The sequence below is a fragment of the Catharus ustulatus genome, chromosome 3, assembly GCF_009819885.2.
Source record: "Catharus ustulatus isolate bCatUst1 chromosome 3, bCatUst1.pri.v2, whole genome shotgun sequence".
NCBI lineage: Eukaryota > Metazoa > Chordata > Aves > Passeriformes > Turdidae > Catharus > Catharus ustulatus.
Window position 1 is genome coordinate 75,856,645 of NC_046223.1, and position 576,716 is coordinate 76,433,360.

The window sequence follows — 576,716 nt, forward strand, 5'->3', positions numbered from 1 at the left end:
AGGCGCACCGGACTATGAGGTGCACTTCCGGGTTCCGGGGAAAATTTTAGTCAAAAGGGTGCACCTTATAGTCATGAAATTACTGTAATTTGAAAAGCCATGGACAAAATTTAAGACTGCTTTGAAAACTCACTGTGCTAAAGAAAAGCAACTGGAGGTTAAATCCAGGTACATTCATATCCAGTAGAAGAGAAGATAAATAGATTGAACTCAGAGAGCAATGCATAAGAACCAGTAATAATGGAGATGATATATCTCCTTTATGTAGCCTGCGTGACATTATAAAAGGCTCAGGTCTCAAGGAACAAATTTGAATTATGAATTTTTATGCAGCAGTAGATACGTATTTTCTTATCCATACCTCCTCAGCAGTATCTACTGTGTATTCAGTTTTAAGAACTTGCAGACTATTCACAATATCTGTGCAACTGTATTGTGTGGCCCAATTTTGGTAGTGGCAGGGTGGGGGGTGGTACATGGTTAGGCTTCTGTGAGAAGCTGCCAGAAGCTTCCCCTGCACCTGACAGATCCAGTGACAGCCAACTCCAAGATGGACCCACCACTGGCAAAGGCTGAGCCTGTCAGTGTTGATGGTAGCACCTCTGTGAAAACAGGCTTAAGAAGACAGAAAAAAACCTGAGCAACAGCAACTGCAGCTGGACGGAGGAGTTAGAACATGAGGGTAAAAGCTCTGAAGACACCAATGTCAGTGAAGAAGGAGGAGGAGGAGATGCTCCATGCACCACAGCAGAGACTGCCTGGCAGTCCATGACGCAGACTGGTGAGACAAGCTATCCCCCTGCAACCCGAAAAGGTCAACAGTGGAGCAGCACAAGGAGGAACCCACAGCAGAGTAGGTGGATGTCCAAAGGTGCCTGTGACCCTGTGGGAAGCCCATATTGGAGCAGGTTTGCTGGAAGGACTTGTGGTCTCACTTGGAGGTCCCATACTGGAGCAGTGTGGAAGGCACACGTGCTGGGGCATTCAGTGGAGAACTGCAGCCCTGGGAAGCTGTCACCTTGGAGAAGTCCATGGAGGACTGTCTCCTGTGGGAGGGACCCCATGATGGAGCAGGTGATGGTTGTGAGGAATCCAACCCCTGGGAAGAAAGGAGCAACAGAGATAACATGTGATGAACTGGCTGCAGTCCACATTCCCTGTTCGCCTGCATAAGTGGCAGGAACAGACATAGAGAATTAGGGAATCAAGTTCAGTTCAGAAAGAAGGCAACAATGAGGGAATGGTGTTTTTAGGATTTGGTTTTATAACTCATTATTCTACTCTGATTTTGACTGGTAATAAGCTGAACTAATTTTTCCCTAAGTTGAGTCTGATTTTCCTGTGACAGTAATTGCTGAGTGATCTCTCACTGTCCTTATCTCAATCCACAATGCTTTTGTTATGTTTTCTCTGTTCAGCCGAGGAGTGATAAAGTAGCTTCAGTGGGGCACCTAGCATTGAGCCAAGGTCAGTCCCTCCTCCCAGTGACTTTTAAATAAAGTATTAAAATCTATGGGAACAAGATGACTGTAAAGAATTACAGCTCATTTGAATAACAGCACCTCCAACGCACTGACTTTTGCTAGCATAGCAGTTGCAGCATACACGATATGATTACTTTGCAATCATGGGCAATAGAGATTTGGAATGTTTTCTGAGGAACCTGCATTATTGTCACATAATAACATTGATTTAAGATTTTTCTCCCAGTGTTAGTAACAGTGACATCTGCAGAGAGCAGTTAGTTTTGAATGCTTGATACTCTCATTACAGCAGAGATTCATACTGATTCAAGGATGTCTGCCAGGTTCGTTTTACAATCTCAACAGAAGCTGAATTTGTTGATTTTTTTGTAAGATAGTGGTTTAATAAGTTTTCCATTGTCAAAGTAAAGACAAAGTTATTTTAATTACTAATCTATTTCTCTTCTGAAACCGAAGTACTCTTCAAGTACAGTAATTTCACAATTACAAGTCGCACTGACTATAAGCCACATCTCCGGGTGTTGGCAAACATTTCATTCTTTGTCCATACACAAGCCGCATCCAATTATTAGCCACTCTGTCGTTCGCAGCGAGGACCTGCGTGCAACAAAGTTGCCAAATAGTAACAGAATCGCGGGATTGGGGGTGGGGGTGTTTACTGGCTTGGCTCAGGCCATGAGGGGATGCCTACGGGGCCAGGTGGCCCAGCTCAGTGCTGCCGCTTGGCAGGGCCGCTTGGGGCTGGCCGCTGCTGCTGCTGGGCTCGCTCACCCTGAGCCGGCGCTGCCCCGCAGTGGCAGGAGGGCACGGAGCCTGCCGGCACTCACGGCAGCAGGCAGGGATGGAGCCCGCTGGCACCCGCGGTGGTAGGAGGGGAAGGAGCACCCCCACTCCTGCGGCAGGCAGGGACAGAGCCTGCCTGCTCCTGCACTGGCAGGCGAGGACGGGAGCCCCCCGCCTTCCCCCCAGGCCACGAGGATGGCAGCACAGAGCCCCCCACCTTCCCCCCGGGCCGCGGGGCCAGCAGGAGGGAGCCCCACACCTTCCCCCGAGGCCGTGAGGATGGCAGCACAGGGCCCCTCGTCTCTCCCCCGGGCTGCTCTGCCTGAAGGAGGGAGTCCCCCACCTTCCCCCGCCTTCCCCCCCGCCACGCTGCCAGCACTGAGCTGGCTCCACCCACCGTGAAACAGAGTAACCAATTTGTAACAATGGCGAAAAGCTGGGTTTTACTGGCAGTTACTTGATTCGGCACCTCGGTTTGCACTTCTGGGGTTGGAAACATCAGAAAATTATTCATATATTAGCTGCCCCTGACTGTAAGCCGCATTTCCGGGGTGGGAGCAAAATTTTAGTCAAAACAGGGTGGCTTGTAATCGTGACATTACTGTAACTAAAATTCATGGTTCACATATTAGCATTAATTTTCAGTTGTTAAAAAGAAACTAAAAGAGTCAATTCAATAGTCTGTAAATTATAATGCATTTTCAGACAATAATTCAAGTGTCACCAGCAGGCATTACTGACAGTGACCATAAACTGGGATTGGGTCTGGTGAGTACCCACTGTTCTCCAGGTGAACAGCACTGGTTTGACTTCGAATACTTCTTGGTTAATGAACACATAAAGTGAGGAGTACAGTGGTGAATTAGCTCCTCTAAATTTCCAGAGTACTTTGCAAACTTAATATCAGATATGTTTCTTGCTTCTCAGAGTCTACAATATTGAGCCTACTTGACTGAAACCTTTTTCTCAAATTTGAATTAGAACTTTCCATGTGGCTATGCCAGAAGGATTTCATGCAAAACATGAAGACTATTTACAGTAATTTCACGATTATAAGCCATACCATTTTGACTAAAATTTTGGTCTGAACCTGGAGTGCGGCCTGTAATCCAGAGCGGCTAATATGGGATAAAAAAAACTCTGAAATTTGCCAACTGGAAATGTGAGCTGGCAGCAGCCCTGAGCCGTACCCACCCGGCCCCGGTGGAGCAGTGCCAGGCCAGGGGGAGCGAACACGGTGGGGGACCGGGAGGGCAGCGCCCGGCCAGGGGGAGCAGACGCAGCGGGGGCCGGACAGGCAGTGCCGGGCCGGGGGGAGTGGATGCAGTGGGGGCCGGGCGGGCAGCCCCGGGCCAGGAGGAGAGGACGCGGTGGTGGCGGGACCGGCGCTAGGCCAGGGCCAGCCCACCAGGTTGGGGCGGGGCCGGCAGTGCCAGGCCCCGGGTCAGGGGGAGTGAACGCAGAGCAGCAGCAGGACCGGCAGCGCCGGGCCAGGGCCAGCCTGCCTGACGCCGGCAGTGCAGGCAGGGGCGAGTGAGCCTGGCAACGGCGGCCGGCCCCGAGCAGCCCCAGTCGAGCAGCAGTGCCGAGCTGGCTCACTCGACCCTGTTGGCAGCCCCAAGTGGGCCAAGCCCGCATGGCCCCAAGCCAAGCCAGTAAACCCAGTGATCCACGATTCTGTTACTACTTGGCAACTTTGTGAAAGTTGCACGGGGATCCTCGCTGTGAATGAAAGTGTGGCTAATAATCCGATGCGGCTTATTTATGGACAAAAAATGAAATGTTGCTGACACCCGGACATGCAGCTTATAATCAGTACGGCTTGTAATCGTGAAATTACTGCACACCTTTTTATTGGATCTGCAAGAAGCATAGCAGTCAAACAAAGGGCATGATAGTGAATGGTAGATTCAGATACTGATGAATATCAAATGCTGCCAAAGATCTGGTACAATACAGAAGAGAATAAGCAAAGGATTATTTAAGATGTGGACATCAACCATCATGCGTCTTCCAAAAAAAATCAGTACATACTGAAGAAAATTATTTTTTTTCCTGAGGCACGTACTAAGTCTATGTTAAGACATCTGCATTTGACAAAATTAATTCCATGCAATGTCTAGCACTTCTAGTCCACTAAATATCTGGCAGATAATATCTTTATTGAAAAAAATCACCTTACACATATATACAGTATTAATACAACTGAGGACATAGGCCATTTATTAAAAAGCTTGCTTCAAAAATCAGAAAACTGAACAAGTAAGGGTGGAAGAGCTCTAGAGGCACACAGTGAGGTACACATGTGGTTTGGTAAGAATTAAATATGCAGGGGATGGATGAGCTGCCTAAAGAGCACTGAAGGCTGAAGACCATGGATATCTACACCCAGGAAAGCCCGAAGTACAGACTCAGGAGCACAAAGTCCTGTGGGGAGCTGGGGTTGTTTAGCCTGGAGAAAAGGAGGCTCAGGAGGAATCTTGCTGCTCTCTATGACTGCCTGAAAGGACGCTGTATTCAGGTGGGGATCAGCCTCTTTCAGGCAACCAGTTGCCTTGACAGAACAAGAGGACACAGTCCTAAGCAGGTGCCAGGGGAGGTTTAGTTCGGACATCAGGAAAAAAATTTCTAGGCAGAAACGGTGATTGGACACTGGAACGGGCTGCTCAGGGAAGTGAAGTGCCACCGTGCATGGAGATGTGCAAGACGGGAGATGTCACTTAGCAGCATGGTTTAGGTTACAAGGTGTTTGGTGTTCGGTTACAGGCTGAACTCGGTAAAGATTACATCTTTATCAACGTAACTGATTCTGTGGTTCTGTGAAATACTGCTGGGAGCTGCCCCCACGGCACATTCCACGCCGGGCATAACTGGGGCGGGAGCCCGGGATTAGCAGCCGCGGCATCTCGGCGAGACGCGTTTGTCTGCACAGAGAACGCGGCGGACGCGCAGCCTGCAGCCGAGGCAGCCTGAGCGCGGCGCCGGCTCGGCGGAGCGCGGAGACCTGGGCGGGGGCCGGCGGAGGCCGCTGGCACCGCGACAGTCCCGCAGCGAGCACCGGAGCCCCACGGGCAGCGCCGGACACGGCCCCGCCCGCTCTCGCCGTACGGCAGTGTCGCGCCGCGCCGGCTCTTGGCGGCAGCGGAACCGGCGGGCCGTAAGGCAGGTGCGCGGCGGGCGGGGGTCGGGCGGGGCGCGGCGTGGGGGCCGCCGGGGAGGGCCCGCGGCGCGCGCTGCTCTGCGCCGCCGCCGCCGGTGCGGGGCCGCATTGCCGCACCCCGGTGGGGAGTGGGACCGCCGGGGGCGGCGTGCCCGGGCGCGGGGGGGGCGTCCCGCCGCTGCGGGGTCTCTGCCCGCAGCCTCGGGGCAGGGGCGTTGCTGCGCTGGCGGCGGCAGGCGCGGCGTTCGGGGGCAGCCGGGCCGCTGGCCGGTGCACACGCGTTGCCTCCGGCGGGCAGGGCAGGCAGCGTGCCTGGGGCCGGCAGCGTGCCCGGGACCGGCAGCGTGCCCGGGACCGGCAGCGGTGCCGGAGCTGGCGGAGTGCTCGCCTTGCCCCAGCCCCGGCACACACCGCGGCCCGTGATGCAAGGCCGCTCCTGAAGGCCCGAGTGCCGTGTGCTCCTCGGGTGCCTGGTGAGCTTTGCTCATCGGAACGGCGCTGAAGGGAGTGGTCAAGTGGGGAACGCGCCGCTGTCGAATGTACTTTCAGTACCTACTGCTGGTATTAATAAACGTAGAGACCAAGAAACGAAGAACGAAAGAAGCATGTGGTTTAACATAGAGTGTTTTTCCGTTTTGGGTACTACTTCATTTTGGTTGGTAGCAGTGAACTGACAGCTTTGCTTACAAAACACGACAGTCTTTTAGCATCCTAAGGCTTGCACTTCAGGTGCTTCAGGAGTATGAATCATGTTGGAATTCAAATAATACCTTTGCTTAAAACCTATGAGTTCTGAATGTAGGTTTTGTCATTGTTTTAAAAATGGTAACATTGGTGTAGACCCTTTAAGTCTTACTGCTTTGTAAGCAATTGACAGTGAATTGTTGACGTGAAACCAGTAAAGGTTATTCTGAAGAGAAGAAATCTAATAATCATGCTTAGTTACTTTCCAGGTTGTAGACTTGGCTTCTGTCTAGCCAATGATTAGAAAAAATATTGTAAGTTTCAGAGACAGTGCAGCAAGAATTATGTATGTCCACATGGTAGGTTGCAGAGCTAAATTTTAAGGAGGACAAAAACCAAGCCAGCTGTCACGTCAGATGCAAACTGCCCTTCATGTAGAGATGGCATTGATGATATCAATGAGGTGGTGAGTCTGATTAAATACATGCTTCAGCAGATGCTGTAAAGCAAGTTCAAAATTATTTCCTTTGGATCTGAGTTGCTTCTGGCCAGAGAAGAGTAAACTTGCATCGTCTTGGAATTACGACATTTGGAAAACTCTTGTTACATTCATGTGGGAATACTGACCACCTCCCAGCTAGGGCCTTTATGCAGTTTTCTCTAAAAGCTAGCTTGACCTTTGGAGTAAGTTAGGTCCTGACTTCCTCTGAATCAGAGAGAAGGCAAGAACTTGTCAAACGACAATGTTTTATTTTGACAGTTCTGTGTTTACAGAATTGCTTTGAAGCTAAACCTGAAGCTCCTGGCGCAGGTCTGGTGAAGGGCTTTGAAGATGAATAAAGGACTGAAACATCTGTCTTATGAAGAGTGGCTGGGACAGTTGGGCCTGTTCAACCTCAAGAAGAGACAAGTGAGAGGAGGCCTCATAAATGTGTGTAACTGAAGAGAGGGTGTCAAGAGGATGGATCAAGGCTCTTTTTGGTGGTGTCACGCACTAGGACAAGAGAGAGCAGGGAGATGTTCATGCACAGGAAGTTCTGCCTCTACATGACAAAGAACTCCACTGTGTAGATGTCTGAACACTGGAACAAGTTGTCCTGAGAGTTGTGGAGTCTCCTTCACTGGAGATTTTCTAAGAACTGTCTGCACTGTGCCTTGTGCTCTAGGTTAGTCCTGCTTGAGCGGAGAGGTTGAACTAGATGATCCAGAGTGGTCCCTTTCAACCTTACCCATTCTGTGATTATGTGATCAAGAAGATTGTCATTTGGCTTCTAAAGTAGTTAAAGTCCCTTACTTCTCAGTATAATTTTCAGGTTTTTTTTGTGTAGTGTAAGTTCTGTTTTCAGGAAGAACACTTATAGTTGAAAAAATATTTTTTGACACAGTTAGTAGAAAAGTCATTCTTCATAAAAGGCTGGTATGTATTTCTGCAGGTCCTACAGTGCTTTCTCTGAAAAAGTTACAGTTTTTGCTGAACTGAACTCAGGCTGGTCCCTGTTATTCTCGAGTGTTTCTTTTCTGTTACATAGTTAGAGGAGCTGCTAATGGGGTGTGGAGGTGGTTGGGGGAAGGAAAGACACATGTTGTCTTTCACTGGTTAGTTTATAAGTAAAGTTTGTTTGGAAGCTGTTAAGGGTGGGATTAATTCTAGCTTGTATGGGCGTTTTGAGTGCTGAACAGGTTTCTTTTCTGCCTCCTACAAAATTTCTCCATAGAAAATTGAAGTCCTCATTACTCCAAATAACAGCTTACTGTTTTCCTGGTAAATTGTTTGTAGTAACAATTGTTGAAGTTGGTGTTGAGCACTTTCCTAGCCTACACATTTTCTTAAAGTGAATTACACTTTAATGTTTGAAGAGAGAACTGAGACCAGATAAACTTTCTTAATCAAAAGCAGTTTAATAAATTACCTATAATATGAGGCTGGATGTTTGTTAGAAATGTAACAACTGATGTCTGAGCTAAAAAGAAAAGGAAAACAAGAGTAGGGACCCAGAAACAGATTGTGAGACATCAGACTCATAAATGCCAAATTGTAATCCTCAGAATCTCTGTTGTCATTTCACTCAGTGGCTCTGTTTTCAAAGAAAATGTCTAGTGTCTCTCTCCTGCAGCAGCCAGTAGGAGGGTGCTTAGGTGATCTGCTAAAAAAAAGGGAAGACATCCAATTATACCTTCACTTTCATATTATCTTTTAGCAATCCATTATTTAAACAACTGATTATCTGTTTCTAAGCCGCTGAATTCAGAGGCTACCAAGATATTTGATATCCATTAATTCATCTAGGCATACCTGAACTTTTAGTCTTTTTGGCGTCTTGTGGCAGTGAATTCCCAAATTCAGTTATGTTCTTCACAGGAATGGCATTCTATTTGGTATTACTCTCACCTTAAACTATTAAGTTCTGTCATGTACCTCCTTATTCTCAGATTATGGGCAATAGTCAGTCATTGTATATTTAGTCCTTTTTGCTTTTTAAATACCTCATCAATCACAGAAAGAAGCAATTTTGTGTTTATTGCAAGCACGGTCCGTAAGGGAATGCATAGTCAGGGCATTCTTTATGCTCATCTCTCTCTGAGGAATTTGATCACCTCTTTTTGCACAGTGCCAATGTGAGCACATTCCTATACTGGGTTTAGGAGTTAACTTCCATCACAGTCAAAGTGCTTGAGATTAGTGGCTAAATCTATGTCAATAGCACAGCAATGTTTTGACTGTTTCTGGCCTGCACAACATCAAAGCTTTCTTCCATCCTCCCTGCCTAGCAAGTCAGCAAGGAGGTGGACAAGAGGCTGTGTAGGCACACAGCCTGGACAGTAGACTGAGACTGGCCAGTGGATGTGCTGTACTCTGTATTGTCGTGCTCAGAAATGAAAACACACATAGAGGAAGAAGAAAGGGTGGGTTTTTTGCTTTCAAGATACCTGGTTTTTGGAGATTAGTAAACTGGAGCTTGTAGCATTGGTCACCCTGTAGTATGTGGTGAGCATTTCATTCCTTTACTTGTGGGATATTTTCATTTTCTTCCTCTGTTAACTACCTATATCTCAACCTGTAAGGTTTTTTATTTTCTTCTTCCTGTTTTCTACCCTGTCCCACTGTGGAAGGTGAACAAGCAGCAGCATGGCTGCTGACCAGGGTCAACCACCCCAAACACTGCATGAACACTTAAAAATGTGTTTGAAGGAAGCAATAGCAGCACCCTGTGGTTCTGTGGTAATGGGGCTCACTGAATTAACTAGTGGTGTGAAAGATGCTGATGCTGGGTGTTTCTTGAGCTTGTTCTAGATATACATATTCCTCTTGAAGTTGTATACGACTGTGGTAGTTCAATGAAATTCCATTAGATTGGAGTGAAGCCAAGAAAGAGTTAGGCTTCAGTAGCAATGTGGACTGTAATTCAGAAAGGGCAGTTGGTGTTTTCGGTCTTCTCTTTGGTACATAAACATGTGGGCTAGTTTGGTGGGCAGCCTGTTACTGAGTGCAGCTCTGAGATGCAAAATAAAACTCTTGTTCTTTTTCCCATCTTGTTAAATCTAGTGGGTGCTAGAGAAAAATAACTTTTAAAAAAAGGTGCAGAATGTTTTACCTAGTTGATATTTTAGGGACAGAAAAAATTGCTGGCTCTCTCCTTTCATTGTATGTGGAACTTATGGATATAAATTATACACTTCTCTAGACTTTACTGTCATTTGTTCTAAAGCATGTGTTTACTCTGAGCCATATGTTACTCTTGCTTGCCCAAAGGCACATTGAAAGTTTGGCCTAAAAAATAGACTGTATCTGATATTACAGGCCTGAATCAAACATAAATAGGTCTTACAGCAAGAATAGATGATTGTGGAATGATAGGTTGGTCATTGAAGCATTTGTCAGATGAATTGTGGAGCAAATTTCAGTTTTCCTGTTGTAAACTGGCTTCTGAGAAGTTGTGAGAATACGTAGATGACTTTGTACAGTTGTGACTTACTTGCCTGCATTCAAATGTTTTGCAAACCAGACAGCCATTTAAACAACCTCTCCTTTCTTTGAAACTGGTGAGGGCTGCTGAACTGTGTCACTTAATGAGTTTCTGTTTGGAACTGGATTCTGATAAATTTGTTCAAGATATAGGAAGACATTAGTCTTAGCTGTTGCTCTAAGCAGGGGGCAGATGTTCAAAAATGAGTAGACATGGAACTTTATGGTACGGTTTAGTGACTTAATGATCCTGGAGGTTTTTACAGCCTTAATCATTCTATTATTCTAATGTGTCCTCTCCTTGAAAGATTAGGGAAGAGTAAAGAGGATCTCTGAAAAACCTCTCTTCCATTTCTTGTAAGAAATTTTTTATTTATAGTGAGTTGACGCCAGCCATTAGCCAGATGCCCCTCCACCTCTTACTCACTCCCTTTGGCTGTGAAATGGGGTGAAAATAGCAGACATTTAAGTTGTTTGGGAAGACAAACCCCATAAGCATGGATGTGTGTCTTTGTTTCGCACACCCCTTGCTTCTTCTTTCCCAGAATTTTTATTGCTGAGCATGACATCATATGGTTCACATCTATGTTGCTTCCAAAACATGAATATAAGTAAAATTCTTGGTTATATAATTTTCTTGTTAGGATAGCATTTTTGTTTCTGGGGCATCTTTAAAAGTTGATTCTATAAATCTGAACAGGCAGCCTATGTGTCATGCCAAGTACTCATAATAATTGTTCAAAGGCTTTTAAGTGTTCAGTGGAAGATTCTTGTGTAATATGTATGTATGTATTAGCTTACAGTACAATTTTCAAAAATATGTTTTAAGAATTTGTACATACCTTCTATGACTATGACTATATGACTATGACTTGAGAAATGCAGCCATTTAAAAAAATGTGCATCTGGAAAAATCCTGTTTTAAACCTCCTCAAATCACTACAGACATAATGGGGCTATTTTCCCTTTTATTATATCTGCCAAGAATAATATTATGCCTCAATTTATGTTCTCCTCATTTTCTTATGTTATTAGCAGACACGTTTGCAAGCTTTGAAAAGACAACTTGGGATTTCCTTACTGTAGGAAATTGTACAAGTGTCTTTCTCAAAATATCCTCTTACATATATGGCCAGCATTATAGACAGACAGTCCAGGAAGGATCAGCAGTATTTCTTAGTTTTGATTCTGATTTGCACTTGCAACATTGCAGCACTAGCTTTTTTGGTTTGGTTTTTTTTTTAAGTTATAATTCTAAACTGCAGTAATGATAAAATATCAATTAGAAAGCTGCTACTTGCTAGTCATCAAATAGCTGATGTGTGCTGTTTGAAGTGGCTGTGTGACATGTGAGCTCTGAAGAGAAGACAAGGGATCCTGCCTTTAATAATATTACTTTATGTGACCATGTATCTATCCAATAGCTGAGTGTTGCTTAAGTGTATTTTAATTAACTTTTTTTTTCTTTGTAGAAGAACCTCTGCCTTGAAGGAGGCATGTTTTCAGACTGTAAGGGGTATACTTATAATGCAAGGCAAACCTTGATCTATTTTTTTTGCATAAAATTTTAGGCTGAAATTTGGACTTTTTCACCCCTGTATCCTAATGTTAAGTAATATTTAAGCTAAATCAACTGGACAGTGGTCTGGCTTGGGACAACTTATTGTGTGTCTATTATAACCTTGGATTTCTTTATAACTCTCCTTGTTTGCGAGGGAGGTGCGGGGAGGTAATATTGCCTCCACGCAGTAAGGGGAAGTTCTGAAGGGGGAAGGCATCCCCAAAAGGCTGGCATGATTTGGACTGAAAAGCTTCTCTTAATAGTTTGATTTTTGGGACTCTCTATGCATCTTCAGTACACTTCAATATTTGACCCCATTAGGTAGGTGAGCTGTCTTACCAATGTGCCTCTGCTTTTTTAATAGGAAATACAAACTGGAAACTTTTTAACCACTGAGCTGGCCTGAATCTTTAGTATGTTGTGACAAGGATCTGGTAAGGGTAAAAGGACTGCTACACCATGAGTGGTTCATTTATATGGACATACCTTTGGAAAAGTTTTTATACAGGCTGACAGACTTTTAGGAGTTTTAGAAAGACTAAGGGGTAGTGTAGTGTATTCAGAATTAAAATACTTTTTAGAAGATTTATGGATAAAATACATAGCTTTCAGGTTCCAGTGGCTGTGTGTTATTGGAAAGATACTAACTAGAGAGTTTTCCTGCAAACACTGTCGTGGCTTTCTTACTTCTTACCTCAAAAATTGACAGGTATCAAACAAAATACTAAATGACAGAAAAAGCATAAAGGACATATTATGTAGAAATTAAATGAACACAAATTCAAATATTCCAAAACATAGCAAACACTTAAAATTGCACAATACACTTGCATTATTTTAATTAAATCGATGCATTTCTCTGGACAATGACATCTGGTTCTTATTTTATGTGATGAGTCATTTTCTACATATTTCTGTATTACTGCAACCACTGGTAAAAAGTCTGACTCAAAAGCTGCTGGAAATAGGATGACTTTATTTATAGCTGATAGTTTGGTAAACTTTTCATTTAGTGATAGACAAAGTTGGCAAAAATCTGTGTTTCTTATAAGACCATTTCCATACTTTTAGTACATAACAAATTGATTTTCTTGTCTATTACTAGAAGGGCTGTAGAATCTACAGTTTCTTACTTAACTGGTCTAAAACTCTGCATATTTCTGTTCTGAAAAATAATTCTGTGGTTTAGGTACTTGAATGTTTTCTGTTTCAGATTGCCAGCATTACCAAAAAAAAAAAATTAGTATTTTCTCCAAATGAGAAATCCTGCTTCATAGAATAATTCCATAAGTGTTTTCATAGAATAATTGTTCTGTAAGATTAAATGTGAATCTTGGCGTACGTTGCACTGTGCTTACACAACTACTGTGCGTTGTCTGCAGGATACAAAGATTTTATTAGCCATAATTAATTACTAAAGAAATCCTTGAGAAGGAATCTTGGTGTTTACTTCAGAACATCTCTGTTACTTCAGAACTGATGTCTTTGCAGGTAGTATGAACATTGCTAATAACTTTGCTGTAAAGAAAGCGAATGACTTAGTGGTTAATAAGAAGTAAGACAGCAGTCCTACTCATTCCGCCTCTTTGTTTTGATTTGAGTAATAATGTACAGGCAGGGTCTTAAGGATTAGTGTGCTTGGCTTAGTCTTTTATTTTATTGCATTTGAGATCCTTTGTAAATGCTGAAATAGGTTGTGTTTTCTCCAAAGGAATGTTTAGTTTCCTTAAAAAAACATGAGAGAATGCTCCAGATACAAAATGATCCAGATCCCACCTTGAGGCTTATTGAAACTTTATGTTGAAGGAAATCAGCGTTAAGTATGAAGGATAATTATGGTGTTGAGTGGCTAATAAGCATCCAGTTATTTAGAACTGGAGGATAATACAGTATTTGAGGCATTTGTTTAGTTATCTATAAATATGGTAAGTGATTTGAGTGCTTGAACACATCCCTGTGAGGCTTAAAAACCTCAGTTAGTTACACATTGTAATGGCCAGTAGTTCACACTGGGGGCTTTATCCTTGTATGCGCTTGCTGTTCACTACAGGAGCACATCACAGAGACTTTTTTACTACCATCTGAACAAGTTCTCCAGCATGCTGTTAGCCCAGCAGTTAGGCAGTTGTGTATTATACATGTGTTGTTATAGCACTTATATTTGCTGAAGTGAATCCCACATCCTCTCAGCCATCCTCAGGAGATACAATGTGTGTTACTTAGCTGTCATTAACTCAAAACTTTTCCTTTCTCTCACTTACCTATTTTTTTTCACTCTCTCTTTCCTTCCTCTGAACACCTACATCCCTATTTACCTTCCATACATCTCTTCCTTCAGTGACAAGCCTTTCTGTAATGGAGCAAGATGAAGCCCCTGAGGTTGTTTTCAACCTCTGTTGATGGCACGGTGTATAACAGAGGCACAGAGAGCCCCCTATTCAACTTAAAGTAAAACTAAACAAATGACACCTCCACCACCCCATCTTCTATTTGTGGCTTATACCTAAACGAATATACATGCTACATGTGTTGAAGTTGGAAATTTGCTTGTAGTACATCTCCATGTGTAAGACAAGACTCAAAGTTTCTGTTGCTTGGGATACAGTTTGTCTCTCGCTGCAGGGAACATTAAAAGTTAAGGCGATGAGGTGTAAAAAATACAGACTTTTTTGATATAACAACTGAATTACATTTTATGTTCTTAGAAAAAGAAGATGAGTTATTCTGAAGAAAGGGTTGTTTTATTTTTTTTTTTTTCTTTTTAACAACAGCAATCCTTAGTAGCTATCCTCAAAGTACATCTAAAATTAACACATTATTGAGCCAAACCACATGTTTGGCATCATCCCAGAACAGTATCAGGCATAATCACAGGAAATGCTTCTCCAGCTGATGCAAGCAGACACAGTGTTAGGCAGCTGGTGTTTAAATCGCATGTGCATGGCTAAGATTATGAAAAAATGTGGAAAGGGTTAATACTGTGTTGAATGAATTGTAATTCCATTATTTGATTTTCTAGGGTTTTTTGTTTGTTTAGTGACTTCTGTCAGTAAGGTGCTGGAATTGTCTCTTATGTGAATGATGACACACAGACGCACTGTTATGCTTACGTGTTATGCTGAGGCACTTTGAATTTTGGTATTTGCTGAGGTGAATATTGTATGTCAAGAAGCCACTGTTTCTTCCTAAGTACATATTCCTTTATCTTGCTGTTGCCCTTCTAAAGATTGACACAGTCTTGACTGGAGATCAGCAATATTTGACCCAGACAGCTTGAGAGAATTCCAGGGTGATGTCTGAATTCCATGGCCTTTTGTAGAAAGTGAAATGTCTGAAAGCATGCAGTTGTTACTGCATCAGACAGCACTGTTTGTAAAGGTGCAAAATACGAGGTCAGAAAATACTGTTGCTTTAGTGTCATGCTTTTGCCTGCTATGTCAGGTTTAATGTCCCAGACATTATTAAACCATTTAGCCCTGGCTAACAACTTTAATAATTAGGTGTGTATTTGTTGGCATCAAACATGTTTGGATAAGAAAATTTTATTGAATCTTATAAAAATGTTCTCAGAGGTCCAAGATAGCTTTTTATGTATTGGTTTCATTTTTTTCTTTAGTGTTTTCTTGAAATATTTTTCCTTTGATGTGTATGATGTAGAAAGTATATATACCAAGTAGAATGCATTGTTTGAGTTTTTGTAAATATTAGTCTTACTTGTAAATAAAATAATCAAGTTTACCTTTGTGTTAATGATGCTGTTGAAGTTAATTGTAGCCATTCTAAAATGTGTTCATATCAGTCAAATTTAATGTTTGGGGATTTATTTTTGGTCTTTTTATATAGCAGTGTAAAGTAAAATATTATATGTGTTGATAATGGTCTCACTGTTGGAATTATATGTTTAAAATGTAAAAAAAGTTACTTCACTGTCCCTTTAGCTTTTGTGTAGCCTTGTGCCCTATTAATTTCTTTTTCATTTGAAGTGTTTCAACTTTCTCAAGTGAAAGAGAAAATGCTGTTTGAAATACGTTGTGGTCAATAGCAACCTGCTATTCACTGCCAATGTCTAAAGCCTCTTTTTCTTTATAGCATTCTTTGATTAGATTAGTTACTACTAATAACTTCTTCAGGTTTTATAAATTGCAAGTTTACATAGACAGGAAGGAATTTGTTAATAGTTGGAAGAATTAATAGGTAATATAGGCAAAATCTGGGAACATGGCTTAATATTCCATAAATACTTTAAACAAAATCACTACTGTGAAATCTTGAAGGACTTGAAGTCTTGAAGTAAAATATTATAGACTAGAGAGGCTGGTACTTTGGGATCACATAACTGTGGATTTTACCTGTGATTTTTAGCTGTATTGATGCTATGTTATTCCATTCTTTGTAAGAAAAGAAAGATTTCTGTTCAACTTGAACATTGACGTACTAGATCTGAGCATTCACCTTCTCTTAGCCCTACTGGGCAGCTAATTTGATCAGGAGCATAGAAATTCAGTAAATTTCAAAAGGATGTGTCTTTTACAACCAATCTCTGTAATATTTCAGCAAAGATGAGACAGAAATTGTTCTGTTATTTGCTTGTACATTAGAAATGTAGGAATGCCAGGAGTTGGAGGAAAACCCAAGTAACTGGTGAAAATGTGGAAGTGAAAAAAACTTCTCTAGGAGTTTTTGTTACATTTGTGGAATTGCTAGAAATTTTTTTAATGTTCCACTTTAATGAATAAAAACCTGCCGCGATTATGATTTATGCTTATTTTCAAACAATTAACTTTGCATTGTTTCTTAACCTGAACTCTGAGTACAACCTGCCTTTATGTTTTACTTTTCTCCTATAAAAAGTTTCAGTGTTAAAATCACACTTGTTCTTAAAAGAAGTAAAATGGACTTTTAGAGAAAGCAAAAAAGTTACTTTCTCTCATTTTCACAAAACTTTAGAAGGTGGATCTTGCTCTTTCTGATTTACAAACACGCTTGGTGGAAAAAGTTAGAGTGCTTTAAATTTAAAAGAGGCAGGAAATCTGATATAGTTCAGGGAATGATTAGCAGGATGCACCCAAAATGTCCTTACTTGATTGGGGTGGGGGATGAGGAAGAAATATTTTTGCCATGTAAAGTCACACTGATATGAAGATTAAATTCCCATTCCATTTGTCCCATGGAAATTATTTAAGATGGTACCTTTCTCATGCTTTTCTTTATGGGGAATGGGCAGAAGGATGGTGAAAGTTCATCTTCTATATATGGGTCCTTGGTAAAGAGGATTTAATTGCCACTGCCTTTTGGGTCCTTATTCCAAAACCAGCAGATCTTAGCAGGATCATTTGGTAGTTCAGATGTTTTAGATCCACCTGTGGGCAAACAGATACATTTCTCTCCAAACAGAAGGAATTAGTTACCCTTATGATGGCTGTGGAAAGACAAGGAATAGCTGATCCACTCTAATAGCAGTGTGATGTAGGCAGGCATTGCAGGAGGCTTTATGTGCAGGCAGGTAACGTATTTAAAAAAAAAAGAAAATATAAACTTAACACTGCATCTTATAGGACCATATGATTTTTGATCTAGTGTTAAGAGTGGAGTAATAATTGCACCTGTTCCCCTCCATTCTGTTTACTAACTGTTTTTTGTTTTCATGTGGTGTCCTGCTGAGAGTGGGTGTCATGCACCAGAAGCGAAGGGGGTGTGTGAAGTTTGACTATAAATGAGTTGTCTCTTGTGTGACTGCTCTACCAAACCAGCCCTCTCAGACACCTGCAAGTTCTGAAAGCACACAGGCAAGCGTAGAGCAGCATTTTCTAGTACAAAGATTAGAGTTGCAGGGCTGGATTTGGCTCTTTGGCCATGCCTGTGGTCAGGACAATCTGCCCTTACTTGTTTTCTGGTGTTTCAGGTTTTCTATTTCAGGAGCTGTTAATAAAGGATTGAATAAAGGAGAAAGAAATATACATCTAAAATTCAGTTTCCTAATAAATGAGCCTGCTGGAGATGCTTTGAAATTTGTGTGTGAAAAGTGAACTTTTTATAAGCATGTTCTAAACTTTCATAAATTGCTGTGCGTGGTGTTTCAGAAAGGACAATTAAAATAATATTACAGTTATGCCATTACATTTCTTATAAAAGCACATAATGCTACAGAAAAAGCCATTTGAATGTAGGTGTAAAATAAATAGGTAAAATGGACCCAGTAGCTCTAATAGCTAATGGCAGTTTTGTCATTAGAACAGTGTGAGAGTGATGTACCCTCAAAGTCTGGACACATTACTTCCTTCTAAAAATGGTGGCTATATTGTTCACAGATGATTTTCACTAGGAGCTATGCTGGTATGAATTACATGTCATATATTCACTGAATATATCAAAAAAGCTGCAGTGATATTTGGCTCTGTCTGCTTCTAGGCTTGAACACATGATCTCTGTGCCCTTCACAGTTAAAGATTTTGTATTTCCACATTTTGTAACTTCATTGTTGTAACATTTGTCTCCAAAATATCAGCTGTTGTAAAATCATTCTCAAAAAGCACCTTAATGCAAGGTGGGAAAGCAAGCATACCTGTCAAGTCGGTGACATTTCTCTGTTTGTGACTGGAACGCTGCATCTGAATTTCTTTGTATTGTATTGCAAAGCTGATAGATAAAATAGAAATGAAGTCATTAAATAAGGGAAAATGTTAAGGATAATTACATGAAAGCAGAGAGTTCTGTACTATATGACTGGGGGGGAAGTAATTTTATTAACTCTGTTACAAGTTCTTTAAATTCTGGATGGACGTTGATCTTCAGGCATGCTAAGAACGATGCAGATCATTAAGTTTGTAATGGTATCATTAATTGTTTCAAAAATAATCTAAATCTATCTTATCTGCTACCATCAGAAACTGTAGCTGTGCGTTAGGGTTCATTAACCAATTCAGCTGTGGGCACCTTTTGAAATTAAATAACTGAGAATAATTTCAGTAAAAGGCTTGGAAGAAGTACAATTTCAGATGGAGAACAGCTGTGTTTTGATGCATAGAAATGAGCCTGTTCCACAGAGAAAATAAGACTGCACGGAAATAAGCTGTAGTTCTGAGGAGAGTCCTGCTCTAAGTGTGTGTGCACTTCCAGTTGTGAGATGTAAACATCCCAAGGCATAGTGTTTTCAGTTTTCTGGTAGCCCTTTTTATTCCCTTTTTCTCTTATAATCGGTCAGTGCTATGTCTTTGACAATCTTTATTTCCTGTCATAATTTTCTTTCCCTATTTTTCTGGTTAAAAATGGCTAAGCACTTCTGAAGAAAGATGCCTCTCTCTGCATTAGTGCCAGAGGCTGTTAATGACCTGAAAGCTCCCAGCATGGGCTGGCTCAGAGGAAATCTTCCGGTAGGTTGTAATCACTTACTGCTACTGGGAGCTAAAGTTCAGTTACATAGATTTCACTGTAATACTCAGTGTTAGGGGTGCTAAAGAAATAATTGCCACTTTCCTCATTGCTGGTAACTCTTATTTAGGGAGGAGAGGAAAGAACCACCTGCTGAGTGACCTCTGCCTGTTACCATTTCTTGCCTCTGCCTTTCACCTCTCCTTTGTTGAATTTTGATTATCATTATTTTAAGAGATCTTTTTTAACTGGCTTAATTGAAGTTCCAGCCAAGTGCTGCTAGCTTGAGGAGGTCTTTCAAGTTCATGATGCAAGTTTGTATTTATAACATTAGTAAACCCATGTTATTTGTTTTGTTCTCATCTAGGTACTTGAACTGGGATTTGATTTCTCATCCTATGGATCACTGAATGAGTAACAGATGGCCTTGCCGCGTCTTACAGGCGCTTTACGCTCCTTTTCAAATGTCACTAAACATGAAGATTACAGTGAAGAATTAGCTGATTTAACGGTAAAGCTTTTTCCTTTTAGCTCTAGTAAGAATCATTTGTTTTCTTCATTTGCATTGCTATTTTTTAAGAGTAGGCAAGCAAGAAGGGCAGAGTGTGTAAAGTTTCCTGTACATTCCTTCATAGTGTCCTCACTCAAAATCAAATTTGCTGTAGCTTTGTGATTTATACTTAGCCCTTACAATAATGATGTGCTATATGGAAAAGCTTGCTGGGTTGTGTTCATTCATCTTTCAGGAAGCTGGGCAGTCTGGTGTGCTTTTTAGGTCTGGAAATCCAACCTTTCCCTTCTAATGTTAAGTTTACTTGAATTTAGGTACTTCTTTTGCTTCCTGAGAAATAATGCGTTAAAAGCAATAGGTGTCTTGTGGGAACCTGTGAAATGAGTTTGGAATCTTGGGAACTGTAAATCTCTTGAAGTTGCAAGAGTTTGGCTTTGTAGAGAATTTTGCTCTAGAAAGAGTAAAGTAGTGAGACTGTGTGCTTTTGTGTATCCTTCTTTCATACACTCAGGAAAGAGACAAAAGATCAGGTAAAAGGAAAAGTACTTGCAGTCAGTACTATATACTGAATTCAATTGGAAGGAACTGTTTTTATCTGGTGTTTAATTTTAAGGAACACCCATATATTAATTTGAAAATAAATTTTAAAACTCAAATATTTTGCATTTTCAGACTAAAAGATCAAAACTACATGCCCCAGTTGCTGAAGTCTGATCTTACTTGGAAGAAGATAATAAAGTTTGTTGATGACAATTTGGACAAAAAAGAATACCAAACTGTAAATGGTGATTTAAAAAACAATCCTACAAGCTGCAAAACAAATAGGTATGTTTTTGTTCTCTAGTAGTCTGATAATACATTGTTTTATTTGGGGGTGGAGCAGGTTCAAGTTGCTTTTTGCCTGCATACTTTACTGGTGCAATTTTGTTCTACCTTGATGACAGTTTTGCCCTGAAATATCTAAAACTCCATTTAATCTGATACGCATATGCACAATTTAGTTTGCTGTCTTATTTTAAGATTGCATTGTTATATGAATATTCTTAATTTGATAGTATTGTTTTGTAGAGTGTGGAATGGTTTGTGATTGACAGTTATTAAGCAAAACCAACTGTTTCTTTCGGAATAGCAGTACTCTAAGAAAAGAAAAAATTCTGATGTTGTCTGCTTTAATGCCACATAATTGGTATAATGAAAAATTAGACTGCTTTGGCAGGCAGATAAAAATGTAAGAAATGTAAGAAGTGTTTGGTGTTGAGGAGAGAAATAAAAATATATTTCACTCATTTGGAATTAAACTTTTAATACTGAAATACATTATTGCAAAGACGTGTGAAAACTTAGTTTTGATTGGAAATGTAGTTTTTGACTGATTAAATCTAATACAGCTTTTGCTTTTAGCAAAGTTTAATAACTTCATCAGCTCATAAACAGAGTGCATGGCTCAAGCTCTTGCTGTCACATCTAAGGGTTTTTCCTTTCAATCTCATAGGCATATTTCCTCCATTTCTGATTATTTTTCAAATATCTTGAATAGAACAATTAGTAAAAAGACAGAGAGAATTAATAAAAATAAATATATTTGCCTGGTTTTGGTACTATAGACCAGAGATTTTTGTTACAATATAAATGTTACCTGCTGCTTACATTTCTATTTCTTGACCTTTTTTTGGAAATACCTAGTAAATTGAGAAAGAAACAAATGTCTAAATATAGGCTTTCAAAAACATCTAGGCAATATGTGCCAATATTGCCAATGTGCCAAAGTCTAGTCCAATATGTGGTGGTCGTCAATTGTGCTCTACAGTTGCAGAAGATACCTGTTAAATCTATTAGTGGCTATAAATGGCTATTGCTTTCTTGAGTAATCAGAAGTATATTTTTTGGGTACTTCTCAAATCCCTGACAAAAAACTTTTAAACTCTGGTTAGTACTGTTATTAGCCTTTTAACCCCTTTGGGCTGGAAATTAAACATGTGGCTGCTGTCTTTCTGAGACAGAACCTCCGGGAAGGGCCACCTCTCTGCCCTAACCCAGGTGCCTCTCCTTCAGTGCACAGATTTCAGTGGCACTTGCAGCACACAAGGCTTGAGGGAAAGTTCTGCAAGATGGGGATTGAGTTTGTACCAGCTGTCCAGTCCAAAGAGTCAGTAGGAGAATGTGCAATCTGTATTGATAATAGATATTGATTGAAGAAGCTATTTTAAATATTCACTGTGTATAGTTTGGTCACAAGAGGTACTGGACTAAAAATGTTGGCTGACAAACAAAAGAAAAAAGCAAAAAGAGTAGCTTCTAGTAGTGCATCTCTTGTCATCTTGTCTGACTTATTTTGTTGAGATGGAAGGAGCACTATTTTTTCAAGAGATGCTCTCGTAAATAGATGTCAATAATAAAGGAGAAATACCACATAGTAAAGCTAAGAGATTTTCTCAAATCCTTCAATTTCTCTTTTAGTTTAGTAATCTTTACTTCTGTTCTGAGACAAGTGACTTTAAATAATATGTATTTGCATGTTAGCAATATATGAGTGAGCTTCATGCAGACATACTACAAGTGTTTTGATATAGGGGGTGTTTTTTATGCTGAACCATCTTTTCCTCTGAGACGTATTTACATATTTATTGTATATGTGTGTATCTTTATGTCATGTATCTTGTACCGTATGTAGGTATCTAATTATCTTGTAAATATCACTTCCAGTCCTTTCCTTGAACTTTTCAGCTTTTCAAAGTGCACCACAGGAAGATTCAAGCTAAATACCTGATTTGTAGTCACCTCCATTTATTTGTATGTTACATTTCTAGCTACTCAGCCTTGTTCCACCTTTTATGCTAAAATTTGTTTGCTCTTTCCTGTTAGATTGGGGGAAAAAAAAACCCTTGCTTTTTCTGGTGTTACACCTTATATAAGTCGAATGAAGTCACAAGTAAAAAAATTTTGTAAGTTGTCCTCATTTAAAACGAGCAAAAGCCCAGTATGCTGGCTGGTTTTGTTTAGGTTAGGCTTGGTGACTTTTAAATTTTGTAGGAGTGACCTACTGATCCATCACATGCCATTAGTTTTCCTTATGTTTTCCTCTACTACTTTGGGAACATTTGTGTAAGAAGTACATTCATGTTTTTATCGAATAATATATTGTTTATTTGCATAACATAATATTTTGTAGATGGAAATCTAAATTCATACATTTATTTGCTTTAAATTTCTTGAGCAGTTTTTCCAACTTAGTACATACTCAGAAGTAATTCTACTGGGAATTACTAAAAGAATTCAGTAATTCCCCAGCTGAGTTCTGTATATTTATTCTGTTATGAATATTCAGATTAGTCAGTGAATAAATAGTGAGACAAAGTGGAAATTTGTTAACATTAAATAGCTTATAAATATACAATCATGAGTTTAAGACCTCTGACAAGTTTTTTTCTCTAGCTCAGAAAGATAAGAAAGCATTGGTGATTCCTACAATAAATTTTTAGTATGTACAAGGATAATGAAGACAGATGCTTAATTATCATATACCTTTTATAATTCAGTACCTTGCAACAATTCTTACTTGTGGTCTTCTTTTGATATCTCTGCTGATGAGACTTGTGGCAAGAATTTGAATGCAGTTACATTATAGGTAATTAAATATTCTTAGTATTAAGCATATTAAGTTGTATTTGCTTTTCTTAACAGTTGGAGCTGAAAATGGACAAGAAGCAATTGAAAGTGGAGCTGTTTTTCTTTTAAGACCTTTCATGGAAGGAATGTGTTGGCCATGATGAGACAAAGGTGATCAAGCAGATGTTTGGGCCATTTCCATCATCATCTGCTACTGCAGCTTGCAATGCCGTGTCTCGGATTGCTTCTCACTTCACTGAGGAAACAGCTTAGAGCCCTCATACAGTTGGCTGAAGAGCAAAATGGTGATAACCAGAGTGTTTGTTTGGTAAAAATATTGTGTTTTCATTTGACATGCATGATTTGGATCACTCTGAAGAGCTGCCTGTGAATGGTGAGACTGATGCGCAGAAAAATATAAGCTTAGATTATAACAAATTTTTGAATAACCAGCTGAATCACTTACAGAACTACTGTGATGAGAAATCTAATATCAAATCTTTGGAAAAAATAGATGATTCTTTTTATGGTGTGAAGTTGGAAAGTACCTGAAGGAATCTCAAGGAGGTAACCCTGGAGGGCCAACAACAGAAGACCTCTGCTGCACTTTATATGAAATCCTTGCTTCTACCAAAAGTGCCGATGAACTTCAAAATGAGGTACACTAGCACATTAACCGTACTGCATATATTTGAATGCTACAGAAATATACAATAATTTAATATTAGGTTCATGCCAATATACTTTATCCAACTCTGCTTTTTTTCTGTCTTGAGGAAAATCTCATGGCAGCATCATCATTTACCAGGGAGAAGAAGGATACAGCATCAGTTTTAGATGAATAATCTCTTTCCCCCACGATGGACAGGATTTTTTTTTTTGGTGACTATTTGCTCAGCATCTCCATTCTTTATTTTTAAGCAGAGTCCAGCTTAAGCTGTCTGTCAAAGTGTGAGGAGCTTGCAAAGACAAGCTGAACTTTCTTGCACAGGTTTCATCTTCAGTTTCAGAGCCTCCCTGTTACTGAAGCTGAGCAGGTGGTGGTACTTTAAATTTTGTCATATCGCGTTTGTTTCTTTCTGTGAGGAAAGCGGGTAGCTGAGTTTATTACAAGAAAGGTAGAGAAAACATGAGGGAGAGGTAACAGTTGCTGGAGTTGAAAGATAAGCATAGTAGTAGAAAGGAGAAAAAGCATGATTAAAGCCCGGAGAAGATGCTTTCCAGGTGTGCACACAAGAGATGATTGAATTAATCTAGGCAAGGGAGAACCAGTTTTGAATGGGGCAGGGGAAAAATTCCTGCAATTTGGTAATTTGCTTTTCCTCTGCACTTTTTTGTTATGTTTATTTTTCCTAAATTGCCCTACTTTCCTTTTCTGAAAGCATCCAGAACTTAAATTCTCAAACTGACTTTTCAGAAAGACTCTGAATTTGAAAGTTTGCTACCAAAATACAACTGATAGTAGGAATAGACTATCCTGTGAAAGAAAATACAGTAAAAGTTTTCAGGAATTTTGCCTTTTCAGTTGCAGATTTTATTCTTCTTAAAAGAACCAGAAGGTGATAGAGAAGAGAAAATAGAGAATAGTGATAGAGGTGATAGAGAAGTGTACTTCATTTTAGGTTTAGATAACTATGTATGGATATCTAAAGTGTAATGGTATAGTTGTTGAAGCCATATTGTTTTCATGGTAATCAGTGTACTAAATTTTGGCTGTTCTTTGAGCTTTCTGCACATGTATATTTTCTTACAGATCCTAAATATAAATGAAAGTTGATGTAATTTCTTCTGCATTGAAATATATTTGAAAATACCTTAATACATGTCTGCAAGCAATGTCATACTTTGGGTGGTCATATTGAGGGAAGACATGAAAATGGAAGACTGAACAGGTCTTGGATAAGAAGGCTTGATAAAAAACTTGCATGTCAAATTAATCATGGGAAAAATATATTTTTCTAAGGGACTTGAAGTTTATTAATTGTACAGAGATAAAGATTTCAAATTTTTTTATTCTAGATCAGTGATTGAAAACATTTCCAATATCTTTATTGGGTATGCAGAAATAATTCCATACTTCTGCATAATGCCTATTTAATGCCTGAGTTTAATTTGTAAAATGTTAGAGGAAAAACTCTAAACCTTCGGCTTGACACAAGAAGGAATAACTTTTTTTTTTTTTTGCAAATTTAATGATCATAATGGATTGTTAAATCTATTAGCAGAAAGTTCAAGCTACCAGTTTTTATGTAGGTCACCAAGAAAGGCTTTCCTTTCCATGAGTTCCTGGAAGAAAGAATTCTTGGCAAAATTTCTAATTTGATGGCTTTAACAGAAGTTTTAATTTGATAATGTGAAAAACTTGTTTGCCAATGAACTGAAAACTAACTTAGGCAAGAATAGTTTCTTTCATTTGCATCAGTAGAAAGGAAACGGATTTCTTCCATGAAGTGTCTGAAAACTGCATCTAACTTTGGATTTGTAAAAACTCGTAGTAGTATAAAGAAGATTTCCACATTCCTCATTATTTTGGCCTCTTTGTTGCCTTTCCTTGCAACAGTCTTGTTTCATTGTTAATTGCACAATGTTGGTGTCAAGGAGGAAGTACAACAAATTTGAACCTGATCACCTTTTGTTAAAAACTAGCTGGCATTTGTATTGTGCTTGCTGTAGGCATAGTCATGACTTGAAAATTTCTTCTGGCCTCGGATTTTACTATCACTTAGGGATTACTCTTTTTTTCTTATTACAGTAATTTGTTGGTGCCATCATTAAGAGCAGATGGTGCTTTTAAAGTTGAGGATAACCCATTTCTAGAACTAGGTCAAGAGCTTGCAATGTGAGATGGCGTAGCAATTTTATTGATCATGCATACTGAATATTCTATATTTCTTGGTGGAATGAATACAGGCTAAAGTGTCTGTGGTTTTCTTCATAAACAACAACATCAAAAAAAAACAAAAAAACAAAACAAATCAAACAAAAACAAAACCAAAAACAAACAAAAAACTAGTGATATGAAAGGATAATTCTTCATAAATAAAAATCCTGATCTATAAAACACATTTTTGTGTTGTAAAACAGGAAGATACCACTGTCTATTATTAAACAAGAAATGAACATGGTTGTGGTGAGAATATTGGTGGATTGAACTAATATAACTTCTGTAAGACAATTTCATTTGATCCTTAAGAAGGTTTTATTGATGTGCCAGATCACATTAAGAACATGAGCAGTTTAGATAATTTATGGGGTGGCATCCTGTTTTGGGGCTTTTTTGTAGTGTATCTGTAGGCACGCATATACATTATTTAGGATTTTGTCTACTTAATGAGTTCTACAAGAAATTGAAATTAGTTGCTTTCTCCAGCAGTTTACATTTAAAGTTGTTGGTGAGGTAGAATAAATATTTTGTTCTTTGTTTTCACTATGTAAGAAGATTCCACTCTCCCTTTGGGACAGTTTGTTTATCTGACCTATCACTGGTAACTCTTAATTAGAGAAAAATTGATTCTTATGATTATAGTGATATGGGAGTTTTAACTTATTTTCTAAGTGTTTAGGACGTGTGCTTTTCATTGGGGACATAAAGACCAGTAAAGCTAAATGACAGCTACACACTTTTCACAGTGTGCCAGGTTTTGTTGATGAGCATATGTATTTTGTTGATGGTAATGGTGCAGTAACAACATCATTATTTAAAAACAAGAAGACAATAGTCAACTACAGAGTTTGGCCAATAACTGTTGTGGTTTTTATTTTATATTTGATTAAAACTTTGTATTCAGTGCATTCCTCAATTTGAACCCTCGGTTTCTAGTATATGATGAATGAAGACTGGAGCCATCTGAGAGCATTTTAGCAGTCCATCTAGCACCTCCCAGGGTAACTAGGAAAAAGTTGGAAGAGTTTAGTCCCTCTGATTAGACCATGCTATTCTTAGAGGACATGTGTCTTTCTTCTGTGAACTCTTGTCTAGTTTATCTGCAAAATTTTCTGAATATTTTTGGAAATACCTGTCTTTATTTTACACTAAGGCAGAAGTATATTATCACTTTATGAAATAAAACAGGAAGGTATTTCCTGTAGAGATAAAATAACAGAGGAAAAAAGGAGATGCAATCAGAATTGTGTTAAGATCTTATTAATACAGCATCCATTATGAAAAATTGTGCACTTGGGACAAGGTAAGAAGTTTGCCCAAATAAAATTAAGAATATTAATGTCATTTAGCAAATTGGATTAAATGGTGTTTCCCAGACAAAATCACTTCAAATGCTGTATAAATGACTCAAAGAATACTAGGCTAAGATATGAAACACTAGAATTGTTTCAAGAAAACTACATTGTAAGCACTAGTTTGAGTATTATATAATGGTAAATATATTTACTTATCTCTGTATATTATACACTTAATTGTCCACTTAAAAGCCCAGGCACAAGGCTTCTTTTGTCTGCTTTATAGTTGTGGCTGTTTCCTGCTCTCTGCATTAAAAGGTTAGCATATACACATACTATGGCATCCAGGGCTTCTATCAGTAAATGCAATCCAGCTGCATTTCAAACTGTCATATGAAGCAAACATTGATTTTTTGTTTCATTCCTAAAAATTATTGAGTATTCATCACTCCTGTTGAAAATGTGAGATATGTTTTCTTCCTTGTTGTCATAAGCACCTGAGAATAGTCAGGTAGTAAAAACTACAGTAGGAGACCAAAAGGTAGTAATGTGGAATTTGAAGGTTCTCAATCCATTCTTCAAGGCTGAAAAACATTAATTTCAAATCAAAGTAGACCTGAAATCAGAAAAGTATGAGTTCTGGAATATAGGTTTTATATGATGAAAAAAAAAGAGGTCATGAGTTGGGCAGCATCTTCCTGTATGTATTCCTTATTAGTTCAATCCAGTAATATGCTCTTAAGTAGAGCTAAAAGGTTATTGCTTTAGTACTGAAATCAAGTTCTTTTCAAACTTATTTCAGAATGGAAGTTAATAGATTATTTTGTTTTTACATTAAATAGGATTTTTTTCAGTGTGGTGTTTGTGTGCCTCTGAATGCTTGATGTAGCAACAGATTTTTAGAGAGTTTTCCCCAGTCTCTTCCGAGTGGAGCCCTGTTGTCTCTCAGGCTTCTGCCTGTAAGTTTTCTTTAGCAGCATTTGTCACTGGTGGCAAGATAAAGATTTTCTTTCCTCCACATGGGTTCATCTACATTGCTATTGTTGCCTTACCTTAATCCCGCCACAAATTTCTGCCAGTATGCTTTGTTGTTTGAACCTGTAGATGCTCGTGGGACCAAGAATAAGGGGAGCTTGACTAATTTGTCAATTCAATGAACTGGCAGGAAGCTCCTCGGTGTCTGCCATCAGGTTTTGCAAAAGTACAGGAGAGTAAAGGAAAGAAAAATCTGTTTAAAACTTTCACGGAATCGAGAAGACCTCTTTTCTCTCAGTGATGTAATATCTGTCTTAAACTGAGGAAGACTCATTAACAAAGGAATGTGGGAAAATTTGTCCCAGCTTCTTCCCTGAAGACTGCTCTAGAGTCTTCTTGACTGGGTGTTTAAAAAAAGCCCTTGTTTTCTGCTTTTTGACTTTATTCAGGGCTGGGTTTGTGATCACTTTTCCTGTGCTGTGATACAATTGTCCTTTATTTTTTTTTTCACTGCTGTTTTAAAAATGAGCACCAAGGAACTGCACTTATAACTTCCTTTCCAGATGATGCTATGCCTTTTAAACACTGCCTTTCCTTTAATTTGCCTTCAGGCAGCTCCTTGCCAACTGTTAATTCTTCTATTAGTGCTCATCTTCACAAGTTTACCAAGTCCTCATGTGGACAATTGCAATGTTTTAAGTGAAGTCCAGATGTGAGACAACTGCTATTTATTAATTTTCTATAATGAAGGGTTAGACCAAATGATGTATCATGATTATGCCCATGCTATGTTTATGCCATTTGCCAGTTACCTGAATGTCTTTTTGATTCTTTCCCAAATATATCCCTTTAACTTAAATAATATGTGTATTTTCTTATACACTGTGTTATTGCCCTTGTAGATGTGTGATCCCTGGCCCACAGTTTCATGTCAGTTTCTGAAGATTTATGAATTATTTACCTTGTGCTCAAGCTGTGTTAACAGTGAACTCTGAATTTGGTTCCTAGCTTCAGTGCAATCATTTTGATAATCACACTCTTTGTTCTTTAACCTTATATCCAAAATAATATTTTAACTTAGAAAAAAAATTAATTTTAATTTAAAATTGAACCAAATTAAAGTATTGTTAGTAACTTTGAAGAGTCAAAATTTTCCTTTCAAAAGGGAAATTTCTACTGCAGTAATAGACCTGGATAGTCAAGTCAGCTGGTCCATAGGACTCAAAACGGAAAACATGCCTGGACACCTGCAAAGGAAAATACAATGAAATTATTTCCTGCTGTAGGGACATGAGCCAATAAATAGATTCATAGAACACTACACTGGAATGATTGATTTTTCTCATTGTGAAAAATCATCTTCTTGAGTTCAATAAAAATCTTTCCAGCATTAAATTGTACCTATTGTCCTATCCTTTCCATGGGAATTCTTCTAAATAGGATTCTCGCATCTTCTGTGCAAGGCACCCTTTAAGTGCTAGAACATAGTTGTGAGATGTCCCCTAAACCTTCATTTCTCCAGGTTGTGCAAACCATCCCTCAGCATTTCCTCACATGGCAGCCTTCCCAGTCTTTGGGTCATATTTGTGGCCTTTCTCCTGACCCTCTGCAGCCCGCCCACATCTTTTTAATATAGAAGGGACCAAATCTGACTGTGTTCTAGGCGTGGCCTGGCAAGCCCTGAGTAGAGTGGGAAATTGACTTCATTTTCTGTGCTGGTAATGCCCTTGTGATGCCACCCATCATCCACAGCACCACAATGTTCGCTTACTTAGCCTGTTATTCATGTGGACCCCCAGCTCCACCTCTACAGATCTGCTCCCCAGATGGATAGATCCCAGCCTGTGCTGCACTCCTGGGTTATACTTGTCCCTGTTGAACTTAATAAGATTCTTGGATTTCAATGTGTTTTCTTGATACTTGAAACCTAAGTTGCATTCCCTAAACTATATATCCTTCAGACTGCAGCAATGATACTCTGCTTTTAAAAATTCTTCTGTCTAAACCAAAACATAATGGACAGATTTGGCAATAAGAGTAGCAACCTTCCACTGCAGCTTGCAAGTCATAGGGCGCATCAATCACAGTAAATTGGGACTGGTCAGTGCTGTTAGGTCTGATCAGAATGGCGCCCAAACAGCTTGACAGATAATGGATAATATTTTTATGGTCCTTCAGGTACAGTTGATCTTTTTTTTCCAGAAAGCTTTTTATCTTTAAATATTAAGTAGTATGTTACTCTAAAAAGCAATGGGTTGATAAAGGTGATAAGACCCCTTAAATTTTTCTGAATAACGTTCACTGTTAACGTTTACTGGATATTTTGCAGGGGAAACACTACTTGGTGTTTCACAGTGCGTGCAAGGAAAATTGTATGTTGTAAGGCTGGGTAAATACCATCTCCTCCTATCGTGATTGTCTTTCACAAAGTCACACAGTTCTTAGGTTACCATCACTTACTTTATCTGATGCTGTCTTCTCTTATTTGGACAGTACACATAACACACCCTGAATATGAAAAAGTTTTAATTAAAAAAATGTTGAGGTTTCATTTCACATGGTAGTCTAATCATGACAAAATATGTATCTAGGCCTGACTTTGGTCAGTACTTGCCTCTTAACCTGGAGAATATATGGATTTCCATATCTTTTCACTTTATTATTGGTAGTATTTTATTCAGAGGTATACTTGGTTTGGTTTGCTTATGAAATGGCGAACAAACACAAAGCAAAAGCTATGAAAACTGTAGTTAAAACTTAAATATTAGACTTTCTTAATTAACATCACACTCTTATGCATTTTATTGGTTTGACTTTGAGCAGTAGGATGAACAAATAAAATCTGAAAGGTGTAGAGTGGTGTCCAGTGTGGGCATACTGGACTGAGGCCAGCAAAGGGCTACTGATGATGAAGGACTGGAGCATCTGACGCACAAGAAGAGACTGAGGATTCTGGGGCTGCTCAGCCTGGTGAAGGGAAATCTTGAGAATCTGATCTGACCTGGTGGTGAGGGCATGGTGAAAATGAAACCAGACTTCTCTTGGTGATACCAGATGGCAGGACTAGAGACAGTGGACAGCAATTGCACTACAGGGTATTCTATATAAACATTTTTGTCAGGATGGTCAGACACAGGAGATCAAGAGGTTGCGAAATCTCCAATCCAGGAGACTAGATCATTTTCAGAGGTTTCTTCTAACTTCAGCCATTCTGTGATTCTGTCATTTCAAATGATAAAATAGAGGTAATTGGAGAAAATTTGTATGTTATATTTATACCTAAAAAAATTGCATGTTATATTTATACCTAATTCTGTATTAATTTAAGTCTTCATTTTCCCAGATGAATTTCTTACCAAAAAATCAATTCCTTACCCTAATATGTTTGTGTTTGTTTAAATTAAAAGCTTCTTGTTTTGTAGCAAGTTTGTTATTAGTAGAGTGTCATAATAAGCAAGTGGAGTGTGCCTTTTTAAGCACTTACATTTTAACCTTATGCGAAACTTAATTAATGAATTATGGTATGCAGGAAATAAATAGTCCTTGTGTTGCAAATAATCTCAATTAGGTTTTAAAGTGACCTCAATTTCAGCTGTGTTAATTTAGTCTCCTAAATTAAGTATCTATCTAAAAACCAGACATTTGTTGTCCAGAAAAATAATTCATTTAGTTTCTTGCATTAAACAGGAATCTGTAATGGTCATTATTCTTATAAGAGAAAATTACATAAAGTCTTAATTCATGTGACTAAAATTCTAATACCCTTTAAAAGCCTGACATTATTTATGTGAATATTTAAGGTTTTTTCCAATGTGTAAGCTAAGACAAATGAAAGACTCTGAGATGACATTGAAATACAGTTCAATAAGAAAGAGTGTATTTTAGAGCTCACAAGGCAAACCAGCTACAAAATAATTTTTTAATTCCTGCAGACTGCACACACTTATTCACTCCTTCAGGTAAATGAATTGAAGAGCTTATAGACACTGCACATCACAAGCGTTTTGTTTTAGAATAAAACAAAGTGTGTGTAGTTTTTATTTCCTGCTAGTGGCTTAGGGGGCTTGTCAGTAGCTAACACTGCAGACATTGTTCTCTCTTTACATCTTGCTCATTGCTTTCCAGTGTAACATTTGCACATAAAAACTTTATGTTTTAACTATTAGTATCCAAAAATCTGTTGACCTGAGAAATAGTTAGCTTACATTTCTGAACATGAATTCAGTTAAATAATTCTCGGGTCTCTGTATGGAGAGCGATTCCCTGAGCAGTCTGAATATGTAATTTATATTAAGAGCTCCGGGCTCTTCACAGTTCACCTTATAGCATGGACTGTAAAAAGTACTTCAGCATTTCATATTTTTTTGCAGACAAGTTTTTTCTTCAGGTGTTAGTTTTGAGATCATTCATCTGACATGCTGTGCAGACTCCAAGAGAAGTGCTTTCAAGAAACAGGCTTCACTGTGCGCAAGGCTCTGACTCAATATTTGCCTAACACTATTGCTTGGCTCAGAGGGCAAGTGGAGCTTGTTTGCATATTCTGTGTAGCCATTTCCCTAGTTACAAGATGACCTTCACCATCGAAAAAGTGCAGTGTGCAGGTGTGAAAGTAGATGTTTACTTTGCTTTTCTTAAGCAAAATAGGACCTGAAGTGTCAGGTTCTTGCTGCTTTGTAGAAAGCCAAGTTTTGGATTTTGCAAAAACTTGGCTCCTCCAAATGCTCTGATGTTGGAAACTCAGTTTTACCTGTCAGTAGCTCAGCATATCAGTGTAATTGTGTATGCTTCATTGCTCCCAGAGGGTATCTGTTCCCTGTCAAAGCCAAAGCTTGGCTTTTCTGCTGCTCTTCTCTTCAAGCATAGGACTCCCAACCACAGCTTCTCGAACTCATCTGAAGCAGAACCAAATGTGCTCTGAGACCCCAGCACAAGGCTTCTATTTTCCCTGCACAGTTTTTGTAAAGTCACTATTAGGGGAAGAAAGTCAACTTTGATGTCAAAATGCAGAACTTGAGGACAATATAGTAGAGTTAATACATAATTTTTAGAAAATTTAGTGAGAAGCACCATCTGAAATGCAATAAATAGTGTTATGTACTGAAGCATAAGTAAACAGTACATTTTGTTAGTGAATGAGAAAATTAAATTGTCCAGAAACTGAAGTCACTGGTGAAATGGCTGATGTGATTGTCCAAAGTGTAAGAAATAGGAAAATTTAATCTAATTTAAAATAATAATTGTTTGCATGTAATAGCAAAGGCAAAACCCCTGGGACAAAGTACGAGCATCATTAAAATTCCATTGGAGATTTTTTCTTTGATTTCAGAATGTGTTTTTGTTTACTACTTGTACTAGTCTGTGCTTATTTTTGACTTATTTTACAGAGGTGATTTCTGAACCTAGCTGGTGTTATACACCCACATCTGACAAAATAGTGCTGTTACAAAATAGGATTGCACTAACACGTGTTTCTATACTGCTTGGGAAAATTTTGCCACTTAGAAGATGTTATGGTGCTATGGCATTTTTATGAGACTTTCCCACAGAGGAACTGGGTATCTGCTTACACACTGACTGTTTAGTTAAAATGGTAAAGAGTAGTTAATTTGCTGAATTTTGCACTGTTAATAAAATAGTCTTGAAAAACTGATATAAGCAAATGTTGTAATAACTGCATGAGCCATTTAATAAACATTGAATATTCATGTGAACCAAGAATAGTCATGCAGCAAGTTTTTTCTTCAAAAGGCAAAATAGATTTGGGGGGGGTTGTAAAAAACCCTTGCCTTTGGTTTGGAGCATAAACAATTTGTTACTGAGATATCAAATTTATTAAGGAAATATAAAAAGATATTATGAAACAGCTTTCCAATATGCCTTAATACAGGGAAGAACTTGGGTATTTGGTATTAAAACTAAGGGTCTCTAGGAAGTTCTCTAGGCCTTTAACTTACTGTGTTAATGCTATGCTGAAGCTAGGCATGAGCTCTGCAGAAGTGCAACAAAAGCATTTGGTGCTTCAGAATCTGTTATTACTTGTACTATTACTTCTCTTAACTACAGTATCAATGCTGCATATTGTATAGATAGTTATATATTATTATCTTGTATTACTCACCAATATTTATTGAAGATCTCCATTTGTGAAGATTAGATTTGTGGACACTTCCTGTAAGAATGGCAAAAAATTGTGGTACTTGATTTTGTCATGTAGAAGTCATGATTAAACCTTTGTATACTCATCTTAAGTTCATTAGAGGACAAAACAAAACTGGAAATGAACTGAGTAGAATTTGCAAGTGGAATTCTAGAACAAGGAGTCTGACACTCCTTACTCTAAGTAATCAAATTAAATGCTAAGTAGATTGACATGCTACTTAAATTGTCATTCTTTAAAAAAATGCCAATGCTGAAAACATAAAAATATTCATCCAGCTATGTTGATACTTACATTAAAATCCTCCAAAAACGAGAAGCACATTTTTTTTGTGACAGAACATATTTTAAAGACATCAGCATTTTTATGTTTATATCGCATTGTAATGGCTTTAAAGGTCTTCATTGTAAGCACTGCCAGATACTTTCAGTATTGCAACTACATTTTTCAGTTGATCTTAAGTGGAGAATGTGTTAATATAGAATGTTTACTGATAGAGAAGGCAGTTTCAGGAGATGACTTCATCTTTACTGTATATAGAAGGTGCTGTAATAATTGGAAAAAGATTCACAGGAGGTCCATCATATGTGAAACAAAGCATGGAAAACTGAGGAAATGTGAAATAAAGCATGGAAATAAAGCATGGAAAACTGAGGAAATGTGAAATAAAGCATGGAAATAAAGCATGTGAAATAAAGCATGTGAAATAAAGCATGGAAAACTGAGGAAATTGAAATATGAAAAAAAAAAATTGCCAGTCAGGTTTGATGCAAAGAAGTAGCAGTAATACAAACATATTTAGTGTGGGAGGAGTGCGTCAATGGACTGTGGCTTGCATGAAAAGGCACTCAGAAGGAGGAAGGGAGGGAGGGAGAAATAGACTGGCAGCATAAAACAAGTGTTTCATGAATAGTGTCTGTTATCTTAGCAAGGAGCAATCTCACCAAGAGTTTTAGTTAACTTTCAGATTCCAGGGAAGTTGGTTCCCAGTTCTAGCACAACTTTTGCAGTAACCAAGAAATGTGCTTGAGAATCAACTCTCAGTACTGTTAAACACAGAGCAATTGTCTACTTGTAAAATGTCATTCAGGATGCTACAAAATACCTAATTGCTCCATTTAGACATGGCTGTTTAGTTTCTGGTAAGGGCTTTAAGCAGCCACTGGGAATCAGAAGTTGATTAGTGTTTTTTCAATAAATATTCAATTATCAGTTTTATGTTGGCCATGGCTAGACAGACTACTAGTGCTCTTTAGTAATGGAAACTTTCACAAGTTGTATTGACATGTCCCTGTATCTGTTACATGCTTTCTGCTGCTGCTACTATTTTTTCATTATTTCATTATATTTTTTCATTATATTTCAATATATTCATATTGTCACTATATTTTTTCCACTGTTCACTGGGTACCTTGTTTTTGCAGTATTGAATGAAGTCTGAAGTGATAGTTAAAATGTTATCCAAAAATCATATAAGGCATTTCAAAAATTATAAATGGCTTATTTTTGGAAAGAAGTGGAAGTACTTTTTTGATTTCCAGAAATATTCATCATTTGCTACTGGAGAAGAACTCTTCAGCCATCCCTTACTGTGGCTGTTGCTAATCATGATCGTAAAGTTAGCTGTAAGTTTAGGAAACTGATCTAGGATCCTTGTCTGAATGTTTGCGAGTGGTTATGAATCTCCAGCTGAGGTATCAGAGATAAGATACTTCTGAGAAAACATGGAAGAACAATACGCAGTAGTTTAAGTGTCTGAAACATAATGAAGGAAAGGAAGTGCTCATAGCCAAAGCAATTTTTAAAATAGTATTTTTTAATACTTTCTATTCTGTCATGATTTGTCTGTATTCTTCCTGAACTCACCCAGGATTTCATCTCCAAACCTCTCTGAAAGCAATGTGCCTTCTCTTTTGTCTTTGGACAATTTTGATTTTTGCCAAGGAACATTCCTGAGGATCAGACTAAATTTCTCTTGCAGTTGTATTCCTTTCATGTAACTGTTTACTAAATTGTTAGTTTTGTCTCTTAATAACGCTTCACATACAAGTTTACCATGGAAAATGATACATAGTAGAAAATTCAAGCTGTTCTTCTAATTATTTCTCAGTCAAAATCAATAAGGAAGTGGAATGGCTCTTGTTGTGACGCTCCTTTGAGAGAGCATTTCCAAAAGCTACAGTTTAACATTAATTTTGACTTAAAACCAGCTAATTTAAATGTTAACTGCTATGTATATGCAACACCACATGAAAACTTCGCATATTATAATATTTTGGTGTACCTTAATCTCAATTTTTCTTAATGTTCCATGAAATTATGACATTAGCTTTTAGTTTTGTGTGTGTGCACCCTCGCATGACATATGATATTTTGATGTCAAAGCAACTTGTCTCATAAGTGTCAAAGTGGCACTTCCTTTTGTTCAGTATGATGACTTTCTAGCCCTAACAAATTAACATATCACAAAGCTTATTCCCCATTGCCTTGTTTATAAAAGCAGTATCCATTTAGGGAGAGTATAGGTATATGTGGATCACCCCTGTGGTGTTTTATCTTTATCTTATCATCAAAGCCTCTAACTTGGCATGAGATTGGCTTTTCAAGCTCCTATTTTCTTTGTAATTTTATTAAAATAACCAGGAGTTTTATAGTCAGACAATAGAAAGCTTGGGTCTCATTATTCTTGACCATAGAGCTTATCTGCTCCCCTTTAATGTAGAGAAAATAATCCTTATTTTGGATACATTTTGCCCCTTTTTCAGTTGTAGACTTCATTTTTTTAAATCCAGAAGTATACAGCTTTGTTGTTGTCCAAGGACTGTTGAAACCCCACAGACGATAGGAAACTTTTTCTTTTCATGAAAACAGAACCATGCTGTCTCCCTTCATTAAAAAACCCAATTGAATGGCATTTGAGTGCTGTTTTTTAGGGATGGAACTTAAGAAATGATGAAAGAGCCACAGAGAGAGCCAAGAAATGGTAGGTTTAATCCTGGTACTGAGAGCTGTTCACTGTCCTTCCTGTCAATAACGTTTCCTCTTTCCTGTCAACTCTTTACTTCAGTTTTGTACTGAGAGAAAGCATGTTTTATCTTTGAGCCAGTATGAGGCTTGATCTATTAATGATACCTTTTGAATCAGTTTCAATGTATTATTAAACTTAATGAAGTCTTTTTTTAGAGAAAGCCAGTCTGTAGCTGGTGGAACTTTTCCCTTTATATTTTCTTTGATCCTAAGTTCTTCTCACATCCACACGGAGACATAAGGAAATACGAGTTCTGCAAGAAATGCAGTCAGATGGCCCCTGAAACATTAAGGCTCTCTTATTAAGTAGGCACAAAATCATTTTCCTCCAAATCATTTTATGGAAGGCAGGGAGGAGGAAAACCCACAAAGAAATCCCTAGCCCACAGCTGCTTGATCTGTGGAAGTGGCAGGGCCAGGTTTCCTGCAGGGCTGGTTTCTGTCACACCGTGCCTGCCACAGCGCGGGTGCTGCAGCTTTGCTGGCTGAGCGAGAGTTTGTGCTGGTGCTCACTGGTGCGTGCCACTGCCACCGTGCTTCTGCTGCAGCCTCCCAGGGAACAAGGCAGGAGGCACAAAGAGCAGTCATTCAAGTCTGTCTCCACTACTGGACCCGAACACTTCTGTCTCTGTGTCAAAACTGGAAGTTACTGAGGAGGCTTAACGCTTGTTAGTTCACGCACTGCTAAACACACAGTGATGTAGTAATCCTGGTTTCCTTGGAAAGCTAGGCTTTAAAATACTCTTCCATCTTCTGAAATCCTTTTTTTTTTTCCTGTACACTCCTAAAACAATATCAAATGCTGTTTCAGGCCAAAGCTTTTCTTGTTTTTTTCTTGCCCACTCCTGTAAGTCTGCCCAGGGTGCTGGATTTCACAGATTGGCATTGGTGGTCATAGTCCATTTTCCTGGGTAACCCTGCCGGGTCCAGCAGAGGATGTTAAAATTCTAACTTGACTACCCTAATTGGGATAAAACTAGCTTCCAGTAGTAGGATCTCTTGCTGCTCTTCATCATTCACCTCTGTTGAGCAACATAAAACGACTCCTTAGCTTGCTGGTATTTTCTTTTACTCTGTCAGTGATCACATTGAGATAGTGGGTCCATACTCAGCCAAATCCTCCTCCTGAAATGGGCAGATTTGGGAGTTGTTGTCCTTTGAGATAACCTGGAGGTTTTTGCCTTTTGCAGAATAGAATTCTGTACTAACCACTACTATTTTAAATCCTTATTTCTTAAATCCTCATCCCTAAAAAAATTGATCAAATTGATTCTGATTCAGAAATCCCTTCCATAAATGTATGTTTTCTGCTGGGTAATGTCAGAATTCCTTGCCCTCATATCTGCAGATAAGAAAAGTTGCAAGTGCAGTGGTTATCTATTTTCAGGACATTTTAAAATGTCAAAAATCATTAACAGTTTATCCCAGCATATTTCTGAAGATAAACACTAATTTAAGGAATCATATAACAGTGTGGTTTTCTACATTTCAATTAGTCTTCAGGGTTTCCTTTTCATAAGGCAAGTCAGTAGTCTGCTGTTTGTAGCTGCTGTTTGACATTATTTCTATTTACCGAAGTCTTCAGGCTAAATAAGCTGGTGGAAGTTGCCTTGTAGCTATGTATTTAAATTTTCAAAATAAATGCATCAAAGTTTCTAATTAGTCTCTGTTAAAATATTGATTATTGTGGTGATGATCTCTCCAGTCTGCTTATTTTCACATAAAAATATTGAGAAAATTTGATAAGATTTGTGATTTTGTGCTTGTCTCTTTATCAGATATGGTAGGCAGTTTTAGTATGGATTTGCACCAAGAAGCTGAAGGAATATTTTAATCAAATTCAAATTATGGTGTGACAGATTGTGCTATTTTTTTATTATAAAACAAGTAGCAAAGAATTATATGTAATCAAAACTGATAGTCAAATAAATAGGTTTAGGCCTATTGAGCAATATTTACATACACTTACAATCTAATAGTCTGGTTTTTTAAGTCTTGCTATAAGAAAAACACTTTTTTTTCCCTGTAACTGATTAATTTCAGTGTTTTAACTACAGATTTCAATTTGATTTAAAAGAAACCTTGAACCTGTAGGCTAAGATATTTGTTTTGATGTTTTAATACTATTTTTGAAGTTTTCCTTGTTTTGATTAATATATTTTTACTAGTGTAAATACTATTCGGAGTAAAACTGTCATCTGTGGATACAGAAATACATAAAAATAGAGCACAATCCCAATATGATGAGGAGAGATGGTGTTAAAAAAACTAATTGACCATGTCTGTTGTACTTGTACTCCTGGATTAAAAATGTGTTCCATAATGAAGGCTAGATATCCATCAGTTTTTGTTGCATTGCAAATGCAGCAATGGGAAAAGTACTGTAATTTCACAATTATAAGCTGCACCATTTTGACTAAAATTTTGGTCCAAACCCAGAAGTTTGGCTTATAATCAGGTGTGGTTTATATGTGGACAAAGAACAAAAAGTTGCTGTTTTAGTTTGGAGGACAGGTGTCTGCTGAGAAAGGCAGGAGCTTCTCTTTGAAATGGAGAATGTAAAACCCCCTCCCTCCAAATTATTATAATTTTGAAATCAAGGGGCTTTCAGGCAAAGATATGGGAATTAGGAATAACAGTTCTTTTCTAGGGAAATTAAAATAGAAATACAGTACTATAAAGAAACAAACTCCAAACCCTGACAAAGTCAGAGTACAACCTGACACCCTGTCAGGCAACGTGTTGGTAGCAGTCCCATTAAATGGTGACTGCATCCTCCTGCAGTGACAGATGTGATTCAGTTGGAGCAGTGCTCCTGTACAAGGTGCAGTTTCCCTCCAGAGGTCCAGCGGTGATGTGGAGAAATCCGGTTTTCCTCTGGAGTCCAGTGGAAAAAGGGGCTACCTTAGTGTCCCAAAACCTCTGTTTTTATCTTGGTAAGAAATGTTGGGCTCTTCCCCCTGTCTGGAGCAACTTCCAATGGGATGCAGTAATTTTATCAGTCACACAGTGGGACTCAATGGGCCATTAGCAGAAAATGACTTGGTGGAGGAAGGATGGGTTGTGAAAAGATAAAGAACAATGCCCCGCCTGGTTTCAATTGGTGGCCCATTAACAGAATATCTCCCACTGAGATAAGGATCACTGCCCCCACCCTCAACAGATGGTGATAGAATAGATACCTTTTATCACACCCTGTATTGTAACCCAAGACAGTTGCTGACACCTGGACGTGCGGCTTATTATCAGGTGCAGCTTATAATCGTGAAATTACTGTAAACGAAAGTTAAATGTTGAGTAAGAATTTGTTACAACTTCATTATCTTTATGCAGATGTCTTTTCCAAAAACAATGTTATATGAAAAATTTTCCATCAGCTTCCTTACTCGGCCTTCTTTAATCATAGAACTAAAATTCAAAGTTTTTTGTTGGGGAAATTTCTGGAATTTTACTACTTTTTAAAAATCTACCTATTTCTAAATTTTTTATTTAGTAAAGTGTTTTCTTCTAATTGCAAATTGATAGTAAAATCAAAAAATTTCAAGCTAACTAATTCACAGACAGGCCTTTAAGACCTCTCTGATTAAGAAGGAGTAACTTTATTCATCTTCTGGAAGCAAGTGTTTGGTCCCACTGGAAGCTGCCTGAGAGCCAGGTGCTCCTTGTTCCTTAGAATTTTTGCTTGTTCTGCCTTACCTGATTCCTGTGCTCAGTGAGATTGCAACACAAGAGTCCTCCAGCCTCCATCTCGGGGAATAGCTGTCAGGAACACATTGTGCACACGCATAGGTTATCAACAACTTGTCTTAATAGGGCTTGAAGGGTCTGGTTACTGTTCTGTTTGTTGTGAGACTGGTACAGTTAAGCTGAGCTTGCTTAGACTCTGCTGAGTCTCCTAGGTGGTTTGTAGGGTTGGAAGATCATTTCTGTATAGGTGGACTGAATGTAATGGGTGCTTTATTCAAAAAAGCCAAGCTTTAAAAAAATAAAAGCAGATCTGAGAGCTGAATTGTTTTCTTACACACCTAATACCTGTTATTAATAAGAATGGTAAGAAATCATGCTGTATCTGGCTTGTCTCATTTTAATCAACCTGTGAGAAACATGAAAAGGAAAAAACATCTGAGATTTGATTTTAAACCAAATGTTCTTCCATAGTCTGTAGTTGTTAGAGAGGACGATAGTCTCTTAATTTTCAGCACAGTAGTAATGAACAATCAGCATATCTATTATATCCAGGAAGATTGTGTTAAATTTTTCATATTAAAAAAAACCCCTCTGTCTTCAATGTCCTTGTTTTTGTTGCTGAATCTTTTTAAGCAGTATATTAGGTACTATATCCAGACAGCTTTTCCAATAAACCTGTAACCCAAGAAAAATGTTCTATTTACCCATAATTTTTTTTTAAATGAAGCAATCATTTCAGTTGCCTCAGAGCTACTAGGACAGAAGAAACTTGAGATCTTGCTAGGCTGATAGGCCTTCCACAGCTATTTGAAAACTGTGCCTAGTAAAGCAATATCATTTGCAAATAAGCCACCAAATGCAGGGATAGTAATTAATTGTGTGGCTGGGACTCTGTAACCAAGACCTGCTGTGAGGCTATAAAAGTAAAGAGATAAAAAGGACAACCACTGGTTGACTGAATTTGGGTTTCTGTTTCATTGCTGTAGAACAGTACTAAGACTCAAGCAAGGTACAAGGACTGTTCATAGTCTATTTTTGTGTGCATTTGTAAAACAAAATATTTTCTGAGATTTATAGAGTTCTTTCCCACCTCAAGGAAGATGTAGAAGTCAAGAAAATGCCCTTGTGATGGCAGATAGTTTATGATGTCAAAGTATTACTCACAGTTCCATGCCTCATATTTGAGGACCTCCAAAGCTCCTTGTAAATTATACTTTATAGAATTGAAAAGAGAATAGTACCTATTTAACATTCAGAGTAAAATCTCGTTCCAGTCTTGAACATAAAGATGTACTTTTTTACAACTGAGCCTTACTTGAAAAAATTTGCTGTCATGTGCCTCATTGGGGTTCAACTCCTTTCTCGTAACTCCAGCAGATAGACTGCTGTCTATATGTGAGACTCTTGTCTGCCTCCTTGCCTTTTCCATAGAGCTAGCATATATTCAGGAGAAATTATTTGCACAGGGACCTTGCTTCATCCTTCTAATGCAATACGACACATCTTGTCCTTTTGTTCCTACATTGACTACTCAATATGCTTTGTTCCAGTTATTAAGCACATAAAATTAAATGCAAAAATCACTCAAATATCAGTGACCATATATTTCGCTCATCTATATCTTTATGATTACGGAGTAGTAGCTGAAGTCATGTGGGACCTTTGCTAGCGAAGGCAGTCAGGATTGCCTTTTGGGCACAATCTATTACTGACTTCAAGGAGTGTAATAATTTGGCTGGGATTCAAGAAACTGCTGATTGACATACAGCCTCTCCATCTGTTGACCATTGTCTAGTTTATCTCATTATAACTTAATAGAAAGTCAACTGTGAATATTCAGCAGATTCCTTTGCCTGCTATCAGGGTCTTGGGCGTTGATTTTTCAGGCCAGAATATATAGTAACATATCAAATCTGAAATGCTAGCACCTACCCTGGTGGACTGGGTTTACATGGCCAATCCTTTGTAGCAGGGGGTGCTTCAGGGGTGGCTTCTGTGAGAAGCTGCTAGAAGCTTCTCCCATGTCTGGCAGTGCCAAAGATGGATGTGCTGTGGATCAAGGCTGTGCCGGATAGAAATGGTGGTAACGCCTCTGTGATAATGTATCTAACAAGATGAAAAGTTATCATACAGTTGGCTCCTGGCAGGGACCTGCAGACCCCTAGAGAGAGAAGCCCATGCTGGAGCAGGTTTCCTGGTAGGTCGTATGACCCTGTATGGGCGGAACCCAGGCAGGAGCAGCCTGTCTTTGAAGGACTGCACCCCGTGGAAGGGTGACCCACATTGCAGCAGTTTGAGGGGACTGTTGTCAGTGAGATGGACTAACATTGGAAAATTCATGGGGAACTGTCTCCCCTTGGAGAGACCCCATGGTGCAGCAGGGGAAGGACTCCTCTCCCTGTACAGTGGGAGAAACTGGGTGATGAACTGACCATAACCCCATTCCCTGTCTCCCTGCACCATTGGGGGAGGAGGGAGAGCTGGGAAGGAGAGAGGAATGGGGGGAAGGTGTTTTTAAAGGCTTATTTTACTTCTTTCTCCCACTCCAATTTTGATAGTAATAAGCCTCCTGCATGGATATGTTTTCATAAGCATCAAAAAATGATAAGGTAAAGAATTATACTTTGAAACAGCAGTGTTCTGTGATAGTTATTAATACCTTAATTAGAAGGCAATGAATTACTCCTACAGTATGAAAAAATATGAATATGACTAATATTTTGGTCTTGCAAGTTCTCAAGTTTAGTTGTTTCTGGTTTTTGCAAACCTTTTCTAGTATTGTCACTATTGCTACCGTGAGTGCTAGGTGGTGATAGATCTTGCTCTGTAGCTTATTCTTTGTCTCTCAGTACTTCTACTTGGTTTATCTCTCAATCATTGTTTTACAGCCATGAGCTCTCACAGGCTTCTGGTGAGCGTGGGAGACATCTATAAGAACAGGTCATTGCTTCTGGTCTTCTGTATTCTTTTGGGTTTTCCCCTCATTCTTGAGCAATGAGCTTAGTCTGTCTTAGCTGTTTAAAATGTCCTGAAAGCCTCCTTTATATTCAGGCAGCAGCAAAATTAGTTAGGTGACCAAGACAGCTCTCCAACTGCTGGTAGCGAATGAGTATCTGTCCACCTATCAAGAAGGCAAAATGGAGTGACTTTCACCACACAGGTGTTGCGGAGTCTGGTGTGTAGTACTGTATGAGTTTTGCTCTCTCTGACTGGTAGGATGTCTGGAGAGCAGGATGTCAAATTTCACCTTGGTGCTCTGCCACTGAGCCCCTGTCTCACTGGGGCTGGAGTTTTTGCTTCATCATCTCTGACTATGAAGTAGAATGCATTGCTGTTTCTTTGTGAGGTTCTGCTGTTCTAACTGGGTGAAGAATGCGATAATGGTGGTTTTTGTTTCAGGAAAATAGGAGGGGAAAAGACATGGTCCAGTTCGAAAAAAGGATGTTATCTATTTCCCCAGCAAATCCCATCTTTTCTGACTGTTGCTTTTCTAGATGTTCTTAACAACTTCCAGTGAGAGAGATGTTTTGGAGTCCTGAGCAGAGAAAGAGATCTACATTGGATGTTTTAGGGCTAGTGTGTTACTTGTCTTGCGATAGTGGTGGTGTGAGTTTGAGTTTGGGGATTTTGGGGGAGCAACATGCCAAGTCTGAATGTGTCTGCTGCCTAGATGAGAAATTAGTGTTTGAGCCCAGATCTGGTTGAATTGAAAGAATTTAATTCCCCTGTGTTGCTGGTATTCCACAGTCAACAAATCATTAGCAACGTCAAGTCAAGTTTGTGTTCGTGTTCAAGTCTTTATACAATTAAACTATTTCAAATAAATTTCTCTTCTTGTTGCTTCTGTGATTATTTTTCCCTACCTGTCTTAAGAATTTGCCCCTGGAAAATACCTACTCAAATATACCAGTCCTAAATTGCCACTTTCTTTTGAAATGTAAAAACAAGGTCATCTTATATCTTTAGATAATATTAGTTAAAATGTGTATAAAATGCTGTAAAGTGGCAATAAATAGCTATGCAAAATAGGAGAATGAATGATCAGAGCTAGTGAAGGCTGGATAAAGGGAAATCCATCATAGCTTAAGATCCCTGACTGCAGAATTGATGTCTAACCAGCCGTTCCCTGCCCTATATTTTTGTAGTTTGTTGATTTTGAAAATCTTCTATTCATACATTTGTTGTATTCTCCTATTTTGCTTTTTTTGGAGACTGCTTCTCCAGTTTGCCATCACTGCTTACTCTAATGAAAGAAATACAAGACTTTATACCTTTCAGCTGTTAGTTCATGGTCTCTGCAAACTGCACCATGACTGTACTAATTTGCACAAACCTTATGTTTTCTGAGAAACCCCTGAGGACCTGGAGTAACACTTTCTTCTTTTTTTTCTTTTCCTTATTTTTAAATGACAGCTTGTGTTACAAAGTGTAGATTGGCCTGAAAAAAAGGATCATTTTTGATTTGATGCCTTTGGCACTGTTTAGAGTTTTGCAAATGGATGAAGAGGCAACATAAAGTTATTTCAAGGTGTTCCCCAAGGGCAGTAGTCATAGAGAGCCACAGAAAAATTCTTTGTTAAGGAGTTGGCAAATTAAATATAGAAGAGTGAGAGACCTCTCTCTCCTTTTATAGTTAGAACAGAAATACTTGAATCCTACAGTGCCAAACTTTCTCTTTTTCTCTTACTCCTTCATAGAACATCATATCAAAGTACATTATACATTTTATTCTTACCAGATTCTTGAAGTTATATGGATAATATTAGCAGAAAATTAAAAAAGCACTAAGGAGAAACTGCCCTGTTTTCCTTTTTGGAAACTTAAAAAAATGGAGAAAAAATTGTTTTGAGCAGTATTAAAAATCAAGAATGGGTTTTGAGTAACTTAATGCTTACTGTAATGCACTGATTTTTTGACAAAATAATTATAGATAAGATAGAGATGAAAGTGCTTTTCATGTTTTGGGTGGGTTTTTTTCATTAAAAGCCAGTATTATGTGGAAAATGGAACTTTAAATAGGGAACTGTGTTTATCTAACCTGATACAAGAGAATCATTTGAGTAAGAAAATCATTGGGCCAAAGTATCACTGGTACAGAATTCTCTTCTGCTGTACATCACTTGCATGATGTGTTCGAACTACACACAGAATTATATGTACGAGTACTATAGACTGAAGTCAGTACTAGTGTCATCTTAACTGTTTCTTCATATTCCTGCTGTACTCTACATCTATGACATTTTTTTTTGTAGGATGAGCCTGTGAAAATGCAGTAGGCTACACCCTTGGTGACTATAAAGGGAATAACTTCCTACATACCTGACTTTCATGAGAAAGCATTGCTTCTCTTGATTCATCTGCATACATTATGGAGAAGTATATTTGCAGCATATATAAATAACCATAAAGACATGTACAGTTTAGTCTTAAGAGTTAATTTTTTTACAAGAATCCCCAAGAGAAAGTGAGTTTTACTTAATAGTCAAAATTAACAGATTTTTAAATATTTCCAACTGAAAACTTTCTGTATTTCTCCCTTTTTGAAATAGAGAACCTGTTATTAGAAATTATATTCTTTGGGTTGAATTACTGGGAGTTGAAATTCATTAGATTGTTAGATATTGTCAACAGATATGATATTGCCAAGGATGGAAATATTGCACTCCTCTTTATAAATTTATGTACACTTGGATATGACTTATAACTTTATTTTCTTTGTAGTTATTTGAACTGCTGGGCCCTGAAGGTTTTGAACTCATAGAGAAACTCCTACAGAACAGATCTCTGATTCTGCAAAGATCTTTGACTTGTCCAAATGATAACAGGTTCCAGGCTCTCCAAGGTAAGTGACTACAAAATCTTTGTTCCAAATCAGATAAAAAGTAGTTTTCTAACTGTTCTAGTTTCAACAGTAGTACTGTCCATGTGTAATTAAGAAACAAGCAAAAAATCACAGGAGACAAGGGGGGAATATATTCCTGGGCTTAAACAAAGAAAGTCTGATTATACAGAAGAAACAAATACAAATTGCATATGTTTGTTTAGTTTTCAACTGCCTGTGGGCATGTGTAGATTTTGAATATATTAACAGTTGCACTTTTCCTGTTTTAATGGATTACTCTGGAAATAATCTGATCTTCTATTGTTCCTCATTTGCTTTCCTGCTTCCTATCTGCTTCGTATTATCATCTAATGTAGGACTTGAGGAAGAAAAGCACAGTGGCAATCACTTCTGAAAATAATAAAGTCAAGCTTAAGCATGAATAAGTGAGAGTGGGGAAAAAAGGGATTCAAGTTTTTTACTGTAATTTTTGCTTTTATAAGTTAATTTGTCTGCACCAAATAATTATTTTAAAATAAGTTTTACAGATCATTGTTTTTAAACAAGTTTTATTACTTTCTTCTCTGACAAAAATAAATCTGGTAGCATATAGGTTGTGACTTGGGATAAATCTTGCATGGACATAGCACCATGCAGCCCATTGTGTTCACAGCATATGGAGTTTGAAAAATGTGTATAGAGCCAGTAATGGTGGACTCATGTATCTCCACAATAATTTTAAAATGCAAATGACCCCTTTTTAATACAATGAAATGTTACATAAGCAAGCGTTTAGAAGTTCATCTCTTGCTGTGCTAATGGTTAGTCTAAACTCATCAGAACAGCTGTTAGTTTTGCCTGTTCATGATTTCAAAGACAAATGTCTTGCTATATGACAAGGCTTTCTGTCCTGATAGTTTTCCCTTCTTAGGTAATCAAATAAGAAATTAAAATACATTCAGTAGAAATTGAATTAATGCCTTTTCCTCCTATGTATAGAGTTTAGTTGCAGGAGTGTTTTCTTCTCACTTAGCAGAATTAGTATTTTGGAAGCTTTTATGAAATTATCCTTCATTATGCCATCAGTAAAATCTATCACAGTAATTTCTGCTAGAATGCGGAGGAAGAATATTTTCAATGTTATGTTTTTCAGACAATAGAAAAGCATAACTGATTTTATGCTTTTTTCACTGAGGACAGAATCCTTTAACTGTGGTAAAAAAGTCAGTGATATTCAGAGTATCTTCTCTGAGACTGAAGATGTTCTTGGCCCTGAGTTCAGTCTTTTAATTTTAATAAGGTCTTTTTTTCTTTTTAAGTTGATCAGAATGGTATTTCTAATGGTGAAGTCTTATCTTTCTAAAATTTCACTTGGGGAAGGGACTAATTTCTGTCTGCAGAAGTTTAGTCAACTTTGAGTAACTTGTGCCTTTAAAAATATTGTCACAAGTCAAGAAACTGTACATATACTGCATTTTTGCACCAGTTATTTGACTATTTCTTGTGTAATTTACTTCTGTGGCAGTAAAGGTGATTGTTGTGCTTATCAGACAAATCAAGTAACATTTCTTTGCCCTAACGTGTTCAGTCTGAATTAAATTTGGTCAGGAAATTGCATCCATTGTTGTCCCCTTTTAATACAAGAGAGAGAGCTAAAGCTGCAGACATGATGGAATTAATGTGGACATTTTGACAGTTTATTAGAATTTTTTCAATGCTCTTTAACAAGTTATTGTTGCCTTATCCAGTATGCATGCTGTGAGATGTAGGAGTTTCACTGTTGCTGTAGGTGAAAACTAAGCAGCACAAATTGTTCAAAATGTCAGTCAAGCGGGTTTATTTGATGAAAAAAGGTTTTCAAGTTTTTCACTTCAGAGTTTGGCTGCAGAAGTACATATGAAACATAACTGAGTTAAATATTTAATATTCAATCACATTTATATAAACTAATAATCTGTTTACAGAATTTTGAAAAATAACATTTAAAACCACCAATATTTTTAAAATGAAAACAAAATCAATCTCTTCCAGGCTGTTGTATATAAAAGACTTGATCGTGTCTTGGGTTTTGTCCAGTACTGATCTCAGAAAGGGGAATGTAACTGAGATTTTTTGGGTTCCCTGCTCCCCTAGATTTATTGTTTTCTGTAATTGTTCTGTGGTTCTGATTCTTCTTGATAATTCTGCTACTTATCAACATAAAAAGAAAGAGTCCTTGTGATAGAGTAGGATAGATTTTCTCACTTGTTCCAGGAAATTGCATTGTGAGTATGCTTTCAATACAATCATGTTATCTAGTATATATGCACTAATTCTTTTGTTAACAGGCCATTTAAAAAAAAAATCACCCTGTTTAATCTATTCTCAGCTTCCAGCTTATCAGTGCATGTATGTAAGAGCAGTGATAAGAGGCAAAGTGGCATTTCCACTGTAGATGAAGTTATTATAAACACAGAAAACAAAAAAAATTTACTTCCTTTTGCTGCTAGTCCATCCCCTGGCTTTGAGATTAAGTGTATTTTAAATGTCCTGTCTTTGGGACATGACCTAGTGGTCCTTCTAGATGTCTTGAGGCCAACTGCTGCACAGTCTACATAAACCTCAACTATTTTAAACTCACAATACACTCATGCACGCACACACAAACCCCCCAAAACAAGCATGAAACCAAACATCAAAACCCCAAACCGTTAGAATGAAGCTGGGGAAAAAGGATGGAATCCAGTACTTACAGAGATGCATACCTGTCATCATATTGCAGAACAGTGCAAGAAGTTTATAGGAGAAAATGCTAAGCCAAATTATGGTTGTCAAGTCACAATTCAATCTGAACAAGAAAAGTTGTTAATGAAACAATATCGTCGGGAAGAAAAAACGAAATGCCAGAAAAGAAAAACAAGCTGGGGAAGATGGAGAAGTTTCTGTAGAAGGACAAATGTGCTTTGATCCCAAAGAGCTGCGGATACAAAGGTAATAAATCCCAAAAGTTGAGAAATGCTTCTGTTGTAATTGCTACTTCAACATATCATAACAGTTTATTTTCTTTTAGTTTGCTTTGGTGATCAGGGGATTCTGACTTCAAGTCACGTTTTATTGCAAGCGTAGAATTTTTTTTTATATGAAAACCTAATTTTCAGGAAAGAAAGCAGTGATTTGCTTAATGAGAATCTTCTTGATCTCATCTATGTGGGCTGGAATTGCAGATTAGTGGGGTAGGCTATCTTTCTTAGTTCCTGTATGCACACTACTTGCTTAGGATTTATGAAGTCTGTACTAAATCTATCAGAACTATCTTTCTTTTTCTCTCTCAAGATTAATGGGTACTATTTTCCAAGTTGTCAGCTAGAAGGTAGTGGGAGGAATAGAGGAGGGAGAGGATTAGGAGCAAATAAGCTGTTGTATTTTGTATTGAGAAAAATATAGTAAGACTGGTATCTAACTGTGAAATCATGTCTCTGTGTTGCTTATAAAGAGTCAAAACTGCTTTTAGGAAATCCTTGCACTTATAGGATTGTGCTTCTGAATTTTATCTGAACTGTGTGTTTTAAGGTTTTGGTCTAACTACCAGTTAGTAACATCGTAAAATTTCTTTCTTTAATTTCCTCAACTCTTGCTCTGACTTTAATGTACTATGCTCAGTTTTGTGATGGCAGCCTGAAATGGGCAGAATTACTGCAGCTATTTTTCTGCTCACAGAGAACTAGCACTTCTGAATGCTCGAAGTATGCCAGTCCTAGGTAGACAGAGAGAGATAAGCATCGAAAAGATTCATTATCCACATGTCTATGATTCCCGAGCTGAAGCTATGAAAACATCAGCATTCATTGGGGGTGCAAAGGTATGTTGGTGCATGACCCTTCTTGAGCAGTACATCTTTCCCAATGAGTAATGTGCAGCAGGGTTCCCTTTGTTTCCTTAGTCTGCTCCTTCTCAGAATCCAATGCATGAAGCAGTGCTTCTTTGGAGAGGGTTTTAAAGCCTTTGATATATTCTATTTTTATTTCAACTCTGGAAGAAATAATCTTCTTTTCAACTGATGTATTTGCTTTTATTTCTAGGGTCATTTAAATTCTTAAAATACTGTTTTTCTGTCTTTTGGATACCTTTGAACTGACTTCAACAAAATAAATGCTTTTATGAAATTCTAATGGATTCTGAAATTTAATAAAAGGGAGTTATCTTTTTTGGGGTTTTGAGACTGTTTTCTGAATAGTAAAACTGATTCTTTTCCATTTGGGGGATTCAGTGATATCTGTAAAATGAAGGAGTGAGATTTGGTTTTGGTTTAAATTCATTTTTTGAAGGGAAGTCATAAAGCATTGTTCAGTTATACATAGTGACACTTTCTGTTTTCATACTTTTAATTAATTTTCCTGTAATACATTTTTAGGTGGCCTTACCAGAGTCAGTTCAGCGAGAAAACAATAAAATGTATGAAGAGGTGAAGATACCTCATAGTGAACCAATGCCTATTGGTATTGAAGAGAAAATTGTTTATATTAAAGACTTAGATGAGGTGAGTATACCATTTCAAAGATATTAAGTTAGTTTTTATTTTGTATTACCAAAGTTTAACTGGAAATAATGCCGGTTTTTCCAGTGATGTGTTGTAGGTAAATGCAGACAGTTAATTTCTTCACTACTAATTTGAAGAATATTTATTGGGGAACATAGTTCAGTGATATAATCCCTTTCATGTTGACTCAGATTCAAGGAATTTCGGATCTGAACTACTTGTTCAGGAGTTGCAGTTCTCAATTCCTTTGGCATTACATTTTTAGTTATTTATGGTTTTGGGCTGTGATCTGAATCACTGAAATGAAGGTATTACAGTGATTCTGTTCTCTTCTGAAGATCACAGGAGAAAGTGAGCCTGAGCTTCTGTACCTTGACCTGGACAGGTTGGCTTCTGACTGCACAGCACTATTCTGCACCTGTCTTACTGTCTGATACAGTTCAGAGGTGTGGAATGTTGTGTTATAGACTGTATGGCGTGCAAATTCATTTCTAAATGCTTTGATGATAGAAAGTAAAGAGCAGAGAGGAAAAATGCAGGTAAAACAAATGTTAACATTTCAGCTTTTACTGATTTAAAATGGTGAAAAAGCTGAGATGAGGGAACTAAATTTATTTTTAGTTATTTACAGTCTAGAACTTGCAGTACTCCATCACAGGTACCTTTTTACTCCTAGTTGTAATATATCAAATCTATTGAAAAGTGGAATATTTGGTATTGATTTGAACAGAGAATAAAAAGCAAGCTTTATGTACAGAGGAGGTTTTCTGTCTCTTAGTCCTGCAGCATATAACAATGGATACATTTGTTCCACCTTTTTCTGGGAAAGCAGGAAATGAGAATATACGCAGAGAACATTATTGAGATTCTGAGTAAAGATTGTCTTACGTAAAGATTTAACTCTTTCAAAACAGAAGACAATTTTAAGATCTGAATCTATTCTTTTCTGCTTAGGTGACAGTACCTAATGTGTTTGTGAATTGACTGACAGTTCTTGAAAAATACAGGTGCTGCCACTATTGTCGTTTTATATGATAGTATTCAGCATGACAGCTTTTTGCAAAAAAAAAAAGTAGTTTTCCTAAACTAAATACTACCTACTAATCTGTAAACTTTTTGCAAAAAGTACTAATATTTCAAAAGTGGTTTCAGAAAAAACATGGTTCAGACAGAAAATACCTATCTGAAATGAATTGTTGGCTGATTTTTGCACATATAATATTTAAAATAAATGTCAAAAAATGAATCAGTTATAAAAATTTAATAAGTAATTCTCTTTTGTAGATTGTATATCACCAAGAGGTCTGCTTTTCAGTTTTACAGTGAGATTTTGAAATAGAAATAATCTTCTTTAGAACTTTACTCTCATATGATTCTTATTGCATGAGATCAAATATAGAAGTGTCAGCAACAAATACAATTTTGATTGTTTGAGCATGCGTGTATGTAATTCCTGCCACCAAGTTTAGTATCGATTTGTGACAACAGATGACAAATTTGTGAGGTTTGTCCAGGTGCACGACTTCTCAGCTTCTTGATTTCACTAATGAGACTCATGGATTTGAAATTTGTTATATAGAAATTTTTATCAAGGAGCTAAAAGAGGCTGGAATTACCAATGCATAAATTAAGACATACTTTGTCAAGATGTACCTTTGTTAGGGCAAAATTCTTCTGTTTTGTTTTCTCTGCAAGGCTGTTTTAAACCTTTAAGCTCAGAAACACCTTGGTTGGTGTTTCAAATTTTTCCCAATTAACTGGAGTTAGTTTAGAGTGCATGAAGATTTTCTGACAATATGCTTTATTTTTGATTAACTAGTGTAAACAAAAACAGAAAAATCAGGATTTTCAGGTGTTTCCCCAACATGTAGAGGTGCTCATAAAATAGCTCTTTGTACCTCTCCTCTGCTGGATGTGTTTGCAGGATTATCTAATATTTGAGTAGGTGGGCTAAGAGTAGAGATGACAGTAGATATAACTAGATATTTCATGACTAGGAACTTCTAAGGCATCGTGAGGAAGCTGGCAATTCTGCTGCTATTGACTATGAGGTTCCATTAATGGTAGGGTTTTGATGTGAGACATTTAGTCTAGACATAAAGGTACTCAGCCTGTGTAACAAGTCAATATACGTACAATCCATAATCCACAGGGAGAAAAGGCACAGAATAATCAAGACATTTATTGTAGCTGGAGTTTTGAGTATTAGATACTGAGATTTATAAGCATTTGCTATTCTTTGGGGAAATCCTGATGGCATTAAAAATTGTAAATATTCTTCTTCCTTTTCTTTTTAGTCTGTATGTTTTCATTTGCACAAAAATAATTTTAAGAACTTTGTGTGTTTCTCATGAGCTATGTGATTTTGATCACATTGTCAGCAGTTTGGTGAGAGTATTTGACCGTGCAATGTTTATTGCAAAATACACCATTGCATTTCATCTTCTAAACTCCTGAGATCAGAACTGAGTTTGTAAGGAGTTAATTAATATTTTGAACTGTTGGCCAGAAGTTAAAGTTCTGGATCATATAAGTTGGAAGTATTCTTGCATTTTAAATTATTTAAAGTATTAGTTAATATTTAGATTTTCTTACTTCTTGTAAACACAGGTTGAGAAGAGAGAAATTTATTCTTCTAGACACTAATTCTAACAAACCACATATTAACTACATTTTAAACATGTATATGCTCCCTTTTTTAATAGTTTCTTATGCAGCACAGAAGTATAAGGCAAAAATGGCAAAACCTCTATGAACCAACACCAACCAAAGGCAGCAGCAATGCCTTAAACCAGATATCAACATGGGGTTCTTTTTTATAGGATTGGCAGTGTAGCCAGAATGCATCTGCTACTGCACTCCAGAGTGAAGAAATAACACGTTTAAGCTAGTTTTAGTACTATATTAATTGAAATCTTATGGCTGGCATTTTCAAAGTAAGTATGTCGTTTAGTTAGGGCCTCCTTGCAAAGGGTCAGAGCTTTCCTAAAAAGTTTGACTTCATGATTAGTGAAATCACTGCCTGAAAGAACACAGGTGCTAAGATGAAACGCATATGAAATGACAAAGGTCCAAATTTTTATAGCTAACATTCCTACTTAATCCTATTATGCACTGCAAATATGAGATCAGGAGTGACCAACCTTGTACAATTTAGGAGCCATAAAAACATTCCACAGCATGCCATAAACAACTGGCTTCAACACTCTCAAACTTCCTTTCCAGCTTTGTCTCCTACCTTCCTCCATTGTGAGCTGAACTGCTGTTTCACCTCCTCCAGCAATCTCACTCCACTTGTGTTGTCTCATAGCGTTTATTTCCTGTGTGTTGAGTTGGGAGCAGGAGCTGGTGGCACGGAGGGAGCTGTGCTGCTACTTAGGAATGTTGCTGGTGTTCAGAGATAGAAGGGTGCGCTGTGTCCCATGGAAGGAGTAGCAAAAGGCTCATACCTTACAGAAAGGCAACAAATCCCACCCCCAGTCCCCTTTGTAGACCCATATTTTTCTTGGCATTTATTATTTCTCAGAGAACTGTGGTTTTACCACAGTTAAAGCACAGGTGGTTCATAAGTAGCTGATTGGTCACACCAGTTTAATCTGAAGTATTATGGTTCTATTGTTTGTACAAGTATAGGTTGTTTCAATAATGAGAATTTTAAAAATTGGGAAAGCAAAAGCTTAGCTTTATTATCTTTACTCTGTTGACTTGCAACTTGACCATTAGAGAAATATATTTTTTGTATTAATTATAAAGGTGGTTTTGTACTAAGCTTTTTGCCAAATAAATGTACCTTTAAAGTCATAAACTCAGACCAGGGAAAGTTCCTCTCCAAGACTGTGAAAAAGAGTTTTATCTAAAAAATTGCTGCTAGTGAAAAATTACTTCAGCTTTTTACCTAAAGTGGGTGTTCAGGTTAGGATTTATTTCTTTTTTTCATGTTATTTCCATTTCCTTTTACTAGCACTGCTTAATGCGCTAAATAAGAAAGGTAATTTTTTTCTCTCTGCATTATGTGAAGGAATTATTGCAAAATCAATATTCTCTCTTTTCCTGTAATGTTTTCTTGTTTTTAGAATTGTACAAGGTAAGTCTACTGAAGAGAAGTATGCGTGTTTTTGGATAAATTACATTTTTCACATTCAGAATATTGGATCATTAATTCCAAAGTTGATCTTAGTGCATATTTCAGTTGCATATTTTCCAAACAGCAATTGATAGTTGAACCATATGGAATAATTTTTAAAAGAAATTTTGTTTTTTATTGAAATCTTGTCATTTATCCAATTAATTATACTCAGAAATTGCTCTGAGGAGAGTTTACAAATTCTGTAATCCTTAGATTTAAGACAAGGAAAACCATGTTTGTCAAGGTACAGTTGCTTTAATGGCTGGTAGTATATATTAGGGATTACAGTCTGTCTTCATATTTCAGGGGGAGGGATTCCAAAAAAGGTTGAATATGTGCTATATCAGGTAAACAAAAATATTGGAATCAATTTCATTATGGATTCAACACTAAATGATGGTCTTAAAGCATACAAGTTCTGGCTTAGTTTTCTTCAATATGTGAGTTAATGGTATTTTATAATTTTTTTTTAGAATTTCAGATACTATGGAAAATTTCTAAATCAAATTGTTTGATGATTTCACTTACCTTTAAATGAAGCTTTTAGGCATTGTTTCATTAAAATTCTAGGAATAAATATTATTGCTTTGGGTAAAAGCAAGCAAAAAATATGTGCTTCATGCCAAACCAGCAGTTTATTGTCCAGCTTATATAAAATGATCGTATTTTCCATTAAGACAATCCTGTTTCTTGGTAAAATAATTTAATAACTCTTCATCAAAAAGATCTATTGCTATGAAGTGCATGCTGTAAAGTGGTAGTCTGATTTTAAGATTTACCTATAATCTCACATTGTAGAAACACAAACATGCTCTGTGGCTGGTTACTACTTCACCTTTGAAAGACACTTGCTGTACTTGAATGTAAATCATTGAATGCAATATTTTCAAACATGTGTCTCACTTGACTGCAGCTTTCACTGCAGATAGATGTGACTAGACGATTTCCTGAATGCTAAGAAATGACTTTTTTCTTTCAGCAATGGAGAACATCTTCCCCTTTTGATAAATCAAAAGCTATTTTGAAAAAAAAGTCTTACTTTATTGATATAGCTTTAATACTAGTAATGGTACTATAACATTTTTCTGGATCCATAAGACCTTTCTACTGTTTTAATATGCTTTTGCCAGTAAGATGGGGTTTTTTTTCAATAGGATCACTGAGTTTAATGCATGCCAGATTACTAACCTTATTTATTTTGTGTAACACCTTTAGAACAACAACAAAACTTAAATCGTTTAGAGAAAAAAGAAACCTGATATGATCATGTCAACTAGATTTGATATGGTATTTGAAATGCAGGTACATTGCAGGAATAGCAAGGCTTTATGAATTTTATAGTGCAATTTTGAATTAATTACATAACGAAATGTGAAAATCTGGGTTCCTTGATCTAACATGACAAGTGAATGTCTCAGTTGGAGTGAGCTAGAGTTCTTAGGGGCACAACTTGGCAGGATCAGCAATTATGACCACTCTCCAGTAACCAGGAGCTTGACACCAGTGGAGGATTAGTGATGAAGTAGGTAAATATAAAGGAATAAATATGTGGTTAAGAAATACTTAACAGATGGATAATTTTGTCCAATAATCTGAGATTATTGTTCCAAACATAGTTACACCTATATTTACTTTATCCTAATAGGAGAGTATTTTTGCGTATCTGAAGTCTGTATCAAAATATATAAAGCAAGTTTCCTAGAATATCAGAATAAGCTAGCTTAAGCTAGTGCTGAAACAAGAGGGAAAAGAATGAAGCATAAAGATTTTCTCTTTTAAAGTATATATAGTAAAAGACAAAGGAGAAACTGCATAGTCTAATATGTTTTATAATTATTGTTTTTAAATGAAATTTTGAAATGCAGTGGTACTTGTCATTAAGGATTGTGATTTACCTTTAGAATTTGAGAACTGTCATTTATGACTCACTGAAAAGGTGTTTGATACTATTGCAGTCTTTGAGAGGACCTATCTCTAAATGCAGGATAAGAAATGGAAGCTATTTTCTCTGAAGTATCTCTGTGTTTGGCAGGTGTGACTTCTCTGGCGTCTATCATCCATTCTTAGTCCAACATTATCACCGACTTAAAAAAGACAGTAACATATACATTTTAGATAGTTAAAATATCTTTATAAACTATGTCTATATATGTAAAACACACGTGTACAACATGTATATGGGATATGTATATATATATATATATATATATATATATATATATATATATATACACAGTAATTTCAAGACCGTAAGGCGCACTGGACTATAAGGCGCACCCCCCAGGAGTCGGCAAATTTCGCAACTTTGTAGATCGTATAATGCACACCGGACTATAAGGCGCACTTTATTTTTACAGCGAAGATCTGCACTGCGTGCAACAAAGTAACTAATTAGTAATGGAATCCCGCGATTGTGGAGTTTACTGGCATGTGCTCAAATTGGAAACACTTTTCACAGATTGGCGTAGCCTTTAAACGCAACCCCAGGTGCCTTCCCTGTGCCACGGGCCCCAGCACCAGCTGGCGCGACTCGCAGCTCCTGGCTACCACCGCGCAGCCGCAGGTCCCGGCTTCCCCTGTACAGCGGCTGCAGTTGCGGTGGGCCCAGGCACTCCCGCCTGGCACTGGCTGGTGCACCTCGGCTTGCAGCTCAGCCGCCACAGCCACTGGCGGCTCCTTCCCCCCGCTCCCAGGCCGCGGCCACCGCCGCCTGGCAGCTTTTTGTTCCCCCCATGCCCGGTGCCGCCCTGCGGCTCCTCATTCTCCCCGCGCCTGGGCCACGGCCAGGGACAGCTCCCTCCCTCCCCGCGCAGCTCCTGCCGGCTGCGGCTGCCCACTCCCACCCCCCCTCGTGATTCAGCGCTCCCACGGCACCACCTCCCCATTGCGGCTCACACTTCTGGGTTTGCAAATTTTGCGACTTTGTCCATTATATAAGCCACACCAGACTATAAGGCGCACTTCCGGGTTCAGGGGAAAATTTTAGTCAAAAGGGTGGGCCTTATAGTCGTGAAATTACTGTGTATTTCCCATTAATGCAGAGTTGATTACCAAAGTAGCAAAGTCTTTTTAATAGGCCACTATTTTATATATCCTTCTCTTTGCCTCCCTCAGCTTGCCAGATTTCTACTATTTTATTTTTAAGAAAGATCTGTATGCAGAGAAGATAGTCAAGCCAATCTCTGTCTTTATAAGAGATGTATGTAGGATGCAAAAAAAATGGGGAATGATGAATAATTGGAGGTAGATGAGAACTGAAGCATAATCTTACGTCAGATTCTATGAAAAGCAAAAGGCGGTTTTCATTGAGCAGCAGCCTGCACTTACTGGAACAATATGTGTCTATCCATCATTGTGGAAGTAATAAACAGTCCACCTCTTTTGGGATGGGGAGGAATGAAGGTAAAGGAAGCAAATAAGTCACATCTCACATGAGTTTTGGAGGTAGGCATTATATAACTGCAGAGATGTAAGCCTGTGTTTGCTCAAACCACATCCTCCTTGGCCTATTTATATGATGCAGCTTTTATTTTTGGTATGATGATGTGGATCAAATCACTGCAATGGGGCGATTTATAAACAGACTATATTTATACAAACTGGAAGGAATTTCACCAGAAAAGTATAACAAAAACAGGCTTTTACTGTTGTCCCATAAGAATAGGGAAGTATTGTAAATACTTTCTTATAACTTTGGTTTACCAGGATTGCTGGAGAACCACTTGCACCCGCAAGGCTTTCCAGATTGTACAATATGTCTCTGATTTTCAAAAAGCATCCAACATAGTAGTTAGCATTGTAACTCTTTTCTTATTCTAAAATAGTGTTCTCTCTCTGCTTTTGCCATAAACCTCTCTTTTGGTAGACTGACAGCAGATTTATTTCCTTTGGTTTGACACTGGGCAAGTTGGATTCTTTTAGAATGAGACTGAATGAAGGTTTCCTTTGCAGTAGGTGCTGTCTTAGCTCATCTACACAGATTTTTCAGATGTCTTTTCAATGAAAGACTATCTTTTCTTTTTGGCCAATACACTTCTTGCTTTTCAGCTCTAATATAATGTCCTTACCTACCTTGTAGTGTCTTAAAATGGTGTCCTTAAAATATGATCTGATCATTTATTCTTTCAGTTGTGTTTGTCCTAGTCTCATGTGCAGTTTAGTTCAAGACCTTTTGTAGTCTTGTGCTTTTAATCCTTTTAAGATGACCAAGGCATTTATCTTTTTTTCTTTAAAAATTAGTTTTCAGATGCTGTTAGTAGATTGTATAATACTGTGTGAATTGACACATACAGGTGACCAGCAAACCACAGCTGTGGTGCAAGGAGTAAATTTATTTCATTACCTCTCCAGCGAGACTGGGAGTCAGAGACATACACAGACACAAGCTCCCTTAGGCTTAGCTCATCCCAATAGGCAGAGACACACAGACTCCCTTAGGCTTTGCTCATCCCAGTGGACAGAGCGGAAGGGAGAAGTAGCAGCCCCACTACCAAATCTCCGTATATCACAGGGCTTTGCGTGTCTATGAGTTTACCACAAGACAGTGCCTTTATGATCTCTCTCCCAGCAGGAGGCTCAAGCATGTCTGTGAGAGTGTGTTATCTCGACACAGGAATCTTCTCACAGCACTTTTCAAAACAGGCAGAGGATGAACAACACTAGGCATAGTAAATGGAGTCTTCCCACACCAACATTCTTTGCAGTCCCAACTGCAAAGGTCGCTTCAAGCAAAACTCTTACATCCTTGTCAAATCTTCTGGTTTGAGCCCTGTTGTCCCAACAAATACACTGTAGATTTATCTTTTTGTGTGTGTTAGCTTATTTCTTTACATACTCATAATGAGACCCTTTTAACATGTTGTAAGTTTGATGGTGTTACATGAAAAAAATGACATTTAAGACACTGGAGGTGTTGAGAGGGGCAAGGATGCTATGAAAAACTGATAAATATGCTCTTTGTTGTATCAGTCTGGGCTGTGTTTTTATGTACATTTTTATTTTCAAGGGTTTGATATTAATGACAACAGGTAAAACCTACTAGTAAGTGTAGATAAAGCAAGAAAAAATCCTTGTGAATAAAAAATAACATTTTCAAATGTCCTTTCATTAGTGAGCTTGTAATTGAAACTTTAACAGATCTTCTCCTTTTGAGACTGTTTATTCTATGTACAGCTTTTTAAAATTTTTTTTTTAAAAGAGCTCTGTAAAATCTGGGTTTATCTCTTCTTGGGCAGAGAAGTTCAAAGAGAAGAGCAATTAATTGATAATATGGGTCAAAGTCTAATGTGAATATCTGTACTGGTTAATATAGAGAACTTAATTTCTTTTAGTCTGTTCTTTAAGCTAGCATGGCTGTGTATAATACACTAAGCAAAAACTGCTTTAAAATATTTAGTAGATAATGTCTTGTAAGAGTTACATATTCTTATAGCTGTTTAGATTGCTCCTTTTCATGCAAGTAGCAAATATGAACAGGGAAATGGACATTTTAATATTAACATGAGATAAAATTGACTGCGTGATTTGAATAAAATGTTAAGCCTGTTTCATTTTCTACACAGCTGCCAAGTGTGAGTGTACTGAGTAGTGCTGCCTCTGAAATAGTTGAAAATCTGGTGGGAACACTTACAAAGGCAAACCAGTAAAGGGCACCAGCTGCTGAAAAACACCTGCTGAGCTGCTGTGGGAGTAGGTGCATCTGCCTGTACCTAGAAGTAGTCTAACAAATTACCTGCTTTTACCTGTCAGGATTTTAATTTGTGTAAAGATGCATCCCACAAAGCTGGTTCTGAATACTTAAAGAAAGAAAAAAATACGACTGGGGTTTTGTTTTGGTTTTGGGGGGAGGTTTTTTGTTGTTGTTGTTTTGGGTTTTTTTTGGGTTTTTCTGTGCAAAAAAGCAGCACTTCTGAGCAACTTTCTTATTCTTATAACTAGTTTAAGTTCTTCTTTAATAAAATACAAACCCAGATTTGGCAGCCAAAAGTCTCATCTACACTCTGTGTAGTGTGCTACTAAAGGACGCAGCTAGTCTGGAGGACATTATGCTACCAGAAAGGAGGTTTTCAGTTTTTGTTTGGCTTAGTTTGAGAGATGTATCTCGGGGGGTTTGTGAGAGTATATGTACCCTTTTTCATTGTAGCACTGTTGATGGTAATGCACAAACAAAAATAAATTTTACAATCAGAAGTAATTGGACAAATTTTTCAAATAGCTTTTAAAACTTTTGTGCTTTTTGTCTTTTGGTACTTAAACTTTTATTGTTCTCACACGTTGGTTGCCCTATCACACAAGGTCATCATCCTTCACCTACCTTTTATTTTCCTGTGGTAGGAAAACTTCTGTGAACACTGCTAGTTTGGCTGCGATTCACGAAAACAAAATAACTGTGTTCTTGTAGAAGAAAACACTGGCTATGCTTGTAGTCTTTTCTTGTAAAATTTAGGAAATAGTCTTCTAATATCTCTACTGTAAAACAGGGCTGCCATCTTGGGTAGCAGAAGTATGAATTTAAGTGAAATTGAGACAAAAATTGAGCTGTAGAAAGATTATGACAGCAATAGTTAATCTCCTGGGAATAGTCTTCTGTTTGCCATTCTTTCATTTTTACTTGATGTGTAAAAATTATTGCTAATTTCAGCTGTAATTACCTTCCAAAGCATTCTGATAGTTTTTCTGGGTTTTGTTAGGTTTTATAGGAAGAAATAGTTTGTTGTGTTAACATAAGCTAAAGTAAATAGTTTGTAAACACTATCCTGAAGTACCTTCTGCATTACCAGATTAAATATTCACTTCTACATGAACATTTAGAATTAATGCTTTTGCATGTATAAAATAGTATTGAATTAATTAGGGATAATTTAAAAATAAAATACTGAAAGAGATCTGTGCTTCAAAACTTTACAGTAATATGAAATGTTGTTACCCTGCTCATAAAAACAAGGTTCCTTGCTTTATTTTTTAAGGAAGATAATATTTAGGCTCAAATTTCTGAAGTTCAACTGACTAATTTGGGTGACTTTTATGTATTGTAAATCCAATGACCAGTAAAAATCCAAGAAGCATTTCAGGTAGAGTGAAGCAGCTGCATGTAGCTCAAAAGAAACGCAGCTTTCTGGTTCAAAGCATTCTTTTCCCCTTGTATTTAATCACTGTAATATTTGAAATCCAATTATGTCTACCTGGTGACTTTGCAGCTGTTATTTTTTTGGCCTCATTAAATGATCATAACAAGTGAAATATTTAAATTGAGAAAGAAACTTTTTAAGTGTTGATTTTTCATTCTTTAGGGACTCACATATATGTCATTGCCATGAATATGGACTTTAGTATAAAGCACATGCAGAAATCTGTAAAGTTTTTAATTAAAACAAGTCAAAGTAGTTTTAGTTGTTTTGGTAATTAAAACTGGAGAATGAATAATGTGCTTCTGCTGCACCCTGTTTAGGGAATAGCCACTTCTCAGTGGAATTTTGAAATACGTGTGTGAAAGAATGCAGTAGTCTGCTTTAGTTTGATCACCTCCCCGAAGGCAGAATTTCATTCTTAGGAGTATTCGGTCTTCGTTTAAAGTGAAATTCAGGATAGTATCTTAAATTCTAATTCAAATTATACCAAAGACCAAAATTGTTTTTAATTTTTAAGAAATGTAATCTCAAAGTGAGAATTTTCAAAGTCAAGGGAGTTATAAGCTAATTCTGAAATGCTGCAACATTTTAAAAATGAACTCTCACTCAAAATATTTTAGACACGTTATAGTTTGTCTGATTTTAATGTTGTCTTTAATTAGCATAAATTTCTGTATGCCCCTTAAGAAATGAATCTTTCATCTTAGATAACAATAGGCTGTGTCTTTCAGTGATAGGAATGGGACTGAAATGGTTCATCAAGGGATTAACTTAGAAATCACCAAATACTTTTAAATGTTTTTTAAAATATTTTGAGATAGAAGAGCTGTATGACTAGAAGATTGACTTTGAGCTGATGAGCTATTCAGCTGAGCCTTACAGTTTGCACTAACCTCAAGATCACACAATAAATACTAATACAGTTAAACTTTTAAACTTTTTGAAGTCCAATTTTTTCACTCAGCAGAACAACAAGGAGCAAAAAATAAAGTCTCTTAAAGTGGGAAACAGATTTTGTGTGTTTTATATCTTTTTGCAACAAAATAAATGTTTCTGAATTTTAGTTGGAAATTTGAAATTGCCCTGCTACCTGATCTTTCAGTTAGAATATTGGAAACAGACACATCAAATAACATTGAAGTTATTTTTAGTTTTTCTGTTAATAAACATGCCTTATATAATAATAGCTTGTTGGGAATTAACAAGGAGAAGGCAACTAAGAACTTTTCATTTGCAGTAAACAAAACATAGCAACTAAGAACTTTTCATTTTCAGTAAACAAAACATAGAGGAAGATGATTTCATTTAGTCATTAATAGGAATTGCTTATCATAAAACATGATATAAAGAAGGAAACTTACTTGCAAATATTCCGTCTTCTGTGTTTCCTGAATCTGAAAAGGATGGACATATTTTCACTGAGTCATCTAAGACTATGTTGGAAATAATTTTCTGTGTTCCTGAGCCCGTTTCCACTTGATTTTGACACCTGTGGACCTTTGTCCTTCTGGATCTCTACGTTTGAGACTGTCTTCCTTCTGTGCATATTCCTTACATGGAGACTTTGTGGCATGTTGTCACATCTGTCATCTAGGCTAAATGAATACCTCACTCAAATTTTGTACCAATAATCTGACTACATCAGAGAAAAAAAAATATATTTGCGTATTAATAACTACTACAACAGCAAACTGTAGAGACAACTGAGAGAAGACCTCATCAATGACTGTCAGTAGCTGAAGGAAGAGTGCCAAGAGGATGGAGCCAGGCTTGTCTTAGTGGTTACAATCAATAGGACAAGAGGCAAAAAGTAGAAATTGATGCACAAGTTCCACCTGAATTCGAGGAAGCACTTTAGTGTAGGCATGACTGAGCACTGGAACAGATTGTCCAGAGAGGCTGTGGATTGTCCCTTGCTGGAAATATTTAAGAACCATCTGGACATAATCCTGTGCTCTGTGCTCTGGGATGACCCTGCTTGAGCAGGGAGGTTGGACCCGACCACAGACCCACTGTGATACCTTCAACCTGACCCATTCTATGATTCTTTGAAAACAAAATATCTGGTTCAAGTATAGCCTGCAGCACTTTACAAAGTATGTGTGAAAGGTTTGTTAACTCTGTGGTCCTGTTTGCAAGGTAGGAGCTACCTTCTTCATCAGTTTTTCAGGTTTTGAGAATCTGTAGTTTTCAGTGTATTAATCTTCCATTAATCCTGAGATTATTAATTCCTGAGAACTGCTGAATGTAAATACCCTGGACAGAGTGCTTCAGAAAGTTTTATGTCTTTATCATGATCCATACCTCAGTCATTCACATAAGTCTATGTGAAATGGGAGGGTTTGATCTCTTTTGTCTGATACCTTGTCTCTTCCTCATTGTCACTACTTTTGAGGTTTGGCCAAAAACTATCTGCTGTTCTCTGTCAGTATTCTCTATTTTGACTAAATTTTCCAGTTATCTGTGTAGGCTAGTTGGAGTAGCCACACCTTTTCCTGGGATGAACATATGCCCTCATCAACACAACTTCCTGCTTAGATTTTTTTTTTATATTAGTAGTGACATTCTTTCAAAACTGCAACAAGAATATGGAAGAAAAATAATAAATTTCTCTTGATTTTTCCAGCTAGTTCATAAAGGGTGATTCATAGAAGAATCCAATTTCTAAAAAGTAACTTTTGTGTGGTTTCATAACATTTCATAATCTCTTTACTTGGGAAATGTTAGTTTAAACCATTTTATATGGATTAGAAAAAAGGACTTCAGTTTCTATGCTGCATGTTAGTAGCCTAACTTTTCTTTCACCAATGGCCAGAATGTATATGGCTACTTTCTCAATGCCCTCGTTGTCTTTCCTTATAATTTGTTGGGTTTCTCCCTTTACCCTGCAGTGTCTGTATTCTTGAACAACTAGGAAAGGTTTTTCTATATTAACTCTTTGATGAAGTTGCTTTTGAGTCAGTGTGCATCTAATAGTAATGCTTTTTTCCTCTTAGAGACGCACTGTTTTCCCAGGGGAATAAATTATGAGAGCAATATACCATCAACAGAGCTAGAAGTGTCTTTTATTTATATTTAAGTATAAGAAATTATGAAAGTGTTCTTTGCATTGGAAAGAACCCCAACGAAACGTAAAGAATAGACTGTAGCATATAAACATCATCAATTTCCTCGTTGCTCCATCAGGAGAAGTCAGAAAGATAGTGGAGATGTAAATAAATACCAGACCAGGACATCTAAAAATGTTTCTTAAAAATCTGTAGATATTTTGAATGTAGATTTTAAATATTTTCTTTTTGAATGTGTACATTTTTTTCTCTTTCACTCTCCCATACTTTTAGCTTTGCAGAGCATTAAGATATTTTTTAATCTTATGAGGAAAAAAAACCTTTTTTGGGTTACATTTAATATGGATGAAATGTGATTAAATTAAACCCAAATCCTTCTATCCTCATAAGATTTTAACTTCTGAGTTTGTTAGGAAATGCCACAACTGATGCCAATTTTCCTTCAGCTGCATTAGTTCAAGGTAATTTTTGTGTGTAATTCACAAATGGCATCAGAAAGCTCCAAGAGGAGGCTGTGTTCTGATCTCCATTTCATTGCTATAATCTGTAATAATTCTCTTGACATTGGATACTTTTGAGTTTGCAACAGTGTCACTGAAATCAGAAGCTCTCCCATGTGTCTGTTTGGATGCCAAAACTTATGCACATTTTTTGTAGAAATAGTTGCTTTTATGGAAAAATCTTTCTGAAACACTTTGTTTTCCATTTCCTCAAATGAAATCACCAGAGGGTATAATCAGTCTGTCTATAATCTTTTGTCATATTATAACTAGGTTGATGAACACAACACAGCTCTCCCAGTGAGGGGTGGAGATCCTCCAAGCTGTTTCAGTTTTTTTAACTCAGAGCAGTGAAAGTCTTACAGTACCGTAGTGGTGTCCTGTCATTTCCTTTAAACTGATCTGAGGTATATACATGCAGATGTCTTAGGATTTAATCTATACATTGAACCCAAGAATATTTCTCAATGTTGTCTTTTTAGTACAAGAGTAAGTGGTTGAATAATTCAGTAGTGTGTAAAAAAGGTATGGCTGTGGCAGTTGTTTGTATAGTGTTATTCATCAAGAGAATAATTTATATATAAAATTGGTGACAGTGTAACTATAGACTTACAAGGATATTTGTAGAAATTGCTTCAGGCATGTAAACGCTCATCTGTCATATATGGAGGTAAATATTTTCCCTAAAGCCTTTTGACTTTGAATAGATCATTCTTCTGTCTTCAAGAGGGCAAAAGGCAGGACTGATGAGAAACAAAACAAACAAACAACAAAAAAAAAAAAAAACAAAGAACCAAACAAAACCACAAAAACAGAGTTAGAGGCTTTTTATTCTTTGACTTTTTTTGGTTTTCCCTAGCTCTTTTTTTTCAAGGAGGGCCTATGTTTCCATAGTTGGTAGGAGAATATTATACTACTAAATTTCACTGCAATTTGTTTTTTAATTGAATTCTTCTGGTCTTCTCTGGATGGTCTCTGGATCTTCTGTAGTGAAAGTTTTGTTTCTTGAACAGCAGTCACTGTTATGAACTGTCCAGAATTTTGCCATTTCTGAGAAATGAGTAATTCAATAAAACTCTCAGTGTCTGACAAATGTGGAGTCTAAAAGGTCTGGAGAGGGAATGTTTAATCACGAGTTAGAAGCAGCATTCAAAAAAACCCCAAAATTGTAATAGTTTTCTTAGTTTTTTGTTATGGTAACTTTGAGCAGACGTGATCCTTTAATATAGAATGAATATATAATTTCTTTTTCCTCTTGGGATAAGAAGAAATGGATTTTTTCCTTTCACTCTACTGAACTCTCAGAATCCAGAAGAATTTTACGGTATTCATTTTGAGTTTACATGTACTAATATAACTTGAAGGTATGGAAATTTCCCTGGTGTCTGTTGGCTACTGCTACTTAAATACTTACTCCATGAACCAGTCAATGTGGTGATAATTTTAAAACACAGACTGTAGTTTTCTAAAAGATGATGTTTAATTCCAATTAAGAACATATTTGAGGAAGTTTTATATGGGCTGTGGTTCTCTAAGATGTCAGATTATCATTTTATTATCCTTATGGTTTGTTATTTTTTGTTTCTAGAAATTCTTCTGACTTCTTAATCTAATTAAAGGACTGGAGCAGCTTTTGTGTGAGAAGAGTGTGAGAGAGCTGAAGAGAAGGCTCAGGGAATCTAGCAAGTGTATGAGGGAGCCAGACTCTCATCAGTGGTGCCCAGAGGAAATGGGCACAAATCAAGATGCATATTATGAATATATGAAATTTAATCTGAACATAGGAGAGTAGTTTTTACTGTGAGGTGGTCAAATTCTGGTACACTTTGCTGAGAAAGGTTGTAGAGTCTCCATCCTTGTTGATAGCTGAAATGCAACTGCATAGGTGTAAGTGATCCTGCTTTGAGCAGAGGGGCTGAAATGGATGATTTCTAAATTAAATGATTCTGTGGTCTATGGTTGCTGCTAATAGTGACCCAAATAGCCCATACCATCCTTTAGCTAGTCATTTGTAGCAGGTATGGTGTTGAAATAAGCTGCTGGTTCTCTGGTGCCCTTTGTTATTTGCATCCGTCTAACATGTTTTACTCCAAGCTTCCTTTATAGCACATAACTCTTCAGGTACTGCACTCTGGATGAGATATAATTTGTACTTACTTGAAGAAATTGTAATGCTGATTATGGCCCAAAGCCAGTCATAAGCTCTATTTGGTACGCTTGTATAATTTTCATATCTTTGTGTATGCTACTTGTTCCTGCAAAAATTGTTCCCCTAAGTCTAATGAAATCTCACTGATATGATTTGGTGCTAAATGGAGCAGATCCAAACATCATGCAGTTTTTCTTTTACGTGTTATGAGCCTTTGCTTAAAATGTATATGTGCACTCTTAAAGACAACATTTGGGGCAGGTAAGGAACTATATTCTCAAATAGTGCTCCTAAGATAATGTAAAAATAATTTTACTTTTATGCTATTTATATAGATACATTTTTATTTATTTCTGTTCCTAAAACTCACAAGCTACTACTTTTCATGGAAGTAGCAGAATATTAAAAGTATCATCGGGAGAGGGAAGCTGTGGAAATCCCCAGGTACAACATCTATGTTTATTTCTGAATGTACCTTCAGTAATAAAATAGGATTTACACTGGCCCAAAAATGCTTTAAGTGCATAGATGCATAAATAGAAAGCAGGGGGGAACTACTAATTATTCATAATTCATAAGGATAATGGGAATGTATTTATTAAAATGTGTATGTATATATACATGCATATAAAAACATGTTTGTGTGTGCATATGAGTATATATGCATAGATATTTGTTTTAACCAACAACATACCAGAGGACAGCAAAAGGGACAGATGACCTAGAGATTATTTATGTGTCAGAACAAGGAACATCAGAGGTTTGCATTCTGAATTTCATAGTTTTTATGTAAAAAAGCATGGATTAGTCATACTATTACCAGGTTGATAAATTAGCATTTTAACTGAAAATGTAGTAGAACAGTTGTCTGCAGAATGGGATTTGTTTCACCTGAGATATGTAAGGTACTTTGCATAAAATAGTTCTGCATTAAAATTTAGCCAATGAGTAGGGAAAATGCTCAAAGCTCAACCTTGGCTTATAGGTACAATGGATTATCTCTAAGATAAATGGGTGGTAATCTTATTACTTTGTTATAATACGACAGAAGAAGTCCTCATTTCTACAAAGTCTTGGTAATGAATTGTATGATTAAAACTCTGTTTTAAGTGCTGATGGTCTGTGCTATTTAAAGTAGACACTACCACTACTGTGTTGCTAAAGCAATTGTGTTTCTGAGCTGAAGCTTGCCTGCAGACTGAACTGTATGGACTCGTTCATGAATATTATTTTAATGACTTAAACAAATTTGTCCTATTTTTAAATTGCTGTCAGAGCACCAACACACAAATATCTTTCTGATGAAATTTCTCATTTAGAATATCTTAATTAAGTGTAATCTCATTTATTCATAAATGCATTAGTTGTAACAATAAATTCCACAGGAAAGAATTGGAAAGCTTACTGAAGTAAAATCAAGGGTTTTATTCATTCACGTCACAGCTGCTTTGAGTATCATCTGGTTTGTGGAAAGAGTTGCTTCTCATATTGATTGGTGGCTTTTCATATTGATTCATACTTGTGTAAAAATGGCATCAGCTTGAGCTTGAAATCCTGTTTGTTGAGAGTAACACTCAAATTGTATTCTACTCAAACTTCCTATAGTTAGTGTTGAATTCTAGGGATAAATCAGCTGTAGAATAGAAAGCTAAAAATGTTGCACCTCATTCATTTTCAGTAAAAAACACCATCTGCCATCCAGTGGCTGCTACCAGTCTTTTAAGCAAGAGGGGATTTCACTGGTTTATCTGTGAAGGAGTTGGTCTGTAGAAGCATTGGCTGATATTTATGTGCCAGAGGGAAAAAAGAAAATGTCTTCCATTTTAAAAATATGTAGTATGTGCAAATGACTATTTAAAAAACCAAATCTTCTACTACCTTTGTCAAACTGCGGATTTCCATGGATACTGTTGCATTTCTGTATGCTGCCTTAGTATTTTCTAAGGGCAAAACTACTGGTTTTAGATTATGCAGTTGTACTTACAACATGGAATAAAATGAAATTTAGAGGAAAGATAATATTTTTTCAATTAATGAGGATCTGGTTTGAAGATGTCTTAGGAGTTTTTTTTCCTCTGGAGGTACTTTCTCTTGTAGCTTTTTTAATCCTTAGTATATTCCTGCAGAGTCAACTTTCTAAGATTATTTACTAACTGCTTTGTGATTTTGAATGTTGTATATTGATTTGTGAGTGCCAGCTTGAAAACTAATTAGTGTTTTGAATGAAAAACTAGGTTCTGGTTCAGAATACCACTATTTTTAAAAGTACTTCTAGTTCATAACCAGACCTTTTATGTTTTGTTTTGTTGTTTTGTTTTCTTTTTTGGTTAATCTTTATTCTGCTCTTAGTATTCCTGTTTCAATAGGTTAGCATATTTCAGAAAACAAGCTGAAGTTGATTTTTCTAACCTGCTACACAACTTCCTCTGTTTTTTTTTTCTGGAACATCTGTTTTTTCATTGCTGCTTACCAAGTCAGTCTTAATCCACAGTGTTAATATTTTCCAATAGGAAAAAAGACAGGAAATTGTTTTTATTTTTCTAAATATGTATTTATTTTTGCTTACAATTTCATGTCCTAGGGCTACTGAATATGTAATTTCTGCCAAACGTAAAGGAAAAAGATGTTTTACACTGCACATCTAAAGTTTAAGAGAAGCTAGAACAACATATTTTTACAGACAGTAATTTAAGAAAACTTAAGATATATTTAAGGGTATTAGCAATCACACTGCTGTAAGGTAATCTGTATGTGTAAAGCCACACAAATTCAGCTGAGTGACTGTGAAAAATTCCTGTCATCCATTTCTGAATATACTTAGACTGGGCTTCATTTAGACAGCAATGTTTCTGCTTTTGTTTAAAAACTGCTTCTTTAAATAATATTGTGTAAGGTAGTGTTTTATTAGTTCAATTCTGTAATCACCAGTTGTATTTGTGAGTTTCTCTCTATAGATCCTTTGTTATAAACTCTGTAAATGGTGTTCATCAGTGCGAACTACATGCAGTGTTTATAATAGCTTCTGAAAGCAACTCAATGGAATGGGAGAGAAAAGGAGAAATATAACCAATTACAAAAACCTGTCAAGAAATCTCAAAATGAAGTAACAGGCAAGTTAGAAACCTAAAATGACTAAGGAGGCCATACAAATAGCTGATTGAACCCTGATAGCAGCAAGATATTCAGCAGGTCTCCAGAAAACCATTAATACTTTATAACAGTCTCATTCATGAAGATGAAATTAATTTTGAAGATGACACACAAAGTACACATTATGAATACAAAACTCGGTGCAAGAGAAATAAGCTGTCTTCTTGTAGTGTTGCAAGCAGAGTAAACTGTGCAAGAACAGTGACAATGAAAACTGTTGTAATCCTGAAATTCAGCCTCTAAAAAGCTGAAGAAACCTGATGAAAAGTGCACAAATTAATTGCAATAGATTCTTAATTTTCTTTTACCAAAGACAGTGGTTTAAAGTAAATATATTTGAGGTTTGTCAATCCTACGAATACAAATGCACTTCATGATTTCAGTAATTTCATAATTATAAGCCACACCATTTTGACTAAAATTTTGGTCCGAACCTGAAAGTGCGGCTTATAATCAGGTGCGGCTTATAATCATGAAATTACTGTACTTACTTTTTCAGTGGGGCTTAGGAAGTTTTCAACCTATAAGCTCAAGACAAAGGTACTTTTAACTAGAAAAGGACATTTTTCAAAAAGAGTGCTGATTGTATAGAATTTTCATTGACTTCTATATCAGTGAATGTTGTTTTTTCACGTTCAAAGCCATCTAAAATAAAATTACAATTGGTTAGTCATTAAGTACATCATTCCTATAGATTTAAGAGTAGAGCATTTTAATTTTTTCTGAAAATGGTCTATTAATCTAAATTTGTAATTTGTGCCATAACCCCTCACATGAGGCTACTACAAGAAAACTGCAGTACAATGATAGACTTAGTGTTGTTTGTTGCAAAATTAAGTGAAGTATTTACTATAAATAGTTGATGAAGCCCTCATTCCTAAGCTTGCATTATTTGGGGAAGTCCTGCTCAAATAATTTGCTTAGTATTGGAATAAATTGAGAAGAATATTTGTTGTTGGAGAGGCTTTTACCATAGAAAACCACTGTAAATTAATTAAAACACCCAGAATAATGGAAAAGGAGATCTTCAGAAGATTCTTTGAGGCCTGTTCTTTACTGTACTTTTGTTGTTTCCTACAAGTAAAATAAATATTATGATCTTCAAATACATCAATAAGATAGTTTTCATTCTTTGTAGTAGAAGTAGTGCAGGTAATTAAATCTGTAGAGAGAAAATTATTGTGTATTCTGCAGTCTATTTTAAACATCTGTGAAAAGTTACTAAGAAAAAGTAAGTTTATTAGAAAATTAATTTTATATTTTAAGGGCTGTTCTTCAGTTGCAAAGGTTTTATAATCTTCAAATGCAGAAATTGCCACTGTCAATGCACAGTGGTTCTTTCCTGGTAAAAATACAATTTTTCAAAGAGACCAGTAGGAACAAAGTATTACTGTAATTGATGATTTGTACTTTATAAGATTTAAACATGCATTAAACTATAATTAGCATAGTTTCCTTTATCAACTCTAAAATTTATTTTATCAAAACATTCTCTTTGTTTTGTTCTACACATACAAGTTTTATGCTCCTTTTGGTGACTGCAGCTTGTTGTGAATATCGTTGGAGAAAGGTCTGAACATGGACAATTGCAAGATGAAGATTTTCTCAGAAGCAAGAGGAAGTTCTTACTGAATTTGTGTCTGTTTTTGCAAAATTTAACTTTGAGTTCCGTAGTTTTGCTGCCTTGTCGTCCAATAAAGTAATTGTAGTTTGTCATCTTATGTTTTGAGATGTATATTGTTCTTTTCTTGTTTTACTGATGTTTAATTACTAATGGTTCCACATTTTACTGTGTATTAGTTTTAGTGCAACTCTTGAGTAAAAAAATTGGGTGGTGAAATGGTATGAGGTTAAAGATTTTGATTAATTTTAGCAGATGTTATCCTGCTATAATTTCTTTTTTGATTCCTTATTTGAGGGTTGGGTAGTAGTGGTACCCTCAGAATAAAAAATAAATTGGAATAATAAATATTTTATGACAGGAGTCTCGAGGTTTGTTTCCATGTGATCTATTTCTTATCATTAATATGTGCATAGATACGCACACACACACCTACAAATATCTATGAAAAATCCAATATATGCGTGCTGTTTGTTTTAACAGATTGGACAACTGGCTTTTAAAGGCATGAAAAGATTAAACCGAATCCAGTCCATAGTTTTTGAGACTGCCTACAACACAAATGAGAACATGCTGATCTGTGCCCCCACTGGAGCTGGGAAGACTAACATTGCCATGCTGACAATCCTTCATGAAATTCGCCAGCATGTCCAGCATGGTGTTATCAAAAAGGATGAGTTTAAGGTAGGAGTTTAATGAACCAAATAACAGCTTTTTAACTCGTAAGGTAAAATCTATTATATGTTATACATGGAATATGAAATCAGAAAGTTCTCAGGGATGTTAGACTTTTCCAAATTAAAGATAAGGCTAGTTTTGATTTGCTTCATTATTGTTAAAACTATTCTTACTTGTGTTCTAAAAATATTATTATGTGAATAAAAAGCTATGAAAATGCATTTAGTTTTCATGCAGAACCAATTTTCAAAGCGATAAGGCTGTATAAACAAAATCCATTGTTCTTTAAACAGCTGCACACTTATCCAACAAAGATAACTACTTTTCATATATCACTATTAAGATTTTTCACTGTAAGCGCCTGGCATCATATTTCACAATAAATTGTGATTTGTAGTGGTTGCCATGAAACAAACGACATTGTGGGGTTTGCTCATTTATCAAGTGAGTGTTGTTTTGGTGCAGATTGTGTATGTTGCTCCTATGAAGGCTTTGGCAGCCGAAATGACAAATTACTTCAGCAAGCGTCTGGAACCACTTGGCATTACTGTGAAAGAGTTGACTGGTGATATGCAACTGTCAAAAGGTGAAATTCTGCGAACACAGGTATGCTTGATCTTTTAAAATACTGTTCAGTGTGTATTTGTACCTTTTCATAGGTACACTGCTCTTCAAGCTCCTTGTAACAGTGTTGTTGAAGCAGCTGAAGCATTATTACTACATCTGTAATTACAGTGATGCTATACACTGATAAAAGTTCAGAATTCTTCAATAAAAACAGCTTTGAAAAGTTTAAAGTTAGGTCTGCAAATAGTAAGTTCAAAATAAATCTGAAATGCTGTAACAAATTCGTTGCAAATATGTTAAAATAACACTTGCTTTCTTTTTTGATTAAAAAAGACAAAAAACAAGCAAACAAAAAACAGCAAAAAAAGCCCAACAAAAACTGGTTCCTGTTAATGTCTGGTCTTTTCCTCATTTGTCTTTAAAAAGTATAAGACATCACTAGGCTAAACATTTGAACATTCACAGAAATGAATAAAATTTGGGGGTTTAGCCTCTTAAATAGGATTGCATTAATGGAGATTATTTTATTGAAGCAGACACGTTTTTTTATTTCAGGTAAATGCTATTTGTGTTAGTTTTGACAGTCTTTGCTTTGAGGTATTTAACATTTTTATGGTAGTGGAGAGAAAAACTCTTCACATGATGAGAATATATATCAGTATGTAATTAATAATTGGGAGGACCACTGCAGTAGTAATCCAGTATAAAGTTGTGACTAGCAATTAGAAGATGTATATGCATAGATATTGATACATACAGTCACAATACTGTATATTTACTGTAACCAATAAAGAGCAAACCAATATCAATGACTGACAGTAAAATCACTGGTACTTAATTAGAGTGACTGCAACACCGTCTACCTAAAACCTGAATTTACAAAATTTTAAAAAAAAAAAAAGTTTGGTAGGAAGTTTTAGCAATTGAAATTATTTAGGTACACCAAATTACCATTTTAAATTGTTTCCTGTTTTCACAGTACTTTTCAGCTAGGGCACATAATCAAGCAGATCATGGTTTTAATAGAGAGAGAGATAATGTGTAATCACTGCTAAAACTGAAAGTGGCAGTAGAAAAGTCTGCTCTGAATGTAAGGACAAAGCCGGATGAGCTGAATGAATGTAGAATGGAAATGTACTATTTACTCTTGCTCTTCTAGTTAACAATATAATTCCTACAATTTCGCCTAATTATTAGTGCTCTACTCACAGTAAAAAAAGCAAATAAAAGAATTTTTATTAAAAAATTTGTGCAGCAAATAGTTTACAAGGGTGAAATTTATTGCTCTAGTAATGGGAACTTATTAATATATACAGAGTATTAACTTGGAGGTGCTTAGTAACTTGAGTGTAGGAAGACTATCTGCCTCATCATGCTCTTTTATTTCAGTCCAGCATGCCACTGCTAGCATAATTCTTAATTTAATTGCGGAGAAGAGGCTAAAGCAGATTGATGTATAAAAATCAAGAAGAAATAGAAAAAGGAGGATGTGGGTGGAATCTTGTTGGGTTGTTTTCCTGCCATGTACTCATCTCATTGCTTTGAAATTAGCTTTTTATTTTTTTCCCCTGAAACTTACAGTAATTTCACGAATACAAGCTGCACCATTTTGACTAAAATTTTGCTCCCACACCGGAAATGCAGCTAATATGTGAATAATTTTCTGACATTTACAATCCCAGGAGTGCCAGCCAGGGTGCCAAGCCGAGCACCTGCCAGTAAAAGCCGGCATTTCGTGATTGTTACAAATTGTTACTCTGTTGCACCGCAGGTGGAGTCTGGCTCCCTGCAGGCAGCACGGGGGGCGGGGAGAGAGGCAGGAGAGCTCTCTCCTTCCCTCCTCTGCCACAGCCCGGGGAAGAGACGGGGGGGGCCCCGTGCCGCCATCCCCGCGGCCCGGGGGGAAGGCAGGGGCTCCATACTGCCATCCCCGCGGCCCATGGGGTAAGCGGAGGGCTCCTGTCCCCACCCACCGTGGCAGGAGCAGGCAGGCTCCGTCCCCGCCCACCGCCGCGGGAGCGGGGGGGTGCTCCATCCCTGCCTGCCACCACGGGGCAGCGCCGGGCCGGGCCGAGCGAGCCCAGAGGTGGCGGCCGGCCCCAAGCGGCCCCGTTGAGCAGCAGCGCCGGGCTGGGCCACCTGGCCCCGTCGGCAACCCCGAGCGGGCCGAGCCTGCACAGCCCGAGCCGAGCCAGTAAATCCCGCCCTGCCGCGGTTCTGTTACTAATTGGTAACTTTGTTGCACGCGGGTCCTCGCTGCAAATGACAGAGCGGCTTGTACTCAGGTGCGGCTTATTTATGGACAAAGAACGAAATGTTTGCCAACACCCAGAGATGCGGCTTATAGTCCGTGCAGCTTGTATTCGTGAAATTACTGTACCTTTGAGGAATTTCTACCGTTTCCTATGTATGTCATAAGTATAGAAACACTAATCTGAAGTGTATTTGTGGTTTTGAAACCTTTGGGGAGAGTCAAGGTTGAAGAAAAATGGTCTCCAGAAGAGGAAACATTTAGAAACCATTATATTTGTGACCCAAAACTCAGTTCCTACATTTTCAAAGAAACTAAAGTGTGGAATAATTTCAGTTTTACTTTTGCTCAGTTTTGTGTCCTTGGTCTTCAAAACATTGGAAAGGTTAAGAAGGAAAAAAATATAAAGGCTAAAATTCTGGGGCAGTGTAATAACAATTGCTTGGTTTCTCTTGTTTGTTGTAGTCTTATATTAATCAGAAATGTAGAAAGTGAGGATGAGAGATTATGCCAATCCAAGAGTTACCAGTGTAATTGCTGCTACTCTTCTTGAAGATTCTGGAGCCCAGCAGTGTGCAATGTTTTATTACTGCATAACAAAGTGCACAGCAAATGGGTAGTATATTATAAACTGAGGAAAGAGCACTTGCTTGTGCTGGATCTTGCTTATTGCTCTGTACGTATATTTTCTATGAAAACTCATGAGCTTTCTTTGCTCAACTAGGCACTTAAAACCACTTCATCCAAGCAGGTTTCTTTTGCCATTTTTTACCCTGTGTTAAATTGATTCTTGCTTCAAAACTTCATTTTACATGTCAGCCTCTCTAATGCATACATTTCTCAGAAAGTAATACTCTGATAAGTGTTGCTACTTTTTTTGTGGTTTCAGATTTGCTTTGCCAGTCTTTGCTCTGTTTTCTAGCCTTTAGTAGTGTAAGTAATGAAGTACCTTTGCTTAACAGAAAAGCAGTTTTTTCCTGTAAGAATTAATGCTGCAGCAGGTAGATGCATGCACACAATTTATATACACAGGAACAGTATATATCATATGGGGAGTAAAAGGCAGAGAGTAGGATCCTCAGCCAAAGTAGATGCTGCTATTTCAGGCTGGATAACTGTTTCAAAATATCTCAGCTGGTACTTCTAGGAAACTGAAGGCCTGATATATATCTTCTGTGACAGTTGTCTTCTGCCTGTTTTCTGAGCACTTGGATTTTCACCATCTTTATTTTTGTCCTCAGGTGAATCAGATCAGTCACAATGAAAGATGTAAAAATAAGGTGATTGTCAGGTATTAATTGGAAGTAGCGCTTCAGTGACAATCCTGATAATTTTCTGCTTCTTTTCCATCCTGCTTGCTTCATCCTTCATACTTTGCCTGTGTGTATTGAAAGATGTGTATTTTTTAAGTTATTACATGTAGCTGTTGTGCTTATCCTGATGAGGAAAAATTGCTTTATCTGACAATTTTGGTAACTGTCTCCCTTCTCAGGAATGCACCCTTAATGTACAGTGGGAGCTATCTCTATTATTTTTTCTACAAATATTTCTAAAGGATATAAATGCTAGCCAAAAAAGGTAACAAGGAATTTTTCATTCCCTTTATGGTAGAATAAAAACTTTTAAATATTTTTGAAAAATTCCAATTAGAAAGGTCTATAGCACATTTTTCCAGCAATAGCTCTCTCTATGCTTTCCATGCTGTCATTTATACCCATCCAGAAGGTAGCCATGTTTCTTGCTGCTCCATACTTTTACGGTATTTTATGTGATATGATTTTACTTCCATGCTATTATTGAATATTCATTAACATTACTATGGTTCCAACACACTTCATAACCTTTTAAAATAAGTTATTTCTGAGTTTACCAATAATGAAATTGCCTTAAAAAGAAAAATTAAAATGGTTTCTATTGACTCTTTGGTCAGTCTTCTAACCTGCTCCCCACATCCTACGCATTGAAAGCCACAGTTACAAGTTTAACATGTGGGATGTATGTTAAAACTCTGAGACAATTTCCCTTCATAGAAACATAGAATGGTGTGACCTTGCATTTGCAACAAGGACAATGTAGTTATAGCTGTCTTTTGAAAGTTTGGAGCTGGAGCAGTATAGATTTATAAGGTAATCACCAAGTCTGAAAGCAGTGCCTTGCCCTGGGCACAGTGTACTGTAAGCTGATGGATGAGTGGCATTGTGCCTTAACTTGTGCAAAACAGTGGTAGCCTGTGCAGAGTGCAAAAATGCCTTCTGGCCTTAACACAAAGTTAGTGGGCATCAAAAATTGTAGAAGATAATTTCTTTTTAATATTTTATGCCTACATAGCATGAAATAAAGTTCCTTGGCATAACATGGTAAAAGCTTATCAAAGTTTCTTCCACCTTTATAAACTTTTTAAAAATTAGTTTTTGAAAATTGCCATGTTAAATATATTTTATTTTCTTTTTAAGGAGAGTTGGATTGAGGAAAGCATTTTGGTGTTTTATTGCATCATCAGTTAGTGTGAATGTTTCTCACCCTTAGACTGGTACCTCAGCAGTTTTGTATTGGATGAGTTTTGGTATAATTGTCAACAACCTACATTCTAACTCAAATAAGTACATATAAGTGAGACTGACATTTTGAAGTCGAAATAGGTTTTCTATAATGTTTTTGCTTTATTTTGTGCTTCACACCTGCAGTTGCAAGCAAAATTACTTTTATTGGTCTTAGATCTCTTATTTTGCTTTGAGGAGTGCCAGACTGTCATGAACCCTGCTTACTACAGATATGTATTAGTGTTAAGGCCAGATCACAAGTGCTTTCTGTGTTGCTAAAATTATGTAGTAGCTGGAAACAAATCTGGTCAAGTTTTGAAAGCAGGCTAATTTCCCCAGCCTATAAACCTCTACATATCTCTGTTCCTTCATTCTCATATTGTTGGAGTTAAAGGGATTCAGACAGCAGGAAAAGGAATTTACTGTCTTTTAAGTAAATATTATGAGAAAATGAAGCAAACTGTAATTGTGTGAATAGTCCTGATTCTGCTACTTCTGAACTATTGAATATTTTTTTAACTCTTTAGGAATATAGATTATTTTTTCTTAAAAGAAAAGCATTTCTATTTTTGTTATGGTTCTTCTTGATCAAAAAATTAATTATACGAAAAGGAAGCTTATTCATTTAAAGCATATTATTGGATTTTCTGTAATGTTTACATAGTACTCAATTACTTCAAGGTCCACAGAAAGAGTTGTATACATTTACTGAGCTGCAAGGCTGTGCCTGTCAACGTGGGCCTGAAAAATGTCACAGAAGCAGGCGTCTCCAAAACTACAGGTTTCTGCAGGACTCCCCACATCTCTGTCTTTATTCTATCACAGATTTGATAAAAACTAATCTCATGTCTGAATAAAGAAAGGGGCATCAAAAGCAAATCAGAAGCTTTATCTGACGTTAGTCTGGTTTCAGTCTAATGTGCTTCTAAAACAGTCCTCCTTAATGAAAGTGGGAAAACTGTAGGTGCATCTACCCATTTAAAAAAACCAACTAAAACAAACACAAAAAAGCAAGCAAACAAAAAAACCTCCTTCATTCTTTATGAACTCTAAAAAGTTGCATGATGTTCAAGAAATTGAATTCAAAGCTTGCATTTTTGCTGTCATGTCTGAGTAGTGAAGAAAGTCCTGCTAAACCTGACTTGCACTGTCATTTAGAAAATGGTCAGCTGGCTGTCATATTTGTTCTCTCACATTAACTTGTATAAACTAAAATCACATTGCTTTCAGAGTGAATTCTTAATATTGCTCACAGTTTATATGAAAACTCTCTTCACATTTTGCTAAGAAACCATCCTTAATAAGTTTAGAAAAGATACCACTTTAATTTGCCAAGTGCCAAACATATTGAACAGTTCAAAAATGTGAATGACTTCCAGGCACACAGATCAAAACAGAAGGAGGGGAGGAGGTGCTCCAGGCACTGGAGCAGAGATTCCCTCACAACCCATTGAAGGCCATGGTGGAGCTGATGTCCACACTGCAGCTCTTGGAGGACCCCACAGTGCAGCAGGTGGGTGGTGCAGTGAAGGAAAAAGTGGCCATGGAGAGCTCCTGCAGGAACAGGCTCCTGGCAGGAGTTGTGCCAGTGGAAAGGATCATGTTGGAGCAGTTTGTGAAGGTGTGTCCTGTCATAGGGATCCACAGCAGAGTGGGGGAAAAGTGTGAGGAAGGAGTGTCTGAGATGAAGTTATGGATTCACTATAACCATCCCTGAGATATAGAGAACTTGGGAACAAAGCAGTGAAGTTGAGCCTGAAGAGAAGGGGGACTAGCAGGAAGAGGTCTTTTGTCTTTGTTTCCTCACTATTGTACTCTATTTTAAATTTGCATTAATTTTCTCCAAGTCAAGACTGTTTTGCCCGTGACAGTAACTGGTACATGAGCTCTCAGTCTTTTATCTTGACCCATACACTTTCCATCTTACTTTCTCCCCTTGTCCGGGAGAGGAGAGGAAGTGAGAGTGATTGAGTGGGCATCTGTCAACTGCAATGGTTGACCTACCACAGTTAGTTCTAGATTAGTTAGTTTTACTTTGGGTTTTTTTTTTTTCTTTTAAATAAAGTTACTGCTTTCACTGACAATTTAATTTTGGTATTTAAAATCCAAGTGAATTTTGTTTAGTTTATTGCAAATTTTATCAGCTGGTTATTTTTCAATTTAACTTTACCCAGCTGTTTATACTTGAAATAAGAGTAGTTTAGAAAAAAAGGGCAGTTCTTATTGAAGAGCATGAGTAATATGACAGTATTGGTGGTGTCTTTGTAAACAGCAGTGTTGTAAATGAAAAGAGAATTTGTGTAAGCTGCATTTGCATTGGCGAATACATCTGTCTGATTACTGAAAATAATGCTTTTCTTTACGAGAGGAAATAGCCTGAAGGACCAAATGTATTTTGACAACTCAAAGATTAGCTGATTAATTGTACTTTTTATGGCAAGACAGAAGAGAGAAGTGAAGCAGAGACCACAAAAGCATCAGAGCTGAATAGGGCAAGTAGTTCTGAGAACGACAAATGACATCAGGACCTCTGAGTAATATGGATGATCACTCTGATAGATTCTGTCACCCGATAGACTCTGACATTAAGTCATGAAGGCTTTATTCCCTATTGGAATCTGATACTAATAAAATGGAATAATGCTTTTTTCTCAAGTTCTTAACTGCAGTATAAAACCAATCAAGTCCAAAACTATTTGAAGGAAAAGAAGGCTGTAAAGTTGAGGTGCCTGCTGTTTCATCTACAGCTTTATTTTTCTCATATACTGTTCCTCATTTCCTGCATTTTAATAGGGTATAGAGATGCTTCTAAGAAAAAGCAAATAGTGAGGATGATTCCTGCTACTTTTCCTGTGTATATTTTATTAAATTTTACAGCATTATATTCTATGATAATTCTGCTATGTATGTGCTTATCACTTCATGGATATACATAGACCACTCACTATTAGAGGCTGAATATGCATATACTGTGACTTTTCTTATTCATATAGTAAGTATATGAGATATTGATTCTTTATAGTAATAAAGATGATGTCATCTTGACATGCATATCACCATACTCATACAAAAGTGTTTCAGTTTGTGAGCAAGAATTATGAATGGTTTTAATTCTGAATATCGACAGCCCTTCTCCCATAATAGTAATTCGCAGGCTGTTGTATTGTACTGCATTTTAACAGAAATCAACCTTAGAGCACTTTTTTTTTTAAGGTTGGTATTGTCAATTGCTATCCCATTTGTATTGCCACAGCATTTTGTGAAAATTATATGAAGAACTTGGCACAGAAAAAATTGCATAGAATGTGCAATCTAAAGTGTCTTTGAAGCAACACTGTACCATTTTATTTTTGTGTCTCTTGGTGCTTTGTCCCTATCTAATCTCCTTTTTTCTCATCCAGTATATTTTGTCCATCCCTGTAAGCACTTACTCTGATGTTAGTCTTCTCTAAATGGCCTTCATCTCCTATTGCATGTCATTGGCTTTTTACTTGCAGTTGTTGCAAACATCTGTATTACTGTTGACTTTCGATGCCAGTCTATTTCCTTCCAGAAACAAAATGGTACTTTGGATTTGTTAGATATCATAAAATATACAAATCTCTTTTGGTATGAGGAGTGAAACATTAATGAAGTGGCCTTCAGAAGTGATCCTCTCTGCTCTTCAAGTTGTTCATTTCAAAACGAGAGTTTAACCTGGATAATATTCCCTCTTCCAGTGTGCCTAGAATGTAAAGTAGTGCTGATTCTATGCACACCCCTGGTTTCAATAGCAGAATATCCTCTTTTGATCAAAATTTGGACTGCGACAGGAAGACATCAAAATCTAATTTAAAAGAAAGAAGGGGCTTACCTCTCTTTTGAGAGAACTTCCTGAATATTCCTTAGTACAACCTTGCTGAGAGAAAACTTTCTTTCTTCTGAATTTTCAAAGTTATGCACAATCTAATAAAAGTCTTTCTTTCTCTAAATGAGGCTAAGCCTTACCTTTCAAATGAGAGAAGTATACTGAAATATTTAGAACAGAAATCATTGCTAAAGTGGAGGTCTGAGTCAAGAAGGATCAAAACCTTTTTATACAGTAGGATTTCTGTGTCCCAGAGTCAACTCCACTTCACAGTGTTGTTTCCATATATATTTCCTTTGTTTCAGAGGTTCTCATGATGTGCAGAATAAAATTTTGCTACCAAAAAATGCTTCACTGATCATGCTATCTTCAAGGAAAACTGTGTTTAAAAAATGTGTTTAAAATATTCCCTGACTAGTGATCAGGGAAATTGATCCGGGATCCTGATCCATGATCTCTTTTAGGCGAGGAGTCTTGATGGCACACCACAGACTGTAAATTTTTTTTTTCTGTCTTACTTTTAATATTTTTTTTCTATGAATGTGAATTGTATTTCTTAATTAGTGTTTATTTCTGAAAGCAGTATAATTATAACATAATCAGAAGGGATGTGTCTTTGTACATCTGCAAGGTCTGAAATGCTGTGATGTGTTTTAAAGTTCTGATCATGGCAGTCTTTTCACCAGTAAGCTAATTGGCAGCAGTCACGCTCAGATTTGTGAACAGTAACACTCAAGTCCTCATCTGGGCTAAAATCATTCTCTTCAGCTTTTGAAGGGAGAAAGTGGAATCCTGAAAGTGTTTCAATGGATAAGCAGAAGGAAGAGGAGTTAAGGTTACTCTCTTCAGAGATCCAAAATAGGAAATAACAAAAGGGAAATGAAGGCATAACCTGGATTAGATAAATCTGTACTGGATACAGTCTGCAGCTAGAGAAAATATTTGTATTTGAAACCCACTTCCTTGCAGTTAGGGCTCATTTCTGTAATGCTAATATGCCCATCTAGCTCACCTCAGAAATAGGTTTTCGATTTCTAGCACTGTTGTGTCCTTTAGTGTAGTGTCCTTTCAGACAAGGAAGGAATTTTTCTGTGGCTGCAATTTTTATGAAGGCCATGGTTTCCCAGTTTTCTTACCTTCTTACACCAACTTGAGGAAATAGTAAAGCAGGTGAAAAATATTGTTGTTAAACAACAGAGAAGTAACTTGGGCCTGTGATGTTAATTCTTTGACTGAACTCTTTAACCGTCAGAAATAAAGGCAGTAAACTCTGCGACGTCACATGTAGGATTCTTGATTGTCTCTGATGATGAAACCTATTAGGAAATAAATTAAGTTTGACTTGTATAGAGGTTGCTGGATATTCTTCCTGTGGGTTCAGTAAATAGGTTTGTTGCTTAGTTGAAATGTTGTCTGCATTGTTTCTGTTGTTTTTGCTGCTGGAACAACTACATTGCTTTCTCAGGCTGATGTTATCATTCTATGCTTTCAGCACTGTACTTCCCTTTTTTTTTTTGGTATCAGTCTTCCAATACCCTAGTGAAATTGTTGAAAGGCCTTCTGATTTATGACTCTTCCATTAATATATGTGCCTATGACAGCTAAGATTTTACCAGTGGGGCAAAGTACTTATACATCATCAAACAGTAGCAGTTTGAATAAAAAATAGCAGTCCTTTATAAGGAACTGAAGGTGCTGTCTGTGAGCTAAATTAGTTTCTGCATTTGTGACGGATTTTACTAAAATCAGTCTTCCATGCTTCAGAAATTAGAATCACTACTCTTCAGATACAAATTTCCATTTTATTTGAAATAATTTACTTTTGAACTAGACAGATACAGTTGTTTATTTTGCTAACATGACTACTTGCTTGTTGCAACTGCATAATCTTTAGAATTGTAGTGCAGGCTTTGACTAACTTTGTGATTAATAATCAAATGTCACATACTATTATAAAACGTGTACGGTAATTTCACGATTATAAGCCTCACCATTTTGACTAAAATTTTGCTCCCACCCCAGAAATGCGGCTTACACCCAGGAGCGGCTAATATGTGAAAAATTTTCTGAAATTTTCAACCCCAGAAGTGCCAGACAGGGTGCCGAGCCGAGCACCTGCCAGTAAAACCCGGCATTTCGCAATTGTTACAAATTGGTTACTGTGTTGCGTGGCGGGTGCAGGCAGGCTCCGTGTTGGCAGCGCAGGGGGGAGGGAGGCGGGGGTTCCATGCTGCTATCCCCACAGCCCGGGCAGAGGCTGGGGGCTCCGTGCCGGCCGTGTGGGGTGGGGAGGGAGGCGGGGGACTCCGTGCTACCATCCCCCTGGCCCGGGGGGGAAGCGGGGGACTCCCTCCCCCCGCCTGCCGCCGCGGGAGTGGGGGGGCTCATTCCCTTCCTGCCACCGCCTTAGCGGGGGGGCTCCTCCCGCCGCCGCCACAGGAGCGGGGGTGCTCCTTCCCCTCCTCCCACCGCCACCGTGGGTGCCGATGGGCTCCATCCCCACCTGCCGCCACCGCCGCGGGTGCTGGTGGGCTCCGTCCCTGCCTGCCACCACGGGGCAGCGCCAGGCCAGGGCGAGCAAGTGTGGTGCAGCGGCAGCTGGCCCCAAGCGGCAGCACTGAGCTGGGCCACCCAGCCCCGTCGGTAGCCTCGTGCCCGCACGGCCGGAGCCGAGCCAGTAAACCCCACGATCCCACAATTCTGTTACTACTTGGCAACTTTGTTGCAGGTCCTCGCTGCAAACGACAGAGCGGCTTATAATCAGGTGCGGCTTATTTATGGACAAAGAACGAAATGTTGCCGATACCCGGAGATGCAGCTTATAGTCCATGCGGCTTGTAATCGTGAAATTACTGTAATTGTCTGGCATTCTTTGCTATGACTCACTTGGCTCAAATCTCTATTTTGATTGGGCTGAAAGGTGGGAGTGAATTTTTGGTTTAGCAGTAAAAACCTAGTTAAAATGATGCCAGATGAAATTAAAGACATTTTGAACAATAGGAAAAATTTTGGTTTATGTATTCTGTAAGTAAAGGATATAAGGTGGGATTTTTTTGTAATTGGATTCTCGGTCGCATGATCGCTTTTATTGGAAGTAATTATATTCATGCCTGACTTGGCAACTAGAAATTTTTAAAAACTTTTAAAACCAGAAGTTTTGAATGTTTTTCATTTTTTCCCCTGTAAGTGATAAACTATTTGGCATTGTACTTCAGCATTTAAATGAAATACAAATACTCAATTTCGATTAATAACCCTTACTATAGATATATGCTCTTGATTTTTCCTTTTCCTCTCCAGTGAGCACATTTTTTCACACTTTAGGCTTTATCAGAGTATATTCAGTTTTAATATATCTGAACTTTATGCATTTCCTTAAATCACTGTCTCTGCAGAGGTTTGATATTAAAACCTGTGCTGATTTTGACTGGGATAGAGTTAATTTTCCTCATAACAGCTAGCATGGGCTGTGTTTTGCATTTTTGCTGGAAACAGTGTTAATTGCACAGTGGTTTTGTTATTGCTGAGCAGCATTTTCAAAGAGTCAAGGTCTTTTCTGCCTCTTACCCCACACCACCAGCAAGAGGACTGGAGGTGTGCAGGGAATTGGGAGGGGGACACATCTGGGACAACTGATCCCAACCAGCCACAGGGGTATCCCATCCCATACCACAGGGCTTCCTCCAGAGAGCTGGAGGAAGGAAGGGGGAACATTCGGAGGGACCATTTGTATTGCCAAGTCACCGTTACACGTGATGGATCCTCTGATCACCTACTCCCAATGGGACGTGGTGAATGAATTCCTTGTTCTGCTTTGAATTCTTTGTGTGCACAACATGTGCTTTACCTATTAAGCTGTTTATCTCAACCCTCACTTTTACCCCATCCCACCAGAGGGGATTGCACAAGTGAGTGTGGGGTTCAGTTGCTGGCTGGGATTAAACCATGACACAATGGAACTTACAAGTACAAGTGTACAGATACAAAAATATATATATACATATTTTTGCTTTGGAAACTCCATTGTTCCAGACTGTGGGAATGCTGTTGCTCTTTCGTTGTATGCCTAAGACCAACAGTGTCACCTACAGGTGAATCAAGTAGATTTCTTAATTTTTCTAGTGGAGATATCTGATACACATAAGTTAGTTATTGAAAATTGGAAGATCTGATTTAATACGTTTCCAGTTAATATCTCAAATAAATTTTGCTGCTTATTATTGTTATTAAATTCAGTGCAAATACATAATTCAAAATATTTTGTAAGCACTACTAGCCAAAAAAGTTTGAAATAATTTTTTAATGTTATAAAAATTTTTATTGGTAATATTCTGCCTATTCGCTATTTAAAGTCCAATTGCTAAAAATACATGTGATTTATGACATTAAAGTACATTTAGTGTCTGTTTTTATAGAGGTCAAAATTCTTTTTTTTTCAATGATTCATCTTGACTGTGGCAGAATGTTGCAGAAGTGATTATGAAGTAAAATGTTAAAAATATTGCACAGAAAATATCAAATTAGTAAACATTTTTAAAATTTTTGTCTCTAAAAAGGCTACTTTTTGATAATTGTATCTATTACTTCCATAAAACAGATATTAACAATGCAGAAGTTTTTCTGAAAGTGGAAAAACATACAATCTTTATGTTAAGAGAGAGGACTGCTGTTCTTTAGTCTTTTTTTTTTTAGAGAGTTCATGATCTTCCTTTCTCTGCTGCCATGTTTGTAATAAAATTATTACTTTTTAAAAGGCCCTTTTTCACTTGTGCATGACTGGGACTAGTTGAATCAAATTCTGTCTTGGATTTTGAGGTGTATTGCTGCAGTGATGTGACCATCCAGTGACAACTGAATCACATGAGTTGCAAAGTATCTGTAATGTTTTAAACTAGATTGTGAGTGACATATTTTAATCTAGTAGCACCATCAGAGAGGCTTCTGTGTAATAAAGATGTGTGATTGCAGGAAGAAGAAAGCCTGGCTGGAGCTGCTAAGTTGCTCCCACTTTTTCAACAGAATGATGAAGGGGAAGCTACCTTTGACCTTTCTATTCTTTCTATTCCTTTTATATTATTTATTTCCTTTTATCCGTCATGGTATTTGCATGGCTTTGTGTAGACTCTCATGCGTCTAGTCACCTATTAGTCACCAGTGTTAGGTGATTACCTTACATAATAAGATTCAGTAATAGACTTGAGACTGTTTCTTGTGCCTTCACAGGCACCAGTTTTGATATGTGCTGATTTTACTGTGGCTTTTTGTCTTTTAAGAAAATACTTAAGACAGTGACAGTGAAAATCAAATGTTACTTCTTCATGTCAAAGGCACAATGCTAAGCACAAGATATCTTTGCTGCTGCTTCTGCTTACTTGGTCTTGCTTTACTGTGTTTCAGGCACTCCATCTTGTACTTGCCTTATGTAGTTGTATGTACTGCTACATACAACTCAAAACAGATAAATGTAATTAACACTGATTAGGTAACCTTGGTATTGGGATGGGGAGAGAGGGAAAAATTCAGTTATGTGCTGATACACAAAAACTGCTGTAATATGTTCAGTAAACTCGATACCTTTGTGTCATGCAGCATGATTCTTGAGTTGGAGTCTTCACTTCAGAAACTGCATTGTGTTTAAGGGTATTATTTGTAAGGTAGCACATTACAGCAATATTTTCTATACTACATTGTAAATGACCTAGCAAGTTCAATAAGCTACTTTGTGCAGTAATTTCACAACTATAAGGCGCACCCTTTTGACTAAAATATTTCCCCAAACCCGGAAGTGCGCCTTATAGTCCGGTGCGCCTTCTATAATGGACAAAGTTGCGAAACTTGCAAACCCAGAAGTGTGAGCCGCAATGGCGGGGGGGGGGGGGGGGAACGGTGCTGCGGGAGCACCGAGTCGCGAAGTGGGGCAGGAGCAGCCAACCCCTGGCCAGCCCCTGCCGCGCAGGCTGGGTGTCACCAGCCGGCCCCCGGCCGGCCCCCGCCGTGCGGGCTGGGCATCGCCGACCGGCCCTCAACCAGCAGCAGCCACACAGGGAGAGAGGGACTGGGCAGTCCCTGGCCAGCAGGAGCCGCACAGGGAGAGAGGGAGTGGGCATCGCTGTGCCACCCTGAGCCGCGGACGGTCCCAAGCCGTGGCGACCCTGAGCCGCCCTGAACCGCAGCAACCCCGAGGTGTGAGCCGCGGCCGCCCCGAGCCCTGCCTCGCCAGCCAGGGTGGACGGGAGTGCCAGGCCCCGTGCCCAGGGAGGGCGCTTGGGGCTGCATTTAAAAGCTACACCAATCTCTGAAAAATGTTTGCAAATTGAGCACATGCCAGTAAACTCCACAATCGCGGGATTCCATTACTAATTAGTTACTTTGTTGTGCGCGGCACGAATCTTCGAGGCAAAAAAAAAGTGCGCCTTATAGTCCAGTGCACCTTATATAATGTACAAAGTTGCGAAAATTGCCGACTCCCACAGGTGCACCTTATAATCCGGTGCGCCTTATGGTCATGAAATTACTGTACTTCTTATTCCTGTTCAATGCCTCCAAATTCAGGAGTGGCTCATCTTGAGGATCAGCAAGTTAGACAAGAGTGTCAGGAGATGTACAGGATACAAACCAATATAAACAGGAAGCATGCATGACATGGATGCAGGAACAGTTGACCTGGAAGGATTGTAGTTGCATGTTGAGCTTGAAGGGATAGGATTAGGTAAGAAAAAGCCCAGAAGCATATGTGTAGGGCAGCCAGAAAGGCTTCTATTGGTGCACAGCAAAAGAAAAATTGGAGAAAACCTCTGCTAAATGGAAGAGAGTACTTGATGACAAAAGGCATGTAAAAGGCTGAGATACTTAATGCTTTCTTTGCTTCGGCCTTTATTGTTGGGCCTGGCTTTCAGCAATCGCAAGTCCCAGAGACAAATGGGAAAACCTAGAGAAGGAAAATTCGACACTTGGTGGAATAAAGTCAAGTTAGGGAATGTGCAGACAAATTGAGCATGATACAAGTTAAAGCAATCTGATTATATTTTCCTGAGGGATCTGGTCAAAGTTATCATGAGGTCATTCTTGATTGCCTTTGAAAAGTCATGTTGGTCCTCTGTGAGGAAACAAAGCAATTTTGCAGATGGTACAAAACTGGGAGGAGTGGTTGACAGATCAGATGATTGCAGTGTCATTCAGAGTGACTTTGGCAGGCTGGAGCAATGGGCCAACAGAGATCTCATGAAATTCCAGAGTTCATGGCATGTCCTACGCAGGATTGGGGCAGTAATTTTACAAACCCATCCAGGCTGGGGACTGGTCAGGTGGAATGCAGCTTCCCAGGAAAAATAACAGAGATTCTGATGGAAAACAAATTGAATATGAGCCAGCAACACCCCCTTCAGTCTGGGCTACATTTCAGAAGGGTGTTGCCAGCAGCTCAAAGGATATGGCCATTTCTCTCTGCTCAGCCCTGGTGAGACATCTGTGATGCTGGGTCCAGTTTTGAGCTCCCCTTCATGACAGGAACAGGGACCTACTAGGGCAAGTCTGGCAAAAAGGCATGAAGGTTGTTGAGGGATAGAACATCTGACACATGAGGAGAAGCAAAGCAAGCTGGGGTCATTCAATCTGGGTATGAAAATCTCAGATAGACGTGATCTGAGTACATTATGTATTTATGCATAAAGAAGACAGAGGCAGACCTCAGCAGTTTCCAGTAAGTGGGGCAGTGAGCACACACTGCAATACAGGAAATTCTCTGTAAATGTGAGACATTGTTTGTTTTTTTTTTTCTATGGTGGTGGTCAGACACTGAAAATTTGTCTAGACAACTTGTGGAGTCTTCAAAGACTTTGAGTATCACCTGAGAGATATTGGTTACGTGTCTATATGCAGTGTTCAGCAGACTTCTCTAGGTGACCCTGGTTGGGTAGATCTCCAGAGGTGACTTCCAACCTTATCCTTGCTGTAATTCTGTAAAAACTAGTCTATGTTGATGGAATCTGGTATTTACTGCATGTGCCAGTAAAAAATGAGCAAGGAACATTTTAGGTACTATTTTGCCTGTTGGAATGTTCCTGTGTAATCATTAAAGATGACATTTTGTCTGAAGTAGTTCAGATTTTCTTTCCTGGTGATGTAATGCTAATAAACGTTTTTCTTTTCATATATTTATATGTGAAGTTAAGACTAAAAATCCTTAAAATACATTGCCTGAATGTTAAATTGTGAAGTACAATGAATCTCAATAAGTAACAATCTAAAGAGTCTAAAATTGAAGTACTTTGTGGTATGAACTAACTGCTCATCTACATATGATTAACTAATGAACATATTAAAAGCACCAAATAAAATACTATGGGTTTTGTCTCAGGCTTTTTTGTCACTGAGGATCATCAGTAAAAGTTGGAGGAAAGTAATTTTCAGAAGTCTCTATTACCATTAATATTTTATCTATGAAGAATTTAAAAGAAGGATTTACTTCTGTTTGGTTTAATGGTCTTTTATAGCTGAAAAGGTTCTGTGCAAAAGGTGTCCACGCGTCTTTAAAATTACTTAGTAACTGTTTTGCACTTCCAAATACTTTTTTAAGCACAGTAAATTTTACAGGATGAAAATGCAGTCTTTTATAGTTAATGCAAATGATGCATTAAGTTAGACCCTTTTCCCAGAGTACAATTTAAATGTACTCAGAAGTCCAATTATCTTTGATTTAGATGTAAAAATTGCAGAATAACAGCTGTGCCTGCTGAGTGAATATTCCTCTGCAAAAAGATAGCTTATTTGAGCAGGGTTGAGGACAGGTTGCTCAGGGAATGCTTGCTTCTTTTGGATCTTTTTCAAATTTAACTGCTTCTGGTCAGTTGAAAACACAAGTAAATTACAAAATTGCATCAGGACAATTGAGAGTTTATATCCTCTAAAATGTCATTTTGCAGATAACAGAATATCTTAAGTTGTCTAGTGTTTATTGTGATTTATTTTTGGAACAAACCCCAGACATTTTACTTCAAATTAATGCTTACAAATATTGCAGATAATAATGCTAAATTTGGCTGCATTTAGAGTACAATTTTCTATACTACATCAAAGAAAAATTTTAAGCACTTCCAACACTAAAAAATCAGTTTACATGCAATAACTATAATAAAATGTAGTCTAATTTACAATAAAATTAGAATATATGTAATATTTGTATAAAGCTTTCTTATTATAACAAAAACCATTTTGTTATCATGAAGTTCCTAGTGTTTTATATTATAGCATGCAGTACTAGTAGGGTATTTATTAGTAGCATATTAAATTACTAATATAGAGTAGAACATATTTTCTAGGCTGTACGTTATATATATAGTTACTTAAGTTACTTATAATTGAAATTTGAAAGGTGTTTTGTAATTTAAGTTTTTGTTTACCTTGTAAGCTGATCTTAAAACTATACAAAATAGTATGAGAATTAATCTAATTTGTCTTTCTGAAAAAACAAATGTAATATAGATATATATTTCACTGTTGATAAATATGGATCTAATTTCATTTTGCAACACCCCGGTCACAGAACTTTCTTAAAGATCCTGGTAAATCTCCTTCAGGACTTACCTGTCTTCATTGTTAGAAGATGTTTTTCTTTTTTTAAGTGGAAACCTATTTTCAGCCTAAATCCTAATCAAATTTTGTCACCACTTTCCTTACCTGACTGTCTCTCTTCCGCAGTCACCATTGTTTGCTCTCTGAAGTCTCTTGCAGTTGTAGTTATCTCTGTTCAGACACATTTATTTAGCCTAAGTATCAGTTTATTTAAACTTTTTGTAAAGGTCATGCTTGATTTATGTTTAGTCATTCTCATTTTTCAATTCTGGACTATCAGTTGGTTTGTGCTTCTTGAAATAAGTTGCCCAGAGCATAAAGCATTGCCCCAAAGTCATACTACTCCTGGGCAGAGTGGAAGGTTTATTTCGCATGTCCAAATAGCAGCATCTCTGCTCCAAGATTTCAATTTTTGCATCAGCAGAGCATTTTTGGTTCATTTGCAGACTGATTTGCAAATGAAAATCTGATTCTCTTTTTGCTGTCCAGCTACTGCCTTGCCAGTTGTTTTGCATCCTGCATTTGTTATTCCTAAGGGCCAGATTCATCTACTTTGGCTTTAGCCATGTAAGAGTTAGGCAACTTGTCTAAACTGGTTGCACAGAGCTGTAGTGAATACACAATAGAGAAAAGACTTCTAAGGCTGATTCGTACCTAGATGTATGAAATGAACCAGCTAGAGAAAGCCTAAACATCTAATTTTGAGGGTGATTTTGTGAATTAGCAGGTATGATAGGCAGGATAAATCCTATCCTCAGTGTAGAGTCTTGAAATTATATTATTGACTCATGCATTAATGCATCTGTTTTTTAACTTATTAGAGATTTTAAATTTTTTACTCCATCCTCCAATGTGTTTATAGCTCTGTCCAACATATCAATGTAATGTTTAGTGGATATAATCTGTAGTCTGTTACTAGGATTACTCATGAAAATATGCAGTGGTTTTGAGATGCATAGACTCCTGGGGAACTCTGTGTGATTTGATCCTTTCATTACAACAACAAACTGTTGATATGTCCTCTTGTTGCTTGAAGAATCCTGCTGAAATTCAAAGGGGATACTAGTTCTTAGTTAATGTAACCAGAGAAAATAAATCTGACAATCTTCCTGTAGGTCTGTTTCAATCATCTTCAACACTGGTTATCATTAATATTAGCTGACAAAATTTTCTCTGGAGTGTAAACTTGAAAGGCAAATTTCGTGAAATCACATTTGCACACAAGCAAATGAATTGATGTTTAAGTTGCCCTTTTGTAAACAGGTGTCACAAAATTGTCTTCTAATGCAGTGTCTGTTTAATATCAGCATCTCAGCTGAGCCAAGGCCTTTTTTTCTTCATCTTACACTTGGTACACCTCGATATTAGTGATTTGCATTAATTCTTGAAAAAACCTGATTGGAGACAAAAACAGAAACTTGCTCCATCTTGCATACAAATCTTTGATAGAAAATAAAATTGTTGAGTAAAGATGTGTGAAAAAGGATATTTGGAACAAAATGTCACTGTTACCCTTTGATCTCTTTTCACATAATGTTGGGTTAATCCACATCTTGGGGTAAGGCTTGACAGGAGCAAAACAGGGGGGGAAATTTGGCTAATCTTTAAATATAAATAAATAAATCATAGGTTATCATTAAGTCAACAAAAGTTATTATGAACTTTTTAATAATTACATTTAATGAGATACAGAGGACCCCTGTGATGAGTCTTAAAAGCTTACCAGTATAAATAAATTGAAAAAACTGGAAGCTGAGGTAGTCTTTTATCTTTGTCTCCAGAAACTGTGCAACCAGAGCCTAAAGTTTCCTTGTAGAACAGAGGAGTAATGACTTTGAAACCTTTTTCTTGTAGCTATGAAAGAAAAAAAAAAAAAGGAAAAAAAACCACCTTACAAACCCACAAATATCAAACAAAACCGCCAAGCAAGGAACAATATTGTATTTCTCAGAAACTTCAATTTGCAAAAAATATCCTTGTTCTTACTTTTTCCTTGTAAATTCTTAAACAAGCTAAAAATATTTTCCCAAGTATTGCTATAGTGATATATAAATATACCATATATAATGATACGTAAAAACACACAAATGTATTCTATAGTCATGTTTTGTTGTTATTCTGTTGTATCTCTGTTAGATATTAAAAAAGAGGCTAGGGGAGAAGGAAGTGCAAAATAACACTGTGAAGATTTGAAAACAAGCAGGCTGGATGCAGTGTCTCAAGAGACAGGCACTTGCTCAAAGTTGTCAGATTTGATTAAGGCAGCTTTTAGCATCAATCAGACCTGACAGTAGTATATCAGAGGTTAGTAAAACTATAATTGGTGAACTGATTAACAGCAAAGAGGAAAAGGGAGTAATGTTTTGGATCAAACTCGTTTAAAACATTTAGATCATTATTTAAACCTGAAGCCTGAGTAGCTAATTATATATCTTAAAATATAAGAGATGAATTTCACAAAATCATGCAAGCTGTTCTTCCTTGCTATGGTTTTTAAAATAAGGTTTGTACTGACTTTAAACAGACTGTTTTGTCATGGGAAAAAAGAATACAGAGAGCAGGTGCTCATATCCTATTACTCAGTACAACTATTATGATTCTAATATACCTTGTTTTCTGTAGTTTCATCTCAGATTAATGTAACTACTCCACATGAAAACTACTCCATATTCTTTTAGTAAGGCTATAAAAAACTTAAGGTAAGGGGCTTTCACATTAACAACAAAAGGAAATTACTAGTTGTACTGTCTTATCCAGTTTATTCTTACCGTATCAGAGTTTGTTGTATTGAGATCTAAAAGCAATACCAGAACTTCTAAATTAATTTTGTAATGCCTAGGGCATCCAGGATTGTGCTGAAAGCATAAAATTTTGAATCTTCACATGCAAACTTAAATCTGTTAGTCATAATTATGAGACTGAGTATGCAACAAATAAAGTAATATTGAAAAAAAATCAACAGAATGCGTCATAAGTATTTTGCTCTGCTAAGTCAATATGCTGATACATTGTCAGTTAGTTGCCTTTTCATTAGGTGAAATAGCTGGGTTCTGTAAAGGAATGAAACAAACCATTGTGTGTTCGTAGGAGTGATTATAAAATAAAACATTCTAAACAGAGTTACATTGCTTCAGTTAAAAAGTCATTGGCTATTTTAAGTTCTGAGTGACAGCTGTTACAATCCCTTGTTGATTTCTGTTGTTGATTGACAATTGCTGTTAGCTTTGGTGACTTAGTAGTTGCTTCTAATATGCGTCAATATATTGCACCTCTTTTGTAAGTCTTCCTAGCATGACAAAGTCAGTCTATTATGTTAATACTTCTTGTAAGTGTAGTCTCGTTAAATGTTTCTAAGAGGCATATAATTTCACGATTATAAACCGCACTTAGTATAAGCCGCACTTCCGAGGGCCAGCAACTTTTTGTTCTTTGTCAGTATATAAGCCGCGCCTGATTATAAGCCACACGTTACAATACAGAGTGTGATAAAAGGTATCTATTCTATCACCATATGTTGAGGGTGGGGGCAATGATCCTTATCTCAATGGCAGATATTCTGCTAATGGGCCATCCATTGAAACCAGGCAGGGCATTGTTCTTTATCTTTTCACAACCCATCCTTCCTCCAGCGAGTCATTTTCTGCTAATGGCCCATTGAGTCCCACTGTGTGACTGATAAAATTACTGCATCCCATTGGAAGTTGCTCCAGCCAGGGGGAAGAGCCCAACATTTCTTATCAAGATAAAACCAGAGGTTTTGGGACACTAAGGGAGCCCCTTTCTCCACTGGACTCCAGAGGAAAACCGGATTTTTCCATATCACCACTGGACCTCCGGAGGGAAACTGCACCTTGTACAGGAGCACTGCTCCAACTGAATCACATCTGTCACTGCAGGAGGATGCAGCCACCATTTAATCGAACTGCTACCAACATGCTGCCTGTCAGGGTGTCAGGTTATACTCTGACTTTGTCAGGGTTTGGAGTTTGTTTCTTTGTAGTACTGTATTTCTATTTTAATTTCCCTAGAAAAGAACTGTTATTCCTAATTCCCATATTTTTGCCTGAAAGCCCCTTGATTTCAAACTTATAGTAATTTGGAGGAAGGTGGTTTACATTCTCCATCTCAAAGAGAAGTTCCTGCCTTTCTCAGCAGACACCTGTCCTCCAAACTAAAACAGCAACTTTTTGTTCTTTGTCCGTATATAAGCCGCACCTGATTATAAGCCACACTTCGGGTTCGGACGAAAATTTTAGTCAAAATGGTCCGGCTTATAATTGTGAAATTACTGTGTGTGTGTATGTGTGTGTGTGTGTGTGTGTGGTCTTGTATTGACATTACTTTAGACCACAAATACATGTTCGGATTTCTTAGAACATCATCCCTTCAACTAAATGGACATACTACTCATCTAGATATCTTTGTATGGTAAGGAATCTGCTTTACTAGAAACATAATTCTGTTTTAACTGTGTTAAATACAGCATCAGATGGTTGTTTCTGATCTCTGAAGAGCAAAATACTTGCATTCATTATTTATTACTTCCTACCTCAGATTCTTGTTTTGAATTGCCACCCTCTGTTTTACTTTCTGTATGTTTATTCCACTCCCTGCCTGAGCTCCAGCTCACATGGGGTTTTTTTTTAAATTCTTGAATAAATCATGGAGTAAGAGTGCAATAAAAAGAGGAATAAAACCAGCATTATGAAAATGACTTGCAGGTTGCTGCTCTTGTAACATATTTTGATGAAGTTTTGCCTCAAAGAGTGCCAAACTGGTAATCTGTCCCTCATGGGGTGTGATATCAGCTATCTAATATTAAAAATTGTGAGAAACTCCAAAGTATCACCTATTAGAAGGGAAATATTTTAAAATCATATGAAGCCCCAGAATAGCAGCTCTGCCTACAGAATTGCAGGATATGATGCATATTCCAATGAGTGTCTGCTCTGGGTGGATGTGTATAGTTGTGTGTAGTTTTATGTGTCTCCATTTTTGCAGAAGTTAAGATCTTGCAGTGAGTTCCCTGCCAGAACAAACCACCAAGATAAATAGTTACAGCATGAATTGAATAAACTGTGTAGGTTGCCCATGCCTCCTTGCCAAAAAGCTGTCAGAAGATGAGGAGTTCTGGCTGTGACTGAGCAAAGCTTCCTCAAGGATGAGGTAAGGGGAAGTTGTAGATGTGTGTAAAGGAGCAGGAGCATAGAGAAGACCAGTAGCAAGGTGAAAAAATAGACCAGCAAGTTCTACTAATAGAAATCGACAGAAGTTGATCTTAGTGAAAGTGTCTTTGGATAACAATAACAAGGCAGCAGTGGCTAGAGCAGAATTCTTCATTGCTGTTCTTTCATGGTGAATCACTGTGGTGGAGACAAATTTACTACAGGTGAACATAGGAAGGGCCTGGTTCCATGCCTTCCACAGCTATTAGATCCTTTAGGCTTGCATTTCATACGTATGTTTTTTCTTTAACTATATATGCTAATCAATTGGGCCTTAAGATTGTTTCTTCCCCAGCATCAAGACACTTCAGAAAATGCTGACGTTTGAAAGTTTGTTGAATTCCCCTACTCTGAATGATGCTTGATTTCATTGCAATTAATTTTAGTAAGAGAATTCCTTTTAATCTGCAATAAAATTCTTTCCAATTATATCTAATCATTGTTTTATGTTATTAAAAGGGAAATTACTGAAATACCTAACATGCATTTTTCAGTGCGCAATAAATATTTCAATTAATTCCAGGTTATATTTTAGCTGTTTCTGTATCTTTGCCTCCCCTTAGTTTTGGCTGTCATGTCTTCAATGAGACTTTTTTGTGCTAATAACCAAGTGAGTAACTCCAGCATCATTGGTCACTGAGCAGGAGGAGCACAGGAGGAAGCCTTTAGAGAACAGATGCTCACATAGCTGCAAGCATCAGAGTGGTTTTTTGTATAATAAGATTCAGTTTGCTTTTTTCTTTCCTAGGGATGCTGTTATATGAGAGTTACTTAATAGAAAGTGGGAAAGGTACAAAGAAATGTTAATGAAAAATGAAAAACAAGTGACTGTTAAGAAGATAAAACAAATAAAGGATGAATTATAGTAGAAATGTGTATTTCTTGCAGATTTAATCCATGCTTTGAGAAACAATATTGTGAACTTCACAGATAAATATAAAATAAATTGAATATTTGCTGTTTATTTATCATAATTCTGATGGTTTCAAAGAAGTAGTGCTTTTATATAGGTATATTAAATATGAAAATATCTCTCTTGTGCTGCAGGTGTGAGATGACATATGGTTAGGACATGTTCCTGGATCTTGATCTAGCTTTGGGAAGATAATTTCATTTTGGAAACTTCCCATAATATACAACCTTTATTATTGTGAACACTTGACATCCACAATATTTTCCTGATACAAAGGCCTCTGGATTTGTTCATGATAATCTTGAGTTTATTCTACTGTTTCTTTCTAGAAAGAATGATAGATTCTAATGTTCAGCATGCATAATAATAAGAATTCAAACTTATATGTCGAATGTTTGAAAGTATGTGTGTGTGTGTGTGTGTGTGTTTGTGTGTGTGTACCATTCTATTCTATGTTTTCACTATTTTGATATAATCAAGGAACTCATATTTGAATCTTGTGCGAAGTAAAGGCATTGTACTGCTGCTGCTCTGTTTTCAGTATGGCAGCACACAGGCTTAGTTTTGGAATGAATACCCAGTCTCAATAAAAGGTACTTTGCTACTTTTATGTTATTGAAATCTGTGTAACCACATATTGAAGTACAGCATCCTCAAGCACAGGGCATGGGGCTTTTTCCTCTCATCCTAGTTGATGTTTAAGCTGAGATCTGAGTCAGTGCTTTCTACCTAGTTTGGTGATATCTGGCACATAGAAAGAGTGTTCCAGGTATTTTCTGATTATTTTATGGTAATTATAGTAGTCAGGAAGTTGGGGGTGAGATAGGGTGTGTATCTGAGTTTTGATTTATTATTGTGTATATGAAAGAGACAACAAGGGCAGATGAAGGCAGAAGTGGCTAAAGACAGAAAAACTGTTCTCAAAAATGGTCTTGAAGAACTTAGAAGCAGTGAATTTTGTAGTATGGCATGTTATATTTAAGTTTTTTATGTAGTTTGTTCTGAAATATTTTCATATGTGGTTTGGACCTCTGGGAGTGTAAATTTAAGGGGATTACCACAGTTTTTCTAGACTCAGAGTGTGTGTCCTAATTATTCAAGCAGAAAACAGATACTAGACATGGGCAAAATGTGTTTGGGAGAACTTAAAAGTAGCAAAGAAATTCAAAGAATTGTGAGTAAGCTAGTGAAAACATAAACCTCAAAGCTCTGCCAGCTGCTGGAAGTTAATGTTGGCCCCATAGAAATTAATGGAAGATCACTGATTTTAGTAAGACAATAAGTGTTTTCAGATTAAGAAAATCCCCAAACAATGATAAGCCCCAGCATTTTCAACATGCTGATCTTCTGAAACTGTGGTGAAAATGTAACTTCCTTTTACCATGAAATCTGGCTTCAAAGGGGACTGAAGAGAACCTGACAAAAATAATTAGCAAAACATGCAATTATAGAAACATGCATTTTCACTGTCTCTTGAAATTTTGTAAATTGTTGTTGAAGTTATCAGCTAGTCTTTTCCCTTTTGACATAATTTTTCAAAGTGAAATGATCAAATTTTTTTTGTTGGAGTTTCTACCTGAAAATTATGTAAAACTATCTGGGGATATTTTAAATAACCCCAAAGCTAAATAACATAATTTTGAGTTGAAATACTTTGATTATTTCTTTTAAACAGGTAACTCCTTTGGTGTAATAGTGAAATTGAGTGGCAATGCTCACTTAAGACTGAAGACTTTGTGAAAAGCCCATATTTCCCTAACAGAAAAAGTCAGTGTGAAATAACAAATGGTTTAAAAAAAAAATGGGAAAAGAGAAGAGTGTCTGTGAGTAGAAAAACTTGACAGTAAAAATATTGACAGTTAACCCATTTCTATTCAGCCATGTCCTAATACAAAAACCAGATTGAAATATCTTGCATGAGTTGCAGCTCATTAAACAAATGTGACACTTTATTTTCTAGCTATTTCAATACTGAAAGAGGTGAAGTGGTGAAATAGCAATATGAATGAACACACTTCTCAGTGTGCTGAGAACTCAAGTGCATGTAAAAGAAGAAAATATTTAGAATGTTTTTTAATGTTTGGTTTCTGTGTCCTTCTCTTGCCCCCAAATAAAAAGTAGAATCCTTTTCCTGAATCTGAGTTTTGATTTTAAAACTTCAAGGATAAAATATATTGTCTCTGAAAATTAATTATAAAAAGAAATGCCACTACTGCATTTAAAGCTAATAGTGAGATGACTCATAATGCTGTTCGGTTTATTATTTTAATTGAAAAAATAATCTTTGTTAGTCTTTGCTGATAGCAATTTCTTTTAGCTGATATTTTAAAGTAATATTTTATGTATTCTAATTCCATTTATAATTTGCAACTACAAAGCTGATCTGTTTGGGTGGGTTTTTTGAGAATTTTTTTTCCTCAACTGTAATTTCTATCTGAAGAATAAATGTAATATTCTCTAGCAAAACATTCTCTGGAGATCTCCTTTCTTGATAAACTGTCTAATTTAGTATAGCTTTTAATTCAGGTCATTGCTTTGCATACATTGCTATTTTAAAAGAAGATCAAAGTAAAACACCATTATGACAGATATTTAGTCATCACTCAGAAGAATTAATGATACAATTTTAAACATATATCCTGATAACATGACTGACCTTAAAAAAAGCTGCAGTCTGAATGTTGTCAATTTAGATTTAGCAAATTAGCTAAGTAGCTTGCATTTGTAGTATTTCACACCTTAACACCTTAATATGCATTGCTAAATATATTTCCTCACTGTTTGCTAATTAATGTTCTGTGGAAGTACAGCTGCTAATATTTTGTGGTTGATATGGCTCATTTTAAAATGCTAACAGCTGCATCTGTAGTAGTGTTACATTTCAGTTCATAAATTATGGACATACATTTTTACACCTACTATTTTGTACAAGCATTTGAAAAATCTCTATTTGCTAACAAAATCTACCCAATAATATTTAAACAAACCATGAAAATACCCCCTGGATACCACGACTCTCTGAGATAATAGTGACTCAGGAAGTCTTTTATGTGTAAAGTTTTAAATGTTGCAGGAAATGTGCATCTTTTTTCTGTAATATCACAAAGTGTCTTCAGGAGTAATTCCTGGCAATTAGTAAAGACTGATATATTCTGATGGTAAAATAATTGGACTGGAACAATGTTGTGTGACAATGTAGGGAAAAATATTTTTCTGAGCATAAATAAATACTATCAGAATATATCTTGTGGTGAAGACCAAGAAAATAAAAAGTATTCATAAATGTGTTTTGTAAGAAACATTTTTTTTCATATTTTGAAAGAAACATCAGCACAAGCAATCCAGGAGGTTCCTGGGGCGCACTGGTAAGAGCTTTTTCCTCTGTAGATAGGACTTGAAGGAGAGGTGCTCGTAAACAAGGAGGAACTTGTTTTAGGTGTCAAGATTGAAGGCAGACTTGACCATATCAACAATGAGATGTTGGAGTTCAACATCATGAGGAGGAAGAAAAGATCAGAAAGGAAGCTCACAACCCTGGAGTTGAGGAGAGCAGAATTCAGCCACTTCAGAGATTTGCTTGGAAAAGTCCCATGCTTGGATCAGGTCCTAGAGGGAGGAGAGAATTGAAGAAACCAAGAAAGCTTGTTAATATTCTTCCAAGTTCAAGAGTGGTCCATCCCAGTGAATAGGAACTTGGGCAAAAATTAATGAATAGGAGCTTGGCCCGCATGAATGAACAAGTTGCTCCAGGTCACACACAAAGAAGAATCATGGTAGTGGAGAAGAATATAGACTGTGGGAGCAAGGACATGCAGTCTGGGAGGAATACAGGGACATTGTCTGACCCTCCAGGACTGAAGTTAGGAAAGCTGAAGTCCAGACAGAATTGAATCTGCTCAGGAATATCAAAGAAAACATGATAGGCAACACAAGGAAGACTAAGGACAATCTGGGCCTGTTGCTGAATGAGACAGGAGGCCTGTGAATGGCATAGGACACAGAAGAAGCTGAGGTGAATGCCTACTTTTCCAGCCTTCAGGAGTCCTGAGTTCCAGCAACCAGGGGAAAATGTGGAGCAAGTAAAGTGTACCCTTGGTGGAAGAAGATCAGGTCTTAAGAGAACAGGGGACACGTATGTCCATAGTCTGATTGATTTGAATTTGATCAGCCATTGTAACTGGGAGAAGTGACCAATGACTGGAGAAAGGCAAATGTCACTCCTGTCTTCAATAAGGACAAGAAGAAGGATCCATGGAATGCTTGGCTGGTCAGCCTCATATGGAAAAGTGATGGAACAGCTAATCTTAAAACAGTTTACAGATACATGAAAGACAAGAAAATCCTGTCACAAGTAGTGCATTTGGCTTCACCGAGGGGAAGTCATGCTTAGCATGACAGTGAGGAGAGGCTGATACACCAGAGGATTGTGCTGTCATGTAGAGGGACATTGACAGGCTGGAGAGATGGCTCGACATATCTACATGAAACAATGAAGTGTGGAAGTTACCATATCCAGGACTGGTGGAAGTTGTTCAGTCTGTTTTATCAAGATATTAAAATGTACAACTTGAAAGTATGCCTTAGGGAGAAAGCATTTCATAGGGAACTGGGATCTATCAAGTCAAACTTACGTACGAGGGGAGGGTCTGAGTTGTTTACCCTGCTGTGAAGAAGGTTAGAAATATTTTATCACAGATGATTTTAGTGAAATACAACCATTAAATGATTATATAAGTAGTTCATTCTGTATAAGTATAAGCAGTTCGTGTTTTCATGTGGAAAACATGTACAAATGGGGCACAGTAGCTTGAAGTTAGTAGTTGATATTTCCATGTAGTTTTCTATACTGAATCCTGCTAATGGCCATCCAACACATGTAAATGCAGAAAACTGTCTGTCTCATATATAAAGCAGGTAAAACTTAAAATAACTTTCAGTTCTATATTGCATTTGTTCTGCTGTATGTTAAATTACTGTATTTTTTAAATTTATATATACTTAATGTTTTTTCTGCTCTATTAGATGCTTGTGACTACGCCAGAGAAATGGGATGTAGTGACAAGGAAAAGTGTTGGTGATGTAGCCCTCTCTCAGCTGGTAAAACTCTTGATTCTTGATGAAGTTCATCTACTGCATGAAGACAGAGGACCAGTACTCGAAAGTATAGTAGCACGAACTTTACGACAGGTAAGAGAGAAAAAAATCTTCAAACTAATTTTGTTTTGGTCAAGAATAGATAGATATCACTGTAAAGGGTAACATGCTTAGACAATTAAACAGAAATGCTTAGGCAGTTTACAATTTATTTTACAGCTGTTCTGTTTTAAAGCTATTAAGAAGGCACAAATACTTTGTCTTCTACCTTTTTTTCTGTATATATCAACTGTCAAGATTCCTAAGATGCATAGTTTATTACAGTGCTGTTTCTTTACTTATAATTTATTTGCCTAATTTATTATATTATACAAGTAATGGAAAATTAAACATTTTTAAGCAAATAATAATCAGACTAATGTTTTAACACAACCAAAATTAAAATTATTTTTTGCCAGGAATGCTCATTTTCAATTAACAGTTTTCCTAGGAGAATTTCTTTTTTGTTTTAATAAAGAGTAGTGTCTTAAATCTAGGTAAAACTTTCAGCACTGATAGAAAAATATTACATAATTTTTAGTCTAGCATAAATGGTCTTTTTGTTTTTCCCCATGATTTAGTGGTATTTTCTAAATTCCAAAATTTGAAATGGAAAAAAAGAGAAAAGGGATTTTTTTCTTTAATCTTGTACAAAAGAAGAATTCAGAGTTAGGTAATAAATAAGATTTGTTTCAATGGTGAGATGTGCTTTTACAAGTAAAGTAAAACATGGAATTTGGGGATGAATAAAAAGGAAAGATTTAGGATCAATTAATAATGGGAAGAGGGAGGATCAAGTGCAATTTTTTTTTTCATGAAGAGCAAAACTCTATCCGTACAAGTAATCTGTAACAAATTAAAATCAAAGTGTTATTTTTATGGCTCTATTTGTAGCATGTTAAATGTTTAAAGCCTTTTCGCTTTCAAGACGCCTTTTTTTCTTGGTAAGGCTACACTAACCTTGTTAAGGCTTTTTGAATCATCTGCTTCCAACTCTGCTAAGAACATAATGAAATGGATGTCTGCTCTAATCTGGTACAGAAAGTGTAAAGTTCCAGTATAAAGAATATAAGTAAGAATTCTCAAAGTGCCTCAAAGGCACTGAACTTTACCTGTTTGATGTTGTATTTTCTTTCTTAAATGGTTTTGATAACCTTGTTTTCCTTAGGTGTCATTATAGGGAAGCATCTAAGGTTTTAGCAGTGACCATGATAATAATTTTCTTCATGTCAGATTGCAAGACTTACTCATTTCTTACTGTGAAATTTTGTGAGACTTGTAAGATAGGCTTCAGCTGTCCAAAATAGATGTTGAGAACCATTTTATCTGTCCTACATTACTGAGCTTGGCATTCCATTTCTGCTTTGTTTGGACACAAATCTTCCATAGACGCTTTCCTTTTGAGTCTGTCAAGTCTGTGCAGGTAAATTAAGGAATATAAAATCTGAGGCAATTATGTCCTAACTTCAGTGCTTTTATTTTAATATAGTAGCATCTTGCTTCTGCACTCATTTAAAAAAATAGTTCTTTTTAAAAAGGGTGGTTTAATCTCCTAGGATTTCAAGGTTTGTTTTATCTATGGAGTTGGAATTTAGTTCATCTGGAGCTGAAGCTACCCAGTTGTAACCCTTCCTTAAGTGAAACAGTTGGGAAATAAAGCAATACACAAATCTTGCAACTGACCATCTCTCCACCTTATTTATTCTAATTTGATAAGAAAGACAGTAATGGAGACCCATATGTATCTTTACAAGTAGCTTAGGAAAGGAAAAAATTACAGTATAAAGGTATGCTAGAAAAACCCACAGTTAAAAAGAAAGCAAAATTACTTGTAGAATTTTTTAGAATTGGGCTGTAAAAAACAATTGCCAACAAAAATATTTCAAATTGCAAGCCTCCCAGCAAGCCTGGGGACAAAGAAATAGGAGATGTTTTGTACAATTGTTTTGTTTTTTTTAATATGAAAACAAATAATAAGAGGATTACTTTTTAAAATTACACTGAAATGTTATACTTCAGCATCTGAGCTTGCAGGCACAGTTCTATGAAGTTTGCAGTATACACCCACAACTATGAAGTTACTGGAACTTTTACACAGTCGATAAAAAAAGACAACATAATATTTCTGATTTCAGGAGAATTTCCCTGGAGTTCAGTGACAGTACTGTTGTAGATACCCAAAGTGTAAAAGAAAATCACATCTAATGTTTTAATATTACTTTATGAGGAAAAATATATATTGTTGCATTTCCTTGGTTTTGTCCCTTGCCCAAAAATCCATTTTATGAATTTTCATAACAATTTATGAATGTCCCTCAAAAATAAGCCAGGCTATTCAGCTCAGTCCCTGTCTTCAGTGATTTCAATCTCCTCTCCAGCCTTTCTGAAAATAGTTCTAGAGCTTATTTTTCATTGATATTTCTAGAAATATTGTTCAGTATTCATGCACACAGGAAGTAAGAATAATTGTTCACTTATTGAAAAACAAACAAAAAAAAAAAAAAAAAAAAAACAAAAAGAGAAAAACGAAACAAAAAAAACCCAACCAAAAAAAAACCAACAAAAAACCAAGGACGATATTAATCTGAAATATCCTTATGTCAATTAAAGCACTGCAGTAATTGCTGAAATCAATTACCTGATTTGTATACTGGTTTAAAACATCCAAAATAGTGACTACTTTTTCTGAATTTGTAGTGGAGGGACAAGTAATTCAAAGAAAAATCCATTGCAGAGTAGTAGTCACTAGATCATACTGGAGGCTGTAGGAACAGATCTATTCTGGTAAATATAATTGACATTTTCCCACTTTCTGTTCTGTCACTTTTGGCTCCTGCAGGAGACAGTGCATTCAAGTAGTATAATTTTTGATCTGACCTGGAACAGTCATTTCTTGTATCACTTCTAGAACAGAGCTGTAATAAATTCCTTTGAATACTACTTCAGTCTTTTCCATAAATCATTAAATAGCAACTCTAATAATGCATGTACCTGCAGTTCCATCTGGATCATACTTCCCTATCTTAGATGAGACATCATGATTCCTGTGTAGGTCAGGATGTGTAGTGTAAAACTTTTGCAGGGTTTGTTACCCTGTCTTAGAGAAAAAGCATCTCTCTTGTTTCATTGGAGGTATGAGGGGTGTTTTGTTTTGATGGTGTACAACAGAAAAAAGATAGTGGATTGGGTTTTTTTCGTTTTTTTTGTCTTTTTAAGAATTAGTATTCAACTAGATACTTGGGCCTACAACTGTGCCAGAAAAGAATGTTTTGAGATTTGTATTGAGATGGGGTAAAAGTATAGCTATCCAAATGTATTCTTGAAGCAGGAATATTCTGATGCAATAGCAGATCTGTCCTAATTTGTTCCTCAAAATACTTGAATGATTGATGTACTTTCCCCCGGATGAACACTGAGTCACACCACTTACTGTAAGACTTTAACACGCTTATTTTAACTTATGGCATTTTTTAGAATAAGGTTTTATTTAAACCTGGAAGGAGCATATATATTGGAATTGCTGACAGTTTTACTCATAGCAGAATGAGGGGCATATTTGTGCATGTTTGCACTTTTCAAATTTTAGAGAATGTTTTTCCAAGTGATTTAAATTGACTTTGCTAAACATTTTGGTGGGAAAATTGCTCTGAGCTCTGTTATATACTGTAGGTATAACATCAAACAACTTATTTGAAGCCAATTTATAGCTTTGATGTTTAAAGTTTTAGTCCAGAGCATAATGCAGATGTTAAACTGAAATGCTTAAACTTTTTAATCAAACTTTCCACACTGCTGTAATATACTAAGGTTATTAGCTTGAAAGAAAAAAAATGACAGTTTTTACAGGCTACTGAAGTATTTTCTTATAATTACTCAGAGATTTTGATGACTTCCTTGCTGCTTATGGGTATTTTTGCACAAAAAAAAGTATACTGAATACTATACGTGAGTTACACAGAAGTTTTGATACCTGCTCTCAATATGTGAATGATAAATTAAATAAAAGAAAATCTATATTAAAAGCTCTTTCAGATTTTGGGATACCAAAGCTGCCATCTTAGACATAGAAATATTGTTCTCAGCACTGTCTCATTCTTCAGGTTTAAGTTTCAGTTGCTTTATGTTTTTGCATTAGATCAACAAAGTTGATCTATCCCACTATAGGTGGGATAACAGAGCAGTACAAGGAATACAGGAGATTCCTGGAATACATTGATGAGAAATGCTTTCTTCAGGCTATAGAGGACCCAACAAGGAGAGGTGCTGTGCTCTACCTTTTACTCATCAAGAAGGGAGGGGCTTATGGGGGTGAAGATCAAAGGCAGCTTTGCCTGCAGTGACTACGAGATGTTGGAGTTCTTCCCCTGGAAATTCTCATGCTTCCTTTCCCACCTTGCTTTCCTCATCCTACCTTATTTAAGGAGCTTTTCCTTTCAGCTGTTATGTTGTTTTCTTTGGTCTTTCTTTGCATTTTCAGTATCTGTAATGCCTTATTATTTCCTCTACCTATTTTTTTTCTGTCCCTTTCGTTCACTCTTTTACCTCTTACTAGAGGATCATGGGCAAACTAGTTCAAATGTTTCTCACCTGAACCCAAATGTCTAATTGTTATCAAATTAGGATTTTTTTCGTGCTTGGAATCTCATTCTTGATTTTGATAATTTGATCAGTTAAAAAAAAAAAGTCAAGACTGGTAGCTAATGACATAAAACCAGCTGCTTAGATCTGTATATCTTGTGTCGAATGGTAGTACCCACTGTAGTTCCTATATGGGTCTTTTGGGACTGGATTGACAGTGGCATTTCATTTGGTTCCTCAGTTCTCATCTTGAGTGACTTCTGTTAGTCTTTTGTCTTTTTGATATTCCATATATAAACTCAAGTTACTCAGCATCTTTTATTAAAGTATAAACCAAACAAGGTTACTGAAGCCTTCTACAATAATTTTTCTGTTTCAAACAATAGTGGTGTGGGGCTTTTTTTGCTGGGCTTTCCTGTATTCACGATTGTATTTGTAAAACATGTCAGCAAAACTGGATATAGATAGAACTTTTGTGTTAATTTGGTTTTGGCAGATACAGAGGTAGAGGGATTCCCTTCAATTATGCAGTTCTATCCCTTTTATACCTTTAAGAACTGCATGCACTTAACTTGCTAATACATCTTGGGAGCTTGCATTCAGGTACCTGTTTGTTAAATCCTCAAACAAACCTCTTTATATTTGCTGCAGGATTAACTCATTGCTGTAAGAATGTTTCCTGAGAATAGTGTCTCATTTTGCAGCTGTGGCCTGTTATAGATTGAGCTAAGTGAAATGAAATTTAGTTTGAATGGGGCTATCAACCTAGATTTATCTGTTTGGCTGACATATACATCAGTTATATTAATTCTGCCAATCACCTGCCTTTCTTGTCACCAGTTGCTTTGTGCTGCATATCATCAATAAAATTTTTGAATAGAGTTGGACTTAGAAAGCAATTAGAGGAATCCCTTTTTAATGGCTGTTTTTCAATTATATGTTCTTTTAAAATATGACAGTTCATCAGCTTGTGATAAATTTAATGCATGTTTTCTTGCTACTCTGTGATGTTATTTTTGGGCAGTATGTTTTGCAGCCATATGTCTAATGAGTCTTACATGGGTCTAAGTCTATCGTGTTATCTTTTGCACAACCTTGTAGTTGTGTAAAAATTACTTTTTAAAAACTGCTTTTTTAAAACAAAACCTAATCTCCACTGTTGGAGAAATGTTATGTATCAGACATTTGAATTAATCTTCAGAAGCTTTTCTCTTACTCTGCGTGGAAGGGACATCAGGAAGTCATTCTGCATCTCATTTTTTAATATTGATAGGTGACTTTTTTTGCATTTTAGTGATTCACCCGTGTAGTTTAAAATGTAATAGTGATTTTCATACATTTTTTGGTCTTTCATAGTATGGTAAAGCAGTGAAACTAATTTGTAGAAAGGTTCAGAGGTATTTTTGTGTCTTAGTTTGGGAACTAAACTGTAAGCATAGCATGAAAAGGCATTCTGTCAGTCAGGAAAAACCGACACTGTGCCAGGTGCAGAAATCAGATTAACAGATATATGCAAAATGTCATTTCTTAAGACAAAGAAATGCATACCTAATATTTAGCTGAGGGAGAATAATATGTCTTCTAATAGTGCTTTCTGCATGGTTACATTTTTTCAGTACCTCTAGATTTTTAAATATATTCTAAATGGAGGACTGAGATCACAGTATTTTCAGGGTTCATTGGATGCAGAGTAAAACTAATAAAATTACTTAACTAGGTGGTTGCCTAGTAACAAATGCATTCCGTGCAGAGTGAGTTGTAGATAACGTCCTATATAGAATCTTCAAAACTGTATTAGTAATTGCATTTTTACTATGTACTTTGGTTTTGCAATTTTACTGTTTTTCCATTTCTGTTCTTAAAACTAGACAACTGCACATATGTGGACTTATTGACAATTTAACTCTTTCATTACTAGTAAAGAATATAGCAATAAACATATAAACACTGATGAAACATTCTAACAAACTTCTTGCTTATTAATTTTGAAACATTTAATTATTTATTTTTTTAATGCTCTGAGTCCTACTCAATTCTTTTTCCATTTCTGTTTCTCCTTTGTTTTGGATACATAGCACAGATCCCATGAGAGGGTGAGACTGAGCTTTTCTGGGGGTAGGAAATATCTGTCTAATAACTGATATGAATCCCCTATGTAAAACTTCATTTTTACTACCACTGAACAGGGAACTCAGGAACCTAAGTCAAGAATTCATCTTGCACATCTGCATTAAAAACTAAGAAATGCTTGTCTCTAATTTTCTGAATATCTTGTCTTTAGTGTATATCTGAAGGACATAAAGACTGACTGCAGAGGGTGTGTTGACGTGATCCTGGGTCATCTGAATATCAGATTAATTTCTAACCAGCAGACAATTCTTCTAAGATTAAAATGTGTAAACTTGTCTGCTTCACTTAATTCTGTGCTCAAGTTGAACAATCAGAGATACGCTTTCCAGCTTGATTGTAATTCATTCTGTGAATGTGATATTTTAATGCATGGAAATGGGAAGGCTGCCAAGATCGCAAAGTTCAGGAAGAACTTTAGAAGTCAGATAAAAGAGTATCTCTCTGCACACTCTGTGTGCTCTCAAGTGGCAGCTGTAATGTAATGAGATGATATCCAAATCTTAAAAACCTATTAGGAAGAAAATGATCTTGCTGTGATCAATTTACAATCCAGAGAGGCACTTCCCATACCTGATCCTTTATCATTTATACATCATAAACACAGATGATACTTGTGTGGAAATCAATACTGGATAGCTATCTTCTGATTATTTTTTCTGCATACATGGAATTTCATGGTGTGGTAATCGTGTTCTGTGAATGTGTGTGGTGGACATGCTGTCAATTCTTCACATGTCATCAAGAATGTTTCTGAATTAGTTATACTAATTAGATATGTCAATTAAATATAGCAATGGCAATTTTATTTCTAACTTCCAGTGTAATATCAAACTATTAGTTTGATGTTACACAGGAAGTGAGAAATAAAAAACATCTTAAGGCTTTTAAAGAACCTGATGTGCAAATACTGTGTCAGTTCAGGTTTTCAAGGAAAGCCTCGTAAGTTTCAAATGGTGTTTATTATTTTACTGGGATAGTTAAATACATATAAAGAATGAAATGTTAGTGATAGTTAAATATGTATAAAGAATGAAGTGTTAGAGACTGTTTCAGTAGTGAAGAAAAGGCACTTAGCTGCCTACCACCAGCCACCAATATGCAATGTAAACAGAAAACTTTATCATCCTAAATGTATTATTAGTAATTTCTCCTGCCATTTCAGTAAAGGACTGTGTGTTCGTGGTTTCTTGTTTATGAAGACATAATCTCTAGTTGGGACTTCTAGGATCAATTAATAAGTGATCCAGTAGTTGAAAAATACTGATTTTTGAATAATCTGTATTTACAAAAGGCATCTGTACACTCTCAAGGCTTGCTGTTCTTTAGAAGCACCCGAAAATAAAAGATGTTAGTGCTTGCTCTTCCAGGGGAAGTCAGGAAAGTAGTCGAAAAATGTATGCAAAGACCTCTGTTCTAAAAATGTGTTAGAATTCTAAAAACCATTATGAAAAATCTTTTCTATAGTGCTTGGCTAGATGAATAATAGATACATAGTTGAAACTGAATTATAGTCACAGAGAAAATGCAAAAAATAAATTGTGTTATAGTTCCATATTCAGATAGTCTTGTTTTTTTATTTTTTAAGTTTAGCACCGTTCTAGTCACTGCTGTTTTTATATTGCCGTGTATAATTAAAAGAATAAAAGCCCCTCATTCTCTATCAGCAGGTGATGATGTGCATAAACTAAACACATAGGTGTTTAGTTTGCAGTTTGAAATTGATCTGGACATAAAATAATTGGAGGCATTATTATTATACATGTTTTATTTTAGTGTAAGTGTACCTCTTTTTGCATCTTGGTTATTTTATATATGTATATAAATTATATTTTTTTTTGGTTAGAAAATATAAAAAGTAGATAGTAAAAAAAAAAGAGATTTTTCTTGTTTGCATAGCCTTGAAAGAACTTAAGGAAATTGATGGAATTATTTAGTCTCAATAAGATTATTAGAGGGATGGAGTACCTTCCCCTTCAGAAAGGCTAAAAGATCTGTGAGTGTTCAGCCTGAAGAAATGAAAGCACCTGGGTCATCTTACTACCTTTCAGTACCTGAAGGACACCTACAAGAAAGCTGAAGAGGGACTTTTTACAAGGTCATGTAGTGATAAGACAAAGGGAAATGGCTTTAAACTGACAGTAGGTTTAGTTTGGATATTAGGAAGATGTTCTTGACTGTGAAGGTGGTGAGGCCCTGGAATAGTTTCCCAGAGTTGTGGATGTCCTATCCCTTGAAGTGCTGGGGCCCTGAACATCCTGGTGTAGTGATGTGCTCTAAATATATTAGTAATCTGAATTACTGGCTTGTGTTAACTGTCATGCTAACATGTCGGTTGTCATGTGGAGTGTTAATTCGGGGTTTTCGAGAAGTTCCTTAGCTCCAGGATCAACTACCAGGTCAGTGACATTAAGTGGCTTCTTTGTTTTACTAAGGTTTTGAAAGTGGCAGCTCTCAGTAAACTGTAACTGTTCTCTAGGCACTGTTTTTATTTTAAAAGAAATCTTTGAAAAAACATCTTACATTTAATTGTTATAAAAATACCTATGTCCATGGTTATTAAACAGTGTTCTTGTTAATTGTTTAAATGTTTTAAATGCTTTCTTGCCTTCAGATGGAACCAAACATACTTTCAAACTAGTACTTTCAGGCTCTTAGGAGATTTGAACAAAAAATTGTTACTGAATTTAGCAAAATCAAGCAATGTTTTCCACACGGGGGCTCAGTTACGCTTTAAGGTTGCTGTACTTATTATCAGGCAATTGTGAACCATCTACGGGATACATGTATCAGCAAGTGGTAATTGTGCTTGCAGGTCAAAGCTTAAATATAAAGCGTATAAACACTAAGTAAATTAAAACTTTTGCACCACAGATGCCCAGGTGCCGGCTGAGGGGGCTGCAGTGTGGCCTTGGTGAGGGATGGCTGTGGCTGAACTAGCTGGATGTGGCCACCTAGAGCAGGCTGTGACCACGCAGAGGTTGTGGCACCTTTGGTAAAGCATATTTAAGAAACCATAAAAACACTGTGCAGCAGTTGTCAGGAAAAAAATGCGAGAAACAGCCCTGCAGACACTGAGGTCAGAGCAGAAGGATGTGGTACTCCAGAGGACTGTGCCAAAACCAGAAACCCCCAACAGACAAAAGAGAAAACTACCCACCCTATACACCTCTCAAAAAAACCCCAAACCTCAAACACCTCAAAACTGTGTGGTTGATGATGATTGTAGCCCATAGATCATCACATAATCCAGCCATAAAAAGATGTGGAAGAAGTGAGAAAGCTTCTTTGTGCTCTTGAACACTACTTTTGTTCCCTGTAAATGGAAGACTTCAGAAAATGAAATCTCTCATTTGTCCCAGTTTGCATTTACATACCAGATTTTATTGTACATGCAACTTTCCTTTGGAAAACTGGTCTTGTGCAATGCAGAGTTGGTCTGCAGGTTTTCTGTGTCATTTAGTTGTTTACAGCCACAGTTTTAGTGTCCAAATTTTTTGCCACAGAACACGTCTATTACCAAGAAAAGCAGTGGTTTACTTTGTCTGCTTGTTGTCTGTGGTGTTTGGTGCTGTGGTTCCTTTTGAGATTTAGTTTAATATTTTGGTGTGTTTCCTATTCTTCAAGTCTGGATTATGGTGTGGTGTTATTTTGTCTTCCTTGAGAATGGTCTCCATTTACTTTTTAATAATCTATTTTGAAAACTTTTAACTGTTTTAATTGCATTCCTTTCACTTGACCTCAAAACAGCAGAGTAAATCAAAATCTAAGTAAAACCTCATAGCCAGGTGGACTTTACCAGCCTTACTCAACTTGAGACATTCACCCATTTGAGACTAGTTGAAAATGTCATCTATGGCTTCAGTTACAGTGTCTAAAAAACCTTTTAACAAAATTACTGTGAACCAGAGTTTTAAATAATTATGCTAGTAGTGAGCCAGCCTACGCAACTCCAAATATTCCAGAAGGAAATGGGAAAATTCTTGTACTTTGTTCATTCAGGTCTTCTGTGTGCCTTTTTTCTTTTCAAAAATTACCTGAAAATACATATTATATGCAGGCTTTTGTATGGAGCAGACTGTTTAGTTGTAAAGCAGCACTTCTGTCCGTTATTAAATGGGAAGGCATGTAAACCAAACATTTGAAGATATAAAGATCTTAAAAAAGAAGAAGAAATTAGAAGGAAATCCCAGTTACAGAGAACTAGAATACATTGTCTAAGAGAGCAGTGGAAGCAAAAACCTGAGACAGAGGAGTGGCATAAATTAGATTCCTTTTTCTTTCCAGAATAGTGGTCTGATTTGGGCTAAGGAAGAAAAGATGCCAAATCATGTGTCACAGTTTTGCCTATACATTGCACTATCCCTTCTTAACAAAGCCAGTTTTCTGCTATTGTTCCTCCATGTCAGTTAATGACTAGCTAACCTTTTGGAGGGCAAAAATACAATAGAATAGAAAGATGAATAAGCAAAATTTGATGTAATTGCAGAATGCTCTGATTTCTTCAATACAGGGTAATCACTTGTTCACCTTTTATAACAAGTGTTAACTGTTTCTTTCACATTAATGTTTTATAAGGGATGTTTTAAAACTCTCTTGATTCCTTGCCTTACAACACTTGGAAAATTTTCTGATTTTTTAATAGGTTGAATCTACACAAAGCATGATTAGGATTTTGGGTCTTTCGGCTACATTACCCAATTATCTTGATGTTGCTACATTTCTACACGTCAATCCCTACATTGGATTATTCTACTTTGATGGCCGTTTCCGACCCGTACCTCTGGGACAAACCTTTATAGGGATCAAGACTACCAATAAGGTAAAAAATTGTGAATGCCAAAAAAGGGGTTGCTGTTTGTTATCATTGTGCTTCATGTATTTATGTGTATAGGATACTTGTTTATACTACAGGTGTTTTCTGAAGCATATTTTCTTTTGTATAAAGATATACATAATTTAAAGGTGCTTTAAGAATCTCCTTCCTTCAGTTTACCATGCTTGTGATCAGGCCTTGTTATAGTTGGATACAAAGTCATTTAGCTTTGTATTACCTTTTCTTCACTATCAAATTTTGCTTGGTGAAGAAGAAATCATCACCTTCAACTGCAGAGTCAAGTTAGTGCCTGATTTTTCTGCCTCTTTTATTTCAGGTTTCCATGTGATGCATCTTGTCTGACTGTAAGGATGCATGAGGAATGCTATAAGAAAAATATTAATTTTTGAAATCTGGATATATTTATATATGTAAATCAATATATAGATAGGTGATATAGATATAGATACAGGTATAAATACAGATAGATATATATTAGATATAGATATAGCTATAGATAGATATTAACACGACAGGCATTAATACTAAAGTTACTGATGAAAACCTTAGCATGCTAAGCCATTAATTATCATATGTACATATTTGATAGAAACTCTATTTAAGGTAATCCCTAAATAAGCTTCTTTCCTCTTTGTGCTAGTGCTCATTTCAGGAAGCATTAAAACAATGGCCAGGTATAATACTATTATTAAAAATCATTAGTCAGTGACACTTGACATATAAATCATAGTTCTTTAAATTCAGGACTTTATAAAAACACTTTACATTGATTTCCCATTCATTTCATTAGCTTATAATTAAGGTTTATGTAGTCTAACTTTTCAAAAAATATTGTTCACCTATGATTTAAATTAATAGAAATCAAGACATTTTCAATCCAAAGGTAATTTTGTAGCTTAATCAATCATACTATATTATTTAGTTTTTGTAAAAATTGACATTGCCTTTCTTACTAGGTTATTTAAGCAGTCATTGCATCTGCAGAGCAGGAGAGGAATTTATTTTACACCTGTAAGGAGATGTATCAGTTCTATACGCATAAGAATAGTTTACCATATGGTGCTTACCATGATTTGCATATTTTAATCTCCATTAATTGCTTTTAATACCTTCACTCTTACTTGTTGTTACTTTCAACTCATCTTTCACTGCTACTTGATTCTAATATTTAGTTTATCTTCACTATATAGTAAAAAAAGAGAAAATACTCCTTTTCTTCATACTCACTTTAGAATGCATTTAGGATTCAAAAACAAAGATATCAATAAATCTTGTAAAATTTGAAATTATTAAAAAAACAGTAATTTTCTAAAGAAGCATAAGGCAATGAGGAAATATTAGGAGGTAATAGTTATTCTGAAATGTGAATACCTGTTTTGGCAATACCACAGCCAGGAGTTTTTTTGTTTTTCAGAAGATTGTCATTACAATTTCACAAAGTAAAATATATTTTACGATTAAGATAATAACACTTTACAGCAAGCAAAATGTAGAAGTATTAAACCTCTTTGAAAAAGGATTCTATTCAGGATAATGCTAATACTAAAGCTGCCTAATTATTACCAGTATCAACATCCTTGTGGTCTTCGTGAGAGGAGGAAAGCAATGAAAGAAAATAGAGGATGAAATCTGTTATTGCAGAGCATCAGCAAGTGCAGTCAGTGCTTTGTCTATACGCACACTAATGAGTTGCAAGGAGATAAAGGTTGTTAGTTACTTTAGGCAAATGCTTTGCCACAGTTTGCTGAAATCCTCCCTCCAAAAAACACTTACCCAAAATTTGGAGCTGATTAGCAATTTACAGAGTCACATGCAAACTGTAGGCAAGCTTTCAGAGGCAAGGACAGCATGATGTATTTATTATGCATAGAAGTTATCCATAAAAGCTCTTAAAACTCTGTATTTTGAAATTCTTTAAGCATATGGCACCAAGACTAAGGTTTGGCTTCTTCAGTCAAGGTCTGTTAATGTCAGATATTTGTCTTTATTGTCAGTCTTTTTTCTTTATGAATGTTTATGTTTTTCTCTTTAGGTATAAATGCAAAGAACATATAAAGTTTATTTTGTAGTGTGTGTATGTGTATATGTGTCCATATGTATATATGTCCATGTGTCTTTATGCACTGGTCTTGTAATTTTCTCCTTAATGATTTTCACTTGCTATTATTTGAAAAAACATATTTGGTAAAATGCTAACTTCTCATTTTAAGAATGATTAGACTGGATGCTTGTCTCTAGCATGCATGCCCATACATTCTCTTCTTTTTATTACTGTATTTGTACAGTTTCAAATACAAAGGTTCTCTTTCCTCTAAAGCTGTGTTTTTCAACTTTCATCTACTCTAGGTAACTCCAAGTATTAAATTTCCATTTTGAAATCTGTACATGCTTTGCTTTTGTAGAACATTTCTTTGTGCCAAAACAATTTGGTTATAAGACACGAATGCACAAATGAAGAATGGAATGATTGCTATGGTGTTGGACTTAATTTTGATTTGTTGCAACCTTAATACTGAGGTGCATTCAAGTAGATACATGCTACTTATATTGTAATGCATTAGAAGAAATAGAAAAACAAAAAATCTTTAGAGTAGATTGAAGAATACTCTTTATTTCAACTGGATTCTTTCTTAAACATTTTATTTATCTATAATTGGAAACTCTCTACATGGTACTTGCAATGTTCTCTGTGCATGATCCAGCTATGAAGAAATCTGTATTCTCTATGGCAAAACAACTATCAGTAATTTCCTGGAGATAAAAAAATATATATGTATGCAATGTAAAAACACATAGCAAGTCTTAATTCTAGATAAGATATATTAAGTTGATATCTCTTCAATGTCTTATAGAGGTAAGATTCCTTGATATGAAACAGATAAATTAAAGAACTGGGTTAGTTCTCTTTAGTCATTGAAAAACACCAGCAAAGTTGCATAATAAATTTTCTAATAACTGCCCTTACTCATATTGTATCTATGTGTTTTGATGTTTTATTTCTGAATTTAAAAGCAAAATGCTATTGTTGGAATGGGAATTGATATACTACAAAATTTAATTGCATAATCAAATTTATCTTTCATGGATCACTCTAAATTGCTTGAAACATAGTAGATAATCTGTAAAGATAGAAATGATTTTAACATGGACTGTGATCTTTGTTTTTCAGGTGCAGCAGCTGAATCATATGGATGAAGTATGTTATGAAAGTGTGCTGAAGCAAATAATGGCTGGACACCAGGTATTTATTTTTTTGTTTAGCTTCCATTCAGAATATACATAAAGAAGTTAAATCATCACAATGATGTATTAAGAATTATTCTTTTATGATATATCGCTTCGGAGGTAGACCCTACAAACACTTCATAGAAACAGCATGCAAGAAAATGTAAACTGACTAAATGGTGTTACCTTCTAACAAAGGTCAAAAATTCCCAGTACTTTATATATCCGTAAAGTAATTAATGTGTATTTATGTCACTTTTTAAAAACTTATTTATTTAAAATTTTTTACAAGGCAAAGTAGGTCAGTATTTTACAAGTTTATAACAAGTACACTTAACAATTAAAAAAATCAAAAATTAAGCACTTTATTATTCTTAGCCTTTCCTATATCTTTCAAGTTCTACTCTTTTTTGTTGGAGTTGAGAGATGAGAATTATGCAGCATTCAAGACAGAGTGTGTAAGGGCTCAGCATAAATAATTTGAAATATCATGGAGTTTGTGTTTTGTTTTCTTTTTAAGGAAGTAATCCTTCATTTTGCTTTACAATAGAGGTTTCTGCAGTGAATTTTTAAGTCTGATGTTCCCCTCAACTAAGAATATGGGTCTAACTTATTTGCCTGAATAGTTTCTTATTCTGTTATGATTGTGGTCCTGAATTACTCCCACACAATGTCTCATTTTTGTTAAAACTTTGTGTGTAAAGCAGGTATGGCACCTCTTCAAAGCAAGAGCAAATGCTAGTGCTCTATGATGCTTGAAGAAGCTTTTCAGTAAATAACTTATATATAAAGGAGGGAAACTCTGTCCCATACAGTCACACTAAGAATTGCATATTTTTCCTTTTCACAAAAAAATCAGTGTTTTTTGAAAGATTTATTTATTTATTTATTTGGTTTATTACTTGAAAAGGGAAAAAATAATTCAGCAGCAGCCTCCTGTCCCCACTGTCTTGCTTTAGCTCCGTTCTTCAACTTATCTTCTCTTGGTGATATCAGTTATTGTGTTACATTCAGAAAACTTTCATGAAGATTACTTATGGAAATAGAGTTATTTTCCTGAGTGAAGACTGTTAATGAAATTTTTTAGCAGTACCAAGGAAACTTATGTTTGTTTTCTCCTCATTGTCAATTACGCACAAACATTACCAAATTCCTAACACTGAACTACGTTTCATTTCTTATCTTTCTTGTTTTCTTGTATCTTATATTTCTTGGTTTGGTTTTGTTTATTTTCACTTGCTGAAATGCAAGTGGCAGAGTCTTTAAATCAGTAGCATCTAAGTAAAGTATCTTGCATTCCTGGCAGGCAGTCTGTATGCTGTTTTGGCATATTTACTGCACCTTTCTTCCCCTCTCTTTTCTTCACACTGAGGAAAAAAAGTGACTGCAAACATATATGATATTATTTTAAAACATTCAAGCACAGTAAGTTGTTCAATTCTTGTAGGAGATGTTTTTGTAACTTTTCTTGAGAATAGTTTTTAGTTCTTGTGCTTTGTTTTAAGGCATGAGCTACAGTTTTAAGAGGTGAAGAGAGGAACTGTAGTCTACTTAATGTTACAGTTTCAGCAAAGGACACTGAACTGATCTCAGTTTTTGAAAATTGTATTTCAAATCCACAACCATGTAAGTATAATTTTGGACAAAGCAGAAGTGTGGTTTCCTTGCTATATAGATGTTGGTTTGATTCCAGAACACTTGGTTAGTTTGATACATAAGATTGTAAATTTTCTTTGTTTGGAAGTGTTCATTCTGCTACGTTGCAGAGCTCTTATTTAGAACATCTAAATCTATATATTTATTAAGATATCTAAATATCCATTTACACTGGACTTTTCATTAGACTATTTAATTCATATTGGTCTTGATATTTATTTTAAAAAAATACCATAATCTGAAATGAAATATATACAAGTAGCAGGCTTTGACAAAGCAGAATCGAGCACGTCAGCTCACTGTCTAATTATAATATGTAGTACTATACCATACGAAAAATTGGAGTTTTCCTTTTAATGCGTGTGCTGTGACAAATGATCTGTCTAATCATTAGACCCGCAGATGTTTAAAAAGTGGGGGGACAAAGGTCATGTAATATATCTACATTGAGATGCCTGTGAAAGATGACTGTTATGACTGTTATGACTAATATTATCCTAGAAAGGTTTTCTTCAGTGTCTTTTCACCATTTTGAGAATGCCCTTTGATCTTCTAAGTTTCCAGAAAACCATTACCTTGTTCAATATCATCTGTTACCTTTCTTAGCTTGTGCTATCCGAAAAACTTGTATTTATTAACATTATATGTGTTAACTTCATATGCTTTTTTAAAAAGCTGTGATTGCTTCTAAATATATTTCTTAAAAAGATGTATTTATCTCTTCCCCCCAAATACTTAAGAAAAAATTTCCATAGCTGTTGTGTATCTGTATGACATTCAGTACATGGTTGAGATTTTCTATCTATTCAGGCAGTAATGTGTGACAGTCATAGGTCTCATTAGCAAAGCTCCAGAGAGCCTAAAACCTCTGTTCTGTATTACACTGAAATACAAGAAAGAAATACCAGAACCAGAGAAAAACACTCCTCACTAAAGTTGCTTGAGTTAATGTAGATCTTCCTGTGGCCATCAAGCTTTCACTATGTTGTCCCTTTTAAGATTCTTGACCAGAGTCTTTGGAATGTCTTAATGAATTAAATTCAACATTGTTTATCTACTGTTCTGTTAACTCATTCTCAAAGAATTCTACCATAGCAGAACTAAATAATGTATTCTTATTGAATTCGTGCCGATGTGTCACTGTCATATTGTAGGTTGCAGTGTGAGGTTTAGCTACAGTTATACATCCATGTGTTTTAATTAGATGTATGTGTATTTTCATTTTTTAAGGCTAAGGTTGGTAGGAGTAGTTGCATTCTATAGGCATGTGTTTTGACAGATGGAGAGAGGCTTTTTTATGATGATTTTTCAACATTCATCTTCTGCAAGACTTCAAGCTCTTCCTGGCTACTGGGAAATTAAGAATTGGTGATTCAGTCTTTAATTTTGATCCATCTGCTCAAACTAATGAGATATCTCATTTGTAGGCTTCACTTTGAATTACCAAATGCAACTGAAACAATAACATTTGTCTTATAGCACAATTCTCCTCTTGTTTACAACGTGAGAAAGTTAGATAGATGGCTTGCCCTACTGACTTTTCTGGGGATTTTGTTATAGAGACTTCCTGTTGTGACTAAAGGTCAGAAAATGTCCCAAAGGTTTCCAAGTACTTTTTAAATCAGTGTGCTCATTTTGAAGGATTGCTAACAATGTAGAAATCTATTGGAAGTTTTCTGTGGCAGATCTTAAGACAGCTTTAAGTGAGAACCTCTAGTGCTGTTAAATCTGCTTTTCCAGGACTGTCCTTCCATGATTGATATTAGCTGGTGAATATTTGTTTTTCATGTCATACTTTGAATTTGCTATATTCTGATATAATCTAAAAAGATACTGGATATTTCTGGACTAATTTGCACTTTCAGAGTTTCATTTCTACTTCTCTAAAAATTGAAGATTTTTTAAATTAAGAAAAGAATATTGTGCACCATTTGTCAGAAAATATAATTCCATGCTCAGCTACAGGTGGAGTATTTTTCTGGCATTTCTCTTCCAGGATACTCTTTGCTTGAAGACAAGGTGAAAGCTAGGTGACTGAAAATTATCATTCCCTCAGTGTTATTACAGCTGTATTTTTTCAGACAGTCACCTGCAGTGGGCCCCATCAACCTTTAGGATTATTTCAGATACAAAACTGAAAAAAAAATTTACATTTTACAGTCCTGTGAGAAGGGCATCTAATGGCAACAATTTTTAGGGTAGAAGCAGCACATTTCTGAGACAACCTGTGGAGAACCTCACGAGATCAGCAAAGACAGTGACTGAAGACTGCACATGTCTGCATCATTTTTATAATAACCTGAAACATTATATTACAGGTGTGTGTTGACACAGGCAGGTGGCCAGAACAACCACAAACCCAGGCTGAAATGCAAAGAGTTAATTTTTTTCACTACCTCGCTAACTGGAGGACCCTGAAGCTGCACCTGGGCAGTAGAGACATGAGGGGCCGGGCAGGCATTGCCAGGCTCAGCCCATCCTGATGGGCAGTGGGGCTGCTGTTTGCAGCCATTTACCAGGCACCCTCATATTGTACCGCTGTGCTGTGGTCTTCCTGTGCTTTTTATGATTTCTGTGCTTTGATCTCTCTCTCAGGATCTCAGGCTTGTCCATGAGAGTGCCTCCAAGTCTCTGTGAACACCCATGTTATCTCAACATAGATATTCTACTTCTCAAAACAGAGGATAGACAGCAGCAGACATAATATATGGGATTTCCCATACTGGTAATCTCCAGGCCTTGGCAATCCCAGCTGCAAGGTCACTTGAGGAAATCTACCATCCTCCTCACCATTTTTCTGCTTTTAATCTTTTCCTTCCAAGAACGAGTTTAGGATAATGCATATCATACTGTATTTATCTTAACAATTTGTGACAATAACATGACACCCTTGTCATGTTATGATTTGAGAAATAACAGTATTTTTAGGATTTGTGAGAAATATCCTAGTGTATTTAAGGGTTTGGTTATTCCTCTGAAACATATCATGGGTAAATTTTGATTTCATGTTGAGTTCCTTTATCTAATATATTGAACTGCTGCTTTCTTTGTCAAGGTTCAGTTGTTTAAGTTAGTATCCTAGGGAGTTAACTATTTTTCACTCTGACTCATAAATTCACATCCATTATGTCTCCTGCTGTTACTGACCTTTTGCTGGTTTATCTCATTAGCTTGGTTACCAGGAGATGATCTCATGTCTCTTCCCTTGTCCTGTCCACCACCTCTTAAATATTTTTGCTGTTACGAGTTTGTCAGAACCGTACTCTTTGCTATATTTTCTCTTTCTTTTTTTTTTTTGCTCTGAAATTCACTTAAACAAAAAATCCCATAAATGTCTTGTATTATAAATTAGAAGAGTTGTTGCTGAAGTCCTTGAAAGCTTTTGAAGCAGGCTCTTGCTCAAACTGCAGTCATAAAACTCTTCTTTCACCACTCTCCCCAGACTATGCACCTCTTTTGTTTCTCCATTTTCTTGGGTTTTTTTCTTATAAGTGATTCTCTTTGATATTACTTAAACCTTCAAAAGAAGTCCTGTGTTTTCTTTGCCCTTGGTGTTGCTTCAGCAGATCTCTTACCTTTTCTTTCTGCACCTTATTTTCCTGTCTTTTTTTGCTAACTTTCAATATACAGTAATTTCACGATTACAAGCTGCACTGACTGTAAGCTGCATTGCCGGGTGTTGGCAAACATTTCATTCTTTGTCCATACATAAGCTGCACCCAATTATAAGCTGCCCTGTCGTTCGCAGGGAGGACCCGCGTGCAACAAAGTTGCCAAATAGTAACAGAATCCTGGCAGAGCGGGGTTTACTGGCTCAGCTCGGGCTGTGAGGGCTCGGGGCTGGGCCAGGTGGCCCAGCTTGGCACTGCCGCTCAGCGGGGCCACTCAGGGCCGGCTGCTGCTGCCGCTGGGCTCGCTAGCCCCAGCCCGGCACTGCACCGTGGTGGCAGGGGGGCACGGAGCCTGCTGGCACCCGTGGCGGTGGTGGGAGGCGGGGATGGAGCCCCCCCGCTCCCGTGGCGGCAGGAGGGGAAGAAGCTGGCTGGCACCCACGGCAGCGGCGGCAGGAGGGGAAGGAGCCCGCTGGCACCCACGGCGGCAGGAGGGGACGGGAGCCCCCTGCTTCCCCCCAAGCCACGGGGCCAGTAGGAGGAAGACCCCTCCTTCCCCAGGCTGGGCTGCTTGAAGGAGGGAGCTCCCCCGCCTTCCCTAACCCCTGCGCTGCCTGCACAGAGCCAGCTCCACCCGTGGCGCAACAGAGTAACCAATGTGTAACAATCACGCAGTCCCGGGTTTTACTGGCCGGTTGCTCGACTTGGCACCTCGGTTTCCACTTCCGGGGTTGGAAATGTCAGAAAATTATTCACATATTAGCCGCTCCTGAGTGTAAGCCGCATTTTCGATGCGGGAGCAAAATTTTAGTCAAAACAGTGCGGCTTGTAATCGTGAAATTACTGTACTCTGTTACTTGTCTTCAGTCACAGGTATCTTAAATTTCAGTCCTCCTTCCATATCCAATGCACTTTGCTCCTTTGCCATTTTATCTGTTTTTAACTTGGAGTGCCTTTGGCATTTTCTTATCTTCTGGAACCTCTTTTTCCTTTTTAAGGCAAGAATTCCTGTTTTCCCATTGCTTTCAAGAGTTTTCTGTGTAAGTCTGACAATATCTTTCCTTTCATCAGCTCTGGTACTCAGGGAAACTCTAGGAGTTGGTCTTACCAATCCATGAGTGTCCCATCCAATTCAGCTTATTCTGTGATTCTTGGAAGTTCATTTTCTCAGTGAGTTTGGTGTTTTCAGTTCATAGCAAAACCTGGCTGTTCTGTGGAAGTTCTGACACCTTTCTGTGGTTTCTCATTGTCCTTGCTGTTTATGGTTCAAGGTGTCAATACGTAAATACTGAGGAGACATCATGGTTTAACAAGAGGTGGTTTCACAAGGAACAGCTTTTATAGTGGCCAAAGATGCCAAGTTGTCTGTTGCGAAGAATTTGGATTTTTGAAATGCTGTGTGGTAAAGCCTCAATACAACGTCACAAAGGGAATGCAGTAGTATAATTGTACAAAATTAGCAACAACTCCCCTTAACTAAAACTAATAACTGCAAACCAGTAGAGATACAGGGCTTTTTTTAATTAACAGGCTAGAAATCTCAGTACTGAGATGAAAAATGTGGATGAAAAGTAACAATGAAGAGCTTTATACAAACCATCTGTTCTTGTTGATGCACTGTGAGTGGTGATTTTGAGCTGCCTGTTTTGTGCTTATTTCAGTTCAGTTTTCTTAACCTTTTGAAGAAAATGCTTTTTCAAGTACATTGTTAATTTCTGAGCTTTTATTCTTCTCATTTGAGATAGATTTGGCTGGATTGTGCTCTCTACTGCTTTTGCAATATTGTCTCAACTGCATCTGATTTACCTGTCACAAGCTTTTACTTTCTATCTTTTAAAATTAAGTGAATGTGCAGCATCGAGTCATGTATAGTTGTAACTTTTTTTGTTAATCTATGTATTGGGTGGTTACTATGCAGTTTTCTGGAGATCAAGATTGCTTTATCAATTATAATTTATGTTCTGAATTAAAATGTTGTCTTATACTACTGGTCCACATTTAGTTACAGTAATTTCACGACCATAAGGCATACCGGACTATAAGGCGCGCTTTTATTTTGCAGCAAGGAGCTGCGCGGTGTGCAACAAAGAAACAAATTACTGGCAGGTGCTCAATTTGCAAACATTTTTCAAAGATCGGTGTAGCCTTTAAATGCAGCCGCAGACGCCCTCCCCGTGCAGCGGGCCCCGGCAATCCCGCCCGCCCCCGGCGCCGGCTGGCACGGCTCACTGCTCCCACCGTGTGGTCGCGCACCGTGCCCTGGCAGCGGCGACGCTTGTCGCTGCTTTCCCGTGGCTGCACCACTAGTCGCAGTGATTCGGTGGCCGCAGGGGCTCAGCTGGTGCCGCAATTTGGCGGCTGCAGGGGCTTCCTCGCTGCCGTTTTTCGACGGCCACAGGGGCTTCCCCGCCGCCGCTTTTTGGCAGCTGCAGGGGCCCGGCCGGCACCGCAATTCGGCGGCCGCAGGGGCTTCCCCGCTGCTGTTTTTTGGCGGCTGCAGGGGCTCGGCCGGCACCGCTTTTTGGCGGCCACAGGTGCCGCACCGCCGCCGCCGCTTTCCCGCGGCCACTTGGGCCGCACCGCCGCCGCACCGCCGCTGCTCCAATGCCGCCGCCGGGCGGGCTCTGCTCAGGGCAGTTGCGGGCTCGCACTTCTCATTCCCTCCGCACCCGGGCCAGGGCTGCCCGGGTTCTCGTTTCCCTGGGGCCAGGGCCACCCGGCTTCTCGTTCCCCCCACTCCCGGAGTGGCGCTGCCCGGCTACTTGTTCGGCCCGTGCCCAGGCCGGTGGCAGCTCCCTCCCTCCTCGCACGGCTCCTGCTGGCTGTGGCCACCTGTTCCCGCCCCGCCTCACGACTGGGCACTCCCGCGGCACCGCCCCCCCCATTGCAGCTCACAGTTCAGAGTTTGCAAATTTCGCAAGTTTGTCCATCAGATAAGGCGCACCGGACTATAAGGCGCACTTCCGGGTTCGGGGGAAAAATTTAGTGAAAAGGGTGCACCTTATAGTCGTGAAATTACTGTAATCAGAAATAATTTTGAGATGCAATACATTTCTAAAAATTTTGGAACAATTTCTAAGTGTCACCTTTCACAGATTTTTAATACTGTTCTCTTTGAAATTAGGATTTTTGTTGTCGATCAGAAAAAAACTGCTTAAACTTATGTAGTCAGAACTGATTCTGTGATGCATATTGCACACAATTCTCTTTGTCTGTAATTGTTCTCTATGTACAATAATTGACTTGAACTTTGCGGTACTAAAAAGTGTCATCTTGTTTTTCTGAGCTATCTTAAACTAAAAAAGAAACAGAGTAGTTAATTTAAATCTATTATATTAAATTGTCAGCAGTGAATTTGACAGGTATTAATTTCATCTGTAAAAATGATGGATTAAATTTCTTTATTATCAGTTTTCCAGCTGTTATTTGGCTGCAGAAGCCATGTGAAGATAAAAGTTTAATAAGCTTAGTTACTGGAGCTGTTGACAATACTTTTATAGCTATGTCTTGAGATAAGATTTAATAAAACTATTTTCTTCAGAGGTCTCTCTGGGACTTAGCACCTTGAGAATTAAGCTTGTCCTAGTATTTTTTTCCTGGATGAAATAGTGCTTATAGCATACTTTGGACAAATAAGTCTGAGAAGCTACAGAATTTATTAACATATATTCTTCATCTAGACTGGGTTTTTTTCCTAGATCTTCATTTTAGTGCTTAAAGAGTTTATTTCAGCCTGAGTTTTCGCACCTCTCTATCTGTACAAATAATTTCTCTTTCATCATCTGGTGTAGCTTATTTGCATATGTATGTGTATATATTGTTTCTACATTTATATGTGCATACACATATCAATAAAAACACACAAATACAGAAGGTAAAGTGACCTGGTAGAATGACCGAATTATGACTGATGATTTTAAACATTATTTCTCTGTCAGCTGATTAAATGAAGAATTGAGGTTTTGGATTGTTTTCATTTGCAGTTTTTGCACAATTAGGCCCATTTCTATGTGTGGGTTCTTTAACAAAATCAAAAACTAATTCAGTGATGGCGCACTATGTTCTGACTCTTCATCATTTATTTATCCTCTTCATTTCCACAATAATTGCCTTTTTAGCTTTAAGAATATAATAGTTTATATAATCTTATGTCTGTATAAATGAAATTTTGTTTCCTACTTCATTTGGAAATAGTATATTGATGTGCTGTACACTTCAAAAAGTGTTTTATATCAGATGTTTCATATTATTGATAAATGGTATGTATGTATTATTTTCCTCTATATTTTCTGTTCAAATTGTTTGACTTTTGACATATACCTGCTCTTATGAAAAGCTGACAAAATTGCTGGAAACAGATGCCATGACAAATTATGTGTATAAAACCCCATAATTCTTCAATTAGGGAGCCTTCTAAATCTTTGTGTGCAATTTTTCTATGCAGTATGCTAATTTTTATACATGTTCTTTTACTTATAGTGTGCCTGTATATGTGTATTCAGGTGTTTACAATGAATTTATGTAGACCAGAAACACCAATCTAATAGAGTCTCAATAACTATGAGTACATGAGGTGTTCAGTTTGTCTGCACTCTTGCACAGCTACACAGTATTGTATTAGTAATTACAGCTTTTTAAGGTAGCAAATGTTACTATTTAGAATTATTCTTCTGAGATTATGAATTTGCATTCAATCATTAAAACAAACAAAAAAAGAAATTTAATTCCAGATGAACAACTTCTCATAGCCTAAAATTTTATTTAAATCAAGTATTAGATAATTATATCCTGAGGCTCTTGTGGATGACTTAAGTATTGAGTGACCTAAGTTGCAAATTTACTGCTTGAAAGCATGGCAAAGGCACCTTGACCAGTCTTGCAACCATATGCGATAAGTTTTAGTAGCTCTGTGTTAGAAGCTGTTTTTCAGATATGACACTGCAGACCATTAGCAGTCTAGAAGATTGTAGGAAGTTAAGTCTGCAGATTTCTGTCAACTCCATGTTATTTTTCAGTAAGAATTCCATGACAAGGTTAAACGATACTCCAAAAGATATATTAAACATTGCCAGTGGTTCAAAGCTTTTGAAAATTCTTGCCCTGTAGCTCTGAAAGAAATGGATGTGCATGCTTAATCTATCATGATAGTATCAACTATATTAAAAAATACCCAATTTTTGTCAAAACATCTGTAATTTATTACCAAGGCACCTGCTGTCCACCAAGACCTTATGCCTGTCACGGTCTTCTAACAGGTGTCACCTGAGAATGCAATGGTAATGTCATTGGTGGGTTTCAATTAGAAATACACAGAAACATAGTTGCTGTAAAAAATAAGGTGTTTTGAGGAATCCATGAGGATGGAAAATAAATCTTCACTGAGATGCATCAGGAAATTCCTTTTGACTTGATGCTTATAATCACTTTCCAGACTATGAAATTTCTCATTTATGTAATTCTGTAGTGTTGAGAGTTTTCTTTGTGGCTACTGAAAAAGTGATTCTAGAATGTATTACATTTGGATAACTGCATGCCTTTCAATTATGAGGTATTTATGATACTCTTATTTAGGCTGGGATATTTTGAGGAGGACTAAGTATGGAGCATGTGGATTAAGGAAGGGGATTCTATTCATTCTAGCACAGTTTACTACCATCAACAATAAATGCATCATTTAAGTCCTTCATAACTGATTGAGTTTCATGTTTAAAATACTGCTTGAAAGCAGTTCTTTGTTTTTCTGATGATGTAGCAAGCCTGTTGATTAGGAGCAAAAATTTGGATAAAGATCTGTCTTTAAATCAGTACTGATAAAAAATAAATTAGAAATCATGACTATTCTTTTAATTGTTTAGTAAGTTTATATTACCGAAACCAGAAGATAGATTGACATGGCAACTTTCTTAATCTCTTTCTGCCTAAGTAAAAGGAATAGATATAAAGATTCCTCCAGTATCTTTTATGTTCCTTTCCCTTATTAAAGTTGAATACAATCAGCTTATCAGTACTGACTCCTGGGTCATTTTTGTCCATTATGAATGTTATACATGTGAGTATAAATAAATTTGAAAATATATGATGAGACATGGTGAACATGACAACTCTTGATCTAAAGTGATATTTGTTGAAAATATAATTTATTATACCATAGAAACATTTTATTATACAAAGTCAAAATAGTTAGTGTCAAAACAGGACAAAGGGAAATGCTTGAAACAAATTATTGCATGATCTTGTTTTTCTAAAAAAAGATACAGTGAAAAGCTGCTTATAATTTTGAATAATAATTGTCATTCAAGTCCACTGGCATCTGCAAAAATGCAATTGTTAACTGCCTAATGACATATTTGCATAGTAATAGACTAGCTATTCTTGCTTAATTTTCTATACAAGAATAGTTATTGCTATTTCTGGCCTGTCAATTAAAATTCAGAATAATTTCTACTACCTGCAGAAGTCAGAATTGTTTGTTTGTCTTTTTTAAATTTGTGCTCTGCTTTAATTTTCACACTATTCATTTTTCCTCTGTAATTTGTAATGTATTTGGCTAATACTACAAACGGAAGACAACATAGATCCTATTGTATTTTTCTGAAACAGTTTTTCTTTAAAGGAAAATATATGTAGCTTGTATAAAGGCAGAGTCATGAAGTTTCATGTGGGCAAGTCCTTTTCACTCAAAGCATCCTCCCATAAATGCTGCTGTGTGAACACTGGCTGTTCTTCAGTGTAAAAGTTTGATGGCATGGGAGTCTCCTATTTTAATGCTAAAGGCTCAGTGTCACAAAGTCCATGACTGGTTTATCCACAGCTTTGAATGGAAAGACACCAAACCCCTTTCAGTTTTACATAGTGGTAGCGCCACATTACAATGCCACATTTTACATGGACATAGCTGAGTGCCTCTCTGAAGTGTCTGTGTACATGCAGCATACAGAACAAAAAGAAGAAATAGGGATATGCATCCCTAATTGCTGAGCTAAGATTGTATTAAGCTCAGATGTGATATGCTGCCTCACATGACTGAGTGCTGCAATGGGTGGAAATAGAATCTTGAACAAGGTCAAGGTTAGGATAGTAAGAAAGTTTCGTGTGTGTAAAAGCACAGCAAGGACGCCTGAAGCTGTGCCTAGGGATGTATGATGAGCCAGCTGAGAGTTCAGAAGGAGGTTTGGCCTATAGACAGACATAAGCAACGTTGGGGGATTTTGCTACAGACACTGATCAGGAATAAAGTAAATGAAGCCTTCTTCAGAAGGCTAGAAGAAGCCTCATGTTTGTAGTCTCTGGTCTTCTCAGCCACCACAATATCTGCTGGAGAGACAACACAGCAGAGCAAAAACAAGCCAGTAAGTTTCTGGAGTCCATTGATGGCTATTTCCCAGCACAGATAACTGAGGAGCTGATAACAGTTGATGCTGTACTGTACCTTGTACTTACAAAAGGGAAAGACAGGTTGGGGATCTCAATGCTACAAAATGTTCTGGCTGTAGTGACCATGAGATGGTGGAGTTCAGGGTTCTGACAGAGGGAACAAGGCAAAAAGCTGCACTACCCTAGGCTGCACAAGAACACTTTGTCCTTTTAAGAAATCTTGAAAGAATCCTATGGCAGGTGGTCTCAAAGACCTAGGGGATTTTCAGGAACCAGATCTTCTAAGTTCAAGAACAGTCCATCCTGGTGGGCAGGAAATCAAGCAAAATGGCCCAGGCTAAGTGTGGATGAGAAAGAAACTCCTGACAAACATGATAAGGAAATAGACATGAGAGTACAGCAGGAACAGAAGACCCAGGAATAATATAAAGCTGTCACAGTTCTGTCAGGATGGACAGGGCTAGTATCACCATCAGCCCTTGAACTGGCATTCCCACCAATCCTTTATTCACAAACTCTACATGCCTTTTTTCACAGACCTTTTTCTCACACAACTCTGACTCCTTCCTTCATAGACCTCTCTCTGATAACTCTGTCTCCTTCTCCTATTGGCAGCCTCACACAGCACTAATTCCTTATCTTACAGGCAGTTCCACATAGTTCTAACTCCTTTTTTCATTTTGCATGGCTAGCTAACCCCAAGCTGTCCCTTTCTTGGTCACCTAACCCCAACCACCATGCAGCACCTTCTTACCTTATCTGTCCCTTGGCTCCTCACAGGGCAGCCAGCAGCCTCCTGTTCTCACTCCAGCAACCTCTCAGCCTCAAACACCAACTGCAAATACCTATAGCTGTGGCCATCTTTCCCACTCCTTTATATCCCCCCAAACTGATTGGCCAGACACAGATGTTTCCACTCCTTGTAATCAGTACAGCTGCAAGTCACTGGGGAAGATTCCCTCCTGTACTATCCTTTCAGCCTAGCTCTCCTCATAAAGCCACTGTCCAAGCATGCAGAAATAGGATTTAGAAAGCCAAACTCTGTTTGAAGGTGAATCTGACAAGGTATGTAAAGGGCAATAAGAAGGGCCTCCACAAGTACAGCAGCAGCAGCAGCAGCAGGAAGATAGCTAAGGAAAGTGCTGGCTCTTTATTGAATGGGTCAGCAAATGTTGCGACATAAAACACCTGTAGCACAGCTATTCAGTGTCCTCTTCGCCTTGGTCTTACTAGTAAGATCTGCCTAGGAATCCCAGAGTCCCTGAGGCAAATGGGAAAGATCATAACAAAGACTTAGTCCTATCATTACTGTAAGAAAAATGAAAATTAAGAATCAGAAATATGATGGCACTTCAAAATTTGTGTGAGAGCATTTTTTACAGATAGATGTAAAACACACAAGGCAAAATAAGAGAAGGGAAGGGCCAATATGAATAAAATAAAGATTTCCAATATAATGTTTGTACCATAACCCTTTATATAATTTCATGAATGGCATTAAAATGAGTTGGGGGATACTAGTTGTTGAATACTAGAAAAAGATTCTTCACCCAGAGGGTGGTTTGGCACTGGAACAGGCTCCCCAGGGAAGTGATCACAGCACCAGCCTGACAGAGCTCAAGAAGAATTCGGACAATGCTCTCAGGCACATGGTCTGATTCTTGGGGTTGTCCTGTGCAGGGCCAGGAGTAGGACTTTGATAATCCTTGTAGTTCTCTTCCAACTCAAAAGATTCTGTGGTTCATAAACAATAAAAAACTTAGATGGGACTGTATGATAAAACATTCACTAGAGTAGTCACATTTTTAGTAAACATACATTTAAGTAAATATACATTTCCACCTTAAAAGAAATACAGAAATTGAAATTATAGGGCACGTGTCTTTAAAAAGTAGTATTATTGCAAATAAATAAATGAGCAAGTGCACATTGCAATAGTAAAAATATCTGCACAATGGAGCCCTTAAAACCCAATATATCAAAATAGAAAGGTAGTTAGATAAATAGTGATGTTAAATAGATTTTTTAATGAAATTATATAGAGTGTTTTGAAAAATCCCAGGTTTTGTTTCAACAAATGATCATAAGTAGTGTCTTTGAATAAATCAAAATTTAGAGAGTGATTAATGGCAATCTATCAAGAGTTCAAAATATATCAACTTACTCTCTTGATTAGCTGATGAAACATTATATATTTGTTATTAGCTAATATTGTCTGTTAAAATACTCTATGGTATTGTGCAGCTTTGTTCTTCAGCACAGTTTCTTAAATATTTCTCTTGAATGTAGAGAGATGTTTTAATGGTGAGTGTTACTGAAGTTTTTTTGGGCATTTTTGGCTTCTCAACCTCGAACAAAAATTCATGTATTCCAATCTACATTATTTAATTTTATATGACAAGCAAATGCAGTCTGCTTTTAAATTGTCAAGAATTTTTTGTAGAAAAATAAGAATATAAAAAATGTTTCATTAGCACTAATTTGTAGGCAGTTTAGTAATCCTTCAGTTTTCTGTAGTAAAAGATCTTAGTACACATGCAAATTATATCAATATTTCTTTTAAATACAAGATGTACTAACATTAATTAAAATAATTAGAAAGTAAATTCAAATTATCTTGTTGCCTACATAAGTGACAGCCTGTTCAGCTTTTTCCAATCCCATGGTGTTGTTTAATATGCGGAAAGACTTTAATATGCAAAATACAAAAATCTGCTAAAGCAAAAATAAGATTTCTATGTTAAACTTTTAAAGCTTTAGTATAGGGCAACTTATGAAATCTCTTATTTTATTGCTGCTCTTTTAGTTACTAGTTCTGGATAGTTCTTCACGAGTTACCAGATTTGGTGAGAGGAATGAGAAATCACGTTTATACACTGCTAGGCTATCAGTTAGATCTGGTAATCTAAGATATCCTGATTTAGCATCATTTTTTATCAAGAGTCATTAGTGAGCTGTGTGTGTTGTTTTCATGCATATTTTGGATGCAATGTGCTTTTCATTCTGTAAATGTTGGGCACAGCAATTTTGAACTGTATGTTGACAGTTAGGGAGAAACCACAGCACAAGAGAAAAACAATTTTATTACTCTGTAGAATTAGACTACGTGTTAGTGAGTTTTACTTAGTCTGTAAGGTGTTCCCATTGAATGATGTGGAGGGAGATATTTTCAACATAAATAGGTGTCATTAGCAGTCCTTGCAGAAAAGTGTTGAAACCTTATTAGGAATTGAGTTATGCAAAATACTTGGAGGAGTTTTCATGCTGACCTTAAAGGAGAAAATGTTTGGACAGATTAATCTGTTGATCAATATCCCTAACTGTTAATTTTCAGTAGAAGTAATACCCAGCTCAGGAACCACATAAAAGAACATATTATAAGGATTTCGCTGTGTGTGAAGCCAAACAATGTCTTGAGGCTAAAGTATGGACGCTTGTTTCTTTACCACGTAATTAATATCAACACTGAATTAAATAAATTCATTCTTTCATCTTACTTTCTTTGAAAGGTAGGATGCAAAGTGGATGGCCAAAGCTAGGCCTTCTTTCACCATGGAGAGATGTTCAGTAAGAGAATTGCTGAACTCAAGCATTAAAGTGACTAGCACTTTTAATAAGAAGGTGGAAAGGTAACTAAAAGAGTCAGCATGTTTCCCCAGAAAAATGATGCACCATTTTAAGGCTGTCATAGAGAATATCAGTTTGAGATATGTATTTTCCTGTAGCAAAAGTTAATCTGAGCATCTTTGCTGTCCAAGGCAGAAGAAATGTATTTCAAGGTATTTCAAGTACCTGATTATACATTTTTAGTAATAATAGCACACTTGTCTGGGTTTTGGTGATGCACTAATATGTTTCATAAAGATTAAAACCTGGAATATCCAACTCTGGGGAAAGCAAGCAGTTCCTGCTGTGAATTTTAAACGAAGTTTTTGGTGAAAAGGTTTGATTTGTTTTACACTTTGTGAAAATTCTGAGGAGGTAACCTAGCTACAGACATTTGCTTTCTCCTTTCTTGTGTATTTTTTATTATTTAAAAGCTTTGGTTTCAGGAGAGCAGCAGCAGACGCTTTCAGCACTAGGGCTATATACACCAGAGCTGGCTTTGAACTGCAAAGTACAGATCTAATTACACAGCTTGTAACTGTGGAACCGCTTCTCTCTATTCTAAATTACTTTTCCTAACTTATTTGCATAATGTAATGCACAGAGATTTTGCCACTGAAATATAATATTCTCTGACACAGTTAGGACAGGCTAAATTAACCCTCCTAAGACTATATTGCTGTCTTACAGTATATTTGATAAATGTTTACTGACTTCATTGGGGAAAAAAACATTCAACAAGGTGTTATATAGCAATTTTTAGCTAGGGCTGGTTTTTAAAAACATGTGGTGATGTACAGAGATTACAAGATGTAACAAGATGTACAGAGATTGTTGTCTGTCTGAGAAGTTTGGGGTTTTTTTGGTCAACAATTTTGCAATCACTTTAAATTTTTTCAGGTGTTGATATGTGATCATTTAATAAATGAATGTCAATGAATTCAGGTGTGCATTATTACTTTTAAAGCAGTGGCAGATAAATATCAAAGAAAAGTGCTGCACATCTGAAAGTTAGGTGTCTGCAAGAACTGTAGAAAGGCTTCTGAGTAGAGGACAGTTACACAATTCTTGGTTTTTAGTTATTGCCTGCATACTAAGGTCTTAGGTCTTTCTGAATGAATCATTGCTGTGGTGTCAGATATTGTCATACATGTAGGCAGAAGCTTTAGGAATCATAACTAAAGTTTTATCAAGTCTGTATCAAGCCTCTGGTAACTAAAAGCAGAAATGTGCTTTTTCTTGTTTATACTTGATGAATTTATTGAAATTTGTTGAGTATAATAGGCAGAAGAGAAAGGGAACTCAGAGCATAAAATGCAATGCAGTCCCAGTCCATCTGTGCCATTCCAGTTCTTGAAGCATGTATACTGAGTGCCTCTGACTATCAAAGTTTCTAAAGCCCACAGGATTGTTTCTAGACATATATTATGGCAGGCAGTAATAAGAAAGGAATATTTTAGTTGTTTTTGTGTAAACTACTCCAATTCTTTTTTTGAGATCTCTTGACATTCTCAACAACATGAAAAAAATGTAAAAATATTTCTCTCAAACATTTTGATTAGTGATTTCATGGCATTTGAATATGGTGTTAGTGGTCCTGCTGTTAACAGTGGTAATATTCTTGTGGGCCTTTAGCTGTGAGCATTGCACAGTAGTTCTCTTCTGTTTGATTGGTTGTTTTTTTTTCACATAGCCAAGTTGTAGCATCAGAATATTTATCAGTCCACTATTTGTTTCCAGAACATTTAGGATGTGTCAAATAATACAAATTTTTACATCAATGTTAATCTCAGCACTTTGTAAAGATTAACTATTTATGGTCAACAATTGTACCCTATTTTTTAAAGACTTAAGAATTTTTTAAAAAATACAACCTTCTCAAAAGATCTTTGAAAATATTAAATTCAATGTAGGCAGGGTCATCTTTTAATTGCCCTTAAGTGGCATTAGTTTTCATCAGTATGTCATGTATTAACTAGTTTTTGTCATTCCCATAGGGAGTATTTTGTAATTAGTGTTTTCATTATTCGATTAAATCTTTCTTTGATTTCTCATTGGCCCTGTTTCTTTCTGTCTAAAGGTGATGGTGTTTGTTCATGCTAGAAATGCTACAGTACGAACTGCTATGGCTCTTCGAGAAAAAGCAAAAAACAATGGTCATATTTGTCACTTCTTGTCACCCCAAGGATCAGAATATGGACAAGCTGAAAAACAGGTGAGTAAATAATTTACACTGATAGTCTTTTCAGTCTTGGAATTGATATTTTGTGCAAGACAGTACAGCATGGGAATAGATGCAGCATTTTTGAGCTTCTGGGAAGATTTTGCTTTGAAAAGTTATGAAATTACTGAATTAAATAAGGAAACAGGAGGAGTAGAGGAAGAGCAAAGTCCTGTTACTTTCAGTTTGTTAAAATAAAGCTGATAATTGTGTTTTATGCAATTTGCACTACTTGACAATAACCTTTATGTTTACAGCTCAGGAAGTCCCTAAACTGTCAGTCACAAGGAATAAACCAGTATATCTGCTGAAAGAATATTTTCATAATAATTCTTTATTCTGTGCTGTGTGTGGCATGAAGTCTAAAGATTAGTTAGCAGTGTCTTTTTAACATCCCTTGAAAAATAAGTTTCTTTCTCTTTTCACAATTTATTTCTCCCCATGAGCATAGAGGAGACACTGTAAAAATTTTAATACATATGTGATATACCTTCTTGCTCTGAAAATATACCGACAAACTCTTCAGTATTTTGGACCTGTGAACTGGAATCTTCTGAGAGCTTCAGCTTCTCATGTCTGTTCTTAGTTGTAATAAATGTGTTACTTTATTATATACTTCTGAAGAGAATGTGAAAAGATTCATTCAGTCTTTAGTAATTATGAATGGAGCATAGATGTTGCAGTTGGTAGAATCAGATTTCTGAAACATAGAGAAATCAGAATAAATTATGTTCTTTTTGGCAAGATGCTTCTGAGAGCTATAATTAATATTTTAAAACTATGCTCTTATAAGTTGATGTCATTATATTTCATAAAATAGCATATTTGAAACCCCCTCTTTATCTAGTAGGTGCTAGTATCTGCTGCATTATAAAAATAACATCAAACCTGAACTTGGAGACCCCATGTTTCTAGTATAACACTAATTAATGATGAACTTTTTTTATTAGATTTCTTAGAAAAAAATCTGAAACTCTTCATTTATTAAAAATAGTTAGTTTTTTAATGGTAGTGCAAGAAAAAAATTAAGCTATTGAAAATATTAGTGCTTATTCAAACAGTCAAAATTATTGCTAAAGAAATTAAGAAAAATCTTATTTGCTTATTTCAGCAATACATATTTTGTGGGATATCTGTCAAAGAAGTATTCATCCAACTCACTGTGTATGTCAGTGAAAACAGCTCCTGTATCTTTAGTTTTACTTTTCATTAATTAATTAAATTAGGTTAAATTAATTAGAAAACATATTCCTGTGTTGATGGAAACCACAAAATTGTCACAGAGAAAAGTTCTAAACTCATTTGGAATAAGTATAATGTGTTTTGCTGTGCTATAATGCTTATTGCTTGTGGATATAGCAGTAGATTTAATCTCTGAGGCAATGCATCGTATGCACCATACTGGAAAGCACAGACAGGGAAGTGGAGGAGAGGAGCTGTGTTCCTGCTAGGTTGATCTTTGACAGTGCAGAGCCCCACAGTGAAACTGGACATGTTCAGCTCCTGTCTTGTTCAAGGTTGGAGCAGCAAGGAAGGACCAGGGATGTTCTGTTTGAGATCTGTTGCAGACTATCCTTCCAGGCAGACATAGTGGTTGTGACTTACTCGTGGATGCAGGCAGAAGTCTCCCCACTTCATTTTCAACCATTATCTGGGATAGTGGCATTATTCAGGCCACCCATGAGATTCATAAACTAGACTTAGAGACTGCTTTCAAGTCCAACCAGGCCCCTACTTTGCTGCTCAAGAAGTGTGACGACCATTTCCATGAATGGCAAATCAAAATGATTGAGCTCAGTATTCAGAGGAAGGCTGTGATGGTAAACAGTGGGACTTAGGACTGCGGTCCTTGGGAGTGCAGTCTTTAGCTTATTTAGAGAATTACACAGTAGAATCTGCTGGGAAGCTTCCATCAAGCAGACAAATCTCTCTGCTTTTACTCTGAAGAAATGGCTTAAATAGGGAGGTGTTCACCTTCACTAAAAGCAGTGATGACTTGGCATCATGATTCAAGAAGTGAGGAAGAAACTGGGAAAGAGAGAGGTAAATGAAAATGAATACTTAAGTTGTAAGCTTTACATGCTATTCATGAAAAATGCAAGTAAAATATTGTCACTATAGAGGTTCATGTGAAATGTACTTGTTATTCTAAGCAAACTCCCAAGAGAATTTGAATTCTTATGTGGGAATACTACTCCTTTAATGTGAAAATGTAAGCATCATCCTTTTTTAGGAAAAGCTATAGACAAGATCAATATTAATGGTACACACTTCCAAGTGTTCTTACAGAGAAACTTGAGGCATGAAAATGTAATGTGAGAAATTATGGAATCTTTCCCAATACAATTTTAAAAATTCTTAAGAATCAGTACCTAGGAAGGGTGCAGAAAATGAGGCAAAATGCTGTTACAAACCAAGCTGGTGATGATTGTCTGGGAAAGCAAGACCAAGAAGTGTGACTGTCAATAACAGAACAAATTCATAACCAGATAAGAAGGAGGAGGTGAGAAGACCAGTGTCCTGGTTCCAGCCAGAACTGGGTTAATTTTTCAGTAGCCCAGAGGGGACCTGGAGGTTATTCTACACCAACTCACATCATTGCTTGGGGCAGGGAGAAGGGGTTCCTGATGGCCATGTAGGTGCAGCGGAGTAGTCTGGTAACACCAGTTCCAGCAATCACACATGAATTGTTCCCCTCTTTCATGTACCCTGTGTCATTAGTGTTATTGCTTTTGCTGTTTGTTTTCTTCTTTAATTGCTGTTTTTAATTGTTCTTATCTCAACCAATGGTCTTCACTTTTTGTGCCTCCAATTCTCTTCTCCAGCAGAAGGGAGGGGCCGTGGGAGAGGGAAAAGCAAGCAAGTAAGGAGTGCATGGTTTGGAGACTCTCAGTGGAGAGCAGTAAACTGGGGAGTGTCATCCCTAAACCATCACATGTAGCAATGAATGAGAGGGAATTGTGTTCTCAAGCAAGGATTACATAACCTTCTTGTGTGTGTCTTGAGTCTTGCAATGGCTTTGAAGAGACAGAAGAACCAATTAAATTCTTCCAGTGATCAGTATATGTCATATGCACATATTACTTGTGAGTAAATTTGGATTACTTTACTTCTTGTGAATGTAAGTATGATCTAGATATTGAGGGAAAATATATATTTTTATTGCTATTCTTATTATTTTATACAAATTAGGTACTGCAGTATACTTAAGGACTCCTTCCCTGACAAAAGTAAATAAATAAGTAATGGGAATACTAAAAATAGAGTGAAGGTCAAGTGTGTTGACATCAGTAGCAAAATATCCCCAGTAACTTTTCCCAACATACTTCCATTTGTCCTCTTTCAGGATCCATTTAACAAACAAAGCTAAATTATATTCATTTTATTTACAATAAAAATTAAGTATTTTGTTGATTCTGGATCTACTACCTAATATTATTGTCTACAAAAGGAGTTTTCAATATATTGAGGGAATATGTGTTCTCTGTTCATCAGAAACTTGCTGTTTAAACTAATATGAATATACTGTATTGAAATAATTATCTCACAGCATGTATCTTTGAGGCATATTTTTATTTATATACAGTTAGCACAATAAAGATACTAATCAAATAAGATATATAGTCTGCCAAGGCCGCAACTGTGCATAAACAGCCATCAATAATCATAAAATGAGTAATATGCTAGCAACATTTTGCTGAGCAATTAAAGCTCTTATGTATGAAGACTTATGAGTACACCAAAGATTTTAGTGATTAGAGCATGTGGTGGGTTGTTACTAAAACTATTAGTGTTCAATCTAAATTTTCTTTTTCTTTCTTAGCAGTAAATATTTCCAACAGAAGTAGTTATATTAAGAGCAGTAATGTATGTGCATCTTACCAAAGGGCTGTACCGTTGTGTATTTTGTCATAGGAACTTTCAGCGCTGATATTTTTAAAGATTTCAAAGTGTAACAGATAAAGACACAAGATACAGTGAAGTCAAGTTGGGTATAAAGAAGTTGGTTATTTCCTTAACTTTCTGCTTTCTTTCCAATAACCCATCCTGGAATTAAACACCAGAGGCTGGAATAGCACTGTCTGAATCAAGTACAGTGCACATCTACATTCAGGTCACCTGAAAGTGTAGAAGTTTTCTCTTTCAGTGGTAGTTCCAATGCTGGAGAGGTTTACTAGCTAAGGTACAAACTTCGGTACCACATAGGTGTGCACACATGGCCTATATTTCCAGGCTTAAGTGTCATCAGGAATCGTACCTGTACAGTTTTCTACCATTACAACTGTTAGAAAAAAAAGAAAATGTTATTGCAGACAACTGTGGTTCTAAACAGAACAAGTCAGAGTTGTAGAAATACTGCAGGGACATACTAATGGTTTCATAGTTTTTGTGTACAAGAAGGACCAGCTGTTGTGAAATGTTTATAATGTGATGTAGGGAATTGAGCAAGGCACAAAATTCTGTTTGAGCTCTAGTAACAATTTCTAAAATGTTTACAGCTTTGACATGTGTAATTCTTCATGTCTGAATTGGCCTGCCTAGTGCTCTAGACCCAGAATCTTATGCTAGTTCTCTTTGGTGATTTAATTTTTTTCCCTGAGAAAGTTTTTATTGATTTAAATAGCAAATTATTGTTGTTAGAGATAGCTCAAGCTACTCAGAAAGTCTTTCAGTGGCAAACTTACAGTGACCAAGAGATTGTACTGGGAAGAGCATTCACACTCCTTCCTTAGGCTTTTGCTGTTCAGAGAAGCCATTGCTCTAGACAGACTGTGTGTCTGACCTGGCACACCAGTTCTTACACTTTACACCATAAATCAGATACCTCTTGTACAATAAGCTGAGTATTAACATGAGAAAACATGACTTTTAAGAGCTTTTCTGGGTTCTTTTTAAAATCCATTCTCCAAACATGACCTGGTTTCTTTGTTCCTGAAACCTCCAGGCTCATCTGTACGTGAGCCAAGTTGTGGCATGGAACTGATCTGTCCTTGCAAGCATTTACCATTCCTTCAGAATGTTTCCGATTTCCAAACTGTACATGTAATCAGCATGTGCATATTTTGAATTTTTGATCTCTGGTACAAATATTAAATATCCATAGATCAAATGGGATCTCTGAAGAACTACATTGATATTCTGTCATGTGTAAGTTCCTATATACAATTAATTTCTTCAATCATCATTTCTTGGTTTTAGTCTCTTTAATAAATGAAATTCATTCTATATAGTACTTAATTCCCAATGCCACACCATATAAATGAAATTTCTGAGAGAAATCTAACTGTATTATATCAGTGCTCTGTGATGTAGAGTGATTAATCTAAGCTTCATAATGATAATATCATGTTTGTCTGACAAGAGCTATCTTGGATGTTTATTGGCTTTGTTCCCAAATTTATCAGACTACAGGCCATTCAGTCTTGCCATTTCATTTGACATGAAATTTAGCAATACCTGGCAGAGAATAATCTTGATAATGTAATACAGTCCTTATTTTGTATTCTGTATGCAGTTTTTGCTGTGGTGGATGAATAACAGAATAATTTGAAATCCGGTGTATCACTTATGGGAATAAGTAATGCTCAAATCATGCATGTTCCAGTCTCAACACAGCAAATGGAAGTGAAGGCTACTTCATAGGATGAACTAAAAAATAGGATAGTTAAAAGCATTGTATTCTTTATTTGCCTTAAAAATCTGAAAGCAATTACTAATCCTCTTAATTATCTGTCAAAGATTTTTAAACTATTAGAAATAAAATTTTAGGGAGCATTCATCAAATATTTAATGTGTAATTATTTGCCTGACATTTAATTATTTTAGAACAATCCTAATTTTATTTTTGTTTAACTAATAACATATCTGATATTTAATATGCTATTAAAAACTATAACAATAAAACGAGGATATGTATTCAAATACATTAGGCTATAATAAATGTCAAACATATATTGAAGTTTCCTATTTGTTTTATAATTACTATATTTTTTTACTTTTCAAAAATATTTGCTAATTATCTCTCAGAGAAGAGAATGAAGTTCTCTGTATTTCTTTTATGTGATATTTTATCAGTAGTCTTGCTTGGAGGTCAGAGACAAAACTTGTGATAAGATGTGGTCCTAACAATTCACACATTAAAGAAAAATGTGGTCTGTATAGAGTGATTCCACTGTTTTAATGAATCCTGAGCTGTAGAATTTAGCATTGTTATGCAGATGGACACTTAGATTTTGGGGAGGCCTTTTTATAGAAGGATATATTGTGAGCAATTGAAAAACATAGCCTATTTTTTTAGCAGTATTCCTAGATACTAAACTTAAGTGTTAACTGTTGTAAACTGAAATAAAAAGTTGAGAAACAGTAAGTTTCTTTTTGCTTTTGCTTTTCCTGACCTTTAAAAAGGAAAACCACTTGAAGTTTGACATATATTTCTATTATTATAATCGTTACTTTTTACGTGTCATTCTAGAAATTGTATTTGCACAGCTTTAAGTTTTGTAGTTCTGTTTTCAGTGTGATGCTCTATGTAGTCCTGTGTATTGTTTACAGTCTGCTGGAATTTTGTAGTGTTTTTATTGTCAATCAGAAGGTATAAAATATATGGTATAGACTGAATTCTGTTATCAACTATATTTCTGAAAATCAGTCTCTTATCCAAGGATTTCAGACTTGTCTTGTCTCTCAGACTCTGATAGTTACAGCATTGATGTAACAAGTAACAGTCTTCTGCTATCCTGTGAAAAAAATGAAATGGACTTTTTTCCCGCCTAATCTATGGGCTTGATCATATATTCTGTTTTATCTGTCATGAGTGTCAACTTGAAATGCAACAATGCTTAGTTTCATCCTGTTTATCACTGGAAAGCCACCTCATGAATATTTGTTCTACTTCCAGAAGTGCACCGCGTTAGTAATGGATCTCCTAGAAGAAAAATGGGTTAGCAAACCTTTTTTCTAGAATGATCTCTCAGGTTGCAAGTACAGCTGACAGGGGTGCTGATGTTTTTCTTCAAGGAACTACTAAAAGACATTTTATGCTTTTGTACTGAACTTCTCAGCTTTTTCAGAGTTATTCAGGTTAAAATCAGTAATGGATTTAACCACTGGAAATATAAGATTTAATGCCTTTTCTTACTAATCCTCCATGGAAATGCTCTGATAAACTCTGGGATAATGTGTTGCCTACAGCATCCCCTTTCATTGTTGACAAAATTTCCTATTAAATACTAAATGTGCTTAGTAAGATCGTTTGAAATTGTTGTCATTTATAACATGATAAAATGTTATCCTTAAATGAAGTCTACCACAGTCTTTTGCAAGGTGGTGCAGTCTTTGTATTCAGTAAATTCAGACCTTAAGGTAAATAAATTTGTTTAAATGTCTTATTAGTGCTTCAAAATGTAGAAACTGAAAATCAAAGTTACACTGTTTACAAGAATGTCTTTAATAGGTAATTCTCTTTAAATCTAAGACTTCTTTTAAATGACTGATTAAAATATACTGAAACTTCTTTCTCTGTGGGATGTGGGAAGAATATTAGGCAAATAGAAGTTCCTTGATGTCAGACCATGACACTGTTTACTGTAATGAGTAGTTCTAATAAGTTATTTGGTTGATGCTGCAGTTACACAGGTTTGCACAGTCAGTAGCAGCATATGTGTATTTTTTTTCTTTTAAAATCAGCATAAATATGGATATTACTGTAAAACTAACTGATTTAAATCGCTGAATGTATTAAAGGTTTCATGCTTCTTCCTATTTTCCTATGCATTCTTAGCTATTTCTTTTTCTTACACATGCATTTGTGATCTCTTTGTCTTTCCTGAAATTTTGACTCCATTCTGGGCAATGAGAGGAAAGCCATGCAAAATTCCTTTTCCCTTTGACTGTGAAAGTCTCCTTCAGTTAGCTGTTAGGATGCTTTAACATGTAATCCAGATCAAAAAGTCTGCTACATCTTTTGCCAGTAGTTATTAATCGATAGCTTCCCTGGATAAGAGGATTTCAACTTGAAATCTCTTTTATTGTATCAAGTATATTTGGATATCTAATAGCTATGTTAATCATAAAGAAACAAATTGCAAACTTCTGAGACATTTGGAGAGAAAAGCAAAAACAAAACCAGTATGATTGTTTTAATATTCACAAGTTTGGGGACCGGGACTGCACTCTTTGTACTTCAGTAGCACAGCCTACTACCCACTTTTCATTATTGCCAGCACTTGTTTTCACCATGTGTAATCAAGGTCAGGTGTGTATTAAAAGTATCTGAGGTATCTTGAGAGGATAAAACTCCCTTTTCTTCATTTTGTTCTGTCATTTAACAGGTTCAAAGGTAGGCAATATCTTTCAGTGGTGAGCACTCCAGCAAGAAGTAATTACAAATAATATTCAAGTCAGCATAAGTGCTCTCTGCCCTAGCCCCCTTTCAGTCCAAAGAGCTTGGTTGGTTCAGCCAGTGTTCAGCTGCTTTCAATCCCTAGACCCCCTAGGTCTTTCTTCCTTTTCCAAAATCTGCCAGTTAGTCCTAGGTTGCAGTGTGTAACCTTATGCAGTATGTTCACAACAAGACTTTGTAGACAACCATTTTTCAGGCACCTTTTCTGTGCCTGAAAAGATGCAACAAACCATACTGCAAATGATTCTGATCACATGCCATTTTAATACCTTTGTGTGGAAATCATGTGCTGACTAGAAAATAGTGTTGAAAGATATCCTATCTACTTAGGAATTCGTTTGTCAGGAAACAGTGTAGCTACAGTAATTATTAGTAATGAAGAGTAATGATTGAAAAGTTAATAACAATTTGAAGGGTTTCTGCATTGTATGATGACAGTCAATGCTGCTTGTTGATCAGTTGTACTTTGTATTTCATGGTGATTATATTGTCCTCCAACAGGCTTGATGCTGTTCAGTGATTGACATTCTTTTAGAAAACATACTTGGTTTCTCCTACAGTAAATAAAGTAAATTTTGCAAGGTCCAGTGAATTGTATTTGATTTTTGATTTTAGTTTTTTTTCACTCGACTTATAAAGGTTCGGCACAAAGTGCTATTCTTCAGGGCTGTAAATGAAGGATGTAGTGTGTTGGTTTTTTTTAAGTAGTTGGTGATTGCTTTAAAGATTCAGGCCATCAGAGAACATCCTTTGTATATGTCTTTACTGAAATAAAATTCAGAACAAAACCTGTAGTTCACAGTTATCCTGTAGCATAAATATATGTGCTTTGTTTTAGAATTGTTTAATGTTTTTCCTTCAGAATATCACTGTTAACTGTGTCACTTTTGCTCCCTGAGGATTCATGTATATTTTTTTTTTTCACATTCTAAGACAGTGAATGTATAGGGTATCTTTGAACTGTGATTTGAAAAAAAATTAAGGCTCTGACCCATTATAATTGAAAAATACATTTTCATAAACACCTGGGTTGACAGAAAACATCACTGCAATATTGTAAATTATCTCACACTCTCTTTAAAAACATGATTAGAATGAGTGCAAGTAAATAGATTCACCAAGGTACATTTAGGTACTTGATTCTGTTTTTCATTTAGAAGACATTATTTTATTAACAAATGAAGAAAAATATTAAATTTCAGTTCATATTCTTGATTTCATTTATTTTCAAAATAATAAAGCTTTTCAAATATTAGTTTCAATATGGTTTGATGGAATTGGTTAGGTGTGTCTATTGACTACAGTAATTTCACGAATACAAGCCGCAGCAATTTGACAAAAATTTTGATGGAAACCCGGAAGTGCGGCTAATAGTCGGGGGTGGCTAATATGTGAATAATTTTCTGACATTTACAACCCCAGACGTGCCAGCCAGAGTGCCGAGCCAAGCACCTGCCAGTAAAAGCCGGCATTTCGCAATTGTTACAGTGTTACCGTGTTGCCCTGGCTCCCTGCAGGCAGCACGGGGGGCGGGGAGAGAGGCGGGAGAGCTCTCTTCTTCCCTCCTCTGCCACAGCCCAGGGGAGGAGGGGGGGGGGGGCGCCGCCATTGCCGCTGTTCGGGGAGGACGGAGGAAGGGGGGGAGTGGGGGGTGCTGCCATTGCCGCGTCTCGGGGAGCCGACGGGAGGCCCGCGCAGCCATTGCCACGGCCCGGGGAGGAGGCGGGGTGCTTTGTCCGCGCCCGCCGCCGGCACCACGGGCATGGGAAAGCTCCGTCCCCACCCGCCGCCGCTGCCGTAGGAGCGGGGGAAGCTCCGTCCCTGCCTGCCACCGCGGGGCAGCGCCGACCCGGGGTGACCGAGCCCAGGGGCAGCGGCGGCCGGCCCCAAGCAGCAGCACCGGGCTGGGCCACCTGGCCCCGTCAGCGGCCCCTAGCAGGCCGAGCCTGCACAGCCTTAGCTCAGCCAGTAAACCCCGCCCTCCCGCAGTTCTGTTACTAATTGCACGCGGGTCCTCACTGCGAACCACAGAGCGGCTTATATTCGGATGCGGCTTATCTATGGACAAAAACCGAAATATTTGCCAACACCCAGAGATGCGGCTTATACTCAGTGCGGCTTGTATTCGTGAATTTACTGTAATTCAGTTGTCATCCACTTTCTACTATTAACTCCTCCAAATACCATCATGTAGGCAAATTGCATTGAGCTTTTAAACTATTCCTTTAGATTATTTGCACAAGATATGGAGTTGATCAGAATTGGACAGAAGTGTTTTAGTACTGAAGCTGGCAATAACATCTACAGTAATTTCACGATTATAAGCCGCACCATTTTGACTAAAATTTTGGTCCGAACCCAAAGTGCGGCTTATAATCAGGTGCGGCTTATATACGGACAAAGAACAAAAAGTTGCTGTTTTAGTTTGGAGGACAGGTGTCTACTGAGAAAGGCAGGAGCTGCTGTTTGAAATGGAGAATGTAAACCCCTTCCCTCCAAATTATTATAATTTTGAAATCAAGAGGCTTTCAGGCAAAGATATGGGAATTAGGAATAACAGTTCTTTTCTAGGGAAATTAAAATAGAAATACAGTACTACAAAGAAACAAACTCCAAACCCTGACAAAGTCAGAATACAACCTGACACCCCGTCAGGCAGGGTGTTGGTAGCAGTCCCATTAAATGGTGACTGCATCCTCCTGCAGTGACAGATGTGGCTCAGTTGGAGCAGTGCTCCTGTAGAAGGTGCAGTTTCCCTCCGGAGCTCCAGTGGTGATGTGGAGAAATCCAGTTTTCCTCTGGAGTCCAGTGGAGAATGGGGCTCCCTTGGTGTCCCAAAACCTCTTTTTATCTTGCTAAGAAATGTTGGGCTCTTCCCCCTGGCTGGAGCAACTTCCAATGGGATGCAGTAATTTTATCAGACACACAGTGGGACTCAATGGGCCATTAGCAGAAAATGACTGGCTGGAGGAAGGATGGGTTATGAAAAGATAAAGAACAATGCCCCGCCTGGTTTCAATTGGTGGCCCATTAACAGAATATCTCCCACTGAGATAAGGATCACTGCCCACACCCTCAACAGATGGTGATAGAACTGATACCTTTTATCACACTCTGTATTGTAACCCAAGACAGCCGGACATGTGGCTTATAATCAGTTGCGGCTTATATATGGACAAAGAACAAAAAGTTGTTGACACCGGAAGTGCAGCTTATCATCAGGTGCAGCTTATAATTGTGAAATTACTGTAATTAAGATGAACTGGGAAATAATTATTAAAATGGACCCACCATTTTAAGACTTTTAAAAGAAAGAGTAATTAGAAGAAACTATAAAGGGGGAGTGATATCAATTGGATCCACATTCCAGTAATTCCACATACGGAGAGCCTGAGGTGCTTTGGAGAAAACAAAATAAGTTAAAAAGTAATAAAGCTTACTTCTAGAAAGTTGTAGACAATTATTTTTAGAGAACTGCCAAATATTTATTGCCATATATTTCTTTCTGTAATCTGAGTTTTATTGCATGTATAGTCAGTCTCTGGTTTTTAGCATATCTTTTATATCTGTTATGGAAGCCTTGATATCTGCAAGATTAGTTGTATCTTCTTTTATCTTGGCTGTTTTGAATTAATCTTAAGATCCTTTGAACTGGAATTTCAAAAGTCAGGCAAGAATCAGAAGAATCCTTGCTTGCTGGGAATCATTGTCTTGGAGGAAAGCATTTTGTTGTGTAAAGCCACAAACTGCTGCTCTTTAGAAGGTACAGATAGCATTGCTTCTCACCTTTATTAAAGTAAAGTTAGAATTTTGCCTAACTTTGCCAAATTTATTTTTAACAACTCGGTTATTTCAGAAACTTTTTCATTGTTGCATCGAAACCAACAGAAATTGATTATAGAGCATTTCAGAAAAATATATAAATTTGAAAAACAGTATATTTGATGCCATAGCTGAGATTTTTTGAATGAACATCGTATAAATATGCATTTGGATATATCTTTCTACATGTACCATGTTGTAATTTTTGGCTTATTTGAGTAAAAAACTAGAACTAGAAATTATGTATTATGCTAATTGAAACTAGACTAACAGCATCATGTTTTTGACAAGTGTGGAGTATACACAAGCTGGGCATGAACTATAATGAAAACTGGTAGTTGACAAAATTAAGCTTACTGTGCATTGTGAAACGAAAATAAAATTGCTAAAAATATGGAAAGCAGACTTGGAAGTATATAGTTTGTGAGAAGATGCTGGAAGAGTGCAGATAGGAAGATGGCAGTATTAGGAGACTTGTGTCTTTTATGAATTCTTAAAAAAATAATGTTCTCCATCCCACCTATCAGGCCTTCATTTCTGGAAAATACCAGTGCAAGTAGATAGAGTTAATTTTAGCCAGCAAAGCTAAAAACTGAAAAATTCTTAAATGTATAGAACTTGAGAAACATTAGAACATTGAAACATGTTCAAAGCGTTACTGAAAATAGTTATTTGTAGGTAAGTTTTGCTGTATTGTGAAGGTTTGCCACCTCTGGAATAAAACTACAGAAGGGATTTCAAAATTTTTTTTCACAACTCATCTGGTGAGTCTTTTCAGTGGCAGAAGGCAGAAATTGTGAAAACGTGTGTCACTGAAATGGATGTCAACAAAGGACAGCAAGCAAATTCCTTAAATATGGGAAGATTTTGATGAAAATTAGCAAAGGTTCTAAAAAAAAATTAGCAAATTGTCCATGTTTCCCAGTAGATACAACGGGACTACAACCAAAATGAAGTTTTCATAGCTAAAACTAAGTTTAAAAAAAAAAAAAAAAACAACTATACTTTACCCTAACAATCAAAAAATATCTTCAATCAAGAAAAATAAATACTTGTTACCTGGGAAAAGATGTTATATGTGGAGCTGCTGATTGCCTGGACAGCAAGACTTGAAATAATCCACCCTGCACACCAGCAAAATACTTGTGACCAGAAGCGCTTGGTTTCTTGGTTTTTAGAGGGGTGATGTTTGCTGGTTGCTGCTCAGTTTTCACTCATAGTGGGTTTTTTTCCCAAATAAGGAAATGTAAGATTTTACCTATTTGAATAAAGATCTTGAGCAGCATTTTTAAAGAAGCTGTGTTGATTTCTGCTAATTACTCTGCAGATCTGTCCTTTCCTATGGGGAATGTTGTATGACCTATGAGTGCTAACACTACAAGATGAAACTTGAATTTGCTATCATTATTGCTGTGTTTAAGGTTATGACATCTAGTTAGTAATTCATGTGCTAGGGATTCCTCTCATCTTTTTTTCTTTTTCCAAGACAAAAACTGTGACTTACATATTTGAAAGTTCTAAAATATTGAGAACTGTTGACAAAATGCTAAAAACCTGAAAACAGGAGGACAAACCGTGAGATTCTTGAATTTGGAGTATCAAAAGAATTGCAAAAGCTTTTCAAAATTCTTTGTAATAATAATAATAAAAGCTGGGGCACCAAAGGTCATTGCATCAAGGACAAAAAATGCTGCATATTTTCTTTCTGTGAGGATACCTCTGGCTTTGGTATGCATTAATTTTGTAATCAAATGAAGAACTAATTCTAGGGCAAAGTCTTTGATTCTAGTGATCACTTTTTCCAAGTGCTCTGTATGTTTATCAAGGACAAAAATCAGAAATCTGAAGTGTTTGAAACTGTTAATATTGTTTTTCTCTGCTTTCATTTAAACTGTAGTATTGCTGAATAATTGAACAGAGTCCTAGCTGGTTTGCAGTTGAAGGATCTCATTGGAAAACATACTAAAACTAATGGAAAACAGACTGTTGGCTTTGGAGTAAGCCCTGAGGACACAACTTAATACAACACAAAATAGTGTTTCATACAGAAAACACTCCAGTGTTTAACTTTTTTCAGATGTGGATATTCTTAAAGCTTCTAGAACTGAAAGCAATAAGAAAATGCAAATTTGTCCCAGTGATTCAGGGATTTAAAACACTTCTAGAGATACACCAGTATTGCTTATAATTCTTTTGATGATCCCTTACACTCAGAAATTATTTTCTGGGCTTTTTTGTTTGTTTCTTTGTTATAGCTTAGTTAAAAAGTGTTTGTACTGCCTTGTAATATTGAAAATGTACCTAATTTCTTCCTCCATTGGCCTGTAGTTACAAAACAGCTGTAATAGTTATTTTCAGGTATTCCCTTGGATTTTGTTGCTCTGAGGGGGCATATTTCTTGAAGTAACCACCAAGATCTCTTGTCTAAGGAAAATGCCCAACAAGATTGTCCTAAGAGACTGCTGTATTTTTCAGAGTGCTATACGGGTCTACAATTCTTTGATTTAGCATCACGTATTTTCTGAGTACTGTCAGTTTTACTGAGCTAGCAGTCATAGCCCTATTTATTCTATTTATTATTTTTTCCTACCTGTTCCACCTTCTTTAAATCTCAGATTTTCACACTTGTGAGGAAAACAGATACTGAATGAAAACTTATATTTTCATAACATAAATAATTAAAGAGAAGGGTGAAAGATTACCAGAAAAACCCACAACTATTAATAAGCCTGTAAAAGGAAAAATAAAGTTATAGTTAACAACCTAAATAATGCAGCTAGAGCATATCAGAAAAAAACAAGCTCTGTAATATGCTGTCCATGTACAAATTCATGTTCTAGGTGGAAGCTTCATAGTTTTCACCATGAAATAGAACTAGTACTGGTAAATAATTGAGAACTAATTTAATCAAAAGCAGTAAATAAGGTTATTTCAGTTATGTATTTATGAATTCCAGCTATCAAAAATGCTTCGGTTTGGGGAGAAATAAGTGACTACAGGAAAATGATGCTCATTGAGCCTGGAAACCTTTGTTGGAGTTTAAAATATCTTCAAAGTATTTTCCTAGCGTGGAAATAAGCGTGTCCTAGAATAAGGGAGGTGAAACATATCGGTTACAATTTTAAGAAAGCAAAGATTTTTATTTCATTTTTGGCGTTTTAGTTTTCAATTCTGTGTATTGAGAGCCACCTTGTGGCCGTGCCTTTTAATGCACATAAATGACCCTGATTTTATGGTTGGTAAAGGCTCTTGATTCTCATTTCCCTTCTGAGATTTTTGATGGCTGAGAATTAAAATACGTTTGACTTCCAGGCGTCTGCCTGAGATGCAATTCTCTTCTTGACCTGAAAAATGGGTTCTTTACATATTTATTATATTTCTAAGATAATTGTTTTCATATTCCCTTCTTTAGCTTTTCCTTTTTCTCATCTTGCATCCATTAATAGATGATATTATAAAATGCAGGACAGATAAGATACTAGTGTAATAATTATAATGTATAATCTACTTGTATAGTACATACACGTATTTATGTATAATAATATAATACGGACTGCATTCACTTTTTTTTAAAAGATATAAAAATTCTTGAACAATGCATGTTTTAGGAAGCTAAAAAAATTGACTGTTTTAAGCATTTATTTCTCTCTGTCTGATAGTCATTGTTTGGATTACCAGAATGACACTTAATGATAAATAGGAGAAATCAATATCTATATCTTTCAAATTTGTATTTATACTTATGAAATATATGTATGAAATTAGCTTCAGGCATCAGAACATGGATTAGTTGGAGAAAATGCATGAGGATTAACTTATTACACTTGAAAAAATGGCTTTATGTATTTCTGTATGAATTTCTGTAGTTTTTCTGAGGGAAAAATGTCAGCTTTTTTTGTGACTGTAAAGGGGCTGATGTAAATATGCAATTTCATCAGTTAAAGCCATAATCTGGATTTCCTTGAGTTCAGTTTTCTGTTCTGTAATATAAAGTATATACTGTGTTTAATGGTGGAGATTGAAAGAGGGCCAGTATTCTACAAATAATTCTAATTTATAAATTGTATTATAATTTATAATTTATAAGTTTATATTTACTTCTGGTATTAATGGAAATCTCTTTTTCGCTATGATTGAATTTATACTCAGGAATCTCAGACAACTTTGGGACTTCACAGTCAACTCGTTTTATCAAACACAAGTCTGGAATTTTACTCTCAAACTAAAAATTAAACAAATAACTGTAGAAGATTGCACAGATATGAAAAAAATCACGTAACATCTCTTATCCTTTTTCTTCATAGGGAAAAATTGAGGTTAACTAGGCATTTAATGCCATTATTTGCCTGACCACAGTTTGGGAAGATTTCGGTTGGAGTATGTTCTTAACAGCTTTGTCCCGTGGAGAAAAACTGGTTTTTGTCATACTTTAAAGTAGCACTGTGACCTGTACTGAGTCTGGTGATGCTAGGCTGTAAATTTATGCCTCTGTTTGTCCATCAAAAAGGAAGGACTATAGGAATGTAATTTTGGGGTTGCATAGTTACATTTGGTTTGTGATAAATAATGTCCCCTGATTAAGTTACCGTTGTCATCAATAGAAAGGATGTCAAGTCTCCATTCCTATTTTCACTATGATGTTCCTTAGTTCTGTTATGTTTGGCATTTAAAACGTAGAATGATCTGATTAATTTTAATGTATGAGTATCAGAATAAGGAGAGATTAGTGTGAAGGGAGATAATTTAAGTTCTAATTTATTTGGAATATTGAGTGATAATTAAGAGCTATTAGTGATATGTGCCATCTGGGAGTGTTGGGAAAATGCCACCTGAGTCAGTTACAATAAAAATTTGTTGCAATGGAAAGTTATTTGAGGGTCTAATTTGTCTTTTATTCTTTCCAGGATAATTCTTGTTCATTAGTCTAAATTTGAAACATGGAGTGCTTTTCCGGCTAAAATTATAGCGCACGGGTTTTAGGGGACTGCACATGGTAACTACAAATGTGTGATGTCTGAACTGCTGTTGTAGTTGAAGTTCAGTGCACTCCAGACAATGGAGCCAGGAGGATGCCTGACTTCACCCAGGAGCAGAAACACTGTACAGGTTCTGCTGCCTGATTCTCACTGACTGTGCAGGCTGCTCAGACTCCTCCTGCAGATGTGCAGATCTCTGTATAGACATCTGCAGAGTTTCAATCTCAGACTGAACCCTGCTGTATCAAGCTGATGTCAAGTGAACTGTCTCAAATGGTCACACAGTTGCTTAGCTTTCACTTAGAGATGTTTCTCTGCACCAGACAGCATTAGCCAGCCCTCTTACCTTCCATACTTGCAGCCTGCAGATTAAACAAGTATGATGGAATTAACTGCTTATATTAAATGGTGCCTTCTCAAAGAGGAAAGGGGTAGAGAGCATGTTCTAAGTTGATCTCAAGAATGAAAAGGCTATGCCAAGAATTAGAAGTCATCAGTCCATTTCTATAGATATCAGAAAGACTGTCTGATACAAAACAGGCTCAGTAGGTTTCCCTCTAGCAAGTGGTCACTGGGGTTAGCAGAGATACAAACAGTGTCACAGGTAAGCGTAGCCCCTCTCCTTCCATTCTGTGTAAAATTTCTTTGACAACAGAATTGGCAATTCCACATTTGGAGCTCAAAAATCAATTTTAAAGAATAACTGATATCCAAACATAAAATTAACAGAAGGAGATACCTTTGTTGAATAACTTCTGACATTTAGACTGGAATTTTCAAAGTAAAATATTCATAGATATGTAAACCTATTCCTAAAGATAAGGGATGATGATTGATATGATATGATATGATATATATTATATGATTGATATCCAGCTTTGCTTTGCAGTAAGAATATGAGCCTGCAGTGTGCCCAGGTGGCCATGAAGGCATCCTGCCCTGTCTCAGCAATAGTCTGGCCAGCAGGACCAGGGCAGTACCCCTGTACTTGGCACTGGTGAGGCCACACCTCAGATCCCATGTTCAGTTTTGGGTCTCTCACTAAAGGAAGGATATTGAGGTGCTGCAGTGAGTCCAGAGAAGGGAAACAGACTTGGTGAAGGGTCTGGAGCACAGATGCTGTAAGGAGCAGCTGAGGGAGCTGGAGTTGTTCAGTCTGGAGAAGTGAAGGCTTGGAGGGGCATTATTGCTCTCTCCAACCCCTTGAAAGGAGGTTGTGGCTAGGTGCAAGTTGACCTCTTCTCCTAGGCAGCCAGTGGAAGGTCAAGGGAAAATGGCCACAAGTTTCACCTTGGGAGGTTCAGGTTGGATACGCAGAAAACTTTCTTCACCAAAAAGGTTGTCAAGCATTGGAACAGACTGCCCAGAGAAAAGGTGGTCTCACCATCCCTGGAATTACTGAAAAAATAATTGGATGTAGCACTTCACAATGTGGTTTAGTGGGCATGGTGGTATTAGATCAAAGGTTAGACAATGATCTTGTAGCTCTTCTTCATCCTCTCTGACTCTGTATTTTATATTATTACTTATACATTATGTTGTTTACATTCATTTTATATACAATATAGCATATTTTATGTGAGTTTTCAAAGTGTGAAATGAGAAAATCAAGTCCAACTAAAAGTTTTAAAGCTATGTGTCACACTGATTCTAATTAAAAGTTTGTTCAGAGTGCAAGAGTCAAAGATTATTCACTCCTTTTATTCTGATTTTAATTCATAATTCAGTATTACAACCGAAGACTGATACCCTGGTGATAACCCTGTAGTGTGCATGTGCTACATAATGCTGCAAGCATGATATTTGCCTTGGCACTGAACCATGGTGTGTGGTTCAGTTCTGTGCAGATCAAGTGGTTGTCTTTATGTAGGAAAGCTACTGATACGTTTTGAATGTGTTTGCAGTGATGGTTATAGAACTATTTTACATAGATAGTATTAGCTTTCAATCTTAAAATAGGGAAATCACTTTCTTATTTTTATGTGTTTTTATTTCAGTCCTCAGATATTTTTCCTACTTAAAACAGTAAAAAGATACTCTGTTCTAAAATGTTATTGCTTCAAATGATGAATTATATGGACTCATATATATGCTAATAAATATGTACACAACACCACTTTAAGGCAAGGATTGGCATTGTTTACTGTTTACCTTATGGGGATTAGAGGTTTCAGCACCACACATACAAAATCTCTCCTGCCCTTTGATTGGTGGAAGGGGGATGCAAACCTGGCCTGAGCAAAGCACCCTGCCAACTCCACAAATGGCCAGTTGCTTTAAATCACTAACTGTTAACATTTCAGTCTCACACAGACTGCTCTTAAAGCGGGTCGAGCTGTGAAATGAAAAGCTCTTTTAAGGAGACTAAATGCATGAAGGATGTAATGATTTTAACAGATATGACTACTAATTGCACAGAAGAATGTTAATATAATTAAAATATTAAAGAAAATGAAGCTCATAGTGTGGCATCTGACACTTTTGAACAGTCATTAGCACTAATATATGCAAGATAAGTAAACAGAGTGTGAAAAATGGAAATTAATGAGGGTTGGAGAGGGACTGTGCAAGCAATCAGCACAGCAGCTCTCCTCTCACCTGTTTTATGCTGCTTTGTGTTAAGTGAGAAAGTAACAATCTCCTTACCTCTTCCCGTACCAGATAGTTTGGTCCTCATGTTGTGTTTGATATGTGAGATATTTTCTTATATTTCCCCTGAGATTTACCTGCTATATAAGACAATTAAAGTTAGCTTGATGAAGAAACTGTATATCCTGCTTTAAAATAACTGTATATGAATTACAATGGCTTAACAATAGCAAGCTCCTCAGTTTTGCAGAGGGTTTCTAATCTTGTTTATAAACCCCAAGGCAGATGGATAAATTAACATCAATGCAGTATTTTTTTCTCAAAACTCTGTAAATATGTTATAAAATTACTTGAATGAGAAAATGAAGTATTCCTTTGCTCAAAATATCAGCCTTGGGCAGGAGGTATACGTGCTAGGTTATGTAAATACTTAAAGAACTGGAGATGCAGAAAAAAGTCTTTCAAGGCCATATTTAATTATACATAAATATGTTCGTCTCTGTGGCTTCTAGAATTTACAAAGCAATTATCATGCAGGCTTCATGAAGTATCAAGCAAAATGTTAGTAAGTAACATAAAATATTGGTACTACAAGGGAGTAGTACAAGGAGAAGGTTTTTTTTAAGACAGGAGAGTAAAAAACCCTGATTTTTTTCAGTAGGGTTTGAAACTACAAGGGCTCTTGTAATTTAGCAGAGGTCTATGGAAAACACCCTACATTTGAACAGGATCTGGGGGGTAAAATTAAGCTGTTTGGAGATGACTGCAAGTGCTTGTTTCTTGCATCTGCTGGTTTCCTCTGGCAGCAAGCCTAATAGCTGCCTCAGTTTAGCTGACAAACTGGCTTCAAATTCCCAAGTCTGCTGGCCATAAGAGCACAGTCAGAGAAACCTCCTTGTTTTGTCACTTATTAGGTGCTCCTTTTGTGTCCTTTCAGGTGCATGGAGACATCATGTTACCTTTAAAACTGATTTGGAATGATGTTCAATAGTCCACAGTGTTCCCAGTTGTGCACTGAATTTGCAGAGTTTGAGAGTAGTCTGCAAGTAATTTGGAATAAAACTAGCAAAAAAGTCAACATTGTTGTCTAAAGTGTTATTATTAACTGGTTGGCTGTACTGAAAATCAGCATAAGCCTTACAGATGCCATTTTTAAGATGTATTTTTTGTCCTGAGGGTGCAGTGGAATAGTATATGAAACGGTAATGCAGTGAAATAATTCTGGGAGAAATGAGGTTAGGGAAACCAGATAAAGCAAGCACTTGAGTTAGGCTGGAGGCACAAGGAATATAAAAATCACAGAAAATCAGGTTTTACTGGTCTCACTCCTTGGAGGTCTATTAATAGGTCTATTTCTTAATAGATTTTTTGGTTTTTAGTTCTATATCAAAAAGTAAGTAATTACCACTTAACATAATTAATCAGATGTTACTGTATAAACATTGCAATATGAAAATACATAAACATGTGTGATCCTTCATATGCTTTAGAGAGTTCTGAAAACTACTTGTCTTGTGAAATTTAACATTCGGCAGCCCTGAACTACAAAGTTTACTGAGGTATCCTTGAAATTCTTCTGTAATAGTAAAGGCACGGGAGGAGTAAAATGTCTTTAGTTCTGAGACTTGTTTATTAAAATAAAAAAACCCAAAACATTTAAGCGATGCTAATTACATCATGAATTTTCTTCTGGGACTTCATACTAAGCTGGTATCAGTGAAAAAAGTTTGGGTTTACAGTGCTGCAGATGGTCTGATGTTCCAGTTTGTTTCTGGTTTTTCTTGTTCTTTTTTTTCTTGTTCTAGTTGCATAGTTCAAGTTACTTAATGAGTGGCAAATATAATTGTGACATTTTTTAGTTTAGGAATTTCTGTCACATTTACTGACTGCTGTGTTATTTTATCATGTCTTCATAGTATTGTTATGCTTATCTTCCATATTGTGTAGGACAGAAGTTAGGAGAGCAAGGAAGCCAAGCCATAATACCTAATCAAAATACATAATATTTATATTTTAATAATATATCATAATTAATTAATAATTAATATAATAAATGAACACTTAATAGTGTTCATCTCTCTAGAAGTTACTTTCCTAGTTTAAGATAAGGTTCAGCTTTTCATGGTCATGCATAATGAATGAGAATTATGCTTAATGTTCATGAAATATTTTTCTTGCGGGTTTAATAATGTCTCAGTCAGTATAGACTTTGAGGAAGAGTTGCAGTAAAAATAGTTATGATATGTATTAAGTAAGGTGCAACAGTATTGGAAAGAACTTTAAAATACTTTCTACTTTCATTGTTTCTTGCTAATAAGACATTCAGTCTTGTCATGGCTCAGCAGAGTGAGAATTTTGAGTATTACAAAGCAAAAGATGTGTTCTCAAATATAACAAATATTTTTATAGACACCATGCAGTATCACTTTCCTGTTGAGGCAGAAATATTGTAATCTTTGCTCAGTTAAGCACAACAACAGAAGGTTTAACTAGGTGTCAAAGGTTGTCAGTATTCAAAATGAAACCAGTAAAAATTCATCCTTGCATGTCCTCAAACTCTCTATCAATTTCTTTCCATGCTGTGTATCTTCCCTACCAGCTAGTTTTATAACACTAAACTGAAAACTTCTGCTGTCAGCAAAACAGTCAAAGATTGATTTTTTTTTTATCTGTGTACTCCAAGTGGTTAACCAATATGACAGCAGGACTTACTGTCTCAAAGTCTGGAGACAAATAGATACTTTGCTGTGTTTTACATTTCATACATCTGTTCCCAGAATGAGAGTGGTTGAATTGATGAGAAGGAAAGATTTTTACTAAAATGATTTTGCAGTAAAATGTTAGGTTACTTTGGTTCATGTTATAAAATTCTGGCTCACATTGAGGTACTGTCTTGTCTATACAAATAGTTCCTTTTTTTGCTCTAGAGGTGTTTTTGCTAGGCAGTAAGTGAGGTAATTGGAAGCTATGCCTACATCCTTGGTGACTTGTTGCAAATCCATCATTTGTGCATGGTCAGATTCACATTCACTTTTTTTTCATTCTTGGCTTGTCTGGCTGGCTCAAAATGCAACATTTTAAACATTATACTGCATTTCCTTAGCGTCTCTGATCAGTGAGGTCTGTAAACACTTCTGTCTAATGCATTATAGATTATAGACCTGAGAAATCAAAGATTACATTAAATGCTCTTGCTCAGGTTTTTAAATCTGAAGGCTGTTCCTCATTTTCCCATAGAATAATTCATTTTCTATGTACCATGTAACTTTTCCAGTGGAAAAAAAAAGATGGCGCCACTATGATGTTAACAGTGTACTGTAAAAAGAACACACTGAAAAAAGCAAGACATTTCTGGACACCATACCAGTCCCTTTCCTAAACTGGCAGTCATCACTCCCTAATGTGCTAACTGTGTGAAACACAATCTTACGCAATAAATAAGTTAGGATCAGTAGTGAGGCCAGGGCAGTAGAAAAAATGTGCCAGAAATTCTGCCTTACACCTCCTTCATTTGTGAATCAAAAAGAGAATGAAAGTGTAATTTATAGGAATTCTTTTTAAACTGCTCTGACTGGAGCAGTCGCACTCCTTTCTTTGTTTCTCCTACAGAGTTGTTTTTAAAGCACTTTACAGAAATAACTGAGGTGATGTCAGTAAATTGATCAGACAATAACTCATAGGTTTAAAAAATTATAACTTTAATACATTGAGCTTAAACTGCTGGAGGGAGACAATTAGATTATTGACTCATCCAGGAGAAATTCAAACTGATTCACATTTGTTTGTTAGAATTACCATCTTCAAATAATGTCTTGCCAGGTACCAGCTAATTATATCCCAGTAAAAGAGAACAGTAATGTCACGATTATAAGCCGCACCTAATTATAAGCTGCACATAACAATACAGAGTGTGATAAAAGGTATCTGTTCTATCACCATCTGTTGAGGGTGGGGGCAGTGATCCTTATCTCTGTGGCAGGTATTCTGCTAATGGGCCATTCATTGAAACCAGGCAGGGCATTGTTCTTTATCTTTTCACAACCTATCCTTCCTCCAGCCAGTCATTTTCTGCTAATGGCCATTGAGTCCCACTGTGTGACTAATAAAATTACTACATCCCATTGGAAGTTGCTTCAGACAGGGGGAAGAGCCCAACATTTCTTACCAAGATAAAAACAGAGGTTTTGGGACACTAAGGGAGCCCCTTTCTCCACCGGACTCCAGCGGAAAACCGGATTTCTCCACATCACCACTGGACCTCTGGAGGGAAACTGCACCTTGTACAGGAGCACTGCTCCAACTGAGCCACATCTGTCACTGCAGGAGGATGCAGCCACCATTTAATGGGACTGCTACCAACACCCTGCCTGTCAGGTTGTATTCTGACTTTGTCAGGGTTTGGAGTTTGTTTCTTTGTAGTACTGTATTTCTATTTTAATTTCTCTAGTAAAGAACTGTTATTCCTAATTCCCATATTTTTGCCTGAAAGCCCCTTGATTTCAAAGTTATAATAATTTGGAGAGAGAGGGTTTACATTCTCCATTTCAAAGACAAGCTCCTGCCTTTCTCAGCAGACATCTGTCCTCCAAACTAAAACAGCAACTTTTTGTTCTTTGTCCGTATATAAGCCGCACCTGATTATAAGCTGCTCTTTGGGTTCAGACCAAAATTTTAATCAAAATAATGCGGCTTATACCGTGAAATTACTGTAAGTCTTGAACAGAGGTACTATTTCAGGATAACTGTACAAAGTTAATAGTTAGATACATGAGAAAAAGTGAAGCTGTAGAGAATGATCATGCATACTGATTAAGTAGAATAGCATATTGGCCAGCCTGCATCCCTCCAGAAATGGTCTGCTAGGTTATGTGTGTCATCTTGAGCTGGAGAGCTCTCAGGAGTTTTTGGGTTTTTCTCAGGACCCAGTTGCAGGGTGAGCAGTCATTGAAGATAATGCCTCTGTTCCCAGAAAGAGCAAGGAAAGTAATCTTACTGCTACCCCAAAAAAGTACTGCTTTATCTTTGTCCTAGAAACAGCTACTGGTTGCTTAATTATTATGCAGACAGTACAAGTGAAATAATACAAATAACAGTTTTACTTCATAAAAGGACAGTCCTCAAGTAAAATTGTGCCTCAATTGTACCTCAAATGCATATCTCTTTTCTCCCTTTAGACTCAAATCTGTATTTCTCCATACAGATGTTGTCATAAACTGTCAGATGATTTTACTGCTTATCTTTCATAGGTTAGTATTTTCTCTAGGTTTCATGTACTTCTCTAACTGCATATTAAGGAGTCTAGTGCTTTTTCCCTGTAACAAAAAATTACTATATTTTGCATTCATATTTTTAAAAATACCTCTTATTGTTTCATTTACACCATCCAAGTTTTGATCTCTCCCCTTTGAAACAGAAATTGAAAATAAAAGAACTTTTACATATATAGGTAAATTAATATGCAATATGAATATTGTAAATTCTGAAGAGCAAAAATGGTGAATGATCATTCAATCCTTTGATCATTTTTTTCTGTTTCTCTCATACTTAGTTCTTTTATATTTGCAGGAACAGGAATAAACCCATGGATAAACTCTTCAACTTCTCTTTTTTCATTCTGTTTCTGTCAACTGACCTTTACTTCTAGAGTAGATACACTTTTTCCATCCTACCCTGATCTCATAAATTTTGAAAGACAGTCAGTATTCTTAAAATGAACCAGCAGTTTTAGTAATATGAATGAGGCAGAGGAGACTTTTGTCTTGTTGGGACTTAAAACAATTTAGATCAGCCTACAAATTATATTTTCAGATGTCTTGAGCAAAACTACAAAACAGTTACTTGGATATACTTGCACTGTATTCATCACACAGTAGTAGTACTAATTATAAATGCTGTTCATTGAAGGCTGCAGCAAAATATTCCTTACTTTGGTGTAGGTGTCTGCGATGTCTGTGCTATCTGAGCTCCAACACTCATCAAGTGAGGCTAATGAGGCCTCAAAATTAAGAGCTGCCACTTTGCAGGGTGTCGGGATAGTGCAGAGAATGGAGGTTGGGAATAAATTGCTCAAAATTGCTGAAACCAGTGAACAAATATAATGGTGCATTCTGAACAAACTGCAAGTGCTGCCCTATAGTGAACTCCACAGAGAGGAAATTGCAATGATTGAGTCATATGGTCATGAGCATGAAGTTTGCTATAGTAAGGAGATCGTGAGAAAAATGCTAGAATAGCCTATGTCTTTTTTTTCTTTATTGAAAGAAAATACATGAGTCAAAACCTGCATTATTAGTGGGAAAAAAATCCAAATTCTGAATTTCAAGCACTATCTTCAAATGGGCAAGCATAAAAGAAAAATTAGTAATCTACAGAAAGAAAAAAATTATCATAGCAAGTAGTGATGATCTGCTTTGTTTGTCCTAGATGAGGGTAGGAATTGGAGATTTAAAAAACCAAACAAAAAAAACCATAAATTCATGTTTCATTTATCAAGAAGCAATTTATTGGCAACTGCTTCTCATAATCAATCTTTATTGCTCTTTTTTACTTTCTCTTTATATAAAATAAGAAAAAATATCTATAGGCCTGTTAAAAATTTCCTTCTTTGGTTCACTGTATGAGTATTTCAAAGAATGTACACCTTATAGTTGTTATGAATGACACCTTTGTGATACCAGATGCATGAGAAGGGTAAGGAAAGATGTTATCTTTCATAAATCTTTGGTAGAAAAGTTGGAATTTTTTTTCCTGCTATGTATGCATCACTTCTCATTGAAATTAAGCAGGACATTTTTCTGTGTCTAATTGTGACATTTTTGATGTGTCTTAATCGAGAATTGCATGAAATTCAAGACATTTAAAGGAGAAATATAGGTGGCAGCAAGCTAAACTGGGAATTTATTTAACACATACTGTTTTAGATGCACACACACATGTAAGCAAAGGTCATAAATCTACAACCCTCTTGAGCAATAAGGGAGGGGAAAGAAAATCAATTCTAATCAGGAGAGCAGTGCTATACCTCATAATAACAACTTCTCCATACACCTGAGGCACTTAGTAACATTTTGTATAAATTTTAAGCAAAACCTCTTAGTTTTATTCTGTAATAGAACAAGGTGGAAGCAATATACCTTTTATAGTTTCACTTCCTTTATTTAGTAGTTCTTGGTTTTGTTGTCTCTGTAATCATTAAAATCCAGATTAAATATAATAGCCATGCACTTCTTTGTCACAGGAGTATAAAAGGTTTGTTTAAAATCAGATATGCTGCCATTAAGTGATACATTGTGTGATCAATCTTTCAAGGCATCACTGAGGTATGGGTATGGGTTTCATATTTCATTTGCTCAAGCGAACTTTATAAAATTGGATTATATCATTGTTCTTGAACTAACTTGCCTTGTATCTTTGTAACCTAAGGTGCATACAAATTCATTGGAAGAAAATTAATTCAATTTCTGTGCAGTTAATAGAATCATCCAGAATAACTAGCAATTTTATTTCCTTAGCATTTGGTTTTTTTCCTATGTTGAAAGTGAGCTGTGATTTTTTTCATGTAAGAAGTTCATCATCTTCAGTCTTTGAAAAAAAAAAGTATTTCATATATTTCTAACCTGTTAACTGTGTAACCTGGAAGTCTAGCACTTCAGAGATTAAATAAATGAACCTGTACATATTAAATATTTAAAAGATGTTATAAAATGTGTTAAATTTTCAAAATAGGTTTTTATTCTTTCTAAATGCAACAAGATGGATACATGTAAGTGTACCTATGTATTTTTGAGCAACTGATTAAGCTTAAGCTTGTAAGTATTGAATTATAGTCAGACTAGCATTGCCATATCTTTGTACATTTTCTGTCACAAACCTTTCTCCTTCCTCTCTTTTTACTGTATGCACAAGTTCCTTTCTCCTAAATTGATGAAATTATACTTCCTAAAGCCATAAACAGTTTTCCTTGATATGTAGTACACAATTCTACTATTCTTAGCTTTCCAAATTGTATATTGCCCTTTCAATACATTAAACAACAGAAGCGATCAAGTTACAGTTTTTAAATTGTGAGGATTTGAGAGCAAGATTCTGCTTTTTAGCTATTATAATATTTAGAGTGTAATGTTCTTTATATTGGATAATTGTGGTTTTTGAAAAGTAGATACTTTAATAAAAAATAAAAAATAGACATGTGACACCAATATAAAAAGTTCTACTAAAAACATGGATTTTTTGGTTGTTTAATCATTTATTTAAAAAAAACCAGCTAATTCATAGTTAAATACTTACACCAAGTTCCAGATATAATCAAGATCAATCCAAATTTCTGTGTCACTGTTAGCTATGCAGCTGAAAGTGAATTTTCCACAATCTTCTGTGAATTTTGTTGTTGATAATCAATAAATACAAACCTTGGTGCCTCTTTATGAAATATTTGTTTCCATTTGTTAGCTCATAAAGAATAAGCTTCATGAACTGCAAGGCCACTTTATCAATTTATTATTTATTCATTTTTAAGCACTACAGCAGTTAATTAAATTTACCAGAAAGTCATCTGTAGTTTAAAAGCTGAGTTTGATTTCCTTTAAACGAATAGTAAATAATTACTGCTAAAGTGGAAAAGATCAGATATTGAGAAGCTGGATAATTGAGAAACTGAGGAATGTGTTTTTCCTACAATATTTTTCTTTTCATGTCGTCCTTTTATAATTGCATTCCCATCTCTGTGTTTGCAGAGATTTATTGTTCATGTTTGGCAGTTTGCCAGTACTATGAACCATGTTTTGCTTTGCTTTACCCACTGTGTAGCCCATAAATCAACTTTTCGGAGGCTGTGTGTCAGGAAATGTTAAATGTGAAGATATAACAACGTCAACAATAACAACAATAATAATCTATTTTTATCCAGAATTAATTCACTATAATACACATGGCTGAAAATACAGTGAGGGTCAAATACTACTTAACCTTCATGTGGCTTATGGAAAAGTAGAGATTCTCCATGGACAAGCATAGAGAAATCTGGTTTAGAGAAAGATTAGAATCATCATTACCACAACCCTTTTGGTGTCATATTTTGCAGCAGTTGATTTTGGAAGGCAGTTAGTGCAGCAGGCAGGATATGTGGAAGAGACAGGCAGAAAATCAGAAGTGCTTGTGGCAAATTAGGGAAGTATATTAGTTTTTCATGACTTAGAGTCACTGTCCAGTCTAGATGAAGCATGGTAAAGCCAGCACCCAGAAATAATGCTCACAGAGCTCATACCCTGCAGGACGCTGGAGGTTTTGCTGACTGAGATCCCAGCCTCCTGTCTATGGGAAAGGAAAAATGAGGGGCAGATGAACAGTTTGATTCTCTACTATGAATTTATTGATTCAGGCTGTGCTGCACCCATACAATGGCTGTTGGTGGGGAAGGGTGTCCCCTCCTTCATGATCAGTACAGTGTGTGGCCTGATGCCTCAAGCCTCTCCAAGCTGCCTGCACAGTCTGAAAGAGTTGCTTTTCAGGAAAAGTGATAAGTGAATTCTCAGTTTCCATGTACTCACTGTTGGTTAACTTGAATCTCTATTTTAATGAAACTATACTTCTATACAAAGATTAAACTTCTTGCAGTATTTTATACAATCAAGTGTATTCTTTGTAAAACAAGTATAGAAATATTAATTTATAGAAAGTCATCATAAACTGGCAAATCCTAACAGAAGTAATTTCTTTCTTATGGCTCGTAATAATATTCAAAATTTTTTCTTGTATTTTTTTATACAATACTTTTTGTGCCGTAATTAGAAGTTAATTTAATTGTTATTCTTGTCCATTCTAGGTACAGAGATCCAGAAATAAGCAGTTACGTGAGCTGTTTCCAGATGGATTTAGTATTCATCATGCAGGAATGCTGCGGCAAGACAGAAGTTTGGTTGAGAACTTGTTTTCTAATGGACATATCAAAGTCTTGGTTTGTACAGCTACACTTGCTTGGGGTGTCAATCTGCCTGCTCATGCTGTTGTTATTAAGGTAAGAACTTCCCTACTCTGCAAGGGGTTATCTTGTCTTAAAAGAAACCTGTGAAGAAGTATAGATAGCAAGATCTCTTGTGAGTTTTGGGCCTGGAGGGGAAATATCTGATTGACTTGAAATGTTATTTATATCTCATTAAACTGATTCGCTCCAGTGGGAGTCTAGTTTGTATAGTAAAGATTTAAATATATCAAAGATTATGAAAGGATTAGTTAAAGTACACTTCTGAAATCATGCTATATTTGCCTAATTTCAGTATTCAGCTCATCAGGATTATATTCATGTGTATTTATGTTAATTTTTATTAACTTTTCCTCAACCAGGGAACACAAATATATGCTGCGAAAAGGGGCTCCTTTGTTGACCTTGGAATTTTAGATGTCATGCAGATATTTGGTCGAGCTGGACGGCCTCAGTTTGACAAATTCGGAGAAGGCATCATTATTACAACTCATGATAAACTCAGTCATTACCTGACTCTTCTTACACAGCAGAATCCAATTGAAAGCCAGTTTCTTGAAAGCCTTGCAGACAACTTAAATGCAGAGGTAACCTTTTATTTGTTTAGAGAAACTAGCAAATTTTTAATGATTGACATTATTTGAAACAAAAATGCAATATTGTCACACAATAAAATTTTCATTGTACATATTTTATTACCCTTAGTGCGTAGGTATGTATGTTTAAGTGAACTGCTACATATGTGAAAATGGGGGTCTTTTGCAAAAGATAGTAGGTAGTCAAAGTAGGATAGAGGGTCAAAAAACCATTAAGATAAAACTGCAGCAACACAGCATTTACCTTTTAATCAGAAGCAGTATTAGTACAGTAATTTCATGACTATAAGGTGCACCCTTTTGACTTCAATTTTGGCCTGAACCTGGAAGTGCGCCTTATAGTCCGGTGTGCCTTATATATGGACAAAGTTCGGAAATTTGCCAACCCGGAAGTGTGAGCCATGAGCCGCGGCGGGAGCTGGCAGGGCCAAGGCCAGTGGGTGCAGGTGGGACCGTGGGACCGCAGCAGCCGGGTGGAGGCAGGGCCATGGCACCGCAGCAGCCGGGTGGAGGCGGGCCCGCAGTGCTGTGGCAGTTGGGTGGAGGCGGACCCGTGGGGCCATGGTGCTGTGGCTGCCAGGTGGAGGCGGGGCCGCTGCCAGCAACCACGCAGGGGGAGCCAGCAGAGGATCCTCACTGCAAAAAAATAGAGTGCCTTATAGTCCGGTGTGCCTTATATATGGGCAAAAGTTCGGAAATTTGCTGACACCCGGAAGTGCGCCTTATAATCCGGTGCACCTTATAGTTGTGAAATTACTGTACATGTTCCGAGTAATTGAAAAGTAAAATCTGCAAAAAACTTAAAGCCTGTCTTGCTGTATGTAACCAAATTCACGTATTTGACTGCAGTGTAGGAAGAATAATGGAACTTGGCTTTAACTTTTTTTTTCAAAGGCCCTAGACATTTTTTTTGGTTGAAGTCAACTGGTTTAGCTAAACTGAAATGTCCAGTGACTTAAAACTCCTTATCATTTTACAAGATGTGAGGTTTATTTGGTCTATTAAGAATAGTCTTTTAAAGATGCTTGTTATTTTTTCTACACAGTTCTTACACAGTTGTTTATTTTAGCTTTTCATCACTTTTGCAATTTACCCATCTCTCTTTCTACTACAAAAAAAAGAGGAAAAATAAATGGAAGGCATACTTGCAGCAGGCAAATATATTGCTCTCAACTGTTTCCTAATGGCAACACCTAATGATCCTGGAGATAGACACCTCTGAGTATTCTCTAAGTGGAACTGGATGGATAATCTGTTTAAAATTGCACAGTAGCAACTTACACATTAGCAGTAAAAATTTACATCCCAAAGTTGGTTTTGTAGGTCAGGATTATCTGTGGTGATTGTTGAGCACCCCAATAAGTCAAGTGAGAATTATCTGGTCTTGGGATACTGTGTGCCTTTTGACGAGGAAAAAATCCAGCCAGATTTCATAGAAGAGCTTTAGGGGTTTTTTTTAGATGCATGAAGCAGACAATGAAACAAGGTTTAGGTAGGCTTTCCTTCATAGCAGAGGAGTTTGCTACTTTTCTTTTAATATAGAAAGTTAGTCCTTTTTTTCTGATTTTATGTAATGGTAGTAATCTGAAAAGAACAGTGTAGTCATGGCTTTAAAATTACCCCAGATTCCATAAAGTGATACAGTATCTGACTAAAGATGCAGTCAGAATTTTGTTAATTACTGTGATAAATGATGGTTAGTAGAAATAACAATGGAGTACAATATATGTGATATTACTTATCCTCCTGTCATAACATGCAGGAAAAATGAGTGCCTACCAGATTACAGGTAACCAATACTATGAGCACTGACAAGGACCTATTGTGTCAGTGTTTTTTGGAAAGTAACTTTGTCATTTCCTTATATCTGGAGTCAGTCTAAACTTCTGTGTATGCTGATTTGATCTACTATAGTGGAATTCTCTAAGAAAGATACAAGTGGTTTAGAAGAAATTGTTAAGTTTATCTGGAGATGACTATTCCAATAGGCTGCAACATTCTGAAAAAAGAACAAAACATGTTTTAAAATATATGCCATTATATGAATCAGTATCTAATCTTAGGAAACGCATTCAATTTTAGAAATCTTCTGCCCTTTGATAGTAACAAAGCACTGTATGAATACAAAAATAAGGGTTTTGACTGATTTGTTACAGAAATCAAGAGAAGTAGGAAATCTGCACTGATGGGTAATAAAACAGCATATTGTAGGAGCAGAATCTGCTTTTATTACAAGTCATTCAGGAAATCCAAATGCTTATTCTCTAGTTGTAAAGAGAAACAAAATAAAGGCCAGAAGCACTGCTGGATTGTTTAAATTCTTAATTTGTTATGGACATACCAGTAGCTGAAAGAAGGGCTGATAAAATGAAGGCTGCAGTTGAAAGTATGGGAAGACTTCATGTTTCCACAAGAATATGAAATTGCTTTTATCTAGACCAGGTCTCTTGGCAGAAATAGGTAGATAGTAAGAATGATTCAGATTTGGGGTAATAGAGTACATAATCCTAGCCACGCAATTGATAAGTGGAATCCAGGGCCATGAATTTTGTACCTAGACTTATGTGGTGCAGGAGAGAAAATTTGGGCAATAGAGCAAAAAATATTGCAGTAATTTCTAAACCCCATATAAAAATTAATTTTCTAGAAGCAGAAAATTTTCAGAGGGATGGGCAAAGGAATAAATGAGTTTCTGTGAAAGGAACCCACCATTTTTTCTGTATGCTTCAGGAGAGAACAAAGGCAAATCAAAAGTATACAGCAGAGTATTGTGAAATAATAGATGAAGTAATATGGCAAAAGATTGCATCTATCCTGGGACAAGAACCAGGATGTTTTGGCTGCAATGAACCAGTGGCATGTTTAGAAATCAAAACTATGTCAGCTGGGCAGTTAGACAGTGGAACTCTCTACAGGCAGCTGTTTCTAAACAGAAAAGTACTTTAAAAACTGTCCAAAAATGGAATAAAAATCCGTTTAAGGATATCAAGTGCAAAGCCAATACCTTTAACTAAAGACCTTGAGATGCAATAGTTAAATAATTTGGGAGAAATTTATTATGCTTCTTCCTCATTGCCACATTTTGCCCTTCAGCACTTGGTATTACCTAACCTCAGAGACAGCTGATCTTGATGCTTCAGTACTTTTGTTCTTAGGAGAACTACACACTAGGAAAACCTGAAATATATTCAACTTCCTTGAGTTGACACCAAAATTAAGACTTTAAATGTGTATATCAACATGTCAGTCCACTGTGAATTCTCTCCTGCAGATCTGAGTTTTGGTTTGGTTTTGTGGGGATTTTTTCTCAAAAAATTTAGCAGAATAGTAAATGGTAAGTGATGATCAGTGAAGTCATGGAGATGCCCTTTTCCTTTTTTTGCTGAAATTTTACCAGTGGGCATAATAGAATGTAAAAAGGAATAAAACAAACAGCTGGTTAAGGTACTTAGTTGAGAGGAGCAAGTTCTGGGGCAGTTGACCAGCTGGCAAACAGAAAATACCTACGGCTGTCTTTTCTGGAAATACAGGAAGAAAGATAAGATGCAGGGGATGTGGTTTAATTAGACCATAAACTTTAACTTATCTGGGAACTATCATCAATAGCTCATACAATGCAGGTCACCATTCCTTCCCTAATGGTTTCCACCTGATAGAGCCCTCCCTGACAACCACAGCTGGACTCCAGCTTGTTGCTGGGACGACTCCTTTCCCCAGAGAACTTAGGAAATGATTTGCAGTGCTGGACAGTGGGTATACCTTCCCCAGGGTGTGTGTCTTAACTTGCATGTGCTTGCGATTTTCCTCTGAAGACAGGAATGTAGAACACGGTGACTTTTTTAGTCTGGACAAACCTCTTAATCTTTTGCCTTGAAAGAAAGGATTCTCAGAAGAGATGAAAAATTCCTTCAGGGTCCTTCCTAAAAAAAACCACTCAGGAGGTGGATGGCTGAATGGCTTATCTAGGTATGGGGCAAAGCACAGGAGATTCTGTCCAACTTGGGACAATTCTAATAGCATTAATTATTTCAAAAGTTGCATAAGAAGAAGACCATAGTTCTATAGGGCTGAAATAGTAATTTAAAATCCACTGGCTTCCAAAGGAAACAGAAGATTGCTTATAAGGTTGTATGAAAGGTTCCTTTCTCTCTTGCCTTAACAATAAATATTTAATTCATATATAGAAATTCTTTTTGTGTAATCTGACTCGATCATACAACAGTAACAGATATTATATTTGTGAAAAAGGCACATATATGTAAAAAAGAATGTATATGCTATAAAATAAGTTTAGTATGTATTATAGGTAATATTTTTATGCCATTTTCTAATCTACAGAAATATGCATTTTTCAAAAATTGCCCTCCAAAAGCCATGCTACTTATATCTATTTGCACGTTTTTGAAAATCAAAACCACCTCCGCTGAAATATTATTCAACTTGATAAAGTTTGTGGTATAGCATTTGTAAAAAAAAAAATAAAAAATAAAAAAGTGGGGGGGCAAAAAGAAAATAAATAACAAGAAATGCTACTAAGCACATCGCTCAATGATGGCAACATCAGCCACTGCAAAACTAGTTAGAATTGTGTGATGCTGATTATTGCTGTAATTTAAAATTACACAGTGAGTTGGATAAATATAGTACTCAAAATTGCATTCTGTGAGTGATGAAACATCATTGTTTACCTTTGAACTGTGAAAAATCAAAAGTGTTTTATGACCATGCAATTGGACAATACAATGCTAAGACTCTAAATGTTTCTACTCATCAATTATTCCATCTGTAACTAAAGGCCTAATACAGGGTTGAGGAAATGCTGGAAACTTGGGTCATTCATACTGTTTTAATGCAGGGTAAATGATCAGTTCATAAGAACTTTACTTGAACACTAGATGGCAGCAAATATTTAGAAATTACTCTGGTTTTTTGGCTGCATAATATTGAAGTTGGGGGAAGAAGGAAAGTGCAGTACTAGATTTCAGTACTGTATCTGAAGCCCAACTGTATTTCACAATTGCTTTTTTCCTTCAGTTTTGCTTTTATCTTATTAAAATGAATAGAATAGAATAGAGTAGAATAGAATAGAATAGAATAGAATAGAATAGAATAGAATAGAATAGAATAGAATAGAATAGAATAGAATAGAATCAGATATTTGAACAAATGAGGCAAAGAAAAAATGAGGGGTGTTTTGTTTTGTTTTTTTCAGACTTCGTGGTCCCCAGTAACAAGAATATTATGTTTTCACGATTGTGAAGGTGGTTGTTGAAAATGCTACTTGTGGACTATGTTGTTAAGCTATTTCAAGTTGTGCACTGAAAGATATTTGAGTCATGCAAAGAAACCAAATGCTCCAAATAACCTGTGTACAAACCAAGTAATAGTAACCTGTGGGCTCTATTCCATGTTCTCCCTGTAGTAGTATGTGAAGAACTGAATGTTTTTGTAGCAACTTCAATGCATTATGTAGCTGTATGCTTTGAAAAGAAATGCAATTGGACTTCCCCCAACCTCCTTATGCTTTTGAAGAACAAAATACCACTCGAAAAATGTGTTAAGCAAAGCCTAGGGTTACTAGGTGTGGTATTAGACATTGATAATAATAAGGTTTTGCTGGATTTAAGTTCACTTAAGGCAGATATGGCTTTCATTGTTATTTTTTACCAGATATTTATGTTATTTGAAAAAAAATGTCAGTATTATTATTAAGGTCTAGATACTTCAGTCTGAATATGCATATGTACTCAGTACTGCAGGCTTTTTTTAATTACTAATTCTGCCAAGTCACGTGGAAGATTTATATGAAATCCAAACACCAGTAAAACAAAAATAGCTTTAAAAATGCAGTAATGGTTCACAAAACTTTAGTAAGAGGGACTTCTGCTTGTTTTAACAACCAGCAACAACCAAAAAAGTTTTGTTCATAGGACATGCAGGAAACATTAACTTCTTCTGGTAAAAGCAGGGTAACTGGGATTAAGCGGTAAAATGCTTCTCGTGAATGTAACCAGTACAAAATAGAGCTGAAGATATCAAGTAAAAATGTGTGTGGGGTAAACAACTTAGTGATAAAGTATTGAATTTTCAAAATAAAAAATTCACTTAATAAAAAAATGGTTTGGCATACCTGATTTAGCCTTGAAATGTAAATAAATATGTTTTTATATATATATATGTGAATATTACCTGTTCAATTTTATTTTATTTTGATATAACAAAGATGTAGCAAGTACCTGTGTGTTTGACTTGCAGCTACAAAAGGAGAAAACTATTTACAAAAGCTATGTATAAAGAGATTGCCAAGTATGAGGAAGAAAAAACCTAAAAATTCTTGGTCTCATTTTGTTTAGGATCTGATAGTGCTTTCACATTGGCATGATGAAATTAATCTTTTAAATGTAGATCCTTTTCTTTTCAAGTACTCTTCTTTAAATTACCTTGCATATCCACTAAAGAATTATTTTGGTTTGTCTTTTTATTTTTATAACAAGCTTGCTCAATAACATCTTTTAATTATAAAAATTATAAGTGGTGTAGGAAAGATCATTTATGGTCACTGTATCTATAGTATTGTGTCAAAGCAACCCATGTTATTAAATGTTCCCAAGATAAAGATGCATAAGTTATTGTTTTTGGATTATTTCAAAATTATTTAAGTTGGAAATATCCTGACACTTTCTTTAATCTCTTGCTAATACTCTGAATTCCATGTGTTTTCAGCCAAGTACTTATGTGCAACTGTAACATATATCTTTAATTTTGTCTCTTCTCCTATTTCCAGATTGCTCTTGGCACAGTAACTAATGTGGAAGAAGCAGTAAAGTGGATAAGTTACACTTATCTTTATGTACGGATGAGAGCAAATCCATTAGTATATGGCATCAGTCACAAAGCTTATCAGGTATAAAATGCATTTTAAAAAAATCTGTAACCTGTTCTGAGTCTCTAATCCTTCTCTGATGTGAGGATAAATATTTGCTATTTCTACTTATCCTGGCATCAGCAATTCTTTTAAAATGGTTAAAAAAAGGAAGATACTATGTGTAGCAGAGTGTTTTTAACACTGAATTATGAGGCCCCTTCTGTTCACATAAAAATACATTTTAACTGGTCAAGTTATGCTCCAAAGGACACCATTCATTCTTATCACACAGTTACTGTAACTTAGGCTGTTTTCAGTGTTTCAGTTTTATAGACTTGATACAAATGATAAGAGAAAGCATTTTTTAGTTGCTTGATTCCCCCTCACCTCTGTCAGCTTTTGTTTTAGAATGTTTTTTAATTGTGTGATATTTTCTTTCATATGACTTTTTAATTATAAGATATTTTTATTAATTTGTTTAGATTTTTTTGTTTGTTTATTTGCAAGCATTCTGTGCTGTGATATGAATCAGCACATTTACTTAATGGGTTTTTTCCCCAAGTTTTTTCCATTATCTGCAATTTTTCAGAAGATTAATAGTTTACAGATTATCTAAATATTATTGCCTTTTTCTTTGTGCAGCTGTTTATAAGCATTTAATGTTAATATATTTAGACAGAGTTAATTGAGCCTAATGCAGGTCAAACTCACGACTGTATGGTAACTGAGTTTATTTCAAGAATCCATTTTGTGACTTCATAATTTATTTTGACTTTGTGAGCAGCAGTTTGTTAGGTCATGGTGACCTGGAGGTAAATGTCAGCAGACAGTTTTTTGATAATTTTTGTCTCTGACAGTGGAAACTGCAGTGGACATAGGTGAAGGAAACTTCTGCAGACACTTTTAGACCTCTGGTCATCTCAAATTTATTTTCTATAAAAAGCTATATAGTACATAACCATATGTTAATATAGCAGTATATAACACAGACCACAAAGTAATAGATAAATGAGAAGCAAAAACTGATTTGCTAGTGAAAAGAATGTTGCTGTCCATTAACATAAATTCATTTTTTTGTTTCACTATCGAATTCTAGGCTAAAAGAAATGTAACCGTGGTGATAAGAAGTGGTGAAAAAAGCAATAAAACACTAAAAGAAATATTTTTTATAAATTTTTAAAATAATGAACAAGAATTTCTCCCTTTCCCCCTGTTCTAGTGTTTCTATTTAGCTGCTGAGAAAGTGAGGATTGCCAGCACTTGTATTCTTCCACTAACCTTCTTTCTGCTCATTTTGATTTGATGTGCTAATACTAGGCATTCATATTTTTGAGTTAAGGCAGTAAGAAATTATGTCAATATGAAGTGTTACCCATTCGTGTAGGAGCAAAACCAGTGCAAATCCCATTGTTTTCTAGATAAGCAAGTTTTTAAACATCAAAGCTTATGTGTGTTAGAGAGTATATGGATGCTATAGTGCCAGATTCAGGTATAACCAAATCTTTGGTCTGTTAGACCGTTCTGGATACAGGTATCCAATTTTCATAATTGGTGTCTTAGTATATTTTAGGAATGTTGCAATATGCCAATTTCTATCTCTGTTTTTACTGACAGTCAGTGTTATCCATTCAGAATCCCTATATCCCTCATGGATCACACTTCCAAGCTGCTTGATGAGACTGAGATCATGCAAACTCATTCCCCATTCCCTTTCCACTGGTGTTCACCACATCCAGTAATTACTTTAGGACACCCACTCAAGAGGATGCACATCTTTGGTAGTCTACATGTTGTCTCCAGGATCTTTCTGGGCTGCACACAGAAACAGGCTACTACAGGTCCACTGCTTTGGTTTGTGATTTTTCAAGTCATTTACCAGAAATGCCAATAATGCCCCTAACTGATTCTTGAAAACGGCCAAAATTAATGATGAGCAGCAAGAGAAAACAAAGAGTGGAAGGCAAAAGTGCAACAATGCAAATGTATTAGTGAAGTCTGTAATATGAATTACAGGCATTTTTTCATATTTCTGGGGTTCCAATGAAAAGGTGCCTGGATTAAATAAACTCCTTAGTCTATTTTCTCCTCTTTTTGGTTCCACTCTTAGGTGTTCCCACAGTTAAGCAGAGCTTTTTTTATCACCATAAAACTTATGTTTAGCTATAAAAATTAGAGGAGCTTGTGCCCAACATTTCTCTCAGTAAGTCAGAGAAAACGGCGTGGATAATAATGTACTTTATCATGAATAGTAATGTACTTTATCATGCATTTTAAAATTTCCATATGCATACTCCAGACCTGCTCAGTTTCTTACTGTGGACATGCCAAGGCTCATTTTAAAGAGAATGGCTTAAAGCTGTTCTAGGCTGGATCCTTTATTCTGAGCATTTCTAATTATCCAAGTTCAACAAGAAGGGTGCTAACCATGGATTCTCTAAACTCAAATATTGTTTCACAGCTTTTTTGAGTTGGTGACCTTTCCTTTAAAGTTAAAACTTTGTAAAAAATGTTAGTGCACTGTTGCAACTTTAGCTTTTATTTAAACCAAAAGATTGGCAGATACTTTGGACAAAGAAGTAGGGAGTAATTTTGATATTTTTAAAAAATTTTTCCCCCACAATAGTTTTAAGAAATGTTGAACATCTGGCATCTAGATCACTTTTTTTTTACCAACTCTGCTCTGAAATTTGACCTCAATGCATGACTTACTATTCAGAAAAGAAGTCTAGACCTTTGCCATCTTAGCTTTTGACTTGAAACTAAGGCAAGCCATAACTAAGGAGAAACAGCTTCAGGGTAGCTGGCAAACATGGAATATTAGGAACTAGTCTCACAGCTGCTTTGTGGAGATGACTACGTTTGTCTGCAGCTTCAGTGAGATGATGTACTTCTGCACAAAGGTGAAACTGAATCCTTGCCCAGGGAAAACCAGAGCAAACCAAGGCACAACAGTTCTTAAAGCCTGCCCCTTCTTGCTATCTTGGTCATGTATTTCTGTTTCAGATTTACCAAGTGAGCTGGTATAACTTATTATGCAGGAAATCTGAAATATACACAAGCCCTGAAATAAGAATAATGCCTGTGTACTAGAACAGTGTTTTAGTCTTTTCAACTAGCTATTGCTTGTCTAATTACAGCCATATCTCAGGTGCACGTATACCAGAAGGTTAACATATCTATGAATCCCTTTCCTCTCATCCCTGTCAGTGTGGGTATCCCAGGTGCCTGGTGTGGAAACACAATTATACGCCAGTCCTACTCAGATGGGAGTTTTGCTCAGCCTTTTGTGTACTAATGAGATAATGTGCATTACCAGTTGGACAAAATGCCCAAGTTCCTGAACTTTGATATGAATAGAAGTGGTGCTGGGCACAGGAAGCTCCTTGGTGTGCTTTTAACATGAATGTTACTGTACATCTGTAACTCGCTAATTAGAATATCCCAATTAACATACCAAAGGCTTTTGGGGATGTGTAAGTTTTTTGTTAGGATAAATTTAAGCCGTGCAATTTGAAGCTTAATCTATTATCGATGCAATTAAAGCCATCCTCATATCAACTACACAGGAAGGTATGTCTTTAGCCATTTTCATTAATAGAAGGTGCCATAAGATGACATGTTTATGTGAACTGATGCAAGAATGATAATTTAATGAAGAATATGTTATCATTAAAATATATATCAAAAATTTCAATATAAATTTGTTTCATAATCCTGCTACGGTTTCATAAATAATTTGGTCTTCATTGTACTGATAGTCCCAAATAACTGTAAAAGAAATTTTATTCTGATTATTTTGTTGTGTGCATACAGGTTTTGGTCAGTAACATCAATGTCACTGTTATTAGTGAGATCTCAAGAAAACCATGACTTAATAACTGTACCTACCTTTTATCAGATTTTTGACTTTGTGTGAATGGGTTATCTCAAGAAAATTATTTATTTAACACTTCTTTTATGCAAATAAATGTGTGTGTTTCGTATCTAGATGGATCCAGTTCTAGAAAAGCACAGAGAACAATTGGTTATTGAAGTTGGCAGAAAACTGGACAAAGCCCGCATGATTCGCTTTGAAGAACGGACTGGCTTTTTTTCTTCAACAGATTTAGGCAGAACTGCCAGCCACTACTATATTAAATACAATACTATAGAGGTAAAAGATGATGTCCTATTTCTGGAGGGTTTTTTCCTTGTTTTTAACATATGCCTATAGTAGCTGTAAGATATTACAGAATATGTAGCTGATTTGTTCACTGTATTTTCAAATCATATTTACTGAACTGGGGGTAGAGGAAATTGGAAAAAGAAAGAAAGTAAATATCAAGCAATACTGAAAAATTAGACTCTGTGAAGGGAGATTTGAAATTTCTATAGTGTTTTTGACTTCTATTAGGAAATAGATAAGAAACATTTTGATATTCATGGTTTGTGCAACCATTAGTACATGATAGCAAATTGTAGTGCAGTGTCTGATAACGGGTGACCTTCTCTGGGAGAAAGTCCTGTCATGTTGACAACCTGGAACAGCTTTTGGCACTGTAATCAGATTGTGTTGTAAACACATACAAAATTTTGTGGTATTGGAAACTTGATTTGATGTATTCATCTTAAAACATTTTCTTTTCTAGAAAATAAGTATTTTTCTTGAATAAAAACTAAAGACTCAGCATTAATATTTTTTAACTGTTTACTGTCACTGTGTATAATTAGTCTCACATATTTATTCAGATAGATATGTCCTAGACTTTTTTTTTAAATGGCCATATTTCATGTCTTTTGATTTTGGGGTGGCCAAAGCACTGGGAGGGGCTGTTTTTCTGAAACTGCTGAAAGGTCATTATGAAATTTGTTCCCATTTAAATTGTATCACCCTGGTCTTCCAATTGCTTGCATTTTAACCTTGTATGCCTTTTAAACTCTTGGCTAAGTTTTCTTCGTTTCCTGCTATATATGTGGTTTTTTTCAGTGACAAATCAATTCTTTTTGTTTTTAATAGACTTTCAATGAATTGTTTGATGCTCATAAAACTGAAGGTGATATTCTTGCTATAGTATCAAAAGCGGAAGAGTTTGAGCAGATAAAGGTAAAGACCGTCTTGAAACTAGACGCTTCTGTAGTACTTATTCCATAAATTTTGTTTAAAGACACAAGTTTTGTTAAATGCTAAACACCATTATAAAATGTTTTCTAAGTAAACATAATATGCTCTCACTCAAATTTATATGTAAAGCTTTAACTATAGTGCACTTTTAATAACTAGTTATGGATCTTTGAGTAATTCTTTTAAATACTTTTAAGAACTTTTCAGCTCTTCAATTATTAACAGGCGAAGCTAAGTGTCCGTTTGAATAGTGGGCCTAGAGATGAGCTAATTTTTCTGTTTGAAGTTTAAAGCATTATTGGATGTCTCATTGAAGAGTTTGCTCTATCAGGAAGGAGGCAGGACTCACTGAAGTGAATGCTGATATACTTTCTGCAGGGAACAGTATTAGATTGGCAGAACAATAAATTCTCATAAATGCAAATCTGAAATCTAGAAAGTTGTCATAAAAGATTTTATGCAGGCTAGAAGATTGCTATTCTATTGCACTCGGTTCAGTTCCAACCTCCCTTTTTGCCTCCCGTGTGGGTAGGACACAAGGCAATACATTCCAAGCTGGCATGAGCTTGTTTGCCCATGCTTCTGTCTCACAGAGGTACGAGCCAGACTCCACAGGGTTTGTTAGCTTGGGCTCATTGCCATTTTACTACAATTATACAACTTGCAGATCAGGGCTGGCTCTCAGTCACCTGGTTCTGCGAGCTGGCAGTGTGAATCCCTCACCATCTACATATTTACATATTTGCACACATTGTCTGGGTATTACCGTCTCTTTATCTAATGGAGAAATTCTATTTTGCTGTAATCTCTTCTATTATAGAAGATAATAAGCAGTGAGGTTTCACAGTCATACATGGAACATTTTCCAAGCTAGAAGGGTTTTTTTTATGATAGTGATATTCCTTGACTAGGTCTAAATTTAGCGTAATTTAATATTTAAAAGGAAAGCATATGGAAAATATGATGTGATATATTTCTGTATTTGTAATAAAGTTAGTAGTGATGCTTCTTGACTAAAGCACAGTTTTTCTAGTTTACATTCTCAGATGTATATGTTATATGTATCAGTGCACTGTCATTTCCAGATTTTTGTGATTAATTTGCTGTGCAGCTCTGAATGTTAAAAATAATAACTGGTTTTCACAATAATAACTCAGGATTTGCCCCCTGTGTGATAGAAATTGTGACTATTGATAAATGAATCACATTTCTATAACGCCTTTAAAAATTCTGAATTTTGAAATATGTAATTCACCATTAGCTAAAATACAGATCTAGATTAGACCTGTATTGTGTTGTGCAAGAGCAGAAAAAAATTATCAAAAATGCTGTTGTAAGCAAAGCATAATATTCCCCTGAAAACTGAGTCATCTGTGATGGTTCTGTACTTCATGTCTTTCTTTCGTGTGGGACTAATGACTAGAAAGTTGGGGATTTTAACCCAATTGTCTTAGGGTCTTTTGTATGTCAGGTAGTCAGGTCCAGATGAAAATTACTTTCAGATGGTTCCCTGCAGGGACCAAACATTTACCCTCTTTAAATAAGTTTTACACTAACAGACTATCAGTAAGCCAAAGAATATGTAGATTTATGCTAGTTCTGCCATGTAAGGGTCATCAGTTAGAATGTGAAATGTTATGCATTATTCAAACCATAGATATTAATATTTCTTTACTCATATTAAGACTTAATCTTATTAACAGTGAAAATTTTAATATGGTGAATCATAGTACTTCACAGTTTTTGAGTTTTAAATGTATTATAACACATGCAAACTGTGTAACTATAATGAGTACATTAAATGTTAATTCAAGATTGCCCTAATCCAGATGGACAGAAGTTTTACTCTGGTCAAATAAAAAATAAAATCTCATCAGATGAAGGATGGCAAGGTCACAAGATTCAATTTTTGTGGCATATCAAATTTTTGTATGTCAATGGCAACCTTAATAGATGGTGATGAATAACAAAATGTAATTGTGTCTCTATTAAGATAGTTTCAATTATGGTCTATTAGCTACATTGTGGAAGATGTGGGTTTACTGCTTTTTTCCTTCTTTTTATCCTCCTTAAAACTAGAGACTCCATTTAAAAGTAATATAACCGTGTTATAAGGAAAATGTGATTTCAGTGTAAAAATTTTTATCAAATTGCTTCAGCCTCTTCATAATGTATAATTGTGTTTTAGGTAAGAGAAGAAGAAATAGAAGAGCTGGATACCTTACTAAATGATTTCTGTGAACTTCCTGCTCCAGGAGGTGTGGAAAACAATTATGGAAAAATTAATATCCTCCTTCAAACATACATTAGCAGAGGGGAGATGGACAGCTTCTCCCTTATTTCAGATTCTGCATATGTTGCACAGGTAAAAATAGTATTTTCTACATTCTTGTTGATGTCTTCTGGCGTTTTAATTCCCCTAAATATTTACAATTATACAAATAGACCCAGATCTGCATCTTTGTTAATTTTTGTGCAACTTTATTTGAAAATCAGAGATTTGTGTTTGTGCGTGCAGGTAAGCTATAATACTTGAGAAGAAAAGTTTTGCCAAAGGTTACCTTGGGAGACTATGGCAGTTTTTGTTAGTTATGAATGTCCTTTTCTGTTTGTAGTATCCATATATCCTTATTATATTTAGTTGCTCTAACAGTGATTGCACAGAAATTATATTCTCTAAATTTCAAGGTTTTCTAAATGTGAAAAACTGTTGTAATCTATTTTTATTGTTTGTGTGTTTTTATACTTCATTCTGCAAAATATAATTTGTGTTTGATTCACATACCTTGATTTACTCACAAAAGATGTGCTATTGTAATTCTGTTACTAGGTGTAATCTAGCAAAAAATGTGCAGATTTACATACCAGTCTGTGTATTTGTTTGTTAGCTTCATTTGACCCCTAAAGGGTTGGTTGTAACACAGCATGTTTAGTTACCACACAAGCATGTGCACAGGGGGACATGACACAGATCTATTTAGGCAACTGTGACCCCAAAAAAGTTGTATCTTCTAGCCCATCTCTCTCTTACTCGTCTTTTTTTTTTTTTTTTTTTTTTGTTAACAGTCAGCAAAGATATTGCATGGAATTATTTTTGTCTCAGCCTCACAAAGCTGCTTTGGAAAGAATAGTTGCATTTAGTTTGTACGAAAGATGAGATTTAAATATACAAAATTATACATAGTCTTTAGCAATATTTTCATAGTATCATAACCTTCTTCAGAAATGTTTGTATTTTGTAGCACATATGGGTATAAATGAGAAAATACTGAATAGATTGTGCACATCAAAAAAATTGTGGTACTTGCACAGCAAAATAATTTTCAGTATGATCATTTTGATCTTTGCTTTCAAGGCAATTGCTTTTATTTGTATGTCTCATTTATTGCATGTTTAATGAGGCAGCATGGTCTTCTCAGATCTTCATAAACTGTACTTGTGGAACCAGTGCTGTAAACTGTGTAAACTGTGGGGTTTTTTGGGGTTTTTTTTTTGGTTTTTTTTTTTTTTTTTTTTTTTGGTTTGGTTTGGTTTTTTTTGGATACTGACTATTAAGAAAATTATTCATCCTTTCTAAGTAAGAGGAATGTGCTTCTTTAGTAACATATGCTTCCTATCACAACCAAATAATTTTGTATTTTTTATTCCTGTTGGCATGGCAGAGCCAGTCGGGAATGGTTATATTCTATTCGATGAATCAAGAACATAATTCCTAATCCAGACATAGTATTGGTAGGGAAAAAAAAATTTTAAAAAAGTATAGCTTCATAATACAGCTTGAAAAGTTTGTGAAAGGAATATCATAACTTAGGTTTTCAGGATAAGATGATCTCATTCAAACTTATGTTAATAATTATTTTTCCAAGTCCACAGCGTTTTTGTACGGTTTGGTATGGACTGTTCTCAGAATATAGTGAAATGTTTTTAAAAAGGCACTACTGTTAGGCTTCTGTGCAAACGTTGTGAAATTCGTTGTGAAATGGGATGCTATTATAGAAGCATAAACTAGAAAAAAACAAAACTTGAATTTCCATATCAAGTGAATTTGCAGGTATCTATTATATGGGGAATACATTAAGTGAATTTGCTTCAGAAGTGGATGATACACAATAAATTTAGAACTCCATAATGTTAGCATAACTGTGATCAAAGTTCTATGGCAGACCTGACACTGCAATTTTAATTGGTTGCACATGTTTCTTTTCATAATTTCAGAATGCAACCATGAGGTAGTTCTGCCACTAGACAGTGATGGAAAAAATAGTTTTCAAAAATGTTTGAAATCAGTTTGAAAAGAAAAATCTATTGTTATGTTTTGTCAAAGATGAGTCTATGGGATCCTTTTCATTTTACAAAGAATATTGAGAGAATTACAACAGTTTTGCTTTTTTCTTTTTCCTTTTCACTTTCCAGAATGCAGCTCGTATTGTTCGAGCTCTTTTTGAGATTGCCCTGAGGAAGCGTTGGCCTGCCATGACCTATCGGCTACTGAATCTCAGCAAAGTCATTGACAAGCGGCTGTGGGGCTGGGTGAGCCCTCTGAGGCAGTTCTCTGTCTTACCACCATCTGTCCTCTCCAAACTGGAAGAGAAGAATCTCACTATAGACAAGATGAAGGACATGAGAAAAGATGAGATAGGTGAGAAACCAGCCTGGCTGCTCTGCTTAAACTGTTAGAAACCAACGGGCAAGTAAGGACTAAACCTGAGCCATGCATCAATATTCCCTCTCTGGTCTGGAAGCCATGTAGCCACATACCACACATTATGGTTTCTCCAATAAAGAAAGTTTTTCCCAGTCTCCACAGCCTGTACAACGGCACAGCTCTGAGAATAAGGCCAGCTCATGTCCTGGTAGTCACAGAACACAGATGGAAAGGAGATGTCTATTGATAAGTATTTATGTATATATGTGTATATATACATATTTATGCTGACCTGTGTGCTTCCAATTCTCCTCACCTTACATAGCACACTACTGTAAAAGGCATATGTTTACTTTTGCCAGTTGGCACAATATGGCCATTTTTTTAGCTATTGACATGAAAAAGAATAAAACCAGATTATTACATCCAGGTATGCTATCAGTAAATGGCCTTCTTCTGAAAGACTGCATTAATTTTCATTGAACATGGAGAATTCATTGTCACTGGTGTCACTGCAACAAAACCTTAATGGAATTTTTTAAAGGATTTGACAGTCCAATAATGAGAAAATCCACAAGCCTACTGATAGACATAATGACAATTTCTAGTAAGTCTGTATAAACTGTTGTGCATAAACTGCACACCAGCTGGTTGAAGTCAAAAAAAGAATTCACTTCTAATGCATTTCTTTTTCCTTTGTGTATTTTTTTTTATTTGGACTTAATTTGCACCTGCTATTGCCAACCTGTTGATAAACAAACTGACATTTTTTGAAAAATCTAATTCTAGAATAAAAATACCATTCATACTCATTGCTTAGAAGCTGTCACATCTAACTTAATATTTCTTTCATTTGCAGGAGAACTACATTCCTAGCTTAGAAAACTTTGTTATGTGCTTAATCTAGGCTGGAAAAAGTTAAATTTGTAAGAGTTTGCAGAATTAGAAGCTATATTTTTATTTAATAAGTTAGACTAAAATTCTAGATGCTTACTTTAACTGCATTTTAATATATTAATATTAAATGTGTTAAAGGCATAGTATTTTATTTCAAGTGCTTGCATTATCATTTTTTATTCAGAAGTGCTATAGCACTTTTTAATTCACATCTGTTAATTTTCTGTGTATTTGTAATGTCTTTTAGTGCTTTCTAATGTGTTCCTTCCCATTAATTGTATTAGTGGGGTTTTTTGTATTTTGTTGTTGTTGGTTGGTTTTGTGGAGATGTTTTTAGTTTGGGGTTTTTAGGTTTTGTTTTGTTTAGGTTTGTTGGGGTTTTTTTTAATTGTTCTTTCTCCCCATACCCTCACTTGAGAATCAGGAAATTTTGTGTAAGAATACAAAATCAGTTTTGCTTCCTTCAATGTATTGGAACCAGTATAGACAAGATGGAAATGTATCTATATATACCTGCAATTTGTCTAGTTTTGGTTTATATTAACTTAGTTTGAAAGTAGATGAGACATGGGATTTGACTGCGAAAATAGGTCACTGCTGACCGTACATAATGATATTTCATGTTCTTCAACCTTATAAATATCAAACAAGGTTGATCTGTGTATTTCTGTGAAGTAGTTTCTTGGCACACTTCCTCCTGTCTGGCTTCTCTTTCTCAGGCATGTGAAGGAAGTCACCTTATTTTTATTTTGAATTCTAAGCCATGTTGAAATGAGAAAAGGCACAACTTCCAGGTACTGCCTTGTTTTATTACTCCACAGGGCTAGTTCAGTCTTAGTGTTTCTTGCTTCTTAAACGTTATTGAGACCTTGGAGACAGAGTAACAAAGAAGCTAGCTGGCTAGCTCGGGCCATGGCTTGTGGGGAGATGAAAGCATCAGATGAGTGTAGAGCATGTTGTGTGCGTAGATCCTGGATTCCAGGGTACCCTGAATTGATCAACACCAACCTATGAGCTATTGCAAATGTAACCATGGAGTTTCCAGAAAGCCAGGAAATCACTCTGTTAACGGAGATAAACAGTCCCTTTGTTTTCAGAATGCAGATGACAAATATTTTAGAATAAGCAAAATTTATTCTTTTGGGGTTTTGGGGGTTTTTTTCAGGCATGCCTATTTTCTTAGTCAGCTTTTGTTCAGAGGGTCTTAAATATTTCTTAAATGCCATTGATGGTTTCCCATAATGTGACTACAAAAAGGAAAAAGAAAGAGGGGGCTTAGGGGGAGAGAGTTTTATCATATTCCTTAAAAGCTGGGAGAGGAGCCTTATTTTCCCCTAACACCTAATTGTAAAAGAAACTCAGTGCTGTCCTGTACACAGTTCACCTCACATATTGAGATAAAGTGATTTTTGCTGTGAAACAGTGTACTTACCTACATAGGTTTTTTGAGTCATATCTTTGAATATTTCTCATCTGCCTTTATTTAACATGGTTTCTGAAGTTTTACCTCTAATTGCAAAAGCTAGTCACTGTCCAAGTATGCTGTAAGACTGCATATATCATCAGGGTACCAACATAAGGGGTTTGGTTTTTAATAACCCACTTGGTGGAGGTGCAGTTCTTTTACTGACTGCAAATTAAACTGATTAAATATGCATTAAAACTTTTGGTTAGAGGTTTGATTCTCAAGCAGGGTCACAATTTATTACTTCGGAGTATAAACACCTGTGTGAGACAAATGTATCTGCCAATTTGTTAAAGAAAAACTGAAAAGAGGATGGCAGTATCAATCAAAAAAGTGCAGTTTCAAGATGCTATGCTCATAAATGTCTTGTAATTGCAAGAAAAGGTTTGTATTACCTTTTCACTTGCACATAATGCAAATAATAAGACTTCTCCTTTTTAAAATTTATTAATGTTTTTTTAAATGGGTAAGTATGCACAGAACCACATAATGATGCCAGAAAATATAAGTAGCAATAGGTAAGGTAAATTTTAACAGGGAGTGTTTATGACCATCACAATTAACATCTAAAATATGCTCCACATAATTACAATAACGATTTCAGTGGAAAGGTAGTAAATAAGCCATATTTTCCTAAATAAGCCAGAAGGTGAAATAATTTCAGGAAAAAAAGAAATTACTGCTACATACTTTGTTTTATATTCAAAATGAAGGGCAAGGGAACAGAGATTTGAGCTGTAAAATACAAGTAGGACATTTTTCTAAATTAATAGAATCCCTTTATTGCCTTAGTTACCATGATTACAATAGAAAATTTTTTAAATTGCAACATTTAATTTTTCCTTTGTCTCAGTTACACACTGTTATATTCGGACAGATCAGAGCTGCTGTGAGTTGTTTACTTATGTGCATTTTTAATCTGTTAGGTACCTTTGTTGAGTTTTATGAAAAGCATTTTGCCTACTTTGAATCGCTACATAGAAATTGTAGAAGTTCAAATCAAGTAAAGACTTGGTATTTGTGCTCTGAAAAAGAACTATATGGCTTGGTAAGAACCTGGTCAACAAGTCAGCGAAGGAGAGGGAGCTAGCTTGACATAATGTTTTCAGTGTGAATTCGTAATAGTTATTTTAACCCCTTAGTTATAGCCAACAAGGGGGTTAATACTGATTTTTCAAGGCTCTAAATTGCTAATTCAAGTTAAGTATTACAAAATAATCAGACATGCCAGGTCAAGAGAGTCAGACATTTACGTACCCAGGAGCAAAACAAGCAAGCCATAATACTTCTCTCCAAAAGCCTATTTGAAAGTCAGAGTTGCATGCTTTTTCCTGGAAATGCAAATTCATTACACCTAATGTTTTCTTGGCAGGTCATATGCTGCATCATGTGAAAATTGGGTTAAAGGTAAAACAGTGTGTCCATCAAATACCCTCCATCGTAATGGAAGCAACAATCCAGCCAATCACCCGCACAGTGCTCCGAGTTCGGCTGAACATCGCTCCCGACTTCACCTGGAATGACCAGGTAAAAAAAAAGGGGAGGAGGAGGCAAGATGAGAAGCATTAGTTTAGCTTCAGTAAAGGAGATGATCACTGGGAGTCCATAGCTGTTTGGATAAAAAAAGAAAAAAAGAGCATTTATTTTAGCTAAAAAGCAAATTTGATAATAGGAATGGGATGACCTTATGACTATTGTTGAAGAAAGCAGGCAAAGATCATTTTTCATTTCTGTTAATCCTTGTAAGATTGGGCTGTGTATAACACATTGAGGCAAATGCTTGATACTGAATATTCACAGTAGTCACCCATGGATTAGAGTTAAGTGCCCAGAAAGGAGAAGCAAGAGGAAGGAATACATGAATGGCTTGCTGAACTATGAGTGAATGTCAAACACAGAAAAGCTTTGAAATGCAGTTCATATATGCCAGGTTCTCCTGTACCTCTGGGCTTCACAAATATATATTCACAATATCAGTGCCTTGTTCTGACTTGTCTGAACAAAAAAACTGGGATAAACTGTTTGGAACTATGTTCATCTGTATTTTATAGTGCAAATTTATATGAAAGAAGTTGTACCAGTTGCACATTTAGATATACACATGTCCTTTGATTCAGAATCTGTTCATTAGAAATACATTTAAGTCTAAATGAAACATAAATGACCACATGGGGGCATTGTATTGTTGCTGTTACTTCTGAAACTTTCTACAGGGAAAAAAGATACCTCCATGGGCAAACATAATTTTTTTTCTTTTAGACTTATGAGATTTATGCTTAAGATGAATTATTTTGAAATGTGGATATTAAGTATCTGTTCTTTTCTTTTAAATTCATTTTAAAATCCTTTCAATTACAATTTTACCTTAATTAAATGAGAGTTTTATTCCACAAATATCTAAATTACTTTAGGAAATATTTTCCCTGATGGAAGCTGTTTTATTTCCTTGCGGGAGTTTCACCAAGTTATCTTATAAATGGGAGATTAGCATCAAAATATAGAAAGTTTGATTTTGCTTGCCACCTAGATTTATTGAAGAAATATTTGAATGGATTCCTAACATGAATTATAACATGAAATTTTTTTTGCCTTATTTATGTGCAATACTTCAGAAGGAAAATAAAGCATTACTTTTTAGGATTGAAACATCCTGTAATCTGCTAAAGACAAAAACAATCACTTTTCTTCATATTAAACTTAATCTTAATACAAAGTAATTTCTCAATCCATTGTTAGGTTTTTCAAAAAAAACCTAGGTTCGATATCTTTACAGGTTGAAAAGGGGTCCACACAAAATCATACTGTTGTTTTGATTCTGAACTTCTAAATTTAGAACAAAATTTTATTACAAGTCTATTTTCTGCCATAACCCCCTTTACACAGTTTTTTTGATGATTGCTTTGGAAACAGTATGATTTGTTTTATCACTTAAGTTTATGGAGATGTTTTTATGTGAATTTGTTTATTGGTAATCATAAGAACTTGGAAAATTTTTTTTTGCTTTTTTTTAATTTTTGTAATGTGGTGTTGATTTTCCTGTTTCTTTAGTAAATGAAGCTTCTATCACAGTACATAACTAAAGCTGTTAAATTTTAATAGTCTCTGAAAATGAATAACTGTCTCAAATTCAAGCATAAATACTCTGAAAGTGCTTCTCTATCATCACATTATTTTAACAAGTTTTGCAGAAGATGGCTATAGAAACTTACCAGTATACCTGTAATTAGTAGGAAAGTCATTTGCTAAAAAATTCCGTCTGAAGAATTGCAGTAATCAAGTAAAACCAGTTATGAAAACTTTAAACACCATGCTTAGCTGAAATAGCCTGCTTGGCTAATATTTCATGGTTTTAAGATTGTTCCTTTACCTGAAAATTAATTCTCTAATGATCCCATCACAAACTTTGCATTTGACGTTACAAGAGAAAGAAGAGATGTTTTTGTAGTTGTGAGATATGACATCAACTTGATCTTCAGTTTTCAGTACAGAGAGCCCTTAAGTTCAGTAAAAGCATGTAAGCCAAATCCCACATTTTTATTCTATTGTTAGAAGCAAAGGACTATAAACATACCCAGACAGAGCAATTAAGCCTTAATGCATCCAGGAGGGGTCCAGCAGAAATGCAGAATAATGCAAGCAGTATTAATTAGCTGAGTCATAGATCAGACATATAGTTTTAGGGTGATGGTTGCCCAAAATACAGGTATGCGTCAGTTCTTAAGTGCTCCCCAGAGTTCTTGCAAATCGTTACTGGAGAAGATGTTACGTTTCCTGTTCCCAGATTGTCCTACTTACTCCATGCAGTTTTTTCATGGGACTTTCCAAAGCCAGGTTGCTATTACAGTTTGTAATAAAATTTCTGAGCTATGAACTTAATTGTCTTACTTAATTCTCTCATCTCTTTTAAATGCCCCTAAACACTGATGAAATAAGTCTCACTGTCACTTTTCAAAATGTCACCCTGCGTGTCATTTTAGTTTCACTGCTTCAGTTCCCAATGAAGCTGCTAGTGAAATTCAAATGTTATAAAAATGAATGAGTGTCCATTTATTTGTATATTGTGCAACTGTGGTAAAATAGAAAGAAAAGCACCTTTCTATGCATTCTTTGTGCATAGTTTTGTCTTCACAAACCAGTAAAGACTGTTTTTTGACACAGACACAGTAATGAGTTATGCTGAAAATAATGTGTGCTGTGTGAATCAATACCAGATTCCTGGAGCATTAAAATTGCCATTAGAAGCAGCTATGCACTTTGTATTTTTTTCTATTAAGTTTAGGAAAAATTCCAACTTTTTTTTCATCTCCTGGTTTTGCAGCTTATCACAGTCCCCACCAGAAACACCAGACATCTGCATTCATTTGATAGTATGTCTTCCATATTCCTTTACTATGCATTTTTCTTAATTTCCAAGATATTTAAATAAAATGCTTGTACATTGGCAAAGGTTATTTATTCTGACAAAGAAACAAAAAATCTTAATTTAGCATCATACCTAGCTATGATTTCTGGCATTGCAAAGTAGGGTACACAACAAAGCAAACAAAAATCTAGGTTTAAGAAGACATGTTGCCAGATGGCAGGGAAATCATCAAGTGACAGCTCTATTTATGTTCTTCTCACTTCACCTGTAACGATGGCTACATCTGCAAGCTTCTGAATGCACTTACTGTATTTTTCTAGAGGAGAGGGGATGAGAGAGAGGAATGTCACAATTCAGTGTCCATTTTTTTCCTGAGAGAATGTTTTTGACTGAAAAATGAGCGGACAGTTGCAAACGACAATCCTCTACACAGAACCCAAAGGCAAAAGCACAGGGAGGAATAAAGAGAGCCTAGAGGGAACCCTTGGGGTTAAGTAAATTTATGAACAGCTGAGGCACTACCTTTAGTTGCATTTGTATCATGTCCATTTATATTGTATTTACCTTAAGCAAACCTTTATTGAAGCATAATCTTTAGGCAGACTGATCTGATTAAAAATGTTATTTTTCTGTTACCTCTGATTTCTGTACTTCTGTATTCCTTTGTGAGCCTATCTCATTCAGAAATGCATCCCCTATTTCTAGAGAATCTTGTTAGAACTAAAACAAAGCTATCTTTTCTACTCATAAAGGTACATGGTGGTGTTGGAGAGCCCTGGTGGATCTGGGTAGAAGACCCGACTAATGATCACATTTATCATTCAGAGTACTTCATCATTCAAAAGAAACAGGTAATGGACTTCATTCAGAATCTCATAGCAAAACAGAAACAAAGTTAGTGAGATGTGGATTTGTCAGGTCATACAGTGTTTTGACCTAAGCAGATTTTCAAATCAGTAGTACAGCTTTCAAATTCAGATGTACTTGATCAGCTTGGACTTCCACAGCAATGTTTTCTATGCTCAAATATCCTTTTTTCTCTTCCTCCTTTGCTGGGACCGTTATTTTCAGGTGATATAGAAAGACTGTAATGGTTTCATCTGTTAAAGAGCAAGATTAAGAGCCAACCTTATTTTTATCTTTTGAAGATAATGGAAAAAAAATTCATTCTGGGCAGTAAAATATTTTATAAAGATGTAAACATTTGCACACATACTTTATTGTTTTGTGTTAGCAATGCTTTTGCAAGTGAGGCAAACTATGCTTTTTCAAGTTACTGATTTTTCTGTGCAGTAATTCTTCTCTACATGTTTGCACTAGGTCATTACTAAAGAACCTCAGCTGCTGGTGTTCACAATCCCAATTTTTGAACCTCTTCCTTCTCAATATTATATTCGAGCTGTGTCTGATAGATGGTTAGGAGCAGAGGCTGTGTGTATCATAAATTTTCAACATTTGATTCTTCCAGAGAGACATCCGCCCCACACAGGTAACTTCAAATTTGATCATTTTGTTTTCATTGATGTTGCTCATGTTGGGTTGTTTTTTATGGTAGTGCAATAACACTCTTACTTCTGCTTCATTGGAGAAAAATTTATGGAATTTCACTTTGTGACATTTCTTCTCCAGCTTTCTAAGATTTTCCATTATTGAACAAAATGCAGGAATTTTGGTTTCATCTCAGTATAATACCAGCCTTTTAGTTACTCCAGATTCTCTACAAAGCATAAGAAAACTGAACCTGTCATATAAAACTAAGCAAATCTCTGTGTTATGGTATGTCTTAGCTTGGTGCTGCCAGCATTACCTTTCTTCTGGACCAGCTAAAAATAATCTTAGACTGTCTAATACATGGCATTCAGCAAAGAACAAAGAATGCTAAAATTTTGAAAATATGAAACATTTTACTATTTTTGCTGAGATATATTTATCATAGCAAGTACTGTTACAGCACTGAACATCACATTTCATCTCATGCAAGTTGTGGCCTTCCCCTCCCCCTCCTTTTTTAACACTTGGCACAGAAGCATATGTTTGTGTTTTGCTTCTTTTTTTCTGGATACATAAATTGCTTTATACATTCATTGGGCCTGATGTCACTGTAAAACCTTTCCCCTGTAATTACATTTGGCTCATCTAGCAGTCTGCTGAGTGCCTTCAGAAATGCACAGTTCTCATACGGTGTCGTCCTTTGGCATGCACAAATTCACATGTGTTTGTGAAGTGTTTAGCTATTGTTATACTGTACCTACGCTGTCTGGAATAGCATGTGTAACCTTTTTATCTAATTGACTGATCACTGACTACTATTCAGAAGAAACAGAAAGATATTTACACATCACCAGTTATGGAGACTCCAGGATTTATGGTAATTGATTTCAATTCCCATCTGGTTCCCACTCAACAATGAAGTACATAGAGGCTCTGCTAGGCAAAAAAAACCTTCTTTCTCCTCAACAGAGCCCAAGAAATCACTGTTTCAGTGGGAATGATAAAACAGCCATAAGGTATCAGTGAAAAGCATGTGAAGAATATTAGGCATCATTGCCTCAGTAGATTTTATGACTCCCATATCATACCTTAATGTGAAGCACCCTGAAAAGACAAGGAGACCTCCAGCCACAAAAAAAAAACCAAACCCAAACTTCAAAGCAAGCATCTGCATAGCAGAATCACTGCAGTCTCCTTAATTTGGTAGGATTCCAAATCCAATCTGGTTATATATATCATCTTCCAAATTCCACAATCTCTAATTCTTTGGATAGCAGATGCCCTCAAGATATATTGAGAATCACATATTGAAAAGCTGTTTGTTTGTTTATTAAGATTATGTCTTTAATTATACATTTAAAGTGTAAGATGCAAAATTTAGCTGTACTCATCTGATTTCTATTACTCCATTAACTTGGAAACTCCAAAGAATCCTTCCTTCTTAAATAGGTTTTTTTCCCCTTGAACTTGAAATACTCCACATTCTGTTATCATAAGAAGCTGGATGTAAATACGATCTAATGCAGTGAGTTTAGAACTTACTACAAGTGTGTAAAAAGAACACAGGTATAAGAAAAAGATTAATATTTGCAAATAGCTGAATTCACAGCTATCTGAGTACTTTAAAAATTACTTGCAGAAATATATATCAGAGCTATAAAAACACCTTTTCATTTTTCTTCATCAAAATGAACAATTACACAAATGTGTACTCACTGTTTTATGAGATACTAAGTAAAACATTTTTCAATGTAAATTGTTTTCCACTAAATTACTGGCTAATATATTTATCTTCATAACAAGCTATGTCATGTCATGGCATCTCTTCTCATGCACTTACGATTATTTTGTGGTTTTAGAGCTTTTGGATCTTCAGCCTTTGCCTATCACAGCCTTGGGACATCCTGAATATGAAGTTCTGTACAAATTTACACACTTCAACCCTATTCAGACACAGATATTCCATACCCTTTATCACACAGACTGCAATGTTCTTCTTGGAGCTCCTACAGGTTCTGGAAAAAACGGTTTGCAGCTGAATTAGCCATCTTTAGAGTTTTTAACAAGTATCCCACATCAAAGGTTTGTAAAATAGGTTTACTAGAATCATTTTGTTATGAGCATTTTTTTGGTAATAAAAACATCTAGAAGAAGACTATGGGGAACTGAATGTTGCTTTTTCCATTTTATATGCATGTGGATACAAAATGGTAGTGCATTATGTACATTATGCTTTTATTTCAACTGTTTATTTCAATCAACTGACAGCTAGAGTTAAATCGACAAAAAATGGCATGCAGGCATGCTGGATTTCCTTTCCTCCCTTACTTAATAGCATTTCCTGCTTTAATCTCCTTCTACTAGCAGTGGTACTGTTTTATAGCTATTAGTTCCCTTCCATGTGAGTACGACTAGCCCAGTCTCTCTGTTATTTAAACAAATAAGTTGCAATTAATTACTACAAGCCAGTTTTCTGTTCCAGCTCCCCCCTGTGTTTTAAGTTGCCTAAAAGCTGAACAACTCACCTTTTGGAGTTTTGTTTTCAAAGTGAATATATACCTGCTTCTTGATTTAGCCATATTGCCTTAGTTAGCTACATTCTAGCTTTAAAGTCTTTCAAAAAGATCTTTGTATCTGACTAAGAAATTTTTAAAAAGTATAACCTTTCTATTAACAGAAATCGTGTACATAAATTCCTTAATCATCTTCGAATTTAAATATCTTCATGTAATTTGTTAGTCCAAGTGAAGTAAACAAGTCACTCAGTTTCAATTTATCTGTGAGACATAAAAATAGCTAGCTCTCAAAGGAATATATATTTTAGGGTTTAATAAAGCTGGAAGCCGGGCTATGTATTTCAAAGAATGTATGTGAATTCTTCATGTTGCAGTTTCTTCATGTTCAAGAGCTTTAGAATTTTTAACCATTAATCTATAAGTAAATATGTTCTGTACATGTGAGCATATTCCCCTCCGCAATGCGAGCTTCTGTGAGAAAAATATTGTGACATTTTGCTTAAGATAATCAGCTTTTTTATTTAATTGGTAATGTTTTAATAATTTAATGACATAACTAGAAATCGGGTAAGGTATTGCTTGCTAGAAATTCAGATTATTTCTGTTCCAGATTGTTAACGTGCAGATTTTATAGTCATGGCAAAAAACCACCATTATTTACATAAGCGGGTTTTGATTTTAAAAGGTGTGATAAATACTTAAATTTCAATAAATTATTCTTTATCTGAGTTTATTTGCTTATTAATTGCTCAGGGGAAAAAGAACAATATTTTCAGGCATTATGTTTGTTTTGAATATAATCCTGCTGTAGCTCATTTCAGGATCTCAGACCTTATTTATTTTATAGATTATGAGTATGTCAAATCTGACAAATACCAAGTGTTTTAGGTACACTTTAATAAAGGTGTCTTGTTTAACTTATAATTTTGTGCCTTTTCTTTTGCAGGCAGTGTATATTGCACCCTTAAAAGCACTCGTCCGTGAGAGGATTGAGGACTGGAAAGTTAGGATTGAAGAAAAGCTTGGTAAAAAGTATGTTTCTCCTTATCTAATCAGAGAAATGAGAAGCAAAAGAGCAACTCATCAAGTATGAATGAATCTAAAAATACTTATGAGTATTTCAAAAAGGGTTTTGGTTTTATACTGTCCTTCAAATTTCTAGTACTTGAAAAGTTCTATCAATAGTCACTCATAGATCAAAACTAAGAAAGGGATACACTTTGATACCCAGCTATTTTCGTTTTCATTGCTTGCCAATATAAAAAATTCAGAGCTCAGATTTCACTCTACAATATCCTTGCATATTGAAAATGTAAGTCAAAATAAGTTCTTGTTAGAAACCTCAGCTGTAAGAAACATACAGGATTTGCATAAACTGTATAGTAGCAGCACTATGTCCTTCATATATAAATTAATATAATTTTATTCCTCGGTAGCTTTAATTTCCTGCTGATCTTTCCAGGTGTTGACTTCAACCATTACTTTATGATCTATAAGATATATCAGTCATGTTGATGCTTTCCAAAATTATAGTTCTGAATTAAATTTTTTATGCATTGGATGCGTTATTTAGGGCCTTCACCTTCTCTCAATATAGCCTTTTTCCCAACTTAAGCTCAAAGCACACAAAAGAAAGCAATGCTGCTCTGTGTACATGAAATTACCAATAACATTCCAGTTGTTATCACAGCAATGAGACAGAATATTTTATGGTATTATTTCTTTTTTTTTTTTAATTTACAATTATTGTGACTAAAATCTTGAACAGACTATAGACATTACTTTGAGGATTTTTTGTTTGATGTTCAGCTGGATTTAGAATGTGTCATTGAAAAGTCTAAAACCCATTATAATGGATCCATCTAAAATGATGGGTCATTGCAAATGCTGTGAACAATTGGAAAAAATCTGCTAATCTTCTTCAAAAGTAATCTCAGGCTAATCTCTGCACCAGTCTTAATGGACCTTCACCAACAAATGCAATACACACAGCAGTTTAGCCCTATCATTCAAACCAGAGATCTATGCAGAACAGCAGGCAGCAACTTGGTAGCCTCCATGAAAGCTTTCATCCTGTCTGTGACAGGATGTTAAGATTCACATTACATCATACCAGTATTATGTTATCTTCATTTTGAAGAGCTTACTGTTGGTTTGGACTCATCCTCTTCTTTTTATATGATTTTGCTAAGGAATGGTATTTGGTATTTATATGGTATTTCCTAGGAAAACAGACAGGTTTGTTTACTTAAAACAATTTTGAAAATCCTGTTAAATATGTTTGACAAGAAGCAGAATTATTTTCCTGAATTTTGTTTCTTTCTACTTTTAGGAATTTAAGGAGTAAATATGTTAACATTAAAATGTTTTAAAGCTTTGTAAAGCCAAGCCACTGTCCTTCTTGATTACAGGGTTGTAGAATTGACGGGAGATGTGACTCCTGATATGAGAGCTATTGCCCAAGCTGACCTGATTGTTACTACCCCAGAGAAGTGGGATGGTGTCAGCAGAAGCTGGCAGAATAGAAGCTATGTTCAGAAAGTTGCCATTCTCATCATAGATGAGATCCATCTTCTAGGTGAGCATGCTTCACTGCTTTTGATCAGAATCGTTACTAAATTTGAAGTGTGCTGTTACTTATGATGAGAATATACTTTTTGACATCTGAACCTTTTCTTTTTCTGTTTTTCCATTGACTTTTCCTTTACTAGGGGATGAGAGAGGCCCAGTATTGGAAGTCATTGTGTCTCGAACAAACTTTATCTCATCTCACACGGAGAAGCCAGTAAGAGTAGTTGGTTTATCCACTGCTTTAGCAAACGCCAGAGACCTTGCTGACTGGCTAAACATTAATCAGGTATGAAAAACGTTTTAGAAAACAGATATGTATTTGTCACACAGAAAAGCAAAATAGCAATTGGTAAGATAATTCAAGGTTAAACTTGAACAAAACGTTCTCTTGCAGATGGGTCTGTTCAACTTCCGACCGTCCGTGCGCCCAGTTCCTCTGGAGGTGCACATTCAGGGCTTCCCTGGTCAGCACTACTGTCCTCGCATGGCCACCATGAACAAACCTGCTTTTCAGGGTAAGCAGCAACCTCCTAGATCTTTTCCTTCTTTCTCTAAAAGAAAAAGGGTCTTTGCACAGTTCATTTGCAGCACATTTGCAACATGTGTTACTGTATGTACTCTTGGCATGTATTGGGAGAATCTGCTCTGCTAATGGCCCAAAGCTATTTGTCTGAAACATGAAGTGTGCTGCAAATGCAACATGTAACAGAGGAATGTAATGTATTTAGAACAGAAGAATAAAATTAGTGTTAGTGAAGGGGAAATAAAATGTGTTTTCTCTTAGTGTTTGACACCAGAGAGAAATATTTGTGTAAAAATATTTGAAATTTAGAAAGCAATAAAACAATTCATATTATTAATATGCTGAGGTATTTTCATATGGACCACTGCATGTAAGCATAAAAAAAATTGTGAACAGAAGTTGCAAGTCAGGCTAACCTCCTATAATTCTAGTTTCAAAGCAATAACCATAAAATTCAAAATTTGTAGTGCATCCAGATATGCTTCTGTTTCCAATTTTTTATTCTTAACCAAGCTGGCAAGCAGTATAGATTTAAGAAAAGCTCTCTTGTATTTTATTTGAACATGTTTTGTTCTGGTTACATAAGGAATATTTATTATATCAATTAAAAATAACCTCCAAAATAAATTTTGTGGTGTGAACTGTTGTTGATTGTGAGGTGACATTTGTGAGGGGACTTTTTAGCTGCTTTAATTAGCCTTATGACAGAAGCAAAGTATTGATTGTGGACTAGAGACCAATCTTGACAGCTCGGATTATTTACACCTCCACAAGAGCATTGTACAAAAACACTAATGAACAATAAATCTGTCTTGGGCTGTTCTGCCACACCTGTTCCTGAAGCAACAAAAATCCATTAGATGTTGGGGTTTAAAATATATAGATATATTGGCATATATAGTTGTAAGATATAAATACACATGAATTATCCTATTTCAGTAATTTCACAAGTGCATTGTGTGTGTATATGCAGGAGCACATGCTGTATGGTATTCATGAACTGCAGAATAATATGTGCTGGTAGGCAGTATTAAATAGTTTTCAGAAATTAAAAATACATAAATTTAATTGCTTGAATGAGAACTACATGAGAAAACACACAAATGGATTTATAAGTGGTTTAGAGAGAGTTTAGAAATTCTAGGTACACCTGTTTATACTTCTAGTGCTTGTTGATGTTAGAAAATATGTATAAATATGATTTATTGCACGCTCTGTTCCTGACTTGTTTGACATGATACAGTCAAGGTTATTTTAGCATTTTCATGGCAATACTTATTCCTGAGACCATAAAAATTTCACTGCAACCTGAAACTTTTCAAAGATAGGCTGAGCAAGAAAATGCTATTTTAAAAAGTCCTAAACCTGAATTGATTTCAATATATCATAATTGGTTTAAATATATCTGACTAGTTCGTTGGCTCAGAAACAAAGTTCTCTTGTACTGTATTGCCCACTTTCACAGCATCTATTGAAAAGTCACTTTCTACTTTTTTCACATTTTCTGATATTGGTAGTTTGAAGTGATCCTCTGTAGTCTGATTTGAGTTTATGCAGTTTGAGCTTAGGTTCAGGCAGAAAGCAAGTTTTAGACCTTCATGGCACTGAGTCTGAAACAACATACCCCAACAGTGTAGGAAAAGAATTTACATACTTTTTTGGTTGAGATAAAGAAATTTGCAAGCTTGAAGTCTAGAAAGCTTGTCTAGATTTTGTGGTGTTTTGTTGGTTTTTTTTTCATAGCTGGTTCTCTTATTTAGCTGACAGCATTCAGAAGGGAAATTGAGACTCAGCTAAGCATAGTTTTACAGCCATTGGTTCAGAGGTGGTGTATTCTCACCTCAGTTGTATCCATCCAGCAGAGTGGAGGCTCAGTGTCACCTGCAGGGACATCTATCAACTGTCATGGGATTGAAAAGATAAACTCTCATCTTTGTCATTAAAGGGTCTAATTCTCAAAATTCTGTTTTGCTCAACAGCAATTCGGAGTCATTCTCCAGCCAAGCCTGTTCTTATTTTTGTGTCATCCAGGCGTCAGACGAGGCTTACTGCCTTAGATCTCATAGCTTTCCTAGCCACAGAAGATGATCCCAAACAATGGCTGAAGATGGACGAAAGAGAGGTAGAATCATTTTACCTTCCTTATTTGCTCTTTGCTTCTGTCTTAATGTTTGTTTGGGAAAAAAAATCATCTGAAACGAGTTGTTTGAGGGTAGATCTTGAAAGAGTTGTGCATATGCTAAATTTCCCTATGTATTAAAAGTAGTGACAGCATTAAGGCTATAGAAGCGTCTGTGCAAGAGCTGAACTTCAGAACACCAACTCTTTTATCTTTGTTTTTTCCTGCATATCTTATTAATGCTAGTTCCATGGTCCCAGACAACATATATCACATGGTGCAAGTCTTTGATACAAAGATAAGACAAAGACTAAAAGAAAGAGGGCTAGTGCTCTCTAAAGTTTACAGCTGGACATCTGTGACATATAGATGTTGAGCTGAAATCTAAACCAAATCTCTTTCAGTGTTTTATGAGAAAAATCATCCTTCTCATAAGATGCATTATGTATGTGTATATACATATATATCTGTGTGAATATATGTACCTATGTATATACATGCATCCATCTATATTCCTAGATAGATAGACATGCTGCAGAACCAATCCTTTAGCAATGGTTCAGTCTTGCATATCAATGAAATAAATCAATGATATTAAAAACAGTAAAGAAAGCTTCTGCCAATATCTTCCTTTTAAAAATATAGATTGCAAAGTCAAACACTTAGATGTTAAACAATGCTAGCAGAAAGGCTTGGTTTTTATTCTTTTTCAAGCAATAATCTTTAATTACGTTTTCTTCTTTTTTTAAAATCTTTTGTTTGCTGCAAAACATGAATGATGGCTAAATAATAAACAACCATTCAATATTCTTTTTTATCTGCAGTCTTCAGACTGTATACCAGATTATATTTAATTCACTCAGTTAAGCACCTGCTCTGAATGCAGTATTATTTATTTCACTCTGCACAAATGGTCCTGATTATAGTATATCATTGCAAGAAAACAGGTTTTTATGGTCAATATTAAGATTTTCTAGATTTTAGAGACTAGCTTTTTCTAGTTATTGCCAATCTTCTACAAGGAATTACTTTGCTAGTTTTGGGCCAAAAAACAGCAAAATGCAGTAATCATAAATATTAAATCCAAGTTGAATACTGTATGAATATTTATATATCAACAGTTTTTTAAATAGTTATACAATTATAAATATTATATACCAGAAAGTATAGGTTTCTAGATTATATTGTTTGTGTTTATTTGCTCTTTGCCAAAAAATAAAATGGGATTTTTCAGAGATAAAGCATAATATCTTTATACTTACTGTTTTGGGTGGATTTTAAAACAGAAAATAGCTGTCTTGGCTGATAAACCAGTGTTACTAAAGCATATCTCAACTTGATGGTGCTTTTCTAGCTGTATAACCTCTATTTAATGTTTTCTTGAACCTAATAGAAACATTCCATGTCCAAGTTGTTATTACTTAGTAGAGTACTCTAGTACCTTGTGATGGTTTACTGTCATAATCTCACCTACAGTTAGAGTATGCACCAGGCAGCTTGCCCTAAATGACTTGCATTGTTAGGAATAGTTTCCCCATGTCCTGGGAGCCACTGCTATTCTGAAAAACACTGTAACTGAGGCTTCTTCACCTGCTGGAAAAGGGTTTTCTATTAGGAATCTTTGAATTTCATGTTTCAGAATAAGCCTCTGAAGGTTTTGAAATAGGAGCCAACAAGGACAAGCAGACTTTGCATTTATTAGTTTAATAGCATTTGCATATGATTTGTATTTGAATTAATAAGCTGAATATTTGGAGCATGAGATACCTACCATGTTACTCAGTTCTGATTACGTAAATGTAAAAGACTGAGGATTAAGTTCTAAGTTGTTATATCTTACCACTATTATGCAGAACACAATTTTGTTTGAAGTACCCACAATTTGAAGTGCACATTTCTTTGGGCAATTATGGGGACTAGTTTGTAGTTTTGTGTTTTAAATGAGCATGATTAGCCTGAGTTTCATTTGACATTGAAGCAAAGGACAAAGTTCTAGTAGTGCTACATACATAGTGTATATCCTGCCTAATTATTTAATAATATTCTAATAATAATAAAAACTCAATAATTTAGGGGGGTTTTAGTTTTAAAAAATTACCCTCAAGTAATATTAACGTCAGGCTTAGATGTGAAAAAGACAAAATTCTCTCCAGATCACTATAAATTTTTTAAGTTTGAAAATTAGAACTAGCAAATACTTTATATTCAACCCTTGTCCAAAATTTCCTAACGTTTCTTAAGTGTTTCTTAATTTCATATGGGGTTAAAATGGACCAGTTAGAAGAATTAAATTGTTGTTGCCTTTTAAACAACTTTTTTTTTCCTGACAGTTTTTCAGATTTGTTTTTTGGTTTTGCTAACTACTGCTCCTTTACGGGGATTTACAAATTACTTTATTTTCAAAATAGTTGTAATTCTTAATTGTGAAGTATTTTGAGATAAAAGAGATTTTCCATGGGTGTATATAAAGTTAGTAAGCTGTACAGCAGATCATGGCATTTTTCTTCAGTCAGCTTTATTTGTATAATATTATTTTGACTGACATAAGATTCCTTTGAGAACTCATTAGTAAGTTTTATTAAATGGTGTAATTGGGTTTGCTGCATGATGGCTAAAAGTTCATCTGTTTGTTAGCTTCTCAGTAGATTTCTTAAGGCTTCTTGAAACGTTCTAAAACAATGCCATCTGTGATAGCTTCTAAAGGACTGATTTGAGGTAGAGACAGATTCTTACAGCCATTAAAAGTGTTTTTTCTTTGTTCCTTTGTGAGATGGTATCAGAGAGATTCAGGCCTTGTGGGGAAGAGACTGGAATACAGCAGAGATCAGTACTGAATCTTTATTAATGTGTTTTTACCAATACTAGATCTCTGTTTATCAGCTATGCCATCATCTTAGCTTCCCTCATCTTCTCTGCAGAGATTCTCCCTGTGGTGGCAAACCAGCCTCTTGTTTGAAGCTTGTGATGAATGATTCTGTTCACAAACTTCCAGGCTGCTTCTCACAGTACTCTTAGATAACAGGCAAATCCACTTCCATTTTTGCTCTAAATATCAAATTCAGGCAGTATATCAACCAGTTGTATTTCAAATGACATGAACTTGCATGAAACTTCTGGAATATGTATTTGCATGTATACGTGACATATGGAAACAACCCTTCAGCTGTTGCCACCAAAGTAGATAACAGCATTCATGGATCATGGAGGAGTCATACAAGGTGTTCTTTCCCTCAAAGGAGTCATTACCTAACAGGTGCAACTGAATTACAGTTGAGAAGGAATTTTGTTATACGTCTACTGAAAAATATATGCTGTAGGCAGTTCTATTAGGTTTTGGGAATGATTCTTACTTGACATTTTCCTTTAATTTCATGTCTGATATGCAGGTTTTGGCTCATGCCCATTACAGTATTCATAAAGTTGAAAGGAATTCAGAAAGTTGAGAAGCAGTCAGTCTTCATAAAACTGGCCCATACTCAATGAAAATTACTACTTGTAGTACTGCTCAGTTTTGTAGTTCCGCTGGACCTGTTGATGCACAACAATAGTTAGAGTTGTTTCATAAATTCTATCCAATGGCCACTCAAAGACCTCATGCATAGCATATACTTTAGTCTAACAAAGGAAGCCTCCAATGATGTTTGAAATACCCTACTTGCCAGGATTTGTAGCGGATGCTTTAAAGCTGACCCCTACATTTTCCAACTGCATGTGCAGACATCCTTCTGGATTTCAGCAACACTGCTACAATTTGCCCAGAGTAAGAGTGGGCAGTTTCTAGGAAAAAAAGAATAATTCCCACTAGAGCCTTGGAGATATTTTTCAATTTTTCTGTAAGTTGCATTGTCCATACACATTCCAAAATTTATCTCTTACAGTGTGCCCCAAGACTGAGTTCATTTTTCAACAGAGTGAAGAAGCAGCAGCAGAAGCTGTTTTCCTTGCCATCTGCAGTAATAGCAAGAACTCTACATTAGACTTCACTTTGTAAAGATTGTCTTGGTTATGCTTTTGAGGCACAGGTGCATCATTACAGAAATGTGAATGGGCAGTGCATCTCAAAGAGGAGACTGCATCTGTAAATAGAGGATGCCAACATACCTATGGAAAAAGAAAATGTTGTGCTTACCCTGTTTTTTTGCATAATCATTAGAGTATTTTAAAATATGCACTTCCTAGCTAAATATGCGCTTCCAAATTCTAATTTGGACTTGTCAGCCAGGACTGTCATGTTCAAGCTTGCGACCCATTACTTATCTTGTTAAAAGGGACAATAGCTCAGATTATCGTTTTGGAAACAGACAGTGCCACCAGTTTCTGATGGCCAGCTTGGGTAAGATCAGTTATACTGTTCTACGTTAGGAGCTGACTGAAGAGGAACAAGTCCTTCTCAGTCAGAAATTGCATCTACATCTGTGGTGGCAGAAAATGTTGCAATCTTTTTACAACATAATTTATTAGAATTCAGTTTTCAGTTTATTTATTTTTCTCTAATGTTTTTACAGCTTTTTGTTTTTAACCTAAAACAAAAGTACAAAAGTAGTATTTATGGTTTATTGTTTGAAGTTAGAATGCAGCTCTCACCAGCAGACAAGCAGGGTGTTTTCTTATTTGTTTGGTGGGGTTTCTTTAAAAATTTATTCCCTGTCCAGATACATGGATTTATTTTTTTTTAATATTTACAGTGCAAAGAGGGAGAAGAAATGTACCAGTGTACATAGTTTTAACTTTAACCACAATGTTTTTTGCATTCTGCTTTCTGCATCATTTGGCCATCTGCATCTTGTTAAGACTGTTCTTTATGAAACCTCTAGAAATAACTAGTATCTTTTAGCATAAACATACCTGCAGTAATATTCAATAGTATCCATATCAGGCAATAGTTTGCTTCCACAGAATTCAAGGGCCCTTGAATGAAGGACACTCATTGACTCCAAAAGAATGAATCAGACCCATCCTGATTTTGCCATTTTAGAAATGTGAGTGTATAAACACGTGTGCACTAATTATGGATTAGTACAAATGTGTTTGTACACTGTGTGGAAATACAAATAGCCATATGCATGAAAGGGAATTAAATTTTACCGATAGTTGGTTTGCATTGTTAATAAAAACAAACAAAGAAAAAACCCCAAACCAATAAAAGAATCCTATGAATTCTTGGAAAGACAAAAGATGGCTATTTCTTCTCTAGCCTTTAAATCAAAGAACCTATTATCTCCATATTAATGTTTTGAGGTAATGTTGTGCTATAAAACAGGAATAGAAGAATCTGGTCTGTGTCATGAACAGGCATACTGCTGTCATTTAAATGTGTCTTTTAGTGTTAAATATTTTATTATATTATTATGCTTTAATGTATTATTATGTATTATTAAATATGATTTAATAATGTATCTCAACTGTTTAAAACAGATTTGAAAATGTTCCTTGAATAATCGTATTTGAGTTGTTTTAGGCAGCTTGTTCTGTGTGGGGCAGTTCTGAAGTATAAGCTAACTCTTCATCAAAAATAATTTTGTAAGATGATTTTTTTTCTGCCTTTAAAGATCAGGAGGGTACCCGAGAATGATTTCTAAGTGTTTCAGTCATTATAGAAGTTCAGCTTCCTTCTACAAGATGTTGGTTTTATGACACAAAAGTGTGTCATAAAAATTAACGTTTAGTTATAACAAGGAGATGTTTTTATTTCACTTAACATCTGTAGCAGATGTGAAATATGTAATTATTTTTGTAAAAGACTTCATAACTTTCACGATTCTTTTGTTTGGCAGATCTTTCTTCTATTGGGCATTTTAGACAATTGATAAGCATTATTCAGTGGCATATGGTCTGAGTCTGACGTGCTTTGAAAAGAGTAGAGAGTACTAATAATGAGGATTCTGTGAAAATGGGAAAACCAGCACAACAGATATGCTTTGAGAAAGTATGGGGTTTTAGCATCTTGAAACAATATATCACACTCAAAGGGACAGAATTGGGCTGCACAATCTGTTAGCTCATTCTTGTCCAATCTGGTCTCCTCCTTTCTTTTGGAGCCAGCATTGTCATCAACTTGCTGAATTATACTCTGACTGGAATGTATTTCAGGCACAGGGTAATGTATCTGCTTAAATGGAATCCTATCTTTCTACAAAAGCTTTTTAAGTATAATAAATTTAAAATATAAAAAAAAAGTTCTATTAGCTTAAAGTAAATGGTTCAACAGTTTACATATGTGCAGGAACAAAGAAAATGACTACTTAGTAGTTTGAGAAAAATCTGGTTATTTTAGAAATTGGGATAGAAAATGTAGAAATAAAGTTTATTTTTTTCTCGGCTCATTAAAAAAAAAAAAAAAAAAGGAATATGAAGGACAGCAAAATCTTTCTGCATGGGCCTGATCCTGCTTGTCTGTGAGTCCAGGGAAAAATTCCTTCCTGGCATTAAGTTTCCTGCATTGGTGTTGTAGAAGGGTTTTTTACTCTCGGTACAATGTGTATTTCTTTATATTATTTTACTATAATTTTTTTCTGTTCTTAAGATTTATTTCATTTATCCTTCTGTGAGTAAAACTACATTACAGTTGTTTTCAGAAAAATAAATAGTAATTGAGTCATAACAAATCAGAAATGTTAGATTTGTTTAATAGTCACAGTGTCTGTTTCTGGTTAATGAACCTATTAATTGTGTCATTATTTCTTAATAGAAATTTATAATATTCTTACACTACACTGACATAAGGGAGTTACACTTTTAAATAAATTGTCATGAGAATTTTAAGCCTTGGATTGTGCCTATGGGTAAAACAGTTATGTTTATTACAGTGATTTATGTGAAAGTAAGGGGTCAGCTAAAAATGACTAGGATTCCCTGCTGCTAAAATGACAGGATAGCAGTACATGTGCCAGTGCTCCTGCTAAGGGTTCTTTAGTTTTCCTGTGGTAAATTACGCTGCTTTGCAGGTATGACTAACAGCTCCACAGGCCACCGCTGCAATACAAGTCAGAGGGGGAAAAATAACCACCACTGATTGTAAAAGCAAGAAGAACATCTTTGAATAAATTCCCAGCAGTGTGAATTTAGGATGTTTTCCGCTGGCAACTCTATGGCAGAAAGGTTTAGCTCAGGTTGTGCACTGGAAATATCTCCCAGTGTAAAACCACGTGTGCTGAAGGAGCAGTCTAATCACTTTAGGCTAATCCCAATCAGCTGATTTGATCCCTGTACTGTTCTAGAGGACAAGGGGGTTTAGATTCATTTTTTTCCCAACATCACATTCTTTTGATATGAATAATGAAATAAATGTCTTTGGAATTGGTTCATTCCCATACATTGAAGACATAACTATCATAAGGTGCTGATTCTTGGTGGGGAGAAGAAAAATTAATTCATCAACCTTTTGTCAGTTCTTGAATGCAGAAATTGACTAAAATGTAAATGCATTTTTTGTTTTTGTTTTTCACATATTGACCAATTTTGTTTTCTACTTTTTTCATCTTAATTTCCTGTTAAATATATACATATAGTTATTAATTCTCAATATGTGTACATAGGCATAAAGAGTGTATGCAGTACTAGTACCAATTAATAAACCTGTAGTAAAAAAGTCATTAATAGATTTGATAATATTTTTAGTATTGTAAATTGATGATCATAATTGTAGAGAAAACAGTATATGTGTTCCCATTTTATCCAGATATTTTTTGATCTTAGAAGAAAAGCTCTTTAAGATGGGTCATAATTCATGTTGTCTACACTGAAATCACATGTCTGCATGTTGACTAGAGAAATCAAAGGTTTGCTGATTGTATCTAGATAGATAAACTTTATCCTTTAACATATCCTCCTTTCATTCATCTCTTTACTCTCTTCAACTTATCTACCCCTCTTCTTGCTTCTCTTTCCTAAATGGACTTATCCTCTCTTCACTTCTCAATTCACTGGACTTTTTTCTTACTACTCCCTTTCTTTTCAGTGTTTTATGGACCCTTTCACTCTTTTCTTCTGTATGCACCCTTTTCTATGTGCTGGATCAGTTTATACAACAAACCTTCTGTGTCTTCTAGCACAGGAAATTCAGGAACATCCAAGCAACTGCATTGTGAGGGGAAATAAAGTTTAAGAGCTTACATTGACAGATTAAATAGATTCATCTCTCAAAAGTTGAACAATTTTTTTAAATTAATTTCTCTGTTACTGCCATCAGTTGTGGTTCCATTAGCCAAGATTACTTCAACAAATAGACTTTTAAAATGCTTTGCAATTTACTCTTCCTGACAAAATAGACTGATTTACAAAATCTATATTGTTTGTTTGTTTGTTTGTTTTAAAATCCTCAACATGGACAGCTATATTCTCTGCATTTTTTGTACCTCTTCAGGATTCTTTTTGTAATACTAGCAACATGTTACTTGAGTTTAGGTATGTGAATCATTTTATCCACATCAAGGTCTGAGAATTATAAAACACAGAAAATATTTAGAGAGGTTGCAGTCTTGAACATCAGAAGTGAAACACCTCAGAGTCCTAAGTAGAAATGAAGATATTACTATAGTCATGCAGCTGTCATATCTCAGTACTCTGGAGAACTCAGTCCGAGATGAGCCTGAACACTGTGTCCAAATTATTCAGTTACTTTGACTAATTTGTTCTGCATTACTGTTTTTTCTCTAACCTTGGCCATCCCTCCCATGACCATGAATGATTCTGCCCCTAAGTATGCAATATCATCATGCCACTGCTGGTGGCACCAGGAAACCACTAATAAGAGCATAAATTTTAAAGTTCCTGGCTATAATTATATTAAAATCACATAAAATAATAAATGACCTTAAAAAATAAAACAATAAAATTATTTTGAAGGGTAGAATCACTTAACAAGACTGTTTTGTTCGTTATTACATTTTCACAGAGGTCATCTACAAAAATAAATAAGCCTATTATCAAATTTATGTTTTGAAAATGCAGGCAAGAAAGATAGTTAAAATCATAGTAGTGAAAATTATTCCAAGAGTTACTGACATCAGATTTGAAATAATTATTCCTAGTAATAAAAATAGCTTTTTATCTGGACTTCTGAAAGTTTAAAATGAACACACTTAATAGATGTGGGATTTCACTACAAAGTCTGAGTCTATAAATTACAGACTCACACTCAAAAATTTTCAAATTAATTTGCATTTCAGCATGTGAATAGGAAGCTTTCTTGATGAATAATAATTGCAAAATTATCAAACTGAGGAACAGTCTATCTGTTCAAAGGCATTAGACAGAGCCAAGTTTATTTTTCATGACTGTTATTATGTTACTGGTTGCTGGGATTTGCTGTGTTTTTATACCAGTTCTAACCCCTTTGATACTAGGGATTGCATTAAACAAACACAGAACAGAATGCACAGTATTTGCCAGACCTGTCAAGATATTTTCAGCATTTTCATTTCCTTGTCTGTGTTACTTAGCATGTCAATAAAGTCATGTGCATTTTGTATTCCACCCCCATTGTTAATATAGTATTTTTTTTAGACAAAACCAGTCTTTTCAGAAACCGAAGAAGGTTTTTTCCTGCTCGTATAAAGAGCAGTGAGCAAATTATCATTGCTACAAAAACAAAAAAAAATGGAGATAAGAAAACTAAAAGTTTCTTAGTAATCTGTTTTAAAGCATGCAATTATTCTTTCTGTTACAGATGAATGACATTATAGTCACAGTTAGAGATTCAAATCTGAAGCTGACACTTGCTTTTGGAATAGGCATGCACCACGCAGGTCTGCATGAAAGGGACAGGAAAACTGTGGAAGAATTGTTTGTGAACTGCAAAATCCAGGTACATGTGTTCTTTTTGAATCCTGCCATAATGAGTTTTACATGGAATTTTAAAAGTTGGCTTTTTGTTACATATACCTCATTAATCTTTTTTTTTCTCTTAGGTTCTTATTGCCACAAGCACATTAGCTTGGGGTGTAAATTTTCCAGCTCATTTAGTAATTGTTAAAGGAACAGAATACTACGATGGAAAAACAAGGCGTTACGTGGATTATCCCATTACAGGTACTCACATAAATTATGGAAATGCTCATATGCTGAAATGTATTTCAAGCATATGCAAATGACCTGAATTATTTACTAACTGCATTTGAATAAAGAGTAGGAGAAATGGGGTAAGGGTTTTTTTCTTTATTTAATGCAAGTTGTAAGAGAACTCTTAAGATTTTATGCAATAATGAAAATGTTTCTGTTTTACAAATCTTTTAATGCTGAATTCCTTTAATGTGTATCACTTAAAATAGACATTAAATAATTAAAGGGACATACAGAGCCATATCTACTTAACTAGGTAATTGTATAAAAGAAACTTTTCAAGCAGGCAAATTTATTTTTCATTTCTTAAACCTTTTCTAGATAGAAACAATTTTTTAACAGTAAACTTAGCCATGATTTGAAATGCAACAGTTGAATCACACACGTATGAGAAAATAAAATGTATACATAGTCACTTGGTAGTAAACAAAAAACCTTAACTGCCCTGGTATCTGCAGTGATTTAAGGAATACTTCAGAAATAAGCAGCTAAATTAAGTATTTGAATTTCTGGCTTGATACAGACTTTCGTTGCTTTCTGGCTCTGGTAAACTCCAGTTTTTATAAACTGTTCTGCAGTGCTTTCAACAAGCTGAAGAAAGTGAACCATGGAAGAACTCTTTTCAGAGTTTAGACAGGGAGATGTCTGTCTGGATGGTACTAAGTTTGAAGAATGAGAGCAAGCTAAATTTATTCCAGGTTTCCTGTTCTATTTTCCCTCTCTTTTCAGAAGAGCAAGTAAATTATTAGATGTTCCTATACTAAGCTAGCAATACACTTAAGGACAGTGTAAATGGTACTTGTTAGGTAAAATCAAAGCTTGCATCTTTTTAGCCATGCACTGTCTTTTCAGCAAGTGAAGCTTAGTAACGTAAAAAAAAGCTCAAACTGAAAATACTACAGGGGTTACTTCTTCAAGTAACCCATCATAGAGCTTAATTTAGTGGTTAGTCCTCTGCAGGAAACTTGGGATCAATTTCCAGACCAACTCTCTTGTTCAAAGATTCTGGTCTGACCTGGGATCTTAGCCATACACACTTGTATTTTGTGACAGACTTTGGCTGATGTAAACTTAGTGAAAACAGTCTCTGCAGCAAAGTCGTATCACGCTCGTGCCGACTGGAAGAATGGTGATGATCATTTATTACTGAATGGGGAAAAGTAGCAAGGAAAGAAATCAACAGAAGTTTTAAATTTTGTGTTGAATCCATGGCACTGTCAGAAATCAGTAATAGAGAAAATATATTTAAAAGAAATTAGAGACTCAGTAAACAGTGCAGACTTACTATGCTGTTTTAGAAACCTTTAGAAATGTTATACAAGTTCGCACAAAGGCTTTAGGTAATGCTGATACTTTCACTCTTTATTGCCTTTTTTAATTCAGGTAACTTCAACACTGGGTGTTGTTCAAGTCCTGAATTTTCAGTAAGACTTGGAGCAGGGGAGGGGGTGAATGGAATACCACCATCTGTAATGAAAGCATTCAGATTTTGTTTTCTGCACTGCAACAGAAAATGCAGATTCCTTATTTTATGAAGAAACATGTGGTGTGGTTTGCCTAAAGCATTTTTATTTTTAACTTTCTAGAGAATATTTATGCATCTGGAACTTCTGTGGATAGGTAGTAGTTTTGCTGCAGCAATAAAATGAAAATGTAATTAATTTCTTTCTGAAATACTTCCAAAAGTTTCATAATACTGTCTTTAATGCTGCCCTCAAGTTATGCTTTCCATGTCATGGTATTCTTGGCTTCTCCCTGCTGAAGTTACCTTTCTGTGTCAGGAATGCATTTGGCTCCAAGGAAGCAGCTGAGGGCAGAATGAATCACTCTGAAGTGTTCAGCAATTTCAAAATAAACAAGAATGCTTCTTTGAGTGAAGTCAGAGGTTTTGGGGAGGACTTTTTCTCAGTTAACAGTCATTCATTTAGTCAGCCAGTTGGATCATATTTAATATTTCAGGACTTTAGTCCAGTGATTAAGACCAGCCAAGCAACATATAGTCAGTAAAGAAAATATTGAGTTTGGATGATTACATAGTGGATATTGGCAAAAATAATTTCCTGATGCTTTTTGGTGAATCCATTTCCTATATGGTATTATGCATAATTTAATTCACCACATAGAATAGCAAGAAGTTGTTTCATCATCTTCCTGTGCACATGCCTATTCAGAAGCAGATTTAAACTAGTTTCATTTCACACCTTAATGTTGCTTCTAAGCTAATAAAAGGAATAAACTGATAAAAAACATTGCTTTCTATACACAAGTCAGTACACAAGTGAAAAAATACATTACTAAAAAATCAAATTTGGGCTGTCCGTTTCTCCTGCTGTGGTCAGTTGCTATATCCCATTCTTTACTTTCTGGATTTTCATTCCTCAACAGAGCTTTGGGCCAAAAGCTTACTGATTCTTAACTCAAATAAATCTCTTCAAAATGCCAGGTTCTGCAAGCCACATACTGGGCAGGTATGATAGAGCTCATACAGAATACACAAAACATTAAAACTTTTAACATAAATATGTAAAACTTATGAACTGCTTTCCATTGTTTCTTCTAAGTTAAATAGCAGTTGGAGGTACCAGAAAAGATTCAGAGCTCTGGTGAATGTGACACAGAACAACCTATGCAGATGCTCTTCTCAAATGAAGACAAACAAATAGATTATAAGCCTGCTTATCCTTGGGGATGGGTAGCAAGTTGACCATGTTTTGCATTAACTAGTATTCTCAATGTTTACAGAAGTCATTAATTAGTATTTACAAATAATGGTGTATAGGTTGTGTGACTGAACCAGCTTTTAAATCTGTATATTATGATGTGATGTAGAGACAACATACTATATGAAACCATCTCTACTCCAATGCTAATAACTCATATAACTTGTTTGAGTGGTAAATATCATTGTGCTCAGTAATTAGAAATTGCCTGTAACATTTTGTCTCTAAAATACTCAAAATCTAGGAAATCGTATCTAGAAGAAAAGCCTAGGAACTTGTGTAAGTGTGAAGTCAAATATTTGAAAATTAGGAAATTATAGACAATTGTCATTGTAGCCTTCATGAGTTCTCTTACTCATCATCTTTAGTTGCCTGTGATAAAATGAAGGGTGGATGTGAAATGAAAGGAGGGTAAAGACAATTTATATTAGCTATAAGCCTGGATTCTATTGCAGTATTTAAGTATACAAGAAGATTATCTCTAGCAGAAACAAGTTCATCATAACTTTATGATGAGATGGCAAAAAAACTTAGAGTGTGAAAGCCAATAGGGCATACAAGGCCAAAATAGTGCAAAAAATCTGTGTTGTACATTATACAGACATAAATACATTTATTTATTCACCCAAACAAATATTTGGCTTATACATTATTGTCTCTTTGGCAGATGTGCTTCAGATGATGGGGCGTGCTGGCAGACCACAGTTTGATGACCAAGGAAAAGCTGTAATTTTAGTTCATGATATTAAGAAGGACTTCTACAAAAAATTCCTTTATGAACCTTTTCCAGTGGAATCAAGGTAAAGATAAAGCAATCAGAAAAGCTTATCAAACTATAAACAATACTATATATGAGGGATAGAGGAAAGGGAGACAATAATGGGGTCAAGAGGAAGACAATTTAAAAACAAAATTACCCATCTTTATGTAGAAAAATCCTTTCTTCCATGAGTTTTGATGCACTGCTGAGCTTGTCAGTCCATTCCCAAATAATACCACAAATGCGTCTCCATTTCTGGGTGTTGTCTAAGACATGTGAAAGCACGAACTGTTCTTCAAGGGCAGTGTTTAGGACAACTATACATGATCCTCAGAACCCTTTTTGAAATTCTGTGACAAGTTACTACTAGGAAAAAAACAAAGTGAGTTTCAAGAACTTTTTACCTAGAATCATTACAGGTATCACATTCTTGAAAATCTCAAAAGTTGAAAAAATTAAAAGTTCAAGTTTTCATGGTGTAAACTCTTACTAATACAGTTTTAACATATCTTTCCCTAGCAAATTGCAAGATTTTTGTGAGAAGTGTAGAAACAGCACCTTTTTGCAGCCTCTTGGAACCTAGTTGATGCAAAGTTTGCTGTCCAGCATAATGTAATTTGTGCCTGATTTTGTTATTTTTAATATATTTAGTTGTTCAATAGGAAGTCAAACTAGTTACATTGGTCTCCTGTAGAGGAATGTTTCATGGAGCAATGCTCAGACATCTAATACAGCATGACCATTACTGAAAGCTTTTCTCAGTGGCAAAGAGTCTGCAATTCACAGTATCGCTCTCCTAGGAAACTTTATCCCTCAACATAAGTGATAATCAGACCTCAGGAAACTTCTTGGAGTTTGAGAGTGCGATCACCTTTGAAATGTAGTTGAAATGGGCTGGAGTATTTGAAAGTTGATTTCTGTGGTACACAGACAGACATACAATTTTTGCAAACAAAGAAAGTGGAAACATATACATCATTTCCTTAGGAAACCACACTTTTTTAAAAGAGAAATTGCACTTAGCACAAAAGTCTAGGAGTTGAAGTTCTTCCAAATGATAGCTAATAAGTGAAAAGAGTGGTGTGATTAAAATGTTGATGATATATCTAGACTGCATGGCATTAGCATAAATTAAGAAATATCGCTATTCCTTGGTTAGTGGTATTTCTAAAGAAAGAAATCATATCTTCAGTATAACAGTAGTGATCACACCTTTGTTCATGTTTGGAAGACTATACATATTCTATGTTACTAGTAGCTCCATTTGTGTGTTTATATTTACTTTGTATTCCTGGTATAATCCATCTTTTATTATAAAAAAAGAATATTTGATAAATTTGCAGATAAAGAATCACATATTAATAACGATCTTGTTAAGTTCTCTCTAGGGTTTGAACTACATAACTTAGGTTTGTCTTGGTCTCTTTTATGATCAAGTATTTCATACCTTCAAAGAGATCCTGGTTGCAGTTTTTTGGGCGGTTTTTACTTTTGGAATGCTTTCCCATCTGTTTTACCAAAGAGTAACCATCAGCTTTGTTAGTATATCCGATTTGTAAAAGTAAACGTCATAATTTTTTAATTAACATTTTTTCTAAAAGCCATTGTTTACATATTAGTTGTAAGACTTGAGTACTCAACTCATTACAGTCCTTGTGCTCTCCCTGATAATGGGCCTGAAACACAGCACATTAGAAACAAAAGAAAATCCAGAACTCCATTATCATGGAAAAGCTATTGAATCATCTGTCCAGCTTCTGTGGGACAATCTGTGTAGAATGTCTGCAGTTCTGACCCTTAGAAGCATGCAGTCGCCAGTACAGAGCAGTAAAGCAGTTACTCATGCCAGATTATTCTTTACTTTTAGCAACAGGAAAAGAACATTGGGAGAAGAAAAAGGATACAATACAAGAAAAATTACGTTGAACCTTAAGGATATTTGCTATTCTCTGATTGAACTCTAGCCAGGCATGATCTCATTAGATACCCTAATGGAGGTCTTTGTTCTGTTTAATGACTATTTTATTTTTTAAGAATCATTTTAAGCTGTTTTTATTATTCTCTCTCTGAGTTTAGATCTTTCTCAGTAAAGTGGGTAAAGTAGCTGTTCTTATTTTCCTTTTTTTTTTTACATTGGATGAAGATGAGGCAAAATCTGGGGGAAGCAGTTTTGATGTAATTTTAATAGCCCTGAAGTATTTCTCAAGTATTAGCTAAGCTATTGCCACTGTTTCATTTCCTGTTTGTCTTTCCATATGATTCTCTATTGGATTAAATCAGTATGATCATATGGTCAACATACAATATTCAGAAGTTACCACTGAGTAGCTCCATCTGAATATGTTCCATAAATGACTTAAACTTGTGCATTCTTGGTCCAATCAAAAAATAATTTGAGCTTCATTCCACTATCATGTAAAGAAGATGACTGACCTCGCAATTACATTCCCCCTTCTTCCCCTCTTCCCTTTTACTGGAAGATAAATATATAATATTTTCAGAATAAAAGTAATAAACCTTTTAATGGACAACTCTACAAAATATATTGCCTGTCTTTGTGATTGTAAAGTCAGCTAAATCCTTTTGTTTCCTGTTCTTCAGCTTGTTAGAGGTGCTGGCTGACCACTTGAATGCTGAAATTGCTGCTGGAACTATTACATCTAAGCAGGATGCAATGGATTATATCACCTGGACTTACTTCTTCCGTCGACTTATAATGAACCCAACGTGAGTATACAATATAAATGCAATTTAATCTCAAGGTGACTTGAGGTTAGAGTTGATCCAAAGGTGATCCGTCTGCTGTTGGAGCCTAGAATACTTAGCAGTCTCCAGGAGCGTTGCTGGCCCATATGTGGATTAAAACTCATGTGCTCATATTTTTTATAATTTTTTCCTAAATATAAATGCATTTTTGGCAGATAACTTTACCACTTAGTTACAGCAATAAAATAACCTTATTGAGAGGGCTACATCAGTATCCCTAAAATAAAATTCCAGATTATCACATTCCTTCGGATATTGTATTTATAATGCAATACTTTTTTTTAGCTACCACATTGATATGTTCTGCCCAGTTTTCTTTAGAAAATTTATTAAGACTTGGACTTTCCTAATAAATGAGAGAATAACTATCAGCTGTTTCTCTGTGATAACGTTTGCTTTCATTAGGGTATCCTGGTGAAACCATGTGTGCAATATTTTCAATGATTGCTATCATCCTGCCTAGCTCCAGCTGGTATGCAGATCATTCTGAGCTCTTCCACCCGTATAGCCTGCCTTTGCCACAGCACTGTTTTGGTTAAATGGTATGTTATGTGCCGTGGGATTACTCACCCACTAAAATAATGTGGCAAATAATGAATTAACCGTTTAGATCACTGAGTATTTATTGATGTACTCCAGTGTGGTAGATTTCTGAAATCATGTTAATGATCATAGAATTTGGCCAGATTTTCTGCCAGGTACTTTATCGGCAAGTGCTGCCGGGAGCCTGAAGGTGATAAAATAATTTCCTTTTATTCTCTATAAGTCTTTATTGGTTTTAAATTCTGCACCTAGTTCTATGCTGAGAATCTCCCATAAAACAAACAGAATTCCATCTACTCTTCTTGGGAAATGAAAAATGCAGAGCATTAGAACTGTAAATTAAAGAAAACAATTTCAATTTTCAAACTTCATAATTAACACAATGCATACAGTTAAGGGGAAGGTATTTTTCCTCTGAGAGTTAAATTATGATTTTTTTAAGTGTTAGATTTTATACTTCTTTAGTATGAAGAATAACTACTACTACTTTAAAATGTCTTGCTCTTAAATTGCTTTGGCAAAGTTCTATAGTTGATTTGGTTTCGGTAAATTTTGATCATATGGTATCTGTGGTGGGTACATTTTTTTAAAATACAACATATAGGCCAAGGGTAAGTGTAGAATGTAGAAATATTGTTTAATTTAATAGGCAATCTATTCCCAATATAAAAGAAGATTTCCACTTGAGTATGAGGTTGGCATGTTGACTGCTGGTCATTTTTTCTCTGCAGTTTCTTTATTGTCATGGGCAGCTAAAGCTGGAGTTATCACAGTTTTAACTTCAAAGCAAAAGTCCTGCTATTCTGAGGTGGGAAGAAAGTTGGGGGCACAACTTTCAGGTCACTTTTTTTCAAAGATAGCACTTCATAATGAGATGTAGATTCTTTGTAGTGAGAACCAAGATGAACAGATCTTGACTAGTCATGCCGATAATGGCAGGATAGGAATGAATAATGAAGTTTCTAATGAAATTGTAGTCTTGCATTGGAGCACCACACACATGGGTTGGAACAATTGGCAAGTTGAGGTCTTTATCCACACAGGTACTCAGCATTCCTTCTATATTTAATCATGCAGGGAGAAAAATTAAGGATATTATTTACTGTGTTAAACAGTTTGTCAAATCATTTCTAGACACCAAGCACAATGTAATGGATATGCATGCATTCCATTCTTTGACATGGTAACAGTATTAAGTTTCATCCAAAGCTACTAAACTTAGTTTTCCTGGACCTACTATCTGTGGTATTTTCAGACCTTCTAAAAGTCAAGCAAGCAGTTCCAGTGTGGCCAGTGTTTGAATGAGATACATCCAAGGAAAACTGAAGAAGTCAGTGATTGTTGAGATAACTCTGAATAAGTTGCGTTATTGTAATGGAGTTTGCTGTGCCATAAAAGAGCACATGAAATTATTTATATTATCAAAAAAAACTAATCCAAATATTTTAGGGTTTGGGTTTTTTCCTAAAGAATAGTAACACAAATGCTGGTTTTTGGTTTAGATGGTTATGTAATACCCATCCCTTGTCACTTGACAGAAGTGTTCTTTATTATGTTCTGCCCCTAAGCAATTTTGTTGACTTTCTCTCCACTGTGAAACAAGAACTATTTTCCAGACAGCAGGTGATTGTACCTTAGTGGTGAATAAGTAATTCCCATATGCATGATTAGTAAATTGCCTTGGGATTTATTGGCATAAAAGTCATTGCATGTGATGCTGTAAATCCCAAAAATAATGGGCCTAGATAATATGCAGAAGATTTATATTCTCGTTTATTGCCAGTTTTAACTACTTGTATATTAAAGCTGCATAAACAAATGTAGGATCATCCTATTCCAATCCAGTATCATAAAATGCTTTACAGAATGCCTAAAATTTGTACTATTGAAGTAATGGTAATCTACCTTTGTTGTGTGAGAGAGATCCAAGTATCTTTTTCCTCTAAGTATCCAGGTTTCTTCTAAACATGCGGTCACCGTGAAAGTTTTCCTGGCAAACTTGAGATAATTTGTTAAACTTATGATGATGGTTGTTTTAATGGTGTTGAAAATCTTTGCATGTTAAAATATTCCTTTTCATCAAATCATTTTGGTTTTCTTTTTTGATGAAACCCTGCCTCTCAAACTCTATGGAATGGGTTTTAACCAAGATAGGAGGTGTAATTGAGCTGTTGCTTTGGAGGAGAGTGGCTGAGAGCTAGTTCTGTTCAAATGCATGACAACTAGTCACGGTCATCGTGTTCAGGAGGAGATGACATGTGAATAACAGGGGTGGTCCACGTGAAATGTTTATCAAACTGTTTCAGTCTCCATATCCAGAGTTTCTTCCCTGTTCTTCCCTCAAAACAGTTAATCCTCAATGCAGAGCTTTTTGAATTTGCTTGGTAAGTCACAGTTTCTGTACTACTTCAGACAAGTAGTACAACGTGTACTCCTTTCCACATAGAGTTGTAGTCACTATGTTCTTTACTTAGTCAGGGTCATATCACACAGATCAGCAAAGGGCTGTGTTCTTTGCAAGGGGCTACTTTGACAGGCTCATCTGTCTCCATTCCCTGGCTGAAATGCCTTGGTTATATCATTCTTTTACCCTTATAAAAGATTATGATTGTGACTTTCTATAAAAGAAAAATGGCTATGAGAAACATTTTCTGTAAATCAGGTTATGATACTTTCCAGATACATGTGCAGTAAAAGAGAAATAGAAATTTACAACATATGTAAAGTTAAGCAGAATCAGCTTTCATTTGGAAAGTTAATTTTTAGATATCCTGCGAGTATACATCACATCACTATTAAAATGTGCATGGGTATTTATGTGTTTATATGTGAGAGTACATCTGTGTATATTTCCACACTTTAAAAATCAGTTTTCTATGTAAGTTCCTTGTGAATACCTGAAAAAAGATATTTAATTCCAAGAGCTATTATTATTAAGGGGTTTTTTTCCCAGTTTTGCAAAGCTTTTTGGAGTGAATTAATAAAACAGCATTAATTATAGTCTCAGACTGATGATACCCTTATCATACATTTATGTTTTACTTTAAATTTCATTTTCTCATTATGATTAGCTGAGATTGTGAATAAAACATATCAATATAAATTATGGTTATATACTGCTCCAATATATTTTCTACTATTATTATCACAGGTAATATAGTAGGAGTCAGTCAGAATGGAATACGTGTGCATTTCAGTGACAAAATCACAGTTATTCAGAATTTTAGGGTTAATTTGGAATTGTGTCAGAAGAGGGATTACTGAAGAAAGTCAAATTAACTAAGATTAGGGGATAAATGGAAAATTTTAACACTAGCTAAACTAACAGAAGCTAGAATGTGCAAGTATATTGTACTGCGGTGATTACTAATAACCATATTTTCAATTAGTAAACAGATATTTCACAAAGCACTTAGCAGAAGGACTCTTCTTTTTACAATGACATTTAGACCTATATGCATCTACAGATACATATGCATGTATATATATGTAATAAATGACAGGTACAGGCATTATTATGAATTTCATAAAAAGAGTTTGCTCCATGAAATTATTAGGATCACAGACATGTGAAAAGTACAGGAATGTAGTTCACAGTATAGCTTTACCAAATATTCAGACAAATAAAGATTTGCTAAATCTGTCAGCTGGGGAAGCCCCAGGATGCTGAGTATTTGAGCCACCTCCTGCTTCCCAGTCTGCTGCAATCTTAGGTGAGAATACAAAGCAGAAGACTCTACATCTCCCCATCCAGAAAGAAAATTTACATAACTGTCTTCCTACTCTTGAATATGGTTTACCTGTACAAATTATCTGTTGGAATACATGATAGGAAAAAGAAAAACTTTACCAAAATGTAAGCAAGTTTATGTGTGCCTATTTACCTTTCATTTCTTATGAACACATCTTGGGAGATAAACTGTCTTGCAAATGTTGTAATTAGAAGCACTGATGTGGGGATAAATACTTTGCTGATGTCAGAGAAATTGAACTTGGTTTTGTTCTTCTTAAATCACCACAATGTACAGTATACTAAAAGCTGATTAAAGATAGCAATGTATTGTTTCTCCTACCTGGCATACATGAATATATGGATGCAAGAGAACATGATAGAGGTAAAAAGAAGGGTGACATTACTGTCTGCAGCATCTGTGCACTCTGTAAAGCCTTTTAGCAAGCCAGTCACGGACTCCAGAGTCAGTCACTAATGCCTTAACAACAGAAGTGAGTTGGTACTTTGGGTCATATCTCTCTCAGGCTATGACGGTTCATCAGTTGTGCCATGTACTCTGCACCATTTCCATGGTGCTATTTGAAGATGGCAGCTGCTGAAGCTGATGAAAGTAAATATAAATTATGACTGCAGCAAAGGGACCTAGAAAAAATTACTATCTATGCTCCCCATACTTGTTCATAACAAAATTCTGCTTTCAGAATTGTAAAATCTCAGCACACTTTCAGGTGAATGCTGTGGATTTGCCATTTCTTGCATTTGTTTCAAAAGACCTACTGACTAGTGAGTTTCTTCTTTAATATTTTTGGCTGACTCTTGTCACCAATTTTCATTATGTGTGTCACTATTACCACCGTATAATCTGAACATAAAAAACATGGTGCTGTAACAAATGACTCCACAGCATTGACAGCTTTAGCAGGACCATTTCAAGGCTGATGAAAAATTTCCCAGGGAGATCTCAGGTCAGGTTTACATAAGCTAAACAGGAAATGATTGCCACCATTCACATTAAATCCTAAATGTTTTGTGTAACTTCATCTACATTTTATGTTCCTGCACGTCTCTCTGTCTCTCTCAGCTGATGAAATTCCACACTTCCTTAGATTAGAGAAATAAGTTCATGTTTCACAGTTTGTTGTTCTTGCTAAGCTCTACAAGGTTTTGGGATTTTAAGTATATTATTTAATAGACAGTAAAAAGTTCCTTCAGCTTTTGATTGTTTAAATTTTACATACTTTATAAATTTTTATGATACCTTGGGGTTTGTTACTGCTTTTTCCCTATGGACTACTAATGGAAGTTAGCCTGTCTAGCCCATGTGCTAGATGCTGTTAGGATAAAACTGCCTTTGACTTTCACACCTCTCAGGGGACGAGTAATTGTTGTGTTCAAACAGCCTGTAATTGTGATCCCGCTGGCTTTCTCAGTACGCTTCTGGCTATTAGAATCATTAAACAACTCAGCACCTGTTAACAGCATTGTAAATATTCAACCCTGCTTGTGTGCAGGTTGAGTCCAATATAGGAGAAGGCTTACAGAGACCAGGCTCATAAATTAGAGCTTCTGACAAGTCAATTATTGTGAAACTGGGCTTCACTGTGAAATAAATGAAATGGTGTGCTGATAAAAAGGTAGGCTGTCTGTTTATAGCAAAGGGGAACTAATGACTAGATGATTCAATGCAGTGAGCATGAAACTGCATTGTTTTTATTCTTTATCTGTAATTAAATAGTTAGGCAATATTGCTTCATAGAGGAACTCACTATTGTGCAGTTTTTATACTCGGAACATACCAACATGCAGAATTCAACTTGCATTTATTCCTGAGCATTGAAATCTAATGTCTAATACCTCTGTTTTCACTAATGATTTTAACACAGTCTTTCAAGATGAATGGCTTTGATTTTTATTAGGGGAAAATGTACTGAATGACCAAGAAACTCCTGTGGGTGTGCTCAAAATTATATTTGCCTCATTACAGACAGTAGTTAAAACATACTAGTACCACTTCACTCAAGATTACAAACCATTTAAGATTTTTCTTTACATTGTTTTATTTCCATTAGGCAGCTGCATATTTACTCCTTTGACAACAAATTACAGAGAAGAAGCAAATTTAAAATTCACAAAAAAATGTAAAAGATATTATAAATTCCTTATGATTTTAACTTCAGTTAACTGCAAATTAGGCAGAGCACAAGAGCACAAACCTGTTTGAATTGATGTCTTAAATTACAGTCTCAGGAAAGAGTTTCAGTGTATTTCCCATGTTCCTTTTTTTTGTTTTATCAGTATTCATCATGAATGTTATGGTACTGCAGATAAAGGTGCTGAAATTATATGATGGAAGTCTGAATACCATGACAACAAAGTGCCTTAATTATAAGCATTTCAGAAGTATTCTGTTCAATTTAGAGAGAAATAATAATGACTCATTTGTGGTTTAGGAGTATAAAATAGAAATTTTTTTCACGTCCTTAAACAACTTATTTAGCTAATTTGCTCAATTACTTTCAGAAGGTAAACAAAATTTGATGAAGTAATTTCTGCTAATAACCAGAAAATAAATGTGATTGGTGATGTCAGGGAGAAAAAATGGGCAGATAGAAATTTTGACTATTTTGTATTATTGCTATATCACTTAATTTAAAAGGACACTAAAGAAATTTAGGTTGCATGAAAAACACTGTTAGAGTAATATTTCAACAAATGTGGGTTTTTTGCATAAGGCTGATAATATATGGCTGGGTACGGCATAAAGCATTTTAGTCAATACAAATATTTCTGTTAGTTTGGTTTGGTTTTGGACAATAGGTGTGTTGTAAGTATTTCAGATCATCTCAGCATGAACCCATATAAAATGTCCCAGAGTTGAATACTCCACTGCCATGTATCTATGCTTTGTTGTTGTCTCATGGAGCTGGCTGGTACCAGAATACATTTTTTAAATCTTTTTCTTATATTACTGGTTTACTCCAACTGTAACCAATTATAAGTCAATATTCAAAGCTTCAGAGAATTAATCCCATCATTTGGAATTAAAAGCAAGAGGAAAATACCTGGACATTGCAATACTGCTATTTAGCATTCAGGCTTTTTGGTTATGCTACTGCTATTTGAAGAGTTTTATGGTAAAAATGTTTTTTAAGAAAATAATAATGCAAATCAGATTATTTGAATTCAGCAGTTTTATAAAGATGTTTGTAGCTGATAAAAATTTAATTCCATCTTTTGAAATTTGCAAACAGCAGCATTACAGTAAATTATACAGTAAATGAGAGCTTAACTCAGAGAATGGGGTTTGTCTGCCCAAATAAACCATCCACAACTGAACTGGTTGTCTAAAGTTCTCTTTTTTTAATCACTGATCATGTTTCACCTCATCCTCAAGCAGATATATAAAATACTTCAGATTAATAACATTCTGCAAGTGCACATTTCTTTCTAGTGACAGTGAAAGGAGTTTTGAAAAACTAAGGTGCAACAGTAACTTTGTAAAATTGACAAAAATTAATCTCAGCACACGCTTTTGCAACCTGTTGTACACCTGCACAAAATAGCATTGAAAGAACCTACTCTCAATTACAGTGGGGTTATTTCAAGTGGGAATGCTGAATACATCATAGCAGCAGTAAATTTTAATAAAGCAAGGCAGGTAGAACATTTTTCATCATTGCACAATCTCAGTAGTCTATTTTTGCCACAGTATTTGACAGAATTAAATGAGCAAGAACTACCTTTTTTATTCTATTTTTTAACAATTCAGTAGATCATCAGATTTTATGTTTGTTCTAATTCTGCTTTGAAATTGCATGGTTTAATTACTCTGCTTAAATTCAAAATTTTAAAACTTGCTAAGCATGTTCGGTTTTTCTTCATTACTAATTGAACTCAATTATTACTTTCTGATCTGGTGCCTGTGTCTTTTTTTATATGCTAATATAAAAAGAAAATATATTTTTATAAATACCAATTTTATAAACATTTTTCCTTCATACCATGAACTAAGCCATTGTGATTATATAGTTTACCTAAACATTTTGTTTGATGGTGAACATTAACTAATACCCTATTCCTTTTTTTAGCAATTCTAACTTTAAGAATAAAATGTCACAGAAATATAGCAACAAACAGCAACATTTGGATTGGTTTGAGTTTACTTATTCAAGAGATGTCGTTATATGCCTAGTCTTACTTTCAGTGTTGCAGGATGTAAGGACAGTTGCTCTCCTGGGTGGGTGTTCTTCCTTCATCTTGAAGTTAAAATACTGTTACTTGTGTTAACATTGCTTGTTCACTTTCATGCTTATCAGGAAAATGTACCTGTGAAAGCAGGAAAATTTTTCCACTAACAAAATAGAGCCAGTCCAATTCTGTTTGTATCAACTTTTCTATAAATAGATGGACAAATTGCCATAATTCCACATATATACATGGTTGTTGTCTTATGTTGGTAATTCCCACAAACGATTTAAGAACCATGGATTTCTTGTTAATCTTCAAAAAGGACTGTGTTTAATTGTTTAATCTGGATATTTGCTGTTCCATGTGTGTATTGTAGAAGCCTTGTTAGTTTTCCTAGAAGATACTGTTGTTAAAAATCTACAGACTGTAAAAAATATTCATTTAATGTATCTGCTCTTATTTTATCTAGTTACTATAACTTGGATGATGTGAGCCATGACACTGTGAATAAATACCTCTCAAGCCTTGTTGAGAAATCCCTGTTTGATTTGGAAGGCTCCTACTGTATTGAAGTTGGGGAGGTAAGACTAACCTGTGCCTTACAAGATTCAGTAAGATACACGCTCCTAGAAGCTGTGAACAGCAAGATACATACTCCTTGATGTGAGATGTTAGTCTGTGGAACTCTTTGTAAGACTTACATTGAAAACTGTTGAGGCTAAATTATGATGCTAAATTATTTTTGGTGTTCTCTCTTAAAAGCAGTCTGAGCATGTTTCACAGTTATGTAGGAGCACGTTATACTGAAACCCTTTGGGAACTGTGTGTTTGATTCCTCTAACAGGATAATCGCAGCATTGAGCCCCTGACGTACGGCCGTATTGCTTCCTATTACTATTTGAAGCATCCAACTATTGGGATGTTCAAGGATCAGTTGAAACCTGAAAGCAATATTGAAGAACTGCTCTTAATTCTGACAGTAAGTGCTGATATTGCTTAAAAATACATTTTTTTACTCTTAACACAAATATATGAAAAAACCACACAAAATAAATAAGAACCTTTCTCCACTGATATCCAATTTATTTTTTTTATTGTTTTGAGAAATATATCTGAATTTTTGATGTTTCAAGTGTTTCATCTTATCAGTACATCAAAATTACTTTATACACTTCTTTCTCTTCTTGCGTTCCTTTATAATGTGCAGGATCTATACAAATCTGATATTTGTCTTTTCTAAGTTGACTATATTACTAAAAAGCTATAGGAATGACTGTTTACACTAAATCTGTAGGAGGACATCACTTTGTCCTGGGACAATCTGGAAGATACAGCAGCTTTAAGAAGTAAGGGAAGCATATGGGAAACACCTCTTTCCTAAAATGTCTGCTTTCTCTTTTCTCAGCCACCTCCCAGTCGTTGAGGTCATAACCTGCAATAACAGCATCTGCAATAACAGCATCTCCCATAGTTAGTCTAGAGACTGTTTAACAAAGAAGTGCAATGCAAGGCCAAAGACACCATGTGTGATGCACTGTGTTAGTATTACATTCTCATCATAAAAGAATCAGGGTTTACTCCATTTTCCTTTTTAAGAACTTATGTAGTTATAACTACAGATTTTTCTTTTTCAACATGGTGTAACTCTACTTGTACAAATATATTTCAAAACAAGGAGTGCCTGAATATTTCCTGTATTCAGGAAAACTTATTTCTACCCCTATATGACTATAGTCTCTGTTAAATTAAATACATTATACAAGTGGCCCAAATTCAGTAATATTCTGATTTCTATGTGTTAGCTTTAAAATTTAAAGTCCTATCTTGCAGTATTTATGTGTCTTACTTTTGCATTAATTACTGTTTTGGTATGCTGCCAAAACTTCTCTGAGGAGAAATGCAAGAAGAAAAGTTAAAATATTGCTGTTCAACAGTTTGCAACTCAAGAAAACCTGATCAGCATTTTATGACACTAGGAAAACCACTTTCCTAGTAGAGAGACTTTTCTTCCTGATAAATTTAGAGCACCTGCTGCAAACATTCAGAGTGTTACAGCTCAGAAATAAAGGCCACAGTAATCTTTTGTAATGGAAACTGTTAGACAGCCTAAATAGAGGAAATGCTATCACTGACCCTGCAGTATCTGTTGTTCTGCTGTCTGAAAACATTGCAATTACATGAAATGAAATTCAGTGTATTCATGTGAATTCAAAATGGTAATCATCCACAATACCTAGATATTCTGTATGTAAAATAACTGAAATTTTAAGAAGAAATACCACATGTGAACAGAAGTTAAATAATAAAATGTTGAGTATTCAAGAAGAGTGCTTATTCCAGCTGCTATCTCTTTGAAATCTTCTCTCTAGTGAACATTTTCTGCACCCAGAAGTGTCAGGATTTTTTTTTCAGACAGATTTGGGTAATGAAAGTTTTAGAATATTAGCAGAGATGGCATTTCGTAACACTGCCTCAACCGATGAACAGGATATGGAAAAGGAATGGTGGAAGAACCTAGTGCTGCCTGTTTGAATTTGCCTAATTGAACTATGTGCATTCATGAATTCCAAAAGTAACTGGCAAATATTTCTATTGTAGATGAAACTTAGGATGGTAATTTTGGGTAGAGATTGTAAAATTTTAAGTTCATTATTCTTGCTTTAATTTTTTCTAATTTTTCTTTTCCTGATAGCACAGTTTTATAAGTTATCCACTTACAATCTCAAGAGGAATGGGACTAAAAATAAAATTGCTTAGGGGTCAAAATGCACCATATGTATCAGTTTTAAAGATTAAATGGATTTATGTGTGCTGGATGCCATTAGAGCTGATAGTTCTTGGTTACTTTTTATGTGGATGTTGATTCTCCTAATTACTAGTGGAACTACAATTCTGTCTTGTTGAAGGTGTAAAATGAAAGATTATTTCAATCTAATGTAGTGTTGAAAAGAAGTGCCATTTCAACAGTTATTGGCAAGGATTTTTTTCCCCCTAAACACTGTGCATTAATGAGTTTTATAATTACAGCAGTTGCTTCACACCTCTATTGTTAACCAATGACATTACATCTGCCTCACTCCACTGTTGCCCTCCTCCTTCTTATTGAAGCATTTAGCGGTTTTGGCAATAGGGAATTACATGGCATGGGGTAAGTAGTCTAATTAGGTATAAGTGAAAATCCTGAGGGAAAAGGATGTTTAAAAAGTAATTTGAAGAATCTCTTAATGATGCTGAAACTGAAAGCTGTAGCTATAGCACAAAAAGGCCTGTTACCATTACGAAAATAATTATAATTGTGATTATTCTGCTGATCACTCAGTTTTAAAGTTTCAATTTATGGACTGTGTTGTTTAGGAATAACCATCCATGCATTTCTCATGCATTTGCAGGATTTCATAGATGTAACACTTTTTCGTTGGAGTTTTACCTAAGCTTGCAAACCTTTAGGTATTTATACATTTCTGATGTATATAAGGAAGGCAAACTTGAACAATTTGAAAAAAGAAAATCCTGATTTTGATTTTTCAAATGGGATATATATACATATATATATCAAATATATAAGTAACTTGGAGAGGAGCAAAACAAGCAAAATGTGGGAAACATGTTTAAAACAAAACATGGGAAAAAGCAATTCAAGAATTCGGAAACTTATGATTGCATTAAGAGGGTTAAATCTGTGTTTGAGTAAGGGATTTTGATTTTCAGATTGATATTTTTGCAGGCTGAATAGAAGTGTTCAAAATTCAGGATTGATCACCAGTGAATTATCAAGGAATCTTTACAACTCATGTAAAAAAGTAGTTGTGAGTCATCCAGTTTCTAATGTTGGTGGATCTCTCAAAAAGTCACATAATAGCAATATTTGTTTTCACTTTGTGGAAGACCACTCAATAGTCTTCTCCAGTACCTATTCTTTTCTCTGTTTTTATTTTACCTATTCGTTTTGATCATCTGCCAGCATTTTAAAAGATTAAATGATTATTTTTTTTCCCAGTAGGGTATAGGGGTTGAGTATTCGTAACATGAACATGAGAATGGCACATAGGAACAGCCCAACAGTCATGTTGGAAATACACAGTAATAGGTGGGTGAAAATCCCTGCATAAGCCCTGCTCCTCTCAGTAAGTCTGTGCCTGAGATGTTTGAGCTGACTTGGGTTTGTAGTTTGCAGGTAGAACTTCACATTCAGTTATTTTTGTCACTGGCTTATGCTAGTAGACTGGTAATTTTTTTCTGGGAGAAAATGTTTGATGTTTTTCCATAGAGCTTTCTTTAAACCTTTCCTAACCGTGCTCAGACAGTAGTAATCCAAATGAGCTTAATCACTGTTGAGTTATGGTGCTTCTTGCATTAAGTATTATTGATGAGAAAGTGTTCATGAATTATTACTGGCAGTCTGGATTTCCCTGAGGTGCCTAAAGACAGTTTCCTTTAATTCTGATAGTTAGGTGCAGAGACTAAAAAAGAGGTCTAGGCAAAAAACAGTGATAGATGCTTTAGGGTAATTCTTGTCTTTTTCTGCACAAATGTTTTTAAAATCAAACAGTGATTTGTTGTACCTTGAGGAAAGAAAGTCTGTCGATCTGATTGATCAGGGCTGTGACACCTAGATCCACTAGTTTCATGATTGTTGATGATTTTTAACTTATTATCTGGTTAACATTCCTATTTACAGAGCAAAAAATTTGTCATACCTGTCCATACCAGATAGTGAAGAAAAGAACATCATTCCTGTCTTTTATCCCCTGTTTTATCTCCATGTTGTCGCTGATTTTTTTTTTAAATTCTGCCTACAAAAGAGAACTGGTTGGTTTTTATGTGCCTACTGCTGTCTTTCATGTAAATTGTTTATAAGAGAGAGGGTTTTTTCCTTAGAAAAGTGAGCTTAGAGAGAGAACGTGGTATTTTTGTTATAGTGGGGTGTACGTGTCTGTCTTTCTGTGATACAAACATGGACATAGAAGTTTGGTATCCACGTGCCTCTTCCCTATATTTCTTTCTGAAAATTGGTAGGGTGACACTGGCTTGTATTAGACTAAGTAATTTGGAGCTGAGCAGAAAATCTGTCATTGTTGGAGTCACAGACTTTGAAGGTATAAGGAGGAGGTTCATGAAATAGGCACTCTCCAGTCAAGATACATAGATAGCAAATGAGTAAAGTTATTAGTGCCTTCTCTGTCTTTCATTACCTGATAGGTATTTATACTGTGAGAACCTAGATAACTCAATTAACCTGTAGCTTTATTTCCTCTTCATCATTGTTTGCAATTCCTGTTCCAACCAGGGAAATAAGCAATTCTTTGTGAGTATTTGCACTCTCAGTCTAAAATAATTTTATTTCTGTATGGGGATTCTGTTGCTGATTTGGTCTCCCATGAAGGGGCCACAAAGGTTTTTGACTCAGTGATAAACCATCTTTTCAGCAGGTCTCCAGTTAAACACCAGGGGAGGAGGAAATAATGCCTTACAAAAATACTGTCAAAAATAGAAGCTAATGTGATCTGTTTCAGTTAATATTTTCCCTTCAAGCTATGGCAGAAACATTGCTTTTAGGAATTTTTAAGATATTATATAAAACTGGGTCTCTGTTCTTTAGTCATTTCAGAAAAAAAAAATCACATCGCTCTTCCTAAATCAGTCAGTGTTTACAGCTAGTGTAAAACTATATTTGCATTTAATTTAGAAGAAATTAAAGGGGTTAGTATGATTTTCTTCCAGGCATAAAAGCTCTGCAAAACTATATTCATTAAGTTATTCTTTTTTAATATGGCATTTCAGTGTCAAGAATAAAATTTATATCAGATGGAAAGCAGCTTGTTGCATCCTAGCCTTTAAAGAACTTCCATATCTGATTTCACAGCTATGCTACCCTCTCAACAATATGAACATCAGTGCTGTGGCTTCAGCCATTATTCATATTTTAGTAATAGAAGAAATATTTTTGTATATTTTAACAGAAGAAAACTGTTACCTCTTACTATTAAATCTTTACTTTACAATAAATCCGTGCCAAGGACTGTTCAATGCATAAATTTCCTAAACACAGGCATTTCCAGGATAATTTACATAATTTTTGTACAATCCATATTTTCTGGATTTTAACATGCTAAAACATTTGTGCTTCAGTTCCCACTTGAATCATCTAGATGGTATCACAATGTGCTTAATAGTTTGAATTTGAAAATTATGTTGGGGCTCATGAAAATAAAACAAAATGCTACAGTGCCTTTTAAGAGTGTCCAAATTTCATTATCTATATCCGGTATATTCAAAAATATCTTGTTCTTAGCAGAAAAAGTACTTATATGGATACTCACATATTTAATTAGTCTTGATTTTTCTCTAGTCCCAGTAGATGGAGCAGTTTTTAATGCTACTGTAGTACTTAAATTTAGTATTTTTTTTCTAACATCATGACACAACTGTTTCCTGGTTGTCTTTTTTTCAAATTATTGTATAAAATTTAGTTTGAAGGCATAATATGCTGGCTGCCTTTCCGGAAAGCACAGTCCATTAGTAAATCAAGGTAACAATGCCCACCAGTAACAGTTAACTCAACATGGCATAAGTCTTCCATTTTTATGGCATCGATAAGAAAGAATTACAGTCAAAACCAGAAAATACAAATCCTTTCCATCTCCAGTATACATTAATTTCTAACCTCCAATTTACAGATCTCCTTTTTTCCCCATCCAGCTTCTTATTTAATTTGTCATTATATGCCAGTTCAAAAAGCAAACAAACAAACCAACAAAAATAAAACTAAACTAACTGAACCAATACTCACAAAAACTAAATTAAAACCTATTTTAAAGTTGTAGCTACATGCTTCTGACAAACATTTGCCACGACAAAGGCCATGAAACAAGAACTGTTATCTTGGATACCTATAGGGCTTGTTTTTAAATTGTTGTTTTTTGGGGTTTTTTTTTTATTTGCTTTGATTGCAATGCACCATCCAAAGGAAAAACTTTTGAAAGTGTATATAGCTGTGGTAGTAGAAAGCAGTAGCCTCAGACTATATGCCCATTTCAAACACCTGCTTTAGTAACCATTTCTCAGAAAAAATGAGGAGCTAAATTCCTTTAACAGGATGCGGTTACAGCAGCAAAACACTCATGTATACCAATAGAAAGTATTCTGAGAGCCAGGTAGACAGAGGTACCGTCCTGGTCTGGTACTTGCAAAGGTGAACATTGGCTGCCATCTGTGGCAAATCAGTGTTTGCCCATGGTAGAAGCAAGTTCAGTGATAGCAAGCTTGGTTTAGCTGACTGCTCAAAGCTGCATGCAGCTCAACCATGAACCACTTTTTTGTTTGTCTATTTTAGCACAAACTCCTTTTACTTACTGCTTGACAGTAGGAATTGTAGACACTGTCATGCAAGATTTCAAATTATGCACAGTTGTGTACATGCAGCCACTACTTGGCAAACTATTCATACAGGAAATCAAATGGCTTTTTTCAACAGTCATGTCATATGGCTGTATATTTTCAAATATACAAAATATAATTGTTGAAATAATGTTTGTGTTTGTTGAAACAGAACTCAAGTTCTCAACAGCATTGTTATTATGGTAAAGCTGAATGTTTTATAATCTGTAAGACTCCTTTAATAACTGTATGTTCTCATGTCCCAAATGCACCAGCAGGAAGTCTTACAAACTTAGTTTGTCTTTAGCAAGTCAGTTCAATTTCTACCTGCTTTATTCCTCCCAATTTGTAATTGAAGCAGGATAAGCAAATTTAGGCCTTCTGCACCCTGCAGTTCTTTTGTCTTTGCTGGCTTCTAGGTAATGCCTTTTCCTTTTGATAGATTTTTTTTTTCAGTTGAACTACAAGTTATAACAGTTAACAATCATATTGATGACTTTCTTTTCATAGAATACAATTCACTTAGTGACACCAACTGGGCCATACAGACTGCTGTTTAAAGGCACAAAAATACTCTTCTCTGTCAGCATAGAAGATATTGCTTGTAAAACTGTTAAGAAAGAGGATGACATTGTAGCTTGTTCTCTGGCTAGAACAGAAACTTCAGGATAAGGATTGGTTTGGCTGAAATGATTACATCATACAAGATTAATATCCAGCATATATTGTTCCTTTAGCATAGTAGTTAAAAAAAAAGAACATAAGAGGATTACTGATCAGTCATTAATGAAGTATCTGACACTTGTATTTTCCTATTTGCATTTAGATTCTTTCTTTGTCTCATTTTCTTTTTTTTTTTTTCCTGATGGGGTCCTGTCTAGCTTCAGAAATTGAATTTTACTTTAAATGTTGATGTTATGTATTATCTGAGATGAACTTTTAAGAAATCAGCCTCTCCTATTTAGAAATATTTAAGAAATATGCCTCTCCTGTCGCCTGATATTTACAAGATCTTTAATTTCACAGCTACTTAGGTAGGCTACCTGTAATGTTAGAAGAAATTGCAGAAGGATTTTTGCTACTGAACAGCCTTAGCATTTGAAAAAATTGGGAAGCATTTGAAAAAATTGCATATATATTTGGAAATTTCTTGTATAATAGGAAGGTTGCTTTTAGAGAACAAAGTTTCACATTTTCTTCACCTCTGCAACTTAACAAATGTAAGCCAGGCATCAAGCAAAGTATTAGAATTGATGTATGAGAAAACTGTGAAAGTATGCACTTTTTTAAGTACCTTTTTCTGTGGTAATGCTCAAATTCAGCTTTCTTTAATTTCTAGTAGGCTACTGTCCTTTTTCCATGGAAGAGTCAAATCAGACATCACCGATTTGATTGGGTTGCCCACATTCCCATTTCCACTTCCACTGCCTTTCCTTTCTGTCTTCCAGTGGAAAAGAGTAGCAAGCCAGCAGAGATTACTCAAACTACTTGTTTTCAGAAAGAGAAAATATCTCAAGTCTATTCCTCTCACCTTATGGGGTGAGAAAATGGCTACAATTCTTCTCACAACAGCCCTCCTTAAGTGTTTCTCATGGCAGAATGTCACCTTGCTTGCTTACAAAGGGGGTGCATACATGTCTCTTGTCAAAAGATTTTTAGGTACAACTGATGCATGCAGTTTTAGGAAATTATGTCTTAAACACATGAAATCATTGAATGCATGGTATTTTGTAGGTTAAGGAGATTAATTTCAACTGGTTTATCAATTGCTTAAGGCAACAAGCAATTGTAAACAACATGAGGTGTAGATAATAGGTTATTTTTTCTTTTGTATATGATTGTCTTAATATTTACTATATGCAATCATATAAGATGCTAATTTTTAATACTTCTTTAGCTATAAGAATACATGTTTGCTTTCTCTTGATTCACACAGAACAGATGGATGCTTGACTGCCTGCTAATCCACAGCTGGAATGGTTTCAGCGGTTTCCACGTTGCTGGGTTAGAGTGGCTTTTCTAGTGGACTGAGAGGGCAGCAAGAGAGGGATATCATTATTCATCAGTATCCCAGTGGGATCGCTGCCAGCAGAGATTAATTTTTTCTGTTATGCTTGTAAAACAAGCTCAGGTGGAGTCTCTAATCCTCAGGGCACGGGTGGCAGATCAAGGAAGATGCTACAAAGCTAGTTAATTTTCAGATTCTAGGGGAAACAGAAGCTCTGTTAGATGTATAAATACATGATTGCAAATTTAAGTAGCTCAAATCCAAATGGGATCTTCCTAGACATCTGGTCCTGAAAATCTCTGTTTTCTTTGTCTTTTAAAAGAAGTTCTTAAAACTTTATGCCAGAGGCAAAATATCTTCAACTCTCTTAATCATCAGCTATCATTCCATTTTTTTTTAAATACAGATCATACAGTATATTTTAGATTAATGTCTTTATTTAGTAGGCAAGACATGGTATATATCTGTGTAGGAACACTGAGTTTGCAGTGTTCTCACAAATTTGTGTGCAGTGACAATCACCAAGAAAAATTACCACTTGCCATTGAAAACAGGTTAGATTTTCCTTAGTAATGCATGGTACATCCTACTTTGATAACGGCATGTCCTGTTGAGGTCCATTGTGGTACAAGGGCATTTTTCCCTTGCTATTCTTGGTATCAGGCCTGTTGTCATTTGTAACAGAAATGTTGATAGAACTCGAATCAAGCATCCCAGAACACTCTCAAGTTGTCTATTTGTATAACAGACTTCATATATTTTTCCTTTACTGACTTTTTTGTTTCCTCAGTAATTACCCTTCTTTCTCACCAGTGTAATTACCAGTGTCTTCCATCCATGTATTTCCTTGTAGCTCTAGAGTTGCTCAAAACGTTTAGTTAGATTTTCAGGCAATGTTAATCCGCATAGTTACACTGAAATGAATGGAGATATGCCAGTTTTTATCAGCAGGGAACTACCCTTATTGAAATTTACTTGCAACAGCTGTCATTTCCTCTTAGAGTTGTGGGTTTTTATTATTATATTAAACTATTTTCATTTAAAAGTGCTCAGAGTGAGACCAGTAGCACTGGCTTGCTGAAAAGACATTGTGCATGTAGGCACCTTCCAAGTTTCCCATGTATTTCTGCCGGTTTGTATTGTTCTTCTGATATTCTGGGCTTGAGCCTCTCTTGAACACAGGCTGCTACTCATTTCACCACATGATGACAGGTATCCATGCCTGTGTACTTTTTATTCCCTTTTGTCTCTGGCCCCATAGTAGTGTAGATCCAGAATTTAATCCAGTACAAAAATGCAGCAGTGTGCATTTGTGACTCCCCACTAGAGGACCTGCCACAGGTCAGCAGATTTGAAATCTGTTTTTCAGCACACAGGACTTTTACAGCTTGCATTAACATATACAGTACGTAGGGGCCCCATTTCACATAAAGAATTAGTAGTGCTTACTCCTGTCTCCATGCAGAGTGGCATTAACGTAATGCAGAGATCTGTTAACTTCTTTCCTGGGTCTGGGCTCTGCACTGGAAGATTCCAATGGAGGATCAAAGCCCAAGATGGAAAATGACTGATCACTTTTCCCAGGGAAACTGTGTGCCAGGATTTGGTGTTCCAGTTTTTATTGCTATCATCATCTCAGTCAGTAGTTGGGCCAGCTGATTCAGCCAAACTCAATTTCAAAATGCAGACAGATGTCCAAATGGGACTGAAGTTGAATTCTCATGACTATGAGACTTTTGAATGTATACTCAGTGAGATTTTCCCAGTTTCATGTTAGCAAATTACTGAGTTCATGCACTGAAAAGCTTTTTCTGTAGTAGTGCACTGCAATTAGTTTCAGTACAGCCAAAACCAATTTTAAATCTTTTCTATAATATGACTTGAGATTACGGGAAAAGTAAGCAATGGGTCACTGCCCCATCTAGGTTTTAAGATTTAAAAAATGGAGCAATGATTACACACTCAAAATGTGCAGGTTCAAAGCATTCTCATGAGAAATAATCAGAAAAGTAAGGTTTTTTGGAGATCAAAACCTCTAATATGCCATTTACAGCAATAAAATGTAGTAATTCTCTCACATTATGAAAATTCACTTTATAAATTGAATTTATACCATTCCGTTTATGTTTATTTGCTGTGGTCAAAGTATCTTATTCTAGGTGAATAATGTGTATTTAGTACCAAATGTTTGCTCTTTTTTTCTCCTTATTTAGTCTTCTTTCACATTTATTTTTTCGTAGACTGTGCGTGTAGTACAGGAATACTTACAAGCAATAATTTAACTGAAAAACCTAAGAGCAAACTAAAGCCACATCTATGAAAGTTGTACAGTCTTAACACTATGAAAGTACCTATACATTCAGGGAAAATGTATTTTTAGAACTGGTTTTATTAGGATTGGCCAGAAAAAGTAACGCTGAATTATGACTGTTATTATAACTTTTATGGAATATGGTATATGAGAGGTAGGACTTAAAATCATGAATTCTTTTCCTTGTTGTAATATTTTAGTAACATATGTAACTTAAGTAGGAAAATTTCCTGAAGTAGAATGGTTCTAGAAGTATATTTTTTAACACTTAGTAAGACAATTACAATGATTGTATTATCTATTACTGTATCTTCCCCTACACTGAAACTCAGCTTCTCTAATATGCTTAAGAAACTAGAGGGAAAAAATAGGAAAATCAACTTTCAAGTTAGTATAGAAGTCCTAAGAACTTCTTTCCCATGTCAAATCATTGTTACATTATAATACTCCTCCCTCTCGCGTATACTAGCATGCTTGCATATTCTTTTATCAACTCCATGCTGAGGCAGAGGTCTGTAATTTAACTTTGTAGTTTAGAAGTTCCCAGATCTGCCAGGTCACTCTCTGCTACTGGTAGCTAATATTGCTGACCTCCTATTGCTCTGTGAGCGGTGGCAAAGGTCTTTCAGACTCCTGACCCCTGGTCATCAGGAATGTCATCAGTAGTTTGTACTTTGGATGTTTTAAGTAAGAGGTGAACTTGTGAAATCTAAACCCTTTAGGGTGTTTTTAAGTGATCACTCAACTGTTTCATTGCCCTAGGTTGTGCTTTTTATGATGTCTGTAATTGTAAAATTTGTGGTGTTTATCATATGCAGCTATTTAAAAGTAAAAATCAAGTACTTGTTTATTTAAAGTTAGAACTATGAGAATAAATCAATATATTGCATATTAACATAATAATATATTAATTAATAATTAATTTCTCTGATCACTAACATGAGAATTAAGAAAGGTAAGAATTTTTAACTTTTATGTTCTTATAAACGGTGTTTGTGGGTCCCATGGCAGAAATGGGCCCATTTTAAATCCTCAATGATAGTTACAAATTAATGTTTAAAACATAATAGATTTGCATAATTGCATGTTGATGGGTTTTACAACTTTCTCTCTTCAACTTCTCGTGTCCAACTGGAAATTTCCAGTGTTTGCTCTGCTGAGTCTTAAATCTAGAGACAGAGCCCAAGGTAGCCCAGCCTGACTGTTTAGCTCTTATCCAGTTAATTGGGTTAATGTTACACTTTGAATTCATACTTCTTTTTTTTTAATATATCTATTATTTTTAAAAGTGCATTAAACACTAGTTAGATTTTTAAAAATTAAAAGTTTCTATTTGTTTTAGAAGATACTGAGCAGGTCTTGGTCCATGGACAATGCTCTCTATCATATGCACTGCAGGGGTGGCTCTGATATGCTGGATGCAGTTTGGTGGCACTGCCACACACGTGCAGTTGATGGGAAGGTGTTGTATAGTATATGAAGACAAGAAGTTTATCTATAAACTGTGATGAATGTGTCTGTGATGAATGACAGTATCATGTAACAAATATATTTTAATCTTGCCTGAAAAGTGTCATCTTCTTTTCAACCATGTTAGCCATTTTTTAAAATCTCTACAAAGCCTCAGTCTGCTCTGCAGTTTAGCAGAGCCTGCCAGCCTGCCCTGAAAAGCTGGAGCATTTCTTCTGCAAAGTTTGTCTTAAAAGTTTATTTTTACATGAGTAAAACCAAGTGAACTGACAGAAATGGATTTTTTTCCCCTTTTAGTCTATAATATGAATTTTGAAAACACGTCATGTTTGTTCTTAAAACTTGTAACTAGTAACATATGCTTGTAAGTGTCTTTTAACTGGAATATTGTCATAGATCTTTCATATCTAAGAGTAAAGAAAACACCCAAGCATTTGGAAGTTTAAATTATGTCTTATAAAAATGAGAGCAAAATGCACACATTTAGAGGGTACCAATAAATTCCTTAAAATAGGAGTTTATAATGAATCACTAACAAGGGTAAGCTTTTCAGAGCAGTAATTCTAGCAAGTACTTCTCCAATTCTGTTTCTCAATCTACATTACTTTTTGGTATGAGCTGAAAAACCACCTTTAAGTTAGGCTTGGGTTTGTTTTTTTTAGGGTTTTTCCCCTCTTTTTTAAAGCACGCTTCCTTACCTTTATTAGTTTTCTGAATATAAATGTAAGCTTGATTATCTTCTAGCTGCCTGTCAGGATACATCTGTGTGAATGTAATGTCTTTCCTTATAAGTCAAACTCATACTCAAAAATGTGATAATAAAATATACTATCGATATGTTGGTTAATTTAAATAATGTTTGTAGTATACAGTTGTGCCATTCCTTTGTCATGTAATATGGTCTTTTTCTCTTGGGAAAATAATGAGCAAAGGAAAATTAGCTTGGGAGCCTTAGTTAACCAGTTTAGTTAAAAGTTTAGTTAACTTTTTAATTTTCCTTATGATACAGGTAACAGGATCAAATGAGATTTCTGTCAGCACATAAGTGGAGATATATGTGTGTGTATATATATATTTATATATATAATTGGAAATAATTCCAAATGGTTTAAGTACAGAAGCTCAAGTATCCTCAAAGAAAAAATTAGAATTTGTGAATCTGTTGTAAGTCAGATGTTACCTATCTACTCACAAACTATCAGTCCTTGTTTTCTCTCTATTTTGCTCATGCTTCTTTTCTCTATCCTGTATTGGGGGTAAGTAGGTATTACCTAAATGAGGACAAGTACAGGTTGCTTCAAATTTTATATTCCAGTTGTTTCCTATACAGTGTGGCACAATATGGCAGGCCTGGATGCTGCACTACAGTACTCTGTATCACTTTGTACAATAGATCAAAAGACAAAAGCCAGTTATATAATAATATTACTGTGGAGCTTATATTCGCCTATCCAGTTTTCCAAAGATCAAAATATGCTGTTTTCACTTGGGAAAATAAGTTGGCATACCATTGTACTTCTGGCAGGAGAGAAGTAAAAATTCATAATGCATTATTAGTATTAATTGCAGAACAGCTGTAGAAGACCACCCACATTTATTTACTGTAGCTTATTCCTTCTACTCACAAATGTGTGATATTTGCAGTCCTTCAGCATGTACTTAGACCATTAGAGAAGTTTATGTAATTTAAATCAAGTTTCAGGTAAAGAGAATGTAATTACAGTACTAGCTAAAAATGATTCTTGTCTTTTCTCCTTTTTTATGTTAGTATTTAATTTTAGTACTGGTCTGCTGCAAGATTTTATTATGCTTTAGCTTTAAAACTGTTTATTTTTATAGCAAAATGTTCTTAAAATGCTTTTCCCTTGTTTCTTTTGTCATCAGACTCTTGAAAGAGAGAAATGTATATTGCAAGCTTATTAAAGTTGAAAATCTGATTGGGTTCACAGTATCTATATAAAGGAAAAGAACATACAGACAGTCAGTCAATTCTAAGGCAGTTTCAATAGCATTGCTAAAGAAAAGACTACTGGTTCAACTCTGGAATGTGAGAAACTATTTTTGGTTTGGTTTAGACCCTCATTGTTACAAATTAATCAACTGCTCTTTAAAGTCTAGAACTCATTAACTTTCTAAGTTTTACTGTTCCCATGACTGAACTTAAAATATTCAAGTTTGCTTTAGTAGCTCACCTTGATTCCATTTCTGTCTGTGGTCCACAAGTATCCTCTTCTCTCCTGTAGACAAAGTGGCAAGATGCATTTACTCGAGATTTAAAGTATTTTAGAAGATCTAAACGTGGTATAAGTGTATAGCTCAGCTCTCACTATAAATCAGTAATTTCGGCCAAACTTACACTTTTTGTGGGTAGAAAGAAAATCGGGGGAGGGGGGGTGGTACCCTATAGGCTCTGCAGAGCACAATACGATGTTGGATACCTTATTTAAATTTTAGTTTGGTCTGACTCTTAATGCCTGATAGTACCACAAAACTGCAAAAGATACATTTTAAAATAGTATGAGGTGTTTCCTTTTAGGACTCTTCTAAGAGTTCAAATAAAGGGTGATGGTAAGCTGCATATTTGGAGCATGATGTAGACAAGATTTTAAGATGATTCTGTGGCTGCTGTTATGCAGGAAACAGAATTCAATTACCAGAATAGCCCTTTGGCCCTGTAAAATGTAACTGTCAAATTTATGCAGGTCTGTGTGTGACATTTCTCAGCAGCAGTGCAAGTTACTGTCTCCTATATGACCAGCCTATATCGCATGCAGGCTGAAATGTAAGTCTGAGATGACTCCTACACCCTTGAAATGATGCAGCAGTCTCTAATGCCCAAAAGGAGACATTATTGGGAAAGTCCATCACAGAAATGTAGGAGTGAGAGATGTGACATGACTACCAAATGCACAGTTGCAGGACCTGTAGCTAAAATTCCTGGTTATCTCCTGGTATACACCAAGTTATGCTTAACTATGTAGGTGTTTGTAAACCTATTATTTGTACAAGGACTGCAACAGCTCTGATTTAAGAGGAGAAAAAAGGGAAAGTGAAAAATGCACAACAGTGTTTTGTGGTTTAACTGTGAAGCTTGTATTAAGTTTTTGACTTTAGAATGAAGATTAATGATTGATATGTAGTTTGATCAGTTTCCTCACCCATGGAAGTAAGAATGGTGTTCAGATATTATATACTAAAACAATATATATTATATATTGTGTGGCATACTTGAAGCTACAGCCTTTACAGAACAGATTGAGATTTGCAATGAAAAGGAAAGATAAAATGAAAAAATATTGAGTGAACAGCAGGGCCCATTTGAGGTGATTACAAAGGATGTTTCTTTATTCTGTCTTTTCTTATGCAACCTGAAAACAGTAGCAGGGGGTTACAAGCAGAGTTCATCACAAAGTTGTCAATCACTGTCATTTAACATTTTGCAATGGAAGATGTCTTTATTCAAGGACAGCTGGGCAAATCAGAGAAACAGATTTGCAGTTAGTAGTCTGTCCAGCCTACACTAAGCAAACAAGGACAGGGCAGACACACCAGCCTCTCACATGAAAATATAATGGACTCTGCTGACCTCAGTGCCCTCCATTCAGCTTCATTCTCAGTTGTATAAAAGCTTCACTACCCATTCTCAATTTCCTTTAATTACCTACATGATGCAGATAAGAAAATGAACCTCACTTACTTACAGTCAATGATCACAAACAGGAAATTAAGTAGGTAAGTTGTTTAAAATAAGAGGAGTGTTTTGGATGTAAATAAAACATGTGCTGGGGAAGAACCCGGGAAAATGCATTTTCAGGGGTACAAATTGGTCTGAACTGACTTGGCTGATCCTCCTTCTTTCTGCTACTTTAAACTGCAAAGGAAAACTAAGTAAAAAATCTCCTTGGTAAATATTCTTTAAAATATCTTTGAAGGAGAAGCCAGTTAAATAAAAAGAGTGAAGCAAACATGCAGCCTTCTATAGGGCTTAAAAAGATTGTGACCTTAGGTTCAGAGAATAAATGACCACAGTTTTCACAAGAGATCTAGCAGAGACATCCAGGATTAAGCAGCAGTTGTCTTTATTCAGTCTTCACTTCTAATCTGCAGTTGAGATATGAAATAAATTAATGGCATTCTGATTTGCTTTCCAAACCTTAAATTGTCTGGTGGTTACCATTCCTTTTACACTGATATCACAGTTTAGACATAGATTTCTTGCACCAGTAAAGCAAATAGAAAATTTTGTGCTATCAGTTTTCAAGAAAGTAAAAACCAGCTATCTAACTTCTTTTAGGAATTGTCAGAAAAGGTTCCATGTCTTAGGATATTAATGAGGGGATATGGTTCTTTGTAAGTCAATTAGGTAGTTCAATTAGATGTTCTAAAATTGGCATTTTTCTTTACCTCACTCTTCACTGGTTACTGTTGTGAATATTTCATTAATATGGATTTGCAAGAAGTCTGACAAAATTGAAGACTGAAATGCGAGATATTGAATCTATAGTTTAAGAGGAATATAAAACCCTGAACACTTTAATTTAATGGTCTCTGCTAAGCCTGTAGTTTTGAAGACATTGCCCTTCAGGCTCCCCAAATGACTTTTTATTTTATGACAAAAGAAATACACTCTCTTAAATTACAGATGGAAAAGATACCACATATTATAAAACTCTTACCTTACTTGCAAGTTTTATTATTTAGAAAGATCATTCTCACTCGAAATGATATGTACACACAAGAGAATGCACAAGAAGATTTTGTGGAGGCAAAAATTGCCAATTAAGTCACAAAACTGACTCTTTAGCCTAAATTATAGTTCTTAGGAAGTTTCTTTTTTTCAAAGACAGTGGATTTCCCAAGCAGGAGAATCGACATCTCTGCCTGGGAGACCAAAACAGTTGTACTTACTCTTTTCAGCCACTATGATGTTGCTACTTATAACAACATTTAGATTACATGGTGGGCGGCTTCTTTTTGCAACAGTGAGAAAGTTCTTGCACAGATTTCATTTTGGCATGAATAGCATCAGTCCCACTCTGGAACACAGAGAACATTTTCGCCACCTACTTAGAATTTTGCTTTGTTTTAATCACTCATCATCAGTTGCTTAGACACTGACTGCTCAAAATATTGAAAAAAATATTTGAAAAGAACCATATCAGAGCTATTTCAAAGCCACTGGTTTTAAATACCAAGAGAAAAATTTTAAACCTGAAAATTGAAAATATGAGTTTTTGACTGCTTTATAACTAACCTTACAATGTTTTTGTGAGTCAGTGAGGTAGGATATCTTTGGGTCATCTACTACTGAATCCATCCAATGAATATATTTCTTTCATTGCATTTATTTTTCTCTTCTCTAATGTTAGCATAGGCGATGTGAAAGAAAAAAGTTTAAAATCTGTAAGTGTGTCAATATTTGAGGATATTATATTAGTTATTGTTTTCCCATATGTGATTTTGATAAATAAGTACACTTTCTAAACATTTAAATGCTACCATTTTTGTGTTGAAATCTATGGTAAATTAAATGCATATACTTTTAATGCCTCATTAAGCAGTAATAGTTATTCTGAAGTTAATTACCTTTTTTTTTTTTTTTTTTAAAGAATGCTGATGAGTACACAGATCTGCCTGTGAGACACAATGAAGATCAGATGAACAGTGAACTGGCCAAACACCTTCCAATTGAAGTCAATCCCCATTCATTTGACAGCTCACACACAAAAACACACCTCTTGCTGCAAGCCCACTTCAGTCATGCCATGCTGCCTTGTCCAGATTATGCAACAGATACAAAGACAGTGCTGGACCAAGCAATCAGAATATGCCAGGTATTGTGATGCATTTCAGTATATAACTTTTGTTGGTTTACTGTTTGTTAGAGTGGTGTCATATTTGGAATATAGAAGAATCCAAAGATGTCTAGCAATCTTGTGGAGAGCTGGTACCACTTGTTTAGGGAGGAACTGGATGCCCACAATGGTTCCCACTTTACAGAACTGGAGGTAAACAAACTTGAAGTAAAAGACAGTGGTGCTCTGACTGTAGGCATCTATTGCCATATAGATGGCAATCTATTGCCTCTGCTTTCTTTGCAACAGCTTTCTATCTTTGTATTGTGCAAAGTTGTATGAGTCATTCTGGCATGGCTGTGGTCCCTGCAGATTGTTATGCTGATGCCCAGGAACCTGTCTCCCCTGAGTACTTCCACTTTTCTAGCACCCAAAAGCACTCTAGTCACTCCCAAGCACAAATAAAATGTGTTTTGAAATCTGATTGGGGTGAGATCCGGGGGTTGTCCCTAAGCTCCTCTAAGTAATTAAAGATACATCTTCTGTGTCCCAAGAAGGGACAGAGTCAAAGTCAAAGATCACAGAGGCAAAGAGCACGTTTTTAAATGCGGATTTTAAACTCACCCTGGAGACCTGTGAATTTTTACAGTTGTACTGCAGTTGCAGCCCACAGAAACTAAAGTGACCATGGAGAGAGAGTACTGGTAACAAGCAATCACATGCACAGCTGTCACCTCAAAAGAATTTTAAAGCAGCAATTAGAGTTTAGGATAGAGTGCTGCCATGTCTGAAAAGCTCAGTCAGAGCAGGAAAGGTGAGCCTAGCTGTCTCAGGAGACAGCCAACCCTCTGAGTCTCCTGGCAAGAAGAATTCTCTTTAGCAGTACTGCCCAAGGACTCAGTCACAGATTCTTGAAGATCAGGCAGCCTTCAACAAACTGTTCTTTTTATGTTTCTGAGTTCAGTATCTGTAAAATAGAGCCAGTACTTCTTTCTGCCTACAGTTTTTGTTTGCTCAAATTTTAATGTACTCAGTGATCTGTTTGTCAGCTATGAGACAGAAGCTTTGCTCTTGTTTGAAGCCTGTTGGCAATACGGTAACTGCAAACATCATTGTGTTAAGCCTGGCAGTTTGTAAAACTGCTCTGAGAAACTATTAATTAGTGCTCCAGACAGAAAATATTGTGTGCAATTCAGTCCAGCAATTTGGATAAGGCTCAAACTTACACTAATAAAAACAAGCTTAAAATACTTAAAACATCAAATTAATAAAAACTGAAATTAGGGAATGTAAGAAGCAAATAACACTCAGATGTTACTGCTACACAGTCCTAATCTTGGCAACCAGCAGTGCTTGGATGCTAGTCTGTTTCAAATATTTCTAATCAATAAAATCATGGTTCTGAAAGTGTAGAAACAGCTATGCCATACATTCAGTTAATAACAGAGAAAAGCATCACTTGCTCAAGTGAGAAAATTCACCTTTGTTCCAAAGAAATCACATACTTAAAGTTCAGTTAGATGTTTGTTGAATAAGCATGAGGAGTTAATTACATATTTGGGGAAATTTTAAATTAAATATTATTTTCAGTAATTATTTTGTTCTGTTTTGCTAAGAAATTTTCTTAATTTTAATTTCTTAATTTTTCTTAATTATTTTCTTAATCCTGCTACTGCATCATATGTATTTCAGAAACAATAATCACTTAGGAAAAAAATTCCAAAATATTCAAAAGTTCCTTTAAGCTGAAGTAGAGTTCAGAAAAATACCATTCCATACTGTGCCTTGGCACTCCAACCTTCAGTTAACTTCTACATAATGTTATACATACAGTCATCTTAAAACAAACTTTAAAAAAAAAAAAAAACCATGCAAGTACTTTGTATTTTAATGTTGGCACATGGTTTACATCTCTCAGGAGATTATTGGTTCCATCTTATTAGTCACGCTTTCCAAACGGAGGTTAAAGTTCCCAGAATCTAAGCAATAGACAGGGTTACACTTTCAATACTGGTTTTTACCTTTTTCCTTAGCACTGACCTGCTGATGAACTCTGGGTCAGCAGAGGTAGAAAAAAAGATGTTAGTTATGAGAAAAGGAACTGAAGCATGGAAGGATCCATTGATGAACAGATTCAGTGGATGCTGGTCTCTGTGTGTGTGAACACACGCTCGTGCATCATCAAACGTTAAATACAGCAGTGAGATGGGAATTGGTTTTTGAGTTACATTGAATTTTTATTTATTTACGAATTATTTTGGTGTTGAGATTGTATAGCTAACCTTCAAATTGTGACCTGAACATAAACTGTTATTTTTGCTGGCGGGTACGTGAATAACAGACTTTTCATATCAGCATTGCTTTTCTGTTACAAGAAAAAAGATCTTTCAAAGAGCTTTTATAGGTGGTTATACAGCATGCCTTTATCTCAGGTCCCCTGTAGTGCAGATTTCCCATCTCTAGCCATGATATGTAAGCAAGCCTCTTTCCATCAGAGAATATTAAACTTCTCCAGTTCTCTGTGGTGTCTTTCACCTGAATCAGCCTTCCCTCCAATGGCTACTTTCCTATCCTACATGTTTCATTCTCCTTCCATTCCTCCATCTTCTGGGCGTTTCATTGCTATTGATTTCAGGCTGAGTATTGTTACTGGTCCAGCAGAAAACCATGTTAACAGCATTACATAGGTAAATGTAGCTGCTGGATGCCAGGTAAGATTCCATTACCCTTTAATGAAAAAATTATGCAACAACTCTTCAATAATTTTTTTTTGATATCTTAAAAGTTTTGGCTTTACATTAGAATTCTCTTGTTTATACTTACAATGAAATAATTAATTTGACAGAATTTGAGGCGTTACAGTGCTGGCTTAATAGAGGAATGTAATTTTTAGCATTAAAATATGGAAGAAATATATTCTGTTACAGTTTTTCTATGGTTGGCATTTGTTAGATATATGTGGAATTCATTATATAGCAAGATAAAATTTAGTCTTAATATACACCCAAGATGAAATGCAGAATCTTTTATTGCAGAAGTATGGGGAATAGCAGTATATAATCTTTTGGAATGTGAATGTCTATCTGCTCCCACTCCCATCTCTGTAATGAATGGTCACTGAGGCATTGACTAGGCTGAAGAAGGCCCCTGCTCTACACTGAAAACCTCAAGTTAAAATCTAGTTGTTATCAGTGGCAGGCTCTCAGATAAAGCACAGGTTCCCATGGCTCAAAAAAATGGCTACAACTTCCTGTGTGACCTTGGCCAACTCATTTGATTTTTATTTGCCCCAGATACCTCTAGTACAGTTACAATAGACAATATATTCTCATCAAGCCTAGAACTCTATGTTATTTTTACTGAGAAAAGCCTGAGTTGTCATTAAGATGGTGCTTCTCAAAATCAAAAATTTCTCAGTTTCTTTCAGGAGAAGGGGCATTAAATAAAAAAAATTCTAATGAAATTACTTTTCTAACATTTTTATAAGATATAATTATTATTGTAAAGACAATACTCCACCTTTTTTCATATCTTATTTAAGAATACATGAAACTAATCTCTTTTTTTGCTTCCTTTGTCAAGCCTTATATTTTGTGACTGTGTATTCAGGAATCAGTTCTTATTCTGCTGTTCTAAGACTATTGCCTATATTTGCATTAATTGAAATGGATAATTGAGGCAGTAATACCATCACTCTGGGATTCAGCAGGGCAGTCTCTTCTCAGAAATAATGTGACAGTTGCTGGCTTTGCATTGGAATTGGCCACAAGCCTCCACTTGTAGTATAATCGTTGATAAAATATTTTAAAATTGCCAGGAGTAGAACTGCCATGGAGCTCAGCCCTAACCTTTGAGAAGTGTTTACCTTTGGATGTGTTAAACACATCTCAGTAGGATAGCTGGGCATTGAGAGAAGGTGGACATGAAAACAGATTCCAAACTGCAGAAGAGAGACTACTCTGCATGGGAAACGTGTCTGTCCCTGTAACAAGGACCTTGTAATGCTATCACTGGTGCACTGTCTTTCCCCATCACGTTACTCCTTTGGAGAATCTAATTTTAACAGGAAAGAAAAATGCACTTTGGGCTAAGCACTGTGTTTCCTTAGCTAGATGGTGATGTGCATAACACTGCTTTAGCCATTCTAAAACAGTGAAACTTGTTTCTGGCCATTTAAACTGCAACCTTTGCTATAGTTCTTATGAGAATCATCTTTGTGGTACAAGTTCAGAGTTGTCAAATATTGCACAAATATGCTGCCCAATTCAGCTAAGAGCTGGCTTATGTACTTACTTTGCTAAACTGCAGACTGTACTGGGTGGGTGGTGCTGACTCCTCAGAAGGAGCAGTAGTACACAAAAGTACTACAAAATTTCACTGAGTATAAGCCGCACTTCCGAGTGCCAGCAACTTTTCATTCTTTGTCCGTACATGAACCGCACCTGATTATAAGCCGCACGTTACAATACAGAGTGTGATAAAAGGTATCTATTCTATCACCATCTGTTGAGGGTGGGGGCAGTGATCCTTATCTCAACGGCAGATAATCTGCTAACGGGCCATCCATTGAAAACAGGCGGGGCATTGTTCTTTATCTTTTCACAACCCATCCTTCCTCCAGGGAGTCATTTTCTGCTAATGGCCATTGAGTCCCACTGTGTGACTGATAAAATTACTGCATCACATTGGAAGTTGCTCCAGCCAGGGGGAAGAGCCCAACATTTCTTACCAAGATAAAAACAGAGGTTTTGGGACACTAAGGGAGCCCCTTTCTCCACTGGACTCCAGAGGAAAACCAGATTTCTCCACATCACCACTGGACCTCCGGAGGGAAACTGCACCTTCTGCTCCAACTGAATCACATCTGTCACTGCAGGAGAACTGCAACCACCATTTAATCAAACTGCTACCAACACCCTGACAAGGTGTCACGTTGTACTCTAACTTTGTCAGGGTTTGGAGTTTGTTTCTTTGTAGTACTGTATTTCTATTTTAATTTCCCTAGAAAATAACTGTTATTCCTAATTCCCGTATTTTTGCCTGAAAGCCCCTTGATTTCAAAATTATAGTAATTTGGAGGGAGGGGGTTTACATTCTCCATTTCAAAGAGAAGTTCCTGCCTTTCTCAGCAGACACCTGTCCTCCAAACTAAAACAGCAACTTTTTGTTCTTTGTCCGTATATAAGCCGCACCTGATTATAAGCCGCACTTTGGGTTCGGACCAAAATTTTAGTCAAAATGGTGCAGCTTATAATCGTGAAATTACTGTACTTCTGGCCGCATAAAGACAAAGGAGCCCATGTAGCCATTTTGGGACTCAAAGAAAGAGAATATCCTATGGTTCTCTACTTCTTATCCTCCCAAACCTCCTCAGTTCATAACAGCCACTATAACTATTGATTTGGAGGTCCCAAGGGATCTTTTGTTTTTCTGCTTATGAAGAAGTGGAGAAGTTCTTAAAGATCCACACTAAGAGTGGTGTGAGCTGGTATATTGCCTGTTGGTAGTGCAGGTGTGCCAACTGCTTGCTGGTAGGTGGTGGGAGTTACAGGAAAGGCTATTTTACAGTTGTGTAAGTAAGATTTGTCCAGAAGTGTCCAGGGAAAGAGATTTTGTGTAATGGTTGCATTGGCAACTATAAATAAATGGGCAGTTTTACTGAACGAAGGGAAGAGAATCGAATTAACTTGAGAATGCAGAGGATTACTCAGAAACAAGTGAAGAGCAGAGGCCACATCTCTTGAGATGCTACACATATTCTCTGTGTATGCAGTAATATTTCAGTGATAGCACAGTGTTTGCAATTTTATTTAAATACTGGCTGCTTTCATGGCTGTATGGCTATTATTCCACATTAGGAGTGTGGAAATAATAGAATAATCAAAAAATCTTGTAGTGCTTATACTGTGTGGCAATGCTCACTTATAGATACCAAACATCAATGGATCACTTGGTAGGGAAAGTACCTGGACATGCTGGGCTGGAAATGCTGCCTGCTTGTATTGTGTAGGTATATATGTGGGACAAGGGAGGGTTGCCTTTGCAGAGTTGGAGTTTTGCTGGATAATCAGTGATCTGGTGTATGGAAGCATCTTGGTGAAACTTTAATGATGATTTGGTGCTGCTTGTGCATAATCCCTCCCCCACCCATGACAAACCTTTTCCCAGTTGGGGCTGGAGGAAATGAGTAATGCTTAACCCATTTGTGTGATCAATTCACTTAAGCAGCTACTGTGAAATGTTAATCACAACTTTAATTTGTACTGCATTAGCATTTTGATTAACTTGTAGGCTTGCTAGCACACTTGAAGCACTTTTACTCATAGTTACAGCTCGGAAATGACTTTTTGATTAATTAAGTTTGTTAGACAGCAGCTGAGCTTCCTGAATGCTAACCTTAAGGGGCTAAAAGTTCAGGAGAAAGTTACTGGGAATAACTGTTGCTGTTGAAAAGGATTCTTGTGAATGCAGTCTAAAAATTTTAATTATTGACAAAATATTACATTCCCACTTTGAAACTGGCTTTAAACTGTAGAGAGGACAGATTCATTATGCAATAGATGCTGTGTATCTTTAGTGGTTTTGGTAGGTTTCTGTAATATTTGAAACAAATACCTGCTTTAAGACATTGTTTATGTTAGGAAATTGGGATTTATTGCAAAGAGATTCTTATCAAAAACATTTTGTTCTTTTTACAGTTCACTGGTATAGTAGAGAATATCAATTTATTAGTTATCAATTTGAAGATAAATTGACTATTGGGACTCAATGAGATCTGAATGTTGGGTTATGACCTACCAAGTTTACATTGCTGGTATCATACTCTGTAGCTGCTTTTATTTCTGTAATACTATTAAAAAGAAATCAGTAGGAACCCAAGGGTTGCATTCTACTAAATGTAGACAGTAAATGGTTTGTCCTTTACCTGGTTCTGAAAATACCAATAATGTTACTATGGAGGCTAAAGGATGAATACAGAGATAGAGATCTTACGAAGCAGCTAGGAAGGTTGTAATTTGCATACATCAATGAGACCTTTATGATGATGGGAGAAGGAAGAATTAGTCTCTCATTTGGGGTAGCAGAGCATATGGAAGAGGGGACTGAATATGCTTGTAAAAAAAGTGAAGTAGGATACAGAGGGCAGTGTAAAAGGAGTGCCTCCTGAATAGGATTAATTACAACTTATTCACTATATCTCTGATGAAGTACAAGGAGGGGGAAGTCTGTGGGTTGAAACTACACAGTTGTGCAAGCGTGATTTAATTGATCTGAAAGAATTCCTCCCCCTCCCCAGATTAAAACATTTCTAAAAAGTAATTCTAGACTAGACCTCTGAATTTCAAAGGTTCTGTAGATACCTGTTTTACTGATATATAATGTACCAAAGGTAATAACCTTAAAGTCTCTGTAATACTTCTTCAAATAAATTCCAACTTTTCAAGTCAGTTGCTGTTTCTGAGATATGTAATTGAAGCAGCATAGTCATTTATATAAAAACATGAAACTTAAAGTACATGGCATACTTTAACATCTGAAAAAATATTATGTGTGTATTAGCAGAATATCAAGTCACACGTGGATCATAGTATAATCCTATATTGGAAGGCTTCCTATGTTTGAAGCATGTGCAAAAATTATTATTATTCTGAATTCATAGTTTTTAGACAAATATGTAAAATGCACACCCTTTTGTCTACTATCTATAAATATTTGTCACACAAATTCTGTAGTCCTAAACAGCTGTATGTAGGCACAATTCTAATGATTTTAACAGATCTATGGATTTAAACTGAAATTTAGTCCTAGACTAAACTTCAAATTCATTAATAAAAGCACTGAAGAAAGTGTCATAGTCTGTGAAGCACTGACATAAAAAATAAGATTAATTTATTCAGAGTAGATAAATTAGAGCCATGTAACTGAGTACACCTGAAGTTTCAGCTCCCATCCACGAAGTCATTGCCACCAATGGCATCACTGTAGAAACTCTACTGCTAGCTCAGTAGTCACAGGTGTAATTCTCAACTGGAATGACATTTCTTACATTTCTTTAGCTTGTTCTTGTATCCAGAGCAGTTAACATTATAGCTTCATTGACATTTTCCTTAAATATAATTTATCCCCCAAAATACTAACATTTATGTTTACAGGATTTAAACCAAAATGCTTAGTATATTCAGAGTTATATGATAGGTGACTTCAAAAAGAAGAAGAAATTATTCTAAGCAGTATGCAGTCTCTGTTAATGAGATGCAAGCTGTATCACTTTTAACACTTCAATAGCTTATCTTAAAGGAAAAAGCTATCTAAGTCATTTGGGTAGATCAGAAATTCTGCTAGTTTTAGTCTGGTCCCCTGCCACCTACCCAGTCATACAAGAGTGATCCAGAGTACCTTACTTTCAAATGAAGAATGTGAAAGTAATACCAAAATGAGTGTTTATAAAAACTTTATAAAAAGTCTCCAGAATAAAGAATTTAGCAATTGGGATATTTTAGTAGCCTGAAAAATCTCCTAAATGCCTGGGGGTGGGGGGTGGGGTATGTTCACTGTGGAACAATTTAGTATCCCAATTTATTTTGAGCGCATCTAGGGAGTGCTTAATAACACCAGAGAAAAGCAATGTTTTACTATCAGTGAGTATGCCACACACTCACATCTTCCACATCCTGCCTCCATCTTTGCTTCTCCTCAAACTAGGGAATTATAAATCGTAATTTAAATTCCAAGCATCAGTAATAACTTTGGCTAGAAAGAGACAGACTGTTAAATTTCAGCTTCATGTTAAGACCAGAAAGGTACAGTTTGATCAGTTTAAATCATTCCGTACCTAAGGATAAGCAGCTGCTGCTCCTGAAAATAAATGAAAACTTGATCATAGATGCTGAAGGTTTTGTCTTAATGCACTCCTGGAATGATGACAGCATTCACAGCATTTTGATTCAAACATTTTGATACTCAATTCCAAATACCATCAGAATGAAAGCTTTTTGCCATAACTACATCAGTGAGCTGTTGATCATCAGCATTTTTATGCTGCCCCTGCCATGGTTAATAGGTCATTTCTTCCCACATTGGCACAAACCTAACTGGTTTTGATAGTAACAGACAAAATGTAAAGGAGGTGTCACTAATTGCTGTTATTACTCTGTAACTGTCCAAGTATGACACTTGGAAGGCTTAAGAGCTATTGCCTGAATCTTTCATGAAAACACATCTCAGTATAGGCATCTGCTTTTATTCTCCTAAGCACAGAAGGGGCCCCAAAAAGGAAGATGGTAAACATATTTTCTATTATAACAACCAATAATTCCCTTGACTCCATCTATTTACCACATTTATTCTACTTTAGGTTAAAAAGTGGTGGGCTTAGAGGGGTTTTGTTGGTTTTGGTTTGGTTTTTTATTATTTAATTTGTTGGTTTACCAAAAAATACGTGGGTTGTTTTTTTTTTTTTTTCCTGTAGTTAAAGCATCTTTACTGTTTCCTGTTTCACTTTTTTGCACTCACTCTTCTTTTAAGTTTTTCTCCATGATGAAATTATCCTGTTTTGATTTAAATTCTTAGGCTAGAAAGGCAGGTAACCAATTGGTGCCATTTCCCAATTTAGAAAGATATTCTTAATCTGTTCCAATCTTACCAGCTGTAAGATATTTAGAATTTATTTACTACTTTGCAAAATAAGGGCTTAAAAAGTCACAAGTTTCTATGAAATTATACTGGTTAAAAATAACAACAAACTAAACAGGTAGCAACTAGACAAACTAGAGGGACTAAATGCATTATTCATCAGATAACATAAATATTAAATACTTTAATCTTTTTGTGATTTGTATTATATTCTTTGTTTAGTTGCTTATATTTACACTTGGAGATGGGGAATGGCTCAATTTATTACCTTGAGTATTTATAGGAATTTCAGTAACCATTTAAGTATCAAGCATCTCTGTGTTTTACACTTAGAGGAAAATGAAATGTGTGGACGTTTCCAAGGTAGCAGATGAAACAGGCCAACTTTACCATTGTTCTGACTTTTTCACAATGTCACTGTCTTGGATTTCACATCCAGATAGAGATGCTGTGAATAAATTCTATGGGTGAAGAAGCAGAAAATAAGGAGGAAAAGAGGATTTGCCATGTGGATTCATTGTAACAATGTGGAACACAGAGTCTCACACACACAGGCTTTCCTTACTCCCTACGGGATATCTATCTGTAGGCCCCTATCAATTTCTAGGAGATTTTCTGTGTGAAAGGATCCTCCAGTGAATTTCAAAGTATAGCTTGTTTTAGTTTTTATCTTTCTCATACATCTTCACTCTCCTTTTTCCCTTTTCAAACATCTGTTTAAAAGGAGGGAGAGGGAAAGATTTTTTTAAAAAATGTAAACAGTGTTACGTGTGCATCTTCAGAAGCATTCTATGAAATATCACTGCTTCATGCTGTCTAAAAATACAACTTACTGTATTCTTGTCGCTCGTGAAAAATGCAGGATATCTGTGCACCCATTGTTCTTCATATATGTACAGCAGTATCATCACTGGGGAACATGATGTTTCAGGTTGTCAAAATAGCAGAAAAGAACAAGAATCAGGTAGTGGAGACCAGTAGGCAGATACCAGAGTGCCTCAGCAACACACAACTGTTCAGAAACACAGACTGTACTTTATAGGTAGTCTTCAATATACTTCAAAATGTGAAATCAGGTAAAGAACAACACACCTGGTAAGTTTCAAAGAATCACACCAGTCTGATGCTGAGAACGATTCCCTCCATATGTGAGTAAATGTCATGTGAACCACATATACATCTGCAGGCCACAAAGCCGCTGCTTTCAAATGTGATTTCTAGCATATTTTTATTTTCTATTCAGTGGAAACAATTCTACATGGAAATCATTTTGGCAAGCCAAGTGAAAGACAGAAAATGGAAACCAGTAATGTTGTGTTGTGAGATACTGGTTCTAGGGTCACTAGGAATGTTAGAGAGTTTCAGGGTGCTGTGACTCTTCCTCCAAAAAATTGAATATTAAATCTGGATCATTATTAGCTGAAAGGCCCTTTATCCACAATTTATGAGAAATTTGACAACATTTGTATAATACAGGGTAACACTTCAAATATTTTTCTAAGTGTCACTGATCTTATCACCTCAATCTGGAAAAAAAAAAACCTGTTGAAATTGCATTGTAAACTGCTAAAATAAACTGTGTGACTCGGCCAGGAGTGAAACTAACTTGTGTCTTTAAAGTCAGTATTTCTCCAGAATCAGTGTAATTTAATTGAAATAGCTCTGCGTGTGTAAACAACTCCTTTGTTTAAAGAAGATTTCACTGTTTAGTTTGCCTTAAGTAAATGCTGCCTTTTGTTTGTCTGTAAAACATTTGATTAAATGTAAAGACTTACACAGCTTCTCCTCATTACACTAGTGGCTGGAAAATAAGTTAAAATGGTGCAGGTATCTGCTGCCTAAGTAAGTATCAAACAATATAATTTGTGTTTACAAGAAAAATGTGGACACATCTGAAGCCTAGTCCTAAAATCAAACTACAGCCCCCCTAACACCAAGATGGTATTTAAAAAGGTGTTGAAACTGTTCAATATACCAGATTCAATATATCAATGTTCCTTGCTTTCTTAAAAAAAAAACCCACTATTTTCTAGTATTTTAATCAATTATTAAATTCCCTCCATGGCTAACTACTGTTAAACATATGATTTTCTACTCTAATATGAATTAGAGTTTTTTAATATGAGGACCCACACTTTATTGTGATCTTAACGTTATTGAACAACAAAATAAGCAAGACAACTTATATATTACAGCATCATTTTTTTCACCAGCTGAAATGCTTCTATAAATCATCATAATTCTTTGAAAGTTCTGTAGACAGGATGAAAAGTATACTTTATATCCAAATAGCTTCATTTACTATTAAAAAAGTTGAAACCAAAAATTCATATTTGGTCCTTTTTCCCTTGGAAGAACTCTTAAATTTACTTTCAGACTAACCAAACAAACTGCAAAAAAGCAAGCAGAACCATTTTTTCATGTCCATAGGGCCATTTGCAGTGCAAAATGGTACTAACAGTATACCTCTTATTTATATTGTCAAAACATGGGAATTAGAAATGGAACAGAAATTCATGAGACATGGAATGCAGGATGATTTTTAGCACTTTAGCTGGATAGGGGGGTTTTGTTTGCTTGTTTGTTCTGTGTACTTTGGGAAAGCTTTTCAGTATCAGGAGAGAAATGCCAAAGAAGAGACAGCCAAATATCCCTCATTCTCACGACAGTCAACTGTTTATAATGCGAAGGGTGAAATCCATTTTGTTTCTTATCACTTTTACTCACCATAGGTAAAATATAAGCTATTTTGTAAGCTTTCTTCAAGATTTCAACTTTGTGTTGAAACAAAGTGTTGAACAAAACCTCAAATGCGCTATTAAGCTAAATTTTACTTCTTTTATCTAGTCCAATTCCAGGGGTTTTTTAAGTCCTTAGTTCAAATGGAAATAATAATTGCTACTGGTAAATTACATTAGTATTAATTTTTGAACAAATATAAATATATTGGTGGTGTTCTTAAATAGTTCAAGGATTTTTTAATAATTATGTAATTCTGAGAAAGCACTCGTGTCAAAATAGAAATAAATACTCCCATTAACTGTAACATTTTCTTTTACAGTAAATGTTGAGATTTTTTTTCCCCCCTTCATTCTGAGTTGGGTTATGTCAAAGAGCAGTTATTTGTAAGGAAAAGATTCTACCTTCAGTTCTCACCCCCAAAACCATTGTGTAAATTACTTTTTCAAGAATAAGAACTGGTGACAATGACAGAGGATTTAATTCATCTTTTTTCAAGGTTAATTCCAAAGGTGCCTAACTGCTATCAATAGAGGTTTAAATAAATTCCTATGTTAAGACATAGAAATCACTGTACGTTAAACATTAACCACATGCTGTTCCTTGTATGAACCAGGTGTGCAATTATATTTGCATTCCTTTTTTTTGTTATGTGTCTCCTTTGCTCAGGCAATGCTGGATGTTGCAGCGCATCATGGCTGGCTGGTGACTGCTCTGAACATAACCAACCTGGTGCAGATGGTGGTTCAGGGTAGATGGATACATGACTCATCCCTGCTTACTTTGCCAAATATAGAGCTCCAGCATCTTTACGTTTTTCGGTATGTAATTCTTTTAAGTATTAGCAGGTTTCCAATTTCTTTCCACTTCCTTCTGCTGATTGTGTTTGAAAGGCATTGTTGTGCCCGAGAATGTTCTTTGACAAATCAGAAGCAGAACTCAGTGATGAGTTCACAGTGATGCTTTCCCAAATGGATTTTCTGTTTCTGTTTTCAATATTCATTGATTAATTAACCCCCACAGATTATTTTGAGAACCATGATTCCAGACAAATTAACAAGAGACCACTGGAAAGGTTCCAAGTACTAACAAATCTAACTCTGTATGTTAATTATCTCTTTATTTTAATCCATTATAAAACTACATTAGTATCCATCTTAACAGCATAGATAATGCAAAGCTCTATAGACGCTTAGATGATGCAGTAATTAATGCTAACCAAAAATAAATGACCACCCTTTAAAAACAGAACGCAGTATTGAGTTTTTACCACCAAAACAACTGAATACAAATGTTTGCTTTCCCCCCCTGGGCATATGTTTTGCTGTCTGTATCAGGAAGTGGAGCCAAGGCCAAAGAAAGAGTGTGCGTGGAGGTTACCAAGGACCTATCGAGTGTCTTCCCGAACTAATGGCTGCCTGTGAAGGAAAAGAGAATGTTTTTGCTTCCATTGTGGGCAGTGAGTTGCAAGCAGCACACATTTCACAGGTAACACTTTCTATTTGTGACCATTATCATTGTGATTGGAAAGGAAGAGTAGTTGGGCAAAGAAATACTCTCTCTCCTTCAGTAAATACCATGTGACATTCTGTATAAAGTGCAACATATTCATTGCTCTAATTTCAAGGTACTGCTGGATTTACACAGGTTCTTCTCTGCCTGTTTTTTAAATATTATTCTCACTTATTCCCTGCTAAGCAGTAACAGACTCTCGTTTATGGCTGATATTGCCACATCTCTCTCTGCTCTAAAGATGCTTCTCCAGGTCATTCAATCTGCTGAGTGTTATCCACCTTTTCGTAGCTCTGCACTAGGAATACATGCATTGCAAATGTCATCATAGCTGATTTCTGAAATGGTCTGTCAAACACTGTTTTTTCTGACAATACTCTTAGTAAATGATCCAGCACCCATTTTCTGTTTGAAACAGTAAAAGGAGATGAAAATTTCATACTTCACAGGGGAGGGGGAAAAATTCTATTCCAAAATGTTGAGCTGCTCAATTCTTCTTTTCAGTTTGATTTTCAAGGCATTTGCAGCAAAGGATAGCTATATTCCATAGCATTCATCACATTCTAAATCTATTGATTTCAAATAAATGTAGGAAAGATGAAAACTTCAAAAGCTATACTTCACATGTTTTTATTTGAATGTTTAAAAGGACAGTTTGACTGTTCAGCTTCAGTTAAACCTTTTACTGATATGCAAACAAGAAAAAAAGTACTTAAATGTCTATAACAGACATCTGCGTTTGTAACCAAATTATCATCAAAATTTTGAATTAAGAAAATGTATTGACATCAAAAAAAGGCTTCCTTTAACAACAGATTTCTAACACAATACACATTGATTTCAGTCCAACTTTTAGATACGATAAAAAATTAGAACATTGTTATAATTAGTTCAGGGAGAACTCAGAAGTAAACTTACTTAATTTATTTGCATAAATTGCCATTCTGTTATCTTTAAAAGCAAATGCAAATTGGCTCTGTCTGATATGATGATGGTTATTTGGCTCAAAAGTGCTTCAATTTGCGTAGCAATCTGGTGTCGTCTCTGCAGTGAGGCGATCCCAGGTAACATACAAATCCTGAATTATTCCAGAAATTAGTATGTTTAAAGCATCAATTTAAGTGCTAATTGCAGTAGTAATGAGAAAAAGCAGTACTACTGTGAGATTTGCATCTACTGCCCCATCAGTATGCCTGGAACGGCTGCTGACTGGCAGAGGATTTGGCTGCTAATTAAATAATTGTATGCATGGCAGTGTTCTCGTCTGATTCAATAGATGAAGATTAATCCTCAGATAAATATGTTTGGCTGGTATTGAAATGTCTTAGCAGTTTCTTCAAAAATAGCTTGTGTGTATGTGGTGTGTACGTTCACACTGCAAATGACTCTATGCCTCTATATATCTATGTTTGTAAATACAGATGCATACAAGAGGGAAAAACATAATGTCTTGCCATCATGTGAGGAGAAAGTTTCATTTCCATGAACTGGGAATGGCTGTATTGGTTATAGCAAAGCCATGACTGCGTTGTGCAGGGCACTACAAATGTAAAACCTTTATACCCATATGTTATATTCCTTGTGGTATTTTTTACAGAAAAAAACAACTATGGTAATACCTTGTACAGAATTAAAATTCATATTGAGACTGCCTGTTGAGTGTCTTGATACGGGAAGTCTTTCAGTGCTTACATAGACAGGGCCAACCAAGAGAAAAATTCTTCAGCATCTGTATTCTGTTTTCTATAAAGAAAGAGTATCAGACTACAGAGTTTAAGCTTAGCCTTCTGGCACCAGACATGAATAGAGTCAAATAAATTGATAAATATGCCACTAAATTGCCAAAACCATTCTCTTCCTAAAAAACCTTTTACTTCTCACTCAAAGTATATTGAACCCTTATCTTAATGCTAAAGATTACTAGCAAGAAACTGGTAAAACAACTTAAGCTTTACATTCATTTCAGTCAGATAGGAAAAGGAAGGAATTTTACATTTGGAAAGAAGAAACTGCCTGTTAAGCAGATTGGTAATTAATTTAAAATAGCAGCTCTTTAAGCTGCTCATGGATTTGGAATATTAGGCTAGGTCCTGGGGAGACAGATTATTGGCAAAAATAGTAATGATGTTCCCAAAGGTTTGTGACAATTTTTTCATTTGATTATTATTTGAATCTATGGCTCTGGTAGATAAATGTGTATGTATCTATACGTATGCAGATATACGTGCATGTCTATATTGGATATGTTGCCATATTTAAAAGGATGTGATATGTGCTTGTGTCTTCCTATACAGCAAAAACCCAGTAAAATTGTCAAAAAATACCTGACATGGGAGCCTGAGCTTACTTTTACAGAATTTAGTATTATAATTTCAAACCTCACTGACAATCAGGGGAGCTTTAAAAGCTGACAAGCTAAATTCAAACTATTTAGACTAACACCACTATTTGAACCAAGCTCTATCTTTCAATGATTCATTGTGAATCATGTATCTTTAATAAATCTCTTTCCATTTCTACATTAAGCACCTTTTAAAATATTAAGTTGATATTGATATCTTTGAAAGAGAAAAGGGAAACTTCAAGATTGAAAATAAATAACAATATCTTTACTACAGTATTATCTACTTTTACTCTGGAAGTATCTGTGTTCCTATAATCTATTTTTCATTTTCACCAGCTACTACTTGAATTTTTCCTTAGTGAGGAAAGCATTTCTTCATTTTCCCCACATTGCATGGATGATAAAAAGGCAGCCTGCTGAGCATACTGTATCAATGATCAAGCAGTACTAACTTTGCCTTTAATTTTCAAATACACAAGACTTGATAAATCAAGGAATCATAGAATCCTTTAGGTTGGAAAAGACCTTTTAAGATTATCAAATACAACTGTTAATAGCCATCACAGGATGACGTGTTAAATCTACTTCTTATCTAAATAGAAAGGTATTTAGAGTTACTTTGGTTTGTTTGTAAACTTCAGTTCATGTAAGCTGCATGAGGACATGACAGCCTTTGACAAATAGATTGTGTTGGATTGTGTGGTATAAACCAGCCCAAATCATACTCTTCACCAGACTATAATAAAGGTAACAAGTAACAATGATATTAAAGGAGTTAATGAATTATGATCTCTGCTGAAAATAAACTTTCTTCTAACATATTTGTAATGGGTCTTGTGCTTTGAGACACATAAAAGCTTTCAAGATAAATTATATCTAAAGTACAACCAAAGAGGTGAATACCAGGTTGATTTATATCCAAGAGAGAGGTGCCTCTCCTGATCTCAGCAGAAATACCCTGCTTAGATGCACAGAGACTCTCACACAGTGGGTCTATAGAGTTCTTACCCTAAATTTCTTCTTAAACACCTTTACATTCAATGTAAAATCATTTGCCAGTTGAGATGTTACTACACAAGTTGTCATCCAGTGTGTTGTGCTGGAGGTGGGTTTAGTAGTCTTGCGTATTAAATGTATCACAATCCTGGCAACAAGGACTTGGTCAAGAATGTTGCGGGTATTTTTTTTCGCCTTCTTAAAAAGGGTTCCATTTTTCCCCTTTTGCTTTCAGAGCTGGGACAAAGAGAGATGTATTATTTCCTTAAAGTCCTAGCTGGTTAGTTTCTGTTACAATTTTCCTGTCCTTTCCTAGCTAAGACACCATTAAGAACAGTGGTGCAATTCATCTGTGCCCCCTGCTTTTACACTGCAGTTCCTGAGCGCTCACAGCTGGCCCTCCCCACCTTCTGCACTGAACAGACACAGCTGTTCATGCAATACACAGAAGAGGAGAGAGAGATTAGTTTGTAGTGAAACCAGTTTTCCCATTTAGATCAGCCAGGCTCTGGTAATGCAGCTGTTTTAATCCAAATAAGCCTGTGCTGCAGCCGAAATGGGCAGTCCTGCCCTCCCCGTGCCGCTTTCACCTCCCCTGACCCAGCTCACCGCACAGCTGCACAAACCCTGTGTCTGCCTCAGGCAAGGAGGTGGGAATAAGCATCTGGGGACGAGGGGAGAGGAGGAATCCTATCAACCCTCTCACTGACAGTCAAAATGGCCCATAGCCAAGTGGCTCCGTGAATGCTTGTGCCAGCAGGGGAGGAGGCTGGACCACTTCTTTCAGTGGCACTGAAGGCTCATGCTTATTCAGAGTCGCAGGATTAGAGAATATGTTGCCACAATCAGCTTTAAGCTGATCTAAGTTCATGCTGTCACCAAAATGATTAGCAAGCTGATCCATGTAGCAGCACAATCCCAGCATGGCAATGCCAACATACCAGGGATGGAGAGGGGCACAGTGAGCTGGAGGGGAGAACGCTGGAGAGAGAGACAGCACCACCTTTCCTAGGGCAGCGCGACCTTAGGTCTGCTTACCCTGGCTGCTGTATCCCTAATTATGTATTGACATACACTATTATTGTCAGTATGACTCCATGTACTATTATTGTCAGTATGACTCGTGGTCTGCAAAAAGCAAACTGAGCTTTCATTAGGCCTCTAGGCTTCCAGCACAGAAAAAGTAATTGGACACATCAAGCACAATCTAAATGAAAGTACATTTTGTTGAAACACTACATGGTCAAACCCATACCAAAATAAAATATGCTTTAGTCTTTTTCCAGATAAAACATTTCTGCTCCGTGCTATTGCCCCTGTGACTGTGCCTACCCTCTTCATTCCCACAAGTTCCCATTTTGGTGTCTGATGGCTCTTTACCAAGACCCATATTCTTATTTCCTTCTTCTCCTTCCCACCCTCTAGCTTTTCATATATGCTGATTGCTGTTCTTTTCTGGGGGTGGAGAGGAAAGATGGCAGGGCAGAGGGTGATTCTTGGTCTTTTGTTTTTTTCTTCCAGTGCCATCCTCATCTATCCTTTTCAGCCATAGAAGGGCCACAAATCACCGCCTCCATTCTACAGCCACTCCCTTTTCTTTTTCCTAACAAATTTCATTGCACGAACATGCTGATTTTCTTTTTTACTAAATTAAAGCCTACATTGCTCCCTTCCATTTTTGTCACAGCTTCTCAGAGCTGCTTTTCCTTGTCTGATAGATACCAAAATGAGAGAAACATAGGGCTGCATATTCAGGATGCCTTTTTAAGGTTAAGAGAGTGTCATATTGAGCTACACAGATTGTATCCTCTAACAACAGTTCTCTGCACAAGGATGAGAAAGTTGAGGACCTGTTGCAGTTCAAGAGACACCACAGAGACTTAAAGTTTCTCAGGAAGCCTCTAAGAAGGAGAGTTCATGAAGATCGATGCAAGAAAACCTAAAAAAAAATAGGGATAACTTTGGATATGCAGTTGAACTTTTGGTTAATTATCTGAACTGATCCTCTGAACTCTCTGAGGTTTGCCTATTGCTAATTAGCACTGCAGTGACTTGTTCTTTATGGATTATGCTGAGGAAGTTTAATTTAAAACTTAATTATACTAGTTTTTAAGTGGCTTATAGGGAAAAAATACTTTAATCTGGACCAGTAAGGAATTTTTTCTGTGTTCAGACATCAGTAATCTTAGTAAGGCATGTGTAATGTGCCTGAGGAGTTCTACATTTGTTTTATTTGCTAGGAAGAAAGTAGCATAAGAGGTTAAGGAAAAGTATTTTATGCTTATGATTGAGAGTTGTACAATAACATCTCTTCTAATACACAATAAAATATTATTAATATAGGATAAATATGTAGACTGCACATTGAATTGTTATTGCTAGAGTGACAATGATTGTATAGATTATCTTGTAATCCATAGGGATCTGTTTTTTCTACAGGCTTGGAATTTCTTGTGCCGTTTGCCAATTCTAAATGTCAGTCTGAGCATTAAAGGCAGCTGGGATGATGCAGTTCAGCCACAGAACGAAGTACCTGTTCCTTCTTTGACAACAGACACACGAGATGACAAGAGATGGATCAAACTGCATGCTGATCAAGAGTATGTGCTCCAAATAAATCTGCACAGAACCCAAATGGGATACCAGGTAGTCTTATTTATCATTTTCTTCCCAAGTGCACAAGTGTCCAACAATCCATTTACATTGTCAATGATGCTTTATACAGTATAATAGGTTTGTACATGGTTTAAGTAATATGTAAGTTATTAAAATTTCCAAAGCCTATTTTGCATCATAGTGAAGAAAATAGTGGGTTTTTATGGTTGCAACAGGATAGTAAGTAGGCTCTTAAGGTAAAATCCTAGACCAAGTCAATGAAAAAAAAAATCAAACTAATTTATAAGCTTTCCAATTACATTCACAGATGCTTCCAAACTGCATACCAGACTCACACCTACAAATACATTTCTAATCGTAACACATCCTCAGGTCTTTACTGAGAATATTTTCCTTATATTTTACATCTGATGCTTTTTTGAACAGTTCTTAGAACAACTTCCACATAAAATTCTTTCCCACTACATTTCACCTGCCTACATTTCAGTCCCAGCCCTTTGGCCATTTAAAGCACATCCCATTGCCTCCTGGGCTGCTCAGCTTGCTGGGCCCTCAGCAAATCTTGGTGTGCCAAGACAGAAACTCCAGGAGCTGCACTGTTTTCCATCTGCTCTTCCCAGCAGCAGTACCTGGCTGTACCTGCATGTCAGCTCTGAGGAGAGCTGGACCTGCCTTCATGTCAGGCACTGCTGACAACAGAGCTGTCACTCACTTATCCCAGCCTTTTTTCTGTCATTTATGTACCACGAGCAGCATAGAGACCACCATGGTTATAATTTTGCTAATTAATTTCTCTAACATTTCTAATAATTAAGAATTGTAATTACCAGCATTTTGTTAAGATGTAAAGAGCTCAAGATAAAAGTCGAGATCAAAAGTTTTAGGTGTTACTTCTGAGACTCTTAAAACAATTTCATTTCCATAATAGTGGAGCCAGATGTGTACTGTTGAAAATCCTGAAGTTATCTTGCATTAGCTAAGAATTATATTTGAAAAGTATTCTTGTTTCCTAAAAGACTTTTTGTCCCAAGTACAGCAGATTCATCATAGTTGCAAGGGGAAACTTTTGTTTTAGGAAGAACAAAGGGCCAAAGCTCATCCATACATCATTCTATTTACTGGCAGAGACTTTTCCTAAGCAGAAGCCATGGTAGTGAAAGGAGCAGAAGCATTTCATGCAGTGATCACTGTTTTATAAACCTCTCCTAGAATGTGATCCCTCTTTTGTAAAAAACAGCTGGAACAAACTGTTCCCAAAGCTTCATTACTGTGGTGGTGTTTCTTCTTCCATATAAATCTTCAGTAAAACCTTTCCCTCTACAAAACATAAAATGAACATTGATTGAGTGTGCATCATTCTGTCTTCAGGTTCCAGAAGTAAAGTCACTGTCTTAAAGAATCACTGAAATAATCTTCCCTTTTGCTATATCAAACTCAAATAAATACTTTAAGTGCTGGTTTTGTCTTTATATTAATCTTGAATAAAATTGATTAGCTTTATTTAAAGATATACGTTTACAATTAACCCTTCTGTATTTGGAATATATTAGATAAAATTACAGAAAGTGAATAGTATTTCCATTCAAGTTTTAGTAGTTTACTAAATAAGTGGAAAAATATCTTGTGTTCTAGATTTTTCTCTGAGGACTGTGATTTTTAATTTTAATTTTTAACCCTTCTTCTGGAAAGAAATAACACTATTTTAGTCTGGTTAATAGCCTTACCTAACAATTGACAGAAATGTGGCTTTGAGGTGTTCTTCATTCAAAGAAAAATATCATTTTGGAAAGGTGATTTCTAGTTTTCCTAAGCTGTTTCTTTTCCCCAACAGGGAAAGCAGGACAGTAAAGCAATGGCTCCTAGATTCCCCAAAGTTAAGGATGAAGGATGGTTTTTGATATTGGGAGAAGTTGATAAAAAAGAACTCATCGCCCTGAAAAGAACCGGATATGTCAGAAATCGAAATACTGTTTCCGTTGCTTTTTATACTCCGGAGACTCCTGGAAAGTATGACAAACTCTCAAATTCTCTTAGTTATTATGTTTTCCAAGTAGTCAAGACCCAATTCCCAAACTAACAATGCTGCTTGTACTTTCCAGGTGCATCTACACCCTGTATCTCATGAGTGACAGCTACCTTGGCATGGACCAGCAGTACGACATTTACCTGAACATTGTACCAGCACAAGGCACCACAGAGGGGACTGAGGCCAGGAGCCACCTGGCTCTGAAGTAAGGCTGTCTGCAAAGTCCACCCAGTCTAAAGAACTAGTCCTGCAACTAAGACATGGTCATTCTGGGACGTCTGAAAATGCATCTGCCTTAGTGGAACCAACTTCAAACCTCAAGACAACAGGGAAACCGAAAGTGACTGCTGTATTAACTCTGCTGACATCGAGTTAGCCACAGTGGCCTTACTCCTTTGTGAAGATTTGTCTTTTCTTGTTTTATCTTTCTTCTCTCAGAAGTCAGATTGTTAGCTGAATTTTAAAACATCAAAATAAAAGACTGAACAATATTGTAATTTGTGCAAATTCAGGGCTATCATCTTCATTTTGAAAAGTGTTCTATGGCCTGTCTATTAATAGCGTTTAAATGGTCAACTTTTTTAATTTATAGGGAAAAAACCAAAATCTGATCTAAGAGCTGCTGAAAATATTGATGGATGTGTTATATTTCATGTTTAATAAAAATATTCCCAGAATGTTTTGCACTGTATTTTTAGGAGTAAAATATAGGAGATGTAGTAACAAAATCATCTTCATGCATAGTACATTTTAAAAATTATAATCTAAAGAAAAATTTCACTAATTTATATTAATTATATGAGCAGTAAATCTATTTATAAGGGCAAGCAAAATCATAAAAAAATATTTCCAGTATAGCAATGATGCAATCTATGTAGATAATTATTAAAGTTTGCTCTTTACATGCATGTACATACATATATATGCACACATATATATTATATAGTTGCAATTCCCTTAGTGTTTTTTCCTGAATTTTTTAGGGCTAAGGCATATAAAATTTGGTGTCCTGTTCTAGGGCTCAGTGCTAAAGTGGGTAACACCTGTAAATAAGGGGGCATGAGATTCCAAAAATCGAGGTTGCAACAGGAGGCATGATGAGCAATGAATAGTTCTGGCAGGCAAAAGGTATTGTCTAAGAGATGCCCAGCTCTCTGACAGTACCTGCAAGGTATAAATCTGAAGGCAGAAGGTAGCAGCAGCTATCTTGTGATGAGACTACACATCCTGAGGCTAGTCCTCAATCTTAAGAGGATTCAAGATGCTGAACAAGTACTTGGAGCCAACATACTTACAGAAACAGCAGTGCATCTTCATTCAGATAGACTAGAACTTAAACTGAATATTAATATTTGCACTTGCTCAGCTTTGCACTGAGCTGATAAGCATTACCTCTCCAAGGGATCATTTCACTGTCATTTCCATTGTATTTCACCAGATGAAAGAATACAGCAGAGTTGTTACCAGAAGCTTTCCAGGGAAAAATTACACTGGTGATGCTGCACCTACAGCATGGCTGATTTTGGGAGGCACCTCTAGAGGTCATCTGGTCTAACCCCTTTCCTCGGGCAGGGCCAGCTAGAGGTGATTGCCCAGGATCACATCGTCAAATATGGAGACTCCACCACTCCAAACCTGTGCCAGGGTTTGGTCCCCTCACAGTGAAAATAGGTATTTCTTGCACTTCAAGAGGGACCCTTCTGTGTCACCAACAGGTGTGCCTGTTGCCTCTGGTCCTGTCACAAGGCACCACTGAAAAGACCCTGGCTATGTCCTTATCAATGTCTTCCATTCAGATACCCACTGACAAGATCTCCCTGAACCTTTTCCAGGCTGAACAGTCCCACCTCTCTCAGCCTTTCCTCAGGTGAAAGATGGTCCAGCCCCCTTCATCATCAATTTTGTGGCCTTTTGCTGGACTCTCTCTAACAATTCCATGTCTCTGCCCCAAATCAAGCATAGTGCTCCACTAGTGTGGCCCTACCAGTGCTGAACACCCCTCAACCTGCTGGTAACACCACACTGTAGCAAGCAGAAGGCTGGCTGATTTCAAAGACTCAATAGTTAACCAGAAATTTATTTCATATCTGGCACCTTTAAATTTTAGGAAGTGATTTTAAAATTATCAATTCTGTACTTGAATGTATTCATCCCTAATGGTATTAAAAATGTTATATTTCATTATTATAGGTAATATATTACCCATAGAAATGTGCCTAAGAATGTGGGAGGTTAATAGAAAAAATTTTCACTAAATTTAGAGATGGATAGATGATGCCATTTAGACTATATCAATATAATATGGTGTTGTGTCACAGAAGAAACAGATTCTTTCCAAATTGTTAGGCAATAGTTCAATTTTTCACACATTGCATTCATCCATTTTTAAGAGAATTGTTTCATCTAATTTGGAAGTTTAAATTTTCACAGAAATTAAGTCTTTTCTTTGGAAAACTTGGCTGAAACAATACATTGTCCCTCAACAATTTTAATTAATCAGGGAAAAGAACTATGCCACAGTCAAACAACATACCAACATAGTGATGCTAGCTCTTGTTGCTTTGTAAATGCACATCACAAAGTCTAACTGCAGAGTAGCAGACAATAGCTTCAGTATTAATCAATTAAAGAGTTTCTGTAATGTCATTTGTGCCATCTGTACTTTGGTTTGGAAATACTGTATTTCCTAGCGTATTAATTGTTTTTAGAAATAGTTTGGTGGCATTTTTAAATAATATATTTGAAGCATTTTTTATATTTTTACTGAAGTATTGGATTCAAGATGATAAATTCTAAAGTAATACAGAATTAATTTAAGCAAATTGATTAGAATCAGTATTTAGCTGAAAAATCTGGGTGAAAGAATTCTGATACATTTGAAACAGCTGCTTAGAAGGAACAATGAATGTGTTCACTCCAGTGATATCTCATGGTGAAAAGTGAGAATAGCTGTCTGACAAAAGTATGAATATGAAACAGAATAAAAAATAATAATTAAAAAAACCCCAAAAACATAAATACTTCAGTGATATAATAATCACCTTTATGGATAAATGAAAGAAAGAGCACATACAGAAATTTTTGATGTTAAGTTTCTCGTTCCAGTTTGCAAGTAGGTTTTTATTTTTTACTCTCCCCTTCTAAGAGCAACTGCAGCCAGTGCACGTCTGTTCAGGTATGAGACTTCTTCCAAAAGTTGTAAAGCAACAAAAAACAGGCACACCTTGTGCCTCAAGACATATTTAAGTCTGCGTCTGTGACTTCATCCTTTCCCATCATTCCTGTCCTAGTCTGGTAACAGCATCACAGCAGTGCCCAGCAGGAGCTAGAGGAGGTTTGGGCATGTATCACCATGCCCCATCTCTTCTGAAGGAGCTCTTATAACACAGTCTGCACTTTAGAACCTTACTTCAGATTTCAGTTCTAGCCCAGGTACTAAATGTATCAGTGGCTACATGAATCCATTCTCAATACTGCAGGTCTTTTTCTGTTGTAAATTGAGTCTTTGAAGGCCCAGATCTTACCCAGATGAATGCAGGGGTTTATGCTGATGACCCAAAATTCCTCTTGTCATTGCTTCTAGAGAACACCTCCAGATTGTCATCCTGAAGACAACTTTAAGTCGTCTCTTATCAGCCTTCACCCTGGAGCCTAGTATAAGACTTGAGCACTCACAGAATAGGATGCATTTAAAAAGTAATGTATGTTATGCAATTCAAATTTTATAGTTCTAGGGGGCATGCCTAAAAAGAAGAAAGTATCTCGTGTTCATCTGCCCTTATTCATCACAGCCTGAGTCCAAATTCCTATGTTCCTCCTTCAGTCAAGAAAAAGAAGCTATGGTATTTTTTAAGACAGTTTGATAACTACTCCAGAAGGCATCAGTTCTCTATGAAGGGGTTTATTTTTGGACAATGGTTTTTGAATCATCACTCTCTTGTCTTGCCTCCACCCCTGCCATTTAAGGCAAACTTCTCTTTAGCTCCTCCTGTTATCTGTAAACCTCACCTGTTCAGAGACATTATCTCTAATAGTGGCAGTAAATTATCACAGAAGGAATTATTTAAGATCACCTTTCTTTGATGGGTTATGGACACTATTGTAGCCTATGTAGTAAGTACTGAAACAGAGAAAAGAAAGGCAATACAAGCAAACCGTATCTATTTTTTCCACAACCTAAAGGTCTCCAACTAAATTGCACATTTTGGCACTGGTTTAGTTGCTTAGATCTAGTGCCATTTAATATGAAATATCTCATCTAGCCTCTACGTTCAGCTCCTGAAGAACACACCCCAACTGCAGATGGCTATCAGCTGTGAAATGTAGTGCTGCTGTATGTCAGCCTCTGTGGATGCCTCAAGTAACCCAAGTCATCTGAAATAGCATTTGATATCTACATTCAGGTAACCACATTGACTTCCTGTCACTTGCTTAGTCAGGTTTGCAATTCAGTTGCTTAACTGCATCTAATGAAATTTAAAATAAACAAAAGATATTTCAGTTGCCACTCCAGAAGAGAGTAAGTCTTTCATAGGTCATGTGTCACTTCTGTCATCCCCATGTCACGGGGGCCAGTAGCATGAGGTGGAAACTTAGATAGTCAACCTTAATTACCTAATCAAGCCCATGCTATTTTGCAAGTGTTCTAAATTCTCTCTTCCAAGCAATTTTATGAGAAGGAGAATTCTCCTGCTTCATAAGAAAAAATATTTTCTGACAAAAGGTTTAGGTGCCATAGGATTCCCAAAACAGACAGGTGAGCTACAGAAAGGTGAGTAGGGCTTCTGCTGAGAGCTGACATTCCCATTTCTACTTATGTACTATATCTTTCCTGTCAGCTAAGTCTGACTCCCACCTGCCTTTCTAAAAATGTATCTTGTTAATTGTCATGTTTTCTCAGACTGCACTGTACTTCAGCAGGTGGTGCCAAGACTGATGGTCACAGAATTTCTGACACAGTTTTCTGAAGTGATTTGCCAAAAAGCTCTAGAATGAACAAACCAAGTTTGTTACTGATGTCACACACTGGTAGCAGTAAGAGGTTAAGCTGCTGTGCAGTGTGTGAAAGGAAATTCTATATTAAAGGAACTTCTCTGGAAAGCAATTGTAATGCTTGGACTAAATGAGTCTCTTCATAAATAATTCCTAGCTCTATAGTAAGGGATCCTCCACAGTGATTACACCATCCTGCAATTAAATATGTTTACAATATGTTTTGTCCTCAGATCTTCTAACGAGCTCCATACTGCATCAATGGAATTTGAATCCAGGGCTCTCCAAGTCTTTCTTCTGCACAACCTCCTCTATTTAAAATGTCTCCTCAAAAATAAAGAGCATTAATGCTACACTAACGCCATGCATTAGGCTTCACTTCTTCTCCTCCAGCTTAGTCTTGTCCTACTCTCAATACAAATATGCATTTGAATATGGAGGGGAAAGGAAAGTAGAAGACTTTTGCTATTATTCATCTGCTAGAAAACCCATGAAATAAAGAATGAAAAGTGTTCTGGGATGAATATTGTCATTCCAAATATTAAAATTCCCACTAACTGTAATGATAGCAGGGGTGAATTGGGCATTTTTTAAAAATCAACACTCTCAATAACAGGATACATGTACAAATAGTTATAGAGCTATTAGCTAGATGCTATTAACTACTGGCAAGAACACTGGTAGAAAAGGGAGTCTAGACATATCACAATCCTTTTCTACTGCACTCTAAACCTCTACATGAAATGTGATGAGCCACATTCTTCACACAGTAGCAAATTTGCACCTTGGGTTGGAAATAACTCAGTTTACATCAGGCAGTGCTAATGTGGGAAAATTAGGCCTACGTTCTTGACAGCCGCACTTTCTTCTAGTTAACAGGATGAAACTGTTTCAGACGCCTATAACACATGGTGAGTCCCCATCATGTATTTTTCAGCAAATCCAACTAATTAGGAACTAATTACTGATGGTGGTAGCACAGTAAGATCAGGTTCTGAAAAACTTTCACCTTTATAGCTGTGAAGATTCTGCAATTAAGCCTTATTTTATTTTCTCAAATGCTAACAATGTCTAAAGGGAGAGCTGGGAAAAACATTGAGATAATTCTGTCACCTCCATTAAAAGCCATTTTCATTCCCCTGTGCCAAAACAAGATTAATCCCCTTTTCTTCCCACCCCTCCCCCTATTTAAAGTACAACTCTGTAAAGTTAAACTAAGGAACTGTTTAACAGTTTACCCCAGTTAAAGAATGTTGCTGTTTCCTTGGCATGCTCCTGCTGTGTCCCATCCCACCATCCACTTCCCTCCCCACAGAGTCTCCCATGCTGCCCTTGGACTCAGCATTCTGGGATAGGATCTTCAGGGACGTTTCATTCTCTGGTTATAGGACACAGAGAAGAAATACTTACTGGTCTATGATTAAATTCCTGAAAGATGCAAGCTACAAATAACCTCATAAAGCTATACTGTACTAAACTCCAAATTTGACGCAATGTTACTTCAAGAATTTATTGAGCAAATAAGACAGATGTAAAATATGCATCACAGTTTGTTGTATGATTGAGGAAAATGTCAGTTTAATCTTAGATTTTAATTCCGTGTGACTTAATTCAAAGAGGGAATGAGCTAATCTCAGAAAGAGGGAAGTGGAGATTTCTCAGTTCTCCTTGCTAGTGAAATGCTCATAGCTGACTGAAGTGAAATAATTTTTGACTGTACCCACACATGATACAGATCTGGTCAAGCACAAGTCATGCCTTTGTGCCTCTCATACATGTTTATTTGACTCCTACACGCAGACACTGACAATATGTTTCAGTCTCATCCTTGCAGATATTGGGAAAACGCATGCTTTCCTCAAGAGAGGATGGCCACCATCATTTACATACAGTCGCACAAAGGGTTCACAAAGACATCTTAGCAGAAGGTTTAGAAGTTGCAAGACACGTTGATACAGCATTAGGACTTTGCTTTCCTCCAGTTGTATAAAATTGCGGTGCCATGTTTTGCAATGCTCACCGGCAATGCAGAATAAATCACAGCTGGGTAAAGTTTCTGAACCTCAGGAACACTCTGAGAAGCTGACACTACACATTCAGTTGTCTTTCTGTGTGCTTTACAGGAGCTGATCAGTCAGGTGCCAAGCCCCTGGGTGTTGTACAGCCCCTACAAAATTTACAGAGGAAGTTCACCCCCCTCCTGACCCTACAGATCCTACAGGAGGGGAGGAGTATGTCAGCCTTCCAGATCACGATTCAGCTTCCTTTCCTGGCAAAACAGTATGCCCAGAGGGATGCTCTGATGCACTGTTTTGGGAACAGGAGCTGAAATTTCTGTTCCAAACTTAAAGGCACTTCAAATAACTGAACCTTGTCCCAACTTTTCTCAGGACCAGGATCTTCAGGAAATGCTGACCTTAAAGGACCAATCCCTTTAATAAATAAGAGTGTTCTTTTAGAATGGGCCCAGATGGATTTTTGGAATATTCTATTCTTCATAAACAGGAAAAAAAAAGAGAAATCTCAACATAAGATAACCACGAAAATTCCAAATGCTTTGTTTCTTCATTTTAACACCATGTAGCGCCTATCTAGTTGTCTAAAAGTTTTGGGGAAACAGCTGGATTAATCTAATCCTACCAGTGAAAACCTTTTCAGAAATATGGGTGCTTCTCAGGAAATGAACAGAACCTGGAAAGAAATCCTAACATTAAGCAACCAAAAAACACACTGAAGTTTCTTTTCTCTTGGTGCATTGCCCTTTTGCTTCAGAGACTCTAGGATGAAATACATTCCCAACATATATTATTAGTAGATTAAATTTAGTTTCTGCTATTACTTTCAAAGGATTTGGTGAATAGACAGCAGCATTAGTATTATCTAATCCTTCACTCAAACCTAGGACTCAAAGATTAACAGCTGCAGATTTTATAACATTTCTAATTCAGGGATAAATTGTATTTTCTTGAATTGGATAGATAGGTAATGTCCTAAAGTTATTTAATTCTTAGGAACCATTGACTTTACAGGAACAGACTAAGAACTTATGACCATGAAAAGATTAAATTAGATGGAAAAAAAATACCCCTAATGAGAAAAACAGGATAAGAATCTCCTTTCCAAGGAGGGACAGAGCTTTGAGTCCTGCAGATAGCACCGCTGTGAGGCAATAGTCCTGTTTGGTTTTATTATATTATCTCATGTGCTTTCATTACACCAAATAATTTTGCATGATAGCACAGCTTCCACAAAAGCATCCTGTAGTATTTACCTGATGATTGGGGCACACTAGGGGGAAATGTGTTCAGAAAAGAGAAGAAAGAACCGATGGAAGGAATTTTGTATGGGAACAGATGGGATGGTGGAATGCAGCCAATTTTTAAATAAGAAAGCACAAGTCCTATGCCTCATTCTGAAAGACAGCAAGCCTCTATTTTCAGGGGAAGGTTCCAAGTAACATTCTAATCAGACAAGCATATGTCTGTTAGACTTGGACAAGGTACCAAAGGTAAGCTACATTTCTGTGTTCTGTCTCTCTGCTATGCTTCCCTCTTCATATGCAGTAATCTAGTCTATTTTGAGACACTAAACTTTACATACTCACCAGATAGGGGAATTTAAGCATATCTTGAATTCTATTGTAGGTGCATTTGGGGTGAGATTCTTGCTATTTAAAAAGCCCTTCTTAACTATACCCCTGAAAGCATATAGTCTTAATTTTATAAACTACATATGCTGCTCTTTCCATTTTACACACCTGCACTTGGAGCTCTCATGTTACGCCACATCAGCTTGATGTTAACTGGTCTACATTTAAAAATTATCCATTTCCTTGCATTTGGAAGTATAGCCTGTGACATTAAGGAAACAGAGTCAGTTATGTCAACATTTCTCAGGGAAGGAAGAATAGATTCATGGTAGCATTTTGTATGTGTCTATATAATATACATAAATATTTTATGAACATGTTATTTACTAATATGAAAAAAACAAGCCATTGAAGTTAACAGTTACTGACAGCACTGCTACTGAAGGAGGGCAAGAACTTATAAAAACTAACTTTCAGAAGAGTTTGATCTTTTGAAAGAGCAAAAAAGATTAATGCCTAGAATCAGATCCCTGCCTATGCATCAGGTTTATGTGTGACTGGAGAAGACAAACTCTTTTAAAATTAACTTCTACTGCTTCATTTCTTTACTTACACCCTTTTATTTTCCTGCAATTGAACAGCCAATAGTAAATAAGAAAAAAAACCATACTTTGTCCACAATCCTGATCTGATTCTTTTGTCTGCCACTTTTATTTTCATGTAAGCATACTGGTCCAGCTGAGATCGTCAATGCAAAATTGTTCTGCCTTCTCCAAACCACAAATCTGAAGACTATGAGAAACGGCAACGTAGGGAGGTACAGAAAGAAGAATAAATCAAGTAATTCCCTGTTTGAAATTTCTTTTTTTACTAATTGTTCTTCCTTTCCCATAACTATTGCCTCTCTTCCATCTTTGTCTTCACCTCACCTCCATTTCAATTTCCCAATCTGTCTAGTACTGCTTTTATTTTATTTATATCCTTCTTTCTTTTGTCTGTTGTGTACTTACTTCTCTCTTTTAGGTAAAAAATAAAGACATATGCCTAAACAATTTTAAAAATTACTGTCTTACTGCTGCCACCACTCAGAGCACCTTTCTCTGGGCTTTCTGTATTTTCCATTTCTATGCCCTTATCATCAAATTAGTTCCCAAAGTATGACTGTAGCCTTACCTCTTTTTTTTTTAAAAATCACATTTACTTTACAATCAGTTATAACTCTTCTGACAGTAGTTTGGTTTTGATCCCAAGTGCTAGTCATAAATACCTTTGTGCCACATCAGGGTCTCTGTTCAAGGAACTCTATGCCAGCATCTAATTGTAAGTTACAGTAAAAGATTAGCTAAACCAAGACACATTTTCTACCCATCCATTTAGTATATTTGCTGACCAATAATCGTTGTTTTGAATGATTACTCCATGTTTTATACCTATCTTATCTCTATGGACAGGAAGAAGGAAAAAAGCACTCATTTCCTTGGGTAAAAAATTAAAGGGTCGTAGACATCTTCAAAAGGTACCAATATTTAAATATAAATGCTACCAGTAACACTTAGCAATAGGATTAGACTACTCCAAATATTTTCATCTTTCTCATTTTGGCCACCATTCACTTCTGCACCTTAGAACATCCTCTATGATTGCACTTGATTGCACTTGCCCCTGGCCACAGAATCACAAAACCAGGAGGGCTTTTTCCAGCCACACTTTCTTTGTTCTTTCACTCATACCAAAAAAAGGGATAAACAAAACTTGAATTACTTTCATTTGACCACAGGACACACAAACTTTTTTCCAAGCCTAGACTATGCTCTTCTACCATCTGAGACCCTCAAGCAACAGCTGGCTGAGAAAACACCCAAGGCCCCAAAGCATCTACAGAAATCTTCATCTCTAGGGTTAATTTCAGCTAATGTTCTCTCAGTCATGAAGTAGTACTGAAACAGTCAAAGGCAAAGGTTGCTTATCATGTGACAAGTTAAGAACAGATTTCTTTCAATTTAGGTATAAAATAGCAGGTTTGAATATTCCACACTCAAACAACAGCAGTTGTCAGGCCCCACACGTGCACTAGATTGGATCATGGCAGAGAAGAAAATAAATCCACATTCTTCAGATCATAAATCAGTCAGACTGGCTGACAGGCTGCCCATAGGACTGGGTTATTCTCCAGCTGCCCCATGACAAGATTCCCCTGGTGCATTCAGCACTGTGAGAACCAAGATACTGGGCTGATTCAGTTGAATCTTCTTGTATTATGTTTCAAACTGTTGAATATGGATATCTCATTATGTTAAAACATACACAGTTCCAGTATTCTGTTCCTATAAAGCTCTTCCCTTGACAGATCAATACCTTTCCCAGCAAATATTTTATTTCTGAAATAATTTTTTAAAAATTAAATCAATTTTAAAACAACTTGCCTGAGCACACATTTGTGGTAAACTCATATTATTTCATGCTTATTTTTGGATCTATATTTAAAAAACATCACCCTACAAGTTTTTTGCTTTTAAAAAAGGGGGAACCCTATAAAAAGATCAGATCTGGGGTACAAGATAACACAGACAATTTCCAACATAAATGCTAGTTATTAGGTGTCATGTAGAGTCAGGAGTTGCCATGGAATCCATTTGCTTCTAAACCAGCTCCTCCTGCTGGAATACTTTCTCATTATTATTTCTTTCAGTAGCACAAAAGAAGCTGGCTTATAGCAGAAATGTTATTTTAGTGTAAAGTTTCTACTGTGCCTGCAATAAGACATGAAATTAAAATCTAAATTTAAAGCTATATTTCTGTTTCAAGTGTAAAGCTACGTTACTGTGGTCAGAAGAACTAAATCATTGTAGACTTTTTATAGATTCAGTAAAGCAGAGAAAACAAATTGTAGCTAAAGGTTTCTTTTCAGCTGTCTTCCCATAAGTGAAAATAAGCGTCATATCTGAAGTCTACTGTTTATATTTTTGCTGCATTATTCTCCCATTATGCTTAACTTTTAACATTTTCATACTGGTTATTCTACACAACAGCAGCCTCGTTACCAGCCTAATTGCTGATGTCCTGGGATACAGAACAGTGTGTGCATGCCGGACACAGGGTTTATTAGGCCAATGAACTCACTTGTTGTGATGTCTGTTTCAATAGACAGATTTCAAAAGAAAAAAATGTGATCATGCCTTCAAACTCTTGACACGCCAATTATTGGGTTTCAATTCTTTTGTATACAATATACTGCAGTGAGGCTGGAGGACAATACTGGAAAGCAACCAGCAATATTGGAAAACTATGCCAGTGATTTGTAGCTTGGCATGCTAATACTTATTATTAATATTATTGTTTACTATAGGCATTAACTAGCATTGCATCTGGAAGCCCTAAACAGAAATAAGGTCCTATTGTGATCAGCACTGTATGGAGATACACACAGCCCTTGCCTCCAAGAGCTTATATTGTATGGTCCCAGCCTTGTAAACCGATCTGGGCAGAACCATTCTTGCACCCCTGTGGAGTCCCCCAGCCCTCCAAGGCAGTCAGAGCTTCCTGCATAATCTTCCTCTATGGAAAATGGCAGGCAAGTTTTGGGTGCAGGGAGCCTTTACCTTCCAATTTCTTTGATTCCCACCCTTAGCAGTTGAACTATACCCAAACTTAGGCAAGTCCCACATCTCATGGAACTTTGTCCCTTATTCACACCTCTCCAACTCAAAAGATGTGCTCCTTCTAGGGAATCAAAGGAAGCTCTGTACCATGTAACAGCCTTCCTTCCCCAGCCCTGTGTTTTCTAAGGTCCCGTAACTGCAGACAAGCTTATGGAGAGAGCTGCAGTATCTCTCAGGAAGGTTCCCAGTGTGCAATGGTTTCTGAGACAGGCATTACCCTTAGAAGAGCAAGAGAATATAGGCAAGCCCACTAGAGACAGAGGGAAAGCAGACAGGCTATTGCAGCCCTCTAATGAATAGAAGCAGCCCAATAAAAGTAAAATAAGGGCTGGACTGTGGGGCTGGGCTTGGAATCACAAGCCAAGTGTGACAGCCAGGATGTTCCTCACAAGCCAGGACCCTCCCCAGATTACCTGAATGAGGAGAAGAGGACTGGCACAGGGGTGGCTGAGGCCAGAGCCAAAGTTATCAGGCAAGTCCACAGCAGCAAGGCAGGTCCAAGGTCAAGGTGGGAGGTCAGTCTGTGGGTCAGGGTTTAGACCAGCACAGTGCCTAGTGAGGTACAGGCATAGCTGCAGGGGCACTGGGCACAAAATCCCCTATGGCCTGGCTCACTCCAGGTGAGGCTGGTCAGGGCTGTTAAGGCTCATTGCACTCAACAATATAAGGTTCCTGCATTCAGGAACCTAACTCCCAGAGTCTTCTCCTCACTCTCCACTGTCTGCTCTGACAAGTGATTGGGTTGTGCCATGCACCAGCAGCATTTTGTGCTGAAGCCAAAATTAAAACCTGACTCCCCTACCTCCTAAGGCTTTGGCACATTTCAAAAATGTGTCATTAACATCATTAAGCTATTGTCAGACAAAAGAAATGCTAATTTCTTTCTCATCTACCAGCTAAGTTTCACAGTAATTACACAGAGCAAGCAAGCCCTGAAACTTCCTCCAGCTGCAAGTAGTAGACACCTCAGCAGAGGTGCTGTGGAGAAACTGTCGTTTGAAAAGACTCTGGCTTCAACTGAGTACATCCAGCCATCACATGTAAATGAAGTCCCACTATCAGTGAATAATAGTCAGAAATCAGGGCTAAGACAAAGCATTTCAACAGTGAGGCAAAACCTAAATAAAAAAACATTAATCACAGGCGTATGTCAAGCTTTGGGAAACACCCTTATCCCTCAGCAACAGATTTAGTGTAGTGTGAAAGAGCCTGTAAGCTGGACTCGTGTTCACAAGTCTGGCGCTGTTTTCCTGTGCCCCCACCCAATACAAGCAATTGATCCCACGGTGTTTTACTCAAAGACATCATCTCCTCCACATTATTTCTGAAGGCATCTATTCACCACGTGGGGAATGCAGAGGAGAGTAGTGACAGGCTTGCAAAATGACCAAATAATTCAGAAAAGAGAGGTTGTTCCCAGCTTGGCGTGCAACACTCATAAAAACAATTAAACTTGCAACCACAAACGGGTATGAGACTAAAACAAGAAAAGGTCCTGGTAAAACCCATGCAGAGAATGCTCCCCACCTTGTCTTTCAACAATGCTATAAGCACCATCATGATTAGGATATACACCAAGTGGAACGAGCACCAGCTTCAGAGCTGTCAGGCAGCCTCACACTCTGCATCCCTCCTTTTTTGGTCTGATCAAGCCTATTCTCTGAGGCAATAGGAGGCTGAAGACAAGTTTCAGAGCAACAGAGGGGGTGGTTCCTCTTGCTATTGATTTCATCTGAAACATGCATGTGTTATTTCAAAGCAAAGTGTGTCCTCAAGGCGGGTTAAGCTGCTCTCCTCCACTGAAACAAAGCAGTGATACAAGTCTATTTGTGACCTGTTAATTATCAGGTTGATAGTAAGAACAGACTGTGGAACGGATCCCACTATTTAGCATTATTCTTTGGGGTGCTGAAATTTAAACAGACTTCTGCTGACAGATTTCCCCCCGACTAATGAAATAACTTCTTTGCTAATCAAAGCCAGGCCTTGGGAAAGGAGGTTTCAGTGATAACCAGGGTGCAGGAGAAGCCAGCTCCATCAGCATATACGAACAAGTGCAGTTCTCACGCTGTCCCAGAGTCCTGGGGCAGCCCACCCTCCCAAGGAGGGTTTCCCCTGCCATGGGGCAGCTCCCCTGGCTTGCCTGCAGTCGGCTGTAACTGGGCAAAGCCGGCACAAGGGACGCTCCTGATTGGGACTGGGACAGTGCAACCCAACGTGGCGCACCAAAACAAACAAAACAGCGTGAAAAGGAAGTTTCCTCCCCATCGCCCCCTGCAAACCTCAGACCCCGTCTCCTTTAGAGTGAGGAGGGCTGGTTCGACCCCAGGCAGGTGAAGACATAAAGTTGGGGGTCGAGGGACAACAGCGGCGGTCGGCAGCGTGCGGGCCGCTCTCCTGACGTCGCCGGGCTCCCTCGCAGGTGAGGGGACAGATGGGACGGCGCTGGGATGCGCAGCGCGAGGCGTGCCCGGGAGCGCGGGCTGGGGGCGGGGAGCGCTGCGGGAACGCTCGTGCCGGGGCTGGCGCGGCGCGTGGGGCGCTGCGGGTCCGCGGCCGCGGGAGGGCAGGGCCGGAGGGGAGGGAACGGGAAGGGAACGGGAAGGGAGCGAAGGGAGCGCAGCGCGGGGAGGCGAGGCCGCTGCCGAGCTCCCGGGGAGCCCGCAAGCCGAACAAAGCCCCCGACCGCCGGGGGGGCCCATGCCGAAACGCTGCGGGGGCTCGGCGGGGCGGGAGCGCACCGGCACCCCGGGCCTGCCCTCCCGCGGGGCCGGGACACGGCTGGCTCGGGCCCAGCTGCTGCCGCCCCGCCAGGAGGAGGGAGGGCAGTCTGACGGCAGGCGAGCCCTGGGCGAGGATGGGCTCCAGGCGGCGCCGGGAGGGAGCGGCAGCCCCGAAGGGAGCTGGGTGCGGGTCTCGGCTCCGCCTCGGCCCTGGGGCCGCGGGAGTCCGGAGCAGGTGAGGAGGGGCCGGGACCGCCCGGACCGCTGGTACTGTCCGGGAGCAGGAGGGGAGCAAGGCACACCGCCACAGCAGAAAGCGGAGCCAGGCAGGATGTCTGTGCAGGCACAGGGAGGGCAGGAAGCACTTTCATGAAGTTTGTAATTTCATCAAAGTTCCAGTCCCCTCTCATCCCTGGCAGGGGCATTTCAGCTCGGTTCGGGCGTTCAGTGTACCAGGCTCCTTTGGAAAGGAAAATGCAGAAGATAAGAAAAATGTCCCTTGGGATAACTGTTACTAGCCATGAAGTAGATTTTTTAGCGTTTCCTTAGATTTAGTTTATGTTTTCATTCGCTGCTCCGTGTAAGATAGCTTAACTTATTAGCAAGAGTGTGTTCAATAAGATAAGGGCTAAAAGGTACTGACCTCTGCCTCCCCTGGAAAAAATGAATATAAATCATCTCGTTACATTTATGTCAAAAACAATAAAATTGAAAGGAGTGCATAGTCAAGAGAAGTGTCTCTCCTCCCTGCGAAGTATCTCTTAACACGGATATATCGCCAAAAATTGTTTGAAGGAGTTGCCTAAAATAACTGACAATCATACTAGTGGTCGATTACTCAAATTTTGCAATGTTTCCGTAATTATTTTTAAGAAATGCATTCAGAAACGCTTATATGTGAGAGCTGCTATCCAAGAGACTTTTAACTATTTCCTGTGTTAGAGAATCGGCTTTCTCCTTGTCCTGCTGCCCTGAACATCCTAATAACATTAGCAAAAGAGCAGGAATAAAGTACCTAGAGCATGGCTTGAATCTTGAAGGTTAAGATCTAGATCAGTTAAAATATATTAATTACTTTTGAATGGTCTCAAAGAGCATTTGCCGTGTATATTTATGTCAATAAAGCCTTGATGAGGGCATGGATGAAAATTCACATCACACTCCAATTCACCAGGGTACCCAAGTGCATGTGTTTGAAGTTACTAGGTTCTGAAAAAACAGCCTCGGTCTCCAGCGCCCGCACTCCCTCAGGCATCCCCGGGGCTGGGAGAGTGAACCGCATCTCAGGGACAGGCGATGCATCCGTGCCGGGGCGCTCCCTTCGGCCGTGAGGGTCCATGAGAGGTCGAACCCCGCTTCTCGCCGGTACAAAGATGAAGGAGGCTTGGCGTGTGGAAATCTGCCCGTAACTAACACCAGGCCGAATTTTCAATTTGTATTTTTTTTTAAGAAATCGGGAGAGCGACCCTCATCATTAATTACCAAAGAAAGCGGTGTGTAAGTGCTTCAATACGTTCAAATAGATCTTTCTCTCTGCATGAGAAATGGTCACCTTATTCTTTAGGGGAGATTAATAAGCGCGTCCACATTCATAAACTAATAAATACATCAGAGTGCGTCCGAATGTGCTGAAGAAGGAACTGGATCTGATCTGTCCTATAGGGAAATGGTCCGGTAGGGTTTTTCTTTTTTTTTTCCCCTGCTTTGATTTGTACAGTTTTCCCCCTCCCCCTCTGCACACACGTACACCCGCTCACGCACACATGCTGCAATACACGCTGCATATTGTATCTGCCTACACAAGTTTTCTACTATAGTTGGAAACCTGTCTGTGAAACGCTTTGTTTTCGCTCGGCCTTTCTTAAGATACACCATTTTATTATGCGCCTTTTGAAATCAAATTGCACTGCAGTACCTGTTTATCCAATTTTCCAGTATCATCCGTTTTCCAGGAGATTCTCGCCCGAGAATATCTGCATCTGAACCGAGCACAGCTACCCGTCTGCTTCAAGCAGCCGGAGCGCGTCTCTGCCGCTGGAGGGGCCGGACCCCGGGGGCGCTGGGCGGCTCCGGCCCCTCGGCCCGCAGGTGCCCGCGCCGCCGGTGCGCCCGCTGCCCTCAGCTCCCTCCCACGGCTCGTATGCCGGGTGCGAGCATCCCGCAGGGGTGCCTTCGCTTCACTTGTTCAACAGCATCATGCACTCTTCTTTCAGGATAGACGGGCTTCACCGGGGCCGGTGACAGCGGGCTCTCGGCTGATATGAAAACCACGAATTTAGCTACTGAGGGCTGCCTTTGCCTGTACACCTGGAACGGGGCAGAGCCAAGGCTGATCTCCGCTTGCAGAAGTCACTTGTTTTTGACGAAAGAAAACAAGGTTAATATCTCTGAAACGGCCAAATTCTCCTTTCATTCGAGAACCGCCTCTTGAAATCTGCTGGGAAATATCCCCAGCGTACTAACCCTGCGCTGGTGGTTCTGTGGAGAGGTGACTTTGTCCTCGATTGCTGTAACTTTCAGAGCTGAATAACTGCCCTTCGACCGCTAGTCCTTTCACATCTCGTACTTTATCTACCGTAGCACTTATACATTCAAAATCTGCGCAGGGGCCCGTCGAGCCCGAGCCCTGGGGCCCCGGCCACCGAGAGAGCCGGTGCGGACGCTGTCACCCACCCGGGCTGCGGGGAAGAAACCGAGTCCCGGTACACCGGGAAAGAGAATCCTCGGTGGGCTACGGGCTTCGATGGGGCTGTGTGGGGTTGGTAAGGTGGATGCTCATGTTCCCTGGTATAAATTAGCAGAAGTGTATCCTACTGATTTATTTATTTTTCCCAGACCAAAGGTGTTATAGAAGACATTCTCTCTGGCTCTTGTTGACAAATAAGTCGTGAGCTACCTGACAGTGTTAGTCCAGTTGTTACCCATATGTCTAAATACCCTCCTAGAAACGTCAGTGCCGTTTAGGAAGAGAATTACCTCAAATGAAAACCAGAAGGAAGCTTTTTTTTTTTTTTTTTTTTTTTTTTTTTTTTTTTTTGTGCCCCGAACTCACCTTACACCTGAGGGTAGTAACACGCAGGGACGATTTTTGTAAATTCAGTATCTCTTTCCTGCACAGCAGCGATCGCTTTACATCATGACAGGGTGGGGAGGGGTGCGCTCTTTTTTTTTTCTTTTTTTTTTTTTTCCCTTACCTTCACTAAATGCCTAGCGTTCGTGTTTGTTTAACAACGAGTCGTTTCGGTAAACAAGACAATCAAAAGAACATTTGAGACTACGTGTATACATTTCTCTGATGCTTGTAGACGCCTGGACACCCAGAGGAGTTGTTGAATGCCTCTCTTTCCATCTTTCCTTTATTTACCCAAATGAACTCAGGGAAAGCTTTTAACCGAGGGGAGATTTAAGGTGATAAGCAGCGAACAGACGGTCTGCACTGCAAGCCTGCTTTTCCAACTGCAGCCGACCAAAGAGCAAAAAGGATGAGATGCTTCAAAGGCTACATTTATTTTTTTGGTTGACGTTTTTCTTCTTTAGAAAACTGAGACCGTTTCTTCTTCCTCGAAATACTCCGACTGTTGCCTGCCAGTGCAAACTCATTTTAAACAGTTATTTTAGCCGAAGTCTCACATCGACTGGTTTGGCAATTATGTCAGGCTTTTGAGAGTCCGCTGTGGTTTTAGGAAAGACTCTAAAACCTTTCTTCCACCACTCCAGTCGCTGTCTCTCTGCTCTATCTACTCTTTTCAGGAGCCAGCAGTTTTAGGAGCAGCGCCATTTTTTTAGGGTTATTTTCCGCAGGGGACACGCGGGATAAGGAATAGCCCCGCTCCCGGTTAAAAAAAAAAAAAAAAAAAAAAAAAAAAAAAAAAAAAAAAAACAAACAAAAAAAAAAACAACCCACATCCAATTTGGGGATAGTTTTAAAGCAGTTCTGTCTCCTAATGTAGGAGGATTTGGGTTGGGTTTTTTCCCGCTTCTCTTTTTTTTTTTTTTTTTTTCCCTTCCCTGTTCGTGCGATTGTTCATTGTTTTATTTTGGGTTTTTTGTTTGTTTCTTTGTTTTTGGGGTTTTTTTTGTTTGGTTTGGTTTTTTGCAACGTGTATCAAGAAAATTAATTAAAATCTTTCTCCATCCTTCTCCCCCTCCGCCGCGGGACCCGATTCACACTGTCCCGCAGCGCATCAGCCCAGGGGAAAACCGTACATGGTTGAAGTTGGGGGTGTTAGGGAGGTGGGGCAGCAGAGGACGAGACCGCGGCTTATTTCTCCCAAGCGCGACCACTTGGTCGGTGGGCTTTGGGGTGGGGAAATGTGCATGGGTGTGTAAAGCTGCGGCGATCCTCACCGCCCGCAGTTCTGCGGGACCTCGGCCGCTCACCCCCTCTGCCCAGCGGAGGGACGATGGCCAAAATGCACCCACCTCAACGCGAATAAGCGCTCAACATGTACGCGGGGGGAAAGATGTGCGCGTGTGTCTGTGTGTGCCCGAGGGTGTCTGTGTGTCCCCACTCCCCCTGGCCGCGCCGGCAGGTCAGAGGGCGGACACAGTGAAGGAGGGGAGGCGGGAGAGGGGTGGGAATGTGTCTGCGTGACGCCACCGCCCCCTCCGCCAGTGGGAGGCCGGGCGAGGGGCGGTGGTGGCCAACGGGACGCGAGGCGGGTCCGTGAGTGGCATTAAGGGAGGGCTCGGCCGGGGTGGAGGGAGGGGGGCCGAGGGGGGAGTTGGAGAGAAATGAAGTTGTGCTAAAAGGCTTTTAGCCATCAAGAAGTTATTAGGCATTTCTCAGCCGCAAATTAGGGATTCTTCATTAATACCAACCTCGCCCCCCCACCCCACCCTACCCCACCCCTCGTTATGTGAGACGGAGAGCCTGGGAGCCGATAAAGGGGATGGGGAGGCGGCAATGTCTGTCTGCCCATCGGTGCGAGGAGCAATGACAGGCGCAAACTTTTCCCCGTGCCATTAATGAGCCAATTAAAGAGTTGGGCTCCTCACCCCGGGAGAGCTCTCTGCAGGCTGCCGGGCTCAGGGATTCAAGGTAGGTGAAAAGAAGATCACAACCCACCACAATCTGCCAGCCTCAGCGAAGAACCGCGGTGATGTGCGGTGCTAGGCTATGGGTCGCTTCGCCACGGTGAAAAATGAGGAGAGAAAAAAAAAAAAAAAAAGAGAGAGAGAGAGATAATTTGGTTGGAAAAATGTGGTGTTTGGGTGGATTCCGGCTCGGGGCAGGGCTGGGCAGACAGAAGCGTGCCTCCCCTGGCTGGGGTGCAGCTGAGGTAGACACCTCCAACCCCAGCCGAGGAATGAGGACTGTAGCCGAGAACAGGAGAAACTCAAGGAAAAAAAAAAAAAAAAAAAAAAAAAACAGGGCAAGGGGAAAACAAGCAGAAATACTTCGTGGTTGGAAATGTATCCCTCTCTGAGGGTCTGGCAGCGCGGAACGCGGGGAGGTCTGGCCGCTGCCGCGGTGCCAGCCCGAGGGAGCACGAAGGGGACGGCGCAGCCCCGGCAGCACCAAACCCGGTAACGCCGGGGGCCGGGGATGCTCTCTGCTGCGCTCTCGTTCTGGTCACGCACTGCACACCTGGGCTGGGAAGTGAGAGGGCTGTGGGAGGAGAGTGCGGGGCAGGCTTCTCCACGGGCGCGCTAGATGGGAAAATACACTTTTTTTTTTTTCCTCTTTCCCCTCTGGTGGGAGAAAATACTACACCCGCCGGAGGCTGGTTGTTGATTATTATTTCTCGCGGCTCCGCTGCGGCGCCGTGTACCGGCTCGCTCACTCCGGGACTGCTGTTGTCTTCACAGAGAGAGGCTCCGGGGAAGTCACCCTGCCCTGGGAGGCAGCCCGCGGCCGGGCGTTTCGGGCCTCGGATTGACAACGGATCACGGGAAAAAATCGGGATTACTATGACCCTCTTCCGAGGAGCTATGCTGGCCGCCATGAGTAGGAAAAAAGGCCAAAAATACATCGTTTGGTTGCTGTCTGGTGCCTCAATCTTCTAGTTTTTTTTTTTTTTTTTTTTTTTTAAATGCAGTTGCTTGGAGGGCTGAGCTGCATTGGATGAATGTCTTTCCCATCTAATTAACTCTGATTTTCAGAGTATATACACTTTTTTTTTTTTTAAGAACTCTTCTATTCTTCAATGCTTGTTTGCATTTATACAACAGAACGGTTTTTCTGAGCAATGGCCGCGCTCAGAATCATCGCCTGATGCTCCGGAGAGATGAATTGCAGATGAGTTTCCCTTCCACCTTTGGATGAATCTCTGGAGTTTAAATTGTAGCAAGGAAGCGGGAAAAAAACACGATGAAAGAGAAGTCCAAAAATGCTGCCCGGACTAGACGGGAGAAAGAAAACAGTGAATTTTATGAACTGGCTAAATTACTACCCCTGCCCTCGGCTATCACCTCTCAGCTGGACAAAGCATCCATAATCAGACTCACCACCAGCTATTTAAAAATGAGAGTGGTTTTTCCAGAAGGTAGGTGGGAATGCCTATTCGTCTCTACTTTCATTCGGATCCAGGTGTCATTTATCACTTTTACGGTTAAAAAAAAATGTATATATATTAAAAAGGAGGTCAATTCTTTGGGGTGTGCTCAGAGACAGGGTGCCCTCCGCTGTCACTTTCGTCTGCTGTAAATACTTTCCCTTTAACTCCTATGACAGATTTGGTTGGAGGCTTATGGTGCTTTTGTCAACACTTGAAGGCACTGAGCTCTGCTGTGTGTTCTGCCAAAGCAAACCCGGGATTTCTTTTCCCCCAGTCTCCCAGTGAAATGTGCCTCCCTCACCAAGCACACGCAAGGCCTAAGAGGGCGTGATTCACCCCTATTTATAGTTATTCTGTGGGGGCGAGTTAGTATATGGGTAAATATTTACATAAGTCTATGTAAAGTCCTTAAGCTTTAGTTCAGCTCTCGAGGAAAGGTGCGGTGCACAGGTATAGGACACGCGTGCAGGCATGCTCACAGCCAGGCTAAACAAATAAGTCGAGCACACTGAATTACACCATCAATGCTCTGTTGTCTCGTTCGGAGGATCACTAGGGCTGTTTGAGGGCATTAATCGACCTCAGAAAATTTTAGCCGGAGTTTTGCACCCGGATATATTCAATTCCCCTGACTACCCAGCAAAATCAGGCTAGGCATGATGATTCTCCACGACAGGCAACCATAAACTTCACATTTGTTTCCACGGCAGCAACAACCCGCCTGTCTAGCAAAAGAAAACTTAAGCGTCCCGAAGTGTCTCATGCTTTTAAATAGAATTAGGATCTAAAGCGACCGTCTTTGGTCTTCCACATTGTCTGCCAAGAAAAACAAACAACACAAAGTTAAGAGAGTCAGAATAAAGTTCTTTCGTGTTCTCACCCTATTGATTTTACAAGATGTAGGGGAAGTTTAAAAAAAAAATATCACGAACCTTTTATTCAGATCAACTCGATGAAGTTGTGATCTGTATTAAAGAAAAGGTATCAAGAGCTCTCTCTTTTTTTTTTCCTGATCTAATATGAAGTTCACTGCATCTTTTGTGAAAAAGTGAACGTATATAAGAAACAACGGAATATATCTATGTCCCCGTGAGTTTTCTGTAGCTCCATCTCGACTGGGTTCGCCTGTATTTTTTTACAAATTAAGAGTGTGTGTAATAGGCCTGGTTTTGTTTTGCTCTGATTTGGTGGTTTGAGGGGTTTTTAATTTTTTCCCTCCAGTTAAATAGTAAACTACTGGTACTAATCCGACTTTTTAGAATAAATATGCAATGTGGCAGTCATTTGGACTGGGGAGGTAATGTCCCCCCCTTCCCCCGCCCTAGGTTACGGATGAAAGTTTATACCTAAAGTCCACGGCTGCAATTTCCAATCCAGTGCTTCTTACAACGATTTCTTGAAACAACTTTCCATATCACCGAGTCAATTGTAACCAAAGAAGGGGTTAAATGAAACCTTTAAAAATAATAATTACGGTCTTCATCAAGCCACTTTCTTCTTCTATTTGCTCTACCACCTTGAAGATCATTATGTGGGACAGTCGTCTGTTTCAAAGGAGACGGAGTTGTCCTTTATGCTGTCAGCGCATACTTTATAAAAATAAAGCTATTGCAAACCCTGATGCCCATGATGTTCCTAAAAGGATTATTAGCAATGATTTGTCAACTCCTGCGGTCTCAGTAGGCTACCTTTCTGCGTGATTTCGAGCAGGTCTCGTCAATTACTGGTGCCTATGTAGCGGGTTGTTTGATCAGAAGAAGCATATGGTGTTGCTTGTAGGCTGTGAGTAATCATGGGAAGAGAAGAATAGCTGATCCCCGTCCCTCGGTGGCAGCGCAGGATGCCTGAATGCCCTGGGGAACCGTGTGGCGAAGCGCGCCGGGGCCGGGGCCGCTGCCGGCCGCAGCAGATGCTAATTTGAGTGCGGAGGCAGCGGGGGCGGCTGAGCGGGGCTCGGGGGCAGCGGAGCCTTCGCAGCCTCATTAAAGGCAAACTGCGCGTTAGAAAAGAGAGGCAGGGAGCAGGCTCGGCAGGGCTGCCCCTCCGAGGCGCTGCGGCGGGAGGCCCGGGCCGAGCGGGCTGCAGACCCACGCGGGACCGCGCGTCCCCGCGCAGGGCCGCGGCCGGGGGCGCGCTGCGAGCGGGGCACAAAGGCCCGAGCGCGGGGCTCGCAACGTGGTGTGGAGCCGGGCGGCTTCCCCGCGGTCCCACGCGGGCTCCCTCTCCCTCCCACACACTTCCGAGGAGGCGGGGAGCGGGGCCCGCCTCGGCCCCGGCCTCGGGCCCGCGGGTTTCCTGCGCTCGCCCGTGCCGCGACTGAACACGGGCGAGGCGCCCAGGAGCGGCCTCCCGGCGCTGCTCCTGTGCCTGCCTGTGCGGCAGCAAAGCCCGGGAGATTTTCCCCGGGACACTGGGGGCTCCGGGAACGCGGCGGAGCAGCCTGGGCTCCGCTTGAGGATGTGCTTGTGCTTGTCCGGCTGCGTAGGAGTGTAGAGAAGCAAGGAAGCGGGGAGCTATTTTGCAGTGCTCCCACCCAGGAAAATAAAAGTAATCGCATCTCTGGGAAGGAAGAACAGGTAGTGGCAGCTGGGGAAATGACACACGGAAAGGACAAGTCTTTCTGAACGGAGGAGGCAGGGTAGGGATGTTGGATGGGTGCAATGGGGTTCCTTTCGCTTGTACTTCCCTGGGGAGGAAAGCAATACAAGCATCGGGACATACCCGATGAGTTGGCCAAAACACTGGAGATGGATAGTAGGAGGCTCGGGAGCGCGGCGGAATGTCATGTACTTTTAAAGATATCTTGGAGGAGTCAGGGTAGAGAGACGCTGTCTCCGTAAGAGCAGACTGCACTTCCAGAGTAACTCATACCCCCGCTTCCCAGTACAAGAGCGAATTTCCATCTGCCCAGAGAGTGCTTGGGTAGAGTTGGTTGTAAATAATCACGTACAGAAAGATATACGCTCCTCATCGCTGCGCACACGCGGGGCTGGGGGCAAGGCAGAGAGAATCGGTGTGCGCTTGCCTGCATATTTTTGTGTCTGAAAGATCCCTACAGAGAAGGAAGGTGGGTAGATTTCGGGTCCATTTTGGAAATGAGGGAGTGAAATGTCAGGAGAGTCAAACACAAAATAAGCACATGGGGTTTCCTTCTTATCCCATCTAAACACAAGGCAGTGGCGCTGGACAAACTTGACAAGCCGGGCAGAGATTTTTCTATGGGCTTTCTCTCGGAGCGGTTGTGCAATCCTCACAAGTTATTGAAACGCTTGGGTTGTTCTTTCTACCCCTAATTTCACTTTATTAGGTCTTCAGCAGATTAAAACTGTCAAGGACGAAAAGTGCAAGACGTAGGTTTCTTGCATCGTTTCAGCATTAAAACACTTCTCTCCAGGAGGAGAAAGCGTACTGCTTTTCGGTGATAAGACAGCTTTGGAAAGAGTGAATATCTGCAAGTTTTCTGAGAAGGTTAAGGAAGAGTTTTAAGGGTTGTTTGCTTGTTTGTTTTTCCAAACAGAACTTCTAAATAGATAAATTCCTGATTTAACGTTCATTATAAATAAATACTAATGTTTCAATTTAACATTAAATCGCTAATGGTAAGTAAAGTGGACGCAAAAAATGGGTAGAAAAATCTCCAGGATGTCAAAGGACTAAAAGAATCTTCCACCAAAACCGATGCAACCACTATTACTATTGCGGGGTAATTCTTCACTGACCTTCGGCAGTATCCAGAAGAGAAGGGGGAAAAAAAATTAATAAAACCCAAATAAAAAACCCCAGGTGGCACAAGAAATACTTTTTGTTTGGGTTATTTTTGGTTTTGGGGGGTTTTTTTGGTTTTTTTTTTTCTTTTTTAGTTAGGAATATTGTAAAGGTCCTATTCTCTGTCCGCGACCAAAGATGCAAAAGGAGGGTTTGCAGTCTGTCCTAATGGGAAGGGATCGTTTTGGCGCAAAGAGGCGTTTGCTTTTCGAGACAAAAGCAGAGGTTCCGTTTACATAAACTTTCGCCGAATCAGGATGGTTAACATTTCAATATTGAAACCCTTAACCTTGTTTTATTTTAAAGGAGGAAGAGATCAACAGGAAAAAAAAATCCGTTTCCCACGTGGATAGGTGATTTAATGCTGTTTTTCTTGCTGCAAAGGGAAATGATTGAGCATTAGGTTTCAATGTTTATTTTCTTACAGAAGTTTTTCTCATTTAAGCAGCAGTTTACTCTGCACGCTGAATCTCTGTTTAATTCCAGTTTTGATGTGAACTTAAAATGTGAAGAGCAGAACTAAACTGCTAGCCGTATCGTTGAAAAAAACCCCACAGATTTATGTTTTAGAATGAATACTTAATGAAAAGAGCGAGGGAAAAAATCCTATTTCCTTTGGAAACATATAACCGTTTTCATGTTGGAGAATATTTTTCAACTTGCATATAAACAGCGTGTGCGTGAGTGCAAATCCTTCCTTCCCCTACTTCTTCGAAGTAAAGGCTACTTGAATTTGAGTCTTCTGAAGAAACGAGTAAATCGTTGGTGCTCGAAAATGCCCTGATTTTTCTCCCCCTCTCTCCAATTTGGACATGGTTCCGTTTGTTTGCATTTCAAAGCGCAATTCCGCTACCCCGTGTGTGCGCAATCCTGGTATTTCTTTCTATAGCGAAATAGCCACAGCATTATTTCTACCACCACTTTCCTAACAGGGATGCTTGTTTAGTCAATAGGGCTTTTCCTCCCTGTTATTATTATTTTTATAAAGAAAGAGGGATGCTAATTTATCTCTGCTTCAAATGAATACGTGTGATTTACCGAGATAATAAATCTTTACAAAACCTTGCTAATGGCATCCGCAGGCAGTGGAAATGAGCAGCCTTTTTTTTTTTTTTTGCTTCTTTTTTTTTTTTAAGCATAGCTTATTCTATTCCATCTGAGCCCTCCGACAGCGACCCAGTCCTTCACAGAAGCCTCATTTGGCCGAGATTTTGAGTTATCATTAACCACTGCGTGTTAAATTAACTGGGAAATCAGCTCTGTCTGGCATTAGGCGATGGCAGAACAGAGCGCTGGCGGCAGACGATTTAATTAAATGGTTAATCGAATCAAGCTAATTCCTCGATACAATATCCAGTTGCCTTTTGGGTCGCCGGTGACTAGGATGTCCAGCTTCTGCTCCCGTGACTCCTGGAGCTGTTGTTTGTCATTTTCCCTGGACAGAAAGGGAGAATGACCGCGCGGGAGATGGGGACTGGGCTGTCCTACCTCCCTCTTCCCAAACAACTCCCGTGCCCGGTTTGTCCCTTGGTGTTAAGGCGGCAGCAGCGCTGGTGAGGGGCAGTAGGAGGCAGGGAAGGTGCTGCTTGAGGAGCCGCTCGCGAAGGTGGCATTCCTGTCCTCTCCGTAGAGAGGCTTTGCTTGGCAGGCTGAACGAAGCCGGTGCCCGGGCCGACCTTCATCGGCCTGCCCAGCAGGGCGAGGGCGGCTGGCGGAGCCCGGCCCGCCCCGGTGCCGCGCAGAAGGGACGAGCTCCGGGCGGAGGTGACCGGGGGTCCCGCATCCCGCGCCCTCCGCGGGGTCAGCATCCCCTCGGCGCCGGCGGGCGAGGAGCGAGCTGCTACTCCTCCTTTTTTAATAACCATAGAGCGGCTCTTGAAAGGGCAAAGAAAACGCAGCGAAACAAAAGCACACGGACACGTCCCCGGGCCGCGGCCCCCGAGAGGCGGCGGCGAGATCTGGGAAAGCGGCGGCGGGGGCTGCTGCCCGGAGAGGGAGTTTTGAGGAGCTCCCGGGAGACTAACTCGCGATGGACCTTGTGGGACCCGGTTTAGGGAAGGCTCCCTCCGGCTGCCCAGTCGGGCAGGCTCCCAGCGTTGTCCCACAGCAGCTGGGCTGCGTCCGGGAGAGCCTCCCTAGCCTCTCCCTCTGCCCATCCACAGCAGCAGGAAAGAACTCCCTGCCTGCGGGGCTTCGTCCCCAAACCAGCTTCCCTGGGCCTCGCCCGGCCGTGAGGGGCGGTGCACCAGACAAGGGCAAGCCCCCGGAGAGGTGCCCAAAGGTTCCTTGGCCCCGGAGGGAGCTGGCCTCAGGGTCTGGCCCCAAAGAAGGGGGTCTGGAGCTCAGGACGGGCTCTCCACTAAGTGGTTTTAAACGGGGGCGTCAAGTCGCCTTCTACAGTGAATCCGGAATGCGCTGAGGTTTCATGACGGCGAGTTCGCTGGGGAAATCGCCGTAACTGCTTTTAAAAGCCGGCAAATCAGCGCAAAGTAGATAAGGGCTTGCATCTTCTGGCCACCCCACCCCCCACCGCCACCTCCGCCCCTCTTTGCTATTGCCAGACAAAGGACAGGGTCGGGATGGGCTCTGCGCTGCAGATGCTCACAGAGGGACAAGTAACCCGGAGATCAGCCAGGGCCAAGGAGCTGCCCTGGCTCCTCGGAGACTTATTTTCCTGCGCCCGCCTTCCTCCGTCTTTGCCTAGATCAAATTAGAAACGATTCAGGAATCTCTTCCCCCTTGCGTGGGACAGAGGAGCTTCTTGAAACAGTGTCGCCACTGGATAGGGACGGTGCCCACCCAGCCCCTGGTGCCATTGGCTGCCGACATCAAGGCTCACATCAATCAAAAGATGAGGGGAAGGAAGGACAGGACCAGGGCAGCGCGGCAGGTCTGGCTGTGCGCCCGGCCTGGGAGACAGGCTGGTGGTGCGGAGCGGCTCTCAGTGCCGAGCGTGGGCACGGCCGGGTGGGAGAAGGCGTTTTACCTTGTAGCCAGCCCATGAAACCGATGGATATACTTTTTGATGTGGAAAGCGCAGTGGCTTTCCACTGGAGAATGCTGAGAAAAAGGATGAGTCAGCACGCTTGGTTCGCGCAGGTTCCGCGCGGTGTCAGTGAAGGCTGTTGGGTAACGATGAGCGATAGGCTGGATAAAATGTTTTTATTTTCTTCTCTTTTATTTTTTTTTAATTTATTTTTTACTTTTTTCCTTCTTTTTATTTTCCCCATTCCCTTCCTCCCTCACAACAGCAGACAATTTCTCTTGGCATAAGTAGTTTATCTTCTCAGGCAAAAAAGTTCATCAAGTGAAAGAGATAGTTAGCTAGGAGGAAGAGTTTGTTAGACAGGAGCATATGATCTATATTTTGGCAAGAGTATCAAATCCATTCTGAAATAAAAGCTCGATCCATTTTTTAAAATTTTCTTTTTCTGCTTGAATAACACAGCTGTGTGATGCCTTGAGCTTATGTTAGACGGTTGCTCATCATTCATTCGCCAAGAACTGACCTAAATGGTGCCTGTGGGATTAGGTCAATTTTAGTGGATCTACTTCGCCTCATTTGGTTACTAATTGGTTTCTTGTTTTATAAATCGAAATCTCATTTTCAGGAAATTACAAAACCCATGCAGCCGGTCCATGGAGGTAATCCGTGGGTCGGAGGTATTTAAATGGAAATGGTTCTACAATGCATCAAGTATTAAGCAACAGTAAAACTTCCCCTCCATTTCCAAATGAAATGTGAGCTCGCTAGCTCCTTAGATCCGTAATAGATACATCCCTTCTAAGGCTACTTATGTAAATATGATAAACCAGACCGCGGTGGGGGAGGGGCCTCAGGGAAGAAAGTAAATTTTATCTGCTAAGGTTAATGTGGCATAACTTGGAAATCTTCCAAAATAGATTATGTTTTGCTTTGTCTTCGGCCACTTTAGCTGGGAAAATCCTTTGCCTAAAAACGATTTAGTTATCCTTCTTCTCACAAAGCTGCTTGTTTCTATTCCAAAGCTATTATGCTGCTGGCTCTCCAAATTACAAGAGAATTCTTAGATCTTGTTTCCAACCGTAATCCTGGACCAAAAGGGAGAGCTGATTTCCTTGTTTTGTTTTAAATAGACAATCAAAGGATTTGCAGAATTTTCTGCGGTAGGTCAAGTGCAAGAAATCACAGTTTGCTCCCTCGATAAAAGGAAATTGGATGTTAAGGCGAATAGATAGGAGGGAGAGGTGGGGAGAGAAAATTAGTGGCGGGGGCTTTCTCTTACAATCTTTAAAAACAGTATTTAAGGGCATCAGGAGAGGTCGTCGATTTGGAACACTCTGGGATTGGCAACGATTGGAAATAGTCTCTGACTTGAAAGTGCTGAAAACATCTGGGCAGCACAAAGGATCGTCTCATGTGACAGGATTTCAAAAAGCCGGTTCAGGTAGACAAGTGAAAACGTTTAATTATAAACCATGAGAAGGCAGAGCCCATCAGCGCGGGCTTTCCACCTGAAACATATAGAGGAGCTCAGCGCGCCGTGAAGAACCGCCTTCCCGAGGGAGGTTAACTTGCAGTGCCCGTGAGCTGTTCATTAACCCGCTGGGGTCGGGTTATTTTCCCTTTTAGGAGAAGAATAATTAGACCCGTAAACTTAGATTAATAAGCAACTTAAATCATAGGCGGGCAGTGCAGATTTAGTCTTGAATAAAGAAACCTGTCACTCAGGTGTCCCTCCGGGTGGGGGGACATGGCAAGGAGCCGTCTCAGCGCTGACGGGCCGTCCTGGCTCCCCAGCAGAGAAACCTCCTAGGAGCTCAGGAAAAACAAATATACCTTGGGCTTCTCCGTCTTTCCTTGGAAGCTGCGTAAGATTTGCCAGCTCCTTCCTGAATACAGTGGACGGAGGTGATCATCCTTGGCGGCTGGCTTCCCGTTAATTGGCGTGGAGGAATTAATGGGAAGGAGCCTGTTTCTGACTGGTGACCTGATACATGCTGAGGCTGCAGGATGAGGAACGAGCAGGAGAGAATCTCCTGCCTCTGTAGGGTTATGAAATTAAGGAGGAAGAAGCAAAGTGTAGGAGTGGTGAAGAGACAAGTTGTTGCGAAGCGGTGGAGGGGGAAAGGGAGAGAAGGAAGCGAAAGGCGGGGACGAGCGGAGCGCAGCGCTCCCGCGGTGGGGAGAGCGCGCAGGGGCCGCGCTGGGATGCTCCGTCCAAACAGCGCGGAGGAAATCGTTAGGTTTGTTCGCACCGGCAAACACCTGGGTGAGGCCGGTCAATAGCGAGGGATGCCCGCGGCTGCCTGCTGCCAGCGCCTCGTCTGTTTGTCTCGAAATAACTGGAAAACGAGGTCTTGCCTTTCCCGAACCCGCACTGCGGGGGTGAGCACACCCCGCCGGCTCGGGTCCCCTTGCGACCTGCACCCCAGCCATCGATCAGGATTTGTAGGTTTCTCCTCCGTTTTACTCTTACTGCCTGTGCGTGTCGGAGTGAGACCTGTTTCATGGCACAAGCCTCAAAGGTTCTAGTTGACCCGTTTAAATTATTTCAGCAACAACACCGTGAAAAGGCATGGGCCGTGAATAGCTTTACGCCGGTGAAGTAACTTCCATGTGACTTTTATTACTACTCACTTTGCATAGGAGAAAACAAGACGCGTGTAAAACATTAGACAAATCCGGAAAGATTGATTTCTGGAAGGGGCTCTATGGAGGCACATCACCCCTTCCTGCAGAGGGAACCATTCCGCCCACCGGAGCAGCAGGAGGAGAGATGGAAAGGATAAAGGTGAATCTCGGAGACAGACTTCGTGGGGCACGAGCGAGGGTGGTCTGTGCCGCTGGACAGTGACTTGTCTGAGAAATCGTGAGGTTAGGACGCTTTCCCTTGAAGTTCAGGGGGGACAGTTCCCAGTAGCCGAAAGCAGCACTGAAAGTCACTTTGATCTGGCATGCTGTTTCACTAAGGTCTTAAAAATTAACTTCACCGTTAACTCGAAATAAGTATTCGGGTATTTTTCTCTCTGAGGAATTAGATACTGAAACAAACAAAAAAAAACCAACCAACAAACAAAAAAAAAAGGCACGAAAGAGGCTTTAATCTGCAATGAAGTCACGTCTAGTTTTCCAAAGATTGTATGTATATATGTTTTGGAGTGTATAAAGGAAAAAATGTTCCCCTTCTTCAGGTCCACACGAATCAATTTTCATCTCCTGACCTTACCTTTCTTTTTTGTTTCTCTTAAATAACAGGACTTGGAGAAGCCTGGGGCCACTCCAGCCGAACCAGCCCACTGGATAACGTCGGACGGGAACTGGGATCCCATCTTTTGCAGGTACTGGTCTGGAAACCACAGGCATACGGTATTAATGATTAAAGAAATAATTCCCTCTTCTGAGCTTTCAATTGCCACCTTGACTAATTTTTAACTGTTCAAGTGTTTTAGAGAAAGGTAGGCAGGAGGGAACCACTTCAGAAATGGGAACCAGTGATTCAATGTGGTGTGTTTTATTTGGGCTGTGGCTCGGTCCATTGGTCCTTTGCCTCAGAACCATCTAACACTGCCTTCACAGCGAGGGATTCACAGTGTGTCCCAGGGTGCCAAAGATACAGGAGCACGACTTTCCCCCAATTTATTAACAAGGTGACACGTATGATGTTCTGAAGCTCAGAGTGGTGTGGCAGGCAGAGGCTCTAGTGACAGGTTAGGGAGGGCTGTCCGGGACAGAAGGGCTCAGAGGGCATAGACATTAGAAGAGTCAAATAAGGGAGGACAGGTCTGAAAACTCACAGCCCTCTGAAATACTAAAGAAGATTAGCGATGACCATCATCACGTGTTTCTGGTGGAATCGTGTGGCCTTTGGAGGGCCTATTCCTCTCTTGGTACACCCAGAAGTCTCATCTGTGTCTGCTGAAATGCATCTGACAAATTGTCTTATTTACACTGTGGAAAGTTTTAGATTCTCTTTGATCGCTTAAATTCTCCTTATAAAATAAGCAAGGACTAAACCCCCTCTGACATTTGAAATAGGGTAGAAGTATTCGGGATTTCTGGGACCCACATATTGATCATCAGATAGCCAGGACCTCTTCTTAGATACTTACAAGGCATTTTGTGTTACTTTTGAGCTCGGCCCCTCTGAGAAGCGGGTTGTATCTCAGGGATCCAGAAGCTTTAGAAGGATTGTTGTCCAAGATATGCCCATTTTCTTGCAACTTTTTGAATAATCGGAACCTGAGCATCGACGCCTGTTTGCTAAAACAAATCAGAGGGACAGGTATTTAATGGCTCTGCCTGTCTATCTATTGATTTATTTCTATTCCCAACCCTTTTCTGCAGACGTTGGACGGTTTCATATTTGTTGTGGCTCCGGATGGCAAGATCATGTACATCTCGGAGACTGCCTCGGTGCACCTGGGCTTGTCGCAGGTACGCTGAGGGGTCTGCTAGCCCCGGTGCCTGCCTGCACCACCTCCGCTACTGACAGGAGAGGGTGTGCGGTGCCGGCGATGAGCCCCCCTTTCCTCCTCCTCTCTCACAGGTAGAGCTGACCGGCAACAGCATTTACGAGTACATCCACCCCGCCGACCATGACGAGATGACGGCGGTGCTGACGGCGCACCAGCCTTACCACTCGCACTTCGTGCAGGGTAAAGCACACAGCCCCCGCCCCTGCCTGGCCATCGCGGCCGAGTAGGGAACCGCGCAGAACCAGGGGAGGCTGTGGCTCACCCCACCTCTGCCTTTGCCCCTTCCCAGAGTACGAGATCGAGAGATCCTTTTTCCTGAGGATGAAATGCGTCCTGGCCAAGAGGAACGCGGGCCTCACCTGCGGGGGCTACAAGGTGCGTGCCCGAGGACAGATTCCCCGTTCCCTTCCCCCGCACCAGCTTTTCCATGTTCCTGTGCCGCGAAGGCTGTGAAAACGGGGAGAGAAAAGAGAGCGAGATGTCTTCCCTGACTTTTTTTTTTTTTTTTTTTTTTTTTAACGGAACCACGCACAACCACTGAAGTTCCCTGTGATGGCTTTCAAGTGATACAACTGGAGGCCTGGGTTAATTTACTTCTTTATGCAGAGGTAGCTCTCCCAGTCAAGGGTTTTGACCAGGTGTTTCACGTGGTTCTGCCCGGTGCTCCTCGGGGAGGAAAGCCCTGCGCTCTCTCCCACCTCCTCGCTGCTTTGTGTCAGCCGCACAACGCCGAGGAGCGGGTTGTACCCATAACCCAGGGAGATGATGTGACACATGTACCCTAGACAAGAACACCTGCTGAACTCCAAGAGCAAACATCTAAATAATAGAGAAGTAAGAGTGGAAGTAGACAGCAATCTAAGATATGTTTAGGAGATATACTTAAATTAAAGGTACTTTTTTGGCGATGGATTGCACCTGCTCCATCTATATAACAGACGTATCTTACACATGTGACATATGCTCACGTGTAAACCCTTTCTCACGCGCATACACTCTTCATTACAAAGCTGTAACTGGATTGGCAGTTCCACGTCTTTCCTTTTCAGAAGAATAATAAAAGCGCAGTTAGGAGGTGGGCCAAAAACCACTTAAGCCAGTAGGGAAAAAAAAATCTTGTTGACTCTAATGGGCTTAGATCGATGCTGAACTCTAGTATGAGGGAAAAAACCATCAACCCCGATAGAACCTCAGAAAACTCCCAGACGATGCCTCTTTGCCAGGGTGGAGACGCAAGTCAGCGGCTCCCGTGAGTGCGGCAGCTGCACTGGCACGGGGATGGACGTGGGGGGGGGATTGTCCTGGCCCCTTCGTGAGGAGGGACGCCTGTGTCAGCACACCCTGCCCCCCTGCTGGGTAGCCGCCAAGTTTTCCTGTGTCTCCCTCAGGTCATTCACTGCAGCGGGTACCTCAAGATCCGCCAGTACAGCCTGGACATGTCTCCCTTCGACGGCTGCTATCAAAATGTTGGCTTGGTCGCCGTGGGCCACTCGCTGCCGCCCAGCGCCGTGACGGAAATCAAGCTCCATAGCAATATGTTCATGTTTCGGGCCAGCCTAGACATGAAGCTCATATTCTTAGATTCCAGGTAGAGCTGGGGTTATTTCCAAATCAATTCCCTTAGCCCATCCCTTCTTCCCCAGGCCTCCTCTCCTGTCCTCTCACCCACTTTGCTGCTTATGTCTCTTGCAGGGTAGCTGAGCTAACAGGCTATGAGCCCCAGGACTTGATAGAGAAGACCCTCTACCACCACGTCCACGGCTGTGACACCTTTCACCTGCGTTGCGCACATCACCTGCGTAAGGAGATGGTCTTCTTGCTTAAAACTCCACTCCCCATCTTTCCCCTTTGCAGAAGGACTTTGAGGTTGTGGGGATTTACCTCTAGGTCGGAACGTGAAAAGCCAGGTCTCTGGAGGGCAGAATAAGCAAAATCTTCTTCAGGTTTTAGTGACCCAAGGTTAGATAGAGACTGAGCTCTGAGCTAGATGGAGGTAGCAATGAAAGGCTGTTTCTTCCATCCTCTTGGTTGTAGGACAAGAGCTGCCCTGCACAAATCTCAGGCGCTCTTGTCTCTTCAAATTCTGGTTAGAAAAACCTTTTTTTCCTGCTCCAAAAAGTCATGCCAGTGAAATTCAAATACTTTTGTTTGACTTCCACCAAGTCTCACAAATCTTATCTGTGTACCTAAATTCACTGCAGTAGTGAGCCTGATTCGGCGAGATGTACTTTATTCTATTTTGATATCACGGTGACATTAAAACACGGATAGAAAAAAAAAAAAGGAAATGAATTTCCGGTAAGTTTCCTTACAGAGACTGTAGCGAGAAGAGATAAAACCCAAAGACAGATTTGTAGAACAAAATCTCGATGATGATACTTCAGGATGGAGGTGTGTGGGGTTCAGTTGCTGTAGCCGACCACACACATACACACACCCCCCGGCGCCATCAATCTCCCCTATTACTAGCCTTTGATAACGATCTCAGGTACTGAGATGAGACCTGCCTGGGGCTCCACCACCCCTGTCCCCACGTGCCGCTAAGAGGTTCCTAACCCTTCTGGTCGCCCACAGGGCTCTGGGGGGGAGTGTGCGCCCCTTCCCGGGGCTGATCAAACCAGAGGCGGGAGCCACGCTGAGGCTTTACTCGCTTTGTCCCCGCAGTGCTGGTGAAAGGGCAAGTGACCACCAAGTACTACCGCTTCTTGGCCAAGCACGGCGGCTGGGTGTGGGTGCAGAGCTACGCCACCATCGTGCACAACAGCCGCTCCTCCCGCCCGCACTGCATCGTCAGCGTCAACTACGTGCTCACGTAAGTCAGCCCGGGGCCGCTCCGAGCTGCGCGACCCGGCGGGACCGAGCTCCGGCCGGGCACCTGCGGCTGCGCCCCGCTCTGCCCCGGGTCGCTCCTCCCTCCCGCCGCCTCTTCCTCCTCTTCCTCCTCCTCTCCTCGCTTCCTTCGCCGCCGCGCTGACCAGGGCAGGCTCGCCAGGTCTGCTAGGAAACACATTTTCATCCTTTCATCCAGATGACGGGTTTCCCGTCTGCCTGTTTCTTTCTCTTTCGAGAAAGAAAAAGATTTAGAGGTTTGTCATCCGCATATTTTGCTGCCCCCCTCCTTTTTAAATTTTTTTATTTTTATTTTTTTTTAGTTTAAATGCACCGAGCATAAAATAAAATTTAATGCAGCGTAAAAGAAAAGGCTTCCACGTACGGAGTTATTTATACTCAACAAACAGGACATCTGTTTTTCTTTTCAAAAATCTGGGGTTTGAAGTTCTTAATTTCATCCAGAGTCTCTATCAAAGCTCAGAGATTTCTTTTTTGTTCTTGGAGAGCGATCCTTACAGTGAACCACAAAGAAAGTTGGTGACCAGAAGGGTCAGTTGAACTAAAAAAAAAAAAAATTAAAATTAAATCGGAAAAAAGAAAAATCAGAGTAAGTGCTGAGATACCATATATATCAATACATATCCCAGCATCTTGGAATGGCTAGGTTGTGCGCTAGTTATGATGCTTGTACTGAAACGCAGAGGCCCAGTGAGGGAAGGGAAGCTCGGCTGGACTATTTTTAAGTGTTTTCACGGTAGTTATTAGGTTATTAGTATCCCCTCTGGACACGGCAGTAGCTGTTGCCGGCAGCACTGATGATTCATTAGGACCGTAGGACCAGTCAGGCTGGCGGTCTCCGTTGATCCTTGGGACTGGATATTCCTCTGTTCCACTGCCTTTTTTTTTTTTTTTTTTTTTTTTTCCCTCCCTTCTGGAGATAAATATAGGTAGTGGAAGCACCAGGAGGCACAACCCTCCCCTTTCTTAAAATTGTGGCCATGGCAGCATCATGATCTTGCCATCACGGCTTTGGTGCATGCGCAAGTGGCGAGTGGTTTGGTAACCCAGTTTAAGGAGCGTTTCCCCAGATGAAGAGGCTCTACATGGAGGCCACAGCTCTGGTCGTGTGTGGAGGGGCTGCTGGTGGAGTGGGAAAGGAGCTGCAGGTCACTGCAGCACTGCACTTCTAGGGCGTAATCCATTTGGTATGCAAGGTGATAACAGGCGTCGTGGTCTAAGATGGGTCATTTTGCCAACATGAAAAAACAGATATTTCGGTCAGCACTCTACTGCAGTGAGTAAACGGCGATTTCTCTTTAAAGAAAATTTATTTTATTTTATTTGTTATGGGGCATAATACTCTGTCATTTCCTTGGTGAGGATGGGTGGGCATCAGCAGATACGTTATCACTTCTGCTCTAGCTACTCCGCACACGTCTGTATCCATTTCCCCTTTACCAGTCCCTCTCTGTGTTTTTCGACGTTTATGCTCCCCATGTAAGTCCAAGCACCTGCTTTGGGTGAACGGTGAACCTCAAAGACAGAAGTTAGCGAATTGTAACGCTGAGAAACAAAGAACCTGAAGACAACTAGCATGTTGGAGTGGTTATAGCTCCAGAAACGCTATGGTTTTCTACCGGATCATTTTAGGTTATCGGTTGTTTCCCTGCTCTTTAATCCCCAAAGCGTGAACATCAGTCACGGAATTCTACCTCAAATGATCCGAGTTGAAATGAAGCACCCCAGCAGACCTGCTGAAAGTGCAGCTGGGCCTCTGGCAGGATCTGACCTTTGCTTGCCATGGCACGAGAATTTCAGGCTGGCACGGCAAGCAGGCAGTGCCCTGGTACCCTGGGGGTCAGACAAACCCGTCAGAGCTGTGTCCGCAGCCTGCCTGTGTCCTGTCACACTGCGCCGTGTGCCTGTGTCCTGCCAGCCCCCGGCTGCCCCGGGGCCAGGTTGAGCAGGCTGTGCGCTTGCACCTGCGCAGCCCCGCGGTTCCGCCGCGCCCCGCCCGGGAGCGGCCGCCGGACAGCCCCGGAGTGCCCGCGGCTCCGCGCCCCGGCAGCCACCCCCCGCACGAATCCCCGGCGCTCTGGGAGCTGGACTCGGAGTGTCTCAGCACTCTCCTCCCCGCCTCCCAAAACGACGCTGCAGGGAAGACGATTTCCCCCTAGTAGTACTCTAATAGGGCGGCTCCTCCCGTTCAGCTGATTTATCGTTGGAGGAAGAGTCTTTATACTTTGGTGCATGTATATGGATTTTCAGAACCTGTTTGCCTACAAACTGATATGTAGGAGGACTATAGCTGTGCTTTCAAGATTTCCCTTAGAGAATGAGGTTACATCACAGGGCAACTTCGTTATGCCTTGGTGTAAGACTCCAAGTCTCCTCTTGCACTCTTGACTTAATTGCCTCGAGTGTGAAGAACAGTGGGAGGACAGAGAGGGAGGGAGGCTGGCTGAAGTAGGGATGCTGAAAGTTGGGACGTCCAGCACCGGCTGCAGCAACTGCCATGTGCTGCTGGTGGCTGCAGTATTGACACTGCCACTGCATAAAAATCTACTTTTGAATGCTCAGGTCCTCGAGGTCTCAATCTCTGCAGAAGAGATTGCATTCTGCTTCTGCAGCAGGGCTGCCGCCAATGAAATTACTGCCCTGCCTTCAAGAGATAGGTGTAGCTTCCACCAAATAACTGTTGTCATTATTGTCATTATCGTTCTCTGGCTAGCCAGCCATTCAGAAAATATATGGGAAGAACAGGCCCTGCCATTTGTCAGGTGTCTGTAAGCAGAAAAAGGTAGGTCTGGTTTTATAAAACTGAGATGAAGTCAGCCTCTGAAACTGGTATCTTGAGGTAAAGGGAACTGTTAGGGAAAGGCTCACAGTGGCAGAGTTGGTTGGGGGGATGTTGAACTCCTACCTAGAGCAGGCTTAATTGTCTTAATGAGCTATTCACAGTTAGAATGTTGTCACTCAAATGAGGAAGGCAGATGGGGAAAGTACAGAGGAAAATGTAAGGTTACAGGGGCTTGTGGTTTTTCTCTGGTATGAGGTAGTCTCTACTGCAGGATGGCTGGGCAGAGACCCTGTAGCACTCAAAATCTGCAAGTGTTTAATATATTTTATGCCAGTATACATCTCATAGAGACTGCTGTTCTTTAAGGATGACATTGGATTTTTCCAGCAAACCAAGAGAGGCTGAGATGAGCAATATGTGTGCACTCCTGTGCTTTTCCCACCTGGCAGCAGGTGTGTGGCAGAGCCCCTGGTGCAGCCCCTGGCAGAGGGACAGGCATAGGTGTACTCACTGCAGCCAGGTTGTGTTATAGGCCCAGGAGAGAAAAACATGCTTACAAAAGAAAAACACAAACCTTTTCATACTTACTCTTGAGTGTTTAAGATGAGGAGAAATCAAAAGAGGTGCAAATTAGTGCTTTTGTGTTTTGAAATATCAGAATTGAAATTCCAAAAATTTGGGGTTGCAAGGTAGAACTTGAAAGGTGGGATGACTCCTGCTGAAAAATCATTTGAATACAGGAATTTTTGGTCTTTTTGGAGTGCAAATCACAAAAGAAAATGTAGTGCAGGTTTTTGACCTGCTAATTCCCTGGACCTCTAACACACTAATTTTTCACTCAGGTAAAACTCAGGGTTTTTTTTTTTTTGTCATTTGGTCATGGGATATGGAGCTTTTTCTCACTATAGCGAGGAACCTTAGTTGTCTGATTTGGAAAATAGCAGATACTGAGTGCCACAAGAGCCAAAATGGTCTGGAGAAGTTTCAGTGCAGGCTGGGCAGGAAGAAGAATCTCTACCTTGCAGCTTCCCAGCTCCCCTGGGTAAGAGTGATGATAAAGAAAAGAATGAGAAAGAGTTTATGCAAAAAGGATGACACACCCCCCAGTTAATAAAATTAAAGAGAGGTGATATTAATTTTCCACAAATCTCAGATTTTGAGACCATGAATGCTAAGATTGAGAGCAAATGTTTGTAGTAAGTATATGTGCTGAAATAAGTATGGTGGCAATGGCATTTCAGCAACAAGAGGAAAGGTGATTTTTTTATGTAATAGCAATGTATCAAAAATTGATATAACTGAGCTTTAAGGACTCTGTCCTTAAAGCACACATATTTGGTCTTCATTATATTCTTCTATATTCCACTTATGTGAGTATAGACATGGAATATTTGTTTCTTCTCTTATTTGTTCTGTACACACAGTTGCCATATCATTGATTATTAGCTGTGCATGTTTATCACATAAATGGACTCAAGTATGAGTCAATTAATAGAGAAGGAAAGTGCTGAAGTTAAGTTTATATTTAGATTGCAAACAATCTTCCTTTAAACAAATGGATAATGCAAAGTCCAAGTCCTTTGACTTTTGGAGCAGGAGCAAATATAAAAATTTGTCCCCAGAGAAAGCTAGAGAAGCTTTCCTATATGCATTTTGTTGTCCTTTAGCATTTAAAAGAGTAGCAGTAGTGGTATCGTATACAGATAATATGGATTAGATACAGATAACATGGATAATTGTGGCTAATCTCTGTTCTAATGATACAGCATGTATTTGATACAGCTCCAGTTGACCTTTTCATGTTACATTGTGTAACTGGCTGATTAGAAACACAAATTGAATGCAATTTATTTGAAAGATTATTTTACAAATAACTGCCATATTGACAAATGTTTTACCAAGCAATGTGATAAACGCAATTTAGAATAAATTAACCATTAATTATATCTACACACTTAATCTTTAAGTTGTTAATATTACCATTCATAGCTTTGTATACTACCAGATTTGAAATGATGGTATAAGATGCTATCTTTATGTGTGATGGCTCAGACTTCAAAAATGTCCTGGCATATTAGGTGGATATTAGGGAATTTTGTGTTTCATGTGAAAAAACTCTCCCCATATTTGTGGACAGTTACAGTTATATCTTTTCATCGCTTTTCATAGAAATTCCCTTTTTGTCCTGTCTCTGGTACATCAGGTATCACGTCTGTCTCTTCCTAGTCAATGGGAGAATCCACAAACTGTATTACCACACCCACAGGCCTCCCTTTCTTGAATGTTTCTTTTGAGCTGACCCATTTGGAATTGCACAGAGTTCTTTCCTTAGTCATATGTAGGTACTTGTTCTCTTGTATCTCTCAAGTGTGTGATGGAGTAGATAGGAGAAGGTATACCCTGGGAATGTTGCCTTTCCTCATATCATTAGTTGTATGAGTAAGCTTGGTCCTCTAACTTAAATACTAGCGATAAGGCTTAGTGACTCTACCTGGATAATGTTTGAGGATTTTTCTAAAATAGTTGTAAATAGTAGCAACAAATTTAACCTGCTGCTTTTCCTTTATATTTCTCTGTATTAATGGGAACTTTTACCACCTGTTTAGTAGTGCACAGAACTGGGTCCTATTTTTATTGTTCAATCTGCAATTTGCTTTCCCTAAGACTGGAAAGCTTACCATCATTCCCATGATTTGATTAGCAATGTAAATATATAGATGAATTGTTTTAATAAATCAAAATGCTTGGGAAGAACATGTCTCAGAAAAAAAAATTAAAGGACTCCTCTTGAACTATTCAGTGCAGTGTTTGGTGTGTTCACCATTAGTTTTTATTACAGACTTGTCTCCCTGGAACATTGTTTATATATTTCTTGCAAATAGGAGACAGGCTTTTCCAGGTGTCCACAATACGTTTCTGCAGTTCTTCTTTGTTCATGCAGGGGCTTTCTCAGCTACCATTTGTTTAATTCACTCCAAATTTCTATGCTTGTATTTAAACCAGGTGACTGTAATGGCCAAGGCACTAAAACTGTGAGCCAGAGCCGAGATTCACTGTTCATATGAAGAGTTTTATTTGCTAGAGCAAGGATTAAAGGATTGCAGCTCAGACCTATGGAAAAAAATCCCTCCAGTTGTTAGTTTAAATGCAGGCATGCTGAGAGTCTCACATGGCATGAAATTCAAGGTTGCAAAAAAGTGTCTTTATTCCAAGGAAGAAGAGTGACTTCAAATGCTTTCCACTTCATCATTTTCCCATTCAGTGTGTGGCTGCTCCAGGTCCATGGAAGCACCCTCCTCTCAAATACTGAGTTACAGATCTTGTAAAACGTTTGTGTGGGGCTAGGACACATTCAGCAGGGGCAATGGCTGAAGCAATTACTATCTCCAGCTGTCTACCTCACTTCACTGATGAAAGGTACAGGGCCTGCTCCAGGGACTCTTTTTCCTAAAATGCCATGGTTTATGGTTTAAGGTAAACTGACACAGATTTTACTTTACATGGAAGCATTGGACTGTACACTGTAGCACAGCTGTTCTTGCTAGAGAGGTTGTTCACACTTTATCCTAACTCTGCCCTTCTGCAATCTGAATGGCATAAATGTGGCTTGTGAACATCACGCCAGCAGCTGGGTGCTCCAGTGCCTTTTGGGGGTCAGTCTCAGTGGTCCTTCTATGTGGCAGAGCGGGGAAGTTAGTGAACCATGGAGTTTAGGGTTATATTCATTGCTCTGTGATAGTTCAGAGAACTGAAGAGGCAGCTGGAAGAGTGTCTGCTGGTTTTACTACACCACATTTGTATCTTGTCTGTGGACTGTGTTAGAGGCTGTGCAGAAGAGACATGCCAAGCAGTCCACTGCTATCAAAGGATTTCCATCCGTGCTCCCACCCTCTTAATACGCTGCATAAAACCGGATGCAGAACTGGCTCCTGCTCTCATAACAACAGCAGTATGTTCCTTAAGTAGGCTTACAATTTTACTAGTTCTGCTTCTGTTTCCTTAATCCATTGCATGTTTGCTCTTGTTGCTCTGCCCTGCATCTTACTGCTGCCATGTTGTTTCACTGTAATTATCATGAGGTACAACAGGTGTGATAAGTTACTAAACTGTTTCTGAAGCAAGATCTTCCCACTACATTATGTGGTTCTTGCTAGTTTTTATTCGTACACAAATGTGGCATTTTGACACAGCCTAAATTAAGTGTTAACAAATAAATCTCCTTTGTCCGTTCAACAGTGGCAAGTATCTGTTTGAAATCTAATTCTCCTTCCCTCACCTCTCTTTTGTACTTTACAGTGCGGGCCAGGCTCCAGCACATATGTTCATACTCAGTGAGTTACTTCAGAGGCAGCCCCTTTCACTTTGATGACACTATTTATGGAGGCAGGCACTGCTCTGTGTGAACAAGGGTATAGCGTCTGACCCTTCGGAAGGCTTGGGATGGCTGAAGTCTGGAGTCAATCTCATGATCTTTAACACAGTTAGATGATTTATTCCTGTTGTTGTCTTTTGTTATCATCCACTTAGTGCAATTAAATTGCAGAAGTCCTGATTTACTAAAGCACTTGAGCACATGTCAGGCTCTAAAAGTTCTTAGACATAACTTTCAGTACACGATTATATCCTGGTGAATTGAGTTTTGAAATAAAACAACCCTTAGGCACACGCGTGGAAATAAGAATATTCCTTTACTTTGCCAAATAGAGATGGCTTGAAGGACACATTTTGTTACTGTGTTGAATTGGGGCCTAATAGAGAACAGCCGTAGTTTTTCAGCTACAAACCACTATGTATAAATCTTGGGGACAGCAATGTTGAAAATAACAGCTATTATCTGCAGAAGCTTCAGTGCAGCTATGGAAACTCAAATGCCTGGCTAACTAAAGTTTGGCTATACCCATAGCATTGTGCAGATATTCTGACATAACGTAGAGTGAAGACCTTTAAACCCATTCAGTATTCAATGCTTTTACATCTGTGTTGTCAGTGAACAAGCCCTGAAGGCACACTGTTCCCAAGTAGCCTGTAGCTTTGATTGTTTCTGTACTATGTTTGGCAGCTGGTAGCCTGGGCTGCCACTATAGAAAATTCTCTCTTAGGCCCTGGTTTGCTGAAATCCATCCAAAGGCATTGCATGCTATTTTTCCTCTCGCTGTTTCCAAAGACTGTTTTGTACACAGAACAAAATAATAACCTTTAATGACTGCTTCATGAGGCCTATCTCAATGGAGTATTTGTTCACAGAGAGGCTGGATTTGGGGATAAATAGCCTGATAGCATCCTCTCCTTTGCAGCCAAGCATCTGAATGGTGCTTGGCTGCAAAATAATTCTGTTGTGATTTCTGAAGCTTCTGGTAGGATCGTGAAACTGTCATCCTTCAAAAGATAATCATGGTGCTCTCTGGTCTGTGGAAAACAGCAGTGGAGTTGTGGATGTGGCTTCACTCTGAAGAAAACCACCTGTCTGTGTGACTACAATGGTGTAACATGGGAACATGTAAATGAGGCTCCCATGGTGCTATCTAGTGAATTCAAGAAAGCAATAGGAGAGAAGGTGCACAGCACTGCACAGTGTGGCACTTGAGTCTCTCTATGTGCTACATCAATGGCCACCATCAGCATAGCAAACCTCATACAAAGTGACGTGCTGGACTCTGCACAAACAAAATCAAGTGTTCAGATTAGCTGTGTTGGCTGGAGGATGGTTGTAGGTTGGCAGTAGAGCTGACCTGCATAATGCTGTGGACAGTTTTATGGGAACAATAAGAGTGTCTCTGCTTAGTCAGAAACCCTTGACGAATATGCATGTGGAGCAGTGACAACAGAATGACTAAAGCCAACTGAGGCCCTGACTGTTCTAGTCAAAGCTATGACCAAGAGGACAAAAGTACTAGGGTTCTAAAGAAGACCATAACTAGATATTATTGCACTTTATTAGATTATTTTAATTTATTTTTTGAGAAATTTTAGATATACCTATAAAGTATTTGACTTAATTCAACAAACTGGAGATTTACATAAGCTGGATTTTTACATGGTCATGCATTTCTTGAACTGTACATGTTAATGTAGAGCTTTTGTTATCCTAACATTGTCAAAAAGCAATAATTGCCATTAAAAGAACCTTCTGAAGTTGCTAGATGTGGGGTAACAGCGGTTGTGCAAGAGATGGTGGTTTAACTTATTTTGTGGTCTAGAGAGTCTAAGGAGTCAAACCGGTTATCTGATATAAATTTAAATGTTTAATGGACTCACTTAACAAATATAACCATGTATTATGTACACTTTGAGGACAGGCTCAGTGTTTATTAGGAAATTATCAAATAAAATGGAGACTTATGTATTACACTATAATCTCATGATATTTTCTTTTCTTGTTATTTGTCTCCTGAATTGTATGTCTATCAAAGCTGGATGATTAAGCTGAGTCCAATAAAAACAGACACTTAGACCCAAGTGGCAAGTAATGTGTGTGGGATCTGGCTTCAGTAGATGTTTCGCTGTGGATAGGAAGGAGTTAAAAACAGTCTGACTCTGGTACAAAAAATGAAATGAGAAAACAGGTTTATTAATTTGAAAAAAAATCAAAAAGCCGTTTTTCCCAAAAGTCAAATTCCAATGCAAGTCCTTGCATCTCTTCTTCCCCTTACCTACCTTAAAATTTTAGAAAAGAAGGGAAAGATCAGTTGAAGAGTAGTTATTATGTATTGGTTATTTTTTTTAATGGCAAGTGATAGCCCTTAGAGGCAAAATGCCCTCCCTTGGCCAAACTTGAGGAACTCTGGACTAGTGAAACAGGAAGATTTTTGTTGTAGAAAATTATTGCTTCTTTTAGGAAGGTGAAAGTCTTACAAGAAGAAAGAACCAATCTCATGAAAGAGAAAAGGGTCTATTGTAAATGGGACATCCTACCAGATGGAGTTCTTTTAGTACTTACAGGCTTCTTCACTATGATCAGAAAAAGCAGAGTGAAATGATGGGGAAGTTCATTGTGCTGCACGCAGATAGAAAATTTCCCAAAAAGGAGCAAATAGAACAGGTAGTAAATAATTTTTCAAGGGCATTTTTTTTTTCTTGGATAATTTATTCCTAGATTACAGAAGCTTATGCAGAATGTCATCACAGAAAAGCTAGCTAACTTTTTAAGTGCTCACCTTAGGCTCTAAAGAAGGTTGTCACAATAAAAGCTTTAATTACGAGGAATACAGAGGAGTTGAGAAAACCTGAATCATCACAAAGTTTTACAATAAATTATTAAAAGTAATGACAGCAAATTTTCAGGACCTCTCTTCACAGTTTCAGAGGAACTGAAGTACAAAACTGCTTAGCTACTGTGGTATAGAGTGTAACATAAGAACAATGATACAGAATCAGACACATGGTGATAGTGACCATGGGAAATGCTTTGGAAAGAGGTTAAAAATAGGACAAGCATGCAGTCCATGCATCCATGTTTCCCTACCACTTTCTCCCAGTCTCCAAGAAATTAAATTGTCTTCCTAGAAAGACATGAGGTCTTTGAATGTATTCGTTGTCAATGTTTTGTGGGTTTTTTCCTCCACAAATTCACCTGTTTACTTTTTTGACACCATGTTGGCTTTTGCCAAGGTTAAGTAAATGGGGTAATAAAAGTCTCTTTTTTCTTCATTCATTTCATAGCCCATATTTCTTGCATTAGAAGAAGTGTTAAACTGCTTCCCATTCACGTCTTCCTTCCCTGTGCTGCTCACAATTTACTGATCTTATTTTGTTCTCCCAGTCACCTCTTTTTCAACCTGAGGAGAGTCCTAATTTTTTTTTTTCATAGAAAGGCTGTTCCAAGCCCATCATCCTTGCTATCCCATTCTGTGCTTTTTCAAGCTTTCAGATAAGATATTTAGAGCATACAATGTTTGAAATGTCAGTGCATGAGTGGTTTATGTATGGTATGAGGTGTAATCCTTAGCTTTAAAATCCTCATTTGCTGCATAATTATGCCATGATGTGCATTTTCTTACACACAGGGCAGTCTGTGTTATATCAGTGACCTCTCTGCAATGTGAAGCACCACATTCTTTTTTTAATGAAACTTCTCCGTTTATGTGGTGAATCATATAGGTAGAGGACTCTTCACCAAAATGGAGTTCAAGATTACTAGTTTTAGAAAGAAAAATCTGAGAGTGGGGTTTTAAGACCATACTTAAGCCCTATAGTTAGTGCTTAATGCTATAGATGCCCCTAATAACTCATAGTATATAGCTACATAATTGTATTTTGTGGCTGCAAAGCACCCAGATGTAGGACTATTATCCACTTTCATGCCAACTCTTCAGTTACTGTTACAAAACATAGAGCAGTCAATCTTGAAAACATCTTAGCTGGTTTATCTGGGCTGTAGAAATTCCTAGTGTTTGAAAACTTTATATATAATCTCTGCCAAAAAATCATCAGCATCCTCTGAAATCCTGCTACCCAAGCATATCATATGTTCAATTTCCAATAATTTCTGCTTAGCTAGGTACAAAATAACAATGGTATTACATGTATTCAGTCAAATACTTTTATTTATAGAATACATATCAAATTTATTTTAGCAGTTTAAATAAGTGAGTTTAATGTCTATTTAGTCAAGCATTACTATGGTGAGGACTTCAATAGATTAGAAATAAATGAATGCAATTAAAGAACATGTCTGTGAAATTTGATATGTCATAGGCATGAATGAGCTGTTTGCACAGCAACTGTAAAGAAATCATTAATGATTAGCTATCCAGAAGAGGTTTAATCAAGGATAAATGGTATAAGACATAGTTAAAAACATTTGCATTGAATACATGGAGATTATGAAATAATAAAAGAATGTTTTGCATCAATACTGACATGGGTACTCTGGGGAAATGCATTTTCTCTTATCTGTGGTGATGTGCAGCTAGAGGCTGAAGCTGAGAATTATCTTAGTAATGTTAGCTATTGTGCATTGATAGAAGGAGGTTATTCCTTCCACCAAAAAGATTAAATTGAACAGAAAAGGATATTCTGCCAAATATGTGTTAGTTACAACAGCATATTGTTGTCCTCATCTTCAGAGCAAATATTCAGCAAAATTAAGGTAGAGATTCTCAGAAGCAATCAGTGCTGGGCTAAATTTGACTCTATCAAAACAAGAAGTCCCCTTGGCAGCCTTGATGGTAAAGTCAGGGAAATTCCAAGTGCTCCCTAAAGTCCCAGGATATGTGATTCATCCAGTGTGGCACCAGTACCCTGTGAGAGGGTAGAGAACTGATCCAGATCATTTGACTACTGCATCAGTGTCTGATGAGTGTTACTGGTATTCAAGGTATATTTTTTTAACACATAAAAATATTAAAAATTCTGTGATGTGAAAATCTAGTCTGGATAAGCACAGTCTGTTGCACTGTTGTCAGTCTGACTTTCTGCAAAGTGAAAATCATTCTACAGGAATATGAGACAACTTAGGTTTATGTGACACTAATTCCAAAAGACATGATGCCTAATTGCACTTGCTGATGCACTGGGGTGACATTGATTTTAATGGACTAGGAAGTCTAGTAAATAAAGGTAAATACAGGTCCTATTTTTTTGAACCAAAGATGGTTATGCATATAGTTTGTAGTGAAAAACTCTACCTTCAGACTGCTGAAAAATCTACCTCATCATGATTGTCCAGAGGCCAGGATGTTTTATTTAACTTCAACAGTCAGTTAGATAAGTTCATTCTGAGATAAGAAACCAGTCATAGAATATATATAAAATTTCTCTCACAGTACTTGCCTAGAGAAAATCCTCAGACATTTGTGTTAAGTGACTCATACAGTAAAATTTGTGATTCAGTTTTTCTGAATATATGCAATAAATTAACCTTCCTGGGTTGGATTGCTTTGTCTTTAAAAGCAAATGTGGAAATATGATATCATGTAAGTGTATCTCATGGCTGGACAAGTTGTAAACTTTGACTCAACAAGATGGAAACAGCCACTGTTGTTCATGCTATTTATGGAGATAAATGGGTGCCTGGAACTTAATGAAGGGATCTGATTAACAGAACTCATACTTCTCTGAGTAGACAAATGGTTTAGCCATGAAGTGTACTAAGAATAAACAACCACTCGAAAGATTTCAAAATTTTGAGGGATTTTCAATTATTTTGGTGAGCAGTAGGTCTAGCCTATGTGAGACTAGTCACTCAAGAAGTTGTAGAAAGGATCTTTGCTGACATTATCCCAATTACTGACAGAACAACTGAGGCAGGGAGTAACTTTGAGTTTGCACAACTGAGTGTCAACTTGGTTTCATAACAAGCAGTGAGGTCCAATAAGTTTTTTTTTTCACTTTGTCCTGAAATTTGGCTTCCTTTAAAACCTCAATGAAACCTTATTCTGACTGGTTCTGAAAGATGCTAAAGGGATTGCATATGCTACTCTTCACAAATCACGTGAGCAGACCGAGGCCTTTGTAAACATTTCTGAGACACATTGTACATGAACCCAGGACACAACAGATGAGGAAATTGTCTGTTTTGTTGTGCCATCTGCTGATTTAGGAAGCCATGAAGATGACAAACAGCCAGAATCTGTTCTCTTTTCACTCATCTGCTGAATGGTGTTCTGTTAGCATTGCATGAGCTGGAGTGTGGAAATGTTAAAAGTCACAGGCATTGTTTAAAAGTAGAAGAATGATATATTGCAGCATTGTGGTCAGATGTGCATGAAAAAGTGCCTGATTTTTGCCACCTTCATGTCTGATTTTAGCCAAACTGCAATAACTCAGAAAAATAGACTGACCATAAATGAGATTAACACCTTTAGTTTAATCTCACCATTTCTAATGCTAGACTGGCAGAAAATCTGACAAATATAATTTTTCTTATTTTTAACTAAAAGAAATGAAGAGTGTGTATGACCCTATCCATAGATTTTTCAAGTAAAACTACAGGAAATTAAGAACATACATCATATATTCAATAGAAATAATAGTGCACCCAATTGTAATTAAACCTTTTCATTGTCATGAACAGTATTTTCTGCTTTGCTTCAGTCAGGTGAGTGATGGTATTCATAATGTAGGAATCTGCTGCACTAAGATCACATAATGCTTTTACTCTCAGCTTGTACTCCATGAGTTATTCAATATGTGTAAGGAATGATGTAGGTGTAGGTTATTCTGTGTTTGTCAAGTTTGGATGCTCCCATGGTACTTTTTCATGCAATGCCATAACTCCACATATGAAAACTGAATTTCTGTTAATAATTCTTTATAGTGTCTAAATTTAATGTCCTTTGAGGGAATTAACTGCACAATAAATGTCTGCCTCTGTTGGTTATCTGTGTATTCTCAGTTACTGCATGTGTACCTTATTTTTCCTTTCTGGCATGCCGTGGTATTGATGTAAAAAGATGCTCTTTCTTACAGTTTTGCATAATTTTCCTTGAATTGAGCATTTTGTCTTCTGAAGATTTTCTTATTGCTATGAAGGTTATGCAGCTTATAACTCTGGATATATATGATCTGTATTCTTGAGTCTGGTTACCCTTCTTAAGTACTTTTGAATGAATCTGGGTATTTATTCTTTATTAATGGGTGTCATTCTTTTGCTTTTTCCTCTGGATACATCCTATTTGTCTGCTGTTTCTGTTTGAGAGCATTTTTCAGGGCTAAAGTTCTCTTCTGTTCCATAGCCAACACTGTATTTAAGTAGGGAGTATTAATATCTTGAAAACTATTTGTGCCTTTAGCTGTCTAATGTTAATGTCTAGTTTCACTTCTACAGTGAGCTAAAGTAGTCCCAAACACCCCCCTATTAACTGAAGAAACACAATTACAATAAAAGCTCATCTTGTCTGTACAGTTTTAGTCTGTCGTGAGCCACTCTGGACTTCCGTCAGTGCTGACTCACCCTTTCCTCATATTTTTCCCTTCAAAAAACCATATTAAAAAAACCTTTCCATTTTCTTTTCATTTTGATGGTGAGGTCTAACCACATGCTTAGTCACCATATTTGTGAAAACTCTCTGGTTTGAGAATTCAGGTTTTGTGGTGCTCTGATACTCCCTCACTGGGTTTTTTTTGGTCTGTCTGCCAGTGATTCATTATCTCTTCCTCAAACTTTGATAAGATATACTGTTACTACCTTGTTTCATATAATAAATTTTGGCTATGGTAGTAGGTAGAAAGTGTGTTCTAAAGCTGAATTTTGAGAAGATTTCACATAAGTGTTGCAGATTCACTTGGCATTCAAGTAATTTACAAACAGATTGGCTTCCTCTTCCAAACATTTTCTCCTTTAGCCCTTGTCCTTCATCATCTTTTCAGCTTGCTATAGTTAGATGTCTTTAGTAAAGAATGTTTTGTACTCAACTTTCAGATGCTTCATTGCAGAGAAATGCAGTTGGTACAGTCATCGATCCTCAGTTTTTTGTGGTGTGCATGTAGTATACCTATAAATACAGTAATTTCAAGATTATAAGCCGCACCGTTTTGACTAAAATTTTGGTCTGAACACAAAGTGCGGCTTATAATAAGGTGCGGCTTATATACGGACAAAGAACAAAAAGTTGCTGTTTTAGTTTGGAGGACAGGTGTCTGCTGAGCAAGGCAGGAGCTTCTCTTTGAAATGGAGAATGTAAACCCCCTCCCTCCAAATTATTATAATTTGAAATCAAGGGGCTTTCAGGCAAAATATGGGAATTAGGAATAACAGTTCTTTTCTAGGGAAATTAAAATAGAAATACAGTACTACAAAGAAACAAACTCCAAACCCTGACAAAGTCAGAGTACAACCTGACACCCCGTCAGGCAGGGTGTTGGTAGCAGTCCCATTAAATGGTGGCTGCATCCTCCTGCAGTGACAGATGTGATTCAGTTGGAGCAGTGCTCCTGTACAAGGTGCAGTTTCCCTCCGGAGGTCCAGTGGTGATGTGGAGAAATCCGGTTTTCCTCTGGAGTCCAGTGGAGAAAGGGCTCCCTTAGTGTCCCAAAACCTCTGTTTTTATCTTGGTAAGAAATGTTGAGCTCTTCCCCCTGGCTGGAGCAACTTCCAATGGGATGCAGTAATTTTATCAGTCACACAGTGAGACTCAATGGGCCATTAGCAGAAAATGACTCCCTGGAGGAAGGATGGGTTGTGAAAAGATAAAGAACAATGCCCCACCTGGTTTCAATGGATGGCCCATTAGCAGAATATCTCCTGTGGAGATAAGGATCACTGCCCCCACCCTCAACAGATGGTGATAGAATAGATACCTTTTATCACACTCTGTATTGTAATGTGCGGCTTATACTCAGTGTGGCTTATAAGCGTGAAATTACTTTTAAGATTAGGTTCAGTCTTTATAAAGAGCATTAAAAGAGCCAGAGACATGGCATAGAGTGGAAATGCTTCTGAGAATTAGATCTGAGAAAAAAATGGGAAGTAGCATATTGTAGCAAGGAGATTCTATGTTTTATCTTCTGAATTTGCTTACAGTGAAGCCTGGTAATCCAGTCTGTAGGTGCCTGATACTTTGACCATACCAGCCAGATTCTCATATGGGGAGGAACGACAAGATAGAGGAAAAATAATACAATTTTTCAACCATGTGCTACCAGAAGCATATGCATTCACATTCTCTGAGGAGTCAAAGAGGACCTAGAATTTTCATCCAACTGTGGAAAGAATGGCTGTTTCCCATCATGAAAAGGTGGAGGTCTTCAATGTGTTTCCCTTTGCAAAGAAGTATCACTTTGGTCTTGTCTGGATTCAGTTTGATCCATCTGTTCTTCATTTAAGAGCTAATTTCCTGTAGTTATTCTGATGTTTTATAGTGATGATAGTTGCATCAGAAAATGAGATAAATAGTAGATTGTCAGCAACATACTGTTAGCAATTGAACACATGCCATATCACTCTCTCTCTCTCAGCAGTCTCATGTAGATAGATGTAGAGTGTATGGATCCCTGTGGGATCCCGAAGGTGAGGACCTTGGAGGAAGAGGCTCATATCCACCACCTTTTTTTTAATTATACATAGAACACAAGATGCTGTACTAGTGTGTGGCTGTGGCTGTGTAATAGAGGATTCAGATGTCTGAGAATAGGAATATGGAGATTATAGTTCCATGTTGGTGAAAGTTTTATAAATTCCTCTAGGAAGTGTCAGAATTTCCATCTGTAGTTGGTATATCACTAGGAGTCCTGCTTTCTCTAATCTTTTGTCTCACAGTGCATATGGATATACTCAAAAATGTTTTCATTTCTTAGTGGAACATCTTTTGCATCTGATATTAAGGCCACTGGAGTCTTCCTCCATGTTTTCTTTCCTTTTTCTTTTTTAACTTCTGGTATTTATCTTGGGCAGTTGCTGATGGTGTTCTAGTACCTCTCTTGGTTGTTCTGAAGGGTAGCTCTTCTAGGACAGGGTTGAGGTAGTATTGAATCATGACTCAGTGATGAAAAAAGTCTGGTATTTAATCTGCAAAGAGAACACAGGAGTTTTCTTTTTCTAAGGGAAAACTCTGCATCTGGCAGCAAGAACTTCAGGTAGTTTTTTAAATATCATATTTTGGATAAAGTTACAGTCTAAGTAATTGGCCGCAAATATGAACTTGTGTTGTTTATTCTAAGATGCAGTGTTCTGGGAGGGTGAGCCCTCACCATAACAATACCAAGAACGTAGAAAAGTAGCACAGAATGGCATGCAAGGTTTTGGTAAGTCTGGTTTCACTGTTTTGTTGGGGTTTTTTTCTGGTCCCCATGACCTAGAAACATCGTAGAGTGTAGTGTCTATATTCTTGAATGCTTGGCCTTTACACATATAACAGCAGACAAGCTGTGTTGGAATGACAGTGTGGTCTGATTGCCAGGGTGGTACTTCTCCCCGTGTTTTAAAACTTTTTCAGTGACACAAGAAGGCAGCAGATGGTTACAGAGTGGCAAAAAACAGAGATGGGAATTTAATGGCAGGAGCACTGAGCTATAGGTTCTCCAGCAAAACCAGAGGTAAAAGGGTTGGTAGGCTCAAAACCAAAATACAATTTTTCCTAAGGTTTTGAAAACTTACCTACTTGGTTTTGATTAATTTTAGGTTTTGGTGGTAATATTTAGTGCACCTGACATTGACAACACAGGACCCTTCCTCTTCTTATAATCAGTCAGGGAGAGTGTGTATATCAGGATGAAACTAATAGTTATTTCAGGGCTATGGATAGAATCTCATGCATTGTAGAAGTTGAGTATGAAGATCATTTGACATCTTTTGTGTTTCATGTAACATGGAGATAATTTCCTAGGAATCAATTATGGAGACAGAAGCTTTGCATGTCAAGTCAAGATGTCTGGATGAAAATTTTGAGGGTAACCATGGGAAAGACTAATGCTTTCAAAATATGTGGGTGAACCATACCTGTCAAAGAGGTCAAAGCAAATCCCCATACTCAAACACTTTTGTAGCAGACAGGATATTTGAAATGCAGATATTGTAGCACAGATATTGTAGCACAGACCTACCTCTATGAAAGCCAAAATTTGAAGAAATTACCTCATTAAGAACTAATTTTGAATTACAAAGCACTGTCTATATTTCACAAATCTCTGTCTGTTATGGACTGGAAACAGCATAGTCAGTGCAGTTCTAATATCAGGGATTTACTTTCATGTGTTCTATATACACAGACACATATACATTGTCTGCATTGCCAAAAAACCTAAGCTTCTTCAACCAACAAGTTTACTTTTTATCTGATGCAAAAAGAAAAAAATGTAGAACTGTGATGAATTAATCTGTTGGTTATGCGGGTTTATCAGTGGCTGCTCAAAGATTCACCCTATTTTACTTTTTTCCATGACTTATGAAGTTTATTCTTCTACCCCTGACTTTCATCTGAAAACTTCAGTGTACTAAGCTGTAGTATGTTTAGGTTGTGATAGAGTTTCTTTCTAAAAAGGCTAGACTCTTATGGCTTACACATCAATATTTGTGTGATTATGGACCAAAATATTATTGCTAAAGCTGAGTAAGCAATTTATTATAAATATAATTCATTAAGTGTTAATCTTTAGGTTAAGATGGGGTATGGGACAATATGTGAATGAATATGTTGCCTCCTTGACTGCTTAAGAGAAGCATTATTCTTCCCTTATTCCTTACTTCTCTACTGATAACACAAAGGAAAAAAAAAGAATCCTTCCTCTTTTCCTCCAGGTAGGTAGGTCAGGAAGAAGCTCTTGCTTTGCTCTCTTTTAATAAATCATTGTCAGAATAGGTTCCGTATGACTACATGAAAGCTGGAGAGCTCATTTGTTACTCCTCTGGGTATCAGCAGACATGCAGATGTGTGCAGAGGAGTGCAGTCCAATGCATATGCCCTCGTTATGCTTAGTAAGACACTGTGAACAATGCCAGTTTTCCTTACTTTCATGTATTCATTAGTTTGAAGAAACTAGTGCCAAACTTCAAAAACTGACATTGTATATAGCATCCCATAGAAAACCTCTATTATTTTTTGAGTAAGGGACAGGCTATTTGCATCACAAGTTTTATATTTATTTAGCTGTTTTCTTTGACTGGTAAACTGGTATAAGAGACAAAAAATGGATGAATAAACACTCAAAACTTCACTGTAGAAAAAAAAATTTACACAATTTGCCTGAAACTTCTTAAACAATGAAAAATACAATCTTAGAGATCAAGTGTTTCCTATTAAAAAATTATTTTATTCAGTTTGTTTAGTCATATGATGTAGGCTGTTATGTGCACCTCACACACACATGTGAACACACACACACACAATACAAACATGGTAAGTTTGTAGTTGAATGGTTATAAGAGTTTTGAGGAAAATGTATCCCATTTACTGCTTAGTTATGTGACCAATGTAGAAATGTAATACAAGTATCAGAAATATCCATCCCATTGCTTTTTATTACTGAAGAAAGTAGATCAGGATGATAACAGCTGGATGCAAAAAGCAATCATATTTCAGTATAAAAATAGTGCTATTGTTTAGCAAGCTATACTCCATAAATGTATTAGGGGGATATACTAGCTTGCCCTGGATGGTTTTTATTCATTTTTCTTAAAAATATCTTTTGTTTCCACCCCCCACTAAGAAGAAAGGAATGTTTCCTATTAAGACATGAAGTGAGTTTGTTTTTCACTTTTGCCTTTCATATAGGGATACTGAATACAAAGGACTACAGCTCTCCCTGGATCAGGTCACTGCCACCAAGCCGGCATTCTCATACGCAAATTCAACTCCGACCATAACGGATAATAGAAAGGGAAGTAAATCTCGCCTCTCAAGCACAAAGTCGAAATCAAGGACATCGCCGTACCCACAGGTAGCTGTCTTTGAAAAACTAAATTAAACATTTCTGAATATCTTGCGTTTGACTCCTACTTTACCCAAGTAACTAGAATGGGCCAAGGAAAGTGTTACTCAAAGGGAATAAAGGATGGGAGGTTATACGAGCTTGAGACAGGAATATGTTTCTTTAAACTGCTTCTAAAAAGCTGGAAATATTTATGTTTCAGCATGCATAATGAATCTTAACAACAATAGCAGCAGAGGGCTCAGAGTTAATGAGAAATGGACAAGTGAAAATGTTAGTTTTGAAATACTTGGTTTGAGAAGACTGAGTTTTGCCATCTGAGAAATCTTGCTTTTTCTCACTTGGTCTTCACTAATTCCAACAAATCTAGAAAGCTGCCAGATATTTGGAAGAAGTTACTACTGAAATTGTAGTCAAGAGGAGTGAGTTTTAATGACGGAAAGCAGTCAGCCAACTTGGTGAATTGGAACAAGAAAATGTGTACTTTTCTGTGTGTAAAGCTTTGAAAGGAAGAAAACAGTAGGAGGTGGTCTTTGGCATCAGTAGCTGCTTATTTTCCCAGATTTCATTTTCAAGCCTAGCATGTAAGGAACATGTCCCAGCTTGGAGAATGGACCAGACTCAGTTGAGTCTGTGAACTGAAACTTATCCAATACATTTATGCAACAGATTTCTGCAGGTAATGTCACAGAACTTGTATCCTTACAATATCAAACTTTTAGCTGAAAAACCATGTTTATTTAAATGACCATGATGCTTACTGATGATACAAGTCCTACTGCTCTTATGCCTCTGCATAAGAGGATATAAATGGATATATAAACAATCTGGATATAAATGTATGCATTCATGATGTAACATTGAAGAGCTATGTATTTTTAAAGAGACCGACATTTAGAAAAATATTTAAGGAGCCTCAATATTTAGCTGATAATGACCTTAATAAGTACAGTTTCTCTGCAGGCACAATGTTTTCTAAATAGACTTCTAAGAGTGTGCAATGTGATCCCAAATATCTACATCACTTCCTTGTTTTCTTTCTTTTTCCTCTCCAAAGTACTGAGGATAAGAATTATAGTTAAATGACATCTGCTTTTGGCACAGGAAATATTTAACTGAGCACCTAGATATGAATTCCTAATTTTAGGAATCTAACATTTGTCAGAGGTTATTACAGCTCATTTGTTCATATGTGTTTCTGTGGGCCTTTTTCTTGAATGCACTACAGCAAAGAATTGTAATCAAACTGTTTAAAAGAATTGGGGAAGACACTACAAATAATTCTAAATTCAGTTTTTATAACTATCTTTGATATATTGTAATTACATTTCATCTTGCCTTATACAGTGCTTTCCAAAGTATTCATTTGCTAGCAGGACAATCCCAGCTGAAGATTTGTTATCCTTCCACATCTATCTGATTTCTGAAAGTAAGACCTCCTTATACTTTCTCTCACCAGAAAAAATAATGAATTAGCAGTGCAGCATTGTGACTTTTGGTTTAGCACAGATTGTTGTCTGAAAGCCCAGGATGCTTAGTCTCCACTTTCATTTTGCATCCTCATTACCAGCTGCCTGATATTAAAGTCACATATTTCATCATTCAAAAAGAAGCAGCCATGCTAGTTGCCAGTATCTTGAAAAATGGTCATGCCATTCATTGCAGCCCATCACCGCAAGTAATGCTGGCAGCTTGGCTTTGCCTCCCTCTCATCCTTCTCCACCACTGAATAAACTGTTGAAAGACTAAGAGAAGCTGTTGTGAAGAACATGCAGCAGGTGGTACAGCCTGTGTCCCTCAGTCTCTTGCCCATGTAATTTGCCAGTTAGTAGAGGAGAATTACAGAGTGACTTAAAAGTCACAGCTGAAGAGCGAGGTCACGGGTTTTGGCTTACACAGGAGCCCGAACTGTGGTGCGGAAAGGAAGCAGGAAGTTTATTAGTAAAATAATGGCAGTGGGCAAAGTACTTAAAGTCAAGGACACTTACGAGATTTTAAATGTACATAATTTCTTTCCCATTTTATTCCTTTCCTTTCCTTTTCTCTTTTTCCCTTACCATTTACTTTGATTCTCTCTTGGAGAGAAAAAGAAGTCTCATGCTTTATTGGGTGTTGACATAGAATCCTTCACCTTGCCAACTGTGTGTCCCTAAGACAGGTACATGAGATGTGAACAGTATGAAAACCATACTAATCAATTTCAGCTGCATTTTTGCTACTAGGGCAAAAATTAAATGTTTCAGACATCTAAGACAGTGCTGACGTTCTTTTCCTCAAATCTTATGCAAAAGAAAACATAGCATAATGAGGATCTTGCAGACTCTTAAGCAAAATTGAGTTCATTAAACTGAAGGCATTGGTCAGCATCTGATTAACGCTGCGTGCTGCTAGGACAATGGGCTAGTGGGTTCTGTGAAACCAGCCTCATGCAGGGGAAGGGCAAGCAGAGAGGAGAGCAACCCAAAATTCATCCTCTAGCTGCAGAGTTTGCTCAGAGAGTTTGAAGAGTGCTTTTCTAGTCCTGTCCCACTAGAGAGGCGCAGTGCTGAAAGGGGTGGTGGGGGGAAAAAAACTAATCAGGCAGATGAAAGCTTGATGGATATTTGCAGAAAAAGGAAATAATGAGCTGGAGAAAAGATGCCTGTAGTCGTCCCCCACAACACCATCATCATCATTGTGAGAGCTTCCCAAAATCTAACCCTGCACCTTTGTGTTCCCAAAAACTAGCTCAGGACCTCATTTATTCCACACACAGGCAATAGCAACAAGACTGGAAAAACATTTTAATTATGTTCATCTGAACTGCTTTGGAGTTTAATGTCCTATTGATGATGATTGCATTAAAAAAATATTCAAATTGCCTGTTGTCTGCTTGCATTGGAAGTGTTTCATGGTGAGATCTGGATAAATGTTTACTGCTTCATATCTCAGCTTAGTTTTTAGATAAAGATATTACAGATATATATATATATATATATATATATGTATGTATGTATCTCATGAAAGCACTCATATGAATAAGGATGTACCCAAGAGCTGTTGGATGGAGGCTTTGGTGTGTATTACAGCATGCAAAAATTTGTGGAAACAAGTGTATATTATAGGTATAGGTGAATATATTAATAGGCAGGTATATAGGTATATATTAATACATCAAATTTCAGAGATATATTGATTTTGTATCTCCTTTAGATGGAGAATTTGGATTAATTCTGCAATCTGTCTCTATTGGGGCATATCGCCCAATGGGGTAAAGATAACAGAATAAGACTGAATTCTAGCCAGCCTGGGTTTTGTTTTGTTTTAATTTCTTCCTGTAGCCTAAAGCTTTGGCAACTTGTAGTGTGTTCAAAAGCAAAGCAAACTCCTCTTTTTATAGTAAACACAACTCCTGGTCTGGTGAAGAGTCACCAGCAGTGGGGGTTATTTTAATAGACATGCTGTATTACTTTAATCTAAGCCTTTCACCATCTGTTGTGCCTATAATAGTGAATGTGAAAAGAGCATATTTTACATTTCAGGATTACATTAGTAAAATGTAAGATAAAAGTGATTTAAAATCATGCATATGTTCTTAGTACAATGCAGCCTGCATCTGTGATTTTTTTCCCTCATGGTTCAGACACAAATCAAGAAAGAAGCTGTTACTGTAGTGAAAGTTTTTCATGGCAGAGAGGACTCTGTGAGGGTTTCACCACACATTTAACGTTTATAATGATAAAAACCTGAGTAGGATGACAGAAAATCATATATTTATAGTATTTGTTGTTTGAACATCTGAGGTGGAGTGTGGAGCAGGCTGATGCTGCTGTGTACAAGTTCTCAGGCCAGTGAGACACAGGAATGGAAGGTCAAGCAAAAGAAAATCACACAAGAAATATTACATTGTCTACTGACCTAATACACTTCCATGGACTCTCACAAAGTAAGCTTCCTTAAACATGGAATTTATATCTTCCTTGTCTCTTTAGCCCTCCCGAAGTTTTTGTTCAAAATAAAATGCATCAGTGATGGCCCACAGACCCTTTCTTTGTCAGTGCTAATCCTGCTGGTGTGCTCTCCCTGTGATTGTACACCGGATTACCACTCTGGAAAACATTTCTGATTTTCAGAGGTGACAATTCCGTTTCCAGGGACAAGCTGGCAGACAATTTAATTTATGTTTTGTTGTTTTTTATGCCAGAAGACAATTCAGAAATCACCTGAAGGGATTTCAGATGTTGCTAGTTTGAAGTTCTTAATCACTATCTGCTGATTAAGTTTTGTCAAAAACCCAAAAGTAATAAATTAGTTTTGCCTTCTGAGTCGTGATAGAAGTCAGAGAGCATATATTAGCAGAAAATAAAGTGTTTCTGCTGAGACATGGCAGGGATTGAAAAAAACCCCAAAAACTGATTTTAATTTGCCATAATTTTCATTAAATCTGATTCAATTTTTTATGGTCTTTCATCACTTGACATATGGGAGCCTAATTCTGACTTGAGAGATAGTGTTTCCACTCTCGTTTCAGTAAAGCAATATCTTTGATCACCCTTTCATTTCTCCCCCATCAACATGTCACACATGCCCATATTTGAAGTCTCCACCTGTCAACATCAGATTCCCAGAAGAGGCAGTGGTTGGACTGCAGCAGTGGAGGCAGCCTGAGGATGCCAAATAGAGATATGGCTGGCTTTAAAGGGAATTACACATATTTTTGTCCTGTGTCTGCTTATGTTGTACCTTAGGAGTAAGTAGTCATATCAAACCTTGGCAGAAAATATGGGCTACAAGCAACTGTCTGTGTTAATTCAATTCTGTCCATGGCCTAGCAGCTGCCACAGGTCAGACCTCAAATAATCTTCATTTAAATGAAGTACAAAAAAGATAAGTCTAGTGTTGTTGGTCTTGGTACATGGTTATATGCCATCACACAGTGCATTTCTCAGATACTAAGCATAAACGCTTTGAGATAATTTTCCTTTCTTTAGGAAAAAGTGCACAAAGGCCTTTTGTGATTGGGTTCAAGATAAATGCAGAAATTCCACAATTTTTCAGGTAAATGAAGATATTCCCTTCAAGAGAAACTATGTTGGGCATTCAAGTGTCCTTAGAAAAAGAGAACTAACAGAAGAATATCTAGTAGAGCTATAGGAAATTAATAGTTTTCAGTTTGAAAGATTCTCTGGCATTTATTATCACAATAAATAGTCCAAAAAAGAAATTTCATTATATTATTATTGGAAATTGATTTTCCTTGTCCTCTTCATGAAAGAAAGGAGTTATTTTTTTAATAAGAAAATAAATGAACTCTTGACTTTTCTATATTTGCATTTAAGCTTATGCAGTATATAATATTTCTACTTAACTTTTTAAATTAAAAATTTCTGGTTTATACAAGTAAAATACAAAAAGAATGTTAAAAATAATTGTAAAATTAAAAACAGATTAAAATATATTTTTCTATTTTTTGATTTTTCATTCTAGATAAAATTTACTAACTGTTAACCTTGTTAATAATTTCTAATTTTTTGGTTTGGAAACTTAATTACCTACACATTTTTGTAAAAAAGTTTACAATAGTTCAACTGTTCTTTATGAAAGTGTCTTTGTAATTAAGCAGTTTGTAGATGTTATATCTGAAAGGAAAATACAAGGGACAGATGCTCCAGTTGATCACATAACACTGTGGTGGCTGAATAAAGTTCATAGTTAGTGTATGTTGAGTTACTGGCATTTAAAAGAGCCCTTTTGTGACTCTGTAACTATCTAAACTTCATGAAAATTCATGCTTGTCCTTTCATCTCTAAACCTTTGTGATGAGTATCATGGTACTAACTTTCTGACCTCCTCCATTTCTACTATAGGCTTGTTGCCTATGGGTATTCTGACAACTAATAACAAAATATAATTGACTTCCTCAAAGCCATGACCCCCTCTTTCTTTCCTTTAAATAACCTATCACATTCACAACCTAAACAGTATTCACAAATATAAACTGGAATACTGAAGAAATGCCCAATTAAATGCCAAAAACTCTACTGATGTCGCACAGATGGTTTAAGTTTCTTAAGTCAAACATCTGGTAAGTACTTTCGATTGGTAAGTGCATAAAACCTTGATCCTGGCTGATAATGAGGAGTTTCATAGCAACTTAATCTAATGAAAAGGAAGGTAACCGTATGTTAGGCCTATTAAAAGAAAAGGTAGAGTGGGCATATGGAAGGTGAGTGATGGAATGGGAGAATTCCAAGGTTTCATGTTGTAATACATTGATTTGTGACATGAGTGTGCAGTGCTGAAGAGGTGAGCATGTACAGCTTTGGTCTCATCCCAGTCCATGATCATGGGTGAAATTGATTTAAAAACGTTCCGTGAAGTTTGGCAGTTCCAATAAATAAAAAGATTTAAAAATGAGATAGCTAAATCCTAGGAGGTTTAATAAATATTCTTTTCATTTCCCAAAAGGTATCTAAAAGTTTGAAGCATTCATTATGAATACCTAGAAAAATGTGACATTTAATTTAACCCTTACTTCTATCTAAGCAAATGCTCATGTTCTTATCCTGATTAATTCTCCAACTACCTACTGGTTGTTTTCTTGTGTTGGGAGTGCCCTGTTTTAGTGAAGGTGAAAAATTCTCACTCTGTCTGCTTTGGTTAGCAGTCACCTTTACTGGAAATTAGTTTCTGGCTTTTCCTTGTTCCCATATTGCAATAGAGCCAGGATTTTTAGCTTCCTGCCTATCTGCCATCACTGTAGAGCTTTACTTTACAGAACTGTTGGTAGTGCAGGATTTACAAGAAGCTTTCTTTTCCCTACTATTAAGAGGAAAGAAGTTCGAAGATACACCTCCAAGTAAGAAAAAAGTTGACAAACAAAATATGAGGAAAAGAGAGTGAACCCTTAGAAAAGAACCTTCAAATACATTCAGTTTCAATTTGACATGTGAGAATGCTCCAGAAGCAGTGTTATTTCAGTCCCTTTTGGAAGTGTTTTGCTGAAGTGCATTGGAGCACTTTGGCTGAGCATAAGCACAGCTTTCAAAGCAACAAGAAAAACCTGGACGTTCTAAAAATATATTGATTTGCAACACTGATGTTGCTGAGGCTAATATTACACATCATAAAGGAGATGGCTGTTAAGGGGTGACATGGGATGTTTTAGATTTTCATGAGGTCTGTTCTGTCATCTGTGAGTTCATTACAGAGTGTTGTACAGGAAAGGACCAGGAGCCCAATCAGAAGGTGCAGACATGTGGGCACGCTCACAAAAAACCCGCTATCACATGCACTCTCTGCCTTCCCAGTGCAGTTACTTGCAGATTTCACCCAGGTGTGGTAATTTCCATGCTGCTTCTCCTGTTTTGCAGTATTCTGGATTTCACACGGAGAGATCCGAGTCTGACCACGAGAGCCAGTGGGGTGGGAGCCCACTGACAGACACAGCTTCTCCCCAGCTCCTGGAGCCTGCAGACAGACCGAGCTCCCAGCATCACGATGTCTCCTGTGCCTACAGACAGTACTCAGACCGCAGCGCGCTCTGCTACGGTTTTGCACTCGACCACTCCAGGCTGGCTGATGACAGGCATTTCCACACTCAGGCCTGTGAAGGAGGCAGATGCGAAGCTGGCCGCTATTTCCTTGGCACGCCGCAGCCGGGAAGGGAGAGCTGGTGGGGTTCTCGCTCAGCATTGCCTCTGACTAAGTCATCCCCTGAGAGCAGAGAAGCGTATGAGAACAGTATGCCCCACATAACGTCAGTGCACAGGATTCATGGTAAGACATAACAAGGATTTGCAGAAGCAGCACCGTCTCAGCTAAAGCAGCATGATATACAGAAACATACAGCTGTTTATGTGAAAGATGGAAAATGAGATGTTTTTGATGTATGTTCTTGTCCCAGAGATCACATCTGTGGAGATGAGGAATACTTAAAATTCAAGTCGAGTTTTATAGTCTGGCTTATATCAAGTAAAATATAATTTTGCTGTATTTTCATCAATCTGTGAAATCAAGGTGGAAACATGTGACTGGGGAGATTTTAAGCATGATCTTAAAGATATAAACAAAACAATCCACTTGATAGAAAAGCAGTTTTTATTTGACTTAGGATCAAGACACTTCAGATGGAACATATTTAGCAAAAAAATAGAGCTAAATCCAAGCTAGATATTAAAAAAATTTTGAAAGCTCTTGGAGAAATTGTTCTCCAAGTGACTTTTTTCCTACTAGTTATGACTAGATTCTGTATGATTTGATGTGTATTTCAAGTAAGCTATTGACATTAACAGTTGTTTTTGGTTTCAGACATTTATCCTCAGCTATAATTTTTAGTCAATTTTAATCTCTCCATCCTTTCAGCACTAAGCCTGAAATTTCATTCTGTTTTTGACTGGTTGCAAACTCAGTATATTATAATTTTTTCAGAGGTTGCAGCTAATGAAAAACCACCGGGAAAACCTGATACTGGGTTAGGAAAAGTCCAGAGGCCCTGGGTTTTAAAATTATAGACTGAGTCTTGGAAGATAGTAACTGGCTCTAAAGTCAGAATTCAAGGTTTTAAGGATGGATGCAACATAAAAAAAAAAGTTTTTCCTACAAAATAGTCTATCAAAACAAGTTTTGCCTCCAAAGAACTCATAAAAGCAGATTACATTAGTACTATACCATTTATCTGCAGAACAAGGCTTTGTAAACAAAAAAACCTGCTCTGATTTGCCCCAATCTGAGGAAAATTATGTTGACATTAGAAAAAAATTATTAAATAGCAACTTCTAGGAAATACAATCAGAGGAAAAAAAAGGAAAGGAGTAGAAAATTTTGCTGATGAAGACTGCTCTCCATTTTTCCTGTGGAGAGTCCTTCATTGTGTCTGTTCTGTACTTTTGTCTTATTTGTGTTTTTCTAACTTTTTCTTCTCAAAAAAAGAGAATCTAGCAAAGTATAACTTGATGGAAAATTGTATGCATGATAATTCTTGCTGAGCATGAAATATCATACCAAGGTAAAAATGGAAAAGCATTAGGTATTAATTCCATACCTCTATCAAGAATAATTAACACGAATGGATAATATAATTTGATTTTAGTTTGTTGTTTGACTTTGCTGTAATTTCAGGTGCTGCAGCTTTGTTTTGTTTTGTTTGTTTGTTTGTTTTAATATCAAGTGTTATGTTTTTCAGTAAGTCTTCAGTTTGTGTGTAGATTTGGGGGAGAAACCTGAGTAGCCCTGGCATTTTGGGTCTAGCTCTTAAGAGGATGTGAAGGATAAATTCATGACCATGATACGTTGCAGTACTTCCCTTGTAGTGGCAGGATATTTTTATTGAAAAAACCCATCACTGATTTTTCTAGTGAACTCTGCAATGCAGTGGCATTGGTCTGCAACCCAAACAGATCTGTATGCCCTGACCCAACACAGAACAGGTGTAACTTCATGTGCTAGTCTGAAAATGGGTTTGCTTTGAGGAGTACTGTCAGCCAATCCAATGTGCTTCATCTGCAAAGAGGTCTTTGTGTGTGCCAAGGCAGAAGCATTGATAAGTAACACGTGCAAGTCCCACGCATGCCCTCCTGCAGGAGTGTATCCAGAAAATCAAGCCCTTTATCATAATGTTGAGGTTTTGGGGACACTCATTTTCTCCCTGGTGAGGACTGAGGCATGATTCTGTCCTTTCAGCTACTTGCAAGCTGAACACTTTGTCTGATATATATATATGGGCCTTATTTTTTAAAGAGAGGTAAGAATGTCATAATATTTTCCCATTTCAAAAGCAAATATTTATGCATGAGAATATGACATCACATTTTTACAGTGTCCCTGTCTAACAGCTATGGGTTCTGGATCTTTTGAAGAAGAGTTCCTTTATTACTTGTGGTTATTTATTGTTGTGTAACCTGCATAAAGAACATAACCACAAGCTATTTCTCAATAACTTTCTCTTGGAAAGGCTGGAATGTTGTACATTTGTAATTCCCTGAGATTTTGGTTTTTACTGTGGCCCAAATTCACTCAGACTTTGTTGATACAAAGAGGCAGTAAGGGACCAGGGGCCTGAACACTGGCATTGAGGGCACTTTGACATGCTCTAGGACATACCCTGCCTGGCCTCTAGCTGCTCTGAAAGACAAAGTTGCTTCAGAGGTGGTGTCATACCTGCTGGGCTTATGCAAGTGCTTGGCTACCCAAGAGTGTATCAGGTAGCACCAGATACCTGTACTGAGGTGCTTAGATCTCTGTGTATTTTATCTGTGTTGCTTGTTTCAAGTGGAGACACTGGAAACTAGAGTTTGTCATCAAAAAGCAAGGGGTCTTTTTTCAATGACTCTTACGACGCACCTCTGACTTGATTTTCTGTGTGTGAAATAAGGTTCAGATTACATGTTCTTCAAGATCACTTGCCTCCTTAAACCTCAGTACTTTTCTCCTTTCTCTCTTTCCTAGGAAGAGGACACTGGGATGAGGACAGTGTTGTTAGCTCACCTGATCCTGGCTCTGCCAGCGAGTCAGGCGACCGATACCGTACTGAGCAGTATCAGAACAGTCCGCATGAGCCCAGCAAAATTGAAACTCTAATAAGAGCCACCCAGCAAATGATTAAAGAAGAAGAGAACAGGCTACAGCTGCGGAAAACCACTCCTGACCCGCTGGTCTCCATTAATGGCACAGGGAAGAAACACGCTATCTGTTTTGCCAACTACCCCCAGCAGCAGCTGGCAGCGGACGTCTGCCGCGTCCCAACAGTTGCCAACACTCCTCCTTGTGAACACATCCAGCAGCGAGATGGAAAGATTATGAGCCCACACGAAAATGACTATGACAACAGCCCCACAACACTGTCTAGGATAAGTAGCCCCAGTTCTGATCGAATATCAAAATCTAACTTGGTACTTGCTAAAGACTACCTGCATTCAGACATGTCCCCTCACCAAACCCAAGGAGATCACCCAGCAGCCTCTCCAAATTATTACAGCTCCCACAGGCAGTACTTTGATAAGCATGCTTACACACTAACTGGATATGCCCTGGAGCATCTATATGACACTGAAACGATTAGAAACTATTCACTAGGCTGTAATGGATCACACTTTGATGTGACTTCTCACTTAAGGATGCAGCAAGATCCAGCACAAGGACACAAGGGAACATCTGTTATAATAACCAATGGAAGCTGACACTTTTTTTTCTAAAAACTTTTGTGCTTTCAAAAATAACCTTTGAGATCTAATTGGAAGATATTCTATGTTTTCATGCCCTTGTCCTTACCAGCATTTCCCATACCACAGTGCACTAGAAAGAAGAACCTAAGGTTTGGGGGAATAAGTTAGTTAAAACACATTACTTTTAAAAAAAAATGCACTGGCATGCAGGGTTAGAGTAAATGGAGCTAAACTCAAAGCTGGTGCCATGCATGCTGAGAAGGATGGAAGAGGTCCAGGCAGGGAGTGCTTGTGGCAGGCTAACAGAGCAGTTTATTCACACTGTGTAAGAGGTATTGTTTGGAAACACTGCCAAGGGCAGATCTTCTGAACTGCATAGGTACCAGGCAACAGAACTGCTATGCATTCTTTTTACACAGGAAATTGGGATGTACTCCTTCAGAATACACAACAAAATGTGTACTTCTGGTGATTTTTCACTCCCCAAAGACCAAGCACGTTATGCTGCTGCATGGTACAAAGCATCCATGGCTGACCAATCAAAAAATCAAAAAAGGGAGAAAGAAGAGAGAACTTCTCAAATTGTTATGTCCTTGTGTACTCACAAACATAGCTATTTGCATATGCTTGATTTGAAAAGAGTCCTTATGATTAGTATGGTCAAATATTTACTTCTACTGTATTAAAAAGAGAGGGGCTTTCTCACTGTAGTTTTGAGAAACACAAAGGCCTTGCTTGACTAGCTGTAGAGAAGGGAGATGGTTGTCATGTTTTTGAAAGGTTGCCCATGGTGGGTAGTGGAGTGAAATCGATGAAAATTGCCTGGAGAAGTGGGGAGAATAGATTGGAATTAGGAGTGGTCCGAGATAAACAGTTAACCCTGTAGCTATGTATGCCATTCAGTAATAATTATAAAATAAGGAAAAGTGGCTGAATAATTAAGAAATAATTTAAAAAACAGAAGGAACTCATTAGAATCATAGAAATATTGCTGTAAGATACAAATGCAGTTGCATAAACATAAAAATACATGAGTCAAGAATAGGTAAAAACTGTTTGGCATTTTGACTAATTTCTGATAAAGTTTTGGAGTAAATTAGGAGAGTATAGAGTATCATAACTACTCTGTCTGAAACACAGTGAAGTAATAGGCATGACCTTGATAAAGAAATATGAATTATCTTCTTGATTGCAGCAGATAATTTAATGAGTGAATGTCAGAAAATACTGTGGGTATCAAAATCAGCCATATGTACATCAAAAAGTAGTGGGAAATTAGTGTTCCAAGGAATAAAATTGTATTAAGAATGCTGGTATTATCAGGGCATGTCCTAGAGTTATACAAGACATCAAAAGAGACAGAGGAACTTTTTTAAAAATTGTAATAACCTCGTGAGGAAAGAGACTGATTGACTGGAAAAGAATAAATGCAAACATATGCTAAAAATGTAAAATAGGGCATTTGTAGTCACCATTGCTAGACCTGTCCTTTTTTTGTATGGCATTCATATGGTCCCAAAGTGCACTGCAACAGGAGGGACCACCTGCTCCCTCTTATGCCAATGTGGAGTAAAGGGGACCTGAGGTGGTTACTAAAATGAGATTAGCTCTAAGACTAGCTTAATTTGTAACATTCAGAAGCTCAACATATGGGACTGAGTCATCAATGGGACTAAATATAAACCAGCATGCTATGGGTGGGTTAAAAATACTGTTTCCAAATAAAACTAACCAGAAGCAAAAGCTAAATAATGACATTATAAACCACGTAAGTAGAGATGTACTTGAAAGCAGAGGAAATTACCCCTCTGAACCTGGAATATTGTGTATAGTCCTAATCACTCCAAAGCAGATTGTGAATCTTGAATTGAGTAGTACCTTACTCCATAAGCAACCTTTGTTGACTGCAGTGTGATCGCTCCTGGTGAAATGCACATTGAACACAAGGGAGAACAACACAGTCTGGTCTTTATTATCTCAACCTCATAACAGAAAAGGTGGAGCAGAGCTCAGCAAAAGATAAAGAGACTGAAAGATCTAATAAAAGCTTTAAATAAACTGGGTCTGTCATCTTTGTAAGGGAAAAGAGTAAGGGGTAATGTCACTGATGTGCTCCAAACTCTGCACAGAGGAGAGATAAATAACGGTTTGAAACTATTTGAACTAGTGGCAGAAATGAGAGACAGGGCATTGAATGATAGCCAAGGCAAAATGAGAACAAAATGATTTGGCAAGAATTTTATTTGACTCATTGCCAAAAGGATAATGAAGGTCATAAAGAAAAGCAGACAGAGATTTTTTGTTTGTTTGTTTGTTTTAAGATAAAAACAAGGCAAATAATTGAGGGGAAGAAAAACATTGGCAACTGTTAGCTCAGAGGAAGAAATGGACCAATATGGACTTCTTTCAGCCCAAAAATTGTATATATTCCTAAAGCATAGGAATAAGAAAGTATTTTTGATAAACTTAGTTCTGGATACATATTTATTTCAGTTGTTCCTATTAATAATATGAATAAACTTGTACTTGGAGTCTCATTTTACAGTATTAAAATACAGTTCGCAAAGCGAATTAGAATAGAGGTGCATGGTATCATACTATCCCTACAAGTACATATAAACCACACCTAAGTGTCAATATTATTTTGTAATACAAAACAGTCTCCTAAACTGTTTGAATGAAGGGGGTTTTCTCAACACTCAAGTTTCTTGGGATCACGAAGCACTCTTGCTATTAAGCTTTTAGTTAGAAGGCAGCAGAGTTCTGCAGACCAGCTGCAGTTCCCTGGCTGTGGTCTAATGGCCACAAGTAGTCAGCAAACCACACTTGGCAACTGATTTGCATTCTGACAGGCACCTTTGAAAAACAGAAGACTTATAAGACCAATGGGCACAGCATGAGATGCTGCTTGGCTTCACCTAGGAAAAAAAGCCAGTGTGCTATGCAATAAAAGTCTCCCATTCTCATTGACAGTGATCCCAAAACTGTAGTTATTTATCCTATTTTCAATAGTTCTAGTCCACTACAAATGCAAAAAAATGCACTTCAATGAATGGAATAAATCAGTAGAGATGCGTCTACGTGTAGCCACATTGTGCTGCAAGCGAAGGCTGATGCTCTCTCTCCTCATGGGATTGCAACTGGCACTCCTTAGCACTTCAATACAGTATGCTGGAGACTGATGTCTTTTGTCAGTTCGTTTGCTATCCTGCCTCTTTAGACAGGAATTTCTTCTTAATTGACAGAAAGGATTGAGTTTTGCAAACATAGACTCTGCATGCTACATGCTACATGAAAGCAAGTCTGCAATCTTAATTATAGCATATAATATCACTGCAGCTCATATTACATGTGCTTTTCAATATGGTATAAAGCTTATTTTTTTCATTACATATTTATGTAATTCAAATTTTCTTTTAGTATCCTTCAAGGATATAATTTTTTTAATGTTTCTCCCTTTTCCAAATCAGATGGGACGAAATGTCTTGCAAAATTGAAAAAAATGCAAGGCATTTGACCCAAATAAGTTTCAAATGTAACACATTAGCTAAAGGTTATAATTTTAAATAAGGCATGTATGTTGTGTTTTGGAACAGAAACAATATAAATTTCTGTATTGCATCATTTCTCTAACACAGTACTGGTTTGCTATTAACAAGAAATTAATATTTTGCAACTACTGCAAATACAGAGTGACCACAACTCTTTCAAATAATTTCTTTTTGATGTCAGTGGATGGTGCATTATGGTTTTTGTGCATTACAATCTTAGTACATCTCTTTTGTTTAAATAAATAAAAAGCCCACTAGTCTTTATATAAAATCACACCCCATGGGCATAGAGTTTGTGATTTTGGACAAATTTGCAAAGCAATTCTTAAATTAAAAGGAGACCCTTACTCAGCAATTTGTCCCATTTATTCAAATGGGAATATTTGTGGAGTAAGGTACTACTTAACATGTGCGAGGGAAGGAAAGCTGACTTCTGATAACAAGTTTGAGGGTTGTTTTGTAATTCTTTTTCCTTAAATCTCAATATGTGAGTATGGAAATATGGAAGATAAAAGCTTTAATAGCTGTGTTTCTATAAAAGAGGTTATTTATGTTCTGAAAAAAATGAATGCATCTCTCCCAGCTGAAGAGCCCCAAAAATATTTCTTAAGCTTTAAAAATGGCTTTTGTTGATCTGTCTGCAATACTGCTGTGGGTTACATAGTGAAATTCTGCTCTTTTAAACTCTTTTAATCACTGCTATCTGAATCTCATTTTTGTCTCTACACATGCAGCATTTATTCATTAATGTCCCTAAGCATGTTAACCACCATATGTTCATTTATGTGAGCATGCTGAGTGAGTTGGAAAAAAATAAAAGGTCTCATAGTATTTCTGGAAAAGGCACAGCCACCCCAGAAAATCAGCCTGGCTGTTCCAAAGGTCAGATAACCTTTCAGTCAAGGAACAAAGCTGTGGCATACGCGTTGGTTTCAGACTTTCTGCATACAAACCTGTATGTAATGGGGATTTTAGCACACAGTTCAAGGATTAGAACTAACTATGTCTATTTTTAGATGGCTATAGTTAATGTCTCGCAGCAAATGGATTCAGACCCTGCTCTTTCCTTGAGTAGCAAAGTTTACTTAAAGTACATAAGAGCCTAAAGGCAATAGAGGCTTTGTTGTTAGGAACAATGGTGGATGAACATGCTTTCCTGTAAGTATACTGGCTTAACTCCAGATAGCTCTACAGTGTGGAGGAGAAACTATTTTATTTGCAGTTAGTATTGATGGTCAAATATTTCAGCTGTGTGCACTGAGAAGCAAAAAAAACCCAGCCCAGAAAACCCCAAACCAACCTCAAAAACAACAACAAAAGAAAGCAAATCAAACTCCCTCAGATTTCCCTTCAGTTTGGTGTTTTGAAAGTCTTCTAGATGTATAGCTGAGGATTTATCTGTTATTTTGAAGACCAGAAAAATGAAATACTTTTCTGTTCAGAACAGTGAGAACACTAGTGTGATTCCATTTCACATTTCCTTAGGGCATTTATTAATTGAAAAAAATGCTGTGAGGTTAAACATTGCTGCGGCATTTAGCTTATGTGTACAAGAGTTCTGTAGATAAATCTTGCTCTAAGTTGTTAGGAATATATCCCTTTTTGAAAAGAGTTAATTTATTACTCCATCTATGAAGCTGTATTTGAAAGGAAGGATCAAATACAGGATGAAAAAAAACTTTTTGTCTAGTTGCATTCTCTATTTAATTCCCCTCTCACACAAATTTCTCAACTTTTCCTATTGTTCTAGGATTCCAAATGCCATTTAAAACATTTTTATTTATTGCAATTTGGACTGCATTTATTATTTTCCTTTTCAGCTACTGATACAGTGGGAAGTTTCAAAGTGCAAGAAACAATCTTTTCCGCACAATACAAAATGTTGGCACCTTTACATTCTGAGGAAATAAAGTCTATATAGAAAAAGTACATTTAGGGCACTGCAACTTTTTCCCAAGGTAAATATTTCAATTCATAAAATATACTAATCTAACAAAAAGAAAGCACTTGAGACATGATGAAGAATTTCATGTTTGCTTTAAGCCAATGGTTACATTTATGGACAAAAAGACAGAAATTGCCAGTGTTTCAAATACCATGCTTTGCAATGTAAAGGGTCTAGTGACATTGTAGCATAACATCTGTAGTTTTCCTTTGGAATGTAATGTAGAAAATATAATTTAGTTATGTTAACAATATCTTGCAAAGTGTTCCCATTTATAATTATTTATATTGTAAATAGCTTTCTGAAGTAAATTTGAAGTTAATGTGCATAAGATGTATTTATTATGTGAAGATTTTTTTGTTTGTTTAAAATATAGCTACCAATATGCAAATTTTGTCTGTTTTTCTGGATTTTTAAACTAAGGATTGTCCTATATACTATACATTTTCAGGAATCTATTTTAATTAATGATAGTATTTCTTAGCATTGGGAGAGGACAGAGTAAAATAATTTATTTTGGTTCCTGTGAATCCTAAATACTCCCTGAATCTTGAATGGAATTTATCAAACTATGAGGAGACACTGATAAGACACTGCTACCTCATTCAAGATGCCTCAATCAGCCCAAATACTATTCTTTAAGAAACAAATTAATTATCTATGTTGTGAATCATCTGCCTTGTTTCTTGACGCCATCTACTGCCCCTGTGCCTCAGCTAAATCAGCTTGCTGACCTGGAGCAGGATGCCCGTTAGGTGCTAAAAAGAGCGTGCTCAAAGAGCAGTGTTCTGGCACAGGACCAGGGGAGAAGTTATGTTAATCTGCACTCAGGCCTGAGAGCTGGCTGTGTCCAGAGGTTTTGTGCTTGGGTATTTCAAATGACCCACAGTAACAGGAGCCGATGTGTGGCATCTCACATGCTGCAACCCTTGCCTAGTCTGGGGTTTGGGTCTTTCTGGGCTCGAGTTCTGAGTCACAGCTCTTACTTTCTAGGCCAGTTTCTGTGCCATCAAACCCCATCCTCTCAGACACTGTCACTGAGTCTTTTGCTTGCAAGGAACAAATGTAAGACAGATGGTCTCAGAGAGTACTGGGAGAGTGGTGCTGTGGTCAGTTGAGAGAGCAGATTTCTCTGAAGAGAAAGTTGTTGTTCACATATTTCCCATTCACAGGACAGAGCATATATATAAGCATCAGGGGTGTGATGCACAGAAGAGTCAGTTTTGAGTCTCAGGTAAATTAAATGCATAAAATGGAGATGCAGTTTTGTCACTAGCCCTTTGCTCATGTATGGATGTAGGCACTTGGTTCTTAGAGACACTCCTGGGGACTGGGGAATCCCTGCAGCATTGAGTTAGAAGTTTAAACTGCATTCATGGTGTTGGCATTTCCTATAGTCTAATTAGGCAGTTTCCCTCTCCTTGGCCTGAATCCTGGTTCTCATGTAGGTAAGGAATAGTGTCATCTTTTCACCAAACTATGCTGTTTAACTGTTAGCTGTGCAAAACATGCTGAGTGTCCTTTTCTTTTCCTTTTTTTCCCCCTTCCCTTCCCTTCCCTTCCCTTCCCTTCCCTTCCCTTCCCTTCCCTTCCCTTCCCTTCCCTTCCCTTCCCTTCCCTTCCCTTCCCTTCCCTTCCCTTCCCTTCCCTTCCCTTCCCTTCCCTTCCCTTCCCTTCCCTTCCCTTCCCTTCCCTTCCCTTCCCTTCCCTTCCCTTCCCTTCCCTTCCCTTCCCTTCCCTTCCCTTCCCTTCCCTTCCCTTCCCTTCCCTTCCCTTCCCTTCCCTTCCCTTCCCTTCCCTTCCCTTCCCTTCCCTTCCCTTCCCTTCCCTTCCCTTCCCTTCCCTTCCCTTCCCTTCCCTTCCCTTCCCTTCCCTTCCCTTCCCTTCCCTTCCCTTCTCTCTCTCTGTCTTCAAAGGTAAGGGGTTTCAGAAATGTCCCTTTTTGGCCTACCTCTGTCTCTTTGAAGCCCACACTGAAAAAGAGACACTGAGCTCCACAGGCAGTCACAAGACCACATGGTCCTCCATAGGACAACGGTAGTCCTGGTTTCTCCATGTTAAGCACTGCAACAAATCTGAGTATCATCCTCATCTCCGCGTACTTCACATCCTTCCATTTCCGTGCCTGCAGCTTAGTCTCTTTTCTGGTGCCTGAAGGTAACTATTGCCCACTGGTATCTATTCACTCTTGATTTCCATGCTTGTTGGCAAATTGCTCTGCACTGAGGAAATCTGCTGTCATGGCCATTGCAATAAAAGTGTGCAATACCATCAGGAACTTCCTCTATCCACATATGGTGGCCATCAGAGGCTTCAGCATCAGCAATTTCATTTGATACAGCTCCTCTGACTGTCAGAAGGTCACAAATAGCCTGCTGTGTGCCTGTGTGAGTAAAAAGGGCTATCCACCCCACCACAAAGCCTGAGGGACTACATGGCTTAGGCATGCATACAGCACTCTGGGCTGTGCTCCCGAGGCCAGGTACAAGGCTGGGTATACATGGAAACAGCTCAGTCTCACCATTGCCAAATTTCTCTTCCTTGCAGACACCTCTCTCTGCCACAATCTGCTGTTGTCTTTCTCCTCTTGTTTTTGTCTTTCACAGGAATTATCTCCTTCCTTCCTTCCCTTTCCTCCCTTCTGCCCCAAACCCTGGTCTGTGAACGAGCTTGCTCAGCTGCAGTTTCTTCTCTTGATCCTGAAAATTGTGTGTGCCTTTTGTCAGGGAAAAATGGCTATTTGGCAACAGTTTCCATTACTTGCTTTCCTTTTTCCCTTTCCCTCCTTTATGCAGCCGGTGTAAGTGACATACTGAGGACCCTGCAATCTTTTTCTCACAGGCATTAGTTCTGCTACAAGAAAGCTACTGGCTGAGGGAATGGAGGTGATGAAATTTTCAGAAAAGCTACAGACAAAAGATGGAAGGTTGACGATGAAATGGCCTCAGATGACAAGAAGTGCAGTGAAATGGACCAAAACTTGCTAAAATTACTTCTAATAACATCCAGAAATTGCGGAAGAAAGGAAAACATAGAGCCTGTTGACAGGTTAGTTAAAAAAATGAAATGGTGAAAAAAATAATGGGAAAATTCTGAAACTGAGTGAAAACACTAAAATTGAATGACATGACAAGAAGTGCAGGGATATGGACCAAAGCTTGACCAAATGATGCCCATTGAAATGACAAGATTTCATTCCCTTTCCTGAAAGGAAGAATGAAGGGAATGAAATCCTGAAATCTCAGGATAAAGTCTAACAAACCGTCTGGAAAGGAGATATGATGAAATGAAATGCAATGAAAATAAAATCTGAAAATTTGGAAATGGGCTGACCATGATGCAATGGCCTCAGATGACAAGAAGTGCAGGCAATTGGACCAAAACTTGCTAAAATTACTCCAAATAACATCCTAAAATCATGGAAGAAAAGAAAAAAATAGAGCCTGTTGGGCAGTTGCTAAAAAAATGCAATGGCAAGAGAAAGAAAAGGAAAATTCTGAAACCAAGTGAAAAAACGAAAAATGAATGGGATGAAAAGAAGTGTATGGAAATGGACAACAACTTTCTAAAATTACTCCTAATAACATCCTAGAATGTCAGAAGAAAGGAAAATATGGGCTTGTTGAGATCTTTGTAAAAAAATGAAATATTTAAAAAAATAATGGAAAAACTCCAAAACCAAGTGAAAAAATTAAAAGTGAATGGTATGAAAAGAAGTGCAGGGATATGGACCATAGCTTGACCAAAAGATGCCCATTGAAATCGCAAGATTTCATTCTCTTTCCTGAAAGGGACAAAAGATGATAGATGCCTTCAGCATACCAAATACGCAAGCTACTTCAGCTGCATTGAAAAATGTTGTCACTTCTGGCCTGCAAACAAAACATAGAGATGAAAACTGACACCAGAGGACATACATCTGTATTTAAAAAACAAAATCTACGTCAAATGCATATGAGAGGGAAACTTAAAAATTGGGTTATTTTCTAAATATGCATTAAATTATATGCAAATGATTAAATGTTCATTATTGCTGTTCATCTCATCACTATTTTTCATTTTTTCATTATTGTCATGAGATGTTATCAGTTTTGTCATTTTTTGTCATTTTTATGTCATTTTATACATATTTATGCATTTTTCCTTTTTAATCTATAAATAAAAGTATTCTATAATTAAAGTATTAATATAGAATGCAGAACAGAAACTGGGAAAATAGGACCTAGAAAATATCAGCATATTTCATGCTTTCAACTGACTGTAAGCTCCATGATTTTGTACCCAGTGTATCAGGAGATTAATTTGTACCTGGTGGATCAGGTGGTAAATTTTTTATGGGAGTCAATTATCACATCCACCCATATTCCTAGGAATTGTTGTATGATATATTTCAAAGTTATATCAAAACCCTGCTGTGAATAGACAAACTTGTGCATTATGAGATGTATTACATTTTTTGATTTTTAAAACCTTTTTCTGACAAGGAGATGTGAGAATATCGTGATGAGAGTTTAAGGTACTTTTTCAAGCTGATGATTTCAATTTCCCCACAAAATATATTTTCAGAGACAATTTGATTCACTTTCAGAGGGATAGCCTGAAAGGAATCTTTCTACAGCTCCTTCTATCTCCCTTGAAGCTTGGGACAGCTCTGAACTGTCTTGGATCTGTACTTGGGATCTGCTAGAGCAATCTTGAAGCTACTTTGATTTCTCCTACCTACTATGACTGCCTGTTTACCTGTTGGCCCCGGAGGAAAAGAGGCAGCCCTCTGGCTTGTAGAGAGTTATCAAGTGCAAGAGAGCTGAAATAGCAGTGAGCATCATACCACTGTTAAAAAACACTTTTTACATTAGCAATGACTGTGTTATGGGGCAAAGCACATTAGGCTGCCACATTTCTTTTGTGGTAAGAAAAGCAAGGAAGAAGGTATCAGAAGATCGGAAACGATACTTTTTCTCCCATATTGTTTAGCAAAATACAGTGATTATTGTCATCACACAGAATAAATGCTTGCCCAGTAGATTCCCGCCTGTGTGCAACAGGTAAGGCAACTTTCTTGGGAATGTTCTTTTGCTCTGCCAGAGGGATGGCTGTTGACTTCACACTGGCATGTACAATCCAGCCAAAATTCCATGCATGAATGTCAGTGTTTTCCAAATTGGTGATGCGTCCTGTCAAAGGACATGAAGATTGCTGTCTGCTGATCCTTTTGGTCCTTTTCTTTTACATTGCATCCGTTTGGAGCCCAGGATGCGGAGAGTCGAGACTGCAAGCAGCTTATGCAGTTTTGACAGGAGTTAGATGCATTTTTCATTTGAAGCTTCATGGTTTTGATTCTAACACAAGACATTTCATCAGCTTATGAATTATTTTAACAAAAACAGGACTGTGTTTTGTCTGTCTGGTTTCTCTGTGGGACAGTTGTGTCATTTTTTTAAAAAGAATACCAGTAAAAGGCATCCTTCGTGTTTTCAATTTAGAGCACTCTAGTGAGGTGAAAAATACAGCCTAAGTGTTAAGTCTATTTTCATCAAGGGCACAACTGTGCATTTTGATGTTATGTTTCTGACTTTTCTCTAATCAAAAAGGCAGAGCCTTTCTTCTGTGCTGCTTTCTATTTAACCTCCAAAACAACTGCAAAGTATTAGAATGACTCCAGTACCCTCTTCAGCATGAATGTTTCTTGAGCTCAAGAGAAATGCTCATGGTTTCATTAGGCAGTTATCTGACAGTCTGCTCATAGAAAACAGCTGATTATTATTATTTTTTTTTTTTTTACTGAACAGCTTTGGCTTCCTGTGATCAATCTTCTTGGCTACAGCAGTAAATATGCTAAACTGCAGGTGCCAACAAGCTTTGAGACAGACTCAGGCTTGAATGTTGACCCACGGCTGTGTTTTGTGTGTCGTGAAATAGCCTACCTTGTGGTAATTTGGTCAATTCGTTGACTTGGGTTTTTAACTTAATATGTACTTATTTACTTACGGAATTAGATCCAGTGTGGGAGAGATGCAAAGCAGCCAGTGGTTTAGGAGTTTAGTAAATAATCTCAGCTTTGTTCAGTTTTGCTCTAGGTCAGATTGCTGCATGGAGTAATTCCATATGGCAACCTGATTTGAGCTTACTCAAAGCAAACCTTAAAATGGATTTTGGCAAAATCCAGCCAGACATCAGGAACCCATTCTCAGTTTCTGCTGAGGATTTCCTGATAGCTTTCTTAATTTAAAAAAAAGATCAACAGAAAAACAACAGCGAATGAGAAAAACTTTGAAACTTTTTACCATCTGAAATACTCGTTCCCCTCTTCCAGAACCTTAACCATCAAAAAACCCTTAGGCTGCTCTAATTTATGGCAAGAGCTACAGAAGTTAGGAGGTGCAAACATGGCCAAAGTGACATTCCCTCCCCCCGTGTGCTTTGCTCCATTTTGTGATGCAGTCCAGCCTCTCACAGGAGAGAAGCAGGATGGGGCTGACTTTCTGCCCTTCTGCTCTGACTTTTGTGCCCTGGTCCAGCAGCAGCAGCTGCCTGGTCCCTCTCCAGCCTGTGCCACTGGAGTGTGTGGGCTACCAAAGCCTCTGATGCTCCAGGATAAGAGGAAAGTGTGGGGATTTGAGCGGTGAGAGGGCCTCCAGTGGGGTGCCTCCAGTATTCAAAAGCCGGCGGTAAAATCCTGGCATTAATGAAGTCGTTGACAGAAATACTTTGGTCCCACTGAAGCATGGCCAAAAACGTTAAAACATTTTGAAAACAGCACTTGAGGCAGCTCAGTCTGCCTCCCTCAACAGAGCGACTGAAAGCACAAGTAAACACAAAGATTTACTTGTATTGGGAACAAACATAATTTAAAAAAATGTGGGAAGGAAAACAAGTACACACAAAAAATCCTCTCCTGTAATTTATCTGAACGATGTCAAATGTGAACAAAAACCGTGAGATAAAACTTGGGCTAGAGAGTAGAAAATCTGGCAGGGCTATTTCTAAGTGGGACTCCTAGGAAAAGCTGCTGATTGAAATCAATACAGCAAGACTCAAAATCCGAAAAGACCTTTTCTGGGATACGAGAGGGTCACTGAGCAGAACTGTCAGTTGATAGTATTGAGGCTTCAATTGCCTTCACCAAGGTGCTTCAGTGTTTGCTTTAGTGACTTCTTGCAGCCAGTGGCTGAGCATACATTTAACGTCCCACCTGAGATCACCATGCTGGGGAAAGGAATTTTTTGAAGACTTCTGTAGCTTAAACAACTCCCTTACCAGCCACATCAGCACGTCACATTTTCTGTATATTAATCAATAATGTTTGATTAATGTACTGAATCAGATTAATTGAAGAAGTTATTATTTATGGAAACAATTTAAAAAGGACTGAAGTTCTCTGTTTTCTGCTTCTATTTTTTAAAAATATTCATTCATTTGAATTTTTAACAAATTGTGATTTATCACAGGAAACATTTTTAAACAGACCTTATTTAATGATACAATTTTAAAACAATATCAATAGATCATATTTTGGTTTAGTTTATTTAATTATTATGTAAGACTGGATTAGGTAATGGTTTCACAGGGATAGGAAAAATACAGATACTCCATAACATTGCAAATTACTGTGAGTATATTCTGGTAGTATATCAGAAGGTGATGAAAATAAATAGAGAAATAGCATTTCCATTTTTTTCATGGCATTATTTTTCCTACACCAGAATGGCACTATTACAGAAATACTATAAAAAAGTCAAGAATAAGAGCTGAACTTTTTGTTTATGCTAAAGGAATTAGGTGTATTTTGTTTACAGGGTACAAGTACAGTGGCTGTTTTAAAGTGCTGTTTTTAAAGCTCACTTAAAAACATGCTACTTTATGAACATGTGAATAATGCATTCAAATTCAATTACACTGCATTTGTATTTCAAGGAGGTGCAGAGGAGAGAGAGCATTCAGGCAAAGTTTCCCCAGCCCAATATTTCCATTTTAATTACTATCTATTTTTAGCACTCAGCTTCTCAGCAAATCACTTCAGTTCACTGAAGTAAGTGAAGCTGTATTGACTTGTTTCAGTGAAAAATCTCCAAATCTCTCTTTCTAGTTGTCATAATATCCTAAGAGAATGAAGCTCATGCAATCACATGTGAATCTAAATTCTCAAAAGTTTTGTAAAAATAGGATGAAGCATAGAAGCAAGAGACCATCTGTGCCACAGCTCAAGAAATGTAGGACATAAACATTTATTTTCACAACATCAGAACATAGAATCTTAGACACAAGACACCAGATCTTAGAGAGTGAAATTCAGTGGGTTATCTACTCACAGAACTACTTATTTTATTATATTTAAAGTAACCTCATTACTATCCATTCAAATTTAGTTGGCAGATCATTTTACGTGCCTTGAAAAGGGTAGATGGTCTACTGCATCAGGAGATAAATGAAGATTAAAAAATGTCCTATTTCAAGTGGATTTAAATCTGCAAAGTGATTTAATTTTTAAAAAATAATAATCTGATTTAGGACTGCTTCCTGGAATACAAATAAAATTAGAGAAAGAAATATGTGTGTTTTCAAGCAGTGTCCTTACTTTTACTATCATGTTTCAGTTCAGCAGATTTTCTTACCATAACTTGGAAATTACAGCAATTTCGTGATTATAAGCCGCACCATTTTGACTAAAATTTTGGGTCTGAACCCAAAATGCGGCTTATAATCAGGTGTGGCTTATATATGGACAAAGAACAAAAAGTTGCTGTTTTAGTTTGGAGGACAAGTGTCTGCTGAGCAAGGCAGGAGCTTCTCTTTGAAATGGAGAATGTAAACCCCTTCCCTCCAAATTATTATAACTTTGAAATCAAGGGGCTTTCAGGCAAAAATATGGGAATTAGGAATAACAGTTCTTTTCTAGGGAAATTAAAATAGAAATACAGTACTACAAAGAAACAAACCCCAAACCCTGACAAGGTCAGAGTACAACCTGACACCCCGTCAGGCAGGGTGTTTGTAGCAGTCCCATTAAATGGTGGCTGCATCCTCCTGCAGTGACAGATGTGATTCAGTTGAAGCAGTGCTCCTGCAGAAGGGGCAGTTTCCCTCCGGAGGTCCAGTGGTGATGTGGAGAAATCCAGTTTTCCTCTGGAGTCCAGTGGAGAAGGGGCTCCCTTAGTGTCCCAAAACCTCTGTTTTTGTCTTGGTAAGAAATGTTGGGCTCTTCCCCCTGGCTGGAGCAACTTCCAATGGGATGCAGTAATTTTATCAGTCACACAGTGGGACTCAATGGCCATTAGCAGAAAATGATTCCCTGGAGGAAGGATGGGTTGTGAAAAGATAAAGAACAATGCTTGCCTAGTTTCAATGGATGGCCCATTAGCAGAATATCTGCCGTGGAGATAAGGATCACTGCCCACACCCTCAACAGTTGGTGATAGAATGGATACCTTTTATCACACTCTGTATTGCAATGTGCGGCTTATAATCAGGTGCGGCTTATGTTTGGACAAAGAATGAAAAATTGCTGGCACTCGGAAGTGAGTCATACTCAGGGTGGCTTATAATCGTGAAATTACTGTATTTGGGGAGATAGTGAAGACTGCTATGACAATGGCGTTCTCATAAACAGTATATTGCCATAAACAGTAAACAGCTAGTTTTAAAATTCAAACATATCTTATAAAATGATATGCATTGTGATATCAGACATTGCTACAATGAACACATAAATTCCATGAGGTGAAGAAGAGCAAGGAGAAAGCATGCAAATTTAGTGGCACAATGCATTTGCAATATGGATTGCACTTATCTTTTTATTTCCCACAGACATGGAATTTATGTGTAACAGAATGGAGATGCATGACACTATAAATTACACAGCATTGAGTATGCTAGAGAAAAGAAGACTTTGGCAGTATGTAATTTAAATTAAACAGTGTGAAATAAACAGACAAGTGTAGAGGTCCAGCTACATCTTGGTGTAAGTGTATTATACATATAGGTTTTTCAAACACACTCTTCCAATTCCCTTTTACTGTCAGTCAGAAGCAATAATATTAAAATAGCAAGCACCTGAGGTGACCTGAGATTTTTCAATGTTTATATGAATGCATCTAAGTTTAGATCTTTAGTGTCTCTCCCACTGTATCATGTTGCACATGCAGCTATTTATCCTTTTTAAGAGCTTCCTCTTCTGGTGAATGGAGAATGTTTTGCCAGTTGTACACCTCCGCTCCATGGAATGTGGTTACCTATTGCTGAACTGCTGCAGCTGTGAAGGATCTAGTCACTGGCTTGGTCAGTTTTACTCCCAAAACCTGGGACAATCTGAGCAAATGTCTTGATTTTCCAGTAGATTTCAATTAATTTTGTTTCTGATCTTATAGAAAAATCCAAATAAAAGAGATTTCAGAAGGCAGAAGAAAAATGACTGAGGCAAAGGTCACTCAGGTTCTTACAAGGATAACAAAGAGGCACACAGAACTGTGGAATATATTTCTGTCTGGAAACCGATGGATGAGCATAGAAGGAACACAGACACAAGACCACAAAGTGAAATTGGCAGGAACACAGTTACTTAAGTTTCTCTAACTTAGAAAGATTCACAGGACTTACTAGCAACTAGTATGCTTTTATTTATCTACGTTGGTTGAATTGCTATCTTTTGCATGACAAAAATAATTTTAGCACTATAACCAATCTTCCCACCTCTACATACCTCACTCCAAAAATATCCAGAAGTGGTTTTCTGTGATGAACCAGTGACACACCAGATCTTCAGTGAAGAGAAAAAGAATAGAAATAAGGTTTTTAAAAATGTCTTATGTCTTTTCTTATGTCTGGGATGAAACACAAGGAGAAGTGCCTATGAGTCTGATCACTTAGGAAACAGAAGAGAAATAGTGATGTCTCTTTTCATCAGTCTGGTCTGAAGTCTATGCTTCAGATTCTGATATTTACATCTTCGTTAAGAAGAGGTTATTCTCAAATAATCTGGAAAGATAGATGATTTAGGCTTGTTTATATTTCTATATCCTTTTCCATGCAATGATAAGAGAAGACATATTATCAATAGTTTGGTTTTTCTTTTTCAATAGCTTTATGGCTAGCAGACAGTGAAATGAGACATACAAATAGATTTCCAGACATTGTTAACCTTGACAGTGCACCAAGTATGTGGTTAAAGACCAGTTTTGAAGTCTTTGTGCCTGATTCCTGCCCCAGCCTCTCCAGCACAAGATAGGCGGGTGCCTTCATTGCAGTCAGAAGCTGTCCACCTTTGTACACTTTTACAGCACACTAATTGAGGCAAATAAAGAAGGTATTCTTTAATTACAATGGTGTAAAAGAGAAAGAGAAGGCAATATGACCCTGTTTTACAATATATACTGTGCTCATTGATTCTAAGATGCTGTCATAAATCAAAGAGCAGATGGTTTTGATTGATTAAATTATCCTTACTAATTTTTAAGCTGTCACAGACATATCTAAGGCAATTTATTGTGGTCTAGTTGGAGTGGATTGGTTTTTATCTTAGAAATGTTCAAAACAAGCAGTCTTCAATTTCAAGTAAAAACATCTTCTTGGCCTTGCCTGGGCATGTAGGGGTTTGAAAAAATCAAGACAAAAATTTATGAAATATTCCAGGAAGATCGGGTCACATTTTCCCCAAAGTTCCTTAACATCTTTTTAAACAATACCAACAATAACCTGTGCAGGTTTTGACAAGTGTGCCAGTAACAGTGCAAAAAATCAAAATCAATGGCCATGTTAGGCACAGAGTTATTGCTCATGAACAGATTGATATGTTCACGCACAATTGCTCTGAGAGGCCTAGACATGTTGGGGTCAAATTGGCAAAATAGGTAGCAACTGTATTCTTGCAGCTGCCTCTGAAAGAGAGAGGCAGATGTCTCTTCTATCTTGCAAACACATTCTTTTACAATGTGTTACCTCATCTCTTTTATTGCACAAGAGGAAAGTGGGAGACAGAGAATCAAGGATAACACTAATGATAGGCCATATGGAATACATAAACAACGTTGTTCTAGAATAAGATGGTCTTTAAAATGGGCGGGGGTCTTATTGTACTTGGGCCAGACATTACCTAACTCCTCAGGTGAAAGAAGGAGAAGAGGTGAGAATAAGGAGCAGACGCTGGGATTACGTGATTCAGCTCAGAGCAAGGTTTTCTGCAAGATATAAAGAGCAGCTTAAACCCCTTTAAAGGTCTGAGTTCCACTGCATTGAAATAATGTACTCCTGCTCACTGGGAGCTGAACCTTCCTCAAGAAGACTACTGGAGAAAATACTGTTTTGAAACTGGATTAAAATTTGGCCTGTTCATGAACCAGTTAGGAAATCCTTCAATTTATGTGAGGACATGGGGTCCCTAAGGAAATGACTGAGAGAACATCCTCGAATACAAAATGCCCTTTCTTTGACAGAGGGAAACTAGTTATAACAAAAAGGCTCAGGGCTGTCTTAAAAAAACTGAGCTGCCACTTTTAGTGTTCTTAAAGCTCATTTTGGACACCACTGTACTCTGCTGGAAGTGTCATTGCCCTTGGTGTTAGAATCTGAGCCAGCCTAGAACATGGGCCAGCAAATGGGCCAGCTGTCTGTGGCAAGGAAGACAGAGTTAGATATTTCTCTTCGTATGGTGTCTAACTGGCCAAAATTTTAGCTGCATAGGGAAGAATGATAGTATCTGTCTCCCAGAGCATATGTGAAGATTTCAGGTTTTGGCCTTGCTGTATTTGACCTCATTTAGGACAAGAATGCTTTTATCTAAATCAAAACCAATTTCTAGTATTAGTCTGAACTTGTGAAGACCCCCAGTGAACAAAAATATCACAGGAATTAGGCAATATGTTGAGAATGCATTTTGAAGTTTTAAGCATGTGCTTAAGTGCTTTTCTGGCTCTACTTTAATGAAAGATGGAAATGTAATGTGGAAATATCACAGAGAAATTCTGTTTCATTAAACTTGGAATGAATCCCAGTGATGACCAAAACTCAAAATGAAGTATGGCTCTGAGATTTAAAAGTAGTTTCTCTTCGTATTTATTCTCTTCATTTCGCTCCTGCCTGATCTGAGCTCATGGGGAGAACACCACAGCAAGCCTGATTGCTACATTTCTAATGTAACGTAAAATATAATACAATAATTATTGTCTAGTGGCTTGTCACACTAGGGCATGCTAGAATGACAGAATAAACAGTGGTTGAGGAAGGAAAGCATAACAGGAGATTTCTGGTTGTCTGACTTCCTTGAAAATAGTATAGACACAGAAATGGATAAGAGTAAATGGTTATTACAGAAGAAAAAATGGCATTTTTACTTTCATTTAGTCTTTGATGTAATGCCATAACTTGTTTAGTAACAGCAATACAATAGAAGCAGTTTGAGGGAGGGACCTTTATCTAATGCAAAACATGGTAACTATGCTGACTTCTGCTTACTTGTTGGTGGGGGCAGGGCAGAATTACTCAACTTGATGTGTTCCCAAAGGGTTTTCTAGTTGGGGGCCTGTGTCTTTTCACAGTTTTAAACAGGTAACCAGGAGAAAGCAGTCACTCAGCCATCTCACCCAAGGCCAAAGAAAGGAGTCAGAGCATGGTGCTCTTTCTGGTTTCTCAAAGAGGCAGAAAGGAAAAGGCAGTCAAATGTCTGGCGAAGTAGTGGGGGGTTTTAGGAGTAACAATACTCTATTGTTTATTGCAGGACCTCCTGGCTGGGTTACAGAAGAGGAGTCTGGGTTCTGTCTCTCTGTCTAGGGGGAAGTGACAACTTGAGAGGAGGCAATTCTGCTGAGACTTGGTGACCGTCCTTCCTGGGAGTACCTTGGTGCTCATCACACATCTTTGCTTTGGGGATGATGTTTTTTAGCAGTGTTTGTGAGAACAGTGCTACCACTAGCATGGCAGGCTGAGCAGTGTGTGATGAAGGCTGCTGGACCGTGTCTGAGCTCCGTGGATCACTCTGTGTGTTGACAGGCGACTTAGGCAGTCCTCTTCTTCTGCATTCCTAGAGCTATAGATTTTGACTATAAGCCAAAAGCTAAATGGATCCAAACTGATGGAGAATAGGTCAGTCACTTGCTGATACATGTGATGGTCTGGATGCAATCTGGATGGTGAGGATGGGGATGGGAATTTTATGTCTGTACTCTGTTCCTCATGTGAAGCCATTGGCTGTTACTGTTTTAAGATGTGACAACATAGTCCAGCTTTTACCATTAGTAATGAAAAAAGCATCTCATAATATCAACTTGACACACTTCTTATTTCTTAATTTATTACAATATAGACAGCAGCAACTTTTTAATGAAGATATTGCGCAGTTAAGGATACTGTAGCACAGTAACATAAATTGGAAAATTCATCTCTGAATATAATCAGTTATTTTTTAACATGCATACCCTGGATACCCAAGAAAATCCACTACATTATAATGGGTAAGTACATGAAAGAAAAATGGACTGTGAAGATGATATATACTGAAATTTTTCCTATTGTGACTTTTAATGGACTTTTTCATAGCTCAGCAGGAGACCTGAGCTATGCTGAACAATTGCCAAACAGCATGGTAAACTAACAAGTGTTTTCTGTATGTTATCTCCAGTTTAGTGGAACTCTGGAGGGCAACAACCCACTAGTAGATCACAGCTCATTTTGGCAGGCCACTTTGTGTGCATTATTGACCTTTACTTGCTGTCCATAAATCCTCGGCAACGCTGACACAGAAACGCACCGAGTGACCTTTCAAAAAATGTTGGAAATAATCCGTTGCAGCTGCAGACCGAGGACACTGACCATACTCAAGTATAAATCTCTCCATCAGCACCATGGACTGCTGGCAAGAGCATCATACGTACTCCCCAAACTGATTCTCCGCACCAACAGGCATGATGTTCCTTATGAAAAAGAAAATACTCATTAGTTAAAAGCAACAGGAGAAAAACCCATTTTAAAGCTGGCTATGTGAGAAAAATTTAAGATTGCATTGGTTGACCTTTCCCCAGAGCTGGATAGCAACCAGAGCATCCTCCTTTGACAGCTCTCTGTGTAAAATGTTGTTAGGCACCAGTAAGGTCCTGTTGACCTTAGCCTCCAGAACAAACTGTACATTTCCTGTTTTTCAAAAGGCGTCCTTTCATGTTTAAAGCACAAGGCTTCCCTTGCAAAAGTATTTGAGCATTGAATACTCTCCATTTGCAGGGTGCAATATTTGTTTTATCCTTTCTTCTCAAGAAAAAAAAACTTCACACCACCTTGGAGCTGAATCTTCTGCTATGATGAATTCAGAACTACTTCAGTTGTGCAGGGATCCTCATGAGCCTGGACTCTTGAACCAGCTGCATGGGTTAGCTCAGCTGTGTTAAAGACCAGTCACACAGGGCTTGCTGTCTGTGGAAATGGTCTTAACTTGAGGTCAGCGATAGATAAACTTTGAATGAGCTCTTGATTAGCATTTTCTGTACACTGAGAGCAGAGTAAGTTTGTAGGCTGTTTTGCCTTGAGATCCTCTGTTCAAATCCCTAAATTAATTTGCTTTGACTTCTAGCCCATTAGGAGCTGCCCCATAGATTTTATATCAAATCATGATAAAATATGTTAGTATATATGTGAGTGAAATGTCACATACTTCCAAATACCTGTACAGACTTCTGCATCTCTTTGGCAAGGAGGTGCACTAAGTCCTTTTTCAGGGAAAGTTGTGTGCCTCTCTGCAAAATGTGATTTAAGTAACCAAGGCACTATCTAGAGCTGAAGAGGCAGCACAGAGGTTTGTGACAAAGAGGCAGAGATCAACTGTTTGACATGTTTGAAAGAATCACTATCTTTTTATATCATTAACAGAGGGCAATTATTAAACTTAAGGCTATAGAATGGAAGATCAAAAATCTCTCACACTGTAAAACTACAAAGTTCTCTGACTGCCAAGGTAAGGGTAAGATGCTGATGGGAGATTCTGCTTGTTGCAAGGTGTCTTTTGAAATGTGTGGTGCCAACCTCTGTCAGTATAAGGGAAAGTTCCATTTAGGTAAACAGAAAATACAAAAGCCCCATATCTATTTCCTTCAAAATAAAAGTTAAAAGAAAATCTGTATTGTATATGCCTTAAAGTTACAAAGCTCAATGGATTGTTATAATGGGTACTAATAATATTAATATTATAATTAATTAATACAAATTTTGCTTTACTAATATGTTTCTTTCTATTTGTTTGTGTTTAATTCTGTGAAAGAAGTAGAAGCAGCATGTTATGCATATTAAAGTGCTTCACATTTCCTTTCCAGCTGCACAGTATACATATTTTGTAGTTATTGTTTCTACATTTGTTTCAAATTTCTCTGCCTTCTTGAAGTAAGGTATAATCATTTTGAGAACCACAGCATGGGTATTAAACTGATCTGTGTAAAAGGGAGTAATTCCAATAACTTAGGTAAGATTCTAGCACTTTTTCCTCTTGGAAGTCCAGGGACCATGTAATGTTCAACCTTCCATATAAGACCAAAAACCTCACCAAGACTCCACAGAATATTTTCACTCTGTATTCCCTGGGCTTTGGCCAAGCTTTTAGTGTTGCATTAACCTATTCTGAAATAAAATACTTTAGCTTCCTTGATAAGAATTCAGTTAAAAAAAACAGAAAAAAAAAAAAATACATGTATAGAGAGAGCATTTGACAAGCACTAATGCTTAAAACAAGTTAAGAACTGCTCTTGCTCTTTAGTGGGTATCCCTCTGCTGGATAACCACCAAGAGAACTGAATCAGAAGCTGTGATTTGGCTGGGAAACTACCCACATAAGGAAGTTGTATTTCTACTGGTCTGGCTCACTGTTAAGCTGCTAGAGGGGAGAGAGGCTGGTGGTGCAAGGAGCAAGCACCTTGGACAGAGATTGCCACCATTGGCAGTGCTATCAGAGTGATAATGCTGTAAAAGAAATCTGTTTCCATACAAAACATTTTTGTATGACAGTGTCTGCATGAAATACCTCCTTACGCCACAAACTCATGGCAAGCCTTGTACCAACACTGTGAAGCCTGAAGGTACTTCCTGATTTCGTGAGACAAAAGAATTATTTGTGGGGATAATGAGTTTGGAAATGAACTGACTCATCTGGCAGAGCATTCAGTTCAATTAATTTGTTATCCAAATAATTTCTTTGAAGGAATTATAAAGATGGTTTGTGGAAATCAAATACTTTCCAGCCATCAAGAACTGATGAAAGATGTTCTTTTCTGTGGTAAACATCCTAAAAATATGCCAGCATAAAAGAAGAGTTTCTTAAATCATGAGATCACTAATGGATTTTCCTGGAAAGTGCAATAAGACAATAAGTACAAGCTGACCATAACTAGAATGATAATGAAAGTCTTATAATTGCCTGAACACTACTTAGACATTTTTATGCCTTCTAGATGATGTGGATTTCCCAAATATTTAAATTTGCATATTTATCTATAACTCTTGACACTGGACAGGTTTTTGTGAGTTTTTTAATGTTCAGTACAGTAATAAAGGTTTTATATACATAATTTAAATGGTCCTTTTAATATTTTGAGGAAGACTAGATTGCCCTTTTTCACCCCTTAGTTCTTCTGATCTAACCCCACTGTGTTTTGTAGTAGAGTGAGCAATGAGTTTCAGATTAGACATGTATAGACAATACTTTGTTAAGCATCAAATAATTTTGGGGGGCCACTATAGTTCTTTTAAGGATAAATTCTGGAACAATTTTATTTAAATATGGTTCTAACATACCCACAAAAATTACCTTTTTTCACAGGATAGTAAAATTCACACATCTACTAGGAGTATAATGGAGTGGGGTGCAAGAATTTTTAATTCCCTAGTGGTTTAAATTAGTGGCAGACAATACAGATGTTATTATACCCAATGCATTATCTCTGGCCTCAGTATAATCGGAAATGGGGAAAAAGGAAAGACAGTATTTAACAACAATGCATTCTGATCTTGAGGAGTTCAAGAGAATATAAGTTTTGCACAAGTTGCAATTTTTAAATGCAATGTAAATAAAATTGCTTCTCATGTAGGACCAACAATACCATCTATTGGGATGTGTCATCAGTGCCTACTCTCAGATTTTTGGGAAACACTTCCTATGAGCCCATAGGTTTGTTTGTTTCTTCACATTCTTTGAGGGAGACAACAGTCTCCAAACTTTGTCAGCTTCTGCTGATTGTCCACTTGAATTCAGAAACTCTAGGCACCTTGGCCAATAGTCTGAGTTTTGAAGTATCTAGTAGACAAGATTTCCATGTTTATGAGTTCTCAGGGTTGGATTCTAGGGTTTCTTCTCTTTTCAATTGAGCACAATAAAATGAGGTACTGGAGATAAAAATTCATTTCCACAGTGAAATGGTTGAAATTACTATCCTTTGGAATAAAACAAAAGTTAACTTTGGGCATGCAGAGTAAGAAATCAGGGAATGAGATTCAGATTTCCTTCTGAGAAATTTTTTCACCTGCAAAACTTCTAAGAGTTCTAGGACCAAAGGCAGGGCTGTCGTAAATAGAGTAAAAAGTTTGCTTCCAGAAACAAGCAGGAAAGGTACACCTAGAATACTAAAGGTCTAAGATTTATAAATTAAGACCTCTGCTCAAACTCTGACTGGCCTTTGCATCACATACTACTTTCAGGGAACAATACTCAAAAGACATGGTCACTGAATTAGTACTTCACATTCACAGGACCAAAAGTGACTACAGAGTAACTCTAGACTCATTTAGGTGAGAATAATTTCATATGGTTTAGCACAAAAGTCAGATCGAGTCCACACAAAGATATTAAGTGCATTCATACGTCCTACTTGTACTAGTGCAACTTAATGTTAGTAATTAGGTAATAGAAGAGATTTTCATGAGGCAGCTTTTATTTAACATTGAACTCATATTCATGCCAGGTTCCCATCTGAAGGCGCAAGGATACCTCCATATCTTTGCAGTGTTCCTTAACATCTAAGACTCAAGCAGGATTTATCCTTAACAAACTGCCCACTTGGTGTTAACATTTATAATAACTTCTGAATTGCAATGATTTTCTTATTTTTCCCCTAAACTTATGATTCATATTTTTATAATTTTTCAGCATGTATTTCCTCACTGAGTTTTTAGATTATTTTCTGTAAAGTGCTTTGAAAACTTTGAAAACCTTTTTGAAAACCTTTTTTCTTTAAGAAGATCTAGTTCCTTGAGGTCTACTAGTTCTCAGCACATATATGAGAATTAAGAGGGTATTCAAAAAAGGGCAGGAGATTCAGGTTCAGACTTAATGTTCTCATTCCCCTGTCCCTCTGAAAGCCCTAAGGAGCAAAGGGAATATTGAAATCAGCAGGCTGTAGGGCTTTGAAAGAATTGTCTTAATCACTAGGCTGGAGAGCCAATTATTCTATCTTGGGAACTGTTTACTCTCTGTACAGTGAGAAAGGGGGAAGGTTCATGTGTATATTCCATACAGGCAACTTGTTAAGATACTTCTACTAAGAAGTAAACATAAAGTGGATTTTAACCTCATGAATGGTGTGGCAAAAGGCCAATATCCCATGGAGTATGCCAAGTAGCAGAGAAGATACTGAAAATCTAAGGTGGTCCTTTTTTTATTGCTCCAACTGGAACTGCTGTACTGCATTTACACTGTTTTTTTAAAGTGTCCCCTGAAACAGTATTATGTTTTATACAACATCTTTAGTCATATTCCATGGACATTATTTCTAAGATCTTACGTTTCTTTATTGGCATTTTTCCCCCCTGACCTGCCTCCCATCTGTGGGACTAAAGGGGGCTTCCAATGAGAAAGTATGGCATACTGCCCTGGTGTCCATGGAATTGGCTGCCTGTCCTGGGCTCAGTTTTTATCAGATCTTCATACTTTTCTAGTGAAATAATAAGCCTTCAAAATAGAAATAAAGTAGGATCAACTAAAGTCCAAATAGAAAAAATAGCTGTTGACTGCACTATATAAGTCAGCAATGAGTGATCTCAGTTGCACCAAAAAACCTGATCCATGTAGGTCCTCTTTTCCAGTGAAAATAGATAGATTTAATACTACTCCCATTCATTTAAGAAAAAGGGAAGCACAAAAAAGAAAATTTAATAAAAGGTTTTTCTAAAATCTGTGAAGAGTTTATTAGACCACCAAACAGTTAACATAGAAACTCAATGCAATTTTGTTCTCAGTTTTGTAGTGATTGAGATCTCAACAAACAATTTTTTGAATGAAAGCACTTTCCTTGACAGTTCCAATTAAAGGTCTTGGAATTTGAGTTAATAGAGTATCTGTAATTTATTATTGAAAATTAAGGCAGTGGATATCTCCACTAAATCAGGTGATAAGCACAACAGAAAAACAGAGAAGCAAGTAAATATGTCTGCATTCTGTGAAGGATCTGGATGATGAACACCAAGGAATTATGGGGAAAACCCAAAGTATTTGTTAAAAAAGTTTTTGAAGATTTGTGTACCAAATAAATACTGTCCATATTGTGCATCACATGAGGCTGAATGAAAAAAATGATGTAGTTCATAAAACCTATATTATAATCTGTATGTGAAAAGATTAAGAAGTAAAATTGCACAAAAACATTTAGAACAGATATCTTCTGAATTCTGATAATTTAATTTAGAAATCTTCTGCACTGACTAAACTAAGTGAACTCCATCAGTGGTGTCACCTGGACTAAGGAGCCAGGAGGGCAGAGTACAGACAAGACTTAATTTTACTTTGGGACAACGAACAAAAAGTCATTGGAACTCTATCCAAGGGGAGAATCCCACCCTCTTCTGCCTGAAAAATTATAATCTTCAAATAAGAACAAAATCTGAGAAAAGGTATTAGATTAAAGGTTTAAGAGAATATGAGTGGACAGAAAGATTATTAAGCAAAGGAAGTGACATTCTAGATTTCATGATGTATAGAGTGAGCAGCTAAAATGATAAGATAGCAGAACCTGAGCCAAGTTAGACAGCAGAAAGGAATTCAAAATGAAGAACAAAAGGTCCTTTAGCCTTATAAATAAAATGAGGGTGGGGGAAGAAGGGAGACTAAACTGTACTCGGAAAGGACAGAAATGATTGGAAGGATGTTCCACCACTAAAGGAATACTTTGCTTCAATTTCTATTAATTAGAGGTGAGAAAGGGCAAGACAGTTGCATGAAATAAAAAGATTGAAATTACTCTGTTTATGGGGGAATAAACTCTGAGTTTCACTTTCTTTCCAGAGTTCTGAGAGAACTAGCATTTGAAATGGTAAGATTAGTGTCAATATATTTAAAAATAAATCTAACTACTGTTACCATAGTATCAGAGGTGAGATGCATTTCTGTAAAGGATAAACAATATGCTGTGTTTTTCAAAAAGTTTGAGAAATGTGCATGCTAACCCTTTTTTTTTACAAGTTAAATGTAGTAAGTGTAATATATCTCAACTTGAGTAAGCTGATACGCTCTGTGAGGAATTACTGGTATTTGTAGACAGAACATGTTAGAATGGAGATTATGTTGAGAGAGTACTATTTTGGAGTGTAAGGAAGTTGCAAGTACTAGTCCTGAAGACATGAACTAAAAAAATTGAAGTATAAATATATTGAACAACCAGCCTGTGTTACAATTGCAGAGAAACGGCACTGAACAGAGAAAATTGTGAATTTTTGTCTGTGGGAGTTAACAAAAATTCAAAGGTCATCAGTAGAGGAGAAGATTTTATAAAATGGCTGTAATCCACAGGTGAGATACACCCACGGGAAATTCCATCACTTGATTTATTATGCAAAGGTTCCCAACAGAGGTGAGGAGTTAATTTTATAGTTTTCCAGGGTATTCTTCGAGAATATTGTGCATGGATCTGATTATCCATATTCTAGAAATCTACAAAGACTCAAAGTGAGGATAATAGGATGATAGAAAGTTCCAGAGTTAATGTATGACAACAAGCTAGAGGAACTGACTTTTGTCAATAGCAAAGCAAGAGCTGGGGGAAATGTTAATTCTGTCTCAAATGTGTGATGGAAACAAGCCCTAAGGAGAGAAAGGAATTATTTACAGTAAAGAACAATCTTGATCCAAGAGTGTACAACACAGCAATGTTCTAGAACAAAAACAATTGAGAAAACAAGAGGTGTGGCAACCTGTGAGTAGTTCTGGTTGCCTGCAATAGCAGCTGAGTAAGCTGGGTGATTGAGATATTTTGAAGCCCTATACTCCACATGTAGTCTGTGTATGTAACACGTAGTCATGAAGCACTTACAATATCGATTCAGTTTTTCTTGGATAACGGATACAAAGGCTGAGACAACACTAAGAAATAGTTAGAAATAGGTTAAAATCGACCTAATTCTTATGATCAGCATTTCCCAGCAAAACAATATCAGAACAGATTTCTCATAATCCTTCAATTGACCCTACATCATAAATCTATCAAAAAGTTCTAAAAAAGACAATTATTCTATTATGCTTTTGTGCACTGATTCAGAAATCAAGAGTCGTCTCCTCATGGTTTCTCAGTATTACACAGGTGAAACAGTTTATTTTTTCATGGTGATGATTTATTTCCTTTCCAGACTTCAAAACATTTCCCATTTGGCTAAAAACTTTCAGTTTGCTTGTTCCTGGATGAATCCCTATAGTTTTAGTGGCCTTCACTGGATATTCTTCACCCCTATAAATTACAAATTTAATTGGTAAACATCTTAAATATATAGTTGTAATTATCTTTCAATTCAGCAAAACAATATGGGAAGCCCTCAGGGTACCTGATGTACAGGTCTTAAAATGAGATACATTTTTGGAGTCCATGTTATATAACTTTATTTGCTGTGGAATGAAAATTTTACAATGATATTTCACACAATTCAACATGAATTATCACCTCCTTTGTCTAGCAATCCTCCTAAATAAAGAAATACATAAATCTGCACATAAGACCTTTAAAATGCTTGTGAAAACTCAATATAAGTATTGTAAAACTCATCTGTTATGATTATGGTTATGAGGTTGTTTGAAGAGAGAGGGAATAAATTATGTACTGTAAAACTTTGTGTATGAGTAGGCAACTACTAAAGGCTTGCAGGAAGAGGGTCACAGTGACATATAAAGGACTGAGAAGGTGATGGGGTAAATTCAAGGAGAGTAAACCTGAGGTGGTTAATCCTTCAGACACCTCAAGAAGTAACACCTTTTACAGTTCACATACTGTGTTTTTAAGCTTTCTCTTATCAGAGGTGAAGAACATTAACTTAAATGAGTTATTCATTGATTATCACAGTAGAATCAAGTTGGTCTTGATGAAAGGCAGTGCTTGTGTACAAAGAGACAGGTTAAGTCCTTTCCATTTGAAATATTTAAAAGATTTAATCTCAATGTTTTAAATTTCTTTTTCAAGCTTTACAAAATCTCTTGATATTTGTAAAAAAATTCTCTTATTCCTAGTTAACTTCCATTCATAAGTAGAACAGACTGTGTATGTATAAACTGCCAGCAATATCAGCAAGACATTTGGAAACATCAGTCTGTATAGAGATTTGCATTTGTGGGGAATACAGAATAGAGATAGAAAGAATATAAAGCTTTTGGTTAATTATAGATATACATTTTTTTTTTCTTTTTTTTGGGGAATGAAACTGCATTTATTATCTGGAATGACAATCTTATTACTGAACATATAAATTAGACAACCCAACTGCCATGACCCAACAAGTATCCCAGAGATGATGGGATGTCCCAACCCTGGAAATGCTCAGTGTGGCCTGTAAAAGCAAAAAATCCTATGGTAGCTTCATGTTTGAAGAACTACTACTCTCTCTAAATTGTATCAAAGCAGAAAATGTTATGGGCCAAGACAAAGAAAAACTTTGTTGAGAATGATAAAAGTTTTTCCTGCCTGGAAGATAAATGTGGAGTTTATATTACGCAGATAGAGGCCGAGACATTCTGGATTTTCAGAGCAGATGGAGACAGAGGAGTTCTGGGTGTTCGGGACAGCTGAAGTCCCTGTCCTGTTGCAGAAACTGTATTGTGTTTCACACAATAATGTGGATCACACATAAAGAAAAAGACATAATGATTTTCAGAGACTTTGCCTTGGTTTTCCCAGAACCTGTAACATGGCACATGATATAGATTTGTCTTTTTGTCTATAACCATTGAAAGCACTGGCATAGATTTTACCTCAGGCCTCACAAAATCTCCTTTCTTCCCCCCACAAGTCTACCTGCATGTCACAGCATCCTGTGATTTACAGCAGTTATACTCTTATCTCCTTTTGTCTGCTCACCTGCTGCTGTTTACGAATCGTGTCCTTGTCTTTTGTCAACCAGCTGTACTTTGCTTATCACCTCTGCTCCTGTGAGCCTCTGTGGAAAGCCATCAATGCTTGTAGGTTTTTCATGAGAACTTACTGTGACATAGGCAGAATTTTCCCCTCTTTCTTGCTCATAATCTCCAGTTCTGCTCAAGACAGAGTGCATTGTTGTGGAAGGAGTACAGAGCATGGTTCAAACTACATCCCCATAAAAAGGAAAAATAAAGGTTGGTGTGTTTTCTTCTCCCCTGAATACCCAGTCTTTCTTTAGTTTCCTGATACAGGTGGCTACCATTTGTAGAGCTATCAATTTCTTCGCCCATTTTAAAGCAGCTATTATTTATGCCAGTTCCTGCTTATCATCCTCTTTATTCGTTTAGACAAGAACAGCTACAAAACATTTTAAACAGCTTGAGATAAAGGTTAAGCTTAAAGATCACATGTTATCATGCACAGCTTCAAAATAATGGGTTAAATCTGCTTCAACACAATGTTCCGAAATCATGCCTTTAATGTGCATTTAATTTGTGCCACTCTTTCAGATGTAAGAAATGTGAAAACATGAACCAATCTAAAAAGCTATGGCCCATAAAGAAAATCATCTGCAGTAGCATAAAAGGTACATGCTGAACTTTTTTTCACTAGTCTTTATATGCACAATCATACAGAACTGAAAAACACACCCTTCTTCCAATGACTTTTATGACTCTTAATATTATTATGTATAAGTGACATATGTCTCACAAAAGGAATGTGATTGTTGGAAGTTCTGCATTTATGCTTTAAGTAATTTTAGACATTTTTGCATTAGAATTATTGGTAGACTCACAGACCTAGTTACAAACAATAAATTATCACTACATGTCTTGCCATTGAAACAGATTACTTAGCCATTCACCATTTGCCATGGGATGCTCTCCAGATGTGTTGCATCTGAATTTCTTTGAATTTTCACTTGAGCACTATGAGGTTAATCTGTTGTTTAGCACACCAAAAGAATTGTTAATTATCTGCTAAACACTATAGCAGTTTGCAGTATTCTGGTGTAAGGATTCTTTTATTCTCTTTCTGTCCTCTCTCCATTCCACTGATCTTCAACAATACTCCACTGTTGCAATGCTGTTCTTTTTCCTTCTTCAAAGTATAATTTTATGTTAATCCTTGAGCTGTTGAAGAGGGCATTAGCTTTCAGCTCATTTTCTGCTTTGTTGTTCTAGGAAAACTTTGTTACTTAAAACGTGGCACAGCCTGAACTATCCACAAGCTGCCTATTACTTCCATGATTTCAGCTTTATTTTATAGTTTGATGGAGATTACATGATAAGGATGCATGGTCCTGTCTACTGCATATCTCACAATCTAATTGCTGAGAGGACCGCACTTTCATCTCTATGTTGGAATATGGCCCAGATTCTGGATTTCAAAGCAACTAAAAGGAAGATAATCATTAAGACAATGTTCCCTCGAATCCCAGTTCAAATAATCTCAAAGTCCATGCAAAACACAAATGTTGACCTCGCAAAACACCCCAACCTCCAGAACACTTCACAAAGCTCTGAAAACACATGCAAATGTATTTATGAAACTTCTTTTAATTTTATTGTGGGCAAAATATCCTGTGGTTGCCATTAGTTTGGTTTAAATCCGGTGGAAATATTCAGTGTTTCCCGATGTATTCAACAATTCAGAAAAGTGACTCATCACCTCAGTTTAGCTCAGTCTGCACGATTGCTTGTTTACTTAGTCTCCACTTATTTTTTCAGGTTCACTATCAGGCTAGACAGCTCTGTCAACTCAAAAAGACATGCTTTTTTCAATCTATTGATCTCTGTTGCTCTTCCAAATCCTTTAGTATTGGCTCTTAGGATTACTATAATGCTATAATCATTCTGTTAAGGATTCAGATTTGTGGTGGACTAAAAGATGGTAACATCAAAAGGATTGAAATGCCCTTGAAGCAATCAATTTTTGTTCATCAAATACAAATGCTGAGAGGCTGCTTTCAGCTAATAATTTATAACTGAATTAATGACACATGGCTTCCGTCAGTAATGGTCTCCTCTCTGGAATCTCTTTTTTCCCTTTCTGTGATCTGATTTCATATTCTGGGAAAGGAAATCAGAGTGCTATGGAATTAAATCAGAAATGGGAACTGTCTGAAGGTAAAAGCTTAGCATTCTTGCTTCAAATTGAGTGCTGCTGAAATCTTTATCCTTCAGTTTTGGCAAATGTGTACTTTTAAGCCAATGTGGAATTGTATTTCAACTTTTTTTATCCTACTTACAAAGGACCACAGAATTTTTGGAAGCATCTTGCAAAAATTTTAGGTTACTTGCATGTGTAGGTTTTCAAATACTTTTGTGAATGAGAAATTTTTCATATTAACAGAAGAGTGTCAAAAAAGGGTTATAGGCAATTCACCTTTTCTCCCACTCACCTCTTTCTTCTCCTGCTTCTATGCTGGATTCTGACAACAGCACAACTGCCACTTTTGCAGTCTAAACCAAACTTAAAATAGTTGACTCTCATTTCCTTTCTTTTTTTTCCTTTTCCACTTTGCTAGTGATTTGAGATAAATGGGTTTTTTTCAGAAAAACTATACAAAACTTTCAGAACTGTTTTTATTTGCTTTCCTCTCCCTGTCTGAAATTTGTGTGAAAAGGGGAATATGCCCCAGACTTGTTATCTGTCAAAACATTCTAAATAAGCCTAGCATCAAAAAAATGAGATAGGGTTAGAAAATAAGCAGTGAGGGGGTAAAAAGAGAAAAGTAAATAAGCAAATAGCCTTTATAGAGGAAAAGTCATATACCACAATAAGTGCCAGCTTACAGAACATGTGCATAAACTAATCTCAGCTTCATGATGTGTCCTCTCTGCTAAAGGACAACCTAATAACTGTAGCTGTGGGATAAGGTTGGTAATATTTGGTAATGCTTGCTAATGTCATTCTGTTATGGTGTGGTCCCTTCTTATATCTGTCAGATATGTCACTCAGTGTTTGGAATTGCTTTGCAGGAAAATAATTGCTGTAGTAGTAAGGAAAAAATAACCCTGGTATCAGCTTCAGGAATGAAACATCCCATTAATCTAGTTATAGCCTCTTCCCATCTCTTTTGTGAAGCAGAGATAATCAGAATCAGTGAAGTAACTTCATTAGTGTTGTTTACACTTTTCTTACATGTGTAGTGTGGTGAGATTTACAAGTAATCTCGGGTTATAAATTATTAGCAAAAATGACACGTAGGATGCCATGTCTGCTTTAGATCTTCTAGGTAACATTACAGATATGTTTCCTTTCATACAAACCATCTGTTTATGTCCAGTGAATCCTTTTCTCAAATTCTTTTCTTCTTTTCCAGTTATCCTATGCCATCTTGCTCTTTCTCCCAAGCTCCCTGCAGCTTGTAATTGGTTTAGAAATAGATCAAGTTACTTATATTAAATAGCTGAAAGTACTTACTCAGGATAATTCTTTTATGACATTTTGTATCCAATTAATACTAAATCTTCAGTCATAACAAGCTTTCAACATAGGCCTTGCATAGGAGCTTATCTGTGATATTTCTGTATTAAAAGTATCTGTGGCATGGTATCATCACACATCATTCTCAACATATCCATTTTCAGAATTTAGAACCTTTAATACAGAACTGACAGAAGATGCAGTATCTTAATTTGTTGATTCTGAATTTAAAAAGTCTAACTAAAATTCTGCATGGTGCTTGGCACCTCACATGAACTGAAGCTAAACCTCACACAAAGCCTTGCAAAATAAGATCAATAGATTAAAAGCAAATGAAACATGAACCTTAAAAAAAGAAAAAAACTAAATCAAAAATAGTCACTGAAAGTTGAAAGCTGGTATGGTAACTGGGCCCTGCAAAATGCTCACACCTGATAACACTTGAAAAAACAACGTAGTTTAAAAAAATATTTCGAATAAACTGAGATTTATTGCAAATAAAAGTTACAAAATAACTGAAGAACCGTACTAAAAAAAGATCAATAAAAAAAAAGCTTTTAAATTAATTGAAAATGTTGTAACATTAAGCTTTATTACAATCCTGCTCTTTTCCTTACACGCAATCTTTGGCAGCTGAGATTTTGTCTTAAATCCTCTCCCACTCTGCTGTTCAAAGCAATCCAAATGTCTTCTCTACTGAGACTGGAGCAAATATAACATTTCTCTTCATAGAGATAGCTTGTGGTCCCAAAGCTCATTTATGACAAATACCTGAACTTTCTCTGATTTTGTCTTCCAAGCCAGAAGTTTCCGTCATCTTTTACTCCCTTTGTGTTCTATTCTCTTAGTTTTTCAGTGTTTAAGTTGAGATGAAAATATGCTAGAAGTTACACCTCATATCCAGCCCTGTGGAAGGGGCCTCAAAAAGTCGACTCTTCAGAGACCTCAAAGATGTTAAGCAATGTTTGGATCTAGAGAAAGGAGATAAATGTCTGTTTCTTCAATGGGTGTTTCTGTAGGCCTTGTTTCTTTTCATTTTGCAAGGTATCAAGTTATCTTTCTCCTTACTTCCATCTCAGCTCACAACATCTCAGTGACAGTGTTGAGAACAACTATTGCAACCTCAGGGATCTCCAGGGACACAAAATCTTAGCAGTTGCTGCAGCAGCAAGATGAGGGAGTGAAGAGCCCACAGCTATCCTTTTGCTTGAGATGGATTCCTAGAGAAGCTACTCTTCCAAAGTGCAGGAGTTAACCCTAGTAGAATAGTAAGAAATGTCTTCCCTGTCTTGATCAGGGTTGTAGGCAGGTGTTTATCACTCATCAGTTAATTCAAACAACTGAAGACAATGTTAAGAAAGACCTTTAAAATCCTTCACTAACCTTGTTTGGTAGTAAATGGTCCCAGAGGTAACAGCTGATAACTAAAAGCCGTAACTGGATAGAAAAGTGCAAGTGGAAACACCCTTTTTCCTTCTCAGCTGGTCTTTGAAATACAGGGGATAACGAAATGCTGCACACAAGACATGTGACCGTATCCAGTAGACATTTGAAGTCCATCTGCTATGACAAGTCCACAAGTGACATGTAACAGGCACCCTGGGTCTGAAGAGGGAGAATGAGAAATGCTGAGAACAAGTATTTAGCTGTATGCGAAGGCTGAAGTGCAGGCAGTAGCACTAAAGACACAACACTTTCCTGTTGGAACTGTCAGCAATCCCACACCTGCAGTCCCAACCATGGTGACAAGGAAATAGACAGAATTCTTCCTTTGCTGTGGGAAATGTCCCTGAATACAAGAATCTGAGAAAGAGTTCAAAATTCAGATTTTATACTATTTGTTTGGGAAGAAATAGAGAAAGGCCCTCGAGATCTACCAGGTTGCTTACATGTTCATACTTAGGTCTTGCAAAGCATCCTGTTTCACAAAAATTAATTCCAGGTTCATATGGTCAGTGCTTTACAGATTCACATTTGTTAGCAAAAAACCCCAGTGGTTATTACAACATTTCCCTCCATCTTTGTCGCATACAGCCTGAAAAACCAAGAAGTCATTATTTTCAGAAGGATGGCCCATCTCTAGAAGGTTTTCATCATGTGTAACAAATAGCTCTGTACTTTTCATCCAATAATGATAGCAAGGACTGTATTATCTAAGCTCAAATAATTTTTTATTGGGAAAAAATCTATCTAGAAAATATATATAAAAATATATTCAGACATAATATAAAAATCCAAATCAGAAGTTTTCAGTGAAAACGTGAAGTAAATGATTCTCATTGTTTCAAAGACTTTAATTTTTTTTTACTGTTATTCTTTTTTGTCATATACCCAATAACTTAAGAAAGATGATTTAGTCTCATATTTGTTTCACACAGGCAGCAAGAGGGTAGCATAAATTTCATATAGTGAGAACACAAAATACGGGGTGAGTCACTTCAAAAAAATATTACACTTTTTCCCTTGAATTATCCCTCTGAATTTGCATACTGCATAGGGGTTGGCTGGAAGTGGTGGTGTCAGTATTAATACAGAGTCTAGTAAGGTTCCTGAACAGCCAAGGTAGCACATTTCAGCAAAGGAAGTGTCATTTATCCCAGCACTGGTTGGGAAATGAGGAGCAGGGGGTGGGTGATGTCATTTTCTGTCATATGGGATGGAGTCCTTCAGGTTGACCTGAGCAGTTCGCTGTGTGCCTCTCACTTTGTCGCCAATTAACAGAAGCTGATGCACTCAGCTGCAACAGACCCACCCCTTTGTAAAGCAAGCTGTGCAGCTGAAAGCCAAGACAGTGCAGGGCTTAAATCCTCCTGGTAGCACTTTAACCATCGCTCATGTGGGTCTGATTTTCCAGCTTGCTTGCATTTGCTCTGAGTTATTTTTATAAGGATCTCAACATACCGAGTTCATTCTTTGTATTTCTCTATTGATTTTTCCACAACTGATGTGAAATGGAAGTATCTTTTAGCCTCTTTGTTTAACTGCATTTCCTTGTGTTTTCCTCCTTAATCTTTGTAAACTTAGGTCTTTTTGAGGCTATGGCAGTATGTTTGTTATCTCTTTGTGTCATGTGATATTTATCTAGCTGTGACTGTGATACTGCTGGTGTTACTGAAAAGACACTGGGTTCCTCTGTTATCTTTCTGCAGGTGTTAGATTTGCCTCTCTCAGTGAAGTTTGGTATCCTCAGTAATTGTTGACAGTCTTTAAAACCAGTAATCCATGATTTTCCCTGAAAGTTTACCTCCTGATAAACAGAATTCTTGTTACAGAATGAAAGTATACCCAAAAAGTGAGAGGGGGAAAAAATAGCTTACTAAATTTTTGCCACTTGATTGGCTAGCGCAATTGCAAATTTCAAATCCTGAAGTGCAAAATGAGATAATCAATATAACAACTTGGAACTCCACTGTTTCAGTTGCTGGGTTTTTGCCAGTGAGTACAATTCATCTGATTAAGATTTTGTCTTCAAATGACTGTAGAAAATATGGATCATCAGATTTCATCAATTTAAAAGCATGGTCTGACCTGTCAATGTGAAGGGTTTATACAGGGGAAGGCATTTTAAAGCCTTCACTTTTCATTACAGGTAGAACATCTTACAGAATAAAACCTTATGTGGTTGTTTTTCTAAAGTGTACATGAAAACTTGTAAGTTGACAGCCTCAGGAAAAAGCAAAAATTAGTTACTTACATGAGCTGACCTTTACCTAGCAGCTGAGCAAAATTTAATCTTGGAGAATCCTAGAGGTGATTGTTTAGCTGTGGGTGTATTCTGCTGGTTTTACAGCTGTCAAAAATCTATTATCTACCCAAAATATGAGTTTCTCCTTTATATTTTGATGTCTGAAGATAGAGTAGCAGCAGCAGCAGCAAAGTTTACCCACATTGCAAACTTTGGAAATAAGATGGAAGAAAGAAAACATTAAAATGGTGCTATTTTGAAATAGACTAACCTTCTTGGATAGTTTTCAAGCATCAAAGGATTGTGTATTCTGTCTGCAAGTTAGTTTTCTGAATAAATTATTGTTTCGATTCATCTCTCCATCATCTATTTTTAGCCTTTTGGGAGACATTTGAAAGCAAAAGTCTTTTTTTTTTTCTTTTCTTCCTTTGTTTGGATCATATGGTTCAGAAACTTAAGAGTTTTTTCTTGCTGCCAGACAGATTCTCACACAATTACCCTTCCAGAAAATTCACCCGTGCTGGAACTTACTTCTTAGGCATTCCTCCAGTGCCCCCTGCACTTGTGGATGTCTGTATATCCTACTGATCAAAGAGTGTTCTTTTCCATCCACTTATCAAATGTTTTATTCTTACATAATGTGCCTGTTGACACCACAGCTGCTTTTTTGGACTGGGGAGGGAACAACCACTGTTGAATAAAGAAGCTTACCTTAAAACCAAGCTGCATTTCTTTGCACTAGCTGCAGAGCTGTAGTTGTGAGGGACAGTAGTGATAAAAGCAAAAATAATTTTCTGTTAGCTTCTTAGATTTCTGAAGGAGGAAAAATAGGCCCCCCTTCCTCTCAGAAGTTTTCTTGAAGGTGTGCTGTAGATCATACCAATTTTTGAACACACCATAATTCTGCCAGGGCCCAGTCCCACCAAAATTTCCATTTCTTTGAAATAATAGGATCAGATTTGTAATACAAAATACAAGCTGTGAATTGCTTGTGTTTTTCTGTCTGACCTCCATTAGTTATGAGGCACAATACAGAGTCTCAGACATTCTCTCTCAACTCACAGTTATTTGGGCTCATCTGTGAACCAGTGATGGGCTGTCTCCTCCCCATGAAACGTGAACAACTTTTCTGTACTTTGAGAAATTTAGAAGAATTTACCTCACGTTATAAAAATTGGATTAACAACACTTCCTTTTTGCATGCTAATTTAAGTATGAATTTACAAAGTGCTTTCCCTTCTGGCTAATGTCAAGTATTACTGCCCTGAAGGAAATTCTAGTTAGAGGAATGTTTTTCAGATTTAAGGATATACAATCTGAAGAGTACAATTGATTGCCTATTGTTTTAGTGCACATAATAGCCCCTTTAATAGATTTAAGTGTAGATGCCCACAAGTTATGTGCCTTAGTCTCACAGTTACATACTTTGGACTCAGGGAAATACCAATTACCAGTTACTAAAATGTCCAAAAGTACACAATCAGTACAGAAACCAAATACATTTTTGAGAAAATATTTTTCAAAATAGATAAATTTTGCTTAAAAAATGTCCAGATTTTCCATTTAAATAATCAGTAAGTGGAAAATTTAAAATTGTCCATCGAAGTTTTTGTACTTTTTAAGACCTCATGAGACATGTTTCTATCCTTTGAAAGCAGTATACATTTACATGTCCCTGACTTTTCAATGTGAAAAGCAGAATGTGCTTCTATATCTTGTAACCAAAATCTTCAAGAAATTATTAATAAAAAATTAAGATTCTCTGAGGAGCTGTTACCACTGAAAATGCAACAGATTTTTTTCAAAGGGTAGTTAAATACCAGGGAAATTATTGTTCCAAAAGACTTGTCATTATTCTATAAACTACTAGGCTGAAATTATTACTTATTAAAATACTGGCATAAATGGCAAATGTCAGTATTCTGCAAAAGCACGTAGCGAAAGGAGGCAAGATAGGCTGATGTAGGAAGAAGTATTTGGAGAATGTGGTTCAGGTAGAAAATAAGCAACCCCATCTCTCATGCCATTTTATTTTATTCTGTCATGCTCATTGATATGCTCTGTGCATTTCCAAAAATCTTTTTCCCTTTATCCTGTGGTGGGACTCTAGTGCCACTTGTGTCTCACCACACTGACTGCTTCAGCAAGAAATCCTTCAGGCCCTTCCCTGCTTGCAGCAGATTTCTACTGACTCCCATGGGATCCTGCATATGAGAGCTCACTGGTTCACATTCTCTGACTTATTGCATCAGTCTTTCCTGAGTGAGGAATGGCAGCTGATGTCCGTCCCACTGCAGGCTGAGTGAGGAGAGAGAGGTTTCCCTGCACTTTGTCACCCGTGGGGCTGGTTTCCCTGCTGTCTCACCTCCCCATGCTATTGCTTCTTAGTTTATTTTTGAGTTTGAAAAAGGTGTGAAAAGTAGTGAGAGTAGTGCTTCAATTCAGGCATTTCTGCCTTAGCTGGGGATCCCATTACCCTGCATGGCAGTGCAGCTGCAGTTCCACCAGCATGATGCCCAGCTGTATAGTATATATAAGTCAGAGTAATTTCCTCTGCTTTCTTTCATGCTCCATGTCTCCATCTTCACACTTGGTCTGGGGCTGTGCTGCTTAAAGGCACCTTGTGGTGAGTTTACTGAGTTCCCTGCCCCAGAGCTACAGCCCCAGACTCACACAAGTGGAAAAACCACAAGGAGATGAAGGAAATTACTTTATCCAGCACAGACTGGCAATTGTTCCTATGGCAGCACTCAGCAGCGCTTTGCTTCTCTACTTTGTTGTCATTACAAAGCCCATTTGAAGTAGGCAGAATTTAATATGAAATTTTGGTCTGGGGAAAATAGCTTAATCCCTTGCCTGTCTCAGTTTCTTACCTGAGAAACACCAATATAACAAAACAAAACAAAAAAAACCAAACAAACAAACAAAAAAAATCTGCTGTCAATATAGCTGCTCTTTCAAAACTGAGCAGCTTCAACTTTCACTCTAGACTGTTTATTTGGCCTCAAGTGCTGGTAAAATTCAAGTTAAAAAACCCGCAGCACGTATTTCAAAGCCTGCAAACAGTCAGCACTTTGGTTTTCCTTCTGACTAAATTGTTTCCTAAACTTTCCAGTGTTCATGTGTTATTTTGCTATTCAATCAATCACTTTTTCTCCCTGAAGCATGTAACCTGCTCAAATAACAGTGATTATACATTCATAATTGCAAAGTCAAAATAAAAGCCTAGAGCATATGGAAATGATCAGAATATGGTGTAATAGCAGCAATGCCATTTACTGTATATAATCAATTTAGCACACCAATAAATATATACATATATAAACCTCTGACAAGCATACTATTCTTTTCTATAAAAATTGTCATTTAAATTCTGGTGCCATTGTTTTGGAATAAATTTTCTTGTCACAAAGATATGGCTTTTTATTTGATTCAGTCTTATTGCATCATTAAAATATTGGTATCTTTTATGTTTCACAAACATTTGTGGACACACCATTAACCAACATAAAACACAATGCAGTAACAAATGCCTGTTTTATGACTGCTGTCAGACTATATATACTCTCTAATGGTCTAGCATTATCAGCAATCTAAGACTAAATTATCACAAGTCTATGAAATACAAGACACATATATAATCTCCAGGAGTCAATGTATTGAAACATTAGAATTAAAGGTTCAGAAAATCAATTCAGCCAAAAATGCAATTTTGTAGAGGTATTTTTCATTCAAGAAACAAAGAAGGAAAGGGAAGGAAGCAGCAAGTTATTATCAAAAATATTGCCCACACCCAAAGAATATATAGTTTCTTTGGACATTTATGCTCTGTGAGCAGGAGGAAAGAAAAAAGATTAGCAAGAGAAAGAGGAAAGGAATTTAATAAAGGTACAGTGTTTATGTCTTTACCAGTTTTATTATTAATGCATTTTGATCAATGAAATTGTTCCATTATCTGTTTGTTAGACTTATTTGTGTTGCTCTCTAACACTTTTTACTTGACCTGAGAATTTTACTGTGTGTCCATAGGAGCCGAAGAATTTAAGATGAGGATGATAAATTGCTAGCAACATATGGTTTGTTCCAAGTTGTGTAAAAAAAACCTGTGCTGCTGGGAAATGCAACTAATGAAAGTGTATCAGGGACACTAGATTTAGATAGTGATAAGGTCCATAGTGTTTTGTTCTGTAAGACAGGGTCGGCTATGGTCGGCAGTGAACATATGCAAGGAATGAATTTGTTTTTTGCATGATAACAATTCAAAAGTTTTGGGTTTTTTTTCATCTCCTGTGTAAACCCTAGAAAAGAACGTTTTCTTTTGGTTGTCTTCTCTTCTAAAGGTGATGACAGGATCAATTTCATTGGCTTAGCATGACAGTATTAACCACGACAGTCTGTCAAGATATATAATGGCAATAAATATTGGAGAAGCATCTTGGCAGAATGAGCTTCATAGTATGAATCTCCCTTTTATTGTACTCTTTGACAGCAGCAGTTTAAAGGGTAAAGAGAGTTCTAAAATCTTGGCACCACAGACAGACAATGTCAAGTAAAGAGAAGCAGAGAGGAAGAAAAGCAAACAAGTTTCAAAGAATGTGTCCAGACTCTCAAATGCATTTCTAATCAAACAGCAAAGCAATCATGATTTAGTGACATTCTAAAGTATGCCATTTACTCTCCATCAAAAGGTTTGTGGGTTTTTTTTAACTTTCCTTTCTAAACTAAAAAGGTAGAAGGCACACAAAAGTCTGCTACCTAAAATGGTTTCAAAATACAAATGTTCTCTGTTTAGTTTACTTTTTGGATTAGATGTGTCAGTTCCAACAACCCCAACTAACCTATGTTCTAGCCTATCCTCTGTGCATCTTGTTCTTCTTACAGAGATTATACCTCATCTTTCAGGATCTTTTTTATTTTTGTTCCCACTGCTTCTACAGACTTTCTCCAAACACTTCGCTACTTTTGAAGATCTACATTCTTTGCCATTTGTTTATTGTCCTCTAATGAAAGTGTTGGAGTTGTTTGCGGAATACTTAACTAAAGCCTCTCTACCCCTTTCCTTTGGAAATGAAATCATTTCCATTGACTTAACGCAAAATAAGTGGCATGGAGCTGATCTATCTTATTCACAACAAAATTTGTTGGACATAGTCTTCTCTTGCCTGCTTTCATTTTCAAGTCTGCATGACAATAAACATAATTTAAGAAATATTTTTTTATGTATAAATTTTTATTCTCCTAATTAATCCAATACATTAAAATTGTGAAGTATATTATGGTTTACTATTCTAGACATTCTTTTTGAACTCTTGGGCCTTTGCAAAGATTTATAAAACTGTGTTATGCTTCTTTCTCTTCCCTTTCTTTCTGTGGAATACAGTATTACATGGAAATTATAATAAGATTTACTGTAAAATGGGAATGGGAGTTTGTTCATGAGTAGCATTACAATTCTGTTGGTCTCAGGAGATGTACTGGTTTTATCCATCCTTAAAAATTTGTAGTAACTTGGTACACTAAGAGCAGGATGATCCATCATGGTCTAACTCTTCACCAGCTGTACTGGAAACATAGCCAATACCCATTTCTGTAGGGAAACTACAGACATGGTGTTCAATATCCTCCTAGACTAGACACTTACAAACTGTATTTATGTAAACTCTCTTCAATTCATTGCCTAATACTTTTTTGAGTAAGGGCTGCTTACCCAAGAAAGGATTTTCAGACTCAAGCCCTGCTGCAATATTCTCCACTTTCACCAGGCAATTATCTCACCCTCCTGAACAGATTACAAATTATGCAAAACTATAAACGAGGTTGAAAGAGCAAGAGGAAAATAGAGGTAATGTATGAAGTATGCATCGTACTATTAGAAATCCTAAAAGCAGCACGACTTACAATTTGGATACAGCATAAGCATTAACGTAAAGATGAATAAAAGATCCTTTGCTAGTTTGAATATTTCATGTGAGACTTTAAAAATTGGAATAGAAAATCAGTGGGGAAGAAGCAGAGACACTCTGTGCTACATGCTAACCTGAACAATAATCTTCTTTACTTAAAAAAAATGAAAATACAATATACAAATACAACAGTTTATTTACAAGGGAAAAATATTTTCTATTTAAATTTCTACATATTCACAAACTTTTTTTTTTCTACTGTGTTTTAAAAGGCTGGGATTCATTCAGGGATATTTGCAAGTCATGGGAAAGCAATGATACTAACAAAAGGAAATTTAAAATGCTAGGATGTGGCATTATAGAAGCATTTAAAATTTTTTTCATATCTCCCAGTGAATAAAAAGATTAATATTTTTGTTGGAAATACTGCTTAAGTAAAGTGGGATCTTTCACTAGTGAATGAACTTCTTAAATTAGATACAAACACATTAAAAACACTCAGAAGAATCAAAATGAACATAGTACCAGTGGCTGACCAGAGACAGAAAAATCAGTTTGTGAAAAGCTGGTGATGAGGAACTTGCCAAGGCATATGCTGTGGCAATATTCAGGTCTCATCCATCAGGCAGACATAAGTGGGGTATTTTTTTCCCTTTCTTACTTTTGGAATAAAATTATGTTCTTTCTTGAGTAACTGAAACTGCAGCTCAATTAAAGGTAGATTGGAGGGGAAAGAATTGTCTTTTTTTTTTCACTTTGTTAATCTGTTATATTTAACATGAACAGTTTTTGATAACTCATCTTGTAATAGCAAAAACTTGCTGAAGTGATTCCAGGTATAGAAAAACAGATCTTTTTGTCCTGTCAGTCTCATAAATTCTGAATTAAAGGTGCTATTTATAAATGTTTAGAACTTTTTTTTCCCCTGGAAACTTTCTTCACTACAACTGCGTGCAAAGGATTTCATAACTCGATTACCTGCATAAGATCTTCTGGAACAAATTTCCATCTTGGCACTTACATCTTTTTTAAACTAGACTTTTGAAATAGAGACCGAGTTCTTAATGCTGTTTTTCAGGTGTAGGGTAGTCAGTTCAAAGACAATACCTTGCTAATTAATACAGTGTGGGGCAATTCATCTTTTCAGTGCCAGCAATTTTCCTTGGTTATCTTTTCAATTTCTGGGTGAAGTAGTCTCCAATGCAGGAAAAATACAAATAATTTAATAATAGTTTGGTGAAAGACTACTTTATTTGTACATATTTAATTGCATTTTTAATGTAAAAATTGAATATTATTTAAGTAATTTGATATATAAAGTTACAGTCTCTATCTGATACTTAGTTTATGTCCCTTATTTTTTACAAAACAAGCCGAAAAGGCTATTGAACAGATTTCTTCCTGTTGCCTCAAATTATTTAAACAGGATTTTCCTTAAGATGTGTGCTGATGGATAAGTGAAAACAAAAACATAATTAGAGTGACTACATTGAAAAAATATTCTATAAGAGGTTTTTTGTGCTCATCACCCATCTCTAAGATTTTTAAGTACTATGTCTTGAAAATGATTCCTGATTTCAACCCCAGCGCTCTTCTCTGAAACAAAATATTGAAATGGAGAAGTTATTCAGACTTACTGTTTCTGGAAGGCTTTGTAAGCAATAAAATTACTATAGTTCTGCTGCCTACAGAAGAAGGATGTGGGTAACAGTGTCTCTGTTCTGCAGATGTGTTTCATTTGGGCTTCTCCAACATTGGCTGTAAGAGTTTTTGAGAGACATGGAATATTAGAACAATTAGATCATTAACTACAACAAGGAGCTTGCTTGCTCCCCCCATCTCCCCAGTTTGATATTATCTTGTTATTGACTATATCTTTTACAGATTGTATTACTGAAAAGTAGAAACTGTTTCTATTGGGGTTTCCTAAAGGGTTTTTTAAAGTTCTTTTTTAAGTAAGAATGCCTGATTCATTCATTGCACACTGGTAACAGATCTTTACTCCATGTGGGATCAGCATACACTGCCACAAAATGTATCTCAACCCCAGCTGTCCAAACTAAACAACATATGAAACTCTCAGAAAGACAATTGTAAATGATGTACCACCAGTAACTACACTTGCATCATCTCTGACAAAAATCCCCTCGATTTTAGCTCAGCTATAGTGTTAAATCTTATTAAAATTCATTACAAAAAATGATAAGGAGTTTTTTTTCAGATCTAAAGTGAACGTGATATAATTGGCATTTTACAGTTAGAAATTGTGCTTTTATCTGGTGAAATGATGGAAGGTACTGCATTTCACAAAAGACTTGAGAAGAGGGGAGTCCAAATGCTAAACTGGCAAATTGCCTTTTTGTGATATGTCTGAGTGGTCATTACATATGGCTTTAAAACTTATCTTTAGACACTCATTATGATTTACTTTAAAAAGCAGAGAAATAGTTAAAAGCAGTTCTCTTAACAGACCGTGGTATTATTTTTCTAGACAGTATTGAAAAATGTATTCATGTACAATTATTTTGAGCTTTAATATTATGCATTATCTACTTTCACTCAAATTATACTTTGATTGCTTCCTTTTCTTTATCCTGTTTTAAAATAGGTATTGGTTGGTCTGGATTTTACAATACTAGGTCTCTAGATTTTTACATTGCTGTATTTAATGCACAGTTTGTTCTGCTTCTGTACATATAGGATATTTAGTTGTTTGTAAGGATTGTATCTTAGACAATGAAGATAGGAAGAACTGGATGAAGAGAGACCAATGAGGGTTTTTTTCCTTCATTTTCAGGTCTTTAATTTCTTAATTTAAGTATTATGATGCTTGAGGACTTTGAATTTTCTCTGGAAGGGTATTTTTTGCAGAGGTTTGAAAACTATTGGTTTGTAGTGTGAGATTTCACCTATGGTTATCAATTTTTTTTCTGTATCCCGAAAATTGACTGTCAACATATCTAGACATTTTGTTTTCATGGATTTTTTGTGAAAACTCTGTAGAAAAATGGTTTATACACCACTGCCCATCATTTCATAGTAGAAAAAGCTAACTAACCATGGATATCACTGAGGTATCTGACATTGATACTACAGTTAGACAACAGGCTTATATTATTTTCTGTTTTCAGATGTCCATTTATATTCCCATAACCAACAGCACTCTGCTAAAAAGGGGCAAATCAATATCATCATATCTAAATCCCTTTTCTTGAAGGAGTAAAACCATTGTCCAACCTCCCCAACTAATCTTCAAAAACTCTAAAACTCTGTTCAATGTTAATGATGTCCCATAAATTTTGAACTGGAGAACTTAGTTTTGTATCCATCCATGCTAACTTTGCGTAAAAGGAGTATAAGTGCTACTTCAGTTCAATCATAAAGCATAGAAAACTTTTTAATGTTGATTAAATTTCAAGGCTTATGAAGGGAGAGAGATTCTAACTTGATAAACCATGATATCATACAACTTTTAGAAGTAATTCTCTATAAATTATGAGCAAATTTTCTATTTAATGAAGCATTAAACATCACAAAAAGAGCCCTTTCTTTCTGTTAAAGATAGTGCCTTGAGCTTCTTGACATACAATAAGGAGGAGTAGCATATTGCATACAATAATCTCTGCCCTTTATTATGTAATGAATTTAAATAAAGTTGTTGAAATAATTTCAAACAAACACAATTCATTTAATTATTTCTGCTATTTCTAATTTTTCTGAAGTGGCTTGAATTTTTGCATCTGTATTTCTCAGCTTGATTTTGTTTCAGTATACAAAACAACCATATGTGAATAAATTATCTCCTAAAAACTGAAATACTAGATTGGTCCAAAAAATCTTTCAAATACTATGTGGGATCTGAAATTTAATTTTAATAACTGAATGACTACAAAAAATAAAAAACATTCAGCGACCCATATTTCAGTAGCAAGTGTGAAGATTCACTCTCAGACTATTAAAGACTTATTCTATTGAACCGCTTATATATTTGTTCTTGTCTGGATGAAAATGCCCAGGGACTGAAAGTTTAAGTAAAGCTCCATGGCCACAAGTGACTACAAGACTTGAGAGAGTTGTGAGACTGAAGCTGTCAGTTGAGAACTTCAGTATCTAAACTTTTTCAGAGACAGTGACTACTTTGTTTTTTAAAACAACTGATTAAGATTTTCTCCCTCTTTTAATTTTCATAGCAAATGGGCTTTAGGGTTTTTTTTCTTCCCCTTCACTTGCACATTTACAAATGTTGAGAACATGGAAATAATGTTATATATCAAGAGAAACAGAAGTGTCACATTTCAAAAGTCTGAGCAGAACTGTCCCAATTGAATTGCTTTATTCTGGACAGTTGAATTCATACTTTGAGAGACAACACCCATGGGCCACACAAGGGCCATTTGTTCCCAACGAATTTCACAGATTTTATAAGACATGCTGAAGAAAAACCAACAAGAGAAAATTGGAAAAGCATAGTAATTTAGCTGCATTTCTTCTAATCAATGATTTCATGAAGAGTCCAGATGTCTGCTGCTTGGGAGACTGTGGGAGCTACAAATTCAGCTTTACTGAGCCATTAGTTCTAAGAAATCCTCCCTCCCCATTTTTTATACCTGAGGCCATGGTTTACAGCTAGTTATGTGGGAGGCTTTAAATGATTAAAAATTTCCCATAATGCATTGTTATGCAAAGAATTGGAAGAAATGTTCTGGGAGGAATATTGTGGTGGAAAAAACAAATCTCTCAGTAGAGTTAGCTAGTTGGTCTGTAGTTTCATCTGAGAAATGCTCTATGTGTAAAACTTCTCAGTAAGATAAACTGGATGTCTTCAGATGTTATGGACAGATCAGGGGCTGCAGAGAAGTGCCAGAAACAGGATGGCCGGAAAAACAAAGATGCTCTGCGAAGTACAACCTTGAGAAGATCTGAGATGTAACTTTTGGGTCAAACGTTGCCTGAAAAAGAAGCTTGTATCTGTGGGCAAATCAACTGTCTCCTATCTGAGTTCTTTTAGGACTTCTGGTATGCCCTATAAAAAGGTTAGAGTACATAGAATGAAATGCTTAGATCAAAGTTACTTTACTGTTAACCTTTTTAATTCCTGGAACAAGGCATTTCCTGCTGCATTTGAACAACTCATTTCACTCCAGGTAATTTTTTATCAGTGAGGAATATTATTTGTGAATGTTCAGGAAATTAATGAGAAGTGTCCCGTATCGTCCTTAGCTTTCATTACTTCATACAAAGATGAGACAAATGCACCATTCAGTGATCACAGAGCATTTAAACATTCCTGCAATACCTTCATCTGCTTCAGCCAGCTTGCTAGGGTGGGATTTTCTTTTTCCAGACAGTTTGATGGCCTGATTTTACTCTTGATGTGAATCAACAGACAAATGGCAGTGAACTAACAGTCTTGGAAAAAGTATATGTTCATCAAAGTCATTCTGGTAAACAAATTGTGGCAGCTCAATTAATCATGTCAGTTTTACGCTTCCTTCTTGCTACCTTCCCCCCACTCAGTTTAGTTGTCACATGCTGTGTTTGCCTTATGTCAGTGAAAGAATATTGGAATGAAGACGGACAAACCAATACAGAAGTAATATATTATTTAAGTAATTCACCTGAACCCTACACCCTGTACTCATGGTCAGTAAGCATGTCAGTGAATGAGGACTGAGCCATTTTTTCCACTAACTTGATTTTAAAAGAAATTTTAAAATTACAAAAGAAATTTTAAAATTACCAGCTTATTTCTGAGCTGGTTTAGAAGTTCTGTGCTAGGATGTAGTTTCAGTATACATGTGACTACTGCCTGTGTGAAGTAGTAGTATTTTATTTTACACCTGCAAAATTTGCATCACTAGGTAACCACATAATTTCACATGTGTGAATAGATTTCCCATAAAATCTTACCATTTGTGCACACGGAAACATTTGTGGGAAACTGCATGCTGATTTTACAGTCTACACTCCTTTTTTGAAATTAGCTATGTGACAGTAAGATTGTTTCCAGATCTGTAAGGTTTTCATTTTTATAAGAATACTGTGACCAAAATCAGAAAATAAATTTGTGGCTTTTTCCGTATGCATTCACATTTTTCCATTTTGCTATGAAAACAAAACAAATAAGGCTTAAGTAGAAATTCTGGAAGAAACCTCAAATTTATAACCAGCTGTTTTCTTGGTAGCTTTTTTCTTCCTAGCAGTTAGGGTGGCTTCTTTAGCTTTTACCAGTTGTCAGGCTCCGGTCTTCCACCCTGAGGAATTGCACACCTTGCAGACAGATGTGGGCATGTAAGAATCAGAATAACCCTCCCTCCCTTCCCTACACATACTTATATCCCCACACACGAGTGTTTATAAGGGGAAACCTTGTATGGCTTTTTAACTTTGTCCCATTAGGACCAGTGACTGAGCTATTGTAGGACAGCAAGGACCAATTTCTCCAGATAGAGATCTGGCAAACTGAGGAAAAATCTCTCTAGCAAAGTTTATCTGGAATTATAACCAGATTGATGCTAATGATTCTTACAGTGTGCATATAAACATTTTAGTATGGAAAAAAATCTCACAGTCCAAAACAGCTACTTGAATTTGTATTTCACCTTATTTTAAGGAAACTATAGCTGTAAGAGATCAAACATAGAAAAAGCTAAGGACCCAACTCTAATGCCTGCTTAAAAAAAAATTATTCTGTCATTAGCCCAGAGAAGTTGTGGCTGCCCCATCCCTGGAAGTGTTTAATGCCAGTCTGCATGGAGCTCTGAGCAGCCTGGTCTAGTGAAAGGTGTCCCTGCCCATAGCAGGCAGGCTGGAATGAAATGATCTTTACAGTCCCTTCCAACCCAAACCTTTCTATGATTGTATGATCAATAAGTGAGAATTAGCTTGATGTGCCTCAAGCTCTGAGGAAACAAAATTGTCAGCAGTTTAGGCTACAAATTATGTTAATTATTCAAAGGCAGGATCTTTTTAAGGGAGTCCTGCTGTAATATTCATATCCAAACTTCTGTGGCATTCTTTATTCAGGACTTGTCTCAATCAGCTGTGATATGGCTGTGTAAAGTTAATCGATAAATAAGAGTTTGAAAGTTAACACAACTGACTTGAATTAGTGTATTGATTCAAAGCTACAAAAGAAACCAATTAATATTAAAAAAGACCATTTGGAATAACAATTGGTGTACATTACTGCTATTTGCAATAGTGCAAATCTAGCCTGCCAAACTAATTACATATTTTTGTACTTTGACAATTGATTACAGACCATTTACCATATTACTTTATTTACACCATCTTGTTAGAAAAGCAACAGATCAGTGAATTGTTTTTTGCTGTGATCAATAATGTTTAATCTGATATTCTTAAGAAATGAAGTATGATGCATCTACAACATATAAATCCTCTAGAGGCTAAGACCACCACTTATCCTGTGTCTTCAACAAAGTAAAAAAAATAAAGGGACTTGGTTTATGAACTGCTAGGATAGTAGACTAAACTAAAGGTTAGGGAAATTTCTGCTAAAACCCAAACACAAAGGAAGTACCAGGAAAAATTCATTAGAAACTTGAAAAGGTTGTTAAAAATAATATTTTAAATAAAGTAGTAAGTAATTAAGATTAGTAATGAAATCCTTCAGTAACAGCACAAACCAGCAAAATAAGCAATAAGAGGGAATATTCCAAGTCCAGAAATTCATATAAATGGATTTTTTTTTCTAAAAATACCCCTTTACCTCTCTGAAGATACTATATCTGGCAAAATAAGCATGGCAATTATTGATGAGACAGCACTATATCTGGTGAGTAGAATCATTGCTTCAAGCTAATAGAACAGTATTTCAACCAAATATAGTGTTATAGCTTTTGAGTTGATAGGATTGACTTCATGGAATACACTTGTAGAGCCTGCAGATTTCTTGCTTAACTTCTAAGGATTTTCAAGCTGTATGAGGAAATATTTAGTGCTCAGAATTAGAACTTAATCCAGAGAGTTACTGACTTTTTGTATCAGTATTCAGAAACTTGTTTTAAGGCCCTGTTCTTTCTTGCCAATTCCTCTCATTATTGGTCCTTTCCATTGAAGTGAGGAGTAGACACAACTCACAACTACCATGAAGAGGACTCTCACGTGTCCTTTTATCTTTTAATTGTGTCAGAGGGCAAAGAACATCAGAGGATTCTTTTTTATAATGATAAAAGAAAGGTAGAGACTTTTTCATAGGCTGAAACATAAATAGGGTACTAGAACATTTGTGTGTTTCATAGAAGAGCAACTACCAGAACCAGATTATACTATCCAAATGTCTTTTTAAAATACTACAAGAGGATGTAAGTTTTAGGTGCTTACTTATAACTGTGTAAAGCTGCAAAGGCCTTATTCAGCCACTGCCTAATGTGAACGGCAGCGTAAAGATGAGACTGTAATTTCTGAGTTTTATAGGCCCTTGTGTTTTGTTTCTGTGTGGACCTGGGAGCATCTTAGTTTCAGTAGTACTGAGCAACTTGGAGCTTAATTCCCAGCCAAACTCCGTGATTCACAAAATGAATTCCGGAGGTGCTTCATCAGCTGTCCCCACAAGGGGTTAATAGCTCATGTACAGTCCCCCTCAACTCTCAAAAATGTTGCAATGGTGACTTGCTCTTTTTATCTAAATGACATCTCATAGTCTTATTAATGAGCCCCACATGGTTCCCTAGCACTCTGTTGTGGCCTTGGCCCATGTTTATTGTGAATGGAGTGCTGAGAACCATGCAGAGGTGAGAATCTCAGACCTGGCCTTGCAGCAACCTCCTATGAGTAGTTTTATTTGACTCAGGAAATCCTCCTCTCCTCCTGATTTCCTACTAGAGGAATGAGAAGTCTGGGCTCACCACTGAGCACACTCAAGGACACATGTGTTGTCAGGTCTTCTGAAAATCTCCACTGTTCAGGTCATCCCTCCTCCTGAAGAATTTATCTACACAGTTTATACCTTTCAGCTCTTTCTACTACCTCATGTATCTGGGTGACATAACATCATCACAATTTAATGACAATTACAGTAATTTCACGATTATAAGCCGCACCATTTGGACTAAAATTTTGGTCCCCCAAAGTGCGGCTTATAATCAGGTGTGGCTTATATATGGACAAAGAACAAAAAGTTGCTGTTTTAGTTTGGAGGACAGGTATCTGCTGTGAAAGACAGGAGCTTCTCTTTGAAATGGAGAATGGAAACCCCCTCCCTCCAAATTATTATAATTTTGAAATCAAGGGGCTTTCAGGCAAAAATATGGGAATTAGGAATAACAGTTCTTTTCTGGGAAATTAAAATAGAAATATAGTACTACAAAGAAACAAACCCAAACCCTGACAAAGTCAGAGTACAACCTGACACCCCGTCAGGCAGGGTGTTGGTAGCAGTCCCATTAAATGGTGGTTACATTCCTCTTGCAGTGACAGATGTGGTTCAGTTGAAGCAGTGCTTCTGCAGAAGGTACAGTTTTCCTCCAGAGGTCCAGTGGTGATGTGGAGAAATCCGGTTTTCCTCTGGAGTCCAGTGGAGAAAGGGGCTCCCTTAGTGTCCCAAAACCTCTGTTTTTATCTTGGTAAGAAATGTTGGGCCCTTCCCCCTGGCTGGAGCAACTTCCAATGAGATGCAGTAATTTTATCAGTCGCACAGTGGGACTCAATGGGCCATCAGCAGAAAATGACTTGCTGGAGGAAGGATGGGTTATGAAAAGATAAAGAACAATGCCCCGCCTGGTTTCAATGGATGGCCCATTAGCAGAATATCTCCCGCAGAGATAAGGATCTCTGCCCACACCCTCAACAGAGGTTAATAGAATAGATACCTTTTATTACACTCTGTATTGTAACCCAGGACAGTTGCCAACACCCGGATGTGCAGCTTATAATCTGGTGTGGTTTATAATCGTGATATATACCTTGACCACTTACTGAACACAGTCCAGGTTGCTGTTTCATCGCCCTCTACACACTCCCTATACCCAGAAGAGCTGTTTACATTAAGGTCCCAACATCTCCTATCTCCAAAGTGTGCAGTCAGGTTGTAAAATTTACCAGCTTTGTTGGTTTCAATAATATTTTTCTATTTCAGCTTTCCCGTTTTCACAGCCCATGCTCTGCAGTTGGAATTCAGGCACGTGGCAGAAGGAAAACCTACCTTGATATCAGAGATGTCCAGGACTCATTTAGTCTGCAAATGCACATCTTGAACTAGTTCAGGGTAGTGAGCTTTGTTGGAGCAAGTCACCGATGTTTTTTGGGGATAGAAACCCAAGAAGCTCATCATTCTGCTTTTCCCCAGTGATTTATTCATTTTGGTGGCCCCTAAAATGCTGAAGTACTTGTCGCTTCTGTATTTTCTTTTCTCCCACTTGTGGATTTGCACATAGCAGAGCACGCTGGGGTCCAGACTGAAGAAGGATAAGGCTGTGGAGCAGCACTGTGAAAAGGGTTCTCAGTGAACCTTGGAAGGTGCAAAGTCCATCCTACTGGGAACACTGAACATTGCATTGTTATATCCAGGGCAAAACTAAGGTGCTATGCATGTTTAAGATGCAATAATTTGGACCCAAACCATTATACAATATATAATCTCTTTCTGAAATTAACTGCTATAAAATACTGCTACTTGCAAAATACCCATATAATATTGAAAATGTTTTATTTATCTGGGCAATAAGAAAAATAATTAAATAAAGGAAACTGCAATCAAATCTGCAGATCCTGTATCAGACTGAAAGAACCTATGAGGTTTTTTCTCCCATTAACGCCCTTTTGCACACTTCTGAGATCTTGTGCACTTTTATGGAATATCTGGCACTGGCCACAGCTGGATCAGGATGCAGGACCTCCCACTCAGTCAAAATTTCTGTATTTCTGAGTGAGGATTACACTTCTTGTGGCTATTGTTAAACCTTGATATATTTTGAGGTGTCCTCATGTATGTCTGGTTAGTCGCTAACTTCTTACGGGGAATAAAAAATATCCATCCCAGTAAAAATATTTGCTAGCATAAATGTCCTAGACAACAGTGACTGCTCTCTCTCTCACTAATGAGGAACCAAGACCAAAAGCAGATAAAGGACTTGCTTTATGTGAGAACCCTTTGATTGAACAGAGATCTGAGCAGATCTGAGTAGATTTAGTCTGCTCTGCAGGTAGCTCTGCCTTGATGTTTTAATGCAATGTAATTGATTGGTAACTGATCTGGATTACTTCAGGTTTTTTTTTTTCTCTTTTTTCTTACTCCCAGTGATTTTTAATTTTTTCTCCACAGCAATTCTGGGTAAGCCAAATAAGAAGTTTTTCTAATCCTGTCTGACACATCATACTTCCCCTCTGGCATTAAACACTTTTTTTTGACAAGACATTCTTTTTTCTCCACATCTAAATTAACTTTTTAGGCATTTCTTTGGTAATACAGGCAGGGAAACAACCAGTGCAAAATGTCCTCTTCTATAACCAAAGTTTCCATAAGAAGTACTTTCTCATTATAAAGAACTTAGTCTCAGTAAGATATGAATCTGAAACAATACTCACCTCTTTAACGAATATTGCAGAGAAATTCCTGAAAATAGATTTGCACAGTAGCTCACAAGTTGAATGCAATTTATGAGTTTGTTTTGGCTTATAATGTAGATGCTGGGATTTTGGGAACTGGAAACTATAACAGAAGAAAATAAACTTGTGTGTGTGAGATTAAGAAAAAGGCATGTGAAAAATATGGGTTTTTATTGTTCCACATTTATGCTGACTTGTTGGCAGGCATAATATTGTGCTGAACTAAATCACATGACAATTTTAAGAGTAAGAATTTTCCTTAGCAGGAAAAGAAAAGCTTAAAAAAAAAATTGGTAAAAAGTGTTGGCAATTACAGTTTTCGGAGTATGCTCTGTAAGCTCCTTTTCTTTCTACCATATCTGTAATTTGGATCAGCCACCAGGACAGTGCGTACTTGAATAGCAGAAAAGTGCCAGCAAGGCTCAGGGACAAAGCTCTGCAAATTGCTGGCTCACCTCTGAGCTCTGGTGTGGATTATAGGATCAAAAGCCATTACAGTACAGGCTTTGTTTGCTTTTGTATGAGTGAAAACTAAGTTTACTCTGAGGAATGTTTGGTGGTTGGATTTTCACACAGAGAATTGAACAGGCTTGTTCATATTTCTGAGTGGCATTTCCAGGGAGGCAGAGTTTGTTTGGAAATATCCCCATAGTTGTGGGTTTGTAGATTTAACTCTTCACCAACGCACTAATGAATACGGATAATTTGATCATAACTGCCTTTTCCTGAGCAAAAACCAGGTAAAAAATGCAAACATTTCCATTTCCAGTGGCTGTGCAGGAACTTAGAGTCTGATATATTTTACTGGAAAAATTTCTGGTTATCCTCAGAATCACTCAGTACTGTGCTGACTATGCTCCTCCTTGAAATAAAGGTAGAAAAAATTAGACCAATATGTAATACTTCAAAAGTTTCTTCATAGAGTTCACTAGATATTAAATACTGGTGAGTGGTCTGGTCTTCACTAGGAATTATCTCCCTCATTCCTAATGATGCCACATGCATGACTAACTGGCGCCTTCAAAATAGTAGTTAGGGATGAGAAGAGTGAAGATGTTTCTAGATATTTAAATTATATTGAATATGAAATAACAGAAATAAGTCCTGGGAGGGGAAACAAAAAAGTCAGCATCAGGAAAAGAATGCAAAATAAAGTAATCAGAAGTGCCGCAAAGCTGTTTTGGGTCAACTGGGAATTTTTCTAATCCTTACAACAACAGTGAAATCTTCCTGACTTTGACTATTGATGAGACATCAAACCTGTAGAATCTCTGTAAATGGATTAAGAAAGAGAAATCAAATTCAATCAATCGAATTATTTTAGTCCTATTAAAATACCTTGATATTTCAGCATGAGAGGGATGTTCATGTGAAGAGCAAAGCTCTTAATATGATGATATTTGTAAAAAGAAACCCCGTATGTGTCTTTTTTGCAAGCTAGTATGTTCAAAATAATTATCCCTCTAATCAAAATAGTTTTAATAATGCTTTTTAATCCCCCAAAATCTTGTGTTGTCATAACATTCTTGACCCAGGTGGCAGGAGCATTGGTTCAAATGATGACTTGGAGCAAAGCTCTGTAACTCTGTTACCCATTCTGGAATGAGTTCTACAAGCAACCAGCTCTACTGCCGCAGGGTGAGTTGTGTGCATCTCATAGGGAAAGCAGTGACTCTTAGAAACAGGTCAAGGTAACCTTGTCTTTTCTGCTATGAAGCACATTTCTGGTGAAGATACAAAGTTAGCTGGTAGGGTCAAATTTATGAGAGAGACAAAAAAGTGAGTCTTTTACTTTCATATTAAGCTTTTCACTGCATTATTTACACAATTTTGATGTTTACCACTCTCTCTTGTTGAGGTGCCTAAAAAGTGGAAAACCCAGTGCCACCTGACATGGGGGATTTAGAGCACAAAGACTAGTAACTTCTTAAGCAGAAGCATAATTAATAAAGATTAATACTTCTGGGATAGATCTTAGAGACTTTGAACAACTTGTTTGACTCCAGAAGAAAGTTAATGCTCATGCCTTCTCTGAACATATCAATTAAAATGAATTAAAGCTGAGCAAGATGAACACAGATACACATACACATGTACCTTTGAAATCAGTGTGTTCTGTGGCTGCAGGTGCTTCTTAGCTGAGCCATGAAACATTTTTTTCTTGGTTTGCTGCACTCTGCCTACCACATGAGGGGTTTGATATTGTTTCATGGGTGCTGGCTAGTGCTGCAAGGTGCCTAAAAATTAAAAATAATCAAACAGCATCCTTTTGGATATCTGAAGGTTAAAACTCTTCATGATTCATCGGAAGCAGCTTAATGTTTCTGTTTGGGAGTGTCTCTGTGAAAATTGTTTTGGTTTTGAACTACTACTGCAGACTGTATAATTTGCACATAAAACAGCTCTGGGCCTCTTCCTTTAGTTCTATGCCACAACTGGTTTAAATCAGTGGAGTTACTTGAACAAGGACTTACTGCTGAGCCCAGAGATATAATTAGTAGAACTTGAGTTCCTAGGCCACCTAGACCTCTTTCAGAAAAGACCTCCCTTTTTCTTTAGTTACAAGAGGTAGGTAACCATCTTCTACCCATATGATTTTTTTCTCACAAGGTATGCCCATATATTGCACTTATCAACCTTGGCCTAAGACTGGCCAGAGAGATAATTTTGCCTTCATTTTGCTAGAGGAAAGAGTTACTGACAAGCTGAAAAAATAGAGTCCCAGAGAAACAGAAAAATAATCAAACATGTTGCATGTACACACATTGAAGATAAAAACCCATTACATAACAGGTAACATAAATTGGCAAACCAGCTCAGCATGCCCTCACACCAGGGTCCTCCAATACAGAAGGGAAGGATTCCCAGGTTTTGTGTTGTGATATGAAGATGGATCTCCACCTGACTGGTAGTTCAGCAGAAGAGAAGAACTAGAAAGGACCCCAAACTGAGTATATATTCTCAGTGTTTAACTTCTGTAAAAAATATTTTTAAAAAAGCAAACACTGTATCAGGATGTATAAACATGAGTATTATATGTAAAACAGCTGCTCTGCTGAATACTGGCCTCAGCTGGAGCATTGCTGCATCCAATTAGAGGCACCATATTTCCAGGAGTTTGTGGACCAAAAGAAGGGGAGAGCAAAGCAGAACAAAAGGATTGATCCAAAATCTGCAATATGTGGCCTTGAAGAAAGGGTTGGAATGGTGGGGTACAAGGAATAGAAAACCAAGGGGTCAGTGTAAGACATTAAATATCTAAATGGCTGCTGCTAACGTGAGATTCCCAAGATGTTCTCCAGGCATTGTTTAGGATTTCAATCCATTGAATTTTAGGGCAAGAAATAGCACATTAAAATGCAGCTAGGAAGATTTAGGTTAGACAAGAGAAAATATTTTCTATTAGTAAGGATAATTACACAGTGGAAGAGATTTCTGAGAGTAGCTATGAAGTCTCAATTGCTGGAAGTTTTAGGAAAAATTAGACAAACATCTGCTAGTGGTGGTTTAGGTGTAGTTGATTCCACCTTTAGCTAACTCTGTGATCGTGACTGTTTATCCTGAGTGATTTGCTCTTAAGGTGATAAGGTCAAATGTGGTGGATATATTGATTTCCCACTGCCACTGGCTAAGCTGGGTGCTGGTTGGGGAAATTATGAGCTAAATTTAACAGCAGTCAAAGGAGACAGTAAAAGAGGGCAGAGTCTGAGATGAACACTAGGGGTAATTTCCTTTTCCTCTCTTGACCTCCAGTTTGAACTTAGCTGATGGACTTGCCATCTGTATCTGCTTCTTAAAGGAGCATACTTTCACCCATGTGCTGTAGGAAATAGCATTTCCAAGTTCAGAACTGCTCCTTACGAGTGGGAAAACAAGTAGGGTAAGAGAGCATGGTTAAGTAGGAATGTAGCAGGGAAGTAACTTTTATATTCAAATTTCAGTAACACAGATCAGAGACAGAAAGTAGTAGTCCATTGTTAAGCAATTTAAGTTACAACTAAAGGCCAGTTGAACTTTGATGGAAGAGGGATCATGCTGAATTTGGGATCTGCAGTGAAAGACAAGAAGCTGGCATCTCACCCTCTGAATCATGAGAGATTTGTCATATGGTCAAACAGTATTTTTAAACTGCCCACTTTGCCCGAAAATAAGAATCCTCCAGTAATGCATTAAGTGGGGTGATTTATATCTGCCAGAGGGGCTTGTTCTTTTGATCATTCCTTTTCCTGAGGGGCATTGTATTGTTCTGGTTTAGGAGTTTTTTAAATGGTATGACTGATTAAAAAAATGTTCCCCAACACATGACTTTGATATTCATGTTTCATTCCCAGGAAATCTTTAGGATTTATCAATCCAGCCATGTGAAGCTAGTGAGTTTTCACTTGGCAAGGTTTGTTATTTCATTTTGAATGTTTCTGTGACTACACAGAGTCTACCATAACTCCTAAAATCACAGGTTTGGGGTCAGAAATGAGGAAAATCCTATTTTAAATACTTCAAAAGCAGCAGTATGTACTAGATAATGTAGTATCTAAATTAGGGAAAAATCTAAGGAAAGTAGGAAAATGGGTTTCCACTTGTTAGGAACATTTTAAAAAATATATAAACTAGTACATTATTCCCCACTGTGATGTTAAAGAAACAACACAGATGTTTTATAGGTCGTGCATTGTCTCTTTACATGGCAGATGAACAGTTGCTGTGGAACTATGCAACCTAGCATCAGCTAAAGTATTTAAATATGTAATCAAATAAGTTCAGATATTTGTGGGCTCCATGTACTTTCTAGATGAAAGACAACAAAATTTGGTCCAAATAAGGACTTTCAAAACCATGGCTTTTTACTGACTTCACATGGCATTAATCACTTTCCTAATATAAACAAAAGACTTGGTTCTTTTAATTACTTTTTACAGTAACAGTTCCAGGAGGTCTTTCATATCAAGCCTAAATAATAAGTACCAGGCATTGGGAAAGTAAAATTTTGGCACATTTCTATCAATGACCACTCAATTAATAATTTCTGACATATTTTATGTCCATCTCAAAATATTTACAATTACTGCTTTTCACCCATCATTCAAACTTTGCATTTGTCGAAAGCAAATTAACTGAATTAGCTACCTTTGCCTTATTTCCCTTTACTTCATAGAAACACACATACCCTGCACATTGTCAGAAGACCTTTTATTCTTCAGCAGTTTTTCAGAATTCATATGCTTGGATTCTGATGCTCCTGCTGGTTTAAAGGAGAAATGCAACACTAATAAATTATAATAAATTGTCAGACTCAACGGGTCTGTGACCTTCAGTCAGTAGGGGGTTATGTGCAACACTTCATTTCCCCTTCTTTTAGCTCTGGTTGCTTCCCTTGCTGTTAGGCAGTGTCCTTGATTTATGGGTGGGCCACCAGCAGGACATCTCACCTGCAAAAATAGTTCACACTGTGTTGTTTATTATACTAAGTAGGCTTCATGCTGACAGAGGGTTTTTACAAGGGAAAAGAGCTGCTGTCAGTCTTTCTATCATTTGAGCCAAACTGGCTCCAAAGTTCTCTCAAATTTCTACATGAAGTCTAGGAACAAGAAACCAGAGTGAGCTATTGCCCCTTCTTCAGTGCATCGGTCTCTTCTGGCTTTTTTGACTGGAAGTTCAACAGAAGATGAGAACAAAACTAATGAAAAACAGGGATAAAATGTGAAAAAAAAAAAATCCCATCTTAATTTAGAGCAAATATTTAATGCTGCCTACATAATTGTGTATATCTGATTTCTCCTTATGGTAAATTATTACCTGCTGTGTGACACATTGCAATTTTTTCTGATTAAAACAAAACTTTTTTATTTGCTGAAGAAGAAAACCAAAAAAACAACATAATTGCCCCTGTGCAAATACAGGACAGAAACACTAGTTACATAAACATGAACTAGGTGTCAAGAAAAGCAACCAGTAAGGCTGTAGGGTTACCTGTATGTTTTCTTTTTTCTCTCTTCATGAGTCTTTCTAAGAAAATATTCCATGTTTCACTGAGGTAACATGAAATTAAAGAAAGGAAGTAGAAACACTGGAAACATCTATTAATTTTGGAAACATCTATTAATTTTGCACATCTTTACATTGTCATGCTCTCTAATAGGACTTTTATAAAGACTTTCCACTGTGTCACTCCAAAATTAGTAAAAAGTTCCAGAGATTGCCCACATTTGGTAGGATGCTAGCTATTAATGACTAATAGATTATAGAATCATAGAATTATTTTTTGTTGGAAAAGGTCACTAAAATCCTCACGCCCAGCAACATGATCATTATGCATAATCCCGAAAGAACTCTTTTCCACTGTGCTCTTCTATAGCTGCTTTGAGTTCTGTGGTGAGATGCCATTGGATGGAAATTGGCTGCCTGCTGAGTTTTGCTGTATCACCAAGGCTGGACTACTACATTTTCCATTATGGAAACCTTTATCAGTTACTAACCTGAACAAAACTGAAATCTCGGGTGAATCAGGAGGAAATACATGACTGTATGTCCTTTATGAGCATCAACTGAAGTGCAGTTGTGGTGTGGTGTCACCATGGCCCTTTTTGTTGAGGTGTGCATTTTATCCACAAGTCTCCAGGTGTTTCCAGGCTTGCTGAGAAACCTTACTCCATTTCTGGTGCTGTGTTTTGTTCCACATAATTGAATCAAAAATAAAAGTAGACACTTTTTAAAAATTTTATTTGTACAGATATTTATTAAAAATGCAATTATGGTTCAAATGAACAAGTGGCACCCAAAGAGACAAAAATCTTCCCAGCACATCAAAAAATTTGGTTGGGTTGTGAAGCATCCTAAGACATTGTATGTGAAATCATGCTGAAATCTCCTTAAATAAGACTGAACTGGCATATTAGCAAACATGCAATTTGTCAGCATTTCTGAAGCTAAAAGCACAGGTTAGAACCACAAAACCTAAAGATGAGCAAGTCATATGATGATATATGTATTCTGTAGGTGCTCTGAAGGAAATGAGTAATGATGTCCTGCTTTGCTAGGTCATACTGGTTTTGCATACCTCCTCACTGTCCTTCCTTTGACAGAATAGATGTCTTTTACCTCAAGAATATTTTTGTGGTTCTTTGGAAAAAGATCTAGTCACACTGAAGAAAAAAATTGTCTATCTATCTATCTATCTATCTATCTATCTATCTATCTATCTATCTATCTATCTATCTATCTATCTCTCTCTCCATCTGTCTGTCTGTCTGTCTATCTATCTATCTATCTATCTATCTACCTACCTACCTACCTACCTGTCTATCTTCCATAATTTATAAATTTTCTTCCTACCTACCATGCCACTTTGCTGAGAGAAGCTCCTTTAAAACTGTCAGATTCAACACATTATACAAAAATAATATAATAATGAAAAAAATATTTTTAAATACACCATTTAAAATCTACTCATTTTTTCAGAAAAAAATGAAGAAATAAATAAAAAATATCACCTCCTATTTATTTGTCCATTTTTTTTCACATTAATACATTTTTGATATGCTGAATTATAACATCATTTTTGTAACCAAAAAAAGTAAAGAATGAAAATTCCATAAAGTGATGAGTCTTCAGTGTTAAATGAGTTCCTCCATGCTAAATGTGTGAGATTTTTATCATTTATTCTGGAAAGGATACATAGAGAAATATGGTTACAGATTAATGCAGAACAGTGATTTAAAACATTTTTTATCTGGAAACATCTTGATAAAATGATATCTCTGAATTCACTTTTTTCAGAGTGAATAATGAAGCTGACTTATGTTAGTCAGCCTTCTTTTAAATTTCTCTCATCTCTTATAAGTAGTCAATAGATCACCAAGATGGTCAGGTCACTTTTTCAGAAATATTTATTATTCTAGTAGACATTGTTCACTTGACAAATTATTGAGGTACAGTTTTTGTTGTTCCCAAACAAGCTTAAATAATAGCAAATTATGAATAAAATTCTGCTTGTTTGGGTCTCTGCATTGATGCAAAGAAAAATAGAAATTGTCTGTGATACAATTTTTGGAATGAAAATTAAATGTAAAGTGAAATAAATCTGTAAGACTCTGCTTTTTGGTTTGCCTGGGTGAATAAACATGTCATGTGTTGCATAAATTTCAGTTGAAAGAGCTCTGACTCAAAATGAGAGCTCATTTCTTGCCAACAAGCGACGACACACTGCTGACCTGATCTTGAATGCCAAGGGATTTTCCACTTCACAAAATCTCCTGCAGCTTGGCCTGCTCTGCTCAGCCTGGGAGACACTGTGGAGAGACACGGGGAGCTCTCACAGTGCCTGTGTGCATCTTGTCTGGCTCTGCTGTGGCATGGCTACAGACACGCCACTCTAATTCTAATACATATACACAAATAATTTTATTGTCCTTAGAAAGAGTGGACTTTGCCTGCCAAGATTTTGGTAATGTATTAAAACATTGTCTCCTTCCAGACTAGTTAAAGTCTTCAGCAGCTCTGTGTGATATATGTGTATTGGACTGTGCATGGTTTAAAACACAACACAGATCCAAAGACTGATGCATCTGCCCATCCCTGCTCATGAGTAAAAGGAATAAACAAAAAAAGGGTCTGTCTGGCTATTCATGGAGGTAGCAAAGTCACTTTCTCTTGAATGATATTGGAGGATGGTGTCTAATTCCTTGACCACTGCCTTCTTCTTAACTGTCTAGCAGAGACGTCAATCTGTTCTTCTGCGACTTCTCCTCTCGAATCCAAATAATCCATGCCAATCTGAGCAAGTAAAGTGATTTTCTTTGTCCCTTCTTTTGAAAACACCATGACTGTCTTAGAAACTTGATAAAAGTTTCCATAGTATGCAGTCTAGCCTTTTTTTATCCTTCTTCAAAGTCACTTGCCTAGTCTTGGGGTTTAGTGCACCTGCTTCCAGTCTTCCTAACACTGATGATAAATGTATCCACTTCTGCTCTTGATCACCTGCATGGCTGATCTCATGGCTCTGCTCATGAGGTCTTTCAGGTATTTCTCCTTAAATAAAACTGCAAAGTTGCTAACCTGCTTTCATTTAAATCTCTTTCTGATCATCTCTGCTGGATGCTGCAGGTAATCAGACAGGGATGACAGACAGGAGAATTGTAGTTGTGGATTTTTCATTTCTTTTCGAAAACAAACACCCTTCTACATTCTCCATCTCTTTTCTTGAACACAAAGATTTTCCTGGCATCAAGTAAAATGGGCTCACAATGCCTTTTTCCAATTTAATTTATATGATATTGCAACAGCAAGTCACCTTAACAAACTGTATAAGTAATCTTAAAGTTTTTGCTTGCTGGCTTCTGAAATTTCAGTTCTTATATTTCCTTTTCTCTGTTAAATGCAAGCTGTTTTCATCCCAGTGATAGCTTTCTCTCCTTGTCCAATGGCTTTTCACTGGGTCAATGAAAAGTAGGCATGGGCACAACTAAAGGTGCCAGCCAAGGTCCTTGTGCTTTGCTTACTCTGAACCCCAGCAAGAGCAAACATCTGCTTGTGTAACTTCAAGAGCTATGTTTACAATATGAAGAGAAGGAACACTAAGGAATCTGCTTAGTAATTAACACTTCACTTTTGTCACCTCTGAAACTCAGTGGTTTTAATTTTTTGGAAATTTTCCTGAAATTGGGTTCCTTAATATTTGTGATTTGTGCTGAATAGTCAGTTTTGTAAGAATGCTGAATGGATTATTTTTTAATTAATTGTTAGATATACTTGTCACTTTTTGAGCTATGTATTCCAAAGTCTTTGAGAAAGGAAGTTAATATCATTACCCCTATTGAAAAACATTTTCTTTTGGCTGTCTTTTCTGCAGACCCCCTGAAGAATATTTGGCTAATAATGTTTAATATTTTACATAATATTTTACTTATTTTCCTCTTGGCACTGGAACAACAGTCAAGTAGGAAATCTGGAATATGTTCCACATTTTCCCCTTCTGCCTGTGATCAGTAAGCTGCAAAAGATGAAAGGGATTGTGATTTGAATGCTTCCTTTCTGTGTTTTTTTGAACCCTGAAAATAGTTCTGTATTCTTTTTCATTCATTTATTTTTCTGCTATTAGCATAAATGAAACTGATTGAAAAAAATACTTTTTTCTTCCAAAAAAAGTGATTTTAAAAATTGATGCTGAATCAGAGGGGAAAAAAAAGTATATATTTTTCTAGGGGTGTAATATGCATGATATTTTTTGACAGGATATAAATGTGAGTTGCATATCCTATGAGCCATAATATTACATCTTAGGAGAGAAGTGCGCAGAGACAGACTGTTTCTTGTTGGATTTTTATTGAATTCTTCTTTCTTCTATTCATTTTTATATATTATTGTGGCCCATTAGGTAAATTCAACACAAAGTAGACACCCTTGACTGCATATATTAGGGTCTAAGGTGAAGTATGACCAACCTGTCCTCTTGTAATGATCAACAAAAAATGGCACAGACTTGAAGAATTATGATTTAAGTCTTATGTTGCATAGCTGTAACTATAAGGCAAGTACTAAACTCTGATCAGGCAGATGTGTGAATAAATCATATAAATGACCATATTTATAGAGACATTATTAAATATATAAATATATCTATAAATATATAACATACGTAATTAAATAGATGAAAGTGGTTTGGAAATCAGATTTTTACTTCAAGCAAAAATGCTTTCTTCAGAACATAAAATATGCTGGAAATCAAATATATTACATACAAAAACATGGAAATATGACCAAAGCCTGGAGATGAAACATTAAATGCACAACATATTTAGAACAAACAAATTTTACTGTCTCTTTTATCTTGCATTGTGTATGATATTGACTTTTCTTTTTTTCTCATTTTTTTCTTCTTTGCATATGAAATAAAACAGGAAACAGCAGTTCTAATAGTTTTTGCATTGTCTTAAAGTTGAAATGGCAAGAGGTTCATCAAAAACCAACCATCCTCCCCCTCTCCCCCCCACTCCTTACTTTAAAATAAACATATAATTTCCCTAAAAATGCTCAGAGATAATACAAAGTGTATCTGCAGCCTGCCTGGCAATGTGCCATCTCCAGCATAGCACTGTGCAAAGGTCTGCCTTGGTATTTGTCAGTCACTTCTTGGTGATTTATAACTGAGCTGAAGTTCCTCCTCTCCCCCATTCCCACTACTGCAGGAATTTGTGATGAATAGGATGGAAAATCCACAGCATGTATATTAGTTAACAGGAGGCTGTGACTACAGTTTAAATCTGAAAAGAAATTGAGAGGCCTCTGAGGAATTAAAGTGGTTTTAATTCATTTAAACTGACCAGCCCTGCTTTAACTACTCTACAATTGTGAGCCTTTATCATCGAGGATATCTATTACACTCTACTAAGCATGAGAAAATATACATATTTTTCTTCTTTACAGCAAAAATGATTAGCCTCCTTATTCACCTACATGTCAGGGCCTTTTGAGTTACAAAACCTATATCCACATAATTCAGCTGAGGTTTTAAAGCAGAAAATATCTATTTAGAGACCGTGAAAAGTTTTTATAAAGGTACCGTGAAATATTCTGACTCTGTCTGACCAAAAAGCCAAAATTAAACAATATGTACAGCAAATCCTGTGACACTTGGACTGAGTTTAATCTCATCCTCGATGTTCTTTCTTCAGCCAAAGATGCTTCCAGTGAAAGGCTCTCTGCACGTCTCTGGAATGAGAAGCAGGTGAATTCAGTGGTGTGGATTGCCCACTCGGTTGCTCACATGTTCAGGTCCAAGAAGGCGGTGGTGTATATTGTGGCTCCCTCCCAGGGAAGAGGGGGTGATGCTCTGTTTCTAAAAATCACTGGGAAAAAGGCCAGGGCATTCTCCTGACCCTCTGAGACCATACCACGATACTGAAAGAAACAAAATATAGCTTGGTGAACCTAGAACTAGACATATGTCATTCATTATATAATTAAAAAGTCCACAAACAAACATGACTTAGGGCTTGAAAAACTTCCCAGGCATTTTATGTGTTGTGACACAGAAAGTAAAGCTTGGCAAAGACATCAGTCACAAAACACAAGTGAGAAAACTAACGACTAGCACCAGCTCCTCTTTCAGGCTCAATTTTTACAGCCCTGTGTGTGAATAACAGGTTGTTTGCAGTTCTTTAGCAGCCTATTTTCAAATGCCTCCATGTAGAATTGGGGAGATGATTATGGGAAGTCATGTTATGAAGTATACAAAATTCAGAGAGTATAGTCCTGCACTTATTTGACTAAGTGAATTTTAAACCCTTTCCGTGGTTAAAAGAAATAAGTATTTAAGGGTATTTCCAAGCTTTGGCAAACCAATTTAGGGTCTCAACTGTGGAAGATGAAGTAATTTGGTCTGCTGTCATAACTGTAGTGTCACAGAGGACAGTTTCACTGCTTTCAGGAGCAAGATCTGGCTACAAATATCAAACCAAATCAATGCAGGCTGTCAGGACTGAGGGGTTCTGCATCGGTGATGGATTACTCCTGGCTGCTGGTATTCACAAGTGTATTTTTTCTTCAGGCTTGGATGTTTTAGTTCTGTATTTTCAAATGCTGTGGGGTATTTTATATCCCTTTGCAGCTTGCAGCAAGTCAAATAAATATCTCAGATTGGAGGTTGACCAAGTTCCTTGATTATCCTACAGTGAGGAAAGGAGCTTTCAAGCTATCTGATTTATCTAGCTAATGTATGTCTAAAGCACTTCTCACATTTAGTATTTCTCTTGAACTGGCAGTTGGCCAAGTTCCCTAAACATGTCTTAGTACCAAAAAAAAAAAAAAAGGAAAATATGACTTATCTTCATCATGTCCAAGAAACTAAAATATTATTACTTTGCTAAGTATTAAAAAAGCTGAAGATCTAGGAACAGCCCCAGTGCCAGAGCAACTGCTGCTTGGCATACAATATTAATGCATTTAAGTCACTTCAGAGCACTACTCTACCTCCACATTTCATTACTGTGCTGAAGGCCACAAAGCTATCCATGCAAACTTTGCTAATATCGTAACATAAATCTACAGGAATGTGTGAAATCTCACTATGAACACAGGGACACGCTGTGGCAGTGCTGTGGCTGCAGGTTCTTCACTGCTGGTATTAGGTCTCCAGTGTGTGCAAGGCAACATAATCCATGGGCCAGCGTCTCCAACCCACTTACATTTCCAACACACATCTCTTGCTGAAAAGCAGCTCCACAGAAAGGGATGTGGGGTCCTGGTTGATGATGAGTGGAACATGAGTCAGCAGTGCCCTGGCAGCCAGGAGAACCAACCCTGCCCTGGGGGACATCAGGCACGGCATCACAGCTGGAAAGGGAGGGCATTGTCCTGCTCTGCTCTGAGCTGGGGCAGCCTCACCTTGAGTGCAGTTTTGGCCACCACAATATAAGATATTAAATTATTAGAAAGTGTCAAAGGAAGGCTACAAAGATGGTGAAGGGCCTTGAGGGGAAGCCATTTGAGAAGAGGCTGGGGTCACCAGGTCTGTTCAGCCTGGAGAGGAGGAGGCTGAGGGGAGACCTCATTGCAGTTACAACTTCCTCATAAGGGGAAGTGAAGGGGCAGACACTGACCTTTTGACTCCTATGACCTGTGACAGAACCCAAGGGAATGGCCTGAGGTTGTTTTAGGGGAGGTTTAGTTTGGATATTATGAAAAGATTCTTCCTCTGGAGGGTGGTTGGGCACTGGCTCCCCAGGGAAGTGATCACAGCACCAGCCTGAAAGTTCAAGAGTTTGGACAATGCTCTCAGGTACCTGGTGTGACTCTTGGGGTGTCCTGTGCAGGGTCAGGAGTTGATTTTGATGATCTTTGTATGCCGCTTCCAATTCAGGATATTCTATGATCCTACAATTCTGTATTTTAGCACCAATTTCACATAATAATGAGATCCTGTGTAGGTCTGGTATCACAGGTTTGTCATATAGCTTCCTCTGTGAAAAAGGCATAGTACACAGAACACCCCAAAGTAACAAGAATGTCACAGAAATGAGGAAATACTTTAACCACTTGATAGGAATGCAATGTCAAGAAACAGTTATATAGAGTCATCTGTTCAAAAAACGTATTATCAGAGTTACAGCTGGATGAAAGGTATAAAAATATTTAAGAAGACTATTTGATCTTTGTATTATTTATCTTTGTTTGTTTTGTCTTGCTGAATGCTGTTGTAAATGATCCTGTCAAATCTGCGGAGAGAAATGTTTCTAAACCAGTTAACTGCTTACTCCAATCAATAGACTAAGTGCTTTCTGCTGTACTTCTGAAAATAGACATCATAAGAAAACTCTAAATTACATATGGACATTCTGTTGCAAGGTAATTGTCAAATTATGTGAATCCAACTGCAACTATTTGGGCATTGGAAATGCAATAACAACTGTTTCGCAGCAAAAGTTTGAAAGGGTCAGAACATTACAGCACTTCTGTGACTAATAATCACTCTTAGCTGGAGAGAAATTCCATTAAATCAGTGGTAAAATCATTGTAATAGAAAACATACATTTTCATTTGAATCAGTGTGAACATGATTAGGAGGCTCAAGTCAGTATTAGTTTATACTTACTTGCATGTCAAATCAGAGCATTACATAATTACTTTCTTATGCTCTTTTGTGCATGTTTGCCTACACAGACAGTAAATTTTCTCTGCCTTCCCTTATAATAAATTCAACCTTGTTGTATTAAGTTCCCTGGGTAACAAAAATAGATTTAATTTATATCTATTGCCTCTGCGATGCAACTAAAAGATTTCTAAAAATGCCATCTTCTGGAAATGGAAATTTCTATCAGAATTTTTGTTTGAAGTTGTTTACTTTCATTACTATTTTTAATGAAAATTTTGGCTTTTATAGCAATGTTCCTTTCCCATTGAAAAGTAAATTACCGAATGATAGAATAAGAGAAGGACTGAGGTTGGAAGGTACCTATAGAGCTCTCTAGTCCAAGTTCCTTGCTCAAAGTGAGCTCAATTGCACCAGGTTGCTCTGAGCTGTGCCCAGTTGGTATTTGAATATCTCCAAGCATGGAGCTCTACAAACCCTCTGTGCAATTTGTGTCACCTCCACTGCAGAAAAACTTATTTGTGTTTACATGTAACTTCAGCTGATGCTCTCAGCCTCTTCTCCCGGCATGGGGCTACACTGGGAAGAGCTTGGCTCTGTCCTTCTCCTCCCCTCCACCTCCCATCAGACATTTGCATGCATTGAACAGATTCCCCGAGCCTTCCATTCTCCAGATGAAAAACTCCATCTCTCTCAGCCTTTTCTCATAGACATATGATCCATTTCTTCATCTTTGTTGGCCTCCAGTAAGTTCATGACTGACTCATACCAAGGAGCCCAGAACTAGGTCCCTGGATCCTCTGCAGAGCTATTTCCTGTTTGGTCACCTAACAGTATTCATTAGAGCACTGTGAGAAACAGTGTTTGCTTTGACTATTTAACAAATGCTATTCTAAGATGTCTTTTTGCCCAAAGGCATTGGTCAGCACTTATCATAAGCACAAATAAAGTGCTATGGACAGCCTGAAAAGACATAAAAATTAAAATGAAATTAAAATAACTGCTCTATGTAACCATGTCTATAAAGATTACAACTCTTGGTGTTATATATCTTCTTCACTTTTAATCTACAAAGTGATTTCATGTTAGGTTGGCCAAAAGATTTTTGATTACAAAAAAACCCTCAAAAACATTAGTGTAGATCTTTACTAATACGTTCCAATTAATAGCCAGAACTTGCATGTCACAGCTGTGCGTGAGTTTCAGAAATCAAGAGTTAAGTTAATCTCACCCATCTTTACAGGAGACTGGATATGCACTCAGTCTCTGTGTATAATCATTGAAGGAAGAGGTGGTGACTGCTTATTCCTCTCTTTAATAAAATAGATAAAATAATAATTGAGGCATCAATAAGTCTTTCAATCTGTAGACAGATGCCACTTCACACACAGAAGGAAAACTCACACTGTTTAGTGTGGAACGGTGGATACATTCACTTTACACCCTTCAAAAATTGCAGATTCATAATGACAAAGAGTGACAGCTGCTTCAGGGTCAGTTGTAACTCTTACAATGGGCTACACCCATGTCTGTGGCATTTAAGTACAAGTGACTAAAGAATGTGGTAACACCAAAAGTTCCGGTTATTTTGGGTGTGCTCAGATCACACCTTGGAAACCAAAAAACCATACTCAGGTTTATTGTCACACAACCATATTTACATCAAATCAGCAAAATGGGAAAGTTTTCTGTTTAACGAATAACTTTCTTGTCAAAAACCTGGATGACAGACAACAAGATGCATTGACAAGATGGCAGAGAAAGGAGAAAGTAGATTCAATCCATGTATTTTTTATGAAGGTTCCTAAATTCTGCTTTCACTTATCTGTGGAGTGTATTGGGTTTGTGTGGCAAGGATCTTATAGTGGGACTTCTACAGGAGTGGTTTCTGTGAGAAGCTGCCAGAAGATTCCCCCATGTCCAATACAGCCAATGCCAGCTGGCTCCTACCTGGACCCGTCACTGGCCAAGGCAGACCCATCAGAGATGGTGGTGGTATCTCTGGGATAACACAAAAGTTATTGTGAAGGAGAAATTTCAGCCAGAAAAGAGAGGAGTGAAAGGGAGAAGAAGAAAAGAAGAAGAAAGCAAAGAAGAGATGGGGGAAGAGGTGCACCAGATGCTGGAGCAGAGATTCCCCTGCAGCTGATGGAGGTTCAGGGAGATCAGATTCCACCTGCAGCCCATGGAGGACCCTGCATCAAAGCAGCTGGATGCCCAAAGGAGACATTGTGACCCTGTGGGAAGCCTGTGCTGGAGCCGGGTCCTGGCAGGAGAGAGAAGCCCACACTGGAGCAGGTTGGCTGGCAGGACCCGTGACCCCATGGGGGGTTCCATGGAGCAGCCTGTTCCCGGAGGGATGCACTCCATGCAAGAGACCTGCACTGTAGGAGTTCATGAAGAACCTGTGGGAATGATTTATGTTGGAGCAGGTCATGGAGAACTGTCACCAGCAGGAAGAACGTTGGAGCAGGGAAGAGTGTGAGGAGCTCCTGCCTGAGGAGGAAGGAGCAGTAGTGAAGAACTGTCCACAACCCTCACTCTCCATCCACCTGAGCCACTGGCAGGAAGAGGTAGAGACTCATTAATAAGTTGATCCTGGAAAGAAGTGAGAGACAGGGGAAGGTGTTTTTTGAGATTAGGGTTTACTTCTCATTATTCTACTCTGATTTGACTGGTAATAAGTTCAATCAATTTACTCAAGTCTGTTTTGCCCATGATGGTAGTTGGTGAGTGATCTCTCCCTGCCTTTGTTTCAACCCATGAATCTCTTTTTATATTTTCTCTCCTGTGTCCAGCTGCAGAGGGGAGAGCAGAGTGGGTTGGTGGGTTTGGTGGCGTCCAGCCACAGTCGATCCACCCCACCTTGTTCCTCCCAATAAATTAGCATTATGGTTTTTATCTTGATTGCACTCCTGCCAACTCTTGAGATGAAGGTGTCACTTACTGAACAGGGGCAGTGATGCATAGGCTGTGCAGTCCATACTGCAGACTTTTATATCAAACTTTTAGCTCAATATTCTCTATGGTTTTGGTCAAAATCACAACTGAAAGCTCAGATGTAAAGATGAAAGCATGAGTTGAGACGGTACATAAAGCAAAATCACTGGAGCCATTAATCTATTCTGCTTTATGGCAGAAAAAGATGCAGTTTTCCAAATAGTTCTAAGTAAGAACACAAAGACAACATCTTTGAGAAGCAGTAAGAATAACATGTCATAAAGCAAGTAAATCCTGAACAGGAGGTTGTGGAAGAAAGAAACAGCTCACAGAAGAGAACTGTAAAGAAATAAAGGACATACAGTGCCACAGACAGGTGAGAAATTACCATAATATGATTGAGGGAAAAGCTAATGAGGCCAACTTGGTTGTTAGTCTTCTTTTGACTTCAGTGAGAGTTATGCACAAAGGAGGCACAAACATCTTAAGAACCATCATACTGAAACATAACATGGGTGGAAGAGCAATTCCCCAAAACTGGGGCTGACATTTTCTGCACTGTGTGCTGCCCCAGGGATGAGATATAAGACCCTGAGACAGGAGGCACTGGCACAAAGAAAGGGTCTTTCTCAGGTAAAAAGCTCTGGCTCATGTCTGGGCAGTCATTTACTTGTGGAATCCTGGCATATCTGGCAGTAGATGTTCACAGAAATCTGCAAAAAAAGTGTTTGTCCAAATCTTACTGGGATTTTCTGTGAAAAGATTTTCTGAACGTAACTTTTTGCCTAAAAACATCCAATCCCTTCTTAACTCATTCCAGTGTTTTCACCAGCAGCAGCCATATATATTTTTCTCTGTAGTATCTCGTTTCTTACAATACAGGGATCATTTTTAACCCGTATATTTAAGAACACATCACCTTGTCCTCATTCAAAAGCCTGCTAAAGCACTGTTTCTCTTTAAATGCACAGAAGTGAATTTAAGAGTGAGAAAAGAAAATCCTCAAACCCCATATTTTTAGCCTTAGCATTTTCCACTGGCTTCGATCCCCTGTGTATCTGAGTCAGAGATTAGAGGCAGGGAACACCTTTATTTGGGTATTTTCTTATCTGAGGATACAGTTAGTACTAAATAACTTAGAGGCAATAATGCTAAGAGATTACTTTTACCCCTGTCCATTCTCTATATTGTATAACATTGACAGCCTAATTTCTCTTCAGTAGTGTCTCCTGGAGTTTGTATATGGTTGGGATTTTTTTTCACTGTCACAAAATGGTTATCCACTTTTTGCTTCCAGCTGAGCCTTAGTATGGTTTCTTTAATTTAAATCAAATGTACATGCTGCTTTTTTCAACACAATTAAAGACTAGCTCCTGATAGAAAAATAGCATTAGAATGAATTAATTGTTGGTACTAGTTCGATACCAGATACAAAGAATCTGTTTTTAATTAAGTGTCCCTCTGGTGAAAATGCTGTGTTATAAAAATGACAACTCAGCATGCATATGAATACTGCATTATAACTTCGATGTCATGTTTGCATAGTTTACTGTTTTATGAAATGTATTGCTGTGCTCTACCCTACTGGAATCGAATTAAATTATGAAACTCAAGCTGGCACAGAAATAATGGTCTGAGGATGTATACAATATTACAGTCTTCCCACTCCTCCTAATAACAAAGAAATCGAACTGTCATCTGGTTTGATTTTTTGGAGGAAGAGGGACAATTTCGAGAAGTCAGGAGGGGTGTTTTCATATACTCTAATACTCACAGAGCATGATACTGGAAGATTCTGAAATAACTTCTGCCTGGCTGGAGGAACATTCAGAGAAAGCACTTCAAACATAACAAACATAATCTCTCTTGTGATTTTTTTTTTGGAAAAAATTATACTGCAGCACTGTCAGTGCAGTTGTGATAGTATAATTCAGGACAGAAAACAGTGGAAATATATCTCTCCTTCAAAACTGAGACTGAGATCTTAAGATAGGTAAAGCCCCAAGAGACTTTTTACAGCTGCAAGTTGGGGTGTCCCAGCAATTTCAAGTGAGGAGAGTTTTCTGCTTACCGGCTGTCTTCCCTCATTTCTCCTAGCTTGCATGTTCTGCTTTTCTTTTCATCAGCTTCTGGACATGAAATTGAACTTCTCAGTACAGTTTTTTTGGATTCTTGCTCTGATTTAGGCAAGGAAAGAAGACTTAGTTGAAAAATTATTTTTTTCGTATGTGACTATGTGATGCTTAATGGTAATTTCTGAGGTATTTACTAGTGAGTGAAGTGTTTTGCTCATTCAGCTAGGCTTTTGGAACCTCATCGTTTTGAACTTACTGTGAAATAATAATATAAGGGTGCTTAATATGCATGAAGGGTTTTTTTGTAGCTGCAATTTTCTTGGAAGGAGTTAGGTTATGTTTTAAGTGATGTAAAGGATAACAAACTGCGTGTCAATTTTAATTGCCTAGAAAAGTTGTATGACTTGCCAGAAATTGTGTTGCTGCTAAAAAAGCATTTCTCTAAATCACTGATCATTTTGTGGTTGACTAAATTGAATTTAACTTACCAGTCATCTGTGTAGGAAATTTACTAAAACATGTGAAAGATAAAACTGGCACAGATGTTTATTTTCCCCTTTTTTCCTTTTTCCAGTTAAATGCATCATGTTTCATGAAATTGCTTCATTTCTTTCTTGGGAAAAAAAAAGGCTCTGAAAGAATCTCAGGAAGAAGAAATGTTCACGGCATTCCTTTAGAAGGCTCTTCTCTCTGTGTTTTCATTGTTAGAATGAATGTCCACCTTGGTGAGCAACCTATGAATTGCTGCTCAGCCATCCCAGGAAAAGTTGACTGCCTTCTGTTTCAGGTGAAAGCCTGTGTCTCTAGTCCACACTCCATCCCATCAACACCTGGGAGAGTATTAGTAAAAAGAAAGAGTGTCTAAAATGTATCAGCTGACTTACAGGACAAAAACATATGGTCCCTACATATTTGCAGCATTCACAATCTAATCTGCTACACTGAAACCATGCATGGAGAAGGTTAAAATTTAAAAAGAAGGATGAAGGAAACCAACAGTATTAAGACTGAGATTCTTAGTCACTGTTTTTTTGTCTTAAAGTTGTGGAGGTTGCTATGAGGTGTTACACAACCCTATCAGAGTCTGGTGTACAAAGTGAAAAGTATACAGTAATTTCACAATTACAAGCCGCACCATTTTGACGAAAGTTTTGGTCCATACCCGGAAGTGCGGCTTGTAATCCGGAGCAGCTAATATATGAACAATATTCTAAAAGTTGCCAACCCAGAAGTGAGAGCCCACAGCATCCCCAAGCCGAGCTGGAGCCCGGCCGGCCCTGGCAGAGGTGGGAAAGCCTGGCAGAGGTGGGGCCGGTGGCGCGGGGTGGGGAGGGGGCAGCGGAGCCCAAGCCAGCAGAACCGGGGCCAGCAGCGTGGGGGAGCCCCGCTGTGCAGGGGCCGGCAGTGCTGGCCAGGGCGAGCAAACGCAGCGGCAGCAGTGCAGGCAGTGGTGGGGCGAGCAAGCCCAGCAGCGGCAGCACCACCCGGCCGGCCCTGAGCGGCCCCGCCGAGCCGTAGCGCCGAGTTGGGCCACCTGGCCCCGTCGGCAACCATGAGTGGGCTGAGCCTGCCTGGCCCTGACCCGTGCCAGTAAACCCTGCTGTGCCGCGATTCTGTCACTAATTGGCAAATTTGTGGAAGTTGCACATGGATCCTCACTACGAACGAAAGTGTGGCTAATAATCTGCTGCAGCTTATATATGGACGAGGACCTAAATGTTACCGACACCCCAGAAATGTGGCTTATAATCAGGTACGGCTTGTAATCGTGAAATTACTGTAAATAACTTTGGTCAACTTACTTATTGTTGACCATAAAGAAAGTTGAGATTACTACCTTAGACAAAATACCTAACATTTCTATGGTGAGACAAATGTACTCAGTATGGTGAGCAAAATTTGAAAGGAAGAGAGATATTGAATAGAGGAAAAGAAGTGGAGAAGGGGAAAAGAAGGTAGTGTGAAGGAAGGTGATAGAAAATCAAACAAAAGCAAGTGAACGCAAACAAACCAGGAGGAAGAAGTACAAGAGATTAACAAAGGATGAACAACACATGAAAAAATGTAATATTAGCCACATGAAAAACAAGAGGAAAAAAGTTTAGCTGATATCTCTGCATATTAAGTGCAGACATCTACAGTTTCAGGCTCTGAAAAGACCCAGCTGCATTCCCTGATACCTGATGTTCCCATTCTGTTTCTTAGGAAAAGGTCTATGGAGAAGTGCCTTTAATGTGAGTCATTAAGTGCATTAAGCTTAAGACCGTGGTAAGAACAACGGAAACATTCACTGATATTAGAAGCAGGGTAGAACTCCTCTGCTCTGCAGAATAATTGTTTGTATGCTTCCAAACTACAGCAGCAATTTATATGCTACCTTTATATTGTATGATAATTTGTGTAATAACATTGAAAAATCTATTTGAAGCTTTTGAAATTTGAGACAGCATTTATGTGTGACTAGAACTTTGGCAAGAAACAGAAGAGGAGTATGTGCAATAAAAATATCATAGAAGTTTTAATACTAATGTGTGACACAACATAGGTCAGTGCTACACAATAGGCACAGACTAGGCTTCCACTTGGATAAATAAATAAAATAATTTTGCTAACAGATTAAATGATTACAGCATGTAAAGCACCTGAGAGAAGCAATAAACTGAATCATTGCTTCCTTAGGTATTTTTCCTATTGGAAGAAAGGTTCTACTTTATATAAATGTAAGCAACAACAGTTTTCACTCAGGAAACAATACTAAAAAAAAGTTTTAAAATGCCTCACATTTAATCCAAATGGACAATAATTTGCCAGTACCCACATCAAAGTTGAAGATAACTTAATTTGGACTACTCATGAAATATACTATTACTGTTCTTTCATGTTTTTTCATTAAGTTGGTTGACTTCCTATTTTTGGGTCTTTTATCCTTGCAAATGTCTATAAATAGGATTGATAATAGAACCATAAAATGAAAAAATAGGCTCAGAATACAGTACTTTGAAGTTATCCATAGCCTGTTCATGTTCTGCCTATTTTCTTTCTGGAGATTCTACTGCTTTTAGGATATTAGTTTCCCCTTGGATGTCATTCTTAATTTTATATTTTTTTTATATGATTAGCAGGTTGGCTTCTGAAAAAAAGAATTGCTAAACCATAAATGAGCAAAGACTTCCTTATGTTTTAAATTCTGCTTGGTCACAATAGTGGTTGCTAATATTAAATGTTATTCAGAGAAGCATGTCAATGTATCCTTACATATGGAAAAGGGTAATCAATGAAAAAAGAAATTAATAGCTGAGAATCAGGGACATATCAATGACTTACAGTTACTGGAGCAAAACTGAAAAGGTAAAAGTTTTCAGGGTCACCATAGCAGCCTTGATGTCTCATACAGCTATAGCAGCAGATTTTCTGGCTTGCCTGTAGATTAAGCAGATTTACTGATTGTGTGAAGACCCATCTTCCCCAATTTAGATGTAAAAAGTTGCTCAAATTCAGATTAGACTCTCCAGGGACCATATCTAGTCAATGAGAGAAGCAAGCAATTAGTTTAATCTTAAAGTGGTTGTAGTAAGACAGGCTACATGAATTGTTTTCTGAAGTTTCATACTTTCTTCTATTGATCTTAAAGGAGGTCACAGTGACTTGGACTACTAAAATGAGAAACCTTGGTTTACAGAAGATGAATCCCAATCTAGGTGTATTCCCACAATTCAATTGGTACTTGAGTCTGTCAGCTTTATTAGGAAAAAAGAACTTGCAACAGAATTTTAAAAATAATAATATTATCTGCATATTTTGAATTTTTATATGTAACTTCAGGAGCAGAATATTTTTAATATTGTAATTTTGTATTTAAGACGTCCCTTATATTCTAGCAACTAAGAAAAGGTAGCAGAGATAAGAAATGCAAAACACCTTTCAAAACTAGATTGAAGTTTATCATTATTTATAATTCTCTGAATGATAAAATTAAACACAGTCTGTTTAGTTAACAATTGCTTAACAGTGCCACCAGAGAGAAAGGTAAAAAATACCTATGGCTGCAAGTTAAACAAAAAGTCTTCTTCTAGGAAGTCTTGAATCCACCTAATGATTTGCAATGGTTTTTAAGTCTCAAAAATAAGTTTGCATATTCCAGATACAGTTGTTGGTAGACTGGTGTTATGCATTCTTGTTATGGTGTTATCTTGTAATATTTGACTCTTTAAAAAATTCTTCTTGAGAATGCCAGGGACACTATTCTCTCCTTTACTTCCATTTTTAGGAAACTCCTTTTGATAGCCAGATATACTCACAGATTATTGATTAGCAATGCCAATACATCTGTATATTCTGTTTTAATTTTCTTTCTGTTTCTTAAGAAAATGTGGTTTACAGAAAAATCCTTGACTTCCCTAAACAGAAATACAGATAAGTATAGTATGTGGCATATCCACAGGTGTGAACAATTTGATTTCTCTACACAAAAACATTTACCATACAAATGGGCATGAAAATTTAAAAGCATCAACACTTTTTCCTTTTATTTCTGGGAAATTATTTAAAGATAATAAGCATGGAAGAATTTGAAGAGATTGAAAGAAGCAAGTTATGTTTTTAATAAAATCCATGGTCTCATCTTTCCCAGCAGTGAATACGAGAAGGAGAAAATACTTTGACTTGAACAAGTCTGACAAAAAAAAGCTTCCATATACGCTTTAAATGAAACTCTAGTTCTTAGTTTCAAAATGTAGCAAGAAGTTTCATACAGCTTCCCACACTGCTAACTTTCTCACTTTTTTTCCCAGAATACTTGGGATGTAGAAAGGAAGCACGACCTTTCTTTGTTATTAGATCACCCTTCATGAGGTAGGACAACCATCTGGTCAAGGAGGCTGTAGTCTTCTGCCAGAGTTGTGCAATCTCCTTTCTGGTATTTGAAACCAGAGTTCTACTTGATGCTGACAGCATGCTACATACCTATTCACCAGCATAGCTGGAAAAAACTTTCACAGGCTGCTGATAGCTTGCAAATTTGCAGAATAAATGTGCCTGGGTGTAATCATCCACTCCTTTCCACAGCCAATGTGTGTTATATTTCTGATCTTTGCTAGCAGTAAAATGTTTTTGTTTTTGTTTTTGTTTTTTTAAGAAATAGTGAATAAGACAAAAATAAGAGATTGTGGAACTGGAAAAGTAACAGGAAGACAATAGAACCAGATTTCAGTGGCTCAGCTATCAGTTTATGTAAGGCCAGATTCTGAGATATATGGCAAAGATGATAGGTGAATATGCAAAGACTGAGAGGAAAATAGAAACTCACATTTCTCCCATGCCTGGGCATTAGTTTAGTTTCAACAACATTGGTATGAGCAAACACATAGCCAGTTAATTTCAGACACATATTTAATGATTACTTATCTCCTTAGGCTACAGTAGAATATCAGTTTAGACACTTGTTTTTGTTGAAGTGAAATTTGTCTAAACAACAAGGCAAAAATATTAGCAAATATGAAATGTGATGGTCAAGTGTAGCTGATGGATACACTGAATAAGCACTCTGTTACTTAAAAAGGGATTATGTTTTGTAATTTTTTATTATCTTGATATAACGAAACTTTTCTATATATCCATGTTCTGCACCTTTCACCACCCTATTATCAGAAGTTACAGAAGGAGCATTTCACAAGATCTGGCAATAGGAAAATAAACACTGCATAAATAATAGAATAAAATGGCATTTTGTTTCCAACATTAGACTAGTGAGATGCTCGCATTTTTCTTATAATTTCTGGTAACAGTAGCAGTAAGAGATTTCACTGTAGTTTCCTGGGGCAGTAGTCATAGGCAATGTTGGTGTTGAGCTGGACAATGTACAAGAGAACAGAAATACAGTTCCCACCTCGGAGCTCATTTTCTAGTCATAAGGAAAGAGTGAGCAGATGGATGGAATCGTATGGGAGCCATGACATAGAAGTGACGATCTGCAGTCTAAACAACATCAAGTTTCTGCCAATAAACTTTTGAGTTTATTGTATGTACTACGGTTAAAGAGAGTTCCTAATGATAATTTAAAATACGATTGCATGTATGTGCAGCTATTTACTTCAGAAACACTAAAATGATTTGATTTCAGCTGCCTGCTGCTTATGCTGCAACTGATGCAGAATGACACAAACCAAATTTGTCTTGAACAGACTTTAGAAATATGTGGGAATTAACTATTGCTAATAGCAAAATCAACCCTTTCAGAAAAAAATATTTTTGTTGTAAACACCTGAACAGATAATCATATATTGCAGCAAAAATAAATAAATAAACCAACTGGAAAAAAAGGCTTGTAGTGAAACAGGAAGCCTGTCACTCTGACTCACATGAGAAGCCAGAAGTTTAGATTATGAACCTAAAAATTAACAGCCTATATAGTGAAGGAGCACAAACTATTTTATTTTACTAGAGCTCATCTGCATGTGATTTGCCACACTAGTTGAACTGTTTCTGTATTCTTCACTCAAATTTCTTACTTCCCTTTCTGGGATTCTTTCAGAAAGTGGCAGATAGAAGAGCGAAATGCCTTTGAAAAAAAACAAGTGAAGTTACCCTAATAGCAAAGGCATTGGGTAGGTAATTACTATCAGCTATTTGGCTGATTTTGGCTTTAAATCTGACTTAGACCTTGGGTTTACATCTGTCTCATCATAAAGTAACCTTTGAACGTTTTTGCAGATACATTGATTTCTCTCCAGAAAAACAACCCACTTTCTTACAATAAGAGGACGTTGTAATAATGGAGGAATAAACAAAACTGTTGACTTGAAAGCATCAGTGGAAAGCAGCCACTCTTTTCAAAAGCAATACGTCTTATTAAAACACTAAAGGTTTTCTACAGAGAGAATAAAGTATACCTGAGTTTAATTCATTAATTTGCTGAAACTAAACCTATTGTATTTCCTCGGCGTCATTTCTATCACGGGATTGCCATTAAATTATAGACATTATGCCACCATCAAGACCATTCATTCCCAGCAGCGTGAGCGGGTGCAGCCTCTGACTCCTGAAGCATCATTTTGCTGAAGTAACCACGTTCCATTTTGCTGAAGTAGCCACGTCCCATTCGTGCCAGCCTGGGTGCGATTGCCTGTGCGCTGCCACATGCCCAGCTCGGCTGAGTGCGGACCGAGCCCTGCGCTCCTTGGGTGCGTGTCTGCTTCCCTCCCTCCCTGCAGCTCCGGCTGCCGGCAAGAGCATCCCTGCTCCCACTCTCCGCACAACGCCCTGCTCCACTGACTCCTCCTATTCCTAGCGAGGAGAGCTGCCTATCTGATTTTGGAGCTCTGGCAAAAAGCCTGAGCTCATTGATTACAGATCACTGTTAATAAAGAGCATTTGTAATGCAGCAGTGGTGATACAATCTCCACACGCCAGTTCATGATGGCCCTTCAGTCCCCACAATTAAGTCGTCCAGCAGGCATGCCCCCTGGTACAGCTGCTCTGTCAATCTCATTTTGTACTACAAATGATCTTAGACCCAGTGTTTGACATGGGGTTTTAACACCAAAGAAGGCAATTCTGCAACTTCAAATGAGCCTAATTGGTTGTGCGCTCAGGCGTTCACTCAAGCTGCTTCAGTCCATCAGAGAGAGATTTCCAACTAATTGAACAGCTCAGAAGGAAAAGAACCAGGGAAATCACAATGCACTGGGCTGCTCGAGACGTTTTTTCATGATAAAAAACCTTCAAAATAAGATTTTTTTTTTTTTTTGTTAAGGCAGCCACCTGTCAATCTAGAAAGAGGTTTCGATGGTACAGAAGCTCTTAATGAGGTATGACCTAGAAATCGGTGGCTATTAATAGCACAATCTACAGGTAAAGGTAATATTTTTATGTTTATTTTTGTATCTAAAAATGTTTATTTCAGATTGTGAAATTATTTTCTTCAGATTGGAAAGCTTTTCTCACAGTGTGTAGCAATTACATGGTGATGGGCAGACACAGTACATTTTTACCTGAGCAATGCCATTCAAGAAACTGTTGCTGCTTAAGTGTGTAAAGTTATTCATGTGTAGAAGTGTGGAGACTGGGTTGGGTGAGATTCTGATCACGTAAATATTTGCCTTTCTTCTCCTTTTGGTGATTTTTTGTTGTTGTTTTGTTTTTGGGGCTTTTTTAGCACTGCTGAATTTAAACTTACATGTCTCTTCTAGGAAATTATGAATCACATTTCTCTTCTGAATTGCACCCTTTTTACCTCTTGTTTTCTCTCTACTTACATAAATAACTTTCTTTCAAAGGTCAATTCAGAGACTTTTGCCCTACTGTTTACATTCTACTTGTCTAATAATTTCATATCTATTCCACAAGCAACTCAAAAATATAATTTATGTAATATTTATATTCGACTTCAAAGATAGTAGTTCACATCTGAATTGATGACAACTGAGCATCTAATTTTTTACAAAAAAAACCAGAGAAAGACTAAATAATATATATTTATTTCCTTTCTGTTAAAAATTGGAAGAAACTGAAGAGTTTTGCTTCAGTGAATGTGAGCACAGAATTTCATTATGAAAATGATGGTGTGTTCTGGTGAGGAGCTGATTAACCTGCCCTAATAAAGATCTTCAGAAGCTGTTTAATTCTAGTCCTCTGATAAGTCCTCTGATTTCAAATACCAAGTTGCCTTTGTTTCTATTTGGATTGTGATAGTATGGAGGGGTTGAGCCCACTCTTAAGTCCCTGTTGAATGACACTTTAGTCAGTGCTTACCCACACAAGTATACAAATCTGAAACTAAAAGAAACAGGTGTGTACACCTACATGTATATATACATAAACACACACATGGATATAAACTAATTGTTCTAGCTTGTGAAAAATTCCAGAGGGTCTAAGGCTTATGCCTGTACTTGATTGTTTTTCAGCAATATTTACATAATTGGATTCTAAAATAATTATATATTTCAGTAAAATAAGACCTCATTTGACTACAGGGAATGCCAAACTCCAATAAATCAATAAGAGTCTTTTTTGTCCCAACACCAGATAGTTGTAGCAGCACTTCTATATTGTTGTCACCTTTAAAGCCCAGTAACAGTGAAAGAAAACCCAAAGCAGTAAACAATTTCAGCTGCAGTCTTATCAACACATATATCCTAGCATTTTACAGACATCTATCCAACAGCAACGCTCTTATTTGACTTCAGTGACAGCAGAATCAAATACTCCAGTTTCATGATCAGAGACTAAATTCTTTCAGTTGAAATGAACAGTGAAGAATAATATCTGCATGTTCAGAATGTACTTTTCCCAATCACCTGAGGTACATTATTGCTCTAGTGTTGAATCATCACTCATAATTTTAAAATTCAAGCAAATGTAAGAGGATATAAACATAACATAGTTACTTAAGTAAAACATCCTTTAACTTCAGGACTAGTCACTAAATTAAATTAAAACACCATGATGCTTATGTCTCTGTGGATATGTTTCATTCTGAACTATACCCCAAAAATATTTATGTGTAAAATCTAAAGGACCATGCTATACATATGATATCCAATACACTTGTAATACTATACCAAAGACATTACCATTGTTAAGTGCCTTCTAAGTCCCCTAACAGTGGGGTGGAGCTGTAGCTACAGGGATCCTTATTGCTGAGCTCAGCAGACAAGTTGCCCCTGTGATTCCAGATGTTTCTCTTTTTTTGGGGGGTGAGGTGGTGGCGAGGCACAGGACCTCCCAGGATCAGAATGCCAGCAAGTCTGAGGTAGAAAATCCACCCTGTGACACTGGAAACTCGGTAGTCCTTACTCTTCAGCTCTGCAAGAAATTCAGCTGGATCCTCAGGGGCAGATGGGCTAAACAAATCCATGTTGTCAACTTCCCGAGACAATTGCGTCTGCCAAAAATCACATGTTTAATTTGCATGCACATACACACACACATACACACAATATATTTTTAAACCAAGATGGAAAAAAAGCCCCCCAAAAGAAGCTGAAAATCTCAGGGAGTAAAACAGCTGTACTCATTTGTGCTGTGAACTGGCTGAGACAGCCCTTAAACTGAACCCTAATTAATTTGTGCACACGGTGTAATCAACAAAGAATGGCAACATGCAGAAGAATGGGTTGTATTGAGAGGGATTAGTCTCTATCATAAAAGGTGGCTGAGAGAGACCCTGATGATAGCTAATTCTTGTCAGGAGGACAAAAATAATGGGGAGTCTGCAAGAGAAAGAAAAGAAATGTCTGGTGGAAGTAGTCATCAGGTGTTTGCAGTGATGAAGTTCATTGCCCCAGCTGTTTATGCTGGTGTTGAGCCTTAATGCCATTTGAAATGGCAAGAAGCCTTGTTAAAATAATAATATTTGTAATTTGTGTAATGTATTTATGGAGTCAGAAGTCCATGCAAATACCTGTTTCACAGGGGTCTTTTGGACTGACTCACATGTAGGGTTCAGTCACTGAGCCTTGGAAAAAGATGGACAGCCTGATATTTTCATACAACAGCTCTGGCAGACACTTGTCTGTGCTTAATGCAGCTTGCCTTTATAGCAACTCTTTAAGTGTGTGGTGTATTAAGAGATTTTTGCCCTTTAAAATGTGTTCATTCGGTTTTTCATCCAGAAACCATGACCCAGTGTTACTAACCCACTAGTAACCTTGACATAACTCCACACTGTTGTGAGCCCACCCTGCCAGATGTGGAAACAATCTAAACATCCTTCTGTGATCCCATTTCTTATAATTCCCACAATTAATGTTTAATATTTGATAAATATGCAGTATATTAGGCTGTCCTTGTGAATATCTTGCCACACTCTGTACTAGCTCTTGGAATCACTGTAAATTTGCCAGCAAGAAGTACCACTGGAAATCTAGCCCCTGATATTGTGAGTTAGGCACTGGAAACTGATGGTCTGCAAAATCGTGATTCTCTGCTCTCAGGATTTCATTGTTTTGCTTTATATATCCATTATGTATGGATCCACAGACTGGCTTAAACTTGTTAACTGGGAACTATTGGCCAGTGCTTTCTGGAGAAATGAACTGCAATTCTGAAACAAACCAAAATATTTTCTGTGACTAGAAAGTCATCCCTTTTAGGAAAAGATATGGGAATGTCATGCATCAAGTATATGTAGACAAGACACAGAAACGTGTTTATGCATATAAGGACATATGAATGTTTTATCCACAATAAATGTCACCAATGACTGATAACAGGCAAGGGAAACTATCAGATATTTAAGAATTAATGCTTATAAAATAACAGAAAAAAAAAGAAAGTCCTGCTGCTTATATAGTCCAGTAAGAGACAAGGGTAGAAGAGCTATTAAATACAATGCAAAAACTACTATCAATTCACAAGAATGTTCACCAAAATCTAGTATAAAAAGGCAATTTGAATCAACACAAAATTGAAAAAGCCCAACTCTACCATAAATCAAAGTTAACTCATTAATATCTCAGTCATGATTTTTGATTTGTAAGAAACATATACTGTCCTGATATGGAAAGAAATAGAGTACTCTGAGTATTCAAGATGACTAGTCTTCTGATCAAAGCCACAGAAAAACTCATATCATGCATAGTCAAATTACAAAATAAAACACTTTTACATAATCAATGTCAGCTGATGCAGTTAAATGTACTATCATATACAATCTAAGGGGTCAGAACCATATCATGTTAAAAATAATTTAATTAAAAATATCATGGAATTCATATGAAAGAAATTAAACTGGTGTCATGGAGTGCATCCAAATGGGGCAAAAAATCTATTTAGGTCCTGATAGGTTCTATTAATGATTGACATATGCCCACTTTCTATCCTCATCGAGTAGAAAACCTAAACTATAGCTTAAAACCTAAACTATGGCTTAGGAAATGATGATAAAAAGATTGAATAATAAAACTATGAGGAAAATTTGCCTAACAATGAATCTCTTTTACATGGAATGTGGAATAAACCAGGTTCTCAGAATCTGCTTGAAGAACTTATACTTAATTAAAAAAAAACCCAAACAAAACCTAAAAATATTTATTGAATTATATTTAATTTAATAACTCATTTTAATGCAAATTTTTTTAGCGCCCTCCCCAAAGCAATTCTCTTTTTCTCAAGCTGCAATTTTCATCATTGCCTCTAATGTCTCTCTTCCAGAATGGAATTACAGGAAGATCCTTATTATGATAGAAGTGCGTATTCAGAAGGAACATGAGCCCATCATTTTTTCTCCAATTATTTTTGCTAATATTGGACCCCAAAGCAGGCCTTGCATACCAGAAGAGAGACATAGATTTGGCTTAGGTGAAAAGAACCCAGAATCACAACAAGGAATCAGCACAAGAAAGAATGAGAAATATAATCTCAGAGTTAGAGCACAACAGACAGCTGTACTGAAAGTTGTATAATCCGCTGTACAAAAAGCAAACTTAAAAACTACTGAAATTTTTAAACAGTCACCAGAATTATTGGTTCAGCCATTTGTTAACCTTTCCTTGGATAAATAAAACATATTAAATTTCCAGAGGAAAACTTCCTGAGCTTGGATAGATAATCAATCTAATACAATCTTTTTTCAATATCTCACATTCCCCCAAACACAGCAAAACTGAAAATACATTCAAATGACTTGAAATGTTGCTTTGAAATTGTGACATACTACTTCACTTGGAGTTCAGACATGGCCAGGATTAATTCCTGGCTCCAACAGCAAGTTGCACAGGACAGTTACATCCATACAACCAACCTCATCTATACCACCCTGCCCACAAATCCTTGCTAAACCTATTGGGTGCAGATCACAGCCTGTGTCCCTTCCTGAATGCACCAGCGGACTGCTTGCACCTATGGGGCCCTGGCAAAGCTGTGCCAATGAGCAGAGACAAAATTAAACATGGAAAATTCTGACCCTAAGTCTACTGGGACAGAGATAGACAATATAGTCACATGAAATTAGCTCCTTTTTTTTCCCCCTTTCCACTATTGAATGCCTTATATTTTGAACCCACTTGTCCTCTTATCTGACTGGCACCATCACAAAAGGGTTAAGGACAGCTCTGAGGTTTGACATTAACCTGGTGGGTAGCTTTGGGCAACCAAATTAAGCTGTCTTCTAGGGACAGAATATCCCCACCTGATCTAGATGTGAAGTGTGCCAACTCTATCCAGAATGATCCTTTTGGTCTAGTGGCTACACTGAAGTCCTGGTGAGGCTCCTTACTGAGAAACATGAACTGAGTGAGGTGGATCCAGACATCTGTTCCTTGGGTTGTTTATCTGTAAAAAAGTTTTAACACCAAGCAAAAGTTCTTAAACAACATCATTGCCTTCTCCAGGAATACTGTCATATCCACTCTATTTCTAAGGAGTTTCTGTCTTGGCAAGTGATCTTCATCACCAGCCATGTTAGTATCCTCTGCCACACTCACAGGTTCATCTCTAAACTCTCTCTGCCTGAGAAACCCCTAATCTAAAGTTTAAGCAAAAGCAATAGCAGCCTCAGATGTTTACTTCAGAAAAGGAAGAAAATATTTTATATTTGTCCTTCAGCTGCCTTGGCTCAGCTTGGGTCCCCTGGCATATATGGAGTGAGTGGGCTTAGGCAGTGAACTTCTTCCCTCCTGCCAGATTGAGGCAGCATCCAACAGTTTGCCCAGCTCTGGCTGCGGGATGGTCTTTTTTACGTGGATGTAATGGATGAGGACTCAGGGGCAAACTGTTGACCATTTCATAACACAGAACCTGTGATATGCAAAGGTTTCATGAAATAAGGACTTATGTTTGATTTCAACTCTGCACTCTCTGTCTGTTCTAATATTCTTTCAAATTGTGTGATAGGTTTGAGAGACACGGCAAGAGGAAAGTGCGTTAAGAGGTGTACAATAGTTCTCTTTTTTCCCAGGAGCAGCACTAACAAGAAAAGACCGTGTTCCTGGCACAGTCCCATAGTAGACATTAATCGCAGCCCTCTGGGATGATAAGGGAATGAGGCACTTGAAGTCGCATTGCTTTTCCTGAGAATTGCTTTTAATAGTCCAGCTAAAATGACAAAACTGACCAAATCATGGAACAGTGCAAACCAGAAGTGTCCTATTTAAATTGTTATTTCTTGGGATTTTGCTTTCTCTATTTAAAAAAAATAAATAAATAAAGTTTTAAATGCTCTCTTTCAGTTTAATCATCCTTGCATGTTTTCCTAGAGTCCCTGTGAAAAATTTATGAAACACTTGGTATTCCTTTTCCTAATGTGACCTAATGGCAAGAGCCTATCAACATTTCTCAAGAGACTTTGGAGTTAAAAGTGCCAAAGCTTTCAATGGATATGTAAGCAATCATTTCTGTATGTTAGCATTTTTTTCTCCACAGACCTGGAAAGAAATGTGATGGTAAAAGATTTATTTGTGATGGCAAGAAGAACAAGCTGCAATTGAATAGAGGACAAATGTTTTGTGGTTTTGCCACGTTCCTCAAGTCACTTTTCTTTGTCTGAAGACACTGATATTGGTGTTGGTTTTGATTACTTGGAACAGTTCGAACCTTCATGTATCAGATTTTTTCTTTCTCTTGGCTTCTGCCTACTTAATGCATCTCTTTTGGTGATTAATGCTGTGGACTTCTCTATCAAAAAAAAAAAGAAAAACAAACAACCAAAAAAAACCAAAACCAAAACCAAACCAACCAAGAACAACTAACTCATGCAAGCTGCAGCTGGAATAAAAGGCTCGGGGTTCTGCCACTCAGCCCTGATCACGGGACCAGAAAATGAAAAAAAGAGGATTTGCTGGTTCTGGTGTATACTAATTTTTCTGTATATATTTATTTCATTCATTTCTAAAAGGAAAAAAATCATGTTGTCTTTTTACTGGAAGGGTACACAACAGAGTATAATTTAGAGGACAGAGTGACTATGGAAAAATCAACAAAATGTATGTTAGCAGAATACAGCCTATGGATTCTGTACACACTCAGACTGGTACATGATCACCTGTCATATGCATCCTTCTTTTTAGAATTATAAGATCTCTAAGTGTCAGTGCTTGTTTTAAAATCTTGGTTTGGCTATTTACATGGCTATCCAAAATGGAAGAGTCTTGGGCTTCATTCATTAAGTGCAAATATTCAAATCAATGTAAGCTGTGACATGAACTGAATGGTATCAACCTGCTATGCAGGTGATCAGCAGTGAACACATACTTCAGGCAGGTAACTATTAGAAAATACTTTCCAACACACAAAAAAAGCTAGTTTAAATATTAAAATGTTATTTCTCATCTAAGCAAAGAAAATATGTCATACAAGAGATATTATTGATACTTATTAGTATTATGGAAAGTTAACATATTGTGAAGTCAAATACTATTTTTGCATATTGAAATAACTTGATGTTATTTCATTTTTAACTGACATAGAAAGGGTTTTTGTTTTATGCTGATTTTTATTATTAAATGTCATGATATATGATGGGACTTACGTAGAAGTGATAGGTGAGTATATGATACCTTACTAGGAATCTTGTCAATCAGTGATATGATTGAAAAATAAAACCAACAAATCATATTAAGCTATTGGACAAATCCTTGGAGTTTTTATCCTTCCACTGTTTTAGTTTTGGTTTTATCATATTTCTTTTGCTTGCATGGCTTGCTAACTAAGTAGTTTCTATAGCAACCTCCATTGACCATTGAAATAATGAAAACCACAGCAACTCTCCTGCAGTGAAATCCCTCATGCTGACAACACAACTCCTATTTGCTTTGTCCAGTGATGCCTCTTACTTACAGGACTGACTTATTTGTCAAAATATTTGAGCTTTTTGCTAATTACTTCTAAATCTGATAATATCAGACAAGACCTCTAAATTTCAGTCAACCTGCAGATTCCCATTGGAACAAAGAGTTAAAACAGAAATAATTTTTGTACCATAAATATAATTTCATAACTATGGAAAGATTTGAAAATTGAGATGAACATTGGAAAAAAACTCCAACAAACAACAAACCAAATTAAACAGATTTTAGTTTCTTTAACTTAATTTTAAGGTTTTTTAACCTCTGGACTGATGTGTTTCTTGGTTCCTGAATTTAATTCCAAATTATCAGCAAACAGGATCCATGCCAGGATGCTAGACCCAAGGGAAGAATGTAGGAGGATCAGGAAGTGGTTTTGGTCATTCAGAAGGTGGCACTTAAGCTTTGTATCTCCCTGAATCAAAGGTTTATCATGAAGTTAATGAGCCCTTTACTGTTAGAGGTAACATGTTGCTGCTGAAATAGAGAACTAACCACTGATGCTAATTATAGAGCCTCTACCACTTCATGCATGTCTGAAATAATAATTCTTGTTGGTTTGGTATGAATTGTATTGTTTCCAAATAAAATTCTCAAAATGGTTATGCCATAGGAAACAGGGATGAACTTTTTATGGATTTCAGTCAGATGCATTTGTTGCTCTGTTGAAGTGAAGATTCCAGACTTCATCTGCCTGTAGAATGGAAGATGGTGACCACATGCTCTAGACTTCTTGTTATGTCGGTAACAAAGCTTGTGGAGGCATTTGCTTTGTCCTGCTCCATCACAACCTGATCCCCTGGAGGCAGAAAAGCAGTGAAATGTTTGGAAAGCAGCTGTGGACTTTTCCTCTGGACTACTTTCCGAAACTTTTCCTTAGCTCTCCAATCTGGGTGGCAGCTAGCAGCATGAGTGCATTGGTAAGAGACCGTGAGGAGTTATTATTGCTTCTGAATAGAGTGATGATACCCTGCTTAGCTTTTTCTCTTAGAGGCAAATGCTTTCTTGCCAAGAACTTTTTAATTACTGTATGTATTCTTGAGCTAGATGTAGCACTTACCTAATTTTATAAAATTTGTTGCTGATAAAATGCTGGAAAAATTGTGGAGTAGCAATCAAAATCAAATAATGAGTCCTGATAAATTACAAAGGCCCTTACAAAGTTTTCAGTGACTTTTCCCTTTTATAAAGATTGGCCTGAAACCAATCCAGATACTACAAAAATTCTTTATTGTGTATTGTGTACTGATTATTCTGTATTGTGCTTTTAGATTTTCCTCAACATTGCGAAATGTGACTTTTAGGTGTTTGATTGCTGGCATGATTTAACCTTTTTAAAAAGAGCTAAAGTAAAGGAAAATGAAAGAACAGGAGTAAAACCCAAAAGAGTGAAAATATATTAAGCATTTTAATATGCATAAAATGCTTTGAAATAGCACCATTTCTGATGCAATTTTTCAGAATAGAAATGCAAAAAGCAGTGTGGATGAGCAGTACTGTCAGCCTGGTCAGCACAAAGCAGTGCTACTGAAGTTAAAATACGGCAAATGCAATTGAAAGGTTACTCCACAGGAAGAGATTAAGTTCTGCATAAGGTTTATAGATAATATTCTGAATGATAATATGGGGGTTTTTTAGGGAGGTTTTTTTCTGGTCACATGAATTTCATTTGTTTATGGAAAGGATAAAATAAAGCAGCAAATGTGTGGTGATATATGAAAAGATAATCTTTTATTTGGTCATAGCTAGTTAACTAATTAACTTTGGTTAATCTTCCAGCTGGGTTCATGAAACACATTAACTGACTTGGCTTTTTTTTAGTATGGAAAAGTTTTAACTGCAACTGTCCAGCTCTGAACTTCACAGCTCTTCAGCTCAGCAATGGACATAACTGATAAAAACCTGAGTCATACATGGACAACACAGAAAATTCTCTAATGGGGCAGCTCCTGCCCTGCATGGGATATCCTGGGGCTTAGAGGAACTCAGCAAGAGCTGAGATCGCTCATGAGAGTCTGGAACTAGCTGACATTAATCTCTGTTTGTAAGGTTAGCAATCATTGGCAGACAGTGCCTTGCACATATTGTAGCCAGTGGTGTCCTACAAGACTGCCTAGCTCCCATGAAATTTGGGACCTTGTTGTGCTGTGCTCTAGCACTTAGCACTGGCTATAGTCAGGTTTGAATTGACCTCTTCTGATAGGTCTGGTCTTAGATGAGGCTAAATACCCAAAGTGCCTGGGGAATAGTGGTTGTTTACTGGATTTCAAAACAAAAATTCTGACCAGCTAAATTTGAAAATGGAAAATGCAGATACTTCAAGCATGTGGTGTTTTAGGAAGTGGCTATTTGTTGGTTTTTATCATCTCACTGTTATTTAGAAATAGCCTTGAATGCCTAAAGTTTCATGTAGATTGTCAACTTCATGCATTTAATCTAATAGCAGAAAAATCAGAAAAGTATGCTTGAATGCATGGAGATCATATAACACCTATAGAGAAGAGGAAAGACAAAAATCTGCTGTTATGCACTTGGCAGCAAATAAATAACTGCTCCTATGGAGGTGCTCTGCACTTACTTGTGTGTGTCCAAACCCAGAATTTTATACATTATCTGCAAGGTGAGACATTTTAGATTTTTCCTGCTTAAATATCATCAACTTCTCTTCTACTTTTAACAAATATAATGATATTTCTGTTTCTACATATGTCAAAAAAGTTGTATGCATTATCTTGCATATTGGATAAAAGAGCTGTGATCTGAAGTTCTTTATCTGCATTCATGGAAAATAATTTGTTGTCATCTTCTAAAGCAATTTCAGACAAGCCTTTCACAAGGGCAAATTGGGCTCTTCAATGAGCTGCTTAGTATTGCTCTAATGCAATTGATATTTGTGCTAGAGTGTGGCAAGATCTTAGAAATTTAAAACCCATCTAGCATTTAACATAGAAATGTTCAACACACAGCTTTGTACCATCTGAAAGAAGCCAACAGCAGTAAGTAGGATTGCACAGGTACAATTCACCAAAAAACCACCAGCTCTCTTTTCCTATTGCATCAAATACACTCATTAAGGCAAGTCACTCAGTCTCCATTTTCATGGTGGAAGCTGACTAAATCTATTACAGGGCACTGGTTCTTCTCAAGATTTATGCCATAATAACCAAAATCAGCTAGTCTCTTCAAATTAGTAATGTGTTTGATCAGATTATTGTTCACTTGAGTATTTTGAAACAGGAATGAGCTACTCAGCACAATCTGCTTCAAACCAATTTCATGGCTTGGATATACTGTCCTTAGCTAATGGGTATCAACTTCATTGCTTCATGGAAAGTTTCCACTACTGTACAGTTCTTGCCATGGTGTTATGCTATCTTCTGTAATCATCTCTCAAGAGCAGGTTGATGCTTATTTTCATATTTCAATTCATTCATAACTAGATGACTTTTTACTAGGGCATAAAAATTGAGAATTACACTTCTGATGAATTTGCCAAATCTGATTATTGCATAGTATAATTTTATTGGGAAAAAAGCCTAGGTTTTCAAATTGTCTACACTCACAGACCTCTGAGCCCTCCCACAAAAATTCAGTTAATGTTTTGGATAGTGAGTTTTGACGGATATGGTCTGGTGAATCTTTTACTACAGGAAAGCACCAACACCACAGCATAATCTTTAGTGTAGCATTTTTACAACACTTTTATGTCCAGTTTCAAAACAAGTAATAATGATTAGGAACCTTTCATAATGAAAATTAACAGGAACTTTTTCTTTAAGCGCTTGTCCCTCTTCTTCATAAGTTAATGTAATCTCTTTGATATAATATTACCCATTGAAACTTTAAAGTTGCATTTTCACTGAAACAAGGCTGCATTGAATCTACAGCAGTTCTGGTGCATCAGAAAGCATTCTTAAAGTGTAGAATATTACACTGATACACCTGACTCCTTCAAACTCTATTCTTATGTGATTCTTATATGTGTTCTCAACACAAAGATATTCTTGTTTCTTACTAGATATATTTATATTACAGGGAAAAGAGCTTCCAGAAAAGACACTGAGCACAGAGGCAGCCCAGGTGGTTCATACAGGCTGGGTACAAATTCCTCAGGGATGAACCTAAAAGATACAAACAAGCTACACACACACAAAAAAAACCCATTTGCTGTTTAAACAAGGAGGGAGGTAACTAGTTTTGTTTTCTTCTTCCTAACAGGGTGAATGTTTTTATAACATTTCAGACCAAGGGTGGCAGGAAAAATGTAGACAGGCTGTTTTCTTAGCAAAGCCCATGGCCTGAAACTGAAGCTCTGCGCTCCATTCCTGGTTTTACCTCACACTGCAGTAAAGTCACATCATTTCTCAAGCAGCTCTGCTTTCCTTCCCTCTCCATACAATGTGGGTAGCCATGTACCCTGCAGTAAACCACAGATATGCAAGAGTGCATTAAGATTCCTGTATGACAGTTCTCAGCCAAGTACTAAATATTCTGTTATGTAATGTAGATGTTCTTGCTTGTGGTTGTCTTTTGATGTTAAGTAAAGATTGAAGAAGTTTAAACACGGCACAGAATTAAGGATGGATGATAGAGAGACAAATGGTGAGGCAGCCCATCTGCTGCCCTCAGTGAAAACACCTTTTGTTCCTGGGAGTTTATATATTTTTATGCAGATTGTTTCCTTACAGTATAAGGCTTTCTGCCATTCTGTAAGATAAATTGGATCCAAAAGTAAATGCCCAACATTTCCATCCATAAAACTGATTATTTCTAGATTATGAACAAGACAACCAATTCAATGACGTTGGGAAAAGACAAAGAGGCTCTTGAGAGATCTCAGTAGTCCATTCACTAGTAACTCTCTGGCCCATACCCAGCTATGAACTGCCTTCCTTCTTGTCAGATTTTTTATGACAACCAATTAAATCAGTATGACTGTCGAGACATATGGCAACAATAACACTCTGAGTTGCTGCCCATTACCACTCCAGCAGGAAACCAAGAACATGCAGTATTTGTTATTGCTTATTTCAGGGATTCACTGAAGAATATCTCTTTCTTAAATAAAAGATTCACTGTGACTATGTCAAAGGCAATTAATAGTGTGGATGTTATCTGTGGAGCTGCTAACATATCACTGTGCAGAAGAAGTTCTGCTTTTCTGCTGTCTGGAACCACATTCAGAAAATATTGTTGGAATCTTAATGCACATCTGTTCTTGCCAAGACATATTTGAAAATATTAGATATTAATCTTCCTACAGAGAACCCTGTGAGACAAGTCTACTCTAATGTGCCATTCTGGAGTTTCTGCTCCATGATGACTAGACATTCAGGTGCTGCAGACAGTGGTGAGAATTCATTAAATAGAACTTCTTACAGTGAGCACTTTAGAGCAGTGATTTTTAGCCTTTATCACTCATGAATTTGCTTTGGAAAATATACATTTTGCCCTCTGTATTTCCATGTCCTGACAGATTTTTCTTTTCTGTTTCAGATTGGTCCATAATAATAATATTTCTATTTCTGATTGGTTCAGTGCATAAAATGGACATGGTCCAAAATCTCCAGGGTTTCTGTTAAGTCATTCATAAATAGGGTTTATGACCAAAGAGACAGACTAGGGATTCCGCCTGCATTTTTTTGGCAGGAATTATTGTTTTCTTGCTATGTTGTGGAGAGAAAGGTCTATTTTTCACTTTTCACTGTAAATGTTATTTATTTGATATATTCTCCCATGGCAGAACAATTGTGGACACATAAAAAGAAGAAAACCCATGAGACTGCCCTGTATATGACCACATAGCTGAGACATGGGAAATGCAGTGCCTAACCCATTGAAGTGACTTAGAGAGATTATGCCCAGAATTATACACCTCTTATTGCTTTCCAGGTATCTTGCTGTTTGTCTTGAAATTTTGCTAGATGACCAATTCATATGCATAAATGCTTTGACTTGAGCAATTGAGTGACCAGATTCTCCTCAATTTCATCCACCTGGAAAGCAGAAAGTCATGAGCACATTAGCTCTGAGAAATGCTAGACTCTGTACTATTAATGCTGAGAGCACAAATCCAATTTGTAGCAAAAAGCTAACAGCAAAAGGAACACAGCTAAAAAGCAGAAGAGGGTTAAAGTTTGGCTTTGTTTTTATATGACCTAGTGATTTTAGTAACTGCCTAGGAAGACAGAAAATGAGTGAGAGTTCCTTTCATAGCCTGAAAATATAAAAAATTTTCTACATCCTCCACTTGATAAGAATGCAGTATTCTGTCCAGACAGTATTTCAAGGGATATCTTCTCATTCAATTGACACTGGCCACCATGGAATGCATAAGTCATAGAGATAGAAGAACAAACAAGGAGGGACATGACTTATAGCTGTTGATGGTGTGATGTTTAGGATATTCAGAGCCTCCAGAAGACATCTTAGTCCTAGCTTATTCTCCGAGTACTGTTTCAGTGGGGAGTAATTAAATGAAATATAAATTCCAGTTAAGCTCAACATAGTTCCATATAGCAAATATAGTTCTAAATTTTGAAAGCAGAGTATTTCTGCATAGGTCCAGAAGCAAAGGGGAAAGGTGGCACATCAGAGGTCCTTTAATACATCTTCTGTGTCACAACTATTAAGCTGGTGGTGAAATTGCTTTGTGTAATACCTTCAGGCTTTCTTTAGCTGTTTTCTTTGGAATAGACACCACAGCAGCAGCTAACTTAGCCTACCAAGTGTGAAGCCTGTGTTTTTCAATGTCCAAAAATGAAAATTGAGTGTCTAGTGTGGACATTCTGGATTATTTAGTGACATTTAGTTAGAATGTTTTCTGAAGGTGTCCCATTCATTCTCTGCAATCTAACTCCAATAATTAGAGTTCTGATATCTGCTTTAGTGTGTTTGAATGAGAGTTTTAAAACAGTGCTCTATTCTGTAAATTTTCTGCTATTTATAATTAAAAAAGAAATTCACAAGATATTTTAAAGGACACAAACGCTTTTAAAATATAGTGGATAGGAAGCACAGAAGGGATTAATTCTACATGTTTTACTGATTTTTTCATAATATTAGTGAAAGGATAGGGATTTTCACAGCTATTTAAATGGCTGTTTTCAGCTGTTAGCACACAGAATATTTTAGGCAGTTCTTTCTTACACAAAATGTTTACAAATATGCATTTCAAAAGCAGCACGTGTAAAACATATTTGCATCTTTAATTTTTGCCACTGTCAGACCACATGAAGGGAAGGCTGTGTGTTTGAAATCATCGTTTCTCTGAAACTCCTTGATATTCTACAGACATCAGCCTTCCCTGGAGTACAGTTCTGATTGTCTAATGTCTTTGTTTCACAAGGGAACTGAGCTGAGTATGGCTTTGTAATATTTTTTCTGTGCTTGAAAAACTACAAAGAAATAGATAATGATTGCATGGAGTGTTTTATAACAAATGTTGGTGGTCACTCAAATCAAAACTGAGAATTTCTTTCTTATCCACTGCTTTAGAAAAATACTCCTCTAAGTGGTTTGTGGAAAAAGGGCATTTTCATAGCATCTTCCTACACATGCACACATTTCTGTATTTGATGAAGATCAACATTGTTGTCAGTTTTCATAGGTGAATGAGAAAAATAAATATTTCCACTTATACTTTGCTTCTAACATAATATTTATACTATGTAATTAAATTTGTCATTCCAGTTTCATTACCAGTGTCATTCCACCATGAAAATGCCAATATACTGATTTTCTGCATTTTTTCATTACTTTCAACACTTTGCCTTGCAATGTGTAGCCCATAAGCCTTTGTGTTCCTAGAGATAAGCTGCTTTACTGCCACTGTAGAACTTCAGGGTGTTGTGTGCTGTTGCTTTCCATGTGAATCTTTTCTTTGTCCTACACCTTTTGTTATTAATTCTATTGCTGTTACTTATTGCTTTCTTATCTCTTTGTTATTTCCACTAAATTGTTCTTGTCTCAGCTGCAATTTTTTCATTTTGTGCCTCCAGTTGGGAGCAGGGGGAAGTGAGCAGTGACATGGTTTTATTGGGAACACTACCTTGCAGAATACCATTCCTAAACCATGACAGTCTCTACCATGTAGACAATGTTCTGCATATTAAGCAATAAATAATATAATTTCAAGGGAAATGGAATCTCTTTTGCGGGCCAAAATGCCTGATTACACCAGCAGAGTGATCTAAAGAATAAATATTTACTACTGAAAACCTAAATATTTACAGACTTGAGAGTACAAAAATACAAAGACATGATATCATACAGTATTTGGGCACTGTCTTCTTTCTTTGAGATGTGTCTATCAGATTTAAAAAAAGAAAAACAAGTTTGCATTTCCGAAAAAAAAAAGTTGAAATAACATTTAAAGAGCAAACCAAGATGAGCAGTCCAACTGTTCAGCAGAGACCATTTTTTTCAATTACAGTAATTTCACAATTATAAGCCGCACCATTTTGACTAAAATTTTGGTCTGAACCCGGATGTGCGGCTTATAATCAGGTGCGGCTTATATACGGACAAAGAACGAAAAGTTGCCGACACCCAGAAGTGTGGCTTATACTCAGGTGTGGCTTATAATCATGAAATTACTGTAAATTTAAGAAAGAGAAGAAAAGAGAGAGAAAAGAGAAAGAGAGGAAGAGAAAAGAGAAAGAGAAAGAGAAAGAGAAAGAGAAAGAGAAAGAGAAAGAGAAAGAGAAAGAGAAAGAGAAAGAGAAAGAGAAAGAGAAAGAGAAAGAGAAAGAGAAAGAGAAAGAGGAAAGAGAAAGAGAAAGAGAAAGGGAGGGGAGGGGAGGGGAGGGGAGGGGAGGGGAGGGGAGGGGAGGGGAGGGGACGGGAGGGGAGAGGAGGGGAGAGGGGAGGGGAGAGGAGGGGAGGGGAGGGGAGGGGAGGGGAGGGGAGGGGAGGAGAGGAGAGGAGAGGAGAGGAGAGGAGAGGAGAGGAGAGGAGAGGAGAGGAGAGGAGAGGAGAGGAGAGGAGAGGAGAGGAGAGGAGAGGAGAGGAGAGGAGAGGAGACTGTTTCAGTTGGAAAGGACTACAGAAATCATCCAGTTCAACTGTCTGAGAAATTTAGGACTGAACAAGCCAAAGCATGTTTTTAAAGGTCATTGTCCAAATCCTCCTTAAGCCCTGACATGCTTGGGACATTGAGCACCTCTCTAGGGAACCTGTTTTTCCATGCTCCTGGTAAAAAAATGCTTCCTAGTGTCCAATCTAAACCTTCCCTGGCAAAACATTAAACCGTTCCTAGACACTGAGTTCCAGGAAAAGCTCAGCATCTCCCTCTCCACTTCCTCTCCCCAGGAAGCTGTGGAATGCAAAGGGGTAGCACCTTAGTCTCCTTTTCTCCAAATCAGACAAGCCTGAAGTACTCAGCTGCTTTTCATACACATCTTCCAGCTCTCCACCAGTTTTGATACCTTCCTCTGGATTCATCTGAGTGTGTTAATAAGATGTGCGCTAACATTTTGTGTCATACCTATTTAACTTTGACAGCTTACACCTTTACCTGCTTGCAAAACCACTTATTTATACAAACAAAATCACCAATGCAGACAGCCAATCCTGAAGAGATTTAGCTGAGAGAAGAGTTGTAGAGCATTGTTCATTCACAAATGTGGTACTTTCAGGAGCTTTGTCATAAATACTTAAATCCTGAATTTTGCAGGCTGCTGACTTGACTCAATTAATCCAAATAGCTCTTACACATTTGGGCTGAGTTCAAAAAGCATCTACACTGCTCCAAATCAATTTGCCTTTATGGTTTAAGGTTGCATAAGAAAGATGCAAATCATTTGGATGGCACTGCCTGAGCAGTCTTGGCGTCAAACCAAGAGGTATAAAGCCACTCCTAACTGCGCTCAGCTACTCTTTTCCTGAGCAGAGTGGGTAACATCCTAAACACATGCCTACTCTGTCCCCTAGGCCTGCAGCAGTCCTCCCATGGTTATTCTGGAGATGTGTGGTTTTTTCAACAAAAATACCTTAAGGAAGATCAGGGCACTGGGGGTTTTCGCAGCATAAAGTTGCAGGTACGTGTCTGAGTAGGCAAATCCTGTCCAGGCTGAAGGTGGATTCTACACTCATTTGTTTTCTTACAGTCCTTTCAGGAATGATGTCAGGGTTGAATCATCCCTGGAAACATGTGCAGCTTGATTCTAGGGGAATTACCTGGGTCACTCCAAAAGAAAGCCTGAGAATAAGTTTAGATGGTGACACAAGAAGAGGGTGAAAAATAGAAGCAAACCTCAGAGGGAAAGTATTTCTCAGTGGAGACTGGCCACATAAAACTTACTAACAGCAAGAGCAAGGTCTTGTCATGTGAAGGAAAGTCCTCCTACCTAAGGTTCAGCCTCATTAGTAGAGGTTATTAAGAGGATTGCACAGGAAAAAGTAACGGAAACTTGCAAAATACAGAGTCACAAGATGCACTCCTTTTCATTTGACATCAAAAAGGTCTGCTGAACAAGTATTTCTGCAATGCATAATTATGAGTAATTTAAAGGAAAAATTCTAAAAAGATATCGCCAATGTTTCTAGCTGACCTGTTTTTTCCCCCAGGCAAGTAATCAGCTTTTGGTAATGGTTTTAAATTGCATGCTTACATGCTACAAATACTTTAAAATATTTTAAATCTGTACCTGGTTTATATTCAGATTGTGCCTCTCTGTAATTTAAATCTGGTACAGTAATGAGGAAAATATTAAGCTAAATAATGAAAACAAGATCATGGAATAAAAGTGATTAAAGTGAAAATGCAACGTAGCTATATAAAATAGTGCTAATAGTAATAGTTGAAGCAAGGATATTTAAGATCTAAGGATCTTGCATTCTTTTTTTATGATCTAATAGAATCTACTATTACAGCACTATTGTTTTGCTATAAGGCCTCTGAGTAAATGGAAAATCTTCTTTCCAAAGAACTTTCCTCAGAGACTTAATAAGCTGTTTTAGCAGAAAAGACATCTGATAAAAGTTATAGAATTCTTGCGATAAGTCAAAGTTACCTCTTCCAAAAAAATCTCTCTCCTCCCTTCTCTCTCACTCTTTTCTTTCCTGAGTAACTGTAAATCCATTACAGTCACATTTGTGTACTGCATAGTAAGAAATTGGGAACTGTTATAAGTTAAAGAACTAGCATTTGGCACTTATGCATGTAACTGAAATACTGTTTCTTCCTGTATAATTTGGGTGTGCTTTTCATCAGCAAGAATCTGTGTTTGTAGTGTGAAATTCCATTACTTGATACTGGAATCGCCTAATGCAATAGCAGCAGCATGAAAAGGCTCACTTCTAATTCATTGCAGCACCCCCAAGCCTCCCCCCACCCTGATGTATTAAGGCATGATGCTCCCGTTAAAGAATGCTGGGTAGACCTTCCACCAAAGTATAACCCTCTGGGATGAAATATGGGATAAGTACATTTTTTTGTAGACTTCAGGTACCCCTAACCTCTTGATCTTTTGTATGTCTCTATTTTTTTGGCTTGACAGACCACATGCCAACGTGCAGCCCAGAATTCCTCACCCGCATGATTTATTGTTTACAGCTGTTCCAGTATTTCAGACATGGCAGCTGCTTTTCAGATGTCCTCAAATTAGAAAGAAAGTTTCTGATAGAGGTCTTAATGCAAACCTGAATGCTCACAGAAAGAAAGGGGGAAAGCTGATGAAAAAATCATCTGAATTCTGCTCTAAAAGCTCTCAATTGATCCTAGCCTTGAGGGCAAAGGAAAATGTTTGGTTTATTTTGTAAGCTCATTAGGTGTGGGAGAGCCTATTTGGCATTTGCTATTGACCGGGCCTGAGCGAAAAGTGATCACTGGCAGGATGGTCAATAAGAGATCAATAAAAAGCGTGTGATTGGATTAGCTACTTGATCAATGCTTTGTGCTAATATATTAACAAGCAAATTACCAGGCAGCCCATAAGAGCAGAGTGCTGACTATAATTGCATTACAAACTATCGTGATCTAATGACCCTTGAAGTGCAAAAGGTTATTTATACATTAAAAGGCTTAAAAGTAGTTTGAGTGATGCTGCATTATTTCAGAAAGCAAACATTTTCCTCCATTAGCTAGAATCCAATCGTGCTTAAAAGGGGCCCAGGTATTTTACATTCTTCCAAAATTTTCAGACCAGTTTTATCCCCACCTCTGAGATGGAAGCAGGAGAATGAGTGACAGTATTTCATGGGCAATTTAGAGCAGCAACATTTTCAGGAGAGCTGGGAAATAACTAGAGAGGAGAGTGGAGAAGGATGTGGCTCCTTGGGGGGCAGGAGAGCATTGCAGAGCTGTGCCCTGCTGCTGAAGGAATTGCTTCAAGGCGCCTAAGCTGCAGATAGCACTGTACAAATACTGAAATCTGAAAAGTGTGTATTAAATTTGGAAATAATACATAAGGTGTTGCAAAAACAGAACTCTTGCACCTTTTGAAGAGTCCATGTTGATTTCATTTATCTTCCATGACACTGGAATAAAACATCTGTTTCTTGAAGTTCCATTACTTAAGGTTTTAGCACACCAGCTGTACCTTTTAGATTTCTGTAAAGAGCAGATAAACATATTTAAAAGCAAGATCACTGTACGTCTTGAAACTAGGACAATAGCTTTTTTTTTCTGAATTTGGCACTCACAGTTAAATTGAAAATTAGGAAAAGCAATTATAAGCCCACAAATGTTTGAGTTTCTAGTTCATCCTCTTCTTTCCATTTTATAGTGCAAAATGCACAGGTTTAATATCTGTTAATTATCCCTGATATACAGCAGGTGTAAGCCAGGTAAGCACAAGCACTGAACAAGTATGCAAAGAAATAGGCAGGGGTGGAGTTCTAGACTTCATCTTTGTCTGGACAGGCATTTTAGCTGCAAATTCTGATATGCAAGGCTTTGCTGTTGCCCTTCCTCTCTCCTCTGCCTTTCGTGCCTTCTGAGGTGAGGCTGAAATGTCGGCAGTGAGATGTTATTGTGGAGTGTTGGGGGCTCTGGCAGGGTTCAGGGGCTGGGGGGCACCCCAGCCGTGGCCGCCCACGAGGGGCTCGCCCTGGCCCAGGCTCCCTGCCAGGGCTGCCAGCAGCCAGCCACAGCTGACCAAACAAGCTGCCAGGCTGCTAGCCCCGGGGCCCTGCTTGTCGGGAGAGGAAGCACTGTCAATCAATGCACACACACTGTACAGTGGGAAATCTGATCACCGATGGAGCTGCACAGCCGTTTGATGGGCACTTGTCAGTTCTTTCTGCCTTCTTGGGGCCAGGCCACTTACCTGCAGCATCAGCCTGGGCTGGTTCTCTGTGTGTGCATGGAGATTAAAGGACTATTTTGCTTCCCTCTGTGTTGTTGTTGTTGTTGTTGTTGTTGTTATTATTATTATTATTATTTTACAGACAGAGCTCCCCATAGATGCCAGGTGATGGAACAGGTCTCTCTGACAACAGCAGTTTTGAACCACATGCAATCCATTTCAATTCTTTCTTTTCTCACCCATTTCAGGATTCTGAAGTTGATGTCTGAAAGTGAATGTTTTCACAGCAGCCAACAACTCTACGGACAACTTCAAAGTAATCCCTTTCTTCTTCAAAGACACATGTTAGGACTTGGAAAAAAAAAGCTGCTGTCATTATTTTAAAGCTTGTGTGGAGGAATTAGAAATTAGATATCTTCTGTTTTCAGCTATACCTCTAACTTATTCATCTCAAAAGTATATAGGCCCAAGAAAATTTAGTAAAATTGTCTGTGAGAGAGCAGTTCAGTTAATGGGTCTTTGAGTCTTCATGCCCCTTAGCAAAATTACAGGATATACTTTATATTATGTCTCCATGAAGGAGTTACTCAAAGGAATATTTTGTCACCCACATCCCTAACCAAGTACATCCAAAATCTTGCTTTACAATTTTGTACCTCAACATGAAGTTAAAGGGTAGCAAAGAAGTTAAAGTATGGCCATCATTTCCAAACACTGTTGAGAGAGTGAACAAGCTATCATTTTAACATTAGTTGATTGTTAGTCCTTCGGTCAAAAAAAGATAAACACGCTTCTATCACCTGCAGTATTTTGGAACGAAGGTGCTTACACTGCGCTAGTAGTTGAACTAATCCCTCTCTATCCTCTAGCCTACACTTAGAGTTTTAAACTCCTCTGAGATATATATACGCACACGTTTTTTCTTTTTTTTTTCTTTTTTTTTTTTTTTGAGTGGGGGGGAAGAAATTTATTTAAATTTCTTATGTTTGTGTGTGTGTGCATGTGCGTGTGTGTGTGTGTGTTTTCTCACAGTCACTCTAATTGCTACACCTGATAAAATCATTTACTTGTCATAATCTGAGTTTTCCACAGGTTATTACAAAGAATTCTGATGTTTGGTAATGCTGTTCACTTTATGCAGTGTCTTTACAAACAGATTCTCTTCCATTAATAACAGTGAAAATGAAGATTTTAGCTCCTGAGATAAGCTTTGTAAGAGCAGATCAAGAGCATTTTTAACAACATATAAATCATTGCCAACTGTAGACCCAAACAGTTATGTCACAAACTGCAATATGAAACAAAGCCTTAAAGTGAAGTTAATCATTATGTCTTCAGTAGAGAAAAATGCTTCTTTACTAAACAGTGAAATCCCATTTAATTCTTAAGCCTCCGTAACTCATCCACAGGTTTATCAAATGCTTAAAATGAGCCGTTAAAGAAAATCCTACATCTTAGCAAAGTTCCATAAAGCTATTAGCTCCTCTTGTGGAGCTGTAAGTTAATACTGCTAGGAAAAACTACTAGAGATGCTGGTTCCTAGAAGAACCCTGGTTTCTCTAGTGAGGATCATCTGATGAAATCTTCAGTGAAAATGTATTGCTCCCTGTTTTATGCCTTGCAAAGGCTGGTGGTTGGTGAGTGAGCTGGAAGAGAGAAGAGTGAATAACTGTAATGGGTCAAAGAGAGGCAGAGAGAAAATAAAAACTTGACAATTTCTTAACTCTAGGCCAGGATGACAGTAATGTATGAGATGCTGAGAAGGTCAGCAATATACTGCTAGTCCATTTCAGCAATGCCACTAAGATAAAAGAAGAATCACATTGAAACCTTCTGACTGGTTTATACATTTAATTACACAGTGACAACCTTTGAAGAACAAAGTATTGTGCTTCAGACAATAGATAAAAGAGTAGTTACAAGTATATACTTTTCCAACCTATAACTCCACTCCAGCATCACGGAATTGGTGTGTATCTAGAGTGATAATAAATGTGTGTCTCAGGATTGGCATATATTCTTCCTTCTAAGAGCAGAAACAGCCATTGTGCCCCGGGAAACTGTAGAAGTTCCTCTTCTGATGGGAAAGAAAAGATTGATGTTCATCTCAACACCTTGGATGAGAATGTTCAGAGCCTTCTTTTCTCTCCCTGACACCATGCCATTCCTCAGTGCAATGGTATTACTTTCTGGGCTACAGAAGAAAGTGGTCTTGAGAGTAAAATCCTACTAAGCTGCAGTACATAGCTTGTTTCTCATAGAATTTCTTTCTAGGATTGCTTCAAAACCCAGACAATCATCCCCGAGTTGGTTATGGATGGCTCAAATTTCAACCCTTCCTTAAAAACTGCAGGGAGTGAAAAGATGAAATTTCTTTTGAAATGAAAACTGAGATTGAGATATAACCATATGAAGTGAGGAATTTAGTCTGTAGGCTAGGCATAAAGTACCTGTGCTTTAATCAGGCCTATCCCTTAACCGAGTTTTATGATTGTTTTATCCTGGTGTTTTGATGAGACCATTTCAGTGTTTCATTCACATTAAGGGTTGATTTATATTAAGAAAAGTTAATTCTTGGCACTGAGAATCAGTAATGCTGAGACTGAACAAGAATGTGTATTTCATTTACACATGTTAGTACCTTACTTGTGTGGTTGATAGATTTGCTTCCTGTAAAGGGGACAGGACAGAGTCAACATTTCCAACACCCTCTTCTTCCCACTTGAAAGCAACACAGGCTTCTCTGAAGACAAGGCAGATTGATGATCTGGCAGTATGGTGATTCTGCTGCTTTGATGATCAGGCAGTATGGTAATTCTGCTGCTTTGAGACCCTTTGTTACCAAACAGCATTGTTCAAATAGGCAGGTTTAGAGGAACATCTTCAACACCAGTATCCAATTTTCCCTGAACAACTACCTGAGAAGCAGAGGCATTTCTGTTTCTTGGCTCCATCCCTGCAGAGGACCCTCAAAGAAAAGGAAATTCCTAAGAGAAGGTTAACTTCTAACCTGGCTTCTGGCTAAGGGATTTATATGGACAACTGGGATTGGACTTCTCCACATGGTTTGTTTACTTGTTTGTTTGTTTGTTTGTTTATTCTTTTATCTGTCTGATTTAGCAACAAATCCACATGGGTTTTGCAACAAATCCAAATACCTTTCTTATGTAATTGACCATCTTGTGAATCCTTTGAGTTATTAAGACAATCTTTTATTGTATTGCCTTTCCTGTTGCTCTGACTGGAGCCTTTGCTCGGGAATTTCTAGCTTGCCAGTGATACAGCTCACAGGAATGAAGTCTGCCACATCCCAGATGAGTACTCTAGGTGCTATTGTTGTCAAAATACATTCTGTTTTCTTTCATTCTAAATAAAAACATGATTTCAGCACTGCAGGATCTGGGTTATTGTTCCTCTCAGTCATAGCTTACAGTGTAGGTTCTCCTGATGTTTTTTAGTGTCTCCAAATGAATTGGTTTTCACTATTTCCTATACACTACAGCATATTTTTGGATCAGAACCTTGAGTCGTAAAGTGGTGAAGATAAGTTTGTGTTGTTATTTCCCACATAATTGGTTATAGGTGTACAATGTTAAAAATACTTCTGTAAAATATTTTTGCGTGTGTTGTGGGTAGGAAAGTGGAAGAATAAGTAGCTGTTAGTATAGAATGTGTTTTATTCTTTATTGTCTGTAAGATTATGTACAAAACTTCAAAAATACTTGGAAAACAGACTATATGCATACTAAAAGTTAGAGAAACAATTATTCTGTGTGTGGCAGTGAAAGCTGGCATTTTTGTCTTTCTTTTCTCCCTTGCTCATCACAAAAGAGTTCAGTGAAAGTACCTGTGCCCAGGGAGCATGGGTTTATGAAAGGCAGGTCCTGCTTGTCCGACCTGATCTCCTTTCACTGAAAGACAACCTGTTTAGTGGATGAGGAAAATGCTTTGGGTGATGCCTATCTGGACTTCAGTGAAACCTTTGACGTTGTTTCCTATACCAATGTTGTGGAGAAATTGGCTGTTTGGATGAGTGTGCTGCTCACTGGGTAAAAAACTGGCTGATGGTTGATCCCAAAGAGATGGAGTTGCATCCAGTTGGCAGATGGTCACAAGTGGGCTTGATGCTGGGGCTGCCTCTATTTAATATTTTTATGAATGATTGTGATGAGTAGATCTAGTGCTCCCTGACACAGTGTACAGATGAGACCAAGCTGGGTGAGAGTGTTGATCAGCTGGAGGGAAGAAAGGCTCTGCAGAGGGATCTAGACAGGCTGGATCAATGGGCTGATGTGAATTGTTTGAGGCTCAACTGGTCAAAATGGCCAGATCGTTCCCTTTGGTACCAACAACCTCATGCAGAATGGCTGGAATTCTCTTGGAATATAAGTACCTGTTGTGTTGCTTGACAGCCAGCTGAACATGAGCTGCCAGTGTGCCCCCGTGGTCAAGAAGGCCAAATAAAAGAAATAGCATGTCCAGCTGAATCAAGGAAGAGATTGTCCCTCTGTACTTGACACTGGTAAGGCTGCACCTCAAATCCTTCAGTCTTAGGCCCCTCACTGCAAGAAATACATTGAGGCACTGGAGCTTGTCTCAAGAAGGGCAACAGCGCTAGGGAAGGGCCTTATGAAGGAACACAAGTTGCATGAGGAGCAGTTTAGGGAGCTCAGGTTGTTTGGCCCAGAAAAGGAGACTCCAGGGGACCTTACCACTCCCCAAATATATGAAAAGAGTGTAGTGCCGTGGTGGTCGGTCTCTGTCTCTTCTTCCAAGTAGCAAGCAACAGGATGAGAGGAAATGGCCTTGAGCTGAACCAGGAGAGGTTTAGATTAAATATTGAAAAAATTTCTCCACTGAAGGTGTGGTCAGGCATTGGAAGAGCCTGCCCAGGGATGTTTAGGAAGCACCATTCCTGGAAATGTTCAAAAGATGAGTGTGGAGAATTAGGGACAGGCATGCAGAAGATAACGGGCTGTACCATCAGATAGGACCCCTCCCCTCTGCAGTCCAAGCTGTCAGACCTCTGCTCCGCAACTGGCCGCACCCAGCCGGACGTGAGCAGAAGGAAACGACGCTGACTGCCCAAGTTATAAAAACCCCTGGAACCCTTTAATAAACGCCATTTGCTGTCTACCACATTGGTGTCCGCAAGCATATGGACCGAGTGACCCTGGGGTGGGTCACCGTGCTGGACTAGGACCAGGTCGCCACACCTGAGAAGGCAACAAGTGGTGCCGAAACCCAGGACTCGACTACTGTCCCAGTTTTGGGGGTCACCTGGACGGGGAACCAGCGGCTGCATGGCTGGTCTTGTGCAGCGGGGGAGGACGCTCCCCGGACCAGCGAGGAAGATGGAATCTCCCTCACAGGTCGTAAGTGAAATCCACAGGCAGTGGGGTATTGATTGTAGGCTCAAAGATTTTATTCTCGCGGTGCCAAGAGTGATAAAGACAGGGGTTATAGATCACCCGGTTGATATACTTCATCCAGATATATGGGAAAAATGCACTAGAGCCCTGGCTGAGGAAACGATGTCCTCAGGCTCAGGAAAAATCCTCAAATCATGGGGCAAGGTCATACAGGCTCTACAAAAAGCTCGGCAAGAGCAAGAGACCTGGAAGACCGCGCGATCTTGTTTATTAGCCACGCCGCGGCTCGGGGTCAGGGCAGCAAGGCTGACCGCGAATGAGTTTGACCAGGCTGAGCACGCGGAGGTGCGATCGCCGGAACTCCCTGCGCGATCCCCGGGGCTAGACTCACCACCTGAGAAAGGGGAGCAAGCGCAGGCATTTTGGTAGGGGCTTACGGAGGAGGCACAGAACACCACTATAATATCAGGGCCCGAAGCGGCTGCAAAAAAGCCCCGCCCATACACTTTTGAAAATGGCCCCGAACCTCGTGGCAACGGGACAGGCGATGACGTAGGGGGTGGAAGTGCAGGAGGTTCACTGAACAGCGCAGGTGCGGGCAAGCAGGGAGGAGGGGAAGCTCCCAGAGAGAGGCTTAAGACCAATCAAAGCGCTCATTTAAAATCAGGTCCTTATAGGGCAAGAACCTCCCCCAGCAGGAGGCAGGGGGAGCCCAGGGGGAGGGAACGGCCCGACCCCCGGAAAAAGGGGCAGGGTCAGAGCCCGAGAAAAAGGCTCAGCAGCCCAGAAACACCCAACCAGTCGACTTCCAGCTCTGACTCTGACTCGAGCTGGGACAGTTGGCTCAATAGATGGTCTGGGACCGATTCCGATACCAACTCGGACTTTAATGAAAAGGGAGGAACGGCACATAAGATCACTAGCTGCAACGCTCCTACATGGGGATATCAGAGAAAGAACGAATCCCGCTTACAGATTGGCAGAAAATAAAAATAGCTTGTGCTGACTGGGCTCCGTCAGCCACACTGGCATTCCCCATCTGAGTGGAGGGAGCCAGGCGGAAACCAGAGGACCTACTCGCCAGTAAACCCAAAAGACGTGCAGGCAATTGTTAAAGCGGTTGCGGACAGGGGGATTAATTCTACCATGGCTTCCACACTCATTGACAACATTTTTGGAGGTGATTATATGCTTCCTTTTGATATCAAACAGACTTGCAGGCTGATTTTCGATGGGGCGGGGATGATAGTTTTTGAACAAGAATGGGAGGACAACTGTATAAAGCAGCTAGCCCTAGTAACGGGGGCAGACCATCCACTGCATGGCTCCAGCATACAGAGGCTAATGGGCACAGACCCAACCATGATCACTCCACAAGCGCAGGCTGAGGGCCTGCGGGCCCATGAGGTCATGATAACAACCTGTGCTGCCAGGGAAGCCATCCACTCTTCTTCTAAAGTAATAGCCAGATCATCGCCATGGTCCACTATAAAGCAGAATGAGAGTGAGAGTCTCACTCAATTTGTGGACCACCTTCAGGCAGCACTAGATTCCTCAACACTACCCTCAGAGGCGAAGGGTCCTGTGCTAGCAGACTGCCTATGTCAGCAATGCAATTCAGCCACCAAGGACATTTTAAGATCATTGCCACCTGGGTCCAGTGTTGCTGCCATGATCAGACATGTTGCAAAGGAAGAACATCTAGCTCCCATCCAAGCAGCAGTTCGCACTACAATAAGCAGTGTGATGGCATGTTTTAAGTGTGGCCAGGTAGGCTACTTTGCAATAAACTGCCCCCTGTCAGGGCACCCACCGACAGCTGCTCCACCACGCCAGGGGAAACTTAGGGGACCATGCTGGGCATGTGGTAAGAAGGGGCATTTAGCTAAGGAAAGCAGATCCAAGCCTCAGGGAAATGGGAAGGAGAGGAGACATCCGGGCTGCACCCAGGCCCCTCCCACCTGGAACACGAAGCAGCCCAGCTATGGCAACCCTCAATGGGGCATGGGGCTTCCATACCCACTACCCCCTCAAGAAATGACCAACTTTGTCACCCAACCAATGGCTCAATCAAACCCATCTGCCCCTCAGGAATACCAAGAACAGCTCCCTGGGGGCGAGGCCCCTGGGAGGCCCTGGCTATGAAAGCATGGGAATGAGACCCATGGGTGGCCTTTGCCGTGAAAGTGGGCAGGCACCCTCTGATTGTGTGGACAGTGTGTCGTCTCCACAACGGCTCTGACGACTCTGTCATTTGCCTTCCCTTTTGGTTGGACGCAGAATCAGACGTCACCATCATCCCAGACATACACTGGCCTCTACAATGGAAGCTAGAAGAAGCCCCCATGGTGGGCGGAGTCGGAAGGCTATCCCGAGCCCGCAAAAGCACCCAACCAGTGGCAATAACACTCTGCACCGAAAAAAGACCAGGAAGAACTATCACCCTTATTACATATGTTATGTTGGATTGCCCACCCTTGTTGGGGAGAGATGCCCTAGCCCTACTGGATGTTAGAGTGACAAATTTATTCTAAGGGTCACTGCCGTGTACCCGCCATTGCCCATTCAAACTAACTTGAAAATCAGCTGACCCAGTGTGGATCGAGCAGTGGTCCTTGTCCAAACCTCGAATGACTGCCCTCCTTGAGTTAGTTGGCCGTGAGCTACACAAGAATCACATAGAACCCTCCACGAGCCCATGGAACACCCTGATCTTCGTAATACCTAAACAATCCGGGGAAGGCTTTCGTCTCCTGCACGATTTGCGGGAAGTGAACAAAAGAATCCAGCCGATGGACCCTGTATAGACTTTGCTGCCCATGAACTCTATGATACCGAGAGGGCCACCCTGTGCAGTACTTGACATCAAAGACTGTTTCTTCTCCATCCCCCTGCATGAAGAAGACAAGGAGTGGTTCGCCTTTTCCATCATCTTTCCGAATAGCCAGAGGCCCAACCTACGCTTTCACTGGAAAATGTTACCCCAAGGAATGATCAACTCCCGTACCATCTGCCAAATCACAGTAGACTGAGAGCTAGCACCAGTCCGGCAGAGTAATCCGACTGTGACCATCATGAAGTACATGGACGACATCCTGATTGCCGTACCATCAACAAGCTAAGTAGACCAGCTAGTGTCAACCATCTCTGAGACCTTAAAGATAAATGGCTTTGAAATAGCTAGCGCAAAAATAAAAAAGGGACCGTGCGTGACCTTCCTAGGAGTAGGAATCTCGAGCTCCTACATAACCCTCCCCAGGTGAAATCCGCCGAGACATCAAGACGCTCCACGACATGCAGCAACTGGTAGGATCCTTACAATGGCTCCGCAACATCGTCCTGATTCTTCCTGAAGTCATGGACCCTCTAAACGACCTCTTGAAAGGAAAGAACCCATGGGAGGAGAAAACCCTGACATGGAAGTGATAAGCTCGCTCAACTTCTTCGAACGCCAGCTGCCAGTGAGCACGCTCACCAGATGGGATTCAAGCATCCCGGTTGATCTGTATGTCCACTTTATGAAAAAGGGGGGAATAGGAGCGTTGGCCCAAGGACCCTCTGACAAAGCCCAACCGATGCAATGGGTGGTCTTGGGGAAACCGTCATGTGCCTTTTCCCCAAGAATCGAGTGCCTCAGCAGCCTCATCATGAAAGGCAGGAAACTCTCCCTAAGACATCTGGGCATCGAACCTACCAAGATATACCTGCCCTTCCGCAAACAGGTCTCCACGCAGTCAACAACAATATCTGAGTACCTAGCCATAGCCCTTGGACTCAGCTGCTTACTGTCATCGACATCAATCTCCCACCAAAGATAATCGACCGACCGCAGGCAGGACCAACCATCTTCACGGACGCATATTCGCTGACCTCCACTGCAGCTGCAGTATGGCAGTCAGGAGAACAGTGGCAATGTGTCAAGACAATTGACCCCACGCTTTCAGTCCAACAACTCGAAGCAGCTGCCGTAGCGCTTCCCAGAAAAGCACCTTAACATCGTGACTGACTCCATATTTGTGGCCAAGCTTTGTCTAGCCATGTCCGGACCCAGCGTGTCAGTGTCCACGGTGGCAATGATGTTAGAAGAAGCACTTTACTCATGGAAAGGCACCATCTCAGTCATCCACATCAACAGCCATGACCCAATCAAAGGATTTTACCAGATTGGCAATGACAAGGCGGACGCCGCCGCAAAAGGCATGTGGACACTGAGAGATGCCTATCAGTTGCACGAATCCCTTCACATCGGAGCTAAAGTACTTGCGAAAAACTGCGGGATTTCAACTGCGGACGCGAAGCATGTCGTCGTCACATGTCCTCACTGCCAAAAATCACCACTGTGGTCAAGTGGCATCAACCCCAGAGGCCTCAAAGCCTCAGAAATATGGCAGACAGGCTTTACACAATGCCAGCTTTTAAGACCCTGAGCATGGCTCGCAGTTACTGTGGATACATACAGCGGTATGATTGTGGCCACACAGCATCTCAAGACTGATTCCAAAGCAACCATTCAGCATTGGCTGACAGCCATGGCATGGCTTGGAGTTCCAAAACAAATCAAAACAGACAATGGCCCAAATTTCGTCTCGAAAACAGTCCAAGCGTTCATCTCGAAATGGAACATCGCCTTGGTGCATGGCATCGCATACAACAGCACCGGACAAGCCATTGTTGAAAGAGCAAATCAGACTCTGAAAACTAACTGGAAGTACTAGCAAAGGACAGAAGGTTTCACCAATTCCATTCCCCCGAGTGACCAGGCGCACATACTAGCAACCGCTCTGCTAGTGTTGAATCAATTCCCTACGGGGGATGAAACAAACAGTCCGGTCCAAAGACACTGGGCCACTCGAGCACTAGAGAAAGGCCCACGGGTTGTGATCAAAAATGAACTAGGGGAGTGGGAACAAGGTTGGAGACTAGTGCTCACGGGGCGGGGGTATGCGGCTATTAAAAAAGATGGGGAAATTAAATGGTGTCCACTCAAATCTATCAAACCAGACCTTCAGAGTAAAACTAATGAGAGTTGTGAGATTCTATTTGCAGGACCAGATCGTCAGACACCCCCACAACTTGTACACCCCACTACTCGAAGAGAGAGAGAAACCATCTAGCAGCCCAGCACCACCCAAGATGCCAGCAAACCCAAAGGAAAAAGAAGCTCAACCGAGATGGTTCAAGTCATGGTTCAATTGGTCCCCCATGACTCACCACCCTAGTTTCTACCCTAATAGGCCCACTCACTATAATCTTAATAACCTTAATCTTCGGGCCTTGCATACTAAACAAATTAGTGTCGTTCATTAAGAAGCGTTTAGAAAAAGTTAACATTATGTTTGTCGAACGCCGACAATTACTTTGAGGCGTGCCTTTACTAACATATTTACAATTTTTATACTAATTTTACTAACCTTTGTAGCTTTATAACGTTTAGCTTTTATACGTTTTTTACTAATCATGAGGGAGGGGGGAAATGTGGAGAATTAGGGACAGGTGTGCGGAAGATAACGGGCTGTACCATCAGATAGGACCCCTCCCCTCTGCAGTCCAAGCTGTCAGACCTCTGCTCCGCAACTGGTCCCACCCAGCCGGACGTGAGCAGAAGGAAACGATGCTGACTGCCCAAGTTATAAAAACCCCTGTAACCCTTTAATAAACGCCATTTGCTGTCTACCACATTGGTGTCCGCAAGCATATGGACCGAACAACCCTGGGGTGGGTCGCCATGCCGGACTAGGACCAGGTCACCACGCCTGAGAAGACAACAGATGAGTAGGTGTGGCACATAGGGACATGGTTTAGTGGTGGACATGGCAGTTCTGGATTAACTGTTAGACTCACTGATGTTAAATCTTTTCTGATCTAAATAATTCTATATATACAGTTTGCGGGGTTTACATCTGCAAAAGTACAAGTACTGTAGCATGGGTACTTCTGAGAGTCAGTGGTATTTCTTACTCTTATTAGTACTTCATTAAAAATAAATTTAATGGAATTAGTAAACATCAAAGTACACAGAATATCCTTGCACATATATCAACATACCAAACAGCTTTCCTGTGTTGTTAACTGCAGAAAAAGCATTGCAGAGATTTACCAACTCTATACACTTCAAAACAGCTCACTTAAACTCCTCCATCCCTTTGATCAAATACCTGGAAAATATGCCTTAATGCATTGACAGTCTGGGATAAGCATGCTTTGGTCATTCTGATGCACAGTTAATGTTCAAAATCACATACAGATTTTTGAGATAAAACAACTTTCCTCTGGTTTTTTTTTTCTGTTGGCATTGCATTTTGCTAAGGCTAAAGTTTGATTGCTTTGCAAATTTGTAAAAAAGTGTTTTCCCACTTAACAATCAGAAATTATTTTGCTGGTGATAGGAGTACCCTCCATTTTGGTCAGCATTACATCAAGGTCTTCTTGATGAACCTACATGTATAGCTGCATATACAAGCCTTTCATCTACACTTCTATTTTCTTACTTTCTTTCTTTCTTTCTTTCTACATGGCATGGATATCATACAAAAACTGGTTAGATTGTAAAGGATGTAGTTGTTTAATAATGGAAAGCAAAGTCCTACAGTCCTTGCACATCCCAATCTTTACATCATGGGAATATTACAATGTTATAGGAAAATTACAATTCTACAATTACAATAAAACTTTATTTTTTACTGTACTTTACAATCACTACTATGTAATCTCACTGCAAATCTATATAACAGAAGCAGTTAGCATTTTTAGCTCTATTTCTTATGCAGGAAAATAGACATTGAACATCTGTGCAATTTGTTCAAAGACTTACCTCAGCAGAATGGAAAAACAGCAAAGAACATCTAGATCTATCCTTAAACATATGATAATCCTGCCAGACCTGAAAAAGACATACTGAATTCTACTTACTTATTTCTTGGAGCATGATAAGACACTTGCCATTAAACTTTGATGAAATAGACACTTTCAAAGTCCTAATGATTGGCCACTACCATACTTTGTAACTAATTATGTATAAAGATGGAATTGTCTCTCACATCTACTATATGGATTTCTCTATGTATCATTCCTGAATTTCTTTGCTAAGGCAATTCTGTGGGAGAGTTACTTCGAAAGAATCTGATATTCTGAATACTAAACAACTAGTTGCTATATTTCAGACATCTCATTCATGTTAACTTCTTTGTTTTAAAAGATTGGATGCCGTTATATATTGGCTCAATGTTTACGGTAAATCATCAAACTATTCTCATTATTCCCAGTAGATGAATTGATTAAGTAATTTGTTCTGAGTCTGTTAGTATTCCTGCAAACTTTCAGTGGTCCTTGATGGAGCCTGCATTTCTACGAACAAAAGTTTTACTCACTAATCATTTTTATGGGTCTTTCAGCACCCTGTCACTTTCGTGAAAAATCAATAGAATGTGCACACATCCAAACTCATTTGGATGTCAAAAGAGCTTTCATACCCACAATTAGAGGCCATTTTGGAAAACATAGGGGTTTTTTTCCTTCTCAATTAAAACTTGGCTTCTGAGAACATGTAGTCAGGACTATGAAGTACCTCAAAAATAATCCCATTATTCCATGTTACTCGTTTTACAATGTATGTCTGTATTTATTTGTTTGTTTTTACAATACCTTGAAATGTATGCAAATATGTGTGTAAATTTGGTACTGTTTGTGGTATTTAAAATGTTATTTTATTTTCTGAAAACTTTAACTTGTTCTTTGTATTGAACGATGTATTGCCATTGTGCTACCTCCCTTATTTATGCATAAGCATGTCAGTGAACAAGCTGTAGTGATTGTAGAGGGTCTGTGTGTTTGTGAATACAACAATAAAGTAGTTTTTAATTTCTAATCTCTATTTGTGGTACATTACCCCAGGGTACAAGATTATTCACAGTATTATGAATTTTGAGAATGGGCTTCTTGCCTATTGAATGAACTATAGATCTGTGCTTCAATAAGGTTGTGTTTTCTTGAATAGGAAATGCTACTGATACTTAGAGAATTGTAGCATATAATGGAATTTCCTTAATGGAAATGTTTTCCATATTTCTCATTAGAAACATTTAGAATCCCAGGTAAAAGCAGTTACACTGTGAAGGTTGGGAAGTGGAGAATTTAAAATTTGAAAAGACCAAACTCCAAGTATTGAATACGATGTTAACTTTATCCTCTGTACAGAAATATTATAGTAAAGTCTTTTAAGCTATGATGTATCACCCTCTGTTCAGGTCCCTGGTTTTGTCCAACTCATTGATTTAGGGGAAATTATGAAAGAGTGTCGTAGCTCAGAGATCCTTTATTTCTCATCCTCAGGGGCTGGTCATGTGCAGGGGGCAAAATATGAAAGATTTCTTAATGGAACAATGAAAATTTAGTGATAGATTACTGTTTCATCCTCCTTCTCCTAACAGAATGACAGGGGAATCATGTGCACTGTTTTATGCAAATAAACTCTGTCTTTTTCAGTTAAACACCATAACCCTACAATGGAGTTATACCACTGTAAAACTGAAATTATAACCTGGATGAAGGTTGACTGATAACACATACATATAGAGGGCAGAGCTGGAAACATTAGAATGTCACCTTTGTTTCTGAACCTGTCTGCATTTTTCTTTAAAAGCCATACTATTTCTTCAGTCTAGTTTTTGTAGAATCTTATGCAGCCATGCATACATAGAGATAACTTTCCTTGACATACCTACACTGCCCTTTTCAGAAGACTAGAAATGAACGGCAAGTAAGCAATTTGAGGGCACTGTATTATGTTTAGCTTTGTAGATGTTTCTGAGTCTCAAAATAATTTGGACTAAGATCAGTCAATATCTTTGGAACGCATTTGCAAAGCAATTTATAAAACAGTGTGCATTGATACTCTTCAAAACTAGAAAGAAATAGGGCTCACATAACCCCTCAGATTGACTGCTATATTCCATGTCCCATTTATGTCACATAAGTGGCTCTTTAAGAAAAAATCAGCAAAACCAAAACATAATCAAGGATGACAATTACAGATGTGGTATAAGTGGGGACAACATTTCACTGAATTACTGTTTTAGGACAGTGAGCAGTAAACCTGTTATTCACTCTTACACATGCAATTTTTTTTACCAAATTAATGAATAATATTTAAGGAGATTAAAATAAAGGGGCAAATTTTAATTTCGTTTTATGGCCAGCTAGTAAGAGGGTTGACCAGTTTTGCTACCTTTGACAACACAGAATAGTAAATTCATACCTTATTGAATATTAATTTTTAAATGCTAGAAGAAAACGCAGTTCTACTCATGGAACTACCATTCAGCCTTTTTATATGAGTTCATCAGCCACTAGCTTTTTATATTTTTACTTACTTATTTGGTTGTTTTAGAAAATTTCTTCACTGCATTAACCACATTAAAATCCTTCTTTAGAATAAGATCAACACCCGAGGCTAAATTTAAATCTCAGAAAAGGTAAAAGAATCTTTAATTTATGAAACTGAACAAGTAGACTTATCTAAACATCTCTAGGGCTTTAATGGGGGATATCTATAATTCTCTGAATTGTATTCCTTTCACAGTGATATTTTGTAATTCCATTCTATTACCCTTGCTTAACATTAATGAGATAAAAAGATCACATTATGGCGATTGATGTTCTTCAAATTAAATGCACGTTTCCATGTACAAAGCTGTCTGCTAATTTAAAAAACATAGCATGTAACATAGAATCATGACCATGGTCATCACTCAGCTGGGATCAGATAGCATTTTTTATCTATTCATTGGATTTAACAAGGCATGAGATGGAAGCAGAATACAAAGTGTGGGTAGATTATCCCATATTCCCCCTTTTGGCCACTTCTTGGCAATCTCAACAAGGAAACTGAGGCTTCATGTTGCCATGGAAATAAACCTCAAGGTCAAAGGGGCATATGGAAGGTCAGGCAATGACAAAGGAACATCTGAGAGGCCATCTGGATGAGTGACCTGACATAATTAGTCATTAATCCCACTCTTGGGAACAATAGAGTTAGCTGAGAATGTGTTTGGACTTTGATCGTGGTCAGGGTGATCTCATGGGGAAAAGGGAAGAAAGCTCCACTTGGTAACTAAGCAGATTACCCTGGCATGCTGTTAACTAAAGAAGAGTAGTCAGAAGAGGCCAGTGGGATATGCATTTTACATATGCTATGTTTTCCCTTCAGTTACTACAGGCTGCTCTAGAGCCATGTGGCTCTAGGATTAGCTTTTGGGTAGTGATTTTTTATTTTTTTTTACAGTTTTCAATGAAAAGAGAGCAAGTGTCCCAAACTACTTCACTTAAAATTCCCAGGCAACAGATGGGAAGAGAGCTGAAGAGCCAAAGGCATCAGCCAGCTTGGTTTACAGGTGTCAATATTTACTAAGTAGAGTTGGGCAGGATGCCCTCTGGGAAAAAAGGGAGAGTATGGCTAATCAGTAAAACAATAGCAATCATCCCTGTTGTCTGTTTCATACTGAATAGTTAGAATTATAATATGACTGAGTGTGTGGCAAAAGCTCCCCATCAGCATCTGTCTTTTGCTTCCCACTGCTTTCTCTGTCATGTCATGTATTTTCATTATTGAGACGAGTGCCTTGATGAGAAGATATCCCTCACATGTATCTGAGATTCTACTACTTGAAGAGTTGGTGATATTTGGTGATTGATTGTCTACAGTGTTGTGGGGTGTGAATTTGATAATGGACTGCAGTAAATGCATGCAACCCAGCACATGCAGAAATTAGTTTTTCCTTTGGATAAAAAAAGATGCTCTTTGCTGTGCCATAAAAAGGAAATAAATGAAATAGACTAAGAAGGCTGTAGAGTAAGAACAGAGGGAGATTTCAGAGATCTATTCTTTCTTTGACTAAAGTGAAATGCATCATATAATGTGCTCTTTTACAGCTAGGGTATATTTGTTAAAAAATTTCCTCTAAACTAAAATAATTTCATTATGTTGTACAACCTCTGCTTAAATCTACTGTCTTTGCCTGTTACAAATGCATTTTCTTTGAGCCAGTGATACTTCACTATGAGTACAAGTAAGCATCCAGGAATGTCCATAGAGAAGGTCAGATATGACATCAACAGCTGCAATGCCCTGCTGTCTCTGATAATAAAAATAACTTTTGCAAATAATTTCTGCCATCTAGAGGTTCCACATTTCAAATTAAATCTTTAATAATTGACCAAAACCTGGAAGAATATGTGCTGCTTCACTGTAACTTGTACATAACTTAATTAGTGCATAGAGGAAACTCAATATTCTTCCTTTGTTGTTGAGATTTTGATATCAAAGGCTACTACTATTTCCTAAATCATATAATTAGTCTGCTTTATAAATAAACAGTAGTTGCACTCGATGAAAATATATTTGTCAGGTAAAATCAACAAAATCCTTGGAAACTGTAGATTTATTACTCTCTTAATTGCTTTTAAAATTGCCAAAATTGACAAAGCTGTATTGGTTTGTACTTTTAAAGAGCTATATGGTGGTTACATTATGAAGATGTAAATCCTTTATCCAATGAGACAGATTATCTTGCTGTTGTGTTTTTGTTTGACTAATAACTTGCTATGGACTATAAGAAATTAGAAAGGATATAATCCTTCCAGAAAGGAAGGTATATAATCTCAGAAAAAGTTGTTATTCCTTGAAGAACCACTGTCACTAATGGATTGGAACTTGATGAACAGACTTTGTATGAATAGACACAAAACCAAATCTTGTCACCTTCATAAGAATATGAATACAATTTTGGCAAAATTTCAGCATTACTCTTGAAGGAACAGTCCATCTGATGTGATCAGTAGTGTTGGAAATGGAAAAACTCAGAACTGTAGAGGATGCAGAACAGATTAATTGGAAAAATCTATGAGCAACAAATGGCCTCTTTACTTTTGTGAAATCATCTTGTTTTCATTGAGAGAATCATGTTATGCCCAATTTATTAGAGAAAAACATTTCACATTGTCCTATTATATTTTATAATTGCTTTTTTAAAGAATAAAAGTGGAGAAGAGAAGGATTATGTAACATGCTGGCTATTGTGCATGACTTGAGTGCACAACTATATTCTCCCTTCAACATATTCAAACACAAGCACTTGAGTCAGTAACAGTATTTAGTCTTCACAGATAGTAGGCGCTAGCATAGAACCACTTGAGAGCATCATGGTTTTCACAGAGATGACCTTACAAATCTATACATTCTTCTATTTCCTATTATGTTTACTATTTTAGTAAAAATATAATATTTTCATAGGATTCCATCCAAATTTCATGTACCATGCTACCCATGAGTAAGTCAGAACAGAATGACTGAATGGGGATATAAACAGACCATTGTTTTATAGCATTATTGGATTGCTTAAGGTTTGACTTGAAGTTGTTAAGATATTGTGTTTCAAAATGACTCATCCCAGAGACTGTGGTAAGAAGCTGCATTTGGTTTCATTTATCAGTACTACTAAATAAATACATCTTTCATGTCCCATTGCTGCCTAGTACCTAGACAATACTCAGAAGGACAAACCCTTTCCTCCTGTGGAGTTAACAATGCCTATATCATACAGGGTCGTGGGTTTTCCATACTTTTCAGTTTATGTCTTGGTGTGATAGTTTTGAAGATAAGACCTTCATCTCCTTGTTTTAATAAACGTTTGGGGAATTTGTAAAGTGTTTAACTGTGATCTTTTCTGCAATTTCCTCAGACAGAATCATGTTGTCCTGCTGTTGCATCAATGTAAAACTTCTGCCCTTGGTGCAGCAAGTAAGACTGACTTTGCACAGGTATCTTATGTTCCTCTTCAGAATTACTAAAGCTTAGCTGCAAGAAATATGGTCCCTGCATGTGCCAACACCTGACTGATATCTTCCTGGTTAATCGAGGTGACATTTTAGGTTAGACCCTCGGCCTGGCTTCAGTGCCTCTGGTGGCCCTCTGAAATTGTGTTCGAGCAGTTCATCTAGGAAGAAACAAACTGCTGAAAACAGCTAAACATTCTTTACTTCAGCTTTCCCTCCTCTGTCCTGAGGGCATCTGGCTGAGGGCTCCTTGCTTGGTCCAGTTGCTTTCCTTTCCCCTCAAGTCAAAGAAGGTGGTGGGAAATTAAAATACCCAACCCTTTCTTTCAACTTTTAGCCTCCACTTTCCAACCTGGCTTCTGTTGGTTCAGTGTTGTTCTGGCTCACCAAAGAAAGCCCAGGCCATCCAGAGGTACTGGCTGGTACCTTGTTTGGCATCACTGGGTAACAACCCAGAGCCAGGGATTGCACTTGTCAGGCTTGTGCTTTGTTTTGGGCACTGATTAAAGTGGTGACGGATGTGTGTGTGATTTCACACAGCAAAACTGCAGTACTGGAGTGTTCATTTCCACCTACCTCCCACAATATTCCATAATCCCTGAGCTACTTTATTATTTTCACAATACTTGATTGAAAAATGGGCTTAGAAATACTGAGAAAATTCTGGTGATAATTGAAATATCGATTGAGTACTGTTATTGATATTCTACCTTGGAAGATTCATATCACTCTGAGGTTATTTCCAACCCTGTTATTTGTTTTCACAAAATGGAAGCCAGAGGTTATGAGCTGATTTTTTATGACCTAGAAACACTCCAGATATAGACAAAGAAGTTTATTCCTTCTTCTGAATTTGTCATTGAATGAGAATGAGAAAGAAAAACTCTGAACTCAATTTTTATTGCTTATCTTTGAAGACTGACACATTTGTACGAATGTTCTTAAAGAAAATTCTGAAACAGGATTTTCAGTATTAAAATTTTATTTAAATTTTCAAATAAAAATTAGAATTCAAATACCATGAATTTATCACGATAAATCTTTGCAGCCCGAATGACCTGAGCTGAGATTCACAATCTGAAAAAGGAGGGAAGGGATTGATCCTCAGCCTTTTTCATGAGCCCGTGTCCAGGAGCTATCTCATCTGCATGTATAGGGAAGCTGCCTCTTCCTTTATCATTATTTATATTGAAAATTTTGAGACTCAAAGCCAAGAAGATTACTATTTGTAAGCCATGCCTTAAATTCCCAAGTTTGGATTTATTAAGAGTACTTACTCATTTGAGTGTGGGAAAATGCCCAACAAATATCAATTCATTCACACTAAAACTCAGTGTGATTCCATAGATGTAGTATTTGGTAAAATTAAATTAATACTTATAAGACTGTAGCATAATTTTATGTCTGAGACTATAATCATGACACCAAGAATGAATGGTACTTTTAGTTAATGTTTATACTGCTTATAGAAGCTGCTAAGCGTAACTACCTTCCTAATTTTAGCCAAACTATTTAATACCGTATATTAGTCAGTTAAAGGAGGAATTCAGTAGAACCAACCAGTAGGAGACCTTTCAATATACTAGGAAGATGAGTAATTTGCTCTAACGGAACATCTGTATCAAGAATTACTGACAGAAACATAAACAGAGTGTAAAATGTAGAGTGTAAAATGCTAAATAAACTGAAAAGCTATTAAGCTTGGTATAATACATTTTAAAACAAAAAATAATTTAAATAGTGCACCTAGCTCCTAAGAAACCATAGTAGAGCAAAAAACTATAGCTGAGTTGTCTTTTTTCATAACAAGAATAGGGAAAATTTACTTGCTTATAATACACCTTATGACTTTAGGCTGAAATTTCAGATCAAAGGCAGTTTGGAATAAGTTTTACTGTATAAATCTTCTTAGCGATTCACATAGCATTTCAGAAAAAAAAATCTTTGGGGAAAATAATTATGTTTGAAGAAAGTCTAGTGTGTTAGGTAATTCAGTGTTAAGATTCACACAACACACCTTAAATTTGGTAGTGAGTAGATAAAAACTTGTATTCATACTATTGTATTGTCATTACAGAAATCAGAAACAGGACTGAAAATCATTTTGTTGGCTGAGTTAGACAATTAATTAAACATTAATCTGCACTCTTGATACATGTCTGTGGTGTTCTATGCACGCAGCTTCTACCATGAAAGAAAGAAATACAAATTTGTTAAATTACAGTTTGCATGAAAGTATACCTGTGCTCTAATTGAAATGTTTTGTGACAGATGAATTGTCCTAAAATCTTCTGTAAAATAAATATGAACTTTTTTAGCATAATGATTTGGGAATGTTTGAACAAAGTACTATACACATTCATTCTGATAAGAGAAATAGCTTTCTAATATGGTTGAAAATAGGAGAGAGCATGATGTATTAAAATTGTCATAAATATGTAGCTGTCAAGAAGACTAATCAATATGGAGCCTAAAAATTTTTACGCAAATTCACAAATATTTTGCAAGACTAAAACTCAGAGTGTCTGATTTACAGTGTACTTAAAAGAATAGGTTAAAAAGCTCTAAAGGCAGTACCAAGCATGTCAGATATCATTCAGAAAAATTAAATATTCTGAAAAGCCAGCTGAGTGATTTCTGCCCAGCTTTCTAAAGCCAATCAGTTGTCATTTTAACAGCTTTTGCTATTGGGGTGAGGTACACAAGGCTGTAGTTAAGTGTCTTCTATTCTTATGAAGCAAATTAGAAAAGGTAGAGCTGAAAGATGAGTACTACAACACAGAATGTGCTCAGAAACAAAACCACCTACACCAAGAATCCCTAGAAGTAGTCTTGGAGAAAAGGCATCTGGCAGTCTGTTCTAACTGACCACATCAATAAATCACCAAGCTTATTCTATTAGTTCACCATCTTTGCCACACACCAAAAAAATTCTTCAGAGATGGAGTGCAGAGGAGAATCTGGAGAAAAAATACAAATGCTCAAGCTCTGAAACTGGACTTAAGTATTTATACTGTAGCGTGCAGCTGAAGGGAACTTTTTTGCCTTTTTTGGGAGTAACATATAACACATTGGTCTTTATTACTTCTTAGGTTTACATTATTGGTCTCTGAGAAATCTATCCTGCTCTTTTTCAGAGCAAAGTTAAAGATGCAAGCTTAAATCACCAAAGTCATGCAATTTAGTCTTCACCTGTTTGATTTTTGCTTTCAAAGGGAATGCATGCATCCTCACAGTCAGTTATGAGGTCTTAGCTGGGAGCCAGGATCAAACAGCTGAGAGATGATAGAAAACAGGTCCATAAACCCCTTCTCACTTATTCCCAAACACATGAGCACTTCCAACCTGCTTGTTTGATTCTGGCATAAGGCAAGTTCAGTTTTAGTCTTATGTTGTCATCTTGACTCTGCCTTGAAAAGGAAATGCTCCTAGAGGTATTGCTGGGAAGCAGTTTAGGAAGCTGCTCCTTGTTGCCTCTCAGCTGTACACTAATGGCTTCCAGCTGAACTAACTGCATCCATGCTTCTCCCCCAACCTGTCCCCCTGCAAGCTGCTGCTGGCGGTGGACACAAGCCCAATCCATCTCAGGTGTCAGGACCAGGAGCCACTGTTCTTAACAGTGACATTACTGCTTTCCTGCATATCTCCAAGTGAGTCCCTATCTCTAACTCTGCTCCTGCAGTGGTCTACTGGTAAAATGGGGTTAGCACTCCCCTCGGCGGTGTCTGTGCTTCAGCTGGGAGTCATTAACTGACAGCTTGTGAAATGGCAAGGAACAATTTCCTAATTGCCTGTCAGCTGTAGCAGCCTGAGGAATTCTTCCAGCATGTGTCACAGCAAAGTCAAGCAGGTTATTCTGGTTATTTCAAACAACCCCCAGCAGTGACTTAGACTACTCTGGTTTCATTTTTCGTGATGGGATTGTCCAAACAAATGATCACTCACAAAGTCCAGTGATGGAGGAAGCCATACATCCTTAAAAAACTCTCCACTTTCATTTACTTACTCTTACCCAGACACTGCTATCCATAATCACACAAACACATTCCATGCACATGAGGCACAGATTTAGAAAGCCCCCTGTGACTGTGCTGGGGATGGAGACTCTACGCACAAAACCATGAAGGTTTGGCAGCAGCTCAGGGTACACCCTGGACAGAAGCACAAGCATTGCAGACCTATCTATAATTTGATTGCTGTTTTATGCGGAAGGCAGTGGAAAATGTAGTTTGCATGACAGCTTCCTGAAAGAAGGATCCATGCAGCTGGAAAGACATCTCTACCTCATGAACCACTCCAATGTCAGTCCAAACTGCTTCAAAGCTACATCTCACGAGACAGCTTCACCTACCAGGTAAAAGGCTAGTCTGCACTGACAGATGCTGCGTTTACACTCATATTACACTTTAAGCTGAACATCAGCGCAGCCAAGAGCATAAGGATCTTTAGGCCAGAAGAAGAGGAGGAAACAAACAAGTCCCATGTGTCTGTAGCCTATTTTTTTAGAGCTAGAGGTGTCAGACTGTGTTTTATGTTCCTTTTTCCTGAAGCACTTGTGTATTTTATCTTAGGCACTTTTATATGTTGTTGCTCCAGGAGCTGAACAAGTGGGAGTTAAATTGCATTTTGCTTTAGTTTTCAGCTGTACGAGTTTCACAATCAGGGATCTTCTAGTTACAGTAGTCTGAGCACAAAGGAAGAGAAAGATCATTCCAAATACTTCAGATTTATCTCACTGAAGACAGTACATGGAGGGATGGGGATTCAGAGCTATAATTTTGCAAGTTATGAACTCACAAAAATGGAAAAACCTTTCCTATACCAAGACTTAAATATGCCCTGATGGTTCTAAATAAAGAGAATGGGCTATATCTGGAGGTAAAAGAGCAGAATTTCCAGCAATAGATCTTCATCCAATCTGTGCATAGTACCTGCATGTTTAAGCTTTAAAGCAGCCTTTCTAACTCTTGTGAGCCTGTGAAGGCCTGATTTTTTTTCCCTTTGCTGAAATTGCTTTTGCTGCTTTTGGGTGGAGATTAAACAAATTGGCAGACTGCAGAGAATCAGGCCTTTGCTTAAGAACCCAGGAGGTTTCCACTCTGCACCCAAGTAGACAAGTGGCCAGACAAAGCTATTTTTGAGAGGTAGCTGTTCAGTTTCATACATTACCTTAGCTGATAGCTTAAAAATAGCTAGTTCCATAGATACCTAGGTTTCCACCTCACTAAGAGGTACCCCTTAATAGCAGTCTTAACAGAGTCTGAGAGGTGAACCTCACAATCCAGTGCATATATGTTACACTGCCAGCTAGAAATTCAAACCCCAGACAGCTTTGCGCTTCATGCTGCAAAAAGAGCTCTCTGATTTGTTCACATATGTTGGACTTCAGTGAGGAAGCCAGCAAATGAAACCAGCTGCATTAAATACTAAAAATGTCTTTCTTATTCATTGAGCAAGCCATCCATGGCCTACTGGAGTTCCAGAGCTGGAGTGTTCTGCTGTAAAAATTTTGAATATTGAGGAAGATGCAAAGTTCGTAAATTTTTATCCCAATGAAAAGGGTTTATTTATTTTTTTTGAAAATACATTTGAGCAAGAACTAATTCTGTTGGAAAAAGAAAGATGTTAAGGCTGCTCCTGTGAGTGCTCTAATTTCTAATGAAGTTTCTTCAGTTGTGTCTATATTGTGCCATTGTTTACTTGGCTTGTTCACACTCAGTAGTAGGTGGCTTTTCCAAACATTCCTGTTTCAGTATGGTTTTTGAGGAGAAACAATATTGGCCAACATGTCATACTTAACTTTCATATTGTCTTGTAAATATATGCTTGGAAACATTTGTGGACTGAACTTTCTGTTGCTGGTTTCTTCCCAAGCAAAAAATTATGAATTGTGTAGTAAAATTCTAGCTATTCTAAATTTCCAAAGTTGATGATAAGCCAGTGTCCAACTCACTTCCAGTTACATTATCTCTACATATGAGTCAAATATTCTTTGAAAAACTACTAAGAATATAGCATGTGTCATATGACTAGTGAATAAAGGCAGCTAATTTTGATTAACCAATGGACTAATTAAACACCTTAAATTAGATATGATGAAAAACTCTTATAAATTTTGAGTTATTTGAAATTAATTGTATTTTGTCTGGGAAAAAGAAAAAGGTATGCAGGACATTTTAATGATTTTCTTGCCTTTTCTAATTCAAGAAAAGTTCCAAATTATGTAGATGGCAGTAACAAAAACAGATCCAAAGTGTGGCTGTTCAGAACTGCCATCCAGACCGACACACTTTTTTCCCCATTGTTTGACATGAAAATTACGGAAAATTTAGCAAAGTGTGCTTCTGTAGAAGTTTGGAGTAGATGACATCTTGCGGGTCCCTTCTGACTTGATTCAGAAGGTAATAAGACAGAAGATATAAAATCAGAGTAACAGGTTTTCTATACCAGCTTTCCTCAGTACTTTGTAAGAAACTACAAAGTTATTGTAAATTTCAAGTTGTCTTTGCCTGTGAGCATGTCACAGCTGTGTTACTGGAAGTATATTAATTTTTAAGAGAAGCTACTGCTGGAAGTTAATCTGAAAGCCCTGAGCAGAGTCTAACTCTTTCCTTCTGAACTGACAGATGTCTTATCTGTCTTTTTTGGTTTATAGAAGCAGCACGAAGAGGAAGGGACCAAAGGTCAGTCAGTGTTTGAAAAAGTCTATGATCTGAGGATGAATAGGCTGAAGTAGGACGAAATGCACTGCTGCTGTCACCTGCATTGGGACTAACCTAGGAGTGAGCACGTACTAACAGAAAATTTCGTACAAAATGGCAGTGATGAGGATGAGCCCTGACACAGAACAAAGAATAATGCTGAAACTGTACATTAGCTAATCCACATGCTGCTGGGGTCCTAATCCAAGGATTTGTACAAGCTATTTTACCCTGTATCTTATTTAACAATAATTCTGACATTACAATTGAGGCCTATCAAGTCAAGATATACCCTCAGTCTCTTATTGAGACTGTCAGGGGAAAAAAAAAGGAAGAAAAGCTTAATGGGATGATATTTCTCATTGTTCTCAAATTGCACCCAGAAACAGTGGAATCATTCCACTGCTGGAGCATGTGTTCAGTGGTTACACCCATGGGCAACAGTAGAAAAGTCTACAACAAATAGATGTTGACTGCTTTTTAAAATCTCAGCCTTGTTTTTAGCTGAACACTTCTATATGGAGACTCCTTTATGCTCTGCATGCAGAATTAAGTGCAGAAATGTAATAATAATGCAGTATGTATAACATTTATATGTCATTATCATCATCATCATTATCATGATGTGTTATCTGTCTGGCAATCTGCTTGCAATATGAATGACAATTCTTCATATTGGTCATGTTTTTCCATGAAGCATCTAATTATTGCTGGCGGAGAAAGGCAGCTTGGATTTAAGAAGGCACCAGATGTTGGTAAAACTACTTTTAAACTCTTTGTTGCTTCCGGGAGCTTGCAGCATACAGAGAAATTTCAGCAGTTTGGTAGCCTAATCTCTTCAGATGTTTCTGTTATGTTTTAGCACCAATGTCTGTGTTCTGGACACCCAAGGAAGACAGTAAATTTCATCCTCAGGTCTTCCCTGTGGTCCAGTGGTATCAATTAAAATTATTTATGGCAGCCAGTATCTACCTTAATAAGAACGACCTTGAGAGGGACCAATACCAAAGGATACCTCAGCTTGAGGTAAGGAACTTGAAAAATTGAAAACCAAATTTTTTTTCTTTTAGAAAAATATTTTGCACTGAGTTTAAGCAGCATAGGGTCAGAGGTTTCACTGAGTGTCATTTCAGTATCATCTTTTTGAGAAAATACATGTTTGAAATATGAACTTGAGTTTCCCACTTAAGAGACTGCTTCCACTTGTCCAAGGCTTGTGTTTTCCATGGGTTTATCCTAAGGTCCACATCATGTAGAGGCAACTAATTCCTCGAATGCTCCTGAATAGAGGCCATCAAACATAATTTTATTACAGGTTTGACATAAAGGAAGGGAGATATGGAAGAAAATCAACAGGACTGAACCTTTTGAATGAGTATACTCTCTATGGCAAGAACCAGTATCAACTCACAGTATTATACAAACAATACGGATTTCAAGATGCATACATTTTCAATAATTTTTTCTGGTTTATTGGCACTCCTTTCCTTCCTTTCCTTTCCTTTCCTTTCCTTTCCTTTCCTTTCCTTTCCTTTCCTTTCCTTTCCTTTCCTTTCCTTTCCTTTCCTTTCCTTTCCTTTCCTTTCCTTTCCTTTCCTTTCCTTTCCTTTCCTTTCCTTTCCTTTCCTTTCCTTTCCTTTCCTTTCCTTTCCTTTCCTTCCCTTCCCTTCCCTTCCCTTCCCTTCCCTTCCCTTCCCTTCCCTTCCTTCCCTTCCCTTCCCTTCCCTTCCCTTCCCTTCCCTTCCCTTCCCTTCCCTTCCCTTCCCTTCCCTTCCCTTCCCTTCCCTTCCCTTCCCTTCCCTTCCCTTCCCTTCCCTTCCCTTCCCTTCCCTTCCCTTCCCTTCCCTTCCCTTCCCTTCCCTTCCCTTCCCTTCCCTTCCCTTTCTTCCCGGAACCTTCCCTTCCCGGAACCTTCCCTTCCCTTCCCAGAACCTTCCCTTCCCTTCCCTTTCCCTTCCTTGTTAATGTTTGTCAGCTTTCTAACTCCCCAAAAAATGAATGATGCCACTTATCTTTTGTGGAAAAAAAGCAGTCTTCAGTTAGCTAAAGGACATTTTGTTACATTTTTAAGAGATTTACAAATGGCTTAATGTCAGACTAAGTTTCTTTTAAAGATCCCTTGGGTCTGATTCTGTCTTTACAGACACTAAATTATACAAGTGTGATTACTTTTGTGATATTTCACTGGAGTTACTCCCAGTCCTTCAGATGTAAAGCAAAGAATCAAGTATGTCAATTCTCTGGATTACGCTGGTGTATAATGTAAAATCGGCAAGGAGACAGTCATTCTAAAAATAAACAATTCCATTTTAACCTCATCAAAGAACAAATAAAGTTTTTCAAAGAAATCATATCATTGGGCAGTAATTTGCATTGATAAAATATGTGGCTATCCAACTGACATAATGATTTCTATAACATTTATAGATAGCCATTTACGGCCAACATACATTAATAAGCCAAATCCTCAGCCAAGACAGGCCAAATTACCTTCATCTTCTGTATCATTATCTGTCAACTGAACATCTTAGAATCTGTAAGTGGACAAAAGTTTAGTGGAAAGAAAAGTTGGACTGTTAAAAGTATTAACATTTCATTATTTTTCTTAATTAAAATGTCACATAAAATGTCTTATACCTAGATGCCACGATCTCGTTTTCTAAAATGCTATGTCTACGAGACAATGCTAAAGGTTAAAATTAAATGCAATTATATTCCCCAGGAATAAAATGGATATACATTAAAAGTATAGTTAGGTTGTAAATTCATTTAAGTTTTTAAAAATTACCAAGGAATATATAAAATGCAAATTAAAGGAGAAAATCTTATTTATCTCTCCTGTTTGTATGGTAATTGGCTCCTTTTAATGAATTAATCTCATGCACAGACTCCTGCTAAATTAGACTACCTATAATGTACTGTCTTCAAGTAACTTCACATTCTCATTATGGCCTCCCTAATTTCTAAAGTAAAATTAATATAATTAGGGAGCAAATCAATACATATTGATCTTGAGTTACTTCAATGGAACAAAAGAATAACAGATTAAAAGGAGACAATTTTTGTTAGCATTGATTTGTTAGCATGCTGGAACAACAGTGCTGAAGAATTAAGTCTTAAAATATTTTCCTTCCCTGAATGATACCCTCTGGTAATTTTATATTATCTATGAAGCAAACATGGCTGTGTTTGAAAGAAATGGAAAAATAATTTTTCACTCTCTGTATTTTGGTAACTATTTGTTTATGGCGTAGTTTTCCTATGGCAAAAGACACTGAGTGTATTTTATTTTATTGGAGACCAATTTCTGTCTGCAAATTATTTCATCAACCAATGTTTCCTTTTCCAACTGTAAATTAAAGGTGGATGCATGTTGGCAAACACTACCTGAATAAATAACTGGTGGTATACTGGGATATAATCAAGAATATGCAGTGAGGAATTTGAGGCTCATAATGAGAAATAATGGAAGATTCCCAGAAATCAAAGAAGCAATGATTTTCTACATACCCACTGACTTATTTCATGTGGAATGAAACGACACTGCCTAACAGAAGAGAGTAAGTTCTTTTTTATTGTATTCAGGCAGACTTATTGCTATGTAATGGCTTTAGACTGACATTTATTAGTAAGGTGAGGAGGAAAAATAATAATGTGCTACCTCAGGAGCTGAAGTCCATATTCTCAGAGTTGCTGGTAGGGATGGAAAAGTCTCAGGTGGTTCTAGACAAAAACTTGTGCTGCTCCATGTTTCTCCAGAGCGTCCACAGGGCACCAGGCTGCTGCAGAAGATAGACTTTGCCCAAACTCATAAGAGCACGCTGATTGAATTCAGGGGCAGCTAATCTGCTTTTCACGTCCTAAACTCTCTACAGAGCATAAACCTTTTTTCCTAACTCATATTTCGTTTCACTATTTCACAGCAGCTTTATAATATGTGAACAAATTCCCTTGCTGGATGTGATAAATCTAAATTGCTTTGCTTAAAAAGGTAATTAATTTAGAGTTTTCCTTTCAATTTTCACACCATATGAACATGAATAAAGCTTTTCATGGTGTATAAATTTATGTACAGTGATTACCCAAATAAATGGCAGAAACAGCTGCACCTTAAATCTTTACACTGAATATTCTGATTTACTTGAAGCTAAATTGCAGATTCTGGTTGCATTTCACACATTCGTTTAAATAGTTTTAGGGAAATAGTAGCAGGACATATAAAGATTCTACAAATATTAGAGGAAGAAGGGCTTTCATGTGTTATTTGCTAATATGCAAAAGGATTTTCACTATATATTTTTGTTTACTAAAAATGGAGCTTTGATGGAAGTAAGGTTATTTGATTATTTAACATGATTCCATATTAAGTTATATGTGGATACAATTCTAATTCAATTATTTGAGTAATAATTCAGAAGTAAAACATACTTGGCCTTTTACATGATGGGTGAGAAAGCTGTTGTTTGATATTAAATATTGTAGTTGAAAAAATGTGAGTATTTTAGCACAAAATCTTAGCTAAACCAATGTAGATGTAATGTAGAGGCTGCCATCATTAAAATATAAAGCTTTTTTCTTACAGTAAACACAGTCCCAATCTCAGTTGTCAGAGAAGATGACTATGGCATTCTAACTATTTTTTTTAGTTGTTAATTTCAGAAAAATAATCTTTGTTACTATATATAAAACAGCTACAGTTAAACAATAGTATGAAATTACAATGAAAATTGAAAGACTTCTTCTCATGGAGTAGTATTTACTTTAGATCTTGGGCCTTATTTGAACAAATGCAGTCTTGATGGTAGCATATTTTGACTTGAGGCAACATCTGGGCATCTGTGCTGGAACCAAAATATTCTCGCCCAGGCTTGCTGGAGGACAATAATTTTTATTTCAGTTTCTATATGGAACCCTCTGAAAAAGCTTCAGGGAAAAGGACGCCAATGTCAAGAACAGACTGAACTCAGAGCCCAACAAATAAATGGCATTTTTTGTACCTTGAGAAAGAAATTGAATTTGAGGAATATCCACTGAATAGCAATATTGGAATCCAAGGATACCCAATTACTACCTGAGACCTTATTTCAGTCTCAGGTTTATGTTTCTCTTAAGCTGAAGTGAAGGATGTAGAGAAATGTTTTCACTGGGTTCCCTGACAGGTAAGCAAAGTTACAAGGAAATGAAGCTTTTTGTATTTCAGTTCTTTTAAGAAAGATTTTTTTAGGATCTTAATGGCAAGTGATTTTTCACTTTTCTTTCCACCCTCTCTCTTTTCTTCCCCACCATTTGGCCTTCTTTTCCCCCTTCATTTTCCCCTCTCTATTCTCCTTTATTCCATTTTCCCTCTTTTCCCCTGTTTATTCCCTTTTCCTTTTTTTCCCCTGTTTATTCCCTTCTCTTTTCTCCTATTTTCTAGTTTCCTTTGCCACTTCATCAGCAACCTTTTCTGACAGATCAATCCTTATCACATCATATGAAGATTCCCATGCTGAAAGCCGAAAACAAGTCATCCTCTTCTTAGAAATGGAGCAATGTGCTTTGTGGGCAGAGCATGTCCAATGTGCCATGCAATTGCCTAAAAGGAAGAAGAGGTAGAGAGAGACAAGAGCGTGTAGGTTCATCCAAAGACAAAACCAAACAATCAAAACAAAACAAAACAAAACAAAACAAAACAAACAAACAAAAAAGAAAGAGCAGAATTTATTCCAGAGCTGTAAACTGAGGGAGATCTAGACTTGGTGCTGGAACTCACCTGTGACACTAAAGTACAGTAATTTCACGAATACAAGCCGCACTGAGTATAAGCCGCATCGCCGGGTGTTGGCAAACATTTCGTCCATAAATAAGCCACACCTGAGTATAAGCTGCTCTGTCGTTCGCAGGGAGGACCTGCTTGCAACAAAGTTGCCAAATAGTAACAGAATCGTGGCAGGGCGGGGTTTACTGGCTCGGCTCGGCCATGCGGGCTCGGGGCTGCCGACAGGGCTGGGTGGCCCAGCTCGGTGCTGCCGCTTGGTGGGGCCGCGGTGGCAGGGGGGGTACAGAACCTGCCGGCACCTGCGGCGGCGGTGGGAGGTGGGGATGGAGCCACCCCGCTCCTGTGGCGGCGGCACGCGGGGACGGGAGCCCCTCCAGCCGTGGGGCCAAGCAGGAGAGAGCTACCCACCTTCCCCCGAGCCGTGGGGCCAGCAGCATGGAGCCCCCTGCCTCCCCCCGGGCCGTGGGGCCAGCAGCACAATGCCTCCCACCTTCCCCCCAGGCCGCGGGGCCAGCAGAACGGAGCCCCCCACCTTCCCCCCGGGCCGCGGGGCCAGCAGAAGAGAGCCCCTGCCTCCCACCAAGCTGTGGGGCCAGCAGGAGGGAGCTGCCCCGCCTTCCCCACCCCCTGTGCTGCCTGCACGGAGCAGCTCCACCCGCCGCGCAACAGAGTAACCAATTTGTAACAACTGCGTAAATGCAGGGTTTTACTGGCAGGTGCTCGACTTTGCAGTTTGCACTGACTCAGTTTGCACTCCCGGGGTTGAAAATGTCAGAAAATTATTCACATATTGGCCGCTCACGATGTGGGAGCAAAATTTTGGTCAAAATGGTGCGGCTTGTATTCGTGAAATTACTGTAGTCTGAAGCTGCTGCTGGCTTGAGGAGTTCATCCATGTTTGTGCTAGGTTAGTGCAAGGCCTAGTAATTGATGTCAAATTCACTCTTGTGATCTAGAGATGATCTCCTGATTCAAAGGAGCCCAATTCACATTTGGCTAAGGTGATTATAATAGTATCCTGAAAATGAGGAAGAATGTCTCTTTTCATTGACTCTTCTGTTCCTAATTTTTAAGCTATAGCAAATATATTACTTGGCTGGAGAAAGATGCAAAATAGTCAATGTCCAAGATGCTGAGAATAAATGATAATTCTTTCTGAGTTCACATACAGCTAGAAGACAAAAGACATAACAGAAAAAAAATCTGAAAGAGAGATTATCAGTCTCATTTCCATATCAACATCTGAATATATTTCCATTCCAGAGAACTGTTGTAAAGGATATTTATCAAGAAGTTAATTTTAGTTTGAGCAAAACACTGAGCTAGGTTTAAGTCTACCTTTAGACTTCTGTAGTTTATTAGCTTGGTTATAATCTCTCTTGCAGGATTCAATGAGAGATTTTTTTTTGTTAACGTTTTTGTGAGCCTTGCTAGTCCATTGAAAAAAGCCTTATAACAGCCATTACTTCATGGAATGGTAGAGAAAAGATACCTTTAAAAATGTTGAATGAGGAAAGGGGAAAGAGAATAAATCTGGACATGGTGAGAATTGAATTAAGGAATCTGAAATGAATCACAGACATGGAGAATTATGGAAGATGGATTGAGTTCAGTGGATTTGGTAAAGCTTATTACTGCCACTCATACACAGATCATATTATTTTAGACAGAGAATCTCAGAAAATGTGGTTTTAGAATTTTTCTTTTACTTTAAATGACAAATAAATCAGATCCCTCAAACTTCATCTTTCCTGGGAAATGCCAACATTTTTTTACAAATTTATCATCTATTGTAAATAATCATAGATAAAAATGTAATAGGAAAGGGTGTCTGGAGGCAACGAAAGACCTTCTGAGCTATAACAGCAAGAGATGTCAGGGACATTTCATGTTTCAATGTTGATAGGATTCTCAGACTAAGAGTTCTCTAATGTATCCCAACATAGCCTGTGTATAATATTAGCAATTAACTTACTCACATAAGACTTTTGGAATAGCATCAGCCATATACTTATTTAGGCAATCTTGCCAACATAACCTTAATACCGAATAAATATGACAGTACTCAATAAGTTCACAGGGCCAAAGTCATCAGTAGGATACACCATAAATAAATTCCACTATTAACTTGAGAAGGGATAGCTTCATTTTGAAATTATTTTGTAAATGAAAGTTACTGTCATAAGTAACAGATGGGTTAATAGCCAAGATTTCATAAGAGCAGCGTGTTACGCCTCATATGCAGAGTTCCTCATACAAACCTGTGCAGCCTGTCCAGCATTGCTCATTATTTCCCAGAAGGCAACAGGGAGTCCTGGTTATTTATTGGCTCAAATTATTCATCACCTCGGTTGCACATGGCTAGGTTCCCCTTGGATGCCATAATAGGATTCAAGTATGGCCCTAAGGTATCTGATCAAGGAATTAATTATTATTTATTCTGTAATGTTTGAATGCACAAATTATGGGGATTGGTAGTATCTCACATGCTGAGTATAAAGACAAGTGTAATTTGAAATTGCTGTTTGAAAATGGCTAAAATGCAGAAATTTAAAACTTAAAATAAAAACAATCTTTTATTACAAAATAATAATTCCCCTAAGAAAAATTTGCTCTTTGCCAAAAAGGGGATATTTACAGGAAAAGTATTCTTTGTTCTATCAGATTTGGTGTATTGCTTTCAAAACACAACCTATCATTGCATTTTCAATCATCTGGTGGAGTCTCTCCAAAGTTTCATCCGGATTTTGTGACAGTGAAAATTTTATATCATAATTTGAAATTTCTTCACCAAAACAGATTTACAGTCACTGTGGGCAAAATACAAATGACCTATTGCAACTTTTATTTTGCAGACCATTTAAGTTGTTCTGGTAGGGTAAAATGGGTGGATGATTATAAAGTTTGTTTTGCCTCTTTCCTGTGTCATTTTTTTTCTGATGGCATAGGAAGTCAAAATTTTATTTTACAAGAGAAAAAACAAACAAACAAAAAATAAACAAAACCAAACAAAAAACCCCAAACATTGCAAGTAGCCTATTTTCAGAAAAATCTTCAAACTGAAATGAACTTAAGTGCAGAACATCAAGTTTATATAACCAAAGTCAAGAAAAGTCAAGAAATCCACTAAGTTTTAAAAAATTACCAATCATAAATACTCCATTTCTAATCCTGTTTCCTTGTTAAATGTGGAGCTTAATAGATTATTGATTTTGTTGTAAAACCTAGACCATAAAATATACAAGATATGCACAGAGGTAGCATCAAGGTTGCTTTTGTAGTATTCCTGGCTCTCTGGATTTTAAAAACAACCCAAAATATTACAGATTTGTACTAACAGTTAATGTAGCTCTTACTAAAAAAAAAATTGAACCTTACCTTTAGTATTTACCAACAGACTAGAAAAGTAAGACAATGGTCTTTTCATTCCGAATTTGTTGTGACAGTCATGACAAACATATGGATAAAAACAGTCTTACAAGCAGAATGCTTATCTGTTTTACTAGTTCAGAAAGGTCTGATTGATGTGAAAGACCAAGGTCTCTCTAAAGATAATTTAGCCATTTCCATACAGTTTACGCTTGTGTTAGCTGTATCCTGCAAGGGGACTCCCAGGGGGATTTTCTCTGACCTTCCCTCTAAAAGGTAACATATAAGGGATTCCTAAAGGAACCATCATCTAACAAGACTAATGATAGCTTCCATGCCTATTATCATTCAGTGAGAGTGAAAGAGACTTTAAAAATGCAGTACCACATTCCTCCCTTGATGTTTCTCGTGATCTATTAAGGTATTAGATGCCAGATAAATTAATCATTAAAAACTTACAGTTAAGTCTTTACAAATAATAACCAGGTGTTCTTTGATTATTTTTTTATCTCACTATATATATTTATATATTTCTGTCACTAAGCACAAGTGATAAAGGACAATTTGTTTATTAATGACTAATGGCTGGCTACAGTTCAGAGAAAGACCTGTATTCTTCATCTTCACAGTGTGTTAGAAAGTTGGGAGGATTATGAAAAACCATCCATTCCTCATTTCTGAAGTAGCTCATGGTTTGTCATTAAACTATGCTTTCATGCAATTTTAGGGAGTGTGAGCTATTGTGCTGACTGTTTATTAGTGGGTATAACCTACCACTTGATTTATTTTTTCCTGATCAGTAGTAACTTTGCTTAAAAGTTTCTCCAGTATAGTTACTACACAGAATTTTTTTGGGAACCAATTTTTATTGAAACAGTCTTCCCTAGCTTAGCTTTTTTTTTATTATAAAAAAATATTATCTAAATTTGCTTTTAAACTGTTTTCACTGTAATATGATTGTTGACATCTTTTTTCCCTGATATCCAATGTATTTTTAAAATAAAATTAAAACTCTCTCAGAGGAGTGATGACTTGTTGAATTTCACTGTTGTCATAAAGATCTATTTATTTTCTTCAAGGTTTGCATTCAGTTAGTCCCATGGGATCCATCTGCCTGCATTTCTCCAGTGACCATGTTGCTTTCTAGAGATTTAAAGGTTTTACTTTACAACAGGAAATGATTGACCTGTATGATTGGAGCTTGTTTCCTGATGTGAACTAGTTCAGCTCTATTTCTAGATCCCTAGATAAGCATGCATTTGCACTGAATATGGATAATTCTTGCTGTTTCTCCACTGGAATATAACAAATACAGATGCATTCAACAGAGTAATTTGAAATACATTTTTGAATGCTGAAAATGTATGCCAAAAAATTGTATTTTATTTGATTTCATAAGTTAGTATGTTTGTAGTTTTCAATATCATGCCTTAATATCTGCCAAGTTTTGTTTTACTAAAAGTCTTGATTGCTATCATGGATATTTGGAAAAGTTGCACCAGAACCTAGACTATTTGTTTAATCAATGGCACAAGATCTCTCAGCTATAATAATTTCTTGGCATATAATAATAGTAATAATAGAAGTATTTGTGATTTCCTGGATATTTCTAGCGGATCTATGCCTGCCACAGATTTAACAACATTTATGACAATCACTACTAAACAATAAAGTAGACTGGCATTAAAGGCAGTAAATGTGGTAAAACACAGCTTATTTTGGAACCGGTTTCTCAGCATGGAAGTTAGGCAGAGAAGTGGGCTTGTGTGGAAAAGGTCTTTTACCACAAAACTATTTTTGCCCCTAATCCACTGACCTGAAACATGCATATGTAAGGAGCTGCAGTATGCATGGCATCTTGGAGAATATTCAGGAAGAAAAGACACATTTTCTTGATCTCCTTCATCCATAATCGGACAGCATGACAGATGCTCTGCTTGCAAGTCTGTGTCAGCCAGAAGACCCCGTGTGCTTGGTGCTCACTCCTGTGGCTGTGACAAAGCTCTCTTCTGCTTCCCTCAAAACTGTGCAGAGCAACAATGTCCCAATGGCTCTGGCAGAGACAGTGCTAAATACACACCTATGCCCCAGGTATCCACATCTGTGATGTTAAATGACATCTAATATTATAATCCCCTTTCTGAAGGCAGTAAAACTTCGATAGAAAAGAAAATAGAGATCAAATGACAATTAGTGAATCAATTAATAATTAATTTAAATAAATGTAGTTCCTAGTTCCGCCACCCCCTCCCCTCCAAATTATTTGAACAAGAACTTTATTTTCACATCTTCTTTGGCAAGATTATTCATTAATTCTGGGCATAATCCATAACCTACTGAATAAACATAATTAATACACCTGCCACCTGAAAATCCAAAAATATTCTTTTTTGTGAGGAAAATTTAAAGTGATGAGCAAATCTATGAGGATTTAGTTCTGATCTGTATGCTCATTAACATAACTTTAGATCTCACTTTTCTGGTTTGTTTGAAATATTTTGCTGCTTGTTTCAAGGCTTCACATCTTCCATCTCACAGTCAGGGCCAGCGCCACTAGGAGATTCTCGATGTTACAATAGAGTAACAAAGACCTTACAGAAGAAAAAAAACAAACAAAACCAAACTATTTTCTGGAGGATATTCTTGGTTTTACACTTAATTTTTTATTATATTCCCAGAAAACATGAGAAATTAATGAAAAACATTGGAATGCTCCTTAGTTGGTAAATCTCAAGGAGTCAATGGAGAAAGATTCTGCTCCAAGTGGCATGAGCTCGGTAACATAGAACATGACTGAAAATTAACTACAATCAATTGATATGATTTAAGTTAGTTCTCAGGTGTAGGCTTTTTAAGTATTCTAAAGCTCGACCAGAATAGTCATATAAATACTTGACAATATTGTTGCATGACATATTATGAACCATTTACTCTCCTCAATAACTGGCACTTTATCAAAGAAAAGGAGATGAGAAATACCTTCACAGAATAGCTGTCCTCAAGACTACCTTAGTCACAGAGATAAGGCTCCAGCAATTGTTATGCTGCATCACAGACATTTGTCTCCTTTCCTCTAATTCATTCATTTAGACAATAAGCTGAAGCGCCTTTTGTAGTAGTGAAAAATGTGTGATACACAGGATGGACCACCAATAATGTTTACAAAGATATTAGGGGGCTTCATGTACCTGCATGACATCGCCTTCCTTGAGGGTGAGATGGTTTGTCTAATACTGGTCAGTAAAAGTTACAAAATATAATATATTTTTCATATTGTTGAAAAGAAATACTGAAAGCTAGAAGTTGTATAAGCTTTAAACCAAAAAATTCCTTACCTAGAAAATCTGTGACAAGAAAAACAAGGTTAAAGACAAAATTATATCTAGAATTTTGAGAGTCCCTACAATAAAGCAATATCAAAAGAATTATAATATTAAACAAAATGGAAAACAATAATGATAGCACCTTTGTTTTTTTCTTTTGGACACTTCCAAAGTTGGAAACAATCTTCACCCCATGCCTCTCTGGACATTTGCCTGATTAGGAGTCTGATCTAATGGTACCATCAAGTACAGATCAGATCTCAAGCAATCTGAATTGCTTTTGACAATGCCTTTCCCTCTCTCTAATAGAGAATAGCCCTAAAAATAGATGCCTTAATTTTAGCATTTATTCCAAAGAAGGAAACGGAATATGTGGAAAAGAACACCCATCTTGGAGATTATTGCTAAAGTTATTACACACTGTCTATCCAAACTGAATACAGTAGTGAGGAAGCTCAAGAGGCAGTCATGCAGTGTAGTAAGAAAGGCAAGAAGAGAGTGAAGAAATTCAGTTAATATTTTAATGCTGAATATTTTTCTCTAAACAGAAGGAGTTTGATGTTGAAGATAGCACTGCATATCCAATGTTTTTCCTCTTATCTCTGTGCAAGTATTCTGTGCATTGATTAATTAGTTTTTTGTAACCATGCTACCCTAATATTTCTCATTTGGTTTCCTAAATACTCTTTTGACTTATGTTCTAACCTATAAACACAGAAATTAATAATAGCCTAGTGTGTTAGTAAATAATAACACCTCCAGCATGACATTTATAAAAGGCACAAGGAAATTTAAAAGTGTGGTATGGAGGAGATGTGGAATTGTGAGTGTGAAAATGATGGAGATACAGAGCACTGTCACAGGAAAAGAATGTTATATGAACAAAGGGCAGCGAGGAAGTGATGGAAAAGCACATCAGAGAACAATTCTCCTGCTCTGTGGCCTGGCTGTTTCTCAGCATAATAAAAAGAAGAGATATGAGGGTGATAAAATTCATGCTAGACACATCTCTAAAGCAGGAACTGACTGAAGAATAAAAAAAGCACTTTCCTCCTAAGTCTTAAATTTGCCGGAGTGCATTCACCTCTAGTAGCAAGGTACAGAGATACCACTGGTCCCTAGCTAATTTAAGGTATAGGCAGCTATGTAGAAGGGCAATGTATGCATGAAGGAAAAACTTTAGGGCCTTTCTGAGGAAAATTTTCTGGGCCTTTCTCCATGTCTGTATTGTAACAAAATACTGTGAGAAGTTTAGGAAGAGATTAATTTGGAATGTCTAGAAACCGTATGTTTCAGAACTTGTGGATGTCATTCTTAGCATCGATGAAGAGTTTAAATCAGGTGATTCTGCCTTGAGTTCTTCACTTTGTAATAGTCTAACCTCACGTGTCTGCTAATGTAGCATTATGCTTTAACTTCAGCTTCAGTATTAAAAAAAAATGGAGTGACAAGTATTCCATTTGCTGTTAATAGTAAATAAGGATTTTTTTTCCATACTCTACATTTGTGTTTTCTTTGTCATATCCTGAAACTTGAAATTTACTTATAATGAAAAATATGAATGTGGAGAAACTAGTTTTCACAATGTCCCTTTTGAAGAACTCAATCACTTGTGCTTAAACACAGGCATATGGAAAGTGTTCTGCACCATCTCTCCAGCAGACAACTATACCTCAGCCTTAGGTCTCAGCCATGCTTTGACCCACACCTCCTGCCTATTGTTTAGTTTCAAGGAATGTGGAAAATGTATGGGGATAGCAAGAAAATTATCATGGAGATTTATAAAGAAGGGACAGAACACTTAAAAAATGTCTTAATCGCATCCTTACTGGAGGCAGCCCCACTAACTCTGAACAGGTTGACTCCTGTCGTTACAGTGATTGAAGCCAAAACCAGTGCTCCAGTCAGAAGAGCAGCTATTGAATGAGGACTAAATTTACATAAACTGCCTTGAATCTTCATAGCAAGAGTAGCAGAATAGAATAAAAAAGACATGCACACTCAGATGCACATGCACACTCAATCAAAGGTATGAAGATTTTATTCAAGGTAAACTTTTTAAGGATACAAGTCAAAAAACTCAGAGGATGTACATTTCTGTCCTGAGTTGCACACCACTGACATGAACTTACCTGGTACAGAGTTAAAGAGACCTTAAGAATCTTCAGGGAATTCAAATAATATATTTCCAAAGGATTTAGCTGTCTGAATACTTTTGAGATTTTAGTTGAGGTGCTTCCAACTGTCCTGTGACACCTTACTGTTGAACTTGAAGGTGCTAAAGGGGGAATTACCAAGAAAATAACTTAAAAGTATATATTCTAACAACAGTTTGTATGGTTTCACTGAGGAACTGGATGCATTCACATAAAGAGGTCTTCCTTCCTTCCTTCCTTCCTTCCTTCCTTCCTTCCTTCCTGGAGTCCTTCCTTCCTGGAGTCCTTCCTTCCTTCCTTCCAGTCCTGTCCACACACATTGAAGTCGTGGCAGAAAAATGTATTTTGATTCTAGGGAAATAAGAAGTTGATTTGGAAATATCTGTAAGAATTTAATTATTTTTAAATTATTTAGAAATACTTTATTCAAATAAAAAATCATTCAGGGTGCTTCACTATCTGGAATACTTTATTGAAGTGACTAATATGTTGTTATTAATCTAGAAATACTAGGCAAAAGAGTCTTAAATTAAATGGTTCTTTAGAGACTGGTAGCTCAAAAACATTTTCACCTTTAGAAGAAATATTCCTCCTTGCCCTTGGTGTAAATACAGCAGTTTTGAAAACAACAAATACAGTAATTTCACGAATACAAGCCGCACCAATTTGACCAAAATTTTGGTGGAAACCCGGAAGTGCGGCTAATATTCCGGGGCGGCTAATCTATTAACAAAATTCTAAAAGCTGCCAACACGGAAGTGAGAGCCCGCGGCAGCCCCAAGCCAAGCTGGAGCCCGGCCGGCCCCGGCAGAGGTGGGAAAGCCTGGCAGAGGCGGGGCCAGCAGTGTCGGGGGCGGGCGGCAGAGCCTGAGCCAGCAGGGCGGGGCAGGGAGGGCGGCAGAGCCTGAGCCAGCAGGGCGGGGGAGCCCGGGAGAACTGGGGCTAGCAGCGCAGGGGAGCATGGCAGAAGCAGGAAGGCCGGCGGGTGGGGCTGCCTGGCAGCGGGGGAAGCCCAGCATAATCGGGGCCAGCAGCGTGGGGGAGCCCGGCGGTGCGGGGGCCTGCAGTGCCGGCCAGGGCGAGGAAACGCGGCGGCGGTGCAGACGGGAGGGGGCGGCCGGCGAGCCTGGTGGCGGCGGCGGCAGCCCTGCCGGCGGGGCGAGCGAAAGCGGCGCTCGCGAAAGCGCCGCCCGCGAGCCGCGAGCCGCGAGCCGCGAGCCGCGAACCGCGAGCCGCGAGCCGCGAACCGCGAGCCGCGAGCCGCGAACCGCGAACCGCGAGCCGCGAACCGCGAGCGCGCCGCCGCGAACCGCGAGCGCGCCGCCGCGAACCGCGAGCGCGCCGCCGCGAGCCGCGAACCGCGAGCCGCGAGCCGCGAGCCGCGAACCGCGAGCCGCGAGCCGCGAGCCGCGAGCCGCGAGCCGCGAGCCGCGAGCCGCGAAAGCGCCGCCGCGAGCCGCGAAAGCGCCGCGGGGCGGGCGCGGCGCTCGCGAGGCGCGGCGCGGGGCGAGCGAAAGCGGCAGCGGGGCGGACGGCGAGCCCGGCGGCGGCAGCCCTGCCAGCCGGGCGAGCGAACGCGGCAGCGGGGCGGTGCTGACGGGAGAGGGGGGCCAGCGAGCCCGGCGGCGGCGGCAGCACCACCCGGCCAGCCCCGCCGAGCCGTGGCGCTGAGCTGGGCCACCCGGCCCCGTCGGCAACCATGAGCGGGCCGAGCCTGCCTGGCCCCGCCCCGAGCCAGTAAAGCCCGCTATGCCGCGATCCTCTTACTAATTGGCCAATTTGTGAAAGCTGCGCACGGATTCTCGCGACGAACGAAAGTGCGGCTAATATTCGGGGTGCGGCTTATCTATTGACAAAGACAGCAACATTGTCGAGGCACCGGGGGTGCGGCTTATAATCCGTGCGGCTTGTATTCGTGAAACTACTGTACTTTCAAAACCAAGAATTGATGCTGAAATTCCTGTGTAGCCAACATGAATCTTGTTAATGTCTAAGGTGGCCATGATTTTTATGGAACAATATGCACCAACCATGCAGTAGACCTCAAAGTATAACCATTTAGGCACATGAAAACAGACACAGTCAAAAATCATGAATCCATCAGAAAAAAAAAAATTGGTTAAAGAGGATTTTGAGTCAAAGTTAACAGAATTGTCTGTAACTGTAGCTCTTAACACCTTAAGTTGAAAGAAGACACTGAGTTCTGTTATTGAATACACAGTGTAAAAACAGGGACTAGTAACCCACAGCATCTCCTGCAGTGATGCAGGCCTGTGTCATTTGATCCACAGGCTGGGAACTGATTGCACTGAAACAGATGTGCTGTGCATGGGAGAGAGAAGCAGGAGAAATAATGAGGAAGAACTAAGAGCAGTGGAGACACAGTTACAAACACAGAGCACTGAAAGCTAAGTACTGCCTGCAATTGCAAACATGAAAACTCCTTTCTATTGCTTGATTCTTGCTGTCTTGAGGAAATAGGTCTGGGTTCCTTTGGAAATAAAAAAAGGAAGACTTCTGAGACACTGCTGATGCATTTTTTGCTCCCAATATACAGCCCACAAGGTCTTGAGTATTGGCTAAATGCTTAGCTGAAACTATTTAAACTAATAAATATTCACATTTTTTATGATAATAATTCAGCCTCTTATTTACATATATTAGATGTCTTGCCCAATGTGCAATTAAACATTTCTCTCTTAAAATATTTATTTTTTAATCTTTCTGTTGCTTTTCTTTATATGTCAATGCACTACCAGCATCATGCTTTGATACTTCTGGTGCATGGTTCAAGATGAAAAAGGATGAAATATTAGCCCATATATCTTAAGACACCATGTTTTTGTCACATTTAGAAGAGTAGATAGCAGTAGTGTCACAGCATGTGTTAACAATTAGCAGATGATTCATTTTAGTAGCAGCTTCGCTGTAAAGGCTTCAATCTTTCTCAGCACAAGGACTGTGTCCTTTGACTAATCTGCCTATTTTAGTGTCCAGACCTATGCTTGCCCATTTTTTGAATTTCATGTTTACATTCAGAATCCTTTTGTCTGCAGGTTTGGGAAGTACCAAATGCTTCTCCATCTGGGAAGGTCATTTTAATCCCCAAGATGGACTTGCTGACATGAAAACAACATATTTGGAATCGCTGCCAACTCTGGGATGGTCCTTGCAAATGGCACTTCAGGCACAGGGCATGGAAAACAGACTTTTATTGCCCACACGTTCTTATTTATAGAAATTAAAATTATTAGTAAAGCATATTATTGACTCTTTTTGTCTGTTTATTAGTGCTATTTTCCTCTTGTTTTTTCACAAAGTAACTTTACACTATGAAGCAGGATCCTTAAGTAACTGCCTGCCATTGGAGCCACTGATGTTAAGTTACTAAGAGAGAGGCTGAGCCCAACCTCTACTGAAGGGAGTGATATATGGGCTCATATCTGACAACAACAGAAAATAAAAACAGGGCTGTATAACCGCACAGAGCAGGAGGTTGCCTTGGGCAGCAAAATATAATGGGCTGCAAAATGTTAAGAGACTGTTTACACACTGGCAGCCTATTGTGCTGCCCCAACACAAGTAATTTCATCCAGATAAAATTGCACTGAAGTATGTAACCATATCTGTGCATAGCTTTAGGGAGTAGGTGAGGTGTCCTACAGCAGCATACTCTGCTTTTCTTATTGTAATTTATTGTCTCCACAGCTTTACCTAGGAGGCAACACTTTCAAAATTGTCTTGGATGGAGGTATTCACATATTTTTTCCAGCTGGGGAATATGCTGGGTTTTTGCTGCAAACCGGAAGACCACATATAGACTGTTTAGGGTGGAGCAAATTACAGCTGCTCCCAACTAATATGAGAACTCATGTTTTAAAGCCACAGCTCCCACCTCAGTTTGATCCAAGCAACTCTACTAGAATCAATACAGCATACGGAATGTCGGGATCTTGTCAGAGTGGTCTTATGCACCATTCATCCCTTTACTGTAGCCAGCACTCATGGCTAGGATAGCTGTAGAACCTAGAGAATATCCAGGGTTTAACAGGCCTGCTGATATGAATGTACAGTGTTAAGTCTGAGATCCAATAATTGGTTGAAGCTCACCATGCAGTAGGAACTGCTGTTAGAACAAGAACTGTCTTAATGTAAAGTCTCAATAAAGTAGCATCCATTTTATTTGAAGACACTCATCCCCATCTTCAACGTCTATACACCTTTGTTATCTATATATTTTTATCAGTATTCCCATCAATTTATCCCATAAATATGAGATACTGTCAGGTGATTTGGTCATTGCAGTTGATGCTTAATTTATGGAGCAGTAACCATCCAAAACTGCCTATAGCTTCTTTGCTCACAGTTTTAATTTTAAAGTTAAAAAAATATATTAAAATCTGCAACAATTTGATTAATAGACCCAGGGTAAGATTTTAACTCTTTTTTCTCCTTTTTTTTTCTTTAACCATACTTTTTTCTGTAGAAAATCTTTGATTTGAAGTTAGTTCAGCCTTTATACTCAGATATGCTTTCTTCTCACAGGGTGAAAAGGTGAAAGGTAAAGTTATGTTTGCAAAGGGTTGGTTTTCAGCTACATAGTGAAAATTTTAATTTCCAGTGCATGGAAACCTGAGTAAACTGAAAAGGCATTTCTACAACAGTAAAAATAAGGAGAGTTTGACAAATGAGACAAAACTTTTCCATTAATATTTGGTTTAAAATTTACTTTATTTCATATGGCAATGAATATGCTTTGTGTGTGTGCTGATTTACTGCAAACATTGGAAAAATTGAATTTGAATGTCACAAATAGAAAACCAATTTCAGAAAGATATGCATAATTCCAGACAGAAAAAATCCTTTAAATCCACGTGCGGAAGTAGTTTGTGCTGGAAACTCAAGGGGGCTCATCCAAACATTGGGAAAAAATATGTACTCTTCTAACTAACTTAAGTTTTGAACACATGCATGCATATGTATTAACACTGGAAGAACCCGCTGGTGTAAATTTCCCTACGTACCCTACACAAACCTACAATTTATTGTATAAAACACAAGTCATCTTCAATGTTTATTGTGTGACCAATAAAACAATTCATCAGTTACTTAAAAGCCTCAGTTCTTTTAGCATCAAACTGACACAGGAAAGGTAAGATGTGAAGGAAAGAGCATCCTCCAAAGCTGTCCTTATAAAAGAGATGAGTTCTGAGGCAAAATAAATGGGAAAAAGTCTCTGCTAGGTTCAAATCATCAGCTTGCTGAAATGTTTAGCCCCAAATAGACATTTAATTTTTCACTAATTCTAAAGGTCTAGGACTATACAACCACATCCTTCATTTTGTATTAGTGATATCATAATTTTTGTTACTTTCCATTTTTTTCCGTTACTAAAACCCCTCAAGGCTCTTCCTGTATTCTGAAGTTTCAGGAAATCCTTGAAGTCCTCTGGGGCCTGTGCTCTCTGACAAGGTATCATGGAGGCATCAAATGTAGGAAGGATAAAAAAAAAAATAAAGTGAAAAAACAGGATTGGGAAAAAACGTACATCAACTTTTTACCACAGGATAGGATTTTTCAGTCCTGAAACTACATTAGTCATAGTGTAGTAGGATATAATATAAAAGGTCTGATTTCTCTTCATCTATGCCAAAGCATACAGTTTCACACAGTGAAATTTTATAATCTGTAGGTATTACATAAATTAATAGTTTCCTTACTTGGAAACCAAAATGCTTACAAGAGGTGGGATAGGAAAGCATTTGAAACTACAAGAGATCAAAATTTAAATCAGAAAACTGTATTCAGTCTATTATTATTATTTGATATATTAAATTTGCATATGTTAGATTTAAACTTTTTCAAAACTTTCTGCAGATATATTGATCCTTTGAACAAGGAACACCAGAAAAAGAAATTAAATATCAGGCTTTATTCAAAGCTAACTGAAAAGCAGGTGATGAGATGTCTGCTGAAATGAGTCTAGACTCAAATACTTCCACAGAGCAAAATATAGTCATATAACAGAAGAATTAGGGACAAATGCAGAGATAGATTGGCAAAGGTAGAGCAAAATAGCATTTTAATTTTTTTTAAGCTTTAAATTTTTACAGCTTGGGTAACAGAGTGTAACCTCCTTTTTCCTAGTATAGGTAAAGATATGTTATTAATGTTCACAGTCTTTGGCCCATAATTTTTAATGTATTAAAATAAATTAAATTATCCAATTAGAGAGCATTTTGAAAACTTCTTTGTCACTACCATAAGAATAACTGAGCACACCATCCTATTCTAAGTCACGTCAACCTTTGGCAAAGGCTCTCCTTCCCCACAGACATCATCAAATGATTCCACCTGTCTTCATTATTGCAGTAATAGTAACAAATGCTACTGGGACAAGTCAGCATTCATTGACATCATTGATCTGACATGTTGAATTATAACAGTAAATATTAAGTTACAGTTAAATTCCCTGCACATGGTCAAGCGGAAATCCCATCACAGTGTTTAACAGCTCTGTTTTACTGAGTAGAATGAAAACAATAGGCAACAGATACATATAAACTTCCCTGATACCTCTCAGTTCCTAAACCTGAAGTTAACAACATAATGGTGTCTTGGCTTCTACTCAGCTCTGCTGTCTGAGATAACTATTCTCTTTATTCTTCTCTGTTGTCAGACAATGTTGATAATTCTATGTGTGGTTTTTCTTCAAGAGTCTTGAAAAAATTATATGAGGTCTTTTTTTTTCCCTTTGCTAACAGACTTCTCCTCTGAGACTTGAAGCATAATTTCACTCATCATCTGCTGTCACTTTCCATTAGAAGTTACAGCTGAGTATTTTCTGTGTTGTTTCACAGCACAGGGAAACTATGGTTTTGCATAACATTTTATGTTTAATAAGAAATGAAAAACCTGTGTGATTTTACTTGACTTTGGCCCTAGCTCAGTGGAAATGCTGGATTTTTCTTGTGTTGGCATTCCAGAGTGAGAGCGGACCAGGGTCAGAGATGGGTTTGAGAATGGCTGTTCAAAATTCACTGTACTCCCTAAAAATGTGAATGCAAAGGCTTCAGGTGACTCCTGAATATATGCTCAAGATGTGTTAAAACCATTTCTTTGGTAGTTTCTCATTTTCAAAGCTTGCAAAGCAAAAGGTTAGTGAAGAAAACTGATTATCTAAAAAGGAAATGAAATTATCTCAGGGCAAAAGAGCTTAACTTTTGTTTTATTTCAAAATGCAAGTTCCCTGAATTCTTCAAAGGTTCATATTTAGTGTCTAGATTTCCATTTCATGTGTCTTCCTGAATTCTGCTTAGTTTAATGACTGATGTAACCAAACCTGTGTCCATATAAACATAAACAAAGTCACATGCAACAATGGATGCCTTTACATTTTGCTTTTAGACTACTCTGATCCTCTGTTTTCATAGAGAATTTCCCCTCAGACCTAGCTTTGAGATAAATAAACAGTGTTGAAGATGTTCATTTTACTCATTCCAGTATAATAAAAATAATAACACCTCGTTATTTTCGTTGGAGGTTGATAACTGGATCCAGATCACTTTGAGTCTTTCCCTTTGGCGACCTCTTACGTTTTTTACTGATGCTAGCTTTTGGTTTTAATCTGGTTTTAATTTTTCAGTTGTTTCAGGTTTTCCTTCTCTCCTTCACTCTTGCCTACCATTTTCAATGGAAAATTGCACACATCAGCCAAACCATTCAGGTAATAAACTTTTTCAAATTCTTTCCAGCAAAGCTTCTTAATTTTTTGCTTTGGATATACAATAGAATTTCAAAACTCAATTATTTCCAGATATCAAATTTTAAAATTTCTAAATTGAGCCCAGGTTAATTTTTAAATTCAACTACTCATTTATAGTGAAAAACCTTCATAAAAATTTAATGTTCTTGTTAATTAAAGGTATAGAATATATTCAGTACCTAAATATTAAGTAGTTAAAGACCAAAGAAACAATTCCCAATCTTGCAGTTTTTGAAAAGGAAGCAAAAATATTTTCATTGCTGCAATGAGTACAGATTACATTTAAATCTTAGATTTAAAGCAAATATAGCTAGCTCCTGTTTAAAAATAATAATCTGATACTCCTAAATCTTGGCATTTTCAACTCCCAATCCAGACAGTAAGAGAAATTAAATCTTGGCTTTGCAAAAATATGTTGCATGTTTGTAGTTTTGCACAAGTCAAAAGGGCACTTGCGTATGAGGGAAAGTAGGGGCAAGCCAATGGGGAATTAAAAGTCTTGAAAACTGGAACAAATAATGCAGTCAATGTTGTAGTGGGAGGCAATTGAAAATTATACTGCCCTCAATGTTTAAAAATATATCTGTGTAGCAATCTACTTTTATAAGTAGCAAAGAAAAGGAAATTTGAAAATAAACCTTAAAACTGGCATAGTGAAAAATGCATTTCAGGCAAACTAATTCAGAAGTGGAGAATAATGGTATTTCATTTGAATGAAATGAAATCTAAATAAGCAGCAGCATTACTGGGCTTTGAAACACAATATAAAATTATTTCTACTATAAATGGAGAAGAAAGAAAAATCAACTCAAAACCAAAAACAACCAATGCTCGTTCCTCTGTGTGCTACCTTGCTAAAAAGAACAATTTCAATTTAAAGACACCCAGTTGAAAAAAACAATTTATCATCCTTGTAGACTTTGATGGTCAAAGAACACAAGAGGAAATCCTGATTAACATCCATATAATATTTATATTAAAATGAAAAAGTATACTATTAAGGCAGAAAGAGTCAATGAAAGGCCAAATGTAAATTCAGAAGCTGAAGACTGCAATTTAAACCCCTGGAGATATCTCCACAACAGATCCTGCAGGGAAGATGAAGGGATAGCCCTAAACTGTATCAGCATATTGTTTGTTAATTGTCTGCCATGTGTGGCAAAATCTTTTTATTTTAATTCCATAGCAGATGCTGGTGAATATTCAGTATAAAGTAGAGAAGAGTTCATGTTAGCATTCCTAGAGCTGTGATTATAGCCCATAGAATCATGGTTGTAAATGACCTCTTGGGAAAATTTGTGTATAAAAGAAGGACTCCAGATTGAGAAAATAAATCATGATCAAATATTATAGAATTTACACCATTTGCTAACTAAGGCAGAACATTAGGTCATTAGTCCATGTAAATAAAAGAACAAATGAACAAAAATGATCATGGGGAATTTGAGCATTCAGCTTAATTTTGTATTTGATGTGATCAATAATAGGCAAAAGTCCATCTTGACATTTGCCTCTGAGTCCTTTTCCCTAGTAATGTGTTAGGAAGGAAAGAATTAGTACTCCGTTACTGATAGTGATTTGTCAGCTATGCTAGACAACGAGCAGAGCTATGCTCCTACCTCTGCTCCAGCAAGCTAAGCAGTTGCCATTCTCATAGCCAGCAGAAATAACTACTGCCACACCAGGCAACAAAAACAACGCTGTGGCACCTGCTGCCTTGGCCAGCTGAGGCGATGGTCGGCTATCATTCAAGGCAGTGGCAATGGGGCCACATAAACCAAACACATGCTCTGGCTCACTCAGCTGCTGCCCCATCTAACCCCAGCCATGAGCCCGAAAGACAGCTTTCCACTCCCAGCTGTGGCTCTTGGGAAGCATCTTTTGGATATCTTCCTCCTGAGAAGGAGAAAGGAAAAACAAGGTGGTCTGGCCATGTGGCAGAGAGTGCCTTCCAGGACTTCAGTGGGACGCCATCAATTTTTGCCACCTGAGCACTTTGTTTTCATGTAATACCATGAAGTCGTGAACTAAAGACCCTGATGGGTTTTTCAGGTCCTCACATAACATTTAAACCTGCACACATTCTTGTCTCTTACCCAGTTCAATGTCTCTCATAATTATTTCTTACAGAACAAGGGGGGTAAGGCTACAGAGTTCTACATCATGTCCTCACTTTCTTAGGATCAGAGGGATGTTTAGCACAACCTTCTGCAGGATTACAGCTTCTGTCCTGCATCCAAATCTTAGTCTTAGTAACTCTAAAAACCTATGAAGGGAATACAACTAAATTCCTTCTGTTCTTGCTGTTGTGTGGAAATAACACCAGCTGAGCCTGAAGTCCAGCTAGCTTACCTGATGAGTTAGTTGAGACATCTGGGATTTGTGTCTCTCTGTCACAAAGCTGAGTGTTTGGATATCCAAGTATCCTGGTTCACACCCTGTGAAGCTAATTCCTCTTTATCCTAGGAGGGCTGAAAACTGTAACTAGACTAAATTTTCAGAACTATTTTGATTATGTAAATATTAGGCATGTCTGGATGTTTTTCTCCATGCAAAATTACCAAGGAGTTTCTACATCCAGATTTAGGGGGATAAGTGTTACTTTTTGCCTGGAATTTTCTATTGAATATGATGTCTGATTTTTGATCAGGCCCTGCAAAAGCTGGTTCCAAGGCATGAACAGAAGAATTCCAAGTTGTTGAGATGGTTGTTACAATCTGAAAGATGACTTTGAGGATGAAAGCCTATTATTTTTCCAGTCTCTAAAGTTTAAATTAGCCTTTATGATACAGTTGACTGACTTTGTGATACATTTTCCACCATGTGACAGTTTTCTTCTAATATTCAAGACTGCAAAACTCAGTAGAGAGGTCTTGACATGTGCTAAATACGCATACTCAAAGTTGCTCTGGTTTCTCTTCTTGGCACTTTCTGCCTCACTTTAGCCCACTTATAGTCTGAATTATTTCTACAGGGACCTACCTTGCTTCATAGAGGAAGTCTCTATTCTACCTTCCATCGTGGAGTAATTTGTACATGATGATATTCATGTGGCCCTTGTGCTATTTTTGCAGCTAAATTCACATTGTATTTTTGTTCTCTATGTATAGCTTGATTTTCCTTTCATATTCAGTTTCTTCCCACATATTTATCCATGCTTAATTCTACTTTTCAATTATTTTTTATAAATACGTGGTCAACACACCAGATTAAAAAGCAAAAATTTAGCGTTACTTGGTATAAATACAGTTCTGTGGTACACATGCATTCTAAATTTAGAAAATACTGTGGTAAAAGCAATGCCACAGAAGAGTATTTGTTTACCTTTCAGAGGCGCCCTGGTTATTTAAGTAAAATTAAGTTATATTCTGTTTTATAAGTTTTTGTCCATCACTGTAAAGTAGTATTGGCACTAGCAAAATTAACAAAACCCACACATTTTTCACTGTGCCTTTAGAAGGAGTTTTCACCCACATTAAGAAACAACATGATACATTCTTTGATGGAGGATGGATTGTTTTCACAGCTATGAAAAGGGAAATTGTTAGAAATATGGGCAATATGACTAGGCTAAAATGAAAATCATTTGATGCATTATCAATTTATTACTAATATTTATTCTTGTGGAAAACTATCTTTTGGACTTTTAATTCAATATACGCTTTGTGAACACTTTTTGCCTGTCAAAACTTTCAAAGGGTGTCATTAACTGGTGAACTGAAGCTGGTTATTTTCTCAGCAACATTTGGCTAGCAAATAATTTCCATACCAGCCATGCTGTCTGGAAACAATTTTCCTCTAGTATTTGAAAAAATTATTTCAGTTGATAATTTTGGAAATTTTTATAAATTTGTTTTCCACAGTGCTAAAGTTTTTTCAAGTCTTATATAACTGATCACTTCAGATACATAAAATTGTTCCTGATGTATAATTTTAACTGCATTTTTCTCTTAATATCTGTTTATTGAGGGAGTTTAAAAATAACACATATTCCAATCTATTTCTTTAAGGAGTTTTTAGTTGAGCAACATATTGGTATACAATATGAGTTTTATGATCTGCAGCATCATAGCCCAGCAATGAAGAGACAGAAAAGAAGCACCCAGCATTGGTTCAGCTGGAAAGAAATTACAATAATCCAATTAATTCAGATCACAAACATACTACCAATTTTTTTTTTCTTGAGTTTATAAGCATAAATACATTTTCAATGAACATGATCGGGTTGCTGGGATTTTTATTTCTGTGATTTCTCTCAGATTTTAACTTCAAAACTTTGATTATTCTGGGGACTGAGAGAAAGAAATAGCAGAAAAGTTACTGATTTTTTGAATTGAATTTTATTTTGAATTTCGAATTTGATTTTGAATGCATAAAAATATCAGTTGGTTTTTTTTCTGTTTTTACTCATTTTTATTTGCTTTAAAAGACCATTAAAATAGCATAAAAATATTGTAATTTTTCCAATTAAGTTTGAAATGCAAAATAATACATTTTAAGTCAGCAATATTTCCTTTGCTACCAGCAATCTCTGTAACAGAATTTGTTAAAATTTTCCTTTATTACGTGGGTAACACAACTATAACCCATTACTTCTTATAGCAATCTGTGGAAGATACTGTAATATCCAAAATATGCATGCCTTGGCTGGAACATACCCCTGCCTGAATTCCTTCTCTACTTGACATAGAACCAGGACTGAAGAAGGCTTCCTGTATCACAGGAGATCAAGTCAGGTATTGGACCTGAAATAATTCACTGTCTCTCTACTTGCAAAACTCTGTTGTTTAAAGCCAAGCATTTATTACAGTACAGAAGAACATAGGAATGAATTTGATGGGTAAGGGCAGAAATCCACACAGTTTTGTGACAGTGTCCAGCAAGGGACTCACCAGAGAGTGGTAGAAGGACAAAACTACCCTTTCCTGATGCTGTCTCCTAGTTCTTCACCTGCAAGATATCTGGAACCGTAAGTGTATCAGGCTCATGTCATTTAACAGCCCCCAACAGAGTTTTATTCTTTGATATTGTCTATCTTTTTGATCTCACTTATACTTTTTGCCTGTGATTATTACTTAGTAACAAGAACTTCCTTTGGTTTTCTTTATACGTGCTATCTTATCATTTCATTTGGTGTCTTCCACATCCTGAGCTATGTGAAACATCAAATAATTGTTTCCCGTTCATCTTCTCTCTGGCATTCAGGATGTTATATTCTTTTGTATCCATTGCCTGTTCAGTTGAGTCCTTTCCAGACTGATCTGTTCTGCTCTATTTAAATTCTTCTTATCTCCTTGTCATCCCTTTCATCCTTCTCTGTACTGTTTTTACAGTATCCTGTTTGATATGGTGCTGCCACAACTCCAAGAAGCATTAAATACATTTTTTTTGCTAAGTTGACTGTTCTGTCTTCGTAACATTGTCTTAGTACCCTGCTTTCTTTTTGACCACTGAGGAATACTGAGGTGATAAAGTCAGAAAAGTATCTATAGTGACTATGAGGCCCCTTTCATGAGTGAAAACATCTGATTTGTAGTCCATTGTCTCGTCTCTGGCTGAATGCTTACAGTTGGTTTACCATTACTGCATTATTTTGCATTGAACTGACACTGAATTTATTCTGCCATTTAATCCCCTGATCATTCAGTAGTTTCCATCAATTCTCTTAGCTCTCACTGCTGCACTCTGACTCTCTGGGCATTGATGAGTTGAGAGTTCACAGAACTTGCTCTACAGGTAGGGCAGAGGTCTTTTCAAAGACAGTGCCTTGACAGGAGATAATGACATCTTTGACTGTAGCTCCCAACTGCCACGGCCACTTTGATTTTGACTTGATCGAAAGAACTGATCTATTACAATATTAACCACAAGAAGGTAATGCCAAGTGTAGTTTGGGGTTTTACATGTATTTGAGGATAAATATAATCAAAATATGGATAAAGAATATCAAATGTTTCTGGTGAAAGCATGGCTTTTAGATTAGGGGACTGGAACGGGAATGAGAATGGAAGAATGGGCTGGTGGATGAATTCCAGTGATATTGAAGGCTGGGACAGCTCACCGGGGAAAAACTTCTTGTAATTACCTCAAGCATGGAAGTGCTTAACTTGCTGTTCACGTGGCTTAGATAGTAAAGTCAGTGACAAGACAGAAAGGAACAGGAAAGCAGGCACTGACTCTGGTGGTCATTGTGCTATTTGTCAAACAATGATATTTTTAAATTACTCCATGCTTGCCTAATACATTGAAATGTGGAAGTTGAGTGTGAAGATTGCATACATTGTTATAATAGTCATGAGTATTCTGAATATTCTAACGACAGAAAATTATGATGGTAGGGAGGAGTGCTGGTTTATAAATACTTAACTCTAGGAGTTTAATAACCTAGAAATCTTGGTTCCCCACCTCTTTTTTCAGAGCTAAAATTGAAACCAACAGCAAAGGTGCCTTCACCTTATTTGGGCTGACTGTGAAAGGATTTATAACATATTGTTGTCAGAGCATTGTGACCAGCACTGAAATAAGTGTGCCTGCTTGAGCCTCATGTGTGTGTCTGTAATCTTGATGTTAAGATTGAACAGCTGCTGTGTACCTGTCAGTAGTGTGTGTTTGCCAGGGTAAAGCAATCTTTCTTTTCTTGCACTTTCCTCTGCTGGAATGAAGCCAACCAAGTTCTGTAGAAAGAAATGGGAAGAAATTAAAATATGTAAATCAGCATCTTGCAAGGAGGCTTATTATGTGAGTAAGCTACTGACATCCTTCTTTAACACTGTTGTCTCTCTGCATTGCTAAAAAATGGCACTGAGTAGTGGAAGCTTGTATTCTTGCAGTAGAAACTCAACATTGCCCTGACTAAGCTTGTGGTGACAACCAATGGCTCAGTATTCAGAAAGCAGCCTAAAAACTTTGAGAAACAGATCCCAATTCCTGCAAAAATATTTTAGATGCTTGTAGGCAACGAGTAAGATTTTAGAATTGCAGATTCATCAGATCAAGGAAAGATAAAAACTCTAAAAATTTCACTACAGATGACAAGGTAACATAAAACAGCACTTCTTAAGTTTACTGTCTACCCATTACAAAGACACAACCAGAACAAGTCTGAAAAGAGGAAAATAATATGTATTCCATGCTGTAAAGTGCATGTTTCCTCTGTATAAAACTTTTGAAACTACAGAAAAATGTATAATCATTTCTATCTTTGGAAGAGACCACTTCAAGCAAAAAAATACATACACAAAGGAGAAGCACTAGTAAAGAAGACCGGAAGTAGCTAATTGAAGTAGTTCACAACTCCCACGTGAGTTGAAAAATGTTTTATAATAAGAAATAAACAGCTCACACAAGCATATATAGCAGGAATGTACCTTGAAATTCTCTGCAGTTAGAGCAATTGAGTGGGAGGTCAGACACTGTAATTCAAATGCCTTTGAGGGAGATCAGGAATTCTGTTTTCTTCACCCAGCTGAGAGCTGTAACCACTACAGGCTGCATAATATTCTGAGGTTACTCCCCTGTTGAAGCCTTAATGCAAAATGCTAAACCGCACGATGATGTTTGGCATCATGATATGAATTCTAGTCTCTTCAGGTAAGGGAGAAATGAAATGTTTAAAGTGCTTACAACTGGGGCACAGTTCAAAGTCTCTCCCTTCCTTCTTTTCTGGTACTCATATTTTGACTTAATTTATATTCTTCATTTTCACTAAATTATTCAATAAATTTGACTTTAATATGTAAATAACTATGAGATGAAATATTTTAACATATTGTCTTTTTCTAAAAATTGTTTTCTTTGGCTTTAGTTATCAGGATAGTAAGAAGAGTGAGCCACAAAATCAGTAGTGTAGATCAGGGTAACCAGATAACACTATCTACTGGAATGTAAATATGAACAGCAACTGCAAGACTGGAAGGGGTTGTGCTGTCACTACAGATGACAGTATACACTGATAGCAAAGGCATTGCATCACTAAGAACTTCAAGATCAAAAAATGACTGTGGGAATTTTGGAAGAGTTATGAGAAAGAAACAGAAAATAATGATTTGCATGAGTACAAAGATAAGAAAAAAACAGGCAATCATGAGCATCATTTGTGATGGCAGTTAAGGACCACAGAAACACAGTCCAGGGTACTAGTATGTGAGGCAGACAGTGTGGATTGTATCTGATCACAATGATAGTTAATCACACTGAAAAACGATCAGAAACAGCCATGAGAGCATCAGACTAACCATAAAAAAAGGCTAATGCAGTCATGAGTCTAACTCACCATGTGGTGAACAAATTGAGCTTAAGCTGGAAAAGAGCATAAAATGAAGAAGCTTTGTAACGACTGGTATTACTCCTAGACATCTGAAAATTGAAAAGAAGAAAAAATGGTCTGACAGATGAAAGGAAATTTGATGCAATTGGCATTTTCTGAAACCTAACTGGACAATTCACATACCTGGATAGTTAAAAGTCCTGATCATAATCTGTCCGGGAAGTTTAGCATGCATAGAAGGAGGTGCTGAGCTAGCCTTTTATTGAGAATGCTGTCACATATTTCATGTGTTCCTCTAGCTTCGTGTATTAACTAACCTCACTCAAGATGGAGCTGGGTGGAGGACACAGAATCAAGTCAGAGAAAAGGACCATTTATTCCTTCAGCACCTGTCTGCATTAACTAGAACTATCTGTCGAGGGGATGTTAGTTTGAGCTGGTATTTTCCTAATGTAACAAGATAGATAACTACATCTAAAGTAACTCTACTCTGGTTTTCATTACATAGATTCCACATATTCGTTTACTAGATATTTGTGGTTGCTTGAAGGACTAGTAATCTTGAAATCATTACACTGAGCAAAAAAAGAAAATTACCTTATTGAAACTAAGAATAAGATACAAGAAGGCATGAAACGTCACTTCAGTATATGCAAAAGATACAGAAGACATAGTCTCAAAGAAATAGATTTCCAGTTTATCTGTCAGGAAGAATTGCCAAAAGTTTTGAAAGATGGCATGCTACACAGACAATTGCCTCTACAGGCTGATGGGAAATATCTGAAGACAGGAGGAATGCCTGAACCATCATTTTCCCCCCGAATTCCCACAACTATTTCTTTGTTATTTATTAGGCAATTCTATCCATTCCAAAATTAACATAATGTAGTGAAGAAGAGCTCATTCCTCCAAAGTCTTTAAAAATATAACCATGACACCAGCCTATCAAGGAGATTACTTTGTCCAGTCAAGTCTCCTCTAGGTTAATGGGCGCAGAAAACTCTCTTTTGCAGGATGTTGCCATAACTTCTCAGTGTCGGAGAAAGGACTCTCCTCCACACTGGCACACTGAAATGAAAGCCAGAGTTGGACATGAGTACATTATTTATGCCTTTACTCTGTGACATGTTGACTAGAGGTCTGTTAGATAAGGTTAAAAAAGTATTCCTATAAACTGATCTCTGGTTTATACTCTGCTGTTGTTCAGTTTTTGGAGTTTTTGGGATTTGGGGTTTTTGGGGGTTCTGTCCACAAGAACCCAGGCTTCCTCTGCTTTCTAAGGAGCTGAATGTTGCAGGTGAGTATTTAAGAGCACTACCTGGAGGTGGGATCAGCACAGAGTCCCTCCCCTGACTACCCATCTCTTACAAAACAAACCTAGAAATTAATTTTATTAAAATGGTCACATTCCAGTGCCATGTCTGTCATGCTATTGAAAACTAGTATAGAATTCTGGTTTTAAGGATTATTGGAAAACTTACATAGAAGAATGATTAGGATGTATTTTACTGTCTGTAAACCAGACTCCATTATTAATGCTAAAAGGAAAATTGCAGAGTGACTTGGTGGCAATGCAAAAATACTACTCTGCAAAATGGAGGAAAAAACACCTAAATGCTCAAGCTTTTATTAGTTCAGGAGAGAGTAGTGTAAAAAAAAGCAGTGAGTGAGCCTGAAACCACACGAGTTCAGACACAGTGGCAGTGCTTCCAAAAATTGCTCTCTTAATTATGGGGCCAACAATGAAGTCAGAAGATCTTTCCTACCCCTGAAGCCTGGACACATATTAGAAGGTATACTGTAGCCAAAACTAGGTCAAGTGCAGCACCACACAATGAACATCTGGCCATGTTCTGAGCAGAGCCAAGAGCACAGGTATTAGGCAGTGAAGATGTTTTGTTTGTGAACAGCTTTACAGGGAAGACAACTGAAATATTTCCTAGACATTCATGGTAGCACTGCTTTTGCACCCACGGAAGTCTTTGAGCATCAAGATTGCAAGCAGGCTTTGTGGCGCTGCATTATCTGATTTAATGCATATTGATCCAATGTTGTATTTGGGGTGCCACAGTGATATTCTGGATAAAACTATATAGCATCAGAATAGTAGTGCATTTTTATAAATTATTTTGGAGGATCCAGACCATGGAAACAGAAATAGCAGACAGTGCAATTCAATTTTGGTTTTCGCTATCAGTTATTTGTTGTTATTGACATCTTGAGCTAATTCCACTGCTCTGAAGCAGCACATCATGCTACAAAAACACCTGGATCCACACCTCTGTGCTCTAAGAACCCAGGTAGCTGGTAAATCTCTTGCTGTAGGATGTGGCCTTAACACTTCAGATCATCCCTGCCAGGTAATTTGTGCACTGCCATGTAGCAGCAGTTAAATGAAAAAGCCTTTAAGCAATCCTCTAGAGTTGAAGGTGAAGCGCCTGTAGCACAGGAGGCAAAACTGAGAAATGAAAAATAGAAATGTCACTGCAGAACAAGTAGATGAAGTCCATAATTATTTCTATTTTAAGAAGTGTTGCAGGAAAATCCTACTGAGGGAATAAGTAGGATGACATTTCATCAGAAGCTGGGCGTATGTTCCTTATTTTTGTGAATAAAAGGTATCTTTATTTGAGATTACATATTTTTTAAAAGATTGTACATTGCTACACTAAACATTTGCACTGTTGCTGCTATGCATTGATTATTTTGTCTCTTCTGGCGTGTTGGCATGAAAACCATGCCCAGGAAGACTCATCAGGACAGAAGAGCAGAGTAGACAAAGAGAGAAACAGCTTCAGTCATTTGTGGAAGAAACAAGACTTGTAGTACCATTCTAATGTACTATACAGTAAAATCTGGGAATTTTAAGTCAAATGGCATGAAACTAAAGAGCAGTGCCATTTTCCATGCAAAAAGAAAATACGTCATTAATTCTAGAATTTGAATTCTAGAATTCTAGAATTCTAGAATTTGATTTGATTATTTACCAGAATGAAACTAAAAAGAAAATGGTTCAGTGGTAGGTAATTTTTCTGAGATATGAGAAATCTATTTTTGAGCGTATCTTACAAGGTGATTTTTTTCTCAGAAATGAGTCCATTAGCTTTATAGTTTGAATTAATTAGTATTTACAGACAGACAAATAATTTCATGAACATTTTTTGATCAGTCATCCCTATGCTAAGAAAGGTAAGGAGTCTGTGTTGTATGATGAGAATTTCCAGGCAAAGATGCATTTCTGAGTTATGTTCATGTCATCATCATCCTTGGCAGCTAAAATAGTCAATAAAAAGTGAGGCAACTCTGCTTTGGGCCTTTCTGAATGCTCAGGGCCAGGGTGGCACAAAGCTACATCTGCTTCTGCTTTGGTCCTTCCCTTACCTAGATCTGGTGCTCCGCAGTTATGAATATTCTTTCTCTTCCTATGGTTAGAAAATTTGTACCCCTGGCCCATATAAACCTTAAAAAAAAATTATGCATCCTTTCTTAAAAGCAGAAGTGTGACCTCAGATAGTAGGAAATTCAGAAGGCATTTACTGTGATTTTCAGAGCATCCATTAGTGAGATGGGATTTTGAAATTACACCTGTAGTGGACTGGCAAATAATATTTTTCTTTAGCCTAAATAATTGTAGATGTACATAAAACACTTTTTTGCACAAAATAAATTGGCTAACAAATGGATTTTGGAATGCAAAATTTTGCTGATACCTGGAACTTCCCCAACAGACTATCACATTATTCTAAGAGTAACAAGTGGAAAGTTATGTGTGAGGTTGCCAAATGTGTCTCAGAAACCAAGATGTACATTAACATCTACTGATTTCTCCTTATCTACTATGTTAGTAATGTCTTCAAACACGAGATCCCTTGCCTGATTTTATGCTTCCCATCTTTAATCAAGCTGTGTCTTCCCAGCTGCTGTCCATCTTTAAGACAGTTTCTAGAGATGAGCTCTGTTAAAATACAAACTCTAAGGTAACGAATGAGGCTGGTTCTGAATTTGCATTTGTGGTTACTTTGCCCAAGGCAACCCTTATGAGTGCCAAGACTGGAAAATATAAAAATTTGACTACCATCATACCAAACTGAAACCATCATTTCCAACTGAAACCTTTAGTGATACATGTTATCTGCTACTTTCAAGTCCTTTTGAAATTGAATCCTCTGATAAAAAGATTAATTTAAAAGTGCTTGAATTTCCATCTTAATTTTCTTCAAGGCATATGGAGATAAGAAATATGGGTTATGTTTTCTCAAAACCAGTTGGTCCAAACAAGTTTTTAGATGGATTATTCACATGCAGTCATGAAAAACTAATATCTACCAAAGTTTATACCTGTTCAGTGTTTTAAAAAATGAAATTTAGTAACAATTTTTCTACTTGCATAAAGGTAGCCAAATGTGCAACCTATTGTTTCTATTGAAAGTAGAACATCCAGAAGAATGTAAATCATAACATTATTTTTAGCATATGGATCACTTCCACATTTATATTTAGTCAGATTAACTTTATTCAGTTAGAATTTTGGATTATTTGAATATAAAAGGATATACTTAAAAGTAAAACAATTAAAGATTATAGCTGTATTCATCATTGTTGTTGCCTGCAGATACTGTGGGAAGCTATTCTTATTTACAAATGAAGTCATGTTAGTGATAATAAAAACCATTCATGAACAAATGCTCTCTTGAAACACTCAAAGGAATTTGTAGAGTTAGTTCTAGACAAAATAGTGTAGAATACCGCACACTTTCAGTCCCTGTATTTTTTATGGCTGAAACTGAATTAGGTAGGATTATATTTAAACAATATTAACTGTAGCAGACAATTTAGATTAATGAAGAGCTAATGCATAAAATGGGTTCATGAAATCATGTGTAGTGTGGCGGGGTTTAGTGCAATGGTTTTTCTGTTGCACTTTGCTTATCAGACCATTTGTCTGAGATGTGAGAAGGATCAGCAACTGAGAATAATGGCAAGAGTGCAGGAGTAAGTAAAGAGAACCATATTTCAAAAGGTTTGAAAGACAAGCTTAGGTGCATGTTCCCAACTAAAATTCCATAAATCCCATTTGTCGCATGTCTATGTAGAAGAGCAAGCACCAGTTGTATTTCAGTTGCACGATCATTTTATTTTTGGCATTTTTTAAGCATGCCTGAATGCACCTACACTTTAAAGCTGATATTTTTCAGGCAAAAAGGAAAGAAAGATATGTGTATACCACTGTGTAAAAAGTATTTTAAAAGAGGGTCCACCTCAGCAATGCACTCATTTCAGGTTGCTGGGTTTTGGGTTTGTTTTGCTGGTTTTTTGGGGGTTTATTTGGTAGTTTGAACCAGGAATGTGAACTTAAACACTGAGCCAGTGCTGCCACCTTGAGGATTTTCTTGAAGAATGTCCCTCAGCAGAAAAGAAAATTAATTGGACACAACTGTGTGTTTTCACTTGCATATGCATAAGACATACTGAGTAACAACAGCGTATTGAAAATATGTATTTCATATAAAAATTCTCCAGAAAAGATAATAATGCTATGACAAACGTCTATAAACTTAAGTTTAGAAAATTTAGAGATGAGCTGCTTTATATACAGATTTAAAAATAACTTTACTTCTCATTATTCAGCAATCAAGGTGGCAATGCTTTTCTTGGCAATGATGGTAACACTGGCACATAGAAGTAACAGATCTGTAGGTGAAACACAGATGGACTTATGAATTCAAAGGAAACCTGGCAGGGTTACAAGACTAAATTCATTTACACGGCCTGGGATTTAAGTAAATTCACTCTAAATACAAAATGTCAGTGTTTTAGGATATTCAGTCTACGATATGTTTTGTTTACGCCCAACTGAGACAGGAATTATATCCTGCAAGGGGATCCCCCAGACTGAAGTTCTGCATCAGAAAACAACATTAGTCACTGCTGCATATCCACATTTGTGTGGGATTTATTGAGTACAACCAACTGTGAGGTTTAGGGTGCTTTTGTGAAGAACTTTGTCACTATAATGCTGGTTTTTACCACATCCATTTTTTTCATTTTGTTCATCAATAAAAATTTGTACATTGATGTTAAGTGGCTATGGAAAGAGAAAGTTTGGAATGGAATCCATAACACAAAGTACTGATGAAAGAAAAAACCACATGTCATCAAAAAATAAAAGGAAGGCATCAGGAATATTGTCCTTCTTTAGAGCTAAATCTGCTCTGAGAGCCTTAAATTCACAGTCTGGAACTTCTTGTGTTTGACATTTGCATCTGCCATTTAGAGAAGATAGATCTGGTTTTTTTGAATACGGAAGGAGATAATGCTGACACTACCCTCTTCATATTGTTGCCCAGTATCAACCACGGTCGCTCAGGAAACAGAAAGTAAGACCTTTAGTCCCTCCTCATCTTGATTTGGAACAATGTGGAGTTTTCTATGTCCCAGACATCTTGCACCTTGCTACTGGGACATTTCCCTGAGCTAATGATAGACAATGGTTCTTCTTGCACCTCTTTTTTTCTGGAATTATGAAATTAGAAAGCTTACGTGTTAGTTTCAACAGCAATGATGAAGAGTGGCCCTTCCCTCCCTATGTTTGATTGCATTCTGAAATATAAAAATTTGAACTTAAAACGAGATGTTTCACTTCAGGGGGAATGGTCTTTTCTTAGACCACCTATTACTGAGTGGTAATAGTGGTGCTATTGGTGCTGAGTGAAGTTGAACAGTTGCCAGTTTTGCAATAATTTCAATGCTTACGCGTGGTGTGGTTTAAGAGCAATGATAAAGCCAGATTGAGAAAAAAAGGTGAAGAGGGAAGAAGGTGAAGGGAAGTTTTGTGCCTGGAGATAGCTGTCTCACCTACCAGTGCAGGGGGCTGCTCTGGCCTCAAGGGCAGTAGATTGGAACTCTTGCAGAAGAAAATTTCAACAGATGAGAATTTCAGTGATGGAAAGTTAGCATTTACAGTCTCCCTGAAGTTGAAGAGATTTGGTGGAGCTGGAGCATGTCTTCAACGTCAGTGTTCAAATTCTTGCCTACTTTTGTGTCAAAACCCCTTAAAAAGCTTAACTATGCATACTGATTTCATTTCTTGTTCTCAAGGATAGTGAAGTCCATCATCCTAGATAGACATTTCACTAATAGACACTATAATTAGCTTAAATTTATTTATAACTTGGCTCAAAAAAGAATTCATCATAAACCTACAGCAACAGATCTACAGGATGTTTCTCAAGAATAGAACGTTGCTGATAAGGGAGTGAGCAGATAAACACACCTCTTCCAGATTATGTGTACTGTGAGGTATTCTGAGTGATTTACTGGTAGTTAAAGATATCAAATACCTGCTTATACTGCGTATAGAGAGCTTTGGGTCTGACAAAGAGAATTGAGCTCTAAAGAAACCTGGCGCTAAACCCCTACCTTTGTCTGAGAAGATCAGTGACACGGAAAAAGATTTTGTGGAGGGAAATGATAATACTCCTTAAACTCCAGTTGAACTTCATTTCTCCATGCATCTCAAGGCATAAATATGTTCCAAGCAAATTTTAAAAGCTTTCAATTGCAATCAGCAGTTGAAGTTACATCTGCTTTGCATCCATCCATTTTACATCACAGCAGAATTTGGCACTACTACTCTACCAAGTTCTTAAGGGAAAACTTTTCATTACTGGTATGCTTTTATTTATTTGTTTTTGCTTGAGATAACACAATGATGAAACAACTGGATTTTATTCACTTATTTATATGCATTTCTTGGGCCACTCATTAAACAATAACATTAAAATAGCAGAGAGAACCATCTGGCTTTTTGAAGTTTTTTTTTCCAATATGCTACCAAACCACACAGAGTATTTTACCAGGAAATAATGTCTTCCTGGACAGTCTGGATTCTTTTCCACATGTATAGAGGAAAATTGTTTATATTTGTATCCATTTCTCACTTCAAAATAACTGGCTATAATGTGATGAAGAATGCAGAATTATATTGCAGCATTTTATATCAGTGTATCTATCCGGAAAACAACGAGTCTGGTTTTGTGTGCACAGATATATTCCATATATTTTTTAAAGCTGATTTTGCTTTTATCTGATTCCTCACCTGTATATTTTATGGTCACTTGACCAAAGCTGAAGGATGGGAAGAACTCCTGGATTGAATGAGTAACTAAAAATCTCTATGAAGTCACACAAAACTTTGAGAATCAAAGATCTTTCTGAAACCTCTCAAACCTGGAAAAATTTTATTTTAGTAGCTCTACATAAATAACTGCAAGATAATTTCTCATTTCTTATTCTTAAATGTAAAGACAAAAAATTTTAATTCAGTGCCTCAACCATTCAAGTAATTATATATATTCTATAAAATTATATATATTCTATATAATATTTTAAATGGTTTGAAAGGGCTGTCACCTAAGAGAAAGTAGAGTCCTCTACTGAAAGTGGACTAAATTTAAGACTGACAGTTCCCATATAAGTTTCTTCTGCCAGAGGATATGAGGCAAGGAAGGGATGAATACAATAAATTCTGATGTATTGATCCAAAAAGGGCTTAGTAGGAGCATGCTCCAAATTTATAGCAAAATGAAAGAGGTTAATAAAATCTCCTAGTTCAAAACCCAAGCTCATCACCATACCACTTCAATTTAGTTAAAACATGAATGCATGAATATACTCATCACCAACATCCTCACTACACTTTCACTTTTCTGACAACTCATTCACCTCAGCGATTCCATGTGAGAGTGCTTTGGAAACATGGAAGGCACTACAGATTCATTGAATCAATTGGAAAGTGGTATTAGAAGTTCATTTACCAACATTTTACTATCAGACTGGAAGGATGTTTTAGAGGTACATTGGCCAACAATGTGGATGATAAAATAAAAACAAGCTTATTACAGTTTTATACAGGGTGAGTTAAACAAAAGATAGGATTTTCCTCAGCAAACTGAGGAAATTATTTGGAAAAAAACAGATTCAACTTGAATGCAAACTTTTCCATATATGCAGGGATAGTCAATGCCATACACTAAATGAGGAATGACTGGCTGCACAACAGCTCTGCTGAAAAGCACCTTGTGGTTATAGCAGATAACCAGCCAAACCCAAGTCACCAAACTTGTGATGTTGAGAAAAAGATAAGTATACTTATTTGCATATAGAGGGTCATTCGCAAGCTGCACAATTTGTGGTACTACTACTGTGTTTTCTTTGGCTACCTGTATCTCAGTCAGGGTCCCACCTGTACCTAATGCCTCATCTACCCAAAGGGTCTTCTCTGTATGTGTAGACAGTTGATGAAAACGTCAAGGGACAAGAAAAGTCAGAGTTATGGAAACTGCAGCCTGTGAGAAACTGCTCCTGGTGAAGTCAGAGTAGTTTAATTTAGAAAACAAAGACTAAGAGAAATTTACCGAAAGTCTTGAGATATATAATCTAGATACATAGAAACAAAAAATCTAGGTACAAAGAGGAGAGACATCAACTGTTCCCTGTGCCTGTATCAACCACATGACCACTGAAGAAAGCTCTGAGGGAGTTGAGGCACTTACTCCGCTGTTTCAAAGAACAATTTGAACAAATGTCTGTCAGGATGTATAACTGTCTTTGCATTTGATACATGGTATATTTTCCTAATCTATTTTCCAATTACATTTTACATTATTTGAAAATGCATCAACAATCTAAATTTTGTGGACCAGGAAAGTCCAAACTGTATTAGGGTACAGTGGTTACTACCACAGCAACCAAAAGTTCCTCCAAGTGTTCATGGTCCGGAACTGGCACTAATGCCACAGGAACAATTGCCAGCAGGTGACCAGAGCACAGCAGGCTCTTTTAGGCGTTTGCTGCCATGTTTCTCACTTCCTCTGCTTTCTTGATGAAGTAGACAGCAATGTTTCCTATCAGTCCCCAAGTTACTGTCTGAAGAGACAGTGACAAATGGTGAATTCCCCATTAGCTACTGGTGGCATTTCACTATCCAGGAATTCAGACAGGGATATTTATGAATGAGTTTTCAAGTCAACAAGCACACAGCATCTTGAGGTTGCCTAAATTCCAATCATCACTTGAGACAACTGCAAAATTGCCTTTTGGGGTTTTTTTATCCCTATCAGAAGAAAGCAGAGATCAGTCTGAAGATGTGATCTGTATTTTTGCCTGTCTCATATTTTTGGGTAATGTCATTTGACCCAGAGGAAAAAAACTATTATTTTAGTAAGTTTTTGTAGCATTTCATCTTCCTCCTTATTTTGCCTGTAAAATTGTGGATATTTCAGCAATATAGCAACTTGAGTCCTTGAGAAAAAAAAAGTAATCTAACATGTGAGAGGGAAATAATTGGTTAAATACTGAAAGAGGAGGCAAAACCTGGAAAGTTCAAAATCATTACAAAAGACAATAGTGGAGCTGTATGTTCTTTTCACAGAACATTTGAATTAAGAAATACTATTAATTTAAAAACTATTTATAGATATATATTTGCTTTTGTTTTCCACACATACCTGCAGGCCTGTTTAAGTACGAACGCTGCTGAACTATTTCTACATGATTAAATGTGCATATTATTTATACATTAATATATATGTATATTATGAATCTCATTTCAGTTCAATGCTGGCTCTCTAATTGGAGATAAACACAATTCCACTTAGTCTTCTTTTACATCTATAAATAGTGCAGATATAAGTGGGTTTCACTCTCATAAAATTTTTGTAAGCAAAGACTAAGGTAAACATGGATTTTTTCCCCCCTACATTTTGAGTTAATGATTTTTTAAAAGAACATCTTTGCCCTAAATCAAAACCACACAGCCTGTCAATGGCTTTTGGTGATTTAGAAAACAACTGTGGATCATATGGCAGTCAAAGGAAGAATGAGTTCACTGAAACTACTGCCAAACAGAATTTTGGAAGCAGAAATAGAACTGGGTAGGAAGTGGTTTTCCTGTCCCGCAAAGGTTTTCGAGATCTCGTTTCTCCCATTATGCCTCAGAATGAATCCAAGACCTACCAAAGTGAGAGAGGAGGGAAGATAAAGCCCATCAGGTTGAACAGGTAAGCCCACAGCATCCTTATTCAAGTGGCTGGTTAGGTAGGGCACATCCCTGGGAGAGGGAACACCAAGATTGGGCTCCTGTTCTGACCCCAGCTTGTGTCCTGAACTTCCCCATGGGTGACTGAGGATGTTCAGGTCAAGAACAACTGCTCTTTGGATTGTCAGCACAATAGCACAACCAGTGTCAATTACTTTGTTGCAGATATTTTTTGCCCATCATATTTTAGTTGTAAACTGCACTGTGGTGGTTTTCAACTCTGTGAAATCACTGCCCTTTTTCAGTTCTTACAGAAATAATTTTATACCCCTTGTCCACACCAGAGGATGCAAAATTTTCTGTCTCTGTTCTAGTGGATACACATACATAGAGATAGATAAGATTTTGGCCCCAAATCCTCAAAGGCATCTAGGCACCTAACTCCCACTGAGAGACAAAGACCAGACCAAAAAAAAGTGCAGTTTGGGTATTGCCACTGCAAGCTTGCAGACATATGGAACAAGCAATAGAATCCAGATGGACTACTGCTCCCTCTGTGTCTGAAGCATAGGTGTGCACTGGCCTGACTTTGGGGATTGTGCTGCCAGAGACCAGTCATATGCTGGGGATGATGGAGAACCATCCTGTCCCGAAGAATCATTTCAGAGCTTTTTGCAGCTTCAGAAGGGTTGTCTATGTTGTTCAATAGTACTGGATGACAACAGCTAGTCCAAGTCTATCCATGCCACCATTTCTGCCCTCCTATTCATATTTCAAAAGAGTTACAACAATGTATTTCTTTCTACTAAAGGCTAATTCTGAACTTTTACTGCAACCTGAGCATCCACAGTGCAGAGAGGAGCACATGCAGCTCCTCTGATAACTCTGCAGGATTGAAAATAGAATAATCACAGCAACGAAGCCCTCTGGCAATAGAGCTGCTACAACTGCTCAATTAAGCTTCCAGTTATGGTACATGGATATTCAAATCCAAATGTGACTCTGGAGCTGTACTGAGAAGTCAGCAGCACTTCCTCTGTCCTCCCCGCATCGGAGCCTCCAATTTCAGCCATTCCAGTGCAGAGCTGAGGAAAGCAGCCCATCCATTCATACCCAGCCTGGCTGCAGTTGATGAGCTGGGTCCCTGCTGCTGCTGTTGTAGTGACATCACCGTTTCATGTCTCTGGAGCTCTGCTGAAAAGTCCTGCTCACAGCAGCGGCTCAGAGCAGTGCCCGTGCTGCAGGTAAAAGGGGAGGCTTCCAAAGAAACGAAGCGAAATGTGTTTGCCCTCCTTTTTGGTTTGATAGCATTTCATTCCCAAATCCCTTGATGCAGAAAGATGACTGGATATTTCAAACAGCATCATTCTCACAAAGCAGAAGGGGAACAAGTGATCTGCTGCACAGCTGTGTTCAAACCCACCCACTGTACACAGAGTCTAGCTCAGCCTTACTTTCTTATGAGTGTAATAAGTGTGCACATAGAATGAAATTAAGAACCCTTCCAAGTTCCGGGCCAGGTGCTGGGCAGATGTACAGTGAGGGGGTGGAGGGATTGTAGGGAAGCACTGAGATGAAACCTTTCCTCACAGACCACCGTGAAGCTGCAGAGCCCCTGCAAAAAAGTCTCACTGAGACCCGTGCCTTACCTGGGAGCCCACAGCAGGAAATGGGAGATGGGAAACTTCTACTCAGCAGAGGACTCAGCCCTTCCTTTCAGTACTTATTCCATTGCTCCTTTGTTTTCATGCACAGAACTGCACACAGTAAGTGTCTCTTTTCCTCTGAGTCAGCCTCTGACACTTTGCAGAATGACTCTCAGAAGTGAGCAAGGGGATAAATTAGTCTTCTGGTAGCTGTTAATGACTTTTATTGGTACTTCCTTTTCAGACAATGGTATGAAAAGAGCTATCTGAAATCTGTATTTTGTTGTTGGCAGTCAAAACATAAACTTTCACAAGTGAGATTTGAGTCATGTAAAAAATACTGAAAAATTGAAGACTACACCTACTTCTTTTACACGTTCATTATATTGCCCAGATCATCACCTCCTGCTAACTAGCCACATTGAAATTTGCTGGGACTGATTGCACTTCTAAGAGAATAAGTTAAGCTGCTGTGATGAAGTGTCCATGTAGTTCATTTGGCCTCATGAAATTAATTGATATTAACACAATATGCTATTTTAGGGGAATATATTTCAAGTGTAATTTAAAATAAAAATATGGTAATATGGAAATGGTCAGAAAATATTTATTCTCAAGTCCCAATCTTTAAACTTATAACTTCAACATCTTTTAAAATTTGTTTTAATATTTTTTGTAGTTTAAAAGAGCAACAATGACATTCAGTGTCTGTAAATCTTTTCCAACATTTTTACTTCCGTATGTGACAGCACATCCAGTGTATAAAATAGATTTGTGTCTCATAAAATAAGATATGGACTTTAATACATGTTGAGCAGAGGTGCAAAGCCTTAACATGTCACCTTGAGACATTTTGCAGTAGACATTGTTCTGGAATGTACAAATGTTCACAAGACAATTTTTTTGTAACATTGAAATAAGTACAATGAACTTGGCCTACAACTCTGAATCCAATTAAAGTTGGAATTAAATTAGGACATGTTTTTTAAAACTACTATACTATAAGGTCTTATTAGTAGCAGTCCTTTATTTCCTGCCTCCTATGCCTGTTTTGTGTCTTTAGAAATCAGGAGTACCTGGTAGCTTTTCTATAATGATATGGACCATACCAGCCCTAAAGATAGATATGTTAAGGGTCAGGAATGTCACTTATCATTATTTCTCCCTTCCCTAATTAAAATAGAATACTTATTTCTATAAATATTGAGGAGGAAAAAGTGACGCAGAAGTCAACATTCTTTTCCAAGGACCTGTTAACCAGGCTGCAAATGAGGGGAAGCCTCCCAGATTAAGGTGCATTCACTGATGCAATTTAATTTTCATCACTGGTAAAGATTCAAAAAGAATTAATTAAAATTCTACAGGAGTTTATTTGAACAAATCTTTTTTTTTTTTTTTTTTTTTTAGCACATCAATAGCCAGAAGACTCTAGGAAGAGTACCACTTTCTTCTTTTTCCTTCTATGGACAGTTTTTCTTCTTATTTCTCTTTGTTCCTGCACTGTCCAGCGTGCAGAACCTCCTACAGTAGCCTTCCACACCTCCAACTCGGGAGTCACTGGGGTGATGCAGTGCTGCTCATTCCCACAGGGCTGCAGAAGCCCTGAGCAACACCAGCTACTGGATGGCATTCTCCATCTCGACCCCAGCTCACACAGCACACAGCACCTCAAATCCCTCTCCCGGTCTCAGACAGCTTCAGGGCTCCCAAGCTCCTGTTCTGCAGTAGGTAAATCACTTTGCTCCAGGAGCTGGAAACAATCTAGGAACTTCCCCGGGGAGCCAGACAAACCTGGACTTGCAACAGGGATTTCAGTTAACCATCAACATTTAAGGCAAAGATGGATTTATGTGGAGGGAAAGGGATTCAGCAGTCTCTCCTGTGGCCAGTTGGATTTAATGAGACAGCTCTTGCTGTGGAGAGTTCATTCCCAATCTAGCAGCCCAGCAGGGATGAGTTAATAGGTGAGTTCTCTTTTTTGTTACATAGTCATCCTCCTTTCCTTCAGTTTGGCTTCAAGTTGTGCATGTCAGTACATTTGAGGACAGTCAAATCAGTATGAAAAAAATTACCTGTTCTTTAAAACAATACTAAAAGAAATACAAATGAATAGGGATACTTCTCCCAAGACTATGTACTTTGTGCTTGGTGAGATTTTCTGTATCAAAGGTATATATTATTCTCACTTATCTGGCTGTATTTGGCAGAGTTACAAACAGAATGGTTTTATGCTTTAAGAACTTTGGATTGACATATCATCTGCACTAGAAACTAATTAAACTAATCTCAGTCTTTTCTTCTTGCTGGTGGTACCTGACAGCTTCTTTCACCCAGCATTACTTGGAATTATTTACTAGCTTTTATCAACAAATTTCACTCCATAACCTTCTAAACACCTTGAAAATATCCACAGTCAAGAACTGAAATTGTGGCAGTTAATTTTAAGAGCTATAGAATGTATAACTCTTTCCCCTAAATGGATTGGCATGATAGTTTGTCAGGCAAGGAAATGCATTTGCAGTCTTCTCACCTACAGAGATTGGAGAGTAATTGTATTTTTCTGGTGTAAAATACATTTGCAAATCAAAGAGAAACTTAGCCCTTGATTTCTTTCTAATATGGTATTCATGTCACATGGTGAAGTCTCCTCCCCACTGTATTTAGACTGCAAGTCTCCATAGGAAACAAGCAAAGACCTGCCAAGGACTGTGTATGGTTTGATGGGATTAAAAGTATCATTACTGAAGAAAACTACAGAGTGAAGGGAGGAAAAGGTTTGTTGATTTGCAACGTGATCTTCTCCTCCCAAGTGACCTGCCTTCACTACACACATTGATCAGTGATGAAAAGCAAAGGCAAAATTAGAATAAAAGTGTTCTAATTATCAAAGCATGGGTACCAAAACCTTCATTTTTGCATTTTTACAGGTATGATTATGCTTATGTATGTATAGTATAAAACATATACTAATTAATTTATACTAAAGTTTAGAGGTATTAAGGGCATAACTGCATAATTATGCAAAGTCTTTGACACTGCATAGATCTTGCAGGGAAAGAAAATTCTTCCTTAGTTACACACAGCACAATTCCATCATTGTCCTGCATTATCCTTTACTTGAGACCAAAACGAAGCCAAAAAGAGAAATCTCCATGGATATCAACTGTCATCATTTTGTTACCTTGAGTGAAATCAATTTACAACTATCATTTTTAGAGCTTCTGCCACGTCCACCACTCACACTGGAGCTCACCTCCTTTTGTCCTCCATGTCTTCTGCTCCCTGATTTATCCCCAGGGTACCTGCCCGCTGGAACAGGAGGGACAGCACCTCTCCCAGGAGACAGCCAGAGTTTGTTATGGAGGGCACACTGAAGTCAAAATTTGTGGTTTTGATAAACATGAAGCACTCCAGCAACCCATTTCACTGGGGAGTTAGCTAAGTAGCTCCCCTCATCAGTGGGAGCCATGGGCTAGTTTCCAGGTGCATCAAAAGAAGGATCACTGTTCTGTGAAAACAGAAGATTAGTTGACTTCACTAGCTAAAATATGTGCTCTCTCTCCCCTTAGGAAGATTTAAAAAATCCATGAATACCCGCAGACACACAGCAGCAACATTTCACTTTTTATTATTGTCATTAATATTACTTTTGTGCTTGCAGTTCAGGCAAGGCTGAGGAAAAGAAATTTGCAACCACAGATTAAGAGTCACATTCCCATCCTAACAAGTTTGCAATTTAGAGGCAGCAGCTGGACCCAGACAGATGGCACGGCAGAGGCACTATGAGACACGACTACTCTCAGAGCATCCTCTTGCCTAATGTTACTGACCTTGTGTAAGCCTAATGACCAGTTTTGGGATGGTATTTGAAGAACAGGGAAATCAACATCTGGAACTTATATCCCTGTGTAATAAAAATTAGAGATAATTTAGGAGTAGAAATACATATATAAAAAATTGCATATATTAATCACTTTTCTCAGATTATAGTGTCATATGATATACATCAATAGAGAAAATTTCCTAGAATCATGGAATAATTTGGGCTGGGAGGAACCTTTAAAGGTTATCTAGTCTAACCTCTCAGCCATGAGCAGGGATGCCTTCCACTAGACCAAGTTGCCCAGAGCCCTGTCCAACATGGCCTTGAATATATTCAGGGGTGTGGCATCTGCTGCCTCTCTGGGCAATCCATTCTTGTGTTTCACGCTCCTATTGTAAAAAAAATTCTTGCTTAAACCTAGTCTGAGTCTACCTCTGTTAGTTTAAAACCATTGCTCCTTGTTTTATTGCTACAGACCCTACTAAAAATCTTACCCCCATCTTTCTTGTAGACCACATCTAGCTGCTGGGAGGCTGCTACAAGGTTTTCTCAGAGCTTTTTCTTGTCCAGGCTGAGCAGCTTCAGCTCTCTCAGCCTTCACAGGAGAGGTGCTCCAGCCCTCTGATTGCCTTCGTGGCTCTCTGCTGGACTCGCTCCAACATGTCAGTGTCTTTCCTGTGCTGAGGACCCCAGAGCTGGATGCAGCTCTCCAGGTGGGTTCTCGGGAGGCCAGAGTAGAGGAGCAGAATCACTTCCTTTGATCTGCTGGGCACCGCTCTTTGATGAAGCCCGGGATACAATTGGCATTTGAGGCACCAGTGCACATCACTGGCTCATACCCAGCTTTCCACCAGGTGGTAGATCCCAGTCCTTCTCAGCAGAGCTGCTCTCAATCTCTTCATCTTCCCATGTGTGGTACTGGGGGGTTACCTTGACCCAGATGCAGGACCTTACACTTACAAAATTTAGGATTCCTAACATCAGTTCCATGCCTTTTGGCTCCTACTACTATTTTATTTTTAATTGTCAAACCTAAGCTGTTTTCTCTGTCAAGATAATCATCAAGGTTGCTGATTTTATGGCACAGAGAATAGATGGATATATAAGTCTTCTTCAGTCTATATTCTTTGGAGTGTTTTTATTTTTAAAAACAATTGTTTTCTTAAAAAGGGTACAGTTTAGTTCACTTGTGATACCAACCTTAAAAATAATAAAAAGTAAATCTAAAACCTATTAAAAGTACTTTGTCCAGTCTTTGTACATTCAGATGCCCTTTAAGCAAATCTATTTTAGTAAGTTTGTTGATAAATGAAATCATCTGTGAATTAAAATATTTATTTACTAATACAAACTAACCACTTCAAAACAAGCTCCTTAATCATAAACCTCTGCCACGAAATCCACATAGGCTATTTTTTGCGTTCACTTGCCTTAAAACAAAGAGAAAATTATAGTCAGATTGCTGTAATTAGCTGGATTAGCCTCACCTTGTTCAAGCATATTCCTAGAACAGAGACCTTAAGGTGAATATGTTATAAACCTTCTACTCTGTAAAACAGTGTTATATTTTAGTTTATAAGAGCTTGGCTAAAAATAAATAAATAAATAAATAAATAAATAAATAAATAAATAAATAAAAATAGTAGTTTTCTTTTGATTTTGTGCTTTTGTGATTTTGATTATGTGCTGCTGTGGAATTTATCAAATCTTCCTTTTCTAACGAGGAAACCAAATTCTGCCAATACCCAAACTAAAATTATGATCTCACTTGTGACAGAAATAAATTTGTGTTTTCTTTTCAAGGCAGCTCTCTGATCTTATTTCCTTCGATGTGAAACCTGACTATGGATAGTGCACAGGTGGTTCTCATCCTACTATTTAAAGCTAGCCTTCTTTCCCTTATGAGGTTATCTTGATTAGTTGAGTAGCTATAAAACCTGAGCATTTGAACTAGAACTTTACAACAGGACAGCTTAAAATTTTCAGTATAAAGTAATCCCAAAACACTACTGTTTTCAACTAAGAAAGGCTAATCCTTTGAGTGTTTTCACTATGAAGGAAGATAACTTCACCCCAGCCAAGAGCAATAGAAACTCGTTTGTAATAAACTGGAGGATGCAGCTGAACCTAAACAAAAAAAAATTCACAGAGCAGAGAGCAATTCTGTATTTCAGGTGTGGTTTGTTGAATGGATCAAGGGATCTGCCCAGGTGGGTACAAAGACGGTGAGAAAAGATGTCCCTGATCATACAGGGAAGGACAAAGCCTTGGAAAACAGGAACACCAAGAGGAGTTACAGTCCCACAGCCATTTGTCTGCTTTAGCAAGGGGGGTTCTGTTAAAACTGAGAACTGCAGTGAGTTAACATGCATAGGGAAGGGATCTTGGGGGCCCTAGCAAAATGGGAAAGACAAGACAGTATTTTTGGAGCCTGATCCAAGGCAGCTTCAGTGCATTTTAATCAAAGTGGAATATGACTTTCTTTCTTTCTTTTTCTTTTTCCTAGTTTTTTCTTTTCTTTTAAACTCTGGGGGACATTGTAATCCCCAGCTTCTCTACTTTCAGTCTTGCCCTTGCTGCAGACTGAGAACTGGTGTGATCTATTGTTAATGTTTGAATGGATTTCTGTTTGGGGTGGGATACCAAATGTAGGCCTGCTGAGCCACAGAAAATAAATAATGGACAGGAAAACTTATTTTCCAGGCTGAAGTAAAGAGGGCTGGGGAGTAGGGGTTAGTGAGGGAGGGGCTGGAAAGGTAGTTGGTTAAGATTTATTTGGCAGACATGTACAACTATTCTGTTTGAGTAGTATTTGAATTAATTAATTTCATCTGTGTAAACTGGGTCAGTATCCTGTAATTTCCTAAGGGTATGGCAGTATCAGGAAACTAAATGGTCAGCAGAGCTGGTTGAATAGTTAAAATAACTGATTTACAAATAGTTCCAGGAATAAAACCACTGAGTTTCATTTCTTGTGATTTATTGGACAATATAGGAAAATTTATCTTACCTGAAAAATGTCCTTTCTGTAAGAGGGGAAGTCCGCAGCTCCTTGGGTTTTCCTCTCATACTTTCCACTCTCTGAAGGCAGAGCCAGGCTGGTCAAACGAGGCCATACATCAGCAAATCTCACAGGTTTCCAGTGCAACTCCATAGAAAGTAGTCCTTTACAGCTTAATTCACAGCTGAACTGATGAGGAAAAGAGAGGAAAAAAAAAAAAAAAAAAAAAACCCGAAAACACATAAAATTCCTGCTGTGGAAAAGTTTAAATTTCCCTGACAATTGCTTTTATGTTCCATAGCATCTCTCATAAAAATATGAGCATCTGGGTGGGAGACAGGGAAAGCATTTATAAACATAGCATAGTTTGCAAGTTTGACTCAGAACTGCCCTTCTTGTGCCAGGTGGGTAGATGGGGTTTCCAATTTTCTTGCTAGAAGAAATTAAATTTATGCAATCATCCTCCTAGGAAGGACTACAGGTTTAATACAATACAGTACCCTTTATGTGTCAGGGAATACAAGAAAATGGTGAATGCAAAAAGTATGTCTTGCTGCCCTTCCTTTAAAAAAGACTATCAGTTTGGAGACAGCATATGAAATGTGCTGCTTCCTCCGGATAATGGCAGGATATGAGGAGGTTTGCCTGCATGGTTTTGAGACCTTAAGATTATAGTGAAAGAAATTCTTATATGCTTCTGTGCATGTTGGAAAAGAGCTGCCTAACCTGAAGACTTCTATGGCTCATGAGGAAAATCCACAAATATCTGAAAGAGAGGAAGGTATTGCTGGCTTTTAGAGTTTTGGCAAAGTACTGATTTAGTCACCCAGTAACTGCAGTATTTTAACTTTTAACTGATGAATAGGATTACAGACTATCACGATGTGAGGTTTCTGAATGAGGTACTTCATTTACTTGCTTCTTAGGGTTTTTTTCTGACATCACAGTTTCTCATGGATTTTTAGAGGATTTTTTCCAGTGTTTGTGGCATTTGTGTTGTTTGTTTTGTGGCCAAATAGAGCATGAAAGAAACAGTTTTGTTAACTAGTACTACTTCTCCTAGATAAGACTGTAACCCTAAAACCCAAAGTTTACTGAAAAGATTATAAGGCTAAAAGCCTTTAAAGAAGAAAATTTAGCAGAATTTCAGATTGAAAAAAAAAAAAAAGAAAAATAATTTCATAATCAGTGAATTTAATTTCCAGCTAGGAACTCTCTTCATTAGCAGAGGTTTGAGAAGCCTTGTATCTGCTTTTGAGAATTGCTCTGAGGCTTTGCATAGTCTATAGTGATCTAGAAACCAAGCTGATTTATCACCTGCAGTAAATTAAAAAAACCATCTTTTTATTTCTAGCTGCATCTCTATTGCTAGATAAATGAGAGGGATTGATAAAATCTTTGAGTATATCCTGTCTGCTGATTATATTCTCAAGGCAGAAAAAAGTGTGATGAATCCATGTGGAGAGCCTGCTTTAGTTCTTCCTCCTATATCTTCTTAATTTTTTTCTAAGAGTAAAATTTTGTTGATACACCACCAAGAAGAAATGTTGTGAGGATCTTGCCTCTCAAAGGAATTACAATATGCAAGCAATATTTTCCTTCATCTTACGCCATCTTGCTTTCTTCACGGACTCCAAACACAAGGACGAAATGAAGAGCCTTGAAAATTAATTTTGAAGATGAATGACCAGAAGTTTCCCTATTTTGCTTTTTTCAGCAAATCAAAGCTATATCAGCAACAAGCTACATGGTCTTGCAGATGCAGGCACAGATGTAGAGGCCTCTGAACTACTTCCAAAACTGGAAGCAGCACAGTCACCACATCAACATGATGCCCTATCATAATTAACTAATGGCTATATGGCTGCCACAACCCACTCAAATAATGTGCACAGCTCTATGCACTCTAGACAGATGACTTTTTTTGACAAATTTTTGGCTATATCTATCTGTGCTCTCTCACTGCAGTGCATGATACCGATAGTGCAGCATGAGTATGTAAAAAAAATTTATGAATGCTTGCTGAAATTGAAACCAGTGCAAAACAAACCTGGGATAAGAATAGGTTTCTGTCTTGTAACATTCCCCTAAGATGTGTTTCTTCAGTCTAATTTAGAGCAGGCTCTCCGGAGCAGTAGTGATAAAAGAAGCAACATAAATAGTGGCATTTAGTTAAGTAGTCACAATTAATTTTTCAGATTTAAGCCTCATTTCCATCTACTTTTCCTGCTGTTCTGTGATATTTAGTGGTTTGGGACCACTATGACAAAACACCTCAACATATGTTGAACAGTAACCTATGTATATGTCTACTGATTTCAGGGAGATTGCTGTCAGGTTCAAAGCTGGGCTCCTGTGTTGACCATGCTATCACATAACACTGGATTTTAAGCAATAGATGTGTTTCTGGTTTCCAGTGTTTCTAGATCCTGGATCTGGTAGCTACAATATTAGCTACTAATTACCCCACAAGGCTTATCACCTTTGCAGGAGCATTTGCTGCAGAATTTGCAACATGCAGGTTATCTCAAAGCCATTCAAATAGAATTATGGCCACAATATTACATTTTAATAGTAGTTGTTTGAAACTAAAAAATAATTTTGTGTTCTGGGGTTCCACTGTGTTTACTTAAAGAGCATTTGAGTTCTATTTGGTCTAACAGTTTACATATTTCCAAAATGCCTTTAAACTTCCTTTCTGTACTACGGAGTAATCAAGATCAGTCCACTTCCTCCATAGCAAAGGGGCTTTTGTTTGTCATCCTGCTCTGTGTTCCTTAGGCATTCCATGATGAGGAAAAGATTCCTTGTACAATTAATTTGTTCAATTGACTGAAGTATGCACAAAAGTAAGGAGCTATTTAAGACATTGGGTCTTTTGTTTCTAAGCACGTCTGCTTATGTCAAGGTTATTACTTCTAAATATTTAAGTATTTTATATATATATTTTTATTTAAATATTACAAATTTATAAAAATACATACTATAGATATGTAAAAGTTGCAAATTATTTTTCTTCCTATCTAGTAGGGAAAAGAAGATTTTGTAGTATGTGAGAGACCTAGCAATTAAATCCCTTTACTGATACCAATTATGACCTTTCATACCTTCATGCTAAAATTTACCAATTTTCTCTGTTTCCTGCTATAAGATCTTTCTCATGTCTGCTGGAGAACTACTTTCAGTTTTCTTTGGTCTTTCTGTGAATACTGAGCACCTCTAATCTCATATTACCCGATTGTTTTAATTTGCCTCAAAGAAGACCTGAGAGTCAGCATATCTAAAGGAGGTAAGTTTATAAGTTACTACACTCAGTATAGAGGTTTTTTAAACTCTAAGTGGATGAGTGAAAAATTGGTTGAATTAACATACTGAAGAAAATAATGCCTATTTATTATCAAAGTGGAAGAGTATACTGAATGCAAGTATACAGTTTACAAGGGAATCAAGACTTGTCCTGAGCCTGGTGGGCTTCATTGTATATTCCAGCCTGGAGAGTGGTGTAGAAATGCCTAATTTGGAGATGATACACAAATTGTGGCAAGTACGTTAGAGGTCAGATAAGACGTTTTTAAAACATCCTGGCAAGCTGGAGGAATGATCTGACAAAATAGGATGTGTTTCAATAAAAACAAGCAGAAAATACCATGGTTAGACAAAAAAAAAAATAAAAAAAAAAAAAAAAAGCAGTAGGACAAGTGTACTCTGAGAAGAAAACACCAGTTACACAGAAGATGATCAAGATATTGTGGGGTACTGTGAATTGAAAGTGACTCTTGATTTAAAAATTTAGAGGAGGTACTGGAACAAAACATGAAGATAATGCTGAGAAATGTTAGGTAATCTTTCCACTCTGCTTAGCTGAAGTACTACCTCTACTTTGTGACAGTAATTCTCATGTGAGCCAAGAGGGCCAGTCTGCAATATAGCAGTGATAATCACTGTGGGCTTGGTCATAAAAATATTGAGGAAATACTAAAGTAGTCTTGGGGAAAAATACAAGGAATATAATAACTTGAACCATGTCACACATGGATAGAGAAGGCACAAACATTTGGCATAAATTAAAATAAGAAAACTCAGGCTATATATTGGAAACACTCTAATGGAAGGATGATATCTGACCCCCTGGACAATTTGGAGTACGTGTCTTTGCTTTTGGCTTTGGAAGTTTACAAGAGCAGTCTGAACGTGAGCATCAGGAGTTATTCCCTACAGGGATTTTTCCAATAGTGTTTCTTTGGGTTTTTTTCTGTGACATATTTGATATAAAAAGAAGTTCTTTAATGAACTTCCAAATAACAAGCAAGAAAGATTAAAGTTTATTGCATATTGGCAGATTTACAGATTGATGTAATATAAATTCATGTTTTAATAAGATTATATTCCAGTTAATGCTCAGAAAATACTCCAGGTCAACATCATGAGCAACAGAAGAAGGCTTTGTATTTAACTTTGTATTTTACTTTGTATTTTACCGTCTTTTTGGTTATATTGTTATTTAAAAGACTGATGGGAATTAAGAGTTAATGGTCTTTGTAAAAATCATTTTGTTTGCAGCTGTTTTGTTTCTGCTGTTTGATAAGACCAGAAGCTAAGCCTTTAAAGAGAGTGAATACTATTATGTTACAACTTTCTGTATATATATATATATTTTTTTTTTTTTTTAAGTAGATTCCTTTTAGTTTGTGCCGTTCCAAAAATACAGGGTAGTGACTCAACCAGGTATATCCTGCTGGCAGAATTTCATTATCTTTCAGAATGTGTTTTGGTACAAAATAGATATATATATATGGATTTTAAGTTATCTTTCCTTTAACTTCAGTAAAAAAAACTTTTAAAGACCATAAAGGACCCTGAAGGTATATCCTGATATCTGGTAGAAAGCATTGGGATTTTGAAAAAAAGAAGAGTGCTTGAATTTGACAACTGACTGTGTCCATGAAATTATATTTACCTGCAACAGTTTTGGGTTCCAGCAATTCTCATGCTCACCAAATAAGCTCTGAGGCCAGTGTTTACTGAAATAGAAAAATATGTTCACAGTAGTGGTAGCCAAAGAGAAATTTGAATATTGCTACAGAGGGAGAAACTCTAAGTAACCAGGAATGTTTCAGGTAAATAAGACTGCCTTAACCATATCTCTCCACTTGCCCCAACGTTTCTTCTGACCACGGTTATCTGTGTGTTACATTAACCTGCCCTAGGTGCCAGCCACGCAAGTCTTTTGTAATGTGTATTGTTAGTGAATCTACAGATGAAACAGGAAAACCTGAGATGCTGTAAAACTGATCTTCGTAGCTGGACCTTACATGGAGATTGTACAATTTGAGAACAGAGTGCTGTAGGTCATCTGTTTATCTGGATTCTCAATTATGTGTCTTCATGCCAGGTACCCAACCTACTTTTCCTTCTTCTTTTGCTCCTCTTCTGCATTCACAAATTAAAAGTCAAGTGATTGGGAGAGATCATTGAGTAGATTGAAACTTCTGGCTGAGCCTTAGTTTACAAGGGAAGGATGCAAAAATGGCTGGAAGGAAAATTAATCAATGAATCAGAGAAGTAAATAGTTTACAGTTCAAGGAACAGATATTGCCTTTTTCTGTTATGGTTTGAATGGGGAGAGGTTTTTTTGATATCCAGGTTGCAATCATACAGTGAAAATAGTTCTGATTTATTTTAATATCACCCACATAATTTAAAAATTCATGCACCCATGTGATTGTACCCGTCTTCTGGCTGTAGACTTTGCCTTCATAAGATTAGATTACTCACAATCTCTGCATGATTTAAGTCCATCTGGAAAATGAATCTAGTGCAAAATCCGGCTGCCTCAAACCTGGCTGCTCTTCTAAGGAAGTATTGTGCCTTTGTGAAGTTCAGTGTACTGCTGCCATATGATCTCCATTGGCTAACACTGGCCACTTGGGTGTTTTGACCTTTTGAGTTCAAGATAACTGTGTACTCAAGAGTATAGCCTACTCTTGTGTTATTCCTGAATCAGCTGCATGCAGCAAGCATGGTGGATTCATTTTCTTCTACCAAAGAGAGAAATCTTGGCAAAGCATGGGCTGTGATATCTTGTTCAGACTGCAAATGTAGTCATCTAGTTAGTCCTAACTTGCTCAGTATCCTGAAATCTTTGCTGTTTTGGCCTTAATCTTCAAAAGATTATAGTACTAAGCAAAATAAAAGGGCAAATATGACTAACATTTAGAAAGAGAAGTATATCTAAGTCCTTTCTTTGATTTCTTTCTAATTGGGGGCCATATGGCATCGCTCCACATTAAATGATGCATCTTCTCTTACGCAAAAAGAGGTTTTTTAAATGTGCAGCTTTCTTCATTTAAAATCTCATTCTGTTTATTCTCAGTTATTCTGTTTACGTTGTCTAAAATCCATAGGGTTTGGAGCACTTTTTCTCCAAACTCTTATCCACCTCCCCTCTCTTTGCCTACATCAGGCATCAGTTTAATAAACGTAGTTTGAAGGAACAAGATACAGTCTGAAGTTGAAGCACCTCTTTGACAGCTGAGATTGGCATGAGAAGGGTTGAGATGAGGCACAAATTTCCTCCCACTGCTCTGCACTAAGATAATCAAGATTCAGCAAGGGCACAGTAAAGCTTAGAGAAGTCAGTTGCTCTGGTGAGGCTGCCAAACTTTAGACTGATCATGACCATTTTGCTTCTGAAGAACCACTGCCAGGAAGGCCAAGGTGAACAAGCATGTTGACTGCTCTGATCTGTCCTTAAGCTGGGGATAGAGGAGATCAAGATGCCACAACCAATTTCCTGACAGCCTCTTTTTTTGTTGATTGTTTTTCCTTCTTATATTATTTTACTACCCTTCTATTCCCAGGGTAAGAAAGATGAAGAATAGGCTCTAGTTCAAGAGTGTAAATGGATTTTTCAAAAAGACAAAATGCAGTTCAAAAGCAGATAAGAAGCATAATACATTAAACAACCAACACTAACAAGAAAGCTATTTGTTGCACAATGAAGGAGAACTGTACAGGAACATGACATCAAAATCGAGATTAAAAAAGAAGTAACAGCTAAGTTGTAAGGAGCATTGCACTAGAGTGGCTAGTCTTGAAATCAAAGAGTGAAATGGGTGATTTGTCATATAAGCTCTAAAAATGGTAACAACTCTAATGTCTCTCTAGGCATGTTCAACATTACAGCTGTATTTCTGTTCTCATCTACAACATGATACTGCCTTAGAAAATGTTCATTTCACTGGTTTAGGAAATAGAAATGTTTTTTAATGAAATATTTACTAGAGACAGGCTCAGTTCAATGTTTGTTTTTAAAAATGTCATCATTCACATTTGTATCGACTCAGTATTTGCACAGCAACAGGAGACCATTATCCTGCCACAGTCCTGTGGGGTCTCCAAGCTGTACGACAGAGGGGCTACTCCAATAGACAATTTATTTGCTTCTGCTGCAACTATCTGTGCAGAGAAATTAGCAGCGGTACTAATTCACACAAAACCCATGTACACAAGGGAAAGGACGTGACAACCAATAGCATTCAAGAGAATGGAATTTAACCTCTTTCACATTGAATCACAAATATGGATAAAATAGGAGAAACAGTCACAATATCAGAGTAGTGAGCTGTGCAACCACAGGATATTAGCGTGTGCCAGAGACCACATTTTGGTACAATGAACGTCAAAAGATTGATGTTTTCAACACTGAATGTAAAAGCTACTGGAACTGAAGGATTTGCCAATAACATTGCTAAGCCATTCTAAATTCACTTATGAATTGGAGGCTAATAAAGGAGAAAAACGCAGAAACTGGGTGCACACATAGCAGGACACAGAATCACCTTTCCCCTCCTGCTGCTCACAGGCAAGCCAACACTGGAAGTAAGGAAGTATCGCAGTGGGCACACACTGCCTCATCTCAGATTAATACAACTGACAAAAGTCTCAGCAAATTCAGTGGATTTCTAACTTTCTACAATGGACATAAGATGTGATATGTTGCCAGGCAGAGATTAACATGGTGCCTTGGACAGTGCCTACGATGAAACATTTTCCAAAATTTGTGAACTTTTCTATTAAATCTCTTGGTACTGATGTTAAATAATTGGCATATTATCATGACAGCAGAGCTTAAATCCCTGTGAGATAACTGTGCTTGGAAGTTTAGATAAATAAAGCAGTGTTTGAGAGGAAAAATGGGGACATGGAGGAGTAAAGGGCCTTACCAAAGTCCTCTAAACTTTGTAATTCTTTCCTTGTGTAGCATATATTTTTTGCACTCTGTGGTACCCCCACAGACTGAAGAAGGGTTCCCAGATGACATTGTGCCACAGCTGTTCTCTGTGCCCTGCTGTCAAGCTGAGACGTGACATACTTATTTTGATAAGGACCATACTCGTTGTGTGCATGTTCATCCATAAAATAAGATCTAATTGGAAGAGAATTAGGATAAGAACAAGAACCATTGAACATATACACCAAATAAGGGACATCTATCCTCTTTCCAGCTTTAAAACATGTGGTGCACAAGGGCAGGAAAAATGAAAACAACCTGAAGGACAGAATCATTGAAGAATTAACTGTCATCAGTGGCCACATACAGTCTTTGTAATGGTATAGGAAAATTGTTAGTGAAGTTATATGACATGTTAGATGGGAAAGGGTAGAAGGAATGGAAAAAATGGGTAAGGGAAGAAAAACAATACCATGACAAAGAATTGTTCAGAAAAAATGCTTTGATCAGCAGTGTGAAGGTATCATTAAATATATATTATGACTTTCATCTTAAATTATTTTTGGAATTCTATTACCAGATGGAAACTTGCACCTCTTGGTACTGAGACCCTGAAAGAAATAAAGGCTAGAAAACACTGCTAGTCTTCATGCTGAAGACATCTGTTGATCTTTTGTTTTGATACCATTTCATATCATATATTTTTTGAAGTTTCCTGCCAGCCTAATTCGCTTTACACTACTTTGTTTCCTCTTCCTGTTTCCAGGGATTTGTTTTTTATGGTAATTTTCCTGAAAGTTACTAATTCTTACATCGACAAAAGAGTAAACCATTTCTTCAGGGGACTGAGGACTGAGGCTTGTTTGAGTATAGTCTCCTGCTAAAAGCTAAACTTTCAGATATCTGAAAACTGGAAGGGTTCACAGTCTGATCCCGGTATAATTTAGAACAGCTGCAGAGCAGTTCTTAACCAAGCTGTCCTGCCATTTCCCAGCAAGGAAATACCTGGGTATGACTAATGGTGGTATACATGGGAATAATCAATGCAACATAGAAATAAAATCAAGTCTATTTCAAAGTACCTATCTGTCTGGCTATAATCTACTTTGCTCTAAGACAAAAATATAGGAAATATGTTCTTCTTAAAGCAAGAAGACTGAGTGCTCTAAACAAAAGTTTTATCTTGCAAATTCTATGACTCTTTCATGCTACACAAAATCTCCTGAAAGACAGTGTCCCAGCATATCAGAAGCATGTAAACCAAAAGGAAAAAAAAATACACACAGCAAAAATAATCAAAAAGCCAAAAAAGAAAATTTTACTAATCCTTATTGCCTTATTTTTGGGGGGAAATGACAAATATTCATGTCAGGATATTTACCAGGCTTGCATGTTGGGACCAGGGGACATCCAGGGGACATGACAATCTCTGAAACATTGGTGCATGATGCTGGAGGAGCAGAAGGTAGAAAGTCAGTGAATCTATTGGATCAACACATTACATCTCTGAAATCATCTGCTGCAGCCTGAAAAGCATTGAAAACCATAATTGCCCAGCATCAAAAATTCATGAAGCAGAACTTTTAGTCTAAAATTCTGGAGTAAAGTGATAATTATCAATGAACATGGCTTGTAATTTAGTGCCACAGGGAGTTGTGACTATTTAGAATCCATCACATTTGTGGTAATACAAAAATTTCACTTGTCATTTTCTCATTAAAAGTTTCATTATTAAAATGTTCTATGGTTGCCACAGATGCTTTTTTTCCCCCCCTTTCTTAGTCACATGGTTTAGAGACAAATGGGGATGTCATGTCAGGACACACAGGGGGCAGTACGGGAGGAGGCATGCGGAAATGGGTATTGTAGGGAACACAGCAGGAGATACTCTTTGTTTCTCAGTACCTAAATCAGTAATTAACTGTTTTGGTAATTAGCAAATACAGTAATTTCACGACTATAAGGTGCACCCTTTTGACTAAAATTTTCCCTCGAACCCAGAAGTGCGCCTTATAGTCCAGTGCGCCTTATCTGATGGACAAAGTTGCAAAATTTGCCAAACTGGAAGTGTGAGCTGTGAGCCATGGGGGGAGCCGGCAGTGCCACGGCAGCCGGCTGGAGGCGGGCCTGGGGGCCCGTGGCACCACCCCTGTCGGGTGGAGGCGGGCCTGGGGGCCCATGGCTGCTGCGTTGAGGAGGGGCCTCAGCCAGCAACCACATCGGGGGAGCTGGGGGCGGAGCCTCGCTGCAAAAAAAAGTGCACCTTATAGTCCAATGTGCCTTACGATCGTGAAATTACTGTAATTAAATGAGATAGAAGTCCCTGAATCCACTTTATTTCACCTGCACATTACTCGGGTGTAAAAGAAAACTTAATGTACCTGCTTTTTGTTATGTGATGATTTCAGGGTTAACTTCAGAGGTTAAAAGCAGTATTCTCATGTTATATATAGACAACTTGAATTGAATTGAATTAAATTGAATTGAATTGAATTGAAAAATATTACATGAAAAAACATGACAAGATGTGAGAAATTATATCCCAGTGACACTGAACTGTGAACTGGGAGACAATGGACCTATTTTTATCTTTAGTACTGTTTCAGTCTGAATTTGAGTGATTTAATTCCAATCTCCATGAAACCTGTGCTTTCTTCATTTGCTTCTTGGATTTTCTGTTTAAGAATATAGTTCTTAAATGGTGGTTCTTAAGATAGTGGTGGTTTAACCATCTTAATAAATCTGCATATTTATTTCCTATGTCAGAACTGTGATCTTACTCTAGCCTGCTAATCCTACTGTAATGTAGAAGGAAAATAAAGTAACTGAGAAAATTCATACCTTATGCTAATGAATAAAAAGGAACCATAAGCACGTGAGATTTTTAAGTCATGACAAAAGACAGCAAATCTCTTGTCATAACATCAGCTTATAATAGAAAAAGGGCTAATGAATATTGATAATTGTTGTCTGTTTCCTCTTAAGTGATTGAGATATATTAATTCAAGATTACAGTTTCCCATTCAATCAGGCAGAGCAATAATTACAATACCATAGATGAAAATGTATTTGTTTTAAAATTGAAGTTGTTTACATTGACTCCATGTGCTTATTTTACACATACATGTAAAGGTACTGAAATGTTAAGACCATTTCCAAAAAATCCTCTAGGAAAATAAGGGAAAATCCAAGAAAACAGTAGTTCCTTAGCCCTAATTATGATCTTGAAAACTCTAGGGCCTAGTCCTAAATCTAGCTAAACTCTGTTTTTAGAGTTCCAGTATTTCATCTTGACAGGACAAGTCTCTTCTTCCAGGAGACCATTAGCTATAAGTGCAACTCACATTCTTTATTTCTACTTGGATGGTCTTAAATTTAACTGTTTTTTAGGAGAAAAAGACAGTTAAAAGTTTTCTTCCATTTGCTTTGATCATACATAGAAAAAGTCATTCCTCTCTGGAAATGAGAATGTTGCTAGTTTCAGTTTAGTATCTGCTAATTTTGGTTCAGATGAATGAAGATCCAGATGAAATATTTTCCATCTTGGTTCTGATAGAAATATTTTTGTTTGAATGGAATCTAATTTATTTTACTACTTAAATGGTGTCTTTATATTAAAATAATGCATTTTCAGAACCCTTGACTGTAGCAAAATACACAAAACTGATCAGTTACAGAATACCTTAAAAGCACAAATCTGTATTGCTAAGGAAAAATTGTAGACAATGGGATGTTAGACTCAAGTCAATAATTTAAAGCAAATTTATCTTTCTGAATAAAAACATTATTTCTAAAGTTACAACACAAAAATATAGTTTCTTAATATAAGCACAGAAATGATGATTAACATCCTTCAAGCAAAAAGCAAGAAAAAACCGAGTTTTTTGCAAGTGGTATCATTTAACCACATCCTCAAGAATTACGTGTGCTACTTTCGTCTACTCATTGTTTTCTGAGTGGATTTCTTGATGCAGAATAACATGAAAGAAATTTTTTAAAATATATTATAAAACAAATTTAGGAAAGGGACTTCTTATAAGATACATCCATAAACACACAAGAGTTAATGTGAAAATGTGTGTGGAGGCATTCAGTCTACTGAAACATTTTCCATATAGTCTATCTTTTGTCTTCAATATCAAAGAATTGGAATACTCTTTCAAGAGTAATTATTGTTTCACTAGGAGGATTTTCCTACTGATGCAGTAGTCAGCAATTTATAAATGCAGTCTCTGCTCTCTGGAACACTTAGTTTGCATGTTGCTGTCACTCACTTTAAGCTGCAAAAGCAAAGTGATTCTGAAGGGACCAAATAGATAACGTGCATCTTACCTGGACATCCAATGTGTAAAAGGAATCAAGTATGTTTTATTCAGACAACATAAAATGCAAAACCATCAAACTATTTCAACTCAGATTCAAAATCTTTAAAAAGAAAGAGGTATGACTGAGAGGCTGTACTGTAAAACCCCATTTTCAGAAGCTTAGTACTATCAGATGAAAAATACCATTTGGATAAAGTTTCCAATGCTTATTGTCAGTCCAAAGATTTGGAGCATGTGCTTGTGAGAATAGTTGATAAAAGTCTATCCATTCACTCTAAGACAAAGTGTTTTTCAGCTTTTTCTTGTTCTTCTGTCTTTTGTATTCCTCCCCCCAGTGAAATGAAGTGCTGTCATCTGTCCAAAAAATGCCAAATACATCATGATGAATGAAGTAGAAATATGAAGAGAAGTTCACACGAGAGAGTGGCTGAAAATATGAGAGAATTGCTTATGCAAACTGAGGAGAGTGAAAGAAATTATTTTGCTGTGTTTAAAGAAGAAATGGTTACAAAACTAAACAATAAGTCTGCAAAATTTAATCCATAAGCATAGTATTCTTTTTTCTGAGTGGTGTTGCAATAACATATATGTTATCACCAATTCTTACGAGAGATATGTGGGATATATGTCATGTTATGAAATATGAGCTTATAGAGCTATGCAAAAGAATTCCCAGTTTGCCTCTTGTTGCTGTTGCTGTTGGTCTATACAAACTGAAACAGTAGCTGATTAAAGCCAAGGGAAAAAAGAAAAAGTTTCTTTTAATGCAAGTTCATGATTTTTGGATAATGAATTATACCTTTGTAAATCTTGGATGTTGAAGGCACCACATAGTACCTGTCAATACTAACAAAACTGCTCCCTATTTTCTGGCAAGTCCATGAAGAAAAAGCAACAAACATCCTCTTCTCAAAAGAAGGTAGGTATAGGATTGCTGACTCCAGTCAGCAGTTAGGAGCCGTGACCTTAACATGCCAGATATTATTAAACTGGCCTTTATCTACATTATGCCACTATGCCAGTGAAAAGCAGATAGCAAAGAGGGTGATATTAGGACCCAAACTACTGCAAAGTCAGTTATCTCATCTAAGTAGGTCCAGATTTTCCTATTGTCAGAGAAATAGAGAGAGCTAGGAGCATCCCTGTAAGGTAAGGCATCTAATAATAGCAACAGTATCTGAGATAAACACTTGCAGAGAAATTTCATGTGGATAACCAGCTTCAACCAGATCCCTAATTTTCACCTGTTGAGAGTAAGACAAGCCAGTCTACCTGTACAAGCTTTCAGTGTAATTTACTTTAGCTGTGGGGTGCTAAAGTCTGTAATCCATCACATCCATTTAATTTGTGACAGTTAAAGATTCTTAAGGTATATATCTGCATGTTGCAGTCAGACATGTAATTGCATCACCATTCCATCTGATACCCACACAGGTGAAATAAATCTCCACAGCTTTCCAGTGACCTGACTGGGACTGATGCTCTATTTAAAGGGAAAATAATACTTTAGAAATGAGAACAGCACTTGCTGGTTTTGAGACACTTTCATCAATGGTTATCCTAGATAAAAAAAGTGTAAAGTGGTTTGAGTAGGCTGAGAATTCAGCTGTTCCTGCAAACCCAAATAACACTTACCCAAGATTCTTGGAGATATGGAAAACAGACTTTTAAGCTGCTAGGAAGATACAATTAATCATTAAAATGTCATTTACACCAGAAACCTGGAAGGTGGCCAGTAAGTCCTTGCTGTTCCAGTGAGATATTAATAATTTATATTAATAATCAGTTTTAGATTTGCAAGGGACATACTTAAGCTAGTGCAAAGCAGCTTGGGAAAAAGAATAGAAAATTACTTTCATACAGGATCCACGTCTGTAAGAATCCATGGTTAAATAAGTGAAGCTTCTGTTTCCTCTGTTGTGCAGCTGAAAAGTGCTGCATCTACCACAATGCACCATTAGTTGCTGGCTAATGAACTTCACCAATTCAGGCAACACATCTGGGCTTGGTGATTACAGACCTGCAGAGACCACTGCAACCACCACAAAGCCAGAATCCTCAGCAGTTATCGAGAAGTCCTCAAATTCTTTCTCATTAAATTTTCTACCTGGGAGAAACCGTTGTTACAGAGATACAGTAGCCCTCTCTGAACATTTGTCAGTGAAGTGCTGTGATAGGATTCTATAGTGTGCATGTTCATGTTAACAGCAAGAAATTGTTAAAAAATAATATGTTAATAAATGGTAATGAGTCATGTCAATATTAATTAAATATTATGTATGAAAAATACTTGCAACTCTCAAATAGTTCCAATGGTGTCTTATTTTTTAAATTGTAGCATTGGGCAAAGTTGGATAGACGAATAAACAACAAGTAGAAAACTTTTAATTGTTATTGACGACTGTATTTTTCTTCAGCTTTATGCAACAGCTGTGAAAGTTCTGTTGTTTCTCTCCCCTTTCCTGGTGCAATTTGAGTATTTTAATGTTCAGCCTCTTTTTGTAATTTAAACTGATACCATTACATTAAGTGCATGACAGGGTCAGTACAGCACATCAAGCTAATTTATAGCCTCTGGCAATTACCAACTCCCAAAGTTTCATAGCAATGCCAGATTTCAGTAACACCTTCTTTTTCAAGCAACTGTCAATAATAAGGCATTTATAATATATGGCAGAAGGCCATTAATTTTAAGTGTGGTGTCTATTCAGCCAGTGTACTTATTGGTTGCAGCAATTCTAAACTGATATTTTACCAAGTGAAATAAATCCTGATCCACACTTGTGGCATTATGACCCAAATGTAGGGGCAGAACAGTAAATTCTCACATGACTGAAACATTGCTTTCCTCATAGATGTGTCCTAGAACTCAGTGACAGAAAGAATCTAATTTGTGGGGTGATATCTCAGCCCCGCTAAAGTCAGTGACACAATTCGCAGTGACTTCAGCAGAGATTTTACTGATGCTTTTCCTTGTCAATGCAGTAGTTGTTATTACTCTATATGCTGTAAGGCATTGGCCTTCACACAATCCCAAACCACACACCATTTTTAGGATTAAAAACTGACTTTACTGGCTTTAAAAACAGAGGTTGCCAGCAGGACAGGGAGCACAGCTAATCCATGGCACACCTGGCTGATCTATTCTTACCACTTATCATATCCTGATTAAATGCACATTGTGGTGACCTTGACCAAAGGGCACTATCCTTTCCCCTTCAGCAGAACACAAGCCTAAATGCTTGTGGAGCTGTTTCAGCTTCTATCTGTTGCACGTGATTTGAGTTTTGTTTTGTCACAAATTGTAAGTGCTTCAAGAATGCATTAGCGTCAGAATGAAATAAACAGGTGGCTATATTTATGCACATTTATAAGGAATTATTTGGAGAGACAAAAAGAACATAATCAGATGCATCTATATATATATATGCACAGATGGAAATATTTAGCTATTTGTTGTTACATAGGAGTGTTCTCTAGGTTTGCATTAATACCTGGCAGTAAGATTGCAGCATTTCACAGAATCTGAAAGTATCTAGTTCAAAATATTTACAGAACATACATTTAAAACTGCCAGGACCAGGAAGAGTAGGTCTCAATATTTTGTTTGCAGGCATTTTTTTGTTAACTGTGACCTTTTAAGCAAAGTATAAATTCGAGATGAACTGATGTCATAAAGTTGGCCAAGTAAGGAACTAATTTATATAAACTCACGTACAAGATATCGAGCATCTGGCTCTTGCTGTAAAATGCATAAAAAGCACCTAAACCCAGTATTTATGTTGGACACTAGAGATCCAGTTATCAGGCTTTACAGTGATTGCTGTCACTTTACTTTTTAGCTGTTCTTTATTATATATCCTCTACTGAGTCCTGGTTTTCCCCAAGTAGCTGAAATTCCAAGATTTTTGATCATCAATCAAGCCCTGTGGAATGATAGAAAATAAAATAGAACTCTTTTTGAGGCAGCTGATATATATCTGATTTCCTGCAGTTCTCACATAAACAAAACTTTAAACAGCTAAACTGACTTTAGTGAGAGAAGTGGAAGCTGAGAGTTGCAGCTGTGGTCTTACAGTGGAATCTCTCTGCGTGAGACCATGGCAAGAGTGGAGCTTCTCTCATAAAATCTTTGGAGTGAAAGGATACGATAGAATTGTCAGTAGTGATACAACACTGAGCTAATCTCCATAATGGTGGAGCTGGGAATTCATTTAGTAATGCGCACATTTTTAAGAGTGCACTCTGTGAATATTCTTTAGAGATTTAAATAATTGTCAAGATGTCCATCATTATAAAACATCTTTTTTCCCCCATGACTGTGAAATAGAGGAATTAGTTAATTTATATCAATTTATCTAATGACTGTAAATGTGAGCAAAATATAATTAGCTATAAATCCTTGATATAAATCTCTTTGGTAATTATATGAAGCAGTTGAATTATTCTAACTTTGTCTTTTCTATTATTTTCTATATGCTGCACCTGTAGGATCACCTTCAATGATATGTGACCCAGGATAATTTTGGTTCTTCATAGCTCTGTGTGGCTGAGTTGCCAACTAGGGTTAAAAAGAAGGAAAGAAAGAAGGAAGACTTGAGTTTCAGTCCCTTCTCTAGTAGATAATGATCGTGTATCTTAATTAAAATGGATACTACATTAAAGGAAAACATTATATAATTCAATTAGAATATGGGCAATTGTTCTTACAACAAAGATAACTTGACCATTTTGCTGTTTTGAAATAATTTCCCAGCAAGTTGTACTGTGAGCTAAGGAGACTTATTCCCTAACCCTACTTACTTTTTATTCAGAATCATGATTAGTTATTTGAGGACTGTCCAGTGAGCCCAACTAAAACTTCTCTTTTAGCCAAAAAATGCCACATTGCAAATAGAAATATTTTCCATTAAAAACTCTTCTGAATTTAAAATTAAAATTAATTCCATCTAAAATATGGGAAAATTCATGATCAATTTTCCTCTACTGGAAGAGCACCCAACAGAGACAGATAGATCATCTAGTGAAATTCAGCCCTCCGTAACATCATCGTATATTTGGACCAAAACCATGCAGGAAAAAAGTAGGTACTACTTTAGTGCTGACTGACCTTAGTTTTGAGTGGCCATAATCTGTTGGGTTTTGCATGAAGGAGGCACAGTCTGGAAAGAGCACGTTGCCTCAAGTGACCATTCATCTCAAATACATGCCTCAATCCATGTAATCTGCTGTAATCTACAACCATTGCAGCCATTTATAATGGGATTTTATAGGCTGTGAACGGATCACAGGGGATCTTCAGGGGATCAGTAAGCCAAAGTCAGGCCAGAAGTGGTTTTTGAGGCCATGCATCTATATTTTCTCAGTCTACTTCATCTTGCCTGCATTTTTTCTCTATGCAGTTTTAGTACTGCTAATCACCACCATTTCCATTCATTAAAATGGGATCCCTAAGGTATGAAGGAGAACTGAGGACACCCTTGGGAAACTGGTTGTCTGAAAGCAGCCAGAAGAAGGGTCAGAGGTTATGTACTGGAATTCATTCTTCATTACTGGCCAACACTAAGCATTTTAAATGACAGGCACGTTGTCTTGTGTCTAGGTAGGTTTGGTAGGCCCATAGCTGCATGGTGATCCAGTGGGCCATTGTCCTTGGAAGACTAGCACAGCAAGTCCTCAAAACCATTTGTCAGCTTCTGACTGTCACATATTCTGATCTGCTCAATACAACAGCTGCCGTGTATTTTCCTGAAGGATATCCCATTCTCACACAAAAAGACTACATTTTTCCCTCACAAATTCAGAAACAGCTTCTTCATCCCCCATATGGGATGCTTGTACATACACAGCTCCATGGGGATGGTTGCCATCCTCACCGGCCAGCCCATCTCAACCTACCAGTACACTGGGTGAACTCACTTCCATTTTTCAGTAACAGTATGAAGAAAGGCTTGCAGAAGAGTTCTATCCATATGTGGACTTTCTACTTAGAAAGTGTTTTTTTTCCATTTCCAGTATATATATTTTTTGTCCTATACTCCATCAAGTATAACATATGGGCAATAATAATCATCTAAACATATATGAGGGAGAGGGATGAAGCCACCAAACACTACTTAGGAAAGAAGATGCAGATTTTAGTGGTTCACAAGCTGACATATGTTTGCAACGTTATGCCACTGATGCTGCGAAAAAAAGAAATTGAATCCAAAGATCACACTGGGATGTATAAAAAGGAGGGTAGCTTGCAAAGTGCATTAGTAGTAGGGCTCATAAAAATAGTGCACCTCAAAAAAACTTCATTAATTGAGGAGCAGCCTTAAAGAAAAGTGTTGGTCCACATGCCTGTTCTCAGAACAGAAGCTTCAATTGGTGCACTGCTGCCTTTCTGGGTATAGTCTTGGGAGACATCAAGCTACAAGTGACTGTAATTTCAGCAGACCTTGTTTTACTCATTTCATGAGTTAGCTTAATTCTTTATTCTTGAAATGCAGTTCTTACTTTTGCTGGTTTCTGTGACTCACAAATTCTTATCATATCCACTGTCACTGCTGTCCAAAGTGCTCCTTCTTTTGGATTCTTAAGCACTTATTTCCAACACTCCTCCTCAACAGCTGTAGGTCTGTCAGTATTGTGTACCCCAGATGAAGTGGAACCCTTAATATTTCCTTCTCTCTCCCCATGATTGTGAGCAAGTTATACTTTTTCTATGAAGCAGTCAGTCAGCAGAGTTACCCCACCATCTTTTGGTGATGCCACTTCAATCATAGTTTTAGTTATGCATTAAACATTCCAGCTACTCTCACTTATTTTTCACACTTCTTGCCTTACCATCGAGTTATTTAAATTTGATGGATAAATTTAATAATGATAGAACAGTGGGAGAAGTCATAAAAAACAGGGCAGTGGATCAATATCCTCTTGGTTTAGACATTCAAACTTCTACTTTCTTCTAGTTTAAAGTATTAGTCACTATATTAGTAGACAGCACAGAGTTGCTTTTCCCCTTTCCTATGAGGCAGAAAGTACTCTTGTTCAACACAACATTACTACATGTACAGGAAACCAAAAGTTTTTTTGTGTCATCATCTCACTGCATTCATTTTCTCACCTGTGAGAACATCTCCTGAGCTCTCTGTTTTTACTCCTGTTCCAAGGGTCAAGCAGAAAAATTCAGTGACTCCTGGAAATATTGTTGACAACACACATCCAAAAAATACAGCATACATATTCATAATGCATTTTTCACTAAATAAGCACTAACAATGTTTATTCCATAATTGAATACTCATTACACATGCAGCATTCATCATGTTGTATATGCACAATTTGTTCTGGAACTTCCTACTTTTGAAAATGTGACTGTGCAAAAGTAATGAAGTTGTTTAATGCAGTACTATGTAATAGCATACATCCTTTTAAAGGAATATTTGCAAAGGCAATTTCAGACTTGGTCACAAAAAAAAAAACTTAAAATAAATGTCCAATACTAATTTACTTAGGCAAACAAATTATATTGGAGTATTTTTATTCTGAACTGGAGCCATACTGGTGTGATTAGAACACCAGGGACACCATAAAATTTGACTATATATTTGAGCACAGATAATATCAGCAATAATTGACAAATTTCAGGGCTTTAAATTCTGGTTCGTGCATTTTTTTAAAACTCTAATAATGGGGATCAATAATAGAGGCAATGGAGAAAATCTACTATTGTTTTCATTCAATATTAACAAATCAATATTGGTCTATCTTGATAGTGGACCCTGTAGGCAAAGGTCACTGCAAAGGTACAGAGGATAAGGTACCAGCTGACCAAAGTCACCTGCTGGGCTAACAGAATTGGAAGAATTTTATCCACTCTGGCATTTAGCTTCACAGTTTCCCAGCCTTCATTTCTGATGACTCTTGCTCACTTTAGCAGTGCATGCCTCTAACCCATTAGATTTGACAGTCACAGATGGTTTCACAGAAGTTTTTCTGGTATATTGGCTACAAAAGCTGGTTTGGATTGAAATCAAGCTGTTTATTGCTGAGTATGATGTAACACATTGATGGTGGTGAATCAGTTATGTGTTTCTGCAATAGCCTGCACGCAAAAATAGCATTTACTGCCAAGCAGTAAAATTATTAAGTAGAAAATCTGGAATCTATTTTTTTCAGGTGACTAGAGAGAACATTACCTTTTAAAATCATCTGGAGTTTCCCATAAGCCATCTAAATTTATAGCAATGTAGGCGGGATGCTCATCAGCTGATGGGTATAATGATGAATTATGTGCTAGTGGCAGTAAATCTGGGTGTACTGTCATAGTCTGCACTCCAGAGACCAGATTGTCACAGACTGTTTGCATACCTTACCTCTTCCTCAGGCCCAAACATAGTTTATCTTGAGCACAAAGCTGATGGAACAACAGTATGTGCTTTTCCCTGAGCTAGGCTGCTACTCTCTTTTTCTATGGAGGATAATTGAAAACCCAGGGAAGGCTGAGAAATTTTCATGTGCCTCAGAGCACCTTTCATGTGGACACTTTCTTTATTTCCCATCTTTTGCACTCAGAAACTTTTGTCTGCAAAATTTAATGCTTCTGCTACAGATTCTTTCAAGGCACTATTCCCCATACTCTTAAAATCAAAGATAGCACACTGTTCCTTTATTCAGGCATAACTACCAGAAAAGCAAGTGAATAATCGAACAATCAAACAACCAAATCAACGTCTTAATTTGATAGGAAAAAAACTAAGCATAAAAGAAAAAATATAATGTAAGAGCATCACAATATCATGCTTTATTTTTGTTTTTTCAGAATTCCCTTACATCATTGGAATATCTGGTGCACAGAGTCTGTTGGAAGGGTGAAAATTCAAGCCTTTTAAAATGTTCTGACATTATCTTGCACTTTTATAATAATTATACGTGTGATGTGATGTGTTCTAAATCATTGTTAAAATTTGCCTCCCTCTTACTTCTGGGGAACAACAAAGATTTAATTGTGTTAATTGGAAAGTAATTTTTAAAAGGTTCAGTCAAAATTGATTTCTTAAACATAGTTATCAAGAAAGTTTTTTTAAGAACTGGTTAGTAAAACGGGAGCGCCTACAGAGTCCCTTAACATACACTCCCTCATGCAAACAGCTCTGTTTAGCTTCTTCTAAAGAGCATAGACCATTTTCCCAATGAAGATAAGATGTGGAGATGAGATTTCTTATTTTTTTAAATTTGGTCAAAATTATGAAAGAGATAAAAAGACAATTCATAAGGTTTTCTGAACATATATTCTCGTCAAACACATTTTTTACATATCTCTCTCTCCCTGTAACCCACTAGGTATAGTAGCTATATTCTATGTACTCTTCTTAGAGTGCACTGGCCACTTGATAGAAAAAATTTCCCTGGCACAAAGTCTTATTGCAGCAGCCAGACATATTAGTGAGTACTAATTCACGTTTAACATTTCTTAGATTCAAATAAAATTTGACAAAACAAGCTCAAGTTCAAAATTCTCATCCTCCTAGTCATTAGTGGCCCAATTCCAAATGTGTTGATGGAAAAACTCTCAAGAGTTTTAGTATTCTTTGGACTGAGCTGTCAAATAACCACATTATAAATCCTATTCTGTTTTACAGTCTCTTTCCTTTTGACCCAACAGTAGAAAACCAGGCTATTCAAAATGCTTACCACACACTGTAGTTATTCTTCAGTGGGAATGAATCTCCATTTCAGATGCAAAACCCTTGGGTAAAAGGAAGTGATACAGTTCACTAGCTTTTATGTATTCATTGGAGAGATGAGGGAGGTTTTTTGATTATACCTCTCATTCATTAGAGAGGATGCAATCTTAGGTGCATTTCCTTAGACAAAGCATTTAGGAAAGTCAAAAATCTGTGAAATATGATCCAGTCCACTTAATGTAGGTATCTAGCTACATTATTGGCAGTATATGAATTCTACAGGAAAGACTAAAGTGGCTGTAGTTGCAAGAGACTCAGGGTATTTAGTGGTACAGACACATTCTAAAATAATATCTATAGTTTAACTCATAACATGGGGCAATTCTTTTGGTAATAGAAGGTGGTGATACACCTTATGACTTTCTCAATAGCTTTGCACTTAAAAGACTTATTTCAGAAGTTTAGACCTTAGTTGCAGGGTCTCCACCTGTGGGTAATGAGGTAAAACCAATGTCCCCCATATCCCTGTATCTGTGGCATTTTTTTAGGCGCACACCCTGTGCTCTAGACAACTCTCTTTTGGATCCTCAACTGTTTTGGCCACATCGTTTGAAACTGATCACTGCATTTGGTGTAAACTAATTACAGACCCTTAATTACTCAAGGTTTAGAGCCTTTATTGGAAAGTCCATTCACCTAAATACTCATAAGATACAATCTGAAAAATTCAATAGGGCTAGGACCATGGGAAACCGTAAGTACCTCCTATTTTGTCCAAGAACCCCAAGGGAAAGGCAAGGATTAGATGCCCCCTTTCCCACATTCCTCCACCATGATTGTCCTCTCCTGGTGACACAGTGACTGGACTTGAACAGCAGCACTGATCCACCAGGCACTCCACATATCTGCACAATGATCACCTGCACAATTCCTTGGTACTGTGGGCACATACCACCAAGCTTGAGATATGCCCAGAACCCAGGACAAAGATTTATTAATGCCATTTTACAAAGGGTGAAACATCCCATCACTTTGAGCTGAGGTGCTTACACAGTAAAGCATCAAGAAAAATAGGTGAAAAGCAGTCTGTCTGCATCTGGCCTGTGAATGGGAGATTCAGCTCTGTGCTGACTGGAGAGCCTGCCCACCATCAAAGCAGTCTGTACAATCTCTTCCACTAATCTGGCTCCCCTCCTTCTCCATTTTGCAGAAGACTAAACAAAAAGACAAAACATTGATCCTTTGCATCATCCACATAAGAAATGCTTATGTGAGTATGCTGTACTCTTGTCATTTCTGTCAAAGACATCTGTTCTTATATTCAAATATTTCTTGGGTCATGTGAAGACACAAAACTTTTAGTTACACTACAAATCAAATTAATGAAGAGTAAAACATCACACTGTCACACATTTTCCAAATTAATAGTATACAACATGTGGTGCTGTTAAAAAATCATGGAATTTATTTTATTATTTTTTTTTTAATCACAGTTTTCAGTAATTATTTTAGTATTATGCATGTCTAGCTTTATTTGCTCTAAAATGTTTAGTGCATCTTCTGAAGTGGACAATGCCCTGGCTGCAATTAACTGATTGCAGTTTCTGGTACCCCGGTTATGCTAAGATTTGCAACAGAAATTAGAATATGTCAATTAAAATCTTCATCGGGTTGTAATTTTTCAGATGGTAGGTTTCTAATAGAATCACCATACTTACTTTTGTAACTATGTTTGGTGGTTCACAAGTCACTGGTCTTATTGCAACTTTTAAACATGAGACTGTCACAAGGTTCAGTTTAATGAGGAGGCATCACTGGATATATTAATTTACTGCAGTGAATTACAGCCAGACTGTATTACTCTCCACATAAACACATTTTAGTATTCACTAAGAAAACTTGGCAGGTCTAAAAAATGCTTTCTAAGGCTGATGTCTGTTGTGTAACAATTCATGTCACCATTTTTCTTTATCTATTTGGTGTTCCCTCACAGAGAATATATTGTTTTATAAAAGCCTTGACTATGACACTTCATTCAAACAAAACACAGCATGGCCACTACGTGCAGTTTGAACTAAGCAAGCTAGTAAAAGTTGTAGCTGTGACAGTCTAAAATTAAGGGACAAAAATGTGTGCTCCACTATCTCTAGGTGATGAAAGACATCAGGTCAACTTCAGTTCATTCAGTGACCACTTTGTCTATTCATAGCACTGAAGAAATTATAACATTTTACAGAGGATAAGTACTAGAGATTTCAAAATATCTTGCTGTCGAGACACTGATGAAGTCTGCACTCTAGATTAAATTAGCTAATACTTACACTGAAACATGGGTCATGTTCAATGAATGAAATTCAGAAAGTTACTAAAGTGTAGACTACTGAAGAAAAAACTCTTCACGAACTCTTTCAAAGTCTTGAAAACTCTCTTTCGTCAATGCTTTTGAAATTTTTAACTTCTAAAACCTCAGGCTTTGTGACTCTGAATACATCCAGAAACTACACGGTTTAGACATGTTAAAGAACTCATGGTTAAGCTCAACCATGGCTTAAGTTCCAAAAAACTAGATAATCCTCTGACTAAGTTTCTGGAGACACGTTATCTTGAAATTATTTCTTGAAGATGGATGCTTATTGCATTGATAGACTCAAGATCCCCCAAAAATATGTCAACAACCTTTGTATTTTATTTTAAATTAGAAGCAGAACTTTGGAAATCACACAATGCAGAAGACATTTCTGCAGGGACTAGAGTTCACTGCTGCTGTGTTTATTAAAGTATTCAAATCATTTTGGTACTCATTGCTCTGGCATAATAGGGATAGAAGTGAGAGAAACAGAGGAAAGTTTCACCATTAACTAAATTATGGTGTAAGAAGATGAACTCCCCTGGACTTGAAAGAGAGCACAAGAGCAATTTTAAGTCTGTAAATTGCCTGTGTTTGAAGGGATAGTTAAATTACAGACTGTCCTTTTCAATAGCAAAAAACACCCCAAAAATCTCTGGAACACATACTAGATTTTCCTGAGGGCAGGATGTATTTGGGCTGATAGAATAATTAGGTCAGTAGTGCTACTTTTCCACTGGACAAAATTACACTGGTGACAGGACAATCCCTCCTATGTGGAGCAACCCTCACTGCAGTGTTGGTGTCGTGCTCAGTCACACTCACACCAGCTCCCAAAGGAACTTGTATCAATCTCCCAAGGAAAATGGCCAGGAGTTGTTTGTAACCTAGCAGTCCTTAGTTTATTTTTTTTTCTTGACAATAAGAGATTGGTCATTTATTAGACTTCATGCTTCACAATAAAAAAAAAGTACTTCATTTTGTCCTAATAAGAACAATAAGAATAATAATTCACTTTGGAAATCAAAAAAGTCTTTGTGTTAAAGCAGAACAGTTACACCTCACATAATTGCCAGTACTGGAACATTAATTTTAGAGTAAAGCACTCTAGTTTAGTTCCAATTATTTTGCAAGTGAAATGTGGATAATTGTTAAAATCATGGGGTATTTTAGAGGAGAAATACAGTCTCCCTAAACTTGTTGCAAATAGTGTATTTTGCACAGTGTATTCTTTCTCCTTGTTCTTGGTAGTGGCCCTGCACCACTCAGGAAGGGGACAGCACAGAGTGGGCAATTCACTGAAGAGCAAGTGACAGAAGTTTGGAAAGCATGGCCAACAAAGTTCAGTGAAGGAACTGCATTTTTTAACCAGCAAAAGGGAATATTCTTCACGATACATGAAACGATTCTCAATAGATATGGTCTCCCCAGAAAGCAGGTATAGTGAAACACACAGCTGCAAGAGGCAGAGGTTATAGATATAAATTTTTTGCTTTTGGTAGGTTTTTAAATCTAAGTACAAATGTTCTATGCACCTCTAAGACTTATCATACACATCCTTCAGTATTTACTGTCTTTTTCTAAAGTAGTTGCCTAGTTGAATGACCATATTTTTTTCACCATATTTGCTCCTCCTATTTTATTCTATTTGATTGTAATGTAACACATTAGAAATTTCAAGAATATATTCACTTTTTCTGAAGAACTAAAATTAATCATTAATCAATCATTAATCATTAATCAATAATACCAACATTTTACCTAAGCATCTATGTAAATCTAATCTATAAATATAATTGAAAAAAACTTTAGTTACTGTAATTTTTACTTTATATTTTAACATTAGATAATTTTAAAATATTATAGTATAGCTAGGATATTACAAAGTATGATGAATGTTAAAATTTCTTAAATGTTCTTAGCGTCTGAAAAGATGTGAGAACTATTTATTCTGAATTTTTCAGTTACAGTGTAATTTCTTCAAAATACTTCTGATTTCCAAAGATTTATATTTTAAGTAGTCTAAAGGAAAAAAAATTACTCCTGAACTGAAATAAATTGCCTTCTCCTAAAAGTGCTATGAATTATCATTACCAGATTTATATATAATCTGAATTTCTTATCAAGGAAGTTAATATCCATCAGCAAAGTTAAATGACTGCAGAGCTATCCAAGCATGTACTCCTTGTTAGAAATTGTTTCACTGTTCTTAAAATAATTTTCTACCCTGGGTTTGAGGAAATCCACTGTACTCAAAAGAAATACCTTCCAGTTTGCTGCAGATATCTAAAAACTTATTAACTGCTAAGACTTACAAATTGCACATGTAGATCAAGCTTAAAATGCAATTACTATTATGATTGCATTTTATCTTTGATGGTAGTTGCCAGCAACAAATACTAAACTTTTCTAATAAAGAAGTCCTTTTCTTGTTCTCATTGTTCAGGAGATGCTTTCAATACTTTTTCTTAGGAATGAAGAGTCCATTGTTAAGTGCTTAATAACAACTGCTGGAGCCCAATATTTTTGATTATCTTTTTCTAAATCTAACAAGGTCATATGGGTGCTTTCACGCTACCATTCATTATAGGCAAACACAATTATCTTTAATTAGAGAGTGATTGTATATAGGAGTGTTAGCTTGGTATTTCAGAGAAAAACAATAGCCTAGAAGGAAAAAACTTTAGGAGAAGCAATATCCCCACACGTTTTCAGTGCAGAAAAAATTATGTCACAAAGTGCCTAGATAATTCAAACTCTATACATATTTGTGTATATATTATTTATGTATGCAATTTTAACTTTCCAGCTGCAGTATAAGGCAGTGAAGCACACTGTCCTGAGGAATCAAACCTTCTGAGTGACACATTACCAGCTAATTTTGAGTTAGCCTTTTATCCTCATTCTGCTGGCATTCCTGGGCAATTCCACTTCTACTCCTTTGCTCGAGCAGAGCTGGCTGTCACAAACTGAAGCTGGAGAGTGGCAATAGGTCTCAGTCATGCAGGCACCTCTGCCAACAGAAGTAGAAATGTGTAGAACCCTTTCAAGGTGGAAAATTTAAAAAAAAATAATGAAGACAAGAAAAACGTGAAGACAAAGAAAGAGATTTATAAAACTAAATGCAGGACAATTAGAAGGATACATTTGCACAATAAGAACTGAAGCTTAATGACACAACTCTAATGATACCAAGTGCACAGGACTGGAGTTCATTGTTTCAGTCGCATAAATGCAGCTGAGAAAGACTGAATTGGCATAGCTCTCTAGCATCTCTACTGCTTCAAATTGAAAGCTTTCCCTTTTTTAATTTTAAATTTTAACTAGGCTTTCCTAGTTCTGCTCTCTCAGAGGTTGCTGTACCAATCACAAGAAAAAGAATTTACCTGCAGCCTTGTCAGCACCTTGGTGTGACTGCGAAAAACAAAATATTCTGACTTTACAATGTGGCCAAGGTACAGCCAAGGGGTTTGAAAGAAAAAAACTTGTTGTTGTTGTTTTATTAAAAAAGAACAGTCACTATAAAACTTTTTGTTTGACTTTGCTCATAGGCACAGAATAGTTGTCAAAATGGTTTCCATTGGCAAGTGTTGACTGAGCTGAGGGTCTAAAACCTGCTCCACAGGTATCCTGACATTGCAAAAGATAAAAATTAGAGTGCAGATTGTAAATTTAGTCATAAAGAAGGCAGATGGTTAAGTCAAGTGGGTTGTGACTCTAGAGGATTCTTTTAAACACTATAGATCTGTTTTACATGAACCTTTTTTATTCTCCAGGTACGTTCTGATTTGTCTAACGTGAAGCAGTAGCTTGCTGCAAATGTAAATAAAAATCATCATTAGAGAGAAAAAGAGATAAATAAAAAAAGAACTTTTGAGAAGGAACTTTCATGAAGCTGCCAGATAGAGACATAATGAAGAAAAATTACAATTCACAAAACCCCTAAAAAGTGGCAAAGCAGAGATGTTTCTTGGGCAGACCCCTAGAGTGTTTGGCTCTGTATTTAGATTATATATGACTGTGGCTGTGCAGGAAAATATGCAAATAAATGCCAACAGTATTTCTTTCACTTCATGTCAGCAAGGAAAATAGCCTCATCAAGTCTCAAATAATGACTTTCCATGCACATTCTTGCAAGTTTTTTGGCTATAATATCATAAATCATATAAGACTTAAAGGAGAAAAACAAAAAAAAACTAGACAATGAGTATCTGAATGACCTTTTATATTTCTCTCAATATATTAAGCATGGCATAAAAGCGTTCCTCTTAATGTCTCTGAAATCTTTTCTGTGATAAAAGATCGATAGAAACAGATCCTTTCTTTACATTATGTGTCTCTACTCCTAGCCAATGGTAGAATGGAAAATTCAAGCAACAGACAGTTGCTTGCCATGAAAACATTAGCTCAAGAAATTTACAAATGAGCCATTTTGAAGTACCAATTAATTAATAATAACAAAAAAAACCAAGAAGGGACACAGAGGAATTTATTAACATTTGATACTAGGTTTTAAAAAAATATTTCTCATTGCATGTGATAGCTGCACACGCTTCAGAACTAATAAGATATTTGAAAGATTCAAAGAGCTTGGGGAGGAAACCTGATAACATCTTACATTATATATCTGGAAGAGATAAAGAGCTTGGGGAGTAAATTTGAGATTTATTATGTAGTACTGGGATTATATTGCTCTTTAACTCTCAGGCACATTGGAGTAGCAGAAATTTCTAAAGGAATCACATAAAAAGTCAGAAAAAAGTGCAATCTGTCCTTTCTCTAGAGTTGGCTTTTCACTTTATTCCCTTTAAGTCGTATCTGCCTGGAACACTGCTATCTGAATAGGGCAAACTATTAACAAGTATTTTATTTTATTAGACTTTTTCCCAAACTCAGGACTCAAACTCATTGCTACCCCTTTCTCCCTAACCAAGAACAGGAAATGCCTGGACCCTGCATGCTGCCTTGGCTTGACAGAAGTAGTTGTCAAACATATGAACCATGTCTGTGAAAGTGGTGGTTATGTTTGCTTACAAAAATGCTGTCATACCAGGCAGTTTGGCTCAGGCATTGATTCTTTTTAGGTACCCAGGCAGAAAGGATGCTCTCCTGCACTCTCCTCCCCAAAGAGAATGGCTTTTTTTAAAACTGAGCAAGCTAAAGGATGGCTTACTTTTAGAACAGACCAAGTTAAAAACAGTGGTTGGGTAGGTCTCCTTTAGACTGCTTCACTCCCACAGGGATTAAAAGGATGTGGAAAACTGTGTTTAGCAGCACCATCTGGTGGTAATGACTTCTTGTAGTTACTCGGTGTAGTCTTGTAGCTATTTTGGTGAAGCATCTTGTCTGCGTGGCAGGGGGAAGCAAATTGTGTCAGGGCAGCAGATGGAAATAATGTAGTGATGTATTACTACTCTTAGCAGTCCATTTTCCTGGGGAAATGGGAAAGCAGACTGTAGGCATTTAAAACGTTGTACTGAATGTCCCATGAAAAAACAGAACTTCCTTCTGCGTAAAAATGTGGCTGCAGAGGGAACAGGGCATCAAACATGTAATTCCATACGAAAAAGCAATATTTCAGCCCACTTCTCCTGGCAAAAAGGGCCCACTGTTTTCAGAGAAGTAAAATACAGTTCTTGCAACACATCAGGAGAGAAAAAAAAGCAAGTTCATCACCTGGGAATTAAACGTCATGTTTGCTATTGATTTCTAAAATGTCAGTGAGTGAGAATTAGAGGTTAGGGCAAAAACCCTGAATTATCCACTTTTCTTTAAAGAAAGTTTGTTTAAAGAGAAATTACTATGAGGAAAGAAAACTTATAACAGGAGGCACAAAGTACTATGGAGCTGTTAAACCATTATACTAACAGAGAACCTTAGAGAAAGAAGAAACATAAAGCTGAACTTCAGCCATCAAGAGAATTCTCAGTCAAACTGGGTTGTGTCTTTTTTGTTGGTGTTTTGTTGCTGTGTTTTCTGGTTTTTTGTTTTGGGATTTTTGTGGGTTTTTTTTTTTTTTTTTTAGTTGACTTTCTTCTTAGTCATTTCTTAGGTTAATATATTCAGAAAAATGAATTATTCTCAAAAAGTCACAACCTCCCTCAAACCCTATTGTATAACATTTACATGAGGCAACACATGAGGAAATCTCTGTGCTAAACTCCAGGAAATGCAGAAGCCAAAAATGCTAAACAGAAGGGTTTGTGATCTACTTCTCCAAAGGAATGAGGATCCCAATACCCACGGGATGGAGGCAGTACTCTCCAACCAGGAAGCATATCTCTAATGCCATACATTCCTCTCCCTCCACTCCATTTCTGCAATAATTTATGGCTTAATTGCCTTTCTTAGAAGGCAAAGATGATTATCACAAAATTACTCCTGTGATCACAGCAATGCTAGATATCTCTTCTGGATCTAGTAAATTTGAAATAAGTTTATTTGTGCCACCCACAGTTTGTGATAATTATGCTGTAACCATGTGGGCATTCTGAGGTAGGAGCTCTATTTCCTCCTTGGAAGGAGAGTAATGGAATTATTCTCCCGTAATAATTAAAATTCATTGTGCCAAAAGGAGAGCAAAAGAAAGAGTATATAGAGAGTCCAGAGTGCCAGTCTTTGTTACAATTAAATCTCAATTCACAGCAGTTACACCTCTTGTTGCAGTGTTCCAGGTAAGGATCCCTCAAGTCATCTCAAAATCACTCTTTGTCTTTCATTGCTTGTCCCAAACCAGCCATCAGATACAACATTCGGTGTGCAGCTCGGATCAGTGAAGAGTTTGGTAACTCACACAATGCCAGCCTCTGTGAGTCAAAACTGCCACAGATCATTAACATCTGGCAATTTTCTCTATCAAATATTAAAAATAAAACGAAATGAAGTAACAGGTGGATATGTAATGATTTAGACAATCAAATAAAAGTTTTCACAGCCAAACATAAGTGCCAGATTTGAGCTTTATCACAGTAAATGATGAACAGTGTGATTACTACCTTTACAGACTGGCAGATATTAATTCACCTTGGAGCAATTTGGTTGAGATTTAAGTTTTTCCTTTTGAAAGAAGAAACTCTTTTAGAATTACTCCAGTTGCACCATATCTGGAGCAGAGTAAAGCAGTAATAGCTTTCAGTAAGACATAGAAATTTCCTGGTAGCCTGGCCTCAATTCACCTCTCAGTAGGTACAGTAATTTCACGAATACAAGCCGCACCAATTTGACTAAGATTTTGCTCCTAAACCGGAAATGCGGCTAATAATCAGGAGCGGCTAATACAACCTCAGAAGTGCCTGCCAGAGTGCTGAGCCGAGCAGCTGCAAAGTCGGCATTTTGCGATTGTTACAAATCGCTACTTTGTTGCACCGCGGGTGGAGCCTGGCTCCGTGTAGGCAGAACGGGGGGCGGGGAGAGAGGCGGGAGAGCTCTCTTTCCTCCTCTGCCACAGCCCAGGGGAGAGACGGGGGGTGGGCCCGGCGCCGCCATTGCTGCAGCTCGGGGAGGAGAGGGGGGACCCGGGCCGCCCCTACCGCGGCCCGGGGAGGAGAGGGGGGACCCGGGCCGCCCCTACCGCGGCCGGGGGAGGGGGGGGGGGGGACCCGGGCCGCCCCTACCGCGGCCCGGGGAGGAGAGGGGGGACCCGGGCCGCCCCTACCGCGGCCCGGGGAGGAGAGGGGGGACCCGGGCCGCCCCTACCGCGGCCCGGGGAGGGGGGGGAAGCCGGCGCCGCCATTGCTGCGGCCCAGGGAGGGGGGGGGGAAGCGCGCGCCGCCATTGCTGCGGCTCGGGGAGCCGACGGGAGCCCCGTGCAGCCATTGCCGCGGCTCGGGGAGCCGACGGGGTGCTTTGTCCCCGCCCGCCGCCGCCGCGGCAGGAGCGGGGAAACTCCGTCCCTGCCCGCCGCCGGCGCCACGGGCGTGGGAAAGCTCCGTCCCCGCCCGCCGCCGCTGCCGTAGGAGCAGGGGAAGCTCCGTCCCTGCCTGCCACCGCGGGGCAGCGCCGACCCGGGGTGACCGAGCCCAGGGGCAGCGGCGGCCGGCCCCGAGCTGCAGCACCGTGCTGGCCCACCTGGCCCCGTCAGCGGCCCCTAGCGGGCCGAGCCTGCACAGCCTTAGCTCAGCCAGTAAACCCCGCCCTCCCGCCGTTCTGTTAATAATTGCACGCGGGTCCTCGCTGCGAACGACAGAGCGGCTTATATTCGTGTGCGGCTTATCTATGGACAAAAACCAAAATATTTGCCAACACCCAGAGATGCGGCTTATAGTCAGTGCGGCTTGTATTCGTGAATTTACTGTACTTCAATATTCTGCTGCCTTACTTGCTGTAAGGTACTTGGTATCACAAATTATCAAATAATGGAAGGGATTTCCATTCTGATATATTCATTTTGACTTTAAAACCTGTGAATCCATATCCAAACTTCATCCAAAGGGATGAGTACCACACTTCCTAAGTACCCTATCAGCTTTCTCATGGATTAAAAATCTAGTGCAGAAACTGTGATCAGTTGTGTGCCATACTGAAAAAATGTTGCAAAACCACAATTTGCAATTAATACCCATTTGAGCAAGAATATATATTACAGAAACTGAATATATATTACTTGAACTGTTCTAAGAATTGTTTCAGTATTGCAGACCCTGCCTTTCAACCTTGCAAGTTGTTTCAAAGACTACTAACCACTAAGCTCTTAGCTACAAATAAATGTCTTACTTCCACCGTGTTTTCACTCTAATTCACTCTTCAGATTTTCACTTTAATTATATTGTCATGTCACGATTTAAGACCAGCTGACAAGACAATCACTCACTGAACCCCATCCTCTCACACCCCACTCTGAGGAGAAGCAAAAGTAAAATTTGTAGGTTGCGATAAGAACAGTTTAATAACTGGGGAGAAAAAGTAAAATAATATTAATAATAACAATAACAATAATAGTAGTGACGGGAAAGAAGAGCACTTCCACTCCCCAAATATGAACTAAAGTCCTTGTCTTTGGCTGACTGACTATGTTTGCTCAGTTTATTCAGACTTCTCTTTACAGAGGATTCTGAACTTATTTCTCTTCTGTGCTCAAGGAGGAGAAAGTACCACCATCATTTCCCCTGGAGTAGTTACCATTCTCACTGCCCATCACCTCACTCCTGCCAGAGGTCACTTTTCTGTCAGATCTGCAAGTGTTATGCATTTAAATACTTCTGTCAGCTTGTTCTTTTGGAATAGCGGGCATTCTTTTAAATTCTTCTATTGCCAAATTTTTCTAACCCAGATTTTTGCAAGAAGCATGTTAGGGAGGAATGAAACTTGCACATCTGAGGAGAATGGAATCACTAGCAGGAATATCAGGGTCAGTAAAGGTAACTGGGCTGGTTCAACCACTGGCAAGGGAAGGCAGCTGATAGCACACTGAGAAATTCCAGAGCACAGGGCTGGGAAGAGGTATATAAATGAGAAATACATGACTGAGGTTTTCTCTTTCCTTTGGATTCAAAATACCTTTCTCAAATTGATTGTGGTTTTCTTAGCAGCCTTTCTCATGTGTCCACTCTACTGAAACTGTTCATGTTTCCCATATTCCTATGTGTAACGCAATTCTCTGAAAGAGTATAGGGACAGTCTCTGGGTTTTAGAGATATTTCAGAATTTTGGGATAATATATTTTTTCCTACAGGAGCTGAAAAGATAATGTTGACTCCAAATTTATTCAGTTGAGATGTATCTTTAAAATGAGAGAAATCAGAAATGTTTCAAATCAAAAATAAATTTCCATCCAATTTTAAATATTCTTGCCAAAAATTCAGTGTGAAGGGTGGTTCTGACAATAATCCTCTGTTAGCACTACAGTACTCTTTTTTCTTGGCTTTAAAAGTCTTCCATTCAGGTATTTATTTATGAAAATTTGCTACCAAAAAAATGGACTAACTCCACAATTAAAACAAAGTATGCATTCCTGTATTTACATGAGAGGAGGAATTGAAAATAATATTTAAGCAACAATCTTTGCATATCTGAACCAGATACAGATGTCATAATTTGAAAAGCCTGAATCAGAGGTATCCAGTCGTGTCTGGTTCAATACAGTTCAGAAAATTCCAGGGTTCTTTGACAATTATTGTGATGTTGCATAGATAATTACCACTTCCCTCTGTTCTTCCCTATTTTGTAAGAATGATTCCCTGAAATGTCAGAGGGGGTCAAACTGCGAAGATGTAACTTTTCTATGTTTTTTACTCGTTGGAAAGAGACTGAATTATCTTTTTTCTGGTCATTCATTGCCTCACATTTACTGAAGAAGACACAAATTCCTTTATTGCAGAAACTGAGTAAAAATTTAAAAATTAAATATAGAGGGGATTTTCTAAAGGTTGTCATGCAGCATAACCATCAAGAATTAACATAAGGGGTAAAAATGAGGTAGGGCTATTGTGTTTGAATATTCTTTTCTTCTGACACTTTGCCTTATTTTCTTGCACTTTAGTATCAGACTCATGTGAATTCAAGTCATTCCATATGAAAAAAAAATCTTCAATTTATAGTTTAAGTCAGATTCAATAAATATCTGCTTTATAGGACCAGCTAAGGAGTAGCTAGGGTTTTTAAAGGAAAAAAAAGTTTGTGCAAGTATTTATTTTATTGAATTTATATTTGTCTTACATAGAAATCTCCAAGCAAATCTTCTGCTACAATATCATTAAAATTCAGTGTCCTAATGAAAATATCATATATTGAGCAAAATTTTCAGTGTTTTCTAGGTTTCTGTCATTATAATCCATCTCTATCCCACCCCATCTCAACTCCCCAAAGAAATGAGTCTATCAAAATAATAGATGTTTGTCTATACCACCATAACTTGTTAATTCAAGGTTATTATTTTGTATAGGAAGTCTTATTAAGAAGACAGAAAATTCGAATAGCTGTTTGGAAAGATACAGCTGCTCTCTTAGATGAGTACTTGGGAAAAGCGTAAACCCAGATCACCTGCAGTTGTCTCTAATACAACCCAGTAGGCAGTAGAGTACATGGAAAGTTAAGGAATAATCTGTTGTGAGCAAAGCAGGAACAGCCAGAAAGTTTCATACCTCTCCTGGTGGTAGACAGGGCATCACACAAAAAGATCAATGAAGATTACGCTTTACAAGGAAATGTGATATCTCTTTCCTATTACCTGTTCTTGAAGTTTTGTCCATCAGGTTTTATGTAGAGGCAAAAACAATATGCTGCTGTAATTGCAGGGAAAAGGAAAATATAGAAGTGTGGAGGGTTGATGCTGGTTGAACTCCCAATGCCCAGCAAAACCATTCTGTCATTTCCCTCCACAGCTGGACAGAGGGGAGAGGATATCACAATGAAAGCTTGTAGGTAGAGATAGGACAGGGAGGGACATTCATCAATTACCATAATGGGCAAAACAGACCCACCCTGCAGAATATTAACTGAATCCATCACTAATCAAATCAGTGGGATAACGAGAAGTAAAACAAATCTTGAAAACACCTTCTCTCCATCCCTCCTCATTCCTGGGCCCAGCTCTATTCCGGAGTCTCAGTCTCCTCCCTGCAACACCTCAGGGGGACAGAGAATAGGACTTGCAGTCAGTTCATCACATTGTCTCTGCTGCTCCTTCCTCTTCAAAGGAGGACTCATCACACTCTTCTGTGGTGGAAATCTGTTTGTCGTGCAGGCCATGGTCTGCTTCACCATGCTTCACCATGGTCTGCAGGGAAATCTTTCCTCTGGTGCCTGTTGCACCTCCTCCTCTTTCTCCTCTTTATCCTCTGGCAGTGGTGTCTGTAGAGGAGTTTCTTGCATATACTGCTGCTTCTTTCTGGCTGCAATCACTGTTCCACAATAACTTTTCCCATCTTCTTAATTCTGCTGTCCCAGAGGTGCCACCACTGGTGCTGACACTGTTGTTGGGACTTGGCCAGCAGTGGTTCCATCTTGAAGCAAGCTGGTATTGGCTCTGTTGGACACGAGGGAAGCTTCTGGAAGCTTCTCATCCCTGAAGTCACTCAGCTACCAAAGCCTTGCCACAGAAAACTCAAAAAAAGAAGCACAAATAGCAATTCTCCAGGTTCTGTGAAAAACCTCAGTGGGTTAAAATACCAGGACAGACCCTAAGCAAGTCAAATATTAATGTTTCTGTGTTCTCATTTAACTTGGTGTCCAGTTAATTGGTCATTCCAAAATTTAATTCTATGTCCAAGTAATAGGAAGTGTCCTGTATCCACCCCTATAAAAATTCATGTCAACTGTTTACATTTATGTGCTGCTTCAAGGTCTTCAGCATGGGTGGATGTAAGAGGATGACTTAAGAAGTTACATTTACCTGACATTTACAGCACTGATCTTGTCATCACTGTGTGGATGGCCTTGTGGTTTGATGGTGGAAGGATTTGTGTTAGTTATGCTTTGCAGAGCTAAAGCAGATATTCTACACTCCAGATTTGTTCTTCAGCTCTTTGACCAAGTTGGTAGGTCTCTGCTTAATTACTTTCCTTCTCCTCTTCTCTTGATTTTAACACAGCTGCCTTCACACAGTTGTTAATACAACCCAGCCCTATTTATGAACAGCCTCATGCATTTTATTTATTAATTTCACTTAATTTCTTCCTAGAAATAAGAAACAGAATTTCATCACTTGCAAAAGGGCACAGTTGATACATAGGTAAATTGATATTTTTCTCACACTTCTGTCAGCAAATTAAATTGACCTGTCTCACAGCTGCTCTTTATTTTGACTGCTTAAACAATAACCCAAGGGGTTACACATGGCATGCTTCTCACAGCAAACAAACCTTGCAAATTCTCAAGGGAAACATAGAAACAGCCAGGACACTTTTGCTAGAAAGCATCACCAGCATCACCAGAGTCCCAGCACATCCATTCAAACCAATTCATGATACAAGATAATAGTTCTGTTTGGGCGGAAGGTGACTAGGTTAGACAGCACTCAGAGTACACATTTTTAAAAACTTGTAGGCAGATTTTTAAAGGCGTTTTAACTGAAATCTTTGCATTGTTTCAATAACTTCAGACAAATAACCAGCCTTTCCACCTTTATTGCCACACTAACAAAAAGGGAAAGATAATTCTTAGCCATTGTAAAGTTAGAATTCAGTGATGAACCTCATGAAGTTCACTAAGGTCAAGTGCAAGGTCCTGCACGTGGGTCCAGGTACCCCCAAGCATGAGTGCAGGCTGGACAGAGAAGTGATAGAGAACTGCCCTGGGAGAAGTATTTGGGGAGTGTTTGTGGAAAAAGGGCTCAACACGACCGAGCAATTTGTGCATTTGCAGCCCAGAAGGCCAATTGCACCTTGGGTTCCACCAAAAAGAGAATGACTAGCAGGCTGAGGGAGGTGATTGTGCTGCTCTGCTGTGCTCTTGTGAGACCCCTCCTAAACTACTGTGTCCAGCTCTGGGGCTCCAAACACAAGAAAGACCTGATGAAAACAGACCAGAGAGCCACTAAGTTGATCATAGCTGGAACATCATTCCTTTGGAGACAGGCTGAGAGATCTGGGGCTTTTCAGCCTGGAGAAGAGAAGGCTCTGGGGAGACCTTATAACATCATCCTGTTCTTTCAAGCAGAACACTAGATGTACAAAGCCTTACAGTGATTTTTTTTTTTAATCATTAAACAGTAGTATACACTTAAATATGAGATTTAGATATTGATATTCAAATTATTAGTCACAAATAATTTCTCTTGCTACTGCAAAACCAAGTCCTAAAATCACTGAAGAATGAGTGAATTTCAGTTTTTCTGTCAGAATTGTACACCAGGCTTGATAAACAGATCTTGGAGGGGATGGCACCATTGCCAGGTCTGATTTCTTTCTCTGATTGGGATTATCTATTCAACAGTCCTAGTTGGAAATATCCTCATTGTGTTCACAATAGTAAGGTATGAAATTAAATACATTTTTCAGCAAGATTTATCACTTTATTGCTGAAAAAATAAGGGATGACTGCAGTAAAGAAGTTAATTGTCCAGCAAAATCAAAGACAGCAAGTTTTTCATGTTCCCTTTAGTCATTGATTTTTAATTCTCATTTTAAAAATAGTTAAATCCTGACTATACATAGCAGTAATTTATGCCTGTTACCCTTTTATGCTGTAAGAAAGCACTGAATTGCATGACTGACTTCAAACATATTCAAATAAATCAAAATTCATGCCTTCTTCCTGTGTTTCCATTAGAATGAGGAGCAATCTTCCCTCTAGCACATATAAAAGCTAGACTAATCGTTAAACTTTAGTTGTGGTAATAGCAAGGGATTATAATGTTTTACAGAATTCTTTTAAGATCAGTTGAAATACAGTTTTTCCTGCTTTGAAAATTGCATTTCTGCCTCAGACTATTTTAATAAAATAGCTTTATCTAACTTTTGCCCATTTACAGCAGCTTCCTAGAACTCATTGCTCTTTTCCAGCATCATCTTACTTTTGGAAACAGGGCCTTAGTGCCAGCTGAGAATTCTCACATGGCAGGAATTAATACCTCAAGATATTTTTGTTGTATGCTGAGAGAGTAAAATTGCTGAAGTTGCTAATTTTTGTGGGGGTCATAAAATCTGACTCAACCATCCTTTATGCAAGAAAATGCCTTCTAATATCTTAATTTTTACAGAGGAGTTTTTTCCAATGTAGGGAGAAAAGAAAACATAAAGAAAACAAAACAGCTGATGCCTAAGTCCAACAAACTAAATCCATAAGCATGCATCTTGAAAAAGTGGCTTTTATCTCTGGTGCAAGCTTTGCATAAAAAAACTGGGTGCATAAGGCAAATAATCATCACACACTGCAAGGACTAATAGAAGGACTTCACCCCTACATATTGTGCTTTCATAAGAAAGATTTCCAAAGTCCAGCTGAGGATTAAGTGTCTGTCACCCCTTGAGTTTAGCAAACTTCCCTTAAAACTAATGGAAATTCTGTGTCTGGTACACTCAAGAACTCTGTAACTCATAATTTGAATGAAGAAGGATACAAATATGAAAACAGTACATCTGAAGTGAACATAATGACAATATGAGTTTTTAAATGCATTAATAGAGAGAGGGAAAAATTAGTTGAAGTGTCTCTAAAATAATAGAATAGAAGGAAACTAACAAGGAACAAAGATTATTATTTTCCCTTAGTGAAAATCTTTGTCTAACTTAAACAAAAATATGACAGGCAGAGGGAAAGGACACAGACAATGACTTGAAATAAAAAGAGTATAATTTAAACCATATTTGCTTGAGAAAATTACAAACATTCAAATTTATGGGCATGAACATTTATACTCAGGAAAAGAATTTGGAAATGGTGTGTTAAAAAGTTAATGTGGCATTTACCAACACTACAAAAGGCAGACACAAACCTCAGATTTAAATTTTAGCAACGTATTGAAAAACAATCGTGTCAAAGTCTCACCTTCCACTAACCAGTCTCACTGTACTCAATGGCTCTGCCTCTGAGTTGTCTATGTTTTACTTTTTTTACTTTACAGAGACAATTGTTTTAAGAGAGAAAGAAGCTCGGTTATCTCTTTGATAAAGTAGAAAGCTATTTCCAGTTGCAAATGCTTTACTGATGGTAAAAATTATAAAGAAAGGACCTTGGAATTTCAGCTCCCCAATTTCATTTGCAAATCTGTGAGTTAGGGACAGACATTAAGTGTAAATTAAAATTATATTATCTGAAATATATTGAGGGAATATACAAGAAAGTCCTAGTGAACCTTCAATGTAATATATGCCTATGCAGTGAGATTTAATTTAAAAATTTCTAAATCAACGACTTTTGGCTGACTCCCCTTGTGAGAATGACTTTCATCCCTCCCTAGGGAATAATAGATGGAACTGAGATATGTTACTATTTAATTGAAAAGAAAAATGGTGAAGAAAATATGTCAAGGGTTCAATGTCAGCCTAAAGTACTAAATCTTCTTCATCCCAACCTAGAAAAGTGGTCCTTAGACCCACAGTTCTGAAGAGAAGTATTTTATGCAAACCCGGTGAGTTGGGTGGAATACCTTCTGGGATCACAAATATAGCTTTGCATGAAGGAGGAAAATATGACCCAGATAACCCCATTAGTCTGAACTTCATAATTTTAAAAACAAGCAGGTTATTGAAAAATTGAGGGAATAAAATTTCTTCTATCTGTAGGTGCTTCTTTTCAAATTACGTAACTTGATTTTAATAAGGTAAGTAGTAGCCAGTGGTAAAAAAAGCTATTCTCAAAATAGATGGCAAGTAAGAGTCACAGTATTTATTGCATTCTTCAGCTAGGGAAGGTATATTTGCAACTAAATGTAGTCACTGGCAGAAAATTTTTGAAAACTCTACAGATAGCCAGATATTACGTTAGAATATTTCAGATGTTACCATGATGGAAGTTACTAAATCAGCTAAAGAACAGTTTAATAAGTAGAAGAATTACAACATGATTAAAAAATAGCTAAAGTGTCGTGGTTACTAGGAATTTTTTATAAAAAACAAGTCTCCTGAAAAGATTTTCAGGAGAAAATCAGGTAATGTAGACTTTTCAGGGACTGATGGTGGGGCTAGGCAGATATCGTATTTTCCCTCAGAGACCTGGGGCAAAGTGTAGGACTGTGTCAGTAGTAGTCCCAGGGACACCTACTGGGGAGATGTGGCTGATGTGAAGCAGTAAAAGGCTGTCAAACAGAAAGAACCAGATAAAGAATAGAGGAGGGACTAGAGCAATAGAAATGTGTTAACACTGAATTGCACAAAGAATTTTTTTCTTACCAGTATTCTTTTATAAAGAGGAAGCACTGCTCTCAGCTAGAAAACAACAGAGGAAAAGCTCCTGGGCTTACTGAGGGCTGTTATTAGGCTAAAGGTGCTTGAGAAGCACACACAGCTGTAATACATGTAAGGCTTTGCCTTTCCAGGGGAAAGAGGGAAATGCTATGGCCCTTCTCCGGGCTCATAACAAGGTCTGAAATAAAACTGTCACCAGTTGCTTCCAGGAAAGAAAAGATATTCAGACTGGAATAAGGACAGGGGGGAAAAAGTAACAGAAAATTGCTAGAATCAGAAGTAGGGAGAGCTATCCGAATTCAACTAAATTTGGGGTTTTTCCAAAAAAGTCTCAGAGATGTATGCTTGTTTTCTATACTTCAAGAAGAGCAGGATAGGTAAAGGATTGTTTGAACTAAAGACCAAAACTGGTACAAAAGCAATTGGGGTTGAACACAGACGGGAGATAATAAATGTGACTAAATCTGATTAAAGGTGACTTCACCTTTCAGAACAGGGATGTCCAGTGACAGCCTTTGGTAAGAGTGGTGGAACTAAAACCATTTTTTCTGAGATGAAATTACTTTGTTTTGAGGATATCTTTACTGATCTTGTTGTCCGTGACAGCTGATCAGGCAACACTGTGACAAGGGTTACCTCTTTCAATCTGAAGTTCCTGGCTTTCCTATATCTAGCAAAGAAACCACATGTTAAAAAATATATACAATGTCCTACAACATATCTCAGCTGTTCTATTCTTTGTTCCTTTGGCAGATGGAAAACTAAGTGTCTTTACAGAGAGACAGCATGCTGTCAATTTGCTCTGATTTCTAAGATTCTATTTCAGATCTGTTTCAGAAATCCAAAACAATTTAATGTTAGAAATGTGGGACTTTGCATGATGACATTTGGTTCAGCAGCTGGTACATGCTGTCTGGCTTGACACTGAGACTTAGGTAAAGAGTAATATATTTTTGGACCATAACTTGGGGTGATCTTTGTTTGACTGAAGATTTGTGTACAAGCACTTGCTTCTTTACATGGTTTTCCACAGAAGGAATTCTTGTCGGGGTGCATTACTTAGGATGTGTTGACCACATCTCACCTGCTGGAGTTGGCACTATCCCATCCCTCCCTTCTGTGCTTATCTCATGGCAAAGTCCTTCTGTGGCCTTAACACTGACACAGGCAACCAGGTCCTTCAATTCCTTACAATAACACAGGGATATTTTCATTACTGCTGTGCAGTGTTTGCACAGTGTAAAGGCCTTTTCTGTCTCTCACCCCACCCAGCAGCGAGGAGGCTGAGAGTGCACAAGGAGCTGAGAGGGGACACTGCTGGGACAGCTGACCCCAAAGGGATAGTCCATAACACATGGCTGGCAGGACTGTTATCTGGGAAGCCACTGCTTGGGAAATGGAAGGACATTGGCTGGTAGTCAGTAAATGTTTTCATTTGCATCACTTGTCTTTCTTGGACTAATTTATCTATTATTTTCATTTTCACTAAAACATTATTACCATGTTTTACTTCAGTGACTATTTGTGTTTATTTTGATCCATGAGTTTTCTCATTTTTATCCTTCCAATTCTCTTTCTCTCCTCGCCATTGTGAGGAGTGAGCCAGTGGCTGTGAGATGCTTAGCTGCTGGCTGGGTTAAACCATGACAATGGTAAGGTGTGCAAGTTTAAAATCTGAGATTCTCATTCTGAATCCAAAAGTAATTTCCAATTTAGCATGATTTATCCTGCTAGTATGAAAGAAATAAAGCAGAAAAAATGTTTTAACTTTCTCCTAAAAAGATACGGACAGGGAGTTTTCAGATGTTTTGAAACCTGTGCGTTTGAGCATAACGGTCATTTGATGTCTCGCAGGAAACACAGTTTGAGGCTTTTCTTTTCCGGCAGATTTTGCATCCTTCAACATTCACAAAGCTAAAGGCACTGGAGGAAAAATATCATATATGCGTCATTCTCTCCATGAGCTCCAGTCATTAGTGCCAGCAGATACACTTTATAGCAGTCTGGCTTTGGTTTCAGTATCATAACCAGATGACAGTGAATCATACTTTGTCATTTAGCTAAAATGTTTGGGAAATAATCCTTTTGTCTGGCTCATTCCCTGTAGCTTAATTTTTTTCCTTTGAAAACACAGCTATTCCATAAGTTGTAGCATACAGTGAAGGCGACATGAAAAGTGTGAAATTAGGAACTCTTCTCACGCAGGTTCTTTTAGGAAATGATGGTCATAGAGCTGGACTTCTGAATGTTCTTCATGGGTGGCCAGGTGGGGTTCTCCCAGCTACAGGTTCTTCTGTGTCTACCAATAAGACTGACAAATAAACTGGTACTTCACAGTAAACTGGGGGAAAATAAATTGATTAGAGATACTGAGAAGCAGTGGAGACAAAGAGTTTAGACTAGACACCTAATTTGTAAGTGAATTTAAGTGTGGTGGTTTCTATATGGTGCCTGTGGATAAGGACATTTTCAATAGAGTCCTGTAACTAAAAAATATGCTACAGGTATTGCTGCATTTTAAAAGATACTTCATATAAGTACTGTCAGAAACACTTTTTTAGAGAAGTTTCTCAGTCAAAAGGTATTTCAAACTATTTCAAACATTTTATACTCAACAAAAATACATTGTTTACAATTTTGCTTTCTAGTGAGGTTGAACGGGCTATTTAATTTATTGACATCAGCAAAATACAGTAGTTTCACGAATACAAGCCGCACGGAGTATAAGCCGCACTTCCGGTGCCTCGACAATGTTGCTGTCTTTGTCAATAGATAAGCCGCACCCCGAATATTAGCCGCACTTTCGTTCGTAGCGAGAATCCGTGCGCAGCTTTCACAAATTGGCCAATTAGCAACAGGATCGCAGCATAGCGGGGTTTACTGGCTCGGGGCAGGGCCAGGAAGGCTCGGCCTGCTCATGGTTGCCGATGGGGCCGGCCAGGTGGTGCTGCAGCCGCCGCCGGGCTCACTGGCCCCCCTCTCCCATCAGCACTGCCTCGTTGCCGCGTTTGCTTGTCCTGCCGGCGGGCCAGCCGCCGCCGCGGCTGCGAGGCACGCCGGCCGCCCCGCCGCTGAGTTTACTCACCCTGCCGGCGGGCCAGCCGCTGCCGCCGCCGCCAGGCACGCCGGCCACCCCGCGCCATGTTTGCTCGCCCGGCCGGCGGGGCGGCCGCCGCCAGCTCGCCGGCCTCCCCCTCCCGTCTGCACCGCCGCCGCGTTTGCTCGCCCGGCCGGCACTGCAGGCCCCCGCACCGCTGGGCTCTCCCACGCTGCTGGCCCCGATTCTGCTGGGCTTCCCCCGCTGCCAGGCAGCCCCACCCGCCGGCCTTCCTGCTTCTGCCATGCTCCCCTGCACTGCTAGCCCCAGTTCTACTGGCCTCCCTCGCCCTGCTGGCCCGGGCTCTGCCGCCCCCCCTGCCCCGCCCTGCTGGCCCAGGTTCTGCCGCCCACCCCCACACTGCAGGCCCCACCTCTGCCAGGCTTTCCCACCTCAGCCGGGGCCGGCCGGGCTCCAGCTTGGCTTGGGGCTGCCGCGGGCTCTCACTTCCATGTTGGCAGATTTTAGAATTTTGGTCATGTATTAGCCGCCCTCGAATATTAGCCGCACTTCTGGGTTTCCACCAAACTTTTGGTCAAATTGCTGGGGCTTGTATTCGTAAAATTACTGTAATTCATATTCTCCTTTGAAAACTATGGCGTTCAAAATGAACATAGGTCAGGTGAACATCTAGAAATATCAGCCTAGCATAAATAGAAGATATCGGAACTTTCCTGAAATGCAGCTGATCCAAGGTTGAACTCTGCTTAAAAATGCAGAGATTCTTGACTCTCAATGTAAAAATAGGAACTGCTGAAAGAGGAAAGATCTTCTGGAGGCAAAAAAAAAATAGCATACAATCAAATATTTAAAGATAATACCATCAGTCATGGTAACTGATTTCTTGAAAACTGTAGGAGTTATTTCTGGTTTTTCTGGAGGTGGAAGAAGTATTTTAAGTCTCAATATGGCATCACACTTTGCATGAGATCTTAAGGGATCCTAATCCAATGTTACTGCTCTGGGGTTTATCTTTAGAGGTGCAGGTTCTAGTAATGGCTTAATGCCACCAAAACTAGATTTGTTTTATCCTTTACTGTTTGAAATAAAAGGTTGGCTTCCAGGCAGAATGCAGAAACCTTTAATATCTGCTATTCTTTAAGATCTTTATTAAAATGTGACAAGAGTACAATGAGGATTTTATTTTGTGTCATTATCTAGAGAGTTCAAAAACAGCTTCTGTACATTATTTGTCTTAAGGAAAAAAAGTAAGTGAATTCAGGAAAGAGAAGTTTACTATGGAGCAAAGTCATCTCCTATTAGATGTGAGAGTGAGCACGAAGGAAAACAAAAGTACAAACTTTCCTGCATAGCAAAAGGCACTGGTCAGTCACTAAGAAGACAAGGGGTTAAAAAAAAAGACTCAGTGGGAAGGACAGTTGATATTGAACTTGTAGCATAAAGGACAACGTGCTTCCTAGTAGTGGAATGTAGTTCTAAAGAGAGGGAGAGAAAAATTATCAGAAAACAAAAAGAAGAAAGTTATAAATAATTTAGTTAGAAAATTGAAAGTTTTAAATAATTTTGAAATTAATAAAGTATGGCTATTATGAAGCTACACTACTGCATGATAATAGAAAACTAATTTGGTTGACATGCAGTTTAAAAAGAGTCAAGAAATTATCAGTTCCTTCAAAATTCAGCTTTGAAAGCTCATTCTTATATTTAAGTAATGTGACAAATTACAGTCTTTTCCCCTATTCCTAAAGAATTTACGTATAGCAGTATCTTTATTCTAGTTTTTTAGAGAAAAAACATACGCAAAAGTGTTAAGGCAGGAATAAGACATGACATCCTAAATGAGGAAAGACACAATATAATAAATATTATATGAAAAATAATTCATATCCCAAGTAAAGCCATGTCATAAAATAGGTTTTTTGGTTTTTTTTCCTAAAAGAAAGCTTGTTCTTTCTTTCTTATTTTGAGGGAAGTTTTTCCATCTCAAATACGCTTCCCTAGGGAAAGCCATACAAATTACTTCTCTTGCAGTTTTATCACTGCTAACACCAATTATGACACTACAGCAAACAAAAGTTTTTCTAATAACAATCTTCCAAACTGTTTAGTGATTGATAGTTTCACTAAAGCACCTCTAAATCCACCTAGGAGCTTTTATTAAGGGAAAATACTAAACCAGCAGTTTTGCCAAAAAAACCAACCAGTTTATCAGACTGACTTTAAAATCACCCCCCATTCACAATAAAAGTAAAAAACATAATTGACAAAATTTATCTTAGTAAATTATATGACTGATGCAGCGTTGGGCATCTTCACATTCTCTTTCACATTTCTTGAAAATAAAAGCCCTTAGAATTGAAGACAGGAACAGGTCAGACCTGAAAAACCACTTTCAGAAGAAGCCTGAGCTGAATAAAATGAGCACCACATGTAAATTAATGTCTGTCATGTAGCTGAATAATTCTTTTATTCCCATAAAGCCTCTGCTTCAGAATAGGAGTGAACTATGTTGCGCAATTGTCCAACAGAGATTTTAGTATTTCAGCATTTCTTTCTGCAAATAAAATGTCTTTATAAGGTCTTAAGAAGTGGTAACACCAGCTGTTCTTGTATGGAGCTTTAGGGGTCATTTTATGAGGGGTACAATGTAAAAAAAATTGTTTTTCATTATTCACTTTAATATGAAATAAAAAACATTAAGAAAAGCTGCAAAACTGTGCAAGTCAAGTATGCATGTTAAAATTTATGAGAAAGTTTTCTAAATTGACATCAGACGCATTTTTTTAATACAGATTTATATTTATGCCACAGGCAGACATAACATAACTTAGACCTGGATGTAACTTTGGTAGCACAACTTTTGCATGTGGATTAAAAGAAAATTTTGTAATAAGCAACTCACATCTCTTCTTTGGACAAGGATGAATGTAATTACACATAGACAACAATCCTAAATTTACCCCCACGTACATGAAGAGCAAATCTGACTGTCCAACAAAAATATCACTATGCAAATCTGGCCTAAGTGAAACCAGAACTGTGTGTGCTGCAGACAGCATCTCTTTGAGTTCATATATTGATGTACTTTTATGTTTTTGTCTCTGGGAAAACAGGAGAAATTATGAGATGAGTGAAGAGGGTCCATTGCAACGTCCAAGCCATCATCTGGAATATCCTAGCACGCCACTTGATTTTAATTGAAGATGAATGCTGAAATTAGCAATGTTAGTGATTAAAATGGCAAAGGAATTATTTTCCAATGAGATTTTTTAAAAAGAGCCAAGACTTGTACATTCAAAGTGATCCATGCTTGTTCTTTCATGGCACAGAAGATGCAACAGGCAAACCCTATGCCAGACTTTCTTTCTGTGACAAGAGGCTGTGAGGCACATCTCATTCCCTGTAGCATAAATCCACTTGGAGAATGTCACAAGAAAATACTACCATTTGTGTCCCTTCTTAGAGATTCACCTGCCTCTGACTAATTTTTCTATGAACTTGATTATAAAAAAAGGTGTAATCTACCTGACAGGTGTTCAGTTACCCATGACTTAAGGTGTACTTTTGGTATGGCACAGCTATATAATCTTGTCTCAGAATCCTGAGAAAGTTGCTAAATTCTAAGCTGTGTGAAAGTACCTAGAGCAGAACCATGTGTGCTAAGAAAAGTTAGATGGATTGAAACCCAAGACAAGATTGTTGAGGTGGAGACAGACCCTCTAGGATTCAAGAAGAGAAACACTGGCGTGAGGAAATTTAAAATGCTAATGAAAATCAGGGGTTCTGAAGGTGCCTCTTCATTCCCATTGATACCTGTCCAACAAAGAACCAGTAGTGTCATACAGGGGTGGTAAGAGTAACACTTAATCTAGGAGTTTGCTAGTTCTAGCTGCCTATTGCCTACTGTGCTAAACAATAAATAATTGCTTTTTGTTAATGTCCTGTTTGCAAAACATCTCCATGCAGTGAGAAGTTTCCTGAGCAAGTTCTTGAAGTCTAAAAGTTGTGTAGGTACCAGTCGATTTTGAGGGCTACATAAACATCTATTTAGCCTACACCCTTACAGCTGCAAGCACATAAACATAGAAGTAAGGTTGAGAAGATAAATCTGGAGTAAGTAGTTGTGTGACAGCTGAGAAGAAACAGACAGGTGCTCCAAGCATTTGGAGCAGCCGAGACTGACAAGCATGAGAAATGTGTTCCTGGTTTACCCATTGTTGCAGTGTTGCTCTAAGAAATATTTACCAAAGCAGTATCACTGATAGGATGGAGCCACAACTCAGAAAAAGTCATGGGCTTTCAGTCATTTAGAACCAGAACCACTTGATTTGGCATGGACTAATCCATTTACTCATTCCTCACACTCCTTTTTCAGCTGCTCCTCGCTTCACTTCACATGCAGTTACAAATCCTCCTGCCACAGAAAAAGGTAAAAGCCTTTTAAAAGAACTTTCATTCCTCGAGCAGCCAATTTGCCTTTGATTGTAATATACCCTGCTGCCTCTTGGGCAAATCTAGCAGCAGTACCTTTTAAGCCAATTCAGACAATATATTAATAATTATAATTCATAAAAATATTTGTAGCAATTTGTGATGATGACACTAATAATAATAGTGTCCTATAATATATATTGTAACAATCTACAATACATAGGATAGGATAGACCATAGGACAGGTTAAAATATGTCCAGCAGCAGGAAGAAAAATGTGAGAAAAAAAATACATTTCCCCTCTCCTTTCCCTATATTCATAATGGAAACAAGACCACATGTTTATGCCTACACCAGAAATCAGACAAGATAATTTCTAGTTAGCTACATTAACTAGGAGCATGTGCAGACATGAAATATTTTCTCTATCCAAGTGTCACCTTGGCTTTCACCATCATATCATGTACTTTGGTGGTGGCTGTTCTCAGATGTTTCTCCAGGCAGCATTGTAACAGCAGGTTTGGCAGAAAGGCCAGAAGGAAAGCACAACAGGCATGGCTAACAAGCACCTCATACCTTGTGCCTTGTATTTTTTGAGAGCTCAGCAGATTCCATCACTGCCTCCTTCTTCTATTCTCTGTGTCAGAGACCCATCTCAGACACTCACCTTTGCTGTTTGTCTCAGGTAAGTATTATTCAGACATTTCCCAAAAATATACTTTTATTACTGATTATTACTTTGTGAGATGAGGACACATCTGCCTTTAAGTTCCACTCTCTGTTTGAAGAGGAAGTTAGCCTTTTATTGCAAAACAGCACATTTTTCCAAATGCACCACTCATGCTTTATTTCACAAATTTATCATCAGATAACAGACAAGATGGAAAATTGCATCTAAACTGAAGCAACCAATAGAAACCTCTCTGCTATAAGACAATGGAGACAAAAGCTGCTTGATAAGTGTTTAGGGTAAGATTAATTTCCTATTGTCTAGAGAAGGCTAAGCTGGAACCACAAGCTGGAATAAGTTTGAGTTCTATCAAGAAAAATAATCATTCACTTTCACATTTAATTGAATTTGTGGTTGTGTTTTCATTCCACCCAGCCAAATTATTTTTTTCTCATCTTCAAATTCATCAAATCACTGTTTTTTCTCCTTTGGTTAAATTAATATTAAAAGTGAGAATTAAAAACCCAGATAAATTATCTTTTATAGACACACATGAACATGTCCTACAAAATAATTGACCCAGGAAGTGTGAAAAGTCATATTACAATACCTTGGGAAATTCATGCATGTGAAGATCAGATATGAAGGCATTGTGGAGACCCACCCTTCATTTTTGAAGGAACCCTTTGAAAATTCATCTGTGCATTCAAGAAAATAGTGTCCACACAGCAAAAGCCAGGATCACCCTACAGATGGGCATTTCTGGAGCTGGAAGATGTGGATTCAGTAGCATCCCAGGATAGAGGGTTCCTATGCACATGCCATGCCTTCTCTTTATGATCTCCAGTGCCTGTTTACACACTTAATTTCATTACAAACTGCATGATTCTGATAACCTCTGCAGCTGCTACTGAAACGAGTTACATTTGCTGCTGTTGGGTTTGGAGCTGTGCTGGTCTCTGGTCCTTGGAGCAAAGGCAACATCATCCACTAAGCCACACGTCACACGGTGCCTTAAGAGCCTCAGCCTTTTGCACTGCTAACAGCCCTCTCTCTGAAGCTACATAGCTGGCTTTCAGCTCTGTGCCCAGTCACCCAAGCTGTGGCAGCCTTTCCCAGAGCCTCTGGGGCAGCACTTTCTCCTCGTTCCCACGCTACAGACCTTACATTGTTATCCTCCCTGCCCTGCACCTGCAAACCCTATAGCACTGTTACAGGGGGTTCTCATGGGAAGGGACTGCCACCAGCGTGAGAATCAGCCCTGCTTCCCCTCCCTCTTCCTACCCTGTGGTCAAAGCTTCTGGTCAGCATTAGCTGACCCAAAAACATGCATGCCCAGTGTGCAGCCTCAGCAAAACTTGCTTTCAGCAACACCAACAGCCTCATAGGCAGGGGCAACTGGTGAGAAGAGAGTCCTGATGAAAATGATGTTGATGCTGTAGAAAAACCATTACAGGTGGAACCATGAACCACTGCACTGGAGCAGAGTCACAGAGAATGATGCTTGCCTGGAACATCCTTCATTGCTCCTCTTCCATCTTACACACTTCCTTTAATTCACAGTTTATTTACTGGTTTGTTGGTTTGGGGTTTTTTTAACCTCCATTGTAACTTTTTGCTCTATTCATTCTTTGGAAGCAGCTCTGTTGACAATTTTAAAAATAGTTGTAGTATTCTCCCCTTTCTTTGTAGAGATATGTTTTTGCTTGCACCACTTAAAAAAATGAAAGCTAGCTCAAAGCTTGCTTACACTGTGCTTATATGGAGACTAAGAGGTCAAATTTTGTGTAAAAGAGGAACAATCACTATTTAAGAACCTGAGAAGCTTGTAAATTACTCTCAATTACACAGATCCTGTAAGCAGTATCAGTGTCAGAAGCTATTTCCATGAGGCAGCCTGTGAAACAAGAGAGCTTGCTGTACCAAGAACGGCACAAAGTAGTTTTACCATGACAAATGTAGAGGTTTTCTATTCTTTCTGTCACCATCATGAGGACTGAGCATAACTGCGTGAAATCAGACATAGCTTTTTAAGATATCATATGCCAGAAGAGCCTTCTGCTGATTCTAGAATTGATGGCTATTAGTTTGACCTCATTTAGTGAAAGAACTTGATTGTTGCAAAGCTTGAATAGTGAAAAAGAAAGCTGTTTCATACTCATTCAAGCAAGATTGAAAATAATTTACTATCACATGAAATACCAATCTTTCTTCATCTTTATGCAATGGCTCCTGATCATCATTAGACCAAGGGCAATATTAGCAAGCAACTGAGATTCTGCAGGCACCCTGTTCTGACAGACTGCTGAGCCTGATCTGTGAAAAGCAATAATAGGACATTGAGCAACATCCCAATGTCTTGCAGGCAACCTACAGATAAGGAAAATCTGATTTGTACCAGATATTACCATACCATTGTATTACCATTACCATTGTATAAAATGTACAAGTATGGTTATGTGTTTGTGCATATACAGCAACACAGGAAAGGAACGATAGATTTGCAAAGTTCAGTGATAGTTTCACCAATATTTAAATATTTCTTAGTTTTATACTTTCAACTTTTGCAGGTCTTAAGTACAGTAATTTCACAATAATAAGCCACACCATTTTGACTAAAATTTTGCTCCCACCCCAGAAATGCGGCTTACACTCAGGAGCGGCTAATATGTGAAAAAAATTCTGAAATTTCCAACCCCAGAAGTTCCAGCCAGGGTGCTGAGCCGAGCACCTGCCAGTAAAACCCGGGATTGCGCGATTGTTACAAATTGGATACTGTGTTATGCGGCGGGTGGAGGCGAGTTCTGTGCTGGCAGCATGGGGAGCAAGGGAGGCGGGGGCTCCCTCCTTCAGGCAGTGCAGCCCAGGGCAGAGGTGGGGGGCTCCGTGCCGGCAGCACGGGGGGGGAGGGAGGCGGGGGCTCCATGCTGCCATCCCCTGGCCCGGGGTGCAACCGGGGGGCTCCCACCCCTGCCTGCCGCTGCCACCGCAGGAGCAGGCAGGCTCTGTCCCCGCCTGCCACTGCGGGGCAGCACCGGGCCAGGGTGAGCGAGCCCAGCGGCAGTGGCCCCGAGCGGCCCCGCCAAGCTGGGCCACCCGGCCCCATCGGCAGCCCCTTGCCCACACGGCCCGAGCCGAGCCAGTAAACCCCCCGATCCTGCGATTCTGTTACTATTTGGCAACTTTGTTGCACGTGGGTCCTCGCTGCAAATGACAGAGCGGCTTATAATCACGTGCGGCTTATGTATGGACAAAGAATGAAATGTTGCCGACACCCGGAGATGCGGCTTATAGTCAGTGCGGCTTGTAATTGTGAAATTACTGTACTCTTAATACTTAAATACAATGAAACCTACAGACTATAATTTGGTAGAGAAGCTGCTAATAATCAATCATCAAGAATATTATTTCTAAATATTGTTTACATTACTAGTAATTCATATTCCTCATAGCAGCTAGTAAATAATTCATTTTCAGTTAATTTCAGAAATTTACAGTTTCAAAATACTTCTGTGACTAAGACTCAATATTTTCAGTCCTTTGAAAGGAACTGAGTCAATATAACTCCCACAAGAGAGCTTTTTCGCTGCTACTGCCTAAACATCTTCCAGAATTTTGCACGAAAAAAGACTTGTGTAATATAATTGAAGAAAGCAGGAATAAGTTTTTTTATGTGTCTTTAGAAACTAGCCTTAGAATAGACATTTTCTACCTCTAAAAAATGCCCCAGATCTCCCTCCCTCCGTTTTTTGTATGAAGTGTTCACATTCAAAACTGAGTTTTACCTTGAGTTACATCTGCCCCACTTCTCTTCAATGTTACCATTCCTCACACACCTACAAGCTCCTGCTGCCAAAGGCTTCATTCTTCCACCTGTCCTTTTCATAGGGAGAGAGTCAGTGGGAGTGGGGCCAAGGCAGAAGCATAAGCTTGGTGGCAATTGGTACAGATGGTACCACGAGATGCCACTAGCAGGGCTGGAGCTCCATCTGTAGACATCACACCATATATTGGGAGGGAACCAGTAACTGATCCCATCCATAAGCTGGTAGCAGAGAGGTGAGAATTGCCCTTCTGCCAGGGTTTCCTGCTGACAAGAGCCGCCACCTCTGCAGCACCTGAGGTCACCTGGTGAGGGTTTCTGGTTGTCTCATGTGGTTATATCCCCTCAAAGCCTTCACAGGGCAGTGCTTGCTGCAGCTCCTTTCAACCGCTTTACAGAGCTCAGTGAGTATGACAGCCACAAAGCAGTACCAAGACCCAGGACAAGAGACATTTTCAGCTTCTGTCACAGTCAGTGTTCATGGACAGAAAGAGGAATTAACTAATTTATTCTAAGATGATTCAACACTATTCTTCCCAAAGCATGTTTTTAAACTGTGGATTAGTGATCATATTAATAGGTAGCCTAATCTCAACTGAAATGAAGGTTTTTTGATCTGATAGATTAATGGGCACTCTAATATTTTACAAAATGTGAAGGTTATGAAACAGAAGTTCAATTAGTTTTCTATCATAAGTCACTAACTTGTAAGGTAGTAAAGTCTGGTTTTTTCATCAGTTATGTGGAGACTAAACAATGAATTACAACTGTAAATAATTTTAGAGCTCAAGTATATCACAATGTTCCATAATTCTTTTTTAATTAGCAGTCTTGATGGTATTAAAGTATCTCCAACCATTTTCCAAAACTAACTTCATCTCAGGTTGTCTCTGCTTGCTTCTTGTATGCCTGAGTTTCTAAACTCTATTGCCTACGTGTTAATCTGCTAAAATTTATTAAAAACTCCTGTCAAATTAGTCAAATAACATTGTGACCAAAGCATAATTAGCTATATCAACACATATTGAATGTTAAGAGAATTCCTGGAATAAAAACCATTCTGACATGTACTAGACTACCTTTTAAAAATGCAGTTCCCTTCCTTTGCAATGACTTTTCTAGCAGTCTCAGAGTATTATTTTTGGGGTGAAAAAGGACTAGAAAAAGTGCTCTAAGGGTTCAATGAATGGACTCCAACCTGTGTTGTATACTCAGTCCTCAATCCAAAGCCTCCAATTAGAGAAAATTTAAATTCCTGAATATAAGTAAAATGTGTCATGTCCGAAACACCAAGTACTTCACTCTACAAATTTTCATTACTCATTTGTAGTACTCATTTGGTAATGTAGACAAAATCTTAAAGAGTTTATTTTAGCCCTTTTTTTTTCCAGCTTCTCTTCCTCCTCCATCCAACTGAATTGCATTAAGATTTTTGATAGAATTCATTCTAGTCCCAGAGAATAAGAAAATGAGAGAAAACGTGCAACAGTAGAGAAGTTAAATATTTTAATGTCAGAAAAGCTTGATGTTCCTTCCTGAGGACTTAAGGCATTAGTAAAACCACTCCTTGAATTATGATTAATTATTTTTAGGAACTTGTGAAGCATGTGAGATCCCCAATAGCTTGAAAGAAATCAGAGGAACTAGGAGAAAATCTGGATTTCAAGGATTTGGGGAACTCAATCTCGTCCATACTTTCTCTGATTAGTCGTCAAAGGCTTGTTTAATTCCACATCAGAGGCTTTAACACAAAAGTTTGAAGACAAGTAAAAAGACACTTTGGTAGACAGAATAAAAACAATAAACATCAGCAGCCAGAAAGTTTAACAAATTGTTAAATTCTGAGGGTGGTAAGAGAAACTGTATCTATTTTTCAGGAACAAATTATAACAAATCAATCTAATTTCCTTCTTTGATGGAAGTCACTTGGTGAAGAATAAATAGAAACAAAACAACTTGAATTTCACGAATACAAGCCGCAGCAATTTGACAAAAATTTTGGTGGAAACCCGGAAGTGCGGCTAATAGTCAGGGGCGGCTAATATGTGAATAATTTTCTGACATTTGCAACCCCAGACGTGCCAGCCAGGGTGCCGAGCCAAGCACCTGCCAGTAAAAGCCGGCATTCCGCGATTGTTACAGTGTTACTGTGTTGCCCTGGCTCCCTGCAGGCAGCACGGGGGGCAGGGAGAGAGGCAGGAGAGCTCTCTTCTTCCCTCCTCTGCCACAGGCCAGGGGAGGACGGGGGAGGGGCGCGCCGCCATTGACGCGGCTCGGGGAGGAGGCGGGGTGCTTTGTCCGCGCCCGCCGCCGGCGCCACGGGCGCGGGAAAGCTCCGTCCCTGCCCGCCGCCGGCGCCACGGGCGCGGGAAAGCTCCGTCCCCGCCCGCCGCCGCTGCCATAGGAGCCAGGGAAGCTCCGTCCCTGCCTGCCACCGCGGGGCAGCGCCGACCCGGGGTGACCGAGCCCAGTGGCAGCGGCGGCCGGCCCCGAGTGGCAGCACCGGGCTGGGCCACCTGGCCCCGTCAGCGGCCCCTAGCAGGCCGAGCCTACACAGCCTTAGCTCAGCCAGTAAACCCCGCCCTCCCGCGGTTCTGTTACTAATTGCACGCGGGTCCTCGCTGCGAACGACAGAGCGGCTTATATTTGGGTGCGGCTTATCTATGGACAAAAACCGAAATATTTGCCAACACCCAGAGATGCGGCTTATACTCAGTGCGGCTTGTATTCGTGAATTTACTGTATATAAAATGCCAGCAAACCAACTAGGATAGATGGTGTCAATTAGACTACATTCACATGAAATGAATGAAAGAATAGTTGAAAAAAACTGTGCTGAGCAGATGATTATCACTGATCTATTATCAGACTAGAAAAGTATGAGGGGACTAAGAAGACTATACCCTGCATAAATGCTTGCAAGAATCGTCACTAATTGTACAAGTGCTGGAAAATGGACACATATACAGAATTTGGAGAACTGAGAGGCATATTTTGTAGCTATCTTCTTGTATTCCTAAAAATGCTGAATGTAAACTGTAATTCTTAGAAGTACTTGCAGTTCTAGCTGCCTGCTGTCACCATGTACCACTAATCAAGGATCACTAATCACAGACAACTTTAGGAAAAATGTGATTCATGCATTTTTACATTTATGAGATGGTCTTTGTATAACGGCCTTGTTTGTCCTTTTGTTTTGCAGGTATACACTTTATATTACCATAACAACATTTTTTTCCTTTATCACTGATATTTATTCACTATATTTTAACTTCATGTTCCATGTAGAAGATGTATCAGCAAAACAAGAAAGCAGGAATGTATTTGTGCTTCTATCACACTCTACATGGACTCTGAAGGCATTTTATGTAATAGAGCAAAAGCAACAGTCCTAAAACAATAATTGGGCACTGCATTAGGCTCCAAGGAAACAGACTATGAATAGGATTCAAAGGAGAGATCCATGAGAAACCATTCAGAAGGAAACACTGTAGAGAAAGCTGGAGTACACCATTCAGGACAACAAAAAGGTACAACTCAACCCTGCCCTTCTTGTTGCAGGAGGGCACCTGCCCACCTTATGGCTCCAATATCTCAATTCAGGGATTAGGAAGCTCTGGTAGAATGTGGCTGCCCGGTCTAGTATCAGCTGTGGTGCTCCAGGGAGCTGCAGATCACGTGCCTGCAGTTTGCATTTCCCCTCTCATAAGAAGGAGACTCCAAGCCCCACATGAATCCCTAGCCACTGCTCACAGTCTGAGAAAGTCTAGGAAATAAGAAAAAATTGGCACTTGAAACAGGCAAAATACAATTTCTCAATTTCAATGAGAGCAGCTCCAAGCCAGCCTGTTTTAGTTTTAGGATAACATACTTTGGATTTTGTCTCCTAGCAATTTTATGTGAAAAGGAAGTTGATTTCCATTTGAGTGTGGTTTTTTCATTCCTCAGGCAGGAGGATCATTTGCTTCTTTGCTCTAAGTCTCCTTTAAGCTCATAAGAGTCATGTTTTAATTGGATATCTCTGCACCAGTTGAGAGCAAAAAAAAAATAGTCATAGGTGAAAAGGGATACAAAGCAATAAAGCTCACATGTTGAAAAAGAGTAAGCATTTTTAATTAAAATAATTGTCAGTATTTCACCAAATGTATGTAAACAATTCCCAGCAGCTCCTTAGTGTGTGTCATAGGATCACAGCAGAAGAAACAATAATGTGCAAACAATAGGAAAGTGAAACTCTTGAGAGCTGGCTTTGCCTGTACTGCTTGGTCTCAAATAACTGCTGTTCATTACTGTACTCAGTCCATGCCATCATCTTCTCACTTTGATTGTCCACACAAAGGATTTCTCTTTGTTTGCAGTTACACCACCAGTATCCCCAGGCAAAGAGTTATGAGGCTCACTAGGATGGTGCTTGCTCTGATCAGTGTGTTCATGATAAGCACTGCCCCCTTCCATGTGATCCAGATCACAAATCTTCAAGCTTCTCAGCCAGCCCTGACCTTCTATTAGCTCTTACATGTCCATCTGCCCCAGCTACACCAGCAGCAGGGTTAATCCCTTTCTGTACATCCTGCTTAGTGAGAACTTCCAGAAGGATCTCCTGCAGTACATAAGTGTGGAAGTCAGGATGGTTGAACAGAATGTCAACATCGTTGAATACACCCTCAAGTCAAGTCAAGGAAATTCTTCTTCCAACAAAAAAAATGCACTATCTACATGTAGATTTTATTGGTTGCAAGAGGTGGGTCTGATTTCCCTTCCTTTGTGAAAGTGAAATTTAAAAGTGGTTTTGTTACTGGAATCACCACAGTGTCAAGCTGATGAAAGAGGAGGATCTGCACCATCGTTTCCAAGGTTAGAGCTCCTAGAATAGCAATTGAAAGAAGTCTTTGCTACTGTGACATTGCCTTTTTTATAAAGATTTGCACATAGGTTGTCTCCAAAAAGTCAGTTTTGAAAGACAGTAGTCCTCTGATGTTGTAACCCACTACCCAAGATGTATTAAGAATGGTGTGTCCCTTGACTCCTGTGACCCCTGTAATACCTATGGACTGACCCTATCTCCTCTGCTTTACCCTATTGGCAGGATGCCAAACCCCCTCCCCTTTCCTGCACATAGAAAAGACCCCTGTGCTTGGGAAACTTGCTTTTTGCCCTCTGGAAGCCATGAAGAAATAAACCAAGAAAGCCCTGGGAGAAAAGAGCCTCTTTATATCTTTTACCCCTGGTTCATGCTATTAGTCCCAGGCTTGCCCTGCCACAGAATTGCCAGGGTGCGGGGTGAGCCTTGGATAGAAATAGCACTCTGATAATAGGAAGATAAAATTACTGTGGAGGGCATTTCAGACCTAACACTGTGTGTGGAGTCATGGAAACTGTAAGTTAATGACACAAAAAGAGAGCTACTGATGACTCAGAGAGGGGTACTACTGATTTTCATCCTAGCTGCAGCTGCCTCATCTGGCACTCACTTCTGAGCAATTACAGTTGAGGGATAGACATGAAAAACCCTTTTGGAGGAAAATTACTTTTTAATAAACCTCTGTACATAATCTTGCAAACAAAGAAGTGAATTCACAGTGTGAGTCATCATTATAAGCAAGTTTTGAAAAGAACTGTATGTTTCAAGGATATGTCTTTTCTCCTTTTTACTCAAAATGGTGATTCCTGACACTGCCCCAAGAACAGTGCTCCATCTTTGAAGAGCTCAGCACTGGTTGCACTGCAAGAGCCAAGAGGAGCTTGGTGCTTGCCCAGGATGCACGGTCCCTCATTTCAAGAAGGGTCGAAGAGTGTCTACTTTTTGTCAACACTTAATCTGCAAGGTTTCTAATAGTAGGATGTAATCAAGCGACACTATCAAGATCTTGTCAGCTAGTGTAGAAAATTGGTGAAAGAAAATTCTGTTGAAAAATCTGATGTTCTTGAGAGTTGCTCACATCCCTGGTCTTCATCATACTGTGTGTTTATCCACATCATATTGTCTTCTCATATCACTTTCTCTTACCTCAGGACTTCACCTACCATTTTTTGTGTGAAGATAATATTTCACTAGGATCAGAGGTGCTATTACTATAGTTTTCTTGTTCTTCAGAGACCTGATGAGTCTGAGAGGTTTAGGATACACCTCCTCACACTTGCAGTTAGCTCGCCTCTTGTTCACCCACCCCAAATGGGCCTTTTATTTACTTATTTGAAGCACTGTGGAGGTCACACTTAGTGATCACAGCCTGCTGCAGGATTCATGACAGAAGAAAGAAGAAAATGTCTTTCACTGGAAGAAATCTGTGCCACACATTCCCAAACAGAGAATTGAGGCATTGCTCTGTCTTATCCTGCCATCACATGAAATCTGCAAGTTCTAGAGGGTCTGACACACACAGAAAAAGGAGATCAAGGAATTTGAAATCACTGTTCATTGTTCAAAATCAATTTTTAATGCAGAAAATACATCACAACAGATTTTTGATGGTGTTATTGTAACCGTAGCAGCCATGGGGAATACTCGAGATAAACTTTATGATGGAAAGAAATATCTTAATTAAGCTCTGGAAGACAGCTGCAAAATGGTAAGATTTAAATCTGTGAGGGTTTGTTCAGATCTGAAAAGTTTTTCTACTTTTCTCAGCTATACAAATTTGTCTATTAGAAGTCTGAGCTCTACCTACAGGTCTTGTCATCTAAAATAAATTATTTCATTAACAGTTTGCACATAAGGTGGCTATCAAGTATTACAAAATATGGCTGCACTAAGTCCATGTTTGTCAGCTCACTGTTCCAGCCTGGAATGTGTCACATTTGTTTCTGAATTACAACTGTGACTTTACAGATTTCTTCTCTTTTTTTCCCCTTGCCTGGCCTCTTGAATCAGAGCAGATCACAAATTATATGATATTTAGCATTTATAACAATGACAAAATAGTCTTTTATAATAGTCTTACTTTTTTTCTCTTTTGCCTGTCATCCCATTCTAATGAGAGTCTAATTTGCCTGTCAGACCATTCTAAAGTCTTTCTATTGCTGAAATCTTAGTAGTGAAATGGAACCACAGAAGCACAACTTCATGAAATTATCCTAACAGCGAGGCCAACAGGACACTGCATTTCCTCTTGTGCGGGACACTAATAAAATAGTTTATAGTTCAACATTTTTCTCACCTTCTCCATGTTGTTTTAATTCTCCTTATCAGAAAATAAAATGGATGTATTTCAGGGAAATTTAGGTAAATATTAAAAAATTTTATTTACCAGTTACTAAATTTTCTATGTTAATGAAACTCCATGAAGGAGTATTATAGAAATAACTCTTTAATGTTTTGGAGCATCTTATCTGGATTTTGTTGTTTCACAGAAAAGTAGAATAAGCAGTTTGTTGGAAAATAAAAATGGAGGTGGGGGGGTGGAAAGGACATACTGCAATCCAGTTGGATTTCAAATAGCTCTAAAAACTGAAAAGTAGATGACGTACTATGTCTCTCAGTTGAAATAGTATTGATGGAGAAAATATGGATTTAAAGGAATAATGTTATAGTGGGTCTAAAGAAAAATGAGGCTATGAAAAGGCAAAACAATGTTGAAATCAAATTGGAACTATGAGTCCATTCTGTGATGATGATACATATTTTCTGTGCTGTTTTACCACTATGTCATCATATATAAGCTGCCCAAAAAGCTTCTTGCAAGATGCCTACTTGCACTCTGGAGCATAGTAGCTACATACAGATAAGGCATATGCCCATAGCTTGAGGTAATTTTTAGTACTCATTTTGCATGAAACACTTGTTTAAAATGCAGCATTTCTGATCAGGGTTGTTAACATTGTGCTGCAACTACCATCCAGTTCAACATTTCAAGCTTTTACTGTATTTGAACCTGCAGCAATAGATTGAGGGTGCAAATATTCAGTCATTAAATCAGAATAGTATAGCTGAAAGTTTCCAAACACCGAGCAGCCAGCCCTGACTCTGCTCCAGGGCACTTTGGACCAGAAATTTCTTCCAGAAAATGTAATGTCAAAACTTTGGGATTTAATGTTGTAGTACCTGCTATGTACATTGTGATGACTATTTAATCCCATCACCCACTCTAAAACACTGCATGCATGAGCAAACTGGATGCCTGAGTGAAACTGGATAGCTTATGAGTTGGTAATGGTATGATATATGCAGCACTCCCTATCCAGAAAAAGCACTTAAGAGATTTCTTGCATTTTAAGCATGTAGATAGTCTCACAGAAATCAGTGTAGGCACACAACCATGTGGCTTGCTATACTGGGGTCCAAACCTTCTGTCCAAATGCCAGTACCCTCTGGAGGTGAATTCACAGAGTACAGTCAGCTTAAGGATATCTAAGGCATAAAAGAGAGAGGAGACATCTATGCAGTTTGTAGCAGGTAAGGGTTTGAAAATAGTTGCAGGCATAATTAGCATTCCAGAGGTGATCCTGCTGAAAAATACAATAGGAAGACGATCCTTGCCTTCAGAAATATTTCCTGGGGCTGGATTTCAAAGGGTTGAGTTATACCCATACTTGCATTTGGCCAGGATCCTCTATAGTAGCCATGATGCTGTAGAGCAGTGGTGCCTTCTGAACCTTGTGCTCTCTGCCAGCTTCCTCCAGCTTTGAAAGAAATTCATCATCTGAGTGGCTCTTTAAAGAAGAACAGCACCATCCACATCAGCATAAATCTCAGGAATGTGGTGATTTCCTGTTTGTTTGTGCATGCAGCACAGCTGCACCTGAATATTTGTGGGGGAACTCTCCACACAGCTAAGTGGAAAGCTAGATGTAAAGCAAGAAGTGTGTTTATTACACAGTAATTGAGCTAAAAATGTGCAATGTAGTGTTGATCCAATAGTAATGATCATTTAATCCTTAAGTTATTGGAATTAATCACCAAGCCTGTAGGTACACTAAAGATCCCTGATACTGAAAGAAACTCCAGTTTTGTCCTTATGCAGAAGGACTTCCTACTGATAGACTTTTACCACGTAATTAACAATGACCCAGGCCTTTTCCTGGTGATAAATAAAAAATAACTTTTTCTCTGTGACTGGTTTGATGTGAGATAATAAAACATATTTCTTAATTGGCTAACCATAAAAATTGAGAAGAAGCACCTCTGAAAGTAAGAGAGCCAGATGAACTATTAGGATTAATAGGTTCAGGCTCAGCTTAAACTTTAAACTTCATCAATATGCCTTTTTGCTAAAATGTTCTATGTAACAGGAAGATTTAGAGGTTAATATGCTTGTTTAGGTCATTTGGACTGAAAAGTAAAATATAGTAAAAGCCTTAGTAAAATAATTTCTAATATGTTAAGACAAAAGTAAGAATTTCTCCCTTTTTATCTATTCTAAATAGATTTTCGGCTCTGATTCTGTAAGAAACTTATGCACCTGCTTCTGCCTATTCTGTTGGTCTGGATTTAGGAATACCTTTGAATATTTTGGCAGGACTATCTTCTGATCTCTTGCAGAGAAAAGAGAATACCAGAGCTATTTCTCTCACTATTTCACAAATCACTCCTTGAAGACAATGAAAATTTATCTTGGCTTTGTGATATGATGTACTTCTTTGTCTCTTGCATAGTTTGAGATGTGGAGGGGCTTTGGCCAGCTTTGCAGCCTCATGCTAAGAGAGAACAAGCAGGACACTTAAACCTGAATCCATCAGTTCAGCAAATAAGTTGGATAAAAATGAAATGTGAGCAAAGATGCACCTCACAAGATTTTAAGCCATTTGTGGGACTTAAGATGTAGGTTCAAAATAGAAACCATGACTGTGAGCCTGGATTTCCCTATTCCTTCATGTACAAACACCTAAGAAAAAGGTAATTTTGAAGTAGAGCCCATTGGTAAGAAATAAAAAGCAATGCACATGTGGTGTAGAGAAAGGAGCACAAGACCAGCCACATCAGATGTTCCAGGAAGACAATCTTTCCCAGCGCTTCCTCCAGACACAGAGGGGTGGTGAAGTGGTTTTGGGATGGGAATGTGCCAGTGGGCAGTAGTGCCAGCTCTTGGCTAGGAAGGACCTGGGGACTGACATCCTTCCCTGGCTCTGAGAAGAGAGAAGCAAGAAATGCCTTCCCGTTTTGTTTATCCAACTCCTTTTTAGCTTCAGTTCCCAGAATTTATCTTCCTCTCCACTTCTGTGATGCAGAAATCATAGGCAAGGACCATTCATGTAATATAACATGAATCAACTTATGGCCAGGTACATCAGCTAACACAAAATGCTGTGGGTAATAGGAGGGAGCAGACAAAACCAAGTAGAAAGGTGTATTTCTGCAGTATTAGAAGAATCAGAGCATGGTATTCTTGAAAGCATTTTCACTAAGGAAGAGGGAAACTACATAGAGAAAATAATTACAGTAATTTCACATCTACAAGCCGCACCTGATTATAAGCCACTCTGTTGTTTGCAGCGAGGACCCACGTGCAACAAAGTTGCCAAATAGTAACAGGATCGGGGGGGGGGGGGGGGGGGGGGGGGGGGGGGGGGGGCGGGGTGTGGTTTACTGGCTCGGCTTGAGGACACGCAGGCTCGGCCTGTTCAGGGCTGCCGATGGGGCCAGGTGGCCCAGCTCAGCAGGGGCGCTTGGGGCTGGCTGCCACTGGGCTCGCTCGCCCCGGCCCGGCGCTGCCCCGTGGTGGCAGGTGGGGACAGAGCATCACCGCCCATTCCCACGGCACTGGTGGGAGGCAGCACGGAGCCCCCCCCACCTCTCCCTCGGGCCATGGGGCCGGCAGGAGGGAGCTCCCCACCTCCCCCCCTGCGCTGCCGGCACGGAGCCCGCCTCCACCTCCCGCGCAACAGAGTAACCAATTTGTAAAAACCGCGCAATCCCAGGTTTTACTGGCAGGTGCTTGGCTCGGCACCCTGGCTGGACTTCCGGGGTTGGAAATTTCAGAATTTTTTTCACATATTAGCCGCTCCTGAGCGTAAGCTGCATTTCCAGGGTGGGATCAAAATTTTAGTCAAAATGGTGCAGCTTATAATCATGAAATTACTGTAATAACAAACATGTTCATTTAAAATTAAGGACTGGTTTTTTCCATTTTTTTATTAGCAGTATTTTTGACTGCCGCCACCCATTAAGCCAGAAGCAAAAGAGAACAAAAGTAGCTTGAATAGTCCCATAACCTGCTCTATTTAAACTAATTGGGATAAAATCACACAAAAAAATTAAATCCCATTAAACACCTTCTTCTAGCTGGAGAAAGAATGCTTGCTTCCTTCTTCCTTGGGACATAAGTTATTTTCTCTAAACTTTTTATATATACATATATATGTATAGTCTAAAAATTCTGTATTAGTGACAAAAAGAAAATTGAGAGAAGAGCAAGGCCTGGCTTTTGTGAGCACTGTGCTCTATACCTTCTAATTTGCGTGAATATAAGGTAGCAACTTAACTACATAAATAGAGATATAATAGAGATGTGCAAGCAGAAAGGGAAATTAATTTACTTTTTTCCAATGATACCTTGTGCAAGAAATCTGCAAGGTTTTCAACTTCAAGGCCCAACACTAATAAATTGTCAGCAACATCATTGAAACATTTAATCTCGTGGTTTTTACCATTCGTTTTAGGGGAGAGCAAAAAAAATTAATTGCCAAGTTGTAATAAGATTTTTTTTTTAATGTACACAACTGCTTGGCATTTGCTTGTATTTCTTTGTGACCACCAGAGTTTGTCTTTGCTTTGACTTGCACCACAAGCAGAGACATCTGGACTAATGTGGATGCCAAGCTATGACTTTTGGCCCTCTGGATCACTTTAACAAGGTCTTTGATAGAACATACTGGGGAAAATTCATATGATTTTTCGATTCTAGCAAGAGCACCTCCTTTCCACTCTATTTTTACATCATAGAATAACTTCGTGCATTTGCCCAACTGCCTTCAGCACAAAGCACAAAAATAAATGTCCTAGTAATCCTTTTTCTAAATTCCAGTGTTTCATTAGTGAATTCTGAAATACAAGTTTTTTAAATAAATAACTGTGGAAGCACATTTAATTTATCTTTAGTAAGACAACTAGTCACTTTTCAGAGCCTCATTTATATAAAGAGAAAAGCAGAACAATATTTTTCTAGAAATCCTTTACAGATTCAGATGTCATAAGTTTAGCCCCCAGTTAATGCATCATAAGGGAGATTGCTATTACAAGTTTCTGAGCATTCATCTTTTGCAGTGGAGGATCCTTCATGTGGGCAAAACTTGCAGTGCACACACACATCCCAATCCCCAGGTTATCTGCCCTTTTCTCCCAAAAAATTAACATAAATGAAAACATTTCAAAACATTGAGCATTTTCAATGAGTCGGCTCAAAACTACAATAACGTGAAAAGCTCCTGTAGCTTGGAGAACAGCTCTGTTTTACCAGAAGAGGTTCCAAAATTTAAGTAATTATTTTGTGTTGAAAAGTACCATCTGTTTCTTGGAAAAGAAGCAAGTTGTAATGACATTCACTGTGAATGCAAGCTGCAACCAACAATAATGAGCAGTCTGGTGATAAGCACCCAGTAAGTCAGTGAAAGCCCCTGTACAATTCCAGTCTTCAAGATCTGTTGGAATGGGCTCAAGTGATTAAGCCTTTTCTATTTCATGTTTAAATACTAATAATTTCCACCAAGTAGACCTGAATTTTTGTTTCAATACCTAAGAGTCCCCTTAGCTTGTGACCACCATTACACAGAAGACAAACCAGGGTGCCATCCCCAATAAAAAGGGTGAGTAAACAAACAATAATGAGTTCCATTATGTAGATTTTCTCAACTGCAGCTCAACAATATTTTGTGAGTAAGCTGA

The 576,716-nt window shown here is 37.7% G+C and overlaps 2 protein-coding genes across 3 annotated transcripts; both read left to right on the plus strand.

Moving 5' to 3' along the window:
• Positions 1-5,355: 5,355 nt before the first annotated feature.
• On the plus strand, positions 5,356-266,372 carry ASCC3 (activating signal cointegrator 1 complex subunit 3). The gene is given in 50 exon segments (XM_033054769.1): positions 5,356-5,433; positions 19,372-19,515; positions 20,188-20,202; positions 20,204-20,308; positions 20,310-20,340; positions 23,197-23,260; positions 23,262-23,385; positions 23,387-23,437; positions 23,440-23,638; positions 23,641-23,780; positions 46,868-46,988; positions 49,729-49,838; positions 49,840-49,937; positions 50,664-50,805; positions 51,358-51,483; positions 73,708-73,908; positions 74,368-74,508; positions 103,838-104,002; positions 115,299-115,475; positions 118,660-118,731; positions 137,043-137,177; positions 166,792-166,983; positions 167,310-167,534; positions 174,328-174,447; positions 178,397-178,561; positions 179,405-179,491; positions 181,698-181,874; positions 183,923-184,148; positions 187,889-188,043; positions 191,632-191,730; positions 192,200-192,368; positions 194,230-194,396; positions 194,399-194,452; positions 195,833-195,918; positions 197,298-197,464; positions 197,598-197,743; positions 197,852-197,972; positions 199,960-200,102; positions 209,767-209,904; positions 210,008-210,128; positions 213,546-213,678; positions 216,240-216,365; positions 225,338-225,449; positions 225,713-225,847; positions 243,644-243,868; positions 256,871-257,022; positions 257,539-257,689; positions 263,493-263,699; positions 265,501-265,676; positions 265,769-266,372. Coding segments are annotated over 49 exon segments (6,618 nt in total). The 5' UTR covers positions 5,356-5,433; positions 19,372-19,425; the 3' UTR covers positions 265,905-266,372.
• A 19,210-nt stretch (positions 266,373-285,582) lies between these two features.
• SIM1 (SIM bHLH transcription factor 1) lies at positions 285,583-338,271 on the plus strand. 2 transcript variants are annotated; one of them, XM_033056436.1, is made up of 12 exons: positions 285,583-285,699; positions 286,470-287,146; positions 297,162-297,244; positions 298,251-298,340; positions 298,453-298,561; positions 298,671-298,756; positions 299,770-299,969; positions 300,074-300,180; positions 301,046-301,193; positions 321,161-321,326; positions 328,670-329,075; positions 331,743-338,271. In XM_033056436.1, the coding sequence occupies exons 2-12, from the start codon at positions 286,972-286,974 to the stop codon at positions 332,471-332,473; spliced, it is 2,301 nt and encodes a 766-aa protein (XP_032912327.1). In that variant the 5' UTR covers positions 285,583-285,699; positions 286,470-286,971; the 3' UTR covers positions 332,474-338,271. The 2 variants fall into 2 exon arrangements, with proteins under 2 accessions (XP_032912327.1, XP_032912328.1); XM_033056437.1 differs by lacking the exon at positions 285,583-285,699 and adding an exon at positions 286,065-286,187.
• The last annotated feature ends 238,445 nt before the right edge of the window (positions 338,272-576,716 follow it).

What these genes read in the sequence shown, in the direction of transcription:
- SIM1 (XM_033056436.1), top strand. Translation starts at nt 286,972, where the DNA reads ATGAAAGAGAAGTCCAAAAATGCTGCCCGGACTAGACGGGAGAAAGAA. An exon ending in TCACCTGCGGGGGCTACAAG is followed by an intron (nt 298,757 to 299,769) that starts GTGCGTGCCCGA and finishes TGTCTCCCTCAG; the next exon opens with GTCATTCACTGCAGCGGGTA. An exon ending in CTCATATTCTTAGATTCCAG is followed by an intron (nt 299,970 to 300,073) that starts GTAGAGCTGGGG and finishes TGTCTCTTGCAG; the next exon opens with GGTAGCTGAGCTAACAGGCT.